The sequence below is a fragment of the Vanessa cardui genome, chromosome 2, assembly GCF_905220365.1.
Source record: "Vanessa cardui chromosome 2, ilVanCard2.1, whole genome shotgun sequence".
Lineage (NCBI taxonomy): Eukaryota > Metazoa > Arthropoda > Insecta > Lepidoptera > Nymphalidae > Vanessa > Vanessa cardui.
The window spans coordinates 3,984,607-4,470,667 of NC_061124.1; the positions used below are offsets into that span (position 1 = coordinate 3,984,607).

At 32.1% G+C, this 486,061-nt stretch overlaps 19 protein-coding genes across 32 annotated transcripts; 11 read left to right on the forward strand and 8 right to left on the reverse strand.

Moving 5' to 3' along the window:
- Positions 1-22,350: 22,350 nt before the first annotated feature.
- Positions 22,351-28,544, reverse strand: LOC124539768 (WD repeat-containing protein 5). The gene is made up of 7 exons (XM_047117121.1): positions 28,185-28,544; positions 27,963-28,059; positions 26,926-27,071; positions 25,005-25,149; positions 23,618-23,720; positions 22,829-23,060; positions 22,351-22,550 (listed from the first exon to the last, which is right to left on the reverse strand). The coding sequence occupies exons 1-7, from the start codon at positions 28,311-28,313 to the stop codon at positions 22,362-22,364; spliced, it is 1,041 nt and encodes a 346-aa protein (XP_046973077.1). The 5' UTR covers positions 28,314-28,544; the 3' UTR covers positions 22,351-22,361.
- Positions 28,545-28,936: 392 nt separating this feature from the next.
- Positions 28,937-37,173, forward strand: LOC124538918 (phosphoglycerate kinase). Its single transcript, XM_047116182.1, has 10 exons — positions 28,937-29,115; positions 29,195-29,398; positions 29,538-29,764; positions 29,937-30,054; positions 30,564-30,702; positions 30,910-31,044; positions 31,552-31,673; positions 33,251-33,351; positions 33,582-33,680; positions 36,748-37,173. Exons 1-10 carry the CDS (start codon positions 29,054-29,056, stop codon positions 36,786-36,788), a joined length of 1,248 nt encoding a protein of 415 aa, XP_046972138.1. The 5' UTR covers positions 28,937-29,053; the 3' UTR covers positions 36,789-37,173.
- A 1,600-nt stretch (positions 37,174-38,773) lies between these two features.
- On the forward strand, positions 38,774-58,082 carry LOC124539893 (PDZ domain-containing protein 8). Of its 4 annotated transcripts, none has more exons than XM_047117257.1 (15): positions 38,774-38,953; positions 41,922-42,092; positions 46,508-46,690; positions 47,220-47,412; positions 47,865-48,075; positions 48,230-48,395; positions 48,773-48,973; positions 50,032-50,229; positions 50,357-50,985; positions 51,355-51,592; positions 52,195-52,303; positions 55,298-55,426; positions 57,227-57,350; positions 57,646-57,835; positions 57,909-58,082. In XM_047117257.1, exons 2-15 carry the CDS (start codon positions 41,940-41,942, stop codon positions 58,059-58,061), a joined length of 2,877 nt encoding a protein of 958 aa, XP_046973213.1. In that variant the 5' UTR covers positions 38,774-38,953; positions 41,922-41,939; the 3' UTR covers positions 58,062-58,082. The 4 variants fall into 4 exon arrangements, 2 of the variants coding, with proteins under 2 accessions (XP_046973213.1, XP_046973221.1); XM_047117265.1 differs by having other exon boundaries at positions 57,660-57,835; positions 57,909-58,062; XR_006967104.1 differs by lacking the exons at positions 57,646-57,835; positions 57,909-58,082 and adding an exon at positions 55,773-55,863 and having other exon boundaries at positions 57,227-57,351.
- Positions 58,083-61,897: 3,815 nt separating this feature from the next.
- Positions 61,898-69,898, forward strand: LOC124539910 (leucine-rich repeat-containing protein 40). 2 transcript variants are annotated; one of them, XM_047117285.1, is made up of 4 exons: positions 61,898-62,233; positions 68,090-68,233; positions 68,458-68,625; positions 68,863-69,898. In XM_047117285.1, exons 1-4 carry the CDS (start codon positions 62,074-62,076, stop codon positions 69,027-69,029), a joined length of 639 nt encoding a protein of 212 aa, XP_046973241.1. In that variant the 5' UTR covers positions 61,898-62,073; the 3' UTR covers positions 69,030-69,898. The 2 variants fall into 2 exon arrangements, with proteins under 2 accessions (XP_046973241.1, XP_046973250.1); XM_047117294.1 differs by lacking the exon at positions 61,898-62,233 and adding an exon at positions 67,489-67,853.
- Positions 69,899-71,278: 1,380 nt separating this feature from the next.
- On the forward strand, positions 71,279-72,061 carry LOC124539931 (ATP synthase membrane subunit K, mitochondrial-like). The gene is made up of 3 exons (XM_047117310.1): positions 71,279-71,394; positions 71,497-71,584; positions 71,873-72,061. The coding sequence occupies exons 2-3, from the start codon at positions 71,498-71,500 to the stop codon at positions 71,945-71,947; spliced, it is 162 nt and encodes a 53-aa protein (XP_046973266.1). The 5' UTR covers positions 71,279-71,394; position 71,497; the 3' UTR covers positions 71,948-72,061.
- A 275-nt stretch (positions 72,062-72,336) lies between these two features.
- LOC124539922 (probable E3 ubiquitin-protein ligase HERC2) lies at positions 72,337-117,895 on the reverse strand. The gene is made up of 89 exons (XM_047117304.1): positions 117,461-117,895; positions 117,199-117,373; positions 116,854-116,998; positions 116,548-116,715; positions 115,839-116,108; positions 115,605-115,760; positions 115,332-115,460; positions 115,115-115,235; positions 114,598-114,766; positions 113,662-113,872; positions 112,584-112,732; positions 112,120-112,279; positions 111,936-112,033; positions 111,700-111,855; positions 110,994-111,099; positions 110,817-110,922; positions 109,643-109,865; positions 108,799-108,943; positions 108,305-108,387; positions 108,150-108,229; positions 107,927-108,069; positions 107,001-107,197; positions 106,220-106,436; positions 105,577-105,814; positions 105,030-105,200; positions 104,616-104,849; positions 104,033-104,195; positions 103,834-103,952; positions 103,554-103,726; positions 102,890-103,476; positions 102,579-102,703; positions 102,130-102,497; positions 101,887-102,053; positions 101,662-101,801; positions 101,400-101,583; positions 100,841-101,068; positions 100,638-100,756; positions 100,274-100,472; positions 99,834-99,985; positions 99,080-99,173; positions 98,510-98,661; positions 97,858-97,999; positions 97,568-97,693; positions 97,241-97,411; positions 97,039-97,140; positions 96,846-96,947; positions 96,484-96,716; positions 96,340-96,408; positions 96,088-96,259; positions 95,857-95,952; positions 95,618-95,772; positions 94,844-95,071; positions 94,325-94,444; positions 94,140-94,241; positions 93,846-94,001; positions 93,465-93,626; positions 92,955-93,185; positions 92,658-92,781; positions 92,038-92,156; positions 91,466-91,621; positions 90,845-91,079; positions 90,398-90,537; positions 89,593-89,745; positions 89,198-89,317; positions 88,557-88,692; positions 88,240-88,392; positions 87,469-87,636; positions 86,944-87,041; positions 86,702-86,858; positions 86,212-86,417; positions 85,258-85,547; positions 84,636-84,856; positions 84,312-84,406; positions 83,930-84,036; positions 83,479-83,656; positions 82,669-82,792; positions 82,470-82,599; positions 81,759-81,865; positions 81,546-81,673; positions 80,804-80,953; positions 80,426-80,548; positions 79,517-79,727; positions 78,128-78,322; positions 77,507-77,679; positions 76,719-76,849; positions 75,903-76,066; positions 75,209-75,363; positions 74,348-74,460; positions 72,337-74,264 (listed from the first exon to the last, which is right to left on the reverse strand). Exons 1-89 carry the CDS (start codon positions 117,695-117,697, stop codon positions 74,087-74,089), a joined length of 14,562 nt encoding a protein of 4,853 aa, XP_046973260.1. The 5' UTR covers positions 117,698-117,895; the 3' UTR covers positions 72,337-74,086.
- Positions 117,896-118,125: 230 nt separating this feature from the next.
- LOC124538248 (cyclic AMP-dependent transcription factor ATF-6 beta) lies at positions 118,126-124,667 on the forward strand. The gene is made up of 13 exons (XM_047115242.1): positions 118,126-118,311; positions 118,600-118,783; positions 119,374-119,492; positions 119,833-119,927; positions 120,010-120,073; positions 120,197-120,459; positions 120,632-120,804; positions 120,888-121,038; positions 121,441-121,538; positions 121,644-121,738; positions 121,854-122,054; positions 122,477-122,866; positions 123,269-124,667. Exons 1-13 carry the CDS (start codon positions 118,269-118,271, stop codon positions 123,646-123,648), a joined length of 2,256 nt encoding a protein of 751 aa, XP_046971198.1. The 5' UTR covers positions 118,126-118,268; the 3' UTR covers positions 123,649-124,667.
- An 852-nt stretch (positions 124,668-125,519) lies between these two features.
- On the forward strand, positions 125,520-126,369 carry LOC124540906. Its single transcript, XM_047118678.1, has one exon. The coding sequence runs from the start codon at positions 125,677-125,679 to the stop codon at positions 126,307-126,309; it is 633 nt and encodes a 210-aa protein (XP_046974634.1). The 5' UTR covers positions 125,520-125,676; the 3' UTR covers positions 126,310-126,369.
- A 7-nt stretch (positions 126,370-126,376) lies between these two features.
- Positions 126,377-127,701, reverse strand: LOC124540910 (39S ribosomal protein L30, mitochondrial). Its single transcript, XM_047118689.1, has 3 exons — positions 127,445-127,701; positions 127,092-127,218; positions 126,377-126,730 (listed from the first exon to the last, which is right to left on the reverse strand). Exons 1-3 carry the CDS (start codon positions 127,555-127,557, stop codon positions 126,434-126,436), a joined length of 537 nt encoding a protein of 178 aa, XP_046974645.1. The 5' UTR covers positions 127,558-127,701; the 3' UTR covers positions 126,377-126,433.
- Positions 127,702-128,119: 418 nt separating this feature from the next.
- Positions 128,120-131,147, forward strand: LOC124542538. Its single transcript, XM_047120482.1, has 5 exons — positions 128,120-129,816; positions 129,937-129,994; positions 130,080-130,204; positions 130,501-130,718; positions 130,959-131,147. Exons 1-5 carry the CDS (start codon positions 128,231-128,233, stop codon positions 131,048-131,050), a joined length of 2,079 nt encoding a protein of 692 aa, XP_046976438.1. The 5' UTR covers positions 128,120-128,230; the 3' UTR covers positions 131,051-131,147.
- Positions 131,148-134,338: 3,191 nt separating this feature from the next.
- LOC124536436 (GTPase-activating Rap/Ran-GAP domain-like protein 3) lies at positions 134,339-362,760 on the reverse strand. 3 transcript variants are annotated; one of them, XM_047112988.1, is made up of 26 exons: positions 362,529-362,760; positions 361,640-361,782; positions 285,887-285,992; positions 180,270-180,339; positions 166,028-166,120; positions 158,694-158,775; positions 152,041-152,144; positions 149,001-149,132; positions 148,602-148,728; positions 146,550-146,648; positions 145,665-145,768; positions 143,378-143,483; positions 140,837-140,979; positions 139,213-139,335; positions 138,884-139,043; positions 138,601-138,741; positions 138,205-138,471; positions 138,005-138,114; positions 137,813-137,926; positions 137,620-137,731; positions 137,067-137,156; positions 136,039-136,160; positions 135,641-135,789; positions 135,358-135,497; positions 135,037-135,163; positions 134,339-134,698 (listed from the first exon to the last, which is right to left on the reverse strand). In XM_047112988.1, exons 2-26 carry the CDS (start codon positions 361,683-361,685, stop codon positions 134,587-134,589), a joined length of 2,979 nt encoding a protein of 992 aa, XP_046968944.1. In that variant the 5' UTR covers positions 361,686-361,782; positions 362,529-362,760; the 3' UTR covers positions 134,339-134,586. The 3 variants fall into 3 exon arrangements, with proteins under 3 accessions (XP_046968944.1, XP_046968952.1, XP_046968936.1); XM_047112996.1 differs by lacking the exons at positions 361,640-361,782; positions 362,529-362,760 and adding an exon at positions 253,186-253,210 and having other exon boundaries at positions 285,887-285,989; XM_047112980.1 differs by lacking the exons at positions 285,887-285,992; positions 361,640-361,782; positions 362,529-362,760 and adding an exon at positions 226,022-226,772.
- On the forward strand, positions 246,667-248,059 carry LOC124536458 (ZZ-type zinc finger-containing protein 3). Its single transcript, XM_047113007.1, has 2 exons — positions 246,667-246,831; positions 247,011-248,059. Exon 2 carries the CDS (start codon positions 247,013-247,015, stop codon positions 247,973-247,975), a length of 963 nt encoding a protein of 320 aa, XP_046968963.1. The 5' UTR covers positions 246,667-246,831; positions 247,011-247,012; the 3' UTR covers positions 247,976-248,059.
- A 6,573-nt stretch (positions 362,761-369,333) lies between the features above and the next one.
- Positions 369,334-369,729, reverse strand: LOC124539723. The gene has a single exon (XM_047117068.1). The coding sequence runs from the start codon at positions 369,727-369,729 to the stop codon at positions 369,334-369,336; it is 396 nt and encodes a 131-aa protein (XP_046973024.1).
- A 738-nt stretch (positions 369,730-370,467) lies between these two features.
- Positions 370,468-372,681, forward strand: LOC124537313 (probable E3 ubiquitin-protein ligase bre1). Its single transcript, XM_047114127.1, has one exon. It carries the CDS (start codon positions 370,597-370,599, stop codon positions 372,214-372,216), a length of 1,620 nt encoding a protein of 539 aa, XP_046970083.1. The 5' UTR covers positions 370,468-370,596; the 3' UTR covers positions 372,217-372,681.
- A 762-nt stretch (positions 372,682-373,443) lies between these two features.
- On the reverse strand, positions 373,444-374,779 carry LOC124537320 (coiled-coil domain-containing protein 28A). The gene has a single exon (XM_047114138.1). The coding sequence runs from the start codon at positions 374,599-374,601 to the stop codon at positions 374,008-374,010; it is 594 nt and encodes a 197-aa protein (XP_046970094.1). The 5' UTR covers positions 374,602-374,779; the 3' UTR covers positions 373,444-374,007.
- Positions 374,780-375,633: 854 nt separating this feature from the next.
- LOC124536426 lies at positions 375,634-382,693 on the forward strand. Its single transcript, XM_047112971.1, has 12 exons — positions 375,634-375,697; positions 375,975-376,301; positions 376,372-376,546; positions 376,643-376,801; positions 376,975-377,186; positions 377,350-377,555; positions 377,923-378,059; positions 378,188-378,319; positions 378,395-378,559; positions 378,813-378,946; positions 379,398-379,648; positions 380,116-382,693. The coding sequence occupies exons 2-12, from the start codon at positions 376,104-376,106 to the stop codon at positions 380,249-380,251; spliced, it is 1,905 nt and encodes a 634-aa protein (XP_046968927.1). The 5' UTR covers positions 375,634-375,697; positions 375,975-376,103; the 3' UTR covers positions 380,252-382,693.
- A 2,342-nt stretch (positions 382,694-385,035) lies between these two features.
- On the forward strand, positions 385,036-387,576 carry LOC124537812 (serine/threonine-protein phosphatase 6 catalytic subunit). The gene is made up of 6 exons (XM_047114734.1): positions 385,036-385,318; positions 385,609-385,754; positions 385,872-386,013; positions 386,306-386,460; positions 386,616-386,728; positions 387,312-387,576. The coding sequence occupies exons 1-6, from the start codon at positions 385,151-385,153 to the stop codon at positions 387,500-387,502; spliced, it is 915 nt and encodes a 304-aa protein (XP_046970690.1). The 5' UTR covers positions 385,036-385,150; the 3' UTR covers positions 387,503-387,576.
- A 469-nt stretch (positions 387,577-388,045) lies between these two features.
- Positions 388,046-389,794, reverse strand: LOC124537807 (eukaryotic translation initiation factor 3 subunit I). Its single transcript, XM_047114720.1, has 5 exons — positions 389,663-389,794; positions 389,317-389,543; positions 389,034-389,166; positions 388,766-388,933; positions 388,046-388,675 (listed from the first exon to the last, which is right to left on the reverse strand). Exons 1-5 carry the CDS (start codon positions 389,663-389,665, stop codon positions 388,217-388,219), a joined length of 990 nt encoding a protein of 329 aa, XP_046970676.1. The 5' UTR covers positions 389,666-389,794; the 3' UTR covers positions 388,046-388,216.
- Positions 389,795-392,250: 2,456 nt separating this feature from the next.
- Positions 392,251-476,374, reverse strand: LOC124536802 (hormone receptor 4). Of its 8 annotated transcripts, none has more exons than XM_047113427.1 (9): positions 476,095-476,374; positions 474,046-474,132; positions 407,658-407,762; positions 402,116-403,201; positions 401,803-402,020; positions 401,323-401,718; positions 399,984-400,176; positions 396,664-396,779; positions 392,251-396,527 (listed from the first exon to the last, which is right to left on the reverse strand). In XM_047113427.1, exons 3-9 carry the CDS (start codon positions 407,755-407,757, stop codon positions 396,447-396,449), a joined length of 2,190 nt encoding a protein of 729 aa, XP_046969383.1. In that variant the 5' UTR covers positions 407,758-407,762; positions 474,046-474,132; positions 476,095-476,374; the 3' UTR covers positions 392,251-396,446. The 8 variants fall into 8 exon arrangements, with proteins under 8 accessions (XP_046969383.1, XP_046969373.1, XP_046969366.1 ...); XM_047113417.1 differs by lacking the exons at positions 474,046-474,132; positions 476,095-476,374 and adding exons at positions 416,251-416,502; positions 432,493-432,690; XM_047113410.1 differs by lacking the exons at positions 474,046-474,132; positions 476,095-476,374 and adding an exon at positions 432,493-432,690.
- Positions 476,375-486,061: the final 9,687 nt, after the last annotated feature.

Sequence of the window (486,061 nt, forward strand, 5' to 3'; positions counted from 1 at the left end):
ACCTACCCTGGGTGGTGATTTCTTCACAATGTTTACTTCACCGGGATAAATTATAAGGACACTTATATTGTGACAAAAACGAATTGTTGGTTATTTATATTCAAGAAAAAATCTTTTTGTTTACGACTAAAAGGATCAATTATGAGACGTAGCTCCAGTGTTTCTATAAAAAGCCAACTCAAAATAAATATATTACTAACTAATTTTACACGCCATATAACTAGCAAATGTTATCAAAACTTATCCCGAGATAATTTTGTACCAGTAAAATTCTATCTATTATATATAATTCGATATCGTTCAATTATTTCCCTTACAAATTTTGCTCACTAAAATATGCTGTCATATATTATGACTACCCATAATCCGTTCAAAGGTTATATTTTATTCATATCCTCGAAGCCACTGAGGGTTGAATGAGATAAAACAAAAACGTATTGGTTGATCGCACCTCACCGGTGTATGCTTAGGACGAACAGTATATTTTAGATTTATAAAGCCCTTTAGCCAATATTGGTAAAATAATAATATTAATATTGCCCTAATCACATTTCGAAAGTTGCCTTTAGAAATCACTAGAGATCATTTACTTGATAATAAGATTATTATAGCAAAAAATTCATCTATAATTCGTTTTTTTAGATTAACTAAGTCTTGATTAAAAGGGTTATTGACATTCTTCGCTTCTAGGTGGTAGGGCTTTGTGCAAGCCCGTCTGGGTAGGTACCACCCACTCATCAGTTATTCTACCGCCAAATAACAGTACTCTGTATTGTTGTGTTCCGGTCTGAAGAGTGAGTGAGCCAGTGTAACTACAGGCACAAGGGACATAACATCTTGGTTCCCAAGGTTGGTGGCACATTGACGATGTAAGGAATGGTTAATAATAAACCATAAAAAAAAATCTTAATTTGAATATAGAAGCAGAAAGGTAAGATCTGTTAAGTGGGAACGCTTAGAGGACTATTGTTTCGGTAAAGATTTGTATGTAACGAATAACGAATAACTTTAAAATCTCTGGATTAAAATCTCTGACTGTTAAAAGATATGAAAAGAAAAATAAGATAAAAAATTAAACTACTCTCGGTTAACGTTTATAAAAGGCGAAAGATGCGATGCTGTGGTGATGTTATTTTAATCGCAAAGACTAACATTTTCCTTGTATACAACATTTCTTCAATAATATAAAATCTGAATGTTCTCTATTCATTTAATTGGAAATTTGTTTAATTATTTTTATGCAATTTCTTTGTTAATTTTAATTTTGAATGTACTACTAATTAAGGTTGCTGCGTTTTTGTCCATATAAATGTATGTATTTGATTTTAATTTAAAAAAAAAAATAATTTTATCAGACGAAAACTTCAAGATGAATTAAATTCTTAATAATAATAATTGTAATACACACGTGAAATTATTAAAATTTTATCACAACTACAAACAAAGTTACACATACACACGTGTATTATAATAAAAATATTTAATTATATGTTTTTTTTACATCACTTACCCTGAATCTAAATGATTTATTACAGCTTACATAAAGACAAATGAAATATCATACGCAACCACTGTACTTAAACATATTTTTAACTGCAGCAAGCGTAGGAAATAAAAAGAAAACAAGTGCATTGACGGAAGTAAATCCACGCTACATAGGTAGCTTAACTTAAGCCCATTCAAGGAATGCTCCATAGAACTGCACTCTTTGAGCTCCTTGCTGCTATCTTTCAAAGTCGTCTCAGAATTCCATGTTAGCCCAGAAAATTCTTAAATACGTGTTGTATCTGAGGCTCAACATTAAAAGTATTAACAACGAATGTTCTTTAATATTTACATTCATTATAGGTGTTATACAAAAATGTTTGTATTTATGTAAGTTTTAATGATTTCATTTAAATGTTAACGATAAATCAATATATTCAAACACTACCGCCAAACTAAAATACTTAGTTTGTTATGTTTGTGGTTTGAAGGGTAAGTCAGTTTATCATCTTAGCTCCCAAGCTTGGTGGCACATTGTCGTGATGTAAGGTATCATATATTATTTATAAAACACAATACCTATGTGTGGTGATGACCAGTTACCGTTAGGTGACCCATTTGCCTGTCTGTCTTTCAATATGATAATAAAAAAATAAAAATAAAGATATGACTTATTTTTTTGGGTAATGATAAAAACTTTGCTTGTTATCAAATTAATACAATATACTTTTCCTCAAAGAATCATTTACTAAAGATTCTTAATGATATACATATTTCATTTGATTTGAATTCGTATCCAATTAATTTAATAAATCCCATCTTGAAATTAAAATCCACTAAAGTGATTTAGAATTTTAATTTGTTTCGTTAAATGAACTCTTGGATGTGTTCGTGTATTGGAAAAATATTTCATCTAAGCGTACTTTATAAAACCATTCATTAAATAACAATTCATTCGAACAGAAAACACCTAATAAATTCCAGACGTAACTTATGAATATTGTATGAGGTGACCACGGTATTCCGGAAAACGCCGTTTTCTACAGTTTTTGATTCAAGCTTATCATATTTTTATCGCTGAAAAACTGTTACGTAGATTAGTCTTCATATTATGTTATGATCAATACGAAGATTGGACCACAAATATATAATTTTTTTTTTATGGTATAGGTTAGCGGACGAGCATATGGGCCACCTGATGGTAAGTGTTCACCGTCACCCATGGACAATGACGCTGTAAGAAATATTAACTATCCCTTACATCGTCAATGTGCCACCAAACTTGGGAACTAAGATGTTATGTCCCCTGTGCCTGTAGTTACACTGGCTTACTCACTCTTCAAACCGAAACACAACAATACTGACTATTGTTATTTGGCGGTAGAATAACTGATGAGTGGGTGGTACCTACCCAGACAGGCTTACACAAAACCAAGAAAGAGTTATTATAAATTGATAAGACGTGATTTTATCTTAATAAGGTTCAAAGTATTAAGAAAGTGTTTCTCTACTGGACTAAAGATTCTTTGACGAGTACCTTATCCCTCCACACTATTCCAATGGGTTGAAAAATACCATAGATATCTGATATACGTGTGGCGGTTTCTTTATTTTTCTTTTTGTTTCCGCTAAACACGTAATTAATTACGGGGTTTGAAACCGATTCATCAAGATACAAGTATCCTAATCAGAATCTCGATTATGATTTTAATAAAATTGGCTTTAAAAGGAATTATACTGCTAAACTTCGTAAATTACTATTTAAAAGTAAAGCACGGGATACAGTAAACAATACGCAGAATCTATGTTCCATTGCATCGTGAGCAAATATGAAACGAGCGGCGAGCAGGAAGAGGTCCAAAGAAGCAGAGTACCAGCTTCACGGCTTTTTTAGGACATCGGCGTGCTATCAATTTCTAAAAATGAACCGTTTTGGAGAATGTCCCAAAACATAATAGCTTTGAATTTGTAGCGTTATAAAGTTGTTTCCACTTGCTAAATACATAAAAAATACCATCGAAGTTTATCGAATTGCCAAAACGCCCAATCAAAATATATAAGAAAATCTATCAATAAAATTCGATGTATGTAAATGTAATACGATGGCTGTAATGTTTGCCATAGTCTATTCGTAATGAAAACGTTAGTAAATCATTTTACTCTTAATAAAGGTGAAGGTACTCGTATATATAACACCTAGATCAACCTAGTAATTATTATTAAATATGATAGTCACTATCATAACTTATTTCACTAAAATTACAGCGATTTCAGGGATACCTACTAATAACAAAGGAATAGTCTTGGAGACAAAGCTAATCGCTTTCATCATTCATTAGCTACAACCTATTGTTTATTAATATCCCCATAACGTTCTATAATACCCGGCTCAGCTTGTACTGATTAAATGATAACTATATTTTTTAAAATAATAATTAGATTATTCTATAACTAGCTACCCGCCGTCTTCGCACGTGTGCAATACTGATAATAAATATTCTACAGAATTTGTTTATTTACAACATCACATTTGAAACATCTATTATTATCTGTTTCTTTACTATATTGTCCATGTATTATATGTAAAAATTTTCATCTCGAATCACGCTATCTATTTAAAAACAGAATCAAAATCCGTTGCGTAATTTTAAATATCTATGCGTACATAGGAACAGACGATAAGCGGCTATATTTTATACTATGTAATGATGATGATGATGTAGAAAACCCAGTATTGAGACAAGCAATCTATCTTAAGTTTAAGTTACTTTATACCGCCCAGTTTACGTCTTTTTTCATATTTCAACTTAACTTTTACCCAAGAAACGTACTTACCGAATCTCAAAGGTAAGTACGACTGTTTCAGGGTAGGTAATGAGTGAACGAGCGATACTTTGCTTGAATTTAAACAAGGTATATTTGACAAAGTATAGAGGTGTTTAATTGCATATACTTGCGCGTCAGACACTAGAAACGAGATACAAACAAAAAATATAAAACATCAATCTAAAGAAACATGAAATCGTCGAATGCAGAAAAACTTATTCCTAGGTTTTTATTTGAAAAAACTTCCGACTGCATTCCTCTTTCTTCGCATTTTATTATATTTATTCCTAACCGGATGAAAGGACGCAGTTCTTAGATATGAAAATTTACCTTTCATTCTATATCTGAAAGCTAGAAAAATCGAGTCTTCCGACTAATAATATGAATTCGCTAAAAGAGATTTACTTATTTTGAATTTAGTACTTAATAATATTATCATAGTAAACAGTCGCAAATAGTGTATTTTGTATAATTAGACCTTCGACAATTAGAATTCGATTCGAGATTCGACAATTATTATATTTCTAAAATTATTAATGTAGAGTTCATTTTACCCATGTCGGCAATAGCATAGACTATGCTAACACGACTAACACATGACCTCTATTCCCTATTTTGTTTTGTTGATTTTCAATAGAAATATAAATAATAACTATTGTACCTACCGGTTCTTCCCGATAGAATCTATGATCCGTATCGGTTGCAGTTTTATCACTTATGTAGTTATGGCCCTATGTCCCTTTGTATGCTTAAAGCTTTAAAACTACGCAACGGAATTTGATGAATTTTTTGATAGATAAGAGTGATTCGAGAGGAAGGTTTTTGTTATATATGGACAATATAGTAAAGAAACACTGATAATTTAAAAAGTTAGTAATGTGATGTCGTAAGTAAATAAATTCTGTGGTATATTTAGTATCAGTATTTCACTAATACTTAATAATTAATTATGGGTTAATAAAATTAATGGGTCGCTAATACTTAATATAAATAGTTTACTTGAAACAATTACATTTCAGTAGTTTAAATTGTTTCTTTTCTCATCATAAATCACTCAAATCTATATCAAAATGTACACATTTATGTTAAAATGAAATCGGCAACTTAAAGTTAAACCACTTAAAGTTATTCCCACAATGTACCTAACCCTTATCAAAATCAATGATATGTTAAAGTCCGTGGGAGTTGTGATATAACCGCACATATACTCGTATACTCATATACTCCCAAAGTGATCCGAAAATTGTCACGGAAAGCAACTCACTATGAACACGCAGAGTAATGACATCAACCTAAAACCTTAACTTATTTGAAATAGATTTACGGAATGTTAATATAATTATAAAGTTCCTTCAAACAGAACTAAACATTATATAACAGAACGGAATATTTTATCCCATTATATTACACTCATACCGTCGTCATGATATATTGAATTATGTCGATCTAAAGATGTTAATGATTTAACATCAAAACATATTTATAACGGCAAACAAATATTTTGACTAGTTAGTGAAGTAAATACATTTTTGCACTCAATTTGAAAAGAAAATAAAAAAAACATGCAAAGTCATTTAAAAGATCTCATTGATAGATGTTAATAAAATGAACTAAATCAATTATTAACCAAAAGACAAGCAGGACTTTTAAGGTTGTCTAAAATATACACTAAATTAATTACTAACGAAGTTTGTGTGTGTGTGTTCAAAAACATAATTCGTCGTACATCCGGTATGTTGATGTGAAAGCCGCCTGTTAAACGTCAGTAGCTACGTTTACTACTGAAAGTGTTCCCGCACCTATACTTAAGCCGTAAATCAGCCATTCCATTTGTGACCATAAAGCAAGCGTTTATGATGACCATCTCATTTACAGCCGAGTGCTACTAACTTCCAATAAACCATGCACGTGGAAAGTGCTTTTAATAATACCTCTTTTTATATGTTTTATTTTCATATAAAAATTTTATTTACCATAAAATCAGCCTAACACAAAAATAGCTAATATATAAATCGTATCATAGATTGCGTCTTGGACGTAATCTATACATATAATAAAATTTGAGTGTTTGTTTGTAATATTAAAATAACACTTTTTTACTCAATGCATATTTAAGTATATTTTTTACAATTTTTGACTGTCTGTCTGTTTGTTCCGCCTAATCTCTAGAACGGCTGGGCTGATTTTGTCGGGACTTGATTTGTTGTAATAGATTACAAAAAAAAATTTTTTGTTAAATTCAAACGCGTACAAGGTCGCGGGCACAGCTTATAGCTAAATATAAAACCTCTCGTCCCGAAGTTTTCAGTTCAAACTTGAAAATCAAAATAGTTAAAGATATTTGTGTTTTTATTCATAAAATCGTTAGCAATATGATGAAACTTGGAAATTGGTAGCGTGTATACATCCGTGCTTCGGAAAACAGATATTGCCATTTTTCCTGCACTCGAAGTGTGTAGGATTATGAGTGAATGTTTAAATAGTGCAGTGAGTATTTTGCGTACATACTAGTGTTTTTGTTTTTGCTGTTGTGTTTTGTTTTACCAGTATATTGGCCATATATTAATGTGTATAGTTGGCTACTACCCCTAGAATATTTTTCAGCACTCAACACCCATAATGGTAACGTGGAATACTTGCAAGAATCTTAGCAATTTCTTTAAATTCCAATCGTTGAGGTATACAATGAAATAGCATTCCTGTTGGAGCTACTATATGTTTTATAAAAAATAACAATAATAATGTATTAAAAATTTATTGCAATCTTATTTAACGCTCACGCGGGATCTTATCTACAAAGTGTGTTTGCAGCTTCGCCCGCTTGTAATTAGTTCTGGTCTGTTAACAATGGAGCTATTACAATGCTACAAAGCCTATAACCATCCTAAACAACACGGGGTAAATGAACTTCGGTCAGTTAATTACGTGCTACGTTGTAAAACTATATTTAACAGACAAGCAGTAGTTATCATTTTAACAATTTATAATTGATTGCGACGAAACGCAATATGGGACAAAAGGACACTATACTAAATTATTTTAGTACAGTATCCTTTTAAATTGCGTTTTTTTATATTCTAAAATTCAAGGAACTTACAACATTATTTTGAGGATAAGCTTTTGTTACTTACAAGGAACCCAAGATTGTTCATTTAGTATATGTAAAGTGGCATGTGGCAGAAACTCAATGAAATTAGACACATGCAGGTTTCCTCACGATATTTTTCCTCCTCCGCCAAGCGCGAGATGAATTATAAACACAAATTAAGCACATATGTATAGTGGTGCTTGCCTGGGTTTGAACCCGAAATCATCGGTTAAGATGCACGTGTTCTAACCACCGGTCCATCTCTTTAGTATAATGTTTCAGAAACGGACATATTGCTCATATCATAAATCATAAATGCAAACATCATCTAAAAATAATCTGACATATAACTGCGACATGTTGGATAAGTTTCAATGAAAACGCGACCGGCAACGGTTAAACTTGAGTGACAAAAAAAAGAATTAAATCTTGATTAATTTTTAAAATTAAAAATTGAAACGTACAAATTTATTATGATTACATCTAAAATATATGAGATTTCACACTTCACAGACTTCTTTTAAATTGGTTATAATTGGTAGATTTATCACCATTATATTAATTAGCTGTTCGGTAAGCCTCCATAATAAAATGTGGTGAGTATGTAAATGCAAAAATATAAATGATTTAATATTAATAAAAAACTTCCATCTTTACGTTTTGGAGTGTGGAATCGCCTTGGTTGATTTATCTTAAGATTTAGAAAAGCATGATGAGTGAATGAACAGAACTGTGAAACCACAGGCTTTGCAGAGTTTGAACTGGAGCTAAAGAGTCGATGAAAAGCAAAGACCGTAGTCGTTGGGGGTCGATATTTTTCTGACAGTTCTGAGCTTCACATAGCTCCGACTTTACGGACGGTATCGTATATAATATGCCTTACATGCTTACTAATCTCTATGTGGTTTATGCATCATGTGAGTCAGATGATATTCTTTATTAATCACAATAAAGAATATCATCTGATCACAGTTTGTTCAACAGTATGGTTAGTATATATTACAATGCCATTAGCTAAATTCCTATTGGTGGAATCTAGATAAAAATATGATTTCTTAACTGAAAACTGATTTGTTTACTGTAACTGGCAGTATAGTAACTAACAGCTGTGAATGACAGTGACAGTAATAGTTGTATAATTATCATCTTGACCATGACCTCATACGGCCTGTACGAAAAAACAAAAAGATGACAGTTTTTTGATAAAATAAGTTCAATGTTGCTTATAATATTATTAAGCATATGGCAACACATACATAGGTTAATAAAAGAGCCTAGCCGTATCTATCTTTATAATGCTTGTACCAGAATAAGTGGTTCAAGAATATTTTCCAATCTGAACCAAATCAATGTGCAAATATTGTTTTTAAAATATTGTAGTAAGAATATTATGCGAGGCAAACGTAATAGCAGATTTTTAAGATTAATGTTTTTTTTTCTAGCTAAGAATAATGTTTGCAAAGATACTAATATAGAACAAATGGTTCGATATAACACGGTCTGTGCGATAAGGTTACGCAGGCTTCTCTGACTTACGGTCGGCCATTAAAAAAATAGGTCGAGCGACATATCTTTAAACCGCACAAGTCGAAAGTAAATGAGCGCAAACAAAGAAAGCTATATTAGCGAACCACTGTGACTTCGGAAATAATTCGAGGTTTATTTTGTAATTTTTCATTTAAGCTACCATTTTAGGTTAGCACTTTAGTCAACTAATCAAGCACTAATCGCTTTCGTACGCAGCCAGAGAGTATCCCGTGATTATACAATATGTTGTAAAACCCTATAAGATTTTATTTTAATATTATTATAATTAACATTCTATATTATTATTTATACTACGATACTTACTATTCTCATACATACATATAAACTACAACTCTTATTAATATTAGGTGCGCTTACACGTGAATTGAAATTGCTTATTTATGAGGTATATACTGGTCGATTGTCTCTTTTTTTTATGGTATAGGTTGGCGGACGAGCATATGGGCCACCTGATGGTAAGTGGTCACCATCGCCCATGGACATTAACGCTGTAAGAATTATTAACTATTCCTTACATCGTCAATGTGCCACCAACCTTGGGAACTAAGATGTTATGTCCCTTGTGCCTGTAGTTACACTGGCTCACTCACCCTTCATACCGGAACACAGCAATACTGAGTACTGTTGTTTGGCGGTAGAATAACTGATGAGTGGGTGGTACCAACCCAGACGGGCTTGCACAAAGCCCTACCACCAAGTAAAGTCTCTTAAGGAAATATCAAGAAAATTAGAGCAACGACTACAAGAAGCAATTGGAAAAAATGTTTAACAGCAACGATTTTAAATTCCTAAGAAACTTGGCAATATTTTGATACAACAGCAATTCGAAAATTGTTGTTGTAAAACTATTCGCTTAACATACTTTCGCCTCTTCGCCCTCCTCACGGAAGAGAGACGTAGTTAAACTGCAGGATAAATAAGACTAAGCGAGATAGTATTATAAAATTTACCATATTAACATGCTCCGAAGAATTTCGCCAATTCGTGTTTTGAACAGCAATATGGAATATATGGAGCAATTAGAAACAATATTGCCAAAACAATGGCCGTATTTTATAGAAAGTGTTACAGATTGCGCCACTTATCGCTCTAGAGTACAGATAAAACCATATATATTGTCGAACAATATAAGCTAAAAAATGTTTATAAAATCACTTTATAAAATTTAAACTAATAAAATATCGTCAAAACGATGTATCTTACTGAAGCCAAGGGTATCTTATACTTTTGCAAGCGCCCACTTCATAACATACCTGACAATGGTACTCTACTCTTCATCCTGGAATTTATAAATCCTATCTATGGTCAGGTTCTGCCTTCGATTACCTAGCCTACTCTGTTTGCACGACCTTTACCGTTAGTTTCTCTATTGGTTCTCATGTCCTACTTCACAATATCCAGCCATCGCTACTCTGGCCAAGAAGGCCTAGTTCTAGGGACGACAAACATTTGATTCACCCAGGGCAAACAACTGTACCATCGCTTACATGGGATAAATGTTAAAACGTTCAATTATTGTGAGGGTCAAATTAACAACCCACCATAAATAAATAACCTTATATATATTATTATATGAGTAATTAGTGGGAACTAATCACCACCCAAACCTAGTGGACAAAAATATTTACTTTTAACGGTTTTATTTTTGTATAAAAATATTATTAAGAAACATATTTTAAGTTTTCTCGGTAGTCTCGTAGAATGAAATGAGATTATAATTATTTTAATATGATTGCAAGTGCGTTCACTAATTACTACTGAAAAGTATACAGACATAAAATTTAAAGCTCAACTTTGAAGAAAAAAAGTAGGAAGTCTAATTGCAGAAGGAACTAAAAATAAAGGAAAAACTACAGAACATCTATAATTAAAGGTATATGAAGGAAATAATACACATTGTCAAATGTTTTTCATTGCTAACAGTTCGTATAGAAAGTCATAAAGATGTAAGTAAACAGTGCAACATGATTGTTTTAAGGCCGTTTCAGTAGTTATATGATAATAGGGATGTTCACTTCTAATTTATTTGTACAATACAACAATATACTAGTATATTTTTGTTGGTTTATAAGCTTTGTTGAATACAAATGATTTGTAATGCTTTCATTTTGTAATATATTTATTATTTACTGAACTTATTTAGAAGACTGGGAAACCGACACTTTAAGTAAAAATAATGTTATTTCTGATTAAATATATTTGTCATACGAATTATATTCATTACCATTCATATTTTTACATAATTATATTATAAATGTTATATTATATTAGCCGATTTTCGCAGGGATTTATCTTATCAATCTTAGGTACAACTAATTTCATCCTTCAGCCATTTTCACAAAAATCAATATTGCTGTGTCCCGGTTTAAAGAATTAGTAAATCTTATTACCAAGGAATATAGGGCATTCAATGTCATGGTTGGTGGCGCATTAACATTAAAGAATGATTTATATTATCATTGTCTAGAGGCTCAAAAGACTACTTACAATCTAGACGTTTATTTACTTGTGCAAAACAGGCAAAAAATATCGATAAAATGTAGTTGTCCTATCCACCCTAAAGTTTATATATCTTTTTCGTAATTACAAAACTAAAATAAACGTAGTATGCTTCTATAGCTTAAGGACAAACGCTCACCTAAGTAATATACTTAGCGAGTAAGCTTTGAAACTTGGCATTTTACTTTAAGTATATAAACTGTAATGGGATCGTATGAAACATTTTTATAAAGAACTCATACTGGAAGAGCTTTGTAGTCGATACGGATGCTGAAAATAGAACATAAATGAAAATATTGTGTCCAATGCATTCATCTTGTAGCCGCTATAGGAATTTAATAATAAATGCAAAGTTCATCCAATTTATACGAATACGTATACCAATATACATACGTAAATAGAGTAATCGCTAGTACATTATAATATCTAGTATATTTTATTAAGCAGAGAGTTAGATGGCCCAGTGGTCAGAACGCGTGCATCTTAACCGATGATTGCGGGTTCAAACCCAGGCAAGCACTTATATTTATATATATTATATTAATTCATGTGCTTAATTTGTCTTTATAATTCATCTCGTGCTCAGCGGTGAAGGAAAACATCGTGAGGAAACCTGCACGTGACAAATTTCATAGAAATTCTGCCACATGTGTATTCCACCAACCCGCATTGGAACAGCGTGGTGGAATATGTTCCAAACCTTCTCCTCAAAAGGGAGAGGAGGCCTTTAGCCCAGCAGTGGGAATTTACAGGCTGCTGTTGTTGTTGTTGTTGTTATTAAGCAGAAAAGTAAATACAGGTATTGAACATAAACGTGATTCGTGCCAACCCATGGCAATAGAATCTTTAATCTATTTTTCGGATTAAAGAGAGTGCGACATTAAAAGCACGAGCGGAAAGTCTAGAACGGTTTTAGTAATTACTTTGAACTTCTAACTAAACTTTAATTTTCTGTATCTTTTAACAGACTCAACCGATTTTGTTGAAATAGGAAGTAAACTATATCCAGTAACACCTACTTTAAATTAAATGATTTACATTTTTTATTTTCACCAGTTCAATAATAACCCAAATAGAGAGAGATAAACAAAAAACAATAGTAGTTTCTTTTTTGGTAGCTTACGAATAGACATAGTAATAAGAAAACTTTAATAAATTAATACGACAGAGGCACACAGACAAACACTTCGGTTTCATTTATTTATAGATGTTATAGGTACTTTTCTGTTTGGCACGCAGCACGTAGTAAGTACTGGTACACGAGCTGAATTACTTTGTTTGCATTCCGTTATTAAGTATATGTTACTATTGAATCGATGACATAATTGTGAGTTTATTCCTACGTACAGTCAGAGTAAGAAAACTTTCGTCAGTTTTCAAAATCATTCGTTTATCAAGTCTTAAATTCTTAGTACCTTTTGAATCTAAACATCAAATCATTGCGACGCAATATACCATTCTCGATAGATAAAGCAGATTATCGCTCATACTGAGCACACGAAAATAGATCTTAAGGTGACGAACCTTTTCTTACCCCGACTGTACTATCAAAACGTTCTAGCATTAAACTAACTCACGTGCCAGTCGCGTTTACTTGTCAGTTTAATAACGATCCGATTTCAATAAATTATACGAGATGTAGCTACTTATAACTATTTTGGACTACGTCTCTTGTGATTGTCAAATGTTTTGTAAGAAGAGGATGCTAAATTATGATTATCTTTTTTTTTAATAATCAGACGGCCAGACCGTCAGGCATTCAGCAACCTAATAATGTACACAACCACAGCTCATACACCGTCACTAACCATCGGATGGCCTATTTTGCCGTCAACCCCAAATTAAAATATTTTATCAAAAAACAAGAGTCCAATATTAATAAGTAATGTTATAAAAATAAAGTATACAATCTCTCATTAAACATCATAATATCAAAATTTATGGATTATATAATGAAAATAAGTAAATATTCCTTATAAAATTACGTTCTCAGTTATATGAAGCTATTAATTCTCGCAGGATAACGAGGTATGTTCTGAAGCCTCCATAAAGCGAAGACATAATGAACTTAATTAACCAGTTGGGTGAGGCGAAGTACCAATATAAATTAAAAGTGCCTTATAACAATTATGTTGCCTTAATTATAATAAGGATGTCTTCAAAATATCAGATTATACAACAAAACGGTACACTTTATACTTCGATCTGAAAATGAATGAGATTAAAAAAAATTAAATGTTCTGCTAAGAATTTTACGCAACGGGAAATGTAATCAGTTTGTTGCTAATTGCTTTAAATTATATTTTTATTGTATTGGTTTTATTTAATTCTTTTATTTTAATCATCATTACACGCTATAAAACAATATCGCTTACCGCTATGTATGTATGTATGATTAGATCTTTAAAATACGTAACGGATTTTGATTTTTAATACATAGAGTGATTCTAGAGGAAGGTTTTTGTTTATAACACATAGATAATATAGTTAAGAAATACTGATAATTTTAGAAGTTTCTAATGTGATGTTATATATTAACAAATTCTGTATTATATCTATTTAGTATCAGTATCGCACCCGAGCGAGGCCGGGGCGAATCGCTAGTATGCAATAACATTTTCGATGAATCACAAATAAAAATATAAAATCCAAAGGTAGCGAAGGATCAGGAAAAGCTCTAGACGGAAGCACGAATTCTTTTGTCCGAAATATGTAGGTATTCGGTATTATCCAAGTGTTAGACATCCGCAAACAGAGGTTATAAACTTTTTCACTTGTGGGCCGTACTTCTTATTCTAACAAGACCTATGAAATCGTCAGTTTTTTTCTATAAGAGGTGAGAAATGATAATTATATCATTAGAGAGGTAATATAACATACATATTAACAGTACACCGCATTTCTGTTTTTCTGTTATGAAATTGCTTTAAATTCATATACAGTGACTTCAGTCATCCGTCTTATATAAATTTATACTGAAATATAAAATAATATCGACAAGCGGGCCGTGCTTTACAAATCCCTGATCCGTATTAGATGAAGTCCCACTGGACAAATCTGAAGGTATTTGCGGTAAATATCTTCACTCGAAATACTATTATTGCTCGGATCACTTTGGATTTTGTTATACTACGTACTTGAACGTGTTTTAAGATTGTTTTTTCATTATAAGCTTTTATAAACGTTTGTTACTCCTTACGATTATTTAATATAGCTGCATATTAGTAAATAGTATAGTTTGAAAATACGACAAATTTTAATTTAACCTTTAATTTTTAAGAGATCTGATCGTCTAACATCAAAATAACAACTTTTATCTTTTCGACTTGGTATCGCTGTTTTGGGTGCTACAATCTTAAATTTGTAACTTTTTTTTTTGTTCATATATATTACGATATACAAACCACTTCACCTATGAGCCTATACTTATAAAGGTTCATCCTTCATTTTAATTTTCTATAAATTATCAACTAACAAACAAACTTATATCAAAATTATAATTGCGTCCTTGTTCTTGATATTTTATTTTAAAATTAACAATTGGATTGTGCAACTATTTAATATATTAAATTGCATGGTTTATAAATAAAAAATAAGAGACTGTCTAAACATTTTCCATAAATATTTTTGAGATTTACAAAGTGTGCCGAACACATGTGTGTTACCAGTATTACTCTAAAACTACTTGGACCAACAATTTACTTTTCGACGCTGACGTCTTTCTAAATATAAATTTGAAAATCTTAAATTTTTGTACGAATCTTATCCAAAAGAATCGACAAACTCAAATGAAAATTAAAAAGAGAAATAATTGATGGCATCAAAATGGCGCGTATTTTTTAAATCAATGAATCATTCTCATTAATGTAGTTTAATACGATTATACGAATAATTATTGTATTTTATTAAAAAATGTATTATTTTATATTAATATTACATTATATTTTTATCTATGTATATGAGTAAACACATTTTGAAATTATCATAATATTCGCGTAATACTATACCCAAGGTTGCATTTTCAAGTACAGGCAAGTACTTACCACTGAATTTTAATTTACTTAATTTGTGTTTATAATTAATCTCGTAAACAGCGGCGAAGGCAAACATCGTGAGGAAGCCTACATGTATCGGATCAAATTCCGCCTCATGCTACCAACAAAATGGGGTTAGAATATTTATTACATATTTTTTGACATATTGTAATATATGTTTTATCCTATACAATACCTACCGTAGACCGACAGACATAATAAAATCATTTAAAATAAATAGAATTGTTAGTGCTTACGTAATAATAATAACTTATGTTTTAAATAGTTATATGTGGATTATTTTGAAACTATATATATGTAAATCGTAAAGTAGTATATATAATCGTAGGTACACAGTCATGCCTAATCGAGCTTACAATTATAATTAGTAAGGTAAGGGAAGATAAAGCACGTCACATATGTATGAGGAAATACCAGATAATATAGGAAATAATCGTGATGTAAATACCAGCGCATTTAAAAAGGAATACAACTCTGCCTCTAGGTCCCTCAAAAACGTGATTGCTAGGGCGAAGACGGAGTACATTGGTAGAATTGGCGAGAGACTGGTGCGTCTCCCTTCAGGAACACGAGCGTTCTGGTCTCTCGCTAAGGCTGTCTTAGGGAATTTCTGTCAGCCATCTTTTCCATCTCTGCACAGAGACGGTGAGTCATTGGCCCATACCGCGAAAGAGAAAGCTGATCTTTTAGGCTCTCTCTTCGCGTCGAACTCAACTCTTGATGACCAAGGAAAATCTCCACCAACAATTCCGCGATGTGATACCACGATGCCGGAGGTTAAATTCCGGCAAAGTGCAGTTCGTAAAGCCCTTCTTTCCTTGGACATTCATAAGTCGAGCGGACCCGATGGTATCCCTCCAATCGTGCTACGGACATGTGCTCCCGAGTTGGCACCGGTCTTAACGCGTCTTTTCTGGCAATCCTACACATTAGGCGTCGTCCCGAATTCCTGGAAGACAGCTTTGGTGCATCCGATTCCTAAAAAAGGCAACCGCTCAGACCCGTCCAATTCTAGGCCTATAGCCATCACCTCCTTGCTCTCCAAGATAATGGAGTCCCTTATAAACTGCCAGCTCCTGCGGTATCTAGAGGAGAACCAGCTGATTAACGACCGCCAGTACGGTTTCCGTCGGGGTCGGTCAGCCGGTGATCTTCTAGTTTACCTTACTCACAGGTGGGCTGAAGCAGTTGAGAGCAAGGGGGAGGCATTAGCAGCCAGCTTGGACATAGCGAAGGCCTTCGATCGTGTATGGCACAAAGCGCTTCTTTCGAAGCTTCCTTCCTATGGGCTTCCCGGGAAATTATGCAATTGGATTACCAGCTTTTTGACAGATCGGAGCATCAAGGTCGTTGTCGACGGTGCATGCTCTGACTTAAAATTCGTCAATGCTGGTGTTCCACAAGGCTGCGTTCTATCACCCACTCTGTTTTTTCTGCATATCAATGATTTGTTGCAAATCGGGAACATACATTGCTATGCAGACGACAGTACCGTTGACACCTTATACACCGGCCGCGCTAATATTTCTCGGGAAAACGTCGAAGAGAACCGGAACAAACTTGTGTCTGAAATCGAGTCTTCATTAAACGAAGTCTCGAATTGGGGCCGGCTAAATCTAGTCCATTTCAACCCCAAAAAGACGCAAGTTTGCGCGTTAACCGCTAAAAAAACACCATTTGCCGTATCTCCACGATTTGAGAACATTCCGATAGCCGCTACAGGTAGTATCGGAATACTTGGCGTTGATATTTCGAGCCTCGTTCAGTTCCGCGGTCAATTGGAAGGCAAAGCCAAATTGGCTTCAAAAAAGCTGGGCGTGCTCAGCAAGGCGAGACAGTATTTCACGTCGGCCCATCTCCTTAAACTTTACAAGGCGCAAATTCGGCCTCACATGGAGTACTGCTCTCACCTCTGGGCGGGTGCTCCCCAGTACCAGCTCCTTCCATTTGACCGCATCCAACGTAGAGCGGCTCGAGTTATCGACGATCAAGCCCTTTCCGATCTCCTTGATCCTTTGGCTTTGCGTAGAGATGTCGGATCACTCTGCATCTTCTACCGAATTTTTCACGGGGAATGTTCCGAGGAATTGTTCGGATTAATCCCGGCTGCTGAATTTCACCTTCGGACATCTCGCCAAAATTCTAAGTTTCACCCGCACCACCTTAATGTCCGAAAATCCACAACAGCGCGATTTCTCAGACATTTTCTGCCTCGCACAACCACTTTGTGGAACCAGCTTTCGCCGGCGGTTTTTCCGAACCGATACGACATGGGAACCTTCAAGAAAAGAGCGTACTCCTTTTTGAAAGGCCGGCAACGCACCTGCAAGTCCCCTGGTGTTGCAGGTGTCCATGGGCGGTGGCCTCCTGCTCGTTTGCCACCTATGACATAAAAAAAAAAAAAAAAAAAGAGGAAAAAGATTTCTATATCATTACGATGGCGTTATTTTAAGTATATTAGTAGTAGTATATTAACAAAGTAAACGACCTCCGTGGTTGAGTAGTATGTACACCGGTTTTCATGGGTACGCCACGCTGAGGTCTCGGGTTCGATTCCCGGCGGTAGAAAAAATTCATTAGTTTTCTATGTTGGGTCTGGGTGTTATAAGTGCTTTAGCTACTTACATTAAGATCAGAGTAATATATGTAATGTTGTTCAATATGTATAATATATTTATTATATTATAGGTATTATTATTATAAATAGCCCTGGCAGTTACTTTGATGATTTATAAACATTGACCTTAAAAATATATATGTCCCCAAATGTACATAAATAGATCTTTATGCAGTTCTAACTAGATATAAGTCACCTTGAGTAGTATCTAATGGATCCATACATCCAATTACCGTACATCACTATCAACATTCAAACAACATACCATCCCTATTACAGACGGTAATCAATCGGAAACACGTCAAACACTCATATCATGTTCCACTCTGTTTCAGTAATAATCTCGTAATGAGCTTTCAGCGATTCGTGCAATTGATACGAATTAATTAATCATAATATATCACAGCGTCAGATATCCTTCATTAAAATTGTTTTTCCCAAAATGCTTCACAACACGCACTGATTAATATATTCCGAGCGTTTCAATTCGAGTTGAATTAATATGCCAAGTATCATAATATCAACAGCCCAAACAAAACACAAGCATCAGGGAGCAGAAGTGCCAACTTGATTTAATAATATTTAAATGAATTGACGGGGTATGAATCGATCAATCATACTTTGATTGTATTTAAATCATAATTAAGTCAAACCAGTGGTAAATAAATAACGCCATCAACATTAATTCGGTTTTTGATATAATTAGTCCCATCACTTCTTATTTCTTAACTATAGAAGTCATTTATACTGTTTCTATCTTATTGTTTTCTGTTTGCTTTCCGATTTTCATACTTTGTCAAGGTTTGATTTAAATACAGATTATTAATTTGATCTCCACTTTATTCTTCGAACCGTTGGAAGTATTTAATTTGACCATCAATAAGAAAGTGATAATGCTTCTATATTGAATAAAGTTATTTTAGTTTATGTCTGTTCGTATTATTTCGTCCTCTGGAGTTGTAGTTGAGTATGAGAGTAGTTTACTTGTTATTGCATATGATACAATGTATTAAAGAGTATTCACCGATCAAGAAACAATTTCTGTAGTAACTTTTTTACCATTATAGTTTTGTTAGTTCACGAATTCAAGATAGATTAAAGACCTTTGCAAACATATAATTTTATAAAACATTAATCAATTTTTTTCTCGTCAATAAGGTAGGACATCTAAACACTGTAACTTGTTAAAATTATCACCAATTCAGTTTTATTTTTCCAAAATCGATCTCTGTGTCGCTTATTTATAATTCACAAAACACTTCATAATAATAATTGTATAATATAAGTAATACTTGTATTATATTACACAAATATATTTTTTACTATATGTAGTGCATGTAAATTCTGTTCTCATAAGATATGTTAGTAATTTATTGTTATTTATAGTACATTGGTATTGTAAAATATGTAATAATAGTTTTGAGGTTTGTTACTCCAATTCACATTGGTAAGTAGGCGTTTTCCTACACCACCCAATACAATTTCAAATATAAACATGAAGTAAGTCGCACATCTTTCCTCGAATAATCGGTGATCCTGCGCCCTAACTTTCTCCGGGCGGTTTTGTTATCCGTCCCATCAATAAATAATATTAAGGAAATAGTGGCAATCCCTCAAGTGTGTCAGCAAACACACCTGTGTTTGAGCACCCACTTGAGCACCGTCCAAACTTTTGTACACCGTTGAGATTAGTCGTAATTACCGAAATTGGTCAAAATAAGGTATATCCCAAGAAAACAGCAATCACACTGAAGACCCAATTAAGAGAAAGCTCCAAACTTTATATCGTCCAGGGACCTCTTAATGCCTTAATTTCCCTAAAAGGTGCTAGGCGATTTACAAAAAACATTACTTAAGGTTTCCATAAATATAAATATGTATTCTGATATATTACTAGTAAATTTTTTTTCTCGATAATTTATATGGTTTTTTCTTGATAAACACGTAACGCATTTCTCACGCATGAAGAGGCAGTATGTGGAACTCACCGCTGCCCAGGGAGCCTCATGCGAACCGAAAGATTTTTTTTATAAATTGTATGTCTGTTTTCGATATTTTTTTATGTATATACATTTGGTCCCACATTTTAGTTAGCACAAATTGAAAAATTAATCTTCATTACAATCCATTCCGAATTTTTCTGTGTTAGAGTAACCCATATCTTCTCAAAAATTGTATATATTGTTGTATAATATTAATATGATAACAATATTCAACGTAAACATAACAACTTTTACTGTTACTTAAATAATAGACCATTTTATCTATGTGAGTAGACAGGATGAAAGCGTTCCTTTAAAAATCCCAAGGGTGTGCTGACCTAATTTTTCCCGCTTTATCTCCAGTAATAGGGCCTGTATAAAATTATTGGTGACAAATAACTTAATACCCATGCGACTACCTCTTTTCATTGCGAAAACTTTTTTTGCTAACCATACTTAATGTTTCTTTGTTATGTATTCGAAATTTAGTATATTATATTTCAAATACAAGATTATTAAAAGACATTTTTTTCTGCTATGTATGTAAGTAACATATCCAACATTTAAACTAATGGGAACTACCTACGCAGTGTCTATAAAATTGCATTATATTACAAAATACACTGACGGAATCATAAAATGCATTTGAAACAACCATTTAATAAAGTTATAAATTTTAATTAAACACTTATATTTTGGTTCATTAGCTTCAGAACAAAGCAGTATCATATCTTAAATGTATGTCTGTTTATTGAAAAGAACCATTCCATTTTTTATCAAAATAGATGTTTCAAAAATTGAATTTTACTGAAAAAATGTGTTTAATTCAAATTTATTTCTTTTAATAATTTAAAAGGTGTTGCGGAACAATGCATGTTTTTTTGTATTCCTAAGGAAATTTGGTCACTGTTTAAAGTTTTAGGTGACGAACCCATACATTTCATCCAGATTTAGATTTAAGCTCAGCTACAGTCAAAGGTCGTAGGTTTGATACTGACAACTCGAATTATTACTTTTTTTAGACTGAAATAGAAGGTATAGGAAAATGGCACTTTTGAATTTGAATAAAATCTTGGTTTACTTTGTCAAGTGTGGTCTTTGAATGTTATTACTTCAAATCAAAATCAAATTTATATTTATTCATTGTTCAACAATCATCTTATGCTATGTGATAATAAAACACAAAATAACTACTAAATTTTTAATTGCATCCAACAAGTTATTATTAAGCAAGATCCTTAATAACTCATTATAAACTAAAACATAATGGCTAAAACATTTCAATCTTCTTTCATTTGCACTTTAGATACAAAAATATGTAATATCTTATAACAAATGAAAAGTCACACATCTGTCATTCATCAGTGTTTTGACTGTGTATAGAAATGAAATACGCTCCAAATCTGATTGTCCGTAACTCCATAAACTAGTAAAACCTTATTCATATAAAACTATTCACAAGCCAAAGGCCAGGCTCTCAATATGAAGCCACAATTTATAAGTCGCTGTCTGTGCGTTTTTCTGAAACAAATATTAAAATTATTAATATAAATGTATTAAATACAAATATTTATTTCTTAGACCATAAATTACAAAAGATTAATCCTAAACTTATATAATAATCATAAATTAATATAATTAGTTAATATTAAAAAAGAAATTGTTAAAAGTTTAATCAAAATAAGGAGATTTAATATTGAATATGATTTAAGTTAGCGTTAGAATTTACTTTAAGTTATCTGAGTGTTCAACAGGCGCCTAAAAGCAGAGTCAACAAAAAATACAACTTGGATAGTATTTGTTTAGTTTATTATATTAAAATTCAGTTAATTTAACAATGAGGGGCGTGCCTAGAAATATTCATTCAACAAATTAATAGTTCTATGAGCGCTTACATGAAGGTAAATGTGATATTTATGTGCAAGTTTTCGCATCAGATCAACAACAACAGCTTGTAAATTCCCACTGCTGGGCTAAAGGCCTCCTCTCCCTTTGAGGAGAAGGTTTGGAACATATTCCACCACGCTGTTCCAATGCCGGTACACATGTGGCAGTATTTCTATGTAATTTGTCGCATGTAGGTTTCCTCACGATGTTTTCCTTCACCGCTGAGCACGAGATGAATTATAAAGACAAATTAAGCACATGAATCAGCGGTGCTTGCCTGGGTTTGAACCCGCAATCATCGGTTAAGATGCACGCGTGCTAACTGGGCCATCTCAGCTCTCAGATCAGATCAACAAAACTCACCAATTTAAAAATTACGTGTCGCTCTTCCAAAGCTTTATGGTTTTGTCATTTTCTAGCGCAGCGGATGCGATGATGTTCTCGGTGGGATGGCACGCCGTGCACAGCACTGTGTCGGTGTGTCCCGACAGCCGCTGAACTATTTCTTTGGACTGCAGGTTCCATATGTACACCAAATTGTCTTCTGATCCTGATACTATCCACTGTACAAAAATAAATATTTTGTATAAGATTCTATATTTCTTTAATGTTGGGCAATAAGTTTAAAAATGATATTCTATATAAAAAATATTTTTTATTGCAAAGAAAATTTTAAATAACATGTTTGTATTCTACTTCTTGTTGAGACAAAACTCAAAGAACAAATGTAATTATAACTGTGATGCATATTAAAAAAACAATTCAGTTGTAATTTAAGAAACTAATAAAAAGCTGCAAACAAAAAAACGAATTCAAACAAGATTAACATTTAAAAACTTACCTTTCCACCAGTAACGCTGAAGTTTGCAAAAATACAGTACTTTTCATTCTTGTGGCCTGTGTATGTTTTCAAACATTTCCCTCTGCTGTAATCCCAAAGCTTCAGTGTGTTATCGAGTGTCGCTGCCAAAATGTATTTACCGTTGGGTGAGAACTTTACAAATGATACCGGCGGATTGTCGTCGTCTATTAGAGTTTTAAGGCACTGACCGGACGCCGTATCCCAGATTCGACTGAAAGAAATAATGATAAAATTAAACTTATCTTTACTGAATATAACCTTATTGGTATATTTAAGAGAAATATTAATATACATAAATACAACGATAAATATATAATCGTTTAACATGAACACATAGCCTTATGTTAACTTAAATTTACTTCGACTTAGAAGTCGATCATTCCTAATATGTCCGCATCATGACGAATACTAATTATACAACAAGTTCATTGACATTTGAATAAAAAGGGATTTATAAATAAATCATTATATGACAGATGCCGACAGATCTTACGCAATGGAAGTACAAAGAATTATTACATCATATTACATGACTACGTTGTAGTTAAAATAGACGTATTAAAGCAAGGTAGTAACTATTTACGTCGTAAAAATATACTCGTTTAAGCCTAGTAACATATTGATTGCAATGTTAATTATTTATGACTGCCGATACGATAACGATAACAAAATAGTATTTCATACACAAAAACATATGAAAATGTTTAAAAATACTATACACCATTATTATATAGTAAGTTGTTGTCTGTTGCAACATATATTACTTACCATAAACCATCATAACTTGACGAGACAATAAGGCTTCCGTCTCTATTAAAATGCACCGCTGAGACTGGATCTGAATGCGCCGGTAACGTCTTTAAACATTTACCTAAAAACACATAACCATTACATACTTACATACATTATATAGAAAACCATGTTGTTAGTTAAGATAAATAAAATTTGTAATAAATATTACTAAATATTTCACTTATGAACTATTAGTAAAAATAAATACATCATTGTCTTAAGTGCAAAGTTTAATATATTTAATGATAAATTTTATTCTTAGCAAATACTATGTTATACAAATCGGACCTACGTATGCAAATTCTTGCGCAAAGCAAAGTAAAGCTTATATGGAATGGAATTATGTTGGTCGCCTTGTCTAGCTCAACACTTGGGGATTAGGAAAAACTCCCTCAAGGTCGTATCAGACTTGAAAGTGTCACTTGTAATTGAAATCTATTCTATGTTACTACAGATGTTACAAGAAGAATAATAATTATAATGATGTTACATTATGACTTATTTTATATTACTTGTTATTTAGAAACACTTCCTTCAAATATGTACTAACGAAATGCTTTTATTATTTGCTAAATTTTTACTGTTCAGGACAGTATTTTATGACTACTACTGTCCCAAACAGACAAGCGTTATATTTGTGCCTAACAAGAACAATTGCCGTCGTCTACGCGTCGACTATTTTTTGCTCTCCCTTATGTCGCGCACATCTCTTGTATCTCGTACATTGTTTACACAAACTAACAGCAGTCCGCTCAACAGAGAGTCCGCTCTCTCGGACATATTTGCAGACAAATAGAAACTCAATGCTTATAGTTCCGTGAAATACTGTCATTATGGGTATAAAATGTATAATTTATATAGTGTAAGATTTTTTTTTCTATTCTTTATTCAATTTATCAATTCTTTAAATAGACAAGTAATATGAAACTTCAGGTTCGAGTCCATAAAGGTTTGAGTCCAATATCAAAATTAATAAAAAATACATGATCCCGTCCGGACTTCGCCCGAGTGAAATGAGATTTTTATTTACGTCCCGATCGCGGCGCCATCTACCGGTAGACACATAAACTATCCACGAACACACAAATTCACACATACGGAAGATATTTATGAATATCGAAATAGGCATTCATCTAATAATAACTTATTTATTTCTACACATAAAAAAAGATCTCATAAAGAAACCTCCATACACAAGGCAACATGATGTGATTAAATAACATTTGGGGTGTTAAAAAAAATTGGCTAGTCTGAAGCTGTTATACATATCCAAATTTTAAAAAATCTGATTGTATAAAATGTTTGTCGAGCATCTATAATTTTTTTTAGATCCGAATAAAATATTTTTATCTTAATCTCTTACCTGTCCTTACATCCCATATTCTCACACTTTCGTCAAAACTTCCAGAAACAATAAGATTACTTTGTGGATTGAAATTACAACAAAATACATAATTGCTGTGTCCTTTTAACGTTTTCAAACATTTGCCTGAACTCAGTTCCCAGACCTGAAAGAATACATTATATTAGTAATAATATTTTTTTCACGCAACCAGAGCATTTCAATTACGTATGGAAGCATAATGTTAATTAAAACAGAGAACAAACTAATTAGACGCTTTTTTAATTATAAATTTCAATTTAATATTCCTGTTTTAGATCATATAGTGATAAACCGAATAATAAGAAAATAAATTAAAGTGATTTTAGATAAATTATTGAAAATACCATATTACAGTAACAGTTAATGTAAAAAAAGTCAATGAAATGTGAGTGTTATAAGTTGGATTTTTCAAATATGTAAGACTCGAGGAATTGCTAATGGGTTGAATGGACCCAGTCTCCTTCATAATTTGCTTATTGATTATAAAAATTATGTCTCTATTGCCACATTGGTGCTTTTAAAAACATAAACGAAAGTGTAGCACAGCATATTATGACATTAGTAACCTGGCCTAAACAGTGCCTAGCAACAGACTCATGTCTGATACTTGATGAGTCATATCATGATTATTTAGGTGAAAATCCATTGGACTGTCGACCAGCACCTGATCTTTGATGCCCGGAATAAGATTGTATATTGTTAAAAACAAAATAAGTATTTAAAGTAACCAAATTAAAAGAAAAAGGAGTTCTTATAAATCCTACTATGCTTAAAAACTATTTAAAAACAAAAATTATACTTTTTGCAATCTATTTTACTTTGAGAAAAAAGATAGAAAACCTAAAATTTTCATAGAAAATGGTAATATACTTATTTTTGACTACACATATTTGTATAAATTATACAATTTACAGTATCTAAAGAATATTGGCTAGGATGATTTTACCCCAAAGATAATATGTACACTATATTATTGTATTCCTTTATTATTTATTAGTAAGTTCATTCAAGTTACAAAAGTAAATACAATTTTGTAAAAAAATAATACCCTATTAAAGTTAGTAACAATTACCCCAAAACTTGTAACAAAACTAAACAACATATTGAGTAAACTCATACTTTAAAAATTCAAGCTTATTATGTAGATTTTGAAACAAAATATACAAGCAAACAAGCATGTATACTATTAATTAAGAAGCAAAACTCGTGTTATACAAGAAATACAAAACGAATATATATAAATTACAAATAACTGTTACTTATTATTTTAAAGTACACACACTTTTAAAAATATATATAATTACTTGTATTAATACTACATCATTTAATAATCCCAACTACTAAATATGTGTGTCAGCAATCATCCAGTCTAGAAGTTTGAATTATCTTTCCGAGTTATCACATTGTGTTTAGCGTGTAAACATTCTAATCTTAAAAGGGTATACATTATCTCAAAACAGATAAAGAGTTCAATTACCGTGAGAAAATTTAGATCAAATGAGATAAATTAATCTATAATTAAAATTGTACTTTTCAATATATATTGGTGCATCTGTACTACTTTTTGATTAATTACTTAGTAGTCTAAATAATAATTTTTTTTGTTTTGTTATGTCTATCTAAAAAAAGACTAATATTACCTAATAGTAATGATATTAGATACATATTATACATAATGAAATATTATGCAATTACGATCTTATTTACATTTTTAAAATACATCATAATTATACTTATTACACAATATTCACATAATTTATAATATTCCTTTTAACTGAGTTATCAAGCATATCAAAATCCCATCTGCATAACACAAGCTATCAAAGGATGAATTACAAACCCATTTCATTTTGATTAACTATTGTTAGCACAGCTAATTAGTTAAAAATAGGCTTATTACCTTTAGAGTTTTATCATCACTGGCACTGACAATCAACCTGCTGTCTGATGACCATGCTACATCACTAATGCCCATTTTATGTCCAGATATTGTCTTCTCAAACTTGCCATCATAAGCACCCCACACTTTAATGAGTTTGTCAGCAGCTGAAACATAATTTATGCATATAATTAATATGCAAATCAGACAGATGTAAATTGCGTAATCATAATTAACAACATATTTAAATTACAGTTTAAAGCCTATACAGGGATTAATGAAAAAAAAAATGTTCTCTAAGATCATGGATTTTTTTACATTAAAAATGAATATAAAAAAATATATAGATATCTATTTTGTTTATATAACACTTTTCTCATATAAGCATAGCAACAGACTTTTCGAACTGGCTTATTATCACTTCACATTGTGTCAAAAAGGATGACCCAGTTAAGTGTGTGAATAAGTTTACATAGAAAATAGGCAATGACCTCCTAAATAAGAAACTGGACGTCAACAACTACATTTTTAAATACATTTCATACTATTTTTAAGTTAATTTCATGATTATAGTTACATTATTAAATGGTTATTAATATAAATTAAAGCAAAAAGTTTTTTTTTTTTCATAAATTGAAGTTAATAAATTCTCATTTAATAAAATTTATGTTAATTTGGCTACTGTACATTTATATTAATATACTGAATTCATTAAATTTGATTTTAATTGGTATAAATATTAGGTTTTATTGTTTTTTTTTTTTTATTTATAAATAAAAGTTATTAGATCTACAAATATACAATAACTACCTAAGAACCCACTACAGTAGTTGGGAAATTGTCAGTTATGTAAATAATGTTAATTGAAACTCTACAATTATGTCATGGAATATTTTACATTTTAACACTCCAGTGGTCACTGAGTACAATCAAAGTTGTAATCTTCTGTTCTAATTTTCACAATTTGTTTATGAAATATTTAGTTCAAATAATATATCGATTAAAATAAACATAACAAATTAGCATGTGTGTGATTATGTTATCTTATTGATACTTACAGGAGCTTGCCAGCCATTCGCCATTGGGACTAAATTTTACAGACGACACCGCCTTTGTGTGTCCAGCTAAAGTAAATTTAAGTGTGTAATTCGGCTTCTGAAAACCAATATTAAAATTAGCGCCAAATCGCACGTGCTCAAACTAGAAGTTACATAAACATGTGCGAACCGCCAGATTGATGCAAATCCGTTTAACATTAAGCAATGTTTCAAAATACTTACCGCTACTGAAGACTTATTTGACTGCGAGGAACTTTGTGATAGCGAATTTGGACCGGATAGATTAGTTGATGGCCCGCCGTGCGTTTGGTGTGCGGTAGGATGGCCTGGCCCGGGTCCTAGCGGCACCATGTTTCAACTTTCGACGCACTACTCTTAACTTTGTTGGTCAACCAAAACAGTCACTAATACACACTGTACAATAACTTAAACGTAACTTATGAACACAGTGACCACAAAACTTAACATTCACTAACGAAGTTTCATTTAATTCAACGTAGATTTTCAAAGAACATTCTAAATCCGAGCGTCCCAATGCGTGCATTTCGCGAAGAACGAGCAATAATACCAACTTACAGTTAACTAAAAATACCTCCCGCGTTCTCCTAACTACCTCCGCCTACCAACATTACGTCATCGTAGTTTTTTATTTTAATAGTGGACTGTGACTTTGTGGTTGTCCTATATTTGGATACTTGACATAGTTTACAATAAATTAAATAACTACAAACAATAATATTTATTTATATAAGATAATTACAGCAATATTTTTAAGAATGCATTAATCGATTTTGTAATCACGTTTATAGTTACGATATTTTTTTATAAACATTCATCAACTAAGTTATTTGTAAAAACTACAAATTAAAAATAAAATTACATTTAGATATATACATGATTAATATTTTTACCCCCTTTGTATAACAATATTAGTATTTCTCATTGTTGTTTTTTTATATGGTAAGAAAGTTTGACCCTTTTGACATAGACAAGGTCAAATTTGTCTTCAAATTATTATAGAAATTTATCATTCGCCGCTTCTACAGTTTTGATTAATTTAAAATACATTTTAATATTGTAAAATAATAAAAATGACTCTAAACAAACTAAGTATTGACGCCCTAAATCTAGGTGGTAAGAGAGTATTGATGAGGTTCGTACTAAAATATATTTTAGATATTGTATATGAATATTAAATAAATCTCCTAAAAATTAACTTTAATGTTTCTTAGGGTGGATTTCAATGTACCACTAAAAGATGGAGTAATCACCAACAATCAGCGCATTGTAGCTGCGTTGGATTCCGTCAAATACGCTCTAGAAAAGGGTGCTAAATCTGTAGTTCTTATGTCACATCTTGGGCGACCTGATGGACAAGCGAACTTGAAATACACACTAAAACCAGTTGCGGAAGAACTTAAGAAACTCTTGAGTAGGTAGGTCACACACTGTCACTTCAAGGTCAAATGTTTATAAAACTGATTTACTTTTGAATGGTTATTTTGTACATGCTTAATTATGAATAAGTATGTCCATTGATAGAATAGACTTCTAATATTCTGTATTGCATTGTAGAGATATCACATTCCTGCCCGATTGTGTTGGATCAGAAGTAGAAGCTGCCTGTGCTGATCCCCCTGTAGGATCGGTTATACTTCTTGAAAATCTTCGTTTCCACATTGAAGAAGAAGGAAAAGGTGTTGATGGCAGTGGAGCTAAAGTAAAAGCAGATGCTGAAAAAGTGAAGGCATTTAGAGCAAGTCTTAGAAAACTTGGTGATATCTACATAAATGATGCCTTTGGTAAATTGAATATTAAATTTATTTACTCATTAAGTCATATCAAAATAAAATTTAGTTACTTAAACAAAGCTTAGTTTTAGATTGCTTTATTTATATATATGGTAAAATTTAAGTGATTAAAAATATCTGAAATTCTATATTTAAAAATTATAAGTAAAGTAATATTTTTTAGGCACTGCACACAGAGCTCACAGCTCCATGATGGGTGAAGGCTTTGAGCAGAGAGCTAGTGGATTTTTACTTAAAAAGGAACTCCAATATTTTGCCAAGGCACTTCATGAACCAGAAAGGTAATTGGAACTTTTGCACTGTTAAGAATTTATGTTCAAATAAAAGACAGATTCTTTGTCCAACTACATATATATTGTCCATTGGTCACCTGTTATGCCAAGAGCTTTGTTCAACCAAAAATTCATTAAGATCAAAGTGTAATTACTATATAAATAAAGTCTCAGAAATTGGAACTAACTTTATATATAACTTTTATATTAACTATGGGTTTTTGAGGTTCTATAAAAAGTATTCCCATTTTGTATATTTAAATATAGGAATTATTACCTTTTTTTTTTACTTTGGAAAAATTCTTTACGCGCTTCCCCCACGTGATGGAAAGTGGGGGGGGTTGGCACTTCCCGGTTTCCTGATGCCTAGTGCGCCCAGGTCCACCGGATTTACCCACTAAAAAACCAGCGTTACCCTCTCCGTCTTTCGGCGGGCCCCACGGGATCGCTTACGCATGCTACCGTGACATAGGAATTATTACCTAAACAAATTATAAAATATTGAGTTTCTATTGCAGGCCATTCCTTGCAATTCTTGGTGGTGCTAAAGTTGCAGATAAAATTTTGCTTATTGAAAACTTGCTGGACAAAGTTAATGAAATGATCATAGGAGGTGGAATGGCTTTCACTTTCCTTAAGGAAACCAAGGGCATGGCTGTGAGTATCCATAAAACTGTAGTTCTGTAGTACAGATCGTCTGGAACTGTTTAAAAAAAAAAAAAACTAAATCTAAGATCTGACTATTGTCATTTTCATTCATTAAATAAAATCAATTGGCAACACTATCATATTGAAGTTTAAGTTAAGATGCAGTTCTAGAAAAAACTTAAGACAATCTGATATAAATTTAAATATTTATTGCAGATTGGTAATTCTTTATATGATGCGGAGGGAGCCAAAATTGTAACAAAGCTGTTGGAGAAAGCGGCTAAAAACAATGTTAAGGTTCATTTGCCAGTGGACTTTGTGACCGCTGACAAATTTGGTGAAGATGCTCAGGTACTAAAGATAGATAAAAATTTTATTTATTTATAAATGTTTTTCAAATTAATCTTACACATTTTTCAGACAGTTTAAAGTTACTAATATATTTAAAATGAGTCGAGATGGCCCAGTGGTTAGAATGCTTGCATCTTAACCTGCCTGATGATTGCGGGTTCAAACCCAGGCAGGCACCGCTGATTCATGTGCTTAATTTGTCTTTATAATTCATCTCGTGCTCAGCGGTGAAGGAAAACATCATGAGGAAACCTCCATGTGACATTTGCTCAGCGGTGTAGGAAAATTTCATAGTAATTCTGCCACATGTGCATTCCACCAACATGCATTGAAACAGCGTGGTGGAATATGTTCCAAAACCTTCTCCTCAAAGGGAGAGGAGGCCTTTAGCCCAGCAGTGGGAATTTACAGACTGTTGTTGTTGTTGTTGAATTTCAAATAATGACTGGTAATAGTTAAGTTTAGATACAAATTAGTTCAAATTTTATAATTGTTACATTTGGTCAGGCTGGATTAGCAGATGTCGAGTCTGGTATCCCTGATGGCTGGCTCGGACTTGACGTTGGACCCAAGACCCAGGCATTATTCGCTGAACCTATTGCGAGAGCTAAAGTTATTGTTTGGAATGGGTGAGTTTTCATCTTTTAATGTTATTTGTGGGTATGGCTCGCCTTGTTTACCTTACATACTTCCAGCTAAGCTCTAGACTAATATAGCCAATATAAATATGATTGTTTATTTAAGAAAAAAATTTAAAGATATTTTTGTATAAATTGTGATACTATTATACATATATGAATTAAATGAAATATATACATAAGACTTAGGAATTATTTTGGTATGCAATGCTTTACAATGGAATGCCATAAAATATTCAAAATTCTTAAAAAGCAAAATAAATAATGATGTAATTGTGCAGTTTAGGTTTTTTAGGTCTTTAATTAATGAAAAAACAAAATACGATTAATTATAATTTATTTATTGCGTTTACAAAGGCAAGTCGTATCGCTTACTGAACCACCTACGTTAAACAAATAAAAAAACTACAGTGTCTTTAATTTATTGTATTAATTTAAGAATTATTTACTAATAATTTATTTGCCATATGTAATTAGATTACTACTGTTCTTAAAAGATAATATTCTTTTTTGTATACTGCGTGTCATAGAAAAATTGGACTACAATTTTGAAAGCAGATAACACCGTAAAATTTACGGCTACAATGAGTTAGAATCGATTTTAATATTTTATATAATACTGTGTGTATATCAAATATATTATAATTATGTTAGTTATTTATTATGATTCGTCATTTCGAGTCATTTTATTTTTTTATAAAACTTGTAGAAAATATAATATACAGTATAAATAATGTTACACCATGACAATGCTTTGGATCGATTGGATATACAGCACTATACCAGTTGTGGTTTATATCCTTAAATACGTTTGTGTTTTTTATAAATCTAATGACTTCTGAGAAAACACACATTAGCAATGAAATAATTGATAGGCCGTTCTAAATAGATAATATGAATAATTTCATTGTAAATACAATTGTGCATTTAAAAAAACCGGTAAGTTTCGTTTACCGGTTCATCTCAAGGTTTGAAGTGTTTGTGTGTATTTGTCGATCAATAAGTGTAAATAACTTATAGTTTCTTATTGAATAGATCTTTAATTTCGTAATAACGTTGAGAAAAGTGTACATTAATGCACTGATTTTTTTTAATTTACAATCTTTAAAATCGGTGTAGAATGATGTTTGCTTATTAATAATATTACTTCATTCTTTTCTTGCATTTTAAGTTATCAGAAAGTTCTTTAAAAAAACCTATCATTATAGGAGCAACATTTATCGAACATCATAATCCGTATGATTGATTAAAACGAAAGCAAAAAACACAAATTAGAAAATAGTTTTATTTCATGAAAACTTACCATAAATATTACTGATATTGATATAGTTGGTTCGACGAAGCATGTAATTTGCGGGACTACAGAGAAAAAAAAAATGAAATATATTCTGAATTTAGTTAATTTGTTGATGGGAATGGAACGAAGGACTGAGCCTAGGTTTGGACAGGCTGCTTTCTGCTTAGTTCATTATCGAAAAATTATCTTATTTCGGCGATGTTTATCACATTGGGATATTCCCATTATATTTATAATTGTGTGATACATGTTCTTTTGTTTTTCCCATCAGACCCCCTGGTGTGTTTGAGTTCGAGAAGTTTGCGGGCGGCACCAAGGCTCTCATGGACGCCGTAGTGAAGGCTACTACTAACGGAACCGTCACTATTATTGGTAATATATTACTTAATTCAATCAAAATAATCTTTATTCAAGTGGGCTTTTACAAGCACTCTTGAATCGCCAATTAACAATTAAGTTACCACCGGTTCGGAAAGTATATTCTACCGAGAAGAACCGGTAGTTACTCTTTTTCAACATTTAAAAAATACAAAGTCCTATACAAAACGATTAAACATTTTGCATAGGACTTTGTCTTACTAAACAATTATGTCACATCACAGGTGGTGGCGATACCGCTACCTGCTGTGCCAAGTGGGGCACTGAGGACAAAGTGTCTCACGTCTCTACCGGCGGCGGAGCCTCCCTTGAACTGTTGGAAGGTAAATATTACGTCAGTGAAATAAAACGATATAAACCAAAAGCTACGTCACAGCAGGATATGTTCTAGCCAAGTGACCCAGTTAGGTGGTATGAATTAAAAGCGAGTTCGAATGTAGACAATCACAACGGGATTTGTGTTAATAATGATTAATGTATTGTTTGGTAAAGGAAAACGTCGAGAGATAATCTGAAAGTGTCGATGCAATATCTGCTACATGTGTTTCAACTAACTCTCATCAGCAGACTGTAGCCCAATATACACTTAACTTTAGTCATTAATAGGCCATAAATAACTTTTACAAATCCCTATCATGTTTTGTCTATGGTTTATCGTGACTAAACTGTGTAAATAATAAACTAAAGTATGTTTTTTGCCTGAGATAACTTTAAATGGATAACATTGGGATATAGACTAAAATAGAAAGATTTTCTGATATCCGTTAAATGATTATGTTATATTAAGAACGATTTACACAATACTACTTTATTATGAACTAGCTGTCCATCCATACTTACCGGTAACATTCATACGATTTTACCAATAGCTAAGTTTCTTAAAGTTGGAATAACCAAAAATTCTGAGCATCTGTCACGAAAGGAATCGTTAGATAAATTTTACGTCTAATAATAATAATAATCTCTATTCCATTTTTATATTTCATTCTCATTTTCTTATACACGTTCCGATTTCTCAGCGCGATTTAAATTGTATATCAAGATTTTAAGTCAAGTGGATTTCAACCCTCGACCTTCGGATAACATTCACGTGCTCGCGTTCGATTCACTTTTATTCGCTAGCTGTTTATTTAGGTTTTCCCTTGGAAGGAAGAATTTAAAAAAAACTCCAACCTTTCGATTCGATTATTTCATAATTCGAACAGAATGCTATTTTTTTAAATATTTTTATGCATTTGTTTACATGGTATAATTTCTGAACGTTTTATTAGTTTTTCCCTTAATCAAATAAAAAAAAATGAAAATCGGATGAAAAATAAGAGCAGAATAACTGTTTTGTTTTTCCGTATTATTAGATTAAAATCTCTTTGAAAAATCATTTTGGACATTTACGTCATAGTGTTCAAGTTAACAGCAATTTGACGTCAGAAATAAATCCGGCTTCATTTTCGTAGGCGTCGAATGCTATATAATTATATTGCTATTTGCCTTGCTAAACTTAAAGAAATAATATAACTTATATGAAAAAATTGCCCATAGCGCTAACTTATTTGGGAAGCAACACGATTTTCATAATATTTCGTAAACATTTATGTATAGTATTTATGTGTAGTATATATAGTAAATGAAACGAAATATTAGAAACAAAAAAATAACGTGTAATAAACTCAAGACGTATTTCGTAATTTCTTATACTTTTTATCGACGAATGATATTTTCATTTTTAATAATCCCTTTTAAGATATAAAATCATGGAAAATAAAATTGATGTTATAAAGGATTTCGATTGAGACTCGAAGATTAAAGGGACCGTCTTCCGACTCAACAACACTTTAAAAATTTTCAGTCACAAAGACGCACTTTTCCTTGTCAAGCTTTAAAACGGTCCAATTAAGTATGCGCGGAAGCTTTAGAAATACAATTGGAATGAAAGAGCACTTTATCTATGAATGTCTTGCTTATATAAAAAAAGTTTCTTTTTATTTTATCGTTTATTCCATCAGTTCCGCAATCTATAATAGAGCTATGACATCTCAAAGAGTTAGTTTTGTAAGTCGACTTTTTGTTACGGATATTTTGTTTGGCATTCCAACGAATAAATTAAACAAAATGTGTCAAATAAAAATTTTTTTCGGCACTATTTCATTTTTTTAGAAGATATAATTTTAAATACTTGTATTTACTTGGATGTACTTGGATTTAGTATAACATCTTGATGTTATACTAAATCCAAGTACATTAATTAAGTCCTAAATTGAGTGAATTATCCAATAATCTAAAGGAGTTTTAAATATAACGGGCATTTTCGAGAGATTTCTCGTAATTTCTGATTTAATCAACCGGTAGGCAAACTCTTAACTATAAATTAATATATATTTTTAATACGTTATATGTTAAATTTCTAGAGAGTTTGGTTGACCTATTCATTCTTGTTCATACATTCAATAAAATAGATTGAAATATAAGTTAGTGGATTACAATGCAGTTTATATTCGATGCCACGTGCTATGGATAGAGTAAGCGGCAAATGCCAAAAGCTATAACACTAAATCAAGTGATGCTGAGCTTTGCTGCAATTTGATTTCAACTTTAAACAGCAACAGCAAGTGCTGAGATGACACAGTGGATATTTTTTAATTTTAAGATTCGTTCGTAAGGTAAAATTTTTGACGTGATGATTTCACGTCAAAATTAAAAAAAAAAGTCGAGAAATTCTTCTATTTCTAGTAATTATGTTATGCAAGAAGTCATTTAAAAATGTGTCTCAAGTTAGCTTCGTTATATTTGCTTTTTGAAATTGTAATTAAAGACCAATCTAATCTTTTATTAATCAAATTTACTTTATTCAAGTCGGTCTGAATACTTTCCGGCACATTAGCCGCCTAAATACGTCACAAAAACTACTAAGCTATTGTGTCTTGTCTGAAAGTGTTAAGCAGCATTTTTAAATCGTCATCGTGAAATCTGCCACGACACACAAGTGAATCTATTAATTATATTTAATATATGACTTGTATACATTATTATTGTTACTTTACTAGTACACTTGTACTTGGTGGTAGGGCTTTGTGCTAGCCCGTCTGGGTAGGTACCACCCACTCATCAGTTATTCTACCGCCAAATAACAGTACTCAGTATTGTTGTGTTCCGGTTTGAAGGGTGAGTGAGCCAGTGTAACTACGGGCACAAGGGACATAACATCTTAGTTCCCAAGGTTGGTGGCACATTGACGATGTAAGGAATAGTTAATACTTCTTACAGCGTCATTGTCTATGGGTGATGGTGACCATTTACCATCAGGTGGCCCATATGCTAGCCCGCCAGCCTATACCATAAAAAAGAATATATCTATAATTACTGTTTATTAATAAATAATAATTTGTATTCCAGGAAAAGTTCTTCCAGGTGTCGCAGCGTTGTCCGACGCCTAATTAATATCAGCCAGTCACCAAAAGTGAACTAATTAGAATAGATATAATAATACTTCTTTTTGTTAAGAATACTTTAGTTCCTAAGAAACACTTGATAAACAATATGTTGTTTTAAATACAAAGTTATGAATAGCAAGCGTATCCTTTACTATAACGGTTTTTATATAAGTTTAATACTAAATTATAAACAATATAAAAAGAAGTACAATTATATTATATACTAGAAATTATTAGTATACATTGGATCGAATAAGTTTAAATGTTAAACATTTATAACTCAATATATTGTGAAATTATGATAATTTTAATTTATATATATAAGTGGAAAAATAATGTCACGTGAAAAGCGTATTTATTGAGTGTTAAGAATAAATGTTGATTCATATATTAATGTGTTTTATTTATAACAAAATAATTTCTATGTTATGTAAAGAAAATTATGAATTATGGACTTATCATGTAATTATTAAAAACACCAATGTGAGAATGAATCTGTAGAGAATAGAATCATAACATGTATATAACTAATTGTAACTAACTAGCTAACTGTAATTTAACGTTGTCTGAAAAAGATCGCTGGTTTAGCGATAAAGCTATTTCTTACGCATCTTTCTTGGATGTGACTTATGTACATATAGTAAGACACAAATTAGATGTAGCATCGGAAAATGCAATGGAATGAAAATAAAACCGATTACTGACGATTTACCCAACCAATAGAAATAGCTCCCTATCGCGCCATTCGACGCTATTCGTCGCTATAGATTCTCGCGTCAGAGAAAGCAGTAAATCGACGCGCTAATTGACGAATATATTAGGTCATATGATATTACAAGTTATTACGTTTGTGCAAAGATCATATTTGCGTGAGAAATAAATATTGATAATTTGGGATAGCGTACTTAATTCGGATGTGATCGGTTTTACGAATTTTGTCGATGCGACATCTAAATTGTGTCGTACTTTATGTAATTATTGGTGAACTATAATATAAAGAGTATTTATTTGATTAATTAAAATAATTATTATTGTTATACCAGTTTAGTAGTTTTTTCTTTTTGACGTTTTGTAGGTATAACTCTAATGCATACGGTCGTAATAAGAAGCTTTATAGCATACTAAATGAACCCGTGGCTTTGCCTATGTGGAATTCAGCTTATAATAGTTCACAACTTTAATACAACCCCTTCCTTTATCCCCAATATTTGCCTTTTGAAGAGTGAAAAAAAAAAAAACAATGACAGTCATTGAGGTGTAGGATAACTTCGAAAAAAATCGACTTAAAAATCGGTCGATGAAAGCATTACAAACAGGCAGATCTACTGTCGCATTTAAATTTAAGTAAAGATGATATTTAAATAACCTTTCTCAATACACGTATAACGAAAAATAGATTTTTGGAATGGAAAATCAAATTAGACTTGCAGTTCCCGAAGTTACCATGTTCAAACAAACGAGCTATCTAATTTTGTAATATTAGCAATTTTTTTCTTTTTTGCGTTTATGGAACGAAGCTTAAAAAGAAGATTGTGATTCGTTATCGAGTGGTTCTCCCCGCCGCTGCAGTTATTGAACCTTGACTCACTAATGAACACCTCGAATGTCCCTTTGCGCCCTACCTGTTACCTACATTCGTATTGTATAACATGGCGGTTATCGATCTGACCTTCGCGCAAGCGTCCCTGTCAATCGGGTCTGTGTAATTTCCCGAAATCTATATTTATATTACCTTTGTATAATAATCTTATTGCACCTAGTTTAAGATGAATAAAGTTCGTATATAATTTACGATATTAAATGTAAAATAATTAATGAAAATTAACGCCAGCCTCATTAGTAAACAAAGCATGTGCATCGCACCGATATCAGATGGTAGTGGGACCAATACCTTGCGTGAACTTTGGTCCAATTGGCCAATATTGGCGCATGCTCTGTATAACCTTTCGTAAAATATTTTCCCAGCGAAGTGTCAGTGACGCAAAAGATCTTGCTTGCTGTCGGTTTACCGGCAGGCGCTAAGATGCATTCTTTATTATTATCCAAATAGCGCGGTCTCGTTAGATACAAAATTTATATAAGATAAATAAAATTATGTATTCAATGTCAATTGTTGTGTAGTGAATATGTATTTAATAATGGACAAGTTGTTTTAGGTAGATCTTAAGGTGAGTTCTTTAACAGGCGCTTGTTATTTTCTTCCACCATACGCTTTGTAGAATGCACATTTTTTTATAACTTAGTATATATTAGGTACCTCAGTTATAATGGGAAAGCTTTAAACTACCTTGGCGGTAGATATGGGTCAGTATACGAGGGTGCGAAGGGTACACGAATGTGAATCATCATAACGGTTTTTTTGTGTCACTGAACCTAGAAGTAAATGAAATTTTTAATTCACTTTTTTACATAAATCAACATACTATAATAAAAATGCAATTATTGTACATGTAATCTTTTTATTTTATCGTTAAATAGTGTTATAACTAGACAAAGGCTTAAAGAATAATACTGAAATATAAAACAAAATCTCTAAGTCGGTCTCTGTCTGTATAAACCATGGATAAAAATCCAATAAAACTCGTCTTGATTAAAGCCTGTTCCCCGGGGATGTTACAAAGGAAGAAGAAAGGAAATTATAGTTAAAACGTTTCAAGTAACTCCACCGTCAAGTCGCACTAAATCGAAATCTGAAGTTAGTACCTATATAATGATTTAATGTTATTTCCTTAAGTTATCCTTAGTTGTCGTTCTCAGGCTTACGGCTAATCCTAATCCTCATTAACTTGGACACTGTATACTTAACACCTAAACATTTGGCACATAACTTCGGCTAAAAATCAGAAATAAATATAAATTAAAAACTTTTAATAAAGTAACGTTTTGTATCTATAGATTGGTCTGATTTATTGTTTTTTTTATGAATATATATTATATATCCTTACGTTTCAAAGATACTAATTACATTTGTATTATTATCATTCTAAGCCTCAACTCTCGACTATGTAGGTATTACCAATCTATCTCTAATTGTTTAAAATAATAAAATATTTCGGTATATATATATACCGAAATCTCATATAATATAATAATGGAAGAGCACACTGATTCGTTGTGGCACAGGCTTTTGCTTATCACAAGAACCAGGGAACTCATTTTAATCTGTAAATTATTTGTTATGAATAAAGAATATTAAAGAATAAACAATAAAGAATATCTTAAATATAATAAAATAAAAAACATTTAAAAATGTTATATCTGGTGAACAAAGACCATACGTACTCCTTTCTAATAAATTAATAAAAACATAAATTAAGTTGTGTTTGGAAAATAATTTCAGTAGATTTCAAATGTTTTAGAGGATTGTTTACTAAAAATACAACCTCACATTAAGTGAAGTATCAACACTATCAATAATAATACAGTGTCGATGAAATGAAAACACGCTCGATATAATTTAGTTTTTCGTATAACTACCTCTAGCGTTCCAGTAATTGAATATGACCATGAACACGAATAGTGCAATTATACTTAGGATAAATTATAACATACCCCAGCGATAGCGATGTTATTATCGATAACATTTTTTTTTTAATTTAAGTAAAGCGAGGGTATTCCTTGTAATTATTGTTTCGAATAATTTAATTAGTTTTTATTTATTTAAAATATGAAGTCCTTAAAAAGAAGATAATAACATATTTCTGTACTATTATTACTATTTTTTTTTGGTGTGTATATGTAATGAATAAATTCAAAAACTACTGCCAAAAATTCTTTCACCATTTTAAATCTACATTTACCCTAAGTAACAGAAGCTATATTAATTGCTTGAAAAGATTCGGGATCCTCAGTAAAACTTAAGTAACGTAACCATGGAGTAAAGAAGCCCTCAAACTTCTTCCGTCGCATGCCCTACGGGAACAATTGATGGTAGAACAAAATTATGATGTACACTATTAAAGAACATATCAATATCAACAAAAAACTTCGCGATACCATAAATTAAGTTTTCAGCTTTTACCTACATTTTGAATTGTCAAATCTGCTATTCCATTTAATATATTACGAAATTATTAAGTCATAGAAAAAAAACTCTCTATCCCTTAAGATTAAATAAGTCAATAAGAGTAAATAAAAAAAACAGGCCGCTAGTTTACTAGGTATAAATACAGTTTAATTATATAAGTAAATACAGTACAGGATAAAAGTAATTATATAAACTTATATATTCTAACTGTATTGGTAATGAATAAAGGACGGCTTAAAATAAGCAATACACATACAAAACTTTACAAAAAAGGTTTAGTAGTGTTTAAATTCTATCTGTAGATATATAGAATTCACTTGTCAAATGGCACATAATTATCTCGATATATAAAACTTATAAATATATCACACCTAGATACAGACAATTTAGTTTTTAATCATAGAAGCCTAAATGGAATGAAATGTATCCCACGCCGATTCCTTCAAGCTCAGTGATTCGTAAAATACTGACTAGACACTCTAGAATTAGATGTTAATATTGGCTTAAAAGTACGCTGTTTTTTTTATTTTATCGATGCTTATAATATTTTCAATGCAAATATTAGGTGTTTATAGAATACCGTTTGAAGTAAATCCTGTTAGAAAAAATACTGTACAAGAAAATGCACTTAACTCTTTTCTAGCTCACCTCGTACCTTTTCTATTCATTTAAATTTCTTTGTTTTTTTATGCAAAATAATTCACGCGCTGGTGACATATTTTTGCGGTCGTTGTGCTTTTTGCATTATTTTAAAAGAATGTTTTCATTAGAATATAGTTTTAAATATTTTTCGTAACTTCGTGCAATTTAAATAAGAAAACTTGATTACCCGCGGTATTATTTTATTATACGAATAAACCCTTTAAACATTACTTAATATGTTAAAATAATCAAATAAACATAATAGTCTCGTTGATTTAGTATGGTTCTAGATATAAATGTTAGCCTAGACAATTAGGTTTAAAAAGTTTATTTGTTTAGAGTTTATTTGATTACACACAATAATGATAATCGCAACTGGAATAGAAGTGTACTCTACTTTTTCCTCTATTAGGTTCAGTCAGGAGAATATCTTCATCATTTTACTAACTAAAACACAATGTTGCCAGCTAATCAATTTAGAAACAATGCCGGACTGGACGTGGCTACTGTTCGCGGCGCTCTTCGGAGCAGCCTCCGCACTCACCGTGCCATTAGCGCTACTGCTGTACTACATCCGCCCTTTTGAAAAGAAGCCACTTGTTGAAGAGGAATTCAGTATACCTGTTACCTTGCCTGCGGTAAGCGTAAACAACATGTTTTTCATATTTTGTACAAAATAAAACAAATATATTAATCGGTCAATACACTCATAGTATACTAGATGAAATCTTTAGTGTACGAGTAGTTACTTAACTAGATGAAACAATGTCGTCCGCAGGGATTTTGTTCAACATTTCTCATCAATCACGAAGCAGTAAGTATAATCTACTTCACGTTTCAGAAGAGAATAAAAAATGCCTCATAAAAACCAGGATAGATTAAAAACAACTTGAAAATCATCCATGTTCCATCATCAGGTTCAGTTCAAGCGTTTGGTTTGGTGGCTTAGGTTATTATTATCATGGTGACTCTTGCCACGAATGGGTTTCGGGAAGGAAAAATTTCAAACGAATTAAAGCAATTAAGTCTCCATTATAAAATCTTAAAATTAGATTAGTTTCCTCCGCCAATGTAAATATAAATAATTGACCCCGATTGTCGCTTTGTATAGAAATAGCAAAAATATTACGGTGTCTGAACGTAAAGAAATTGTATTCGATTCTAGCTTTTATAGTCTCCAACTTTATATTCTTCCACATAAAATGAACGTAAAACGGAGTAATTTATTTTCTCGATCTTTACGATAACTTGCATTATAAAGTAAATAGCGAACCTTCGGTAACATATCTAAGTTCTGTCTTATAAAAACACATTGCTGAAATTTTGATCTACTTATTCAGCTCCTTATGTATAGGTATTCGGTTTGAATTGTAGGTTGGTGTTAACTTTAGAGGGCCGAAAAAAATATCAGTAATACCTTTGTACCACTATTATACTATCTATGAGAAAAGAGTGACCTTGCTAACTGCGGAAGAAAAGTATATTATTGCTGAAAGCGATTTCACTACATAGGTAGTATCAAACAAAGTCGCTTCGTACTATCTGTCCCTATATATGCTTCAATTCTACACAATGATTATTAATGCGCTTTTTTTTAAATAAGTAGTGATTCAAGAGGGTGGTTTCTATGTATAATTCATGCATATTATACCAGAGAAACATGACAATTTTAAAAGTTTCTATAGCGATGGCGTAAATAAACACATTTTTGCAATTGCATTGCAAAAGTTAGCTAAGCCCTACGAGATATTCGTAGGTCATAATAATGTATTACAGTATTGTAGGTACACCCTAAAGAGGTTCATAAATGATTTGTTGCATATAATAACTTTCTGTAGTATATGTAACAGCAATTCACCCATGCGAAGTCAGGCGGGTCGCTAGCATTAAATAATGAGAACCAGTCACTTCATACCAATCAACTTAATTTTACTTTACATGCTAAAAATAAAGACATAAAAGCAATTTATTCTTCTATTCCTGACCCAATAACCCCTGAAAAGTCATTGAACCGAAAAAAAGCAACACGTACTTCAAAGGATTAAAAATTCGTATACAGAAATACATCATACAATAATATCTAAAGCATTCACAATCCAGCCTTGGTTTCAATATGGATCGGTTCTAGTGTTGTTACTTTAGTTTTTTCCGGATTTAAAAAAAATGTACGGAAAAGAACGATAACAAAATCAAAAGTAAAGTCATTCTTTTATGTGCAACGTTTACAACTTTTATGGCTACATGGCAACAGACCTTCGTGGTTAACGATAGGTGACAGATTAGGGGAGACCTTGTTTGGGCCTAAAAACCAATCAACAGAGAGGGCTGCTTCGATGTGTTTTTGATTTCCTTTCCACACACTGATAATAATACAAAAAATAAGCTTTGATGTATGTATATTGTTTTGAGTCTTTTATACAGTTTTTTTTTTAATATTATTTTAATAATTTTATATATAGACATCCTTGGCAGTCTTTTGTTCATTACTTCCGAATTATTTAACGATGATATAACATTTAATGTGGAGATACACTTTTCACTATATAAGTTAATCTAGTGATGCGAAATATAATGTGATTTAAAAAATATTTTTCTAATTAATATTATTTAACTTTAAAATAATATAAATAGTGTTTCTTGCATTTAGATAGTATGTTATTTGGGCATAGATTAATATAAATAAAGGAAATATCAAGATATATTTTTCACTTGTGATAATTTTTAAACCAATATTAAAATGTGGGCCTCCCCCTTTAATAGCTGGTTTGGAAGATAATTCCAACACGTTGCTCTACCACACGGATTGAACAGAATTTTATTGAAATGATACACATGCAAATTTCCTCACAAAACTACATATATTGCTGTACATTTTTTTTCGTCAGATTGACAGGTAATTTAGTGAGAGTTAAACGAAATAAAAGTCGAGCGAAGTTTTGCTTTAAAAATATACCCATGTTTCGTTACGTACCGTTTCGTGTATTAACACTTCCAAACTGCAGTCATTGCGGAATGACTGCAGGCAATGGCGTGTCGTTTGCACCAATAAAGCTTAAATAAACCGAGGTTAACCTTTACCAGACCTAGTCATGTAGGCTGTCTTTTTTCGGATTAATTTCACAGGCATTTTTTAAATATTTTTCTTTAGATCATGTGGGTTAAATCTTGCTAATTCATTCAAGCTTCAGTCATCCGGTGCAATCAATATTTTTGACATACGCAGTGCAAAAGTAAATAAATATAGTAAAAATAATTTTATTCGCTTATAATTCACACAGGAAAGAAAGCTTTTTTGTTTATCTACTAATTACACTACATATAGGTACTAATTATTGTAACAAAGTCCTCCTTCTACCGTTATGTCAACAATTTAGATTTAGCATAGACAATATTACTACTTTTTACTAATTGTTTCACATTGTTTGGTGGTGTGATGAGTGTGAATCCGTCTGTTTTCACAAAGCCCTAGCCCCTACCGCTAAGTGAATTTAATTAACTGAATTCATCTTTTTCTGATTAAATCATCATATATACATATGTATATAGCAAATGCGCCAACTATTTCCTAGATTATAAACGATATTGCTGTAAAGACGAACATACATACAGACATTTATCCTAAAAATGGAACAAGAAGGTAGTTGGTATTGGTATTTTTTTAATATTATCCGGTTTAGAGCTGAACACAGCTTACAGGTAAAAACAATTCTGACAACTTACAAAATATATTTATATACAGGGATATAACCATTGCTCGTTTAGTACTACGATATTTTGTTACACCTTGTACCCTTCCTATAAAACCCTAGGGTTGTAACGTGTTTATACATCAAATAAAAAAAATGTAGACAGGTAATGATGTAACTTTAAATTTTAATCTAGCTATCCATTTCTTTTTTAAATTCAAAGAAACCATGTTTTATTTTGATTAAAATAAATATCTAAATCTAAACTGTATTAGTTCGATAAGTATTACGGTTTTACATTAAAGATGGTTATAAAACAATTTTCCTATTACGACCACCAAAAAATATTTTTTTTTTAATCAAACGTAAATCTTTTAAGTACGTTATTTATTTACAGTATTTATGTAATTGGTTAAAGATCGCAACGCTTTCAAATAGAGCATTTTAAAAATACTTTTAAAAAGAACTTTTAATCGTATAACGTAGCAGCAAATTTTGCAAACAGTTTTGACTCGACAGCCCTAATAGCGCCCTTTATTTAGCGTTACCCTAATTTCGTTTATGTAAAATGTAAACACAAACAACTGTTCGTTTGATGTTTATTAAAAAGTAATTTCAGTAATTTGGTATTATTATTTTGTGACGGTTATGTTTATTTGTTAAATTAAATGGACGGAGACGATAGTCGTTTCAAAAGAACGTGTTTTTACTGAATAAATATTATATTTACTGCTATTTATACCATTAGAAATGACGTTTCGATAACATACAAAATGACTAAGCAGTATGGATTTCGTATAGTGCCTACAAAGTTGTTTTATTGTCATATGTTTTTCAGCATCGACAATTCAGCCTTAAAGAAATATAAAACAGATACTTACGTAATATTATATGAATATTTAATTTTAATCACTATAATTACAGACATAAAAAGATTTTGGCAAGGCGAAGCCTTCAATCAGCTAATTGAAGTTAGAGAAAAACTTTAAAGAAACTGCTTTATGGAAATGTCTATACCATATTTTTTAAAGAAAATAAAACTTTTAAACAAAGGTTTAATTTGTATTATAATATAAATGCTATTTTTGAAATATTTTGTGTATTGGATTGACCGTTCAGGGCAAAATGAAGCCAAGAAAGAAGCTTAGTATTCAAGTTAAATTTTGTTTGAAAAAGAAATTTCCGGCAGTGGTTTTCCCAAACTGCCTTAATTAATCACTGGAAGTGGTTTTTGAGTAAGTTTCGTAAACATGCAATAGCATTTTAAATAAATTTTTGTATAAAATCAGCAAACCAAGGTTATATCCTGGTTCAAGGTTATATCAGGTCCTATCGTGTTTCAACAGTGTAAAATTTTCTTTTCATAGGAAATACTTAACGAGCTAACTCGAGGTGCTGGAAGCACGCCCGAGGGAGCCCTTAATGCGATGCTGCAGTTCATCTTCCAGCAAAGCACAGCAGATACTCGCTGGTTGCGCAGGCGCATGGCGAACGAACTAGCTGAATTACTAGCGAAAACTTCTTCTGGAAAGATTTTTGAATCTCTCACGGTAAGTTTTTAAAAACATTGCTATGTTCCTAAATGTTGTTTATATATTTAAAAAATTTTACTTGTGCAATAAGCTCCAAATTGAGAAGAGGTCCAATTGTAGTGCAGTTATAAACTTTGACTTTGTTATTATGCAAACACATTTTATTTTACACTTTGAATCAGATTAAAAATGTCAAAGAATATAGGTATTTTATCTAATAATCATAATTGCAATCATAGTTCGTGACTACTTTCATTCATGCAAATAATGCTATGACCAATGCATGTACCGACGAACTGTCGATTATTTTTGTTTTTTTAGTTAGATCGAAATGAAATGCGTTATGAGCGAGAGCTGAGATGGCTCAGAGGACGGAGTATGTAAGTCTTAAACAAAGGTCACGCTTAAAATATACTACGTTATCTTGTTCTTAGCGAGTATATCGTGAGGAAACCTGCATGTGTCTCATTAAAATCTGCCACAATAGTATTTACTGGAGCAATGTGAAATAAGCTTCACATATGCTTTAATTTTTTTATGTTGGCAGCTCCGTTCACTGGAAGTAGGCACTGAGTTCCCCAGCATCACTAACCTTCGTCTGGTTAACGGAGACTTGGAAGAAGATGGAGCGAGACTGCATTCTTTAGACTTAAAATTCGATCTAACTTACGATGGCAGCTTCAGAATAGAAGTTGATGCTGTTATGCTGTTAGGAAAAATTGCCAATATCTCCATTACTGGTAAGTAGTTTATTTATTTAAAAAAGGCCTACTTAGTGTCAAAAAAATTGTTAAAAAATTCTTGACTTGATCCGAAATAAAAAGATAAAAAAAAAGATACTTTTCCTCATCTAATTCTTTTGAAAAGTGTTCGTAGTAAGTGCAATTCCAACTTTGTTTCCGACAAATACACAAGAAGGAAATCAGTCAAGATTTAAATACAAACAAGGAAAAAGTTAACTAAACTATCGCAACTGCAACCTGACCTGTTTAATTATCTATGTTGAGATTTATAAAGGGTACCTGGATATACTTGCATTGTTAGATTAATTAAACGTTAGAAATGTACTTGTTTATAGCTATTAAGTTCGAATTTCCTATAATTGGTGTGGAAAATAGTATAGTATAAAAAGCAAATTGAACACGCTTCAATATTAAATCCAGTACTCGAATTGTGCCATGTCATTTTACAGTGGAAAGTTTAAGTGGTAACGTGCGCGTAATGTTCCGGCGTACACCTTACACGCACTGGGCGCTCGCCTTCGAAGCGCCACCTCGCTTGGAACTACGAGTACGAGGTCGTTTCCAAGGGAGGCAGCTCAAACCGAGGCTAGCTGCATTAGTCGCTGCACACATACGACGAGCCGTGGCACAAAGACATACATTACCAAATTATAAAATTCGGTAAGATTATTGACCAAATATATTGACCAAAAAGTTTCACTTTTGTCAATATTAACAATTCCAAAAATATTATTGTTGGTGGTTTAAAAAATCACTAACGTTTTGGTCATACATACGTCATGGTGTTAGTTAAAAAATATGTATTTAATTCCAGATATAAGCCCTTTTTTCCAAAATCAGAACCAGGCAGTACGGATGGAGAAGATGGGCCCACGCCTCATGGTCGACTGACTGTACGACTAGTTGAAGTAACTCGTTTACACTGGTCTGGGAGTAATGGAAGCGTACGCGCAGCCTTAGCTGTTGACTCACACGGATGGGTTATTATTTTCGTTAATACTTCAAGACTTAATACAAGAAGCCTTTTTCTTTTAGTCTACGTTATTGCCATCAAAATCGTCTTAAATAATCGTCAATGCTGAAATCATTAGCTCAACGATAACATTTTAAAGTAACACGAGATGCCTACCAAATTTTTATCAATTAATAATAGACACAAATTAGACAGACCAAAGGAACCTGACGAAAAAAAAACAAGAGTTCTAGATGCATTGGTAGTACAATCCCGATTTTGTATACCCTACCCTAATTAAGCACGAATGTACATGTAGTTATATACCATCAGATGGCTTATTAACTTCGAATTGAGATTGCAATTGTTTATTGATCAAATAAGATATCTTTTTCTTTTTTGCAGGTATCGCTTCGACGCGGAATATTAGTTCTCGACGTAGTACTGCCCGCAGTGTCCGGGCCACTAGGTCTTGTATGTTGTCAAGGAGTAGGAGCAGTATTAGTCGACACGGTTGTACCAATGTCGCCCGCGTACAGAGCTGATCTACGACGTGATGATGTTGTATTGGCTATTGACAACAAACCAGTGAACAATGTTGCACAGGTAATGGATTCTTAGAAATTGGAAATATAAGGTGTCTAACTTGTCTTAAGGATTCGGATATTTTTAAATACAACGTTTAAAGAAAATTAAGCACTGACGGCGTAATTTTTTCAGTTCCAAAATTTAACTTTTACTTTTTTATTATGCCATGAAATACAAAAATATATACGAACATCGAATTCATTTCAAAATTTAAAATTTAAATTTATTCAAGTAAACTTTTACAAGAATTTTGAACTCGTAATTTTACAGGATTGTATTAAATGTAAAGTTTAAACTTACCCAAACAGTGTTCTTTTAAACGTTCGGTATGTAGATTTTATTACATATGTAACATTTGAAGTACAAAGTAATATTAGTGATAATCAGTGCTGTGCGTTAGCTCAGCTTATACTGAGTTGAACCCCTTGCTACCTACATTGTATTCTTTAAATTTAATTATTTTCTTGTGTACAATCGATGTAATGTATGTGTATGTGTAGCAAAGTTAATGGTTTAAATACAATTATTACAACTCCTGCATGTCAGCAAGTAGGTATTAACTACACGCATTTTATCTTATATACATTCTGGTGTTGAATAATTGAATATGCCTAATTGATTCGTGTTCTTTTTAACTTAATTGCTTTAATGTAATGGTTTTGCGGAATCGAACACTTAACGTTTAAACTTCTTGTAAAAACAATGATTGTCACTGATTCTACAAAAGTATCTAATCAATGTTGTTGTGAATATATAAAGCATTGTTGTATATATATTGTCATCCAACTGTAAGTATTTATTGAAAACATTCCGAAGGTAGTTTCTAAAACCAAGATTGTAAAAATCGAGCAGCTCTTTTGGAAAATGGAATCTCTGGAAAATGTTTTTGTAGAAATTTACGAAATATTTCAAAAGCATAAAAGCAAGCAAGCTTTAGCATATATTTTTTTTTTTATTTAAAAACTATTCTTTAACACGATTAGTTGGCTACGTAAAAGTAATCATTTTCTTCAAGACCGGTTCATATAAAGATCTTCATATAAAGATATTCATTGACAATGTATATTTGTTGGCAGGTGGGAAAGCTTTTACGTAGCGTAGAGCGTCGTGCGGTAACAGTTCGTGTGAGAAGAGGAGGCTCTGGAGGTTCAGCACGTAGAGAAGACGAACCTCGAAAATTGCGCACCAACTTTTCATTCCGACGAGTATCTGAGGTCATGGAAGGAGTTCGCCTTCAGGGCATGCGTTCAGCTGCTTCTAAAACTAATTTGACTGTATGATTAATTTTTTTAATTGTGGTACTAGTTATTATATTCTGAACTATAAAGTCCAACGTAGTATAGTGTTTTTCTACATTATTACAAGTCGTAATTGTTAGAATATTTATTGTCTTTTTTAAAGGAGACGGATTCTCCGTCGAAGTCACCGGAACAACAAAATGATGTCGATACCACCGTCAAACAGAAAGCTGAGTCTATACGCCAAATCCCGAAAGCATCAGAAGGCCCCGCAAACTTTGCTCTTCGCAAACGTAGATGTTCTGTTGAAAACAAATCTTCCGACAGTTCTGCTGGAAGCACGCCCCCCGCTTCCGGTGCTAGTACACCACTGCGACAGGTCACCACGAACAAAACTGTAAAACACCCGGATATTCCCATTATCAAAATGGATTCATCAGAGTGCAAGGTATCAGAGAAGATAGACAGTACATTAGAAGAAGAAGAAATGTTCGAAACTGGTGGGCCGAGGCAATGTGAGCATGTAGAGATATGTCAAATGTTTTGGACGAAGACCGTTCCGATTAAGCCAATAATACGATTTGACGAAGAAACCGAATTTAAACTGAATGAAAATCACAAGTACCTGAATATAAACGTCTGGGCCACGGTGCCGGGCGAGAAAGAAGAAGTTTTATTAGGATATCTTAATATACCTTTAGCGGCATTGCTTAGCGAGTGCCAAGATTCAACTGTTCCTCATCATATGAAACGATATCAATTTTTACCACCAGACGTGGATATAAAGTTTAGGTAATATCATTATTAGCTAATTTCGTTTAAAATTAGCTTTTTTGGAAAATACCCCAGTTTCACTACTAGTAGTTTTACAATTATTTTAGCATTGATGTTCCTTATTGATGTTTTTGTATACAACTTGTTCAAAGAATATATTATATTTTATACTCTTTTTAGGGATATTATTGAAAAATTGTATTTTAATATAAATAAATATTTTTGAGTTGATAAAAAAAATGCAATTATTTTAATAATGAACATAGATGCGTATGCAAATGCTTGATTAAGTAAATAATTCGATATAGAGCATATTTTAAGTTACAGTTATTATTAAAATTTATAGTTTTATGCAATAAATTATGCCATTTTATAATATAATTCAAGCAAGAGCCACAAGTTGGCATCACACGCAGGCTTCGAGCCGTGCTTGTGTTTTGGAGACGCACTGGTTTGGTGGGAGTGGGAGGACGCGGGCCCCCGTGCTCCGCGCGCGCCCACCCGTGGCCAAACGCAACCTCGTCCCGCGCACGCCGCGCAACCCGCACATTCCGCCCGCACTGTACATGACTTTGTGCGCACGCACTTCCATAGGTCCACGCAGTGCGACTTTTGCAATAAAAAGGTTCGTGTTTCAACTAAGTGCAATAGAATCACCTACCAAATTGTACTGTCATTGTCTAACAACCTCGAAATATTTATAAATTAAAAAAAAAGATATCTTGATTAGTAAACATACCTATTTTTATAGGGAATAATATTATTTTAGACTTCTATGAATTTCTTTTTATGTAGTGTCAAGTCAAGTCAGTGTTATATTATTATATCATGATTTTCCAATGATTTCTTTTATTTAAGAGGAGTTGAGATTCCGCACCTCGTCGTCAATTAAAATATTGTAAAAAAATATTAAAAAAAGATGTCGAAAGTTCTCTATGTATTGTTTTAGCCAAAAGATTGATATAAATATACAATTTTGTGATTGAAAGCTTAGAAGCAGAAAGCGAATGATATCTAATAAGTACTAACAAAGGTAATAACGTACTTTGCAGATTTATTTATTTAATTCTAATGAATTTAACTTTTTGTGAAACAACATGGAAATGCCTACTATTAATTAACATATACATTTTCAATTATCTTTTTATATAACATATGTGCAACTCAAATAATACCAATTTACGTAACTCCACGTTTTAAATTATTAATATGCTCATTTCTTCCTAGATATGGCTCAAAGATGCGATGCAGTGTCGAAATTGTGGATTATGTTGCCACAAGAAATGTGTCACCAAGTGTCAAGAAACTTCTCCTTGTGTTCCGAGGCAAGACCGAGGTAAATAACCAGGACTTACTGCAAGCTCCTCTGTACTGTAAAAACAACAGCCTATAAATTTCCCACTGCTGGGCTAAGGCCTCCTCTCCCTTTGAGGAGAGAGGAGAGAGAGAGGAGGTTTGGAACATAATCCACCACGCTGTTCCAATGCTGGTTGTCTCTGTACAGTAAATAAGCAAAATTTGTTTGTTTGTATGTCGGCAGTAATCTCCGGAACTAAAGATCCAATTCTAAAAATGTATTCACTAGAACAAAAGCTATAAACTGTAAGTACTGTAAGGTACACCAACACCGCATAAATTGCATCCGTGAAGCCGAGTAGGGTCATATAGAATATACCACCATACAGCAATACTGAGTATTGTTGTGTTCCGGTAAGGGTAAGTGAGCCAGTGCAACGCGCAAAAGGAATATAACCTTTCAATTCTCAAGTTTGGTAGCGTATTGGTGATGTAGGAATGGTTACTTTTTGCTGCACTAATTTATATATGGGTATTGGTGACCACTTACCCTAAAATGTGGGTCCTTATGTCTACCAATGCCTTTAAAATATAAACAGTATTTAGCCGTAAATATATGCTGAAATATTCATAGAAATATTATTCAAAAAAGAGTCTCGTCAACAGAATGTTCCACGATTGTCACTAAACAATACCTCCCAAAAGAAGTTTTAAAAGAAAATAGTAGTTCATGTGTCGTGAAAACAAACGACTGTCAAAAACATTTTCGGACCTTGTGTTATGGCAACTAGATTCCGTGTGCCACGCATTTGCCATTATTCAATTCTGGCAACGGTATAATAACATTTATTATTATAATTGTTACCAACGACATTCGATTCAATTTAAGACACCCGTGTAGGAATTTCTTTGCGTATAACTCATGTACAAATATTATTCAATCTTAACCCTTGAAACCACAACATGAAACACGTAAAAAATAAACTTGTCTTGCTTTGTTTCTCCTCTAATTAACGTTGAAAACGGTTTTGAAATCTCTAGCTCACTATCTATTGTTTTTCTTATTTAAACAACTGAAATATTAATTCGCATTTAATTTTAAATGATTGCTGTGAATATAAACAAAACAGCTTTTACGACATGAGTATAAAGGATACTTCTTGGCCTTATTACGTTTTAAATATCACAGTTGACATTACGCCAAAAGTATCAAACGAGAAGAAAGACAAAAATGCGGCCATTGACCTTATCCTTTTTTCTTTTATATATCAAGCTTAAAAATATACATTTTAAGTAAACAATTCAATAGCGTATCTTCCGTAATAGCTACTAATCTTAGCTTTAATTTATCAATTGTTCTTTCATATAACAGGCTATTTGACAATGCGAAAAATAAATTGTGAATTATTGTAATCAGTGTATATTAAGAGTCTAAAAATGGTAATTTACTAACGAAAGTTGAAAATAATACTTCATTTATTCAAAAATCCCTCAATAAAAATGTATTTTTTCAAACGTTTTTCACGTGACACAAAACGCTCCTGATTGACTGATCTTATAATGATGATCACTTTCTTGTAAACCTTGCTTTTCTACTATATGTACCACAGATTAAAATACAGGAAAGTGACGTCACTGACCCCATTGCAGCGTCATATTGTCCAAGTAGCGTTTTTGCGCGCTATTTAAATATGGAATTTTTAATATGATATTTTTCGGCAAATATGAACTAGAAATAAAAATATCAACTTCTACTGGGTTCCTTAACTTCTACTAAATAATATAAAATCGATTTTAAAAACCAGTCAAATAGCCTATTAGCACCACATATAAAGTTTTAGACCAAATATAATACTATCTTTAGAAAATGTAAAATGTATTTGAATATTTCACATAAAAATATGTATTTGTTACTGTAATAACGAACTACAATTAAACATATTTGACCCAATATAATGTGCGGACGTTGCAAATTTAATTACTGGATAGATTAAGAATATATCTTGCGTAATAGACTTTGTAAGAGCTGTTACATGAAGTTTGATAATTGCATTTCGATGTGTCACGAATAAAATAAAAGTTTAGACGATTGCGTGAATATTACGTGCGAGATGCGAGCAACGCGGATGCGATGTTTCCTTATGTGCCACTATTCCTAATTGTAGCGTTACTCATGTTAAAATAATCGGTGCAACAAACACTAATTATAAGCCAATTACGGTCAAATAAAAGCAGAATTAAGTTCCATTTTAATGGAATTTTCAAACGTTAATTTTGTTATAACTTTACTGTATGTTGTGATATATTTTTTATTACCCAAGATTTACGTGAATTTTAGAAACGGATTGAATTGTAGTATTTGCTAATATGTAATAATTTAATCAAAATAATATTTGGGAATAAATCGGAGATAAAACATGTGCACCCGCCGAAACGGGTCAATCGTGTTTCTATTTTTAGTTCTATATGCGAGGTAATTTCTATGTTTCTTTGTTGCTACTTTAGCTTGTATTTGGCTACTTACTGAAAATAAACAAACTAAGCACTTGTTGTTGTTAAATACAATGTATCTTCAAATAAAATAATAATAATCACTAATAACCCACATAAATATTTAAAGTATGTTTGGCTTTTATAAAAAATAATCTATATTACACACACTGTCACAGCCCATAAATATTGGCGCTGCATAATTTTTTTCTTATATAAATCATTTCTTAGTTAACGAATTCGCCACCTACATTTGGAATATGATGTTATGTCACTTTTACACTGGCTTACTTATCCTTCAAACCGGAACACAAGATCACTAGATGTTACTGCTTAACGGTGGAATATATGATAGGTGGGATTTTGCTGCCCAAACGGACTTGCACAAAGCCCTATGACAAAGTACAAGGACGTCTTTGGTATTCAAACTTAGGCTCACTTTAGAAAATAGCATACGTATGTCGTATATAGACAGATAACTAAATACATTTCGCATTTATAATATTAGAATATATATTATCGGATGGCATTTGTTTTCTTTCAGATCTGAATGCAGGTGGAAGTTGTCCACCACCAGAGTTAATAATGACTGAACCAGATATCATTATAGATCCTGATTCCGACGATGATGAAAAATCTGAAAGAAAGGACTCTTTGGATGTCCATGAAGAAGGTAACAATTGTGGTAAAATACTCATGTATTAATATAAGCTAATTAGAAAAGATGCTCTTTGTTCTTTCTGATTTCTAATACACATCCAGAACACAAATATTATGTAATAGAACTTGATCTTTGTCATAAAACATAAATAATTGAGTTAGAATACAAAATAACTTAGATAGTTACGCTAACGCTAAATGTTTTATAGATGTGCTTTCATTTTTCATTAATATGTTATCTCTCAACAAATTGGTCAACTCAATAGTCAATCGCATGAAAGTATTTTCGAAGATTTGAATGTTTCTAAATAATGTTACCAAGAAACGTTTGATTTTAAATTTAATTTCTCTTTGTACAGACGAGCTTCTTGAATGCTGACGAAAACGTTATTAACTCACCCGGATTCTTCTGACACGTTCCAACACAAATATGTTCAGGTTTTTCTCACTGTCAGTGTTTACCCCAGATCTTTGTGATTTTACGAAAATTTCAGAGAAACATTTGTTTGTGTTAAACGCCTTTTAACGAATAATTTATCCCTTTTAATCATCATGCTAGATGGATGCCTTGATAGTTTACCGTTTAGTAATATATTAGTCCCTATCTGAATTTTGCGGTATATGGCTTCGTGAAATGTTTTTATTTTTGCTTTATTCTTTTGTTTTATATTTTAGTTTTTGTCGTAATAATTTCTTGTATATTATTTTACTATTACTCTTGAGTTATTATAGTATTATTACTCTTGAGTTCAGTGTAGTCATAAATAGGTTTTATAGATAATATCTTGAAGACTGAAAAGTAATTGGAAACACAAATTATACACAAACATTTTTAGCAAATTGAGAACAAAGGAAACAGCATGTCTATAGAATTAGACGCTTATCGCTAAACGGGAAACAGAACGATTATTTGCTGCAAACTAAATATAAATAATAGATTTATATGTGCCTCTATAATATTATTAGGAAATAAAGCGAATTAACTTCGAAATAATATTACCCGTAGTTGCTTGATTTATCGAGCGCATCCAATTAAAAAACCCTCTCTAGCGAGCCTTTCTAGACACCTTCAAGTGCGACCATTTTACTCAACTTTATTTTTTGTGCAATCAGAAGTTTTTTTCCAAATTCTTAACAAATTAAGAAATTTCGGTATTACAATCATAGAATGTACGGTCTGGTTTAATTTATTTTCAAGGATAATGACTCACGTTGAGTAATTGAAAGACAATGCAACATAGTTCTTATGTGTTATCTACGATCTCGTTGAGGTTACCGAGATCCCCGATGTGCTAACCAATTAGTAAAAACTTCATATGAAAATGGATTTTAATTGTATAAGCAATACGATGTATAACGCAATAACTAGTTTAATGTTTTGTATTTATTAGACTGGGGAATGGTTGTACATATTTCCTACGTATATGATACATCTATTCAAAGTGGTGTTTATAATTATTTTATATAATAAAAAAAGTTACCTAATATATGTTTGAAGAAATTATAAAGTTTTGTTAATTGGTCAAACAACATTATTAAAAGTAATTACTAATCGTCAAACACAAGGAAAAGAAATTTATTATTTTCAATTTAATTAGGCATAGAAATAGAGGAAATGTGCGTAATTGCTTAAGACATAAATAATTGTTGTACTAGTGACAACATATACAAATATGATATATTACGGAATCTACAAAACATCAAAGTTATTATTTATATCATCGTAGAGAAATATGTGTTCTTTTTTTGTTTTCATGATAAATTTATTATTATTATTAATATATGTTATATTGTTTTTTGTTGCATTACAAAGGTGGGGGTGCAATGAGTGCGTTGATGGCGGGATTACGACGCGCAGGCTCTGCACACTCCCTATCCGCCCCCAAGAGCAACGCGTCCTCCCGCTCCTTGCCACCCTCACCCAGCCATACTCCTAGGTACAAAATGAGTTTACTATTTATTTACATTTTCTATTATTTTAAATTCGACGTTTCATATCGTTAAACTATGCTTTTTATTATTAAATTCATTTAACGAGGAAAGACCAATGTGTTTTTTTTAAGTTTTTACAAGTCATTGTAACATCAATGACCTTTTAAAATATGATTATCCTTATTATAATTATTTTATGGTCAGGCTTGTGTGAGGCGCTAGTCCAACAATAACATAAGGTTTATGATTAATCGTTGATTGTTTTTTGGTATAAAAACATAAATATATACGGTCAACTAGGAAACAATCACTAGAATCGAACAATCCGTTCGGCGGATGCGGCGCAACTTGGTTGGCTCAAGGCGGCGTCGCAGCGATGCTGCAACCCGCGCTCCGCAGTGCGCTGCCGCCCGATGCGCTTCTCGCCGCTGCACGCGACTCCGCGCCCGATCTCGCCGGCAAGCTCACCCCTACACAGATACATGAAATGGTACAAACTCATACTAGGAATTCTTGATCCTCATAAGTTTATAGATTAAACAGACTAAAATTTATAATGGCAGCTACAAGCGGTACGCGAAGAGCTATCGTCAGTGGACGCGGGCGGCGAGGAGGGCGGCGAGGGGCGTGCGTGCGCACTGACCGCACTCATGCTGCACTGCTGCGCCGCAGCACAGCTCGCACAGCAACGTGCCGCCGACGGCCTCAACACTTGATACCATTAAATGTATTGGTCATTATCATTTGTGACTTTTATTATGCTTCTTAAAGATATCCTCCTAGCTAATAAATATTTCAATTTTTCGGGGTAAAAAGGGTAATAAACGTAGCTATTTATCTAAACTTGGGCGGAAGCTGCATGCGAAATATACTATAATAATATTGTGTGCAATGATATTGTAATAAACAGATATGTTATACCCATACTAAACAACAGAAAAAAGTGTGCCGCGCCGGGGACCGTTTATTTTACATTTCGTTACAAGTAAAAAGGTTAGCTTGATAAAAAACAATAAGTAAAAGGGATAACTAGTTGTTTTAATTACGCAAAACGTATTACTACCTAATTATGATGTATTACAACGTATTACTGGCATAATTATGATGAAAACGACTAAAGGCAAACGTCCCAATTAGGACGTTTTCTAGTCTTCACTTTTTGCGCGTTAATGACATATCTGTTTACTAGAACATCATTGGTTGTGTGTCAGTATTCAGTTTTTTCACTGTATGGAAAAAATAGTTTCGGGTGAAAACCATTTAAATATAACATACTCGTACTTTAAAATGACCTTAAATTACTGCTACAGGTCAAGAATTTTTCTCATATAAAACTTAAAAGTAAGACAATTCAAAATATATTAAAAAAATGAGAATGAACTTAATCCACCACGAGTGATGTACGATGTATGAAGTTCTAAAAATTTTAAGATTATTTTCTTCCACCGCCACTTAATAAGCAAAATATAAGTCTGCCTTTAGTTTAATATTTAGGCTCACTGAAGAACACCTACTGAATTATATCCATTTGAAAATGTGTTAGTTGTCAGAGATAAATAGAGAGATTAAAAAAACAGATTTACAACGTTGGAAATGAACAACACTGCCAAACCTATAAAGTTATATAAACATTTATATTTATCACTATAAAAACAAACTAAACTTAATTTAGATTGAGCTAATAATCCCATCTGGATATTATTCCAAAACAAAGAAAATTCGTAGATTTACAATCGATTAATTCACGAATTACTCATTTCAATATCTCTTCCAAGTGCATAAAAGCTATTTTCCTGTATCACAAATACGGAGCAAAGACCCTCGCGCATATTGAACTGCGTCGAATGTCCGTTTAGAGTGGGAATTGGCTCTTTTCCAGTTTTTCCTGAAATAGCACAAAGGATCGACCTCAACATTTTGCGATGAAAAAACTTCTGCGAAATGTCAGCGGTCGCATTATGGCGGAAAATTTGGTGCGTCACACGCATAAGTGTACAGCTATAATACACGCTGACTCTCACAATGAGCGTAGTCATAGTTACTACTGGCATGTGACGAATCTTGTCATATTTATAATTTTAATGATGAAATATACAGTAAGAGTAACACTTCATAGTTATAATAAAGACTTAAACAATACGATCTTTTATTCACGCATATTACACAGATAATAAAAGTTTATTTAAAAACAAATCTTTCCATTACAAATACTAAGTACTTTTTATAATAGTCTTTTTTTTTAATTCGACGGTTGATTTTTACAAGTGTAGAGATATCGGGGCCATGAAAAATATTTTGAAACTTAATATTTCAATCAAAAGGTCTATATTTCATTCCGTCTAATTTGGCGTAATTTGTAACGTCTGACATTCCAAGTATAAACAATCTAATGCGGAAATTTCAACATGAAGTATACCTCTTCGCTCTGCTTTTTGCAGTGGCGAAACAATTTCGCCGCGATGTACATATTTATGTTCTTAATAAATAAACACTCGTCTCGAACTAGGTCGCAAGAGGAGGAAGATACTTTCATAAATTCGAGGTTACAAGTTCTGAAAACTTTACATTTTATTGTAACATGTTGTCGGGTGTTCGATAACGATTTGAATTTATTTTATGTATGAAGTAGTGGATAACTTTCAAATATAAATAAACATCTAGAGTCTAGACACTGCAAACATTGATTAATAAATACCACAATTATGGAATAGGTAATAAATACACATATCGCAACCCGGTAGAGGCATATAAATCAACAAGAATGTTATTAAATACTCTTTGAAATATAAAATAATCTCTAGGTTCCTAACCATAAGATCACAAGAATGCATGGACATAAAATACTTTGCAATTATACGTCTATCATAATTGATTTTTATGATAGTATGTAAAATTCTTCCACTAATATAGATTATACCTAAGTCCAAATAAATATTATATGACCATAAACATTATATAATCATAGCAGTCTCAAGAACTGGACTCAATGCTCATTGTAGATCAAAATTATAGAACAAATTCCACATAGTGTTTCCTTGTTTACTTTCACGAAAAATAAATAGAATGATTTTAATCGTAGCACGGGACTCGGGAATATAGTCTTGGCATTCATTCAAGGTTGCCAAAGTTGAAATTTTGCGTCTCTGTTTGGCCAAGACATGAAAACAGTGCGTTGAACGGACGCCGGTACGACGTCAGACTGACGCAAATAAATAAGTTTCGTTGTTAAATATGAATAACTAAAACAAAAGAACATGTTTTAGCGATATATAAGATAAAATGTATCTATTATTGTTTTAATTATTTTTAAGTAAAATAATACTTTAATATTGTCTTCTTTATTTCAAGCTTTCTTTTATTTAAGGAAAGAAACAAGCGAATAGACCAGTTATCTGATAAGACAATCAAATTGATAGGTAAGTAGTCACCACACTTGCACTGTATGAATTTAAACCTGTCTTCTAATACCGTCAAGGCGCCTAAAAAAAAAACAAAACAACAGAATAAATAACTTATTTATCCCATTGCATCGCTTTGTGTGATAGTTGATAAATCAAGGTCCATAGTAAATCATTAATAAGTACATTTGTTTTCATATTGATATTGTTAGCGATTATGTAAACACGATAATTTATTTGATACAGGTATATTTACCTACTTTTATAACAGAATGAATCATACACAAAGTGAAATTACAGCAATCAAGTTCTGCAATGAGTTACAACAATGTTCGCTATGCACATGCACAGAGAATTAGGCTGGAAATTTTTATTCGAACGAGCCCGTATTCTTTCACATTGAACTCACAACGATTGCACACAATCGACAATTACGTTAATACAAAGGCCATTTGATTGCTGAGTTCTCGAGATCACAATACGATATTGAACGTGACAAACAAAATCAAATACAAAATAAGTATATATTATCGAAATGTGTACAAAATTTCGTTAATATACTCAATTATACCTCATCTAAATATACATTTTTTTTTACATCTAAGGTGAATTTGACTAAGCTTCTGAAAATGATTTCAATGCCGATTTGAAATTTACTTTCACCTTCATAATGACAAGAAGTTTATTATAACAAAAAGCAGGAAAAATCACACTATCCTTAACGCTTTCATTGCTGTTACCAACTATGTAATAAATAATATAATAATATTTAATAAAAATTCTTTATCAGTATCACAAATAGGCTTACGATGACCTTCTACAATAAAATAAGAGAAAATTTAGTACCGAAGCTTTTTATGTTCTTTTTTTTAAATATCCTCATTTTTTTATTCTTCCAAATATTGTTTAGTTTCAGGACGTAGCAGTAAAAAATATTTTATATTTACGCAGCAAAAGGAAGCATAGACTCCTTTGTTTATAGGGTCCGATTATTTATAAATCCTGCTCCCATACATTTTCCACGTGCTTCCGCGAGGAAAGCGAACTTGAGTCAACTGCGCAAACGGTGGAAGGGAGACAGGCGTTTGTTGTTGTTGCTATCTAGCTCACGCGCCACGCTTCTTTGTTTTGGCGACGATATAAAGGCTGGAGGAACGCTTCGCTCGAATTTACAACTGTTGCCGTTCACCCAGGCGCTTTTGCGTTTCGGAGCGGTGTATAAAGAAAATATAAATACGTGTTTATTCTCCCACTTGGATCTCGTCAGGCATTTGTGATATATTACCAGTGATCACTGAAACTGAGGAGTGCAGTGTTTTCAAGTGCAGTGATGAGGCCCCCTACGGACTACGATGGTACGAGGTTACCCGCGGAGGCGGAAGAGGGAGACCCGAGGGCACCAGCGATGATGATTTGCGCAAGGTTGGCTGGACGAGCTATTATCAGAGTTGTAGGCAGGTGTGAGGATGCGCAAGAGAATAGCCAACTAGGTTAGTAATTCTTTGTTTGTTTGCGTTGTTTTGATCTGCCGTCGTGAATCAATAATTTACAAAGACCATCAAATATAAAGTTTATTACATTAAATAAAATTTAAAAATAAAAATTAAAAAACAAAAAAGCAGAATTGTTTCTTGAAAAATACTAAAGACAATTTCGAATGAAATACGACATAATAGAGTTTTGAAAAATATTTCAAAGATTTATTCTGATTAATTGCCTTTAATTAAATATTTGTTTGAAATATGTATCTAGTTGTTTTAAATTCTGTAAAATCTATAATTATTTTCTACGTAATATTTGCTCTACATTTATTTAAACGCTTTAATACACACTTTTTTAATTATACTTTCTGTATGTTCTTAATGTACAACTTATATACAATTAAATTAGGAATATATAGATTCATTAGAACATATTAAAAAAAAAACTTAAAACGTACACGGTCTTCGTTTGTTTAAAAAACAATAACAATAAGAAAACAATTAATTTTCACGTAAACATTATTTGATAAGGTTCATTAAACCATCCTAAAAACACCGTTTACGATTTACCTAATCGCTTTGTTCACCTACTTCATTTACGTCTGTGAATATTATCTTATCTTGGCAACTACGTCGTATGAAACTCAAATAAAATCATATGCGACTGTAAAGAAACTGACCGTTATTGAACTAGGTTACGTATTGTGGGTCGAATCGTTAAGCAATATCTTGTCAATGAACTGATCGTGAACGACCTTGACCCACTATCTATTATTAAAATGAAACTAGGTATTATACTAATCTGCCAAATATATATTTTTTTAATATCAAAATCTATGTTAATTTTTTTTTTAATAAGGACGCGAAATCATATGTCGATGACTTAAAAAATATCACTATCAAGATAATTTTATAATAAACGAATCGAGGCTAATTAATTAATAATAATTTAGTCCATCATTATTTTGTTTACATCGAGCCTCGAACTTTAGCTATGATTTAGGTTCAAAAGTAACGTTAAAAATAAATATTTAGACATACAATAAAGAACCGTATAAAATAAAACTGCGAGACACAATTTCAATTCTCAGCAATTTTCTAAAAAAGCTGTCAGTTGAAAAATCGATATTTTATTAAAATACAAAACTTATTTAATATACGACAATTTTCAGTAAGACAGAGCCAAGTTTGTAGTATATTATCTTAAAACTAAATTAATTTAGTAAAACTAAAAATGTAACTTAACCCTCCTCTTTTAGTAACATTATAAAGCTTTATAAAGAGTCAAATTCGTAACCTACCAAATTAGATTGCGCTCTATACCAGAAAGAAATACAATAACAATTCCATGCTTTTACCTCTTATACTTTCCGTATTCAATTAAAATATATGTGATTTTTAATGTAACATTACATAGTATTTTGTTGATTATACTTGAAACAGTTGTAACGTCTAATATTGTAGTATGGAGTTACATTATGTATTAGGTACTATGTTGTAACATTGTGTTAAATTTCAACTAAATGCGAAAACCGTATAATCATAAGTCATTAATTGTGATGTAAACCGTTCGTTTGGATCAAAATTTAAATTTTGTCCCAGATTCTACTTTAATCTATGTTAGTTACAATCCATAAATAAATTACCAAAAAATGTATGTATATTTGTAAGCAGATTTATGTAATAATGGTTATAATTAATGGCGTTATTTAAATCTGCCATTGACATTTCACTAACATATAATATATATCGTATATATTTACGATATGATGATACTATGTAATTTTAATATGATATAAAGCCACCACTTCAATATAACATAAATATTAAAGAAAACTTAATATCGTAATATTGAATTTCTTAGTAATGAACATTTTATTGTTGAAATAGTTTTTGATAGTAATAGCTGTCGAGGAGTACTTGTGATATTTTAATAAATATAGTCGATTGCATCATTAAGGTTTCCGCTTTCCAACATCATGGATCGAACGCAACGAAGCAAGTCACCATCAGCTTAGTTGTAAAATAGTCAATTCAATTTCTTTATTTATTTATTTTAAGCCTTTTAGTATATTATGGTATAAACTACAACTGACCATAGATAAACATTAACCGAACTACCGTATTTTGCGTCATAATGACTCTACTATTTAATGATCGCGTAATAGCTTTCCACGAGCGCCAGTTTTTGTCAGATGTTAAATACGTTGTTAAGAAACCACGAGAAAACCATGACGAAATTGAATGAATTGGGCTTTCGATTTTATATAATATTTAACTCATACTTGAAGGAATATTATTATTGATTAAAAAAGAAAGTCATTAAATTAGGCGTATGTTTATGAGTCATTTGATATAAATAATAATTTATTTTTTCTAAAGCTTTATTCATTTTTGGGTATATATTTGGAAACATTTTACATTAATAAAAATATAAATGCATGTCTTTGTTTATATCTCAGGTATAAACAATATAAAAGTAATATAATGAAAATGTTAATCTTTAGCCTACATTTCGTAAATAAAAAAAATATGGCGCAAAAATGTTGTAACTTTCGAGGTCAGTTCTACGGCGATCTTTTTAATGTTTTAGTTAACGAAAATAATATATTTTTGAAATCATTTTTAATTAAATTAACAGCTGTTTAATTTATGATGGGTTCTTCTCGTAAATAAGCCTTAACTTCGTACCATTTATTTTGCAATGTTGTTGTTGTATTGTATTGAGAACAGTATTTAAAATAATACCATTTATTATACTATATTCTTATGTATTATTATATAGTGGTTATCTAACATGGCTCTATCGACGTTTAAACCATTACTTTGTCTGAAACCTTTAATTAACTTATATTTATTAGTAGTTCTTGAACAGTAAAAACAAAAGTAAGTGAAATGATACGGAAGTTTTAAGCAAATTAAATTTTCACAGTTATGACGTCGTTAGGGATGACATGGTCATAAAGACTCGAAATATTAATTAAAAATTAAATGATACTATTTGGCAGCTTTCGTAGACGTTCGTAATCTCTATTATTAGTGTAACGTACCTACTTAACGTTATTTGAAGAAGGGAGTCTAGTGCGCAGTAGCTCGTAGGTAAGCGTGAGTAAGGACAGCCACGCGACCCGCCGGTTTCGTTTGCGTGTACCTAATCAGAAACTGTGTTATAAATCCTTGACTTCGATGTGTTTCGTTCTTTAATAAAATAGCAATCATATTAAAACGAAACTTACCTTAAAATCAATTGTTAATATTCGTTAAAGAGTATTAGGAAACTCTAAATTTAAGGGAGAGCCTTGCATTCGTTGAATTACTTATTTTATAGTAATTCAAACAATCCATTATGTCGCAATCCTACAGCTAATTGTTAAATCGGAAAAAAAGCCTATTTAAGTGGATTGATACGCGTAGCTTAGTTCATTAAATGTAATCTAAGCTAGTTTTTTTAGAGTTTCCTCATTCTATATTGCATCCATATCAACTCCCGGAAGACAAATCGTACGAGCACAATGAATGTTCCAACATGCGGAAGGCGCGCGTCACATGGATTTATTGCGTGTTCCATACGAATATGTCTTAGCACTTGTCTACACATACATGTGATTTGATCGATTTAGAACATCCTCGGCCAGTATACGATGACTTATAAACACGAACTCTAGCAGAGAACGCGTTGGCCTTAGTTGAACAATTTCTGCCATATATAGCCAAACTGGCGGCTTGAGGTCACTGCTCGTTAAATATACTTCCGTCTTGGATAATCGTGTATGGTATGATTCAATGAAACGTTAAAAGTAAAACTTTTCACAATTTTATTGGTCAATAAAATAACAATAAATATTTTTCACACCTCGTTACGAAGACTCTGAGAGATCAAATAATAAAAGTTGAAAGATATTCAAATCTTAAGTATTTAAATAAACATACGTAAATGTTTATATAAGAAGTATATGTTAAAGATAATTAAGAGCAACTGTTATTCCATGCGTCTTTGATTTAAAAAATACACATTTTACATACATTTTCATTTTTTTTTTTTAATTTGTCTAACAAGAATATTATATTTTTATGGTAAGTGAGCTAGTTTAACTACTTGCAAAGTACATAATAGGTTGGTGGCGCAATATTGTTTCAAAGTATGGTTTATATTTTTACCGCACCAATGTCTATGGATGGTGATCCCTAATTTTCATCAGGCGACCCATTTAGTTTTTATCTTATAATCTTATGTAGAAATAGTATAGGTAGGTACCTCGTACCTTGCACTAGATAGATAAACATAGTATAAATTATTGATTTTATCAGCACAACTCTTTTTTTTTCAAATGAAAACTATTTCAATATCTATAATGCTATTCCATAGTAAGTAATATGTCGGGGAAAAAATAGTGATATGAGATATCCAAAAACGATCAGATTCAATCAACATCAGTCAGATATACAATTTTACCTATCCCGCAGAGTTAAGTCTTCATGTAGATCATAAATGAGACAACTAACAATTCTAATATAAAGAAAATTCTTTATAAGTAATATATCATAATGTATGTTGTTTATCTATAGTTAGCCTAACATTTTGTTTTCTTAAGTAGGGTTAGCACTACGCTTTTTCTTTTAAAACCAATCATATCTTAAAAACCAATTTTATAACAATTTATGATGCATTAATTATATCCTCATTAATAGCTATTACGCCGCCAAGCTTAAAAGTATTATAATTTAAAATAAGCAAATAAGTTAATATCAAAGTTACCCTTAATTTAGACAGGAGATAATTAAAACAATCGTAAATATATACGAAAAATTAAAAAAGAGTTGAAATTAAAAAAACAATTATATTAAAAGCTTTTATCTTACACCATTATTATTATTTATATGAAATGTATTTTCGTGAATTAATTAAACAAACAATTTTCCCATGCCCACAGTTGTGTATCAGTGTTCAAGAAAACGTTAGCTAAAAAGTATTTTGCTTGATAATTTGAAAACTAACGCTTAGACCGATTTTGATTAAAATATAGTTCTAGTATAATTAATTATAATGTTTTCATCTTTATATAATATATATAAACAAACCCAATTTCATTTTCTGAAATATATTTTTGTATTTTCGATGGATGAAGTGTCATAATTACCTGTCAGCCTCAGATGTCAATACGTCAAATCTTAACTAACAACTGTCAGTGTCAAAATAAGAATTAGAAGTAATGCCACAAAAATGTCGCAAAAATAATTATTTCAAAAACAATTAAATATCTCAGAACTAAAATAGATTTTTTTTTATTCAAATATTATTACGGTATCAAAACTAACTATAAAATATGTACATTTACACACATTTAAAACTTTAGGTTAGACAAAAAGTTAAAACACAAGTAACATTTCGTAAACACTTATAAATAGAATCTTGAGAAACTAGAGGCTTGTAACAGTAAAGTGTTAAAAATACTCACTCGCTTGTTCCGATTTAAATATTTCTGATATTAGAATTTTTAATAGGTCAAGTAGCTATCACCAAAAGTTATATTTTCAAAGTGTTCTTAATAAATATAATCATTAACAATGGCACTAGCAGTCACACGAGTGATTTTGAGGTGTGAAAATGCACAAGAAACTCAGGAATTAGGTAACCTCATTTTATATTGGTAGTAAAAAATATGGTACAAGTACAGTATTTAGCATATTAGTGTTTATCTTTTAAGTAAAACAATTTAAACTCATTTAATATATTGTAACTAAGTCAACTAAGTAGTAAATATACATAATGATGATGGTTTCTTCACTTATATGATTATAAAATCCTTTAAAAGCAAACAATGTTTACTTTTCATATATATATAATTTTTTGTTCAATTGTTTCAGATCTGTCAGAATGTCAGCTAATGCAAGTACCTGATGCAGTATACCACCTCATGCGACACACCGAGCTCAAGAGCTGCGACCTCAGTGGGAATGTTATTACAAAGATTCCACCAAAGTTCACTGTCAAATTTAGTTTAATCACAGGTAAGATGGCACAAAATAAATTAAGATCTGTTGACCTATTAATAATCCATAATTATTATATATAATAGTCACTTTTTATGAAACTAAACTAGTGCCAAACAATGTTTATAATTAAGCTCATAGATAAGAGAAATATTTGTGCTACTATTTAAACAAAAATGATTATATTAAAAACTAATGAAAATATGATGACTTATAAAATATATATATATTTTTAATTTCAGATCTAAACCTATCAAATAATCAAGTAGCCAAGCTACCAGATGAACTCTGCACATTGGCGTGTTTGCAGCGCTTGGACATCTCGCACAACACATTTGTGGCTCTACCAGCCATCGCCTGCCAGTGCCCAAGTCTACACACATTATTAGCACACCATAATCAAATCATAGGTGCCTAATTTCATTTCTATTTTTATATTAATAAAGGTAATTTTTTTATTTGATATAAGATATTTTTTTCATACAAAAAAAAATATCTTAATACAAATCAAACCAAAGCTGTATTTCTTACATTGTAATTCAAATCAATCACTGATTTAACTTCAGATATGAAGCATGTTCATCAAATGCTGATCCTTAATTTTAAAGCAATTTCACTAAAATTAATATATTTTTTCTCAATTGCAGAAGTAGATGTGGACAGATTAGCAAGATCTCGAGCCCTTGAATATGTAGACCTAAGTGACAATCCCATTCCACCTCGAACATATGAAGAGTTAAAGCAGCTGAGCCGACCTTCAATATCTATTTCAGAAAGAGAAAAAGAAGACTGGGAGGAAGATCTCATCATGTAAAAGATTTAACTTCCTGTGTACAAGACTTACATTCATCTTAATAGATAAGCGAAGTGTAGGGACTGGTGCAATTAGGCATCAACAAGATGGGTATGATACCTGGTCCTAACTCAACTGTGATTTAGCCTTGTGCAAAGAGAACTTTATTAAGTTTCTTAAGCATGTAGTTAAATAAGCGTAACAAAATGAAGTGTAAATGGTTTTCTATTAGGAATATATTCATAAATATAAATGTTACACTATGTGCTCAAGAATTTTGTACTCAGTAAAACAAACTATAAGAGAGATGACATAGACATGTATGTACAGCATGTTTACGATTATTCATATTTTTATATAATTTTTTTATTAAAAATTGTGATTATTTTATATTTTGATGTTAAAATAATTTTTAATAAAAGTAACTAGATCAACTATGAGTTGATCTTTTTCTTTTTATTGAATACTAGTCGTTTATAATAATTAGATAAGTATTAATGATTTGTATTATTCTAACAATTTACTTTTGTATTAGAAAATTTATAAAAATAGAAGATTTTAATCTTACCTTATCTTTTAAAATAATGGATTGGTATTTGGTACTTAAAACAAGAATTATTTTTTAAAATTTATTCGAAATAAAATTTGTTTTGTTCATTAAACTACCTAGCCTATAATAGTGCTAGTTTTTATATTTTTCGGTTATTTTTAGACATAAATTTACTTTTTCACTTTTATACACATTCAATTTTTTAAAGATTACATTTAAATGTTGAAATGTGTATGTATTGCAATGCCTTAATTATGTTTAAATTGTGGATCATTGTATTACAACAGTCCATTACACTATTATGCACTTTACAAAAGCAATAAAAGCTTCTGATATTTTATGAGTTTTAATGATTTTTTTTATATAAATAAATTTTATTTATCAGCGGTTTAGTGTTTTCAATAAAACGGGCCTTATCAAACAAACTAGTTGAAATTATCATATTTGTCACTTAAGACTAAAAGTCCTTTAGTCTTAAGTGACAAATATGAAAAGTCCTAAAAGTTGCGTAAACAGCTAAACCATATACTGGTTTAGCTGTTTACGCAACCCCTTTTTATAGTTTTTGTGAGACAAATATATATCAGATGGTTAGACTAGTCTTGCGTACATGCAAATAAATTTAAAAATAATAAATTGCGAAGTGGCAAATATAATAAAGCATCGTGATACTATTAAATGATGTATTCCGTATATATTTACGGAATACGTCCAATAAAATGTCATACGAATAAAAAAAAAGCAGTTGATATTTAGGTATAAAAAAATAGTTCAATTATTCAAATTGATTGTCACTCAATCGATTGTACAGATGTGAAGATATATCTTGAGTAATTTTGGCGTCAAAACTTGTAGTCCAATTATGATATAAATATAATAATGATAATGAATGATTCAAAAATTCTACAATAAAATTAAAATTATCCTAATTTGTTGTTGTTATTTGTTCAGACTCTGAACTTCAAGGTCTGGTTTTGGATTGGCAACTGACCTCAGTTTCCAATCTACGAAATACTAGGATTGTTACGTCCAGTTTTAAATATTTTTCTAAAAAGTTCCCACTAGAACTTAAAAATAAATGAAAAACTATCCTGTCAGTGTCATATAATGATATTATAAAATAGATATACGACGCCTATTTTATAAATGTATCTAAAGAACGTATTATAATATAACAATAATGGCAGGACCAGATGATGACCCTAATTTAAAAGGTTTTACTCGATATTTTAATAGTCAAACTAATAGAGGAAGAGCTAATGTAAGCAAAACTTTTATTACAACAATTACAATTTATAAAATAAACTGCTATCACATCCATTTCTCTGTCTAATACAGAATGGATATAAGCTTTTACCAAAGCTTACTGTGATTCGTAAGAAAAGATTAGATGTTAGTAGATTGGATATCAATCACAATCAAAATATTTTAAATGTACTGTTTTATCATATTTTCCTAAGAACTTCGAATTATTTTTTGTAATAACTAGGCTTTTTTATTATAAACTTATTTTTCCAGGTTTCAAAAGTAACAATGGGAAGTGTAGCGTTATATTATATCTATCATAAATATTACAAGACTAAAAAGAAGCCGAAACTAGAATAATCCTTTTTTTTATACTAATATTTTTAAAATCAAAATTCTAATTTCTTTAAAACACATTTGGAAATAGAAGATTTAGTTGAAACAAACAACTTACAAAAACATATGTTCAAAATGTATAATTAAAATCCTGGTTGAAACGAAACGTGTTTTCATCTCTCTGACAATCAGCCGTCCAGCCGATACAGTTTCTTTGGAGGTTGTAATTACGTAAGGGTAAAATTTTACATACAGGTACATTTTTATAATTTGAAGTACGCCTAATTTAGAAATAATATAAATTGATGGTTGCAATTTTCAATTAAATTTTGTATCATTGTGCTGTTATAATTTTAGAATGGCTGGAGGAGATTCCGTTGATGAATCCCAATTGAAGGGTTTTTCAAAATATTTTAACAGTATGACAAATCGCGGCAGGGCTAATGTAAGTATTAAAATTAAAGGTTTTTATTGTTTGTCGCATTGTGCTAGATTTTGTTATATTGTAAATTTCAATGATGAAGTGAGTAACTTTATAAACATCTTATAATACTACGTAACAATAGTTCCAATCACATGCCCTGACAAATAATATTAGAAAAAATCGAATCATCAATCTTTGATTAAAAATATTTTTTTAACAAAAATATTTCCAAAGGATAACTTATGAAGTACACTGAATATGTGTATGCATATATCATGCTGTGAATTAAAAAAATATTTTCTTTTTCAGACGGCAAAGGCTACATATGCCTTCTTTGGTGTAGTTATATTATATTTCACACTCAAGCCAAAGTCTAAGAAGTAATAACAAGTTACACTTGGATTTCCAGTATAATTTAAGTTAAGCCTTGTAATAATGGTTCCATCAGAAGAATTTTTAATTATTTAGTGCAAGTAATAAATCATGTAAAATGTAAAAGTTTATTATTTCATATTTTCATTAGGTTTAGTTAAATAAAAATACTTATTTCATAAATAATACTTTTATTTAAATTAATGGGTACAGATAATAAAGTAGCATAAAACATAATATTTGCAGATCCTCTACTGTAAGTCGTAATGAGACTTGATTGTTCCATCTTTGGTGGTGAAATTAATCATTTGAGTCTTTTTTTAATACTATATATCTACTACAGTTTATACATAATGATTTGTGCATACTGAGAATTTGATGTATAAACATTGTAATGCTAAATGAAAGCTCTAGCACCAACCTATCTGCTTGTTCAAATTGTTACACAAAAGAAATATCAAATATTCATATAAAAAGGCCTTAATATCATTTAACAAAAACCTTAACTAAACTTTCAGAATAATGTGTTCAAAGGCAAATTTTAAGCTGATAATACTGCAAGTAATAAAATTGATTATTATAAATATGTTTAATAATATCAAGCCCATTCCTAACCATGACTAGCTTAGTTTGCTCTACAAAATGCACCATCCTTTATAATTCCTAACTATCAAAACCCCAATACAGTCTCTCAACATCTCGAATATTATCAATTGTTTAAAGGAATAAACATTTAAAATCAACTTGTCGATGTTTTTCTTTTATATATACTTTAAACAATCGATTTTCCATCATCACAGCATCAAAAGCTCTGATGTATAAAATTCCTTAATGAATACATTATTTTATAAAGAAGTCTCAGGAAATAAACCTCTACCATTTATATTCATCACCTTTCCAAGTGTGGCTGTACACTATTGAAAAGTCAAACATTACACAAGTTTGATAAAAAATCCCAAAAGAGATAGAGGAAAAGACTATCGTGATAAGAAAATGCATACTTATAAAATTATATATTTGACAACAGGTATATTAAAATAGATTCCATTATTCATTTATAGTTAAAAACAAGTAGGATAAAAAATATTAAGCTTAATGAGATTGTGTATTTTTAGGAAAGAGGAGATAGATTAGACAATACTTTATCGTTGCTGATATTCATTAAAATAGAAGAAAGCGTATACTAGAATCATAAGGCTACTTCAGTGTCACACATATCAAGCATCAATTTCTTATATATTATGGATGGAATGCTTATATAAGAAAAAGCATGATAACTCGTCTTTTACACATTTGACATATACTCCCAAGAACATTCCACAATGGGACGTCACAACTTAATACTTCATTGTGTAAGCAAAGCCTACATAATGTTTTTCATCATAAAAATAATTTGTATAAAATTAATGATATGACCAAAATTTGTCATTTACTGCATTATATTCTTAAATCTAATAAATAATAATATCAATGTTATAATGAGTATTTAAAACTTTCGGCTTTTTTTTTACAATAGATGTACTATTTTTAAACAAAGAAAAGTTTTAAATAAGTATAACAAAGCACAAGCCACTCTATGTGTGTATAATTTATAATATACTAAAGTGCCAAATATTCTTATTACCGTAAAGCTAGATTGATCTTCATTACAATAAGGGAAATAAGTTAAAATGTTGCAGTATTTTTAATCATTTCAACAGTATTCTATGTAGAGATCTAAATTATTTCGTTAAAAAATTTGACATGTTTTCTTAAAATATATTCATTCAAATATTTTCCATTCAACTTACAAAATGGCCGCCGATAAAATATTTCCGCTGGCAGCATCTGAGCGTCAGTATATTCATATGCCTATATTACGTTAAAAGTTTGTTCCATTGGATCAGGTCTTACGTATAGATTTCAAGACCATTGATGACATCGAAACATCGTCATGTAACTTTGCCGCTCTAAAACCAAGCATTCGATAATTAGCAAGTCGGGTTAATTTTGCCTACATAATTCAACTAAGAAAACAAATAATAATTAAAAAAAAAGTTAATTTCAGAATCTTCGCAATATTCGTTATTGATAGTTTTGTGTCTTAATTAGACTTCAGCGTAGTTTAGAGTAGAAAAGTTGCGTGACGGTATGTGTTGGTTACGTAAGCGGTTAGAGCCACGTGGGCGCCCTGGTGAGCGAGTAGAGCGCGGGCGGCGGCGCGCTGGTGGGGACGGGCGCGCCGTCGCCCTCGGAGTCCGACTCCTCGGACGACACGCGCTCCGCCGCGCTCAGCGCCACGCGCGCGTACTCGTCCGTGTCGATACTCTTGCAGAAGTGGATCGCGTACCTTGGATTTAATTTCATTATTTATTTTAAATTCCTTATATCGGTATGTATGTAACTATACAATTCAAATGCGTTATATTATACCTGAGTTTCTCTCGTAGTACAGATTTGCAGGAATATCTTGGCATTTTGAGTAGGAAGAAACATGTGTAACTCTCTGGTAGGAAATGGTCTGGAGGTTGGTACTTATCGAGAACCTTTTTTTAAAAAAGAAATAAAAATTATTAGAAGTTACACAATTACATGTTAATCTCATTCTCAGGTATTCTAGCAGAAATACCTTTTATTGCTATTTTACAATGAACAAAATAATTTACCTATAGTCTGTTCGCGTTAAGAATGCAGTGAGTTGTCATTGTTTACCGGCCTGACTCCGCCCCCTTTGACCAATCAAATCTTTTCAAATTACAAAGTCAAGTTCACATTTAATTAATTATTAACTGATATTTTTATAATTTAAATTTTGTTTATTTATATATTTATATTTAATTTATTCAAGCTGTACTCGTAATAATTAATGTAACCTATAGCTACTAGATGACGTTATGTCAAAATATGTAAATTTCTACATCGTGATGGCATGATTCGCAAACGATTGTATATAGTGTTAAGAATTTGTTGATTAAACACCCCGATTCGACTTTTTATTTTAATGTGTATTTTTTAAATTCATTATACTTAGTCTTTAAAACAAATATAATTTGTTGGAATTTTAACACAAATATGCATACACCTTCACCCTGCTGTTAAAAAAGATTTGATTGGTCAGGGGGCGGAGTAAAGCCGGTAAACAATGACAACTCACTGCATTCTTAACGCGAACAAACTATAGAGGTATCTATGTATATCATATTTTATATAAAAGATGGCTAGCGGTACAAGGAACAGTTTTATTGATAGTGGCAATTTTTGTAAATAAATAGAATCATAAGCTCAGCGAGGGACCTGCAGCACGAAGTCCCTCTGGCGCGGGTCCTGCGGCGCGCGCGGCAGGCGCGTGCGGCCCCACACGAAGCGCAGGAACAGCGCGCGCTCGCCCCCCGACAGCTCCTCCATCACCTCCCAGAACCACTGCACCAGTGGCGCGTTGGGTTCCACGCCTGGGTATTAAACGTATTAAGTTGTAGTGATACATGAAAATCGAGTCGAGATGGCCCAGTGGTTAGAACGCGTGCATCTTAACCGATGATTGCGGGTTCAAACCCAGGCGAGCACCGCTGATTCATGTGCTTAATTTGTCTTTATAATTCATCTCGTGCTCAGCGGTGAAGGAAAACATCGTGAGGAAACCTGCATATGACAAATTTCATAGAAATTCTGCCACATGTGTATTCCACCAACCCGCATTGGAACAGCGTGGTGGAATATGTTCCAAACCTTCTCCTCTAAAGGAGTGGAGGCCTTTCAGCCCAGCAGTGGGAATTTCAGGCTGTTGTTGTTGTTTGATGTTGTTGATACATGAAAATAAATATACACTCTCTCAGAGAACTTCTACCTGAAAACTTAAACAGATTTTGCAGCGCCATCGAACCCTCTTCCTTTAAATATAGTAAAGAAAACTACAACTTAAATATATATAACTTCTTCCATTTACAAAATAATTATATTATTATCACCCAAATATGACTAAAAAGTTAACCTTTGTAAGTAGCAGAGGCTCGTAAGGCGTGAACTGGGATGTCGGGAGAGCCGCACACTAACGTCTCCAGCTCGGAGGCGTTGAACAAGGCGAGCAGCGGCGCGGGCACGACGCGTGACATCCCGTCTCGCACTGCTCGGACTTGCTCGTCGAACTCGTGAAGCCTGTGCAAAATATAATTAAGGTTGAAATAAACACCAGTGTGTACACGCCTTCTCAATAAAAGACGGATTAAAACTTGAAAGCTTCTAGTGTATCATTTGAAATCATCCAATTGACAAGCCGATTACGACAAATGTCAAGTATCGAAATTTCTCAATTTCTCCTTTGTGTGACTCTTAGTAATTATAGTTAAGATGAGGCTACCTCCCCATTTTAATTTTAATCACTATATTTTAATAGCATTAAAAATAAATAAATAAATATTGGACAAAATCACGTATATTACCCTGATCCCAATGTAAGTAGCTAAAGCACTTTTGTTATGGAAATCAGAAGTAACGGCGCTACTACAAACACCCAGACCCAAGACAACATAAAAAACTAATGAACTTTTTCGGAGTGGCGTATCTCTGAAAACCGATGTACAACACTAATCGCCCATGGAGGTCGTCGTTAGTGTGTAACGCAGAAAATAGTGATTGTCACAGATTTACACAATTATTATTATTTTACACGTTAAAAGCGATTTAAACATAATAAATAAATATAATTCAATTTTTAAATTACACATACATATCTCAGATACTGTCAACATTTTGTAATGAACGTTATGTGGCAACTACTGGTATTATAATATTAAAATATGTATATAACCTGTAATGCAGTGCTAATTGCACATATTCGTCCTTATTATCGGGCGTCACTCTCTTGTGTCGCGTTGAGAGCGGCACCTCGTGTCCAGCCGCCGAAGGTATTGAGAACGGAAGTTCGAGGTTTTGAAGTTCCTATACGTGAACAAAAATGTTAAGCTTATATCGTACAGTACAGTAGGTTTATAGTAATATTTTACAAGTCAAGGCTTTATCGTAATATCTGAAATTTAGAGTTCAGGCACATAATCAACGTTTTGAGGTCCGGAAGTGTAACTCTCGAGATTATTGAGAATTCCTCTAATTAAAAAGTGTCTAAGCCACGTACTGAGGTAAGCGCCAAAGAGAATGATTTGTCGAACACAATTCTAACTATCTGATGTAAACTGGTGGTACGGCTTTATAGAAGTCTGCCTGGGTACGTTACTGCGACCATTGATGGGTGCATCACATATTCTATCGCCAAACAGCAATACTAAGTATGGTTGTGTAACGTAGGAAGCATTTCCGTTGTAAAGAATGGTTGATGTTTCTTACAGCACCCATGTCTATGGCGATTGTGACTACTTGTAGTGGCGTATTTGCCTATTTGCTTACTTATTTGATAAAAAAAAAATTAAATGCTTTTTTAATCGCCACTACATAAGATGTTACACAATATATATGCTATATATTATATTAGGAGATATTGTGTGTAATTATTTAAATGATTTAATTTAAATAATTACAAAGTTACTACTAATAACTTAAATCTGATGACGATTAATATCTTAATTAAGAAAGAAAGCTAACCTTATTATTCGGCGTCATATCTCGTATACACAACAACGCAGGTAAGAAGTCCTTGTCCACCTCAGCCAAGTCCTGGGGTCGGAGCTGCTGTCCCGCTAACTGTCGCCACACCCCCTCCGCTAAGGAGAGCGACAGGGGCGAGCCAGTTCTAATCGCGATGCCCATTAAAACACCTAGCGATTAAATTTTTATTAATATAATTCTGGATAAACTTCAAATTAACATAATTAGAACAACGCAATAATCATAATTTTGACGACCTCCGTGGTCGAGGGGTGTGTACACCGGTTTTCATGGGTACGCCACTCTGAGCTCCCGGGTTCGATTCCCGGCCGAGTCGATGTAGATTACCATTAGTTTTCTATGTTGTCTTGGGTCTGGGTGTTTGGGGTACCGTCGTTACTTCTGATTTCCATAACACAAGTGCTTTAGCTACTTACATTGGGATCAGAGTAATGTATGTGATGTTGTCTCATATTTAGTTATTTATCTACATTTTGACTTTTCAAAGTTTCAAAGTCAAAATGTATCAAAATTAAGTTAGTTTCAGTCACGTGATCAACAGTTGTCGCTTACAATTTGCCTTTCTGCGTATTCTAAATATAGGATTAGTGAAGTTACCTAAGAATCGGAAGCAGTTAAGATGGAGCGGCGTGTTGGCCGTGGGGTTGAGGAGGAAGGCGTCCCTGGAGGCGCCGGCGTCGCCGCGGCCGTTGGGCGTGGCCATCAGCAGCGGCAGCGACCCGTTCTGGAGCTCCTCGCACATCTCTGCGATGCTCTCGCTGTAGCCGCCGCCGCAGTCGTCTACGCTCTCACCTATATCAATATATAACTTTAATTATAGTTTGTTCGCGTTAAGAATGCAGTGAGTAGTCATTGTTTACCGGCTTTACTCCGCCCCCTGACCAATCAAATCTTTTTTAACAGCAGGGTCAAGGTGTATGCATATTTGTGTTAAAATTCCAACAAATTATATTTGTTTTAAAGACTAAGTATAATGAATTTAAAATATACACATTAAAATAAATAATCGAATCGGGATATTAATCAACAAAATTTTTAACACTATATACAATCGTTTGCGAATCTTGCAATCGCGATGTAGAAATTTACATATTTTGACATAACGTCATCTAGTAGCTATAGGTTACATTAATTATTACGTGTACAGCTTGAATAAATTAAATATAAATAAATAAATAAACAAAATTTAAATTATAAAAATAAAAATATCAGTTAATAATTAATTAAATGTAATTAATTAATTAAACTTGCCTTTGTAATTTGAAAAGATTTGATTGGTCAAAGGGGGCGGAGTCAGGCCGGTAAAGAATGACAACTCACTGCATTCTTAACGCGAACAGACTATAGTCACAAAATGTACAATAAATATGCATTTTTTTAAAAGAATGATTACAGAAGTATTCACATGCGATGGTGTTCTCTTCCACGCTGAGATGACTAAGAGTGAAACAGTAAAAAGATTATATTTCCGTTAAGTTTTATTAAGAAGCCGATAATTTAGTAGGGGACGAGTCTTCAATAGTAAATAGACTTTATCAATGAATCACCATTCAGTTAATTTGGAAAAGTTAGCAGCGCCCGCGTGTTTTGTTTGCGGTGGCGGCGCTCGCACTCATATATCAAAATATAACATTAATTATTCGCAAAATTTACAATAATAACTGATTGCATTTTTTTAAAAGAATGAATATAGAAGTATTCACATGCGATGGTGTTCTCTTCCACGCTAAGATGACTAAGAGTGAAACAGTAAAAAGATTATATTTCCGTTAAGTTTTATTAAGAAGCCGATAATTTAGTAGGGGGCGAGTCTTCAATAGTGAATAGACTTTGTCAATCCAGTTAATTTGGAAAAGTTAGCAGCGCCCGCCTTTTTTGTATTCTGTAGTAAGCCGATTTTTTCGATAATTATCATAATCGAAGCTATTGATTAGTCCACATCTGCAATTCCCCTTGCTGTATCGCATCGTCCCGGCGCTCGCTCACCCACGAACTTGACCTTCCAGACGCGGTGCGGCAGCGCGAGCGCGTCCTGCGTGAGCACGGGCAGGCGCGCCACCATCTGGCCGAACACGGAGCGCATGCCGGCCGCGCCCGCCAGCCCGCTGCCGCCGCGCCGCGCGCGCCGCGCCGCCACGCGCGACAGCTCCACCACGGGCCCGTGCTGCCGCTCGCGCACCATCGTCGCCATTATCGCCTACAGCGAACCATTACACATCACCAACAGACAACAGAGACCGGATATCTTCGGCAGTATGTATATTAATATACAAGTATAGTACGACACAAATTAGATGTAGCATCGGAAAATGCAATGGAATGAAAATAAAACCGACTACTGACGATTTACACAACCAATAGAAATAGCTCTCTATCGCGCCATTCGACGCTATTCGTCGCTATAGATTCACTCGTCAGAGAAAGCAAGTGCATGTAAATCGACGCGTCATATATTAGGTCATATGATATTATAAGTTATTACGTTGTTGTCAAGATCATATTCGCATGAGAAATAAATATTGATATTTTGGGATAGCGTACTAAATTCGGATGTGATCGGTTTTACGAATTTTGCCGATGCGACATCTAAGTTGTGTCGTACTATAGCATGATTCCAATGTCAATCTAATGAAAACGCTCGCCAATTTCTACAAGTACTAATATTATAAAAGCCAAAGTGAATTTGTTCGTTACGCTTATACATCGTTACTACTAAAACGATCATTATGAAATTGCATACACGTTGTCTCAGGTATAGGAATAGGAAAGGTCGTACGAGAACCAGTAATATATGTCTCTTATTATTTTGCGCGCATTGTTTAAAATGTATTTATTTCTTGTTATTGTTATTATTTTTGTTAACTGTATTAAAACAAAGTAATGATAACGACTTACTTTTCTGAAAGCCGCTTCTTTCACGCTATAGAACAGTAAACTCCTCAATTGATCCATAGGTTCGTCTAAGACGAGCAATGGGAGGTTCGGACAGACCAATTCTGAAAACTGGTGTAGAAGCACCTGAAACGACGAACAAAGTATTTTAAGTATAAATGTAATTTTATCAAAAATTTTTGTGTTAATATGATCCTTAAGAAATATATTAATTACGTCACGTTTATGTTATTTTAAGACCGACTTAGTGGTTCGACTTAAATGTTGATGCAGTATGTATGCTGTAGCTCATTTAATTATATTTTCGATTTTGGCCCAGTGTTTAAGTCTGACTTCCTGACTTCCTATAGTAAGTATCGTACGAGCACATGGTATACAGACCAGCCTGTTGCATATGAGGTGCGGGGGGAGGTCTCGCAGCAGATGGCACTCGAGCGGCGCGGCGGGCGGCGGGCGCGGCGCGGGCGGCGCCTCCACGCACAGCGCCACCGTGTGCGCGCTGCCGCACGCCACGCGCGTCACGCGCTTGCCCTGAAGCGAGCGACACGAATAATACACTCGAGCTCTAAACTCCTCTACCAAATTACATATATCTTATTAATGGTAAAAGTAGATGACCACGTCACGCGCTTGCCCTGAAGCGAGCGACACGAATAATACACACCAATATACATATATCTTATTAATGTTCTAGGTAGATGACCAAGCAAGTATGACTGTTGGTACTTCCCAACAGTCTCACGGCACAGCGGTGATATTGTTTATCACCGCCCATAGACATTGGCGCGGTATTCATTCAATCTTGGGAATATTTTATGTCGCCTAGTGCCTGTAGTAACAATGGCTCAAACAGCCTTCATACCGTTATGAAGGTTTCCGTACCACAACGATACTAGGTATTGCTGTTTGGCCATAGAATAGATGATGAGTGGGGTGGTAGTCATCCAATGGATGTGTACAAAGGTAACCACAAAAATATGGTAACCATAAAAAAACTACATTGAAACCTAATTAATCACTTTAATTTAGCATTAATTCTCATCAAAAACCCACAACTCACAATATCCATTACCATATAATGGTATCTTCACGTATAGACGACATAGCCAATAAATTATCTTACCTGTAATGCCATAAGTAGCCTCGGTCTTTGTGCCGCCAGTGTAGTTCCGTCACCCAGTTGACCTTCATCATTATCACCCCATGTGTACACCTCGCCGGTATCCGTACACGCCACACAGTGTAGACTACCTTAAAATGAGAAAATTTCTTGATAAAACAAAATCCGTATTAAATTTACATATTTCCTTGAGTAATGTAACTTTATAATACATACCTGTTGCGATGGAGACTATCATCTTCCCTTGCATGCCGGTGACGCGCATGGGACGGCGCACGTGTTCGTAGCTGCCGTGACCCAGTCTATGGTAATCGCCTTTACCCCTACAAGTATCCCAAATCAAATGTTATCAATTTTAACAGGTACTCCTCCTACTTTTAAGTAATATGAATATATGATAGTTATAATGGAATGTCAGACGCCCTCACACAAGCTCTAAAATTGCCCGGTAGACAATCAATGTTACAATGTGGAAAGGGCCAATCTCCAAAAGAAGAGTAAAGAGGCCGAGAGGACGATGGGTAGACGACTTAACAGATTTAACAGGAAAGGACTGGAAAAATATCGCCAAGGACAGAATTGAATGGAAAGGACTGGAGGTGGCCTTCACCCGAAGAGGGGTCCATAACGAATAACAATAAATAACTTTTATTAACATTTAGATATAAGTAAATCACTAACAATTTAACAATCTACTAACATATACCTACATTAGATTTGGAAAATGTAAGGTTATGGAAATAAAGGCTTTTTTATTTTTATTATAATGGAACGTCGCCATTACCACTATCTATTTTTATTTTTTATTTAGTAACCAATTTATTTTCTAATATTGCTCGATTTATACTGGATATAGACTGTATGTAGTATATGTGTACAGTTCCAAATAATAAAAATACAGTAATTATAAATTATACGTAAGCTTACCAAGTGTAAACACTGCCGCACTGACACAATGCAACCGAGAACTGCGAACCGCACTCGACTTTTATAACGCGCAGACCTTTCAGACAATCAATCCTCATCGGCAACTTGCAGCCTTCAGACCCTCCACGCCCTAAAAATAATCAACATGAGCAATGCAAAACAATATATTTACCATAACTTTGTAGTTAATGTGTTGTACCTAATTTTCCATAATCGCCGTCGCCCCAAGACCAGACATTGTCGTCGTCCGTGATACACAGCGTCTGAGCGTCGCCCGACCCGCAAGCAATATCTATGACTCTGTACGAGGAAAGCGCCTCCACCTACACAACAATAATATTTACCACTATTAATACTGAAATCGTAATGATAATATTTAATTCATACAATTACAGAATTTATAAATACAAAATTTTAAATGTTGTTTTGTTGTTGTTAATATTTTGTAAATAATGAGAGTATAATAAATAAAAAAATATTAATAATAATATCTAGAATAAAACTATTTAATAAACCAACAAGAACTTATCTAAGTTAGTTACTTGTAGTCTAGTTAAGTCTATATATATTTTTGGTTATTGATCTCAAACAATAACATCGTCATTTAGCACTCCAATAAACTATATACCTAAGTCAGTTAACCAATAAATCCAGGCAGGTCATATAAAACACTATACCAAGTATCGAGAGTTCAAGTATGGAATAAGAATAAGCCTATATTAGCACTCCAATAAATTATATACCTAAGTCAGTTAAACAATAAATTCCGGCAGGTCATATAATACACTATACCAAGTATAGAGAGTTCAAGTATGGAATAAGAACAAGCCTATAACAAAATGGCATATAATGCACAACAAGTGGCAGAGATGGTATGGCAGTATTGGCACTGACGAGTTTGGGCACGAGTTGGTCCCTATAAGAAAATGGCATATTGACAGGTGTTAACGTTCGTTTTAAATCAAGGCACAACAAGTGGTAGAGATGGTATGGCAGTATTGGCACTGACCAGCTTGGGCACGAGTTGGTCCTCGGAGTCGCCGTGGCCCAGGCGGCCGTAGCGGCCCTTGCCCCACGTGTACACGCGGCCGCGCGCCGTGAGGCACGCCGAGTGCGCGCCGCCGCACGCGATGGCCACCACCTCCAGTCCCGACAGCGCCGTTATCAGCTTGGGCCGGTCGTAGCTCCTGGCGTCGGCGGCAAACCCCAAACCAAATTATTAATCCAACAATACTGGGATTATGTTACGATATTTAATTATAGGTTATAATCGTTTTGAACCTATAAAAACACTTTGAATTGCTTGAGGGAATTGAAAATAGAATATATGTATTATGATAATTACTAAATTCTTTTTTAGCTTTTCTGTGTTGGTGTTTTGGTCTTTACATAGACACATTTGTTGATCTTCAACACCAATATTTTTTTATATATTTTATGTAATTATATATGTTACTTACACTCTATTACCGTGACCGAGTTTGCCGTCCTCTCCTTCGCCCCAGCTGTACACTTCACCATCAGCAGACAAAGCTAAGCAGTGTTTGCCGCCAGAGTTGCATGCAACCTACAATTGTAATCAATAAATTATAGAACAAAAAATAAGATATTCTAACCATTTGGTTAATACACTGTACATAATTAAATCAGCCCTTTATTTTCCATGTTTAAATTAAAGTATGGTTTAGAGGAAAACTATCAAAATATTTTCTGACACATGTATATTGATGAATCTACACACAATGCATTGATATGATGAATCGAGTTCTAAAATTTGGGTTTTGCACTTATTGTCATAATATAATTCTGTAATATGTATGTAGTAATATTAATCATTCGTACCTTTGTAATGGACACGTGCTGTATGGATGCCAATAATGTGGGTTGGGACACTGAGTCAATTCCGCCTATACCCAAGCGGCCTCCTGCTCCATAACCTAAGACCATATATCAATTTTATAATAAAAGTGTCTCTAAGGCTACATTTAAAAGAAGACATTCTTGGTTATCACTATAACACCACTATAAATACTAAACATTAATCTTCGGCTTTGCAAATAATTACCATAAAATACTAGTTTACTTTTCAATCCAAAATTAGTTTCTTTACAGAATTTTATAAAAATCATCATGAAACATATGAAGACTCGTGTGTCGGATACTCACCGCTGGCGTAGACCTTCCCGTCGGGCGTGACGGCGAAGAGCGTCTGCTCGCCGCCCACGAGCTGCAGCGGGTTGAGCGCGGCCAGCGCGTGGCACGGCGTGGGCGTGCGCACCTTGGCGCCCTCCACGCCGCCCAACTGGCCGCGGTGGTTGTGTCCCCAGCCGTACACCGCGCAGCCGGCCGCGCCGCAGTTCCACCAGCCCGTCCAGTCTTCGGGGCGCCTTGCAAGAAATATACCTAACTTATCGCTGATACGAAAAAAAACACTTGCTTAATGATAAACACCGCGTAGTTGCATTTTGTTGGTCAAGGTCACCCTTGATTATATATATACATTCAAGTTTTTAACAAGTTTAAGTTATAATACCAAAAAAACTAGGATGTTCCAAGTAAGTTTATGAAATATACAGAACACAAATTTGGCTTACCTTGACTTACCAAGACTTACCAAATATAACTGATCAACTACGAATGAACTTTATATAATATTATTAATTACAGGTGTAATAAGCTAACGTTAAATATTACTGACGGACAGGCTCCAAACTTTCAAGTATATTTTTTATTACTTTACTATAAAGGATATACATGGCATTTAAAGCGGCGATTGTAATTTACTCACTTATTCACCCAATGTAGCAGTTGCTCGTCGTGCTGCCTAGTAAATTTGGTGTTATCTTCCCAGGGGTTCTGTTGGTCCGATGTGACCTCGTCCGCGTTGTACACGCCCAGGTCGATGAGCCGCTTGCGCACGTCGGAGAGGAAGGGCGTCGGCAGCGGCGTGCGGCGGATGAGCGCGTCTGCGGTGCGCATGCACAGGCAGTAGCGCTTGAACCACGCCCAGCGCGCCGCGTCCGGCCCGCTGCACACGCGCGAGTCGACGCGGAGCCCGCACGCTAACCACGCGAGCTCCTGTGAGAATAAAAATACTTGCAATTTAGAAAATACCGTCATACCAATATTGTATAAATGAATAAACGTAGTATTGTTAGAGCGTACTTCGATCGATTCATGACAAAATTATAAATACACTAAAAATGTATTTATTTTATTTATTTATTTAACCCATTAACAACTTAGCTTAGTTCTAATATTTACACTAAATACATATAACAATTATTTAACATAGAAAATGTAACTCTAAGTTATTAAAAATATAAATTTACTTGGTGGTAGGGCTTTGTGCAAGCCCATCTGGGTAGGTACCACCCACTCATCAGTTATTCTACCAAATAACAGTACTCAATATTGTTGTGTTCCGGTTTGAAGGGTGAGTGAGCCAGTGTAACTACAGGCACAAGGGACATAACATCTTAGTTCCCAAGGTTGGTGGCCCATTGACGATGTAAGGTAATATATCTTACAGTGTCATTGTCTATGGGTGATGGTGACCACTTTCCATCAGGTGGCCCATATGCTCGTCCGCCAACCTATAACATAAAAAAAAATAAAATAATGTAATTTAAATAAAGCAATGTTAAGCAACTCAAGTTCGATGAACACAACCTCCGTACTAGGTGAACTGTATGACGGTAAGAGCACACTTAGGCACATTGAAGGTAATAATAATAAATACCTTGAGATAGTGTGTGTGCAGCAGATGAGTGCCAGTTCGTAGCGCTGGCTCCTCGTGGTCGTACTGCGCGTGCAGCAGCTGCGGCAGCGCTTGCAGCGCTGTGGGCGGCGCCACGCCCTCGCCCGCGCTGGCGCCCATGCCGCCCCCCGCGCCGCCGCACACCACGCCGCGCAGGCGCCGCACGCACCACACGCGCCCGCGCCACGCTGTTATCGATACAATCGCGTTAAACATACACACTTCACAGATTTTACGATAATTTGTTTTTTTTTATGAGATAGGTGGCAAACGAGCAGGAGGCTCACCTGATGGAAAGTGACTACAACCTTTATTTTGGCAACAATGAGTGAAACGCCATACAATTAGTTTTGAATTAAATGGTAACAAAAATAATATTTTTCTACCAATTATTGTAGATGATAATTTGTAGAGGTCACAATTGGTTTCCATTTATGAGAACTGGAGTATAAAATTAATGATAAATACTTACAAAGCGTCGGCATTTGCGCACAAATAGCCAGCGCTTGTGCCAATCGTGGTGCCATCTGGTGATCGTTGGATATCGCTGTCAGCAATGGTCCATCCAGCAACCTCCACGCTAATTCCACAGAAGGACATGATAGCACGTATCTGTCTGTACCGCTTTCCTATATCACACAAAATATAAAATGTATATTATGTAAAGTTTATATTATGAATTTGTTATCGAAACAATATAATAAAAATACTCACCATATGGGAGTGTGAGGGTAGAATTGGATGAACTGTAAACCGCCATCCCCAACCGTTTACAGAACTGTCACTAGTAAACCTCCAGCGTAATTCATCGCCTTAAAGTAAAAGACACAAAATTAATTACATAGCAAAGTGACCATGTGTCTAACGAGACTGGTCGGGACAACGTCGAATACTATAATTTTTTAAAATGTTTTATTACTTCCGAGTTTATTCCCTTTATTTTGGCCACAATGAGTGAAACGCCATACAATTAGTTTTGAATTAAATAGTAACAAAAATAATGTTATTCTATAAAAGTAAAACTCAAAATGTATAAAGTCGACGAATAGTAACATCGTCTTTATACAGGATCTATAAATAAAATTGTATGGTGTATTAAAATGACAACTCTTTTCAATATTATTCAACATTAAAAAATGATAGTTTTAGAATAATCTAAAATGACTTTTAAAATCTAAAGTTTGTAAAAATCTTCTTGATTAAAGTACGACTATATAAAGACTTCTTGTTTTAATTTACCATTTACAACAATCTCCTGAGCCCAATCAGCGGGCTCTCTGCCCGATCGTGTCGCTAGGACCCTCCCAGCGCTGTCCGATATCGTTAACGGATCATTTCTTCTCTCGGTGGAACAGCCCTGTTCAAATGATACTCGAAGCGATGACGCTCCCGGGATCTTTACTACGCCTGCCAATTACGGGTAGGTTTTAATTCCGAGTCATTATACTAAGTGGTGACAAAATGCCAATCATATAAAAATGTAATAATCATTTAATCAAAAAATCTGTAATTTAGATCATGTAAGAAAATAGGTCCAGCGAGGCCCTGGAGGACTGACGTGGAGATGGGTTTCGTGTGAACAGTAGTTGCTCGCGAGTCAGTCGATCCTAAGCTCAAGGAGAGATCTTATGTCGATGTGGAGTTTTTTTGCGAAGTCGAGATGGCCCGGTGGTTAGAACGCGTGCATTTTAACCGATGATTGTGGGTTCGAACCCAGGCAAGCACCGCTGTTTCATGTGCTTAATTTGTCTTTATAATTCATCTCGTGCTCAGCGGTGAAGGAAAACATCGTGAGGAAACCTGCATGTGTCTAATTTCGTCGAAATTCTGCCACATGTGCATTCCACCAACCCGCATTGGAACAGCGTGGTGGAATATGTTCCAAACGCTCTCCTTAATGGAAGAGGAGGCCTTATCTCAGCAGTGGGAAATGTACAGGCTGTTACTTTACTTTTTTCACTTACTTTAAGTACTTTCTTCATTAGAGTAAATGGGCAAACAATAAAGTACCAGATATATCCGTGTCGTCGGCGTAGGGGTGCGGGCTGTCCACGGTGACGGGGTGCGGGGGCGCGCGCGTGCCGCCCGCCGCCGCCTCCTCCAGTTCGCACACGCACACCTCCACCACCATGTCGGCTACCGCCGGCTTACTCGCACAAAGAGCTGCAAACATAACCAAATAGTGTAGTTTTAAGTGAATATTCTTGGCTAAATGAATTACATTCGAATAAGCACGCAACTGTAACACATATCGCGAAGAGATCTGTCAGTTATTTAAGAAACAGTATAAAAATAACATTTTACATTTTATAGAAATTTTAACTCACCCATTAGAACATCTGTGATAACTCTAACCGCATTATTTGAATCGGGCACACGGCCCGCTGCAGCGAGCTTCAATAGGTCCACTAGTGCTCTTGCATCGGATTCACCCAGCTGAGACGTGAAATCATCGAGTGCCAACTGTACGCAAGAGAAGTAAGTGTAATGTGTTATTAATTGTATTTAATGCGGACATAGGCTTCCTCTGCCGTCTAAGTCTGGGTGAGAGCTCCCAAAGAAATAGCTGATCAGAGGATGTTGGCTGATACAGTATGTCAGAATATCAACACTCTGTGTTTAGTAGTAGTAGTAGTAGTAGTATTGTGAGTTTTGTGTGACTTTTATCACGGTACTCATGTATGCCAACACAATATCGTCATAAACATGCTGTTGTAATATTATATGACCTAATATATTGGTCAATTTGACACATCAATTTACATGCACTTGCTTTCTCGGATTGAACTGACGCGAGAATCCATAGCGACGGATAGCGTCGAAAGGCGCGATAGGGAGTATTTCTATTGGTTGTAAAATTGGAAGTAATCGGTTTTATTGAATTTGCCGATGCTATATCGAAGTTGTGTCGTATTATACTTATAAGTTTTATTTTTTGCCTATTTATAGATAGATGTTCGATAATTACCTTCGGCGCCTCGGCTTGCTGCACAGTCATAGTGGCAGCCGCCACGGACACCGCGCTGGACGACATCACAGCAGAGTGACGGGAAGATATGGACCCGCTGAGTGGACTGCTAGCACCGCTCTGTATTATAATAACAACATGAATACAACACTACAACAAATGTCCGAGAAAAATATGTTTACATTTGTTCTTATTATTATGTAACTTCTAAATAATGGATCGATGAGGTAGATCAAGATCAAGACTTGACGTTATGTATGTACATAACATTAGTATAGAAGTACAACCTAAGAAAGATAGCTTTGTTTGAATAAGTTAATAAAGTTTAACTTATTCAAATAAAATATAATGAAAACAAAAAAAAAAATTACAGGAAAAACAATCATTAATATTACCGGTAGGGTAGCTCTATCGGCCGGCGCCTCCCCTCCGCCGGTGCGAGCGTCCGCCTCCACGTCGTCATCCTCGGAGTCCAGTCCGACCACCACCGGCGCCGCAGTCGAGCACGCCTCGTGCGCTCGAAGAGCTTCTACCAGAAGACTTCGAGCCTGAACAAAAATTGCATCTATTAAATAAAGCAAGAGCGGAGATCGTATTTTAGCAAAAATTATGATACGTTTTCAAATATAAAATTAAAAAATACTTAATAAAAAACACTAGTTAACGACGACCACTGTTGATATTTTTTACTCTTTGTGTGTTTTGAACATATGTGGCAACATTATTTGTGAAAAAAATTGGGATTAGAAAACTTCTTCTACCTGGTCGTCTTTTTGACATATTAAGCCTCCAATGAAGTAAAAAAGTATTAATCATTATTATGAAAACATACATATTATAAAACAAACTATGAGAAACACCAGTAGTGTTCACAATGAAAACGAGATGGCTCAGTGGTTATAACGCGTGCATCTTAACCAATGACTTCGGGTTCAAATCCAAGCAAGCACCGCTGATTCATGTGCTTAATTTGTCATTATAATTCGTCTCGTGCTCAGCGGTGAAGGAAAACATCGTGAGGAAACCTGCATGTGACAAATTTCATCGAAATTCTGCCACTTGTGCGTTCCACCAACCCGAATTGGAACAGCGTGGTGGAATATGTTCCAAAACCTTCTCATCAAAGGGAGAGGAGGCCTTTAGCCCAGCAGTGGGAATTTACAGGCTGTTGTTGTTGTTTGTTCACAATGTGAATGTTACCTGCGAGATGTGCAAGGCCAGCAGTATGAGAGACAGCGCGTGTTGCACGGCCACGGGCGGCTCCAGCGCCAGCGCGGCCGCCGCCAGCGACGGGCGCGGGCCTTGCGGCTCGTCTACCACCGACTCGTCGGAGTAGAGACCTGCACGGTATGGACCATTTGAATATTTAAAATTATGGAATAAACTGGATTAACACACAAAGCCATTGCAATCGAACTGAATAGTGCTGCTATGAGATATTTAAAAATATGATTGTACTAATCATATAAAAAAAAATATAACAAGAGTGAAGCATCATTTGGTAAATCAAAATTACTTATATATGTAAATGAAATAATAATAAATTAGAAACAATATATATGAAGAAGTATTCTTGTTATCGTATACTACTTGTTCAACTGAAATTACCTAAACCTCGGTTTACCAGACTATCATTGTTTAAGTTACCCAGGCTATGCGCCCCCAGCGGGTCCTTCAGCGTGGGGAAGGGCAGCGGCGCGACGTGCGGCGCGGGCACGTCGGGCTGCAGCGCGACGGGGCGCAGCGCCCAGGCGGCCGAGTGCGACGAGCCGGCGGCGGCGCGCTGCACGCCCTCCACGCCCGCCACGGGCGCCGGCCGACGGTTCACGCACGTCGTGCCGTTGCCCTGCTGCCCGTGGTCGTTGTCGCCCCACGCCCAGACCTACGATTGTGACAGGTTACAAAATTAGTTAGCAATTCCTGTTCCTTTTTGAGGATATTATATTTACTTAAAGATCAAAGGAAATATAATATTTCACTATCATAAAGTATTATTCATGTCCATTGAGACTAGGTTTGTTTGTATTTGTTTAATCTATTTGAATAGTAAATTAGATTAATGTAATATGGAAAAAAAATTAGCCATCTACTCTGATTTATATAGTAGTAACTTTTTTTTTAGAATTAGTGAAATAGATACATTTTAATAACTTCAATTAATATATATATGGCTCACACGAAAAACATAGAACAATTTAATAAAATCGAATAAAGGGTACGTAACATCAGTGTCTTGTAGTATAACGCGTTTAGAAGTGATAATGTTACCTGATTATCGCTCGTGACGGCTAGGCAATGCAAAGCGCCCACAGCGACGTGAATAACGCGGCGGTCGCGCAACGCTTCGACGATGGTCGGACGACGCACGTGTGAGTCGCAGCCGTGACCGAGACGGAAATAGTCGCCTTTGCCCCATGTCCACACCTAGATAAATTATTACGAGTAAAAATAAGTACACGATTGCACTTGTTGATTATTGATACTTATCACAACAGTGTCACAGTTTTTTTAGGTCACTAGAAATATTTCGTTGTAATGTTATTGCGTAAACGACTATGATATGCTATATGGTTTTACGTATAGAGATAATATTTACCAATATATTATATATGTAACTATTTTACAACTCCATACATAATTTATGTCATTAAAAATGGATCGTCATTAACTAAAAGTACAATAAATACTACTATATCTTATAAAACTCCAAAAAACAATCTCCAAATAAATTATTATGAGTAAAAATAAGTACACAATTGCACTATCAACATTCAAGTGTATTTATAGTACTTTTCGCTTTGATAATTTCAATTTAAAATTTATAAATGATTTTTAGTTACCTCTCCATCTCTGGTCAATGCTAAGCTAAACTGGGCACCACATTCAACTTGAACTACACCGAGTGTGTTTAATCTCTCAATATTCATTGGAACTGCACATCCATCCGATCCTCCTCGACCTAGAAGAATATAAATTATATTAATAAATTAATAATTTAACTAACGTGTACAATAGGCTATTTGACAATGCGAAAAATAAATTGTGAATTATTGTAATCAGTGTATATTATGAGTTTGAAAATGGTTATTTACTAACGAAACTTAAAAATAATACTTAATTTATTCACAAATCACTAAATAAAAATGTATTTTTTCAAACATTTGTCACGTGACACAAAACGCTCCTGATTGGCCGGGCTTATGATGAAGGCACTTTCTTGTAAACCTTGCTTTTCTACTATATGTACCACCATATTGTCCAAGTAGCGTTTTTGCGCGTTATTTAAATATGGAATTTTTAATATGATATTTTTCGGCAAATATGTACTAGAAATAAAAAAATCAACTTTTACTGGGTTACTTAACCACTTATAAATAATAAAAAATGGATTTTAAAAACCAGTCAAATAGCCTATTATATTCAATAATTATTAATGAATGTATTAGAAAACTACCTTTACCTAATTTACCAAAGTCGCCGTCGCCCCAAGAGAATACTTTTCCGCAAGCAGTAAGGGCTAAGGTTTGGGCGTCGCGGGAACCGCACGCTACCTGAATTACTCGGAAGCTGGCTAATGCTTCGACCTATCGAAAAATAAATATTTTAATATATTTAGAAATAAGCTGAGAAAAATGTATAAAAAATATTAGAGCTAATGAATAAAAAGTTAACACAAAAGTTTCATCACAATTTCAATTGGATGGATAGAATTTTTAATGAACAGATTATATATATTCATGAAAATAGTTATACAAACCATTTTTGGTAACAGCTGTGTAGCATCATCTCCGTGTCCCAAGCGCCCATACTCCCCTAGACCCCAAGTATACAAGTGGCCGCGCGCGGTCACGCACGCACTGTGAGCGGACCCGCACGCGATACCCACTACCCTTTCCCCCGCTAGCGACTCTATGAGGCGAGGCGCTTCCAGTGTGATGCGGTTTCCATGACCCAATTTACCATCTTCCCCTTCTCCCCAAGAATACACCTATAAACATAAAAAATGGTGCTTTCACTATTGAATATATTTTTTATTATTAAAATTAAAAACAAAATATCCAAAAATAAATAGATAGTATGTTACCGAAAGTGAATATTTATTTCAAATTAAATTTGAAAATGGTATCAACAAAGACCAGGTAGTAGCTGACAAACAGATAACAATAAAAAAATAATAGACATGTTATAGTTGATTATTATTATAATTCCATTTTCATTTCTTTACTATTTTTGTAATTTATTAAAGAATATAGAGAAAAAAAAATACCTTTCCATCGGCAGTAAGTGCTAGAGCGTGTTTTCCACCAGAGTGCACAGCGACCCGACGCACCAACACATGAGAAAGGTAAGGGTTAGCTCGAGGCGTCGACACATTGTTACTGTGTCCGAGACCAAGGCGGCCATTTGTACCTTCACCGCAAACGTAGAGCTAGAACATTTAATTTATCAGATAATTAAATAGTTCGCACAGGTCATTGCTTTTAATTATTAAGATATCCATGTAAGTTCTTTTGCCGGTTCTTCTAAGTTCTGTTGTGTTTCAAACCCGTAGATTTTATGACAGTCAATTTATAGTCGTTAAAAGCAAACAGGTGGCAGATGATAGATTAAATTCTACAAGTGTGATGATGTGAATTATGGAATATACCTTGCCATCATGTGATACAATAAAGAGTGTCTTTGAACCGCCCGCAATATGAAGTGGTCGCAACGCACTCAAAACTGGAGAGAAAACTGGAACCTTCACTTTGGAGCCTTTAACTCCGCCGAGTTGATCTTTATCGTTTAGTCCCCACACGTACACCTGCAAGGAATTCATACAAGACATATGTGCGGCTGTTATCAGATATTTTTATAAATCTAAGTATTTCCCATACTAATATTAGTATGATAGTTAAAATGGAATCGTAAATCCGGATATTACTCATCTGTGTTTTTATACCTTGGGACAGTCGTTTGGAAGTGCTGGTGGATTGTTATCAGAAGTAACCGCAGTCGTTGGGTTATCTTTTTCCATCCAATCTTCAGCTACGAAATTCATACTCTAAAAAAATAATATTCCTTGAATAAATATTGTTAAGTATATGTCGCGTTCTTTAAATAACTGTTCATTCAAAAATGACTTACCGCTAATATCTCTGTATACATAGGATTTGGTCTGAATCCTGTTATGTATAGACCGTGTACTCGACAATCGGCGTTCACATTGCGATTTTGTTTTATTCCAATTTCTATACATGGATAATACTGTAAGGAGTTATTATAATTAGTTTTTATAAATCAAAAAAACCGTAAAATGCTAACCGATATCATAATTAAGGTACATACAAACAACAGCCTGTAAATTCCCACTGCTGGGCTAAAGGCCTCCTCTCCCTTTAAGGAGAAGGTTTTGGAACATATTCCACCACGCTGTTCCAATGCGGGTTGGTGGAATACACATGTGGCAGAATTTCTATGAAATTTGTCACATGCAGGTTTCCTCACGATGTTCTCCTTCACCGCTGAGCACGAGATGAATTATAAAGACAAATTAAGCACATAAATCAGCGGTGCTTGCCTGGGTTTGAACCCGCAATCATCGGTTAAGATGCACGCGTTCTAACCACTGGGCCATCTCTGCTCCTATTATATTAAGGTACATACCAGTTTACAATCCGAGAGGAGCTGTATCTGCGCGAGGTGCGTCGGCGGCCGGTCCCTGGAGGGCGGCGCGGGCGTGCACGGCACGGCGGCGAGCGGCGCCAGGGCCGAGTCCTCGAAGCTGGCGCCCACGCGCACCGACAGCGCGGCCGGCCCGTGCGCGCCGCCCGCCACGCCCAGGCCGAGCCGGCGGATGCGTATGCCGCAACGCATTTCGACGCGAATCCAATGCTAAGAGCATTAATCAAAAGCATTTTAAACGAGACAATCAATAGGCTAATTGACTAATTTTTAATATCCATTTTATATTATTTAGTAGAAGTTAAGGAACCTAGTGAATGTTGTTTTTTTCTAGTACATATTTGCCGAAAAATATCATATTAAAAATTCCATATTTAAATAGCGCGCAAAAACTCTAGTTGGACAATATGGTGCTTCAATGGGGTCGGTGACGTCACTCTCTTGTATTTTAATCTGTGGTAAATATAGTAGAAAAGCAATGTTACAAGAAAGTGACTTCATCATAATATAAACGCTCCTGCGTTTTGTGTCACGTGACGAACGATTGAAAAAAAAATCAATTTTTTTATGGCTTTTTGAATAAATTAAGTATTATTTCAACTTTTCCAACCATTTTCAAATTCATAATATACATACACTGATTACAATAATTCACAATTCATTTTTCGCATTATCAAATAGCCTATTAGCCTTTTTTTATAAATAATGTTATTTATAAGAAAAATGGTTTTATAAAGAATTTTAATAGAACCATACCTGCCCGGTGCCACTAGAGCTCTGCCAGTAGGTGTGTGGCTGCGAGTCCAACAGTCGGCGAGCGCCGGCGCCGGGCCGGCATGACGACACGCGCACGGCCCGCACGGCGCCGCGCCACCCCACCGCACTGCCGCCCGCCGTCTCGCCCCATTCCGCTGCCAGGTCAGATCGTAAGTTAAACTCACTGTTAACTATAATCAGACGAGCATAGATGTGTTCGGTGTTAGTATAACACGTACATTGGTCGGTCACCAGTTCCATCTCGCTGACTTGCCCAGTCCAGCCAGGCTGCTGAGGGAAATCGACTGTCAAATCTCGACCGTTGCTTGATATCGCTGCAAATTTAACATCACTGTTTGTATAATTCTTATTATATAGTAGTTAATAATCATTGCTGAGTAATTTGGACACAAACTTGACTTTGTTAACTTAGATCCTTAGCTTTACAGTTTGGGAAATAATGTAAATACCGGTGACGGTCCCGACGCTGGTGTGGTCGATGCAGCCCCACTTGTAGCGCGGCTGCGTGACGGCGGCGCGCACGCGCACGCGGTCGCCGGGCGCGAAGGGCGGCGCGCCCGACACCACCTCGGCGTGCAGCGCGCGTATGCCCGCCACGCGACTCAGCCCGCGCCACTCCACCTGATGCACACGATCGAGAATAAAAAAATATACGTAGGTATGGCACTGTCATTAATAATAAAACAAATCGGAACACTTACATGCAAAAACACGTTTTGCTTGATGTCGCGTTCAACTTTCTGAACTTGTCCAACGTCGCCTAATGCAATCTGCAAAAAAATGATTATTTTTGTAAAAAGTGTCAATTTAAATATATAAAAAAGCTTCTAGTAAAAAACCCTTACGTTGTCATAAGCCTTGCAACATCTCACAGTCATACCGGGCGTGATAATATCAGATAGATACTGAGCGTATTCGTCTTCCGACGCAAAGCAACTTCGCCAGCGGTACGGTATTTGTTTTTTCTCTTGCTTCGATGTTGTGGGTTTGATCTCGAATACCGTATCATCCATCCCTTGTAGTGGTAGCTCTAATAAATATGCCACTAGGGACTCCACTGACGGTAAACTCGTACCACCTAAAAGTATGAAAGTAAATAGTCATATAATGAAGTAGCCTTTCAAAATTAAATATATACAGGTCAATCATAAATAAAAAGTCTCAATTGATGAACAAGAAAAATCTGTTTATATAGAAAATATTATACCCAAGGACTGTATAGCTGCATATATAGCGTGTCTTGAAAATCCCATTTCTATCACTTGTTGAACTTGAGCCGAGTTTGCCCAAGTATTGAGATCTTTTCGAGCTAAAAATAATAATTATAAAAGTTAGATATAGAAGGTTTCATCATAACATTAAAATTTTAAATTGTCTTTAGCCATGATTCTGATACTTACAAAGTGACGCAGTACTTGTTGAAGGTCCCATTGACACTTGCATAACGTTACTCTTGTCTATGATAGGTATCTCTGGTGGGGAGTCGTAATCTTTGTCATCTCCTGCAAATAGGCATTTTCAAAATCAAAAAAAAAAAATCCGTATAAGTCAGCTGTACTTAAATTGCTACTTTTTTATGTGTAGAAAATATTTCTAGTTTACCTGCAACATGGGCTGCTAACTGCTGGACAATCGTCAGAGCAGCAGCTGCGAGATCCTTTGGGGAATGAGTTGCAGCCAGCGGACTTGGGCGAGTAGCGAGCGCAAGTAAACGCCTCAGTAAAGTGCCTTCTGTTCCCAGCACGTTTGTTCCTCTATCTAACGAGCCTGCAACTATTAAAAATAAATCGTTAAATTATTAATTTATTAATAAAACGAATAACAAATATGTATTAAAAAAAAGACATAACAAAATAATGAAATCCTCTTACTAAGTTAAATATATCATTTGATTTTTTAAATTTTTCGTTTAACACTCAAAGCACTAACCTCCGTTATCCGGTGGTTGCATTAATACTTTTCGCAGGCGAGTCCGTGTCGTTAGCAATCCTCTTACAGCACACAACGTTAATAATTCCATCTGCTGACGTCTAAGACCATAGACATCCACTTCAGCTGTAAAAAAAACATGTTTTACTTATACAATATTTATTTATAAATTCGTCATTAAATTTTTTTGCAAAAGAGATTGAAAAGCTTTGTCTTATCGTCTTCGTATCTGAGTAAATTTTTATATCTATGTATCATTTGTTTTAAAGTTATATAATAAGAAATAATACCAGGCAAGTGATGTGGATGCATCGGCGAAGCTTGCGGCCCCGCTCCGAGTAATGCGGCGCACACTCGCAGAGCGCTCTCTCCTCCACCGAGCGCTTGAGCCAAACGCTCACATTCCACGCTTTGGATGCTATTCAGATCACACTGGAAAAATAATTTTAGATTTAACATTCAACACTTTCAGTCATCTCTCAATTCAAGTTTGATAATTTAAATTATCATTTATACAACTTATATAACAGTTTTCTTTCAAGATAATTTATAAACAAGGTTTTCATTTGCTTAAACTATTAATGTTAAATTAATTTAATGCCCTCCCGTTGATATATAGATAGTTATTCTTAATAGAATACATTAATTGCTTAAATAAATAAATAAATAAATATGAGACAACATCACATACATTACTCTGATCCCAATGTAAGTAGCTGAAGCACTTGTGTTATGGAAATCAGAAGTAACGACAGTACCACAAACACCCAGACCCAAGACAACATAGAAAAATAAAGATTATCTACATCGACTCGGCCGGGAATCGAACCCGGGACCTCAGAGTGGCGTACCCATCAAAACCGGTGTACACACCACTCGACCACGGAGGTCGTCAAAATCATTATTTCGTTTAAATCATTATTATATATATCATATATATACCTTGGTAGTAGTATTATCATCGTGAACCAAAGTGATCTTCGCTCGAGGCGACAGCTGAGTGACAACGGCGTTACGTGGCGGAGAGCCCGCACACACACGCTGGCCCAGTCTGATCCGCCATTCCATTCCACCTATCACACCTAGACCTCCAGCTGAAAACATGTTTTACTAGCTTTTGCCCACGACTTCGTTCGCGTGGACTTCAGGTTCGTCCCGTCTAGTCTAGTAATCGCTTAAAATCGCTTCGTAAATAAGTCATTATTTCTCGTACAAAGAAAAGGATAAAAAATGCGCAAAAAATGTGTTTTTTTACGACCTCATATTAGAAACCTCAAAAATTGTAGCCTAGTGTTATTCTGATGTATAAGCTATATTGTGGTAAAGTTTCATTCAAATCCATTCAGTAGTTTTTACGTGAAAGAGTAACAAACATCCATACATCCATACATACAAACTTTCGCCTTTATAATAGTAAGTAGGATTATTGTATAAATCAAATAAAAATACAAAAAAATTAGCTTAAATTATTTAAATGTATATAACATATATTTACAGTTTATGCGTGCTTACCTATTAAACAACTATTTAGAGATGGTGGTGATGGTTTAATAGTTTGCGTTAAGTCTTGACTCGTATGTGGCCACCAATGCCAATCATTTGTAATCTGTAAGAAAATCATATAGATACTTCTTGCGAAATCATATTCCGTAATAAAATTTTACAAAGCACAGTATTGAAGTAATCTACAATAAAATATGTTCCAAGCCCCCTCCTTAATGGGAGAGGAGGCCTTAACCCAGCAGTGGGTAATTTACAGGCTGTTACTTTTACTTTTCTACACTAAAATTAAATTAAAAATACGAGTAGACAGTATAACATGTGTACAAAAACGCACATAATCGACAGATCCTATATCCGTGCGTACAATGTCACACAACATACAGTGAATTTATTATACTGTAATTTAAATGATTTTATGCACGATAAAGAGTTAGAGTCGAGATGGCCCAGTGGTTAGAACGCGTGCATCTTAACCGATGATTGCGGGTTCAAACCCCAGCAAGCACCGCTGATTCAGTCTTTATAATTCATCTCGTGCTCAGCGGTGAAGGAAAACATCGTGAGGAAACCTGCATGTGACAATTTTCATAGAAATTCTGCCACATGTGTATTCCACCAACCCGCATTGGAACAGCGTGGTAGAATATGTTCCAAAACCTTCTCCTCAAAGGGAGAGAAGGCCTTTAGCCCAGCAGTGGGAATTTACAGGCTGTTGTTGTTGTTGTATGCACGTTAATACTTCTTATAGTGGGAACCTATTTACCATCTGTGCCGCAAGTTGTAATTTTTCCAGCAAAAGCGCTGTTATTGGTCCGTTCCACTGCGGAGCGGCGTGCAGCTGCCTAACGAGGTTAATGATGGCGGCACAAGTCGCCCCCGTGTAGCTCGCCGTGGCCGGGGCACGCCATCTGTTATCTAAATGTATATATATTTTTAATAATCTCTCCAAATCACATTAATTATTTGAAGGAAAAGAAAATATACGAAGATCAATACTGCGTTTCTAATTAAATCCTTTGCAACTGGTGCATTAAATCTTACTAAAATTATGAATATAAAAGGTTTTATGTTTGTTTACTCAATGACGTGCGAAATTGACGATTTAAAATAAAGATTTATCATGAATAAAGGCTTCTCAATATTGATTTGAAAAATATATCATAAATAAATGGACAATTATTGTTTGTACTGTTCAATACATACCCACTTCCTCTTCGTCAATGGCCGCCGGACAGCCAACTGTCACAGCGTGCGTATAAGCTCTCAACGCTGGATCAGCTGCGTGGGTTTCCAGCCACAGTCTTCCAGCTAGTGCTATAAGTTGCGCTGCCACCGTACGACGCCACTCCGCGGGACCAGTATGCTCAGTTAATACTCGACGTAAAAGCCAAAGTGCCTGAATCTGCAATGATAAAATATTTATTTTAATAAGAGCCTCCTCTTAAGAAATAAGTCTTCAATAGAAGGATATGAATCCGCTGACTTTACTCAGGCTGGTTTTGCTTTACTAACGTACAATAAGTTGCCATATAAAATTATATAATTAATAGAGAGGGTAAAGACCGACCTGTAAGTATACGAGATCCTGTGAAATAGGTCTATCCGTAGAAGAGATGATGCTGTAACAGAGCTCGAACCATGAATCTGTACACAGGGAAATCCTTATTTCAGGACTCTGGGCACTCGCTGAAACATTAAAGAATTACTTTTTAGGTAAAGAAAACAAACAAAAATGTTAATACCAAAAGGCGGTTGTGTGTATCCAAATACCTCTCAAGAGCGCGAGTGCCGTATGTGTGTGCGCGGCGAAGGCTGTGGGCGGCGGGTACACGTGTGCGTGCGCGAGCGCCAGCAGTCTGCGTTGCAGCGCCGCCACGTTACGCCGTGCGGCAGCTCCCGGCGCCGGCGCGCGCCCCGCGCCCGCGCACAGGGCACGCACCGCGCACGTGCACGACGAGCGCACCTCACTCACTGGCCACCACTCGACGGTATTCTCCACTAACATATCAAATATTTGAAAGAATTATAAGAAAGTATTAGGCCCCAGAATATGATAGATTGTTATGTCACTTTTCAGTTGAGAAGTCAATCGTTTCCTAATAAGCTGACGTCCGTTATCGCAAACGAACGTCTCAAGATCAAGATGAGACAAATCTTTTCAAAAGCATACGACCTGAGTATGGATCGGATTGCTTGGACTTAAAAAGCGCTATATCGCAAGGCCGGTAGGTGATATCATATGGTATATGATCTTCAATATATGTAGTCTATATTTTATACCTATACAGGGACAGTTCGCTAAAGAAACTTTAATTCATTTCTATTATACCATTTCCTTGCACGGTTTCGTCCACGGATGGCGGAGGTGATGGGGAGCGCGCTAGCTTGAGATCATATTTGCCCTCTTTGCCCATGCGGTACGAGTTGGTGCCTCCTGCATCCCACGCGACGCGCACCCAGCCGTCTTCTCCGAGTTCCCCAATTACGCGACCTTCACCGCCGGGTACTCCATCCTGTTAAAATTCAAATTATTTATATTTTGGTTTATATGAAAATACCAAACCATGCTTATTACATGATAATTTTTTTACCTGGTCTCCCCATTTCCAGTCCTTTCCACGGACTACTCGAGTGCCAATTTTCATAAGCGAAGCGAGTTCTGGTCCCGATAATGACGCACCTCTAGCTCTAGCTCCAAGTCTTTCATCCTCATAGATGATCAAACACTCCGCTTGATAAAAAAAAAACTCCGTTTAATACCTATTTCTTTTTTTAAAGACATGAATCTGTTTTATTAAAAAAAAATGTATACTTACATTTGGATCTAATGCCGTTACAAATAAGAGAAGAATGTTGAGAGGTATCACCCCCGATCTGTTTCAGAAGAGTTAAACAAGAACTCAAGGCCCCACCATTAATTAGCTGTTCTAATTCTGGACCTTGACACCCTTCAATAAGTAATGATAGAAGCGCTATTAAAAACCTAAAACAATAATTAAAAAATAAAAAGACAATGTGTTAAGATGATGACAATTTTAAAAGTATTTCTCGTTGCATACCTAGCTCTTGACGGCCTATTTAATAATGCGTGGGCTCCATAGTTTGCACTCATTTTCAATGGTAATGGTTGGTTTTGTTCACCCTCTAGGACTCTCGCTTTAAGCTCTATAAGGACGTAATCCATTAACTTAGACCGTTCTAACAGTACCATGTATTTCAAGTAGGGTATCACAGATTCAATGCCATTCAGAGGCATAGTTAACGGTATCGAAGGTTTTATTGGAGCATTCGGTACGGAATCTGCAATTGACGCTCCCAGTAAACCAGAAAGTGCAGCATATTTTATACTTTCGGACATAGTTTGAGTTGAATGAAGAATGTTATTAATCACGGAATAACCGGTTTTTCTTATATCTGCTCTTTGAACCTGAAATTGGTAAATTTTAAATAAGCAACCCTTAATATTATATGACCAATCTATTGTTTAAGAACTTTGTTTTATATTTACCTGACAGTACAAAGCTCGTCTTAAAATATCAATATCACATGGTTCTTCAGTCATAACAAAGTCGATTATTGAAGAGGTTAAGTTTTGCTGTTCCGGAGTCACTTGTTCTAACATCCAATATAAATCTAAAAATCATAGAAAATGTTTTGCTAACTTGAAGCATTCACGAATGGGACAATAATCTATCTTACACTATAATACTAAATAGAGATTACGTCATACTCAATAAAAAAGCAGACCCATAACCTCATCTAATTCAATATATAAGCAAATTGTTTAATTACAGAGTTTATCATTTTAATATGTTTTACCTTTCTCCTCGCAAGCAAGCTTAGCTACCCAAGCATTTACAAATTTATTTCTCTCCGAATTATCATCATCTTTTTCTTCATCGGCAACTAGAAGTTCGTTCTTTAAATCGTCAGCCAGAAGCAATACTTGTTTCTCACTCTCCAGCGACTCTTTAAGGACTGAATTGTCTGTCATTTCATTTATCGAACTTAACGAAATTTCGTTCGTAGGAGTTTTGTCGTCGTCTTTGTCTAGCACGTCATCTCTCTCTGTCACCTTTAAATCACTACGACCCTCGTGTCTCATATCATCATAATTACACGCGTTTTTTAAGTCTTTCTCGAGTAGTTTATCTTTAATTTTCAATTTAGTTTTAGTTTGTATATTGTAAGTGTCTTTCGAAGCAAGATCACCCGCACACTCCAAATTAACGTTAACTTTCGGTGGTTCAATAATAATTGTTTGAGTTTCTTCTGGTTTACAACTTTGATTTCCAATCGTAGACTTAATAAGCAGCGCATCTCCTTGCAACAGACTGCCTGTAGCTTTAAGCATACTTTTGCTTAAGCTGTTTTGTCTATTCCTCAAATCTTTCGTTGTTTCAAAACTAGCAAACATATAAAATATTACTAGTTTCATTCTTTAAAAAAAATCTTTAAACTCATTGTTTACAATACAACTTACCACTTATTAAAGGTAGGCGACTTTGCCATTCGCATGACCTTCTGGAATATTCTCTTGGCAGTTGGCGCACGTCGTGACGGTGGTCGCAGCTGCAATGCCGTCACTGCTGGCGAAATCGCAGCGCGGACTTCGTGCAAGAGAAACCTCGCCCTTTCTAAAGGCGCTGCGCATACCTAATCATATTTTACAAAAATTATGATATTGAAATATTATAGCAAGTGTGGATTTACCTTGAAAGTACTTTACAGGATTGTATAGATTATTGCAGAGCATACAATACCTCTTTGTAACCTCTAGAGAGCTGTTGTCGAGTCCGCATTAGAGTCCATTTACTCTGTTGCACAGCTTTTACGATCTCGGACATCGCAGGAGACAGTTTTACTTCACCTTTTTCCATCTCTACAATACAAAAAAATAAGTCTAGTTTATTCTTTCTTTTATTGTTAACTTAACTTCTAGAATGTATTAATGATGTTTACCAGCAGTAGCAGTGGCCAACGCGTGCTCTTTTAATCCAGCGTGATACAAAAGCGCTGCCAGTAGGGCACGCCTTAATTCTTCAAGAGGGTGTTCTGGCGGAAAGTGGGGCGCACAACCTTCGCGGCGTTCACATGCCCACCATAGATGAAGTGCTAAGGGATCCTAAAATATATTTCGATGCTTTTAATAAAAGTGTTTGAATATATTACCTAACATGTTGCACACTTCTAGAGTCTAGACACTATCAGTATTACTTATAAATATTATTTCGAGTTTAATTAATTGGTCAATGTTGTCTTCCTGCGAATGTCAAATTAATGATGATAAAAAGATACAGATAATTATTTAACTAAACACCTGAGAAATAACGTATATTTAAGATAATTATAAAGATAAATAAATTATAAAGATGTATATTCAATACAAACCAGAAAATGGTTTAATGGCTTGTAAAATATATTAATGTGTATGTTTTATTATAAAAAGAAATAAATAAATAAAAAAAAAAAAAGAAAATAGTTGATATTTTTGTCTAAGGTAATATTGAGAATATATTTTTTTCAAAATCCGAATATAACTTACGTGTAATTTAGGTTCAGCCAAAGCAAACAGCAAGGAGTCGGCTCGTGCCGTCGACATCGTCACGTTGACCTTGGGCGCGCGTGTGGCGCGGGCCGGCGGCGGGTGCAGCGCGTTGGACAGGTGCGTCGTGTAGGACACGTGGGGCGTATCGCTCGCAGGGCTGTTGCCGCCCGTCGAAGAGCCACTGCGAGCCTCAGCCTTCTCTTCTTCAAACGGGTTTGCGGGTTGGGATGTCTGCGAAATATCATTTCTACAAGTATTAACACATACACGAGAAATCTAACCACATGATTATATTCCTAGGTATCGACAAGCTAGTAGTAGTGAAAAATGCGTCTTACGATGTAGTCTATTTTCTATTTTTGAGTCTAATAAAGAACGTTAATGACATTATAAGTATGAGTCGGAACATACCATGAGTCCGCCTCTAAGGAACACAGCAGCAGCGTATGGCGCAGCTTCTCTCTCAACTTGCTGTACGGGTAAAGATCGCGCCAAACGCAGTCCGCATTGCGCTAAGCCAAGAGCCAAGTGAAACGCGCACGATGAGAGAATGTGATGTGCTCGGAGACTCGATGTGCTTTCCTATAAAGTTGACAAATGTTCACAAGTGTTAAAAAAACTATAATTTATATTAACAAAATAGATTTTGTTAATAACATTGAAACTATAAATTAAGAACTACTTGAATTGGGCATTTCCATAAAATATTTTGGTTTAATTAAATCCCATGATCTAATCGGCGGAACACCTAATAAATCTTAATCGAAGATCACGGGGTCAAAGTGACGCAAGCCTAACTACATAAGATTTTGTTTGCTAAATTTGTATTTACTCATAAGCTCAATGGTGAAGGAATTGGGAATAAAGCCAACATTATCAAACAAAATACATTGCATATAATACTTGCATTACACGATCACTAATCATTTTAAACGAAACCTTTCAGAGTGTCACTCACGTTGCACTTGTGGCTGTAGACCTGGCTGGCGTACATGCCGACGCACTTGTCGGTGACGCGCGCCAGGTAGGCGGCGTGCGGCTCGACGCTGAGCGCGGCCGTGGCGTCGGCGCCGCGCAGCTTGCGGACCAGCTCCACCGTGCTGGCGTTCTCGCACTCGAAGTTCTCCACGTCGAACACGTGCCCGGCTATCACTATCCACGACCCGCCCTCTTTCGTGTGGTTTTGTAGGTCACACCTTTGCAAACAATGAAACATTTAATACTTACACTTGGTGGTAGGGCTTTGTGCGAGCCCGTCTGGGTAGGTACCACCCACTCATCAGTTATTCTACCGCCAAATAACAGTACTCAGTATTGTTGTGTTCCGGTTTGAAGGGTGAGTGAGCCAGTGTAACTACAGGCACAAGGGACATAACATCTTAGTTCCCAAGGTTAGTGGCGCAGTGACGATGTAAGGAATAGTTAATATTTCTCACAGCGTCATTGTCTATGGGTGATGGTGACCACTTACCATCAGGTGGCCCATATGCTCGTCCGCCAACCTATACCATAAAAAAAAAAACCTTCCCAGTTGTAGACACTTTTTCTGTTATAACTGTTAGACAACAAATCTCCAAGGTCAATGTTCATTTAATACTTACTTCCGTATAATACTGCTATTCAGCTGATGTCTCCTGGAAACTAAACCGGGCCATCCTAACAGATCCGAGTCCAACTTAGCTGCAGAGGGCAAAGTTCGAGCCGCCTCGTCACAGGCTCGGACGATCTTCACGAGCGCTGCAGTGCAGTCGGTGAGCGCGATAGCAGATCGAGCCGCACACGCAACCACCCACACAGCTAACTCACTCATCACGCGACCTATCAAAACATTTATTTATTTATATACTCTTTATTGCACACCAATATAGACAAATATAATAGGAGTAAAACAAAAACAAAGAAAAGAAAAATGTACAAAAAAAAAATTGTAAAACAGCGATCTCTTCCAGGCAACCTTTGGTAGAGGAGAGAGATAGGATGGTATGGGTGTACAAATTATTTAATACATAAAAAAAATAGATACCATATATATATGTATACATACGATACATAAACAAATATTCCATAAATATATAATAATATTATATACATACACATTATAATTATATACATTAACATACTATAGATACTTACATAATAAATAAAATATTTAATTGCAGTATTTCTTCATGAAGCAAGATAGTGCTCTTTTACCTTTTTTTTTTCAAACATTTTGAATACAATACGAATACCTCTAATCGTTGTGCGTAATTGACTGTTTAGATGTAAAAAGTTACATATAATTTGTAAGTAAACACAGTATTATGAAGTAACTTTATCAAAAAATATATATATCTTTTATAACTTATAATAGCCCGAAACTATGAGACGAATGAAACTAACCAACAATATCAGCACCAATGAGATCGCAGAGCGCGACAAGCTGCGTGTTGTCGGCCCTGTGCACGGCGCGGGCGAAGTAGCCGAGCGTGGAGTGCACGTGCTCAGCGAGTAGCGACGCGTACTGCGCGAGCAGCGAGCGCACGCCGCCGCGGCTGGCGCGCCCGCCCCGGGACCACATCGCTTCGCTGAACAGCAGCCTACGAATATGACGAATTTAGTCATACCGACATAAACAAAAAAAAACAAACAAACAACAGCCTGTAAATTCCCACTGCTGGGCTATAGGCCTCCTCTCCATTTGAGGAGAAGGTTTGGAACATATTCCACCACGCTGTTCCAATGCGGGTTGGTGTAATACACATGTGGCAGAATTTCTATGAAATTTGTCACATGCAGGTTTCCTCACGATGTTTTCCTTCACCGCTAAGCACGAGATGAATTATAAAGATAAATTAAGCACATGAATCAGTGGTGCCTGCCTGGGTTTGAACCCGCAACCATCGGTTAAGATGCACGCGTTCAAACTACTGGGCCATCTCGACTCGCTACCGACATGCTTTCAATAAACTTATACAATAATTGGGAAATTTTACCAAAAAAATAACTTCATATAAACATACTATTAGATTATAAAAATTATTGACTATACATTTTTTTTTTGTATTTCAATCGTACGAGTTTTTTCATGACAAACAGACGGTCAAGTAGAATTTATAATATATTAATGTCAGAAATTGCTGACTTAGGCTTTGTAATAGTTATACACATTGGCGTCCGACGATAAACGTCTTAAAAACTCAACCGATCATCATGAGATTTTTCATTCTTTTTCTCATTCAATATTATAAATGACGAAAGTGAAATCGGAATTGTCAATGAAACATATTATGTTAATATTCTGTTTATAACATTTTTATTACACGTACCTTTGAAATCTTATCAGGAGATCACAACTCGGACTGACTGTATCGTGTCCTTTAAGATCATCCGTCTTACTCGTATCGCCGTTCATAATAGAATTTATGTGCATTTGAGTTTGACAACTCGTATTGCGAATCAAATGCTTCACCTAAAACCATATTAACATATTACAAAATATATATGTTTCAGTTTAAGGCATATACATTTTAAGTATTAACAAATACATACTAAATGCATTAAAGGAACAGAGGCACCGTTTTCGCAGACATTTGCATTATTGCTTATTTGGTAGTCATCAGTATAGGTCGCTGGAACAAAATCATTATTAAATAAATACACGTAAAAATAAATCGATAAATCAAATTGTATATTATCTGTATTACCTTGAACATTTTCGCTATCGTCAGACATCGTTGTCGTGGGCGGACCACGCTGTCCCGTCACTATATCAATTTGATCATATTCACTAAAAAAATTAATAAAAATTAATTCAGTACTGACAATAAATATATCTGTTTATCGAATCATTTTGACGTGACAACGTCTTATAAATTGGTTTGCCGGGTGACACTTCAAGAAACTGCGTTACGCTCCGCTCACGTTATGCGCTCACAATGAGAGCGAGTGAGAGGCACGCGTCCCTTCCACTCGGGCATGGTTAGCCCGCCTAAGAGCGAGAGAGACAGACATAAAAAGCCGTTGTTTTTGAATTTAATTAAATAAATGTTTTAAATTGTTACTATTATTTCATCCTCCTTCCTACTATACGAATGAACATTCACATTAAAATTATTTTACCACTCAAAGTCGTTGTCACGTAAAACTTTCGCCCGTATACCGACTTTACAGGCAACAGGTAATTTTTTAAAATACATACTCGTCCAGTTGTAAATGATTATAAGAATCGGAAGACTGCGTTTGGAGGGCGTTTCGTAGCGCGTCACGCAGACCTCCCCCTCCCAATAGCGACCAAACAAGCAGTTCCGTCATAAACCTTGCCCCTGTGCTCGCCGGTGCTGATCCTATATTTAACAAAAAATATGTAAGAATAAAGACAAAACTCTTGAAACTAAATTTAAAATTAATTCGTTTCGAAAATAAAGAACATAAATAGCGTTTCAAGACAGCTAAATTCTGGCCTGTAGTTATATGTACTTTGCCTAACTCTTCTGTTAAATTCTAGGTGACATCGAGAAGACGAAGCACGAGATCGTATATATTACAGATACAACCAACACATGATAGAGAGGCTAAAGCAATAAAATTGCTGAAAGGACATTTTGGAATGCAATGGCATTTTTGATCGACCTTGACTGAGTAATAAATACTGCAGATTGCCAATTTAGTTACCTATTATGATAAAAAAACACATAACAAGTTGGAAACGAAAATCAGAGTAAAAATAAAAAGCAAAGTAAACTAACAGCCTGTACATTTCCCACTGCTGAGATAAGGCCTCCTCTTCCATTAAGGTGAGGTTTTGGAACAGATTCCACCACGCTGTACCAATGCGGGTTGGTGGAACGCACATGTGGCAGAATTTCGATGAAATTATATACATGCAGGTTTCCTCACGATGCTTTCCTTTACCGCCGAGCACGAGATGAATTATAAACACAAATTAAGCACATATATATATAGTGGTGGTTGTCTGGGTTTGAACCCGCAATCATCGTTTATGATGCACGCGTTCTAACCACTGGGCTAACTACATCCAATACCTTGCGGTAGTAAAGCTATGAGGTGCTGAGCCCGTATCTGCGGCGTGGGTAGTAATATCGGCCAGGCGGCGGCCAAGGCCTTGCGGGCGGCGGCGGCGGCGCACGGGCCCGCCCTGCCCTCCACGAGCGACACGAGAGCGGAGTGCACGCCGCTACACCACGCCCGCCCGTCTGAATCTGCTTCAACTATATCATTGCCCCGCGCACATTGCCAAGCATGTACCTGAAATAAGACAAAATAATTAATAATAAATAAATATGGGACAACATCAGATACATTACTCTGATCCCAATGTAAGTAACTAAAGCACTTGTGTTATGGAAAATCAGAAGTAACGACGGTACCACAAACACAAAGACCCAAGACAACATAGAAAACTAATGAATTTTCTACATCGACTCGGCCGGGAATCGAACCCGGGACCTCGGAGTGGCGTACCCATGAAAACCGGTGTACATACTATTCGACCGCGGAGGTCGTCAAAACAAAATACATATTAATTTCTATATGAGAGTTAATACAATGGGATATAATTACAAATAAGGTTTTAATAAGTGATCTTAACTATAGATTGTGGAGTCTCTAATTAAATGCTGTAATAATTGCTTTAGTGATGTTCAATATTAAATATATACTGTGAATGGGACCGATTTCAGACACATTCCATTCTTTAGAGCAGATTAGACAATTTTAGACATATTACTGTATATACAAATATATGTTTAGACACAAGTATAGTACGACACAACTTAGATGTCGCATCAGTAAAATTCGTAAAACCGATCACATCCGAATTGAATACACTATGCCAAATTACCAATATTTATTGCTCATGCAAATTTGATCTTTGCGCAAACGTAATAACTTGTAATATCACATGACCTAATATATTCGTCAATTTGACGCGTCGATTTACATGCACTTGCTTTCTCTGACGCGTGAATCTATAGCGACGAATAGCGTCGAATGGCGCGATAGGGAGCTATTTCTACTGGTTGTGTAAATCGGCAGTAATCGGTTTTATTTTCATTCCATTGCATTTTCCGATGCTACATCTAATTTGTGTCGTACTATACACACTGAATTTCTCGCTCTTCTCTGGCATAACTTGAAAGCGCTAAGTATCATATTTAAATACATTAAGTAATATCAGATATTTTGAGCGGCACTTACTTGTAGCCTAAGGAGATTCAAACACGATATTGCTAAACATTCATTATCATTCATATTAGCACTACCGCTTTGTTCCACAACTATTCTTAACAGTCTCTCTAAAAATCTGAAACAAGCAAAATTCATCATATAATAAGTATTAAATAAGTTTACATGGTAAATTGCAGAACTACTTACTTAAATGTGTTATCGGACAAATCGATAACAAAAGGCAGAGATGACGGCAGATCTCTAGGGTTTTCTTGGCTCCAAGCAAATATTTGTGTTGGTCCGCTTGCCACACCTATAATCAAGATAAAAATAATAACTTAACTATAAAAAAAATCCTAATACTTCCCTCTTCTACCAATCTTGACACTTATTACATATCGCACATTTTACTCGCACGACATGTTTCACTCACACATGTGAGTCACATAATTTATACCGATTCATATTATTTCAAATTTTATTCATGACTACTTGTTCGTTTCGTAGAATTGATGGGACGTCGTTTCTATAATAAAATTCCGCAGACATTTTTAACTTTGCCGTTTAGTAAATTCAAATCGTTTGTAAAAAATACATTGGTAGAAAAAGCATATTATTCGATACAAGATTTTATAGATGATAAAAAAGCGTGAAGTTAATACCTGTTGACTTCCAAGCAGGATACATTAATTTAAATAATTGTATTTAATAAACTGACGTTGTATTTTTTACATATTAAAAAAGAGTAACTACTGAGTTTCTTGCCGGTTCTGCTCGGAAGAATCTACTTTCCGAACCGGTGGTAGCTTTACTTAATTGTAAAATGACGATTCAAAAGTGCTTATAAAAGCCTACTTGAATAAAGTTTATTTTGATTTTGATTTTGTTACTGACTAAAAAATAAATATATTACCATTAGCTTTAAATGACGGATTAAACACTTGTAACGGTTGCGGGATAGGATTCGATATCTGCGCGCGTTCCTGTGTGCCCCACGCGTAGAGCACGCCCTCTGACGAGAGCGCGATACCGTGAGATACGCCCAGTGAAAGATCGACTATTTTTATTCCTGAAATTATGATATAACATCATATAGTCTAGTTATACAAATTAAAAAATATATGTGTTATGAAACAAATCAATCCGTACCTTGAAGCGCTTCGACGAGTTTTGGTATTTTAATAGATTCCAAATTCCCGTGTCCCAATCGATATCCATCGCCCTTACCCCATGTGTAGACTTGCCCTCTACAATGTTACACATATATAAGCTAAGTGTTTACAAAAAAAAATACAAACATACATATCTCAAGTATAATTGCAATAAAACTTGCCCGTCAGTTAGAGCGGCGTGCCAATGCTCGCCAGTGAAAACACGAGTCACTCGGAACATGGACAGCGCTGATAGCGCTCGGGGAGTCCCCGCTTCGCTGTCGCCGAACACTTGAACGGCTCCCTCCCAAGTACAACATAGGGTTTGACCTTCACCCCAACCTAGAGCAAAACAACAAGATAAATAAATAAATATGAGACAACATCACATACATTACTCTGATCCCAATGTAAGTAGCTGTAGCACTTGTGTTATGGAAATCAGAAGTAACGACGGTACCACAAACACCCAGACCCATGACAACATAGAAAACTAATGGTAATCTACATCGACTCGGCCGGGACTCGAACCCGGGACCTCAGAGTGGCGTACCCATGAAAACCGGTGTACACACCACTCGACCATATTAATAGGATCTTTTCTGAACCTGACAAGGAAAAGACTGTATATATAAAAAGTACATACCAAGTGCAACGTCAATGATCCTCTCGATGTTATGCGCGTTAAACGAAACCGGTTGCGGCGTTAGGCAGTTCTCGATGGTACCGTGCCCGAGGCGGCCGTGCGCGCCGCGGCCCCACGTGTACAGAGCGCCGCGAGATGTGATCACCGCGCTGCGATATTGGAAATTATATCATTTTTATTTCATAATAGGCTATTTGACAATGCGAAAAATAAATTGTGAATTATTGTAATCAGTGTATATTGATGTTGATGAGTTTAAAAATGGTTATTTACTAACGAAAGTTGGAAATAATACTTAATTCATTCAAAAATCAATAAATAAAAATGCAGTTTTTCAAACGTTTGTCACGTGAAGCAAAACGCTCCCGATTGGCCGGGCTTATGATGAAGTCACTTTCTTGTGAAACTTGCTTTTCTACTATATGTACCACAGATTAAAATACAGCAAAGTGACATCACCGACCCAAATGCAGCGCCATATTATCCAAGTAGCTATTTCGCGCGTTATTTAAATATGGAATTTTTAATATGATATTTTTCGGCAAATATGTACTAGAAATAAAAAAAAAACAGCTTTTACTGCGTTCCTTAACCTCTACTAAATAATATAAAATGGATTTTAAAAACCAGTCAAATAGCCTATTCATACAAGTATAGTAAGACACAAATTAGATGTAGCATCGGATAATGCAATGGAATGAAAATAAAACCGATTACTGCCGATTTAAACAACCAATAGAAATAGCTCCCTATCGCGCCATTCGACGCTATTCGTCGCTATAGATACACGCGTCAGAGAAAGCAAGAGCATGTACATCGACGCGTCAAATTGACGAATATATTAGGTCATATGATATTACAAGTTGTTACGTTTGTGCAAAGATCATATTCGCGTGAGAAATAAATATTGATGATTTGGGATAGTGTACTTAATTCGGATGTGATCGGTTTTACGAATTTTGCCGATGCGACATCTAAGTTGTGTCGTACTATAAATTGCTATGCAACTCCTTTGTGACGTAACGATGGCCTGAAGAGGCAAATAGAGCACGGGAGGTGCGAGGTGTCGTTGGGTCACCTGCAGGCGGGCCCGGCGGCGACGCGCACGGCGTCGTGGTGCGCGAGGTGGTGCAGCGGCTGCGGCGCGTCGCGCGCGGCCGTGTCGCCGTGGCCGAGGCGGCCGTCGTCGCCCGCGCCCCACGACCACGCGCCGCCGCACGACGAGCGGCACAGGTAGTGCCGCCCCGCCGGGTGGCACGACACTTGCGTTATGATCTTGTTCTCTAGACCTGCCGTGTTCGAACGCAGAAGTAGAGAACAGACTTTCAAGAATCGAATGATTTCCCGATTTGAAAGTGTTTCGATTATATAGAACATTTTTTTTATAAATATTAGACAACATCACATACATTACTCTGATACAGTACTATAAATGCCTGTAGTGGTGTATCACACTGCACTGGTCCGTGTACTTTTATTATATAAGTGTTTTTGGGAATATGTTGGTGGTGTTTCAAATAAATAAATAAATATCAATGTAAGTAGCTAAAGCACTTGTGTTATTGAAATGAATCAGAAATTACGACGGTACCACAAACACCCAGACCCAAGACAACATAGAAAACTAAAGATTATCTACATTGACTCGACCGGGAATCGAACCCGGGACCTCAGAGTGGCGTACCCATGAAAATCGGTGTACACACCACTCGACCACGGAGGTCGTACATATACATAATGTTACTCATTAACTGTACAATAACACTTTGCCTGCCATTTGTATACATTTTAAGTCAAAATTATTTAAAGTTAAAAGTACATGTTCAGTCATTGAAAACAAAATACACGTATCTTATAATAAGGTTCTAAATCCAGGGTGTCAGTAAATAACGTATGTCGCATTGTATTATGTTATTATGAGTTTATTTGGTATCCGTTACTTATTAAAATATTGTGGCTTTATTCGTATTTATATAGAACATTAGATACCTGAAAATAATAAAACATTACGTACCTGGAACAAGATGCGGTGTCATAGTATCGTAGGGCAATGTGTAAACAGCACCATCATGAGTCAATAGAAGAGCTAATTTTTCAGCGCACGCTATTTGTTGAATTCTCAAACTCCCTAGTTGCAACAGTCCGGATCCCACTGAGACGACTTCTTGGGCTGATTCTGTACACTATAAATATATAACGTATATTTAATAAACGGGAAAAGCGATTGAAAAAGTTTGATTAAACTATGAATACTAAATAATCCATGTTATGAATACATATCATACATATATTATACATTAATTAAAATATGTTTACAATTTAAGAATACTTATTTTTATTTTTAGTTAAGATTTTACTTTAATTTCAAGAATTTTTATTTCAAAAATGTACTAGTAGTTTGGTTTACATAATTTTTTCCATCAAAAAAATAATTTATATAATATAGAAAATAAAGTTAAGCTTAGTATAATAAAATATGTCACTCATATTCTCCTGTGAATGAAATCCATGCGAAATAAAAATATACTTACAGTAACGAATCCCTTTAAAGGAGGCAATAATGGAGCACCTAGTCTGTCAAGATGACAAAGCAACGCAATACCGGCCTTTCTCACACTCATCAATCCATCACCGCTCGGTATATTTAATTCTCTACAACAAGCCACAAAATATTTGAATTTATTGTTATAGTTGTTATATGTAATTCAGTTAAAATGAAAATATTCTTTATGCGTGTTGATCACTTACTTCAGATATGTTTCTATTGGATTGCTTTCAGTGTTTGGTTCGGAATTAACGATTGGGTTCGGGGCTGCGACTTTAGCCATACGCCTCAAAAATGGACCTAATGGTGCAGTACATTCTTCTAAAACAATTCTGAAAGAACCATAACACAAATATTACTTTATATAAATATGCCTTTATGGAATCCATCATCAATTCTACATATTCTATATCAATAACCATCAAGACTTTCTCACGCAAACATATATTCTTTAAAAAAATTATATTAATTAGCACCTGTTGTCTGGCTGTCGCTTTTGTTTGGGAGGCAGTGTTACAAGTACGTCAGCAGCTTTAAGAAGGGCAGGTAATTCAGCTCGACGCGCACAAAGCTCCACCCACACGCACAACGATGTGCGCCAGTCCCCTTGAGGCACATTACAACCTACTTCCCTATAATTAAAAAAAAAAATTAAATTTCATTCTTTATGACACTTAACTTTTTCTAATATAAGAAAATAACACACATACCCAGCTACAACTTGGTGTAAGAATTTCGCTGCGCTGTCAACAACCTCTGCCCATATCTTTTGCGAGCGAGGTGCTTGTTGTGCAATGGAATTCATTTGTCCACTTCCAGCATACAGCGCGGCATCTGGCAGGGCTCGCACGGCATCTAGTGCGTCTCTCAATAGCGCTGAGCAAACATCTGCGTCTTCTCCGCAGCGCCAGGCGCGACGCACGAGAGATAGAGCGAGTCGTAAGGCTGCACGAGCGCCTACTCGGGCTAGCCCGAATGCACTAAGAAACATATGTAAACATATTATACAAGTTATGTTTTTTTTTAATGAAAACTAAAATCTACGAAAACCAATCCACTATACATAAATAGTTCGCCAATTTCACCTAAACCAAATGAGATAGTAATTTCAATACCTCATAAAATATGGTAAAGAGCTTTGAAAGTATTTGTTTGTATAGCCAATTTGTTAAATAACTGTTATTATAAACCACGAATAAGGAGTAAATAATTTAACAAAGCATGTCACAATTTGTCTTTTTGGCATTTCCACAAGTATAAACATTTTTATTATTAGCTTTTGCCCTACCTAATAAGTAAAAAGCCGAAAGAGACAAAAAAATTAGGTATGAGATGAATTTTATTTATCCAAACAGGCAGTAGCAATATTGACTGGCTGTAAATTCTTTTTAACACATGCTAATATTTTGTATCTATTACCTTTCAGAATCATCAGTCTGTTCTTCACTTTCTTCCGGAGCATCAGATGAAAGTTCAACCGGTTTATTTAAAGCACTTACAACATTGCTAAGTGCTCTATTACTTACACCATGAACAGGCTTTTTCTCAAGTTTTACTTTTTTAGTTTCTTTGTGGTTATTTTGATCTCTAAAAGAATAAATTGTTTATCAAGAGTTAATAATGACTAACTAATGTAATTTTAAAATAAAAAAGATAGCCAGTAGTTAGCCAGTTCTCCATATTTTTTTTTAATTAATATATTATGATTATATTAGTTTTACTTGCCTTATCACAGCTACTAGATGTCTATGGCAAAGAACAATCAAACGCCGTATTTGAGATATAAATGGACAGCTAACAGCTGTATTAATAGCTCTTACTCTTTGCTCCCATACAAGTGCTTCCATTAAACTTTGAAGACATTCAGGTCCTTTCATAAAAAATATTATCAGAATATGTTATATTTAGCCTTAGAAATAACTTTGTATTGCTAATATTTTATACATAATTACATTGAAGAAGAAAGGAAAACATTATATATAACTTTTGTTAGTTAAATAAATAGGTAAATGTTTATAAATACACCCTTACTTTACTAATAATCTGTGTATAAAATAAATATATTGTCACCTGGATCTAGTTTCCATTTGATATCATCTATAACTTGAACAGAAGGTGATGGTGCAACTATTTTAGATTGAATGGAGGCCCGTAGTTCTTCTTCAGCAGAAAGAGCGGTACAAGGTACGCATGCACAACCCGAATGAGGACCACAAAGACCGTCACAACAAGTACATGTCAAGATCTATAAGAATTGTGCCTTGTTACCAAAAAGTCAGGTGTAAATAAAAAAAAGTAGAATGAAACAAAATACAGAGCTACTTGGACTTACTCTAAGGCCGCAGTAATATTTTCCACTATCGCCAAGTTTAGCCGTAATTCCAGCACCATTGACCAATCCATTTCTAGCATCGAAATGTATTTCTCTATCTTGTAACAAGCTATTAAACATGGAACACAGAGCCTCGGGATCATGAAGAGCCTCTTGTAAGTCAGGGTTTAGCCATTTAGAGTCTAAATGTTGTTGTGGACGAAATATGAAGTCGTCCTGTTCTTCAGGGACAGACATTTTCGCAACCGGTCAGTTTAATACAGTGATAAAAGCATGACCGCATTAAATATTTTTTCAAAACCTTGAAATCATAGTGTAGCTTTTAGGAACCTGTAAAAATTACATCGTCGCACTTCTAAGAATGAATATTTTTGAGAAATTAAGCTTGATTGATTCAATCAATCGAACTCCGAAACAATCCGTCTAGTGTCACTGAATTTGTCAAACTAAAACCAGTTACGTTCCATTACTATTTACAAACTCACGTTGTATATTTACAAAAAAAAATAACATTCGTTTATTTAAATTACACTTTTTAAATTGAACTAATAAACAACCTTTGAACTATTTTACAAATATTTATTTTCACTTCATACTGATAATTTTATGCTGCTAAGTAATCTTGCCAAGCGAAATAAAAAATTTAAAAAACATAGAATTCGGTATCTCTTAATCACAATGATGATCACACTTCACAGATTATTAAAAAACATAAATAAACCTGCGTGTTGATGACTTGATGAGGCGTATTTTGATAAATAATACATTAAATTTTAATGGTTAATAAATAATTTCTTCAAATACCTCCATGGATACGGACATTCTGGTTGAGAATAAGGAGGGTTTGTACGGTAAGTACCGTTTTCATTAGATCCGGCTGATTACGAAAACAAAGTGCAATGTGCATGCTTACAAATTTATCGCGAAACAATAGATATTACTGACCTTCCTGTTTACCAATTTTGAAGCAAGACTTAAATTATAATCTGCTATCCTTGTAAAAACTTTCTGTTGTAAATTTTGATTCAGTAAGTTTGTCATCATTCTTTTTTTTGCAACCTACAAGGCCACTAATTGTGTTATTAGTAATTATAATTCGTATTGCCAATGTTTTGAGTGTGTGTTATCTTATGTTTTAGATTTCTTGGATCAGTTTACTAAGGAGTACAGTGAGTTGTCATGGTTGGATGTCAGTGATGCTTCTCCTAGTGAAATTTTAGCGGATGCGGGGCTCGTACCTGCTATATCACCAGTGCAGAGTATTAAGTCCTCGCCAAATGAAAGTAGCAGCTCAGATTCAGGCAGCGAAGATGACACCAAAAAGTAAGGAACACTTTAAAAAACTATAATTTACCAATACAGTACCATATATATGTATTCATTTATATTAAAACACTGACAAATTTCAATAAAATTTTCTTTCCCTTGTACCCCCCTTCATCTAAAACATAAACAGTGAGAAAACCAGCAAATGGCATTAAAAAGTCTTCTACATACTAATGCATTAACTGTCATTAAAGTAATCACCTTAGATTGCTTTAATGACAGTTAATTTCCATAGCGAGAGTTTACTTTTCATTAGGGTTTTGTTATTGTTATTTATTAGAAATAAAATTGATACAAAAGGTATATACTAATAAAAATATTTAGCAAACTTTATTTTTGTATAAATGATTTACTTATATATTACTTAATTACTATACAAAAATTAAAATCAATATAAACTTTATTCAAGGGGGCTTTTACAAGCACTTTTGAATCGTCATTTAACAATTAAGTGAAGCTACCACCGGTTCGGAATGTAGATTCTACCAAGAGAACCGGCAAGAAACTCAGTAGTTACTCTTTTTCAACATTTAAAAAAATATTTCTATTGCATACAGATGTGCTTAAAATACATATTGATATTCCAGTGGATCCCATACTTCATCTGCCAGACAGTCATCTCAATCACCACTTGACTGGTCTTTCCACAATGAGCCTACTAATCAGTTAAAGCCAGAAGATGTTGACTTATTCCTCCAGAAAGCAGGTTAATAATTTAAATTAATTTTAATCATTCATCTTGAGACAATATTTTTTTATTATTAAATCCTATAAACTATTGAATTAACTATACAAGTAAAGCTTCATAATTATTTACAAAATAAAATCAATATGAATCATAAAGAATAGTTTGATTAGTTATTATTATATTTGGAAGGAAATATATTTTTCTGTCATCAAAAAATGTATTTCTGTATACCTAATTCAGTTACCTACTAATTCCACATCAAAGTTCTTTTACGGTAGATACTATTATACTAAGCACTTATATAAATAGATATAAGTAACTTATTTTTTAATTACATTCATATATAAAATGTTTTTAGTTCCAACTAGAACAAATGTTGGAGAAACATCAGTCAATTACAAATTTACAGACAAAAGTAATCCTGTTATGGCAATTGAAAATGGTATGATAAAGGTAATGTATTATGATAAACATTTTATTCTATTTATAAAACCCTCAATCACTCTAAATAGCGAAGCATTCATATTTTTTTCAGGTTGTTAAAAAAGAAAATGAATGTAAACAGAATGATATCAATAGAATATTTAACAATCAAAAAGGTAAATACGTCATAATGAATTCACTAGTAAAATTAATTATTTACATAACTTTTTATTAGTAAAATTTTTAATATTATAACTTGGTATTTAATTTAAGTATGTAATATGTTTTTTCTTTCTCAGTCACAAGTGTACATGGCCAAAATTCCATTTATAAGGTTGTAAATGAAAATTCACAAAATTTAGTTAAGAAAGAAGATAGTCAAATTCATCTGATAGCTGAAAGAAACACTCCAAGAATATTGAGAAATGCTTCTACTATACAAACAAAAGCAAACAGTATTGTGATACCAGCCGAGAGTACAAAAGATGGTAGAATTTCCATCACCCCACTCACACAAAACAAACCAATACAAGTTACAAATAATAGTGGTTACCATGTTAAGGTAATAATTTAATTTAACTATATAAAATTAAATGTGATATATACAGAAAATTATATCTGTATGTCATCCTTAATGTGTATGGAGCAATACTTAAGATCTTATAGTAAATACCGTGCTATTTTTTAATGTAACATAAAATCATTTTTTCATGTATTTTTACATGTTATTTCAGACACCTCCACCTATAAATAATATTGTGATAAATCCCAACCCAGAAGTACATCAAGCTGCTCTCATAAACCAAAGTATAAAAGAAGAACCAAAGAGTCCCGTCATAGATATATCTCAGTTTAGTGAAGCTGAAATACGAGCTTTGAAAAAGCAACAGAGAATGATTAAAAATCGGTAAGTTTGTGGTTTTTATTTATACGCAATATTTTTTTTATACCTATTTATCAAGTTCAAACATCCCTTTTTGTATCTAAAAGGGAATCTGCATGTCAATCCCGGCAAAAGAAGAAAGAATATGTAACAGCATTGGAACAGCAGTTGTTAGAAGCACATCAAGAGATTGCACGGCTCCGATTAGAAAATAGATTATTAAGGGACCAATTAGAATCAAATGGACGAAGCCGAAAGGTTTGCTACTTTACTATTATTTTGTATTGCATAAGTTAATATTTTCATCTAGTTAATTAATCTGCTGATTATCATTGTGTTAATTATAATATGTAATTAGTGTGGTGAGAAAGTGTTAGATGAATTATTAAGCCAGCGTCAAGAGGAGCTTAATTAAACATTCATATTGTATGTGATCTCTCATAATACAGACTTGAATGGTGTCTTCAGATGTTCTTTTATGATTTTTTTGATCATGAATTATTTTCTTAAAAAATTTGTTTTCTTATTCATATGCCTATTAATATGTAAGGTGGTGTTGGCTGCTCAAGTATAATATATAAATTATGTTGATATTTTATTCATGTAATATTTAAGTGACAATTATAATGCATGTAAGTGAGTTAAAGCATGTGCTTACAGATTCCTCGGCTAGACTCGTCAATACTGATACCCAAAAAGAATATTGCTGTTATTTTTGCCATGGTTTTTATGGTTTCTTTAAATTGGAATGTTATAGGGTAAGTTCTAATTGCAAACGGAATACCTTTTTCTATATTTCATCACAACTATTTGTAATTACTTACTTGTATGTATGTATTTATATAACTGAATTGTAATTTCAGCTGGAACACCAAACCATTTTCTGGACCATCCTCTACTCACGTAAACACGCGTCATCTTTTGTGGGCGGAAGACAACAAAGATGTTCTTAATACTGGTAATTTTTATTTAATCTTCGAATTGGTAACAATGTAAAAGGCTGGAGTTATCTTTGCTATTGATGAGTATATATTTGTATTTTTAGATATTTTATTTCAATTTTTGTACGACAGATTACGATCAGTTTACTAATCGCAGTGCTGAAGGAATAGACTGTCAGAACACAACGTTGAATGATTTTGCAAATATAAATCAAACTGAAAGTATAAGGATAGTAGGTGAACTGAAACGATGGATAGGCGGTGGAAAGACATTGAATTGGACAAACACACAAAAACGTCATAAAGTTTATTTGGACGAAAAACAATTACCAGGTAAGTTTATTTTAAATAATAGTTGTCACTGGTGTTTTTGTTATGGTCTTCGGGTATTAGAGATAAAGAAGGTGGCTAAGCCCGCCATTGGAGTTAAAGTTTACTTTATATCAAAATATCATTCAATTCGGTATCGTTATTTAGTCTTGAAATAGCAAAAGACAGACAGTCAGACAGAGTTACTTACAGATTTATAATCATTATATGTAAAAGCTAAATATTGACACTACTACACACACACTACACACTGATTAATCTCGAAATGCCAAAACTTAACACCTACATACTTGAAACTTCAAAAATCTCATTCGAAAACAAAAATAGGAGATTGTTAATATTTAATTTAAAAATAAAAAAACAATTTACATTAAATTATTTTTACTATATTTGGGTAAAAATCAAACGGACATGTAATGTTCCAGGTGGACTATTGGAAACTTATAGACTTTTCAATAAATTAAACCTCGATAGTAACCTTATCGACATACCTCATAATAAGAATGTAAAAAACATTCGAGATAAATTAAGACGGCGTCTACGACGGAATGTACCAACTGAAAAAGATATATTCCCTGATGGTGATATGTATTATGAGAGGCTTTATCATAAACCTCTGAGAAAATCTGCTAATGAGTTCAACATGGACGATTTTGGAGAATGGAATGCATTACTTCAAGCTCTTCACAGGAGGGATGATACATTCTATGTAGTAGGAGTTGGAAAAGGACAACACTTATTGCTTCCAGCTGTAACACATAATGCAACGAGACCGCCAAAAATGGCTCTGATATTACCAGCTCGATCCGGCAATGGTGGGTTACTACACAAAATATGCAATATTTCGACACTACCCGCGCATTAAGTCGTATGACCTAATTTGTGATTTTTAACTTTCATCTTTGTATTACCCCTCTACCAATTACTGTTTGGTATGTCAAAGAGTAATAAAAGGCTTTTTGATTGAATTAAATATTCATGTTTTAGTAAAAGTGAGTAAAAAATACAAACTTAAGACTTTCTTTTATATGACTATTAGGGAGTTAAAATCTCGGTATTTAGAGAATGTATTAAATGTTTTCACGGATGTGTAATATTATGTTATATTATTGGACTGAAATCTTATTTTGACCAAAAATCAGGTTACGGCTTATTGCATGGAGGGTGTCGGTTTTATTTATAATCGATTATTACTACAGCACATTTATTTCTTTCAGATTCTATAATGAATGATCACGTAACACTCATGCAAATCGATTGCTCTGTCGTCAATACAACTCTAGTCAAATTAAAATCAGATACATTACCAGAAAGTTTGAGAGATACCAATGCTGATGGTCAGCCAATACATGTAAGTGTGAGCCCAGAAAATAGGAGATTAAAGAAACTTAAAGTTGATGCTAGTCCAAACGAAATTGTTTTTAACACAAGCAATAATTTGTCCAATAATTTTAAGAAAAATATTGATGTAGGTAGTGATAATGAAATAAATAAAAATGATTTGTTTACACAGTACCTGCTTCATAAATCAAGTGATGCTAGTGAAAGTAACTTAAGTAATAAACTGGTAAAGAATTCTTCAAATAGTTCACATTAGTTCACAAAATATTTCAAGTGTAATTAATAATAGTTGACATATACGTATTTATTGGTGCTAAATTAAATTCTTTAAATCAAACTAATTTTACTAAAAGTCTTACTTTTTCTAAAGAGCACCGTGTTGAGATTACAGATTGTGCTCAATTGCTCATTCTTTCAAACACTGGCTATAAGTATTACGATCTTTTCAAATTACTTTAGAGAATTTAAACAAAGGTGTTGGCACCAATAATAATTAAAATAAAAAAAAAATCACATTCAACTACATCTTCCCCTACAATTAGTCTTTATTATTTGCAAAGAAAATTTTGGTGTTATTTAACTAACACCGATCGAAGGATGAGATGTTATATACATTTATTTAAAAATATATTGTTTATTTTTTTTTTTTCGTTTTTCATAATATATTTTTATTCTTGATATATAGTATATTGCTCTCTGGTATAATTAAAAATGATTACAAATATGGTCTTCGTAAATTAACAGTATTTTACCAGGGTTAATCTTACTATAATATTTATACACATCACAAATGTATTTGTACATTTATAAATACATAATTATGATAAGGCTAATGAGTTACATTGAAGTCATAATACGGGGGTTGTGCAACGATACTGATACATTCGTCACTTCTTTCAGATGTTTATAAATGAAATTATTTAATTTAACATATTTATACTAACGATTTCTTGGTTAAAATGGTCTGTGTTTATTAAATTAAAATAAAATTGTTTAAAAGAACTTCTTACAGACCAACTATGATTTAGGTTGTTTCATGTAAAAAGGCATATTTGAAGTTAATGTAATTATAATATTATGTAAATCCAATAAATTATGTAGCTATGCCATAAAGCTTTTATATTGTTTTGTTTCTGTTAATTATGATGTAAATGTGACAAAGTTATTTTATAAATATTTTATACTTAGTAGTAATGTTTTTGTTTCAAATTATTATGTAATTCTACTACTATATACTAAACATTTCCTTAGGATTAAAAAGTATTTTAAACATTGTATTATTGTTTTATTTAAAACAATCTAATAAGATGAATAAATTTGAGTGCTTTGCACTATATCATATAAGTCCTTATTTTTTGTATAAAACGTCTTTGGGCGCGCCGAGATGGCAAAATGATTCATAGGCCTTGACGGCGAACGTGACGCTCTTATGCCATACTCCCTACCCATCTTATGTGATTTTCAAAAGTTCCTTTGTATATACTAATTTAAATATTTCTCGAGGCAAGGATAAACAAAAAGGATAGAGCATTAAGGAAAATTAGAAAACTAGTCTTACGAGACCTGTTGAGAGTAATTGAAAACCCAGCTCTTGTTAGATAAGTAGGGCGAAGGGTGAACAAGTCAGCTCCGTTACCCGTATGAATAGAATGAGCCATGCAAAACTCAAAAAAGCAATAAATTTAACTGGCATAGTGAAAAATATTTTATAAATAAATTAAGTAGTTTGCTTTGGCGTATTAATGCAGGCGATACAACATATTACGATTTCTTTGTCCTGCACACATTAACGTGTTATCAGTGGTAGAGAGCTCAGCTCAGAATTAATTATATTTACTACGGATCTGTGAAAAAATTACGTTTTGAATTTTTGGAAGCGAAATTAAAGTGGGTATAAGTACATACGTGTGATAGTGTTGTATTATAAATAAAGATATGTTAATCATAAATACTTATTAGTATATAATATAGCCCATTTATTAGAAATAAGCATGAAATACATAAATTTAAGGTTTAGGAATAAGGAATTCCTACTTCGATTGGAATAGGCTATAAATAATAACATTATAATAGTCTGTTCTTTATTAACGTTAGATATTATCCAATACAGTTCAATTGTCATAAGATTTTGACTTTGACAGTTTATTGTAACCTCAAAACATATGACCAAAATATCTTTTATATGTCTTTTTTGTCTTAATAGCATGAAATAGATTTTATATGGACTTGAAGAAAACTAAAAAACAGTTTAACGAGAACAAAGTAACAAATTACGCGCGATAACATGAATTGTTTGCGTTTCATTAGACCGATTTGTTGCCGACAGTCTTTTAAGTTTACTTCCGTAAAATATGTATCACAGCATCCTTTAAAATATATGGATAAGCAAGAAAAATGGCAAGAAAAAGACGGCCTATCTAAAAATTGGCAGTTAATATATAAAGCTCCAATGGGAAATGCTCTTAACTATGCTGTGGCATATTTAACAACATCCACAGCTATTGTCGCTGCTAGTTCTCTTTATTATGCTGCATTTGTGTTTGATGTGAATACAATGAATGATCCAGTAATTATAGGTGAAAGTCTAGTTATTGCAAATAATGCACCTGAGTGCTTAATCTACCTTGGATCATTTGTTTTACTGCATATAGCAGTCAAAGTGTTAATGTCTAAGTTTGTCGTTCGTATGTACCAAAGTGGAGATGAATATGTAGCTATCTTTAGAGGACATTGGATTAATTCGATAGTAAAACACAAATTTCATTTGAATGAATTTAAGAAGTTGAATCCAACATTTGTCGTGTCCTGGGGTGATGCAAGATTTCAACTTGGAAAGAAACATGGAATATTACTAGATACATATTTTAGGACACCAGAATATTTTAATTATTTAATGTATAAGAAAAAAATGGAATAATTATCACACAGATTTATGATTTGTATAGATTAGTAATACTAAATAAATAATTATTAAAACAACTATATAGTTTACATTTAATCTTTTATTACTAATTATAACTACCATTATAACTTAATGTTGCTTAGAAGCCTCCAGTGAAGGCATTATTCCATTTAAGCCTAGAATCTCTTTTTATTGTTGTAGAATCCATTTTCTTTGGATCATTTTCAAATTTTTCTAAAGCTTCTATTTTTGTTTGTTCAGGTTGTAAAGTCTTTGTAACTACACATTGACCATTTTCTTTAAGAATTGTGTGTTTAATGTCCTCTTCCGTTGGTTCTCCGTAGGGGAAGGTTATCGGGGTAACCTTAATTAGATGTTTGATAGACCATAACTTGGCATTCATTTCAGGTATATTCTTTACAATAGCAACTTGGTTCTAAAATAAAATTATTGTTAATATACTGACAGATTTAGATCATTCATAATTATATATAAACTAGCTTATTTATATTTATAGTTTATATTTATTATTTCATATGATTATGGAATATTAAATAATCATAAGAATTATTCATAAAATTGTATGTTACATAAAATAAACAAAGACAAACATTATTGATAAAATATATTTCAATATAAATAATGAGACTATACTGTTTTAATATAGGTAAATATAAGTATTTTATTTTGGAAAATAAAAGGTGGTTTTGGAAAATACACATATCAAGTATTTACTTGGATTATCAGCTAAATGCTATAAAATTTGGTATACTATAATAGGTAGTGTCGTAACTTACAATTCTTTCAAGTTTTAGTTCACTCAAAACTTTCTTCTCCCACCATGGATGATGTTTACTACTTTTAATTTGTTCCACTCTGAATAATTTTGATGGAGTATACTCAGGGTCTTTGTGGTTTGGGTTTCTAGAGAAGTAAAAATTATGTTTAAAACAAAACATGTCTCCTTTGTGTTGTTTCCTTAGTATTATCTGTACAGAACATACTAAACTGCACTGTATTATGGATTCGAATACAAAACACGATGTTTTGGTTACTGCTTTTAAATATAAGATTTGAGAGTTATGAGTATAGTCTAAATAGATTTTTCTTTTATTATTTATATTCAACAATATGATGTGAACTAACGTACCTCGGATAATATGTTATTCCCCCTGGGTATCGGATTCCTCCTGGATGCTTATAACCTCTACAACGAACTAACAAAGTTAAAGGGGTTTTTGTTTTTAATAGTTGGTTGTTCATATTGAAGGGTAGAGGTTATTTAGAAAATAAGTTGATGCAATTGTATTAAAATTAATGTATTTATTATAAATGAGAGATTGCATTCAATTTAAATTAAAATTATACATATACAGTATACGAGTTATTTCGACATTTGTCAACAATGACAACTACTGTCAAATGTCATTAGTCCAAGGCTTTTTTTATACTTTTCGTTTTTAGTAAATAGCAAGACAATATTACTTTAAATAACAGTCAGAAAAACAACATAATAAAAGTTAAAAGTTTGTTTTTTTTTAACTATTTAAAACATAAAAGAATCAGTTATAAATTATTACATTTTACTTCGGTAATATTTTAAGATTAAATAAAAACTGCTCTCATACATTGTTATATAAAAAAACAATATTTATTTAATATAAAATAAAAATATATATTACTTAAAGTTATAGAAAGTGGGATATATTTGAAATTAAAATAAATAAAATGTTCATCATGACAAATGAATATCTTATGTTTTGACGATTTATATAAAACCAACCGCCATCACTACTATTTAAATTCAAATGTAAACTGACAATTTGACATGTTAGTTGTGACTTAAGTTTAAGTTTCCGTACTTTTATAATAATTTCGTTTAACCTTTTTTTTATATCAGTTGTATGATTATTTGGTGAAGTGTATAATTTAATTAATGAAGAAGGTACGCTTTGAATCTCCAGTTAAAACTTTAAGAATAAACGCGATGAATTCAGACTTTCAGAGAGAATGCCACTCTCCTCGACCTTTTATTATGAAGCAAGTGCAATCCGCGCCTTTAGTTGCTCCAATGAACTATTTAGAACATCGACCAATACCTTTTACAAACGATCCTGTACAAAGATTTGAATGTGGGGATTCAACGCCATATCCGCTTGTTAATAAAACTTACTTATCAAATATTCCTAATACAGAGAAACAAAGCTATTCTCCATCTAATGAGTTGGATTTAAGTATGCTTGATAGTACTTACAATAAACCGAAACAAATGCTCCCGAGGCAGAATATTCTAAATTCGTACCAAATGCAATCACTGAAAAGCAATTTTAATGATAATCCTTTGGTGGAAAAAAAATCAACACGAATATTGACTCCTGTGGAAAATAATATTGCTTCTAGTCCACCAAATGTTTTAAGCAAAAAAGACGATTTCTTCTTAAGAAGAGATAATTTAACTGATCTTAAAAATATACAAAGTCAGTTTAATAATTTACATTTAGATAAAGAAAATAATCCACTGTTAAAGAAAACAGAAATAATGACATTAGGAATTCCTATTTCAAATAAGATGGATATGAAGCCTACTGAGCCTAGTAACTCTACAAGTGAAATGAATCATTTTTGTAAATGCTACCACTGTGTTCATATTTTAAATACACAAGGCAATATGAAACATTTCCTGAATGATGAGTTTAAACATCAATATATGACTGAAAATCATTACAATATCTGCCATTGCAGAGCACCTTTATTTAAAAGGAATTCAGATTGCCAATGTAATAATTATTCACCAATGAACCATACATACTTTCCTCCATGTACTTGCAACAAAACACCAGCAAAGTCACCCCAGACTGGAGTGTCTAAAAAAAATTGGACACTCGAAAAATATGAACAAAGTAACAAACCTAGTACTTGCTTAGATATTGAGAAACAGGATAAAATTGTCAAAGAGAAAAGAGAACCTACTGTTGCTGATCTTTTTAAGATAATTAAACTACAAAATGAGCAACTGCAGTTACTACAAGAAAAAGTAGATAAATTTATATCAGCCAGTAAAACATATGAACCTCAGAAAATAACACAGCCCTTACAGAATTATGTTACCGAGCATGTGGAAGTTAAATCCATCGGAACAGAGGAAAAGATATCAATAGGAGTTATGACAAGTTTTGAAATGTATAGAACTTCGACGATAATTAATAAGGAAATAGTCAAGCAAAATGAGGCACAGATTCAATGTAATCGATCCCAAATAAGTATAAAGGAGGTTGTAACTAAGGCGCATCCAGTGAATTTAAATTTCCTTGATGGCATAGCTCCAGTTTCAAATTCATCTGAGCCCAAAGTAAATGAGAATACGAGTCAGGAAATTGGTGATCTTACAAAAAATACTGACACTGGATATGTAGATAAAACGCTGAATGATATGAGTTTATATAATGTGCAAGTAGACAATCCCATCACACCACTAATGTCTCCAGAACAAAGCTTATATTTGGATGTGAGAGATTACAGCGAGTGAGTATTATTAAATGATGGGCAATTTCCTTTTTATGCACAATGTATTACTTCATATTACACTTACAGATTGGATCAAAAACCTTATGAAAGTTTAACATTGAATTTCTTTTTTTTTAGTTCTGATACTAGTGATGACCAGTCCAATGTTGGATGGACTTATTATAATAAAGTAATGGTAAGTTATTGGGACATTGTAATATAAATAAAAATACATATATATGTCCTTAACATGTTCTTTTATAATGTATTTATTTTTACAGACACATGTTAATGGCATGTTACAAGAATCTGATATGCCCTCTTCAGCGAGTGCTTTATACAGGAATAACAGACAAAAATGTTTGCAGATGCAAATAGACAAAACTAACATAAGTGTAGCCAAAAGGTATTATTTAATTTTTCTATGCATTTCCATTGTGACTACAGTGTGTTTAACAACACAGTTAATCTTAGTGTTTTTATGGCATTATATGGCTTTCATATATTTCTATAAAATTTTCTTCAGCACCTCAAAGACAGAAAATAATAAGATGTAGAAATTATAATTGTATCCAATATCTGACTACAAATTGAAGTAATTACCATTTGATAAATCAAGTTAATAAAGGATCTAGAAGGAAAAAAACCGACAATGTAATTAATACATATACTTTGGAGTATTAATTGTATGATAATTTGCAGAGTAACATTTGGTGATGATCCCCTTGGCTATCAAGTGGAGCAACCACAATTACATGCTCCTACAACCGACACTAGCTTGAAAATGAACCAGCTTGCAGCTAAGTATTTGAAGAATGGTCCGCAAATATCAAAAAGTCCATCACCTAAGCCTGGTGCTGTGCCTGTTGATATGTCTTTGGCAACAAGGAACTACATGGAAAAGCACAAACTTTTACAAGGTAAATTGTAAGGACTGAATTGATCATGAGACACTTGTATGGAATTTCAAATAAATTATAGTGTAAAAAGTACTGCTTTTAAATGGATGCTTTTTAATATCTTTGTGGTTGCTTAAGGCCATATTTCATCTGTTTTAGGAATATCAAAAGTGTAATAAAATTCTTTTAATTTTTCTGTAATTTGTCATGTGTTGTGTTTACTCCATTTAGTGAATGTATTGAAAATTGATTTGTTTATAGGTAATAATAAATATCAAAATGGACAACAGCAAGCGGAGATACCGAAATTCTTAGATATAACAGCTTTAAAGCAACAACCAAAATTTTTATAATTATTTTCTTGTACTTTACATGTACTTCTTTGATTTGTTAAAAAAAGTATATAGAATATTTGTACAAGATACCTACAATAATTGTTTTGTAATTGTAACTGATGTAACTTTTGTAATTATTTTTTATGAATAAATTAATTATATAATGTAATGAATGTGTAAATAAAACATTTATTTATTGAACAGCCATTTATTTAAACTTTACAGGAAATAACAGATAAATCCCTTAACATATGTGGTAACATATTAGTATATCTATTTTCGGAACAGTTGATGTGAATATGATATTTCTGCAATATTAAATAACTTACGAACTATTTTCTAATAAATATATTTATCTTATATTAAATTATATTTAGTCAAAAATATTCTAAATTTTTACTTAACCTACTGGTGTTAAAATCATTATATTTATATATTCTATGTTTAAGACCATTTAATTACGAATTATACGCTTTTTCAAATTTAAGAATTAGTTATCGGTGAACATTTTTATGCTTAATTTATTTATATTTACATTTTTTATTTTTTTTGAGCGTTGTGTTGGTAAACATTTCATTTATATTTTATAAACATTGAAAGACATCGCCCCCATAGTTTCTATATAACTTAAATAGACTTTGGGTAAAGATTTATTACAATAAAAATAGTTATTCCCATTCGCCTAACATACGCACTCGATAAACTAATAATGTTGACTATATCTCGATACTTAAAACATGATTAGTTGTCAAATAAAAAATCTTGAATCTTGTTCAATTTCGAAACAAATGAACAAACAATAACAGTAACTTACGCCTTTTCCTATATCAGTGGTTCCACCACTTTCAAAATTTTATGGTTTCGGCGGGCCCTCTTCTGCTACATTTCTACCACATTCTTAAAGTCGATATTCTGATAGGTAAAATATAAACGGAAAATAACACTTTACTTATTAAAATAAAATTACAAGAAAAAATTAATAAGGTAATATAACTATGCTTACATTTTTGCCCTTTACTATCAAAAACAGATAAACTTTCGTGGATTAACATCTTATAGACCCAAATTTTTTTACGCCTATGTAGACCCCATTATGTCTTCCGTGGACCCCTGGGGGTCCGCCTGGACCACTTTGGGAACCACTGGCTTATTTTGTCATATCTGCAGCCAATTAGGTTAGATATGATGTCAATAATATGTTTGCTTGCAGAAATATTACAATGCATTTTATGTCAGAATAATAAGATCTACGTTTAAAAAATATAATTATAAATATCGAAAGAACCGCCTGTTTATCGATAAATGGTTTGTCAACTAACAAAATACAGCGTAATTAAAATAATATACTCGTTATACATTATTTTCCCGTGTAACAAATACTAAGCATAACTATAATTGTACAAAATAGAATCAATGAGTAAACAGTCAACCGATCATTCCAAATTAAAATATTAACATATTTCGAGTCATTGGAATAGTCATATTATATCCAGACTTACCTCGAACATGCCCTAATTTATATACACTTATCTAACGGTAATAAATAGTTGTCATAATGTTATATCTATATTATTTATAATGGTAAATGTATTTCATGTTTAGGTATTACAATTGAAGGACCAACAATTAATAGAAATTTTCTTAAAAATAATATACCATAGTTTAAGTTAGTATTCGCCTTAGTTACATGTCTATAAATATGGTTGGTTAATGGTTATTTCTTTTATAAACTAAATAAAATGATTCTATCGACTCAGGTTATGGTTGGCCTATGTTTTTATTCTATTGACGTCCTTAGTAGCTATCAGATTTGGTTCCTTCATTGGTTAATGTGATTTTTTTCAACAACACCTAAAACACTTTTTTTTTTCTAAAATGTCTAACACACAATATAAGTTTATTCTGTTATTCAACAGTCCCATGTAATTAAATACTTAAACTATACCATTTATATTATTTACAGTTACTTTGCATCACTTAAATAATATTTCAATTCTCTTGCATCGCATAATGTTAGTTTAACATTAAATCTAAAATGATAACCAAGTAATTGGATGGCACATAACCATAAATTAAATATAAAATAATACATTACATAATGATTTTATCATTAGATCTAAGAAATCTATTTTACATCACTTTATGTCTTGCATGGTTTCCACGAGTTTGACTAGATTAATAATTCTAAAGTATATAAATACATATTCTACTGTATAATATAATTAATCTAAATTTTTAAGGCTGTCAACATTTCAATTAATAATATTATTATATATTTTTTTGTAATTATTATATAATCATTTTATAACGTATGTTTATTATAAAGAAGAGTTCACACTATCGAGTTGAATATTTACGCATGCATTGAGCACTCGCAATTATACGATGCTGAAAAACAAAAGTTATTAGTCTATTTGTCGATGAAATACATTTAAAAGGAGAAGTAACTATATGCAATCATATTAAGAATTGATACAATAAGGTTGACAGCCTAACATGCATTTTAATGAATGTTATAGAAAGTACCTACATTTAGGTTTAAATTTTTTTATTTTTAGCACTATGTATCCAAATACTACTTAATTCCTTTGCTAAATATATATGTGTTCACAATATAACAATTGTTTTCACTTATCGGTCCCACTTTGGGCGCCATACATACATAAAAAAGTGATAACTATTTTTTTTAATTGTCTAGACCCATGTTACCTGCTACAGATAGATATACATATACTATAACATTTTTCTACTTTGTTTAAATGAAGTTATGTCTTTTGTATTCAAAATATTACTATATAATATCTGCATATGTTTTTTTTTATATTAGATTCGATGACATTTTTACTATATATAAAATATTTTTTTCTCATAATATTTTCTTTGTACTTATAATTCTTAATATAACCAAATATATGTAAAATATAATTTTATTCTTTCATAAAATATTTAATAAAATTTTAGTATTTATCAACATGTAATAAAATAAATACAGTTTTTCTTGTCTTTTATAAATATTTTCGTTATAACTATTTAAAAACGTAGTTTATATTCCATTGCGTCTTATAGAAAATTGGAAATTTCAGTTAATTTATTATCTGAAAAAATATCCTTAGACTGAGATTCTTTATCTTTTATTTGGATAAAATTATATAATTTAGTTAAACAATATCTTGTCAAAATATCTTATCATTGTATTTTATGGTATTATTAGTTCATTCGTTAAATAACTATATAGTATTTTAGGGGTTATTAATTTTATACTGGTATCACAAATAAACAAAATTTAAACATCTCCTCGAAAAAAAAAATGAACACTTCATTTGATAGAACGACTAATTTTCCTATATATTGAGTAAACATGTTTTTTTAATGTGCTCAGTCAAAGGAGTTTAAGATTAAACATTATCTAATATTTAGTTGTAAAAATCTGTTGTAGGTATTCTAAATACGTTGAAAATTACTTTGGTGTAATAATAATATTGAATTTATTATTTCCATAACGACATTTATTTTTAATTAATTTAAAACGTGATAATATCTTACGTATATATAATCTATGGCATTGTTGACGAGTAATTGGAATTTTCTAAGCATTGTTCTTCGCCACCTCCCCTCGATTTACTGTCTAGTCTTAATTCTGCCAGTCTTTGCTTAATACTGTTTGGTCTGTAAAAATCAGAAACTAAAATAAGTTAAGATCTTTTTTATGATTATAAGTAAAAAATGGTATGAAAATAAACTACTACTAATCTAAAATCTAGCTGTGACCCTCATCCTTTAACCAACAATATATGACTTGATACACAATATTGCTTTTCTAAATATACTTATACCATATATACGATAATTGATTCATTATAATGACAAAAATTTTTTATTGTTGTTTTTTTATTGTTAATTTTTTTAGTTATTGTGTTATGTTTTTTTTTTAAGTTTTAGTGTAGTGAATTTTATTAAAGATGAACTTTAAAACAAGACTGAACTCATTAATATTGACCTAATACCTGTCAGAGAAGTAAGAGGTGACTACTTGGTCTGCGGATACGGACTGCCTCTGGTAGGTTGCGGCACTGAGGTTGCTCTGCGGAATTTTGTAGATGCGTACACAACGCCCGCTGTTCTCTGGAAGCACTGGGATAAAAATAAACACTTAATTTTGGGTAATTGATTCATGGTCGTTAGCCGAAGATTACACATTAAAACTACTGAACTAATAAACATAGATTGCTTTGAAATAATTCCCTAAAGTCCCTAAACGATATTTATTGACGGGGTTTTCCGACCGTATGATAACACACAGTATAAGTTACTAAGACTAACGTTACCTTGGGGTGATGTTGGCGGCGAGATGGGAGTCATTCTCTGCAGAGGAGGTCGGATGTTTTCCTGCTCGGATGATATTGAGCTGCTACGACTAGATGCCGAATTGTTCTCTGGGGTTCGGCTGTTTTGACTCGGCTCAGCTCTAATTAAAAAAACAATACACTCAGACAATTACAAAATACTACGACGTTTATAGTATATTTTTTGTTTTTAAAAAAGAAGTTGAATGGAGAGATGGAATTAAATTGGTAAGATTTAGTTAGACACAACCTAAGCTTTTCTTACTTATTATCAGCATCGTCATCATCTATAGAGTATGGTCCGCACTTGCTCATTTGACGCACGAGCTCGTAGTTGTCGTGTAACGCAAGGCACGGGTCGATCTCGCGGCTCAGCGGGATGTATTCGGGTGCGCAAGCTACGTAGAATATATCCTGATGAAAATACGAGAAATGAAATGAGAATTGCATTGTTTCTGTCATTTGCTAAATTTTTGTAAACTCATTTTAGTCAGATTTACGTTTATATTGGATTCGAATTTTTGTTATAATTTATAGATGTTAAAACTCTTGAAATCGAAGAGAAACTGAATATGAAAAAGTTGCTGATGGCGTACTGCAATTATTGTTTTTATGTAATACAGAAAAGTATTTATGATCTATTTAATTTTCTTGATTACTCACTCTTCGGCCACATAGAATTTTCAGTCCAGGTATACAAGCAGCGTGGACCAATGATCCATTAGCTACTAATCTAATTTCTAGCAAGTCTTCTGCAAACGCCATAATGTACGGAAACGCACATACTGCAAAAGAATAAAGAATATTATTAAACAAATGACAGATAAGTTTGAAATTGAATGAAACTGAAATTGAAATCAGTTGTATCCAATCTATAGTACCCCATCAAATTCTTGGCTTCGACATCGCTCACCGTTGGATACAACTTCTGTGTCTGGTAAAAGTGGCCGAAGTTTTTGCGAAAGCCAAAATATAAATAATCAGTGCTGGAATGGAATTAAGTGCTAGAATTGATCGAAAAGGCAAAAGTGGAGACGATGCGCGGGGGACGGGTACATAGTATCGTCAGTAGTTTGTACACACAGTTCATTATGTAATCAATGTAGGTTATAACCAAAACATTCTTGAGAACGTGATCTCAATATGTTAAATGGTCGTTACTTTATATTGGCAGAAATTGGTTTTTTTTTTATTATTTTTGGTATATTGTATTTTATATGATTTGTTACTTTTGTTTTTAAACTGCTTAATTTTCCAATGTGTATTTAATTGACAAAAGAATATAAATAGTAGAGACTAGTTTAACCGTACTTCAGAAAACCTAAACCTGTACTGAAACTTGTATTGTAGCGAAATCATAGTAAATAAATATTATAATTGTAATTGTTTTCGAAGTTATATTATTTTTGATAAATTGCAAGGTGCTTTTAAAGACCTCTTTAATTTTCACTTTAAGCAAAATCTTGACTAAATTTTTTTAAAGCTTATGTCAAATATATATACTTTAGCTTAAGGCAAAAGCTGAAATCTTCGCCATGAGCTAATGTCGATCTTGGTAGGACAAAAAATAAATAAACTGAATAGGCCAAATACTATTTATGTTATTGGCAACTTTTTTTTGTACTTAAAGTTATTAGTACAAAAATTAAGTAAAAGCTTGTTACATGGTTGTGATTATTAGTTATTCTTACCAACAGCTGTGGGAACAGTCGTCCAATGAAAATCATATTCACTGTCACTTTCTAGGCCTTTATTTGTTAATCGTTCGAAATGGCACGTATCTGAAAGAAATAATACATAATTTCAAACCATAAATAATATTTAATCTTGAGGCTGAGGGGAATTATAAGGTTTATTAAAAAAAAACGCTAAGAAAACTGTTTTTATTTATAATCTGAATAATAAACACCAATTATGACGACCTCCTTGGTCGAGTATTGTGTACTCCGGTTTTCATGGGTACACTTCTAGGTCTCGGGTTCGATTTCCGGCCGAGTCGATGGAAAAAAAATCATTAGTTTTCTATGTGGCTTCGGGTCTAGGTGTTCGTTGTACCGTCGCTACTTCAGATTTTCCATAACACAAGTGTTTTAGCTACTTACATTGGGATCAGAGTAATGTATGTGATGATGTCCAATATTTATTTATTTATTATCATATTCCAGCTTTGTAATCATGAACTTGCATACCATTTTTAATAACATTTCATTTTTAAATTACCAATTATAAGTAAACAATACGTACGATTATAACATAATATGATTTGTCCATCTCTATCGTCACCGATACGTAACGCATTGACCAGAGCGCCTCGTCTTGGAACATTGTCTTCGGAACCATCAGCTCTCTTTATAATCTGAAAGCATAAATACAGTTATGTCATATACCTATATGCCAATTATATGTTTTTCTTTTTTGATAAGTTATTGGTTACTACCTGTCCAGCACTCAGTTCTAGTAGCTCCCAGTGATGCTTGTAGCCCACAACCATAACTCCATACTCTCCATCCATAAGCTTTATTAATATAGGAGATTCACTCAGTTGTATGTCCTGAAATTTAGAGGGGTTAATAGTGTCAATATAATTTCAGTATTTTAATCAAGTAAACATTATTTGTTTAAATTCTACCTTGATATGCATGTATTCAAAGCCCATTTCATTTTCTGTATTTACTTCTTCAGAGAGTAAAAGAACTCTTCTACCAATTGCCACTGCTAATAACGTCTTTCCATTTTCACCTGAAATTGTAGATATGTTAGATTTAAAAGTAATAGGTCCATAGCCTTAAAATCATTTTGAATAAATGTTTTTATTTATTCTTATATAACCTTGTTCGAGGATATCGAAAAAGTGCGCAGTTTTCGTGCGTGGAAGGCGGGCGTGCTTGCAGTCTTGAAGTGGACGCATGGCCCAGGCACCCGCGGCGAGCGCGGGGAGTGGCAGCGCGTACACTCCCGCGCCCCCGGCGCCGCCCGTTGTGGACCCGCCGCCTACCGTCACCCGCGCCCCTACGCGGAAAAGACCCGCGCGCTCTGTCACGCGAGCTGAACGAACGCATCCTTCCCAACGGAGCACTACTTTGGTTGTTCCACTCTCTGAAATTTCAAATTACATTTTGATAGAAACAACCCAATATTTATCATGGGTCAAATTAGAGTTTTGTGAGTGAGGTCATAATAAAATTTTGACAATCGATATCTTCATTTTTTCAAAATTTCACAAACCTTCCAGAATGTATGTATTCGATGTTGTGGACAGTAACAGGCGACCTTCTGCTAGTTGTTCCGCACATACGGGTGTAGCGGGTAGTGGCGCAGCGCGCCATAATCGTCCTTCCCATGGAGCGCGTCGTGATCCACCACAACCTAAAATAGATTGTAAAATATATATCTTCAAATCTTAGGTTTTTAGTTACGTATATTATATAGGCGTAAGTATAGTGATATTTTATATATTCAAATTCGATAACAAAATTCGATTGCTAATTTATGGATGTATTTATTTTACCAGTAGAAACCAAGCTGGTTGGTGCATCTCCACGTAGCACAGCATCAAGCTTTAGCGCTTGACCTACGTGAAGAAACCGTTCAGTGCGTGCCGCTCCCGCGCCTCCTGCCCCCGCTCCACCTGACCATACATCTGATAATGCGCGCCGTGAAAGCATTGGCTGAAAAAAATACAATGAAAATCACATGTTTTTTAAAATAATACATGTATGTACATTGGTATATAATTTAATTAGACCAAAGGTATCAAAATGTAGATGTAAATTAGATTGTATCGTATGCATTCAGAATTGTACATACTTGTTTGTTAAAATTCATCTTTAAACTCACCACTTTGTGATCGGAGCAATGCTCAGCGTATATGTCCCTTATGAGCGTGTCAAGGGTTCGTTGTCTTTTAAGCGCAAATGTTGGAGTTTGGAATGCAGCTTTTTCACCATTCATTAGTTTTACCTATAAAAACGGATATAAAATTAAAAAAAATACACTGAACTATATCTACATACAATTTATCTAATGGAGTGAAATCTCTTTAATTCCCTCAACGAATAACCCAACGCTTCCAATCGCTCCTTAATGACCTAATTTTACTAAAGCAGTCCTCCGTCGATAATAAACTTGCTAACCGTTGCCTGGTCTCCATGGAACTTAGGCATTAAAATAATTGTGTAATCGCCGTGAAAAAATGTTTATGTTTTCATTTGGCCACGTACGTCTTTTTTACACATCTTCGCATAAAAGAAAAATAAAAAGGAAGACGTATTATTTGATGAATTTATATTTATAATTATGTATTATTATTTTATATGTATAGGATGTGATGTGAACCTATCAAAATAATTGTACCCCTTCCCAATTTATTTTATAGCCAGTACTCTGCCCAAAGGTTGCAAGGAAGAGATCGGTGTCGGCTCTTTTAGCGATAAGGCCGTCTGTTACTTTCATGTAACTTTTGTCTAATCCGTATAAAATATTTATAATTCAGTTTTTAGTAAAAATAAGTATAAATAAATAAATAAAAAAGACGTACGTATATAACATTATAACAACACAAAGGTATGTTAGTTTGAAACTTTACTCGCTGAAGTTATTACTTAGAACAGTTGTTCAAGCATTAGCGTTCTATTCCCTTTAATCGCTCCCATTCCAAAAGTTGCGCTTAGCTATCATCGATCATTCTATAGCCTAGAATCAGGGGCATTGGTAATTGCTATCTAGTTAAAATAATTGTTTTATCTAATGATTAACAATGATGAGAAAAGCTATTGATATCATTATATTTATACGGTTACATCAGGTGATTACGTAATTCTGACTGATTTCAGCTGAAGCTGGTATTTTTTGTGACAAACATAGGACCAGAACTCGATAGGATGTTAATCCCAACCTGGAGGAGATCTGACATAGAACCTCGTGTTTTGAAATGCAAGAGAGAGTAAACACTAGAAACTCAGACGGCTTTTAAATATATCGATCCCTACAAGAAAAACTATAACTTGCCTCATACGTTCAACTTGTAGTTCGGGAAAGTTCGATGACCATCAGACACGCAAACTATATAAAAAACCTAACGGCTAAAGAGTTTCGTTAGGTTTGTTGAGCTCTTTACAAAATATTTTTTTGTTTAATTTCGAACTGATTTAAGGTATATTATCATGGGAGCAGTAGTGAACACATCTTTCAAAGCCAAGCGAGGGTGATACCTGTCACTATGGCGCAGACTAATATTTACTATCACCATCAAATGAGTTATAAAACGAGTGCTCAAGTAATAAATTAGGTTTTTTAAAAATACCAATAATATAAATAAATCTTTATCAAAAATATATATTTTTACTTGAACGAGTGGTATCTAAATATCATTTAAAAATTTAAATTTACTTAAAAACGGAACTACTACGACACAGTCCCAATATATTCGTATTCGTACAAATCTACAGCTTTATATACTTACAAGTAAAAATTCCCTGAAGAGTTGTGGATCACTAAAAATCGGTGGACACGGTAGTGACGGGCCGAAGGGCGGCACTGTGTCGTCCGTGTACACACTCAGTCTGTATCCTTCACCTTCCACTTCGGACACCACGGCGAATATATCTGATTCGAATTTAGGACATTTATTTTCATACTGGCGCCCCGCACCGGCTTTGCACGGGTACTTGATATGTATCCTTACATTATGATTAAATTACACCAAATAATTATAAGTTGTAGTCCATGTATTATTCTAATGTATAACCTATATTGTAAAACGTCATCCAAATCGGTTCCGTAGTTTTTTCGTGAAAGAGTAACAGACATACATTCATCTATCCTCACAAACTTTCGCATTTATAATATGAGTTGGATAGTAGATTTAGTAGGATTATAGACAAAACAAAAAACTGTTTTGAAAATTCTGATTATAATTTTACACAAACAAATAGATCATCATCAAATCAGAATAATTAGTTACGCCGTATTTCTCATATAGAATTTAAGTAAGTTCCTAAGATTAACTTTCGAACTTAGTAGGTTTCTAGTTTCTATAACACCTAGAATCAATATTCTGAGCCTTGTTATAAAAGGTGTAAAAGGAAAATCTACTATTCAAAGGTAAGACTATAAGACTTATTGTACAAAGAATTTTATTTTCAATCATAACGCAATTAACTGCGTGCAAATTGCTTTATTTCAGCAAGTTGTTAAATGACTACAATTGGCTAATATGTGCAATTAAATGATGCACTCATTTCCACAACATTATGTAACGTCCACAGTTTGCGTTTGCCATTTACACGTGCCTTGCATACGGTTCCCTGTTATGCAGCGTTTCGACAAGGGCTTAATGAAATTTCAGTTCCGAATTATAACGTAATTTCATTTCGTATCGGAAAATATAATATCTGGTTGTGTTATATAAACATAATATTTAAACGACTGGGTAAACTGAATTATTAGTATTTTCTATTCTGTACAAAAATATGAATATTGTATTGTTATTATAATTATGTATATTAAATTGTCATCGTATTAAATCCCTAGAAAAAGAATTAGGTCAAACTATTTCCCAAGTTCGCGTCTTGGAAGTCTAACAGTTATGATAAGTAGCGTATTACTAAGTTGCAAGTTTTGAAAGTACTTATATGAAATGTCGAGATGTCGAAACAGCTATCAGGATTTTTTATTTACTTCTTAACAGTTTGATTTCGAATAAGAAAACAAGATTCCTTGTACAATTAACTATTGAATTATTCGAATGTTTTATAAGGCCATTTTTAATATTCAAATGAAAATTTAACACTATTTTTACCTCTATGTAGAGATGGCCCAGTGGTTACAACGCGTGTATCTTAGCAGATCATATCTGGTTCAAACCCAGGCAAGCACCGCTGATTCATGAGCTTAATTTGTCTTTATAATTCATCTCGTGCTCAGCGGTGAAGGAATACATCGTGAGGAAACCTGCATGTGACAAATTTCATAGAAATTCTGCCTCATGTGTATTCCACCATCCCGCATTGGAACAGCGTGGTGAAATATCTTCCAAACCTTCTCCTCAAAGGGAGAGGAGGCCTGTAGCCCAGCAGTGGGAATTTACAGGCTGTTGTTATTGTTTGTTTGTTTTACCTCTATTAAAAAGAGGAAAAACACAAATTAAGTCTACTTATTCAATTTAACCGTGATATAGCATATAAAACAAAACACAAATATATGTATGAAACACTAAACGAAGCAACAAAAGCGAACACGAATTCCCGGTATTGTGAAGCGACGGGTCAATACGTCAATTATTAGGTAATAATAATGAATGAATCCTACTCCACTATTTCCGAATACACATCTCGAAGAACTTCTTTAACACTTTCAATGCGGAGCGAGTTCTAATTAGCCTCGTATAGAAAAACATAGATTTCTGTCATGTAGATGTCAAATTGCAGGAAAGTGATATTTTTAATATGATGCCCATTGAAAACAGAATGCTATGGTATATACTCCTCTCCTCTCTCCTTTGACCATGTATCGCACTGGAGAAATAAAATTCGATTACGTTACAGCAGTACATCACATCGAGTTCTTGTTTCTTAAATGTTACGGGGTCTAATGAGCCCCATAGCGGTATTACGATTGTTTTCATATGCGTCCTTAGACACCCCGCACAGCAGGAATGGAAAAAAATAAAATAATAATGCCACAGCAGCCAACGTGTTAAAAAAATTAAAGTTTCTTTATAATATTTTCTTAAACGTGCTTAAGATCACGACGTGTCCTACACGCACGTATTAAAAACTCGAATAACATTGAGATGCTTTCTTGGAAACTCCGTTTGATATGCACGTGTTATCTTGAATAATAAGTTCTTGGTATCTTAATTAACTGCAGTATACTATAACAATAGAACTTTATTGTAATTAATGCAACACTATTTTGCGATGTAATAAAGAACATACGTATAATCTCTTGTTGCACTACAGAAAATTATTATTAGTCTGTCAAGATGTATTGTAAAGGATACGAGTAAAATGACTCTTAACACACTGCGGGTTAAAGGTGTTATGAGCTGTATCTTCCGTAAACACGATGTTGACGATGTCGTTCCCGATGTGTCGTTTTCTCTCCAGCTGTTCACAGAACACTTTCAGCATTACACATAATATAAATATTAACATGTATTAAAAAAAAGGTGTTCGGTGTCTTAAAAGTCTGCCAAATAAATGGTAATGTATACACTATAACTTTTAAAACATTATATGATCCCAGATGATTTAGATGAAGATATTGCATAAACGTAATGTTAACTTAAAAAAAATTAAAACTTACACGCACGCAGTAGTATTTAAACGCATTTGTACTACTTCCGAAACATGAGTTTTTACTCATGTTCTCATCTATTCTCACCACTCACCTATTCTCCAATTACTATTATTTGTAATAGTAATTGGACAATAGGAAAAGTTTTAGAATCTATACTAATCTGAGGAACTACATTTCATTCATTTGAACCTTCATTTGAATTCGATAATTTAACAATCGTAAGAATATATAATATATCGTAAGAAATTTAATATGAAAAAGTATTTTCAACTTATTACCATAAATGGCTGATTACAACGTCATATTGTATACTAATCCTAGTTTGATTGGGTTTCAGAAGAAAATTTGCATTGCATTATAAAATAGTTGGTCAAAACTGGTCAAACGCAATTTGTAGAATTATGTAGTCAGAGCAAATTTTCGCTCAGTTCATTTGAATTTACATTAAACCAATTTTAACTTTTGTAATATGTTTGATGCTTTTGTTACAGAACAGAGTTTTTTAGTCTTTTTGACTTTAAAATTATAAATGACTATGTTATTGTAAATATTTATTTCTTGTTTTGCTGGAATATAAAACTCTAACTAGATTAAGAAGTCTAATTCTGTCTAAATCAAATTTGGGGTCGTATCCATTATAGGTTTAGAATCGTATAACATATTTCAGTTCCTCACAGACGGTATAACAAACCATAACATATAATCTTTTAGCAGGTAAGTAAAGTTGCATAGCGTTATTTGCAAATGTAAAGGATGCCAGAGAAATTACCCCTAACTCACTCAAGGTGTTATGAGTTGTAAATATCTTAATGACTTTCATTTACTGATATACAGATATGTATCCACATCCAATAATATGTTAAATTATGACAAGAACACAAATGTTGTCTTTCAAACTTCTACTTCCACTTGATGTTTACATGACTTCCTCATCATCATGCCACCCATTAACATCAAGCTATATAAGCTCGAACATTATTCATAAAAATCATCATTCGCTTGCTCTTATCCTTTGAATTTGCATAAAAATAGATTTGGCAGACTTTTACTGCCGACGATAACCCTCTTTGGAATGTTTTTGCGGCTGGGTTATATCCCCATTACCCTATATATCGCTGAGGCACTAGTATTTCTCTAAGTCGAATCTTCTGACACTTATAAGTAGAGTTTAGGTGTGCCTATTCTCTTTGCAAAGAATCAGTTATTATCACAATGAATGGTTATATAACATAAATGTTACTGTATGATATTTTATTCACTAATTTTAGTCAATTTTATTATAATATTTATCGATACCATAAGGTAATTTCTATAAAAAGGTTTTAATACAAAATATATTGAAAAATATTTTAATCGACGTAAAGCAATTTAAGTCTTGAGAAACTTCAGTAAATAATATTGACGAAAATATCCTTAGTAACAAGCAGACGGGGAATTTTGTACCAGAGATGGCTTTATTTTCTATTAGGCGTTACTTGTAAAAAACGCCTTTAATTTGTCTTTTTATTTTCGAAATGGGTGAATGAACTAAATTGTTTTGGATCTACGTTGTTTTCGCCGAAAAGTTCAGATAAAATTGGATATATGTATAGTCCCATTTAGAATTGGTAACATTTTTATCTGAGATAAAAGGCAACGTCGATTAAAAACAAAATTGAGTTCTTTATAGTTTGTTTTGTTTTCCAAATGATTTTGATGATGATTCATCTTTCTGTAAATATTTTCAATTAAAAAGATCTTGGATGAAAATAAATATTTTGATATTTTTTGAGTTACCTTAAATATGGTATATTGAGGTTAGAAATTAAGGATATAAAATAAAATTACCCATAATCGCCAATAAAATCTTATTCAAAAAACAAGAAATATTCGCGAAGAGTAATGACTCAAATGAGCAATCCCGTAAAATTTAATATCTACCGTTAAAATGAGGTCAGTCAGTCTCATTGTTACCGAATGCAAATAATTGCATATATTTACATACAAACCTGTTGTTTGTTGTCTTTGGAGAAGGGCAACATTGTGGAGACGTGGAACATTATTTCGTGTCCTTGGTGCATGGTGTATATAGAATGACTGCCGGTCATGTCACCTGTAAATCATATTATCATTGAACAAACCTTCTTGTAATAACGTCTTTCGAATTTTTAAATTAGTAAATTGCCTTCCAACCCAACAAAAATCAGTTATATATATTGGTTTCCTAAAAGACTATTTAAAAAATACTTGCAAAATTTAATTCAGGCATAACTAGAAATATAAAACATGTAAATATTTATTATGTTAATGAAAGTCGACACTGAGAAGGCATGATCTTGAAAGCGTTACGGAAAATGTATGATTTTCCCGTATCGATTTCTCATGTCTACTATTGGTAATGACACCTGTGTTCATAATAGCGAGTTACATTATTGTTCGGGTCAGATATCTGTCTAGTTTATACAAATATTTATTATAGGTTAGATACTCAGTTCAGATTCACTATTTCAAAAAACGATTAGTGGAAACAATAGTAGCTGTCATCTTCATACATTTTCCCTACTATCCATTATTCGTAGTCTTCTGAAAAGTACGTAGCAAGCCAATGGTAAAATATAAATTACGAATAATTTTACTACATCTAAGTGAAACAAATCGTTTCTTTTCGTGAATATCATAACTGGGCAGAAATATAGGCCTTTTTTAGGATTATTGCTATTAATTATTAGTCAATTTATTTGTTCACTTACCTATTATTTAGTAAAATATTCGCTATGTCATATTAATCTGTGTAAAGCTAGAAAAGCAAAGAATGTTTTTGTGCAGCTCAATAAAATATAAATCAGCTTTAAATCAATTAAGTAAATGTTTAGTTTCTAGATTCAAATTCTCACCCTTCACGTCGAGGCCTCCTCGAAAGCGGTTCCATCCTCGTAATCGAATCTTGTCCCCCAAAAGTGAAATAAACCGGTCCCATTTCTCGTTGCCTTTCTCTGAAAGGTAGACTTTATATAATTAATGAAAATTTTTGAATTCAATTTGAAGGTTACTATTTAGATTTTTTTTATTGATTCGTACAACATCTTCTACAAGTCATTTTGGGGAAAGGTGCTTGTCTTCAATGATATACTGCACTATTTTTCAGAAAGACCACAGTGGCGTGCACTTGGAGAGGCCTATGTCCAGCAGTGGACAAAAACGGGCTGATGACGATTATGATGATGATGATTATTACGCTTCAATAATTCAAAAGAGGAAACAATCACATCGGATCATTCACCACCACCACCAGCTATTATTTTAGTATTTATTTGTAACTGAGGTCGACTGTTTAATCTGTATTTCACAGTTTAAGGGAAAAAGTCTGTTATATTTATACACCTATATCACAATAATAATAATTAATCATATTCGTAGCCGCAGTGAAGTTTTAGCATTTGTATGACTTAAAAACGTTTATAATGCAGCCTAAATTAAGCTGTTTTAATTACGTATAAACATGCAAAACGTTTAAAAACATTTTTATAAGTAAACATTGCAGTTGGTATTGATGTTGTATATTTAGTTTATGAGTATAAACTAGAATTTATAGGACTATACAAAGTGAACGTTATAAATATATAATTATTCTCGTTTAAGAAAACAGTGTTAAGTGCGGTTTAGATAGCTTCAGTTGTGAGGTTTGACGGTTCATGAGAACGACAGATGCCGATGGCATAACTGTTCACGATAATAGATTTGACGTGTTATTTCAAAGCAGCTGTCCATGTGATAATAGCAGTAGACTAACTATGGTCAAAGTTTCCGAACCGCAGGACTTTTCAACCTTTTTAGTACCTAGTATTAGTTCTACTGGTGGTAACCAGATGTAAAAAATTAAATAGAAAACATTGCAAAAGAAGAAAAATTTACAGTTTGATCTAAATATATTTTTTCATAGCAGGACAGAGTACATGACATAAAATAAAAGACTGAAGAGTTGACAACGATGATTTGATTGGTTGTTTTGAATTTAGAAGCTTTTAATCCCTGAACGGTAAAATTTGACTCAGAGGTTACTAGGAAGCACGATTCTCATTTAAGTTTGACTTTTAGTTTTTATACAATCGTTATATGTTTACGACGAAATGATATTACATTCAGTTCTATTATTCTATAGGATACATATTGAAAGAGAAAATATGAATTGTAGATTATTTATTTAAAATCAGAAGATTGGAGATATAATAATGGATCAATCATTGTACTGAGTGTCAATATACAGAATCATCTGAGTACAAAAATATGAGCAATTTAAACCTAAAGATATTTTTTTACATTTTTCTCTAGCTTCAAACCCGCAGACTTGATCAAATAAAAAATAGATTACAAAAAGATTTTACATGAGCTATTTATAGCATATTTTCGTAACTGACTGAATTAACAATATTAAGAATATAAATTAAACATTTATGAATTTGGTTTATATTTATTAACTTGAAATTTAGTTGATGATTATTTTTGTTATTACTAATATGCTAAATGATAATTTATGATACTGACTATAGTTTAGTTGTATATAAGGATTTTAATTTTTCATGAGGGATTTTCGAAGCGAGTTACAGAATTTACAGCTTTGTTGCTAATAATATTATTTCTATAAAAGAAATTGCTTAAGTATAGTAACAGCCTGTAATCGTAGGACGATTGTTAAGGGTATCTGTTCTATTGAGAAGATAGTTTGAAGTTTATTCTAGTATCGCGGATTAGTTGGTACATGTAACAGAATTTCCGATACCCAACACATGCAGTTTTTTCGGTATAAATTGTACACGAATTAATGAGAATTTAACGGTGCTTCCCTGGGATTATTTCGGCTTATATACGATACTACTACGACGAAAATGTGTATACTTAAATTATGTACTATGTTTAGTATAAATTGTATAAGATTTAATAACAATTACCGTTTGAAAGCATTTCATCGTCTGTCCGTTGACCTGGTTTCATTATCATAACACCTATTTTGAAATTCACAGAACCCTCTTGTTCTTCCAGCAGCAAAACATCCTTTTGTAATTCCGGACACGTTATCTTGAATAATGTGAAGGACATATTATTAAATTATAATGGCGGGTTTAACAAATGATAAACGGTAATAAATTAGACGTTATTAAAATTTAATTTAACCATACTATATTTTTTTATTAATATCGTAAAATTAACCTAATTTTTGTATGAATGGAAACTGATAAACATATTTTTATTTTAGCTGGTAGAAAGTTACATTATTCCTGAGTGTAATTAGGTTTATCAATGATCTCAAGCGTAGTTTATCTGCATAGCGTATTTAAAGAAACAGATACCTCTCTGGGCATTTTGTCAATCCGCTCGATGGCTGTGAACTGGGCCAATATCTGTTTGAGGGTGGGTCTGGTCGGTGCTTGACCGCCGCCACCGCTCCACGCGCTCGCCGGAAGATATATTTTATGAGCTCCCTGTAACAAAGGAATATTTTGTTAAGGCATGATATATTAAGCTCTACTGGTTTGGTGATGAGACCTACTAAAAACCCTTTCTATTTTTAACTTTTTAAAAGTTTAATATAAATATGTCAATTGATTATTTGAAATGCGAAAAATAAATTGTGAATTATTGTAATCAGTGTATATTATGAGTTTAAAAATGGTTATTTACTAAAGAACGTAGAAAATAATACTTAATTTATTCAGAAATCCATAAATAAAAGTGCATTTTTTCAAACGTTTGTCACGTGACACAAAACGCTCCTGATTGGCCGGGCTTATGACGAAGTCACTTTCTTGTTAACCTTGCTTTTCTACTATATGTACCACAGATTAAAATACAAGAAAGTGACGTCACCGACCCCATTGCAGCGCCACATTTTCGGTAAATATGTACTAGAAATAAAAAAAATCTACTTTTACTGGGTTCCTTAACTTCTATTAAATAATATAAAATGGATTTTAAAAACCAGTTAAATAGCCTATTATTACAAAGATTTTTTGTTGGTTAGATCGCGGTACGTTTTATTTAAATATAACTGATGACTTATTTATAGCTGTTGACGTTAATATCTGTTCTTGAAGTAATTGGCTATGGCACGAAGAAGTTATAAATATAAGTTTTATTTCAAAGTAATAAAATATTATTTCTATATTTTTAACACCAAGAGATATCTCTTCAAAGAAAGAATCAATTTGACCTTATTTTTTTTATTGATATCAAAAAAGGAGGAGTTTTTCAATTCGGCTATATTATTTTTCACTAAAATGTTTACTGAAAATGTAGATTAGTAATATGGACATGTAGATTACGAATAAAATGACATTAATGATGGCGGTCATTAGCCCTATTTTATACAAAAAAAATCTGTAATGTGTGAATAATTTTAGAACCGGCACGGTATATCATTAATTACTCTATCGCATGTAGTATTTCGTATATTTTAATAAAGTTTAGAATAATCTGTTATAGTGACAAATTAAACTCCACACTATTATAAATATTTATGAAACTTTTTTGCTGTCATTTATCATATTATTTTATTTATTTAAACAGCTCACATAAATTGTTTACGCCTCTATTGACTGAGTATAAGTATAAGTATTCCTAACACTATATATGTATTGCAAATAATATAAACTAGTATAAAATTATCTTTTTTCAAGTAATAAAGGATTAACGGGTTTTGCAGGCTAGTCTGAGTCGTTTAAATCGCCTCGGTTTCAAGTCATCATTTATTCTATCGTTTAATATATATATTTTGTATTTCTGTAATCCTGTTTGAAGATTGAGTGAACTCGTGAAATAAGCACAATTGACTTCACATCTTATCTTTCATGGCTCACGAAACATATACGCGCATGTATATGAGGTGTTATTAAATATTGAAGTGTCATTATATACCTGAAGGTGACCACTTTTTATGAGGAGGCCTCTTTGATTTGCCTTTCTTATTAAAGAGTCTGCTTAGTATCAAATTTAAATTTCAGTGTATAAGGTGAATAAGGAAATGCCTTTGAGATCTCGAACTTAACGTTCGTTTACATATATTAAATATAAATAAAATATCTAGAGATGAATAAAACCCAACGTTGTGCAATGTCATTGAGTTGAACTAGTGAACGATTTTTGTGAGTTAATGTAGTGTGAAGTGCAATTGATTGTAAACATCTCAGACGTGCATTGCGTTTCTTTGCAAAGAAATAATCAGAAAAATATTTGTTAGTGACGTGAATATAATTTTATACTTATGGTACAAAACAATCCACAATATTTTTATACTTAATTTTTGATCGTTTGTACAACCACTCAACTAAAGGAAAATATTGTGGTGTATGTTTCGGATGAAAATCTGCCTAACTTGTTTACATAGATGCAGTCTGGTGGAATAAGTTCTAAACTTCCTTCTAAAAAGCAGTCCTTAAATGTAGATGGTTCTTAAAATGATCATACTTTAATTTACATTATAAAACGAAGTCGTAACAGTTTGTAAAAGATATATTAGTACTGGTAAAGTAACCAAATAATCTATTTTTTATAAGTTCATCGTTAAATTAATTTACATAACTTTCTTTTGTGCTAAAACCTATAGATGGATATTTTAAAAATAGTCCATTACCCTTATTTTTATTCAAAATATCTTATAAATAATGACGTGGGCGATAATGTCATTGTGAGAAGGTGAGAAGGTCAGTTAGATATATTTCTATATCTAGTTTTAATAATACATTAGCATTAAAAATATATTTAAAAAATAGTATTCATAATACTTATAAAGATCACCTTTATAGTTCAAGAGCAGTTATGCTCTTGTCGGCATAGCAATATTCAAGTGAAGTTTATATTGAGCTAATATACAGGGATATACGACTATAAACGCATTTTATTGCAGCTGAGGCTCAAAGGAGACGCTGATGGGTAGATTCCACTTACTCTAACTACCACCTACTATACAATAGTTGAATAGCGAAGTTCCGTATTGTATATATTTTTATTTTCTTTTAAAATGTTCCGATGTGTATTTTTAATATTTATTTATTTCAATTTATGTTATATATATAACTTAATTGAATTATAGTGTTTAAAAAAAATATATTTTTCCTTCATTTATCTGCGTACATATAGGTCGTTTGTTTAGGTAAATGTTATTCATAAATTTACCTCAAAATGTAATAACTGTGAATTGTAAAAATGGTGACTTCTCTCAAGTTATAGGCGTTATATAACTACACGCTTAAGAAAGTCAGAGCTTCTAGAAGTCATATACTTCTACGTTGGCACGGTACCAAGTGTTATACTCAAGTATATTATTTAAAGACGAGATTCCATGTATAACATTTCTTTAAAACTAATGTACAAGCTGTAATAACGCGCACTTACCATTTTATTGAAGAGAATTGCTCGTAAAAGTCCCGCACCCTCTTGCACAACGCTGAGGAGGTACGGTTCCCTCGCGCCGTCCACTCCGATGTAGTTCTGATGCACTACAATAACATATTATGTTAACAATTGTTTTCCTATACATATTTATGAATACGATTTTTTTGTTTTGTCAACAGTTACTATTTATATGTTTTTATCAGATTGGCACAAATAGACTCAATTTAATTTTAATAATTTATAAGGCATATTATGAATTTAACTTAAAAAATAAAATAAAACTGTAAACTGAAAGAAAAGACGGATGCGTTATTGTGCATTGAAAAAAATCATTTTCGCGAATTCAAGTTACAGATGTTTTTGTATAGTTATTTAAACAAAGCTTTCAAACTAAATGATCGTCACACAAAAGTATAAATATAAGACGGTTTTATTATACTAAAAGTAATATTAGTAATATTTAAAGTTTAAAATAAAACATTCATTGATTAGCATCGTTACTAATGTGTCAGATTTTTCAAAGTAAATCAAATACAAATTCAAGAGTTATTAAAGAGTTCAACCTTCCATCTCTTGATTTCAACATTAGATCAGCTCAATATTTAATTGTTGTATCATCCGAATTACATAATAACGAAACTTCAAATTAGTACAACAATCGTTAGCAATATATAGCAAATAGGTTTAATTCAACTTATTACATTTTTAAACTGAATTGGATATGTAAAAGGAAAATGTATATTTTCTATTGTTCCTTCTTCTGTTTCTTGCTATAAAGATTACTTAATTAATAAAAGATTGATTTTCTTGTAACTCTTAGGTAATTATATAAACATAATAAATGTATATTATAAATATTTTCAAACGTAATGAGTTCTGAGTGACTTCAAAGAAGGCTATTAGCAAGGTAACAGCTATGACAAAAATACCGGCAACGTTAAACGAGTACCAATCAAGAAAATAAGAAGCGACTTCAAGCTCTCATTGCATTTCTAAGGAAATTGGTTTTGCCTGAAACCTTCGACTGTTACTAATAGATTTTTTCAATTTTGCTTTTTGCTTGCCTCTCGTGGCCATATGAATCATTGACTTTGTATTTTTTAAATGTTGAAAAAGAGTAACTACTGAGTTTCATGCTGGTTCTTCTCGGTAGAATCTACTTTCCGAACCGGTGATAGCTTCACTTAATTGTAAAATGACGATTCAAAAGTGCTTGTAACAGCCTACTTGAATAAAGTTTATTTTGATTTTGATTGTGGTTGAATTCTATATAAAGCTTTTTATGTCGTGAGTTATATCCGTATTTTAATTTTATAAACAATATGAACAGCCTTTGCATAAATTTATCTCTTTAAATTTTGGCATTTTTATGTTTCAACGATTAATCAAACACGGTTTCCTGGAAAAATGCTCTTTATCAATATTAAATGTATATAAAAATGAAGGCGAAAAACATCACGAAATACATGTATGTACACGATAAAGTGCCATCATTATTTACCCGTCCTTATTTAATATTCGCTTCGACGCTCTTATTAAATCCGGTCGTGGAAGTTTGAGCCTAACAATGAACATGCGAGTGCCATCGCTCAGATTAACACGAAGTTACGAGATAAGGAGATATTTATTATACGAATATCTAACACAAGTGATGAACAATTTTCTAATTAAAATGTATTGTTATTGTAGTACAATATATGTATCTATCAGCATGACATTATTGAAGTACTTATACGTTCCATTTAAGGATGTATGAGAAATATTAGGACCGTCTGAATCAGTCAGTGAAAATAGAGACTCTCTATAAAATGCGTTGTCAACTATGAGATGAGATATATGGTTTCATGTGTATGTAACATCACAAAGTAATATTGATTCTTGGTGGTACAATAATTGATCTGAGGGAAATGTACACTGATCTTTAAAGATTAGTGTACATTACCCGAATATAAATTCGGGTGTGTAGTTAGCCTTATAATATTTTGGAATATTATTATTACTTTATTCCTACTATATTTATACTACTAAATATAGTAAGTAATAATAATAATTACTACTATATTACAATCTATGTAATTACAAGCGACCCGCCCGGTCTTCGCACGGGTGCAATGTTAATACTAAATATACTACAGAGTTTTCTTTTTTCTTAACTATATTGTCCATGTATTTTATACAAAATAGAGTCATGTTGTCTCTTCAATCTCTCTTTATTTGAAAATGTTAAAGATCTAAGCATAACAGACAGACAGCGGTAAGCCATCTTTGTTTTATACTGTGTAATGATTTAAAAGCATACACTTAAAGCGGTATATACATAAGCCACATAATGGCAACGTGTTTTATTTTCCTTCAATCTTGAAAGACGTGTTGTTCGTGACTTTGGTGTATCTTTGTTTTATTTGATCGAGTTAAGTAGTTTGATGTATCTGAAACCTAGATAACAATACAATTAATAATTAAAATTCTAGTTACGTCGATACTTTAATGTAAACTGTATTTATTTCTTTGTGAAGGTGAGAAATATTTAACTTTCGAACTCGATCAAAGAGTTTAAAGTATTTCACTTTTTAGAAATTATTTGTTATCGTTTGTCGTACATAGGTACATCAAAGCATTGAGAATATTCAATCTGTCTGACTTCGGAATAAGAACGCTTAACTTCTTTTATGCTGGGGGATTACGGATTTACTAGGAATTTGTTTGTATGAGATTTATATAAAAAACCACTTAAGTTTTTCAATATTTATTTTATTTGTTAACAATATTTTAAAAATGTATATGAAAATTATGATACTTGGAATTCAAGCTCGCTACGAACTAAATTTCATTGTTATGTCTGTGCATTATTCGCTATTTGTCTAATCTTCGAAATATAAAGCATGACATTTGTAAACAAATGAATACAATCCATAATAGACGTAGAGAAATGATGAAGGCTTACCTGCCTTCAAGTATAACAAATGAAGCCGAGAAATGTCACGAAGAAATAAGACAAGTAGTAATAAGCGGAATAATTTTCGTTTCGACGTGAAATACCAATACTACGTTATATTCGTGGAATTTTCTACCAAGCATCCGCGATATTAAATTGGCAAGTTATTAAATTTAATGTATAAAGATATTTTACATTTTATGAAGTTTAATATTTCATATTATCATTTATTTCAAGAGATCGGCATTAAAAGAAATTGACGAATATACAACGAGATCAGTCGAGTTTGTAATATGTAACTGTTATTCTTTGCTTTTATATTATATTTATAGAAGTAGAGCAAGAATATCAGACACTATGAGGGTCTTTATCTTTGTTATGGTCACAAAGGAGAACACGTTGAAAATATCGACTTACATCATTATTTATCGGTTATAGTCCTATACATACAGCTAAAGTATCATAAATATTTTATCGATAATAAAGTAAAAAAATACAATTATATATTCACTGCGTAAACGTTTTAAGCGTCAAGAACAATTGCGTAGGCTGTGTAGAGGCTGTTTAGAAAAAGTCGTGTAAGCATTTTCTACAGTGAAGTTCACTCAAGTAACAAAAAAAAATCCGCAATATTAACACTCAACTTATCTTTCACTTAGAGAGTGATATTGAAGGAGCGCTAGTTATTAAGCGTTCGAAATTTAATTAGAAAAGATTTAACCTACATTTCTTGAAAATTTTGAAGCACTGCTGATTTATTTGACTTCATATTTTAAAAGATAGAGAAATTTGATGTTGAGTTCTTATAAAATCTGGTATCTATAAGAAAAAATAAATACTAAGGATAATATGAAGAAAAAGGTATCTCATAAGAAATGCAATCTCAAATTATATAATACGAGGATTTAATTAAAATTAATATACCTATATCATATATATATATATATATATATATATATATATATATATATTCCGTTAAATTTTCCTTGTTTTTTCTTTTCATATAGGTGGCAAACTAGCAGGATGCTGATCTGATGGAAAGTGACTACCACCGCCCATGGACATCTGCAACACCAGGGTGATAGCAGGTGCGTTGCCGGCCTTTAAGGAAGGATAAGGACGCCTTATCTTTATTATTAGTAAATTTTGTTTCGATTTATGTATTTATTGAGGAATTCTCGAAATGCGTTCACTCACTTCCCGACCCAAAACAGGTAAAACCTTATTAATCAAAAATATATATAAATTGTATAAGCAGTAAGATACATTTAGTAGTTCGAATAACTTAATAAAATATAAATAGACGTAACTTTATGTACTTTATTTAATAAACCAGCACATTAGATTTTCTATAGCGTTAAAGTGGCTTATTTAAAAAAAATGTATACGAATACTTCTGGTTGGAAGTAAGCTACGAAAATTCACTTACCCGCTCACCGGATATAGTAAAGCTCGTTGTCTAGAACAGACATTTTACAAACATATTGTCCCTAAAGGCAATTACGTTGTCAACACCCATTGAGTTCCCAAGTGCATTACAATATGGTTCGCTGAATATAATAAGCTAGGGCGAGTTGAAATATTAATTAATTAGTAATTAAACTGTGTTAAATTAATGTGTTATGAAAGTTAAGTTTGACGGTCGATAACTAATTTGTTAGTAGACCAGAACATTTATAATTTAAATATTTTCCTTATATTAATGTTATTTTATGCAAGATGAAATTCACGATTGTCTAAATTAAAAGCGGACAAAGAACTACTAATCATACTCACACAAGCTACTTTTACTTTTATTAAGCTAGTAGTTTTTCAATACAAATTGCAAAAGATGTGTTGTACATATAAAATAATAAAAAACAATTGTTTAGTTACATACTAAAATAAACTAATGAAATTTAGCATTGACAAATGAAAAAATAAACAATGAATTGTCAATTTAGCGAATGTATTAGGTTATATGACGTTACAAATTATTTGTTTTATTTGTATAATCATTATTTTCACATTAGAAATAAATAAAGATTGAGGACTTAGGTCGGATGTGATCGGTTTTACGAATTTTGCCGATGCGACTATCTAAGTTGTTTCAAATAACAAAATAATAAGAAATCAAAAACGTTGTATTTTATAGCTGAAAACTTCATAAATATCAAATGTAATTTTAAAACGCATCAATTTCATAGTGTAAATTTAATTATATTCATTATAAGTTTGTATATATTATATGTATTTAAACAGACAAATCCATATATATTACGTAACAAAACAATCTTTACAATCTTTACTATCTGTTAGTTCCGATGTCGTACGGATGAAATATTATTTTACTAATATATTTGTTCTCGTTAAAAATACCTTCATGGATTAAAACCGATAGCAGCGCCACCTGCTGGGCGTAATCTAAATCAATAAATCAAAATCGGACCATTTAGAAGTTCAGAAGAACAAACACGTGCTTATCAATTCTATATATAAAGAAATTTTCGTTTGGAATACAATATAAACAAAGATCAATGCAACCTTATTTTAAATGACATTTCTGCAGAACGTATTAATCCTTTAAGTGATTATTTATTTTAAAAATATTAAAATTGATTCTTATTTCGAAATTCCCATTCTTTTTTTAAGTTTAATATTTATTAGCTTTATCAATAGATAAAATGAAGCCAAATGAGATTGCACTTAAATTTCTTAAGTGTTATGTCGAAACCGATCGCCTTATTACGCAAGTATCATATGTATTAAAGATAACATGGAAAATAAGTAGTAACAATACACGAAATATTCAGCGACGATAAAGGAAATCGTTTACAAGAGATTGCACTCCGACGAAAACATTTTCTGATAAAATAGACATTATTTCCATAGATATGAGCTTTGGAAATAATATCATTTTATTGCTACGTTTTGTATATTTTATTGTTGAAGCATACACGTATAATTAATACTCATAATTGAATTGAAAAGTATTTTTAATTAAGTCACGTATTTTTAACCCGTATTGTTAATTAGCATCTGTAAGAATACAATATGTTTTCAATGATTTATTTTACGTTTCGTTGTTTTGTTTCAGATATTTTTAAATATGTTATATTTGTCGTTATGCAAAAGAAATCTATCAATATAATCTAACAATAAAATCATTCATCGTCGAATAAATGGGTCGCGTGTGTTTTCCGACCTATAACGAATAGGTCGGAAAAATAAAATAATGAATAACGAGGGAAACCACACAACAGAACTGGCTCTTAAATGCTGGATGAATAATATGACGGATTTAGCTCTATACTTAATATAATATAGAAATAACCTGTCTCTTGCTACCTACACACACATAGATGTGTAAAACAAAAGATTTATGTAGGATGAATTAATTAAATCTTTGCATTCTTATATTCATTTAAAATTATATATATTAAAAATATACCATTCTTGAATTAAATAATAATATTCGTAGAAGTAATATAATTTATGTAAGTAATTAAGGTTTCATCGTGACAATATGTGTATATAACAATAAAATATAAGATTATTTTTAAATTGACTGACAATCAGTGAACGAAATTCGACCATTATTGACAATTTAAGGAGAACGTGCTGTTTCTAAAATGTTTTATTGATAATACTTAAGCTCGTCACGAAAAAAAAAAGAAAACAGGTTGACAAACGGAGGAGAAAAAGATTTTGAACGTATTATTTATATAAAAATACTTACTTTTTCCTAAGAAATACTTGAAGTACCATCGTGTTTGGAATTCCGGATTTTCAAGTACCGGTGCGCTGGGCGGTCCAAATAACTGAAAATAATATAACACTTTAGGTGATAATTACAGTAAGAAATAAAATTAATAACTATTCTATTCTAAGTAAATAAAATAAGGCTCCGAAAATGATTTAATATTGGACAATAATCTTTCCTGTTTTCCAGAAAATTCTTTATATAGATTAAAAGGACGTAATGAAAAAATAATTCCCAATTGAAAACTACAAAAGCTCGTATATTTATGTTTAATAAAATTAATCATAACAAATAAAATAAAACGTCTTTTTCGTCACATCCAATGTTTAACATTATTTGGAGCCATGTTTTATCACTATTTCATATAATATGTAACATATATGTATATAAACAGTGATATATAGTAAAAGTTATATAGTTTAATGTTCATTTCTACAGAAATAGCATGGGGGAAACGGTTATAAGAGTAAAATATAAAGAAATAATCCTTTTATTGTTTCCTGGAAAGCGAACAATTTTAACATGAATATTTTCGCTTTAATACTAGCAATATTTGACGTAGACACATTCGCAAGTCATGTATATAGAGTTTATTTTGACACTCGGTTTCCTTGCAATTTCATGATCAAGCACGAAGATGAGATGATTTTAACCAGATATGAAAACAAGAGCAATGCTTGAACATCCGATAAAATTTATGTATTCTTTATTCTACCGTTGAATTATAAGTGTTAAAATTTTAAATAGATTAATAAATATATATCGCTAATGAACACATGCAAAGTCAGAACGCAAGCTTTTATCACAAAGGACAGGGAATGATAGCATTTTTATTATATAGTTCGTCGGACGTGCAAATGGATCACCTGATAATATGTGGTCATTACTGCCTATAGACATTGGTGGAGTAAGTAATATTGACCATATCTTAGATCATCAACGCACCATCAACGTTGGAAACTAAGACGTGAAAACCATTTAGCCTTAAGGTATGAGTACACTGACTTAGACATCTTTGAAATTAGACAAAAATATTAAGAAATAAATACAAACATTGATGTTTGGCAATAGTATACATACTATACAGACGAAATTAATTCGCTTTTAAGACCAAAATGACATATATGTAAATATTTAATAAAGGTATTAATAAAATTTCTGCCCTAAATATCGATAATGAATACCGTTTTATTACAAAGTCTACAAAACCTGTGTATTTACAGATATAAACACAGTACTCGAGTCCATATAAGAATTTATATGTGACTTTTACGTTTGATGGTTTATAGCTTCTGGTCAGACATAAACTATAACATAGACATATTGCATGAAGTATATGTTGTTTATCATCTTTCAATATAACGCATTAACCTAAAATGCTTTTTATAAAAAAAGCATATACGAGAACGGCAGCATATGATTGCTATTATTTATCTACAAATAATAATAAATGATAAAATTGAAACATATCTTTGAAATTGATAATATAATATATGAAATCCTTATATTATATTTTAGTTATTCAAAGAACAGATTATGAAAGGAAAACCGTGTGAGGTGTCTTAAGATAACACGGGTAGGCCGGCTGGTCATCTTGCTAAGTATTATTTAGGATATTGAATACATGACACAAACTAGTTATATTATTATCGTTACTTATACAAATTTAGAAAATTTCTTACATATATGTATATCCCGCGGTAGTTATTTTGTTATTGTCATTTATATATCTTAATATTGTTTATACCTACGTAATAAGGTTAACTGAAATTTATTTATTATAATATATTTATTTATTCTTTTAACATAAAACTGATTGCGTCATAATATTAATTAGGTCATTACTACGAACTCATTTTAATTAAAACGTTGAATATAGAGTTTAAAATATTTGATTTTAGAATAATGTTTCATAGACGAAAATTTAAATATTTTGAAACGTTCCAGAAAACAATCAATACGCTCAAGTGTTTTGTGATGTCGTACGTGTGCTTGGTAGGTATAACAACGCCTTGTAACTTGAGAATGAATCTCACTTCTGCCGTTTTTCGGGGAAGAAACATTGTAAGAAGAATCTGTGTTAAATTTGATTTATATTAATTACTTGTTCTCATTGCTGAAATTCGAATTCAAATGTTTTACTTCATATAACATTTGTGATATTAAGTGTCGAATCAACAATGTGTCTTGTAGTTTAATGATTAAGGGAAACACGGACAAAATGACATAGTCATCTTATTTAAAAACTGGCGAGTTTTAGATACATCTCCGGGATATTTAATATCCTATGAGATTTTGAGCGCCATTGTCACAGTTGCATCGCAGTAACAAGTTCAAACGTGTGTTGCGCCTTTAAAAGTTAATTTTACAGATTGGTTTTTGCCTATTTTGTAGTAAGTTATTTGTTGTTATTTGTAATTATTTATATGAAAATCGATGAACTATTTCAGTGATCTTTGATTTAAATTATATTTATGGTAATAATTATTTGTTTCATGGAAATGGATGATGTTTTATTCGCTTTTGTTTACGTTTGGACAAAATGTCATACGGTCAAAATATTCGTTTTCATTCCGAAATTGAGCATGAGTTAGTAGAACACATAAAGTATTTAAAAACACAACTTTTTGGTTTGATGCGTACATCATTCCAAGAGCTTGCCTTTGAACTAGCCGAAAAAAATGCATTCAATTACCCTTTCAAGAATGACTTAAAGGCTCTCTCGGGAGAAATAGAAAGTTGTTTACGATGTATTTCTTTTTTCCTTTTGGCTCATGCGTCATGTGCTGATGTCCCAAAGAAGACCACAAACAATTTATTTGTGATCTTTGAATTGTGATTCTTAAGAATTAGTATACCATTTTGGCCGTACTATACGGATAGCATGGTTTTTGTGATTAGTTACATTTTTCTTAATATACATTTTATTATAGTTTCTACTTAATTAAAATACTGTTTTACTGATAGTCAATAAAATAAAGATCATCAAAAACGATTGAGACTGATTATAATACTATTAAATAAATAAATATGATTAAAAAACAAAACACCATGTCATTTTGTCCGTATTTCCCCTATCTGTTTTAACCATTATAGCAGATCCATATTGTGTATTAAAGTTTTTTGATCAAATGTATATTACAATACCATCGACAGATGTAGCGTATGACATGCACAAATTACAAAAAATGCCATTATATACATCATGGTTTTATTAACGCGCCCGAGGGACATGCCAGTTATTTTTCACGTTTAAATTGTGTACTCAATTAAAAAGAATCATGTTTTTGTTAAATTTAACGTTAGTTTTTTATTCATATTGAAAAATGCGAACGATGAAAGCTGTTCATTGAAATATTTTATAGAAGTATGCAATAATTTTTTTTTTCAAACCGTTCCGCGGAAAATTTCTGTCACAGAAGCAAATGAAATTAATTGAAAATGCTCTCTACATTTTCTGTGTTGTTTAATATTGTGTTTAAACAATTATTACGCAATATCTTCTTCGGAGAATTAATAAAATTATCAATTTCATAAACAGTTCCGACGTCTTAGAGAATTTATTTGAAGGTACTTTTTCTCATTGTTTTTTTTTTGTTTGTTATAAAGCGCTGTTTAAATTTTAGGGAGATTGTTTTAATAAGATTTTAATGAACATATTGATTAATAATTTATAATTGCTTAAAATGGTATTCAATTTGAAACAGTAGTACCTACCTATTAGTATTCTTATAATGAAAAAATATTATAAAATGTACACTATTATTTATTTTTCTCCTACTATCTATTTCATTACTACAACGGATTTACTTCTAACCACGTAACACGATATATATGTATGTTTATAACCTCATGATAATATTATTAATTTATATTAATTTAGCTTAAAAGTACCTCTTGCTACGAAAACTACATAAAAGCATTACGCTTCTAAATATAAAATCAAAATCAAAGTATACTTTATTCAAGTGGGCTTTTATAAGCACTTTTGAATCGTCATTTAACAATTTAGTGAAGCTACCACCGGTTCGGAAAGTAGATTCTACCGAGAAGAACCGGCAAGAAACTCAGTAGTTACTCTTTTTCAACATTTAAAAAAATACAGTCATGTTAGTTAATTTTTAAGTTAATACAATTATTAAATTAATATATCCTGCCTGGAAGTCAACAGGTATTAATTCCACGCTTTTTTATCATCTACAAAATCTTGTATCGAATAATACGCCTTTTTCACCAATGTATTTTTTATAAACGATTTGAATTTACGAGACGGCAAAGTTAAAAATGTCTGTGGAATTTTATTATAGAAATGGATACCTTGCCCCAATAAAGATTTATTGACTTTGCGGAGTTGGAAACTTGGCGTAATAAGCTTATCCTTACTTCTAGTGCATATACAATGATTATCACTGATTTTATCAAAGTTATCAATGTTACTGTGAATATACATGATATTGTTGTAAATATATTGCGACGCAACAGTGAGTATTCCTACTCTGTTAAAAACATCCCGAAGAGAGTCTCTAGCTCCAAGATTATAAATAAACCGAATTGCTCTCTTTTGTAAAATAAAGACAGATTCAATGTCTGCAGCGTAATATGCCATATGACATAATACTGTGAAAATAACCAAAATAAACTAAACGAGCGGTATCAATATCAGTTACTTGTCTAACTTTTCTAACAGCGTATGCTGCGGAGCTGAGTCTCCCTGTTAGGGACGACAAATGGGGACTCCACTGAAGTCTGGAATCCAATTCTATTCCCAAGAACACGGTAGTATCGGCTACATCAAGCGGGCCACCGCTTAAAGATATATTATAATTTTGCTTCCTAACATTGGGTAGGCTAAAAACTACACATTTTGTTTTTTGAGTATTCAAAACCAAATTATTTACATTAAACCAATCTTGTATCTGTGATAAGGCACCGTTCACATCGTCATAGTCAGTTTTTTTCCTGTCAACCTTAAAAATCAGTGAAGTATCGTCAACAAACAATACTTTATCACAAATACCTTTAACAAAGAAAGGAAGGTCATTCATATATACTAGGAATAGAAAGGCACCCAAAATTGAACCTTGTGGAATACCCATTTTTAGCGTAGATCCAGTAGACTTTATTCCATTAATGAAAACTTGCTGGATTCTTTGACTTAAGTATGAAGCAATGAGATCAAGAGCCCTACCTTTAACGCCGTAATATTTGAGCTTGTAAAGAAGCGTCTCGTGTTCTACACAATCAAATGCTTTAGATAAATCACAGAATACTCCAATAGCATTCTGTGATTTCTCCCAAGCATCGTAAATATGCTTAAGAAGCGCAATTCCCGCATCAGTTGTTGATCGACCTCTTGTAAAACCAAATTGCTCACTATGAAAAATTTTATTTGTACCAAAGTGGATAAGAAGTTGATTTAAAATATTTTTTTCGAAAATTTTACTTAAAGATGGGAGTATTGAAATAGGCCTGTAATTACTGGGATCGCTTCTATTTCCATTCTTAAAAAGTGGTAAGACTTTACTACATTTTAACAAGTCAGGAAATGAACCCGTGTCCAAACTCTTGTTAAAAATTACTGCTATATACGGAGCAATATCGTGTATGATGTTATTTATGAATTTTACTGAAATGCCCCATACGTCGTTAGTTTTTTTAATATTGAGTGTTTTAAATACTTTTATAACATCTATTGCAGAAACTGTTTCAAAAGAAAAATCAATAACGCATTTAGAAACATGTTTATTTAATAATCTAGCTGCATCTAATGTAGATGATTTTAAATGAGATGTTATTTTATTAGGTATGTTATCAAAAAATATTTCAAATAAATTTGCAACTTCCAAATCAGAATTTGTGTATTTACTGCCTGTGTTTAATTTGATAGGTATACTTTCCTTTTTAGGTTTTCCACTAACACTTCCAATAATGTCCCAAGTGGCCTTTATTCTATTATCGGAAGTCAAAATTTTGTTCTTTATGTATAAATACTTAGCATAAATACATACTGTTTTAAATATTTTGGAATATTTATTGACATATCCTAGAAAGGCTTCGTTTTGATTCCACTGCTTCATACCATATAGGTAATATAATTTATTTCTACTTTAATATATACCAATAGTAGCCCAGTCACTAAACTTCAATTTTGTATTATTATAAAATGATTTCATTTTGAATATTTTATTAAATTCTATTAATATTAATTCAAAAAATGAATTATAAAGTTCATTTGGATCTTGTGTCGTTAGATCTAAATAAGCTAATTTACACGCTACCATATCTTTAAAACAGTTTACTTTATGAGCCGTTATTGGCCTGTACATTATTTTTTTTGAATGAATAATTTCTTTGTGTTCTAAAGAAAACTTCTGACCACAGTGATCAGAAGTTAAATTATTTATAATTGGAAATTCATATATTTCACAGTCACAAAACACATTGTCAATACACGTAGAAGTATCGTTGGTTATTCGTGTTGGTTCATTAACTCGGTGCGTTAAATTAAATGACCTAAACAATGTGACTAATCGAACACTCAGCGAAGTAGCTTTTAATAAGTCTACGTTAAAGTCGCCACATACAATTATATATTTATTACTTTCGCTTATCTTTTTAAGAACATCCTCCATAGTGGTCTCAAATAAGCAAAAATCTCCCGATGGGGGCCGGTACACGCATACTATAATGTACTGCGGAAATTCCACGCAGGATAATTCGATAGTACGTTCGACAGAGAGAGCCACAATATCTTTTCGAGATTTACAAATGATATCATTCCGTACTAATATTAATGAGCCACCGCGAATAGCATTCCCTCTTACGAATGTACTTGACAATTTAAAGTTTGAGATATTAAATATGTCAAAACTTTTAATCCAATGCTCTGTGAAACAAAATACATGAGTTTTGTAATTTTCTGAAAATAATTCTATTTCATGATCTTTGCCACCTATGCCCTGTATATTTTGATGTATAATATTTAAGTAAGAGGGCATAGGTTTTGTCATTTTATTCAGTTTAAACTTTGAATTTTAAGATCCTTACTTTTGTCAGTGTTAATGTAAATTAGGTTATTATTTTTATTATATATATGATCCTTGGTAACATTACACATAAAATAATTATTAATATTGTAAGCAATTAGGTTACCAAGCTGTATTCTGGATTTAATTGGTAAATACATAGTACCCTCTGTTAACTTAAACCTATAAATGAATATATTTTACTATATCTATTACTATATCTAGTATCTTCATATACAAGCACTAAAATAATGGAAATTAAACTATTTATTACAATAGACTTACTTCATCTTTTTCACCAAGTGAATTGCCGTTTTCGAGGCGATAGCGACGCACAATCGTATCCGCTGTACCGCCTCCCTCCACCGACGCGGACAACTGCAAAAAAAACCATATTACACTATATACCGAGTTAGATTAAAAAACACTATGATTAGACTTCGGGCTAAGACAGCTGATTTAAGGACGGTATACTTTTAATCTCGTTTGTCGACTAAGATTGCATAAACATCGTGATTTCTCTCTATCGCATTGCACAAAGAAGTCTTTAAGAACTTTTTGTTCCGACTTTTCTTTGGTTCCTTTGCTTGTGCCGTCTGGAAATGAGCAGTTCTATCATTACTTACTTTGAAGTCGTTGCTTTTCAGCGAATTTACAACAGCAGAAAGTGAGCTTAATCAATTAATTAACTTACTTATATGGACATTTGTAAATTTAAAACAGTTTATTATTATTAATTATATAATATTAATATTATAATTATAAGTAATCTATAAAGAACTTTTAATCATCTTTGATACAAGAAATAATCGAGACGAACTAACTAAATAATAATAAATTATGTAAATGAAATGACTAAGTTGCCAGATTAGTAATTTAAATAGTAAAAATGGCTGGATTATATTGCATTAAAAAGAGAAAAGTAAAAGGTCGGCAGAATAGTAGAGCGGACTCTTCGGAGTTAATCCAAGATAAATCCGCGATATTATGAGGGTGAAGTCTCGTGGCAATGGGTACTCACACGAAAACTATCTTTACTAGTTTTAATTGGAAACAATACAGATCTTATAAAAATAAAATCAAAACATTTCATTTTAATAAAAAAGTACATGTATGATAATATTTGTTTAAAAGTATAAAGATAAATTCTTATAACTAATAAATACACGAACGATCAATAAAACTTCCTTTGGATATATATCATAAAAAATATTATAATATCATGACATGACATGACAGCCACGTAATATGTATTTTCGGGTTATTGAGATTACATGAATTTTCAACTTAAGTTGTGCTTGTCAAAAATAAAGTTGTTACCAGATCTCATTTCCTGAACTGAAATTCAATTTGCCTCCGTAATATTGGTGAAATGTTTTATTTCCTCAGGAAATACTCTTTACAGATTAAATTGTGTACCATGTTTATTTTATATGTAACCTAACCTAACGTAACGTACTGTACAAATATATTTTTTGGTAGTAAATTAAACTACGTTCAGATTCAAAAACTTTTAGGTATAAAATGAATAAATAAAAGATATGGAAAATAGCGTTTTATCATATTTGTATATTGAATGTAATCCATTTTATTGATTGGATGTCGTAGCGACGTTACGTCGTTTATCCGAATAAAGGGCTTAGAAAAATAATAAAATCACTGAAATTAAATATTTTTATGAATAATTCCGAATAAAATATTCGTCGTAAATTCACATTAAATATTTACTAAATTTCTGAGAGTCGTTATCCTCATATAATAAAAAAGATCTAATGCGAGTCGAGCAAGAAAGCACTTAGGGTTCTGAATAATGTTGATAAAGTGCGAGTAACTGTAGATAAAATAGACGAGGAAACAGCTTAGTAATTAATTCTTTTTTTAGTTTAAAGTCGTTGATTTATTTCGTTTATACACTGATATTACTATGTATTCCGTTTTTCGATATCAATGAAAGCATCTTTGTATCTAATATGAGCGAAAGAAATCGAAATATCGGGGTATGGACTTCGAGAAAATCCTTTTAGTTCGCGGGAAATGGCTCCAGCATAGGTTTGTAAATAACAAAGGGACATATTTTTTTATCAATGTTAAGAAATAGAAAAAAAATTACAAGTATTTTAGGGTTTAATACACATTCAAAGATCGATTATAAATTCGTTCGTGTTATTTCATATTCTAGTAAATATCATGGTTTGAGAACAGCTTATCATTGGAGCAAAAAGGTAATATATGAACTAAATTATTTTGAGCTGTCCCTATGTGTGGTAATGTGACAGTAAAGGGGTTGTAAGCATCCCCATGTTGGGCAGTGTTAGTTCGAAGCTTGTTGCTTTTTTGTTTCACCCGTTATATTAACCGGGCAACACCAGCTTCGATAATAAATGAAAATCACATAATATGTAATAGTATTTTATATTTTGTTTTATTGCTTAAAACGTGGTCCGGGTACTGTTTTCTATCTCTTATTTAGGTAAGTAATTTTACGTAGTTTTTTTGGAGATATGAAAAAAACGTTCAACGTGAGTGACAACTGAAATAATTTCCGGCTGTGTCACAAAGATAAAAAAATATGTTTCTAACTAGTTTATATATATGATCTATGTCAAACATATAATTTCATATATCTAGAATGAATATTGAGATATCATAATATGTAAATTTTCGTTTATGAATATAATTAGAATGACACATCGCAAACAAAAGAAAAAAATAATTGAACGAAAAACTAAAGAGAAAAACGAAACAGGAACCACAAAAACTCGTAATTTTTAATTAAAGAAAAAACTTAAATCACGGAACCATAAATGCATCGGAAAACTAAAATATTTTTAATGATCGTGGGATTGTGGAGTGAGAAAAGCTAACAGCGAGGTTAAAAACGTAGACATGGTCGTGGATGAAACTGTAAGTCTAGCCATTGTAAGTACCAGTCTAAAATCTCCAAGATGCCTCGACATAAGTAGGTCAAGTTAGACTGAGGATGATGACCTACAATCGAATGACAGTCTCGTAATAGTATGACACGGCTTAATAGTTAACTTCAAAATGGTATCGCACACTAGAGATCTTTATTACAGCAGTTCCTTAAGTCATTAAGCTGCAAAATTAATGTTCAACCAGAAGATTTCGTCGTTTAATGCTTTATTATAGACAGCGATATTAAAATCCGTTACGCAGCCAAAAGATTGATATTAAGTTCACATAAGCGGATCTTTATGAGTATTAGCAGTATCCAATAACGCATATATGTTATTAAAGTATGATTATTAAAGTGTTTGCAAATAATAGTTGCTAATTTTTTATGAAGTAAGTTTTTAAATGGTATAGATTGGACCTGGTAAGTGGAATTGTATATGGGTTCTGGAATATCGATTTTAACAAAAAATACGTAATTCCATCAGTTGAAAATGTCTTTGTGTGTCTCTTAAAAATCGGGATGGGCTATTCAAAACAAGGGCAAAAAGTATTTTACTTATCGAAATTTGTGACAGACAATTGCCTTAATATTTCTAAGACCCCGTGAGTAACTTTATTTAGTTTTTATTAAAAGTAAACAAACAATATTGAATAACTTAATTACTCCTTTACAAAATTTCATGATAATCGGTCTATACGTTCATAAAAATCCATTAATAATATAAGTGCTTTTCGTAATAAATAATAAATATTTTGCTATTTATTAAAAAATAAATATGTATTGTAATTGTGTATATTGTATGATTTTTAAGTTAATAATTAACAGATATTTTAATGTAATGTTTCTAAATAATCTGTGTACTTTCGGTAGAAATAAACTGTACTCCAATAACTGGAATTCAAACTCATCTCATTTTAACGTTCAGATTGAATTTTCACTTCCATAAATCAGAAACAGATCCAAACTGCTCATTAACCTAATTTCCGCTGGGAAATGAGGATTAGGAAATAGTGAATTGCTAAGTAGAAAAAAATAAAAGAAACACTTTCGTCGAAACACAATCAACCGAAAGCCTTTAAATTATTAACTTTGATTATATTAGAGAATAGATAAATAACAATAATCTTGATTATAATGATAAATAAAAATAATGATTGTTCAAATATTTACAAGATTTATGATGACTTTTTATTAATTATAAAGAACGAAATATTATATATGAATAATATTATTCTCGTTTTTGTGACTTAAAAGTCTATTATATTTCAATCTAATTGAAATGTGAGAGAATATATTTAATGAGCTTAGTTTATGATTTATGAACTATGTTTAGATAGTAAGTAATACACAAATAAATAATCATAATCGACTTTAATTATAACGGTACAACAAACATATTACTGAAATAAATATTATTAAATTCTCGTTAATTAATGGAATTTATAATATCTATCACGATTCACTAAAACAGAATATATACATTACTATGCACGCATCGTTAACATTTAGGGTAGCAATTAATTATGTAGATTTAATTTAAATATTGTTCATTGATTTATAATTTTATAGCAGTAATATCTATGTGTATGTGTGAGTGTGTGTGTGTATGAACACATAAAAATAAACGTAACTGTTGTATATGTAACTAACTCTTTCTACTGTAGGAGTGATTTCCCGAAAAGGGACGGCAATGTGTGATAGGAAACTGATGATATATTTTGACCAATGAGCTTTCGGCGATAGCTGGATTTGACTGTCATATGGTAGCAACTCACTTGTCGATTGAAAATCTTGTTAACGTTGATTCAAAATCAAAATCAAAATCAAAATAAACTTTATTCAAGTAGGCTTTTATAAGCACTTTTGAATCGTCATTTTACAATTAAGTGAAGCTACCACCGGTTCGGAAAGTAGATTCTACCGAGAAGAACCGGCAAGAAACTCAGTAGTTACTCTTTTTTAACATTTAAAAAATACAGCGTCATGTTAATTAAATACAATTATTTCAATTAATGTATCCTGCTTGGAAGTCAACAGGTATTAACTCCACGCTTTTTTATCATCTACAAAATCTTGTATCGAATAGTATGCTTTTTCTACCAATGTATTTTTAACAAACGATTTGAATTTACTAAACGGCAAAGTTAAAAATTTCTGCGGAATTTTATTATAGAAACGGATACCTTGCCCCAAGAAGGATCCATTGACTTTGCGGAGTCGGAAACTTGGCGTTATAAGTTTATCCTTACTTCTAGTGCATATACAATGATTATCACTGATTTTATCAAAGTGATCAATGTTACTGTGAATATACATGATATTGTTGTAAATATATTGCGACGCAACAGTTAGTATTCCTACTCTGTTAAAAACATCCCGAAGAGAGTCTCTAGCTCCAAGATTATAAATAAACCGAATTGCTCTCTTTTGTAAAATAAAGACAGATTCAATATCTGCAGCGTTACCCCAAAGTAATATGCCATATGACATAATACTGTAAAAATAACCAAAATAAACTAAACGAGCGGTATCAATATCAGTTAGTTGTCTAACTTTTCTAACCGCGTATGTTGCGGAGCTGAGTCTTCCTGTTAGGGATGATAAATGAGAAGTCCACTGAAGTCTGGAATCCAATTCTATTCCTAAAAACACCGTAGTATCAGCTACTTCAAGACGGTCACCATTTAAAGATATATTATAATTTTGCTTGCTAACATTAGGTAGGGTAAAAACTACACATTTTGTTTTTTGAGCATTCAAAACTAAATTATTTACCGTAAACCAATTGTGTATCTGTGATAATGCACAGTTCACATCGTCATAGTCATTTTTTTTCCTGTCAACCTTAAAAATCAGCGAAGTATCGTCAGCAAACAACACTATATCACAAATACCCTTAACATAGAAAGGAAGATCATTTATATATACTAGGAATAGAAAGGGACCCAGAATTGAACCTTGTGGAACTCCCATTTTTAACGTTGATCCAGAAGACTTTATTCCATTAATGAAAACTTGCTGGATTCTTTGACTTAAATATGAAGCGATGAGATCAAGAGCTTTACCTTTAACACCGTAATATTTGAGCTTATAAAGAAGCGTTTCGTGTTCTACACAATCGAATGCTTTAGATAAATCACAGAATACTCCAATAGCGTTCTGTGATTTCTCCCAAGCATCGTAAATATGTTTGAGAAGCGCAATTCCCGCATCAGTTGTCGAGCGACCTCTTCTAAAACCGAATTGCTCACCATGAAAAATAGCATTTGTACCGAAATGGACGAGAAGTTGATTTAAAATAATTTTTTCGAAGATTTTACTTAAGGATGGGAGTATTGAAATAGGCCTGTAATTACCGGGATCGCTTCTGTTTCCAGTTTTAAAAAGTGGTAAAACTTTACTACATTTTAACAAGTTAGGAAATGAACCCGTGTCCAAACTCTTGTTAAAAATTACTGCTATATACGGAGCAATATCGTATATGATGTTATTAAAAAATTTTACCGAAATGCCCCATATGTCGTTAGTTTTTTTAATATTTACAGTTTTAAATACTTTTATGACATCTATTGCAGAAACCGTTTCAAATGAAAAATCAATAACGCATTTAGAAACACTATTATTTAATAACCTAGCTGCATTTGATGTAGATGATTTTAAATGAAATGTTATTTTATGGGGTACTTTATCAAAAAATGATTCAAATAAATTAGCAACCTCTAATTCAGAACTCGTGTATCTACTACCTGTGTTCAATTCTATTGGTATCATTTCCTTTTTGGGTTTTCCACTAACACTACTAATAACATCCCATGTGGCTTTAATTCTATTATCAGAATTCAGGATTTTTTTCTTTAAATATAAGGACTTAGCAGAAATGCATACTGTTTTAAAAATTTTGGAATATTTAATGACGTATTCTAAAAAGGCTACGCTTCGATTCCACCGCCTCATATCATATAAGTCGTATAATTTATTTCTACTTTTATAAATACCAACAGTAGCCCAGTCACTAAACTTTAATTTTGTGTTACTATAACATGATTTCATTTTAAATATATTGTTGACAGTTTACATATATTGTTATTGACAGGGTTAGATTAAAAGTTTTAGACGTTGTTTTTGTTAAAAAATAAATCTTCAAGTTATCACAAATCTGTCAAATCAAATCTAAGCCATAATAGGATCCACTTAGTTTCACATAAAAAATATAAAGAGATGTATCTAAAAAAAAATTTAATTTACAATGAGGCGGTCTTGAAAAATAAAATCGATCGTGGAAAAACGTAAAGCCAATCGTACAATTTGTAAGTTTATAGCTGTGGGTAACAGTTTCTCTACCCTAGTTTGGAAAGTTAGAAACAAGTAAACTCTGATGGTTAAAGATTAAAAGACCGTATACAAGGCCAGTTGGAAAGAACATCATTTATTATTTATTGCTGCAAGGAGCAAAACCTTCAGTACAAACTTTTTTTATTAGCTTTTATTTATAAAAACAAACTAGTAACTTCCTTTAAGCTTGCATAGGAGAGAGAGAGAACGTTTTAAGCAATTGTTTAAGCATAATTAATAAAATGTAATTAATTTAGTAAAAAATCTTATTACTCATTGAAAAAATACTTTTTGCTTAAGGATGCTTGGATTTTATTATAATGGTAATGCTAGTCTCATTGTATAAGAGAACCTAAGCGGAACTAATTTTTTTAGTTGGATCCTACAAGGGTGGCAGAGTTCAAACATTGTAGATATAAAAACGAGATATTGTGTAAAATACATTGTATTAAATAACGACGTACTATCTAGCAGGTACAAGATTTGTATTAGGATTTAAATTAAAAACATTTGGTCGCCTATATTATTAAGAATTTCGTTCAGTGTCTGTGACAGCGCAAATTGTACGTTTTACATAAAGACGTTATAGTGGATCTTTTTTTTAAACTGTCAGGCAGACGTACAAATGCTTGATTATAATTGGTCACCACTTAGTAAGTATAAAACGAGGTAAAAACAAAATTATATTAAAAAAATATCATTCGGTTTCGGTTACGGATACATACATTTTGTAATTCGAAAATTTGACAGTTTCGGTTATGGTTATGAACCTACATAACATCCCAGCTTGATGTTACTTGGAAATTAATCTTAATGACACTTGACCGGGTTACAAATCGCACCTCCATTTAACTTTTATTAGATTTCGTTTATCTTGAATTCTTAGAAAGACGTAAAACATCAATAAGAAAGATTTATTTCAAGCGTAGAATAAAACATTAAAATTAATTTTCAACATTACAAGTAAAGTTATTAATTCCAGGAAGATGTTGTTTATGAATAAATCAACATCTGAGTTTTATCAAGTCTATTAAACAGGACGTTTCTATGGAAAAGAAAAAAATGACAGAAGTCCATAAATCTAGTTTAAGGTCAATTAACCTATATTTTAATATGAGTATCGCACTTGCCACTCTAACCCGTGATTGATTGTCAACACATTAATGTCTACGTGTGTCGGCCCACAGAATTGTGGTGTTCCATTGTTGTCAGCCGAGGTGTGTCCTCTCCGTTGATTGATATATTCGCTAATGAAGCAATTAGTATACTCTCTGTCTTCACGCCTTGTTTAACATGACACATGCACGAATGATTAATTTAAATTTGGACGGAAAAGTTGATGTTCAAAGTATCCAAAAAGGAAAGTGCCTATTTCTTAGAAAACAACAATGTATAAGATAGAATTATATAAACTTTAAAAAAAAAAGGAAATTTATGTTAGTGTTTCGAAGAAAATAATATTAAAATTTAAAATTATTTTTAATTATAAACATCATCTTTAATTTGGCTAAACATAATAGGATGTTATGTATTGTTAATATAGAAATAAATAATTTATTAAAAATTGACACCTAACATACATACGTAACTGACATTTAAATTTTTATTGTAAAGGTCAGGAGCTTTTTTATATGATTGTTTGTCTTTAAATTGAATTTAGAATTATCTGGCAGGTCAGTATATATATTTGATATTCTTAAGGCAACTTCAGGAAAAAGAAAAATGAGCAAAGAAATTTAAAAAAGTTCGGAAAAATGTTCACAAGCTAAGCATTTAAACACGAGAAACTTGATAAATTGAGTAATTTAAGCTTACCGATAATATCCACCACAATATATTACTCTTACTCGACTCTTTCGACATTTAAAAACTTTTCCCAGTCTGTAAAGTGCTACTTGAAAATAGCATCGAGAACCCGAGGCAGTATCACCATTGTATGCTATCCGAACAGTCGCAAGATTTGCAATTTAAACAAGTTCTAGAACGAACGAAACGAATAATTTACTTAATTGAATTTCTAAATTTTTAATTTCCAATTAGCTACTTACTAATTATGATCAAACTTAAGATTTTGTAAAGTATATTAATTTACTGGTGACTTAATTATATTAGACTGTGAAATATAATTAAATAGCATGGTAACAAGTACTCCTGTACATTAAAACTAAATATAAAATATACATAAATGCCTTTAAAACTGTTTAATCTTTAGATAAAAACGAATAATACAAACACACACACACATAAAACAGATATATTTTTAGTAACAAGCCATTTGATGTTTTAAAGATGTACTCCTATTCATTTATGTAACTGAGAAATAAAAGAGTCCCTAAGATACTCCTTTGAGGTACACTAGATTGTAATTTTGTATTCTCATACACAATTACGCTCTTTTTCCATAGTGTTTTATTACTACGTGATTAATTCGTGAATTCCATATACGATCATTATTTTAAATTATTATACTATCTTAGGTTACTTTTATTATATTTGTTTGGCAAAACGGGGCAGTGTGTTTTATAACTACGTGGATTTTACTGAAGGTTTTACTGAGTTACTAAATAATTACTGGTAAATGACAAACGATTTAGAAACTTTACTGAATAGTATTAGTAGATGTTCATGTAGTATTTACAAATTAAGCATTTCGAATTGCAACGTGTATCTTCCGTGATATATATTAAATAGAAATTTAAAGGTAAATGATATAGACAAAAATATTATCAGCATCTATTCGCCTATGCCATGCTAATAGGTTATCCTTCCGCGTGTACCAAAATTCTTAGACACACTTAATATTTTAAATTGTCATCCTTGTTTATACAATTAAAACGATCATTCCACATATATTGCAATAGCGTTATGTTAAATAGTAGTTTATTTATTAAGTGTACATATACGTCATGGATTGTTACGTAGTAGGTTTAGAAATTTACAAATTCTAGACACAATGTATTCATGTATTTGTTCTAGTTTGGCGACGTTGGCTCGGACATTGTAACATTTAAACGTACCCGTGCCATAATACAGTCCATATCCGTCCTGAAACTGGAAACAAACTAAACTTATTTCATCATAATATTAGTTTTATTTCCAAAAACATAAATACTTCCACGTAGGAAGCATTACGTAAAATTCTATTATTTTGTCATTTTGTATGGGTATCACTAAACTGTCAGCGACATTTCATTTCATGATTTTCTATGAAATAATAAACCTCGTCTAGGTTTGTATAAAAGTATACTCCGACATTGTTCTCTACTGTAATATTCAGGAGATTACAATGATTCCTTTGTACGAGGAGTGGATGAAATCTTTTATACCGTATACGTAATGGAAAGTGACCTACTGCAAATATCATTATAAATTGTGAACCAACATTTGTATTATACTTAATTAATAAACGGAGATGAGATATATTATTAATAACGCTTTAGCTTAAAACGTTGTCCGTTGGGCTTATTCTCTAATATAAGAACTATTAGTAGGAACCCTCCTACTGATTCTCATTAAACCCGGATCATGAGTGTAGAGAAAATTAACAACAATGCTCTCTTTATGTATATAAAAGGTTGAATATGCAGTAGACGATGTAATGAATAATGGAAATTTCTGGCCCAAATACATACATCAAAGATTATACATTTAAATTATAAGAAGGCTGATCTTGGACAAGTATTACTTTGGAACAAATTAAGTACCGCCTCATTTTTTATTAATACAAACTCCTTGGTTTATTGGTGGTAAAAAATGTTAAAATTAGTTATTTGTGCAATTAAAAAGTATCACCAGAACAAATTTGATAGCAATGTAGATGAGTTAATATAACCCGAATAAACGAAAATAACCAAGTTATATAACTATTTATAAGAGCATATATCAATCTTTTTTAGCATATTAATAATGATATAATCAGTAAAGTTGGTCTTGGTGTTGAGTGTTTTTAATTATCTTGGTTTTTTTCATTATACGACACTGACTAAATTAATATCCGAGGCAGAATATTAATTGAAGTCCTTAAAAGTTTAGGATTCGATAAAAATTTTAATTATCACTCTTTACGAAGCTTACAGCTTCCAATAAGTCCATGATTGAGAACTCTTAATGAAATACTTCAGGAAGTATAATAAATTAGTCGTCAATGCATATTTTTTATTTTGCGATGATGTATTTTAAGTCCTGAACGTAAATCATGTTTATATAAACAAACCCATTGTAATTTATTTTTAGCATAGTTTGTGATTAGTTTGAATAAAAAAAAACTAAGAAAATGTATAAATAAATATTAAAATGTAGTTAAATTAAACTGTAACATAGTTTAGAGTTTAAGAAGCTGTAAAATAAAGTGTTTAAACGTCCCACAGCTGGGCTAAGGCTTCACCTCAATTTAAGAAGAACTTTAAAAAGCTTCTCACAATATGCCCGATTTTAATATAAGTGAGGTGTACAATCCACACATATAGATTTCCTCACGATGTCTTCCTTCATCGCCGAAAATGAGATAAATTATAAAGGCAAATTATGTATGACTTTTCTATGTTTTTTATAGTTTTTGTATGCGAAAATTTAATAGCTTGCAAGGCAAATAATGCCACCTAACAGTACGTAGCCATAGACATTGGCGTCATGTAAAAATATTCAGCATTTGTTATATCGCTAATGCGCCACCAACCTCGGGAGCTAAGACGTTATGTCCCTTGTCCCTTGTGCTTGTATTGTTAAACTAGTTAACTTACTCTTAAAAAAGATACACAACAATACCAAATTTTTCTGTTTGTCGATAGGTTACACAACCTAGACAGACAAAGCAGAAAGCCCTACTACCTCATAAATGCAGTGATGAATGCTTGTTTATAAATCAGGAGTCTTTGGATCTTCTGCTAATATTAGAAATTGTTTTGCGATGAAACAAATATATGATACTATTAGATATTACTATATTATAAAAATGTAAGTTATAGTATATACTTTTTTAAATATTATTCAAGTATTACTTAAAACACGTCAAATTGAACTAAGCGCATGTAGAATAATGTAAACCAAACTAAAATATTAGCATTTACGTAAAAACTTGTTTTACGTTGCAATACAAATAATTTCAATGGCATGCCATATAAATAATTTCCTTTCTATAGAAATATGGGCTGACGTTATTCATGGAAAAGGGAACGGCTTTGTGATATTCGAGCTATTGTGAAATAAAATGAAATGATTTATGATAATAATATTTATTTAATTACTCTAAAAGCCTATATATTCATTTAATATTATAAATGCAATAATTTGTGTCGATGAATGTTTGATACTGAATCACAGCGAAACGGCTGAACGGATCTGAATGAAATTTGGCACAGAGATTATAGTCTGAAATAATACTTAGGCACTTTCTATCACGTCATCATTTCTAAATCGGAATCTTGTTAGAAGAATATAACCGATGATTATGAGTTCAAACCCAAATACCACTGATTTTTTATCCGAAAGAAAACTTGAGAAAACCTGCATTTGGCGGATGAGAAACTCGCATTGAGGCAGTGTTGTGGAGTACAAAAGTTCCAAATCACCTCCTCAAAATAGGTCTTATCCCAACAGTGGGTTTGTAACTTTACTGTTAGTGAGACCCCAGCTGTTATTTTATTTTATTTTAAAGATGTTCATTAAAACGGGTATGCATATTATCTCATTACGATGACGGGAGTTTGAAATGTAATAACAAAACTACTTCTGAGAAGTACCCGATGGCTGATAAAATTAATGAAAAGATCTTTTCGTCGTGAGCACTCTATAATGAATTAAAATTTAATCAGACGAGTCCACGGGGATAAGTAGTCATTCCATAAGTTTCATTGTAATATTTAATACTCCTCGAGCTTGCACGGGTAAAATATGGATTTTACCCTTCGTTATTTTTTAACCAATGAGATATAAACATTCGTCAACCGACCTATTCACCCGTGCTCATACCCTATACAATACGCTTCGTGTATTTATTCACGCGTTTTATTTTCATATACTCGCTATTTTTCAAAAACTACTGGTTCGAATTGCAATTTTTCAAAGTTTATACGTAAACGTATAAACTTTTTTTTTACTTGGTGGTAGGGATTTGTGCAAGCCCGTCTGGGTAGGTACCACCCACTCATCAGTTATTCTACCGCCAAATAATAGTACTCATTATTGTTATGTTCCGGTTTGAAGAGTTAGTGAGCCAGTGTAACTACAGGCACAAGGGACGTAACATCTTAGTTCCCAAGGTTGGTGTAAGGAATAGTTAATATTTCTTACAGCGTCATTGTCTATGGGTGATGGTGACCACTTACAATCAGGTGGCCCATATGCTCGCCTGCCAACCTATACCATAAAAAAAAGTTCACCTAAACTAATGTTCTTATTATTTATATTCGATTCATACTAATCAAGTACAACTTTAGTTTAATAGTTGTATAGATATATGCGTTTTTTCTGTAGCCACTTAAGAGATTTACGAATCAATCTTAGATCATTTGGGTAGAGTTTGCGTTGACAGAATCCGGACGAACAAGTTTTTAACACAACAATTGTAATAAGACCTATATCTTAATTTATTAGGTAATTTGTGTATTCCAGTAAAAATATATTTTCTTATTTAATGAGATGAATAAAAGTGCTTATTCTATAATTGTTTTTAATTTTATTTTCACATTTTATACATTGATTAACCAAGAACAAATCTACGTTTTGACTAAGCTGAGCTACTGTAATTAACATGGCAAAGCTAGATTTTTGAAATGCTTGGTAAAAACTAAGCCAAAGTTAAAAATGAAATGTGAATTCGGAGGATTAGCTTAGCTTGCGTTATGTCGGATTGCTATGAACTGGCTTATTTGTGTAGTTAACGTAGAATAGTTTAGCTGAAACATCAATTTGCGAGACGTCTACAGTTACATAAGCTAAGCTCTTGATCGCCAGCCCGCCTTAAATGATTAATAATGACCCTTAAAACCTTGAGGGCTGTACCTAAAAAGTTACTGGTCATCAAGTATACCTACGGTTGTGATACACTTCTTATATAATTTTTCAGTTAATAATTGACCTCTTTATTCAACAGCATTATTTATCAGCATCATTATTTATTCAGGTTATATAAGCAGTTACACGAATATCCTTTGATATGCGTATATCATAATTATATTTAACGTAAAATCTCGAATAAGGCTATAAATTAAGAAAATTTTCACATCAAAATGTCTCTGGAATAAAATTGTATACAAAGCACGAATATGTCTTAACATTTACCTGTTCAACGGAGCCATACTGTCTGCGGGAGAACACGCCTCGCCTCGATATAAGCTCACTCGCTGACGAGCTGCGAAAGAAAAGAAAAGCAATTTATTAACTTTGTACCAACAAATCACTTTATGATTAAATATACATAGGTATATAGACTTTGTATAATGATAAAACTTAAAAGAATGTCCTAAGTGTTAAGTTTCAACAATAAGGTTGCTCAAATATAACCATTACAAAAAGCCTGATAAAAAATCGTTAGCAAATAATATAAATGTATATATATTAGATTTTTATGATTATTTATTAAGTTTATGTATTAGAAAGGTAAACGAGCAAATGTGTTATTTGATGGAGAAGTGAAAAACTTCTCCAAAAAAATGAGTGACGCATCTTATATCATCAATGTGCTAAAATGGGATTTAAGATTCTGATTGTATTAACACTGAGTATCTCGGTTGTAAGTTATGGGCAAGCCCTTTTGGGTAAAAACCCTTAGCCTCCTACATTTCATATGTAGCATATGAAGCCAAGAATCAATATTACTGTGTTCTGGTATAAAGGATAAATGAGTTGTGTACTACAAGCATAACCGATATAACAGCTAACTTAGATGCGTTAGTGATATTGTGGCAATTTTATTGATATAGGTGACTACTAAGCATCAGTTGGTCTATTTGTTAGTCTACCTGCCTATTTTAGAGTAAATAAACGTGTTATTCTTTAAAGTGACACACACTTAACTAAAGTATCAAAATTCGTCAAATATAAAAATTATGGAGAAAATAATAAAAATATCCTTGATGACTTTCAATAAAAATAATGCCTTTTAAGTTTATAAGTTTTATACTACACTGTCAAGTTAAGGCTCTTTCATTTGTCTAAATGAGGTAGATTAAGAATGTATAGGTTAATATTTAATTAAAACGTTTCTTTCTCCCTGTTTTGTTAAAATTGAAAGTCTATCAGTGTTGCCATTCTGTGTAACATAAAGTTCGCTTCACTAATTAAGATTTACAGATTGATTTAAATTAGTGGTTGCCTCGTTGTCCGTCGTAAAGCCACGGATGACCTTTTGTACACGTTTGCGTGCTTATTTATTTCGGGTGCCATTTATTTAACGAACCTTGATTACTTTGGGTTTTCGATAATGGCGGTTTTAAATTGAAGCTACACAGTCTGTTGTGATTTTTCCTTTGCTCGATGACGATGCCAGCAAAAAGTATAGTTTATATACTGTAAATGAAGTGGCGGAACAAGATCTAAAAATAATGTGTTTCACTCATTTTTTTTTCACATCACATACATTATTCTGATCCCAATGTAATTTTCTGGATATTCTATACTTTTTTAAATCTAGTTTTTCGGGGGTGAGGCGCGAGGCCCACACCGTCCACGCCTTACGCGACCACTGTCTAAATGATTCACATAATGATAACTCCTCTGGTTTATAAGGAGAGTGCAGAAGGAGCTTTTTCAATCACGTGGATTTGTTAGTGGATGTTCATAAAAAACGTGGAAAATTCTCACGAAGTTTACCTTCATCGACTAGCGTGATATCGTGTAATTATAAATATAAAATACGACATGCAGTTTTAGTGATGTTTGCCCGGGTTAGAACTCGCTATCTTCGCAAGTGGTAAAAGCCACTAGGTTAACTCCGCTCACACCAACAATTATAAAGAAGAAATTATAAAGAAAAAATTTTTCAAAAAAAAGAATCTCTTTCTGTCTTTATAAATGGATTTATTATATAATTTTACGGTTCTTACATTCGTTTTAAACATTTAAAAGCCAATCATGAGAATTCAGCAACTTTACTCCCTCACATTTTTATGTCTAAGAACCTCATAAAGGCCCCCAGTTAACATTTCAGGAAGGTAATGCAATCAAAATGTCTATTCATAAGCAAGGTTACGTAAATAAGGTCGTTTTATACTTATATAGCAACATTCTGGCGATTTAAGGGATGGCTGAAGCGTGTAATTTTTATTGAAGATTATTCTATAAATAAATGTGTTAAATATAGTGTGTTGGATTTTTTAATAGATTTTTCAAACAGAAATATTGACAGAAATTAAATTTATCGCGTTTTTTATTTAACATTTATGTGAGCCAAAATGCTGTGTAAATCTATAAATAAACTTCAAAATCCTAAATCTATTTAAACTAACATTTGAAGAACTTATTATTCTAAAAAAAATTACTTAAAAAAACCTACATTAATACTGAGTGCTACTAGATACCTACTGGTATCAATTATATTTATATCATAACAATTTCTTTATTAATAAAAAAGTTAGCATTGCTAGCAATATACAAGCGAGGAGACATGTTTTTGTAATACCAGTTCTGGAGTAGGTTTTATAGTATACAGTTTTACTAGCTGTGCCCGCGACTTCGGGCGCATTTGTATTTACCAACAAAATAAATCTTGTTGCCTAAGTTACTCCCTATTACAACAGCCATTTGCCAAAATCAGTTCAGCTGTTCCACAGAATGGCCGGAACAAACAGTTACACAGTCAAAAATGAAAAAATGTACATTTTGGTATGTGTAGCACATGCATACGCATTTAGCAAATAACGGTTATTTTAATATTACAAACAGACAGTTCAATTTTGTTATATGTATAGAAGATATAGATTACACAAGACGCTGCGCTTCGCTGTTTCATCCGTTTTAAATTTAGACTATTGACCTGTCAAGCGTGAACCTCATTTTCCTCTGTAGTATACATATATAAGTACCATAATAAGGCAGTGAACACGAAAAATGTTGTAATTTGATTTATCATTTTATAGTAATTATTGTGAGAGCTCATTACTTTACGGTAACTTGTTTTACTTGAATTAACTGCTTAATAAGATTAAAACCATGCGTGTCGTAGGTTCTATATATAAATACAGGCCATCGTTATATAAGTAAAAATAATTGTTTATATTGTCATGTTCACTAATTCGACTTACTAATTATTCAGGTAACGTTCATTCGATACTAAATAATAATATCATGATGAAATATCTGTTTTAATTACGGCGATTGTTAATTCAAAGATAACTTTTTAATAAATAAATCAGTGTTTAATTGAAAATATCAAATGTCGTTACCAGTAAGGGACTGTGATTTTTTCGTTTTAGTATGATTTAAGGGCCCTTAAAAAGGGTTTCGAGCGGAGCACTGCACGGAAGAGGCCGTAGATGAATTATATCAATACGAATCCGTAGGCCCTCCGATCCTTTCTAAAGACGACCATCACAGTGGTTTTAATGGATAAGAACAACACATAGCCCGGTTTACCAAAACGGGCCCGGTACCTTTCCTTAGGTTTTCACAGTGATAAAAGTGGTTTAAGGGTTGCTTTACTTGTAATAATATATAAATCAAAAAAGAATCAAAACAGATTTCAAAGTATTTATGTACTTGTCATTTTATACTCATTATTATCGTAAACTAAACAAAACTAAAAAAAAATATCATAAATGTTTGTTTTACAAGGATGTTTAAGTATACAAATTACAAAGAAGCGTAGCGACGTAATTGATCGATTTGATTTAGTAGAACCTTGAACCTGCGGTAAAAAATCGATACTTTTGATTGTATTGCTAACAGCCATGTAGGTATCACACATTGTAAGCAAACTATGCGCCTATACACGAACACGCGTAACCGAATCAGTGAATGATTGAATGTTAACAGTATAAATGGCTGAGAGCTTAGAAATTTATTACATAAGAACGAGAACGCCTTCGCGGAAATCCTTTGATTGGTCAAGTTTTGAGTCGTTAAAAATATATAAATGACATAAGTGTGGTTTATTATTATATATTTCTTATAAGCGTATTTTTAAAAAATCCATTAATATTAAAGTCCCCTGTGACCTTTTCGAGTGTGGCGCTTTTGAGATATCGTTCAATGCGGCCCTTAGTTGCCGGAGCTCTCGACACTACTCAATTCAATATGAACACCACTCGTCGTTTCTCGTCTGTAGGTAACTTTTTGTACGGTTCTCGATGTTTTACGTTTCATAGCTTAACAAATTTTTCATATGAACTTCGGATAAAATTTCGAATTTTGTTTTGACATACTTTATTCAGGTCAGGGCGGCTTCAACCGAGGGGAATGAATTATTCTTTCCGAAAATCGTAAAAACGCCTCAACATTTGGATATTTAATTTCAGTAGTAGCTAGTAGCAGCCTAAGTACCGATGTTAAAGTTAGGTCTGGATAATCATTTGTGTGTAAAAATTGTTAAAACTTTTTCTAGGTCTACCTGGATTTAGCTTATTCGCATATATATGTATATAAATTTATATTTTTCATAATCCATAAATAGTAGCATTCATAACATTAGTAAGCAAGCCCAAGCGGAAAGAAACTTAATGGAGTGCATCAAGATCTCTAACAGATTTCATGCTATTCCATTATGATTCTTGAGTAATAATATTATTTTTTAATTTTAAAACGCTGACTTTTATATTTATTTTGGTTTTATTTTGACATTCATATAAATCAGAACTATTAGAGTGAGTACTATTTTAATTGTCACCGTAAAATTCTAAATGTCGTTATTTTGGAACCTATTTTGCGTGATTAATTTCAAACGCTGATTCAAATAATTCGAACCTCATTGCAGAACTCAGAGAGATTGTTGTGATATGTGGCAGTAATCATTATATTTATCGGATATTCGTATCAAAACCGCGTCCCGGCAAAGTCGTTGACAGCGGTCAACTTTCTATAAGTGTAATACGAAGTGAAATCTCACAGAATTGCACTGCTTTCCTGTCATTTGGTTTACCTGAGGTGACATATGAGACGGAGACGCGAGAGACTATTATTATGATGTAGGACTATATTGATTTACGCGTATTTTATCAACCGACTTCCAAAAGGAGGAGGTTATCAATTCGTCTGTATTTTTTTTTTTTTTTTTTTTTTTTTTTTTTTATGTTTGTTACCTCATAACTTTTTACTGGGTGGACCGATTTTGATAATTTTTTTTTTGTTTGAAAGGTAGTGCTTCCCGTGGGGTCCCATTTTTTTATTTTTTTTTTCCGATGATGGTATCCATGTGAAAACGACATAAGTCTCAAATTTGCCTTATGTATATGCGCGACAAATAGGTGAATAACTGAAAATCACGTTAACCAATTTTGAAAATTCTTTTTTTATTATAAAATATATACTTCTAGGGTAATTTTGTGAAAGTTTGGTAAGGTTCTGAGCACAGGATCCATGACAAAGTAACGGAACGGAAGGGAACGGAACAATTCTGTGGAGCACGTTAGCGATACTCGGTCGAATCTTTTATTTATAGGTTATTTGGATATTTGAGTCACCTTCCGTAATGTGGTTATGTTTATGTAATTATCATAGTCGAATATTATAATCAACTAGCTACCCACCCCGGCTTCGCACGGGTGCAATACTGATACTAAATATACTACAGAATTTGTTTATATACGACATCACATCGCAAACTTCTAAAATTATCAGTGTTTCTTTACTATATTGTTCATGTATTATATACACAAATCTTCCCCTTGAATTACACTATCTTTTAAAAAAAACCGCATCAAAATCCGTTGCGTAAATTTAAAGATATAGGGACAGAGAAAGCGACTTTGTTTTATACTATGTAGTGATAGAACTCCTATACGGCTCGCAGTTAGGGTGCGATATGGGGCAGAATTTCTTACTATCTTTAATCAAATTTTGTGTATGTGATGTGATGTCATATGATGTACGAAATATAGTTGGTCTATTTCAAAGTATTTTTGCTGAGTTCGATTACAGCTCTTTCGAGAGATCCTTGTAGTTTATGCCGTGTGACGTATTAAATCCGCATTTTCGAAAGTCTATTTTTGCTTTATTCGCAAGTTTCCTTTGAAATTGTCCTCGAAGTAGTTTCTGACTCATATAAACGGAACGCTTAATCTATCCATATTAAAAAAAAATTAGTTAGTCAACATCAGCTTCACTTAAAATCAAAAAATAAATAAAATTTTAACAAAAAGAAAAACCGACTTCAAACAAAACACTATTTTTAAAACAAATGAATATGCATGAAAAAGTAATAAAAATAATTGCGTATTCAACATATTTTTTAGAGTCTTCCTAAGTTAAATGAAATGAAAAATATTAGACTACTTAAAAGTCGATTAACGATTATATCATGTAGTTATAATTATTGTTATATTTGGAGTCGGTGTCAGCCAATAAAACCCTACAGTATATCTATCAAAAAAACAATACGAGAATACTTTAACAAATATGTTTTTACAAATTACCGTTTACACAATAATATACTGGATCAATCAAGGGGCTCGTATCGCTTCTTTCTTTTGATTGTTGGGGCAAGGGCACCGTGGCTGACACCGGCTCCAAATATACCAATAACTATAACTACATGATATAATCGTTAATCGACTTTTAAGTAGTCTAATATTTTTCATTTCATTTAACTTAGGAAGACTCTAAAAAATATGTTGAATACGCAATTATTTTTATTACTTTTTCATGCATATTCATTTGTTTTAAAAATAGTGTTTTGTTTGAAGTCGGTTTTTCTTTTTGTTAAAATTTTATTTATCGAGTATATGCAACTCTATATAGAATTGTTAATATATAGCTTTTATAAATTTGCTACAATGTATAAAAATCATAGCAATCTTTATAAATAATTAATGTAAAGTATGATATTAGGGTGCAAAAATATTTTCTTTTGCAATTGTTCAATTAAAATCTTCATAAATTGTTGTTGATTCAGACTTTCTACATAATTATGTTGGACGACTGTCTGTGGACTATCAAGTATGTTGTTATTTTTCATGCAATTGACGATATCGAAGAATCCCAAGATTCATATTCCGGATCGAGCCAATGAAAAAGTTTTCCTGTCAAGAAATTCCCAATAAGACTGAAGCTACGAAATTGGAAGTGCTACATTCCCGTGCCGAGGCAAGCAGAAAAATGTTGGCTCTGCGCCTTATCGCTCCACAGTCATTTCTGATTGCCACCTAATCAGATTATAAGTTAGTATAAGGGATTGGATGCATTTGTGTTAGCTAACACTCATGCATATTTTTCACGATCATTTCTTAAGGTGAAAAAAAAAACACTAGCAGTTTTTTTTTTGAGATTTAAGCCTGAGGTATACTAACATTGGGACAAGAGGGGAGAGAAAATCGTTGTACCGAGTGTTCAGATAACAGCTATACTTTGTATCTTTCGCGTCGTATTGTGATGGTAAATTGTGGATATCAATAACGACTCCTGCTGATAAATGGAACAGAATAGAAACTTAGAGTTTACGATACTTGCTGATAATACGGTAAAAATAAATAAATAGATTGCAGTCATAATTTACAGATAGGATTACCGATGTGATTTTAATAGAACTACGGTACCTGTCCCTGGATTTATTCTAAACAAAACAAAGTATTGTTATTACTAAATATTTAAGCAATATGACACATTCTATTTTTAAAATAATTATTCATATTGGACGATGAGTAAAAGATAACAAAAGCAAAGACTTTATGAAATTTAATTTATAAAGATAATAATTTATCTATGGTCCAGAACTTGTAAGTATTTATTCGTCTGCAAAAAAGGTTTTCAACTCGACTTAATTTTATGTATTTATTCAGTTGCAAAATACGTTTTCAATTCGGCTTATTATTTTTGGTGTGTTTATTCTAAATATAAATCTATATTTGAGATTTTTTTTTTGTATTAATAATGTTATACTTTAGTAATGTTAAAAATTTTAGATTAAAACATTATTAAGGGGTAACGGGTTTGATGATATCCTTATGAATATGAGTCATTAGTTTCGCTGATTGTAATCTTTAATGAAAATTTAAGGGAAAAATTCAAACTTAATATATGAAATTGGAACAGGGAGAAAACTATGGAGACTTATAATTTTTGGGTATATGTTACTCTACGTTAAATCTAAAACAAGGTATCGTCTTTTTATCCTCTAAGTGATATATAGTATAGTAGCATATATACATAGTCTCATTCAAGCAAAGTGTATCTATTGTAAAATAAATTAATATTTTCGAAAAAAAGATGAAATGAATTATCCTTTTTTATATCAATTTTTCGTTACTAAAATATCTATACAAAACCCAGTTCATCGAAAATTTGTATGAACAATGTATACACGAGCGTATAAATTACTTTAAATCGTTAATTTAAAGTTGTGCGATAGTTTGTTATGTTCGAGTTACGTAGTTTGTGTTTTGTGGCCTCGAGACTTATGTTGATATTTTTGTTAGTGAATATGCTTAACGAGAAAAGGGAATACGACCTAATAGGAATCTTTGTATATTTATTACAATAGGTTTAAACACAGGCATGTTTGTGTAATTAAAATATACGCAATGTAAAAGTAACAGCCTGCAAATTTCCCACTGCTGAGCTAAGGCCTCCTCTCCCTTTAAGGAGATGGTTTGGGACATATTCCAATGCGGGTTGGTGGAATGCACATGTGGTAGAATTTCGATGGAATTAGACACTTGCAGGTTTCATCACTATGTTTTCCTTCAACGCCGAGCACGAGATGAATTACACACACAAATTAAGCACATATATATAGTGGTGCTTGCCTGGGTTTGACCTCACAATTGTCGGTTAAGATGCACGCCTTCTAACCACAGGGCCATCTTAGCTCAATGATGCTCAATGAACGTAATGATAAAGAATAAAAAATGATATAGCTAAGCATAAACAAAAAATACAGCATGATACGATAATTTTTTTTGAGAAAAATCTTGATTATCTTTCTGTAAGCAATAATGACAGACCGTTTTTTGTTTTATATTCGTAATTGGTGGTAGGGCTTTGTGCCAACCTTTCGAGTAGACACCGTCCATTCATAAATTACATTGTAGCAACCGACTTGAAAGGTTGACGAGCTTGTATAATTAGAGACACATTGGACGTAAAGTTTTAGGTCGATCCATCGAGATTCAAATTAATGATAAAAGAAATGGCTTACATTTCTTACATCTGTGGTCAGTGGGAAATTATAATCAAATGCAATGCCAATATAAAATCATTATTGTTAATTGTATAAATAAATATTCAATTAAACAAAATAATCTGAAAGGATAACTTAAAGAATCTATTAGTATCCTAACGAATTTTGTCACAACGAAAATATGCCCCAGCTGACAAGGAAATATACCTTTCTTCTTAACTTGTGATAAAAATTAATTTCTTATAACAAAATCTTATCATTAACTATGATACAGTTATGCTTTTTTTGTATGAAAGATAGTGGCGGATTTACCAATAGGCTAAGTGGGTTGGAGCCTAGGGCGACAGATTTAGAGGGGCGGAAAAATTAGTCCAATTTTTATTTATCTTACAGAAATAAACATGAGAACACAAATCATAAAGTTGCAATTTCAGAATAAATATAATTAATACGATTGTAAACTAAACTAAAGTATTGAATTTCAGAAGGCAGTTGGGGCGGCAATAATTGAATAGCCTACTAGCGGCAAATTTGAATATCCGTCACTGATGAAAGAAGTTATTTATAACAAGAAATGTGGAATCTAATGTCATCTTTATCTTATTATAGATATTTTACGAAGCCGTTTCCTTTAATGAATCAACTTCATTGATAAAGTTTTAATATCGATGTACGATTTATACATCCCTTGTCAATTGATTTAATCAAATACTTTGTTTGAAAGGGGTTCGTTTGCTTTCATTCGCTTCCATTCCGAACCGTTGGAGCAGTCAGTGCGTACAACCGCATCGCTGTTTGAACCCAAATGTTTGACACACTCGCCAGTCTAAATCATAGCTCGAATTATAGCTGGTAACGAGCTCGTTGTTCAACGAACGGAAACTGTTGATTACCTCTGAACCTTGACTATGTCGCAGATTAATGTTAAAGCAAATATATGGAGCATATTCTGTTGGGAGTTCTGGGGAGAGAAGTATTATATAATCAACGATTTGCTTTGAGGTTTGAATTGAGTGCCTTAATTATGAATTAAGCCTTTTAATTTTGATAAGTTACTATAATCAGCTTCACATAAACACGTTTTATGTTAATTATTACGGTTTAACATTTCAAAACGAAATTGCTTTTATTACAAAAATACATAATTACAAAATTTATATACTGTTATACATAGACTTTTACGTTGAGGATCTGTAGTACAGTCAAAATATAGCTGTGATTACATTACATCTCAAATAACGATTCATAGGAAATGTTAAATTGAAATATTATTTTGTAGTTAAAGACCAATCTTTGAAACAAAAAATAGAAATACTAGTATTATAAATGAGACAGTTTATGTGTTTGATTTTTTTTGTTACGCTTTCCTGTCTTAAATATTCAACCAATCATTACGATTACATACTTTTATAGAGGTACAGAAAAGGACATAGAATACCAAAGAACTGTCTCCTAACCTCATACGAAGTCGTATTCGGGACCAGAAAATAATATTTTGACTGTAGTGGCTCAAGATCTTTGCTAGAACTGCTGCAGAACCGATAACAATGTCCATCGAAATAGCCGCCTTACTATTATAAATGTGCTGCTTCGCTTAGAGTGCTAATATAATATATAAAACGATAATTTCCTAAATACGCCTTCGAACACATGCTTTTTTACTTCATTGATATGCTATAATTCTCTCGGTTTATGAAACAGCAGTTATCACGTGTTACATAGAAATATTATATTGTAGGATAAAAAAATATTTTTTCTACTTTAGGCGTGTGCTGTGAGTTCAACTAATTTGTTTTCGGTAAATATCAATTTAACAGATACTTACAAATTATAATGGCCATGTTGACATTTATTGTATACGCAGACCCTTTTACAAGTTTAAAAACACTTCCTTCTGATTTCATCGATGTCCTTAAAGAGGTGATCAAAATTGTGATTACTAATAAAGTAAAGCTTTGCAAAATTATATGTTCAAAACACATGGGTACCAGGCAAAAAATAAAAAGGCATTGTCTTCTTACACTGTAATTCACAACCCTTTGATTAACGGTTTGCGACCCCCGAGGGGTCACGAACGGTTTATAACACCGTTGTATTTTTATATAATTGACATACAGATATGGAAACAGAGAGTATTGATCATTGACAAATTAATAATTCAGTAAATTGTTTCTTAACTTTTCCGATATTTTCTCCATTGTTTCTCTCGTTCAAAACTGCTTATATTTCGAAACTAACTCAAACAATATCTCTATTTGAATATTCTGTACGTGACCATTTATAAAACAATAGTAAGGGTAGCTTATAGTGGCGTATTTCATAAGTTAATTATGTTTGAGGTAAAAGTAATTTATGCATTTTAGAATATTGGTACATGTGTGTCCAAAAACTATTAAAGCAATGTTGTTACAATTCTATACCTTATTCTCAAAGGGACACCAGATTTAGACCAACAGTGGGTTACGTACAGGCTGTTACGTGACTTTTACTTTTTTTAGACCATTGTATTATTCTGTTCAGAAAGGCACTTGAATTTTTGTAAATGTAACAATGTTAAAAGTAACTAAAGTCATATATAACCGTAATACGTTAAAACAAAATAATGCTGTCTCACATTGGACATATCAAAATAGGTCATCCACAAAACCCAAATATGTTATTCAAATGATGTGTATTATACGTACGTGAAAACAGGAAAATTTTATATAAACGTTAATGTCGTATTTTATACGAATTTGTGTTCTAACTTTTATTTTTATAGAGCATAAAAACTGTGCTTATCGAATTCAGAAACATGATGCGTCAAATCCCAAATTATACCAAAATATAAATTTATATTGACTTCGAATGTGAAGCGTTGTGATAGTGTTCTATTATCGACAAAACTTAAATCGCGATTGAGTCAGCTCTAGTTATTTTTTTTAAATCTATTAAAAGTAAAAGTAATTTCAATTTAATTGATTTTCTTAGAAGATGTCGAAGTGATATTGTAATAACCAAGCTGGAGAGTTGGACAAAGACTAAGGGCGTGAGCTATCGTCCCGCAGTGAGATTAATTGAAATCCTTTCAATAGTTCCTGATAAGTGCACATACAATATTAAATTACGAATTTATCTTGTCTATGTAAAATATATTTATTCCGTTGTTAATACCATTTTACTACAATGAATCAAAGAATGTAAATTTTTGTAAAACGGTAAGTGGACACTATGGAGCTTAGTGGAATTACAATATAATTAATAATAAAGGTATGTATCGACAATTCATAAGTCGGTTTGAATTAGAATGTTTTGATGGTGATGCTGTCTGGAAACATAACATGCTCCCATACTAAAAAAAAAAAACAGTAAAATATTGTAAAACGTGTTTTAAAAATGATTTATTTGGTTGAGATTTAAAAGTCGTCAGGTTAATAATAATCTTTTTTCATACACAAAATTAGAAAGGCGTAACAAAAGGCAACATATTGTTCGGCGAACCTAATTATGGCCATAAAGCTTAGGCCTTTTTAAGTATGATTACGTTTAATGAGGCGTCACCGAAAATGGCGAAGTAGGAAATATAAACCATTTCGTACATTACCAATGCAACGCCAACTTTGAGAATTAAGAAGTTATATCCCTTGTTTGTAATGGGTTGGCTCACTGACTCTTATACCGTCTCATAGCATATGTAGCGCTGTTTAGCCGCAGAATATGAGTGAGTGGTCTATTTAATCTTCTCAGACGGTCTTGTTGAAATTGTACCTTTAGTGTACACATATCTATAATAACATATTAATTATTGTTAAATTTATATTTCATATAAATAAATATTATCTGTGTAATTATACAACTGTCATCTCGAGACAGACAACGCGAAAGCGCGGGAATATAAGACGTATAAAAATGGGTGCGCGGTAAAGATAGTGTGTCCGTACTGAGCTGATATCTAAATATAATATCAATTTAACTGAATTGGCAAATTGACCTTACATATGAACATTACAATAACATCTATTGGATGCTAACAAATTCACCAACTAACGGGCTATCAAATCTCCTATATGTATTTTGTTAAACGTACGGATAAAATAAATTGGAGTTAAATACTTAATTTCAGCTTTCAAGCGTAACAAAATTCCATGATACAATTCCAGTGCGCGTTGAGTTCGCTTCGTTAACACATAAAGTATGTTAATATTGTTAATGTATCTACATAATATAATATTAAAATAAAAAACTGGGACGTATCGGTTTTTTTTGCAGCAGCGTGGTCGTAATGTTAAGTAATGGAGTTTCTCAGTTCAATTTTCGTCTGCTTTCGAGCTTTTAAATAAATTGTAGTTTAATGAAAATGCGTTAATTTCAAATTTTGAGAGTTTAAGAAAAACTATATCGCAAAAAATAAGTATGGTTAAAAAGCTTACCTAATTGCATTACAATTGCAGATAACATATTGTATATTAATATGAATCTTTAATTATAAACATTTTCATATGTTAAATATGTATAATATTTAAATTACTATAAAAAGGGAAGGGACCTCATTCTACCACGTTGTTTCAGAGCGGGTGAGTTGCTCAACTGGCAGAATTTAATTTGACACATGCAGGCTACGAGCTGATGTTTTCATCAAACACGGCATTAATCCTAAACTCAAACAATGCTCATGAAAATTTCTGAGCTACCAGGTACTTAATTTATGTTAAAGCATCACTGGGTGCATGTTTGGATTTGAATTCGTTATATATTTTATCAGTGTTAGCTGGAGAAAGATGAGTTTTTAAAAAGCAAGTGAGTTGCTGTCATTTTATCTCTACTTGAATAATTATATAGATGATATAAGGTGCATTATACGAATTTTAAAATTCTTTTTTTAGCTTCATCTTATGTTATATAAGTAGAATTTTATATATTTTTTTATTAATTTCGTAGGTAGGTGATCCGCAAATAGACCACATGATTAGTGGTTATTGGTCACTACTGCTGAAAGATATCGGATCTGTCGAAAAAATAGTGACACTTAACGTTTTTCATCCCTGTAGTGACACTGGATCACCTGTCAAACTGTATTGTAACAATACTATGTACCACTGCTGGACGGTACAATACATATATGGTGTCTGCTAAGCTAACTTTGCACAAAGCTCTATCAGCAAGTAAATTATGTCAATACGATGCTGCATTATTCGTGTCCGCAGTGATATGGGTTAATCTTCTTAGCACTAACCGGCCAGAGATTTGACCCACAGAAGTTTATGTCATAACAGCGATACAGTTATTGTCGTTTATATGCGTAGGGACGTATTTATACCACAAATTGAGGTCACTCTGCGTAATAAAGCAATTTATATGTCAATGCATTTTCTATGTAAATATTTATGTTAGGACTTTTTCGTCTACGGAGCCGATTCTCAAGGTAAAAAACATTTTAAGAGGAATACGACTTGGATTTGTTTTACCTGGAAATATATGAATATCGTAAGGTAATTTAGAGATTCCTGGTAGAAGCATGAACAGTTATTTCTTTTTAAAGAGAATGTTTAATATGGAAGAATTAATCACTTTTAAAACTTTTAAATACTAGCGATCTAACTTTAAAACGTCGTTTAGAGAATATTTTGTTAAACATCGATTTATCTCTTTCTGTCATTATTCATTGGACATTGGACTTAACAATATTTAGATTTAAAGTCATAAAATTGTAATTAATGTCTTACATATACCTGCTAACTAATGTTATGCTGCATATGAAAGTGTGTTTGTTAGTTTGTATTTCTTTCACACGGCTATAGACTAAGTATCGATGCGATTATTTGGGTAGAGCTTACAGATCGGAACGTTATATAGAACATTGTCACGGAAAATGTACGTTTTGTGAGACAATTCCACGGCATTATTATGTAATTACACCATTTGCCTAAAACGGAGTTGGATGTAATTCAGTATAAAGAGTCTTTGATTATGGTATAATACAAAAAGTACTCGATTAGCTGTCGGGTATCTATTTTGCATAATTCTGTAATTTTCGTTTCTGACTAAAATGCGGATCGTGATTTTATGAAAATTACTTATTAGGGCACATTATTACTTACGACCAGACACTCAAATACTTAGTATTATTGTGGTTTTGTTGTAGGTAATCTATACTAATATTATTAATGTGAAAACAACTCTGTATGTCTGTCTGTATGTTGCTCTTTCAGTACCAAACCGGTAAACCGAATTTCATGAAATTTGGTATGAAACAAATTTGAACTCCAAGGAAGGTATGTCCTTTCCCTCTTTCCTTTTCCCTCCCTTGTCCCTTGCCGTCCCTTGGTTCATTTGCTACTTTTTGCCTAACAGATGACAACTAAGCCTCTAAAACGCGAGCGAAGCCACGGGCAACAACTAGTCTAGTATAACTGCAGACTTAAAGGGGTATAACATTATACTTCCTAAGGTTAAAGACGCATTAGTGATGCAATGATTTTAAGGGCAATAGAACACTAACTATTAAGTAAAATCAAAATTATTAAAATCTCACTCGATTATTTTCATTTCTCTCTCATTTCATGGCTGAACGGCAAGTCATTAAATATCTCGAAATGGATAACCAGTTTAAAGTTAATTTCAGTTTAAAAATAAGAGAGATTTCTATTTCAGTTTTTCGTATAAATTAATTTCGTTGAAATGTTATTTATTACGTTACATTATTTGCCAATAATCCGTCTATCGATGCCGTAAATAATAATATCAAGAACACTGAGTAAGTAAACAAAAACAAGATTTAATCTATAAAATGTATACCAGTTATTATACAGTAATCTAATCTCCTGCAGATGAAATCGAGGGCGATACCTAGTATCGGTACACTAAGTGTTCGTGATCATCTCCGGAGCAGACTAATGAAAAGACATCATGTTGCGATGTAATTTAGCAGAAACTAATTAGTGCATTATATAAAAGTAGAACGACAACCCTATCAGTATAAAAATGTAATAGTTTGTTTGTTTGTTATTATTAAGTTCATCGTATTGTTAATAGGTATGTTCAGTCTGGTTTCCGTAGCACACAGATGTGTACACAGTTGCAAACCCCTATTCTCTTACACCCATAATTCAGTGGGATTACGAGAGCGACGGCACAGAAGCACGGGAGATTACATATTTCCAGTTCCAGACTTCGGACCAGATAATATTAGGACTTTAAATCTATCTGATGGTAAGAAAGCAAGGTCTTGAGCATGGACATGAATGGACATGGATATAGAGGAAGGGGGCTACCAGAGAAACGATGGATGGATTGTGTGAAAGACGATATGGCTGGAAAGAATGTTACTTGTGAGATGACGTCGAAGTGAGAAGTATAGAAGTAAAAGACATGCTACGCCGACCCCGAATACAATTGTAATAAGGGCCGAAGGATGAGATTGACAGTATTTGACTCTATATTCTCGATAAAATTACATGTATTTTCAAAATATAAAATCCAGTTCACATGTATGCTTACACGTGGTACTAAATTGAACGTTGTAGGCCGCGACATATAGGACTTTTTATCTCAGGAAATGAATGGGCCCTAGGGAGCCACGGAAAAACGACCTTTATATTCAAGCTCAATGTGAACGATGTCGCGAACAGAGCCACTAATATTTTATATATAAGCTAGTATTTTAACAGATTTTACTTCGGTTCAGATTGACGTGTTCTATCACAGGAACATGTTTTCATCTCTTATTTACTTTTTATTAAAAAAAATATGTTTTTCTTCTTAAGATACATCATTTACTTAGTATCTAGGTCGCAGATTCCAAGATCTAGCATTCATAAATTAAGAGGTTCCAATCAGCATCATGGAAGTTGGCAGGACTAACAGGCCCGCTTCTAAAGCTGCTGGTCAAGCGCTTGAATTTAATCTAGTCGGATTTGCCGTACAGTTGTGTTTGAGCATACATTCGTGCACTCTAATATTATGTCTTATACAGTTTGCTAATCTTCCTTGAGAAATGCCGCCGTGGTCAAAATTTGTCCCCAGGTATTTGTCTAACATGAGCACCGAAAAAGATATGCCGCGTAAGCTATTTTTATTTTTAAACCTAAAAATAAAAATGTCGTTGCTTTTAGGGTAATAAATTAAATTCTTGAAAATTTGTTTCGAGTAAGCCGATATCGTAAGTACGGATTTAATACCAATTACTAAAGTTTAAAATTGAATATACAATATGGTATTTTTTTATTCATACTTTAATTTATTGAAAAAGTAAATATATTTCAAATGAATGATATATGCGAGAGTCCAAAATAATTAACTGCCCGTTTCAAAGTGATAAATGAAAGTGTTGGGTATTGAATAAAACCGGTAATTAAATTTCATGTGGCTGAATTCGTGGTTTAAAAGTTCAGAATATTGAGTAATATTTCCGTGGGTCACTAAGCCTTAGGGACAACCGAGACCATGACCTAGTTATAACAAACTATTATAAACAAAATGTCAACGTGAGACAACTCTTTCAACTATACAATGCTAAATAACACTGCTTCAAAATGTCGTCTCTATATAAAACCGTCAATACATCTCGTTATTTCACTTGGCTATGTCCTTAAGCTTTATTCAATAAATATTTTCATTGATATTATAAATGCGATAAGTAATTTAATTTATTTGATAATATGTATACTCAGATCTATACATTTCTTTCTTTCTTTCCTTGAAAAGTCTCAGTTTTTATGTAGAAGTTTGGAAGATGGAATTGCATTCAATTTTGTGCTTCAAAATGTATATTAACTCATTGGCCCTGCGTTAGAATTTTTGGTCATGTCGTATTTACCATCCTATTGGACTGTGAGTGTGAGGCTAAACAGAGTGCACCTGTGTTTACGCAAACACTTCGTAGTTAGCTGGTCTCCCTTGAGATTGGCCGGCTCTGCCGAAATTGGTCAGATGACATAAAATTACGACAATGTTGTTAATATTTCAGACATTAAATATTTATCCGATTACCAAGAAGTTTTGCACACGTTGTCGGTAAAGGCAAAGCCATAAGTATTTAAAAAAGGACTTACATCCTAATTACCTTTTATTTACTATTAGTTTAGAATGAATGCTTATATTTTTCAATATTTATGATGTGTATATAGCGTGGAATTCTATTGTCTAAAAATTTTGTTATATTTCTATTTGAGAATAAAATGTTTCTCAAACAGGCAAAGCTTGTATGACTCTGCAAGTTCTAGCATGTATGACGAGCACGCAAATCAACAATACGAAAAATGGAGCCACGCCTATAAGTAGAACGATTTAGAAAAAACATTTCCATAGTAACTCAAAAATGCTTGTTTCTCTAAAAATATACTCCAACACGGTATTTTTAAATGAAAATAAACGTTCAACATTCTTATTATGCACTGCGCTATACACTTATTAAACACAGTTTAACGTATAAAATCATAAATATGAATCATGTTTAAAATTAGCAAAGAAATTTTTAGTAAATTTTCTTTGTACCAGACATCTGCCGTAATGTCAAAGTGTTTACATGACGTAAATCTTAACCGATGATACTGACTTCAAACAGTGGCCAAGGATTATTGAATTCATGTGCTTAGTTTGTATTTAGAATGAATCTCGTGCTCGCTGTTGAAAGGTCATCCTGAGAAATCCGCACTTGACAGATAAGTCACATGAATTAATTAACGCGAATTGGAACAGAATCGTGGAGTAAGCTCCAAAAAAACCTTTTCAATAAAAAAATTAGAGGGGATCCTGGCCCTGCAATTGGTCAGCTACTTTTGATTTAGATACTTTACTTTAACCACACAACTTTATATGAGATGGAATATTTTTGTAAATAAAGAGTAAAGAGTATGCGTAGCTTACTACGTATATTATGCGAAAATCAAAAAGAGTCAAATTTAAATAACAATTATTATGTAAGCACTTCACTGGCATATATCAAATGAATGTAAATTATGCTAAATCACAATCCAATTATTTGTTTATACCCAAACCTTTTAATAGCACAAATTTCAATATTTTTATTATTTATTTTTACTACATTTTTTTACCGCTTCACACTAGGGCTTTATACCGTATTTTTTGTAGTTTTCAGTAGTGAGTTTTGTTTTTATTCAGTGAAGCGAAAACAAATCCATTAGTAGATATGGCAGACCCCATTGGAAAACTGCAATTTTTAGTTTGGCAAAATCTTTGATAAAATAGAAGCAATCACTTATATTAGCAATGAAATTTAAAACAATGTTGTGTAATTCGTATTGACTTTGTAAAGAATCAGACGTAGACACAGCAATTGCAGAATTTTTCAGTGAAAATTTACTATTATGTTACAAAAATAGTTTAAGTATAGGTATACTTTTTGTGTTTACACGAAATAGATATCGCGTGAGGAAACGCAAGGAGAACAAAGGTATTTGTAGAAAATAAAAAATATCTTTAACTTGCTTCATTTCATTTATTTCCCGCCTTGTAAAATTTTAGGTCGATGACGACCATAGGTTTGTCAGTTCGAAGGGATGTAGAAGTATAAAGCTGACGTTGTGATGGCCCTTGCTCAAGCATCTGTTAACCGATGATTGCGGGTTTACGATTACTTCTGAAGTTTAATAATTCAAGAACATTTTCCTATTCCTAAATCCATTTATTTCAAGTACTTTAAGAATCTGTTATTAAATGTTTAAAATTTAACTTCATTCTGAAGTTTAAAATACCACAAACGTCAACTTCACAAGTTTAGTCATCAAGAAAAATGGTGTTTATTGATTTATTTTCGTGGTCGGGAATTTAAAGAATAATATTATAAATATATTTAATTCAAATGGTTATTTGTTTCAGACGATTGATAATATAAATTAATTTAATGAGAGTTATATTAGATACTCCAAAGATTTTAATGTATATTTGTATTAAATTTTAACTTGTGTCTTCTTTTTTGTTTAAGGTTTTAGATCAAATCCAGTACGTAGCGTTGCGATCCGTTTCCAACATCTTTGTTTGTTGTTGATAACTGTTGCAATTATTAATAACTTAATTTTTTTAATGTACACATGGGGGTATTTGACCTGATTGCACAAAAAATATTAATTATTATTGAAAGTAAAGTAAATTATTGGAAAATATGATGATGTCCACATACATTTGGATACTTTTATAATTGTTCTATAGGAAAATTTCATTAATGGTCCGAAGCATAATTAACCAGGTAAGTGAACGAGAGGTAATTTGCTCCAGGCAAAATGAGGCCACATCTATTTTAGCTAAGTGGATGCTTTCTAGTCACGAACAGGAATCATTCCAGTCAAATCAAATAATTATATATTTCGAATATGCACGTCTTATAGTTATGGATATTTTAATTTAGTTTAAGAAATTATGCCATTAGAATGACAATGTATATCCTTAGTAATATGTTTATTAATTCACTTACCTACGCCGCTTACTCTGTCAAGTTAGTTCAAGTGAAATAAGTTATTGTTGGATGAATAAGTAGCGGTATACCTGACATTTCAACTTTGAAAGTTTCACCTATTCAAGTCTCTAAGTGCAGGATGAATTGCAAGGACATAAGTCCTTAATGGGTTCTATTTGCGGTAGCAGTATACGGCATATAAGAAATAACTCATACAGATTTTTGGTCGGATGTTTTCAATTTCAATTTCGTTGAAGTAAAAACAATATCTATTTACATAGCAATTGTTGTCGTTACAAATCGCTTTTAAGCCAATATTTATGATTATATAAGAATTATTGTCATTAAAAATTTTATTTCCAAAAATTTACTATTCAATTCATGACGTCATGGAATAGTGGCATGAATGCTAGTAGGAATTCATCTTTAAATCGCAATTTCAATCTCTCAATTCCGTCTGAGCAAAAAATGAACCAGCCTTTTCAGCCAGCCAGCCCATCGTAGAAGATATATTATGATTATTAATAAATTAGGAAGGATTTTTTTGAAATGCTATTGTATTAAACTTACGCCAGGAGATGCGTTGCCTTTAAGAATTATTTGTGCTGTATGAATCGTGAATTTTATGTTATTATGTTGAACTATTATTGATTCTACATCATGTAAACAAAATTTTATTTTTAACTAACCTATTTGGGGATATCATTTTATTCACGTAAGAATTAAAAATAGTTACTGTACATGACCATTGACATTTATTTATATTTGATACATGTTTAAATCCAATTCGTATTATTGGTTTATCGTGTGGATACATTTAATACAGTCTAAAGGAAATGCATATAGTGTGTAGTGGTTTAAGATTCTATAAGCTTGTATTGAATCAAAGAATTCTTTTTCAATCGACATCTCCCAACACTGTTGTTCCAGCAGAGTGCTGCCTTATTGAGTTAAGAACAACTTGAAGTTAGTTCGTAGTCTACCTCACAGATAACGGATACGGTTCTCTATTGTATAAATTGTTTCAAACACAATTACTATGAAACTTTATAAAAGGACGTTAGCGTAAATTTGACCGACTTCCGTTTTATTTAGATTTCAATTATTTACTAAAATATTTGTTTTTGGTGTTCTATATCATTTTTAAATAGTTAACGATTGTTTTGGTGGTAAGAACATTCGTTTTTTAATAGATGATTTCAGGTTCAAACTCAGGCACGTAACAATGATTTTTTAAAGTAAATTAATGTTTATATTTTTTATATTCAATTTGTCTTTAATGTGTCCGGCTGTAAAGGTAAACATCAGGAGACCTACATATGATATTTATATAAGTTATATAAAAACAAACAACTACATGTATATCCACCTGCCCGAAATAGAGCAAGGAGGTGGAGTCAGTTTTGGCAGCCTTTTCCCAGCCTATAACTCTTTGTGTCAGACTAACCCATCAGGGATATTTACAAAATATTCAAAAAAGTTTTCTTTGCAAATTGATGTGAGTGTAATACTTAAACGTAAAATACGAAATTTTCTTTAAATATGTGTCTCACGTAGTTTTAATTAAACACAACGTGATGTACATAAGTCGTGGCATAAGTGAACTTCAGACGATAAGCAATTCTGTCGAACTATTCGCACGGCACCAAATAGAATTTGGCACGACATATTATTTAGTTAAAACTTTTAAGAAGTGAGCTCGCTCCACATTGTAGTCACGTATATATGCTTAGGAAATGCTATAATAGAATAAAAAATTGGAAAAATATGATTATGATAGTTAAGAGATTTCTTGTTCTAGAACTTTGAGGGATATTGAAGGGTATTAAGGGTAATGTTAATTCGGAAAGGGATTATGTACAAAATAACGGCCCTTGATGATGCTTCTGAAGGTCTGTTTTGACATAAATCGGCTTCAAAAATCGATACAGTGACAAATCGAATCAATACAAACCTATCGCCCTCATAATGTGTGCAACGGACAGATCAAAGCACCCAATCAGTGAATCCATTCAACCTAGATCTAATGATAACTATTCGAACGTCTGCGATAGGTTGTTTTTTTATTTAATGGAAATGGCATTTTAAAACGAAATAAATAGTTACTTGAAAAACACCGTAAATAACTTAGTACATATGACAAAAATGAAAGGAAATAGTAAAACATATTATAAACGCGGCTTCATCTCTGTTCAAAAGAGTAGGGCTCGATTCAGTTTGTCCTTTTCTAAACCATGTCTAAAAAATGAAGAAACAAACAAACCCTATTTCGCACTCATACTATTTTTAGCATCCGAAATTGAAATTATTTATGGGAAATTATATATTACAATATGCAGCCATACCTGCTACTTCGTGCGCGTTTAAATTTAACAAAAATGTTATTCCTGTAACCTAAGTTACTCTTTATTACATTAGCTTCCTGCCAATGGAAGACTCGTCAAAATAGGTCCAGCTGTTTCGGAGATTAGCAGGAACAATCAGACATACAGGTTATTTTAAAATAACAAACAGACATTCCAATTTTATTATATAAATTAAATAGACTATGTTTTATTTGTTTGTAATTATTTAATTACAGAAGCAGTAATATTGTTTTCTTTTTCCATTTTACTGGAAGTAAGTCTTAAAAGTGATTAGTTTCTAATGGCCAACACGATTAACAGTGCAATTTAGAGTGGAACGCACTCTGAATTGCACTGAAATACTATTTTCCTATTTCTTTTCTTATTCTACTGATAGAAATAAAAATATATAATTTATATTATTTCTTTAATCAAAACGAACAGCCTTTGATGTTACTAAATTAAAAATGATTCTCGTACATCTCGATAAAAGGAGAGGCCACATGAAATTGACTAAAATCGCGTTCGAGTAATTTCACAAAAAAGACTCGCTGACGAGTTTGACATCTATTTGTACTTCCTCAACTGACCTACATATCCGACCTCTCCTGTTGAAAGTAAACTTTATATATGACTTGTATACCCACGCTTTACGACGTAGTAAATGACAAACTATGTACTATATTTAAACGGGTCTGAAATTTAAATATGCGCAAGCTGCGTTCGTTGGTACTTATATAAACCCATCTATCTATATGTATAAATGAGATACCTATATTACAAGAAATTAATTGTCACTGCAATGATTGTAAACAAACTGTTATCTTTATAAACGCCACAAATTTTTTTTTAATATAGTAATCATCTAATACATTTGTTTTTAATGTTTTGTATATTTCTTTTTCATTTACGCCTCCATTATCTAGCTATATTATATTAGTAGTCATAGTCTACACAATAGCCTACATCTAACAGGCCACGAATAGATTAAGTTTTTATATTTCTGCTTAGAACAAAAGCATCGCGTATAATCTACAATTGTTATCGGAATTCAATTTATCGAATACCTATTCCGTCTTTATGTGCGCAGTCAGCACCGTGGAGGATTTATGGAAACTACGCCTATCTCCTAGTAAGAACGGTACTGACCTGAGTCGAAGCCAATGAACCATTAACTGAGCTGAAATGCCTCTTTCTATTTCGGAGACGCGTGGGTGTTTACATAAACTGATTAATTTACTCGAGTGTAATAAAATTAGCTTTAAGACAGTGTGCTGGAAACGAATCAAAGTAATTTATAACAATAGAACATTACATTCGCATCGAATATTAAACGCCCAAATTACGCGAACCAATTAAAATTAAGCTATCTTATCATCAATTGTATAATACCGTTATATATTAATAGTTCAGGTAACTTACAAAATTTCGGTTCTATGCTATGAAATATAGAGGAGTTTCATCGTCTGGGGCCATACCTGGGTAAAGAATCAGCTCATAGCTACCACAAAAAAAAATCATAATAACTCAATCGCCATGTAAAATTTCAATTACGTAGACTAAGAGGAAGTGTTTTTAATTCGGCTTGCAAGATTTGACCTGAATAAACTATCAAACAAACATTCCAAGTTAAATAAAAGCTTGTAAAATCGCTGACAATGAAGGTGATACGAGACAAGTCTAAGAGCATTTTATTTGCATTGCCAATGATGTTACGTCGACGTGACTAAGCTGTCACGTCCGGTGGATAGCGAGATTTATTAAAACGTGTAATTGGACGGAGTGGTTCGTTGGAAAAATTTAATGAACGCGAAATTCACTCGAAGGAACTCCTTAAGTTTAACATCAAGACGTGCGTGATCGTGCATTGTACTAATTTCCGTTTCATTTACAATTCACTTTTGTGCGTTGCTTTTGGTAATTGCGAGGTCACGGTAATAAATTACAGGGGAATGTAAGAAAACCTGTTATTAAATTTGACTTACATCGATTTATAACAGTTACTTTCTATGTCTATCAAATCCGATTAAAATCAAATGTTTTCATTCAACAAGATATCATATTATTATTCAGAAGATAGATAGTGTTTTGTTTTAAATCTATTTTCATACATATTTAAAGCATATTTCGAAAGTGTTGAAAATTCAATTTGAAAGTAAAGAACGAGACAATACGTTATCGATTATCATAATACATCAATCATCAGTCATATTTTCATTAATTCGATCATTCATGTGTATACCTATATACTTATACAGATTATAGATGGTTTGCGGAAAGTTCTTTTTTTTTGCTTCTTTAGACTGTCTCGTACTGAGTCTCGACTGTTGTTTAATTACTTAAGATTATGCAATTGGTAGGTGTTTTCTGTCAAGAATAATTAATCTCTCAAAATCTCAATTATCAATCTATCAATATTCAGGTGTTAGCAAAGCACGTAAAGAAGTCTTGTGCAAAATCAAATCGGGTTATAAAATGAAAGAGTTTACGCATACGAGTATATGCTTGCACTGTAATCATCTGGTTATTTAGCTGAGTTAGTCTTTGTAAATATTGGCTACTGTGGCCGGTATAACAACACTGTCCTTTGACTTCTGATTAACAAGCTATTTATATATTACACATCTACGATGAAGTCACTGATATTAAATGCACTTTGTCATTTACGAGAATATTATTATTTGATTCACAATAATTATTGTTATCATTCATGAATATGCTTCGATTTCATTTTATACATTAAACAATATATGCTTCATTAATATAAATATTTGTAAATCGTGTTACCCCATCAAAGTCACAGTCTAAATTTCGAAAACAAAATAATAAATAATTCTTAATTCCCCAATTAAATCTTCAATCTTGTTGTTATTCTGTTCACAAGAGAAGCCAAGTTTCCCAATTTCAGATAGCAAATAAGAGATATCGAATTGCGTGTAATAAACAAACTTAAAATGAAATCTATCAAATACCGTCGATCGTGCTTATTTTTTATGGATAATATTTCATACACAAATTTAAAATTACATTCAGTATTTTATTAAAATATTCAATATTATTAAGATAAAATGGAGCCAGTATTCCTACATAAATAAAGTACTACGAGAACCTTGTGAAGTCGTCAAGTTATTGCATAAGTGTTTTGCACTTTCTTTTGAACTGACGACATTAGTCGGAAGTAGCAAATTTTCCTTTTCCTTAAATTTTTATATGTTAGAAAGTTCTCCTTTGACGAAATTAGTTTTAATTCAATGAAGAGTTTTTTTTTTCATAGCTAGCGTACATATGTACTTAATGTAGTTTCTTTTTAAAATGAAGATATCTTTGGAACTAGATGGAACATCTTGCTACGAATGTAATATAATTAAATACAAACAGCTACGTACTGATGTATGTGTAATGTGTATACATCGGTGACTCACACAATTGAGCACTAATACTACATCTAAGGTTACAGTTTATACGAGTCCCTTTAATTTGATAATTTAAGCCAATTGATAATCTGTTAAATAAACACGTGTTCTCGTAACTGACCACGTCTCGTATGTCGAATCAACAAGCAGGTCGGACAAATTTGTCATTTTGACGTGCGGCGTCAAATTGCCGGGATCAAATTTCAGGGCGTTGTCACGATGCCACCCTTTCATTGTAAACATTATAACAATGTGGCTTTAGTCTATTTATATGATTCTGTTAAAGGATATTTCGAAATTAATTTATTTAGAAAATAGTACACAAACTCAACTAAATTATATAGAATAAGAACACACATAATGCATCAACATAAGTGGTATTGTGAATAACCTTAGCTATTCCCTACGTACGTGAGATCTTCTAATTAATAACTCATCCTTATGCACTGATTCTATTAGACTGAATAAGAGAACACTGATTAGACCCTAATAACTTAATTATTGTGTGGAAAAAAACGAAAACATTTTTGCAGTGGATAGGCTTATCGCAAACGTCACATGTAGAAACATGTATAAAATTCTTTTGAAATGTTATTTTATTCACAATTTCTCCACTTTCCTTTCTATCATAAAATGCGTTTCAATCGTGTCGACATTCAACTGTATAAAGACTTTGCTACTTAAAGTGTTGTCAGAATTTCTTAAATTGACTTAATAAAATGAAATTATGATATCATTTACAGAAGCTTTAAATTGCCTTTAGAGATTAAAGTTATGCACGAACAAGTGTAATCCTATTTTAATACTAAAAACGGGACAAAACGCCTTAAAGGACTGATGAACTAGCGGTGTTAGTATACTTCGTCAAAAAGAGTTAAGGCAAGCTACAAAGATGATATTTCTCTTTGAAGCTGAGAGTCAATTTATAAAATTACTTTTGCAACATATACTTACAAACATACTTTATATGACATCAATATAACGATATAAATACAACACTCGTGTCTTCTTATAGCTGTTATCCTTTGAAATATTAGTAAGCTTTGTGCGAGGTTGGGTTAGTTTATTATATTTAGTTAATTATATTTCAATACATTAACAGCTAGTGAATTCTGCTGAACAAAGACCTTGTCTTATTCCATTTCTCCTTCAATAACAATGATGAAAAGTTAGAGCAAAAGATTGCACGTATTTTACATTAAAAGCAATAGTAAAAATACATGTACATATATCACCTAAGACATAAGTCTTGTGTAATTTGAATATGGAATCCCTTTTAGTTTGACAGGAGGTATTCTGTCATTTTGCCATTTCTAGGAACGTCATAAGTTAGACTGAGGTTTCAATTAAACATGCGATGCCTTGAACTAATTGCTGCAACTCCTTTTATTGCTGAAACTAAATTCAGAGACATGCAATGCAAGATCGAGAAATGCAATATAACTTATAGTTATAAACATAGCTTTTATGAAACTAGGTTGAAGGGGTTTGCGAGCCACACAGCAATACTTAGTATTGTTGTGTTCCGGTTATAAGGATGACTGAGCCGTTTGTGGTATATTTGTGGTCGTGTGGTGGTCACCAGTTGTCATCAAGTGGCCCAAATACCTTTGTCCGTCAGTATAAGTAATAATTTTTATTTTTAAAAAGAAATTTAGATAGGGATGTATTTACTCGAAGTTTCGATAATATTATACCAGTACTACCAATGAAACATTTACTATAATCGGGATGAAATTTAGATGTTATCTTATCTAAATACTTCTCTTAAAAACATATTATTTGTTACAATGTATAAATGAATTATCTTTTGCCAAAGATCTTGTTGAAAGAGCTGCAGGATCTGCATTGCGGGTAGACGACAACAGTCGTATCCTAACAGGATTATTAGTTCTACAATTAATCCAATAATGAGAATATTTAACCTTTGCACAGCATATCATTAGCATATGAAAAAGTGAGTAATTATTTGTAAGAAGTGAACATTTTTGTTACATATATTCCTGTTTTTTCGGCCAGTTTGGAGTTTTTTTTTTAAAGGATTATAGATATTTTTTTAACTAATATGCCATTTTAGTTAAAAATTGGGTTTTCGCATATTATGAATTTGTAGAGAGTGAAAATGCTTTCAGAACTATCTATTACATTAACTACTAACGGGACCGGCGTTGTAGGGGAGAGTAAGATGTTCATCTGTTACTGTCATTTAAATATTGAAATTAAATTATATGTGATATTTTAAATAGTAAGTCAAGGGAGTATTATTTATTTTACATTCATTATACATATCGAACATAAAATACGAACATGTCAAGAGAAGTAAGCATTAAGGTAAACTCATTAGCCCCTTCACGATTTTATTCAAATACTTTAAAGATCCAAATTGAAAAATGGTTTTGAAAAATTGAGGCAATATTGATTAAGATAAAACGCTTTAAATAAATACGTTAATTAATTTGATAAGAAAAAAATTGCACGACTATAAATTGAATTATTTCAATCGTTTATTTTTATTTATCTAATAATGGTATCATGTAAATGCTGTGTCTTATATATAAACGGTATGAAATTTTAAATACCTGTGATATCTAAAACTTCATAAAAATAAGATCTTCAAAGTATTAAACATTAATATTTCTGCAGGGCTTTGGAATAAAGGTGACACTAAGTCTATTAAGTGTCTTCAGCTGAATAGGGATACAACGTATGGGAGGGAAAATAGTCGTTCCTATAAATAGAGTATGTAAATACATAACAAGATCATGCCTTTCAAACTTGTTTAATATAGAATCACTTGCTAATCTTCTAATAAATTACACAATATTGTGGCTATCATATTATATAATCAAACGATACTATATTAATTAGCCTAATTTGTTTATCACTGACATGGATTCCACACAAATTTGCGCTACTTTAGTTAACTAAAGTCGTAAAACTACTGGCTACAAGCAAAACAAAAAATCAAACTGAGTCTAAGGCTTCATATAGAAGTATCATTAACCTAGTTTTGTCTTAGAATTTATAATGCTTGTGTTAATTGTGGTTTTCCCCGCTAGGAATACAAATTTGCTAGGACGTTCATTGCCGTCGTTAATTTTTTTCAAGTCCTTGCATTTCATTAACCTGTCACAAATGTCAGGCCCATTTGCTACTAAGTCGTGTAATTAATTAAACAAAAACATAAAAAATACTTTCAAATAATGTTAAGACCAAAATATATAAATGAAATAATAAAAATGTCATGACGTAGGAATTAATATAGGCTCACCTATGTTGTTCTACGGTCTAACCGCTTAAATATTTAGGTCAACAACGCGAATTCTATAGCTGTCTCTTTTATGTAACAAACGTTATGACTAAGAAGAGCTACGTTGAAATTTAAAAATGGCTACAATATAAGGATCGGATTCTATACAATGTATTTGAAACAGAAAACGTATACAATTTTATCTGTACAACTGAGATTTACTAAAGATGTTAACGAACGACAAAATTACATTAAAAAATATAATTGTTGTTATTAAAATGTGATAAAACGAAGGAAAAGGGTGAGACAAATATTTTAGTAAATTTTAACGTATATTGAAAAGTAGTACGATTATGTTTGCATCTGCATTTTAAAATGAATGATGATAAAATTCGTTTTCTTTTGCATTTGTGAAATGTGGAAAGCTTTTTGATTTCAATGTATCTTTAATTTAAATCAGGATGGTCGAGAATGGATATCTTATTTACTTGATATACCTTCAATAATGAACAAGTACGTTAATATGTATTATGAACCACTTTGTTATAAAATTTAGTTAAGCAAATCCCAAGGAACATTGCATTACCCTAATAAGCATTCAGATTTTAGAAGAATTTTCTAATTATGTAACCTTATTATGAAGTTTAAACACTGTGCTACGAAATTTCAATTTACGCTGCAATGTTCATAAATCCAGATTTTGGGCTATATACTTACTCCAATAAACCCAGTTTCGTAGAGATTACCTCTGAAATATTATGACACTCTTAAATTTTTTAGATGAGCTTTAATAAAATCTACCGATATAGGACTTTACACTCAGTAAACTTTTTTTATTACTTTGGTTACGCTTCTTACATGGTAAATCACCTCATAATATGTAACACAACTTTTTAATTTTAAGACTTAACAAAATATATTTACTATATTAAATTTTAAGCTTGTATTAGGAGTGGAATTGGTCAGTGGATCTCAGTATCAAATATGCAACATTCCAATTTATAGGTCGCCCGTAAGCAATTGAGCGAGTGCCACGTGTAACATGATATTGTGATGCCCAACGATATACGAGCAATATTCGGCCTTAATATATAGGAGTTTAAAAAATTAAAACAAAATAAAACAAAAAAAAAACGCCTGGTATAAATAACATTATCATTTCAAAAAGTTTCCGTGGCACGCTGTCGGTAACATTTGAAGCATTTTTGTTCAAATGTTTTTCCTCTCTACCTTCAAATTCCCACGAATTGAAGATATACCGTCAATTGGTTGGGACAACAGTCGTTTTTGAGTAGAAACCCGGACCTTGGTGCATGAAGTTTGGTCCGTCCAGTGAAAGTTTTTTTATACTGTTGATGCTGAACTGTTTTGACGTTATTTGTAATCTACAGCATAGTCACGATTAAATAGTTTTCAATTTCATCTGAATCACGCACGAAGCGGTGACATTACTTCTTATCCGGTGAGAGATCCTTCAGTTTACGTGATTTAATGAAACAGTTATATATTCAGTGACCGTAATTTTGTATACATTCAGCAATCAAAATCAAGAATAAAGACGAGTCCACAATTATAGTTGATCTTACGAGTACACATAAGCCCGACGTTTTACACGAACCTCAAATGTATGTAAACCTTTCGTTTATCATTAATGGGATAACATTTTAATATATCTTCACCCAGCATTAGAATACCGATTTAAAGTGTCGGTGTAAATAAATAATATGTTATGCTATGTTATAGTAAGTAAAGTAAATATTTCATAATTTGAAAACAAAAATTAAAACATTTCAACATTATTAAAGTTTTAACATTTTGTCTTATTGCCGCTTATAATTAAAAAAATTAGCCAGTTCTGTCACAGGAATAGTGTATTTTTTGATGAGAAATCAGTATTGCGACTCATCAGGGAGATACCGCTAGAATTGTTATTTGTACATAATTAAGGTCTTAATGTAAATGATTCCTATTAGAAATTAAAAGGCAAATAAAGTTAATTTATTAAAAAAATCTATTTATTGTTATTTATAAATTCGTGTACACTAGCGTAGCTTATAAACATACTGATTATGTAAATTCGTGTTTAGGGATTTAGTTTAGGGTTGGGATCCGCAAAGAGAATCAGAGCTGATTGTGTATGCGTAATATACTTAACCTTAATGCTAATTATCGTCCTGTAATTTCATCGTCATTTAGCGCATATTTTTCAACCGACTTCAAAAAGGAGGAGGTTATCAAATCGTCTGTATTTTTTTTTTTTTTTTTTTTTATGTTTGTTACCTCTTAACTTTTTACTGGGTGGACCGATTTTGATAATTTTATTTTTTTCCGATGATGGTATCCGTATGAAAACTATAAAGGATTATAAAATTATAAAGGATATACTTTAAGGGTAGTTTGGTGAAAGTTTGGTAAGGTTCTGAGCATAGGATCCATGACAAATTAAGGGAACGGGAGGGAACGGAACAATTCTGAGGAGCACGTTAGCAATACTCGGTCGAATCTTTTATTTATGGGTTACTTGGATATTTGAATCACCTTCCGGAACGTGGTTATGTTCTTGTAATTGTCATAATCGAATATTATAATCAACTAGCGACCCGCCCCGACTTCTCACGGGTGCAATACTGATACTAAAAATATACTAAAGAATTTGTTTATTTACGACATCACATTGCAAACTTCTAAAATAGTCAGTGTTTCTTTACTATATTGTTCATTTATTATATACACAAACCTTCCCCTTGAATTACACTATCTATTAAAAAAAACCGCATCAAAATCCGTTGCGTAATTTTGAAGACATAAGGACAGAGAAAGCGACTTTGTTTTATACTATGTATTGACGGAACTCCTAAACGGCTTACAGTTAGGGTGCGATTTGGGGCAGAATTTCTTACTGTCTTTAATCAAATTATGTGCATATGATGAGATGTCATATGATGTATATATACGACATAGCATACGAATAGCTCTTTTGCAAAGTTTTTTTACTGAGGTCGATTACAGTTCATTCGAGGGATCCTTGTAGTTTATGCCGCATGACGTATTAAAGCCGCATTTTCGAAAGTCTATTTTTGCTTTATTCGAAAGTTTCTTTTGAAATTGTCCCCGAAGTAGTTTCTGATTCATATAAACGGCACGCTTAATCTATCCATATTAAGAAAAAAATTTTACTCTACATCAGCTTCACTTAAAATCAAAAAATAAATAAAATTTTAACAAAAAGAAAAACCGACTTCAAACAAAACACTATTTTAAAACAAATAAAAATGCACTAAAAAGCAATAAAAATAATTGCATATTTAACATATTTTTGAGAGTCCTCCTAGGTAAAATGAAATGAAAAATATTAGACTACTTAAAAGTAGGTTTACGATTATATAATGTAGTTATAAGTATTGCTATATTTGGAGTCGGTGTCAGCCAACCTATACTATATCTATCAAAAAACAATACGAGAATACTTTAAGAAATATGTTTCTTACAAATTACCTTTTATACGATATTATACTGGGTCAATCAAGAGGCTCGTATCGCTTCTTTCTTTTGATTGTTGAAGCGTGTGCCCGTGGCTGACACCGGCTCCAAATATAACAATAACTATAAACTACATTATATAATCGTAAATCGACTTTTAAGTAGTCTAATATTTTTCATTTCATTTTACCTAGGAGGACTCTCAAAAATATGTTAAATATGCAATTATTTTTACTGCTTTTTAGTGCATTTTTATTTGTTTTAAAATAGTGTTTTGTTTGAAGTCGGTTTTTCTTTTTGTTAAAATTTTATTTATTGTGAATCAATTAGAACAATTACTCATCAAAATATTCGTCATAGTCCTTTATTTCTTTTTATATTCGCGAATGAGTGCAGAGCCGATATGGCTCAGTGGCTAGAACGCGTGCATCTTAACCGATGATTACGGGTTCAAGCCCAGCAACCACCGAATATTCATGTGCTTAATTTGTGTTTACAATTCATCACGTGCTCGGCGGTGAAGGAAAACAAAAAAAGGAAATCTGCATGTGTCCAATTTCATAGAAATTCTGCCACGTGTGTATTCCACCAATCCGCATTGGAACATCGTAGTAGAATATGTTCCAAACCTACTCCTCAAAGGGAGAGCAGGCCTTTAACCCAGCAGTAGGAAATTTACAGGCTGTTGTTGTTGTTTTTGTTGAATTAATGCATTTTAAAAAATGTCTCACCTAAACGACATACATACAACGCAGCGTACCTTATACATCATAGTAATCCATTTGACAATAGTCGGAGCGGCAACGCTCCGTCGTCGAAACGCGCGGCAGAGCGTTGCACAGTACTACGCACCGTGTAAGCGCTTAGTATCCCTTGTAAGGTTACATACATTTGGTTTAATACGACCGCAATCGGTTTAGTACAGTAGTAGTGAAACCGATATTATAGATTGCAAGTTCAATTTAATATTAATATTAATTTACTCAAAATAAATCACTTATTAAATCTTTGTATAGTGTAGAAAATTTGCGGGTTCTAGTTCCTATTTAGTTAATATCGGACTGTTGTCATGGTTACCGCAGTGAAAGACACTTTCCATGTGAATATTAACATAAAAACATTTTCGCTCTACTAATATTAAAACATATTCGTTGTTCATAGTGGGCTAGCAAATTTGTTCAAGCAATGCGGATTGTAAAGTGAATAATAATTACCGTCATCGACTGTGATTGAATAGAGTAGCTTAAAAATTTATATGTTTTCATTCACAAAAATGTATAAGATAAATGAAAATTTATGTTTGAATCGAAAATTTGGGTTAAGGCTATGTTATAAACTTTAACAGAAAGAGTAAAATAGTAAGTAGTTCAGTAGAGTTAAAGGTAATTGCCCGCAAAACAATATTAATAAAAACTTTACATTTTCGGCATATTAGAAATAAAATAAAATACAAGCAAACAATGTTATCGGAAGTGTTGTTGCTATAGGAAATTTTGGAAAAGAAAACAGTTACTTGAATCTTATTAAATAAGATAAAAAATAAGAGGTAGCGTATTATGTTATTCTATGGAATACGAAATACGGCATTTAAAAAAGTGAGCTTAGAACGGATATCCGTTTACAGCGAAGAGTTTTCGTTAATCTCAATTGTTTCAGTAAACATAAGGTTCCTGAAGATGTATTGATTGTCACGTCAAGGCAAAGTTGCGCTGCAATTTATAATCTTTTCCGAAGTCTTATTTTAAACGCGAATATTTTACAAACCTTGAGCATCTGTTTACCTCAATGATACTCGTACGGGTATATTTTAGTTCGATAATACAATATATAACAAACTAGTTGTGGCCCGCGGCTTCTTTCGCGTTTTAGGGGTTTGGTTGTCATGTATTAGGCAAAAAATGTAGCCTATGTCCTTCTCTGAAGCTCAAATTTGCTTCATACGAATTTCAACAAATTCAATACAGTGGTTTGGTAGTATACTTTCACATTTACAATATCAATATAGAAGTACATATAGATTAAATCAAGACTGCTTACATATAATCACAAAATAGTATATTTGATTTTCCAGCTAAATATCTTACAATCAAAATCAAAATAAACTTTATTCAAGGGTGGGCTTTTACAAGCATTTTTGAATCGTCATTTAACAATTAAGTGACGCTACCACCGGTTCGAAAAGTAGATTCTACCGAGAAGAACCGGCAAGAAAATCAGAAGTTACACTTTTTCAACATTTAAAAAATACAGTCATATTAGTTAAATACAATTATATATGTATGTTATGTATCCTGCCTGGAAGTCAAAAGGTATTAATTCCAAGCTTTTTTATCATCTACAAAATCTTGTATCGAACGTACACGTAGATGAATACGAATAAGACACTGTCGCATCTCCCTTTTTATAGGATTTATGCAATAGCATTCTTCCTTTTCAATCTTTTCATGATTATCTAATAAATGTATAAAGTTTGATATCATCAATTGAGTTGTTATAATAATAATAATGTTTTCATATGTGCACGTTAAGTCACAAGCACAATTTTCTTGTTACGTCGTCTAATAAATCTAAAGCGTTCTCATATTTGACGGTACACAAAGTATACCGAGTAGCCTTCATTTTGTCATTTCATTACGACCAACGATATGACATGACGATATTAATAATAATATAGTAATAATTTTTGGTAATAAAATACAGAACAAAACCAAATTATAATGTTGTACTTTATATAAATAATTATATAAGCTTGGTGATAGAACTTTATGTAAACACTCCCGGGCAGGTACCATCCACTCATCAGATATTCTACCTCTAATCAGTATTACTAAGTATTGTTGTGGTTTGGTTAGAAGGCAGAAGGACAAGAGGCATGGCGGTGCATAGTCGATTATAGGTATTGTTAATTTTTTTTACAACAGCGTTGTCTACGAGTATAGTAGAGACCATTTACGGTCAGGTAGCCCATTTGCCTGTTCGCCTACCCACATAAAATACACTGTTTATAGTTCGAAAACATAACCACGATTTTGTTATTCAATATCTGTTTATATAAATAAAACTGAATGTTCATATTTTGTTCCCAAAACCAAGACACAATATTGTTATGAAAATTTGGAGTATAAGTTCTGGAAGGCTCCGCCCTCAAAAAGACTAGATTTTTTCTTTGTATGTTTATCCTTCAATATAAAAGTTTTATGTAGACCCTTATTCTACCCATGCGAAGTTGAGACGGGTATACAATCATATTATGTACAAGTTATGATTATTACAAATAACTGACTCGCAGAAAGGAAAAGTTTTTACAGGTAAGTCGAATTGGGGTCTGTCTTAAAGAAAGATTGCAACATTAGCTGAACAATTAATCTACCGTAACATATTGCTTGTAAAATGTGCGTCCTTCAATATCGAAGGTCAGATGGAAATCTCTGTGTAAAACTGCCTGTCAAATAAGGCCACGTTACAATAAAGATTTCGTTAATGTATAAACACCGTTTAATTATAGATTACTTGGCTGTTATGTTAGGGCATAGTAAATTCAGCCATATGCTAAAGTAGAGTCTATGTACCGACAGTGCAACTATATCTAAAGCTGTCTAGCTATAGTATTTATTTAGTTTTTTTTTTTATATAAATAACTTTGTTTGTAATTATTTTTAAATACAACGTCGTAACAATAAACAATCAGTGAAATAATAATTTAATTTTGTGTTATTTTTAACCGACTTCAAAAAAGAAGGAGGTTATCAATCCGTCGGAATCTTTTTTTTTTATGTATGTTCCCTGATTTCACGAAGACGCGTGGACCGATTTTAAAAATTATTTTTTTGTCTGAACGGTGGCACCTTCTAGTTGGTCCCATAATAATTAGAACAGGTTCTGATGATGTGATCCTGGAGAAATCGAGGGGAACCCTCATATTTTATAAGCACATGTACCGTGTTTTACACATTTTCTGAAGTTATATTGGCATTTGCCAATTTGTAATACTTATAATACATATATGTACTCGGACAAGGTAGGCCAGGGCATGGGATCATTATTAAGTAAGAATTTGAAGCAAAAAGTAATTAACATTTGTAGCCCAGGGATTCCATACATAGAAATGATAAACAAAATTAAGCAAACTAAATATAAGGAAAACTCTAATATTATAATTTTCTATGGAGACAGTTTATCAGTTAGGAAAAAAGATGTCTTAAAATCAATAAACATCCTTCTTGACATAAATAAAAATTATAAATGTAAATATTTACTATGTGCTTTCCCATATTCTAACTTATTAACGGAAGCACAAAATAAATACATCTATAATTTAAATCTATTTTTACATAGCATGACATGCCGTCATAGTGACGTATTTATTAATTTTGACATAAATAAATTTATATTTAACTTTAAGCTGACAAAGGATACAATGTACCTGCCACTTAAATATAAACGACATATAGCTACATTGTTAGCTTACAATATATTTGATCCAATTGTAGACACTACAATTAAAAAAAATATTATACCCTTGATTAGTAGTTGTGCTACTAACAATAATAAATTAAAAAACTAAGCAATAAGACAACGGATAAGCACTGTAAATATATTATTAGTATTGTACATCAGAATATACAGAGCTTATCCAGCAAAGATAACGAAATTGAATTATTTTTAAAGTACTATAATATTGACATATTTTGTATTAGCGAACATTGGATCTTGTCACATCAGCTACCACCTAGTATTAATAACTATAAATTGTCAAGTGCGTTCTTTAGAAAATTAACTAAACACGGAGGATCATTAATATACACAAAACAGAATATACATTGTAAAGAGCGAAAAGACATTGTGGATCTTTCAATAGAGCGCACTGTTGAACTGTCATGCGTGGAACTCGAGCATACTATAGCTATGTGCGTATACCGACCTCCACAATCGGATTTTAACCTTTTTGAATGTGTGATGGAGGACGCCCTTAAGCGAGTCTGTACTGGGCGAAAGAATATAGTTATTTGTGGAGATTTTAACATTGACATTTTAGTGCAATCTTCCATAAGTACTAGGTTCATAAATTTATTTCAATCTTATAATCTAAATAACATATTTTGTGAACCTACAAGAATATCAGCGACTTCCGCAACCTGCATAGATAACGTGTTTTGTAGTTGTGAGGCCGTTAATAAGAAAATCTTATCAAACCTTACATCAGATCACTTTGGTCAAATGGTGTCAATAGGTATAAAAAAAAATCAAAAGAAACGAAAAATCACTTGTAGGCCAATTACTGTGAAAGGTTTAATCAACTTCAATAATGCTTTACACTGTAGCCTTCCAAAATTGAATCTCAGCTCAAATGATCCCAACTCTTTATATAATTCTCTTTTACAACTAATTAATAACGAATTCAATAAAATATTTCAGTTAAAAACCTTTTATCAAAACAATGAAATGCAGTTCTCAGACTGGGCCACTACCGGTATCTATATAAGTCGAAATAAATTGTATGAGCTATATGAACTTAAGAAATATAATCGTGATTGTAAATTTATCAATTTTGTTAAAAAATATTCCAAGTTATTTAAACAAGTTTGTCAAACAGCTCGTTCGTTGCATATTAAAAATAAAATCTTAAAATCTAATAATAAAATGAAAACTACTTGGGATATTATAAGTTCGGAAACAGGTAGGTTGAAGTTTGATGCAGGGCAGTTATCCCTTAGTATAAAAGGCAAAATTGTAGGCAAAGATCTAGATGTGGCCAATGAATTCGAAGAATATTTCTCTAATATTCCTCTGAATATTACTAAAGGACTTAATGCGTCTCCTAATGACGCTTTAGACCTACTCAAATGTTATGTTCCCCAGAATGAGTTAGAATTTTCTTTTGAGAATATAACTCCGTACGAAATATTAAAAATATTTAAAACATTAAATCTGAAAAAAACCTGTGATCTTTGGGATTTATCAGTCACAATTATTAACAATGTAATTGTTGACTTGGCTCCTTATTTAGCTATAATCTTTAATAAATGCGTACAATCTGGTATTTTTCCTGATATGTTGAAATTAAGTAAAGTAATCCCATTATTTAAGTCCGGTGATAAAAATGATCCAAACAATTACAGACCGATCTCTATTTTGCCAGTATTAAGTAAAATTTTTGAGAAAGTCATGCTTAATCAATTGCTATTATACTTTAACTCGAATAAGCTATTGCATTCTCAACAGATTGGTTTTACTAAGGGTCGCTCGACTGCTGATGCGGGTGTAGCATTTGTTAAGCACATTTATGATGCATGGGAAAAGTCGCAAAACGCTATTGGAGTTTTTTGTGATTTATCAAAAGCTTTCGATTGCGTTAGGCATGATATTCTCCTAGAAAAGCTTAAATATTATGGTATCAGGGGCCCTGCATTGAAATTAATTTCCTCCTACCTTAGTGAAAGAGTTTTGAAGGTTGTGGTTAATGGTGCAAAATCAAATGGCGCTGTGGCGCAAATGGGTGTACCACAGGGTTCAATTTTGGGACCTCTCTTGTTCTTAATATATATAAATGATTTACCTTATTTCGTAAAAAATACTTGCGATATTGTACTGTTTGCAGATGATACATCCCTAATTTTTAAACTTGATAGAAAAATAAACAACTATGACGTTGTAAGCAGTGCCCTGTCGCGGGTTCTTGGTTGGTTTGACATAAATAATTTAGTACTAAATGCTAAAAAGACTAAATGTGTTTTGTTTTCCTTGCCAAATGTCAAATCAAATCCTTCTGCAATAACTTTGAAAAATGAAAGGCTTGAGTTTGTTGAGTCGACGGTCTTTTTAGGGATAACCCTTGACTCCAAACTGCAGTGGGGCACCCATTTGTATGCCCTGGCAAGAAAACTAAGTAGTGCCATTTATGCAATAAAAATAATTAGAAAACTTACGGACATAAGTACTGCTAGACTAGTTTATTTTAGTAATTTTCACAGTATTATGTCATATGGAATGTTGTTATGGGGTAATGCAGCAGAGATTGAAGTTGTTTTTATTCTACAGAAAAGAGCTATCCGATCTATTTACAATATTAGCTCCAGGACATCATTACGCGAAAAATTTAAAGAAATAGGTGTATTAACGGCTGTTTCACAATATATTTATGATAATATAATCTTTATACAAAAGAATATTAAAAATTATTCTATCAATGCTGATGTACATACTATTAATACAAGAAATAAGAATAAACTTGTAACCCCCAGTTTCCGTTTGCATACGGTAAATAGAACGTTTTTGGGCAATGGTATACGCATATATAATAAGATACCGGAAAATATAATCAATTTACCATTTTCAAAATTTAAAAATATTATTAAGACTAAATTAATAAATAAATCATACTATTCATTAAAAGAGTACTTTTTGGAAAGAAACGCCTGGAGTTAGGCTCGGGTTCCATCATAGGACGCTAATTACTGTCAATAACAGCATTGTAAATGTGTTTATTTGAAAAGAGCAACTATGCGAGTTTCTTGCCGTTTCTTCTCGCTAGAAGCTGCTTTCCGAAACGGTGGTAGTATTTGATTATTGACGATTCAAAAACGCTTCATTATGAAGTTTACTTGAATAAAATTGATTTGATTTGATTTGATTTGATTTGCTTCTGGCAATCATAATATTATACTGCTAAGCTGATGATGGAAGGTGTAAGTCCTCAATTACTAGGAGTTAGGAAATAGTTCTTTGAACATTAATATATGCATTTATACTCCTCTTCGTAGCTTTTATGAAGAGAAGTACAGGTTCTCTAAACATTTCTTTTGTTATGTTATTGTTTGGTATATCATGCTCCAGATATTTATTTATTTATTTATTTATAAGGACAACTTACAAAACATACACCATTTATAAGTTTTAAAATAAAGGTAATTACATTTTTAGCTAAGTGTTGTTTCAATTAAAATAAGTTTTATTCAAATAGGTTCAGCGCTATTTGAAAAAATCAACAAATAACCATTTGTTACTTAAAGACTTTTGATTTCTTAATTAAAAAAAAAAGAGCAAAATAAAATATAAAAAAAAATAACACCGATTTCAATAATATGTGTTTAAATCAAATTATTTTATTACTTTTTAGTTATCACTTTGAAGTCGGTGTTATTTTTTTTTTTAATATTTTATAAAAATACGGTATACCACTAATAAGGTTTATTCATAGTTATGTAAGTGAAGTGGCAATACAGTATTGAAACTGAAATTTCACAGTTAACCTTCCTCCTAACATAACATTTCAAATACTTCATTTGCATCATTAAAATAAATAAAGTTTTTAAATAATATTTCACGCAGATATTTTTATATTGAATCATTTTTTTTAGTCGCGAATATAATTTTATCAAGAGTTTAAGATACACCATGCATTTGATGAGTACCATATATTATGTATGTTATAAAAATTAACGTAATATTTGTTCGATTTGTCTAATTTATTTCGTGATAGGTTATTTCTATTACGGAGCACTATTATACCAGCTATAGCCCAGAATCTACATGGTAGTCACCGTTTGTGCCCTTTCCACTAATTTCCTCACCCTTTTGTCAAGGTTATACTACGCACTATTATCAATAGAAATATCAGTACATTGAAGCTACTACGATATTAATAAACTATTAAAATTCAAGAATGACTCTAAAAGCAAGTCAAGTGCAAGCAAGAGACGAGAGGAAAGGGTTAAATTAGAACACGCTGTGTTTTAAAAGAGAAAGAATATCGAATTCCTTTAATTAAAATTAACGACGCTAATAAAATTAAACTGAATAAGGACACTTAAAAACCTTAATATTAAAAAACCTTTTTTTTAAATTCAATTATTTTATGTAGATACATTTTCAGTACATACGAGATAATAGTAGAAATTAAAATGTGTGCAAAATTGCAGCTCTAACTAAATTTAAATGCAAGTAAAAAGTTGGAAAATATTATTCAAACATACATACATGCAGATGAAATTAAATATGTAAATTAAATATTAAAGTTAAGTTAAGAACTTTAAATTAAATTTCATATAACTAAATTTATATTTCTATAACACGAGACTGATCGAGACTCTACTCTTCATAGGGTCTAATCGCATAGATTTCGAAATTATTTTTTGCGAAAATTTATACAATATAATACAATTGTATCTACGGAACATTTGAAGAATACATTTTACTGTTATAGTTATGACAAAGATTGAAATGAAATGAAAGCCCCTTATACACATATTTTACCAATACTTATTGATTGTCAAATGAAAAATTACTACAGTTTCGGAAAAGAAAAATTCCGACCTGAGAAATACCAGCAACAGTGTCTCAGTAGGCTTCCAAATTTAATATCTGAAGACATTGTACAAAGTATTTGAAATAAATAAATAAGTCGCATATCGAACTAATCTTCAAGGTCTAATGAACACCAAATACTATTTTAAACATATTAATATACATATTTTACAGAGTAGTATCTAAGATATACAGACTGTATAATAATACTCTTCTACATTTAAATCGTGCACTTCAAAAACAATAACTTAGCCTTAACAGCTCGAATGGTTCTTACGAGAGAATTTTCCCGTTCTATAGGGTTCAGCGTCCGTTGCATCTCATTGGCTATCTCTTTGGAACGACCCAATTTGTCCTTATTTCAAAAGTAGGCCACAATTGTGACATGTCATTATGTTCTTTTGTTTTTGGTCGCGGTTTGAGTTCTTGTATACGTATGAAAGTAATAAATGTTAATATTATTCTCGTAATTATACTAACACTCGGTAATACATATTTCTTAAACGGCTTACGAGCTTTTATGAAAATGAAACGAAGGAAAATGATGTCATCGAAGAAACATTTTTGAAACACATTTATTACGGAAAAAGTAATCTGAATATTTAACGTACGAAAAGTTTTTAAAAGTCAAATGTAAAAATAAATCTTTCATTAGATCGTATTATCCTGTGAACAAGTTATTTCAATTCATTTTTAGGTCAAGTACCTTTTGAAAACCGCAGTGTAAGTCTTTCTGTGGAAAACCTCAGTTCTGGTAGTCCTAAACTGTTAATAAGTATTCTGAAATGATTTCTTTCATATTAAGTCAGGTGTTATAAAAGTTTATACGAGATTTATACAATTTATATAAATTATATAAAATTTTGAAAGGCTATGTCGTCAAAAATACCAATATTAGACAAGTTATTAAACCGTAAGTTTATTCGTTTCAATTTTACCTTTGAGTAGCTGTAGAGGTCAGATCGCAATCGCTAGGTGCTAAAACGATCATAATTACTGCTTACAACGGATTCATAGTATACGTTAAAGCAGTGATGCATAAGCTTCATTTATTTTACTAAAAAATATGATATTATTTTCTGTGGATTTAAACGTTTACAGCTTGTAAATTTTTCACGATTTCAACAGATGTTTTCATAACGGCTGCATGTTGATGATTAATAAAACACGAATGCCGAGCTTATTCTAAATTATAACCATCATAAATCAAGCAAAGGCCCTTAGTGCCACGCTGTCTGCGTGCAAGGATAGTGAGTTATATTCAGCCGTGTTATCAATTTATTTGGTGACAGGGCTTTGTGGAAATCTTTCTGGTAGGTTAGGGTACCAACCACTTATCAGATATTCTACCACCAAACCATACAATGATCTAGGAGGTGTATTGATGTTGTAAGGAATAATTAATAATTCCTGCGATAACATGTGTATATGTATGGGCGGAGGTGATCACTCACTATGAGGTGTATGTACCAGTCAGCCTATATTTTTTTTAAAACTACAACTCCAACGATAATATAGGTCCTTAAGATCGATATTTTGTTGCGAGATTTGGTCTTAGTATTTAATGATTTTTAGACAGAATATAAGTATAAAAATTGAAGTATTTTTTATTGACGTACTCTGTAATTAAAAATGCTAGAAAAGAGTAACTACCTACTGAGTTTTTGATGGTTTTCTCGGTAGTCTTTATTTTCCGAACCGGTGATAGCTTTCCATTTAATCCAACACTAACATAACGATTCAAAAGTGTTTGAATAAAGAAAAAAATGGATTTCGATATTGAGACAGTAGCGAAAACTGTAAATTTTATATGATAACATATTAATGAAGTTGAAATCGCTGCCGAAGTCTAAGCAATCCTTGTCTATTACATAAAGCTTTATAAACTTTGTTCGGAAATGTTGCATACAAAATCTGCAAAGCGCAAAGTATCGGGTCATTAATGTACATTGCAGTTTCAACCCTGAATAGCATTGGGGGTACATGCCACGTATAATATCGTTTTACGGTCAGCTCATAAAATGGCAAAGACTGATGCGTTGCAGCACCGAGACCGCATCGATCCGAAAATGCAGTTTGTGTGCACAATACTTGTTTCACTTGTTCATAGCTAAGCTTTTGTTTTATTGCTTCGCTTCTATAAAAAGTTCGTTTCGTGACATGTTATTTGATGGATGCGAATAACATGAGCTTGGTGAAATAAAGTTTCATGCTTAAATAATATTTCGTGAATACCTATACAAACATATAACTTTACGTGTCTTATTCTGCACTGAATATATAATTGGTTTAAAAAATTGGTCTTAGAGATTTACGCACAGGTTTATGTGTGACAGATTTTTTGGGACACTCTGTATATTTATTGAATGTCTTATATATTAAAGCATCATTATAATTAATAATAACATATAAAAAATAAGGCTTTAATGTAAGTGCCGTTATTTTACTTACAATTATATTAAACTCCGGAAATAAATAATGGAGATCCAGTAAAGTAATACGAGGCGGATAAATTTATTTGAGATAAAAATTATATAAATCTATATCATAAAGAATGGGTTTCTACAAGTTGAATATCAAATTTCAGCTGAAAAGTTACCCAGAGCTCTACGTTTTCGATGTTATAAGACATCCTTCCATAGAAATTTTGGTGCATTTTAATATTTTCCGTGATATTGAATTTTTAAAATCATTTCCTCCTCTATAGATTTTTTCTCTTATATCTTATATTTCCATTTTGCCGTATGGTACACACGCTCACATGTTTGGGAAAACGTTCATTTGTTTATGGTAAAGGTTTGGTTACTGATTCCAACAATACCACTCCCATTTTGCGGCAACGCACCGAAAATTAAGACAAATTACCCATAAAAACGGAAATATGTCAAAATGCATACGTATTCAATAATCAATGTTACAAAATAGTGTGTTCTGATAAGCGTATTTTTATTAATATAATGCATTTATTGTATTTGTATTGTTGATTATTATTAATTTAATAAGAAAGTGAATTAAAATATATAGTCTAGCCGTCTGTATGTTTGTTAGGAAAATTGTCTTAGAATTTAAGACGTATTACCCCTACAGCTTTTGTATGAGTCTGTAGGCACTGAGAGAGTGCGACCCTCTCATGCTGTAGCAATGCTGCTTTTTTACGCAAGGCAAAGGGCCTGTGCTTACCGCAGTGCTGGATGCAGTTGTATTTCGAAAATCTTGACAAAAACCCTACTTTTGGTTAAGTTGGTATTATGAGATGTGTTTGTTATAATTTTTCAGGAACGGGGCTATGCCGCTCAACGGAATTGGTCGAGGGATAAGGGACACCCCCTTGCCCCCTCGCCATCTCACCCTTGAGTGGCTGAATACTTAAGAGTACCCAATTTATACTATATTCATACATACCAATTACTCGACTGCGGGAAGGAATTACTTTTAAATTTCAATATCTCGAAAAGCATTCAAATCCTGTTAGGAAGAAGTCTGATAATATTGTATGAGCTTACGGATGATTTTCCTCAGGAAAAAAGATCTTCTATCAATCATTTTAGAATAGTTAATGTGTATTATTTGCGACTGCTTTACTTACATCGCGCTGCTAGCTCTTCTATGTAGCAGTTGCAAAAGACTACCCTCAGCAGCAGAGGAGCAGAGGCTCCGGGAGCGCGCGCGCCGACCATCGCGCTCCCCTCGCTCGCGCCACCGCGTCATCAGCGACTCCAAGCAAAGCATGGCGCCACCATCGCACACCATCCGCTCGACTTCACCGGAATCTTACTACGTCTATAGTAACACTTATTGAGATGATCTTACCCCTATTTGAGGACTAGCCGTTAAACTGTTACCAAGTTCGTCATTGATAGTAATTAAAGTCTCTCAAGAATATTTGGAGACAAAGGTTAACGATCCTTCGTTTAGTGTGGCATTATTATTGCATTCAATAATACCACAATCAATATTATAACTCAATTTTTGAAAATGTTATTAGAGGTTCTATCATATATTGTAATTATTTCGTTCCACATAAAAAATGCTTGTTAAGAAAAAACAATATTTAAAAAAGAAGCCACTGAAAAATCGCGTGACACTTAATTATGCGACACTCTCGTAACGAGTTAAGTTTGATAAACCACTGTTAGAAACAATCCCATTTGAAAATAGGGCAAACTCATTACATCACATCTGACCCTAAATCACAACGATCAAATATCAATAATCCTTTTTGTGTTTCCTGTCAAAGATTAAATACTAGAGAAGAATATAGTTTGTTAGAGTTTATGTAGTTAGTTTCCCGCGTTTCCGAGTTACGGCGAGTCGGCGCCGAGATGTGATCGAACCGACTGCTACTTCGCGACTGAAAACCGCCGTATCGTCAGCGCTACAAACACCTAACCTTATGACACCCTTCAAGCTGCCCTTACTACACCGTATTATTATGCGCGCACTTTCATGTCAATGTCAGGTTTCTTTGAACTTCGTATGATGGATGGAGTCGACTGAGCCTTGTTAGAAGACTGCTATTGTAATACATCCTCTTGTCAGCAATGTGTTATATATACTTTTACATAAGTGTTCTCTTTGAGATACAAGATATTGAAATATTTGAGGCTGTTAAGAAAAATGTATGGGCGTGATTTCTTTATCTAATACCTACAAGAAACCTACCTAGAATATACTAACATGTAGCATGTTTATACAGTACAGATATATGTTGATTTTAATGAATATTTTATTAAATTATAAATAATATTCATATATGAGATTCATATATGATGTCACACGAGAATTTTAATTTTAGACGATTTAATTTTAGAAATAATATTTGCATACAAGGGGCTTTTTGACATTATTTAATACAATGGCTCGGTGTGAGGCTCGACTATTGAAAGGAAATGTGAATCGTGTCTTATTGTTTTTTTACTATAGCATAACAAGCGGATAGGCGATCTATCTAAATCTAAATGGTTATTGCTTCCCATAAACATCTTGAAGGAAGTTGTTATTGTATTGCCGCTCCTTAAACACTCTATACACCAGATTTATTTATTAAGATAACAAATAGTTTAGTAGTAAGTTTCCTTATAGATTATTAAAATAAAATAATAAACAATCCTGCGAGCAAAAAAGCCCATCAGCAATAATCGTAATATACTTATTATTCGCAAATAAGTTACCAATCAGTCTTTATTGTACACCGATAAACACATATATTATATTCAGAAAAAAGATGCCTTTTGGTTAAAACAGCGATCTCTTCGAGGAACCTCAAGGTAAATGAACGAAACTGAGTTAAGATAAAGTAATGGTACGAGTGTAGCAAAGATGATATATAACAATTAAATAACAATAATGTTAAAACAAATTAATTTATAACAATATTCTATGCTGATGAACCTTCATTGCAATTGAAAGCGATGAAAAGATTACAGTTAAGCTTATATTAATCTTTTTTTAAGTTTATTTTTCTTTCATCCTAAATGATTTCAAGAAATATTGTCTTGCTGATATAAATATATTGCGTAAGCAAAATATATTCCCATTGAAATAGTGTTGACGATGTTTGCAATAAACACTTAACTACAGTATGGATGTTTTACTCGACAACATTTCATACTAAGTAATATATATCTTTGTAGACCTTAGTGCCAATTTATGTAAATATATTTAATTCCTTAAAATCAAGTCAAGTAATTGAGTTATATTTATTAGTGCATTACTTATTTTGATTGTGAATTTCTATTATATGTTTAACACGACAGAAACACTTTTAGAAAATTTGCAATGCACGACTACCAAGACAATACACACATCATGATAACTCCTGACTTTGCTGCGTTATTTTTAAAATATAGTATAATAGGATTTAAAATATTACCCTTTTTGTATAGGAATATTCGTGGGCGTACTCAAAACAACTCAGTAATAGATTCATGACAATTGATTTTAGGGTTAAGGAATACATAGAGAATTCTTAAACCCAACAATTATTTTTATTTTATGGACAACATTTTGTGATTTTGTTTTAGTCCACTTTACGTGATGTCATCTTAATGTGACGCGGATAAAATAAGTTTTATTGGAAAAATCCCTTTCGAGATTGTAGACATACCTATACACATAATACCAGCATTAAATTAACAAGATGTTCTACATTTATTATTTTTATTTGAATTTGACTTATGCCAATTTTGTCGTACCGTGGGTAAAATAAAAAAAAAACTAGAGAGGAATACACCGTATGGAATTAGTTGCCGCGTTTGTACATTTTACATTTTCAAAAATAGGCATGGTATTTTTCCCTACATTTTTTTTTGTTATTAATTTGTGTTTGTTGTGATTCAAAGGGAACTGGTTCGTAAATGAAATACGTGACACTTCATTCGTCGCTTGGAGCTATTTTCAGCTTCAAGAGTTATCTCTAATCATCAATTTATGTCGTACAATAAAAGGGAAAAATTGGTTTTGTTAGAGTAATAAGAAGTTAAAACAAATTAATCGTACCGCGTGAAACTTTTATACGATGCTAGCAAACAGTGTCACGGCTATATAATACCAATATTATCTCCAATAAGTTCTGTCATTTTTTTTAATAATTATGCATTTCATGACTATTAATATTTTGAAGTAAATAGGTTACGTGGTAGTAAGTGGGCGTGGTGGTCTGAAATATGAATAATTCCTTACATCGCCAAAGCGCTACTAACATTCTGAAATAAGATATGTTGTCCCTTGTGCCTATTGTTACAACGGCTTACTCGCCCTTCAAACAGAAACACGACAATACGTAATAGTAATAAGTATTTCTGCTTAACAGTGTAATACCTGTGTAATAAAAAGTTGGAACCTACCCAGACAAAGTTACACGCGAAACGGTAGGTAAAGTATTTATTAATTTTTACATGAATTCAAAACTATTTGAAAAAAAATGTGTCAGTTTTTTTACAATTTTCCTGTATACTATATTATGTTAATATTGATATTTAAATTCATATAAAACAGTTTTTGAATAAATATTTCAATTAACATAATTACAGGAATTATGCGTCTAGCGTTCAAGCCACTAATTGACATAAATCTGAGACAGCGTTATATGAGTTAACTGCCCGTGTTACTTTTTATAATTAGGTATTTAAAAACAACAATATTGAAATTTTCAAGAAAAAAATACCTTTTCGTATCGCTCCACATTAAAATCAGTTTTTAAACTGCAGCACAAAACAACATAATATTCAATGCAGAGAATATTACGCAGACGGTCGTTGATTCGGTCATAGTACTAAAAGTATGTGGATACAAAAAAGATTCAATAAAAACTTCTATGAATGTAGAGCCGTAGGTCAAGTCGATGCCCGCTTTATGGGCACTGTTTGTGCCAAAACCTTGCACGAACGTTTTCATGCGATAACTTGAATGCCTAAAAAATATTTCGTTTTATATTACACCAAATTTTATTTACTGTTCTGATATGTGTAAGTATTGAATAAAATGAACAGAAAACACAGAATAAAGACATGTTTATAGGGAAAACAAAACAAATTGTAAACAAATATTACATTTTATCAGGCATAGTTCATAGAGCTCAAATGGTTCAGCGCAGAGAACAATCGTGTAAGATACAAAATGATCACGATTTCGATTCACAAACATTTATGTTTATGATTCATCTCATGCTCTTGTAGAATAATATTGTTAAAATTTGTTTGTTGTTGTCATTTGTTTTTACCAATTCGCACTAGAACAACATTTGAAATAGACTTCAGACTACTTACTCTTTAAAAGAAACTTTTTCCTCATTTGCGAAAAGTGTAATTGTATCATATTAATAAATAGGAAAATGTCTTTAAAACTGTCTTTGTCTAAATCTCATCGCCTTTCTTGCTGGGGACAGTGTAGTCATAATCAAGTACATATTGTAAAAATAACTAATAACACTAAGGACTTGGTACTAATAATTATTATTTATACATAAACCCATCCATTAGTTAAAATTTTGCTGACAACAAAACTTTACATTTGAATTTGATTCCAGTATAATATTACAGCCATAAGGGTCATTTACTTTGACATCGTAGGCATCATAGTTAAAGCCGTATTGATGGATGGTGTAAAGAGTAGCATGTAATTCCCATTGAATTACTAGTAATTCAGGGACTAGTCCTTGTGATGCTGCTTAGTTATCATAAAGCTCATTTCATGACCCGATTTCCCAAATAAAATGGAAAAAGAACTAACGAAAGATTTGGTACAGATAATTAATATTTAATATAACCTACAAAACGCACTGTTTTTGATAATTTCATGATTCTGTCTCACGAAAACAAGCGAAAACGATCTCAAGTGGGCGTTTGTATGTTTTTCACACACGGAAGATTATAGCAGACAGATTTGTTTCCGTTTATAATTACTATCAATATCATTACATAGTATAAAACAAAGTTTCTTACGGCTGTCTGTCCCTATATATGCTTAGATCTTTAAAATTATACAACGGATTGTGAAGCGGTTTTTTTAATAGATAGAATGATCCGAGATATAAGTTCATATTTATATTACATGCACAATTTATGACATATATTGACATAAAGTGGAGACCGCGTCTCGGCAAACGTAGTGTTGGACGTCCTCAGGCACGGTGGAGTGACGATTTACGCAAGGCGGCAGGCAGGAGCTGGATGCGAAGAGCCGGAGAAAAACCACAGTGGCGTGCACTTGGAGAGGCCTATGCCCAGCAGTGGACGGGTACGGGCTGATGATGATGATGATGATTGCACAGTATGACTAAAAAACTGTGAACATTGTAAGATATTTTGCAGTAAATTTAGTAATCAGCATTGCAATCGTGCGAAGACGTGGCGGGTAGCTCATTATAAATATAAGCGATATTTATAAATGACTAGCTACCCGGATAATGGATAGTCAAAATATTATATTGTAAGTATTATTTATATTCCTTTATGACATAATTTCATAAAATATTATTTCAAAAACAATATTCTTTAAGACAACAACAACGCGATAAGTATACGTGACCACAATGAAACCACAGTACCCTTTGTATATTTGCACCAAAAGATATAAAGCTATACAAGAACAAACCACGAAGGTCCAGATTAAATTACTTTTTTTGCCTAACATAAATGGCCGTCATCAAAAGATTGCATTTTATATTATAAGTCTATTAGACGAATTTAATTTTCACATGAATTTATTTTACAATTGGATACGCCTGTAGCTAAACTTGCTTTTGTGGGGAAGAAGGAGGATTTTGCGGGTAAATCAGATATAACATTAACCTATGTGCTATTCCTGACTATTCAAATTCATTCAAACCTTTTCATTCGTTCTGGCTTGCTTAAGTAACAAGTATCCGTCCATCCATTTTTCCGTTTTTATAATTAATATTAGTAATATATATTTGTATAGCGATTATTTTGAAGGCTAAGGTAAGTTAGTTTACAACAACAAACAAAAACAGCCAGTAAATTGCCCACTGATGGGACAAGGCCTCCTCTATCCATTCGAGTAGATGATTTGGAACATATTCCATCACGCTGTTCCAATGCGGGTTGGTGGAATACACATGTGGCCGAATTTCTATGAAATTAGACACATGCAGGTTTCCTCACGATGTTTCCCTTAACCGCGGAGAACGAGATGAATTATAAACTCAAATTAAGTGCATGAATTATAAACTTCGATCTCGGAGGAGGTAGACGTGTTCCTTTCACTTGTAACATTTTAATTCGCAAAACAATAGTAAAAGTAAAAATTATAATAAACAATTGTGATACATGGTGTTTACTATTGACATTCAGTTAAATTTGTGATAAAATTCATAGTGAAAGTGTAAAACAATGATGAAAATAGAAATTTAAACGTGAATTCTTATCAATGTTAAGACAGTGACGGTGTATCAAATTGTTGGTGTCTACCATATACCCACTTTTATATATTATCAAATATAAATTAGTCAAATAAACAGCGCTTTTTCGCAAGTAAGATCAACTGTAGATTGGACCAGTGGCATAAAATTGGTATACGCATACGATAATACCCGAGTTCAATCCTCAGTAAAAACAGGAATATTTTACATTTTAAACAACATTGTATTTTTCTTCGCATTATTATAACATTTAATATTATAATGGCAGAGAAACAGACATCGTGGGGATGCTGCAATGTAAATAAAGACAAGGACGACAAACATATGCAATGTATAGAATGTAAAAAAAAGTACCACTTTGGTTGCTTGGAAATTGATTCTTGTACGAAAGTGTACACAGATTGGAATTGTCCCAAATGCAGCAGACCAAAACTAAAAGGAACTAATAATGATGAAACTCCAGTTAAACCATCAATAAATCGTACAAGTTATAAAATTACCGATTCAAATGTGACCAAAAGATCATCAAAAAGACAAGCGCTTAGTTCTCCAACGTCACCTATAGCAAGTGAGGGACCCTCACAAGAACTGATACAAAATGTCATCAATGAAGCAATTAATAAACAAATGTCAAACCTTATGTTAGACATTAACAAAACAATAAAAGATTCCATAAGTACTCATTTTTAAAACTTAGAAAATAAATTTGAAGAACTTCAAGCATCAGTTTCTTTTATTAGCAACCAGTACGATGATATGAATAAATAAAATTTTAACAAAAAGAAAAACCGACTTCAAACAAAACACTATTTTAAAACAAATGAATATGCACGAAAAAGTAATAAAAATAATTGCGTATTCAACATATTTTTTAGAGTCTTCCTAAGTTAAATGAAATGAAAAATATTAGACTACTTAAAAGTCGATTAACGATTATATCATGTAGTTATAGTTATTGGTATATTTGGAGCCGGTGTCAGCCACGGTGCCCTTGCCCAACAATCAAAAGAAAGAAGCGATACGAGCCCCTTGATTGATCCAGTATATTATTGTGTAAAAGGTAATTTGTAAAAAACATATTTGTTAAAGTATTCTCGTATTGTTTTTTGATAGATATACTGCAGGGTTTTATTGGCTGACACCGACTCCAAAAACCACCCAGTGAAAAGTTATGAGGTAACAAACATAAAAAAAAAAAAAAAAAAAAATACAGACGAATTGATAACCTCCTCCTTTTGGAAGTCGGTTGAAAAACAACTTGATACTCATTTGGAATTAGTTAATAAATTAAAGCAAGAAAATCAAACCCTTCAATGTACAGTGACTAACCTACAAAATAAAGTAAACTTAATGGAACAACATGCACGAGCTAATAATGTTGAAATACAATGTGTCCCCGAGTCAAAGAACGAAAATATTATCAATGTTATAAAACAACTCTCAAAATCTGTAGGATTCAATATTAAAGATAATGAAATAGTTCACTGCACACGTATCGCTAAAATGAATCCAAAACTACCGATAATAGCGACCAACTATTAGCGGCAGTTATAAAATTCAACAAAAATAATCCCTCCAACAAACTAAATACATCCCATCTTGGCATCGCAGGTAACAAGGCTCCCATATTTGTATATGAACATCTATCCGCATCGAATAAATCTCTTCACGCTGCCGCTCGTCAAAAAGCTAAAGAATTAAACTACAAACACATTTGGGTTCGTAACGGGCGCATATTTATGAGAAAAACGGACATCTCCGACTACAAATGAATTAATAGTGTGGAATGTCTCAACAAATTAACCTAGACCTAAGTTATGTTGCATGTAAATACGTTGATTCATTGCAAAAATGTTGGCATTAAATGTATATTACCAAAATGTTAAAGATCTTCGTACAAAAACACTTGATTTCCATAGAAAAGTGTGCTGTAATAATTATCATCTTATTGTATTGACTGAAACTTGGCTATGTTGTAGCATTTTAAGCGCGGAACTATTTAGCGATAACTATAATGTTTACAGAAGAGATAGAGACCGACTCAATTTGAGCAAAAAACATGGTGGGGGAGTATTGGTAGCTGTAAGTACTAAACTTAACTCTCGGCGAATGGAATCCTGGAAGAGTTCCTGTGAGGATTTATGGATCACAATAGACGTACACAAAAATAATAAAATAGATTTGTGTGCTGCCTATATCCCTCCACCAGTCAATAAATCCGTATTGAACAGATTTATAGACAATGTTAATCGTGTTTCAGAATTTACACATTACAATACGCTTATCATTGGAGATTTTAATTTAAGCTGCATAAACTGGGATTTGGTAGTCAGAGCTAGTAACAAGTGCAATTTACCTTCTTTGGCTCAATCTCTTGTAGACTTTTCTCAAATGAACTCTTTTTGTCAAATGAATCACATAAAAAATCAACAAAACAAAATCTTAGATCTCGTTTTCTTTAATAGTGATAATTTTAAAGTTACGGTTAGCTCATCATCAAATGTATTGAGTCGAATAGACCCTTTTCATCCACCTTTAGATATTATCGTCAACAAGGATAACAATACAGCAAAATTATTAGAGTCAAACTCAGTCCTCAATCATGTAAACTGGGCAGAAAAACTTTCAGTGTACAATGACGTCGATAAAATGGTAAAAATATTTTATTCTGTCATACAGTCTTCAATAGAACAATACGTACCCAAAAAGACACACAGAAATAAAACTAAATATCCTCCATGGTTCAACAAAACTCTTATTAAAAGAATTAAAGAAAAAGAAAAACTAAGAACAAGATACAAAAAATATAAAAATCCTATGGACGAGATTTCCTTCATAATTCTAAAAAAGAGATGTGAGAAATTATCATTAGAATGTTACAACTCTTATATAAAACGCTCAGAAGATAACATCAAAACTAATTCTAAATATTTTTGGACATTTACGACCTCAAATTTCCATCTACTATGACGAGAAATAATGTCGAAATTTCAGGTGCCAGTAACATTTGCAATAACTTCGGTTCACATTTTTCTAAAATTTACAATAGTAATACAGCTACCCAATACAACGTCAATGATATCCTAGCTTATATGTTTGATCACGCTAACAAAAGCTGTGTCTTATCAGGTATTCAACTAAATGAACACGAAATATTGAAGAAATTACAGAACCTAGATCCGCATAAAGGTGCAGGACCGGACGATATACCACCAATTTATTTAATTAACTGCGCATAATCTCTTGCTAAACCTCTAAGAATAATTTATAATGTATCACTAAGTTTGGGAGCATTTCCAACTAAGTGGAAGGTGGCAAAAGTGGTTCCCATTTTTAAAAGTGGTAATAACGAAAAATTAGAGAACTACAGGCCTATATCTATTCTTTCTGTGTTCGCCAAAGTATTTGAGTCTTTAGTTTATCCGTAAATGTATGCCCAGTTTAAAGGTGGTATTAGTCAGCATCAACACGGTTTTATATCTGGGAGATCTACTAACACGAATTTAGTTAACTATACTGAAATACTAATCGAGTCTGTTGACAAACGAAAAATCGTCTATACAGATTTTAGCAAGGCATTTGACCTGGTTCCCATTTCAGTTCTCCTTACAAAATTATCAGTATTTGGCATGACTGGATCTATATTGGACTGGTTAAAATCATATATCTATGATAGGTGTTTCTATGTAGTTGCAAATGGATATGAATCTATAAAATTCAACATATCATCTGGAGTCCCTCAAGGCTGACACCTAGGTCCTTTACTTTTTAATATTTTTATCAACGACCTACCAAAAAGTTTTCATCACTCAACACCTTTCATGTTCGCGGATGACCTTAAACTCCTAAAGGTTATTGAAAATTTTGAAGATGCTAGTCGCTTACAGGAGGATCTAAATCGATTGTATCATTGGTGTAAGGTGAACGGAATGGTACTCAACACAGAAAAATGTTCTTGTATATCGTTCACTCGGAATAATCTTGAAGTTAACACCAGTTATTACCCATACGTCATTGCTAATGTCCCTCTAAAACGCCTTAATACTATCAGGGATCTTGGTGTGATTTTCGATGAGAAGCTTACATTTATTTCACATATAGATAATATAGTCACCAAAGCCTCAAAGATGTTGGGTTTTGTCCTGAGGAACAGCAAAATATTCTGAAATGTACATACCAAAATAATTCTATATAATAGCTTAGTAAGAAGTATACTAGAGTATGGTAGTGTCATTTGGAGGCCACATTATGCAACACACTGCCTAAGAATAGAGAGGATACAAAGGCGTTTTCTCTACCATCTGGCGTTCTCTCAAAGAAAGGCTAAAGAACTCTCTTCGTATAATGAAAGGCTAGCATTTTTTAAGATAAATAGCTTGAGCCAAAGAAGAGATTTGTTGGATTTGATGTTTATATAAAAGCCTTAACAATATCTATGATAATCCAGATTTAGTATGTAAGATAAAATTTAATGTTCCCTCTCGATATGTTTTGGGCAGTAACTCACCAATTTCCATGATGTCTAAAATTGTAAATGATAGTTGTAAACATTTGGACCCTTAGGGACTCACTCAAAACATTTCGTTATAAGTTTTTGAACCACCTGCAACCTAATTTTTATATATAGAGATTTTAATATTTTTTTACCAATAAGTTAACACATTTTTAATATAATGTAATAAATGTTTTATAAACTTCCTAATATTTGCATGCTGTATCTGCCTTAAAGGATAATGCATTTAGAACTAAGCTACACTGTAATTCTTTTTACCCAATATTGTATTAATTTAATTATCACTGGTGGATCTTAAATAAATAAATAAATAAATAAATGAATATTTAGTGGTGCTTGCCTGGGCTTAAACCCGCAATCATCGGTTAAGATGCACGCGACCTAACCACTGCGCAATCTCGTTTTAATATTACAAACGACCATATTTAATAACCTTGTTGCTCAAAAAAAAATTAAAAATATTGCCACTTCTTCTATCATCATTGATTTTAAAATCCAAACGAAGGAATCACCATTATTTAATTAATAAGACCTCAAATAAAATTAATACAGCTGTTTATGTTTAAATATGAGTACTTAAATAATGTTTACGCAGTATCTTTGTATCAACACACAGCTTTAGTGAAGAGTCAGCATTAAATACACAGAATTAACGCCGAAGACAACAACATTAAATTCTAATTGATAATAATTCTGATTTATATACAGAGAGGATATTAAATGGCGCGGTGACAGTTTTATTTCAAATATATGTATAATGCATGAGTGTTGGCAAGGAGATATTAAAAATATCTTCAGCTATTACTCTACCGGGCTTAAATGAAATGAACGAATGAATGAATTGATGAATGAAATGAATTTTCGAATTCATTTAATTTTAAAAAAACATTATTTAAAAATATTTCATCTATATTCTATATTGTTGAAATTATAAATGTGAAAGTAACTCTGTCTGACTGTCTGTCTCTCTTTCACGACCAAACCGCTGAACCGAATTTGATGAAATTTAGTATTAAGCAAACTTGAATTCCAAGAAAGGAAATGGACTTCTTTTTTGTCTAACATTTGAAAACCAGTACCAGCGAAGTCGCGAGCGACTTCTAGTGGATCATAAATGAATATTTCGAAGAGGAATAGATTTATTTCATTTACGGTTACATTTTTCGTATAAGACTTATTGAGACTAAAAGCTCCTGCTTGTAATCACACTACACACGAGTAGTGTGTATCTAAACAATAACAGTACAATTGCTGCTAGACCAACTCCAGACTATGTCTATTTCAACTTGTCCTTTTCCAGATATTAGCATTTATGCTACAAGAATTCCTTACTTAGGATGATGTAATTTTTTCCTGCCAGCAGCTCCTCTCTCGTTAGTTTTTGAGCAACTTGTATAAGTATCGTGGATGAATATAAAATATATAATATTCTATTATTAAGATTATTTGATTGGTACAGCTTGTTGTTAATATTATAGTATAATCAATATATTTATTATTGATTTGGAGAGTTGTACGGTGAAGTCCTATGGAGTACCAACTCTTCAAATATTGTTGCTGGCGCTCCTTAATATCAACTTTCTTTCTTGCTTTTTTCCGTCCAACGTCGAGCAATTCGAATTATTGAGGACCTATTAAAAATAGGCTTAGATTATTTAAGACTCCGTAGAGACGTTGGCTGTCTGTGTGTTCTACTATCTGTTGCATTCTTGAATTATGCCATCGTCATATACAAAGGATAGAATGGCGGATTCTATCCTTTGACGCTGCAGTGAATTTTAAGCTCGCCATATGGACGCTTTACACCCTAGTGTTCGTGCGTCACGATCATTCTTTCCGCGCACGTACAGTAAATTGATCTTTCAATGAGGTTTTCTTATAAATATAGGCAATATGATATGTGGACTCTTAAACATAGTATACACAGGTTACTTCAAAACCATTACAACGCCATGTAAATTGTCGGTGTCTATGATCACTTATTATCAGGTGAAATATCTGCAAGTTTGCACAAGTATATAAAAAATAAATTGTTTATTAGAAATAATATCAGTAACATCTGAATAATATTTTTTACGTTAGATCGGCCCGTTTTTAAAAGAAGCTTTTATGCAATAGAATGACTTGCTAAGACTTAAAGAAGCTTATGTATAAACGTCAACCAATATGTTAAACTGTACGATGGAATACTTTATGAAACAAGAATATTTTTATTTTACAGATTAAATAGTAATACTTTGATATTATATTTTTTTTTTCATATAATAGCTATGTACCTACTCAAAGTATTATGATATAATTTTTAATAATAATTTAAAATGTTTAAAGAATATTACATTTCAGTTCAAAATATTCAATAATTTTCATGTTTTAAGGAATGTTTTTTTAAAAGTGATAAGCAGAAATATTGCGCCGTTATATTGAATTAATGACAAGTCTTGTGCAAAGGCCGTTCCACACCGGCGGTATTTAACACTTCGTCGAAGTGAAACTATGAGCACCTGGCTGTTTACCGAGAATTACATTTTCTTGTCGTTGTGTACAATCGTGTCGTTAGAGATTTCCCATTAAATTTGATTACTACACACCTCCAATCAGATTATAATTATACCTAAATTATAAGACAGTTAGTGTTAGTAAATTTCATAAACGATGTTAATCTATAGATATATAATGTATATCGCGCGTATATGTATACATGGAATTTATATCTAATCTAATTAATTCAGCGGTTTTTCTTACTGTTCGAGCTTACAATGCGAAACCGGTGTTACCTTAAAATTTGACTTGGCACGCGCTTACTTGAATAAATAAATTTGGGGATTTTTTCATAATGAGTTTTTATAAATTTAATATTGCACTTAACCTTGCTTGTGCACTAAAAAGATACTTTTGAATAATATTACATGCAAATATTATTATCTATTTAAAACACTTAAGTAAACTTCACACACACGTTTTAAATGTTCAAAGGCAAACTATTAAATTGACGACGAGCGAAAGCGGCTTGTTAAAATAGTAAAAGACAATAAATAATTACTTTGAAAGCGCAACGTTTCGTGGTATACCTATTACGTATACATGAAAACTAGATTCATACGTAGTGAAATTTAAGCGTTACAACCTCAACCCATTCGCCTGTCAGATTGGCTCGTACCCAAACAGCGCATCGTCACAGATTCAGGGGGAGAATCGGTACGCGTACAGCTTTATTTTTCAATTTTATTTAAATTTAATGGAATTCTAATTTTAATCAATGTTAATTTGAATTGATATTCCAACTACTTATGATATTTTGTATTATGTATTTGTAAACCGAGATAGGCCAGTGTGTAAAAGTCGAGCATTTTAACAGTAAATTGCGCATTTAAACCTAGGCAAGTACACTGAATTACCAAGCACTTCATTTGAATTTTATGTAATTAATACCGTGGTCGGTGGTAAACGAAAACATCCGATGGAAACCGGCATGTGTTTACTTCAAAGAAATTCTGCGACATGTGTACCTACATCCCTAACCTCCACTTATCGTCAAAGGAGAAGGCCTTAGCCCGCCTGTGTGTTTTTTACAGTCTGTTCCTTTACTTTTACAACAAAAAACCATCTGCGAATGATGTAATGAATGATGTTGCTCATCTTCGAAGATATTGTAAAGTATTGAAGCTTGTGTTAGTTCCACTTTTGTCTGAATGTAATGTTTCATTGATGTTAGGAGATTTTTTTTACTCCCAATACATTTATTTAACCCTTGATTTTAGCAACTCTTTTTTTCCTAAAACACTGTTTTTTATTTCGTGAAATTGATGAACACGATTACGCTCGTTCATCCAAAACAGGTCAGTCGTCGATTTCACCATGGAATTTGGGCGAAATTGAACATCCCACTTATGTGTTAATAAGAAAAAGCTCTACTTGGAATAACAATATAAATTAAGTACTACGTATTTTTATAACTAAAAGTTATGTTATATTTCAAAAACAATTTCGAAAATTGATTTTCAGAAGAATTATTCGCATTCAGATATTTCTGTTTATACGATTGATTTACGAGATGATAACATATTAAATATTATATGGATAAGACAGTTAGTCACTAGAGCTATTCCCCCTTATTTATAATTTAATAAATAGACGCCTAGGTACATCTCTAAAGTCAATTAAGTGGACTTCATGTGAAGCAGTTAACTGATATCCATCTAACGCAATACATACGATCGAGTTCATTGCATTATTGCGGAATTAATTCGAGGATTGAAGCCGTACATTATGCGGGTGGATGAGTGGTCCAATTTCGGCTTAGTCGTTTTACATATCATATTTATTTATATATATGAAATATAATTTGTATTAACTAATAAACACTATTATTATTATTAATTTCGAAGTAACTTACACGAAACCATCAAAAAAATTGTAACCTTTTTTTCTGCGTTGTCATACTATGTCTTAGTTATGAAAATAGTTTATTAGTTGTGGAACCATTAGAACAATTTTCGTTGTTTTCTCAAGAATTTTTATTTTTATATTTAAAGTATAAGACGGCGGACTGGCAAATGGCCACCTGCTGACAAGTGGTCACCACTACCCATAGAAATTTTAACGCTTCTACAATTTCTTCTTAAACGCCAATGGCCTGTTAACTGTGATGTGATTTACATCTTGCCTATAGTTACACTGGCTTACTCATCCCTCATACAGAGCACAACAATCCTAAGCATTGGGAATTAGGAGCAGGTTATACTAGATTTGTGTAAAGCCCTAACACCGAGAAAAATTATATTAAATATAGGCTTTGCTACTATGTGCGAGCAATTTAGTACTATAATCCAATACATATGCCTAAGTTGTCTTCTTAAGATAATATATTTTATACGGATATCGTAAAACGCTTAAATTGTCGTGGTTATTTTGCAGAGCTATCTGTACGAGGTCTTAATACAAGTACGCTACTCACGCAAGCGTCTAAGTGGACTTAATAAAGCTAAGTCGCACCGAGTAGCTGAACTAGGTCCATCCAGTCTCACTCGCCTCGATTCATAGAGGACTTACAGATGATATTTTATTATATATAACATACTGTATACTAGACACACACATAAAGTTAAATATATTATTATGTTCTTAATCTTCTTTTTTACATTTCAAGTGTTTTAATAATGTGTTATTTGACACATTAACTTGTTTTTTTTTATGTTATTCGTAGTTGGATAAGCCAATATGCCTTACGAAATTATAATTTGAGATGCTATACCCCTTGTTCCTGTAGTAAGTTATATTCACTGACCATTCAAACCCGATCACAAAAATCTGACTTGAGTGACTGGTACCTACACAGAATAGCTTACACAAAGACCTACCTAGTCAGTATCCTGAGGGATTTTTTTTCTTTTAAGATAATTGGTAATTATTATTCTCAAATTATAAGACCATTACGAATAAAACATGAAAATAAGTTATTCGTTTTATGTTTAATATCAACAATCCGAGCTACAGACTATTTTATTAACATCAATTTCTTGATATAACAAAGTTCTACGATTGGATATGAAAAAGTAATATATTCAAATATCGAATTTTAAACGAATCAGATTCCTGAGGATCAAAACCAATAAAATTTAACTTGAATTTCTGATATATACGACTTATTGAATGCATTGTAGTGAAAAATTCCATATTGTGAAAATCAGCTTCAAAGCGTCTGTATTATAAAATATAATAAATAGAAGAAGGATAAAATTACTTGCTAATTATCTATAATTCTAGTAATAAATAGCTCTCATTTCATTCGTTTGTAAGGAATATCATATCATTATAAATAATGTATTAGCATGTTCTGCATGTTCGAAGTAAGTAAATAACAAATACGACAACAGTTTGTACATAATATTTAACATCAAGTTTCTATGTTATCGTATAAATCGCTAAAATAAATGAAAGATTTTCCCTGGTTTGTAATGCTGGTCATCCACTGTCACGCTTTCAAAGTTAGGTTTCCCTACTCAAGAACTATAAAGATTATAAATCGCACATATTGTAAATATTTGTGTTATGCTTTTAAACACATTGAACTGAACGTTTAAATATAGAATGACAAAAGTGAACAAGTTACGAGTACCAAGTAAATTGAGTCAACTAATAAACCTTATCTTCGAAATATACTTAAAAAACAGATGTATGGAAGAACGTGGCTGAATTACTCTTACAATATTCTTATTGAATACAATGACTTGTAAAACATATTAAGATTGCCATCGTATAATCATTTTTAAAAGCTTCAGTGCTATCTGTTATTCCTCAGTTCGTTTCCTTCATCTTTCCATTTTGAGGTGCCTACGCGTTTAAGATTATAATTATCATCGTCAATGTTGCAATACCTTCTGTTATTTATCACGATCCTGTTGAAGGTTATTCTGTAACAAGAAATTCGAAACTCACCATCAATCACGAGCGTGACATGTCAGACTTTAATATACGACACTGACGACAATAATTATAAAATTATCGGATACGCGAATCACCCTGAGTCGCTTGTCAATATTCCACAAACGAAATATATCATCATACAGAATCACACTGCTGCGCTTAGTTTCTCTGCTATTGTTTTATAATTGTCATTTTAAAAATAGATGTATGTATAATAAAGCATGTCATGGCTTTTATCGCTTTTAACCCAGTGGACTTGAATCCATAGTCATCTGGTCTCTTTTGATGTTTGTGCGATTGCAGTATATATGTAAATCAGGAATATAACAGGGTGTCCGTATTATCTGCTCAGATGTGTCATTTGATTCTGTTATTGCTTATTTCAATATATATTGCTTATTTCTCAGTTCATCGATGGATGCGAGACAGAAATAGTTTATCTATTCGTACATTCATAACATAAAACAGTATATAGATGAAGGTTAATAATATAAATTATTGTATATAAAAGCAGTTTTATTTGTGTAATGGGCTTGAAACAAATCAAACAAGCTAAAACCCGAAAGGCTTACTCATAATAGTCCCAAAAAAATCACTATTCGCTTCCCTCTATGTACTAAGATAGTTTCAAGTTTTAGTTGGATATAATTTTCATACTATATTGTATATTATTTTGTAATACAGTTCATAATTTGAACGTAGTTGGACATAAAAACAGTTTACATAGTTTTGGCGCTTCTCTGACGAACGCTGTCCAAACTGTTACAGATATAACATAACTTTGTATCTACAGGGATTTGTAGGTCAGGTTTAAACACTTCTAAAATATAACAAATTTATTAGTCTGACCAATTTACTTAATTTTTAGACGAGATATACTTTTACGCGTATTATAAATGTTAATTAACACTATTTTGATTTAAATTTATTATGACTTTGTAACGGCAATAACATCAATTCAAATCAAACGCAAATTTTAGACAATTTCCAAATATCTCAACTTATCTGTGTAGATATGTAGTTAAGTTTGTACTTTACTATGAGAGATACGATAGTTGATCTTAAATATGGCTACAAAAATCCACGACGGTATATCGTATAAATTAAGCACATATAAAATTGGTAATTTATAAATACCATATTAATTTTTACTAATGTCTGGGGACAAACGAATTCCACACTTGGTGAAAAAAAAAAAGTTTAAAAATAATATTGTAAAAAACTTGGTCTGTGAGAATGAAAAAATTAAACATAACAGCTAACACATTATAAAAGAACAATAGATCACTTCGTAGCATTCATTTTTCACACTGTTGTTCGAAACTAATTAGCCCACAGCAAATTATATAGCGTTTCAAGAAATTAGACTCTGTGCTCCAATTGTGTTGCACAACCAGTTATTAAGCGTGTGTTACACGAGAAGAATAAGCTATAGGTACAACACGCTCTATCATTTTAAAACAGTTTAATGTAAAAGCGTTGTTATTAAAGTATTATTGCTTGGAATGTAGCTAAATGGTAACCGACCTTTTATTATTCCAATAATGTTTAACGGAAAATATAGTATTCAAAATAAACGTATTCGTTTGAAAATAAAATATGGTTTTCAATAAATACCGCTATTGTGATCAATGGAAAGACCACACGCAGGAATTCAGGCCGGCGATAAAAAATAAAATAGAACTCAAAATCCAAACCTTGTGATTGGACGAATGAGATTTGAAATTAAATTAGGATTGGTTGCTATTGCCACTAGGTTTTCGTTCGAAAATATTTTTAAGAATCCTCATAAAAGTCGAACGTTACTTGTTACATCAAAAATGACTGCGGAAATTTAATTTAATTAGACTTAAAGTTCGAACTTACTTACTCTGTTTTTCGGGAAATTTCATAATAAAAACTCCATGTGAAAGTTTCGTTACGGCTGCGAGTGTTTCGTGTTTAAAGTTTTGTATAATAAGGCTTTAGACGCTGGCATCTGTCCAACTTCACACTTCGAAGCCTTTTGTTTATCCTGACAAGGCTACCATTTATAACAAGATGTAAACCCCAGCGTTGTGTAACCAATTACAGATCGGAGATATTATACAATTTAATTATTACTGATCAATCATATTACATTTACTAACAGTAAAAAAAATTTTTTATCGATGAATTCTTGGCAAATTACAATTTCCTTATTGATTTGACAGACGGCCACGTGATTTATACGTAATAAAAATAGTTTTTACTCACACCCAATCAATTTTTATCTAATAAAATATACCAACATTGTGAAATAAAATAATGTGTGAATTTGAGTATTTCGATGAACGTAATGATTACCATGTATTTTTTCATAACGCGCCATAAGAAGAATGTCGCCAAAATGTGCAACTATGAATAGGTAGTAAGAGACAGTTACAAAAATGAATTCATGTCTAGGTATACAACTTTCTAATCTTTACAAGTGGCATATAAAACAAACCGAATTCATTCTTTTATTTTTTAAACTCCTCGATTTTTTTTAATTATAGTATCTAAAACCACGAACATTAAACAGTAGATACAAAAATTGGTTAGGTATTAGTACAATAATTACAAAGTTCCAATACTTATTGTTCCAACTTTACGTTATTTAGTGATGACAATTCATATAAGTATGTAAATTAGCAATTGGCCTTGTGCTTTTGACAGGTCTTGTTTGAAGTTAAATAGCTTTTCTCCTACTATATTTGCTTATTAGGTATAACGGTTAAATATAGTATAGTCGTCTTGTAAATTTCAAATAAATAATACAAACGCTCTTACACCTTAAAAACACCTCAGTAGAAATTTAGTGTATACATAAGAATTACATATTTGTATTATTGCCTTAATCATATACAAACAAAAAAAAAAATCGTTACTTTACAAATAATTGACAAATTTGGTACCTAACGTGAACCAAGTGACCAAGCATTTCATCATTTGTGGTGTAGTGTTAGATTGTTATTTATTATAACTTTATTATTAATTATACATGTTATGATGCTATATAATTCAAAAGGATTATCATTTTAAATAAATTGATTATAATAACAAAAAAATAATAATACCTACATTTGTTTACGATAATATAACGCCATCTATTGAAAGTTATGCAAAGTATATTCTCTGCTCGCTTCGCCAAGACTTAAAACGGCAAGCTGCGGAAATGCTAGCGTAACGGGTTGCGGTAATACTTCAACAGAAAGCCGTAAGATGGCAGCATAATCACAATCAGTTTTAAATCATAAAAAAATATATAAAAAAACTACCCAATAACATTAGTAAACTAAAAAAGTAATCGGTTATTTTTATAAGGTATAATAAACATCCAAATCAAATATAGTTATATTATTGTACAAGCTTTCGAACGACATATAATCGAAATGTCAGAGTGACATTTCATGTTTTAAAGATAACAGAACGATGTTTTAGTGTATATTTATTTTTATTGCTGTTTAGAATTAGTAACAATGTAATTATAAGAAAATATTTGCGTTTAAAATATTTTGAAAGCTAAGCGGTAACACTTACCGGTTTCTCGATCCTTCTAATGAAGTACTTCTAAACTCAGGTTTGCACTTTTTTTGTTGAACACTATTTAATTTATTCTTCAGTTTAACACTTAGTTTTTTAGGACTGCTAGTTAATTTAGCACTAGACATATATTTACCTTCCATCGCTTTACTAGTCTCATAGTTAATAAGGCATTAAATATGATTATAATATGCTTAATATGATCTATATTTACAGACATGGATGAAGATTATGAAATTTCCGATACCGATGGTGAGTTTGCTTTTGAAACTGACCATTTAGCTATTAGAGGAAACAAAGATTATTCCGAACTATTGAAATATATTGTTCATTTAGAGGCCCAGAAAATCAAAGCTTTGAAGGATATAGAAGATTTGGCAGATGCGCAAAAAAAGGCTTTGGATGATCCATTGGCGTTTATACAGCTTTTAAAAAGCGGAAACGTAAATTTTCCCCCTCGGCAAACTATTGCTGATATTCCTGATATTGAGTGGAGTAAATATGGTATTGATTCATCATCTGATAATGACAGAGATATTAAGCCAATAAGGGAAGAAATAGACTCTAGTACAAAAGTTAGAGGGCGAACATTCACCGATAGTAAACCTGAAACATTTAATCAACTATGGTCATGCGAAGAGCAAAAGAGATTAGAAGAGTTGTTGGAAATATATCCTGAAGAACCAATTGAAGCAAGGAGATATAAAAAAATAGCAGATGCTCTCGGTACTCGTACACCTATCCAGGTAATGAGTAGATTACAGAAGTACTTTGCAAAGCTAGCGAAAGCAGGTCTACCTATACCGGGGCGAGCACCAAAACGAGTATCTAAAGATCGTAATAGATCAATGTTTTACAAAAAATCTACATTTTTCCCTCAACTTCATGTACCCGTTAAAATGGAAGATCCATATGACAGCAGTGAAGCTCAAGAAGGTTCATCTGTTGATACAAAGTCTGGAAGTAAATCAATTATGGAATTACTCAGAGCGGCCAAGGAACAGAGATTATTAGATGAGACTACACCGGTTTACCAAATAAAGACAATGTGTGTGGGCTGTCAAAAGACAGGGTTTCTAGGAGCAAGGTGGACGGATAATGCTGGCACTGATTATTGTACAGATTGTGTAGTTAAGCTTTTACCAGCTGAAAAACTGATACCAGTCAGGCAAATAACTTGACATTAGTTTACCTAATATAAGATATATATAAGTCTGTAAATATATTGTTCAATTATATATATCACACATATAAGCTAGAACATTTTAATGTTAATTATTAACAATGTGTTTCAAAGTTCTTTTTAATACTTGAAATGCTTTCCATAGTATTAAGAATAATAATAAATAAAATTAACATTCTTAATAACTTTTAATATCAATAATTCCCTTAAACATAAATTGTAATACATTTTGAAGAAATAAATGAATGATGAAAAATTAAATAATGTAAATTTTGAACCAATATGAGGATTCATTTCATATTTATTCTAATATTTAAATATATATATATTAATATTGTGGTTTTCTAGATAGGTATATATATTATAACATATATATATACAAATTTAATTTTTGATTTATAAAACAGGATTTCATGGAGTAATATTCTTTCTTCGAATTTTCAAATATTATTATATATAATAGTAAATAATTACGAGACTTTCTAAATCGATTTTGGTTCAGAGCATATTCACTTGAATGAATTTTGATTAAACTTCACAGCTTCATGAGCAATGACGATAGAACTAAACAGATATAGTAAATCGAGCGTTACTGTTATAAAGATCTATTTCATAAACCAAATATAACCAAAAAATATTACAAAAATTCACGATTATAATTACTAAGACAAAACTATCGCACTTATTGAAAAAAATTACCGTTATTTTCGTATAACTACCCTAATTTTATCATTTATTCAATTACGTATCACTGACACAATCTGTTAACTGTTTGATGAGACAAGGGTTTTAATGGAGCGATCGCGCAATAGTGGGTATTCGACGCGAGTGATGATGAACCACTGGCTTGGAACAGTGAACACGGCCCGCAACTGGCGTTCCCTCTAGATAGACATACACAGGATTGTGTCAGGCATGGTTAGAAATACACACAAGCGAACATACGCGACTCTGATACAATCGGAACAAAAATAGATATATTTTTTTAAATAATTCATTTCCGTTTCATAGTTTTTCACTTACAGTCTTTGCAAAAGATTGTAAATGAAATTACAAAACAAATCGTTCTTCAATTAACATCAAAACACTGTTGAAAACGACTTGAAAACAACGGTTTATAGTTACGAAAGTTTGTTCTATCAATACATATAATATACCTAATAACAAACGGAATTGAGATGGAAAAAATCATAAGTAGAAACGTTGGTTCACTGGGCGGTCACTACATTTCCTTCTTTGGAATTCGCACCCTTTTGCGTCATCCCGCATTCCTATTAGAATATTTAGGTTCACCCCCACCCTTTTCCGGATCTATATCTAGAAATATCGATCCTAGAAAAAAATATTACAACCAGAACTTAAAAATATTTAATTCCATATAACTTTATTATTTTTATGCAACATGCTAAATAACGGTGACAAGGGCAGAATACTAAGTAATAATATAAATTCAACAGTAGACCCGTCATTGTCATAGTATATATATGAGACGAGTTTTCTGTAGTATTTTCTCTTTATATTTTAACTAAGTTAAGAACTTTTCTTTTATGTTGATTCTAGACTTCACAGACGAAATGTTCATAAAGTTCTTATTATATAAGCGCTATCGGGATAAAACGAGTTCGTTTTTTCAATATTTAAACAACGTTTAACATTTTATCATTGTGTTATTGTCACAGTTTCAGCACTTACAAGATATAGTTTATATATTTTCACATGGAAAATTACAGAGACGACAGCTAGACGACAGTATCGGAAATGACAAAAGAGAAAATTCACGAAAGCAAGAGACATTTTTCTCACCTGATGACATGGTTTCAATTACGCTACGTCAAGCAGAAATACCAACAATGTTGAAAGCAGCTATAATGTTACGCTTTTTAAAGCAAATTTAATGAAACATTTATGTGACCAACTCGTTGAAATGTGGAATTGTTTTATGTATAAAATTCTACATTCACAATGGTACTATGACAATTTAATGCGTAGGTATGTCAATTGCTCTTCATAACACACAAACGCGAAAGTAACTCTTTATTTATATATAGATTATAGGTATTGTAAGTTACTTATTAAATCTCAAAGAAATTTCAGCCCTTTTTAGATCAGATAATCGGAATTCCACGCAAATGAATGTACATAAGCAATTACTGATATTTTAGTTAGTTTTAGACTGTTTGAATTCCTCAATGTAAATAAAAACTGCGTCATTTTAACCCTTATAAATGTTTCTCGTGACTGAATAAAATATATTTTGGGATGCTAAATATTTCGTAACATATATTGTCATGGATAAGGTTGCGTCATATATTTTAGCGAACAGTGTGAGTTAACGTTCTATTGCAGTTCAAATAACGGTCGTTCCACTGGGAGGAATAAATTGTATGTACTATTTGTTGGAATTTATAAATAGCGGTTGCCTTAGCATTAGTAATTTCTTGTTATTATACTACCATATTATATTTCATCAATATTTAATTGTCGCCTTTACATAGAACACGTTAACCAAAGATCGTGGGTTGAAAATTTATCTTCTGCTAGGAAGGCTCACAAAAACTGCCTTAGAAAACCTGCTGGAATAGTTCAATGAAATTCTGCAACATATACCTGTCTGTAAAAAAACATAGATTGTTCGTATTATATCCTTTTATATATTATAAACTCTTAAAATATTGGGCTTCTGTCGTTATTTGGCTATACCAATTTGTATCAATGATACCTTCCTCTTTATATAATTTAACTCACTTAAAAGGAAATCATACATGAAAATCAGTATGTATTGACAATATAATTAGTTTTACTAAAATGAATATACAAATAACGATTATTTGTTGTAAAAAATATTCGAATGATGGATCACTAGCCATTCATCTTAAGTATTTTCCGTACTTTTGTTGGAATTTGGATAATTCAGGTAATTTCAGTAATCGAAAGATGACCGGCAAAAATAGCTGAGGCGGATTGCATTTTATCTATTCGATCCCACGTCACTCAAAATAACTCCAATGAATATCGGTCCGACTCGGTTGATAGAGTTACGTGTAGGTCCATAATCAAACACACACAGATTTCACCTTATTTATTTACGACTTAAAATATATATCATTTAATTTAGTGTCTATAAACCTACTATATTGTATTTTCATGTACAGTAGATGTTTTAATTATTATTTTAATCTTCTATCTTTGTACCTATTATTATTTTTAATTTATTATTACTAAGACATTAAATTATCGTACAACGTCGTTTTATTTTCTTAATAAATAAAACTTTGGACGAAACTTTAGCTCTAAGATATTGTCGCAGCGAGTATTTCTACGTTGAGTGATAAATTGATGATAATATTTTGCAATCAGACTAAAAGAACTGTCAATAAGATATTAATCATTCAAAAAAAACTATTTGGACCTTTTTCATTTCCTACCGAATAATATTTATTTTATTTTGTGTGTATAACATATTTGTATGTTACAGTCGTTATATTAGAAAACTAAACAACTAAGTGCGGCAATAGATGCTTCATATAAAACGGTAAAACAAATGGAATGTCTAGATCATATTATTTGTGTAAATTTTAAACGTAAAGGCAGACCGAATATACGCCACTGTGGTCAATCTCAAAGAATAAGATTTTAGAACCATACTAATAAAAATAGTAGTAAACTATGTGTGCTAATTCAGAATTTCACATGTATGAGGCACTATAAATATTTGTTATTTTTCTTACTCCATGTTGGAAGTGATTTTTTTTAAATAACTTGACTTAACTGCCTGTAAATTGGCTAGAGCCGCCTTTGAGTTTGGATCATGCTCCTATGCAGAAGATTTTCTTTTAACACGAGCACGTCTTGTGAGACTTATATGCAAGGCACAAGTTATATATTCGGTCAATGTGACACTAAAAAATATAACCACATTTTAAGTAAGTCAAGATTTTAAAAGGTACATGTAGAGGTTTTTGTCTCATCCTCTTCAAGTATCGTGGCCTCCCACTTTTCTTTGATCGCTCTAAGAGCGATAAAATCTCTGGTCTTTATGATTATTCACAGATACTTAGATATTAAATTGAATATTGTAAATAACTAAAATAAAAATATAATTCGAATTAAAAATAATGTGTATGAAAATTATTTATCGTCATAACTAACATTGAAATAAATAATACAGTATAAAATAGATTTTGCATTATCAATTATGTATACCTAATTTAGAAAAAAAATATGAACAGAATCATATTTTTATAAATACAAAATAATATAAACCGTAAAAGATTTTTTTTCCGTTAAATGCAGTGACCACAGTAATTACAAATGCGAGTGATGTTATAAAAGCAACTTCCTCTTAGTGAGGGGCGTGATGATTGGATTTGAACAATCGGCTTCTGAGGCTATCATTGCTCACACCTACGTCAATTCACAATCCCATTCACTATAAAAGAGATTTTAATTACATTTTTTTATTCGAAAGATTCTACCGATTAATTATTACAACTAAGATTATTTTTTTTTTAATTTGGTTTTGTGCCCAAACTAATAACTATTAAAATCGAGTATTATCTGTTATCATTTGATCTTTGAAGATAAAAAATGACATAATTTTTACCCGTTCAGTATTAATATTTATTCTCGCCCATGACAAGTTTGGTTCTTCAAAGAACTTCATTAGATTAGGATATTCTATAACTAATTAGTAATTGTCTGTGGTATCATTTTAATGTTTTGGATTAGATTATGACAGTACGTCAAAAGACTGTATGAATTGTGTCTACGCATATTAGACAAGAGCAATAACTTAACTAATATTAAAGGGATCCTTTTTTAATTTAAAAAAAAAACATCATAACAGACCAAAAATATAAAAAGCTTTATCATTCCCTTAAATTGTCTTATTTATTAAGATCATCAATCGATAGCTCATAAAATTTTATAAGCACAAAAAAATCTAATGAGCAGAGCCGAAATGTATGTTTCTTTAATTGTAATAATACGCTTTGCATAAGCAAATATCTATCTTATAAATAAATAAATGCGTGGAAGCAATCGGGGCTGTTCATATACGTGTGTTTTCGTGCCTAAGTGTTTTTTATTTATCTATTATTATTACGTGCATTTGGTGTTATTTTAATAATGCTTTTAAAATTTTATTATAGCTAAAGCATCTACAGCATTTCATGTATTTAAATTTCTAATATGCAAACCTAAACTTACCAAGGACCGCTTTTGTTGAGGTACACTGAAATTATAATTATTTTATTAATCTTTGTAATTATCACTGTTCACCAAATTTGAAAATCTCACATTTGTATAATTTTACAACCAAAAATATTACGCTGTGTTTTTGTAAGTCTAAAACTGAGAATAAATTATGTTATTAGCCTCAGGCGAAACTTATCTTAATAAATTAATGTAAGATGAAAATAATGATATATTGTCAAAATATATTTTTTATAAAGCGTATACGTAAAATAAGCGTAATTATTTACCTAAGGCGACCTTACTATAAAAATGGGAAAAAAGTTTCCTTCAATAACCATTTGGTAAAATATACCTACCAAATAAATTTGATCAGAAAAATTTAGTTATTTAAAATAAATACAAGGCTTTTATTTGTTATACTACTAGCTGTCTTTTACTTTATGAACAGAAGCCAAAAAAATCAAACCCATGTTTCTCGTGTAAAAAATGATGCACTACCATACACACTTTCATCCCTAATTATACTCTTTTGGGTGATGTCTTTCCATAAGCGCTTTTACAGCTATTTTTTACTCATACATAGAAGCAAAAATAGCGATTACAATTTATCTAACTACACATACAAACTTTCATCCAAAAGTTCATAAGTGATGAATTTTCAAACACTGCATTTGACTATAACTGGTTAACATAAGTCTCAACAACGAATTTAATATTTCTTATATCAAATATAACTAATTTCGATAACAACTTTCATCTCCTCTTAGTTTCCAAATTCTCTCATGATTGATAACGTGCTTACTTACGTTCCATAAGGAATTCCTGTGTAAAATTTCATCCCTTTAGGCTCACCGCTTTAGGATGTGTGTCAAAGTCAAAAACCTTTATTCAAAATGGAAGTATTTACACTTTCCTATTGATAGTCGAAAATCTACCACCGGTTCGGAATACCTCAGACCTGAGAAGAACCGGCGAAAGAAACTCAGCGAGATCTATTTTTTTATATTACGAATTTACAATATACAATAACAATTGTGTTGTAAGTCAGTCAAACATTTTAAAATTTTATTAAATATGTAAAACCTTTAAATATTTAAAACTCTTTTATTATTTTCAAACACCATATTTAAGTATATGTAAAGTTATATCACTGTATATTATGTTTTAAAATGACACGAATATAAGCTTCGTATGCATATGAAATTACGTATGCACTGCGTGTAAATATCCATTATTTACACTCTGTTCATTATAACACACGTGATTAATCGTTAGTTTTATAGTTGAATGAGCTCTTTTATAGTCTGAGAACCAATAACGATTTTATTAAATTATATCATAAACTTAATGTGGATACTTTTTTATTCGTTCATAAATGTAACCTTTTTTAACATATATTAGTCAAAATTTAAATTTAATAAAAAAATAATGTCTTATTTTTTACCTATATTAATGAATACTCTACAGATATATTGTTTTGTAAAAAATGTTAATTAAATAAGGCGACTACATTTGATGCTAAATTACGTATTCAGCACCAAATATAGTCGTAGTCGTGGGATAGAATGTTAAATATTTTAGCGACTAAAACTATTACTCAAAGCGAGTTAAATTAAATGCTTCAGATTCTTTGAGGATTGTTTGAAGAACAAACCATTGAACTTAGAGCATTTAAGATTTGCTAGATTGCTTCTGTTTTTGTTATTTCGAAGTAATCTTTGCTTTAATTTTCTGCCAGAATCTGGGAACCGTTTTATATATTTAAAATTATTCATCAGAACTGCTGTGAAAATACATGTACATAAGTCATAAAAAATATTTATACTTAGGCAGTAAAAAAACCCCGAGCAAATGTCATATCTTATTCAAATATTATTTCAATAAAATAATAGATGAGCGCACATATCACACGATTGGAGCTCAGACTATAAACTAACTCCGAAGTAACGAGTGATTTATGTGCCGCGATGCTGGTTCTAAAATCTCTTTATTCTCATTTTATAAGCCTTTGTGTTAGGCACAAAGGAACCGCTTCAGGGCTTGCATCTTTCTATGTCACTCATATTTGAATAAAAAGTGTACTTTACAAGAACTATAACTATTTAGAAAGAGTAAAAGAGTGATGTAACAATACGCGATTGTTCAATTCAAATGATGCTCGTACTGACAGACGATTTACATATACATATGTTTTGTTACATCATAGTGTGACATATTTAACTAGCTAACTGCGATATGACTTGCAATAAAATATTCACGTTGATCAAAATCAAAGCAAAAAAGATATCATAAACATCCACGGTATAGAAGTTGATGTCCTGCAGAGCAATCTAATAACAAAAAAGTTGATAGTTTTTTATTCCTGAAACATATATGTAGCTTTCATGGTGATCAGTCAAACAGCCCCGAAGTCTATAAGCTCAAAGAGATATATCAACATCAAATTTTATACGACGGAATTTTATATGCTCTTCAAAGAAATAGAACGAAATTGCCGTTTAAATTGAAAAAAAACGTGATATTTTCTGTTAACATATTTAAATAAGTTTATGTCAAATATATAATATATTTTGTAATCTCCATCCCACCACCTCTGTAGGCTAAATTACAAAATTGTGATCCTAATATTAATATGATAAATCTATATTCGATAATAGTTATTTCGTGCAGGTCTTTAGACCCGTAACAAACGAAAAAAAAACGGCGAAACATATCCACAATTATAGATCGTTAAAAATTATGAGTTTTTGTACGAAAACATATATGCGCAAAATTTGTATAATCGAGAAATTTATTGCGATATTATCTGTAAAATTTAATAAACCGTATTTGTTTAGTTGTATTTACTCGACTCGAGCGAAGCGAAGGGTTTTCATTTAGTAATGTAATTATTTAATCTCATTCAATTATTGATAACATGACTTATTATGATTATGATTTAATCATAATAAAATAAAAAAGCTTCATCTAAAGTCACACCTCGCCTCTTTGCCTCCACTGGTGACGAGAAGGTTGGTTCGTTTTTGGCCCAGAGGATCGGAATTGCAATTCAACGGGGAAATGCTGCTAGCATTCCTGACACCATTCCGCGCGGTCAAGATTTACACAGTCACTAGCTTTCGTTCATATTTGTATATATATAAGCATTTAATGTTTTTAATTCTTATATTAATAAAATAAATTAAAAAATCATGTTAAAATTGTTGCATTACGCCCTTAACCCTGTTTGTAATTCATCAAGGTTTATGCCAGATGAAAACAATGCTCTATGTAATAAGATACCGTAAAATTTCTTGGGAAAACCCGCAGTGTTGCCAATTGTTTAAAATAACGAAGGAATCGGCTGAGTCGTAGCATGTTTAAACTTTCGAATTAAGTTCTAAAGAGATCGAGTAAGATTAACATTTTCGGATATCAAAACTTTAAACAACTTCTCGCTCCATTTATTTTGTTTATATTATAGATTTATAGATTACAGCTTCGACTTTTGTGACGGAGATTGGATATTTTAAAAATCATAATACAAACTTCGATTGAATAAAATACTTGAACGTCAATAGCAGCACTAGTTCATTCGATATCTATACTAGTAAGATATTAAAATTTAAATTTATTAAAATGGTCCTGGCTAAATATGATAACGCTATACCAATACTATTTCATTCATATACTCGTACTTGGTTTACTTCTACTTAATAAGATATGATAATTCTATGATAGGATTTCTGGAAATTTCACTTTTCTTGGTGAAATTCACTTGTCTGGGCTTTGCACGGCCGTTTGGGAATGGTTAATATTTCCTAAAGTGCTATTGTCTATGGATGGTTGCGACTAGTTACCATCAGTTGGCCCATTTACTCGCTTGCTTACTCATAACATAAAATAGCACAAGGGAAATACTATCTCGGCATATCTCAGCTTCCAAGGTTGTTGGCACTTTTACGATGTGAGGAATGGTTAATAATTCTTACAGCGCTAATGTCTATTGGCGGACATTTTCCCGTCCGCCTACAAATATCGTAAAAAACTTTAAGTTTGGAATATGGGGCAGGAAACCCTATAAGTCTATTATTTGTAGTTAGAAACATTAAAATATGAATCCTTACCTATTTTAACCGTACGATGTCGGGTCGGATCTAGAAAATTTGCATTTAATTATAGCAACATGTTTTTGTGTTATTTATACATAAAATAGTAAGGCTCGGATAAGATTCGGGCGGATTTACCCCATTCTGTTATCCCTTGATTTATCCCAAAGCGTCGGACAAATTAAAAATGTCTAAAATTATATTCAACCTCGTTTTGGAGGCTCCGTAATTAATGATCGTAGTCTCTTAATTACAGAAAAAAAAAAATAAAATACAACATGAAATTTATGAATTCAACTTTTTGTGTGATTGTACTAAATTTCAGCGGGATGCTCGATGGTTTTTAATTATAAACGTAGTCATTTGTTTAGAGTTTTTAATGCCCAAGGATAGTATAATATTAGAGTTTAATTTAAATGATAAGCTGATAGAAAATATATATTTTCAGTTTTTAACATAACAATGTACCTAATAAATAAGTAATTCTTCATACAAAACTAGTTCCTAGTGTTGTATATTTTATTTATTATAAAAATACTTTGCAATTCATTAGTATTATATGTACCTAATATATTAAATGTGCTGTGTTTTGATGAAAAAGTCACCGGGGAGTCGTAAAACCGACATAAAAACATATTGCTACTCAGGAAAACTTACGACTAAACCTAAGTTACTGTACTAGCAGTTTCAAGCGGCTCCGTCCACGAAACTGTAATTTCGTATATTCGTGCAATGTTAACAGTATATCAAAGTCAAATAGGCGAAACAATTAATAGTATAAATATAAGATCAAATGATATTTTATTTAGTTTTTAAACTATCTGTTCAAGCCTTTTTAATAGTAACTAGTGGTTGAACTACCTAAAAATATAAATTATACAAATATTAAAAACGTTAAAGTATTAATAATGTTTGTTATTAATATAATAATAACGTAAAGAAAGGAAACTATTAAAAACTTTTCATAACAATTATAAAATAATATTTGCATTTACTGTAAAGAAAACGGAGTCAAAAAACTAAATTATAACTTTACCGTGTGTGCTCTGGGGTATAAAAAAGGCTATATTTTATCCCAGAAAGGTGAGGAGAGTTTAAGTAGCGCGGTAGGTACCCATCGTTAATGCGTCTGTTTTGTTTTATACGATATATAAAAGAAAACACTGCTTCAATATACGAGCAGCTATTGTATCAGGAGTTTGGCGTTCACATAATTTTTATTATATTAGTAATGTTATGCAAATGTAGGTACAGGAACATATTCCATATATCTTCCTATTAGGATCCCGCCTCTTTTATGAAAACATTAACAAAAAATATCTGAAACTTAATACATTATTCTGCTCGAGTTCTCTCAAAAATATTTTCTTCGCCGCTAAGTATGATATAAAGTACAAAAAATGATGATCAAATTAAATGAGATAACAACGGATAGGAAACGTTACACTCATCCCATACAATTTTGGTTCCTATATGTTCCTATATGTAATATAATCGTAATGGCTTATTATAAAAAGTATAAATTTGCTTAAAAATAATTCCATTAACATCAATTTAGTGCTGAATGGATATCATTAATGGGAAAGTACTTTTTTTTTAGTATAGAGTATTCAGCTACATATAAAGTAAAGCATAATAAAAACTAAATAATTATTGTTTATGTTTGTTACATTTCTATCACTGAACTACTAAATATTTTTTTTTTCATTACATGTATGTGTAATTTACTTTATCGACCATATACTGTAATGCTGATACGGTACTTTATATCAAAGAATCCATCACATTAAATCGAGCAATCATTAATGTTTTAGTTACATTACAATAGGGGTGTACTGATAATATTTTTCCTATTAAAGTTAAACTACTAATAAACTAATGTCATACTTTCACATAAATATTTATAAGGACAAGGGAATATATGTATTTAGTACAGTTTTTTTACCATCTAGTAGATGATTTATAACAAAGTTGATTCAATATAATTTCGATTCGAATCTGAAAAGTGGATTTATAAAACAACACTCCTCTGATGTTATTGATTAGCTCTCGTTTGGTAAGAAAAAAGTTATTCCATTCACTTCCGTACAATAAAGCAGATTAAGCTTAAAGTCGCTCAAAACATCTTTGCGTAAAAATACTTCTATGAGACAAATATTTACGTTAATTTATATAATAGCCATTAGGCAAAGTTTAGGTACAAATATAACATCTGAAGATATAACTGGTATCCATTATAACTTTTATCAAGCGCAAATTAATGATATTATGCAGTATAATGGAGAATGAATGGCTGCTAGAAATAACTTAGCCAGACTATAGATTACTCAAAGCGTTACTCTGAGTTTTTACCACTAGTATGAGAAATGTTTTCGTTTAATTACCCTGTCTATAGAAAAGTGTACTTTTATTTTACGTTAGATTTATAGCAAAATATTCCAAAATTAACACAATAAGTTATGTTAATTCGCGATCAAACAACGAAATATTTCGTATACTTACATGTTTTTTTTTTTAATCGGACAACATCACATACATTACATTGATCCAAATGTAAGTAGCTAAAGCACTGTGTTATGAAAAATCAAAAGTAACGATGGTACCACGAACATCCAGACCCAAGACAACATAAACGTTGTAATACAAATTTCAGAACTGGTGTAGTTTTATATTTGTTTTCCAATATGCAAAGTACACATGTATGAACATTCTGTGATAGCATTCAGCTGGAACTTTCATCTATGAGCGCATTACGAGAATGTTGAAATAGCTACGTTCAATATTAAATGGCTCTGTATTCGTGTTTTGTTGATTCAGTGTTGATTGAGTCGAGATTGCAGTAATAATATTGCACTAGATGTCATAAGCCGAACATAAATATTTGATGTTTTTCTGCATATCTCGCAATTTGGTAAATAATATAATATTGTGACTGGCAAAGTTGCAAATTCGCTATTGATTTATAGCACAATCTTGCATGTAGAAGTGACCCAATCCTTGAAAAGAATGGCACTTATATGCCGCCTAGATTTATTGTATAGCCCTCGAATTTATATTTTTATTTTATGTAAGTACTTGCATCACCCAATAAAAGCTGCAGCCCAGTAGTTAGTCCAAGTACCATATAAAATATTCTAATAGATATTATACATTTTTACTTGGTGGTAGGGCTTTGTGCTAGCCCGTCTGGGTAGGTACCACTCACTCATCAGTTATTCTAACGCCAAATAACAGTACTCGGTATTGTTCAGTTCCGGTTTGAAGGGTTAGTGAGCCAGTGTAACTACAGAGACATGGGACATAAATCTTAGTTCCCAAGGTTGGTGGCACATTGACGATGTAAAGAATAGTTAATATTTCTTACAGCGTCATTGTCTATGGGTGATGGTGACCACTTACTATCGGGTGGCCCATATGTTCGTCCGCCAGCCTATACCATAAAAAAGACATAAAACGCTAATATCATGCTTATATTTCAATTATATGAAAGAAGTATTTTATCTTATAAAAAATGGAGGAATAAGGAAGATAAGTCATGTACCTGTCATCGTCTTTCATACATCAAATATTTTATTATTTAATGTTAGTCGATTGTTAACATTTCACAAATAGAGATCTTTATTAAATACAGTTTTTAGTAAAAGCAGTAGAATTTTTGTTTTGCTAAAAACTCTAACGAAGCCTCATATATTATTACTGGTATCGGTGCGCAATATTGGCATAACGAAGAGCCTACGGGCTTTTGGAAGCGCTGTAAAAGAGATTGTATCTCAAAAAACGAACGTCAACATTACTTGATGTTGAGTTTTATATTTTACTGGCAAAATTGACACGAATTCGTTCAAAAAACCTTAAAATTTTAAGATATTATGATAACATATGTATAATATTTATAGCTTTAATATTCATCATCACGATTATTTTTTGTGAGTGTTTATTTAAATTTCTAGTTTCTAAGCCAATTGAAACATATTTTATCGCTAAAAAGCTTGTGAAAAAAATATTAATAAACATGATACTTGACTAACTGTTCAAAACACATTTTAAACGTTTCAATAAATCAGGTTGAGTTCACGATTGAGAGGTACACCCACCGACCCCTTTGAATAAGCAATGTCAAATTGATGCAATTTTCCGTCTAGTTACCAGTCGAAGTTCATAAGTGAGCTGAATTCCGAATTCCAAGTCAGTCCAGACATGCTCGTTGACAGAGGTCAACGACAGTTGACAGATGTCTGGCCGAGCTGGGTTTTGAACCCCGCTGCCATTTTTGCCTTCATTGTTGTATAACACATCACAATATTAAATGAACTATGTAATTTATTAACTTGTTACTCATTATTTTGTTTTGAACATTCTAATCTGAAGTTGATGATTAATTTATACATATATATCTTTATACATGTTTACATGTATTCTACTTGCCGAATTTAGGAAAGTATTTGATGTTTTGGGCTTTAAATAATATATATCGTAAAGGGAATTGAGTAAAACAATGCTTCTTAAAATTTTAAATACATTGACTCTAGCGTAGAAAAGTATGATAATAAAAAGAAAATTGGCCGTCTGTTTTAACGTAAGAAGTAGAATGGCTTAAGGAAAAAAAGCTGTAAAATTAATATCTTGAAATATCTTAACTTTACTTTTTATTCAATTTTAGTAGATAAATAAGTATATATAGGTGCGTGCTGCGTCACCACAGATGAGCGCCAATAAAGTCAGTGCGTAATGAGCTACAGCGCGTTTCACTTGTGTCCTATATCTACTAGTGGCGACGAGGAACATCTACCCACAAAGCGAAAAATAAAAAACGAACAAAGGAATTGAGGCGGATTAAAATGTTTTCCAATTCAAAGCCGTTTTTTGGAAATATAACTACATTTAATCATCAGCATCAAGATTGGGTCACATATAAAAGTCGACTCCAGCAGTGGTTCGTGGCAAATGACATCGATGGTGAATCGGACAAAGGAGGTCTTAAAAGGCGCGCCATATTGCTCAGCGCATTCGACGAGAGCACTTATCAACTGGCCAGCAATCTCGTTTTTCCAAAAACTCTTGACGCAGTGAGTTATGTGGAAATTGTACGAGTTTTGGATGTACATTTTACTCCAAAGCGCTGCGGGTTTGCAGAACGTCATCACTTTTACGCGGCGTCGCAGCGACCGGGGGAGTCGCATGCGCAGTGGGCGGCGCGGTTACGAGGTCTAGCGAGCCATTGCAGTTTCAAGAATTTAGAAGAAGCTTTGCTAGACAAATTTGTGATGGGGATGCTTCCGGGTACCGAAAAAGAAAAACTCTTCGCAATGGAAATCGGGGAGTTGTCGATGGCAAAGGCGGTTGACCTGGCGGAGGGCGTGCGGTGTGCACGCATGGCGACTACGGCAGCAGGCACAGCAGAAGGAGTCAGCGTTGACCCTTTGTTTAAAATGACAAAGGGCCGCACCAATCGTAGTGACGGTGATAAGTGTTCCGTGTGTGGTCGAAAGAATCACAAATCTAGTGAGTGTCGCTTTGTAAATTACCGGTGTAAGAAGTGCAATAATAAGGGTCACCTGCACCGAATGTGTAAAAAAGTCAATTACGTAGACTCAGATGAGGTGAACGAGGGTGACGACGGTGAGTTTTTTAATATTCGCAGTAATAACGGGGGGCCTATGACCGAAACAATATCTATCAATAATATTTTATTAAAATTTCAAATTGATAGTGGGTCGTCTGTAACCGCTATATCAGATAAAACTTATTATTCTTATTTTAACAGTGTTACTTTAATTCCTACCAACAAAAAGCTTATCAGTTATAACGGAGGCTTAATTCAAAGTTTAGGTATAGCTAGGTTACCAGTGACATACAACAATAAAACAAACGTATTAGATTTCTATGTCATACAAAATGGAGGGCCGCCATTGCTTGGTCGCGATTTTATTTCAAAATTTAATTTAGAATTATCACCAATTAACGGTTGTTATCATGTGTCGTCGGTACCGGAATCGGAATTGCAATCATTTTTAAAAAAATACTCGGATATTTTTACCGACGAATTAGGTTGTTTTAATAAATATAAAATAAAATTGCACTTGAAAGAAAATGCAAAACCAGTTTTTATGAAAGCCAGGCCGGTTCCGTTTGCGTTAAGGGATAAAATAGATAAAGAAATAAGCCGTTTATTGCAGATCAAGGTCATCGAGCCCGTCGAGTTCTCGGAATACGCGTCACCTATTGTGCCGGTGTTAAAACATAACGGTACGGTTCGTCTATGCGCTGATTATTCACAAACGTTAAACAAACAGTTATTAGTGGAGAAATATCCTTTACCGACTATACAAGAACTATTTACACGATTACATGGTGGGGAACAATTTTCAAAATTAGACATGTCTTCAGCGTATAATCAGTTCGAATTGCTAGATGATAAACATGTCACTTGTATAAACACACACAAAGGGTTATTTAAATTTAAACGGCTTGTGTTCGGGTTGTCTTCGGCCCCCGCCATATTTCAGAGGGCCATGGAAAGTATTTTATCGGGGATAGATGGCGTACTTTGCTTTTTGGATGATATCCTTATTACAGGAAAAGACAAGGTGGAACATTGGGCTAGGTTAAAATTAGTTTTCGATAGATTAAAAGATTCGGGCTTAACTTTAAGAAAAGAGAAATGTGAATTTTTCAAAAATGAAATAAATTATCTCGGATATATAATTGATAAAAACGGGATAAGGAAATCGTCAGAAAAAGTTAAAGCAATTTTAGAAGCTGCAGTCCCTAAAAATTTAAAAGAATTACAGTCGTTTTTAGGTTTAATTAATTATTATAGGAATTTTGTACCCAATGCATCCACGCACTTAGCCCCTCTGTATGATTTATTAAAAAAAGGAGCTAAATGGTCGTGGTCCCCGCAACACGAAAGGGCGTTTTTGGAAGTAAAAACATTTTTAACTTCAGAAAACGTATTAGCTCATTTTGATTCAACCGCAAAAATCATATTAACGGTGGACGCTTCACCTTACGGGCTAGGGGCGGTGTTATCGCAGGTCGGAGCCGACGGCTTAGAACGTCCAGTTTCGTTCGCTTCACGAACGCTAAACTCAGCTGAAAAAAAGTATTCTCAAATACAAAAAGAAGCCACGGCTATAATCTTTGGGGTACGCCGGTTTCATCAATATTTATATGCTAGATCCGAGCCGTTTATATTAAGAACCGACCACAAGCCGCTTATTTCAATTTTCGGTTCCCATAGGGGTATTCCAGAGGTGTCTGCAAATAGGTTGCAAAGGTATGCAATATTTTTGTCAGCATATAACTACACCATTGAGTATGTCAAAAGCGCCAACAATAGTGCAGATTTCTTATCGCGCGGGATTCGGCCGGCGACAGCAGCGGCGTCGACCGACGGAGCTGCGAGTATTAGTCCGGGAGGAACTCGCGAAGACGCCGGTAGTGTACGTGGATGGAACGAGACGGCTACATACGTCAATTTTATTTTAGAAGGATGTTTACCGGTGACATTAGATCAGTTAAAACATGAGACTAAAAATGACCCGGTACTCACTCAAGTTAGTGATTATGTCTTTAAGGGTTGGCCTCGGAAAGTTTATGATTGTAATTTATTACCATATTTTAAATGTAGGTTGCAGTTATCATTAGAAAATGGAATTTTAATGCGGGGGCATAAGGTAGTTATTCCAGAAAATTTACGTAAACACATATTATTAGAATTACACAAGTCACATTTAGGTATAGTAAAAACTAAGGCGGAGGCCCGTTCTAGATTTTGGTTTCCGGGAATTGATGAAGCGATAGAAAAAATGATCGGAGATTGTTCAACATGCATTAGTATGCGGCAATCGCCACCCCGCGCTCCGCCGGCGCCCTGGCCGTATCCGACACAACCATTCAATAGAATTCATATAGATTTCCTTGGACCAATTCAGAATAAAATGTTTTTTGTAATAGTTGATGCTTACAGTAAGTGGGTTGAGTGTTTTAATATGAATAACAATATAACATCGGGATCGGTTATTAGTAAATTATGTGAATTCATGTCTAGGTTCGGGGTACCTCAAACAATCGTGAGCGATAACGGCACTTCATTTACATCTGAGGAGTTTAATGCATTTTGTAAATTAAACGGAATATGTCACTTGACCTCGCCGGCATACCATCCCTCCAGTAACGGCCAAGCAGAGACTTATGTTAAAATAGTGAAAAAGGGCATAAAAACAGCTTTGTTGCTAGGTGAAAATGCGCAAGATATGAATAATAGGTTATTAAAATATTTATTCGACTATCGGAATTCTGTGCATAGTACAACGGGGGTGTCTCCCGCGAAACTGGTATTCGGTCGTCAACTGAGGTCAATACTAGATCTTTTAATTCCTCATCCGTCGCCTTCGTCCCCTCGTCTGAATAATCATGTTCAAAACAAACAGTGCTTGCAGACTAAATATCACGGCGGAAAATTAAGAACTAATTTTAAACCAGACGATGTAGTGATGTTTAAATCTTTTATAAATAAAAATAGATATGTGTGGTGTAAAGGTACTATTATCAAACAGTTGGGTAAAGTGTTATACTTAATAAAGACTTGTGAAGGTATTAATGTTAAAAAACACAAAAATCAAATTGTTTTGTCAAGGAATGTGTCTAAAAACCAACTGGTTCAACCGGGGAACAGTAATCGAAGTGAGGAGGAAAATCAACACCGAAGTGATGTGAAACTTGCATCAGTTCCCTCGACGAGGACGCAAACTAAGATGGTTTTGAGAAATATTCCTAGAGTAAACTATAAAAAATATTTTTAGATAAAAATAATTGTCAAATAAGGGGGGAGGAAATAGTAGATAAATAAGTATATATAGGTGCGTGCTGCGTCACCACAGATGAGCGCCAATAAAGTCAGTGCGTAATGAGCTACAGCGCGTTTCACTTGTGTCCTATATCTACTAGTGGCGACGAGGAACATCTACCCACAAAGCGAAAAATAAAAAACGAACAAAGGAATTGAGGCGGATTAAAATGTTTTCCAATTCAAAGCCGTTTTTTGGAAATATAACTACATTTAATCATCAGCATCAAGATTGGGTCACATATAAAAGTCGACTCCAGCAGTGGTTCGTGGCAAATGACATCGATGGTGAATCGGACAAAGGAGGTCTTAAAAGGCGCGCCATATTGCTCAGCGCATTCGACGAGAGCACTTATCAACTGGCCAGCAATCTCGTTTTTCCAAAAACTCTTGACGCAGTGAGTTATGTGGAAATTGTACGAGTTTTGGATGTACATTTTACTCCAAAGCGCTGCGGGTTTGCAGAACGTCATCACTTTTACGCGGCGTCGCAGCGACCGGGGGAGTCGCATGCGCAGTGGGCGGCGCGGTTACGAGGTCTAGCGAGCCATTGCAGTTTCAAGAATTTAGAAGAAGCTTTGCTAGACAAATTTGTGATGGGGATGCTTCCGGGTACCGAAAAAGAAAAACTCTTCGCAATGGAAATCGGGGAGTTGTCGATGGCAAAGGCGGTTGACCTGGCGGAGGGCGTGCGGTGTGCACGCATGGCGACTACGGCAGCAGGCACAGCAGAAGGAGTCAGCGTTGACCCTTTGTTTAAAATGACAAAGGGCCGCACCAATCGTAGTGACGGTGATAAGTGTTCCGTGTGTGGTCGAAAGAATCACAAATCTAGTGAGTGTCGCTTTGTAAATTACCGGTGTAAGAAGTGCAATAATAAGGGTCACCTGCACCGAATGTGTAAAAAAGTCAATTACGTAGACTCAGATGAGGTGAACGAGGGTGACGACGGTGAGTTTTTTAATATTCGCAGTAATAACGGGGGGCCTATGACCGAAACAATATCTATCAATAATATTTTATTAAAATTTCAAATTGATAGTGGGTCGTCTGTAACCGCTATATCAGATAAAACTTATTATTCTTATTTTAACAGTGTTACTTTAATTCCTACCAACAAAAAGCTTATCAGTTATAACGGAGGCTTAATTCAAAGTTTAGGTATAGCTAGGTTACCAGTGACATACAACAATAAAACAAACGTATTAGATTTCTATGTCATACAAAATGGAGGGCCGCCATTGCTTGGTCGCGATTTTATTTCAAAATTTAATTTAGAATTATCACCAATTAACGGTTGTTATCATGTGTCGTCGGTACCGGAATCGGAATTGCAATCATTTTTAAAAAAATACTCGGATATTTTTACCGACGAATTAGGTTGTTTTAATAAATATAAAATAAAATTGCACTTGAAAGAAAATGCAAAACCAGTTTTTATGAAAGCCAGGCCGGTTCCGTTTGCGTTAAGGGATAAAATAGATAAAGAAATAAGCCGTTTATTGCAGATCAAGGTCATCGAGCCCGTCGAGTTCTCGGAATACGCGTCACCTATTGTGCCGGTGTTAAAACATAACGGTACGGTTCGTCTATGCGCTGATTATTCACAAACGTTAAACAAACAGTTATTAGTGGAGAAATATCCTTTACCGACTATACAAGAACTATTTACACGATTACATGGTGGGGAACAATTTTCAAAATTAGACATGTCTTCAGCGTATAATCAGTTCGAATTGCTAGATGATAAACATGTCACTTGTATAAACACACACAAAGGGTTATTTAAATTTAAACGGCTTGTGTTCGGGTTGTCTTCGGCCCCCGCCATATTTCAGAGGGCCATGGAAAGTATTTTATCGGGGATAGATGGCGTACTTTGCTTTTTGGATGATATCCTTATTACAGGAAAAGACAAGGTGGAACATTGGGCTAGGTTAAAATTAGTTTTCGATAGATTAAAAGATTCGGGCTTAACTTTAAGAAAAGAGAAATGTGAATTTTTCAAAAATGAAATAAATTATCTCGGATATATAATTGATAAAAACGGGATAAGGAAATCGTCAGAAAAAGTTAAAGCAATTTTAGAAGCTGCAGTCCCTAAAAATTTAAAAGAATTACAGTCGTTTTTAGGTTTAATTAATTATTATAGGAATTTTGTACCCAATGCATCCACGCACTTAGCCCCTCTGTATGATTTATTAAAAAAAGGAGCTAAATGGTCGTGGTCCCCGCAACACGAAAGGGCGTTTTTGGAAGTAAAAACATTTTTAACTTCAGAAAACGTATTAGCTCATTTTGATTCAACCGCAAAAATCATATTAACGGTGGACGCTTCACCTTACGGGCTAGGGGCGGTGTTATCGCAGGTCGGAGCCGACGGCTTAGAACGTCCAGTTTCGTTCGCTTCACGAACGCTAAACTCAGCTGAAAAAAAGTATTCTCAAATACAAAAAGAAGCCACGGCTATAATCTTTGGGGTACGCCGGGTTCATCAATATTTATATGCTAGATCCGAGCCGTTTATATTAAGAACCGACCACAAGCCGCTTATTTCAATTTTCGGTTCCCATAGGGGTATTCCAGAGGTGTCTGCAAATAGGTTGCAAAGGTATGCAATATTTTTGTCAGCATATAACTACACCATTGAGTATGTCAAAAGCGCCAACAATAGTGCAGATTTCTTATCGCGCGGGATTCGGCCGGCGACAGCAGCGGCGTCGACCGACGGAGCTGCGAGTATTAGTCCGGGAGGAACTCGCGAAGACGCCGGTAGTGTACGTGGATGGAACGAGACGGCTACATACGTCAATTTTATTTTAGAAGGATGTTTACCGGTGACATTAGATCAGTTAAAACATGAGACTAAAAATGACCCGGTACTCACTCAAGTTAGTGATTATGTCTTTAAGGGTTGGCCTCGGAAAGTTTATGATTGTAATTTATTACCATATTTTAAATGTAGGTTGCAGTTATCATTAGAAAATGGAATTTTAATGCGGGGGCATAAGGTAGTTATTCCAGAAAATTTACGTAAACACATATTATTAGAATTACACAAGTCACATTTAGGTATAGTAAAAACTAAGGCGGAGGCCCGTTCTAGATTTTGGTTTCCGGGAATTGATGAAGCGATAGAAAAAATGATCGGAGATTGTTCAACATGCATTAGTATGCGGCAATCGCCACCCCGCGCTCCGCCGGCGCCCTGGCCGTATCCGACACAACCATTCAATAGAATTCATATAGATTTCCTTGGACCAATTCAGAATAAAATGTTTTTTGTAATAGTTGATGCTTACAGTAAGTGGGTTGAGTGTTTTAATATGAATAACAATATAACATCGGGATCGGTTATTAGTAAATTATGTGAATTCATGTCTAGGTTCGGGGTACCTCAAACAATCGTGAGCGATAACGGCACTTCATTTACATCTGAGGAGTTTAATGCATTTTGTAAATTAAACGGAATATGTCACTTGACCTCGCCGGCATACCATCCCTCCAGTAACGGCCAAGCAGAGACTTATGTTAAAATAGTGAAAAAGGGCATAAAAACAGCTTTGTTGCTAGGTGAAAATGCGCAAGATATGAATAATAGGTTATTAAAATATTTATTCGACTATCGGAATTCTGTGCATAGTACAACGGGGGTGTCTCCCGCGAAACTGGTATTCGGTCGTCAACTGAGGTCAATACTAGATCTTTTAATTCCTCATCCGTCGCCTTCGTCCCCTCGTCTGAATAATCATGTTCAAAACAAACAGTGCTTGCAGACTAAATATCACGGCGGAAAATTAAGAACTAATTTTAAACCAGACGATGTAGTGATGTTTAAATCTTTTATAAATAAAAATAGATATGTGTGGTGTAAAGGTACTATTATCAAACAGTTGGGTAAAGTGTTATACTTAATAAAGACTTGTGAAGGTATTAATGTTAAAAAACACAAAAATCAAATTGTTTTGTCAAGGAATGTGTCTAAAAACCAACTGGTTCAACCGGGGAACAGTAATCGAAGTGAGGAGGAAAATCAACACCGAAGTGATGTGAAACTTGCATCAGTTCCCTCGACGAGGACGCAAACTAAGATGGTTTTGAGAAATATTCCTAGAGTAAACTATAAAAAATATTTTTAGATAAAAATAATTGTCAAATAAGGGGGGAGGAAATAGTAGATAAATAAGTATATATAGGTGCGTGCTGCGTCACCACAGATGAGCGCCAATAAAGTCAGTGCGTAATGAGCTACAGCGCGTTTCACTTGTGTCCTATATCTACTAAATTTCAAATTGCTAGGGTCTACAAGTGCAAACGAAAAATCCAACCTGCAATAGAAAAGTCGTTTGACACGAAATATGCGCTATCTTAGCACGCACTGGAATCACAAAATATGAACAGGCAGTATCACGGAACATATTCCACATACAGCTGATAGCTTTAGTGCCTCTTATCAAGAATATGGTCGCCCTGTAAGTGGCACGGCGCCGTTCGGTGTCATCTTTTTCACGGTTCACTGTCACCTGGCGACGGCGATTATAGTTCTGTCGAGATATCTGAAGCCGTTGTTTATACGTACTCGTATATGTAAGATAAAAGTATGTAGCCTAATTCCTATTGTATCGAGCTTCGATTTTGTATTATACGTGAGAAAGTATTGTTGTGGGAACAATTCGTTTTTTTTTTAATCTATGCCAACCTAATTCTGTTTGATAGATAATAAAGTAAAACCACATCTTTATGAATAGGCGTCGACAAATTATTATTGGTAAATAATGACCTACCAATATTAATAGTGAGCTGCTCAAACGAAACAAACCCGTAGAAGTGCAGTAGTACATAAACAACAATCTATGGACTGTAAATAAATTGTGTGAAATAAATCCCGAAATTCAAGGTGTAGGTTGTTTATATTCAGATGCGTAGTACGTGGAATATAAATCTGGACTGATGGCTTATTTCTTTAATAAGATCGCTTTTCTGGATATTATCTGGTGTTATGATATCAGCCGAACGTGCATATATGATATATCAAGATGTATAATGTAATAAGATTAGAATAACAAAATTGTAAGCTAAAACTGAATACGCTGGAGGAATCATAATAAAATTGCCTCAGTATCTAGCAGCTCCAAGCCAGGCGCTCTTAAGACTAAAATATAATTTATAAGATAAGTTATGCTCTAAATGCATTATACAGGCAAACAAGTGAGCTTTCCATCGCAAATATTACATATATTTTATGAAACGTGTTTGTTTAGCAGAGAAAACCTTATTTGTTCAACGCTGAACATTAAATTCATTGTAATTTATACAATGTTTCCATGCTTTAGTTTGATTAATGAAAGGAACATAGCTAGGGTTTTTTCGCATTGGCTTCTATCTTAAAGAGACAATTTTATACTAAGCGGAAGTTACATGCATTTGATGCAAAAAATACGACCGACTTTTTTCAAACACTGTCATCGTGGCGACGTTTCTGAACAATAGCAATTTAGTGCATAATGTTATAAATTCTATTTCTTGCAGTGCGCGTGGGTACGGTAAACGAAACCAGCTACCATTTATAACACATTATTTTTGACAAATTATCGCATTCTTCTAAGCAATAAAAATCCTGTCACTCTGTACTATACACCAGTACACGGATACAACAGCTAGCCCGGTTTGTAAGTGTATTGTTTTACACTCACAATATTAATCTCGTAGAGGAGAAAATAGTAGAAGCATCTGTCTTCCACGATTGTATTCTAACGCATCGTCGCCTCACTTGATAGATATCCATTCACTTACGGATATTTACGCCTGAATATATCACTTTTTATAAAACGTTGTGCCTTTTAAGGTATATTAAATAAGTATAAAATACAACGAAGTTGTTTAATAGCGACTGTCACCAAATACACGAACGATACATTAAATAAAACTATAGTAATTGAAAACTATAATTTTTAACTTATGACGCTGACGCTTCAATGAAGCTGCTTTTGATATTCACTATTTGTAGATTATGGAAAGAAATTTAGAGATTGTGCTTTGGTCTTAATAACCATGTTATGATGCAACAAAGAATAAACTTAGTAACAAATCTGTTGTATTAATAACGTAAGTTGATTTTTGTCCCAGTGATTGAGGGATGATAGTTGAACGTAGTACATCGGTTAATGCTTATTTTGGAGAGCTCCAGCCGTAGATGTGCAGAAAATGAAGGAGGCTATTCGATTGCATAAATTGCAAGTAATTCTAAGTTATTTATTAATTATTTTCTAAAATTAATTAATTTAAGAAAGCGGAAGGAAGCTACTGGCTGTTTAGATTGCTATGGCTTTATAAAAAAAATAAAAAATGTTAAACGTGCAAACGTCGTCAGTTTACTATGAAATTAATTCACAATAAAACATGTGATAGGTTTCGAAATTCCTAAAAGTTTAATGAATAAACACCAGGTTTCACGGGCAAACTACTAGTGCTAATATTAATAACTGAGACTACTTTCGACTGTTTTCGTATTTCGTTCACGAAAAATAAATCTTACGTCAAAATTTATTGATGACTCAAATAATAAAATATCCGTAACGTAAACCGTTTTAATGTGAATTCCACGCTGACGCATCTGTCTGTCATCGAATTGATTGACATTTCAATCCACTGCAAAGCAAATATTCGATTTAACATAACGAAATATTTCTAAATTAGGAATTATACCGTTTTTCAAATCAATTCCATTTTCAAAGTTTTAATGCCGCCTCTGTTTAACCAAATGTAATCAAGTTCTAAGTTTCCGAATGAAATAAGTAAGATGAGACGGTTGATCAGAAGTCTGTGCTTTAAAATAAATAAATGGTAAGAATTTCAATTAGAATCGCAGATAAGTTTCGAAAGAAAGTTTAGATTCCATCTCGAAATAGAATTTACATTTTTTAAAGAACTGGTTATTCAGATCTAGATTTGTTTTTAGAATTGCTTGAAATATACACTTATAGGATGAAGACTATGTTGTGTCTGTGAATTTCACATAGCATACTGCCCAACGAAACCTTGCTGACATCTTTTTCTTATTCATAATATTCCGTTTTGAACAAACTTAATATAATTATTATACATATATAGCATATACAATAACATATGGATTATTCATTCGCGACGGCGCGCCATCCTATGTTAAGTTATTCGGCGGTAAGTAAATAATGAATAATTCCAAATAATGGGATTTGTATCAATTTTTGTTGTCTTTATTCATATACTAGTCATCTCACTCACACTTAGGACATCTTGTAGGTACGATTGCCACATAAACTATTGCATATCAATATAATTCGTGAGTGCCTTCGTTCCAACCATAACCGAAAAAAAAAACAAATGAACAAAATTTGACAGCAATTTGACACGATATCACACGGTTGAGAGCTTGATTAATCTGTGATATTCACTATGGATTTACGAAAACGTTTTAAACGTCGACTAAACTGCTGTCGGAATTTTGTGTCGGAGTAAAATAAAAGTGGAAATACGTGTAATAGTGTCGTATTATAAATAAAAATATATTAATCATATACTCTTAATAGTAAAGTCAGCCCAGCCATCTTCGAGTAATTCGGTAACATACATAAAAAAAAGGCCCCGACGAATTGAGAACCTCCTCCTTTTTTTGAAGTCGGTTAAAAACAGTAAAAGTAACTTCGTCCCGTAGCTAAACTAATGAACCGCCATTGAATGAAATATCTTAAAGAAGGTCATAGGTTTTTTTGTACCAAAATCGCATGACCGGCTAACAAGCCTAACATTGCAAACATATGTTTTATATAATACACACAGTCCTAACGTCTATAATCATAGAACTAATTATTTACAATCAGGGGATAAGGAAAATAAAAAGTAGTATATTATTGTAGTGTCTATAACATGGTTTATATGCTGTTTGATTGTTTTTAATGTTGATTTATTTTTAATGTACACGTTATAGCTATCTTGAAGGATATTCTAGAAATCATTTACCTTGCGGACTTAATTGTGTTCAATAAGATGTTCTTAATGTAACAAGTTCGTGTAATATCTACTGGTAGTTTTAATGAATAAATACAAAGAAAATGTATTAAATGGATACCAAGAAAAAAGGAACTTACTTTTATAAATGGATAAAGACAACAAAAGTTCGTTAAACTATTATTGAAAATGTTGTTAATGAGCATTTTTATATCATATAATAAAATCGAATTAAATTTGTGAAGATTCTAGAAGATTCGAGAATAACCCGCTAGAAGACCAAATTTTACTCTTAAATATATTTATTTTAAATAAAAAGTAACGAATGGAACGAACCACTTATTTTAAAATGAAGTATTTTCAGAAATTGTTAATTACAATGTTTATTTTCAACCGACTTCCAAAAGGAGGAGGTTATCAATTCGTCTGTATTTTTTTTTTTTTTTTTTATGTTTGTTACCTCATAACTTTTCACTGGGTGGACCGATTTTGATAATTTTTTTTTTGTTTGAAAGGTAGTGCTTCCCGTGGGGTCCCATTTTTTTTTTATTTTTTTCCGATGATGGTATCCATATGAAAACGACATAAGTCTTAAATTTGCATTATGTATATGCGCGACAAATAGGTGAATAACTGAAAATCACGTAAACCAATTTTGATAATTCTTTTTTTATTATAAAATATATACTTCAAGGATAATTTGGTGAAAGTTTGGTAAGGTTCTGAGCACAGGATCCATGACAAAGTAACGGAACGGAAGGGAACGGAACAATTCTGAGGAGCACGTTAGCGATACTCAGTCGAATCTTTTATTTATAGGTTATTTGGATATTTGAGTCACCTTCCGTAATGTGGTTATGTTTATGTAATTATCATTGTCGAATATTATAATCAACTAGCTACCCACCCCGGCTTCGCACGGGTGCAATACTGATACTAAATATACTACAGAATTTGTTTATTTACGACATCACATCGCAAACTTCTAAAATTATCAGTGTTTCTTTACTATATTGTTCATGTATTATATACACAAACCTTCCCCTTGAATCACACTATCTTTTAAAAAAAACCGCATCAAAATCCGTTGCGTAGATTTAAAGATATAGGGACAGAGAAAGCGACTTTGTTTTATACTATGTAGTGATGGAACTCCTATACGGCTCGCAGCTAGGGTGTTATGGGGCAGAATTTCTTACTATTTTTAATCAAATTTTGTGTATGTGATGTGATGTCATATGATGTACGAAATATAGTTGGTCTTTTTCAAAGTTTTTTTGCTGAGTTCGATTACAGCTCTTTCGAGGGATCCTTGTAGTTTACGCCGCGTGACGTATTAAATCCGCATTTTCGAAAGTCTATTTTTGCTTTATTCGCAAGTTTCCTTTGAAATTGTCCTCGAAGTAGTTTCTGACTCATATAAACGGAACGCTTAATCTATCCATATTAAAAAAAAATAGTTAGTCAACATCAGCTTCACTTAAAATCAAAAAATAAATAAAAATTTTAACAAAAAGAAAAACCGACTTCAAACAAAACACTATTTTAAAACAAATGAATATGCACGAAAAAGTAATAAAAATAATTGCATATTCAACATATTTTTTAGAGTCTTCCTAAGTTAAATGAAATGAAAAATATTAGACTACTTAAAAGTCGATTAACGATTATATCATGTAGTTATAATTATTGTTATATTTGGAGTCGGTGTCAGCCAATAAAACCCTACAGTATATCTATCAAAAATCAATACGAGAATACTTTAACAAATATGTTTTTTACAAATTACCTTTTACACAATAATATACTGGATCAATCAAGGGGCTCGTATCGCTTCATTCTTTTGATTGTTGGGGCAAGGGCACCGTGGCTGACACCGGCTCCAAATATACCAATAACTATAACTACATGATATAATCGTTAATCGACTTTTAAGTAGTCCAATATTTTTCATTTCATTTAACTTAGGAAGACTCTAAAAAATATGTTGAATATGCAATTATTTTTATTACTTTTTCGTGCATATTCATTTGTTTTAAAATAGTGTTTTGTTTGAAGTCGGTTTTTCTTTTTGTTAAAATTTTTATTTATACCCGTCCCGATTTCGTATGGTTAAGCAAGGATTTTATCCTAAGATATATGTACATATATTTGCAGTCAAATTAATCAAATTAGAAGATCTATTTGCCAAATTTTCTAATATTAATATATAATTATAAAATAAAATCGAATAAACATATACTAAAATAAAATTAGTCAAAGGAAAGCTAATAATCGTATTTCTCGGTTTCCTTAACCTAGGTAAGGGTAGAAACGAAAATAAAGTATTTCTTTTAATAGTGAGTTAAATTCACATTATATATATAATGAGAATTATAGATATCTATTTATATTTAGTATTAATTTTATTTATAAGTAACAATAATAAATTCTCGAAGATTTAATTTGATGTGAATGATGAGCAAAGATTTGTTTAATTTTAATAAAATTCCTAAAAAAGTATTTATGCAATTTTTTTTAATATGTATTGAGCACAAGCCGTATCAGATGCAACATTGTAGCCCAGGCTTGACAGTCGTGTACACAATAGATACCAGAGTGTATTATCACATTATACAACACGTTGCACTATGTACATTCACGAACAGAACGGAAATTAAGTGTCACGCAGTACTATCCGACGTGACCGTATTGAACGCGGAACAATGTTAGTACATTCGGAACATCGTAGGTATTGAAATTGAGTTATCAGTTGTAGAGGACAGTGGCTGAATAAGTCGCCTAGTTTACAAACGTAGGGTTAAAACAATGAACTACAATTCGATTAAAATATCGATACCCTATATCGTAATGAGTAAATCAAATAGTTATTGAAATTGTACAGCTGTGTTTAATATATCAGTAAAATAAAGTAAAGTAACAGCCTGTACGTTTCCCACAGCTGGGCTAAGGCCTCCTCTTTCATTAAGAAGAGGGTTTGGAACATATTCCACCACGCTGTTTCAATACGGGTTGGTGTAATGTACATGTGGGAGAATTTCTATGGAATTAGACACATGCAGGTTTCCTTACGATGTTTTCCTTCACCGCCGAGCACGTGATGAATTTTAAACACAAATTAGGCACATATATTTTTAATATAACAAATATACAAAAAATAATATTAAAATACCTTTGCCTATTCTTTTTATTTATCCTTAATATGATAATAATAATCGTATAGTACGAAATAAAAGTCTATGATGTAAATTTCACTATTTTTTCAATATATATTTTTTCTTTTTAATTTATTTATCTATCGATTACTAAACAGTAAACCAATTAGTTCACTTTTGCCCAATAAAGCGAGTAAACATGATAAACAAACCTAACCTAACTTCATGCTGTTATGTAATATTTCATTACGTAACACCATGAAGCGACAGATTCACGCGGTCGGAAAATGCTCGTTTCCTTCCGAATTGACTTTGAGATTCGGATACGAAACCTTTTTTATTAAAACAAAATATGATACATTTTATAATATTATTAATAGCTACCCGTTCGCTTCGCTGGGCAAACGAACAAAGCTTAAACAAAGATTATGATAGCTGAAAAAAATTAAACTGAAAAAATAATTAGTCTATAATATCAAGATTGGTCATAGTTTCATATAGTGTTTAGTTATCGAACGACTGATAAAAGATATATGTGCTGTAATAAGGGTAGAACTTTTTTTTCAAATATGTCTATCAATGAGGTCTACCTTATTTTCATGTCCTTCATTTCTGTTTAAAATTCATGTCTTGCTCGGCAGATTGGAGCAGTGTGGTTAAATCATTTTCAAAACTCCATAAAGATGACTTTGCCAAATATACTTTTACATCAAATAAAAAATGAGGTATTAAATTTACATATAACACTCATATGCATATGTTTTAAATATCTCTAAGCGGTCTAACCCTAGCAGAGATAGCCCAGGGGTTAGGACGCGTGCACCTCAACCGATGATTGTTGGTTCAAACCCGGACGAGCAATTATTCATTTTCATGTTATCAATTTGTATTTTTAATACGTCTCGTACTCAGTGGCGGAGGAAATCGGCAACAGTCAGCAGTGGTCACTTTTAATAGACCGAGTCATTCAGAATTAAATAATGACTAATACGTACCAGAGATCATATTATATTGTACAACATACTCTCCACAATTTGTTAATTTTTTACATACACTTATATATATATATATATATATAACTGGAGTACACTAATATAATGTACGAAAACATTTTATACCTCAAACGTTGTATTTCTACCCTTTAAAATACAAATAAATTATCGAACTTCAAGCCCGGTTCACGGCCAAATAAACAAATGAATTAGAATTTGAAGGGTATTGTTAATGAACCAAAACCGAAATTAAGAAATTAGATTTAATCTACCTAGAATCGGATAAATTACCTAAATTGTTAATGATAGCCGTCTCAAATTATATAACTTTGGGAAGATATACAACTTTATAACGATAAAGTCAAACAATTGACTTAATTCAAAGAACAATACCGATTTTGGTAACGCCTTCATTTAGAGTAATTTGTCATTTTAATGTAAGCAACTTTGCTTTTATGTTTTAGTGAAACTTTCACCGTCAACTGTGAAATCCATCCTAACTAATATCATAAGTACAAGAAGTTTGTTACATTTTAATGTCATCTGCTTAACATTTAATGAGAAGTTTTGCATATACTTTGTAAAAGACAAAGCCTACAATCAATACGGCATATGCAATTATTAGTCTTTTATAAAAAAAAAAAAACTACGAATATGTTTAATAAAAACTGATCTAAATACAAACAATACATACAATTCATAAAAGCATTATTTTTAATGAAAAAATAGCCTATTTTTAAATAATAATCATTATAATTGTGATCTTGTGCAGCCGTCTTTGGGATTTAAGTTAAACAATTGAATTAAATTGAAATGTTCTAGCTATCAAACAAGATTATTTTATATTATTCATTCATTTCAGGAACAAGGGGAATAAAATCTTCCGCGATTGAAAGCAGACTATTTATGTCACTTACAAAGCTACTATTTATTCAAAAAGGATTCATGAGATCTACTGCCCGTCGTTTACAGTATCTACATTATTTATCTTCTATTAAAACACCATTATATGGCCTTACGAGGCTTTCTCTTCTTAAGATTACCATGTTTTTCTTCCTGTGCAGTCTGGGGCTCCAAGACTACCTTCGCATCAAACTTTCTTAGCATTAATAAAAACTAACTCACTTACTTTCGGATAACATTGCTCTAATCAAAATTAACCCTTTCAAATAATCTATACTAATATCATAAATAAGTCTTTCATGGTCAAAACACTAAACCAAATTTAATGAAATTTGCCAAAGTGCAAGCTAATGCAATATCTGACGGCCGATCACTAAAACACGAACAAGGCCATGGGCGAAATTTTTTATAAAAGATATCTGACTTTGAAAGAGCGAGAGGCAAACATATAGAGTTACTTTCGCATTTATAATGTTAATAGAGATAAAAGAGTAAGCTGTGTTTTTCCCTCGGAATAAATGGCAATCAAAAAATCGTCTATCTCCTTTACACATATTTTGGTAGCTGGCATAATTTATATGTTATGCGATATGGAACGAAATGTGTTCCGACGAAAGTTATTACATTCCTTTTATCCGATATTAATATTCGGCCCTCAGAAATATTCAGCCATCATTTAGAATTATATTAAAAGAAACAATGTACCTGTAGATTATCGTGTATTTCAAATAGTTCTTTAATTGTAAGCTTGTTGTAAATATTTTTTAAATTGCTAAGACTCAACTGTCCGTCTGTCATCAGACTGTATCTCATGAACCGTAATACCGTTAGACACTTGTAATTTTTATTGAAATTGACAATTGTAAGATGATGTATTACGTGACCTTAAAACAACAAATACTATTATAGAATAAAATAAATGTGACTGCCATATAATAGACATCACTTTGTATTTATAGATAGTAATTATATGGTACGGAACCTTTCGTGCGCGAGTCCTACTCGCACATGGCCAGTTTTTTTTGTATAAACATGTGCGACTTCTGCTTTAAGAGAAAATACGAGTTCTTTGCGACCATAAAATCTCGGATCGCAACAACTTGCGGTTGAGTGCCTCCGTAATATATCTGTAAAGGTAATTTGTTTTTTCAAGTTTAGTCTGTGCATCGAAATATAAAAAAGTACAAAGTAAAATAAACTTGAATAAGTTTTATTATCTACATAAAATTTCATTGCATCCAGACTAAATGAACTTTTTATGCAGAGAACCAACTGTATCTTCGATCTAGTGACGAGTCTAATCGGCTGGAGGTCGTGACGTCACAGGTCCCAGGTGGAGCAAATAAAAAAGTTATTGGTTTTCTTTTTTTCAAAGAATTCTCAGTAACGGTTATAAAGTTGCCACTATTGCTTTATTGAGAATGGCTGCTGAAATGTCAGTAGAACATAAATTTTAAAGTCTTACCGTCAAAGACATTTCAAGAAAGCTGGAAATCAATACAACAAAGTCTGAGTATATAAAAAACTTTTAAATTGGTCATGTATCATGTATCCTTATAATGTCATCTTTAACACTGGATTATTTTTTAAGACAAAGTTGAAGAAATTTCAGCATTACTGTGATAGGCTCTTGCATCTACATATTCAACAAAAATAGAATTTATATATTTCTGTGATCCACCCATTGAAAAGTGCATATGTTAATATAAACGCAAAGAGTCCAGTGGCTAAAATTAAAAATCTTAATATTTTTTAACATTTTAAAACAATGGGTTGAGATCTCTTTTTAAATAGGACCTTTGTCAGAAGGTCGCAGAGACCTCAAAATGTGGACTTCCTAATATTATTATTTATTTATAATATTTATATAAGCAATTTAGATAAAATTTAGAAACACATCGGAGTATTTTATAATTATATTCAATACTAGCTGTGCCCGCGACCTCGTGCGCTATTGAATTAAACAAAAAGATTTTACTTTAACTTATTAATTCTGTATTTGGCAGCTTTTGTAATATGAAGTCGATGGGAGGCAAACGACGTGATATCAGAGTGGTGACATGCGCAAAGGCTGCTAATGGTACTGGTATTTCACAGTATTTGGCATCTACTAGCGAAATTCCTGTTAGAATTGGTTCAGCCGTTCCATAGATTAGCCAGTGTTATCACAACGGTTACCTTAATGTTACAAACAGACATTCCAATTTTATTTTATTTATAGATAGTATTGTATTCTGATATACTTTTGTACTACTCGTACACTCGACTACAAAAAACCTATCTTCAAACCAGTGACTATGAAGAATGAGACATATACATAATTCATTGACTGTACGTAACTACTTATTCGATGATCAACTAGAACAAAATGCGCATAAATGTTTCCATAACTAACGTGCTACGTAAACAAAGTAATGAAATTATATTAAAAGGTGTTACTTACGAATTCCTTGAATACAGATAACGTAAAAAAAATCGCTTAAAGGTAATCATTATGTATATTAAGACATTCCTACAGTTCTACATACAGAGCCCCGGATTCGTTGATGGTATTGGACACGTGTTGAAAGTATAAAGTTGCATTAGGAGCAAGCACATGACTTTATCGTCAAGAATTACTTTGAACTTTGGCTCGAAATAGTTAATATAATGTGTGGAAATCGGACCAGTTGATTACACTTAAATATATTTTAGTTTAAATTATATATACACTAGCGTCCCGCTCCGACTTCGCACGGGTGCAATACTGCTACTAAATATACCACAGATTTGTTTATTAACGACATTTCATTACAAACTTCTAAAATAATTATTGTTATTTTTTTACCTTTTTTATGTTATAGGTTGGCGGACGAGCATATGGGCCACCTGATGGTAAGTGGTCACCATCACCCATAGACAATGACGCTGTAAGAAATATTAACTATTCCTTACATCGTCAATGTGCCACCAACCTTGGGAACTAAGATGGTATATCCCTTGTGCCTGTAGTTACACTGGCTCACTCACCCTTTTAAACCGAAATACAACAATACTGAGTACTGTTATTTGGCGGAAGAATAACTGATGAGTGGGTGGTACCTACCCAGACGGGCTAGCACAAAGCCCTACCACCAAGTAGATATATTAGATATTCTTTACTATATTGTCCATGTATTATATACAAAAACCTTCCTCTCGAATCACTCTATCTATTAAAAAAACAGCATCAAAATCAGTTGCGTAGTTTTAAAAATTTAAGCATACATATATATTATGTAATGATAAACACAACTTTATTAATAAATTTTTAAGAAAACGAATGGCTATAGATTTTAAAATATTAATCCACGCTTTAAGTTAATACACATAGGTATGAGTATATAATTTAGTCTGATATATTCCTATGAAATCATTATGAGAGATTAATAAGATAGATCTTAGATAAATTTTGCTTGGCTATATAGAATTATGCATGTCCGTTTGGGTTGAATCATAATTTATTCTACCGCAAAACTGATTAGTAGGGCGAGTGAGCTAGTGGAGTGATAGTCACAAGGGATCATCTTAGCTCCATGGTTAGAGACAAGAGTGTATAATGGGATAATGTTTTTTTTTTTACTGTGTAAATGTATAATTTTGCAAAGGCAGCTACTGGTTATTTGGTAGCCCACATATAATAAGATTAGAGTATATGTTTGTAATATTAAAATGACCGCTTTTTACTAAATGCATATATACATATGTATGTATACACGGTACAAATACAAAAAATATTTTTTTTACAATTTTTGTTTGTCTGTCTATCTGTCTATTTGTCCCGCCTAATCTCTGGAAGACCTTTACCGATTTTGACGGGACTTTAACTGGCACTGATCTTATCTAAGACCATAACTTTTTTGTTAAATTAAAACGCGCTCGAAGTCAAGGGCACAGCTGGTCTTATATAAATCTAAATATTGAAAGAATACAATAGATAGAATTCACGAGTTTATATTTTTCCCAAGTAATATTTATAGATTAATGAAGTAACGAGGTTATGATAGTATACATTTAACAAAAGCTCCGTAATTCCTCGGGCAATAATTTTCTATGGAAGGATTACTCCTCACGGGATAATAAATTTTCGACGTTGAGTTTATTTAACTAAGGCAATAACCCTTCCTTTATTAACATAATGTTCGGTTAATACATTTCTTATGTTTAATTGTGCTAGCTTTGGAGTTAATGGAATCAATTAAGAAAGGCCTTATTCAAGCTCTTTCACATTTACAAATAAAGGAAACTGACCCCAACCTAAGATATCAATTCTGTACTATTATTACTGAATGAAAGTGGTGTAGATGTTGTATCACTACTTCGACGTCACACTATTAATCACGGAGACTTGAACAAATGATACAGAGACACATCTTGTTGGGTATGAACTTTTATATCCATTCCAAAAGATTTTTATCTTCGTGCTGATATTCGTATAACTAAAATTTGGATGATACGGTTTTAAACGAAAACGACATTTAGGCCCCGAGGTGAAATAGAATAGAAATTGGTTTATAAATTTCCTACGAAGTTTTTTTGAAGATTGCTACTAGGCCACCCGTCGTAACTGGACACCTATAAAAGTAGGCATTGTAGAAAATATTAACCATCTCTTGCATCACCGATACGCCACCAATCTTGGAATCTAGTTTACTTCAACAAGTATAGATATATAATAGATATTATATCATTATATAACTGATATTCTACCGCCAAACAGCAGTACCCAGTATTGTTGTGTTAAGATTTAATGGGGAGTGACCCAGTATAACTACAAGCAGCTTGGTGGCATCTTGGTGATGTAAGGAATCATCCATCTACCAAATTAGCTCGTTTGCCTACTATTATCATAATAATAATTCGTTATGGCCCTTTGCTTAGTGACACTTGCCCTCTCAGTTTTCCGAACGGAACGCTACAATACTAAATATTGCTTTTTGGTGGTAGAATATGTAATGATTGGATGGTAAATTTTCAGATGATTTTATCAAAAATAAACACTTCAAGTTTGAAGTTACAGACTCTTATATTTTAGAACGTCGATGACACGAACTCTGCATATTAAAATGAGTTAATTCGTAAAAACAACAAAGAAGTTAGATACTTGTTATAATTGAGTAGCTAGTAGATTAAAGTGACATTAAAGTAAGAAACGCCTATTGCATATTAATTTATCGGATTCTTCCGATGATTGAACGATGATAACTTTGTTATCTACTCCACTGTTTCTGACCTACAATTAAAACTTTATCTGGGCTTAACGAGTATTAAGGAATAAACTCATATACTCCTAAATATTGGCTTCATTATAGACAAAAGTTTCAATCGACCTAGAAGTTTTTTGTAGTATTACGTATTATTTTTATCTATATCAATAAAATATTATTATTACAGGGCTTTCAAAAACATTTATAATTACTTAATTGATTAAACGCTTTAAATATCAAATTAGTTTTTTCGAACTATTTAGATATTTTAATTTTTTTATACCATTCTGAATATTGATAGAAACAGAATGATAGACGGTCAAACAGCATGCTTTAAAAAAACATTATTTATATATTTATTTTATAGATTTACAAAATGCGAGCCGTACAATAAGCTGCACGAGCACCCTTACTTGACAAATATCATGATAGAGTTAGCTTATTTGACCAAACTAATTATATCGGTCGAAATATCATTTAAATCCCCACAATAGTTTTTGAGACAAGCGCATTCTGATGTTAATAAAGTTATACTAGTTGATGTTTGCGACTTCTCTTGCGTTCTAGGCATTGGTAGTTAGGTATTAGGCATAAGTCGCCTATATCATTTTTAGGATTTTTAATCATCAAATATGATTCAGTAGTTTGGTTAAGAAAGGACTAGTAACAGACATACTTACTTTCTCATTTATAATATTAGTATATATAAGTACCCTTTTCTCTGTATATAAATTCAAATGTAAAAGTTTTATCTCATCCAAAGTTATATCACAAACAAAAAATATTTTACGAACTCCGCTAGAAGCTACGAAACCGTTGACCTCTTTGTGAGACCTTACTGAATATTAAATAGAGCTTAACTGTTGAATGTAGGCACAGAAATATTTATCAACGGGCAATTTTAGTTATCATTTTATATAGGACAATTTTGTTTTAATATTATTTTAACGTTTCAGCTACGTAAAAATGTACGCTGTGCTAACGGTTAAAATAAACGAATCCCAAGTTAATCCCTTTATTCAAAGCGTTGATGGACAATGTTAATTAAATATATACACTTTTTTCGTTTTTATTAAGAAAATTTACACAATATATTTTCAGCTACAATACGATTTTCTTAAAGAATAATTTCGCTTACATTTACAATGAATGATATATAATTTTAATTTAATTCTTCGTCATGTTTTTAATATTAAACTTTCATTATGTATTTATGATATAGTGTTTGAAATAGTAAATTGTATGCATACTAGAATATATATCTTAGTTCGCTCACTCACTAAAACGGGACCTGTGTTTTGGACTCTGTGCGAAGTTATATGTCTTTATAACATGAAAATACCATTCAATTAATCACCATTCAATAGTTCAAATTGAATCCATATACGTGTGGCTCTATCAAAACTACGGTAAGGATACGGAAGGAGATTGGTTTACCCTTCGAATATAACTGAGAAATTTAAACTATACTAATTTGTTTATTTAGGAAGTAGTATTAAAAATGTAAGCTACTCACTGACTATCGACAGTCAAAGCGCGTCGGGGTGGAGGCACCAAGGCTACCGGCCACGCCGCTTGTACCAACGATTCTCTTACGAAGTGTTCCCAAGATGGTGATGTTCCTGAAACAAGTTATACGATAAAAGTTACTAGAAGTTTCAGCTACTTTTGAAAACTCAGGCAATTATTACGCATAAAAATACCATATTATATATTATATATTCTGGAATCAAATTAAATGACGACGCTGTAAATTATGTTCATTACTTTTTTACATACATTATTTAAGTTGAATAAAATGTGTTTTAAAGTAATATTTACAAAGTTATACAAATTTACCCTTTAAACAACTCCGTTATATAATAGAACTGGCTAAACAAACCTTTTAAAATTTTAATATAACCAAAAGCAGATTAAACAGTATTTGTAATAGTAATTGATATTTATAACAAGTTTAACGTACACAATAAGTCAAAGAACGATCTTCGGTATCAGATATCATAGTTATCAGTTTACAGCTGAAAAACTATTTTAAATTTAATTAGACGAAGTAAATAAGTGTTTTTTGTTAAAAACTAGGTTATCTGGGAAAAAGAGTACTCGTCAGATATTCTACTGCCAAATGACAAATATTGTTGAGTTTCAGTTTAATTTCTCTCAAGTTTGGCGGTGTATTGGCAAAGGAATTGTTAATATATATTACAGCGTTGATTCTATCGGTGGTGACCACTTACCATCAGATGACCCGTTTGTCATTCCACCAACCGATGCAATTAAAAAACTAAATTTAAAAATAACTTACACATTTATTAATAGACTATTAAAAACCAGAAACTTTCCGAGTAAGTATTTAAATGGTATCAATTTGACCTCTTTGCCTATTAAACTCTTTGTATGAACGCTACCGGTTCGATAACAAAGGATAAGTGTTCCTATTGATCTTCATTCCTTTTTCAAATGGATTAAATCCAGTTATTCGAAACCCGCTTTGAATCCCGAGTGCCTTAATTTCGGCCAAATGATTATCCAATCGCTTAGGAAAACGGTTCAGAATAAATCCACATGTTGTACGAAAAATATATCTGAATACATTAACACTTTATGATGAGTGAATACAAATTTGATTCAATATGATATAAGCTGAATTGTATTATGGTTGGAATTTGAGAATTGCTTGCTTCATTTAATATACTGGTTATAAGTATTTAATTAAATTAAATCAATTTTAATAATAATAGCTCAATAGTTAAAAAATGGTCTTCACGTCAGTGTCATAGACTTAAGTCGTCATCTTAAATTATTTAAATAATTCCTATCATATTTAAATATTAATTCTTTTTTTAATCAACCGCAAAATAAGTTTATACTTTAAAGGATTATTTTATTTATCTACAAAATAATGTTTACTTTAAAATTGTATTCTATGCGTTCGCGTATTGTATGTACATTTGATTGATTTGAACAGTTTTACGGTTGTTGGCGCGTGGGTGGAGATTTCTGTCATAACACCATTAACGTACAATAAGTGAGATGAATGTTATCGTTTATAGAAAATAAGTGCAGTATATACCATTTGAGTTGGTAAACAATAAATACTTAATAACAAACTCTTGTAAGTAAATTACTTTTTTCCTCTATAAAGTTCTAAATTACATAAATTTTTCCCAGCTACATATTACCCTGGCTTAATTGCACACACCTGCAAATTTCACGAGTCCTAGAGTTTCCGGCTGATTAATTTACACTGCATTTGCGTCTGAGAGCAGCCTTGACACGCCTGGAATTATGTACAAAATCTGCAATGCGACCGAGAGGCCAATTTTGTAGCTAATCGAGTTATGTCATTGTGTTTAACAGCTTTTCATGCCAGCGGTTTATTCCATCCCTATACTCTCTCGTACACACCAATTATGGGGTAGGTATTCATTATTAGTTCTAATTATGATAGAAAAATAACCAAGTAATTATCAGCAAAAGCCTGTAAATTTTCCACTATTCTGTTCTGCAGAGTTGTTGGAAATTTTATATTGATACAATATTCAAAGTCGGCAACATTGAGGAAGAAAATATGATTTCGATCTTAATGCAGATTATAAAACGAAAAATAAATATAGGCTTTAAAATTTAAAATCAAATCAATGTTGAAATTATATTTAATATAACAATACAATAAAGGTACATATTTCGATAAATTTTACAAAATAATAAAAGCATGTTTAGGTATAGTTTAAACATATTTGTAGTTTATTAGAAGTTCAATATGTTTTCAAAATGGATTTAGAAAGCATATTAAACTTTATTATTTATGAATACTTGCATTTCATGAAATATTTTGCGTCCCAAAAAAGTATAATCGTTTATTAATCGTTTCAATTTTGCGTACTTTGTTACTTTATCTAAATCCCAATGAGATTTTATTTTAATTTACTTTATTTTAAATTACCTAATGGCTCAATGGTCTAAAAAAGAAAGTAATGATAAGTCAATATTCTAAACTAAAATACTCATCGAAAATATTATTGATATATATGTTTATTGTGAATAATATATATTGTAATGAATTGTATATAAGTTTTTGTATAATACGTAATTAAAATAAAAGATACAGTTAAGTTGAGACAAATTAGTATCGTTGCTCTTACCCAAAATGATATCCGACTTCAGATTAAACAGTTTCCAAGTTTTTCAACGAGAATGCCGTTGAAATGTGCCCTCAGCTACAATGTCTTTGTGTGAATCTTTTAAATACTTTCCCGCATACTTCCCCAACATGCTGACGTACTCTCTGGCGTATTCGTCTGAATAATATTAGAACTATTATCATACATATGTATATCTAAACTCTATACAAAGTAAACGCATACATATCATGTCATAATAAAACTTTTTAAGAGGGATGTTGAAATATGTTTTATAAAAGGATTTATAGGGACTTATTGTAAGAGGATACGACTTATTCTATGAGGATACGTATTATTTCGATACATAGTAATTTGATTGAATTGAACAGAGTTCTATATTTAATAACCAACGATACCTACCTAGAACCATACCAATGCTAAATACTCTGTACCTTGATATAACAATTTATGATTTAATAGATTCGTGTTTTATTTCAGTCTTATATCATTGCCGCATAACATAATATTGCCGCAATCATCACAGCGATAGCCGTGAGCTGGGTTGAATAAATCATATTTGTTTCGTTTGTCAACCGACTTCCAAAAGGAGGAGGTTATCAATTCGTCTGTATTTTTTTTTTTTTTTTTTTTTTTGTTTTTTTTTTTTATGTTTGTTACCTCATAACTTTTCACTGGGTGGACCGATTTTGATAATTTTTTTTTTGTTTGAAAGGTAGTGCTTCCCGTGGGGTCCCATTTTTTTTATTTTTTTTTCCGATGATGGTATCCATGTGAAAACGACATAAGTCTTAAATTTGCCTTATGTATATGCGCGACAAATAGGTGAATAACTGAAAATCACGTTAACCAATTTTGGTAATTCTTTTTTTATTATAAAATATATACTTCTAGGGTAATTTGGTGAAAGTTTGGTAAGGTTCTGAGCACAGGATCCATGACAAAGTAACGGAACGGAAGGGAACGGAACAATTCTGAGGAGCACGTTAGCGATACTCGGTCGAATCTTTTATTTATAGGTTATTTGGATATTTGAGTCACCTTCCGTAATGTGGTTATGTTTATGTAATAATCATAGTCGAATATTATAATCAACTAGCTACCCACCCCGGCTTCGCACGGGTGCAATACTGATACTAAATATACTACAGAATTTGTTTATATACGACATCACATCGCAAACTTCTAAAATTATCAGTGTTTCTTTACTATATTGTTCATGTATTATATACACAAACCTTCCCCTTGAATCACACTATCTTTTAAAAAAAACCGCATCAAAATCCGTTGCGTAGATTTAAAGATATAGGGACAGAGAAAGCGACTTTGTTTTATACTATGTAGTGATGGAACTCCTATACGGCTCGCAGTTAGGGTGCGATATGGGGCAGAATTTCTTACTATCTTTAATCAAATTTTGTGTATGTGATGTGATGTCATATGGTGTACGAAATATAGTTGGTCTTTTTCAAAGTTTTTTTGCTGAGTTCGATTACAGCTCTTTCGAGGGATCCTTGTAGTTTACGCCGCGTGACGTATTAAATCCGCATTTTCGAAAGTCTATTTTTGCTTTATTCGCAAGTTTCCTTTGAAATTGTCCTCGAAGTAGTTTCTGACTCATATAAACGGAACGCTTAATCTATCCATATTAAAAAAAAATAGTTAGTCAACATCAGCTTCACTTAAAATCAAAAAATAAATAAAATTTTAACAAAAAGAAAAACCGACTTCAAACAAAACACTATTTTAAAACAAATGAATATGCACGAAAAAGTAATAAAAATAATTGCGTATTCAACATATTTTTTAGAGTCTTCCTAAGTTAAATGAAATGAAAAATATTAGACTACTTAAAAGTCGATTAACGATTATATCATGTAGTTATAATTATTGTTATATTTGGAGTCGGTGTCAGCCAATAAAACCCTACAGTATATCTATCAAAAAAACAATACGAGAATACTTTAACAAATATGTTTTTTACAAATTACCTTTTACACAATAATATACTGGATCAATCAAGGGGCTCGTATCGCTTCTTTCTTTTGATTGTTGGGGCAAGGGCACCGTGGCTGACACCGGCTCCAAATATGTCAATAACTATAACTACATGATATAATCGTTAATCGACTTTTAAGTAGTCTAATATTTTTCATTTCATTTAACTTAGGAAGACTCTAAAAAATATGTTGAATACGCAATTATTTTTATTACTTTTTCGTGCATATTCATTTGTTTTAAAATAGTGTTTTGTTTGAAGTCGGTTTTTCTTTTTGTTAAAATTTTATTTATGTAGATATTTGTCACCATATATGGGACTATCCTTATTTATCACCGTGCTTTCAGTTACGTGATATTATTAAATGTTAAAAATTGTTAAATATAACACCGGTTATCACAAAAGAGATACCCAATGACAATAAATATATAATAACAGCCTGTAAATTCCCACTTCTGGGCTAAAGGCCTCCTCTCCCTTTAAAGAGAACGTTTTTGGAACATATTCCACCACGCTGTTCCAATGCGGGTTGGTGGAATACACATGTGGCAGAATTTCTGAGAAATTTTTGTCACATGCAGGTTTCGATGTTTTCCTCACGATGTTTTCCTTCACCGCTGAGCACGAGATGACAATCTTCCAATTTTAAAAGTTAAAACTTGATTTAAAGTCGAGCAGTCGGTAAGGTCAAGAATAGAAAAGAAAAGAAAGTTACAGTTTCCTTAAAAGCCGGTGGTAGATTCTTGAATCAATAACCATCTATTTTCAATGTTTGAGGGGCCTGTTACTCTGGTTCATTTTTACGAGAATCGTTATAATGAGTATTTAAGACGTATCAACATTGAAAAAACCGATATACAAACTAATTTTCGTATTTTAATATTATTAAGCAATATTCATTAGTTAATTCATAGTAATTGTAGCCTCAATGATACACAAATAATAAAAAAAATAGTTACTGTACAATTAATAACCGCATTGAATGATGGCAAGAATGCTAGCAGCATTTCCCAGTTGAATCGCAATTCCGTCACACCACTGGCAGGTATTCAATCGTTTAAAGGAGAATATTTGCATTTTATATACATATGTTGTAGAATTTCACAGGATACATGGAGGTTACCTCACAATTTTCCTTCCCTGCTGACTACGGAATACATTATAAACATAAATTAAGTTCGTGACAATTCAGTAATGGAACCAGCAATTGCTTTACATTAACGTCACCTAACCTCCGAGATTTTAATTAATATTAATGATTATTACTGCATAACAATTGCATACATTAGCAAATGTTTGGGTTGTGTAACAAACATTTGAATTAATAATGATCAGATACTCTTGCTACTGCATCTTAAGCTGGATCAACAGATCACTAATTATACAATAACATTGCTTCTGGCCAACACTTATTATAAATAACTATTAATTCACTATTTCATAAATAACAACATAGCCGGAAGTAAACATGAACAATGAGAAATATGAAAGAGATTATTATTATCAAATCCAGAAAACAGCAATAAAAATCCAGTTTGCTACACTTTAAGGTATCACTAACAAACACAGTGTATCTGACAGTAGTAAAATGAAACCTTTAAACAACCGCATATGATAAACCAAAAACGAAATTTAAAAGTGAAGTTAAATGCTGGTTTTGCATCAACTTCTCATAGCATTTCATGCTCTTTGTAAAATTCGACATACTCAAAATTGTATTGCATTTCCTAGAGCTGTGCATATTCCAATTAAATGACATGAGTTATTCTCATGTTATATTTATTTATTTATTTATGTTTATCAACAGTTGTTACAATATAAAACTTACTATAGGTACAATTAAAATAAACAAAATATCAAACGCAATTGTACAACTAATTATAGATAAACACTGCATGCTTATTTAAAAACTTATAAACTATGTGCTTAAAATACTTAAAATCAGTTAGACTATGTAAAATATAAATGTAAAACAATAAAGAGAAAACAAAACATAGGGAAAAAGAACAATCACCTTAAATAACAGAGACCTTACTTAATTAAAAAAAAAAAAAATACGAAAAATCTACATATACTATACAAACGAAAAAACTATACGATACAAAAATCTGAACTACTAGTAATATTGGCTTAGGGTACTTTAAGTATCTTTTTAATTTTTTTGCGAATATATATATTATATATATTTCATAAATGTATAGTTTCTTTTGGAATTCGCTCACTCTATTCAAGTACTAATACACGCCACTGCCAGGCGAGCCTTGTACAACAACAGTATAAGTAGATAAGTGGTATAACATCATTTCATGCTGTTAAATAGATTACCAACTGCTCCCGACACACATATCACGGTGAATCCGAAGCATTCTCAGGAAATAGACTACGGACGGGCAGCAGATAAATTTTAAAATCGTTGATGGAGTTTTCTTGGAAGAGAAAAATAATATTGTTCTCATTCGATTCCCAAAGGTAATACAGAGGAAAAATGGTAAAAGGCGTTTATTTTATGTACTTACATAAGTTATATTTTCCGTTCAAAGTAATTGGAGAATTCCGGTGATTAGTTGTGTAAAGATACTTATCAAATATTTAATTAATACGTTGCTAGTTTTTTATATCAAATTAAAATTGTTATATGTGCTAATGAGAGCAACATTTTTTAATGGTTAAAGTTTATGTGTGCCTGTGGACAAAGCCGACCAAGTTAACGTACAGAATTAAATAGATACTAAATTATAACCATTACTAAAATTAACAAATAAATACACATAAAGAAATTATAGTGCTTATTTGTAATAAGTATTAAAATACAAGGCACATATATCCAATTTTTATTACCAATTTTTGTTCGATTTTTTATACCGTCTAATCTTTAGAAATGCTGAACTGATCTTGACGAAACTATCACTGGTAGAAAGCTGATGTTATTAGGAGTAACTTAGCTAACAATAACACTTTTGGTTAATTCAAAAATCCATGAAATCGCAGACCCTAATTAGCTAGTAATATTTTTAGGCGTTATAATAATTAGAAATATTTTGAGCAAAACGTGGCTAGTATATATTCATTAAAATACATCTATAATTAAATTTACTTCAATAATATTTTGAGTTTGATAAATTACATATAAGTAATATTATACGTCAAAAACGTATTACAGCAGAAGTTTGTTCAAACAGAAAGTTGGGTTGAAAAACTTTGAGCTTATAAGAAAGCATGAGTAATGGTCTTAGTAGAATCAAAGAACAATAGTACTCAGAAAAATGTAAGTTTAAAGTACGAGTATAGTTAATTTATTTCATTTGGACTTTCATTGTAATAAAAATAACTCTAAAGTAGTAAAAAAAAAGTAAAGTTATAGCCTGTAAATTTCCCACTGCTGGACTAAGCCTCCTCTCTCATTAAGGAGAGGGTTTGGAACATATTCCAACACGCTGTTTCATTGCGGGTTGGTGGAATGCACATATGTCAGAATTTCTATTAAATTAGACACATGCGGGTTAGGAATTATAAACACAAATTAAGCACATATATATAGTGGTGGTTGCCTGGGTTTGAACCCGAAATCATCGGTTAAGATGCACGCGTTCTAACCACTGGGCCATCTCAGCTTAAAACTCTAAAGTAACAGTACAAATTAACTACCTATGAAAATATATTATGTATATTAAACTAAACGGTATATGGTAAGTCTGCATGAAACAGACTTGGCACCGACTTTTGTCGTACCGATATCTGTAAAGACTTACGAATCTGAGTAAAAAAGTCTATCTACAAAATAGATGTACAGACTTCTCATTACCTCCGACATTTAGTTTTGAGGATGCAGAGTTTTAGAAACAATTTTCTTAGCGATATCGTTGCAAACTTCGGTGTGAATAGTTCTAATGAGAGTCTGTTCTCCTACTGTCTGCGCTGCTGAGTTGCAAAGACAAAATTCAATAGAAATGTATCCTGTCTATAACGATGATGATCCTGGTTTCGTTCTGACCGATTTCAAATGTAGTGGACAATTTCAAAGGAGTCCGGCCAATTAAGGAGGACAAAAACAGTTGCACTCATTATTCTTTCACTCTGATAATTCATTAGGTTGACGGAGCTGATACGACCGGAAAGAGCGCAGAACCAATGGCTTTACGTACTTTCCAAGTGGATACACACTTTCAACTTCCAGAATCTCAATAAGCCAATCGGTTTATTCTATAGTTTGAACAAATAACCTCAGAATGTGTGGCCTATGATACATATTAATTTCAGAGAAGTTTATGTGATACAGCGCTACGTCGTAGGGACTTAGAAAAATAAAAATCTTCGCCAAAAAAAGTAAATATATGAATACTTATTAGAGAGAATGATAAAAATTTTAAAATCTTAAAGTTAACTAATTATTTACTTTTATCAATTAATTATATTGTATGAAATGCTTCGATAGTCTTGTAAAGAATTTGGTACCTATCACGTGGCCCTTACTCCGTCTAAGGGAGGAAAAAGAGAAAAGTAAACTAACTTGTAATATTCTGCGTAATAGACAACCTCTGCTGAGATAGGTAGCCAAACCTGTTACATAAATCCAAAGATAGAATACTCCATCACTAACGGTACATCGATCACGTTGTCCATCTGTCCAAGAATCTAAAGATTTCCAAACTATTCTTGTTTTTTAAGTTACACTATTTAGCCGCTAGCACAATACGATTAATAGCTTAACGGCTTATATGAATAACACATAAAAATACCTTTAAAAACGCTTTACACTCAACGACCTCCATTAGTATGACATGCCTGATAAAAAAACACATATAAATTTCATTATACAAAAGCACAACGAGCGTGAATAAAATGCTGTTAAAAAATATTTACACCACAATAGGTATACAATTACAAAACTCGTGGAGCTTATACTTGTTGACTTTCAGGAAGGATTATTATTGTTATAATAATTGTATTTAACTAACATAACTTTGTATTTTAAATGTTAGAAAAGTGTAACTGCTGAGCTTCTTGCCGATTGCTTGTTCGGTCAGAATCTACATTTCGAAAGAATAACGTTTCATACAGCTTATGATGACTTGTCTAAGCCTATTTGATTGATTTTGTCCTTGAATATTTAAACATATTTCATGATATATTTGATACAGTGATCAAAATCCTTTTTTAAAGTCATAATCACACTGTCTGCACGTTTACGTTGTTACATTTAGTAAGTGGTAATTTCCTAGTGGACAAACTATTGTTATAAATTAACGTTACTATGGCTTAAACCAAACAGCAGAAAATTACCAAATGTATAGTTCACTATTTGACCTCCAAGTATTCTTTTTGTAAATCAAATAACCAAGTTGTAGTATGTATGTATATTTTTTGCTAATTCAATTTTATCGCGACGGGCCGGCGGGATTTCGCAATTCATCAGGGTGACAACGACATTAAATTATTTAACAAAATGAGTAATGAGTCATTAGTGAAATTCCTCACGTGAATAATGTCTTCAAGGGTACAAAAGCTCGTATTAGCTAATTATTATATTTTAACTAAATGCGGTTAATATTTTATATAGAACAGAATAATATTTATGATGAATATATTTGTAATTCAGTAGTACAGTTGGTTTGGTGGAGCTAATCATTTTCTTGCCAATTCGCTGCCATTTTGTGAGTGGTTTCGTTTCTAGTCTATATATTAATCTAAAATTAAACTTTGCTTTAGAATTAGCGTTAATTATTTTCAAAAACATATAAATTAACTCGTCAAAAGCTACTCAGATTCCTAATATATTTATTTATTTCTCTTTTCAAATAATATTTTTCTTTATATACTTAATATACGTGTAGCTATTGTTTTTTATAAAATAATATTCATAAGAAATAAAACATAGGTATAACATTAATGTTTTAAACTTTATCTCAAGAAATAAACAATTCAAGGCAATAATGGAATACGGTCCTAACTTGCCAATACAAATGTGTGACACGTGATTCTTGTAGCTTCTCTGTACAAGATATTCTAGTAAAATTGTTCTTTCTCGGCTTTTTAAAAAGTATCTTTTTTATACGCTTTTAAAAAATAAACCGTTAAACCAACCAATTTTTGGAAATTTGTATGAAAAGATAAATATAATTTTAAACAGATTACATTTAAACAAGAGTATTATGTTTCAGTTTGTACAAACGTTAGTTTATTAAAATAGTATCTAATTAAATATATTTCTTCTAAAACTTATTTTTCTGCTACCACTTACTTACAATAGAAGCAAAGCTAGGAGAAATAAAACAAGTAGTAATTTGCCAACTCGTGCAAGCTTGTTGCGCAAATACGATGTAATCTCGTGAAATATTGGTTCAAGTGTTTTAGACCTTTAGGAGGAATAAATCCGTTTATCAGCTTTGACGCGTAAATGTAAAATTTTAATCAGAAAATGTGTTCGGAAGTTCTATTATAATTATTGAAAAAAGTTCATTAAATTATAATTTTACACTTCGCCTTATTGCCTCCACTGATGACAATATACGATGCCAAGAATCGGATTTATCATTAAACGGGGAAATGCTTCTGGCATTCTTACCACCATTCCAAGTGGTCAAGATTTACACAGTAGCTGTTCTTAATTAATATTTATTCATATTTAAAGGCCTAATGTTAACAATTCATATGTAAATAAAATCAGTTACATTTTTTAATGTAAAATTGTACATGATTTGAATTATCATTCACTTCAAGCATTGATATTATCATAGATATATGTAATTCGTTGTATCGAATAATTAAAAGACACTAAAAAGTTTTTCAAGCCGCGATTTGAGTTACGAAACATTTCGTTCTCCGAATTGCAAGAAAGATATGGCGAAGTAATCTACATCTACCGTTCTCTGAGACATGTAATTCCGTCATCCCGCATTGGATCTACTTCGCAGATGAAGTTCAGAGTCCTTGTTCTTAACTAAATCCTTCTTTTTCTTCCAAGATGAGCTTTCCTTTAAATTCGTTCGCTATAGAGCATTTCCTCTGGAAAAATGAGCTATTTTTTATGTAAAGTAGAAATACGACGATTTTTGTCATTTTACAATAAATTGCCAATTATTTTTCTATAAATATCATATATTGGTGATAAACATTGACAGATAACTTATTGCTAGCTTTATATTTTTGTGTGAACCTTATGTTGAATGGACACGAAATCCATTTTTTAAATGGATACAATTTTAAATGGATGTTTGTTACTCTTTTACGCAGAAACGACTGAATGGATTTTAATGAAACTTTAAAATAACCCAGTTCTAGTTTGTATGTATATTTTTTCCTAATTCAATTTTATCCCGACGGGCCGACGGAATTTCGCAATTAATCAGGGTGGCAACGACATTAAATTATTTATATGATTTATATGAAAAGATAAATATTACATTTAAACAGAGTCATATGTTTCAGTTCGTACAAACGATAGTTTATTAAAATAGTATCTAATTTGTACGTAATTTTAGTTTACGCATAGGCTATAAACGCCTGGCCGCGGGAAATTCGCCGACGAAATATACATATATACGCGTGTACATTGCTATACGTTTGTTTCATTCATTCAAGACGCTTCGCCGTTCGCGCGAATATTCGCGTCCGCGAATATCCCGTGGCCAGGCGGTAACTAATAAATATATTGAGAAACAATCATCTCCTAAGTTTTGAGTGATGCAGATGGCGAAAACAAGTTGATATTAAAAATACACTTTTATATCAAAATAAAAATATATTTACTTGAGTATAACAAAAGCAGGTCATTTCTACATGTGATCTCTGTATTTGCATGTTCTAGTCTGAATTTAAATTCGACTCTAATAAAAAGCAAGCGGTACATAAAATAATGACGCTGTACAAGAGGTTAACAATAAAAAAGTTTAATGAAAAAAAGTTTTATCTATGTTTAAAATTCGTTGTAAGTACTCTTTTTATATAATAAAACGTATAATGATAAGTTCATATTTTAGATTATTAAGTAGTAAAGTAAGAGTCGAGATGGCCCAGTGGTTAGAACGCGTGCATCTTAACCGATGATTGCGGGTTCAAACCCAGGCAAGCACCGCTGATTCATGTGCTTAATTTGTCTTTATAATTCATCTCGTGCTCAGCGGTGAAGGAAAACATCGTGAGGAAACCTGCATGCGACAAATTTCATAGAAATTCTGCCACATGTGTATTCCACCAACCCGCATTGGAACAGCGTGGTGGAATATGTTCCAAACCTTCTCCTCAAGGGGAGAGGAGGCCTTTAGCCCAGCAGTGGGAATTTACAGGCTGCTGTTGTTTGTTGTTGTAAGTAGTAAAGTTCTTGTTTCAAGATATGTAATACGCATTCAAGCTTTACGTAAATAAAGTCATATAAGTGTATATACAAACAGATATCTTTATAAAAATATGTTACTCTAACACTATTACTATCTATAAAAAACTTAAAGATTTGTCAAAATTTGGACTTTTAAACCATAACTTCGGCTTTCTTTTCCCTACCCGTGTCCAATCTATTTGGGGGAGCAGCGTGTCTTTTCTCTCAATTCTCCGCTATCATTTATTCGTTACCTGATCATCACATCTATCTCACTCACACCCCTCCTTACACACTCCATCCATGTTTTCTTAGGTCACCTTCCCTTCCCTCCCTCTACGCTAATGCTCATCACTCTTTTAGTAACCTTTTTTTTAGTTCACTAGCCGAATTTAGAAATAAATATTTGTAAAAATCGTTTTTTATTTGAACTGAAAAAACATTGGAAAAAATATTTATAGTAATAATAAATAAATTATTTATGAAATACAGGTTCTTAATTAAAAATATATAGGATGCCGACTGTGTAATAAAATTACTAATGTTGTACATAAATGTTACTAAAAGTATATAAATAAAATTTCAAGGCAAAGAAAATGTAATAATCGTACAAATGATTGATGAAATTATTAACGTTAAAGATTGTTGATATACAAATTTCATACAAATTTAGGTGCTTATATAAATTACAACACGCCTATACAATGCTATTCGTGACTTTTGTTAATGAAGAAAGTTTGTTCAATTGCTAGAACATATGTACGGAATTTCGTAATACGAATTTTAGTAACCTAATGGATTATTCGTGTCAAACGCTTGACCTCCGTCATTCAAATATCAACCTCCTAGGACGTACGTACATTGTACACATGTTATATTTACACTGACAATGATATTTTATTTCATTAAGAAATTATATATTCCGTTTAGGAATAACACATTAACGTGTTAAAAGAATATTTACAACATTTCGAGTAGATATTCGACTTTTTATTTTAAGATATTATACTTTAATTTTGATATAATATTTAACCTGTTTATATTATACAATGCAAGTTGTTTTACAGGCAATAGTAATTCGGTCGTTACTAATGAGAAATTTAGGAAAAAAACGGATTCTGCCCCATTTAGAGTACTGCTATTTTGATTATGTTTTGGGATTAAATAAAAATATTGTTATCTGATCGTAAGCTGTCCGCACTAACAGAAATATTAACTATTTCTGACGCAGACACTACATGGTTACCAATGATAACAAAGATGTTATCCTTAACTTTTTTTCCCTATTGACAAAGTTTGTTGTAAATAATCATTATTGTACAAAACCAATACTGTACTTTATTGGATCGATCACAAACAATTACGCAATTCAGATAGCAACCAATCGCTCCGGATAAACTTTCTGGCTTGGATTAAAGAAATAAGCTGACTCAAGCAATTAGGACTATGACATTTACCAAGAAACCCCTACAACGCCACGGGAATTTTCATGTTTAATCGAAAATTTTCAACTAAGAATATTTATTATCTTTATGTATTTAATTTAATGTGACGATTGAAACAGCGGACGATCAGAGTGCTGTTAAAAATACTTTTTTGTAAAACTATGATAGGCGAGTCACTGTACACACAGCTAGCTAAAATTAAAACTCTCATTTTAGCTTAGCTGTAGTCGGGTAAAAAGGGAACAATAAAATTTCAAATCTCCGCCTCGGATTTGAGGTATTTTTTCCGAGCTGGAGATATATTTGATATTATGTAATGATAAATCTTAAGCCTAATATGTACACATATACAGCTTACGATATAATTTATCTCAACTAACTAGTCGTCAGTTTAATCCTTTGTACGAGAAACATATTTAAATATATAATTAATTTAATGTTTTCAGTCAAAGACTTGTATTTAGAAAACGTTTCTGAGTATTATTTGCCTCAAGGTCTTCCTTTATCTTTTACAACAAATGTCAGTAAAATTACACAAAAGAAATATAAGACATATTGCTTCTGATTTCTTAGGCTTTGTTATTTTATCCATGAACATGTTTTCTTCTGTTTAGTATCTTGTAATAAATAATATTTTTGCAGACTTTAATTACGAATATATAACAAGCGACCCAGCCCAGCTTTGCACGGATACAATTTTATGAGTAAAGGAAACTATAAGTTATATATACATAATATACGTCCTATATCCTTTAAATAACACTAAGAGATTATATAGGTTTATGTCAATGACATTTTTAGAATTTGATCATTTGAGCCGAAAAACAAATAACTTTTATCTTAAAACTTTAAAATATATTTACATTGTAATCTCTATTTTGTAGTTAAAGTTTAAATTAAAACTATAATTTAACGCTCCTCTCTAACCAAGTTTGCAGCCAAAAATTCTTGTTTAACTTTTATATTGAGATTCGACTTTAAAATTTTCAAATGTTCTTTTTGAGAAATATTCTCAAAATAAAGTTTTAAAATTATCTTAAAATTAAGACACAATAACATATTTGTATACTACAAATTCGATATAAGAAAACGACTAAAACTATAGTCACTTTCACACGAACATATGTGAAGTTTTGAAACTTTAAAAAGACGCTTCCATTTGAGATATTCACACATCTGGTTCGGCTAAATTTTAAAGTTTGACACTGATGATGACATCAACCTAAGCTAAGTTTAGATGTATCAAGCGATTCCTACTTTATAAGTAGGAATCGCTTATATAGAATTTAATATATTGTATACTCAATATTTTACAATACTCATTTTGAACGACGACTTGAGCCTAGCAAAAGGTGTACTCAGTTAAGGGAGTTTTATGAGAAAATAGTGCAAAAAATTTCGCGTCTCACATAATCAAATAATCTTGAAATTATGTCTGATTCATAGTAAGAAAAAAAAAACAAATTTATATTTTATTATAAAACCTTATTACACGAACTTTAGAAATAAAACTTAAAATTTTACGCGTTACTGTTAAATATGAGACGTAATAAAATACATCTAACGTTTACCTATCCTTGCTCTACATACACATTAAAAATTGTTAATGAATTCAACGAAAATCCAACTTTACCACACCCATAACCTAATTTGAATGGCACTACGGAACCTAAAGCATTTATCGACGGACAGTTCGTGATTGAAATACGAAATTCAGGGCTTATACAGCCGTTGAAAATTTTCCCATAGGAGGCTTTTTTAAAACTACGTATGAATAATGGATGTGTCACGTAGTTTTTAATATAAAATAGTAATCCCACTACTGGGCAAAGACGACTCTTTTTTTGGGACCAACTTTGAAAAATATTCCAATAAGTTGTTCTAAACAACAACAGCCTGTAAGTTTCCCACTGCTGAGTTAAGGCCTCTTCTCCCTTGAGGAGAACGCTTGGGACATATTCCACCACGCTGTTCCAATGAGGGCTGGTGGAATACACGTGTGGCAGAATTTCTATGAAATTAGACACATGCAGGTTTCCTCACGATGTTTTACCTCACCGCCGAGCACAAGATGAATTATAAACACCAATTAAGTACATGAATATTCAGCGGTGCTTGCCTGGTTTTGAACCCGCGATCGATTAAGATACACGCGTTCTAACTACTGGGCCATCTCGGCTTCATATTTTAATATAAAATAAAGTTTATTCCTAGAGGAATGTCTGAAAACCAACTTTACGTGGTTGTAGTTTTGTTTTAGTTGCGTTTTGTAGTTTCACATTTTCTTAGTTCAATCAGTTTCAGACAAACCTTATACTTTTTTTGTTGGAAAACAAACTTCTGTGTCCGAGAAGAAAAATATTTCTACGTCATATTTGATTTTAAACGCAATATGTTTATAAAGCGCTCCAAAACAAAACGATTCTGATGCAAAAAATATCATCCGACGCGTGTAAAAATGCACCGGTTCTTTCATTAAATAGGTACATTTACAGAACAACAATTACAAATTAGATGTTATATAACTGTTTGTGACACTAAATAAATGGATATAACTAAGCTGTCTAATGGAGTGTACATTATGGGCTTCGCTCATATTATGGTCGCGAACCCTTTACGCGCCCACATTACATTACCGCCTCGCTGAATAATAGCTCACATTTATTAACAAGAATAAAGAGTAATTGACCTTTAAGTGATAACTTTTATCATCAGTGAATATATCTGTTAAATCTATTGACAAATTATGTGAATTAAAATGGTGAACTTGAGTGTGATAAATTTTTGAGAAATGTTTAACGACTCACCCTACCCTATTAAGCATTGAAATGGCGTGGAAACTTCTACTTAGGAAGGCCCTTAACTGACAATGGAACATCGAAAATCAGAAAGAATTGTCACTTTACAACAACAACAACAACAGCTGGGCTAAAGGCCTCCTCTCCCTTTGAGGAGAAGGTTTGGAAAATATTCCACCACGCTGTTCCAATGCGGGTTGGTGGAATACACATGTGGCAGAATTTCTATGAATTTGTCACATGCAGGTTTCCTCACGATGTTTTCCTTCACCGCTGAGTAAGAGATGAATTATAAAGACAAATTAAGCACATGAATCAGCGGTGCTTGCCTGGGTTTGAACCCGCAATTATCGGTTAAGATGCACGCGTTCTAACCACTGGGCCATCTCGACTCGCTTATCACTTTAATGCCGCTTGTAAATATAACCTGGTATAATATAAAATAATAAATCGGTATGATATAGAAATAGATTAAAAAGTCGAAAGTCGCATCGAGAATTGATTACGCTGTACACACCCAAGTAATACTTTAATCCTTATGAGTTCAAGTCATAAGATAATAACCAACAACTAAGCTTCACTAGCTTTAATTCAAAGAAATATGGTCTAAGTTACAAATTTAATTTTAACTTGTGACATAAAACATGCAGTATATTCTAGAATAAGGCACGTATGTGGGATGTATGTGTTTGTGTTGAGTCCTCTTGCACAATATTTTATATGTCCAGTGACACTGCATACAGTACACAAATTAATACTTACCAAGTTACCAAGAATTTTATCACAATATATAACGTGAAAACATTTACTCTCGCATTTAAAATATAGCTACGCTTTATTTTAAAAATACTAGATTTTTATTTTTTTATAAATATATAGTCAAATGACTAAGTTACGTGCTAGTGTACACATGGAGGTTGAATAAATATTAAATAATAAATAAATATTGGACAACATCACGTAGATTACTCTGACCCCAATGTCAGAAGTAACGACGGTACCACAAACACCCAGACCCAAAACAACATAGAAAACTAATGAACTTTTTCTACATCGACTCGGCCGGGAATCGAACCCGGGATCAGAGTGTCGTACCCATGACGAATGCACTCATATTATCAAATAAACGTTATTTATAGATCTTATAAAACAAATGAAATGTTTCTAAAATTTTTAAAACTAAAACAATTAATATAAAGAACTATTTTGTCTATGACTTATTCATAGTAACTCATAAAACGAAATAATATCAAAACTATTTCTCTTTCTTTCCTTGTTTTAGGCCTTGTAATCTTTCTCATAAATATATGTATGAATATTCTAAGATATACGATGGCTCATGTACATGACAGAGGTAAGATTAATAGTAGTTAATATAATTATTCTTTTTGTAAAGCTCTTTTACATATAAATTATAATACACCTATTTAAATTTAAAACGATTTAAAGTCATGATTTATTATAATTCAAGCACATTTTTACATTTGCTTCATTCATATTTTTCATCAATTGGAATTTTATATTTTAAACTCTAATTTCCGGATATTATAACTTATATTTTCCGACACAAACAGAATAATTGAATAGACGCAAATAAAGAAAAAAAAGCCTGCAAAACTATAAACATAAATCATTATCGCTGTAATTCGACCTCTGTATGTGGTATAGCTATACACCACGTCGACCTAAGGCCTTTTAGACGTCGTTTAGTTAAACATTGATTTATAGCTTACTTTCATATCTGTTTTATAAAGAAAGAAGATTACACTTCCATATGACACCTTGAAAAATGAACAGCTTGAGTTAGAAGTTGGTGTAACCTACGTGGTCAGGACAATACAGCTGTACCTTTATTGCTACGCGTTCTTTTTCAAGATATGGTATTGAAGCCACTTGCAAGCACTTTATCACTGTCATTTTAAATATATATGAAATAAAATGACACTACTTAAAAATAAATGGCTGTTTCTACAAAGGACACTCATAGGATATCTTCTGAGCGAACTTACTAAGGTTATTATGATCTAGCTCACAACAACTGAGCCCAATACGATCCCTGCGCATTCATAACGATGCTAACATCCATCAAAATTAATGGATGTTATTTGCGAAGGACAATTTTCAACAAAGCTTGTGGAAATATAATTGATAGCTATTTGATTGAGTATGTCTACTGTGTACTTTTTATTTTATTAATAAATGTAATATTAATAGAAAGCCAAATACAAGAAAGACTGATCAGCCTAAATATAGAAAACCCTTTACCACGTTAAATTTATGATTGTACGAGAGCTTTAAAACGTCATTTTACAAAAAATTTAAACCGGTTCAGAATGCGGATTGCTCAGAATTAAACAGACAAGAAGCCCGATAGTTACTTTTTACCTTATAAAGTAATATTTGTACAAAAAAATGGTTTTTTTTCTAACATTATTTTATCACGAGCACATAATTTACTAATTATTTAATGTATTATTATTGCATGCGGAATTTTGTTATAGTATCAAATTTCCTATCCCCTAAGGGACGTATTGACTTTGTAAAGTAGGTATTACAACTTTGTCTTTAGTTCTCTTGTTTATATAATGTTATACTTAGGTTACATACAGCTTCTAACAAAATAATCGATCTATATATATAAAATCTTTGTCAATTATTTTAGTTAACATATCAATTTGATCTCGTATACTGAAGAGCCCTTTTTTTCTATATTCTACGATTACGAGTGATAATTTTGTATAATGAATAGCATACACTTCGAAAGAAGTCTGACTACCTACTAACTAAATTGATAGCGTATAATAATTGGACTGCAACATTGATATCTGACATCAGTCGACACTTCGATCGAAGAACAGAAAAGATTACCAATGTGACTCTTAACATTAAAATGATGTTCAATAACAACAACAACAGCCTATAAATTTCCCACTGCTGGACTAAGGCCTCCTCTCCCTTGGAGGAGAAAGTTTTAATAATGATCATAATATTCGAATTTAGAGAAAGAAACTTTCGATACCGATGTCGAACCACACTAGTAAACAACAAAATGTGGCATCTGACAGTTGCGATGTCAGGCGCGCCAGTCCGACAGCCATCGTATAAATTGAAAGTGCCTTAGGGGTATCAGACCCTAAAACTTATTGCTAAATTGTTGTATATAAGTCTTGATCTTATCTCTCAACTAGATGAACAAGAATTGCCACTAATTATAGTTTTACTCACATTAGTAACGTTCAATTTGTGTAATTATGTTACTAGCTACTTGATGCTGCTTCGCGCGGATGAAGTAGGAATTGTAGAGCTAGATCATAAAACAATTGGCATATTTTTCCGATAACAATCAAAGATTTAAGGCAAGTTAAACAAAAAATTATCAAATTCCTCATCACCAAACCTCAGCTCACGAATCATTTCGTACATTGGTAAAAATCCATTTGTAGATTTTATTTTACTTTTTTCTGACTAAGAGACAGATTGACGAGGCGAGACACAATTATATTACATATAGTCATTATTATATCAAAGATAAATATTTTAAATGAACCGTCTATGAATTTCATATTAATAATCAAATATAAAATAATAAATGTATTTAAGACCAACATGAGCTGAGGTGGCCCAGTGGTTAGAAGTCGTGCGTCTAAACCGATGATTTCGGGTTCAAACCCAGGCAAGCACCACTATATAAATGTGCTTAATTTGTACTTATAATTCATCTCGTACTTGGCGGTGAAGGAAAACATCGTGAGGAAACCTGCAAATGTCGAATTTCATTGTAATTCTGCCGCATATGCATTCCATCAATCCGCATTGGAACAGCGTGGTGGAATATGTTCCAAACCCTCTCCTTAACGGGAGAGGAGGCCTAAGCCCAGCAGTGGGAAATTTACAGGCTGTTACTTTACTTTTACTTTACTTTAGCTACATAATTCTAAAATAAATTACTCAATCTTAATAACTTTATATATTATAGTTTAAATATATGAACCAATAAACCATTCCATAATCATTTAAATGGATACTAATAATTATTTATTGATATATTATAACATGTCATACTTGCATTACAAATAATGTTATTTATAACATACCTTAAAAGAATCATCTAATAATTCATTTGCACAATTGGTATAAATTCCAAAAATACTTTATTCTGTTAAAGTTATTTATTTCGGCATATTTTTAATCACGAGACATTCGTAGACTCGTGAACAAGAAATTCGTAGATAATGTCGAAATAGCGAGCTCCACCGAATAAAAATAAAAAACATGGTAAATATCCCGAAATTAATAACTTTAGTAATAAAATTAACCTTGTTAATTTAAAATCTTATACTTTATACCATTAATTTAGTTTAGTTATATTTTCATGAGTGGGATTCATTTAGAACGGATTTTTTAAGTCGTTTTAATTCAATGAAATACCGCGGGAATCAACTTTTATTCAACATACATGAAGATTCACGATAACAGTAATCTGATCGTAATCCACTGGAACATACATTCATTAACGATGTACGCATTAAAAGGGGATTTTTGGAAAATCCCAAACTAACGAATGTAAACTTCATTATGTAACTTGGGCGTAGACTTCAATTATTTATACGATATATGAACTAGGTCACATTTTAATTTACTTAATAAGAATATTTACATGAAAATTTGTATTTTTTAAATTATATTTAATGATACAATTAAGTAAATTGTTTTAAATAAAAAAAAAATAAGCAATTTCTTTCAGTATGACGAAGATGTACATTGACTGAAATCTGCCAAGGCGGCAATCGAAAGTAATCAAGTACAGGTACAGAACCAACGACTTGCATGCCATCATACATAGGAGAGTAAACGCAGCCATCTTTCAATCTTCTGGATAATACCTAACTATACCTATTCTAATTTATAGACCAGACACAAAATTATACCGCAGTTCTATAGATCTACAGACTTAGCGCTGGCTAAGTATAAACAAGAAAGGCTATACATTATTTATCATTTTCTATCTTAATACAATGCATAAATCATACAATTTAAATTCAGAACATTTTTCAATTTTAAAAGCTTTTAAGTAACGAGTGTTGAATGTTATCAGAGTAATTCATATTTCAATATTTGGTATGTTTCTCTAAAAGTATTTTCATACTGTAATTTTTTGAAACCATTGACACACAGAGCGATCACTCACCCAGACAGTATATCTTTTATCCTAGCAACTGTTCATATTTTTTATCTTGCCACACGTCATACCCTCTTTTCGGAGTTTATCGTATTTTAATTACTCATAACTAATGGTCCACATCAAACTGAAGATTAGAAGGTAACATTCCACATTAAACAAGGATTCTTAATTTTAATTTCAAGTCCAAATTCAATTTTTTAAGCACTAAATAAATATTTTTTTAATAAATCCTAATTTTGTACGTGAAAATGAGTTTATTTATCCATATGTTAGTGTCACGGTTTCATATCTTAACTACTGAAGACATCGAATGTTACCATACACATTGTTAGTGGAAAAGAAAAACCATAGGGTGATCGTATCCTGACCGATTTCGACCACAGCAACCAATCTTAAGGGAGACCAGCTAACTACGCAGGACGTATGCACGTACAAGTGTGCATGCAAACATACTCTCATAATCCGACGGGACAATAAATCCGAAACGACCGGAAAGAGACCGAGCGGGGACCAACGGCTTTACGTACTTTCCGAGTCATGGAAATCACTCTTCCAACTTCCAAACTCCAGGTTGTTGATTTTTTGGAAAAACCCAATATTTTTAATTATATATTGATAACTTAATAACTTCCCCCCCCCCTTGTCATAAGGGGTTGAAGAAGTACTTATTAGAAATGTATAATAAAAAACAAAATATTATTTTTTCTTTAATTTATGAGTGAGAAACATCTATAATTATAATAGAGTTCAAATAAATTAATGGTCACCCTTAGCTGAGATATCGTTTTACAAGCAACGTTAAGGCTTAACCGCAATGAGCCGGTAACGGGATTACAAACAGTTTCATAACAAATGTAGCGTTAAATAATATTAAGCCTTACAACGTTCAATGGATACTTATCCATGCTAATATATAAAGCTAAAGTGTTAATTGTTAGCTTAAGCTCGATTAAGTGTCAGTGAGATTTAAAAAAAGAAAACTATTTTAGTTAGTTAGCTTTATTGAGATAAGCAAGTGTCATAGTATACTATTATTTATAAGGATGAAAGAGTAATTTAATGTTATGTTAAACAATCTACGAAGCATTTTCGTTAATTCAATGAAAAAAACGCCATTTCTTAAATTAATTTTCCAAAACCAAGTAATTAATCGAATATTAAGCATCGTTTAAACGAGCTCAGTAATTTCAAGGGATCTTCTTTATTTCCAATGGTTCTCTAGTTTAGTCTTTGAAAATTAGATTGCAGTCGTTTTGTGAATCGACTGAAAATTTTAACGAGGTTTCTGCTTGAAGTAACGAGGGTTCTTTAGACGAGAGGAAAATAAAAAATAAAATCCTTTAATCACTTTATTGCTTTCCTTGTAAAAAGATATACATATAGTAAATATATAAGTTAGCATAATGATTATGTCTTCATAGTATGTAAAAAAAGATATTGTTGTAAAAAATATTTTTATTGATGTCCTTATATTTATACGTATGTTATTTACTCAGTTTGGATTTCATTAGTTTGTATTCTCTGATACTTTTTTTATTTCTTTATTCATCTCTTAAGAAAGTTAAGCTATTTTAAAATTATAATTCTTGTCTCTAGTTTAAACCAGAAATGCTCAAAAACTTTTCAGTCTGTACTGATAGCGACCTGGCTCAACGCCAGGCAGAGATCTACTTTGTAAGATGTTACTTAATTACTTCATATCACAGATGTGGAAGAGATGATATTGCGGCTTTACTGAAATCATTCATAATTATAATTAAAAACTTACACATTGCAGGATAAACAATTTGCACTCATTAAAAATATTAAAGACATTTCTAATGATAATTTTTACTTTTCAAAATACATTTATACTACTTCCCACACAATCGTAACGAAAGGGTGCACAAAATGTCAATTTCAAATTTCTCTTATTTTCTTTCATATAAATATTAGATTACGATATCTGACCTTGAAATTTATGTCAAGAAATTTTGTATTTCAAGATTTACACGGGAAATCGACAACCAAGACAATCATACTAATTTAAAGTGCCAAAGTTTTATATTGTAGGTAGTAATGACATCTTTTGTCATTATTCTAATCAAGTCTAGACGTCTATGAATTATGACGAAAGGCACGAATTGGTGCGTAACTTAATGTTATCATTCAACCCCTGTAATTTGAAGAGTCGTCATTTTGTATATTATAGACACAATCCGCAGCGACATAAATTCCAACTACGAAATAATATTTGAATATTAAATAGGTTTTATATCTCGTCTACCAACACAAACAGTTAAACATTAAAAATAAATGTTCGATTTTTTTATTAATCATTTATATTGTTTAAGTGTACTGAATTATTATGCTTGTAAAAAACATAAATTATAAAACAGTAAAAAAATTACTGTAATCTGTGCTTGCCCTCCCACAGCAATATTACGTTTGATTTTTTTAACATCCATTATTTTGATTTTTTATAATTAATATATATATATTTAAATATATTTATTATAAGTATTTATTTTTAAATATATATATTTAAAAATAAATACTTAAATAAAATGATTCACTAGAGTTATAAAAAGATACACGTCAAAGGGATTCGTTGCGCTATTCAAATAAAATGAAATATTTATATAAATTAATTTGCAAATATTTTACAAAAATTTAATAAGGTTTATATTTGGGTTTAAATTTAAATATGCTGACATATTAAAGAGAAACCTTGATACTTCACTTGGTAGTTTACACAAAATAGTATACAAGTTGAAGGGTCAAAGTAAGCATAATAAAATTCAGGTAGGCATTAATCAGGTTAGTTAACCAAAGCTCAAATGGAGATTATCATATATTGTGTTGGTCAAAAACGATAAAAAGTTACAGACATCAGAAGCATAGCGACCTATGCGGTAGCCTATAAATAATTGATTTATGACTATTCCAAATTGGTAAGACCAATCAAAAATTATAATTATAAAATATTCAATCAATAGAAGGTTGAACGATTTCGATTCCGATTAATTGAAGAAGAAAAAATAAAATTCAAGAAATTAAAAAAATGCCAAATTAAAATAAATTATTTTACTAAAATACTTTATTCTGGAACTAAAATTCAATTTAAGGAAGATAAAAATTTATGAAAAAAATACTCGAATAAAAAATTCAAGAACACTGCGGAACTGTAAGCCGCAGTCTCCAGGGAACAAAAATGTTTTTGCTGACGATACGAATTGCAAACTGAGCTTGTGTAGTTACAAGGCTTCAGTAAATAGTAATATAAAATACAGCCGAAACACACTGAGAATATGAATCAATAATTTTCCACAACAGCTACTTGAAGTATTTCGTCAATATTGTATTAATAGAAATCGAATAAAGTTGTTTATTCGTACAGCTGTATCGAAACTTCATGAATATTTTATGTGGCGGGATTGCGACTTGTACTTTATTACGCCAGATTTATGGCTTATAATGTTTGCGGTTCTTTTGATGCTCTTTAGGGATACCTTTGATATTTTCATGAGATTTTTTCGTGTATAATAAGGGTGCCTTTCTCCCTACACACGAGACACGAGAACACTGACCAGACGTGTGGCATGTATATTAGGTATCATTTTTGCGTAAGAATAGAATTTGTAATGTAAAGAAAATTTGATGAATTTTGTATAAATGAAACTTAAATAATATTCAACAACAATAGCCTGTAAATTTCCCACACCTGGGCTAAGGCCTCCTCTCTCATTAAGGAGAGGGTTTTGGAACATATTCCACCACGCTGATTCAATCTGGGTTGGTGGAATGCGCACGTGCCAGCATTTCGATGAAATTAGACACATGCAGGATTCCTCGCGATATTTTCCTTCACAGCCGAGCAAGAGATTAATTGTAAACACAAATTAAACACATATAGTGGTGCTTGCCAATAAATAATATTAATGAACAACAGTTTGTAAAAGCATAGTGAATATATTATAGTACATTTTTGTATTATTATATTATAATTTCGTTTCAAGTTCTGATACAACACGCTTTTTGCCTCGCTACTCTTCCGAGAATAATTATTCTTTAAGACATGATACTACAAAGAGATAAGAATAATTAATAAATGCTTCATAAAAACCCGGGTGTTCGCAAAGCGACGTACCTAGAGATTTAACTGCAAAATTAATGATGGAATTAACAAAACATTTTCACTCTCATTAATTCAGTAGCTACTCGATTAACCTGAAGTGATCATATCAACAAACATGTTTTAATTCCTAATCGAGTTATAATTATACAAGCGATGTAACACCGACGCAATTTGAATTTCATATTCCTTCATAACTAGACTTCATATTTTGGGCATTGTTACGGTCTTTGATTAACTTTGTTACAGAATGCAGTTTTTTAAGGTAATAAATAGTAAAATCTTTACCATCACTTATCACATTTCAAAACTGAGCTGATTATGATTGGTATGTTATCTGATATCTGTTGCTTGTTTTCGACTAGGTATTCGTGAGAATGTTTACCTATCATAAACTTTTTCTATTGCTATTGACCTTATTAGTTGACTTTATTGAATTTACCGTCTGAATATTAAGACGGGTTACTTTTATGTCTATGTTTTGAGTTCCTAAGCCGAATTGCTTTGACCGACATTTATTATCTTCATATATAACTGAATAGTAAAAGTAATTTGGTACGTTACACAGTATAACAAAGTATAAACTCCGATTTCCTCAGATGTCGTTTCCTACAATGAGCATAATATCAATTATAAACTTTTATCAAATTAATTAAGCCGGATTTAAAATAAATTACTTCGCTTAAGACCGACGGAGCTATCAGCGGTACGTTTGTGACTTAACTTTTAAATAACGAAACAAAAATTAATCAGTAATAGACGATTATAATAATATTTTGCGTTTAAATGAAGAAAGAAAAGAGAAAAATAAAAAGTCCATTCGTAAAAGAATCGTCGAAACTTGAGAAATAAAGTTCCCTCTGGCCATTATGAAAGCAAATAAACAATATTTACTCGGACTGCACTGAAAACGGAAAACAAAAGTTAGTACTACTATATCCATTTAGCTTTATAAAAAAAAGATTTCTCTAATGGAATTAAAAACAAAGCATTACTTTCTTGATTACAATGATGGGCTTAGCTGCTGTTTAGAAAGATTTTATTTTATTGTTAGTTAGTTTGTTTTAGGTACATTCGGCCAAACTCAGCAGTTTAAACCACTTACTTCTATCCTATGGAGTAAAAATATTATTTCCAATGACAATAAATTTTAATATAATATAACCTCATGCTTCGTCCAGGATTTCGTCCAACGATCAAAAATTGAACTCCTCATTGGTCAAAAGCAAAAATTGCGATTTTATTAAGTAAAAAGTTTTATTACGTTAACTTATAAAAATATTATTTTACAGCTATTCATCATATATTAGACACAATGGACGTAAAATCTTAGTTTCCAAGATTGGTGACGCGTTGACGATATATGTAATGGCTAATATTTTCTCATTTAATTGCCTATCAAAACTGGCAAGTCTACCCATACTATAACGCTATTATAGACGGATTTACCAGTTTTGACACTTACTGCTGTTTGCTGTATGTAGCCTGGAATTGAAACTTTGTTCTATATAAGATCCACACAGCTTAAAGACTCGAAGTAAATCGTTCCTTCATTAGTGTAGTTAAATTGATTTATATAAATTACAGGAGACGCTAAAGTCGCCCCTGTCTAATAGCACTTCTCTTAATTTGACATGGAGAAGCTAAGCAGAGCGTTTGATTCCGCATACTTGATCATCCACTGATGCCGCGTGACATCACACTTACTAGGTTGCAAATGCAATAAAGTCTTTGATGTATTTTTTTTTGTATTATATATGTCGGCGCGAAACCACGAATTTAAGAAAAACACATGTCCAGAAATGATTATTTTAGTAATTTAAAACTGTTTGATTGTTAAATTAATATTTTTAAGTGAAATTTGAAATGTTAAATTAGCCTGAAGTATTTTAGTGTTTGTAAACAGCTGTTATGTTGAGTGAATAAGTCTACCCACCTATTTTTGTTATAAAAGATCAAGCGCCCGCCGGTATCGACAGGTTTGTCGAGCCGTCGGAGCGATCGGACCGCCTCATATTGGAATAAATCAGAGAGGATTATTTCCTGAGTTTTATTTCATACCACCGAAGATGGTTAAAGATCGTAACTCTGACACTCATGACGTCAGCTATGCGGACGTCATGTTTTTTTAAAAACGGGCTTGGACGTGCTTCTCCGTTATATATATATTGAATATATGTTTAAAAATGAAATGCGCTTTGCACGTAAATTATTTATATATGTATGACTAATACATGTGAGCGTGTGACGATGTTGTTTGTTGCTGATTGCAACAATCTGATGGCAGCTAATTTCAAGGTGGCCAGTCAACTACGCAGAACTATGACAGTGGACAAGTAAACGCGCAAACATAGGTGCACTCTCTATTCTCACTCATAATCCGATAGGATACAACACATAGCACACTTAAAAACAGAGTTTGAGGCACGGACGGTGAGTACACTTCTGTACCTGGTAGTCGTTTCGTACTGTTTTTATCAACCGACTTCCAAAAGGAGGAGGTTATCAATTCGTCTGTATTTTTTTTTTTTTTTTTTTTTTTTATGTTTGTTACCTCATAACTTTTCACTGGGTGGACCGATTTTGATAATTTTTTTTTTGTTTGAAAGGTAGTGCTTCCCGTGGGGTCCCATTTTTTTTATTTTTTTTTCCGATGATGGTATCCATGTGAAAACGACATAAGTCTTAAATTTGCATTATGTATATGCGCGACAAATAGGGGAATAACTGAAAATCACGTTAACCAATTTTGATAATTCTTTTTTTATTATAAAATATATACTTCAAGGGTAATTTGGTGAAAGTTTGGTAAGGTTCTGAGCACAGGATCCATGACAAAGTAACGGAACGGAAGGGAACGGAACAATTCTGAGGAGCACGTTAGCGATACTCGGTCGAATCTTTTATTTATAGGTTATTTGGATATTTGAGTCACCTTCCGTAATGTGGTTATGTTTATGTAATTATCATAGTCGAATATTATAATCAACTAGCTACCCACCCCGGCTTCGCACGGGTGCAATACTGATACTAAATATACTACAGAATTTGTTTATATACGACATCACATCGCAAACTTCTAAAATTATCAGTGTTTCTTTACTATATTGTTCATGTTTTATATACACAAACCTTCCCCTTGAATCACACTATCTTTTAAAAAAAACCGTATCAAAATCCGTTGCGTAGATTTAAAGATATAGGGACAGAGAAAGCGACTTTGTTTTATACTATGTAGTGATGGAACTCCTATACGGCTCGCAGTTAGGGTGCGATATGGGGCAGAATTTCTTACTATCTTTAATCAAATTTTGTGTATGTGATGTGATGTCATATGATGTACGAAATATAGTTGGTCTTTTTCAAAGATTTTTGCTGAGTTCGATTACAGCTCTTACGAGGGATCCTTGTAGTTTACGCCGCGTGACGTATTAAATCCGCATTTTCGAAAGTCTATTTTTGCTTTATTTGCGAATAAATGTTTCCTTTGAAATTGTCCTCGAAGTAGTTTCTGACTCATATAAACGGAACGTTTAATCTATCCATATTAAAAAAAATTAGTCAACATCAGCTTCACTTAAAATCAAAAAATAAATAAAATTTTAACAAAAAGAAAAACCGACTTCAAACAAAACACTATTTTAAAACAAATGAATATGCACGAAAAAGTAATAAAAATAATTGCGTATTCAACATATTTTTTAGAGTCTTCCTAAGTTAAATGAAATGAAAAATATTAGACTACTTAAAAGTCGATTAACGATTATATCATGTAGTTATAATTATTGTTATATTTGGAGTCGGTGTCAGCCAATAAAACCCTACAGTATATCTATCAAAAAACAATACGAGAATACTTTGACAAATATGTTTTTTACAAATTACCTTTTACACAATAATATACTGGATCAATCAAGGGGCTCGTATCGCTTCTTTCTTTTGATTGTTGGGGCAAGGGCACCGTGGCTGACACCGGCTCCAAATATACCAATAACTATAACTACATGATATAATCGTTAATCGACTTTTAAGTAGTCTAATATTTTTCATTTCATTTAACTTAGGAAGACTCTAAAAAATATGTTGAATACGCAATTATTTTTATTACTTTTTCGTGCATATTCATTTGTTTTAAAATAGTGTTTTGTTTGAAGTCGGTTTTTCTTTTTGTTAAAATTTTATTTATTTAACTTCCAGATTCTGAGTATCTTTCAATAGAAAACTCAGTAATCTTTAACGGCACAACCTAGGGTTTGAATCCAGGATCTCGGGATCAACATCTTTGTAACTACACACCTCTAATCAACGAGGCACTGTATGTTTGGTTAATAACATTCCAACTAAACGATTATCAAAAATTTTGCATTAAGCTCTTAACTTGTTTTGTTTAAACGCGTACAATTTGAAAGCTTTTATGCACGTGCCATTTTTCTAAAAACTATCTCACGATACACGCCCTAATAGTATTCCAGCCATTACAATTAAAACAAACGTTGCAAAAGCGCTTACCGCTACATACCATTTTACACTTTAAAGCCCTAATAAAACCCACGAACTGTTACACAAATTTAAAAGTTTCGAGCGTAAAGCGCTTTGTTTTTATTTCATCGTACAATAGGTTTTGCGATAGTTTACAACACCGAGCTGGACTTTTATTCTATTTTTGCATTAGTGCTATTGACAGTGTGTCAAACTGCGTAGCTAGCGAAGCAACTTTAAAACCTAGTTTAATATTATATATGTTTCGAAACTACTGGGCTTGGTCTTAGAACCAAGTTGGCCTCATAGTAGAACACTTAGAGCCTAAGCTATGATTATGAATTTAAAGCCAGGCAATTATTACTGAATATTGATGTGCTTAATAATATTTGTGACTTTTCTTCATGTGTATCCACTAACCCGCATTAGAAAAGAGGGGAAAAAGCTAAAAGCCTTCTTTTCAAAATCAAAGGAGGCCTTAGTTAAGTAACGGGATCTTTACAGTCTTACTTTTTTGTAACATAAGAATGTGTTTTGGCAGGATGACATATGGTAAGTGTTAGAAGCTTAATGAAATTGTAACCATTACTTACAACGAAAATACAAACACAACATACAACTGTACTAATTATTATGTCAGTTGCTTAACCATATAGATATGTGTTTAATAGTCAGGATTAGTATATTTAATTTTTATAGTGTAATGTAATTTTATATTGCCAGTATGTAGGTGAACATTAGTGAGCGCTAATACGAGATTCATGACCATGACGTAACAAAGAAATACTCTATTTCTACAAAAATTTGTACAATGTACAAATGTAACTTCGTTTAAACGGTCAGAAGCGATAATCACATTGAAAAATGGACCAACATTTATAGGAATTTTAGAGAGATAATACAAAAAGAATTTTCCTGTTTTAGTTAAAGCGGTATGAAAATAAAATATACAAAAACCATTTCTACTTGACTTCTTTCTTGTTTCATCCATAAAAGGTATCTGATTAGACTTAAGTTTTACTTATCTAAATCGTTCTAAAAGCTTACGAATAAGTAGTTGACATACCTAGTAAAAAAATACGGCCAAGTGCGAGTCGTACTCGCGCACGAAGGGTACCTTTATCAATAAAAACGGCAATCAAATCATGTCTGTTGTATGGGATACTTCAATATTTATTTTATTCTGCTTTAGTATTTATTATTGTAGCGGTAACAGAAATACATAATCTGTAAAAAAATTATCTTTATGTGATTTTCAAATGCAATGACAAGTATTTTCTTAGTAAGGTTATGTGCTCTCTTTGTAAGGTTATCAGTACATCCAAGTTGATTGTGTTGTTTCTCTATCTTGCTGGGAATTATGTATCGTTTGGATGGCTAAATAACTGGTGACTGGGCTGAGTGACGGTGAAGTTTCAGTAATTGGGTACTGTTTTACCCTTTCGTTACGGAACCCTAATAAGTAACTCTTACAGTAGAATTTACATTCTGAACCTACGGTAGCGACAAATTCAAATAAATACTGTAAAGATTTAAAAGATCCTGTAACAGTCTGCTTGAATATTTATAAAATATTTTGATTTTAATACTATGAATTGTTTGATTAAATTTATGTTTATAAAAGCTTTAGCATTTCATCATCTATAGACAGAAGCCACCTTCAAGAGCCTTATCTACTTGACTTCTTTCTTGTTTCATCCATAAAAGGGTCAAGATTGTACTAATGCTGAAAAAAGATCTCAAAAGCAATTTAAAAGTTTCAATATTCTCGTTTAGTGCTGAGAATATTATTAAACAGTTTCAGCGGGAATACTGTGAGGAAAACATTTAAGTAGCAATCACTTAATTCTAAATTCAATTTCATTTTGTGTTACATTTACAAACGTACAACATTAAAAGCATTAGGAACTACTTACGTTAGATTAAAATTAAAATGTTAATATGCTTATCCAAGTGCTTACAAAGAGACTAGTAGGTACTAGATAAGACTTTCGTAATAAATGCTTATATAAAATGTCGATATATGACTTTTTAGCATATACAAGTAGAATTATCGTACTGAATTTTACACTACTGGGCTTTATAAATTCAAAATGGAATACCGAACGGATACTTCATAGGTTTTTACATTAATAACGTACAATTATTTAGCCATCCAAACGATACATAATTCCCAGCACGATAGAGAAACAACACAATCAACTTGGGTGTACTGATAACCTTACAAAGAGAGCACATAACCTTACTAAGAAAATACTTGTCATTGCATTTGAAAATCACATTAAGATAATTTATATATGACTAGCTGAACCTGCAGCATCGGTACAAAATTTATAAAACTTATCTATAACACACAAACCGTCAACCAACGTATCCCTTCAAGGGGTGAATTTAAAAAATAGTGTCCTTCCCCAGGATTCAAACCATCTTACTTTCTTATGTTGATTACCAAATTTTATCTAGATCGCTTATTTCTTTCATAATTATAATGTTAATATAAGTATAGATTGAGAGAAAACCATACATTTGAATTATTTTTATGTTCCTGATATTATTATTAGCATAATAAGACAGAGATACGTTGTAACACTAAACCTCTAGTAGCTTTTATAAAAGCAAATCTCTGTACATTAAGAGTTGTTTACACTAAGCCATGATAAAAACGAAAATTACGCTAGAATAAAGGCGGGAAATAATTTGCATAAAGCCTGTAATTTGGGTCAACCCTAAGTTCTAGTGTTTACCCTTCTTAGTTTCGGCCATTTCGTTAGTTCACTTTTGTTATAGGAAATAATTCTTTTAAACCTAATGAATATTAATTGGCAATATCATTTAGAGTTGGTAAGAATTACAATCAAACAGTAATATGTCAGTTATTTTTATTATTTAATTTGAACAAAATTCACATATGTCATGTAAGGAGACTCGGGGTGCATTCCCGGGCTAGTAGGATTACTTGTATTCACAAAATTATTTACCGTAACGGCATAATAATTAAAGGATGATTCTTAACCTAAAATTGTGTAAACAAAGACAAAGAAAATCCGTCAAGGGATAGCAACGTTTTATATAATATTATCTTATTTAATTTGTGTTTATAATTCGATTAGTGTTTGATTCGATAAAGTAAGACATTATGAGAAAATCTTATCATATGACAGATGTAATTTTGATCGCCAATCAGCATTGGCAAAAAAAGAGACCCGCTGTGTTTCTTTCGCCAGTTCTTCTCAGGTCTATGTGTTTCCTTTTCCGAACCGGTGTGGAAGTGTTTATTTGAAGTGTTTACTGTCAATAAGTAAGTGTAAGGCTTCCATATTAAATAAAGGAATAAAGGAAGAATAAGTTTGAGGAGAGTCGAGATGGCCCAGTGGTTAGAACGCTTGCATCTTAACCAATGATTGCGGGTTCAAACCCAGGCAAGCACCGCTGTTTCATGTGCTTAATTTGTCTTTATAATTCATCTCGTGCTCAGCGGTGAAGGAAAACATCGTGAGGAAACCTGCATGTGACAAATTTCATAGAAATTCTGCCACATGTGTATTCCACCAACCCGCATTGGAACAGCGTGGTGGAATAGTTCCAAACCTTCTCGTCTAAGGGAGAGGAGGCCTTTAGCCCAGCAGTGGGAATTTACAGGCTGTTGTTGTTGTTGTTGAAGTTTGAGGTTGAGTTTACACAGCGTGGTGAAATAAGCTCCAAACCGGATAATCAAATGGAAAGAAGGCGTTAATTCAGAAGTTAAATTTCATATATTATCTTTTTATTTGATAATCTTAATTCCTCTTCGTAATAAAACAAAGAAAATATGTTGCCAGTATTTAATTTTATTTTATTACGTTGTACAAATGACTTCTTTTTTTAAATCATATCAAATATGACTGCGCAGTCACTCGCAAATAAAGCTTAATTGGCAGATCGCCTTAGGCGCGATACCGAGTCGTGCATGTTTCTGTTATATAATTATAATTTGTAAATATCAAGGTTAATGTTTTTCCCGAGGGAAATCCTAAAAAACAAATATACAAAAAATAAGGTTTAAAAAATAAACATTACCAGGAATATTACGTAATCAGTTACTAATATAAATTTGCTTCAAAGTGATTAATAAAAATACAAAAAATATCTCCCTAATGTGAGTTGTAAAAATATCCACCAACCCGCATTGGAGCAGCGATGTGAATGAAATATGCTCCAAACTTTTCCTCAAAGGGCGGAGGAGGCCAACAGTCGGAAATTTACAGGCTGTTACAGTACTGTACTGTACTGTACTGTGACTTGTAACTTGGGCAAAACATATTATAGTGGATAACTAAGCAAACACATATTAATTATATATCACTAATAATAATCCATTGGATTAAAAATAGACAAAAGAAAGATCAGTCGTGTAAGGCATTATATGTGTGGGATCATAACAAATGTGCTGCTGCTGCTGCAAACAACGAGGTGCTATTGTTGATTTATTTTCCACTATAATTTATTCAATTAATAATAAAGAATGAATTGTAAATGATATTTTTCAGGTTCACCATTCGTTTTTGTCTTTTTGCATTCATATTATCTATTGAGTTCATCTGATTTCACCATGCGACATAAATGTATAAAAAGAAAAATGAAAAAGGCTAATGAATCAAGGCCTTTCAATTAACTGTGATATAAATTAGGTTAAAACTTTTTTACAAACACAGCTTTGTAAGACTTCTAAGTTTATAAGACTTGTTATTTTACTTGAATAGAAAAACCAACACTGTTAAACTATTAAAAATATAAAATGTTGCTTTAGGTAATATTAGTTTAGTTATAAAATTACGACGATTTTAGTAGTTATTTAAGTATCATAAGAATAACGAAGTAAGTTGCCATAACTTCACATACAATTATAACATGTGTTCTTTTATATTTTTATTCTTTATTAATATGACAGAAACATAATGAAATGAATAAAACCTCTTTCGTTTTATATTTTTTTCAAACAGAATAAAAATGACCCATTTTTTCTTTGTAAATGATGTTATAATATTTTATTTTTGACATAGAATTTTGAGCATTTCATATGAAACCTTGTATTTCTTAATATAATTACAATGATAGCGTTATATTTAGGATATTTTTCTTTTATAATTTAGGAATACCGAAAACATTACAGAAAATACAATCTTTTAGTGTTAGCTAATTAAATTCGTTTAAGAACATTTCGCAATCCATTAAACGATCTAACATTCGCTAGCACACTGCTACAAAATGGGGCGTGAATCCTATTACTTAATGCCTTTTTACTATGCGGGCTTCCATCACAATAAAGCTGTAATGGTCAGAAGCAAGAACGAAACACAGTGGCTTAGTATAACTTATTGTGGTACTTTGTGATAAATTATAGTCTGCTCCTTGGTCACACTATTCATTAAGAAAGGCTGCAGTATCTTCCAATATTGGGTACATCTGAGTTCCAGTACCAAAATTGCCTGCAAATATCCCTTTATTTATTGTAACCTTTTAATTATTATTGTATATAAGTAATTAAAAGGTATCCTAATTTGAATTTGAAATTATTAAATCTTCCCTTTTAAAGGCGTAGAAGGATTATAAATCTAACGACTAATAATACGCATTATTATAAAGTATTTTTTTCACAAATGTTTTTTATTTCGATCTATCAGATATCAATTGGTCTATTACAATACTTTGAGAACATTAAGAACTACTAGGTAGTTAAAGCGACCTATAAACTTTATCGTCCACAGTGTAAGGTCGATGAACTCTTAAAAGTTAAATTCATTACTATTATAGTACAACCAGTGCCGCAATAACATTCTCCGAAGCGCCGTACTTATTACAATAAACTTTAGGGACCGTTAAATAAAATTAATAGCTCTCTCAGTTATAAAGACCAGAGCAAAACGAATTATATATTTTAGTGTCAACAATTTCCACTTATTAGGTTCTATATGTGTATGCAAATTCCACCTAATTAAATTCTTAAATATTATGCAAATTCATATTTATATAAAATTAATCTTCTATATATATTTAAATTCTTAAATATTACGCACTATCATATTTATATAAATTTAATTTTATTGAGGCAATTTATAAGTTCTACTCGATTAACAAAATGCATTGTTTATTGATATGTCTTAATGATGAATTTATTTGATAGTTCAGTTTCTTGAATAGTATTTTTAAATTTTCCATGTATGATATATTTTTAAATATGCATATTATATAGCGTATGCTATTACGATACAAATTAGTTCTAAAACTGCCATTTTTGTACCAAAGTAAATTTAAGAAAGGCAATAAATAAAAGATTTTGTGTACAAAATATGATAAGAAATTATAATTAATACAATTACAAAAGTTAATTATACTAATAGTATATTTTTAATGTTCGTGATATAATAAAATGACTTAACTTGTTCGTAATTACGTAAAAAGGAGAGACTATAAAAGAGTAAAGGGGTGTGTGGAGAGTCAGCGTATTAGAATTGTTTAATTTTCGAATAACAATTAACGTGATTATGTATACAAACTTAATTCTGAGTAAATGGCTAGAATTTCAATTAACATTGTCAGTTTATCCCATCTGAAGCATACTGGACATGGTTTCGCGTGTTATTTAGTCTTGTCGTGGAAGCTGAATTAGTTCACTAGAATATTTATTAATTTTAGGAATTTAGCCATATTCGACTTTTTTTAAAGGCTTGGTGAATAAGTTATAATCAAGGGTATTTATTAGTAAAATTTATAAGTTACATTTTACTTGAAAGAAATGAAATAGTTACATTACATCAAAATATTTACACATGGGTAATTTATATTCGTATTTAAATAAAAATTACTCGATGATAGAGCTTTGTTATGCTAGTTTGGGTAGGTACCACCTAATCAGCACATATTCCATCAGCAACATTCCTTTTTTGAGTTCCGGTTGAGGGTGTGTGAGCTTTTTTTTATGACATTGGTGGCAAACGAGCAGGAGGCTCACCTGATGGAAAGTGACTACCACCGCCCATGGACATCTGCAACACCAGGGGGCTTGCAGGTGCGTTGCCGGCCTTTAAGAAAGGAGTACGCTCTTTTCTTGAAGATACCCATGTCGTATCGGTTCGGAAAAACCACCGGCGAAAGCTGCTTCCACAAAGTGGTTGTGCGAGGCAGAAAATGTCTAAGAAATCGCGCTGTTGTGGATTTTCGGATATCAAGGTGGTGCGGGTGAAACTTCGAATTTTGACGAGATGTCCGAAGATTAAAATTCAGCAGCCGGGATTAATCCGAACATTTCCTCGGAACATTCCCCGTACAAAATTCGGTAGAAGATGCAGAGTGATCCAACATCTCTACGCAAAGCCAAAGGATCAAGGAGCGATCTCCTTGATCCTTGATTCTTGAAAGGGCTTGATCGTCGATATAAAGCTGGTATAACTACCTAAATATGATGGAACAATGGTGTTTCAAGTAATGGTTAAACCGCTATGTATATGAGTCATATGGTTGCACATTAATTTGTCTACGAACATTATAAAAATAATCTTGAAATTTTAACTAAACTTCCCGACTAATTTAATATATAAATATGTCCATAACGTTCCTTCCCTGATACATTTAAAATAATATTTGGGCAAAAAACGTACAAATTTTAGTCGATTAGCTTTGTCTTCGTAACGTAACTCGTTTAGCGGGATTTTGTGAAATACTAAATTATGTGTGAAAATCAATAAATACAAATTGAGTTTGCAATTGAAAGCTAATATTTGAAAAGACAATAACTTAAAAATCTCCATTAAGACAGCTTAGTAACAAAAGAAATATCACAAGCACATTTAATATTGCGAAGATTTCTTTAGTTTCATTAGCAATGAGTACTTAATGAGAAGTTAGCGTGATAAATATTTAAATGAATAAATTTAATTCGATTTAAATGATACTCAAAATAGAAACGATTTCTCGAATAGATACGGTTTGTGGGATTTCATATTTTCGAAGCAATGTTTAGATTTCGCAATAAAAGAATAAATATCAGCAAGCACAATGAAATACATTCGTTGATGTTTTTATTACATTAATAGATTCAGTGAATTTGAAATGTGTTTCCATATTCTTTCATCATTCAATCATATCTTTGAGTTAATTTTCTATGAAATTATTGAAATTTGAGTAGTTATTTTAAATACTAATCTTCGATTAAAATACCGTTTTTTGATGATTTTTTAAAAAGTAATGCGTTTATTTTGAAGAGTCTATTATTTGTAAAACATGTTATTTTAAATTTCGTGATACAATTTTCTATTATATAACGTCCCTGAACAAAATTCTGAAATCAATTCACAGAATGTACGAGGCGAACACGAATAGAGGAAAATTGTATGTAACTTAATATGGCTTTTATTTTGAAGCTATCGTACAGTTACTAACCCATTTGAAATATAATGAGCAAATTATTATTATTCTTCTTCTTCTCTCTTTAAAGTATAATACTTTGAATTAATAATATTCAATATATTTATTTTCGAATCTTTTCTCATATCTTATCAAATCACATAATGTCAGAAAAATATCATCCAAATATCCATTGCATTTTAATAATTTATGAATTTATTAAAATGTTATGTAAATTCACTGCTTTTTATAATATTTATTTGAAAATGTTAGGTATGAACTAATAAACATTTTCTACGCAACGAAGAACTTTTAGAAAAAATATATATTTTATAATTATATTATAAATAAGTGTTAAGATGATGTTCATTATCGTTATTTATATAAAACATTATATACATACAAACATTTGAAAATCTATTAATAAAACTATATATAACAGTATATTAGTCAAGTCACTTTGACCAGGTCAATAAGAGAAAGACTTCACTTCATCTGCAAACACAAGTCTGAGCTCTCTTGTACATATCTGTAAAGGTTCGAAGATTTCTCGGTTCCCAACGGAGCAAACCTTCTTGACACGACTCAAAAGCATCTTCCGGCGACGATGGAAAACTCTCAGTCTTTCAACAAGAGGATACAAGACTGACTTTTGTTACAAAGAATGTCTTATAATATATAATGGCATGTTGTGAACTGCATGCCTACTAAAGGTTAAAGTTTCATATTGCCTCGTTAATAATTTTAATAAGAAATTGTTAAGTTTTTTATTACATAAACAACTTTTTATTAATATACTAGCTGTGCCCGCGACCTTGTACGCGTTTGAATTTAACAAAAATATATATATTATAGCCTAAGTTACTCCTTATTACATCAGTTATCTGCCAGTGAAAGTCCCGTTAAAATCAGTCCAGCCGTTCCGTGCCGAAACAAACAGATAGACAGACGAAAAAAAAGGTAGTTTGTTTTTTTGGTAAATGTACCATGTATACATGCATATGCATTGACTAAAAAAATGCTATTTTAATATTACAAACAGACACTCCAATTTTATTATATGTATAGATTTAAACATTTTACAACTCTATTAAGTTTCCTTAATTATTAATATTTAGCAATAATAATAGAGCAATTTTGTATGATTTGATAAAATACAATTATAATGTAACTCAAAGAAATTTAATTACCTTCAAATCTTTAGAGCGTTGTCTCGTTGCTTAGTATTCAGATTTTGCATGTTACATAAATAAAACAGTGAGATATTTTCTGAAGTCGTTTTATATCCTACGGCAAGGAGAGAGACACGGCACACGTTACATTTTCTACGCTCTCGAGCGATATAACTGACAGTGATAGTTAAATACCTCGCCCTTTGCCAGGAGGCCTGTCTTTGTAAAATCTTGTATCACATTTTTAGTCCATAAATATACATTCTAGGAATTTGAATTGCGAACGTCATTTGTTTTTATTAATATTACTTCTTGTAAATATTAAAGCAAAGTACAATGTCTATCGTGACTTAAGCATTTTAGCAAGCGAACTTAATACTAAAAGATATTTAGAAAGCTTAGCTCTATAAAAAGAGCTTAGACAGATTTCGCATGGAAATTTTCGAAAAGATTAAGAACCTTAAGTTTTTATCCTTATTAGACCCTAACTGTCTCATTGGTCTAATAGCCGAATATGCAGACATCATAGGTCCCGAATATTTCGGGTATATCAGAAAAAAAAACAATATAACATTTTGAAATATGCAACGCGTATAATAGGAATAACAATTGTATAAATTTAACTTAATTTTATACTTTTTTATTTAACCCATTCGAAATTGGCCCGATTAAACAGTTATGCTATATTGTTTATGCTAACGGGTACAGACCTAAGCAAGTCTATACTCGTCTATTATTTATATACTCAAAACTCATTTTGTATAAAGAGCAAGTAATTGTAAAACTTTTCTACAGCTCTTGTTTGTATGTTTGTACGTAATTATGGATAAAGAGTAGCTCCATTATTATATGCAATTTCCTTTATCATATGTTATGTGGTGGCAATAACATACATCCATAATCCATGTGTATCAATCAGATTGATCTAATACAAACAGTTCAATAGACCGTTATTGGAACTTTTTCGTGGGAATCAAAATAAAATACAAATCGGTTTCATTACATTGTATTTCTTAAACAAAGCATCCTTTTCGCGTTCCGATATCGAAATACTGTTTGAAGCTCTATTGTACTGAAAACAAAGAAAAAAATTGTACAATTTGTTTCGCAAATTAAAATTTTTCAATTTGTAAGACCAAGGGAAAGAAATAACCACGTCATAAACAATAAACAAAGATGTACGATTAATAACGTAGATTAATTGATTTTTTTGCCTTGCAGCAAAACAAAGTGCTAGTCGACTCTGGCAAAGTGTTGCCATACGGGTAAGTACTTCTAAGATACTTCCTGATTAATATAAGATATCATGCGAGAATTAAAAGCATGTATCCCTCAGTGAGATAAAGAGAGGGTCTAATCTTCTTTAACTGGTATTACTCGAATATCTATAAGAAATGAAGAAGAATAAGATTGTCAGAGAACCCATGTCACTTGGCATCACATGGCAAACGCACAACCTTTGATCTGTGGAAGTGGAACATTTAGGCCTCGTGCTTCCTTTCAAATGACCCACAGAATAATGGGGCTGAAGTGGCCTTGTAATATTGCAATCATTAAAGATTATAACGTGGAAGCAGTGACATCTCTTACTCCACTTATGTTAATCAAGCTCATTCGAGCGTGCGAAACCGAGCCGTGAACGCGTCACAGTAAATTTTTGGCCAAAGGTCAAAACTATCCTGAAGCAGCTTTCTGGTCCATGCAATAGACGACCATCTCAAAGTCGGGTGCCTTTTAAAGAGTTCCTCTGCATGAAAGAAAAATGGTTTAAAAAGTCAGTCTAAAACCGAACAAACGCTGCCGAAGAGTTCACGCTTAAATCTTCGGCATGGAAATCTGCAATTGCCACAAAAACAAGAATAGGTTATGATTTTACTTTTTATTATCTTACAGATCCATTAAATGAATATTAGGTACACCATTTGAAATCGAAATAACAAATAAAGCCTATGAAAATTCAGTGTTCGAAAATTTGCACATGTTTACTCAACCAACAACACTGAGCTAGCGAAAACGCCGGTACTAAGAAGAGTAAACATTACTTCGAACACATTGACCTAAATTACCCCGTTTTAAATGCAAATTATCCACACAACCGTCGTCACGTGCTCGTGTCATTTAACTAAATTCGTTTTTAGTCTATTATGAATATTGTAACGAACTTAGTGTAACAGCTGTGCGCTAATGAGATTTTTCTGAACTAACCATGAAAATTTAATTTCGATTTATTTTAATTGCTATTTTTTTTTAGTTTAAAGTAACTAAAATTTAAACTACTTTATACAGCTTCGTTATCATTGTAAGATTAATGTGTAATTAAATGTAAAAGAAAATATAAGTTAATAGTTTTTATAAGTACAATTATATTTCGAAAGGTTACGTTCAAAGACCGCGGCGTTATTATATTTTGTGCGAAACTATAAAAGGCTATTCTTTGACAAAATATTTTCTTTTCCACATCACATAGCAAAGCTATTGTCCCTTTAAGAGCTAGGCCAAAGGCCATCTACACGAAGGCTCCAACAAATCCCTTCCGGTCTCTTGCATGCGTGGCTTATATTGACGTATTATATTGAAACACAAATTAATTATTACTCATAGTATCTGAGGTAAAATTTCATCATTATTGTATGATTTTTCGCATTTATCTATACTAATATTATAAAATTAAATGTGAAAGTAACTCTGTTTGTCTGTCTGTCGCTCTTTCACTGCCAAACAAAGGAACCGAATTCGATGAAAATTGTTATGAAGTACACATTAAAATAAAACTAATTATAACGGATGAATCGCGTATATTAATTATTTTAATTATTTTTAAAACATCCCGACGTTTCGAGCACTTTGCAGTGTTCGTGGTCACGGGTAGACTAAGATGACATTTGTCTATTTGAAGAACAAAGGAAATATTATTAACAACTACCGCCAACGATTTCTCAATTGATATCTTGAGTAACGTTCCGGTTGCACGCAGAAGGCACTAACTGTATCTTTAGGTCTGTTGGATTTGGGATTTTAAATTTTTAATAAGTGGATCCCAGGTGTTAGAAAGTCTCGAACCATCTTCTCTATTGAAGTTCGGATGTTTTTGAATTTCAATAGCCTCGCGTATCATTCTAGGAATGAATCTGTGTTCTCTAGCGAGGATCTGTGGTTTATCAAATCGGATAAAATGATTAGGTTTATCCAGAGCATGTTCACAGACTGCAGACTTAGAAGAACGCCTATTTTTGACATCTCCTATATGTTCCTTGACCCTGGTACCGATACTTCTCTTTGTTTGGCCTATGTAAGATAAACCACACTCACATTCGAGTTTATATACTCCTGCAGTTTGTTACATTAAGTTCAAGGAAGGATATACCCATAATACGTTAATAATATATGGCTACTTTTTTGCCGAACACGTGACAACCGACCCCTAAAACGCGACCAAAGCCGCGGTCAACAACTAGTTTTACATATATTGGCATGCATAAAATGTTTTTTTTAGTCAGACTAATTAATTACATTAATTTTACTTAGGAAACAATGCTGTATAAATTTTAACATTCTAACAACAGCGCTACGGTATTACACGTTATAATTTCTGACTGTGCATATATTTATATTTAGAATTCCGAATGAAATATGTTCAATAAATAATGATTTGGACTAAACACTTAATAAAAGAGGAGCTTTTTTTACAAAATATCCTAAATTAAAAAAAAGAGATGTGTATTGTTTGTCAGAAATACGTTATTTAGTTATAAATCACGCTCATTATTTAAATAAGACTTTTAATGAAATGACAGCTTAATTTATGTTTGTGTTATAACCCATAGCTTATGAATGAATATGATTAGGTACTTTCTCTAAACCAGTATTAACGAGTAAGTTAAGTCCTCATTAATTTTATAATCAACATCAGAACTAATTTTGCTCCAACGGCTGTCTGCACTAAGAACCTGCTCCGACGTTAATGGTGAACGTAGTTGAATGACACAGTACACGTAGCACACGTAGTGCTGTAGCGTTTCGCTACGCCGTAGCGTACTGCGTTACTGCGTAGCACTCATTTATCATGTTTTTACTCCGCCGTACTGCATAGATGCAATCTAGATAAAAAATAAGTGGCAATAATTCATTTTATAATAATTTTAAATAAGTGTACATGAAGACGTAATCAAATTTATTTTAAAGATCTGTATACAGCAGCTACTATCAAAACAAGAGTTCGGACCACAACTAAGTTAGACGTGTTTGCAAGAGATTGTGTGTTAATCGTACGTCGACTACACACTCTGTTAATATTAATCTTACTTAGAAATTCAATAAATTATACGTTGCCATGAGTAGCAAGCATTACGTAATACGAGCAATCCGGTACCCTTGTTTCGTTCAAACGGACATTGGATATTTACTTAATGAGTTCTTTGAGTCCTTTATTTCCTGGCATGAAATATAATATAATTTGATAAACTACCAACATGTTAGATTTATTAAAAATCTTATCAATATTTATTAAGCTAATTTGCATGTATACATTATAACTTAATATACATAAATATAACCTAAAGCTACACAATATAATCGTAAAAAAAAAAATTTGTTATGTAGAGATGATATAACGGAAAATAAATTTGCTCACTTTTTAAGTTCTTTGCTCACTCTTTTATGTTATAGGTTGGCATATGTGCCACCTGATGGTAAGTGGTCACCATCACCCATAGACAATGACGCTGTAAGAAATATTAACTATTCCTTACATCGTCAATGACCAACCTTGGGAACTAAGATGTTATGTCCCTTGTGCCTGTATTATTATGTATATATATTTGTCCTTGACTATTATCTATTAAACAGTATAAGTAACTGTTAATACATTTTTTTTGTGTAAAATATGTTTACTTTTTTGCAATGGCACTAAAATTTTACGACGTTTCTTAATCGTTGTTATAAAAGTGTATTTAGTTAAAAACTGAATTCTCTTTTTTTATCATCATTAATTTTTCATTCAAACGAAGATGGTTTCACTGTGGCGTGTGTACGTGTCGTAAATATATAACTGTGTACGTTCTGAAAGGAAGGTAGCCTGAATATATAGGTTTAGGCATTAACATTTGAAAGGAATAACTTTACCTAAAATACACACGTTTATATAGATATTACGTCTTCAAGTAACAAAATATTCGCATTAAAATAAGGAAAACAAAAATATTTTCATTGATTTAGTTAAAATTCTAGGTCAATTTTTTTTTTCGACTTTTTATTATTGATAAAATCCAGATATTCACATTCTGATCATTTCAATGTGTTTAAAATTTGAAGCTTGCGCTTTACGTAACGAAGGCTTTGATGAACGCGAGATGACAATTAGTGAGGTTAACTAGATTTACGTGAAATTTCGTACCATAATGACAGTAACCTTTTCGATAAAATTGCATACTTCAATCAATATTTTCTTTATAATTATACACAAAAATATAGAATAATAAGAATATAAATGTTATTGTATTCCTTTGAATATAATTTTTAGAAATTGTCCAAAGAGTTTCGTCTTACAAAATTATTGATCTACAAAATGTAGTTTTAAAATCTCTAAACGGATTTGATTTTTATTCTGTTTTCATCTTTCCCGCGTATGGCACAACTCATTCTTCGTCTTTGTTAGTTTTCTGTCAACTGTGAGATTCAAAATGTTTCTTTATGCCTTGATAATTACGCTCGCCCTCTCATCTTTTACACCGGAATAGAACAATGCAGGGCATTGTTAGCGTACAGTGGCATTATTATCTGGTGCTAATAGTGCACAAATACTTACCGAATTTAATTATACGAATAATTATGAATTATTAAGATACCCACAAAAGGAAGAGCAACTATAAAACAAATATATATATAAGTTTAAATCAAACGATGCAAAACGAGCGCAAACTAGTTGAAAGGAAAATTCAAGAGAATCGACGTAAATTATTCAGAAGAGTCATCTGGTAACACTTTATTGAGTTAGCGTGGAGAAGTTTTATAACTCATGCAACCAAGTACTTCGAATGCTCAAGAGACGTGCTGTTTCAAATTTAACAATTTGGTTCGTATCCAGCTTTGCCAGGTGTTTGAGCTTAATACTCCGATAGACATAATCTTTACGGAACAACTCCTACATGTTGAGAATTAGTCGTGATGTAAGCATAGGTATATATAAATAATTAATAAATCGTAGGTTAAATAAATAATAAATAAGTAATAATAAAAAAAATCGGTACAATAATTCGTTATCGTTTTTATAACGTTTGTATAAATATAAAATCACAACTATTTATATAATAAAATTGGAGTATCTGTACATAATTAATTACTTATAGCATAATCTCCGAAATGAATAATAACTTTTTTTAAATGCAAAACCGCACGAACTCAAGGGCCTAGCTAGTCATTAAATAAAATTGTATCTTTGTGACATGACATTGACATGTTTTTATTTTAAAATAACTTATGGTAGAAGACTGCTTTTACCACTTGTGATTATTAAAAAAGTTAATGGATTTCGACATTTTTATTACTCGTAAAATACCGCGGCGAGAATTACAAGCCATAAAATATTATCATTCTCATCCCGTGCAAAGGATATAAGAGATAAGACAAAATATATATGTATGTATTTTTTTTGTAATAAGGCTCTGTAGTCTGCATCTGACTCTGAACACAATAATGAGACTTTAACGATTTTCTTGCGGTTTCTGAGGTTTTATACAATGTTTTACCACTAAAAATATTAGTGCACTCATTTCAATTTACTTGTGAAAAGTATTGCAACAATTGCTGGTTATTTAGGTATATTTCATTTTGAAAAATATTAATTATTGTACCTCAGATTACAGAATATATAATAAAGGAAATGAGAAGTAATATGACTTAATTAAAAGAGTTTGTTCTAAATATTATTTTATAATTTAAGGTTATAATTTATCTCGCTCAAGGGAAAGCATAACGCACGTGTTGTATAATATTTTGTCATATGTACCACCAAACCACGGTGGAATAATCTAGCCTACTCACCAAGAAAGAAATCATCTTTCTACGCAAAACAGAAATATTTTTGGGCTATTTAATCAATATAAAGAAAATAAAAGTCATCGTTATTAATCATTAGGCTTAAGAAAATTTATCCAATGTAATATTCTCCATTAATATTGTTTAAATTATCTCATTGCAATATAAATTTTGTAGACAAACAATCGAAATATAATAAGAACATTAATCTGCGTAAAAATTACGGGTTTTGCGTAATATATTTTATATAGAAAATCACTTTTAATATCGTTACTAATATTTACATAACATTTTTAAGAATAACAAGACAACAACATTACTTGGATATAAAAGAATATTTGGGAGATTTATAAGGAAAGGTTTCCAAATTGCTTGAAATTATACAATAATTTAATTTACGGGTAATAGCGGTTTATTATTGGAATTTAGCTCTGGTCTCGATTCTGCATAGGTACTGTTAAATGTATGTTTTATGAAACATATATAAAAACGTTTAAGTTAAAAAAAAATGATATTCATTTGGATAATGTTTCTTAATTATTATAAATTATAAAATCAATTTCGTTTCGTATATTACCGTTTTAAGGTATTTTTATATTGTTTTCTTTGTCTTACAGATTCAAGGTTAAAACATATTGTTAAGTTGGGTGTATGATAAATTTTGAAGTATGACATTAGGAATGGTGTCATTAAAAATAATAGCTTCGTACTTGATATAACAATTGTAATGCTTTCCATACAAAATTCATAGTCACTCTTACTAATGAGTGTGAGAAAAATACTCACATACACTATTCCGATATGTTCTTAAACGAACTGCAATATACTGACACAATTTAAGTAATCTTTACATAGCATACAGCTATATTTGCTGTTAATTAATATATATTTCCTTTGTTCCCAACAAAGTACTAACAACCATTTGCAACTATAACTTTTGGGGTTCCAACGGCTTGATTTTATTAAAAACTTACAACGTTCAACAACTAAAATTTTATTTTAACATCCGAATACTTATTAATTTATTTAAAAAAATATAATAATAATAATTCATATTAATTATTAAGTTGATTGGTTAACTTGAATACGTTCTTACTTTGCAACACAAGTAATCGAGTGCTTGAAAATAAATTTTATTTTTAATTTAAATAAAAATAATAGTTTAAAATTGAATGTATTGAGGCTTAATGTAACGTAAAATTGTACATCGTATTAACTGTATGTCCTACTATTGAAATCGATGTTAGTCGAACAGCATTCGACCAAAATAATCGATAACATATTAGCAAATATCTGAAACTCGGTAACTTTGACGCCGTACATTCGAATAACTTTGACACTTTACACGTGCAGTATTAAATGCATAGTAAACAAGAACCGGGCTTAGCCTTTGCTAATCGTATTATAGTGTAATAATAAAAGACAGTATAATACACATTTTCAAATACTAATTAAAATATATTGTGAAAATAAAGCATTAATTATAATTAAGTATTCATTGTATTCAATATGTCGGTAGATACTACGTTTTAACTTTGAATGTGGGTTTAATTTAGGTTAGATATATTGTTAACCAATTGAAACGCTGCATTGCGGAGTATAAAAGGAAATAAATCTACACACACCACAATAAAGAATTGATCACCCGCCTAACGACGATCGATGTCCTATTTTCTACTCTTTCTATTAAAATATAAAAATATTTTTCATGAAGCACAAAGTGTTGTGTATATTGTCTCATATAACTAAGCTTTCATATAAATATATTTTATTTAGTTTTTTCTTCATTGAGCATATAACATTTATAGAAGTTAGACATGGTCATTGCTTATACCCAAAATATTAATGTTCAGCATATATGAGATTTATTTCAAAGAAAATAATAAATTACTTTAGATAGACTGATTACTAAAAAGGCCTCTACATTTTGAATGGGGTACATCTATATCCATATACTGTCACTGCAAGATGGATAAACAATTCTTCACGTCGTAAATATGTCATCGAATATGAGATCTAAGAGTGTGTTCTTTGTGCGTGTAATCACAAAAGAGCATTCCGCCGCTGAACATTAAAAAATAAAATATTATTATTTTTATGATGAAACACCAATACAACTACCTATGTCAAACGTTGAACCACTACATAGTATAAAACAAAGTCGCTTTCTATCTCAGTATCCCTATGTATACTTAAATCTTTAAAACTACGTAAGATTTTGATGTGTTTTTTTTAATAGATAGAGTGACTCGAGAGAAAAAATTATGTACATAATTCACGAACAATATAGTAAAGAAAAATTGATAGTAGTAGATCTGTAGTACATTTAGTATAAGCTTTTGCATCCAAGCGAAGCCGGGGCGGATCGCTAGTATATTATAGATTCATGGTATATACACAGGTAGATCTGCACACAGCCCTCTCATAGCTATGTCTACATATTTTCACCGGTAACAATGTACTACTAAATTTTATTACCCGCCCAGAAAAACGGATAGAGTTACAGCGAATAACAGATGTTACAAACGGCGGTCTTATCACTAGAGAGCGATCTTCAAGAAAACCTCAGGGCAGAGGAAATGGTCTAGTAAATCGTATATGTGTACACGTTTCACAAGATAAGACAAAAATAAATAGAATTTGTATTAGGAATAAATTCCTTTTGCAATAAAGGCTAATATGAAATCTGATCTTGCACACATTATATTAATTGTAAATTTATTTGTATGTACATACGTACATCAACCACCTTTAGTTCGAAGTTCATTTCGAACCCAAGTTGCATATCACACTAGCGAATTTAAGGTGATGCAAATAGTTACATAACATAACTTGCAGTATGCACTATTAACGCGCTTACATAACATGTGTTTGCGTGATGGTAGAACTACGAGCTGTTAACAAGCTTAGAATTTAGTTAACATAATTATATTGTAGTATTTAAAATGTAATAGATATTTTATTTAAAAAATATATAATATAGTAAAATATATTTAAATTGTAAAACAGAAGCTAAGACTACCGAATTATATGTATAACATATAAACAAAAATATTAGGGGCTTCAAATTTCTTCTTCAAAACAAAAAAAAACATATGTCCAAAACTGTTTAGATTAACGAACATAAAAAACAATCTTCTCAACAGAATGATGATAACTTGTTTTCAAGATAACAAACGATGTCAATAGTATTCTAATTTAAAATAGATTATTTTATGGAACATTTTTTAAACGTTTCACAAACAAGTTGAGAGTTGACTCATTTCAATGCTGTAGACTACGAGGGCTATAACTATACATCAAATCGACAATTTTAATTTCCTGCCGAGAAAAAACGAGCTTTATTTTTCATTTGTTTCGCTTCTTGCTTTACATGTAAATGAGCAATAAAATGTTTTATATCCGTAATTTTGTACACCTGCCGTTTCTGATACGTGAAAGGAAATAAAAATATTATTACTGAATAAAATGAAATTATTTGTGAGTTAGATAATTTCAAAATACTTAATATAGCAATTTATGTCTACAGATGTCTCGCGGTTACATCCGAGAATTCTGATTACGCATACCTTTTTCATCCCTACACATTACGAGTAGATAACCAAAGGCGACTTATTAACTATAAATGTTTACAGCTTATGTGATTTGTTAATAAATAATTACGTTATTACCGCTCCGCTCCCCACTCCATACAATGATAGCTGAGAGCTAACCTAGCTTTATATCTATATACCCTATGTATATCTCCAATATATCTAACAGAAAACAAACATACTTATGGTTCCTACTTTCCAGCTTTATACTCGTCGTTCAGATGGATACACACACATAAGCATGACATGTTCATCAGCTTATTATATTCGTTACCGGATTTGGATTTGAACTATAAGCACTCGGGGCCAGTGCCCAGGGCGGCAAATTTTTAGGAGCGGCAAAATTGGGAGGATGAGATAGAAAAAAATTTATCGAATTTTCGAAAATACTTTTCTTACATTCCAAAAGTCTATAATTTATTTATTTTTTCTGCTACGACGAAGTCATTTTGTTAATTCAACATATTAAATAATTACCCCTCCCTCCGTTTTTATGAAAAAAAACTTTGATAGTTCGTAGACTTAAAGTCAGTTCTTACAGTACCCAGAGGCAGCGCTAAGGTTGAATTCGCCTCTGCATGAAATATTAATAATTAAGGTTGATTTCATTAGTTAGCGGAGAATATTTATATTGAAATGGAATGTGATACTCATTAGACGAATAGGAAGTGATTCTTGATTTAATGCCTCCTTTTATTCCGAAAAACAAACATAAGTTTTCCTCTACATAAATCTTGCCACCAGTAAAAGGTTCCCAGTATATAAAATGAGGAAAAAAGTATTTCTTTCATGATATTTTTCCTATAATTTGCTTATGACTTGTAAAAGAAATGACGTTTCTTCATTTAAATTTTTATTAGATTTCAGATTAAACCATAATAAAAAAGTAAAATACAAAATAAATTAGCTTTATAAAATACGTTTTTATGTATTACAACAACGGATATGGCCATAAATAGGCCAACCTCCATAGTTCTGAGATTCATATCCGCTAAGTTGTCTTGATTTTTATAGGCGTTTATATATGCAGTGCAAGCAATGGCATGATAAATATAAACCCACGTGATTTAATCAAAATTCATTATATTATAACCAATAGGTTAGAGTTTAATTAAAGCTCCAAATATAGCAAATATTTGTCTAACACGAAGAAAAAATGTACTCTATCCGTCATTTTCATATATTTCCTACCTGTCATTGGTCACTCTTATAATATAGCAAACCAATCTCATATATAGTTTACTACACGTTTGCTTATACCCAATAAAGTTATATTTTCTACATTTTGATATAGTAGAGGACATACTACCTTACTTTACTGTTAAAGGCATCGGATATTAATTAATCGCGTGCTACACCGGGATAAAACATTGATTTGAGTCACAAAGGTAAACAAAAATTCGGATATATCTAATCGGCTTTCGGAGGTATATATGACACGGTAAATAAAATATAGTCTTCGGAAATGGAGCTTCACAAAGGTCCCCTTTTACTTTTATGCGAGTTAGCTTTGTTTTGTTGTCTACGCCGGAAATCATCTTCCGGTCTGACAACTGACTCTACGGACGGAATCTATCCATGCATGGTTTCATTCAAGTCGCTATTGTTCAGCAAATATGCAAAAATATATGATCTTATAAGATATATTAGGTGGGAAATTATTTATTTTTATACTGTGACAAAATGTTACCAGAATAGTTGAAAAAGTTAACAAATACGCAAAATTCAATTGAACTGTTTTAAAAGACTGTGGACCGCATGTAATGCCTACTTAATTATATTCTAAAATTCTGATCTTATCATAGTGAGGGAAAATAGAAATTGGGCAATCGCTTCTATTGGAAGCACCATCTTCCGATTGATAAGAATACATTGTTTACATTTTGTATATTGTTTTTTTAACCAATCAATGTAGTATTGGCTAGCGTTGTTTTCATCGTTATATTGTATCTGTTTATTTTTGTTCTTTTTAAAACTAACGACGTGCCATTAACAAACAAATACTATCCAATATATGTTCTAGATAAAATAAGTGACAGCGTGATAATGACTTAACAATCGTTTAAGAGGAGATATGATGCTTAGTTGTCGAAAAATCATGTCAGATTTTTTTTTCAGAAACTATAGACAGTTCCAGGTCATTTCACATTGATAAAATTCTGATATATGTAACAAAATATGTAAACATATAGTTAGTCAGCATGTAGATATTGTTTTATAATATAAAGCCGTGCTCGGGTTTGGAGGCACATTAAAACAGTGTGATTACAGGTTTAAGGGACAAAATGCCTTTATCTTCGCGGTTAACGGTGCATTGGCGGTTATAAGGGAAGTAAGTCTGACCCTGACTATAAGGTAACCTAGTTGCTGGTATGAAATTATCCTGTGAGTATTAAAAAACTCCACATAAATATATAAAGCATACACAAACAAACTAACAACTCTAATACCATATCAACTTAACTATAAAATACTTCAACTTGGATAAAAGTGACCCAAATTGAAAGACCCTCAAAAATATATATTTATATTTATTGCTAACTTTTTATTACACATAGAGCTTATATTTATAATACTTACAATAGAAAATTTGATTGACAATTATTTATTAACAGCAGACCAAGTAGTGCAATATCGATTATAAATAATCGATAGTAACCTCGCAATAAAGTGGGTTTCAATTTTCACAAAACAGATAATATTTCTATAAACTATATTCTTATAAAGTTTCGCGGTATTTTATTTTCTAGACGTCCTGAAACTGAAACAACTGTAACTGTCACGTAATTTGGGCACATATAAACGGACATCTTGAATATATTTATCATTGTCGGTCCAAGACATGCGAACACAAACTCTGTGTAGTTGCAGTGTACGAATACATTACATAAAATATTTGTAAATCTCCAAACTGTCTACAGAAAAGACTACACCGCATTTGAAACGATTCTAACATGCTAAACTTTAATATATATAACACATTTCTTATCCATATGAAAGTAAGAAATATATTAACTTAATACATTTTCTGTTTATTAACATTCTCTTTACGCTTTGTATTAGGGCAATTCCAGAGATATTACAGAATATTAAGCTAATATGTGTTCAGCACAGAATGCGCGAATAGATAGCTTCTTATTACTGAATGTATTAGTATATAAAATATATATGTTTACCAAACTACAGATCAACCTAGGATTTAGACATTTATGGACTTTTTGGATGTTTGCATGTTATGTATAGTTAATCAAAAATACTAATGGTGTCTAGTGAACCAAATGTTTTTAATTGCGTAATTAACGCAATATATTATGTAGTTTTTTAATAAAAGAGGTTTAATATAATTTAGCTTTACGCTACCCGAGCCAAAAGCAGATTACATTACGTTGAGCAAAACATCGTTCATAGTTTCATGAAGTTTGATAGGATTACCAACATCGTGAACATTATAGTGTGCGCGGTTAATCACTTTAAATTAGTTTTGTCATTATGATGTTATCGAGATAATAACAAAAAATATAGATTTTTTTATATCATAAAGATATTAATTCCAATATGTCGTCGGCATAACAATTGTTTAAACAACTTACTTAAAATTAATTAGTGGTCGTACCGTAGTCGATTCAACTAAAATCATTATAGAATACTTAATTGGAACATAATATGAGTTTGCTGTTTAAACTTTTTGTTCCCCTCTCACAGCAAAATCTTATCTCGCTAAACACTATAGCACACTCGTTAATAACTAACGAGCAAAAAAAGATAGATTAGATCACAAATAGAGGAGTAAACATCTGATTTTTATGGATGAAGAAGATTCTACGAGCAAACTACTTCACATAACATATTCTGCATTATCGTTAAGTGAAGAGGATTTAATGTCATAAAATAAAATTATGAATGGAATGTCTATCCACTATACTATCTTTATTATACAAGTCTATTATATAAATATATATATATATATAGGTCTTACTTTGTTATCTTTATAAATACTTTAATAATATAATACAGTGTTTTGTAATAAAAGTATTTTTCTACACTACACTGTATATGGAGCAGAGATGGCCCAGTGGTTAGAACGCGCATCGCACGCATCTTAACCGATGATTGCGGGTTCAAACCCAGGCAAGCACCGCTAATTCATGTGCTTAATTTGTCTTTATAATTCATCTCGTGCTCAGCGGTGAAGGAAAACATCGTGAGGAAACCTGCATGTGACAAATTTCATACAAATTCTGTCCACCATCCACCAACCCGCATTGGAACAGCGTGGTGGAATATGTTCCAAACCTTCTCCTTAAAGGGAGAGGAGGCCTTTAGCCCAGCAGTGGGAATTTACAGGCTGTTACTTTACTTTTACTTTTACACTGTATATAGAATTTACTTTGTATAAATGTATAATATTCCTCTCTTATATAAAAGAGAAATATTATATTATAATTAATAAATAAATATTTATTTATTTAAATTTGCATATAAAATGCTGTTCTAGAGAAAAATAAGAGTGCAAGCTTACATAATAAAGTTAATCAAATAACGTTATGATATTTAAACCAGACAGAGTTTATTTGGTTAATGTGATATACAGACTATTTCTAGTAAAATTAAATGTGTATACTATACATGAAATTGTTATGATAAAACTATTTTGATGATTGCACAATAAAAAAATATATCAATTAAAGGATACGTGTATAATAAAAAAATTATCACACAAGATATATCAATCGATTTTTAAAATGTCACGAATGAGATATGAATCCCCGTAACTCGATTTGTCTATAGTGGGAATTGTTGATTATAAATTAATATTTACCAATCAACATGTAATTGGGTCAACATTAAAATGACTATTATTTTAAATCTGAACTCCACTGATACAGATATCAATGTCGAAACTCATTCATGTTTGTCGTTCTGAATTGCAGATTTTAATTATAACTAATTTAATATACACAAATGACAGTTGTCTCACAGTAGTACAATACATTGTTATCGAATGTTAACAAAAAAGAATGTATTACAACTTCAATATTTTTTTATGCATGATAACTAGAAAACATTAAAGAACAAATTAAAACCTTTGTCAAAATGTTTAAAAATATAAATAAGTACAGACGACGACGACCTCCGTGGTCGAGTGGTGTGTACACCGGTTTTCATGGGTACGCACATCTGAAGTCCCGGGTTCGATTCCCGGCCGAGTTGATGTAGATTACCATAAGTTTTCTATGTTGTCTTGGGTCTGGGTGTTTGTGGTACCGTCGTTACTTCTGATTTCCATAACACAAGTGCTTCCGCTACTTACATTGGGATCAAAGTAATGTATGTGATGTTGTCTCATATTTATTTATTTATTTACAGACACTTTAAAAATAAATATAAAGCACATTATATACCGTTCAAATTAATAAAATGCCCCTAACTATTTTATTCGATAGTAGGAATTTCCAATCCTAATTCCCTTAATATTCATAGCCAAGAGAAAATGAACGAATAATATTCTAAAATTACTCTGGTTAGGGAACAGAGAGGCAATTAAAAAAATAGCTCTCATTACATTAGCAACCATCAATTTTAATTGAAATTTTATTGCGATTTTATATTGAAGTCTTGTATGTTTTAGACGTCAATTAAAATGTTTGAGTCTTAACTTACGCGAAATTTGTGCATTAAATATAATTGATAAATGTTGGACACTAGAGGCCACAAATTAAAGTTCTATTAATATACATATGAATGAACATTTCTTTTCATTCGAATGATGTTGACGACAGTTAACCCATATTATAATTTTCTATAGTTAGAAATACCCAGGCTCAAATACTGGTGAAAAAAACAATTTTACTAATAATTGAATAGGAAAGTTTGGGCATTTGTATGTTTTTATTCAATCATGCTTAACTGACAAAACAGATCATAATATAATTTGACATTGTCCGGGCAACATAGAACGAGGGGCAATTATAATAACTTATAACGATAATGATACCACCCCAAATCTATTCTGAACCAACTTCGACCAAAAAATAAACTCAGCCCAATCGTAACTGAGGACCAATTATACTTAATAATATAGTTTACGATACGCCCGATACGACCCCGGTTATGTTCCGAACCAACTTTGACCGAACCACAACTGGATCGTTACGTTTGTAGAATAAGAAAACGGCTGAAGCGCAACGATTATTATTTGTATTGATCGCGATAAACTCAGTGAATTGGGGCCTAAAAAACAAAAGGTTCGAACAAAAAATCTAGCAAATTTGATAATGGGAGTAATATTTACCATGAGTTTGTTTCACCTTGGAATTAATCGTTTAGTATTTACACTTTAAGGAGTGGTTGAAAAATCGATTAAATCTAATGAACAGGAAATCTGTTTAAACATTTCAGAGAATTAATTCGCCTTAACTGGCTGGTAAATAGCATTCCTTTGAAATAAAAAATTATAGTTCCATTCAAAATAAACACCCAAGCATTAATAAAAAAAACTTTGACAACGACAAAATGGCATTGATGTATTTTTTTAAGTTTTTACGCTTCTATGAGAACACAATACGTATAATTGTTGTCATCACAATATTCACGTGTATATGGTATAAAATTTTACAGTTTAATAAAAATTCACGAAACAACAGATTATACGAATTTATACCAAGCTTTGTGTATTTTCAACAGTTATATAAAAATGCGTTTGTTTAAATGTATAAAAAGTTATGACTCGAATAACAATATCTATTCGTATTTACAATACGGTTATTTCTACCATTTAAAACGACGTTCGAACTACTGTTACAAAGTATTCTACATGAATATAAAATTGCTGTCTTTTGGAAGTATCAAATACATATATTTGTCAAATAACTACGTACTGCTTAACATACATTTTGGTACAGTACATCTTTATTTCATCAAGTATAATATTTTAATAATTATGTTGTAGAGTTAACTGATTAACTTCATAGTACGAAGTAAGCGTGTAACTGACAAATGATTTATTACAGAATAAATTATGAAAAGACTATAATTATTTAAAACTGAACAAATATTTAACACTTTTTTGAATTTGAAAGTAGCATTTTTTATACATGAGCTGAGATTACCTTTTAATTATTAACTATTTAGGTAAGTTGAACAGGTATCTATGTACATATTGAGAAAAAAAAATTAGTCTTCTATCAACATCAATATGGTCTATGGAAATAATTCCAATCCTCTTGAGATATTGTAAATAGAAATATATTATTATTTCTTTTTGTTCTCATGTTTTATTAATATAATAGAAATAAAATTCAAGTAATTTTTACAGTACACAGTATCTGTGATTTTATAAACTTATAAAATCAATAATAATAAAATAACAATTGTTTGTGAACAATTTTGAAATTTAGGCATCCATAGATTTATTAAAGTAAATAATAATCAAGTTTTATGAAATGGTAAGAGCAGTTTTAAGATTAAATAAGGAAAATCCAAATAGATTAATTTAATTAAAATAAAACTTTAAAACGAGGAACTTTTAATTTAATTTATTTTGCCCAAACTCAATACGGCCTTAACTTTTAAGTCAAAAATTATTACGTAGCTCTAGAAAATTTACTAATATTATTAGTAGTTTTTGGCACCTTCGTAAAAAGAGGTAGATTTACGCGATGATAAAACATTAAATACAAGCAACTTTATTAAAAATACTGTATTATTAAATTTATAATTCAATATTTATTGCATTAAAAAGTTGCATTACCTACTAACTGCAGTTAAATTGATTAATTATTTATGACTGATGTAATAAGTTTTAAATAATATATTTTATGTATGTCATGATATATATAAAGAACTCATGAAATCAACTAGATGTGCCCGCAACTTCAATCGCGTTTGAATTTAACAAAAAAGTTATTGTTCATTATGTAGATTTTACTATATCTTATTAAATACTCTATCATGCAGCTTTTGTAATATAAAGTCATTAATAAGAGCCATCCAACGTAGCGGCGGAGTGATCGCATGCGCCTGGGCTGCGCGCGGTACTGGATAGTATTTGAACATCGTAGTGACTTTATTATTATTTTATAAATTATACTAAAATAAAGGTAGCTTAAGTAACTCCTCATCAACTATCTGCCATTGAAAACCCCGTCAAAATCGGCCCTGCCACGACAGGAAGACAGACAGACAGACAAAAATTGCAAAAAAAAAGATAATATGTGAACGACTGTTATCACTTATATCTCTGAAAAAAGGTTTTATACGCATGAAACAATAGCGACAAAATATTTTTGGTTATTTTTTCTCTACTACTTTATAAAGTCAACAAAATGCAATACAATTTTCACTCACGTTGTTTGTTTGTTCAGAAGTAGATCGAGGTTGCGAGCAACACGCTTGGGTAAATTTTCGATTCTTTTCTTTAGAATTTTATTTAGCACTAGCTGTTTCTTAAGGTTTTACATGCACAATGCATGCATTGAAAGAACATCCTTTTCTTGAGTTCAAATTACTTTAATTATTTACAAAAAAATCGTACCTACTCCTTATTTCAGAAATTTAAAATTTATATTCATCTTTGTAATCTGCCATAAAACACATGTCATTTTATTTTTCTCCAAACCCGCCATAACTACTTATCCCTTTCCACAGATAATATAAAATTTAGTTTAGGTCATAACTTGATTAACAATTTTAACGTTCGAATATAATAGACATCGTATTGAATACAATAATTGATATTCAAAATTTTAATATTAAAAATGAATTATCTTTGCTTATTATTTTGGTTGCATATGATCAGCAATATTATTAAAGTTCAAAGGAACATATCTAAAACTGATTTATTTTTCCGATGAACAATACATAGTTTATTAAAAGTTCACATTTGTATAAATTTTATTTTTCATATATTCTTAAATGATAACACACCTTGAGGAAACGAATGCCTCCGAGCCATTTCAAATATTATATTTCTATTTCATATGGCCTAGAGAAATAAAACGGTTTAAAAAATTCAAAATATACATATAGTCGAGCGGTGCCTTCCACCGATTGTACTCCAGTGTTTCTTTCCGAAACGGTGGTAGTTTTTTACAACAATGAAAAAGTAAGTTAGTCAAGATGGCCCAGTGGTTAGAACGCGAGCATCTTAACCAATGATTGCGGGTTCAAACCCAGGCAAGCACCGCAGATTCATGTGCTTAATTTGTCTTTATAATTCATCTCGTACTCAGCGGTGAACGAAAACATCGCGAGAAAACCTGCATGTGATAAATTTCATAGAAATTCTGCCACATGTGTATTCCACCAACCCGCATTGGAAGAGCGTGGTGGAATATGTTCCAAACCTTCTCCTCAAAGGGAGGGGAGGCCTGCAGTGGGAATTTACAGGCTGTTGTTGTTGTTGAATAAGTAAGTGTAATACTTTTATATTGAATAAATATGTTTGACTTGTAGCTTTTATTTCAATAGCATGCTTTAATATAATAATACGTGAAATTATTATACTTGATAAAAACGCTATCCGAACTACCACACCTTGTCCAGCAAATAGTATCTGATAACCAGTCATTCGTCAACATTTGAATGTTTGATTTCATGAATGTTTGCAAACGTTATTCGTTCAAAAAACTGAAGAGCACGTTCGCATATCTATGTCAAGCGTTGTTTATTTATTATGGTATTGATCGAATGGCTTTAAATTAAATCCCACTCTTTTGCCTACTCATATTAATTGCATACGGTGACATCACACCTAAGTACGGAATTATAGGTAAATAATTAATTATATTATAAAATTTTAATTGATGGAAATAGTACGTAATGAATGAAATAGATCGTGTTAATATGTTAGACAACAGAATGTAAGCAAATCCACATCAAAAATACTATTAGTTTTTTTGAAGTCGCTTTACTCATATCTCACGTATACATAGAGATACTCATACGAATGTAACGAAAAGTTTAATGACGAGGGGCGTGGCTTGTGTATATCATTAATAGATCTCTACATAGATTAAAATATTTAAAAAAAACTATAATCTCATTTCTTTGATCTATTAAAACTATTGGATGGTGTTATAAAGTTACTCCTCCTCTTAAATTGACATTTCCAAAAATCCTGTCTTCGCGGATAAATAATTAAAAAAAAATTTAATGTTAGAAGATTTAAAGTTTTTATACTCAGTTTTGGCTGTGCTTTAATAGCTAGACAGACTTTGATCAGAATAGGTATATAAAACAGAGCTGAGATGGCCCAGTGGTTAGAACGCGTGCATCTTAACCGATGATTGCGGATTCAAACGCAGGCAAGCACCACTATTTATATATGTGCTTAATTTGTGTTTGTAATTCATCTCGTGCTCGGCGGTGAAGGAAAACATCGTGAGGAAACCTGCATGTGTCTAATTTCATCGAAATTCTGCCACATGTGCATTCCACCAACTCGCATTGGAACAGCGTGGTTGAATATGTTCCAAACCCTCTCCTTAATGGAAGAGGAGGCCTTATCTCAGCAGTGGGAAATTTACAGGCTGTTACTTTACTTTACATTACTTTGCTATAAAACGTAAACCAAATAAACTTCAAATTCACACACTTCAAATATTTATATTACTATATTTCATAAACGTACATCATATATTCATAACAATAGTCAAGGTCGATCCCTTTTATGTCACAATAAAGTCGGAACCTCTCCCAAGAGACATCGCTTTGGACAGTTATAATATAAAGTAAATAAAAATATTTCCCTTACTAACAAATTTTAGTTCTTAACTTTTTAATTAAAAAATATTATTAATTGGCGCGTAAATAAAATATATAATGTACGTTTATAAAATAATATAATTATTAAAAAGTTTATGAAGCATAACCCTAATGTGAATGAAACATTGTTTATTAACATTTATTTCTCATCTCTCTTTTTATTTTTATCTTATGACTTGAATATGAATATAAAATTTAATATATAGTAGATTATTATATATATATGAAATTAGAATATAGTAATCTTTGAATAAAATATATAAATATTTTAATGTACATTGAACTATACAATTTTTAAAATAACCTTATTGCCATTAAGGCATTCATAATACACGAGAAGGAAAAAACAAAATTAAATACTTCAATAAAATCACTTCACAAGTTACGCTCAGTTAACGGTAATAAATTTACGGGTCAATAATGTTTATTTAAAATCTAATAGAGCTTGAGGTTTTATAACTTAGAAAGAAAAATCTTTTATTTTTTCCCATAATTTTAATTATATAAAATAACTAGGAACCCGCCCTGGCTTCGCACGCAACTTCTAAAATTATAAGTGTTTCTTTACGAATTTGTCCATGTATTATATATAAAAACTTTCTTGTCGAATCACTCTATCTATTAACTAAACCGCATCAAAATCCGTTGCGTAGTTTTAAAAATTGAAGCATATAGGGACAGAAAAAGCGACTTTGTTTTATATTATGTAATGATATATCTGCAATCTCTGCATATTAAATATAAATTAAACACGTATTTCTTACACAGATTGATTTTGTTAACATAACACAAATATGTGGCGTACCTTTTGTGTTGAATATATTAATTTTACGCTGTCGACAAAACAAGCGAAGTTGAGATCAAACACTCAAATGGAATAAATATGCGCGTGCAAGCACGTAATTACGGGTTTCTTGGTGATTTTCTTGAGTAATATATTTCATCTACGACGTTGAAGAAGTTATATGGTTTTATTTTGGGAAGCTGTGCAAGTGAATGATTTATTTGTTCTTTATGTGAAAGAGTATTGTTGACGCGTGTAGTAATGCTGTCTACAGTTATATTACAGATTGTTTCTCGATTCTGAGACACTTTTGAAAATGAAAGATTAAAACGAATATAAATTAATGATAAATACATTATACACTTACAAAAAATCTTCATTCAAAAATTCATTTCATCTTTCTTGCCAGTTGATTATAAACATTTTTATTTAAAAAGCAATTATTTTAAAAAATTTTATCACTACGTCACAAAGAATGAACGAACTAGATACTACTTCCACTATTCATTAATAAGTTGTAAAATTAATAAAAAATTAAGCAACGTGTAAGTGGCTAGAGTTGACAACTTTGAAGTTCATTATAAACTTTATATTTTCATAACAGGTTGGTAGACAAAAAATAGGCCACCTAGCTGTCAGAGAATTATAATAAAGATATCACTATGAACAAGAGAGCTACTACAAAGTAGTACTTTTCGACATTTCTATGAAAAATACTTAAGTATTACATTTTAAGTACGACTGCAAACCGCAGCGCCAAAGCAAAAATTCGTATCACGAATGCAAAATTCAGTTAAGCGCATTTTAATATGAAAAATTTCAACATTCTGATTTCTGACTTAAATTCACCGGAAAAGAAATTGGAGTTGGAACGGTTTGCAATTTACAAAAAAAAAAGTAATGTATAGAAAAGATAAACCGAGGGCATACTGACCGAAGTATATTTACATGATTTGGTTGTATGTAACAAACGACTTAATTGAAAATAATATTTTGATATTTTCTATAGTAATAGTTATAACATAAAATAATAATATATTCTATAAAATTTTCAAGAAATTTTCGAGAACACAGAAGCAAACGCTGGACAGTCTATAAAGTGAAACCACACAGATTAGAACTTCTCTTTAGAGGTGCGGCGCGGCCAGATATTGTTTATATGAAATCATACAAACGGCACTACACGACAACGGCAAACTTGACCAACTAATCGAAATTGAGGTCGTACCTTTGCTGCTACTGCGGTTCAGTCGAAATCGCATAGAATACAATAGCATCCTTATTTAATTTATTCATTTATTATAAGAGGACAAACATGACGCCAATTCTATTGACAAATTATTACTTAATGGCAATCAAAACGAAACGTTAGCGTTTGTGAATATAGCCGTTCCTATTTTACTAAAACAACGAACCAGTGGCAATTCCTATCCACGTTAGACAGAACGTCAACGATGGATAGTAATATAAATGAGTTTATTGTAACCGTTATAAATAAGTAGAATTAGATTGAGCTGATGTTCATATTGCGAGAAATAGTCGGTTTTGGGTCATAATAGAATCAGAACCTCAGAAGCTTTTCGTTTTTATACGTCCTGTATATAAAAAAACCCTTCTGGAGGAAAATCCAGCGTTATATAAATGACGCTTTAAACTCCGAAATATCATATTACAGTGGATAAACCACCAACAATTTAAAAAAAATGATTGCAACGTTTTATATGACGAACTAAGACATTTAAGAATAAACAAGAATTATAAAATTAAATTATTTTTTAAATGTTATAAAGGTTTAAATGGGTTAAATTCCATTTCCTGTATCTTTATACTAAATTACTAATTTTATCATAAGTTTTTCATTATTCGGAAATTTCATTTTTTCTTTAACTAATTATAAGAGAAATACGTATAAAAAAGTTGCTCATAATAAATACAAAGAAAAATTACGTGAGTTACATTGCCGTTACGTTGCCAGGAAAACCAATAACAAATTGGAAATTATTTCTTGTAAAATGCCATACCGATAAGCATTCCATTGGTTTGAAAGGAAATGAACACGTCACTTCCGTCTATCTTGTTCAGAGGTTGACGATCGACTGACAGCTGCATACTGTCGCACCACTCTACTTGAAATGTTGTTTACAAAATGGAACTGTTCCTGCAATTAGAGTACTTTAAGCAATGAGTAGGCCTTCTCGGTTGCTTTTGAAATTAATAAACCCAATTAAATTAAGGTTTTAATCTCCTGTTATTTATTCTCCCATAAATCTTTTTACTTGGTGGTAGGGTTTTGTGCAAGCCCGCCCGGGTAGGTACCGCCCACTCATCAGATATTCTACCGCTAAACAACAATACGGAGTATTGTTGTGTTTCGGTTTGAAGGGTGAGTGAGCCAGTGTAACTACAGGCACAAGGGACATAGCATCTTAGTTCCCAAGGTTGGTGGCGCATTGACGATGTAAGGAATAGTCAATATTTCTTACAGCGTCATTATCATGACTCATATGCTCGTCCGCCAACCTATTCCATAAAATAAAAAATAATAAAAAAATCTCGTAAGTATTTCACTGGTAGAACTATCGTATTTAATGTGTAAAAATCATTGAAACCGATTCAGAATCGTTGATGATATCGAATAAAATATCGAAAAAAGTTAATGATAAGGAAATACAATGGATGTGCTATGGAGTTGGACCATCACATCGCCTATTTAAAAGTAATATTCAGTCACATCAAATAGCACAAACTAGGATTATCTTAAGACCGAGGGAAATGCGGTAATCTTAAAATCACCTTAAATTATTCCACGGAAATCGCATAGGATAAATACTGGTAAACTTTTAAATAAAACTAGTTATTACGGGTAATACGGGTAGACAGTCTAGCCGTGACCACGAACGCTGTAAAGTGCTCGAAACGTCGGGATGTTCAAAATAATTAATATACGCGATTAAAATCCGTAATAACTAGTTTTATTTAAATGTGTTATAATCGCAAAAATTCAAGACAACATTACTGGTAAACTGTTTCAAAATGAAAGAAGACCTTTTTAAACAGATAGTAAAGATATTACGTAAATCAAGAATTTACAAAACAGTCGGTTTTTATAGCAGATTGTTGTTGTATGTCTTATAACGATAGGTTACTACTAATATAATTATTACACTTCTTTCCGTGAAAGACTATTACAAATTATGATATAACTGTAATTCCTTATATTCGATTGAAGGCAACTTAACTTTTAATTCAATTATAAAAAATATTTAAAAAGCCTCAAGAACTACAGCTTCTATAAAAGTTGTTGCTAAAGAGAATCTTGGGGAACTATTGTACCGGGAAATGGTACTTTAATGAAGACCAAGAGGCTAAAAGAGACTTTTCTTCGCTTTTCGAAGCTTAAATATCAATTGGCTATTTAAAGGGAAAAGGCATGGGTCTAATGATCACAATAATAAAAAATGCCATTCTTTCTTTAAATTTGCCACAAAAGTGCAACACTTTTGGTATTCAATTAACATCCCGTCTGAATATCTGACTAATAAGAAAGATAGACGTTCGTGTTTTCCTAAAAAAATGACTTCCTATATATACAGTCAAAACCCGCTGACTTTCTTTCGCCGGTACTTCTCAGTTCCGAGGTATTCATTTCCGAACCGGTGGTAGATTTTTGACAATCAATAAACCAGGTTTACACTTACATATTGACTAAAAAATGTAGTAATACCAGTTCTTTTAACTGCAGCACGTTCTTGTTAAATCCTAAATATCTTGCCCACGATATCAGAAGGTATATAGTTTTGTAAATCTAAACTTCCTAAAGTAATTAAGCCGCCCTTCCCGCATATCTCCTTTGTGTCACTTCTGTATGTTAATTATAGAATGTGTTATTATATTTTGTCACTCACAAGACTGCGAAATACTTGCGAGATACCTACTACTTAAAGTTATTTTATAGCTTAAATACATAAAACAACTTCGAAGTTCATACAAATAATTATAAGAATGGCAAAGAGGAATTGTTTTGTAAATCCTTTAAATATATGGTAATCATTTAAATACTAACTGTCAGATAAAATGTATGAAGATTGAATCGGTACGATTTTTGAATAATACCTAGGTATGTGATATGTAGTATGCGATTGGTGGTAAGGTTTATGCAGACCCGTTTAGTAGGTACCACTCTCTCATCGTATATTCAACCGCCATGCAAACACTAAGTAATGCTATGTTCGTTAAGAAAGGTTAGTGAGCCTCTGAAAGATCGGTAATGTTTAGTTATATAAGGAATTCATAATATCTGTTAAAATAAAAATGGCATATATAGGCTGTTACCATTTACCATTAAGTGGCCTATCTGCCAGTCTACCTACCTCTATGACATAAAAAAAAAACACTTATAAGAATAATCCACAATACCGATTCAAAAGTACTCTTCGGCTCTTACAAGCACTTTAATTAAATACTAACCCAATTTTATTGAAGAATCAAGTATCTAGACTACCTGCTTTAGGATGAATGTATTGACTTTGCGAAGTCGAAAACTTGGTGTTACAAGTTTATTCTAGTGTTGCCTCTATTACGTGTTGTACGTGCTTATCACTTCTCATGTTTATAAAATGGTTGTCACCATTCCTTTCAAAATAAATTGTTTTGTTTTACTTCGGTATTTTTATAAATATATTCCGAAGCTACGACAAATTATATCTTGATTAACACACTTAAACATAGAGCAAAAATAGCACGTTTTTGAAATGAAAATAAAATGTATATATATCATTAGATATATAAATATATAAACGTCCCGCATTTGAAATATTAAAATGGGTCTGACATAGGTTACCCATTTATATAATACGGTCCATTTTGTATTCGTGGTTACGCTTCAATCTTAAATATTTATACACAAAATAGTGCCTGTATATTAATATTGTTCGGTCACTGTTAGTGCCTCAAGTTCCACCCGTCCAAAGCAAACACAGCCACGAGGATCAATACACAATGTATTTAATACAGTCGACGCTGAATCGATTTACACTGTAGTGTAAATAAATACATATACACTATATGTTGTATAAATAAAGTGAATGTTCTCATGTTTATATTTGTTCAATAAAGAAAGAAATAAGTAAAAATTATGTAACGTCAGACATAAAATTTATTCTTTATTAAATATAATTTTAGATTGTTTTAGTTTTTCATATTTGCAGAAAATAATGTCTTAATATATTTCTTAGTATTCTAATCCTGGAACATATGCTTATAAAATGTTAAGCAATTCAAAAAACGAACAGCTATTATGAAACTATAATGTTTCGACTTTAACTGAACACACCTCTGCGAAAAATCCTTTGAAATAAGTAATATAACGGACAGCTGAGATAGTAGAAATATACATATAAGACGACGGAAGGGTCGACCACCTTCGATGAATACTAGCACATAGCATAATGCCGACCCTTTTTGAGACAATAACGATAATAGGTTGGAGCGATACGTTTGGACCCGACTGTGAATGTAAGCGAAGGATATGGACCAACCCATTCTCAATCTTACTTGACATATCAGCATCAAGGACAAGGATAGCATGGTTTATTTATTTAAATAAACAATTGTTCATTATTCGATCAAAGTTAATCAAAATAACTGTTGTACCTAACTACTGTTATAAATTCTATATAATTTGTATAGAACAAAAGAAAATCACTATTCGCGGATGCTGACTGTATGTCCAACTTGTTTTTCGGTTTAAAATTTCTTCCGGAAAAATTACACATTCATTCTAATAATTACATATTATAAAACAAAGTCGCTTAACGATGTATATCTGTCCCCGTGTACGCTTAGATCTTTAAAACTACATAACGTATTTTGATGTGATTTTATTTAATACATAAAGTGATTCAAAAACAATGTTTATATGTATAATACATGCACAATATAGTAGAAAAACACTGATTTTATTTTAGAGGTTTCTAATTTTATTCCGTCTGAAAGATAGATAAAATTAATATACTACAGTATTCTACACCTTAAAAAGGTCTACAAAAAAGTGCGCTTCGATATATGTCTATCTCTTAGAGACAGCCCACAATAATTTTTCTTTATCCTTTATTTTTACATAAATAGTGGCTTATTTTCGAAATGATTTTAATTAAGTCCCTTGTATACTCTGTGTATTTAATACTGATCAATGTGGCTCTTTTAGAGCATATAATTTAAAAAAAAATCGAAAATATCGCAGATTTAAAATGCAGGGTCATAACGGTTTGTATTGTGTAAAGACAAAAAGCTATGAACATTAATAAAATTCTTAGTATATTTTTATTATTAATATTGCACTCCTTTGAAGCCAGGGCTGATGGCTAGTTTAATTTATAAATAGAACTGAATGATGTTCTGAAACTAATTGCTTCCAAAAATATAAAGGAAGTGACACATGCCCCTGATTATCCTTGAAAAATATATCCTTAGCAAAGCCATTCTAAATAAGTACAAAATAATATACTCGTAAAATTCGCTGAAATATGTAAATTTTAAAAACGAGCAAATTTCTATAATTTAACCGTCAAGGACATTGATTTATTACAAGTAAAGGGCTATTATTAAGAAATATTCCTTCTAAATTACGTCCTTATCTGCGATATAATCTAAATTTAATCAAGATAAATAATATACCGAGAAATTCTAATGTAAATGGGCGTCGTGGGCAAAATTTAGATTCAAAATGCGGTAATTTGGATAAACGTTAGCAGTACAGTAATGTTTGTACATCTAAACAACAACTTTTGTTAGATCTATTGTTTTACTAGTCAAATAACTTTCCTTATAAGCAAGCTTAGGAGTTTGTTCTAGGAACAAGGTCAAATATGGTCAAGTGTGTACAAAATACAATGTGTAGTTTATAAAATCAACATTTTCTTACAAAACATCACATAAACTTATATATAGATTCCGTAATTAATGTATAAACAATCCACCATCAAGACTTAATCATTTAAGTGAATTTCATGAAACAGGTTTATATGAAAAGTAATGTAGTTAAAATTTCAGCTGAAATTATAAACTATCGTGTTCTGAAAGTTTTAACCGAACATATTAAAATTTAAACTCATCGAGTCATTTCCTCTCGCTCTTTCTAGTTTTAGTAGCTACACGTACCAGTAACTTAATACGACATTGTTATTACCTAAGTATGAATTGTATACAAAGAGCTAACAATGAAAAGTTTAAATTTATGACAAATATAACCGCTGAATTTATATTTCACCACCAAACAACTTACTTAATGGAAGACAAAGACAGCCTTGAAATGTATAATTTAAAACGCTTCGCTTCTGCTTATTATTACAGTCTGACAATTCTCGTTTTGACACAAATTCCTTTTTATTACTTCCGCTTTCTTTATGTGAAAGGGAAAGGAAATCTGAGAAATGTTTATGTAAACATATGCCTTATTGACTTTAAGAGCGAAATTAATAACGATAATCTATCTAATCAATAACGTCGATTTTTACAAATATGTTCCAGATATGAAAGACATAAAATAAAAAAAGTAGCCGTTACGAGACGCCTGGCAGATGTGAATCATTGAAATTTATGGTTATTAGGATAATTTATAAATATTTTTCAATTTTGGTTTACGAATTTCGTTGGTAAAAACTATATTTATATATGTACATAACTCTTTAAAGTAACAAATAAATAACAGTTTAATTTAATCAATAAATATTACTTCATCCGCGATTGTATTGCACACACACAAACACTTTTCTGCCAAAATATTATATCAATCTTCCACATGTGTGGCAACAACTCTTGCTGCTGGGCTAAGGACAAAAGACGATCAGGCCTTAGCCCAGCAGTGACACATTTATAGACTGTTACTTACTTGAACACTATTCACTAAGTATATAGTGTATGCATCACGCATAAGGAAGTAGAGACCGGCAGCAAATAGCGGACGGTAAGGGCTTAAGAGACCGTCAGAGCACACGAGTCGGTCTTACTCTCAAAGCGCTACGTTAAATGTTTCACATCAAACTTTATACAATAATTGTAATGTAGAACTGTAGTACCCTACACATCAATAATTCGTTTAAATGTCGGATTGTTTCGCCGTCAATATCTAAACGTAGAATTATATTGAAAAACTATATAATAAAGAGATAAGACACTCGTAAGTCGGTAACTTTTACGTAGGAAAGCAAATTTGAAAACTACTTATTTAATACAATAACTCTATACTCATGTATTACAATAAAATATTTTTCTTGTTCGTTTCTTTAACCTGTAATCTGTCTGTACAATCATACATTCTATTGAAAGCTACAAATGAAACAATAACTTACTGTAGGCTATTTGAAAAATATGATGAGATGTGCATTTATTTCTTAAAGAAAGATAATACTTGTTAAAAAAAATATTATATAAAGATTACAACTCTATTATGTACAGCATTTTACGATAACGACTTAGTTTTCTAGCTTAATTAAAAAAAACGAAATCAACAAGGAAAACCTTTATGTAGTGAATCATCGCACAGATATTATAAATAATGTGTTACGGGGAAAAGTCAATTACTAAATCATTACATCACGGATACAAATCATAGATCCAAAACGGATTCAAATTTGGAAGCTACTTAATATTCATCTCGTGCTCGACGACGAAGAAAACGTCCTGCAAAAACCCTGCATACCTGACACATGTACTAAAACTGTGTACAGTATATAATCACCAAGCGAGAAAATGTGACAGGATAAAGTTTCACATACCTGTTATTAGACAGGAGAGAATATCTGGTAACGTTTTTTTTTAATTTATTTAACACATATTTTGGGAAATATTACATTTGAACATAAAAAATAAAAAGAAATAACTTATGTGGGCCTTTAAATTAAGTAAGGCTTACTAAGTTTGAATGATATAAAATTTTAATAAAAACAAAACACCGACTTCACATTAAAATGGGACTTTTAAGGATGAATGCACTCGTTAGCAAAATGATTTTCTAAATCGGTTGAAATGATGAAGCAAACAAACATTAATATTAATACTAGAATGACGTAAACCTTGCTAAGCTGTATACTAACCGCTGAGAAAGTACGTTATCTTGTCTCACACTAAAATTCCAACATATTTAAATTATAAAAGGCATGCCGAGTGCAAAGTAACGAAGCGACGCCCGTGGTTTGAATTTATAAATGATAACGACTCTTGGTAAATATATGTATATGAAATTAAAGGCAAGTTTCGTATGATAAATTTTAAAATCTCTTTTTATTAATTGTGTCACATTTATCAAAATTAATAACTATAAATGCAATTTCAATTAATTTGACGTGGAATTACATTATACGCGTCTATACGACGCCTTTAAAATCTGAATTGGAAGACAACAACGCTTGTATTAAAAATATAAGGCTGCAACTGACAATGAAGGCATATTTGCTTGCATATTAAGTTGTGAAATAATGTTACTGTTCATTATATTTTAATTCGTATAAAAACGTCTCTCTGACATAACATATATTGTTAAATATTATGATGATAGGCTACATTATTTTTATATATATATACGCTTGATAGCAATTATGTTTAGTGGAATGTGATGATACATAATACAAACTAGATTGGAAAGCACTCGCCTAGAAGATGCCGATTCAATCTAGTCTTGAATAGACATGAAAATGAAGATAACGGATATACAGGTATGTTACGTGAATTTGATCTACATCCTGAGATTTATATGGTTGAACAGTAAAATGCTTAAACTGCTTAAAGTCAACATTACCTGAAATCTGTTAAAGAAATCCTGTCCTTTTTACATTTACAGATAAAAAAACATCGCAAATAATTCATTTTGTTTTGTGTGTATTACAATCTGTAGTTAGTTTGACATTAATTTGTAAAGATTTCTTCTATCTTGCCTTTACATTTGACAAATATTATCAGGATATATAATTGATAATTATTAATACATCTTTGAGCAAATATCGTATACACACTGAATGCCTTTTGGGCATCGACTTATTTCTGATATAATTACACATCACGTGTAATACGCTACCAAATGACGAATATAATACTTTCAATATATATGTTTTTATCTGCCGGAGAAGGTTATTAGAATCAAATTACAGATAACATTTATTTTATAAATGACAAAGATTAAGATTTACCGTAATAATAAGAAGAACTTTAACAGAATAATTAAAATTGTATTTTAATAAAAGTAATATATGTACACCAATTGAAATGGACAGATGAAATTGTCTCCACAATTAAAGCTATATCTTCATTAATAATGACAAAGTAAGAAACATTAAATCATTATCCTTAACTTATTATATGAGTGAATTTAAATATTTTTAAATTATTGTAACGTTTATAAATGAAATATTTTATAACGATACAAATAAAATTAAATATTTTATAAATAAAACGATTTATTTTTTCTATTTCGTCCATATTACTTCCAACTAGACTTTGCAATCCATTTAAACTGTAGCATGTAAATAACTCAATAGAACTTACTTGAAATTACTTAATTGGGCTTTGAATGAATTAACATAATTTTAAATTCTAATCTACCGTGCCTTAAATATTATTAGCCTTCAAGATTTTCTGAACGATCACTTGAATTTGTATTATACTGTCGATTCCAACCGAAATAGTTTTAGGACAAAATTTGCATTTATCAAAGTACTATTATATAAATAAAAAATTAAATGTAACGTTATACAATTTTTACATTATTTTTGATTGTGAACATAAAATAAACAATAGTCGAATGGAAATGAATATTTTCATTTTATCTTTAGTACCTTACTGTAGAAAATTAATTAAAAACTTGGGAAGTAGAACTGCGAAAGCACTGTTAAAATGCGAATGAAAAGTAAATCTTAAAAGTTATACAAACCGTTTACAGGTCAACTGTTATATATCTTAGGCTTAACAAAACAAAACTAAGATTTGATTAAATTTATTTTTATAAGTATCAATATAAAAATTTAATATAATATCTAGTTAAGATTAATCATCTATGAACGATTACCATGATGCAGAGTACTTTAATGTATTTCTTTATTAAAAGTTGTTAAGCTGTACACTTCATTTTTAATATTTGCTACTAGGTCTCTCTGCAGTCCATCAAATTGTACAAAGTTTAACTAATTACCACAAAAAACTATACGTTTTCTATGCAGTAATAAATGTGTTTATTTGTTTGTTTTCTATTTAATCGTAAGTCATTCTTACGATTGAATTACATTTTGTAATAACTCGTTGTTCACACTCGTGTGAAAAAATGAAATACAGTATAGCAAAGCATATCAGACATTAGCTAGTTGAGGATGTAATTTAAAAGTACCTATTATAACGATACTTAATTTTCGCAATAAAAATGAACTTTTGCCATTAACTAAACGAGCAAAATTTATTTTTCGAAGTCTTAAAAAGTTTAATGGATTAATGTCATTTACCTGTTCATCCAAATTAAACTCTTAAAAATTTCCACCAAAATGAACTAAATTCCATTTACACATAAATAAAATTGATGTAATTCTATGTAAAAGGATTGAATGTTCAGAATTACCTTGATCAATTTTATTGTTAAACAAAAAACAAAAAATTCAATGTTTCTTACAGTAATCTTTTTTCAACACATTGTTGTATAATGATTTCTAAATTAGAACATAAATGTATGTAGATATATTTCCCATTGCATTAAAATCCCTGTAGACTGTAATCCTCTCCTTCGTAGAATAATAAAGTAAGGTTTCATTTAAACATGCCTCGGTTCATGGTTCAGAAGTAAAGAAAAAAGGTACAAAACTGACGTAAAATGAAAAATTAATTTCGTAGAGGCAAAATGATTTATCCACAGTTGCAATTTAAGAGCGTACTTACGAGTTCTCTTATAAATACGTAATATACTGTGCTCATTCTAGGCTTAATATAACATTTAATCCAATTTATTTAATAAGTAGCTTTCATTCGGTATACATATACTAATATAATATATATAATTGTAGCACCTCGATTACAAATTAATGCGTTAGACATATGAGTGAAATTTACTGCATCGTATTTTAAATTTCATCTTTTAGTATAAAGACATCGCTTTGTAAAACTTGCATACGGAAGATTAATTAAAATAATTGCCAGCAGATTATTATAAGAAGCAAAAGGCTTTGATGTGCGTTAGTTAGAACAAAGCCTTAAATTTGAGCCATGCGCTTGAATTTACTGAAAACATATCAGTGTACATTTTTCATTATTTAAACTATCTTTTAAAATGTATTTGTTAAAATGGCGGTATTATTCAAATTTACAAGGTGCAAAGCGACAAATTAAGTGACATCAACTTATATGTATGTTTTATTCTAAATTAGACAAATTGGTTAATTACGTCAATTTTGCTTCACATAGCTTTTCTGATATATTTATTTAAACCACTCGGCAAAATGTTAACTCATAAATAAGCTACTCTCGTAATTTGTGTTTGCATATGCAAATTGCAAAAATAATTAATACAAATAATGTTATTTGGATGTAGAAAAATGGTCTTTGTAAGTGAGCTCCTAAAATATATTAAATTTCCAGTTCATAATTTTATCAATATATAAAATTTTATCACTTTTCTTTCCATATCATCCATTCGTAATTGTCTACTATATTTAGTCTCAATCAAAAATAACAAGTACATTAAAAAGGTGTATATACTTTTGAATCATATAAATAGTTGTTATATATTATCTATAAATTTTATTACATATTTTTTTAAGCATAAACACGTAAGTACAAGTAATTTAGAATCTCTTCAAAATGTATTTACTACATTATTACTTATAATTTATTACTCTTTTCAGCATATTTCTTGAAACTAAATATGCTTTATTTATTTAGAAAAAAAAATTAACCGATACTTGAATATTCGATAAATCGGAAATTATGACATGACATATTTATTATAAAATAAAAAAAACTTATGTAAGCCTAATAGAGTAAACAAAATAATTACAAGTTTCTCAGCGAAACTTCCGCACCCAAGTACCATCTAATCAAAACTACTTGCCTTGCTCATGAAGCGGAGGAGCTCTTCGGTCGTCTCGTCTATCCATCGCACAGTCGATACCAGGTCCACTTTCATTTACATTTCGATCATGTCCAAACGATTTTTTAAATTTATTACAATGATTTCTTTTGTCGGAAAAACGGCTACGTATTTAAAAGGGTTTAAGTGATTTCAAATAGGCAAACTATTTATATTCGTAAAAATTTAATTATGTGCCAATACCTCTGTAAATATTTTATTCTTTACGTGTGCAACATGTAACAGTTTATCTACGTACGTTTATTGGTATTTATTTAAGATAAGCCCGAAAAGAAAAAAAACTCAATTATTTCAATATTTTTAAGATAAAGCACATTTAATGTTTCTTTAAAAAATATATTTACATTACAATTAAATTTTCGTTATTATTAATTGAAAAATAATATTGTGTTAAAAGAAAAACAATTTTTAAATTTATGTAAAAAGTTTAAATATGATTATATTTTTATTCCTCTAAATTGTAGTAGTATTTTAAGAGCATTATTACTTTTATGTGCTACGTCTTTCTACGCTGTTTGTAGCATTGTTACACGGCATAAAACACGCGACCGAATTACAAATGAAACGGCCTACAAATAATAAATTAATCTTCAATCATTAAGTTCAAATTCTTGTTAAACTACTAATCAAGCTTTGTAAGTACACAACATTCGATCAAAATATATGTGACAATAAAAAATATTTTCAAGCAATTACAACAATGATTACAAATAATTAATTTAACAATATTTAATATATCCTTATATTTACAAAAAAGATTTTAATAACACGAAGTATATATGAATTAGTACTAATATTATATATAAAAGCGAAAACCGAAACTGAATAAAACAATTAATTTATACTTTACCACTTCTTTCAAAATAACTACCACAAACTTATAATTTCAGTATAACTTTTACAAATTGAATAACTTTTTATAAAAACTTAATAATTACAATTACTAAATGAAATTTACGAATTTAAGGGATAATAATTTATTTTTGTTATTAGCAAAATGTTTTGTTTGCACCGAATTTTATTTTCGCTCTATCAAAGGGTGGGGTGCGTCGTTTAACCGCTCGCACGCTCGCACTGTCGGGTACTTGCAGAGCGACTGACCGTAGCAACTTCTACGCTACACGCTCTCTTTAACCTTATGTAAGCACTTCATGCTATCGACTAGCATCGTCATCAAACTTTAAGTAAAAACCTGAAAATACTATGATGACGATAATGTTAGTATTGTTATGTACTTTTCCTTTACCATTTTTTATTTAGAACTTCTATCAAAATAGTCTTTATTATTGCATGCGTATTATACATAGTTTTGTTGACGTTCGCTTTTCAAGGGTTAACATTAACCGATTCCAAAAAAAAAAGGTTTGCAATGGGACCAGTTTGGAGGTGAATTTCAACTGAGCCTGGATGGACAAGGTCGTTTTATAATAACGGTTCTTTATCGTTTATGAATAATTACATGGTTGATCTAAGATACTATATGTCGCACTGTATAAAATGTAGTTATAAAACGCAATATAGATCAGTTTCTGGCTATCCCACCTAGGCATAAATAATAACCTATTAGGATGATCAGTCCTCCTCCTGGAAATAGCAATAATCTAAATACATCAGAAATATCGCTTAGACTATTACAAATTATATATTTTGGGATATTTCTGATGTATTTCGATTAAAGGACAATCTTTATGTAAATAAAACAAAATAACCTAGTTTTTGTATTAGGATGTGGATGAGTGAATGTTAGTAAGTAGCGTGTAAGTGTGTACATGTGTCAGTTAATATTAATTTAGAGCTAGATTATATTCTTCTCTTTCATCCTACAATTTCTTCAGCAGGAACGCAGAACTTTTTTTTAAAACTGAGTTAGTGGATAATTTTAAATAAACAAGTCAACGTTAAGCGTATTGTATGACCTGTATATATTTTTCTCACTTTTCCCATAACCTTTACATGGGTTTTTCTAATTTAACTTATTGTATTTTGAAATGCAGTAAATAAACATTTTCTAGATATATCAAACTCTAAAATCACTTTCGAAGATACCAGATTTATTTTAATTCACTAAGAAAATTATGATAATTTCACAGATTTATTTCATCAGATTTCTAATGATTACACACATGCTATAGGGATCAAATAATATTGTCGTAAACTAAAACATTGTTTCCTGTAACGACTTCTATTAAACTCAAATGCATTTGATCATCGAAGAAGTAAAACATTGCCGACGTTAAAAAGCCGTTATGTGTTAGGAAAAGAACTTACCCTGACTTGAGAAGAAACAAATAAAACTACAGCGGGGTTTTCTATCAATTGTAATTAATATTATCTAAAATAAGATCATTACATAGAATAAAACAAACTTACTTACCACTCTCTGTCCCTATGTATGCTTAGGTCTTTTAATTACACAACAACAAGAAGAAGATTTTCACTATATAGTATAAAACAAAGTCGCTTACCCCTGTCTGTCCCTATGTATGCTTAGATCTTTAAAATTACCTAACAGATTTTGATGCGGTTTTTTAACACATACATTCATTCAGTTTTATATGTTAAGAATACGTACAATATAGTAGAAAAGCCGCTGATAATTTTAGAGCTTTCTTATGTGATGTCTTACATTGCAAACGCTGGATGTTATTAGTTTCGAAGCGATTTTAAGTAACACAGCATTAATCCTTATCCAATAATGTGCCTCAAATATAGAATGCATTTAATATCGATCAATACGCAGCTTCGAAAGCATTCGATCGCGTGTGGCACAAAGAGCTGAGATGGCCCAGTGGTTAGAACGCGTGCATCTTAACCGATGATTGCGGGTTCAAACCCAGGCAAGCACCACTATATATATATGCTTAATTTGTATTTATAATTCATCTCGTGCTCGGCGGTGAAGGAAAACATCATGAGGAAACCTGCATGTGTCTAATTTCATCGAAATTCTGCAACATGTGCATTCCACCACCCGCATTGGAACAGCGTGGTGGAATATGTTCCAAACCCTCTCCTTAATGGAAGAGGAGGCCTTATCTCAGCAGTGTACAGGCTGTTACTTTACTTTACTTTACAATACACAGCATGTAATTTACAGCATTAAATTTTATATTTTAATAGGGGGCGGCGGATAAGGAACATAATGTTAATTTCATTACATTACATGATTAAGAAAAAAAATACTTATTCTAAATCACGTCCCCGATATGTTTAAGTACCGAAAGCGAAACGAAACCGCAAGTCTGTGAAACCTAGCTATTCTGCCAATTAAAAATGAGATATATTTTGATATTGACGATTGTGTAAAAGATTTTGCTTTGAAAGAAACACCAAAAATAAATTTTAGTCTATTTTTTTAAAATAATAGTGACAAAAATATTAAATAGATAATATTAGAAACTTTTTACCAGTTTTGGTTTGGTCGCTTCTGCAAAACGGCATAACGCCGAAAGTGGAACCGCTATCAAACCTGGGCTAATGCATCGGCGTCTCATGATGAAAATACCAGCGCATTCAAAAATGAATATAACTCTGCCTCTAGAACGTGCCCTCAAAAACGTGATTGCTGGGGCTAAAACGGAGTACATTTGCAGAATTGGCAAGAGACTGGTGCACCTCCCTTCAGGAATAACTGCGTTCTGGTTTCTCGCTAAGGCTGTCTTAGAGAATTTCTCTCAGCTTTCTTTTCCATCTCTGCATAAGGACGGTGAGTCTTTGGCCCATACCGCGAAAGAGAAAGCTGATCTTTTGAGCTCTCTCTTCGAGTCGAACTCGACTCTGAATAACCAAGGAAAGTCACCACCAACAAATCTGCGGCGTGATACCACGATGCCGGAGGTTAAATACCGGCAAAGTGCAGTTCGTAAAGCACTTGTTTCCTTGGATATTCATAAGTCGAGTGGACATGTGCTCACAAGTCGGCACCGGTCTTAACGCGTCTTTTCCGGACGCCTACGCATTTGGCGTTATTCCGAACTCCTGGAAAACTGCTTTGGCAACAATAATGGCAAAAATGGCAACCGCTCAAACCCCTCCAATTATAGGCCTATAGACATACCTTGCTCTCCAAGGTGATGGAGTCCATTATTAACTGCCAGCTCCTGCGGTATCTAGATGAGAATCAGCTGATTAGCGACCGCCAGTACGCCTTCCGTAGGGGTCGCTCAACCGGTGACCTTCTAGTTTACCTTACTCACAGATGAGAGCAAAGGGATGCATTAGCAGCCAGCTTGGACATAGCGAAAGCATTCGATCGCGTGTGGCACAAAGCGCTTCTTGCTAAGCTTCCTTCTTCGGCTTTCTGGGAAATCAATTGTCGACGGTGCATGCTCCAACTTATAATTCGTCATTCTGGTATTCCACAAGGCTGCGTTCTGTCGCCGACTCTGTTTCTTCTGCATATCAATGACTTGTTGCAAATCAGTAACATTCACTACTATGCAGACGACAGTACCCTAGACTAGATCCTACACTTTAAACACCGGCCGGGCTAATATTTCTTGGGAAAACGTAGAAGAAAACCGGAACAAACTTGTGTTTGAAATCGAGTCTACACTAAACAAAGTCTCGGAATGGGGCTGGGTAAACCTAGACCTTGGGAACCTTCAGGAAAAGAGCGTCCTTCCTTAAAGGTCGGCAACGCTGCTGCAAGCCCCTCGTTGCAGATGTCCATGGGTGGTGGGAATCTCTTTCCATCAGGTGAGCCTCCTGTGCGTTTGCCCCCTATAACATATAAAAACCTCTTAGGGGACCTAAGGGTGTAATATTTAAAATTTTAAATAAGATATAATTAAAATAGGGGGCGGCAGATTTCCGGACTACTTCACTATTGATGTATACAGACCTGTACCTGGAATGGTCCAAGCAGTTGCTTTTTTTAGAGATCGGATGCACCAAAGCAGTTTTCCAAGAAGCTTGGAGTGATACCCAATGCGTAGGATTACCGGAAAAACTCATTACAACCAGAGCGCATGTCCATAGCACGATCGGGATGCAATCAGGTCTACTATATTTATGAATTTCCATTTATTTCTGGATCAACAATATATTAAGTAAAAGTAGCTGATAAACGCCTGTATTAAGTAAATAAATAAATGCTAAAGAGATTCAAAATGATTCCATATATCTAAGGTTGACATGTCAAGACTGGCCATAACCGTTTCATTAAAAAAAATCAAAATAAAAGCTACCACTGGTTTAGAAAAGAAAATACTCTGACCTGAGAGGAAGAAAGGAAATAAACTCATTTTGTCATAATTAATAAAATTATTTACATGCATTTAATATAAAAAAAAAATTGACAGGAGGCGATCGTTTTATTCCCGAGGTATGCTATCAATTATAAACTCACTAATTGTATAGCAACCTGTCGCACAAATGCGTTTTTTAATTTATTTATTTTTAAATTGGCAAAAGAGGGATTTTGGACGTTTTGCATAAGACTTATATGTCACCGTAAAATTACAAAATTCGTTAGATAACAATCTTAGAGTTTTTTATATTTTAACTGAAATTTACTTTGATAGAATGTAAACTACCGAATAATAACGACATATGATTGGTGCTGTTACAATAAGACCGGCCAATCACGAGGAGCTTTCGACAGTTGACAATTTGACAGATTGTAATCTAACGGTTTAACTTCGAGAGATTAGAATATGGGGAAAAATAATTCGTTTAATTGCATTTATATTTATAAAGACTGTTATCTAACGAATTTTGTAATTTTACGGTGAAATATACATACTTATGATCTACATCAACAACAACAACAACAACAGCCTGCAAATATCCCACTGCTGGGTTATGGCTTCCTCTCCCTTTGAACAGAAGGTTTGGAACATATTCCACCACGCTGTTCTAATGCGGGTTGGTGGAATACACATGTGGCAGAATTTCTATTAAATTAGACACATGCAGGTTTCCTCACGATGTTTTCCTTCACCGCCGAGCTCGAGATGAATTATAAATACAGATAAAGCACATATTCAGCGGTGCTTGCCTGGGTTTGAACCCGCAACGATTGGTTAAGATGCTCGTGTTCAAACCACTGGGCCACCTCGGCTCATCCCTGATGTAGAATCACACATGGGTAATATTCAATCGCACAAAAGAGTTACTAAATCTATGCATTCGAGTAACTGGAGTAGGTAACTACTTTATGTTTGTTCCTTCTACTAATGAGTGTATGTTTGTGTGTGTACTCATGGCATTAGTACAAGGGACATTTTCTCATAAAATCTTAGGAATTTATTATTTTTAGGTCTTAGGTTAATATAGATAGCGCGAATAGCGCTTTCTGTATCACAAATACAGTAAAGATACTGCGTTACCCCAAACCATAATACACTAAGTGAGTCGTATCAACATTAGTAAATATTAAAATTTACTTTATATAATATATTTAATTAGAAAACACAAACGCCTCAGAACTCTGCCATGAGTGCCAGAATCGATTCCTCATTGATAAGTACATCGGCTTTTACATTTTGCACATTTGCTGGACTAAATTTTATTGTTTGCCCTAAACCAGTTTACTATATCATTTATTGTTTGTAACGTGACATTATTTTTTTTATGTTTGTAATTAATACAAGTCAAAAACCCGGATACACATTGAATTGAATAGACCCACTACGGTTAAATCGCTGCGGTTTTTAATCGCGTGAATTTTCGGAAACTAATACAAGCAGCCGCACTTGCGGTTTTTTACCCGCGATTGATTTCAAAATGCTCGCAGATAAAAACCGCGACCAAGTTTAACCCGTAGAATTTAGTTGGCACGCACGCACTTGCGGTAACATTGGACGGTTTTTGGTCTTTGGTCAGTATCCGATTGACCACCGCGCCTTAAGGAGTGGTTGCATTGCTGTTTACTGACATCCTATAGTAATTGAAAAAATTCTCAGGATTTTCTGATTCTCTTAAACTTTGATACTTCTTATAAAATAATCCTTTCTCAAAGCTACGGCTTGTGATTGGATGAATCCGATAATTATAAAATTTACGCTGACGTCTTCTCTTTCTACTTCTTAATATCAGAGCTACAACACATTTTGTCACCTTAAAAACGCGGGCGGTTTAGCGGTTTTTAAAAACCGAAATGTGTCCTCAGCCTTAATGCCCCCCTACCGAACGGTTAAGGGAAATACCATATAATGTGACAGAGAGTCACAGATAAAGGCAAACTTAGTAAAAGTTTTATCTGAATGATTTATCAAATCATACCAGTTTAATAACTGCCTTACTATTTACCACTAGCAAGAATGACCCTAAAGCGATTAAATTAACAATTGATGTAGCATTTTATAAATTACTCGAGTCGTTTTGATGATTGATCGAAATGAAAATAATTCACTACTTTATTGTTAATCTGTGTTTACTGTTTACTATAGTCGTATTTTTAATTAGACGAAGTCAACTGACGTTTACTGTGTTGTCACTTTTTATTGAAAAATAAATAGTGTTGTGACAAAGTGAATGATTGAAAAACTCTTAAATAAATAAAATTGCTTGGATTGTTTAGTAGTTGGTTAGTGTTCAAATCTGCCGATATTGTTTTCAATACATAATGTAATTGAAACTAAATGTATAAAATATAAAAATGCATGATAGGAAATGAAAGTAATAAACAATGCTGAATACATAATTTGTATTTATTCATCATCAGATGAGAAATCATCACTATCACTTTCGGTGATATTAATGATAAATCTGTCTGAAACATTGTCGATCATGTTGTCGAGACCATACATTTTATCCTCTTCTTTAATTATATGAGCAATGCAGCTACTCCATTTTTCAGCCGTGGTATGTTGAAGTCCTTCTTCAAAAAGTTTCTTTACTTCTGCCATTTTGAAAGTTTTATTATTTTTTGCAACATATCCTTTAGCCTGCGCCCATACCAATTCAATGGGATTGAGCTCACATTGGTATGGGGGCAGACGTAAAACAATTATCCCATGCTGCATTGCCATCTCGTCCAAGACATACTTGTCGGAATGTTCTCGTTTGTGCTGCCGTACAATGTCTATAAGATTTGCTTTAACCATTGTTGCTTCAAATGAAACACTTTTGCTTGTTAGCCATTCTTATATTCTAGCTTTAGTCCAAGACATTGTAGGCAGCGATTCTAGTTTGTATGTACACAAACACAACGTAACGAAAAACATAACAAAAACAATAACTAAACAGCATGAGCGCAGAACAAACATTCGTACTATCAGACCAGAGGTTAGAAGCAGAATGACAAACAAAATGGCGAATTGGCGACCGACGCGCACGGCGTTGATCGGTGTTGCCAAAAATAAAATGACTGTAGTTACATACTAATAGTAGATAACTTGTATCAAAGCACTTTTATACGATTCTATTGTAAAATAGAAACATTATTCTTTTCTATAATAGTTTGAAATGATTAACTATTTACACTCATTCTACATTCATCTGATTGAACGACAACTCAACGCATCACTATTACTTTAAATATGACAACATTATATTAGAAAGTGACATTAGTTACTGTCAGCTGGCTTCGTCTAATAAAAAATACGACTATAATCATGAGCATTGTAGCCTGTAATCTGTATAAGCATTAAGCACTCCAGCCTATTGTATATACTATTTTTACTCTAATTGTGTCTTTAGTGACTAAAGTTGTTATTGTATATCATATTCGTAACATAATAAGTGAATGATTTGATTATTACAGAAAAAAATAATTGGCCATGATATTTAGTGTTACTTACTTTCTGCTTTTTAGAAATGTAACAAGACAACACTATAATAACAACACTATAATAAATATTTTATAACACTATAATATTTTTGTAATACTTAACAAGATTAAATATTAGCAATATAATGAAAAACCTATAAAAAGTTTTGCAAACTTCAGTTAGTCCCTAAGAGCTTTCAAGATGAGGAAAAAGGTAAAAAAAATTAAACAAGAAATCTCAAAATCACAGCAACTATTGCAGAAGAAACGCAAACGGAAACTTACTGATAGAACACAATTTACTTCAGTATTGGATGAGCAAAAACCACAAAAGATCACACAACTATCCTCTTTTTCTAATTTTGACATGTTTGATGACTTGTATGGAAACTTTGACTCCCTAAGCACATCTATAAACTATACTTTACCGGAAAGAGAAAACACTACATGCAAAAAGATGCCACCCAGAATAGACGATGATGTAATAATCTTAGATGATGATGATGAACCAGAAATCTCACTAAAGAAATCAAAACAAGACAATACTGTTAGTTACACAAGTCATTTACCTTTATTAAAAATCAATGAAGCTGATAATTTTCATAAGGATAACAGTGATGATGAATTGTCAACATATAATGAAAGTACAAGTAATAGTATAGAACATAATGTTTTCAATAATCAGGCTTCAACAGCAAATAATTCTCATGATACAAAAACTACTTTGTGTACCGAACAAGTGGAATTTCCTAATCCACATGATTTTTGTCCTATTCCTAGTACTTCTAAAGATGATGAAACAATACTTAAAAATGAAGAAAGATTTAAAGAATATATGAGTCTTTGCACTTCCAATCGCAAAGCAACTGTTAGTCCTGAAATTAAAAAAGAACACTGTGAACCCATGGTAACTGATGACACTAATGCTCAACAATTAACTGAAAAAATGGAAAATAAAGATGAAGACACAAATACATCTAAAATCAACTGTCCCATTGTGATTGATACAATTGACTTAAGTTGTGTTGATGATGTTATTGCTGAAAATGATTCAATTTTAAATAGGATCCGAAATAGGCAAAGCAGAATTGGCAAATTAATTGAAGTACTTAAAACAGAGCCGGAAGATGTAACTCCAGTTTTGAATAACTCTAGCAATAATGCAATTACAGTCCCAGTAAATGATAGGACTACTAAAATGGAACTGTCTGATCTTTCTCCACCACATGCCACAATTGATGAGGTGCCACACAGTATTCAGAACATAGAAATAATCCAAAATGTTCCTCATCCCTCTCAGGAATCATCTGTAGAACAAACAAATTCCTTATCTAGAGATGTTGAAATCCTTATACCAAATAGTGGAATGACCAACAATAATGAACAAGATCTGCTGCAAACACAGATTCTTAATGTACTTCCAATTAACATGCCAGTTGATCAACCAACCAGCCCAACAAGTCTATCCTATGACACACAAATAAGCAATTCTAATGAAAGTGTCATTATTATTAACGATAATGTAAATGTAACTTGTAACTGCAGTCAAAATATACGTAATAAAAGTTTATCTCAAACATCAAATACTGATCAAAGTTCAGAACAAAATGTTAACCAGGAAGAAAAAAAGACTAGTTTCATTTCTGCAAGATGTCCAATTTGCATGGAATCTCTCGCTGAAAAGGTTATTGCTAGTACTTTATGTGGTCATCTTTTTTGTATGTCTTGTATAAAAGCAGCATTAAAGTACCCTCCTAAAAAGTGTCCTACATGTAGACAAAAAATTACTGGAATAGGCTATCACCAGATATTTTTATTTTAGGGAATTGATATTATATTTAAAATATAATATTCTTTATTTACAAGCGCCATAGTAATGAAACCAGGGTAGAAATTACGATTGGTTAAAATGTTTGCTAATTATACTTGTATAACTGAAAATTTGACAGACTTTATATTGATAACTATTTTTTCTATATTAGTTTAGGATTATAAATATAAACAAATTCAATTTATTATTAATGCAATAGAATATACTATATATATATATATATATAAGCGATGTTGGTTTGAAAGGACTTTTATATTTTGTTACCAAAGATTTGTTTGAAAAACAAAATCTTTAAATTTATGTTTTATATATTTTAAAAATATATTTTATGATGTTAAACAAAAAAAATTTTTTTTGAAATAGATTATTGAGATATCTATTGATTTAATACTTAAGAAACAAAGGTGATTTTCATATTTTGAAAGCAGTATTTATTTATATATGTACATATTTATGTCAATCATAACATTTAGTTATTGATTATAATTATGTGAAATGTAATCAATTTTTCATTGGAACTGTACAAATACAGATATGTAATTTTATTGTCAACGCTATACACTGACACAATAAATTTTTTTAAATTTTTTACAGGTTGTAAATTACTTTCCCCTTTAAAAATTATTTTTCTGAAGTCATATGAATTTTTTATAAAGGATACATACATAGTTTTCGGCATTGCTATTTTTTTATTGCTACAATTTTGTTGTAGGGTATAAGATTTATTCAAGCATTTCTGATAAAAGCTCTCCTTCATGTTTTTGATATTCCTCTAATGCAATGGTCTCAGACTCTAATGCAATGGTCAAGACCATTAGATCCTATAGACATGAGGCTAGCTTATTAATATTGAATATTCCAAAGTTTAAATTTTCCTTTGTTTAAATACCTGATCTGGCATGTTAAAAAATATTGAGTTCTTTAGTTAAAAAGTTCTGAACTCATATTTGGAAGTTGATGTGCTCACTATCCCTCAGAAAGCATGTAATGTCATTGTTGTAATCCTAGTTTGTTTTAAGAAAAGATGTATATAAAATACTAGGTATTTTAAAAGCATGACCCACTTTTAAAAACAGGGCTCCTAAACCTACACACGATATGTTTGATGAGTCATCAAATCTTGGACCACCATGGAAGGACAACAGAATACTTAAATATATTATTGGAGTGTTAGTAGATAATAAGAATTCTGCTTACAAGTGGGTGCTTGTTGTGATAGGGCTGATTAATTAATTAAAATGAATAATATGTGTATTGCTCATACTTGATTCAAGCCAGAAATACATTATAATGTAAACTGTTATACATACTAGTATGAAACTAGTACTATATTTATAAAAAAGATAAACATAGAATAAAAGAACAAAGTGTACTCCAATATTAAAATTTGCACTTTGCAATCAATCTATATGTTGATCATAAATAAATGACCTTTACACATTATTAAGTCAGATACTATATTTTAATATTAAAATAAATTAATGAATTATAAACTTATAACACAATATAAAATTTTATTAAGAATTATAATTAATATGTACATATATACAGAATATCTACCATGTAAATCACATTTGATTTTTTAATAAAACTTTACATTACTTTAACATTGTTTTTTTCTTACAACAAAACATGTGACTCATCTATTGTAGTAATGCATCTTTAGTACAAATTTACCGAAATAATATTTATTTAGATTCAACATTTTTATTAATATTTTACATTTCACTAAAACAAAGCATTGTATATGAAAGTAAAGAATATATCATTGACTAATAATAATTATTCTTTATTGCTACTATTTGAAGCTGGAACACTATCAGATTGTAACATTTCTATAGAAGTTGATAGTTGCTCCAAGCTCTGGACTAATTGAGTCATTTTATCTTTTGATGCTGTATTTTCAAAGCAGTCCTCTGTTGGTTTCTCAGCATCTCCATATAAACGAAAATGTAATCTTGCTAAATGTTCTTGCTGGTCTCTTATATTAATCATTTGTTCCATACTGCAACCCGTTCCAAAAGCACTAAGCTTGCCAGTATGAAAATCATCTAACAGTTCCAACAATGCTTTTTCCATATGCTTCACATCTGGGGTCTCCTTGGGCATATGCTTGGGTCTATTATTGTTAGTCCGCTGATAATCACGATGCAATCTTCTCTCGTTAACATAAGATACTTTAGCAGAATCATTTATACTATTATTGGTACTTGTAAATGTTTGGTGATTTCTCGATGTATGGCTAAGTGCACCACTCGACAATTTATTGCTAGTAACTGGGGACGTAGCGGGATGCGACACTTTTTGCTCTTCTTCTTCCCCTTCATTCTGCATTAGCTGCTGCGTTTCGTTAGCTTCCTCTAAATCTAAGCTCATGTATGCTAAATTATTTTGCCAATTTAATATTTTACTATAATACAAGGTCTAATTTTGCTTATTATTAAATACAAAATAATTTAGGTTTTAGGATAGGGTAAAAGCCACTTTTTCAAAATATCGATAACTATAACAACAAAGACTGACTTTTTACGCCTTAATGACAGATGTCAGATACCTCAATAATGTCAGAACGTTGAGTCGACAGATAAGATAATGATCTGAGGTAGACCTGCCTAATATTAAAATTATGTTATTGTGGTTGATATTATATACCAAACCATTTTATTGGAATTGAGTCTCTGTTATTTAAGCAAATGAAATCATTTTTAAGTAAAAACTAAAGCGGAATGATTCTATTTTCTCTTGTCAATGTTACTAAATATTGTATTTTTCTGAATTTGCTTACATATTAAGTTATTATTGCAAATTTTAGCAGCATTTCCTCGTTGAATAGCAGTTCCAATTCCCTCAGTTAAATCGTACCAGGCCTTCTGTCCCCACCAGGCAATGAATTGTTATACTTTAAATTAAGGATTTTGAACTACAGCTCCAAGGTCGAAGATTTTTATTTACACTTAAATATTACTTAAGCACGATACTGCTGTTAACTATTGTTGCGGTCTTTAAATTATTTACCAGTATAATAATATCCTGATCGCCTTATTTTAGTTGTAATCGATGAAGACGTGTTTAAACAACATAAGTCGTGTTATTTTAAGTACGATTTTTTAAAATATTAACCGATTAACTATAATTCCTCAATAAAGTACGGACCAAAAATTAAAACAATTGAAGGACATCGATTTAATTTAATTTAATTTCTTTCAAAGATGTGCCTGTTTAGTTCATAGAGTCGATGATTAAATAATCATCAATATACATAATTTTTATTTTTATTCATGACATATATAAAATTATAATAAATTGATCTTTAAATTTCCTTGAAATTATATAATTGTTATAAGTTCATTTATTTTATACTACAAACAAAAAGTAACAACAACTCATTACAATTAAATTTCCGATCGCCTAGGAGCCTAGCTTTTGGCAACATAACTTTTAGTTGTCAAAATAAAGTTAGAAAACGATCAAGGTAGGCTTGATAAATTTTGTATAATAGTACATTATATTATAGTAAAAATGATGTAAAGTTTTGTATTAGTTTTATTGACTATTATTTATCAAAAATATATTACTAGTGTATTCTAAATTATATCTTCTTAGACTGTATGAATAGGTCAACCTCCATTGTCCATTTTTTTCTGGCCACATCCTCAATAATTATAGCACATGTTTCGCTTGAGTACCGACAAAAAAATAATGGTTCATTCTTACAATGCTTTTCCCTGAATGCTGTATTTTTTTTTTAGGTAAACTTCAGCTTGTTAATCGATAATTGGTATCTATCTGGATGATACAGCATTTGCATGTTGGTATTTTGTATGTATTTATTGCGTCGCCAGACTTAATAAGTAGTATCGGCGAACGATATATTCAAGATGACGGCGTCATCATCTCTCGACCCAAAACTCCGAAATCGTATTACGAGATACCTGCATACCGGGAATGAGGTTCCAAAATATTATCCTGGATGTTGGAACTCTCATAAATATTTCGAAACACACAAACTGAAAGCTATTGATGAAGCTTTGGAAAATGGATCAAATAATGTTGAAGTTGTTGATATAATCCTACAGGTCTGTAAAGCATAAAGTGATATTTAAAAAGAATAAAATAGAAACATAACAGCACTAATTTTTTTTTTAGGCTTATAAAGATGGTTGGTGTACTAGGTTTGAGACAATTGCATTTGCTTTGACTAAATGTCTTCTCAATGGGTCTCCAGTTGTTAAAGAGGCAACATATAAAGCTGCCTCAGAAATATGTAACACCCCGGAAGAGATGATGTTATTCAATAAATTCACCAGGCTCTTACAAACTGGTATGCCCATTTATTGTATCAAAATAAAATCTCAAACTTACTGTAATGTAAATATAATACAAAAATATTAATAATAAATTATATACATTTCTTTAGGTAATGGTCGTGGATGGTGTAAGCATGTCAAAGAATGGTACATTCGTAAAGATCCCATGGAATTAGCCAAGGAAATGACAAGAGTGCGTGCAAGACATGGACGTTCTCACAAGACACTCCTAAAGAAATCTCATGTTAAGATTCCAGAAAATGACCATGGTCAGTTTTATTACTGATAAAAATTTGATTGCTGTTTAAGAAAGGATGAATAAGTATCAAATCATGAATGCTTTCTAAATATACTGTCTTTTTTTAAATTTTCAAATTGTTATAATATATTATTCTAATAAGTATTTATTGAAAGTTTAATTAAAAGATTTTCTTTTTTTTAGCTCGAGATGCAGTAATCAAGTATGCTATTTTTGGCCTAAAACGAGCTAAGCAAATGTTGGGTAATGTTGAAGGAACAAAAGAGGTTTTTGATTACATTCAGATAGTTGAGGACATGCGCCACTGTGAAGATCCTGTGGCAGCAGCAGAAATGGCTACCCAGCACCAATTCACTCTTGATCATGTTCCAGGACACCTGCTCACTTCACAAGATGTATGATATATACAATATAATTTTTATAATAAATAGTGATAGTAGTAGTAAAAAAACCTAACAAAAAATATTAAGACATAAGCCTGTATGTAGAAATGCTCATCAATAAGAATAGATAATCAAATTAAAATTTAATCATTTAAAATTTACTTATAATTTTAAGGTCTGGAATGCAGTTTTGCCTCAATTTTCCCTGGGAGAGTTACTCAGCAACATTCAACGTATTCACAACATGGGTTTTCTAACAAGTGACTCTACCACCACAGCAATCCTAATTTCACTGCTAAATAATCAGGATGTTATTAAAAAATCGAAAGTTACTCCGATCGAAGTGTATATCACTTTATGCAACTACAAAAAGAAGACCAGGTACTTACAATTTGAATTAATCATAACTATCTAATTGAAACAAAAGTTCCAATTTTTATATTCCAACATAGCTTTAACTACATCTGATAAACCTCTACTGCATTTCTTCTGTTAACACTAAACATATTGTTATACTCTACTAGTAATAATAAAATCAACCTCAGTGGATTTTTTGTGGGCTACACAATACCAAAACTAATGAAAAACTGACAAAAAATAAATTTTACCTGCTAAACAATTTTACACTCTATTCTTTCTTATGTTTATATCAACACATTAGTATGATGTTAACATTAACACAATAGTTTTAATATTCCTTCACTATATAAAACTGTTAAATCTCATGTAACTAATTTATTCTTCATAGACCAATGAAATATGAAAAAGCTAAAGTAGCAATGGAGAAGCAAGCCCGACGCCGCACTCGTCAAATCTTTGATACTAAAACAGAACTCTGGGAGTGGACTGTTACTCGCCGTCATCCTAAAGAAGTAAAGCATTGGGGTCAGTACTTACACCTAGTATAATAAAGTCTATCTTATTTATTATTTTAATGCTAATTTGACAAAGAATTTAATATTAATAATATAGGATTTTATTAAGGTCATACTAATAAATTTATTTTATTTTAGGTATTGATCAACCACCTAACCCTACTGTTCTGGCTGCACTCAGCAAGCTGATTGATCAGACTTGGTTGCTTACGCCTCCAACTGAAGCCCGCTATCTAATCACTTTGGACATGAGACACCATATGTTCAAAGGTTATATACAATCTAAATGCTTCAGTGGAGTTGTTATGTCAAATATCTATAATAAGTTATTTTCTGTAATTATAGGTCGTCATTTCTGCAAAAATTATGTGATTCCAAAGAAGGGCAGAAAAACTTCAGCTAAGAGTACGCCTGGAGCTGGTGGTGATGCTGATACTGAGAAGCCTGAAAGCAAAAAACATTTACTTGCTGAATGCTTCTACAATAAACATGTGACTCCTGGTCATGCTGGTAAGTTCAGTGGAAATCCTGGTATTTATTGCGTTAAATTTATTTTTCATCTATTTTAATTTTAGAAATAAAGTATTTGAAACAGTGAAGTGTTTGTAAGATTATGTTATGAAAACTACTCTGGTTCAAATTTTAATTAATTGTGTTTCTAAAAAATAATACCAGTATCTTCAAATATATACTGAAACATTAATTTTTATTTATGTTATATTAAATCTTGAAGGAAAGTAATCAAGATATTGTTTTTTAACAGCTATAATATTAGCACTTCAATTGCTGAAGCGTGAAAAAAATGTGAAACTGGCAGTCTTCACTGAAGAAGGAATACAGTTGGTCTCCATTGAGCGTAACTTTAGCAACATTGAAGAAGCTGAGTTTGTTTTAAGGGTACATTTTTGTGTATTAAAATTATTAATGAAAATATATTTTTGTACTGCAAGTAATATAAATGGTAGATATAAAACAATTTGAATAAATTAATAAATATCTGGTTTACTAGATTTTGTGCGGGAATGAATAATGTTCTACATTAGAATCCAAAAATAAATACAAAAAGTCTTTAATATTAAAAACGTTATTATAATACTTTTGTAAAGGTAATTTTGTTAAAATGTTTATTTTTTTGCCGAGTGGTAATTTGAGTTTGATAATATTTCGATACAAACCACACTTGGTAGATTGATTTTCATGAATAGATATACTGTATGCCATAAATGGATTTTTTACCATTGACCAATGACTATTATTAGTATTAATGAAATATTTAAATATTAATCAACTAAGTTTAATTTCGATAACTAATATTTAAATATATATATTATTTCTTTTGTTTTTACAGAAAGCAAACTTAGGCCGCGTTCAACTCGACGCACCCATTGAATGGGCTACCAAAAACAATCAGAAGTTCGACGTGTTTATTAATATGGTGGATCGGACCACTCGCTACATGGAACTAGACCTGACCTCTCGCGGTGGGCGAGGACCGGGAGGGCGATTTGGTCCGCCACCATCTCCTACAAAGGAAATACCAGACCATTGTCCCGTCAGAGCTCTTGAACGTTACAGGGCCAGTAAAGTGCGAGATGCTAAGTACGTTAAATTTCACATAAATAACAAAATTCCTAATAACATTATAAAAAATAGGACGTTCTATGCAAGCAGCAATTTAAAAAAATATTAATTAATTAAGGTAAAATAATATCTTTGAAAGTTTAACATGAATTGTCTAGTAACCCTTAAATTTTAAAAAAGTACATAGATTCACATTTCATTGGTTTTAAAAACAATAAAAAACGAGACTTAGAAAGCAGCTCTAAATATATTTGTCATTGTTACAACTGTTTGCATTATATTGTTTTCCATTACCTACCTTTTTACACTATTCACATTTCATTGGTTTAAAAAAAAATAAAAAACGAGACTTAGAAAGCAGCTCTAAATATATTTTTCCTTGTTACAACTGTTTGCATTATCTTGTTTTCCATTACCTATATATTATATTATGTATTTTTACACTATATAAAGTTTTGTAAACTTTATTTGTTTCTTGTTTTCAGAATGATCGTAGTGTCGTTAGCCTCGCACCGAATAGCGACCACCGACGGCACGCACGAGGGCGTGCTCGACATCGTCGGTGTCGACGAACACGTACCGAAACTTATGGATGCGTTCGTTCTCGGCCAGTTTAAGTAGATCTTCGATAGTTACATTCTCAATTCAAATTGGAATTAACTTTTCGGCGACGGTTGTATCTCATGCAAATTAATCGACTTCCTTTTACCTCAGTATTTGAATTGTTTACACCATGATGTGTTCCGAGCCCAATTGAAAAATTTTAAAAATGTTATGGAAAAATGTAGTGTGTAATAATGAAATACCAATTGGCTTTACTTTTAATTAGAGTCGAAACATTGTCATTTTTATTTGCTGTTTTTTTTAAAATGTAGTTTATCATATCAGGTTCGGTCACAGTAAAAATAGTTTAAAAGAAATAATAGTTTGGAATGCTTGGAGCTTAATTTTTTTTGTTTAAGTATACAGTAGACAATTCAGTTTGATTTGAGGTTTATTTATAAAAACGCCGCTATTTGCGAATTTCTTATGCTACAAAACACTGTGGATATTTTGAAAACTTAAAAGCCTGGACCATTTTAGATTGATAAAAGATTAGTGTGACCAGAAATGATATTTTTGTATCAGTTCGGGTAGTGAACATTATTAGATCTCTGTCTGAACCTCTTTTAGTGGGGAAAGTCTTTGTTAATTATTATGTTTAGTAAGTTGTTTCGCTTAGATATTTTACTTAAAATGAATCTGTGGTTTAAGACTTTTAACTCAACATTTATCACAATCATTTCTGGTAGTGATATAGAACTTACTTACTTTTTTGTTTTTTTTTTTCTTTATATTTATCGTATATTTATAGGGATGCTTTATAATCAAAGCTTTTATGTATCACATTATTTTGTTCTTATTGAATAAGAATAAACACATATTTAGTAGGTATATAATGTGAATCTATCCCTATGGGGGATGTATTAACATTATGGTTTTGTTCTTAAAAGCTTTTTTTGGATATTAACATACCCTCAAACAGGTTAGTTATTTTAACTATAGGCTTATTTTTTTATAAAGCTTGATTGTAACAGGGTCTTTTTGGTTATTCAAAAAATTGGCACCTGATGCTCACTGTACTCACGGAAATGTGTTCAATGATACAATGATGAGTGGTTGCGGTGAGATTAAACGAAATTGCTTTTATGTTAAACTTATAAAAGATTATATTTCAAAAATAAAAAACCGCAAGAACGGACGCCAGTACTTTATTAATGTAGTTATTGTGTTTAAAATTTTATTTATTACTGTTTTTAAATATTTTGAAACGGTGGTGAGTGTGGTTGTGCGTTTATCTTTCCTCTTTGCCAAAGTAAAATATGCATTTGTAATTTAAATAAAAAGTACTGGCGCGTACGTTTGTTTGTTAACAATATAGATAATAGCATATCTCTCGTATTATAGACTAATCGAAAAATGATACATGCTCATAATAATTTTTATAAGTACATACACGTTTTCGGATATTTTTCTATTGTAGTGTAATACGGTTATATGTGCGAGTTACTTTTAATTCCCGACGCGATGGGCATGTATCAAATTTCTCACTGTTCGTAGTAATAAGTAAATCCGTATCGATATGTTGGTTACTTTTGTACTAATATGAGCGGACTTCAGAATCTGTGATCACTTGGTACTCTCTCGGGTTTAAGTAATTTTTTTATAACTGATTGTTGAAAAACTTCGAAACCTAAAACTCGAAATTGCTAGGTATACGCTTTTTTATTACGTATGTTATTTTTGTTGTGGAATGTTATAGATAACCAATTAATTAGTATTATATAATTGACAAACACACTATTTATTTATCAAGCTGTTAAAAACTATATGTTTCAATGTTATTAGTGACTTTTATTGATTTAAAAAGACATCGAACGCGTTTTTGTTTTCCGTTGATGTGATTCCCTAATCATTTTATTGCTTGTCACTTAATTGAAACTTATTTATTTCAAAGCTTGTATTTCAAAAATAGCATTCTGTGATCAATGATGCCTTGGCAACTCCAGACCTTAGTGATATTGTAGACTAAAGGCTGGCTTTTCTTTTGGAGTCAAACGAATTAAAAGAAGAAAACGGCCGATTTTAGATAATATTTAGACAATATTTAGCAAAAAACTATAAATTTTAAAATAAACCATACTATGTCTTGTTTCCTTTCCATAAAGGTTAATCCTATTGCAATATTTTTATATGATTTCTATGAGAAAAGAATATATAAATGTTGGTAGAGGAACTATAATTTGTTTTTCGAAACATACATTTCTATTGATAATTTAAATAACCAGTTTAATGACAATATTTAAAAAGTACAAGCAAATTAAATTTACCCTTGTCAATTGTCTAAATTTAAAGCTGGTGAATCTGCGAAGCGCTGCATCTTCTATTATAAGTTTTATGTATATTGGCTTTGTATTTATTTTATGTAGGCATAACAAAAAAAAAGTCTCATTGATTACATAGTATTGATAATCATATTATGGCAACAAAATATATACTTTTCTCTATGAAATAAGGAAAATAATTCGTTCCGTCCCATTTGGAAATGTCTCATTTCAAATTACATTTAGTCCTAAGTTCAGAATAATATTTGTTTAACCAGTCACAGCGGCATATCAATGGCACCTTAAACTAAGAATAACAAAAATGTAGATAGCATTTAAAAAATGTACTTGCATGATTGTTTTCGAGTTTAATAAACATCTAAATTCAAATGTTTTTTTATTTATTTTGAACTATATTGTTGACGGGTACTATTCTAATATTTGTAAAAGTCAATACTTTTTATTCTTATTATTTTATCCTTTCTGCGAATAACAGTTGACTAGCCATTAAGTCTAGCAACCGTGGAGTTTCGATTACGATTATGTTATTGCCTTATTACAAAAAAGAAATAAAAATTGTTATGCTCAAATAGATGGACATACAGAATCATAATAATTAACCGTAGTACCGTCATAATGTTTTTGTGGTGGCGAGTCAGAGTGACAAGGCATTTTGGGCGCTGCCAGGGCTGCCAGTAGAGCCTACTTATTTTATTGGCTAAGTCATTGACATTATACAGAATTAAACTTTAATATTCAAAACAACGAAGCATTACTGTTGTAAGTTACAGATAAAACGTCAGACAGTATATTACGGATGACCTTTTTTTGCTGCTTTCGATAGACTTCTAAATTGGGTTGCATTTTATTGTTTTTTTTAGTATTCAATTAGATAACCTACTATAGAAACTTATTATAGAAGATAACTAAATTATACACAATTTGGTAACCTTCATTGCAATCCCCAAAAATTATTAACGAAATTTTGCCGATACATATAGGAGGCATATACATATACGGAGGGGCAAACATAGGGCCTTCGAGACTGACGCTCAGAGCCCTATTAATATAAAGTGCTTTTTCGAAAACAAAATGAACATTGTTGTGAATTTAGGTTATAAGGGTGGGTGCTAGTCTGAGATCAAATTAAACCGTTTGTGCGCCCTTCGAACGGAATGGGGAATGCCTAATAACAGTCTTTGAATGGATTATTTTGCGTAAATTACGTGGACTGCTTGTGATCGGTGTATTTTTCTTGTAAAACGCTTCGATTCGTTGGGCGGCAAGTCATGTTTTCTTTTCGCGTTTACCAAGCAGAGTTTTTTGCAAGTGTTCTGGTTCCGGGTTCCGGGAAGCCAGGACGACTGACGACTGTCCTGTACCCGGAGGTAAGAGTTCCCAGTAACAATCCTGGCTACAGTGACGACGGTTTGACTCCTCTTGAGTCATTCGATAAAATGAAAACTCGCAAAGCGGCGCACTCACCTTTTATATATTGAGTGGAGATTGTCTCTTCCTACTTTACCTCTCTTATACTTAATAATTAGAAACAGGTAATCTTATATAATATAAAGAACTTTGTTGATTTATTTCAACAAAAACGTAAGAAAGTTTTCATATTTGATTTATTAGTAAATAACAATATAACGAACTTTTTTTGAAGTTGAATAAAAGGTATATAATCATTCTTTTTTTTTGAGTTCCATTCGATTGCATAGTTTTTACTGGATTGGACAGCATTTTTATATACCTGTTTTTACCGGTTTCTATCAACATTATATAGGTACTTAGAAACGGAAATTCTACAATGTATAATATTATACCTGACTTGGTTGTTTCACTTTAAGTCATACGACTCATACGATACTTGTCGGATTTGTCCCATTTATTTTATTGTTTATACTCTTTTGTGATCATTTGTCATATCGGATATTAAATAATTCAAAGAGGTCTTCTCTTTGAATTATTTAATATCCGTTTTCACGTTCAGAATGACAAAAAAGTATTGGCCAAAGCTAATTAATCGAAACGAGATCCCGGTTTGTAAACTCTCTTCGACGGATGTGATTAAGTATCCGCTTTGTACAGACTTGCGTCCAAAGGATGTTTTTATCCGAACAAATAACGTATAGATTTTATCACCACTCATTGTAAGAAATAGCCTTTCCCTGCATCCCTTATGGGAAACCAAACCAAACTTGGGAACTAAGATGTCGTGACCCTTGAGTTAACCCCTGAATCTGCATTAACAAATGCTTATTTATTTTTACCATTGAAAAAGCAATATTTCTGTTTGACTGTAAAATATTGACAAGTTGGTGGTAGCCACCCAAGTGGGCTTGCATATATTCCTACAATATAGTAATCTCATTGAGCTCTGTCGGCATTGGCATTGGCAAGTCGGTATAATACCTAGCAAAAGTGTTAAAGATATAGTTGAATTGTTGCCAGCTAATCTTCTTCCACTAATGAATAGGCTTCTTCCAAGGTTATTAGAATGCAAAGTTTATTAATATCGCCACACCTTTGGCTGTCACAATGACAAATCATAACATTTCGTATTTGATTTTGACATTTTATTTCGACGATTGATGATTGAAAGATAGCTAAAGGGATTTGTCTAAATAACTCTTTGAAAACCGTAATATATAATAAAATGATGGGCGACGTAGATAAATGGATAGAGATAGCAAAAAGATGTAAATACCTACCAGAAGATGATCTTCGAGAACTGTGCAATATAGTTTGTGACTTGTTACTTGAGGAGCCAAATGTTCAACCGGTACAAACACCTGTAACCGTTTGCGGAGACATCCATGGTCAGGTAATTAAAGTTTTTATTAGCTCCTATTGAATAATTTTTATGACGTTTGATTAATTTTGGAAAATTATATATTATAACCAAAACAAGTTCTTTGTCAAAGTTCATCTAAAACTGTTCAGTACATTTGCAATTTGAATGCTTGAAAATTACTTATTTTAAATACCTATATAATATACTTTTGTAAAAAATTAATTGATATATCCCTATTTTCTTAAAACCTGTAAATGTAAGTAATTATTCAATCAAAAAAGGACATAGCTTTCAAACAAGAATGATATTCAATATTTCAGTTTTATGATTTAGAAGAGCTCTTTCACATAGGAGGTCAAGTTCCAGATACAAAATATATTTTTATGGGAGATTATGTTGATCGAGGGTATTATAGTCTTGAAACACTAACCCTTCTTATGGCACTTAAAGCCAGGTATCCAGACAGGTGAGAAATTCTTATATTACTATGTCATATACCTATATATATAAAAAAAAAAATGTTTTATCAACACAATAATTGATTAAAAAAAATAATCTCTATATTTTACTATATATCTTTCAGGATAATTTTATTGAGAGGAAATCATGAAACCTGTCAAATCACTAAGGTTTATGGATTTTATGATGAATGTCTAAACAAGTATGGTAATGCAAATGCTTGGAAGGATTGTTGTAGAGTTTTTGATTTGCTTACAGTTGCAGCGGTGAGTCTTAACATCTATTTATGTAAATACTAATAAATAGCTATAGTAATAATGATAACTAATCAATTAGTACTTTAGTATTCATTCTTCTTTTATCATCACATAATTATTGTAATAGATATTGATAACTCCTTACAAATTCCTAATTATTATTGTTTATGATTTGGTTTTTTTTTTTTTTAATAATAAGAAGCATGCAACAAAACCGAATAGCAAATTTTAATCAACCAAAATGTTTTCAATATACTGATTGTGTTGTGTATTAAATTATTTAAACTTTTATGGGTTACAGTTAATAGACGAAACAGTATTATGCGTCCATGGGGGACTGTCTCCAAAAATATCAATGTTAGACCAAATTAGATGTATTGATAGAAATCAGCAGATACCACATAAAGGTGCCTTTTGTGACTTACTATGGTCTGATCCAGCTGATGTTAAGATGTGGTGAGTCTAATTATTTAAAGATTTTTAATATTGCTATAAAGTAGTGGAAGAAGCTCTTCAATTCAACAAATTGGTCTTTTCCTTTATTTGTATACCTCTGTTTGTTATAACTTCATAACATAATAAAATATTACTACATTATGCCTTATTTACAGGTCTGTCAGTCCTAGGGGAGCTGGATGGTTATTTGGTAGCTTTGTCACAGAGCTTTTTATGAACTACAATAACTTAAGTCTGATATGTCGAGCACACCAACTTGTTAATGAAGGTATTCATTATTTTAAATCAAATTACACTTAAATGCATAGACATTCACATACACCATTAACCATTTGTGCATAAGCATACTTACTCATTCTTCATACCAATTAATGGAGTTTGTACCAATAAATAAACAAAAACTTGTCTTGGTGAACTTTTACTAAGACCTACTAGAAGTAAAAGTTGATTACCACAATTTTGACTTTCTCTTTATTTTCATTATAATGACTTAATAATATGCTACAATTTATTATTTTATATTAAGTTATTATTATTTAATACATTTTGAGACCGAGGTGGCCTAGTTGTTAGAAAGCTTGCTTTTTAACCGATGATTGTTGGTTCAAACCCAGGCAAGCCCTACAGAATATTCATGTGCTTAATTTGTGTTTATAATTCATCTCGCTCTTGGTGGTGACTAAAAAAATCGCGAGGAAAAGGTGTATTCCACCAATCCTCATTGGAACAGCATGGAGGAATATGTTCCAAACAGTCTCTTCAAAGGGAGAGGAGGCCTTAGCCCAGCAGTGGGAAGCCTTAGTACAGGCAGTTGTTGTTGTTTGTTGTTGTAATATTATTTTGTGTTGCAGGTTACAAATATATGTTTGATGAAAGGTTAGTCACAGTTTGGTCTGCGCCTAACTATTGTTATCGTTGCGGAAATGAAGCATCTATATTGGAATTTAAAACGGTCAATGACAGAAACCCTAAGATCTTTCAAGCAGTACCAGATAGTGAAAGAGAAGTTCCACCTCAGCATACTACACCATATTTTCTGTAGTCTATTCATGCTCAATGTGATATAAATATTTCATGATATCATAAATTTTGTATATTAAAATGTTGTACATTGTATTTCGTTTTATCATTTTTTACTTACTTTAAGTAATATACTGGTAGAAGAAATCTTGGATTAATATCTTATAATGATTAAGACAATTTTTTTATAAAAGTTTATTCAAAATATAAATTATGTTAATGAAAATAAACAAATTAAATCTTTTAAGGTATTGTAGTTGTAGCATACTGAGAAATCAATTGTTTCATGGTCTAGAGGCACAATATAAGGCCTTATGAGAGAAAAAGTAAAAAAATCTATGAAAAAATAAATTATAGTAGCAACACAGATTCTGGCAGTTCGGATTGAGTATAAGGAATCCTTAACCTTTTACCTGCTTTTAAGAAAGTGGTCAAAGCTACTGCTCCTCTGTGCTTTTGCCATTATTGTTGGATTTGAAGTGAGGTAATAGGGATTGATTTACACTACAATATAACCTAAGTAGATGTCTAGTCCAATGTTGTCAGTAATAAAATAAAAACAATGTCCCAAATATTTATTTATTTTGTGAAAAAGTTATGAGAATTTGTTGATCTAACAGACAGTTAAATTTTATTTGCAGTGGTTGTAAGTAGAACACTGAATTTATATATTTGACTGAATATGTATTAATGTGTATATCCAATACTGATGTTGACTAAAATGTTGTGTATGTTATTAATCCCTATTGTAATCAAATGTATAATCAAAGTAGGATTGATCAAAACTCTGTACACGCACATAACCATCTTCACCACCAGATGCAAAACTCTTGCCATCTGGATGGAATGCCAAACTGTTGATTGGTCCAAAGTGACCTTTGACACGGCCAAACTCTTCTTCAAAAACGAGATGGAAGAAGCGAGCATCGAATTTTCCTTGTCGGGTAGATGTAGTTGTTACTTCCATAGCGTCTTGACCTCCACCAAGGACAACATGGTCAAGGATGGGACTGAGCGCAGCTGAATTAACAGGACGCTCAGTTTTGTACTCCTTGAGAAGTTCGAGAGAATTTGTGTCAAAAAGCTTAGCGGTTTGATCCTTTGAAGCAGTAATAAACATTGTACCATCACGCGAGAGCTGCATGTCATTTATTTGATGGGTATGTTCTTTAACTGAATGCACTTTCTTGCCAGTCTGTAAATGTTTAAATGTTCATGATAAAAATTTAACAATTCTAAAATAATATTAAATAATTTATAGATCTTTTGTTTAAAATATACATACCCTTAAATCCCACTGAATGAGATCACCGGCTTCATGACCAGTTATGATTGTTTCATCCGAGCAACCCCAAACAAATGATGTTACTTTTGAATCTGTTATTTCCCACTTTAATATTGGATCTTGGGTTGAGAGTGAGTCATCAATAGTCCTTGTATCAACTATAAAGACCTAAAATTAAGTTAGAATAACCATTTAGTAAAATTACAAAGACTATTTATTATGATTTTTACCATTTAAATGTTTTCTTAGCTATGAGACATTAACATACTTCACAAGGATGACCCATAGCCTTGTCAGTCGTGTATGCAGCTTGGTTGGCGCTGAAGCTAAAATTGCAGGTTCTCACAGAAGAGTTTGTTTTAATTGTAGCTATGTTTTTGCCAGTCTCTAGATCCCATAATCTGCAATAATCAGAAGATTATAGAAATAAAGTACCAATATTTAATAAACATACTTTTCAACAGCAATATTTAATTAATTAACCTACACAATATGCACAGTTTTTTTACCAAAGTAGTCAAATATTCTCATACGATAAAAATAAAACTTACCTCGTCGAACTGTCACCACCTCCAGTGACTAGGTTAATCGATTGCCAATCAACATCCAAACACCAAACGACGCCACCATGACCATTAAAAGTACCAAGACGCTCCCCGTTTAGAGACCACCAAACATTAGGTTTTGAGTCTTTAGCAGCGGAGAACAACAAATCTCCTTCCCGATTGTATTTAATTTGAGTGATGGCACGTTCGTGCCCTTGCAACATAAGAGGTTTCTGCAAAATACATAATATTCATTGATATGTCGTGTTTTTCGGACACGTTTTACAGATATCGTGTGGCTTGTACGAAAAAAGTTGTTATTGGAATTTTAATCAAATAGGAAAATACTTACCATGTTTGTTTTTTGTAGGAATAATTATCAAATATCAAGAAAAACTGTACTGGTGCATGTGGCGATACCGCTTTCTGATTGATGAAGGGGCAAAACCAAAACTGACATATGTCACGCAGTTTTAGACATTAGCGTAACGTTCAAAGACTTGCTATAAGGACACATCCTACAAGTCTTTAAACGTCAAATATTAATTATTTTTTTAGATGTAATATATTTATTAATTTTATTTATTTGATTTAATTACATACAAAAGATATAACTGGATAAAATTAGTAACAAATATTTTTATTTTTTCTCAAGCAGGGTGAAGTTTACGGCTTATGTACTAGATGGCGTTAAAGACATTTTGCCAATGGATTGTTTGAAGTTTCTACCATCTAACTACCTATTTTTTACATAATAATAAACAAAATTCGTTTGCTTTGAATATAAATGACAGTGACTAAAATATAAACAGGATGACAATATTTAAAAATGTATTTACTAAAGGGCACACAGGGCACGTGTCCAGGCCCCGTATCTTGAGAGAACAATTTTTCTTACACGTTTGTGTACAAGTTGACTAGGTATATTTTCGAAATTGCCATCTTTGTAAAAAATAGCTACCATCTTTAACAAAAGGCTAGTTACGGTAATTGATATTAAAAGTTGAAAGCTAGACGTACTCTAAAGATAGAAATATAATTATATATGGCCATATGATTGTACAACCCTTCACATTGCTATGGGAATCTTGGGGATGACCTTTTCGGCTCATCGGATTTAATTTCTTCTTGAGTAAATAGCTATCTAAATATCAAAATTGAAATCAGTGGGAACGAGGTCTTGAAAGTACAGTGGGTATTAGAGAGCTTCCAGCGAATTATTTACACACTTGATGATAACTGGTCAGCACCGCCCATAGAGTGAACTGTAAGAAATATTAATCATCACTCACTATAGCAACGCTGTGGTTTTGGAAATAAAATGTTGTAATATATATTTGCACTAGATCACTCACCCTGCCGAATATACAATACCGGAATATAAAATTGTATGTTTTGCAAAAGAAGACATAAAACTCCTGCTGAGCTTCTACGCTGGCTCTTTGTCTTTATATTGTTCTTATATCTTTAATAAAGATATAAGAACAATAAAGATTCTTTATCGGTATTTATTTTCAAAATAGCAATAGATTTTTATCTTGACATTCAAAAGGTAAGGGTAATGCTTCTACTACATCGAATAAATCAACATGATTTTAACTTTGACTATTGCTGTTTATTTGTTGAATACTTGTGTAATATTGTGTAACAGATATGTTAAATAAGTAAATAGTAATAACGAATGCTGGCAAAAAGTGGAAGAAATTCCCTGGAATAAACTGCATAGTCACATGATAAAATGAAATGAATTTGAAATATAAAGAAAATAAAAAATCAGCAATGTTAAAGATTGAAATCTAATAAAATATTTGAAGCTTTTAATTCTCATAAAATTTTAATGACTAAATCGAAACTTGTTCAATTTGTTGATTGTAGGTTATTTAAATACCAGAATTATTTTGTGATTGTGTGTTATAGAAAATAAATAGACTTTTTTATTTCACATACATTTTATTCTCTTAAGTTATTAACCATTGATTTCCAAGAGTACAACTAAAAAACAAATTAAAGTACAAACACGTTATGCATCGCTAACTAAACACAACTGTAGGTAACTTCTCTTGGCAAACCAGTTCATCCATTGACTAACATAACACCCGGCGCACCACTCGAACGAGACGTAAAAACCGATACAAACATCAGAATAAGTATTAACAGTCATTGTATCCTAACTTGGTCGAAAATGTATAACAACAGCCTTAATCCGTCGAGAACAGTACATCAATCATCAACTAAGGTGATTGGCTACGTGTGAACATAGAACCCTAATTTATTGTTATAGTTAAGAATACGCTAGTACTGAAAGCGATAAGTCTTAATATTGAGCGAACCCAACTATTTAATAATATGTGTGTTGACGTAGCCAGTTGTGATCAGGACCGAGCTATTGTCTTGAGAATACTTGAGGCAAATTCTAAAAAAATTAACCGTAACCAAACTTAAAATCAACAGTAAATAGCAATTAACAGTTGATTTTCTCATAATTTGCATCAATCAAGCTCAAAGGAATAAGTGAAACAGTCGTGTAAACTACGATAATCATAAGTACATACAAAGATATGAATGGTTGGATCTGCTAGATCGGAATTTAAAAAGGGCTGGCCACGTCAAAATATATTTTGTGAAATGCAGCACACTCTGAACTCTTTAAAAAATGTCTACCTAAACGTTTAGAACTTCAGGCACTTTCTGTGAGACTGCGTGGTAATAAAGTGGCATTTGTTTAATTACTCAGAAAACTTAGTGAAAAATACGTTTCAAAATAAAATTAGATAGACAAGCTAAACGTGTTTGTCAATTCGTAACAAAAACGAATAATTTATATTTGGATAAAACATACAACTTGAAGGATAGATATCTAATATATATATGTATATATTTATATACTTAGAGTTCAAATATCCATCTGTGACACGTAATTACATACAACAAACACTTGTCAACGTTTCCAAATATATATTTTCTTACTGCTTTACACTCGATTTATTAACTATTTTAATTACAAAGTCTAATGTACACAAGTCAACCCTCCTTTTATCCGAAGTACATGAAACGCTAGTTTTTACACAACAAATCTTACATTAATAATGTGAAAATATTTCCTCACAATATCTTAGATGTAATAATTATCGTCTTATGGACTGTAAAGAAAGTGTGAAATGCATTAAGTTCTTGTTAAACCCTTAGAAATATATTAACACCATAATCATTATTACTATTACATATCAGTCAAAATATTTTCGCAATATTATACCTAAATGGTCGACTTTTGAATTACTCGTGTGACGTGAATATTTACCGATGTATAATATCAGTATAGGTTTGTTATTTATTTGATTGCAACGGCCATTATGTCAATGTAAGGTTACAAGTAATTCTTAAGTCGAGGCCACTCCTAGTCCGGGCTGCCAGAACATTGAGACCAAGAACTATTCTTATATCAAATCAGTACATAATCAGAAATAACTGTTTGAGACACATTGCTCATTTATCGTCTACCAACAATAAGCGATACGAAATACGTGATATTACGGATAAGCAATTGAAAATTTCATAAGAGACCAGCTTTTTAAATTAGGAGAGCAACGAAAAGCGAATGGCTATTTCACATGTAGTTAATTTTATATACAAATAATTGTATAGCCTCCGTGGGCTTTTCGTGTACTATTCTAATTAGGTACTCGCCAGTAATGCGCCAATTTCATTATCGTTATTCCCTAACAATACTATCCTTTGTACAACGCCAATAACATTCTTAATATCTAAATTTCCTTTGATACTCTGCCGTTAGTTTTTGCCTTAATAATAAACTACGCTATTAACAAAATAAGTGTCAATATTACTTACATACATTACCTTTAATATTAGTAGAACGATGCACTAATCGCGATTATAGTTACACTAACGATTTTCGTCATACACAATTAAAAATCTATAAAGGCATCTTTACCTCAGACTTTAGATTTACACCGTCGTGTTGATGGTGTTCATATCGACTAATTATAATTTAAGTTAGATATAAACGAATAAATAAATATATTATGTAATTTAACCGAATTGTCAATATATATGACGTAGGAGCCAGGCGCGAACGCTGAGAAACTTAGAACGCATGATTTCAATTTGAATTTCGTACGTTTTCATTTTTAATAAACTATCACTGTTTAATTATCACAATTAACTAATAATTTCACGAATGTCACTAACTTAAAACATATATGTATAACAAAATTACTTTAAGAATCTATTTAGGCATTTGATGGCAGTGTTTTAACCGGTTGTATTGAAACTAATTTATACAATTTATAAAAAAATTATAGACTAACTTAACTAATGGTAACACGATGAGGAACGGACACGTGTCGCTCAATCAGGTAACAGGATTATCTAATTATAAAACATTTTCAATAATGCTCGTTTCATTCTACATATGTTTGCTCAACTACGGACGTGGGCGTTAGCTTGGTAGTATTGTATAATGTATGCATCGGATCTGTGACGTATAGTACACTGCTCAAGTCCGTTTTTATAAAAATAAAGTACAAAGGGTAGAAAAAAAGTAATTTTCATAAGAATGTATATATTATTTTAAACTACGTGTTGTAATACTTTTAACTGTACCTTTTAACCGCTTAACAATATGTGTGTCCTCTGTATTGAAAATATAGTCAAGAATTATGAATATATACATACATATCACAAGCTTTACCCTTCAGATGTATAACGTAAGTCACTGGAGATAACTATACAATATAATATGTATATATTTTAATTAAAGTGTGAATAATTTATATCTAAATAAGAATAGGAAGAAATGCTTTCCATTTTTTCATAGTTTAATAAGTTTTGGGAGCTAATGTGGTGAAAATGTTAAGTATAGTCTGCTGACATCGATCTTTATAGATCTAAGGCATGAATAATTATTACCTAGAACCTAAGTCCTTAGAACGAACTTTTTGGTTGTAATTACTTAATTTTTTAATTTGACGTTTATCGTCTTTCCTAATCTAATGGTAACTGTTCACCGTTGTTGGAACGTTTTTAATAATAACATTAACGAGTAAGGGATTGTACACACGCATCGATAAGTAGCCGCGTTTGAATCGTCACAGTGTATTATTAAATTTTCATAAATTTCTATGTTGATACGATGAAAAATAAAATAAAAGGTAACAATTGAACTATTTAAGAAGATCTGATAAAAATATGTCATAACGATAAATTAAGTTATAATATTAAAATTGACAGTATAGAAGCTATATATAGTTAATAGTTATCGATATAAATTTATTTTTAATAATTATACAAATCAAAAAGTTCTCATGTATCTAATATCAATAAAAATATCTAAAAATTTCATTAACATCAAATATGTAGAATCCATCTGAAAAATATATTTTGCGATAAATCGACGGCTAGAACTCGCATCGTGTATACATTCCATAATACGATCGCTATCAAAGATAATAGCTAATAACATTAAAATAGGCAGTGATTACTGACAGTGAAGTTAATCAGTTTATTACTTATAAATTATGGCTATCAAAATTTACTACTATTTATGACTAATTACGTGTATGATCAATCGATAAATGTGGTCACATCATGTACTTGTCAGGTGTGATAATGAAGCTGCGTTCGAAAAATTTGGTCAAGAGCAGAGTCAGACTTATAATATTAATAGAAAAGTTGAAATCACTTTAAATTCTTAAGAATTCTTTCTAGGAATGCTCCATTGTGAATATCCGAAAAATGATTGTATTGTCGTGGCACACACAGATTTTTGATACGTCTTGGAACAAATGGTTTGATTACAGACGCTTTAGTTAAGTTCCTACTTATCTGATAATTTAAAATCAGTGAAATGGTATAAAAAATATTTGCCACATTCCTAGAGAATTAACATATAATGGCCACGCAGTCTTCGAAAAATTTTGCAACGAATGTCATGTGATATTCAAATTGTATGAATGATAATAATGGATCTTAAAGAATTCTGATACCGATATAAAATTAATACTTATAAGTGCCTTGACAGTTATTAAGATCTAGTGTTATGATGATATCATGCAGACGTCTGATGAAGTTAATGGTATTGAGCATAAATTACACTTGAACACATCAAAGGAAGCAAAGTATAATACGATAAGTAAATCTTCGAACCGTCTTTGCCTAAGTGAAACAGTGGCGGACGATTCAACAACTTACTCGGTCGCCGTCGGCACGTCGACTCGACAATGCCTACCGGTCGCTTATATCTAGTTAGACCAGAGTAAAGTAAGAGTTAGAACGAGAATATATGCATAAGTGGTTTGCGAAATATAGGCAATAAAAATGCATAAGTTGTGACTACAGAGACGAGCGCGAAGCCGCGCTCGATTATTTTTGCGTAAAAACGTTACAGATTTATACAAGCAGTCTTGGTAAACACTGAGAGTAGGTACTTAGTGCTACTTAATTACGAACAAGTCATATAAAATAAAATTAGAAAATTTTCGATATTACACACCCGGCGAGACAGCCGGTTTAAATCTAGATATAAAATGCAAACTAAAACAGCAATATTTCATTTACAAGAAACAATTATGTCTATAAACAACGACCTTAACTACGAAACTATGTTAAGTTACAATCTATATGTACAGAAATAATATATTATGCGATTCTTCGACTGACGTATTTAAATAGTAACATAATTATATATTTACTCTATTTAACACTAAGTAGTATACACTACCACGTATAAAACACGCATCCGAGTCCCTGGTACTTAAATAATATCTATATTTTATGATAAATCAGTCTGTCAATTGGGACGTTTTAATTCCTCTACTAAACAATAAGCCAATACACACATCGATTCAACAAAGGTATAATACCGCACTATCCACACTCACTCAGTTCAAAGTTTAGCGAATACAAGGAGTCCACGCACTGCGGCGGCTCCGTCTCGATCCGAAGGTGATCCGAGCCGTGTTTATTGTCGGTGTCCGGTCGAGTAGGAACGTTCTGCTGACTCTGGAGTGAACACAGGTCGGTTATGTGACGAGGGTGCAGGGCTGGCGGGGATGGCGCGGGCGCGGGACGGGGGTCTGCCGCTCGTACATCGAGAACTAGACGCCCTGCTGCGCCATGTACTATCTGATCTCAGCCGAGTTCAGCACGAACGGTACGTAGAACATTTTACTTTCTAGTAGCAGATTTGCCGCCGCTTGTATCTGAAAGTGTGAATAATGAGTCAGTATAATTTGAAGATGTTTTTAGAAAGTAGACTTTTTGTACAGATTTCATAATTATCAAAATCATATTAAAGTTGGTTATTTTAGAAAGAAACATATATATCAGTAGAAATACCTCGGGTATCCGAGCGAACAGCTCCTGAAGTCTGCCAGGATGGTGGGGTGCAGCGTGTTCTAAGTAACTGCGCAATACTTGCACGTACCTATCCTGAATACTTTCCAACTCCACTTCTGCAAAGATAAATCTGATTAAACCTGTCATATGATAGATTTATAGACTTAAACTTGATTTAATAGCTTGCAATTTCCAATGCATTAAGATTAATTTACAGTGGACGTCTGTAACCTTCTTTTTAGTTAGTCTACTCGACGCAAGATGGCGTTAAAAGGCGGCCGCCGAGCAATGCCATCGAGCGCGCGGTGCGGTGGTGACGTCACGCGCTCAGTAGGTCACTCCGATAGCGGGGCAACGACCGCGGCTAGCCGTTGACCTCCGCTCGAGCGAGCCCGCGTCCTCACCCGCTACTGCCGTCTCGCTCACACGCGCTTCACGATATTGTACGTATTACGTGTAGCGTTCATTCCTGTTATAAGTAGCTTAGCGTTCTCGGTCAATATTGCACTTATTTTATTATTAATTAAATGCGAATTTTATATTTTACAGATGGCTGATATAAGTAAAGTAAATGATTTTGAGTTGACATTCGTTAATAAAAAATACGTATATACTTTAATGTAAAGGCAATATAAGTATTGAGTACTTCCTTATTATGTTTTAAAGTGCTATAAATTGACATAATTTTCTCAGTATTTTAAAAGACATTAACAATGTCGTTAATCAGTTATTGAATTGCTACACGTAAATCAATTAGCATAATACATTTACGTGCAGTCACGTGTCCAGGTTACGTAAGAGCAAGCGAGACGGGTTAGCGACTAATCTAAGTTTTTTAGCCTCAAGCGCGCGGCAAAAGAGAAAGTTCGCTTCCGCCTGGCTTTTCGCTGAGAGTGAAATGCTGTCCCGTTTCAACTGACGTAACGCGACTATTATACGGATTGTGCTGTTGCTCTCCGTTGCGATAAATCACTTTGAATACTTAACCATAAACATATTCCATCTTGTTTATGGTCTTGCCTATTATAATATTTGCTAACTTTGACAATATTTTTATTCAGCAACATTAAAAAGTTATGACAGGAATTAGATTTTATTAATAAAAATTTAATAAATTAGTTACTGATTGAATATTTGTAATTGATATTTAAATCTCATTTTCAATCCGTTGTGTTGCCCAACTTACACGAGCGCTTATTGTTCACACAGAGCCACACACACACACACACGCGAGCGCGACCGCGGAACCGTTGCGCAAGCGCTTTCCATTTCACCGTAGCGAGAACTTACTATACCTCTTGCTATAGATATCTCACTTGCAACGCTACTTTCGTTCTTATATCTGTTCTATCATGCGTGCGCTGTGTTAACGATGAGACATTAACCTTAGCTTAAATATAAAATTTGAGAGTATTGTTATTCTATCTAACTTGTATAATTTATATAAACTTTACACATGAATGAATATAAAAATAATTTATAATATTACATGTGTATGAAGAACATCTTTATTTACAATGATAGAATCTAAATAATAGCTTTGAAGGATTTTTTTAGCAATTTATCTCACAGCTATTAATAAAAAACGACTTTCTAATAAAAATATGAGAACAATGGAATTGTTATACATATATATATTTCAAAACGTAACGCGTAGAACTAAGTCTCATTTCATAAACAGTGTACTCGTAATTATAACGAGCGGTGAAAATAATTTTCGAACGTAGTGCGTGCGGGTGACCTAGTTACAGCATCGATAACGCAGATGGCGTATTTTCCAGCACTAGCTACGGACAAGTTTAAATACGACTGAACTTTAAACGCTCTATTTCGCTGTATCATTGTGTTATTCTAACTTTAAAAAACATCGATGAATTATAAAGTCGTGGCACAACACTATTATTATGGTTTTTAGTTTTATTAAAACGTTATTCATCTTAAACGTTGTATTGTATTTATATGATGATAAACTGAAATATATTATATGATCTTAAAACATTCTTGGTATTTATCTAAACGGAACTAAATTTGATTCGATTGTATTCCAAATAGCGGCCTAGTGAAGGGCGTTGGTAATCAATTAACTTGATAGCTATTTAACACTCAATTTAAATGCTTTATTACGTACCGAATCAAATTTAGCACGTTACAATACATCTTGTATTATAATGTGCTTAAGTTGATTCAATTCCTTTGTAACTACAGTCAACACTAATATTGAAATATTCGATTGATCCGAATGATCGGTCACGAAAGATTAACACAAGTGTGTCTAGCGCTTTATAATATTGTATTTGTAAAGTGAAATTCTGAACGTGTTGTCTCGATGTTTCAAATCGATTTTGCAACCGTCTCGCATTGCAACTGGGTTATATGTACCATAAATCATAATAATATTAACGAGCGCACTTTGAGACTCCATTTTGGTGTCTCAGAATTGACACTACAATTGGCTCATAATATTTATAGCAATTATTGTATTTTATCGAATAAAGCCCTTTACTTTAATTTAAATAACTTACAACGATATGGAAACTCGTGTTAAACAATTTATTATTAGAATTAATTGATAAACTTGGTAATTAAACAGTATGATGATAAATTCATTGGCGTTGTCGGAAAATGATTGTATTTGTACGTGAATAGTAAATTGCAGAGCCTGGCTTACATAATTACAAGTTGCAGCTGACCCACATAATGGGGCGATGCACCCTTGCCTATAAGTGGATTTCTGCCGCATTGTCAAGCGAAATTAATCGATCTTATTGCATTTATAATCAAATCAATTGTTTCTTAATTAAATAAAAAATATTCTTTATTAGTTAATTATATTCGACTAACATTTGAAGAAGGGATGTAACATCCGTAACGTAATCTTATGTTACGAAATTAATTTGATAACATTAATCGCTATTTATTCGAAAAACAGTGTAATACATATATAAAAAAAAAATTCAATATTACTCTGTAATAGTTGTATTGACATTAAATTAAATCATTAAAAGTAAGGAAACCAATTTTAGCTTACTTCACTTTAGAAGATATTATACAGCAGACTTACACAGACATATACACGTAAGGAAAATTGTAACGTTGTGTAGTAACGTTTTTGTTACCAACAAGCGGTGACAAAAGTTTCTGTAAATAAAACCTTTAAAAGTCAAGAAAATTTTTGATTTTTAAATTTTTGTAATTTTTGTAATTTTCTAATTTTTAGTGACTTTCAAAAGAATTGCAAACAGAGAAATTGCTAACTATTTAATACATAAATATACATAAAACAAACTAATTATATTACAATATTATTACGTATAATTTACCTTGATTAAGCAATATGTAGACCTTCAAGCACACGTACTCCTCCATCCTGAGCTGGATGCGACGAAACACGCAGGTTATTTGCGTCATCTTCTCCACCACCAGTCCCACATCCAGTCGGAGCTGTTCCAGGGTTATTGGCCTACCCATCAATGATGTCAGGCAATTTTGTAATGTCCTTAAATTGGCATTAACCTGTAAAGAATATTTTCTTATTTAATTTTCTTTTTATTTGTAGAGATGATGTTTTGGTTTTCAACGAATAAGATTATTAATAATTAATTATTACAAATAAACGTTTTACTATATTATATATTATATTTTAAGATTAGTCGTATAAGCTAAACGAACGACTTGTGTAAAAATAAATAAATTTCCGTTTGAAGATGCTAAGAATTATTAATAAAACATACAAATATAAGCAACAAAATACTTGCTAATTCGTAATATATATTTATATTGTTATTTAATAAAGTTGACGTTAAGGATAAAAAACAAGCTGTTTAAAATAAATAATTAATATAGTATTTAAATTATTAGCTTATATCGAGTTACCTACTTTAAGAGTCAACCTTCCTGATCTAATATACATGATTGAGGATAAATAACTTATAAATCAGCCAATGAATAGCAGTAATTATATTCTAAAACAAAACACATATCCATGATCTGTTCATCGATGCGTTAATTAATCTATGATTACGAAAACGCGGTACAGAATACGACTCTACGTTTACGTAATAATGCAATACATAAGTATGAAGGAAATGCACTAGACAATGAAAACGCTTTTTGTGTAACTGCCGGCATATTCGTTACGTTTATGTAATACGTACATATCTAAAAACGCTATTCGGTTTGTTACAGACAGAAGTTATAGAATAATTATCTTTAGTAAACGTTATGTTTTAAAGAATTTTTAAATATTGTAAAGTTTAACGGCAATATTTGATGGCGCAACCGAAAAACAATAGCGAAATCGCTTTAAAGCGCTGTTCGCATTATAATTCGTTCTATCATCTGACTAATAGAAACTATTGCATTTTACGATTCTATTAGAACAAGCCATGCAGCGCAAACGTCCGAGTGCAGTTTGAGGCGACTTTCTATTGGTTACGCAACGATGCAGATCACGTAACTGCGCTCGCGCATGTGGCGGAAGTCTCGGGAGCGAATTTGATCATTTGAGTACCTATACTTTAGGGCTGGCTAGTCCTGTTACTTAGATTTTACAACATATTTAATCTACATTATGTTATAAACACAAAGCATGCTAAAATTTAGTTTAATAATCTTACGAAATAATACTATAGGATATATTGTTTAAAGTGTAAAGCTTACCTCTTGCATGAAATCATGTTCATGATCCGACGACGGTGGTGCATGAGCGAGTTTCCCATGCATTGCTTGGTATGCCGCTGTTGTTAAAACTGAGATCTCGTGCCACTTCTCCATTAACAGCTTAGAATGGATCTCCATAGGAATTTCCATTATAAATGGTAACTTTTTCGTCCACGCGACCATTTTATGTACAATGGAGTCTCCAATTTTACAAAGTTTGTCGCCAATTTCGGACGTGTCGTGGAGGAGATCAGGTAGATGGCGTACAGTTGCAATGTCTTCCATAGCATCACAGTCGATGAGAGCCCGGATCATATGCAGCGCTCGTTCCAAAGGAACTGCTCGATCTCGAGATGACGATACTGCGCTTTCCAGTCTTGCTCTCAAATGTACAACCTAGAGGTAAACATACAAATATTAGTAGAATATCTTGACTAGGAATATCAATGCGACAAATTAATTAAATAATATTACATTTACCTCGCTGGGGTTTGTTAACGCAGTCTTTAGTATGGTCCCATTAACGAGGTGCGGTGGGAGGGGTGGTAAAGGGTCTTTAGGTTTTTCTGGTGGTGATGCTCGGCTTGTTGTAGTCGCTGCTTTCGTATTTGGTTTCTTGTGTTTCTTATATTTAACTTTGTAAAGGTTGTATACGGCACCGCTATTCCTGCCACCAGGCATACGATCCTCTCGGACAGCTTAAAAATAATTATTTGTTATAGCCTAACTCAATGTAAATATTTTAAAAAATATATTTACTATTATATCGTTTTTACATTATTGATATTATTACCTTGTAAAACCATTCCTTGCTCTATACATTTCTTGAAACGACAGTACTGGCATCTATTCCGTTGCGCTTTTGTGATTTCACAGCCACCATCAGCAACACAAGTGTACACTCGACGATTTTGTACAGTCCTTTTAAAAAACCCTTTGCAACCTTCGCATGTTATAATGCCGTAATGTAAGCCCGTTGCTTTATCTTCACATATCATACATATCATAGGTTGTTCATCTTCTTCACGATCTGCCTCAGGAGCATAGGTTCGAAGTTCTGGACGAGTTGATAAAGAACTTGCACTTGCAACACCTGGTAAACCTGATACAGTTCCAGCTGCAGCACTGAGATTTAATGCATGCATTTGTTGATGCGCTGGCAGCTGCGAGACATCTCCAGCCCAGAGAAGCTCCATATCTAATCTTGGTCCTCTTGGTCGCCTTAATTCTCCACCTAGGTTGAGCAGTAATCGTGCTGCGGACTCTTCACTACACGTACCCGGGTCGGGGGTTGGTGGTGTCGGCGTATGCGACGCACTCGCTGCTGGCTCACCACTAGCGGCTGGTGCGGGTAATGTCCAAAACATAGTCCGAACACCACCAGATTCGCCCATGATAACAGCTGGCGCACCGCGCCATTGCGTATTTCGAGATCCTGATTTTTGTTCTAATGGTTGAGGTGGGAAATGACCGCCGATGAGCTCCGGCTTCACACCGTTGATACAAGCAGCGGGTGGCCAGTGTCCCGGTGAGAGCGCCGTATGCGGACTTTGCGGAGGCGGCGCAAGAGCACGTGGCCTATAAGGCTGAGGAGGTTCTGGGGGTGCAGCTTCAAGTTTAACCGATGAAGGTGCAGATTCGTGTTTATTAATTTGGGAACTTTCCGTTTTAACAACAGGAGCTCCTTCAAATTTAATGACTGAATAAGGTGGTGCAGAGCGGATGACTGTAGGGTGGCACGATGGCGAAGGCGAAGGCGATCCGCCGCCGTCGAACACAGGTGGTGGGTGCGGCGGCGTGCTACACCCGGCCTCGGCCATGCGCGGTGACGGTGGGCCCGGGTCTGGCGACGACGTACTGGTGTCGGCTGCCGACTCACCTATGGAGATACATTGCATGATTAACAACAATCGTAGACTACCGTACCATCGTGAAAGAATAAGATCATGGCGTGCTTTTAATAAGTGACAAATAGAAACTAGGTGAAATGTCAACGACCGCGCGGCGTGGTCGCAGTTAGAAGCGCGGGGTGCGACGCAGGGACGCGACACTGCACTTCCCGCCGCCGCCGACTAGATTAGCCGGTTGCGTCACGATGTGAGCGCGGTCCCGACCACATAGAAAACTAATTTAATTCACCGATGCAATCGCATGCTGAGAAAGGACATCTCACAAGCTGAGAATGTAGCGTTGCACTCCGAAACTAATATAGAAGTTTTGTAAAAAAAACTATTTTATAATTTTAATATTGTATTACTTTAATTGTTTGCGCAACAATGCGGAACACGGAAAAGAAAATAATATGTGGAAAATGTAGGAAGTACGGTCGCACGTTGTAACGGGTGAACGCGAGATGCGGCGCTGTGAGCGAGGAGAAAGTGAAAGCGGCGCGAGCGCAGATGCGGCGCCCGGAAGCGTTGCGCTTGTGCCCGCAACGCGCTATAACAACATCACAAAGGGCTCTACGGTCAGGTTATAAATATAATTTTGTTTAACTGCAGCTTTCCCGAACATCGCCGCTTTAATTATTTCAAAAGCAATTATTATAAAGTTTCACAAAAATATTATCAATTAAAACCCGTATTTTTATTATTTTGAGACATTATTTGCACATAATGTTATTTATTTAATTTTGTGGATAAATTATATGTTTGATTAGTTTAAAACGTAAGCAATAAATCAGAAACTTTACCGACTTTTTATTACTAAATCCATATGCGCTGGTTGGTACGGTTACCGGCTCCGGTGTCGAAGCTTACATCCCAAATCACTCGGTCCATCGATTTTAAAAACTGAGTAATAACATAGACGTTTGCACTCGGGTCATTGGGAATAAAATATTTACATCTGTGTCGGTCATTTGGGCGATGTTAGACTTACGAGCGCGCGAGCGAAAATCTTTGCGCGGTTTTGTTTACGCGAGGAAAAGTCGCAAAGAAAGTTTTCCACTGTCGGCGACGGGCGGCGGGCGCGCGCAGTGAGCCCGACCTACCGCACGAGCGGCAGCGCGGGCCGCTCCCCGCACCTTCCCGGTCCCTCCCTCCAGCCACTATTAGGTCACTCAGACGGCCGTGCGTGCGAAGTGCAACCGCACAATGACTAGTGCAACGCGTGCACCGCTCTCGCTTCGAGGACGATCTCTATTTCACTTGGCGTCCTTTGCCACATCATTGGTGGGGACCGATCTTTCTAGCCGCGTGATGCAATCGGCTGCTGAGGTCCTAGGAAGGTTCGTTTCATAGATAAGTACTAGTTTTGAATGCTTTTCATTACGTATTGATCGTAGTTGGATAATTTATCCAATCTTACACTTTGATTGAAAATCGTTAAATATCAGTGAACGCAAATTCCAATGATGAAGCATATTTACTGCAATTTTGATTGAATTATACATTTCGAAATTCTTTGAATAGGCCGATCTTTTTTCGATTGATGCAATCGAAGGTCGCATGCGGTCAGCGACCGGCTGAAACTAGGTCACACCCTCACCCCGGCATCTTTCCGCCTCCCTCCTCGGCGCCTCGACGCCACGTGTCATTGCGCCCGTTTGCGCCGACCTGCGTTATATCTATTATTCTCCACACTACACCTTCCCCGTTACGATAAATATAGAAATAGATGGTATCGATCATCATCCCTGATATATACTGGCGTGTCCGTGTTTGTTAAGTTAACAAAGGTTTCATTGCAGATTTATTTAAGGAAGTTGTCGTATTAGATAATAAATATAAAGGTTAATAATAAAGCTTTTATCTTTTGAAATAATTTTCGCAAAATATGTTCCTTATAACTTACTTTTGACTAAAATATTTTTATTTATGCGATAATAACCCAACCATACTAAAAACTTTTATTCTAAGTATAAACAAATAGTTGAGGTAAATTAGTATGGTGTACCTATAAAGGAGATATTAATTCCCTGTGTAGTATAAAAGCCGCGCTTAACATACCTAAACAAACTCTTACGTTGAAATCCCGCTTATCTTGTTAACGAATGCACGTATGCTGCAACACGCGAGGGTGCGTCACAGCGCGGGTGCGTGGCGCGTCACATCGCGTCACACCCCCGACGCGCCTTGAACGTCACGATACCGTTATCGAGATTCACGCAAATCTATAAATAATTGAATACTCCTTCTAGTTTTTTATGAACCTGCGATGAAACGATGGAAATAATTCGGTATTCTGATGGATAACGTTTCAGATTCATTTTAATTTCGTTTATACGTGTAATGAAGTTGACGTGTTAAACAATTATTGATTGATAATAATGGTAAAACTTTAGATGTAAAAAGGTAAATTGCTTTTATGCATAAAGAGAAATGTTTTTATTAGCTGCTCATTCGATGTTGATTGTATTGCAGCTCTTATGCAGCGAATATGTATTGCATGAAATATTATAAGACAATTGAATCTCCTCGCGTAAAGTCCATTCATTACTGCAGCGCGATCGTTAGCACATAGCGCCAAATGTTACGTAGTGTGACAGACGACGGTGAACATCTTTCACTCATTGATTATTCAAAAGGTCAAGTAATAATTACAATAAATAAGTTTTTACTTTCACTTTTAACATGTTATCTCTATTACATAATTCAAAGATCTTGAATTTCGAATGTTTTCTTCCGAAACAAACAAATAAAAAAGTTAAGTAAATAAATTAAAGTTTTACTGTGGGAATGGGTATTAATTCAAAATGAAATATATTTATTTCTTTCGTACAATTAAAAAAAGGATCGTTTAAAAAGTTTCTCAAAGAGGCAAATGTTAATTCCAACATTAAGATAAATATCACACGCAATAAAAAATTACAAAATAGTAATTATTTCGTTAAATAAATATTCTTTGAAGGCAGTTAAAGGCGAAAGTGATTCCATCCAAGTCATCGCTGTCAAATTAATGTAAAATATGTATTTCTTTGATAATATTGCGATAGTCTCACAATAGCACTCGACTTGTTTAACCGGAATTTCGAAGATTCTCGTTTTAAGTGAAAGTGACGCTAAGTCTAAGTTGAAGATCGAGTTATGTTTAGTATAATTATTATTTAACTTTCGTTTAGTAATGCCGATTATAACATTAATTTGTTGTGCAAGAATGACATTGCTTTTCTAGTAATCGTTATTGGGTGGTCATAATTTAATGATTATTATATACTAGCGATCTACTCCGGCTTCATTCCCATTCATTCACGGGTGCAATTTATTAATAAAGAAAAATATATTATATAGACATAATGAATACTCTGTAGCAGTCAGAAATAAAGTAATTTTCTAGAGTTTTTTACGATTAAAGAACTCTAGTTTTTGTGTTATTTTAGTTATTGTTAATTCAAGTTGGTTGACTTCGAATTTAAGTCACTCATACTACATATTCTATGAAAATGTATTTAATTTCTGGTAATTAAAGTAATGAAATATAATTTTTTTTAAATATTTTAATTAAAGTAAATTAAAAGCTTGAATAAAATTACATTTTTAAAATTATAATATTTACCTTTGTATGTTATAAGTAATGCAATAGTCTCACTAATCATTTCCTCACACAAAGGTCTATTTTTGTTAGGCAATATACGCTTGCGCCGTGACCTGTGACATTAGCAAATTCGCAATCTCAGAATATCACAGATAATTACCGCCTTGCGCTTATTTTTTAAATTCAGAATAGTGCTATATTACTTTATATTTTATTTAAATAATCTGAATAATCATTGGTCGAAAATAATTTCTTAAGAAATATTACGTTTTTTTTTATATTTGGAACCTATATATAACCTCTTTGGTCTTACAGTAAAAATGATACTAAAAATTTGGAGTGTAGTGTTTAAAAATTATATTACCGATAGCAAGTTGAATTTGCTATCGTATTCGAAAGTGACATTAAGTTCGTGAGTCGAGTGGTAACTGTTAGGACTCGTAAGGAATACAAATTGTAGGTACTGACCTTACACTTAGACAAGATCGAATTCACTTTAATAGTCTATCCTCGAAAGAAACGTACGATAGGTAGCGATTAAACTTTATAAAATTATTTTATTTAACAAAAAACGATTGTATTAAGGTGTTCATTAAATCCTAAAATTAAAATTGTTACTAACTAACGCGTAAGGTTAAAAAAATTATAAGCATGAATGTTATTGTCATAAGATTTTGGATGAAAATGAATGACGTAACTGAATAAATATCTAGCAATTGCATCGCACTTACTTGCTATGTGTTATTTAAAGATACGAGTATATTTTTTAAATTAAATGTAAGGAATAAATGCAATCAAAAAAGGAAAGGGTTCCATGGAACTCAAGTAAAAATTAAAAACTATACGACAAGTCTACTCACCATCGCTACTACATCGGGAGTCAACTTTCCGCCTCTTTAGTTTGAGGTCTTGGAACAGACTCATGTTGTCGAGGTCACACGGGCCGCGGCTGAGTGTCATTATTCCTGTAGACAAAGAAAAAAAAAGTTAATAATCTGATTACAATTTTGATATTGATAAATAAAATTTTCGACGTGTTCAAGTTAAAATACGATTTATCATAATAATAAAACTGTAAATATGAATGAATGAATTACTCGTTGCACTGTGTTATAATTATCTCAGTACGTATTTATCACTAAACAAATATTAGTGATGTATGTTTCATTCGCGCTATTGTTAATGATTTTACTCACTACATCCTGGCGACATGTCGGGCTTAGGTACGTAAAAGGGTCCAGATATTGGTGGGTAAGGATCATGCATTTCAAAGTTTAAAAACATTTAATACATTTTGACTCCCAATTTAATTTCGATAACTTCAATACTTCGTTAATTTATTGAAACTGTTAATTTAACTCAATATATATATAAAATTTGTTTATCCCGGTGCACTTGAACTTGATTGTACTGTAGCGCGCGTTGATTGCACCTAACCGTAGATGTTGAGCGAAAGCATTTTTATTTCATTTGAGTTAGTACGTAGTTTTACGATTGATCATAATTGAAATTTGCTGGACCATGAATATTCGTGTCCATTCATATAGTATTGTACCGTATGACATCAACCCCGCTGTGTAGAATGCACGTGACGTAAGACGTACGTAAAATGTTTGATAAACACTGAACATGCGAGTCATAAATTGGGACGGTCATGGTCTAAATACGTCAGAATGTTAATTTTCTAGTATAACCAACTTTAATCAATTCATTCAGTTTTTATGCAGTATAATTGCATGCGTATAGAATTATATGACAATTTAATTTTTTTTTTATAAAAGCTGTCAATAATGTAATAAAGATCAAACCCACTATTATGTAATAAATGGTATTGAATGATATTCTAAAGCATTTTCGGTTTAGAATTAATACGAATTGCTCCGCTATAAGCATACTACGTTGTATTTTGTTAATTCTTGACAAACAGCAATGAGCGTCAATAAAAATAGCATTTGTATAAAAAATTAAATATTTACATTTTATTTTAATAAATTTATATTTTACTATATAGTAAAGTTGCTAGTCGCGATAAAAATAGATCTTATTTATTTTTATTTGGCTGTAGACTAGCGTAGTTAGCTTATTGTCCTTGTCGGAGTAATACTAGACGTGGACCGCTATAAGAGAGCAATCTAGTTAATAATAATGATGTATTTTTATATTTATCTCTGATTTATAAAAGAGCCGTTCTCAGACTACCGATTTCAGTCACGTTTGCTGAATATTGGTATTTATAACGAGTTAAAAAATCAGCGGGAAAAAATAAGTCCAAAAATAAGAATATAAAAATGTCATTTAATTGTATCAATATTTATTTGTAAAAATAACCAACTATTATTAATAGTGTTAGAAGAAATACATCTCATTGGTCTTTTAAATCAATTGATAATTTGTACAATGTCGTAATAAAAGTCTTAAAAGCCATCATGTTTGAAGTGGTCAAAATGTATACTGTAAAAAATGTATGTATGTGTGTACAGCCACATGACGTTACTCATTCCAAGTCACATACTCTGTGATATACTGTACACACTGTTGCGTGTTTATGAAGTATATGCGTTTCGAGAAAATTTATTATACGTGTGTGACTATCGTTCTTATAAGCGTCATTTATTTCAAACGTTGTGGTTTCCGTCATAATTACCAATACGTACAGAATTATTACAGGTCCTTGACCTTGGATTGTGTTTTGTTTTCTTGTCTCTTTGTACTAGTGAACTTGAGACGCTTATAAATGTATGTCGTGCAGTGAATTAATACTATTGCGTTTTATTTATGAATCGCTTAATGTTACCTACATATACATTCGAGTAACTGTATTTAAATAAGTTATTTAATGTTAAATACGCTTAAGTTTTCAGTGTACACTTTATTTTGTTATAAATAATAGACGTTAGATATTTTAGACTTCTAAATATATCATTTTAGCAACATAAGGCAGCTGAATTTATTGTTATCAAGGCCATGATTTCTGTTAGCTTCCTGTATCTTATTTATAATGCTGTTTACGCAAATCCATGCAATCTTAGGTCAAAGGCAATGTGTTGTCAATAATATATCTTCTTATGTTAACAATTTTGTTTATAAGCTGTGTGAACATAGAAAGAGTATTTATATTTATATTTTTTTTCTATTCAGAGATCTTCAATAAAAAATTCAAGTAAAAATATTTTTATGCTACAGATTTTATTCAAGCCATTTATTTGTAAGTACTTTATTCTTATCACTGTATACACAATAGATTTCTATAGTGTTACTAAGTACTATGTACGTACATACACAAAATCATAACGTAAGAGACTGCGTAGTTATTTGACGTGTACGTCAATACGAAATAAAAATCTCTGTAGCGCGATTACGCTGATTAGTAGCAAGATCTCCATAAAAAAACTGACTCACTACAGATTGACGTTATACTTAAGCATGTGTATTATGTAAAAAAGCGAATGTATGGAATTACTGCAGCGTGTAATATGAGAAGTGAAACTTCTTTAGTTACGTTGTTATTTGAAATGCAATGAAACGAAAATGCGGCACGATAAAGAGATAGACGAAAATTTAAATTAAATTATTAAGTTTCTATTCTACTTTGTGTGAATTGCACACTTATTTTTTTTAGATATCAATCATGATATGACACATTGTGTCATTTCAATGCATAACTAATAGATTATTTTGATGAAACAGCGCAGGTAAATTATGCACATTTTGTTACTTAAATATGATATATGTATATGTTATCTTACTTCCGATCATGAGGTAAGTCAGGATATATATACACAAATAAATTAATAAGAAGTTAATTCGATTCTTACCATAATTTTATAACAACGGATATTGGTAGGTCTGTTTTAGGTTAATAGACTTTGACAGTGGTGGTGGTTTAGCAAACCACCATGAAATTTGAAAACATATATTTATTTTTTAATGGAGAAGGCTTTTATTATCAGTCATGAAAACGCACATGGCCGTAACATTAAGGACATAACTATACAAGAAAAAATGTTTTAAAGTAGATACTGTTCAGATCATGACTGCGTTGTTTGTTGTTTAGAATGTTGGCAAGAATGTTAGCAGCATTTCCCCGTTGATTCTGATTCACTGTGAACCAACATTGTAAACAAAAAATGAACCAACCCTCATGTCACCATTGGAGGCAATAAGACGAGGTTATATTTGTAATTAAAGTTTTTACACTGCTAAACAGGGCTATTAACACATATCCTATTGCGTTTAAATTATGCGTACCTTATAAAAGGTCGATCGAAACAACTCTGTGAAAGTAATAATTGTTATGTGGTTAATTTACAGTAATTTTGGATTAATTGTGGTACCCACATTTTGAAATTTATTTAGCGAAAAAGATTTTTTTTTTAATAATAGACGTAAACCTGTCAAAGACCTTGATAATGACGTGTTAATTAAGCGATCAACATAATTCGCGGGTTGCTTGAAGCTTCTTTTGCGCCGCGGCTTCGACGAGGTCGATATTAGACTTCCGTAAATTGATTATAGGTTTCATAATAAATATGGATATGAATATAAAAAAATCTATAAATGTTGTATCTGTATTCTTTATTAAAAAATATCTGAGAACCTTTAGATGTAGCTGATTACATACTATGAGATAAATCTATAAAAATCTTTTGAGGTGCATGTTATCCCAAATCTTATACCTCCCATTTTTTTACTTAGTGCGTTTTCTTGACTGTTTTGGTATGTTATTAAAGAAGAGGGAAATAGTTGTTTGCTTCATATGAGAATTAATTTTTACTTTTTATTTACCCCCAAAATATTGTCTAATAACAATTTATGATTCTGATATCGCATTTTCTGGCTCAATATAAAACATAAATTTCATGTAACAGATAAATCATTGTTCTATTAACTGTTGAGTAGGAATCAAAATAATTTAATCAGAACTCGACACTGACAGATTATTACGGACAAAGAACTTAGTGGCTGAACTTGAAATATGTGATACGCAAGGCTTGAGGTAAATTTTATGAGACGGAAATTTACGAGTCAACATTGAAAAATATTTTTTCTTAAATATAAAATCACTTGTATACGTAGTTGAATAAACTTGCAATTTTATTGTTGGAAAAAATCGAAACGGCGAGAAGAACCATGTCATACTTAAATAATCGTTAATAAAAAGGTTAAAAAAAAAATCTATTCAGAGTTCTGTTTATCATTAATCTTTGATGAATATTATTACTAGAATATGTCTTAAACTTACATTTATGTCTTGACACATTCAATAGAACACAAAACAATAAGTCATTTAATGAAAACACTAAATTTTATTAAGATTGACTTTATTAAAAAACGTAATCTGAAGCAAGAAATGGTATTGGAACCAATAATTGAATTTTGCGCCATATACAATTTTAACCAAAAGCTATTCATTTTAGAATTCAAAAACATAGTTTTATATACAAATACACTTACATAATATTGAACAATATCCAATATTGATCGTTCGTCTGTTGACACCGATATATGATCAAAAGCTTACACATTACGAGCTATTTACTAGAGACTAGGAAGTCTGGCGGCCTCAACCATGGCCATCCGCTTATCTTTCAACATGTGAGCGCTTTCCGCCCAGAAACCGTTAGTGCATTTTCAATATTTTTATGCACGATTTGAATTCAAATTCAGATTTTGAAACATTTCAACTCTCATTGTATATTTCAAAAATGGAACTCTCTCTTTTAAATTATTAGTTCAAAATTTTTAATTCATATATGATTACATGAGTATGGGATATTAAAAACATTATGATATTAATCTACAAAACTTCGAATTCCTTAACAAGCTCAAGAAATACAAATAATGTATTAGAAATACTCGATCAGCTTAATAGATATTATATATTACATATGTCACTGATCATATGATTGGTTTTTGTACTTAAAAATAAATTCGTGTAATATATCCAGGTTTAAAATAAAGTGGTCAAGTGGGCAGTAGGAAGTGTTAACGGTTCCGGTAGCAATGTCAGTGACGACACGAGGCCGATTCGGTCACCATAGACGTCTTACTCAAACAGTACAATATGAGAACATGTTAAGCTGTGACAATTTAATCATTAAAGTTTTATATAGTAGTATATATAGTATTAAATTATATATAGTAACAAAAAATATAAGCCGATATTTGACGTAGAAATTAGGCATTTCGTATATTAAAACTATAATTAAACACAGAACGATTTGTATACTTTTTATCATTCAAAATTTCCAAAGTCAATCTTTTTCGACGTTTTAAATTTCGTTTTCTATTTTTATTTCAGGATAAAGAGACCAGGTATGATAACTGACACACCAATGTTGGTAGGCCATGATATTGGTTATAACCAGAAGTGACCACATACTATCAGTTCGGCTATTCTCTGATATGGCCCTTTTATTTATTACTATAAGTTGCCACATAAAAACTACGAAAATTCGTATTGAAACTAAATTTAGAATTTAATTGTGAAAGGTGAGTTATTAAAATTATAAATAATGTTTTTATTGCTTGATATATTTTTTAAAAACTATACACACAAATGATTTATAGGCAAGTTACATTAATGTCGAAATCAGTATAAGAAAGAAATTCAATGCATTTGTCACCTCTTCAATGCCAATTATATTTATTTGTAGCTTCATATTTAATAAAAAATAGCTATTTAGGTGTCGCACCTTGGACACGTAGATTAAAGAAAAAAAATAGGTATTTAAACGTATGAAATATGTGTATACATAAATATTGTGAATACACATTAAATTGTAATATTTGGTTTCATTTTTTTTTATTATTTTATATTATATTTAAATTAAGTGTAGTTACGATAAAATTTATCATGGAAGCAACCGAGCTAAGATTGAAATTTGCTGTAAATTTTAAAATTTATATTAAAATGGATCAGTATATTTATTACCCAATTTTATTTATCTCTTAATTTGCATTGCTTTAATAGATTCAATTGACATGATAATCATTCATATATTTGTAACAATTCGGAAGCACAAAGTAACAAAATATTATAAAACACATAGACATACTTGTATACAGAACGGAAGAAATAATGTTTACGTATAAACGTGTGTAATGATCTTGAGCAGGATTTCGGCGTCGGTTGCGACTTAGCCTTCGGCATAATGCCTTGACATTCAACTGGCACGATCGCTCAACCATTCCATTTTAAACTATACTCACTTCCGATCTATTGACTTCCTATGTCATTATCATTTACCGAGATAGAAGTCATATATCGTCATGTGTGTATCATTCTTCCGGGTCCATCTTTACATTATCTTACTAAACATTTGATTATAGAATTTGGGCCGTTCTCTAAATGGCTTATCTTGGATTGTTAACCGTGAAATACCGGTTTCAATTATTTGCTTACGTCACAGAATAAATACAGTATTAAAAATAAAATACAAAGGTGAACAATACATTTTATAGCAGACTCATTTATGCATCTATTATTTGAATACAACTGGCATCCTCCCACTACAATGTTTTGAAAGGAAGCAGTGACATTCGTGATTCGGTACCTTTTCGCTTTCACCGCTTTGGAAAGTGAGCGTAAAAAAACGTATTTTGGCAACGGCAAAATGGCGCGAGTCCATCGACCCCATCGAGTCATAGACCATAAACAAAGGGCAGCATTTGAAGAAAGTAAAAGTTTCGAACAAAAAAGTATGAGTGCTAAGGCGAGTATTGTGTTAAGAACCTTTGATCGTCTCTTTAACATTTTTACTTGAGGGATTATTGAGAGTGCAAAAACGTTTTGTTGTAGACATATACAAGGTTATAAAGGAATTTGTTTTCAATTGAGTCTGTTCAGGCCCTAATGCAGTCACGATTGTGATTCACGAGACGATTTGGGAATGTCATGGTTAACACGGAACGGTGTTAGCTTTTGTTTTGCAATGTATGCGGGTTTAATATTGAAATTATTTCAGAATAGACCTGTTTGCACAATAGACATTGAGCGAATTGCTTAATTCAAATAACTAGCCAATGATAATCTATACGACTTTGTTTAAGGAGTATAATAGCTCTTATCTCGTAGCATTGTTTTTTTATTTATTTACACTTGACTTTTACCAAAAAAACAAATGGATCGTAATTCAAAAACTAAAACAAAACGTAAGTAAATGGAATCTTATTATGATATTGCTATATTAAATTTTATAGAAAGTCTTATGACGAAATGTATTTTTATATAACGAAAGAACGCTGGAACCAAAGTTCTCGTGAATTTGTGACGAGAATTATTACTAATATTGTGTAGTGGTATAGTATATTATTATTGCCAAAATGCAATGGAATGATTACATTAATTGACAAAGTTGAAAATGATTCCATTTAAATTGTAAATAAATTCTTACGTGTGTGTTTTTCCTCAACATGCTATGGGCTGATGTTATTATGACAAACACCTGTTCATAATCATTTATATAAAGTAAGATCAAACAGACCAATGTCATTAGTTAATTCTAAAAGGAATTGAAGGTCTCAAAGCAATCACTGTGTAAAACAAGTAATCATTTAAAAGTTGATTAGATGAAAAAAATATTCCAAATAAAATCACATATTGAGAATTTATCAGCAGGTAATGTATTATTTATTTTTATCGGATAAATAAATCAATATAACAATTTCAAATTTCAACAATTAACTTCACAATTACTTAAAGGTAGGCAAGTGTAGATAATAAATGTTTATGATGCACAAATCTCAAAACACTTATTATAAAAGAATTATTTTCTTTACTTTTGCTATTATAATATATATATTTATTGTAAATATTTCAACATCAAAAGAAATTTGGACGCTCAGCATTTATTGTTATGTCTTAAGAACGAAAAAAAAAATGTATGTAAATATTAATGTACATTTTTAACAGACCTGTAACATTTGATAAAAACACTTATAAATGTAAGTATAGTGTATATAGTAAATTTTTAATTACTTATCAATGTTACATATTTCAAAAAATAACATTTATTCGAACTATTTTTTAATTTTAGGAGTACAACTATCATTAATTAATCATGTCTTTCATAATATTCAAAATTTACAAATTATGAGACTTCACAAATAATGTTAACTATTTAAAAGAGCTTAATTATTTGAGTTGAATTTTATTCTACTTATATTTATTTTGTTTGCAAAAAATAGCAAGCAAATTCTACGTAAAGTTGGAATCGTAGCACACGCAATGTAGCTACGTGCTACGAAACGTTCTACGAGATCGTGAGTGAGACTCAAACGTGGGTGAGATATTATTTTCAGTTTTTCACTTACTATTAATTTATTCTCACTCTTCATTATTTGAATACATTAAAAAAAATTGTTATATAATAACTGCCGTGTAATCTATAAATGATTAGCAAACCTATAAATTGATTTATAATGGATTAAGTTGATCATAACAATATTTACCCATTGTGGAGGTCATCGTCTGTAGTTGCAGTGCATGTGAAGAAGCGTCAAGCGCCTCGGACCCCAGATTGTCACCAGCCGACAGTTTGCTTAGCGCTGCAGCTCGCACATCACATAAAGTTCCACGGATTTTTCTAATTCACCGATCACCTTTTAATTTACGTCTTCGAAAATTTTTGGACACACCGACTCTCAGCATACTTTTCCGACGCAGCACTTGACACGATCAGCACGCGGAGTATGGTGCACTTCCTGCGGAACGAGCACATAAGGATAGCGCGCGCGCAGGTCGGAGTTGCGTTGCGGTCGCATGCGCGTTCTCCGAACCTCTCGATTCGGCAAAATCACGATAACGACTGCGCGCGAATGTCGTCATGTCGAAATTCGAAACACTTTCACCTAAATATTCCGCCTCCGTTTCGGCGGACGCGGGCGTCGCTCTCGGCGCTCACGCACACACCGCTGGCTTCGTCAGTGCTCAATTACGTACGTTGTAAAAATTGCGTCAGTGTTTTTCGTTGCCGACCTTACGATCGTCGAGTACACAGCCGAAATATAGTTATCTCTGTCTTGTACTCATTTACCGTTACGCGAGATGTTTTTTGTTTCATTTTTTTATCTGTCAGTGCCGTTCGAGGACACGCGTGTGAGTGTGCGGATTTCGATAGTGAGGTCGTTGAACTGACGAAAGGGATTTCGTTAAAAGTTAGCAGCAATGTTTCAGTGTTAGGATGGGTTGCAGTAATGGCTCCGGCTGTAGCGCAGTGTGGCGTGTGTGGTCCGATGGAGGGGAACAAGTCATCACAGGCGCAAAAGTAGGTCAGCCGCATGCGCACGCGCGGTTCTTCATGACCGCGCAACGACGTTCTACACAAATACTCGCATGAATTCTTAGACGATTTTTGCTTAACATGAAAATTATAAATATATTTTAAAAAATCCGAATATCCCAAAATTGAGTTTAAATCAGTTGAAATAGTCAATTCAATTAATGTGTCTTAAAATATGATTAAATTACAATATGTTTAGAGTCTACTCAGCCCCATATTATTTTATAATCATATCCAAAAAAATCGTTCACCTCTATGACAGAAAATAAACAATTTAAAAGGCTAAATAGTTATAAATATTCCTTATAGCGTTTATAATATACACAACCTAGATAAGCGATCCAACGCTTTTTGTCTAAAAGGTTAGGCGGGCCGATGGCACAATTCGGTGTTGGATTACATTAAAACAGAGTTCATTCGCATCGGCCGCTATACGTGAATATCTAGATTACTGATTCATTATGTTAACAAAGAAGTACATACTAAACAGGTGTGCTATCAAAGTAATCATTTTTTAGCTTTTTATAATTGTTCATTAATTCGTAGCGTATTTCATTAAAATTTTCATAAATGCAAAGACCTCCGATCCGAAGAGATTCGTTGACAGCGGAAGACGTGTCGCAAAGTTCTAAATTTCATGATGATCATTTGTCAACATCTATATCCGTTCCAAAGATTGTTATTATAAATAACAATGGCCACTGTGGCCATCACTGGTATGCGTCGCATGCGCCGGCAGTCAGGTAGACCAGGCGTATATTTAGCAAGGAACGGTCCAAGGAAACTAGGTTAACTATTCTTCTGTACAAAAACACGCTTCAAGTATCGACGCAATGTTCCTGTTTGGGAATGGGTGAAAGCAAACCCGTCATAACCCCGTTCAGGAATATTCACAAACAGGAAGCGATGTTCACCGTTTAATGTGTCGTCTTAAAAGTGTGTGATCTTGTTTCTGAATTATTTCGGGCGTCAGTTGCGGCGGAAAATTGACTTGCAGCCTGAAGTTATCGCATGAATCATTTACTCGAAGTTACAATACTTAATCTCAATTTGTTATCTTTTAATAAATTTGGCCTTGTTTGATAAATGTAAAAGAAAAACAAGTATTATAGTTACTTATTATTTTAATATACATGTTTAATATACATGTAGGTACATACATGGTTCAAGTTTTTGAATTAAAGAAACGAGATTCATTTATTTTAGATTTTTATTTTTAAGTAAAGATCATACCCAATTTTGTTCTTTTAATCTGATTTGTAAATTGTTGTTTTATATATTCCAAAATTAATTTATTATTCCCAACGCTGTGATAGATTTTTGATTGTAAATAATAGTATTTTAACTTTAATTTAATGTAACAAACAACTGTAAAATAATAAATGTATCAAATATCTTAAAGAGTTCAAATATGGGGTTTATAAATTAATATATAACTGTTATAAATTTGAATATTTGTATATTTTTTAAATACTATTCTTTAATAAATAATAATATTCGTTTAAGTTTTTTATTTTTATTATATAAATTATTTAACGGAGATATATATAAGCCATGGATACTTCGTTAAGTTTCAGTGATATCCATCTAGTTTTGATCGTATCATAACAAAATAGTAACGATGAACTACTTTTCCATTTAGACAGTTTTCACATCAAGGTACATTTATCAGTTGACAATTGGACCACATCGGTATTGTCGTCGATAGTGAACTGTGGAATATTTTTTCACACGGTAACAACGAGTTCAAACTACTAAGTTGAACGACCTACCCTACATGATCGTTAATAATCTCCAAAATATCTAAAATAGTCTATTAAATGTCATCGTCTGATAGTGTTTGATAAAAACAATAGGTTTTAGTATGCGTCTGGCCGCGTTTTTGATATCGTAATCTTATAGATTCATAAACAATAAATTATTAGTTTAAATGTTTGTCTTATATATCAAATAATACTTTCTTAAAGTACCCTTCAACAAGGATTATTTAAACTAAATATGTAAAGTTATCGTCGGCTTCAAATGTAGATTTTTCCAAGACATATGTGCTATCTATATAAGTTTTTGTATTATTTTAGTTCGTTCGACTATTTCGAGCTAAGTTTAAGTTTAATTTTATATAATTTAAAATTGTAACTATTCATTCTATATTTAGATCGTTGTTTTTTTTTATGTTAGAACAAAAAACTAAGTGTTTTTCATTATAAAATGTCTACGTTGATAATCCGTATTCGATAAAGTATAAGTGAATGACCTGAGAAGTTCGTAAACAGTCGAAAATATCAACTTTTAACAATTGCACTCACTTAAATGTATTATTTTAAATATTTTTTGTAGCTGCATTGTGAAGTGAAAAGATCAAACCTTGTTATCAATGTTAACAATTTATATAACTTTGATTAGATAAATATAATTGACTAGTTTATAATTTTGTTATACATGTGATTAAGTCAATTTCAACCGTTTAAGTAGACTTCTGAGGTCGAATATATTGCAAAGTAATTTTAATTTAAAAGTCAAATGGTTCTATTTAAAAAAGAGTCAATAATAGAACTGTAATCATGATTTCGCAGTTAATAACACTAAAACTATTATTGTTATTTTATATGGGTGCAGAATTATTTCGTAAAAAAGTAATGATTCATTTAAAGTACCTAGGCCCTAAGTCTGGATGTATAAAATAGTTACATAAGACTAAGTCCATTGTGCCACAGTTCGAAAGTAAAAGAATGCCCTGTCAGAAACAACAATAAACAATAGTTCGATGTCAATGACATACATTAACCGCTATTGTAAAACTGTTACATTTGGTGAACAGTGCTGTGACAATTAATTAATACACAGAAAAACGGTACCCAAATGATATTATCTATTCGCTTTATGGTATCTTTAGTGCCATACAATATAATTGATGTGTGGTGTTGTATATAATAAAGCTACCAGCTCGTATGTTTCATATACACGAGTATATCAAATGTATTTAAAATACCTACAAAAAACATTCACATTAAACAATTACTAGGGATAAGTGATTGCTCTGAAATTGGATCATACTATGTTATATTTGTTAATAACTTGCTTGTCAACCTTGGTTAAAATAAATATTTAAACTTTGCCGAGTTCCCTGCATTTCCGAAACAGTATAAAGTCAAATATTTAATTCATAAACAAGAACAGCAACTGAATAAACAATCGAATTTATATTAATCATTATTATTACAATACTTACTAATATATTTAATTTACCTACTAGAGGTACATAAGTATCAAATGCTGACTCAGGTTGAGTTTGTATTCTTTTATTTTTTATTAATCGAATAGCTGTTCAATAAATGTGATAAAAAATGTAACTCCTAAGCCGCGTAATATATTGTTATGCGAGGACTGGATTTATTATGTGTGCAGCGATGACCGTATGGGCGACACCGCACATTTCCTATTATATAACCGCAGTGTTGTCCGCAGTTAAAGTGTACCCGCGTCGAGGCCCGCGTCACTCGCCTAGTTTCACAATGCTCATCCACCACAGCCGTTTTCACTTTTTCGCTGTCAAGAACGCGCGAACGATAAACAAACTAACATTTCGGCCGCAACAGCAAACAATTCAAACAGACCGTAACACACAAAATCTATCAATATATTATGGATCTAATGTATTTGTTTTAGCGTTCAAATTGCATTACAACCTAGTTCTAACATACTATGGAGTTTGCTGCATAATTTATAGTTACTATCTACACAGAAGGTTGTCTATTCGCGAACGCGATAATGCAAATTGAGCTCTATTCCACCGTAATAATATTGTAATTAAAAGCGATAGGATGTTTATTAGCTCTTTTATCATGTACCAAATGCGGTGGTAGAAACGTCGAGGCTGGTCATTGACCTTTTTTGGCACATACGCTAACGAAACATAAGACTTAATTTTAATAGAGACATTAGAAGAACCTTGATATGCAATTGTTATGTATTGCAATTCGACTGATTACAATATTTATTGTTTGGAGTGAATTGCATTTAATTATTGTATTTTTAAACATGTTAAATTTATTTTAAGTTACCATTACACAATGTGTAGCAAAGTGACCCCTATTAATGTTAACCGTCAGTGTGAACTGCTGCTACGAAACTTGCACTTAAACTGCATCCGTCTTGAATGGAAATGTATAATTACGAACGAGATTTTATTGCGTTATCTCGTTTGTGTCTGTGAGAGATTTTGATGTACAAGATGGCTTTTCTGTGAAATTGTAAAATTTGATCCATTGTTTAGGGACGGCCTGCTCGCTTACTTGTCATAATAATAGTGATTGCAAAATCTGACATTGCCTCTCACTGGCACACGTAACACATAGTTATGCAAAAGGTCTTTACCCTTGTTTATTTAGGACAAGTTATTGAGATGTTTTAATTTAATAGTGTTAATATTATTTATTGAGTAATGAGATAGACCGGTCAATAGGTACCACTTCGCGATTATCTCTCTATTGCAATTCAATTTTTGTTTGTGCAACAAGCCAGAGCTTTTAGCAGTCTTCGTTTGAAATACACAGTTTGTCTCGGTGTTTCGTAAGATCTAACTTTCGTAGACGAATAGTTTGAGTTTAACATTGAAATGTTACATTTGAGAAAGATAAATGAAATAATAATGACTGTTTAATTTTCTTACCTTGTTTTGTGCCAAGTGTTGAAGTTAAGCATCAACACTTCAAATCTAAAGCTAAGATTATATTTTGGCTTCTTTACGAGTCCGATACTAAAATACATAGAAATCCGTAAGTATTGATAATCCAAATACGTAAAAAAAATAACGGAATGTACTACTTATATTTACATTTTTAGACTTAAATACCTATTTAAATAATATTTTTTTTCTCGATTATTCTTTAAATAGTAATTTTATTTTCTTATGTAATTTTTGATGACCGAAAATATTTTTAAAGAGTATTGAGGTCTTAAGCGGGGGCGTGACACACTACACTTTCGCAAGGGGCCGATGCATCTTTGCGTAAGTGTGGCAATGTCACAGTTATGTTAATGTTGGACTTTGACAGCTAAATCGTAGAATTTTCCTCTTTAAGTTTGATTTAAATTCAGAACATATTTTAAGAACCAACTTAAACTAACCCGATGTCCCATGTTCCATATTTGCTATATATTATATTTAAGTTCACAAGTGTATGGAATATAAAGTATTTTCAATTATCTTGTAAAGCTAATGTTATAACTTTTTATTAACTTGTGTGACATCAGACGTAAGGACTACTTTTCAAACTATTTTTTTTTTATTTTGTTGCAATTAAAAACAAGTGTATAGCGATGATGATAGTAATGATAAGTAACGTATTCATTATTAATTTTGGATATGTTTATTACTTGTCAAATCCATTATGAAAATTGCATTACATAAACAAGTGCGCTTGACGAATTATGACTAATTCGGTCAATCAGCGATCACACGCAACAGAATGAACAAGTTTTGTAAAAATAAGTCGTCTGGTGGAAATATTTGTTACAACGTCGACACGACTAACGAGTACGAAGACAAATCTTAATAGCCCTCCTTTCAAATAATATTATTTACGCCGCTATTTACATAAAAGAGTAGCGACATTTTAATATGTCACATGAGATAAAAAAAAATATCTTGAAAAACATAAAAAAAAACTTTTAACTTTTTAAATTATTGCGCAAACAATTTCAACGAAAGCGACAGCCTATTATTAAAGAGTTACCAAATATACTGCAGCAGCTTTTGTTTTTCAGTGTGCTTGTACTTTACTAGTAACATTGCAATAAATTAAATGGGTTGGTTTTTGTTACAATATGGTATGTAAGAGGGTGTTGGTTGAACCACTCAAACGAGTCACGCGACCGTCAGAAAATAACACTGTTAAAGAAACCGAGGAAAACGCCTTCCGGGGTGAATGGCCTCGTTGCGTAAAGAGGTGGCGCAACATGTGCGCGCGCGCCGCACCACCACTGACATCTAGCGGGATCTTCGCTACCTTACAAGGGCTCTACCTCTACCGAATAATTATTCACAGAAACTGCCAACTTTTTTTTTAAATCTTATTTAATAAGTTTTATCGTTTCTGTTTATGAGAGTTTTTCAAAATATTCTTTCTACTTTTTTGTAAATAATAATTTCAAATGTATTTAATGACTTGATGGGTATCTTCTGCGTTTCTCCGCCATGAATTTTGGTAATATGCCAAGCGTATATATCAAAATAAACACGTGTCCGTTGTAAATTGTTGCGATTTATTTGGTTGCAAAGTGTAACTCGAGTGACGAAACGAAATTTAATTCCTAGGTCAAGGTTTAACTTGTCTTCGAAATGGGAAAATTGCCACATATTCGCGACCTTAACTCGCAGTGTGGCGAGTCTGCGTGTTTCGCAACACAAGCGATTTAAGCAGTGTTCTATAGGAAACGCTATTCTGAACACGTTTCTTTAAAGTTTACTATGGAATATTTCATATTATTATCTAATTTTGAATACAGTTATCATAGTAAATATTTTTTAAATTAATTCAAAGCTATACGATTGTTTACATTTATGACTATGCGACTCGAGAATATTTGTATGTATTATTTTTTATTTTCAGTTATTTGGAGTGAGATATAAATTTTATTTTTGTCAAAATCACTCAAAGAAAATGGAAAGTTAGTTATACAACGTCCACCTGACAGCCGTGAAAGGCGCACGCGCTTATAATGTCTGGCGTCGTGGTCAAGGTTTTAAGTTTTGACTTCTTGCTTCACGCTTGTTTAAGTTTTTGTTCCATGTGTAATACATATATATATACATTATACAATGTAATCAATATGACCTGGCGCTTGGCATTCACGAAAATATTTTCGTGTTATTCTAATGGTTATGAATATTCGATGAACAAAATTTAATATTAGTGCGTAAAATGTGTAAAAAATCAAAAGATTAATTAATACTAATTTAAATTGAGATAAAAATAAAAAGGCGGACTTAAGAAAGCAAAATAAATGATATTAAAAAGTGAACAATGAATCAGTAAAGAAAGTGGCATTGAAAGAAAAGTACAGTAAACGTGTAACGTGAAGGCGAAGATAAAAAGCTTTGAATGGAAAGCGAAAGTAATTGCCGGTCTAGGCAGCGAACGCTAACGGTGCAAGCGAGACGGGCGACTGCGCGGGCGCAACGGTATCCAGCGTACAACGTAACTTTGCTTACGGTACCGTGTGTAATTCTACTGGAACTTTTCACGGATGAAGCGCTTTACTTAATATGTATCTCATTAATATTTGTAAACAAACAAGTTGTGGTATATTAATGATACGTGTAACATTTCATCGTTAGATTTTTCGTTGAAAGTGAGAGTAGCGGTCTGTTAAGCGATCGCTAACGACATGTGCGCAAGAACGTAAGATGGTTAGCTTTAGTGTGTTAATTGCCTAAGTCCTTTTCAACCCATGATTAATTTGTTCTTTAAATCATTAGCGTAATAGTTAAGCATTCTTACAAAAAGGGGATCGTGGCGATTAACAGCTTGCCTTTCAATGTTATGTCTACGATTACCACGATTACGAAACGTGACGTGGGGAAGACGACTCTTATTTATAGTGAAGGTCTATTTCATGAAGTGTGTCAAATAACTTGTAAATCCATTGATTAATATCATTAAAAAATATCACATTTTGCTTATTTTTTATGTTTGGTTTGATCGTAATAATATTATTAATTTATAACGTTATATTTTAATAGCTATTGTAGAGCTTTTCTTAATATTATTGAAAATCGATTCAAGTAAAATGTACCTGTGTAAACTAAGCAGAAGAATTTTCAATATGTTACTCACTGTCAAAGCACTTCTCGTGTTTTGAGCAGTCAAGAGCCATAGACCAACCACTTTCTCTTTCGATTGCCGTTGATTGTCGATCTTATATGGGATTCACACTGCACACATCGATGCAATGGGTACGATATAATGAACAGTTTGTATGTGTGTACGGTTACATCACGTAAGTTTGGCTGACGCATCCATCGAGCGAAATGTCAGAATCTATTTATAAGATATATGTATTTGCATTTCACTTTCCATAAGATTATCTTGGCTTTTGAGGAAGATTCCTCTTCAAGATCGTTCACCTTTATGCTTGTACGAAATTTATCGTTGCGAATTTTATGCGTTTACCTTGTTACTTTTTTTCGGTATGGTTAAAGTTCTAAATTCAAAAGTATGTAGGTTTATTTGATGAGTCAAGCGTGGGTTATTTTCGTTGAAAAGTAGTTAATTCGATTGAAATAGCTGATCTAGTTTAATGTTATTTTCTAATCACATTCGAAATGAAATTTATACAATTCCTTATTTTTCTTGTACGATTAAGTTTACGTTAGTGTTTACGTTTGCGTTTTTTTTATTGCATGTTTATATCCATTAGGTTTTACTGACAGTTCAAATATATTGATTGATATATTGTTTTGTTTATAATTCAAGCGCATTTATATCCAATTATTGAATGTAAGTCATTTAATTGTAACTTACTACAAAATTAATCGTAAATACCTATTCTCAATTATATAATTATAAAATCCGGTTTCGGTTACGTTATTTATTAACTAATTTTTGACATTTAATGGGAAGTCTCCTATCATAAGGAGCGGGCGTCGAACGTGAGTCTATAATAATGCTATCCCGTTACGTAGCTTAATTGACTGTAGGATATAGAACATGATTCTCCTATTTACCTGAAATACATAAACTGTCTCCCGTTATCTAAGCAACAAAGTAAAATTAAATAGCAATAAAACATCAGTGTTATCTTTATCTTATAATTAATAAATTATCTATTTAAATGTCAAGGTTATATTTGTACACGATATATTTAATCAATGAAATGATTAACCGTGGGATGTATTTGGTTATTGTTAGCAAGAAAAGTAAATATTTTCTAGAACATTCTCTGATTATCACGTGAAAATTAGTGAATCAATTTTAATAAAACTACACTTTTTACTTAATTCCCACTGCTGGGCTAAAGGCCTCCTCTCCCTTTGAGGAGAAGGTTTGGAACATATTCCACCACGCCGTTCCAATACGGGTTGGTGGAATACACATGTGGCAGAATTTCTATGAAATTTGTCACATGCAGAATTCCTGACGATGTTTTCCTGCACCGCTGAGCACGAGATGAATTATAAAGACAAATTAAGCACATGAAACAGCGGTGCTTGCCTGGGTTTGAACCCGCAATCATCGGTTAAGATGCACGCGTTCTAGCCACTGGGCCATCTCGACTCAATAATATATAATATAAGAATTTATATATGTATAATTTAGTAAAAGGATATAACAACTAATTAACCAGATCCTTGTAAACGAGAGGAAAACGCAAGTAATAGATTATTGTCCGTGACTTGCGTCGCATTGTCATAAAGGTTCAGAAGCAAGGCCGCTGCCTGCGTGGGAAATCCATCGCCCTTACGAACACGATTATAGCTAAAAACGATTGCTAGTTATAATACAATGACAAAATTAATCCTTAATCGCGTAAAAAAATAAATATTAAAAATTTAAAGTAATTGTATTGCTTAGATTGTTTCTGTTTTGATATTTGAGAAGATTGTAAAGTTGATTCGTATTTTTCAGCTAAACCAAGCTTGTTAAAAAGCAATGAATCGTAATAATATGTTCATAAAGTAAAATGTAGTTGTTTTGGTAATAATAATAATAACAACAAATATCTGATTTGAATAGATTCATATCGATTTTATATTAACCTCCCCTGTCAATCACTAATTTGAGGAAAACCTTCGTTGAGGCCAGACCGCATACAACAAACGTGTAATTTTAAAGCTTACAAAAATATAATTAAGTTCTTTTGTAAAGTAAGTGCTGCGACTGTATGTATTAGTGTTATGAAAACAGTTAATAAGCAGTCCTAATGTTGTTACTATGCCTTTTTTCATTGTGATTACGACTTAATTAGAAAAAATGTTAATGTACACAGAAGTCCCAATTGAATATGAGCCGCAATGGTAAATCCTAAGGCCAATTACACAGAAGATATAAGAAATATAAGTTTATGTAGAAATGTAAAATAATATCTCATTTCAAAAAAATTATCGAAGGCAACGCCTTCAAAGGTCTCGGCCAAGTGTACCACGGTCAGTCTATTGAATTTGGGTTACTAATTTTTCATATATTTTTGTCATTACTGATTTTATTGTCCTAATACCGAAGTTGATGGAAGTTCGAATAGTATACAGCGTTCATAAGTATGGGAAGTAGTAGTATTTTAGTATATATGTATTTATACGTTAAACAATTATCTTAGCATGTGAAACCATCACAACAGTATTTTATTTATATTAACCATTACTAAAAAAATAAGGAAGTTTCTCATATTTTAAAAGAATTATAATGAAATGCCATACTATTCATTATTTGGACTAACTTAATTTTTTTGCACACCACGATAGCGAAGCAGCGAGGTTATCTCTTATTGCAACAGATTAAAAAATGCAATTTACCCAGCTTCAACCTTAATTTCTGTTCGTGAAACAAAACAAAATATACTTGAAATGGCCAAGCGGTTGTATTTGAATGACAGCGTAGAGGTTTGAATGACTCAGTGCGGTGTTAGATGACGATTTTACGACTATATCATCATTGACCCTAATTTCAGTCTGCCTCCCGCTCAGTTGCTGCTAACCAAACTATATTTAGGCATGTGTTGAACGTATACAGTGAGTCTAAGATGTTAAGAAAATTTGTTTACAAAAAACACTTTTCTTTAGGATTTACCTCAATACAATATTTGTTATTAGTTTTTAATAACAAAACCATGTTATTTAGTTTAGAAATTGATATCACATTTATATTGCACTTGATTATTATTTATTATATACATAGAACAACAACACTCGTTAAAAAGCTTAAAAATATATTAAATGTAACGAAAATACTTCAATAGTATTTATACTACAAATGTGATGTACATATTCTATCTATGATGGCGAGTTTATTAAGCGTAACGGCCGATTGTGCGTTAGTGCGTTTGTATATGAACATAACACATTGTGAATCGAAACTGGGCCGGGTTGTCATCCCGTGTGTTATGCAATCACGCCAATTCGCGAGAGTGTGAACATCGCTTATACGCTATTTCAGCCTGATAATATTAACAGCAAACGATCATAGTGCTTTGTATTTCCTCAATATTGGTATCTAAATCCCGAACATAGAGAATAGCTGATAGTCACTCTTAGTAATAAAATATAAATACTTTATTAATTTAAGAAATATATACATGTATTTAATTATAATGAACACTATAGAAATCGACAACGAGTCTACAGGAATTTAGCTTCATCTCGATAAAGGGTCGACTCTACATAGATGTTTATAGTGATTTCTTCCGTGTAGAGATAATTCTCTTTCACTAACAAGATTTTCATAAGTGCCCTAACTTTTCAATGATAAAAATATTTATGAAATAACGAGTCAAATTAACAACTATTCAAAGTGTTTTTAATGTTGCAAATATTAAATATTAATATCCGAGAAGTGATTGTTATTTCATATATATTGTAAGCCGAGTGAAAATTAATTTTTTTTTGCATACACTTGCACACACTACTTAGATAAAAATCACACACTAGTTGAGAATTGAAAAAAAAAAGATATTTTCGTAATATTTTCTGACAGTGTGTAACTCCATTAAATATATCACGAGTGGAATTTCACTTGTATTATCTGTGCGAATTTGAATAAATAAGCGCTAGAAACCCGTTACATATATGTATCGGTTACGTTTATGAATAAAATGAATTTTTCAACGTGCAACGCTATTACGCATCTAGCATCAATACTATTACAATAATAAATTCCTAGTGACAATGCGTCACCTTGCGAGCGTTCGTTGACGCATCTACGTTTTGTCCAAGTGACCTTATGGTTATTGCGTGTTAACTAATAACTACATCTAATCTTAGCTGTCCCGCTCACTCTAATTGCAATTGCTACACTCGTGACTGAGATAGTAAAATTATATATTTGTTTGTGTGTGTTCACCTTCGTAAAGGTAAAGTACGGAGGGCGCTAACGAAAATGAAGGGCTTAAATACTTTGAGCGTTTGAAGGTAACGATTATATCCACTAATAACTCTGACCCGCGATTAAGTTTAAAAGAAAACAAAATTAAAGCGAATCAAGATAAATCATAAATATAAACAAATGTTATGTACACAACATTTTTCATTAAGGAGGTTGCCTATTTTATCGGTAAAGCGACAAAAATATGTATACGAAAATGTAATATTATTGTTTATTTATTATTTAAATTAATAATTATTAATTTAATTAATTTAATTTACTTTATAGATTTATATTATTTAATTTAATTTACTTTATAGATTTGCCGTACCGGCGATAACCGGAACGGTCCGGTTACGGAACTGACTGTGACTGGGCCAGTGGTACATATTATTTGTATATTGTACTACGGTTTAATGAAATCTGACATCTCTGATCGAATGGTAAATTGTACTTAACATAATGCAAAATCTAGATTGGTTCACGTTAAAAATATAAATAAATTTTAGATTCCTTCAACTAATAATAAATACGAAGTTTTATACGATCACAACAATATTGTTTTAACTAAAAATATTGTATATGTATTGTAAGCACGTATAAGTATTTTTATTATTTTGTTTTAAAATATTCTTTGAATAAATTTATAAAATAACCCTTTAAATTATATACAGAGGAGCTTACAATTAGACGTTGTTTAACAATACAATTTGCTCGATGCAGAGCGGTACGTCAGCCTGCTTTGCATATCCTTTCTCTAACTTTCACTGTCCTTGAGCGTAAACCGCACCGATTACTGAATAGAAAAACGTTTACATAATAAAAATATTATGGGTAAATGACTCTTACCAAAATATATAACCTATTACAATAAGCGCTCCAGTTATATTCAGATTATAAGACTCGGAGGGTATAGAAATAAAAATTATAGTTATTTCTTATATCTTTTAGTTTCAGACAAATAAAGACTTTAAAAAAATAAAGTCCATTTATACAAAATACTTTGGCTGTAAAATCTAAATATAACTATTCTCAGTATCATAATTTTACAGAATTACAGTAGTTAGGTAAAGTTATTATAAAATAATACTGTATACAGATACTACAAAAAACCGTCAAAAAACTTAGCAGTTTCTTTTTTATCAATTATATTCAATCAATCACTTACAACTCAATGGTAAAATTTGTCTCCAGGATTTAATTTATATCATGAAAAAAAACCGGTTTAACTGACAAAATTCCGATGAATATTTTTTTGAGGTTTCTTTTTTAACTGGTACCTTGAAAATGAATATTTAAAAAGGTTGATATGAATATGTGAAGTGACAAGAAGGGGTACGCTAGTTGACTGACAGCAGACCCTGTGTCCGAAAAGCTGAAAGAAAATCTATTATGGTATGGGTAAATAATGTTTAGGGTTGAAATTAATATTGCAATGTTACGTCAATAATTATTACGTATGGAAGGGGGCGGTTTTATGGCAAATGTAAGGCCTTATGTAGTAAGGGTTAAGATATGTTATCATGATGTGAGGGTTACATGAATAGGCAGTTGAGAATATGAATAGATGATGACTATAAATAATATTATATCATTTATTCAACCAGTATTTTTAAATAGAAATAATCCTAAATAAATATGTGACCTTAAATTCTATTAATATCCACATAATCCCACACCATGTAGTGAAAGTTTTTACATTTTAGCAGCGATAATACCTAAAACTTGTATTGTACGAAAATTGTTTTGAACGTGTCAATCGGTATCATTTATATCGCACGCTGTCAGCGGGATCTTATCCGTGAGAGCAGTGATGCTGACCTAAATGTACGATTTAAGAGAAAGTTCTTTTTTAAATGGCAAATGAGAGTTTGAATCACGAAACTGCGAAGTACCAACACGCACTGCGGATGCGGAATATGATATTTTTAACGTACCTTTATTTAAAGATTGACCTTTCTTTTTTTTGAAATTTTATTTTAACCAGAAACAGATTATTTTTAAGAATTTATATAAACGAACCTTTTGTCGTATATATATTATTTTAAAGTATGTTATACTTGCTTTTCTTTAACTAGAGTTCTAAAAATCATATATGCTTTGTTAAAAATATAATATGTGACCGTTTATTTAAGTATACTGATAACAAATACGGTATGAAAGAAAGTCTTTGTTTGATTAGAAACATTTCGGCACAAAATATGTTATTTACATTGCGTTTATCTATAAGAATAGTGCAGGAGACAGGTTGCCCGACAGATAACCTAAACTAAAATGCGAACGATATGATAACATAAGGCGTTACGGACGCGGGCCGTTGCTACAATCGCTAGATAAACATATGGGTCACTGAACCGACCTACTTTCCGTATACACGACGAACCCGTGTGCGCGTTTTAGTCAAAAAATCAACGCAAACATTAACACATCAATCAGAATAATAAAATATAAGCACGCACACATGCGCGCGTCAATAGTTACCACGTCTTCCTAACTCGATGAAATTTCACTCATTCGAGTTTTACTATCATAATAATGACATGGACATATAAATTTGTAATCAGTGATATACACTCTAAATATTTAAAAGCATGGGCATATTTTCGTTAATTGAGAAGGCTTGTAGTATTCTAAAAGATTTTAAGTAAACCATTTATGTATTCATTACTGATAATTAATCTTTAATATCATATTTTCACGCACTACAAAAAGCAATTAAGAAAAATTTAATAAAGACGTTTATTTTTTAACAATAAAGTACTGATTGTTAAGGTTATTCTCGTATTATAATAAATAAGTATTTATCTGTTATTTCAATTGCAATTGAAGTAATTGTTTTTGCAATATACCGCTATTAGATGGCGCCACAAGATCATATTTTCAATATGGCCGCCTATTAATAAATTAAGCTTTAAAATAAGTTTTTTTTTAATATAATATTAACTACCTTATTTCTAGTATTTATGAAAATAAATAAATAAGGGTGGTATCCACCATGATAGTGTAATATTTTACATACTTAGTGAAAATATTTATTATCGCGTAATAATTGAAGTATTTTTAGAATACAAAATAAAACATAGTTTATGGTTAATTTAAAGTTGATTTAAGTATTAAAATAAAAAAAGTTCCTTTCATTGAATTTAAAATATTGTATAACAGATTATTAAAATTTTGTGATCAAAGAATTAAAAAAAAAAAACATTCGTTTGTGGGTGTGTGCGTGACGCTCCTTATTAGGTATAAACATTAAAGGGTAGAAGACAACGAGACAAGTGCATGCCGACGTGAATACAGAATAACAAAAGCGGTACAAGTTGTACACATCATCTCACCGTAAAACATTTTGCTCATATGGCCCCGTTGTCCGCTCAGATTTATACAGTCCATTCAAAATAAGACGAACGCCCCAATGAGTTTTCTCATATAAAAGTCCATCACTGAGTGTCATACGTTATTGTGTCGGTAAGTACTAGGCGGTAAGAAGCGAGCGAGCGTGCAACAGTCGCGCTCGCGGTTGGCGCCCGCACGGAAGTAGGTTAGTAACTAAAGTTTTGTTTGCGTGAGGCTGCGGCGCGCTGCACTCCGCTCGCTAGCGGCGCCGCGCGGCGTCGTTCACTCGCAACCTTCCTCGCCCCCGCACTTCTCGTACCCGCACATCTTTCACTTTCGGACTTCCACCGCCCGCCCTTACTTACGGCTGTTACACCCTAGCTTTAATTATGTTACTTTTCATAATTATCTTAACATAAACCGTAAAAATATATATTTTTTTACTTTGAATTTATAATGTATCTAAATTAGTATAAGAATTTGGTTTTTAACTCGACTAATGATGTTTTAATAACTGTTGACTCAGTCAGTCGTCAAAGCTAACGTTTTTATACTGCACGTGTAGTTTATTGATCAACACACGAAGGTACATTAAGCTCTTTGTTAGCCTAGGTCCTAACTATGCACTAGTGCTCGTACATACTGCATATAAAACATAATGTCATAATCGTACACGACCTGACACAATAGTATATAAATTGTGGCACTTAGAAACACTATTATAGTCTTATTACATTTTATTTAATGGAATAATATAAATATGAGACATGCATATATGATAAGATCTTTAATTTAAAAACATCTAGATTGTGCAGAGATAAGGTTGAAGTTCCATTGAAATGTAAAAATAAATGGAAGAACTAACGAAAAAATACCTTGCGCTCAAATTGCCTAATCTCTACACGGTTTTTTGTATATTAACCGAATGTTCGATCGTAGCCCAAAATAAAATAGATAATTTAAGTGCGAAATTGAATTTGACATTCGAACACGGTGTTGAATCGAATGCGGCTGGGTACATCACACGCATTCGCGGAGTGCTCATTGTCGGTGGTTATGTAAGGCGGAGGCCGCGTCGATGCCGCTGCTTGGAGTCAACGTACGGCATTGACACGCGGCCGCCCGCCGCCCGCGCACCGCTGCACCCCGCGGCGTCCCGCGTCGCTGCTGAAACCAGCAGCTGCGAAATTGGGTCACGAGCTACACCGCCTCACGTCTAAACTAACCATTCGATGTGGACCTCTTAGTTCACGAGTTATAAACGCTTACAACAAGAATCATCGCAAGTGACCGAGCTCATATGAAATTGGTTTTACAGAGACGACGAGTGAAATAAACCTGCAGCTTAAACCCACCACGTGAAGTCAAAATATTTAGTAAAGTTATTGTGAAGTTATTATATCTAGCAATTTCTTATTTATATTTAAGATTTAACATATTATTTTTTATTATAATAAATTAATCAATTAATAATTGTTAGACGTCGTTCCTAGTTACAAACAAATGACAAGGGTCTCTCTTGTATCAAATTATTATTTCTTTGAAAACACATTACATAAACAACCTCTACTATCACATCTCGTAAACAAGTGTGATATTATGGAGTAAACAAAGTCAACAGTTTCTAATATCAATGCATGAAAACGGAGAAGGAAAACAGCAATGCGCCGGCATCGAGCGCTCGAGTCAACGAACGTCATTGAAGCCTCATCGTTCTCTATTTCACTTTATGTCGTGTGGATAGAGTTTATAATGCAATGGCGCGATTGCACAACCTAGCCTTGGCTTCTACTGGCCTGGCTGACTTAGACATTCTATCTACTTTTACGAGTACATGGGCGAAGGCTTCAGTACTTTGGTACTTAGGCGTACTCTGTACTTAGTCGATGCAACTAGAATGTTGCACATATGTACTTACGTAATGTACAATTTCGCATCAATAGTTTCAGTGCTTCATATACTCGTAAACATCGTATGATTGCGTGCAATAAGCTTTGTTAAATGGGGCTTTATTTCATTTAACGGATGTTTGTTAATCATGACATATAATTGAAATAAGTCTCTTGTCAATTTCATGATAACATTACCATCTGAATTTTGTCTGTATAACATGCTACTCTTTTCAGACTTTCTAGTATTTTAAGGCTTATGTAACCTTTTTTTTATAACAACGTTAATTTGAATTTTATCCGAAATAGACTGCAAGCTCGCTTGTTTGAAATACAAGTTGTAATACAACACCTATTTTGGACTACAAATTTGACTTGTACTTGACCGGTTATTTGATGTAAATATCGATTTCATTACTAAAACTAGTGGCCTTTGTACGTCACGAATGCCAAATACTATTGAATTACGTATTCATCATATTAATATTTTTTTTATTGAAATGATCACAAAACATTTTTATACCACAAACTATAACGTCTTTCGATTTTGAAAAACACCGACAAATCTCCCATACATAGGTCAAGAAGTTTCTGAAAAGATACGCAAATTATTTTATAAATATCAATCAAATCAAAATGAACGAGTAAAGGATAAAATAAACATAAGGAGATTTGTATATAGCGATATTACATAGGGTGTTCGCGCCCTAGTTTCAGGGAGCGCAGGCTGCATGGGTGATTGTACGTCATTGACCTAACTACCTGCGGCGCCGATAAATATAGCGGTCCGGGAATATGGCATTGAAACGCTCACTACTAGACGATTGATAAATACAGATCTCTAATAATAATATATAACAAATGCCGATGATTGGTCATTAATGAAAACACATATATGTTTAAAAATGATAAACTTAGAAGTTTAAAAAAGAAGTGTAGGGAAACCTTAAGATATTATTGTTTAGCTTCTATTATTAATATGTAAATCTCATACAATATAAACTTTTTAAATTTAATATCTCAAAACTGTTTTTTTTTATTTAATATGAAATTATATAGCATATTAATTACAAAGTTTAACCTTACTTTTCCAATGTAAAAATAAATTTTATTACTTATATAATATAATACGACAATGAACATAATATTGTTAATATACTAACAGACTACTTTACGATAACTTAGCTATAGCAGATATGATAAACTAACAACAATTGTTATAGAATAAACAAATACGAGAATATATACAATGCGTACTTTTATTATAATACCTTAGGTTTAGTGAATGCTTCATATATATGTTAAATTCGCTAGAATGTCATAATTTTAAATATTAAATGCAATATAGATTGCTACTGAGGGCTTCTATAGATTAATAACGATCGGAGGTATTCCTTGTGGTGAAGGGGGTTGTACGCGAGGGGTGAGAGGGAGAGGATGCTAGGTCAGCACGTGCGGGCTGCAGCGGTGAACGACCGTCATTGACCCACCTCTGAGGCCTACTTATAATGTGCCGATAACAACCCTAATGATAACGCACAGAGTGTTTGTCTGACTGATTGTATTCAATTATTTGGATATCAGATTAACAAAACAACAAAGGATTAGAAATTATTAATAACATGTTTATTTTCAAGAACATATTATTAATTAAAAAACGTATCGGTTTTACTTTTTTATCTTTGATTCTAAATAAAGGCTACGAATATATCCTTTATTTATTAATTAATAAAGATAATATATACATCATTCTCTTAGAATATAAAACTGAATATGATAAATTGGTGTCTACACAATTGGTTATAATGATTTCACGTCAATATACGACTTACATAAAAAAATGATCAATTTTGCTTAAGGAAAAAACAAATATTTTACCATATGGTTAATTCAGACACAAAGTCTTATAATCTACCAAAATCAATATTATACAAATATTACTAACTAGTATTCAAATTCATACATACATTTATGAAATTAATTAAAACAAAATCAGTAATAGTCGAGTTGCTAGGACGTTATCATGACGATAATGTGTCTAAACCTTGGTCCACCAGTTCAACTCATTTTCCTTCTAGTATACAATTATTTTGTGTCAATGTCAAGTGTAACTAGATTATTGCAATTAGTCTCGCTTTAAAATAATATTCGTTCATTTAGAAGTTAAAGCACTAATTGTTTTATTACATATATTAATTGTTATAATAAAGTCACTGATTTTATTTTCGCAATAATAAAATCCCGATGTGTTCTGATGGAGTTTTCTCAGCGATGTAGTTGCGATGTTCTCAGGGGATGTCCGCCTTTAATAATAATCAACGAATTATATATAACTAGCAATTACTCACTCAATTCGCTTGGCGTAAAGGAAATAATATATTATCTTTGAAGGAAAAATATATATTACGCCCTATTTCACGAAATACTCAACCTCTACACCAAATCTTATTAAATCTTTGGTAAAGTCGAATCAAACCAGTCCTTCGTGAGTGGTTTAATATCAAAATTACAAACACATAAAGTGTTGCATTTATTTAAATGAATATATAATTAAATATGGTTAGTTTTGTAAACGAGTATGCAGAATATATTGCAGCCTATTTGGTTTCATTGCGAAAGCTGGTATAAGGATTAGTTTTGAAAACTTACGAAGTTTATATTGGACTCACGAACTGTAGCAAATGTCGCTTTAAGTAGCTTTTATTACGACAGCCATCATAAAATGGTCATGTTAAATGAACATTTCGAAAATCAATATTTTAGCTTAGAATTATGTTTTTGTTTGGATCTTATAAACTTGAATCTATATATTTCTATACCAATATTATAAATGTGAATGTAACTCTGTCTGTCTGTCTATCTATTTGTCGCTCTTTCACTAACAAAGCAATAAACCAAAATTGAAAATTTGTGTTATGAAGCAAACTTTAACTCTAAGGAAGGACATAGGATACTTTTTTGCCTAGCACGTAACAATAAACTAGTGTTTAAATAAAGTGTAAAGTTATCTCAGGTTTTATAATCGGTATATTATTATCTTTATTTAAAAATACACAACCGAATACCTTAATTATTACAATTTATCTAAATATATTCTGTACCTTATTTGTTCTATTTTGGATACGTAAAAAAACGGTATAATGTCACACGTATTTGTCACGATCTTGAGTTAAACCATCAGTGACGTTAAAAAAGCTAAAACTGTAAGTCTTTGCCAAGAGATCGTCTAAGTTATATTTAATGTTTTGATTTTTATTTTCGTTATAATATTCATTCGTAGCAAGGACACAGATGAGTCTTAATTTAATTTAAAAAAAATTTACAAAACATATATCGATTAATTATTTTTTCTATTTTACAGAAAAACTTTGGTAACCTTATTTTTCAAGATATTATTCAATATTGACGTAAACTATAAATACATATTTTCCTAGAAAGATCTATGAACATCCCCGCTGCACTGGAGTCCCATTTCCGGCCCCAGCGATCAATACAACCCGGGGAACGAACCCGTGACCTCGGACCAGAAGTGGGCCACCGCGCAGGCGTCATAGCGGTGCATTTTGCCATTTTGAATTGCTAATTTTTTATCTATTAATGACGCTTACGTTGCAATTCGATGCAATCTTAAGGATTAAAGATACCTATGTACTGAAATAAATATATTCGGTTCTGGTATTATTATTTATTATAGCTTTTCTACCGCTTAAGATGTGTCAATGGTCATGAAGATATTCAGAATTTTTTTGTTGTAATTTAAAGCTTGTCTTAATGTAGGATATAAATGAAAAAATGGTACAAAAATAAGTTTTTGATTTTTTAATATATCATATATAAGCGGACGGTAAAATTGATTACCTAATAGTAAGAGTACTACCGTCCATAGACATTGCCTCTGTATGTTTGCACTGAGTGTTGTAATCTGATTTGGTAACTATGACAAGAAATAGAATTATAATTTTTATACTGAATTATCTTAATCAACAATTTCAGTTTCAAAGAAATCACCTGTGTACTTATCAACGAATTAATTTGTATAATATTTCTCCTTTAATCTTTTCAAGCAGGAGAATTGGAACTCCTTTTCTCAACTTTAGATGAATATAGATTTGGAACCTTAAAACATTAACTTCGTTTATTTGATACTTAAACTTGTACGTCATATTGCGTCAGTTGGTCACACGTGTGTTCAATACGCATTTGTGACCAAGTGACGCAAAATCATTGTAAAAGTGAAGCTACACCGGATAGCAATTGACTACTAAGTCTCGCAAATCTAGTTATTTCGCTGACCACGCAAGTGTGACACAGACTTTACCTTTTTCATTAGTAAAAACGTTTTCGTGTATCACGCAAGTTGTTTGATCTCTTTATTATTTTATTAATGAGTAAAAGATTGTTTACCTAAATGAAAAGGTTATGAAATAGATTCGTAATTGTCGGTGGTGTCTTTTTCTAAAAGAGTTACTAGTGTTTAGTACATTTTGTCTATTAGGTAAGCAGAAAGAGTTCGGTAAATGTATCACTTATTTACTTCGCAAAATGCATTGAATGAATACCTGTCTGCCAGGCAAATTTATGTTCTACAATCTCTGAACGAATTTCGGATTCTTTAGCGAAAAACATGACTCCGCTGAAGCGCTGTTACCAGATAAAATATTGTTATTGATGCTTACAAATTACTTCGAATAAACTTTCTTAAAAACAATGGAATAAAAATAAATGTACACAATAAAACCGAAGGTAAAGGTCGAACGAATGTAAACGCAACATAATTACTTTGTATAAAATTTTGACTTCAGACAGGCTCGTATATTCCGCTCGATGCAATGCCAAGGCAACTGCCAAATGCGTGAGGTCAGAAACCAATGTCAGGGGCCCTACGAATTTTGTATATATCTATATTAAATGAATTATTTCAAATATCATGACGAATTCAACCGATCTAACCGGTATCTTAATGATTTATATTAATTTTATCATATTTAACGTTAACTATAAAACCTTTTTAGTAGATTGTAAGTTATATTATTTTCATAAACTATTTACACTTGGCAACTATGCAGTCTATTCTTAATTATGCATTTTATTTCTTATTATAAGGTTTGTTATTTAGAAGTGTGAACGAGACACAGCACTTTGGTTCGGGTTGTCTAAGGATGAGATAATGGAGTGAAATTGAATATAAGTATTATATAGCATGGCAGTGACAACGGGTCGACCCCCTTTTGACCTAATTTCCAGAGCCATCCAGAGGGAACGTGACGCACGGCTACACAGATGTATCAATAGCTAAACTATAACCATAAATAAACATTTCAACATGTGCATATATTTGTAAAATAACTAACGTTTCTTATAAAATTGCGTAACGATTCTTTTGGGATTTTTTATATATAATATATAAGGATATATGCAATCACGAAGGCGTCCCCTTTCCCGGCAATTATTGGCGTTTTGATAAAATAATCTAAATAAATATTATTTTTACTGTGTTTTTTTTCTCTTTTTAATTTCACGCACACTAAGTCATTTCATAAGGTTGAGCCTCACTCATATTATACTCGTGTACGCTGACAATTATTTAACGCAGAGGAGCGCGCCTTCGTGAATGAATTCATCTGTACTACCATGGTATGTTATAGTAGTAGTTTATTTTAGGCAATTTAGATAAAAACAATACTAATTGTTTACCTTTGGAAATTAAGTATTTTATTTAAATGTGTTGCTTGGTACTGTTTTATTTCCTTAATAAAATAAATACTTTGCTCTTTATATAATACCACAATTGGGTAATTATACCAAGCAGATAAAATCGTTAAAAAATAGATTTAATCTAAAACAAAGTTTCTAAAATAATATAGTAAAGAAAATAGTATTCGTTATTGTTAGCCTAGCTTACAAAATGCGTCTCTAGGTGTGTGGGGGCGTGCGTTTAGGTGTGAATTTGTGTGTGTGTGTGTGTGTTTGTGTGTGTGAGCTTCATATAAAATTATATACATAATTACTAAGGCGGTATACGAACAGTAATATTTAAAATGTAAGTAATTAAGCAATTACTCATTCTTTAAAAGATATCGGTTTGAAACCGAACCGAAGAGATAAAAAGGTGAGTTATTTCGATTAGTAGTAACTTTTCAACGCATATGGCCTCAAATCATATTATTTATGTTGTATGTTCAATTTAATGTGAAGTCATTCTATATTTATGTCTGTTGGAGCGTCCCTTAAGAATTTCAGTATTTCCGTTTTCCGAAAAAATGTTTGATATAAAGTCTCGCTAAGCCATTTTTAGCATTTATTTATTCTAAATATACTTACTTATGTATGTATGAATCAGGTATTCTTTACCGAAACGCGACACATGCAGAGTTATAGTGACTAATTTTTGTGCTTTAAATGCAGACTCACGATCAACGCCGATAAAAATAGTCGCACCTACTGACTATACTAATATATTAAAGCGTTATTGTAATTGCAAATTATATTCACTTTAAACTTAATATTTTTTACAATTAAACTGACATTTCTAAAATAAAATACGTAATATTATCTATACACATAATAAAATTGGAGTGTCTGATTGTAACATTAAAATAGTGTTTATGATTGTAATATTAAAAATAGTTTTACTGAATACATATATGTATTAACACACGGCACATATACCAAAACAAAATTTTTTGACGGTCTGTCTATTTGTCTGTTCCGGCTAATCTCTGGAACAACTCGACCGATTTTGACGGGTTTTTCACTGGCTAACCGAATAATAGGGAGTAACTTAGGTTACAATATTTTTGTTTTGTTAAATTCGAACGCGTACAAGGTCGCGGGCACAGCTAGTATTATATATATTACGATTATTGAAATTTCAAAACGTGTTATCAGTTTTTTAAACGAATAGTTAATTTGCAGTTTAATCAAGCCATTTGGAATCAAACATCATAATTTTAAGTTTTATTAAGTTTATCTTGAATGATTGATTCAAAAAATAAATATTTTATTTTTATTATTTATATTGCGCATCGGTATATTTAAGTTTTGTGTTCCAAAATAACATTTGAATTATATAATAACACTGTATTATACAATGAGGAAATCAATCAATATTAAAAGAAAGTTCTGGAAGCTAAATAAACACCCCGCCGAGTTGGAAGCGTCTGGGGCGCGTTGCCATGGCAACGCTGCATTTGACGCACCGACCTAGTTCGCTTCCCGCCCGCCCAAATGTTAATGACCTCCAAAACCCAGGTCGAAGTTCACGTTACACGAGTAAGGGATTATCTACACCATCTACCCCTATAGATGACTTCTCGGGTCACTCGTATTGATCCAATGTAATATTGTTTAAAGGGTTTCTGGGTTACGGAATACAGTACCCGCTCGCACATGTAACCTTTTGAAGTTTATTTTTATAATAGATAAAAATTAAAGAGTATTTGTATCAATGTTTGTGGCTGTATTCAAATGTTACAATATTTGCTCTTACAGTATCATTTGTATATCCGACGCGGTTGACGAGTATATGAAAATATTTAAACCGATTCGTGAAACCGTTATGCCTCGTTGTAAATAGTTCTTAAGAGTTGGTTGGTAAGTATAATTTTAGGATTTGTATTGTCAAACTGTTTTATCGTTGTTGGGGAATTTCAAATACCGTACTTTCATAATAACAACCTCTCATCTTTCTACATTTGCAAGTAAAGTGATGACCCCACTACTACGCATGACCTTGGTTCTTCTTGGAGATTTGCGAATATACAAAGAAGCAGCCGGTTGTTGCAATTTTCTCTTACCCTTTAATCACGTCAAAACGATGATGATGTACGTCAGTAGGATGTGGATGCAATTTTTTTTTTTTGACAGTGAAAAACAGAATTGCCTTGAATAATAATTTATAAAAAATGTGTGAAGAGGTTCTAGTGTTATTAATATATTTGCTATTTAAAGCGCGCGACATCAAAATAAACCACGATATAAAAATTTGAAAAAAAAATAGGCACATATGACATTATTGGTACATGTATTAACATGTTATTTATGATTTATAAAGTAAATTTTACTAATGCAATCGTCAAAGATCAGAAAATATCATTTAACTGGTAACATCACAATTCCATAGAATTACTAAGCGTCTCAATTCACTCTGAATCACGGATTTTTTTCAGTTGTCTTGTTACTTTTCTGTACTATTTTAGGTACATTTATTAACGTTAATTGTTCAGTAATGTCACTGGAGAAATAAAAAATATCAAAAAGCCCAATATTATAACGACATAATGTATTTTAGTAGTCAGATAATTTATGACTCCTAAACTTGCATAAACTTCTGTTATGGTGAAAGAATCGACTAATCAAAACATGAGAGTAGCTACTAATAATAAAGGATGACTTAAAAGGTCCCTGAATATGTGAGAGAAATGACCATTTGACTTAAAGTTTGCTAAAGTGATTAATATTTATAATTTAAAACTGTATTGATTTTTTATTTGAAACCAAACTAAAAAAAATTACACTGCTAATTTTTATGTCAAAATGGCATAAATGATTTTTTAGTACCTTGAAATTCTTAGTGATTCGGTTAACTTTACAACATCGATAAATAATAATGTTTGATTTTGAAATGTTCCTTTGTTTATCTCATTACGAATAATTGATTCCCAGTCATAGTCTCATTGCCTCCAGTGTTTTTCACAAATATGTGATCGTATAACTTTGTAAGAATAAATCAAAAGTTATTACATATTACTTTAAAAATATATCATAATTTGTGTAAATGGTCAAAGAAACCATGACACAAAACGAATAGATTAATATTTCAACCTTTTATTAAGTCTATTGTATATACATGGACACTCAGAAAATAACTAACATTATTTTATAATAATCTAACAAAACGATGCGCCGGCACATTGCCTTCATCATTATTAACACTGCTATATTATATAAAACGCACACATTCATATTCGCTTACATGCAACGGAAAGGAAATTGCAAATATTTTTAGCGCGTAGTCAACTGCATCTAGGCGTGTGAATGTGTGGGTTGTGCACGTACAAGATCTACGCAACTACATTCAAAGGTAAGTGACAGGACGCACACATATGTACATGTATTTGAAGGACTGCGTCGCATGCACTAACTAGCATACCAGAGAATGATCGTAAAATTAGTCACAAAATTGTATTTGATACTTTCGAATACCTTATTTTATTAAAAATGTATTATTATTTTACATGTTTAGTATAAATAAAATTATTTTGTATATAATAAACCTAACAAAAAAGTGATACAGCTTGCAAAGCCAAAAACATAGATTTTTAATTAGGATAAGTGTCTTAAACATCTGTTATATTCTATAATCCAAACATCTGTTATCTTATATTACATATAATATATTATAAGGAGGTCGTATAAGTACATAAATATTGTTTTAAATGAATAATCGTGAGCTGAATTATTTTCAATAAGAATGTTATCGATTTCTCGGTAACTCATCATATCCAAATGATATATTTTTAGATACTTAACCAAAGTTCATGCAAATGCAAAGCATTTCAACAGACATAGATGTGCATATTATAACAATAGGACATTAAAAATGAAAATTTTGTTAACAACGGTCGTAAAAAACTTTACGATACGTACAACTACAGTACGAAATAATAAAAAATATTCCTTGAAGTATACATATATAGATTTTCTCATAATTGTATATCCTATGTATTGAAATCCTCTTTACCTTAAACCCTCTTAGGGGACATTTCAAAGGGTTCTAGCATGTAGCGTGTGATGTATACAGTACATTGAGTGGCCATGTGTGAGTCCTTTAACGAGTGGTACTTCATAGCTGGCTGGTGCAGGGCGCGCGGCGGGGGCGGCGCCTATTCCTAGCGCGAAACTAGGCCGGCCGCCGACCGCGGACGTGAGCGCAAGGCAAACGCGCAGCGGGTTCCAAAATAAATAAAATCGTAAAAGAATTCCACTTTAGTAATTACTTTTAATATTATAACAACAGTGTTAAATGCGGTTATGTTATAAGCTTGTGGAAGTTTTTGATATGCCATACCGTCCTTACTGTCGATCTGAAAAGTATCGATTTATGACAGTTTTGACTTTTACCTATACAATTAAGGTGATACAATATTTGTATTTATAACTCAAATGAACATTTACCATGAACTTATACTTACCATGAACTTACTTTACATATGAACATTCACCTAAAAATACCACGATCAATCGAGTTTTTTACCTTTGAAATTAGATCTTAATTCATTTCAAATCAATTATTCAAAGAATAATATATACATTTCCCTTAGTTTTTTAATTATATGAAGTAATTTTAAGTTATTAAGTTCGATATTTGTTAAAACAATCGATCAATACAAAGCAATAATACATTAAATTACTGTAAAGTTATATCGCTTTTGTTTGAACCACACAATCTTTGAGACTCCGGACGCGTGACGGTGCCAAAGAAAAATTGCTTCTTAGAACAAAGGTTCAAGATCTACCTACACTTGCACGGACTTAAATTTCAGGTTGCCTTCCTAATATACATGTCAGTCAAACCGTTGAAGAGAGGTTATATTACAAAGAAAGTCGTTTATTTTGGAGAGGTTTCAGTGACAACATAATTAATAATAGTTCCTAGAAGTGACGACTACGTTTTGTTCGCCATGAAGTTACTCTTATTACATTTTGAAAATGTCTCTGTCTTAGTTTTCGAAACTTTTTTCCCAACATAATTGAATCAATCTTTGTGTTTGTCTTTTCTGTTTTTCTAAACTGTTTATAAAACAATTGAAAAAATATCTTAGGATAACTGTGACTATCCCTTCCATCCAAAAAACTTTACATTTTTTATTCTACTTGTGCAAAGTCGAGACGGATCGCTGATTATAAATAATTACAATAGAAACATCAATAAATGGAGTATGACTACAGAATGTAGTATCAGTATCCGGCACTTAATTCATAGAATGTGTTTCAAGTATCGTGACAGATAGATTAGAAGGAAAAACTAGTAATGCACATTTGCTGTTTGCTCTAATATGGTAAATTGCTTAGAAGCTATCCTGGTCTGCCAGGGATAGCAAAATAAATCAGTATAAACACTAGTATGCAAGAGTATACAGATTTGTTTCAAAACAGTTATATACATTTTTTGTAAATGAAACGTTTTCGTTTCATATCATTTTACATAATTGAACTTAAAGCTTTGAACACAGACTCTACAAAGAACAATCTAAGAAATACAATAGTATTCAGTACTTTATATACGGATTATAATAGATACATATGAATATATTGTAGTCATTATTACGTGTGACGTAACGTCCGCATGTATTAATTTCCTCGGTAACGATACCCGCCGCAGGCGCAGCGCGGGCGCAGCGCGGGCGCGATCCATCGCCGAACCACATTTCGCTTACACTTTAGAAAGCGAGTCTTTGTTTTCACTCCGTGGCGGTAATTTATAGTAATGAGGAGAGATCATTGTACGCCGTTTTGTAAATTGCTTGACTAAAGACCGTCCCGCCGTATTTGGCTAGCTCCCAAAATTTCTTTTTCTGAAATTTTATAGAGCTACAAATTGTTATTCTAATTGACAACGATCGCTGTAAAAAGTAAATTAAATGCGTCCATGTTTACGCATCCATTCTGTGGCAACGTTAAATGCAGGTAGGTACTAAAACCTTGACTATTGCAAATGCACTTTCACTTAAATGCAGTCTAACATAGGTATGCATAGAATTACGACGTAGGTATACTCTGCGGTAAGTATGAAGTAGTCGTACACAGCCAGTTATATAAGTCAGTAGGAAATTGTTTGTCACAATTTTGTGTCACGTTATCGCAAAAATCCTTCGAATTTTTATGTCAATGTATATTATAAACGAAGTCACGGCCGGTTGACGATCTCCTAAAATTATGGTCACATCGTTATCGGCGTTGTTTCAGACGCTATCGCCAAGATAATTAGATACTACAATACAAGGCAGCAAAACAACATTTAAAGGACGATTTTTTTACCTACTCTATATACAGGAAAATTATATAAAATACTAAAAGCTTATACAGTAATTATTGTAAAAATAGTTCGCCAAGCAACTATTGTTACAGATATCGACTGTAAGAAAGAATCTGATATTGACATAGATTTAGCCGTCGAGTTCAATTGGTGCAAAAGATTCAGCCGAATTAGGAAGCGTCGGCAATTTGCACGCAGGCCACGGTCTCGGCTCGAACTTGTCCGATTTTTATTGCGAGTTTAAAGAAGCGAACGAACTTGCCCCACTGACCACGGGTTGATATAAATATAATGGATGCCCACGTCCAGTAATAGAATTGCCGTGGCAGATTGCCGTGCTGGCGTTCAAGCCAATTCATCGATTTAACTTCTGTCTTGAAGTATGAAGTTTATTAAAATATTAAACAACATTATAGCTTTACAAGACTCCAGCAAAATCAATAAAGAAAATACATAAAATTACCCATATGATATTATGGGTTTTCTGGAGGTTACGTTCTACCATATAAAGACAAAACCTAATATATAGTACGCAATTACATTAAAATGGAATGCTTGTGTAATCCTTTCTGAAATGTACCAACATACTTGCATCCGAGCAAACATCCTCACGGCAGGAAAGCATTCAGCGTTCCTATTAACCTATTTCTATGCATCGTACTGAAGAGTGCATTTGACATTTTCTTGTTGAAAACTGCACGGATCATAGAGGTGGTTGCGTGGGGCGGGGAACTGCGCGGCGTAACCTACATACCGGTCAACACTCCGACTCAGTCAACACTCGCTACAGGGACATTAGGCGCGTTCGCTGAGCTAGTGCACTCGTACGAGTTTAATGGATGATGTTCACAAAAACCGCTGATTTTTTTTTCATAACTCATACTATACTTCTTACATTTATTTATGTTGTATATATACAAACTTACCATGACATACTTTTCTTAACTTCATCGTACATTAAATACTATTATGTATAGCAATATAAGATGTATTACTTTTACTGTTTGTTATTTTAATAATATAAAGTTACCTTAACTTCACATAACTTCAGATGATGTAAATGACACTCACCTGAAACAAGAATAAAAACATCTTAAGCACTATATTTTCAGTCGTTGTCACATATATTTAATAAACCATGACAAAGAAAATATTTGTTAAAAGATTTGAACATCTGTTGACACACATAAATAATATATATGAAACATGTAACCTAGAAAACTATTGTAATGAAACAACAACAAAAAAATCCAGCGAACAAAACGTGTTATTTCGCCGTTTTATTTCGGAACGACGATTAAAACCTAACTTATTTGCGCAGTAAATTTTCTTAATCAGTCTAGCATATATAATAAGTACTGACGATAATGTCCTCCTAACCGAATTTCAGCCATGGCGAGCATCTCAAGGTCGATCCAACTGCGCATGAGATATTTTAGTGCAAAAGTGTTTGCACGAGCATAAGTGCACTTTCTATTTCCTCTGATCTAAGAAAGTTCAGTTACAACAACTGTAATCTGCCGGGATGTTTCTGAAATTACCTTAGAGAAATAGCAATATACCCAGATTTGTAACTCTCACAGGACAGGGCATTTCAACCCTTCGAATCTGCAACCTAATAAGCTAGCCAGAAAATTAACATGGCAGTAATTAATGAAGATAGTGGATTAAAGGAATGAATAAAAAACTATGTGAAATATAAGATGCGTATATAAGATACGACTAAGTAATTTGACCTAGTTAAAACATAACATTATATTTAGATCCTAAAATATCAAAGGATATTTCATAATAACACTTTGATACAAAATATAAAATTTTATACCATAATAAGTTATCATGCTAGTTACTTGAAAACGATTGCTCGAAACACAAAGTAAACAGACTAACGCCAGCATTAGATGCGACTAGACAAGGCCACAGCTATCAGTGAAATGTCGAGAAGGAAAGAGAGAGAAACACAAACTATTTATTGCACACATAACAACAACACAAGTGCAATCCACGCACACATACGCGAATTTTCTATTTCTATTACGTAGTCTAGGGTTGTCTAGGACTCGTGTTAATAAAAAGAATTATAACTGCATGTGTGTTTAACATTCTTGATAGTCTAAAGGCTAGCGTAGTTTTAGCTAGCAATGTCGTTAGTCGTATGACGGACATTTGATATTATTTTTGTGTAAATTAAAGTCACAATTTAAATACATGTACGTATATTATAAATATTTAATAATAGTATAAAATATTATTATATTCTGAAGTGTTTATAAAACGAATTCCGTAGTTTCGTAAAAATAATAACATAAATCCTTCCAAGGAGAAGCTGACTAATACGACTGGTCCATTTATTTATACAAATCGTTTCAAATTTATAAACTACGTAGTTTTATATTATGATATAAAACAAACGAATAATAAAAACAACTTGATTCAGTCCGAACTTTGCTTATCAAGACAATTTAGGTAATCAGTAAGTAAGTACGCACGAAATTTGTCTAGACTGTTAGGTTATAAGTGGGTGAGTGTGTATCGTATTTGATAACGATACCAACTTGCCCTAGAACCTGACAAGGTGCCGTATTCGGCTGCCCAATATCAAAACCGTGTAACTCTCAATTTGTGGCATACTTAGATCTACATGAAATGATGTTTACATTTTATTAAAAATACGTATTTCAAGAAATTTATTTATGTTTGTCAATGTTTGTTGCAAAAATATGTTAAGTAGTTCTTGAAAATGTATTTTTACTTAGTTTTGAAGTAGAGCAACATATTTGTCGCAATGGACGAATTGTTTGAATATTATGTAAATATAAATTTAAAAATCGGTTGTCATTTCAATTGGTATTTTTGAAACTGTCCAGTGGAAATTGTGGTTGGTTCCTAATTACATACTGATCTTAGGATATCATTCCTTCGAGTCAATTTCATAATTTTTAAATTAAACTGGAGCATGAGTGATAAGCGTTACATTTTTCGATGCATCTTATACAATTTTTAAAACAATATTCCTTAAATATATTCGGCGCGTTGAGAAATCTTAACTCTGTCACATCGCATTCTAGATCAGTGTGTTCCGTGCACACGTTTCCCATAGAGAATTAGGTTATCTTGATGTATCGCAGTTGCAACATGCCCGGGAACTTGATAAGAAAGCATCAGGTGCAAAATGGTAAATGTTTTTAGAATCCACTTGAAGGCGAGCTATAACATGCATTCACAAATTGTAATGCTTAACCATCAGATGCGTCCAAGAAATTTCTATCGATACTCATTGTGTAGTCAATAAATAGTTATTACTTATTTTAAAAATTCAACTATCAAATAGCCAGAAAACTTATAACACATAACACATTGCTAAGTTGCAAAAGAACTTATTAATATGATAATTATGCATACAAGACGTTTCTTTAAAATTTCGAACTGAAATTCAATAAGCGACTGAAATTATTGTTTCTAAAAATAATATATCCTTTTAACCTTACAAAAATTAACTTTGTCTACACTTGTAGCTTCATCCGTCCTATATTCTCGGTGTGACTGGCACGATGCCCAAAAATAATTAGTCATCTCTCTTCAGTAGTAAATCTAGGATACGTCGCCTCATAAAAACTGACACTCTTTCAGCTGATATGCTGCGTCATAATATAGGAATATATATATATATTATCATATATACATATTAAAATGAAATGTTATTTTCTCATAAAACTAATATCCCTATGTACGAACAAAATGATAAAATTAATAAATAAAAAATATTTTAAAAACAGTGCAAGCTGTACTATAGTTATAAAACAAATATTATTTCCTTTTTTTATTTCTAAAACAATAAATTGTAAAAATTGTGTCGTAATATCTAGATGTAAAATATATTACGTATTTAGTACAACCATCTGTTAGCGATAAGTTGAACTAAATTTTCGGCCACTCGCCACTAGATGGCATGGATACACAGTCTTAAATTTGTCGTATAATTTTTTATTGGCTTTGGCGGTTATAAATTTATTTACAAGATGTGCACCTGTGTTTGCTCACACATTTGATCGCTATAATATGTTTCGCGTACCAAGTCACCCTTTAGATTGGGCATCGTGACTGAAATACGTCAGCTATTTATGAGTACCAATATATTTTTTATCTTAAAAACATTCATAAATTTTTTTAGTGTATATTTTTACAAATCATATAATTATCAAATAAAAAAAAGCTTATCCCATGTACTCGTATATATATTTGACAGTAAATTATAAATCACAATTTAAAATAAACTTGAGAAAAATACTGTTCGTTAAGTTTTTAAGTTATCACATTGTTTAGTGTAAGTGGCGAGCAAATTACAATCAAAGCAAAATAAGAAGTTGTGAGATTTATCATTCTATTTCTTGAATCGAAAAATACAACTTTTACTTATAGATGAATTTTTTCATGAACAATGCCTTAAAAATGTTATTTATTTCGACTCTACTTCGAAAACAATACTCTTAGACAATCTTAGAAAATAAACCAGTATTTTAAGAAAACAGCGAAATTATTAAATAAGCTGTATATTATAATACTTATATATATTTTATTATAATAAAAAAAAACATAATTGTATAATCTATACTCATATTATAAAGCTGAAAAGTTTTGTTCGTTTGCTTGAAGGCGTTAATCAAAGGAACTAAGAGTCTGATTTGATAAGAATTCTTAAATAGTACATTTATAGAGGAGGACTTTTCAATATCACGCTATGGCTAATAGGAGCGTATTATAAAATAAATACTGAACTGAACGGAGGAAATTATATAGGAGCATCCGTTGCGTTAGCTGCGTAAACCGTTGAGTTTTTAAATCTTTATAAAAACATCATGTTAAACAAAATTAAAGTTGATATAAGCTGCTAGTTATGCATAGTATAAGAAATGTTCTTTATATAACATTAAATTAAAACGAATTATGCACAACAAATTAACGACACTTTAATGTCTGCATTTAATTATATCGGAGTTATCAATTCAATAAGCTTACAATAAAACCGCAGCCTTTAATAGTGTATTATCGATGTTGTGACGTATTCATTGTACACCAGTAACCACGAAATGGATTTTGGATATTAATTTATAATTTATGACATTATATTGTACGAAATTCTTAAAGATACGAAAGGTATTACAAAATGTAACATGAAGTAAGATGAGGTAAACGTTGATATTATACGTGCAATATCAGAATTCATGAACAAAAAGAATTTATAAAGATGAAGACACATCTGAGTGTCAATAATAATCAGTTCCGTAGGGTAAACTCAATAAAAAACGGTTCGAAGCGGCACAATAAGACATCATTTGCCCAGACTGCCAATAAAACTATACTAAATATTGGTATGTAAACTTCCGTCTGAACCGTTAACAAATCTATCAATATAAGCACCCTTCAATATACGAAACGGAACCTCCCCAACCCACAGCATAATAATTGAAGTTCACGTAAGCGCGCCTCTGTGTGCGTTAGTGTTTGTGGATGCGCTAGGCTGTAGGCACACATCCGAGTCTAGATCGGAGTGCAACGTTCGGATTCGTTGGGGTAGGTCGAGGTATATGCTAATGGATAGCAGAATTGATTAACGCTGTGAGCATGTTTTGATATATTTAACATTTGTGCGTTTTAATTATGTACATGATTACAATAAAAAGGTTTAATGTGTTTATTTTAATTTTGTTCACCTTTTATGGCAAATCGATTATGCGTATTCGTGTTTATCGATATCCTTTTACTGACTGATATTAAATCAATTAATAATAACTATAATGAGTAATTTGAATAAAAAATGTTTTCAATTACTAATAAATCACGTGCGTATTTTAAAAACCTTCATTGTGTTTATTGTGTAAATATAACAAAGCACTCGAATATGGAATTTTATCAATTAATCCCACACATGCAAAGTATGAAAACATTGCACACAGGCGAGGTTCGCCCGCGGCTTGAACTTTATGTGTGCGTGCGCCAGACATCTATCTAGACGTCTAGATATCTAGATGGGGTGCATCGCTGCAGCGTTGGCATAGGTCGTGGGGTAGGTCGGGCCCTCATCCCCAATAACCATCACATAATCAAATGCCGGTCTGACACTCAAGCTTAAGTATGTTTTGTTTGATAATGATGCTGAATTTTGATTGCTTCACGGAGTAGGAATAACAAGCTCTTGTCTAGACTTCATCTTACTTTAAAAATCTACTTGTGATTTAATTTTTTTTACAAATTTTTGTTTATTTCATTTAAATATAGTCAACTTTATCGGTGTTATGTCCGTAACTACATAAGTATGTGTTATTAAGCGTAGTAATTACAATTATAGTGATAATATTTATCGATTTTGTTTAAAGGCAAAATATATACAGACTGTATTCAAGAAATGATTGTTCGCGTAGGCATCCAATGGCGTGCAGTTTAAGATGGAGGCAGGAGCTAATCTCCGGTGTCAAGTAGGCTCTTGGAAGCCATTGTTTCTTATGCGACCACAGTATTGTTGTCATTATACGGATAAATTGTAAAGTTGAGTCATGTAATGCAGTGTTTGGAACGCAAATCTTATCATGATATTAGGATATTTATTTCAATCTGCATTATATCCTTTGCTGGAGTATAATGTTTATAAAAATATTATAAATAGCACTAACCTTTTTATTCTTTAAATGTTGAACTATGTTAAAAAAGACGTTGAAAATTTTCATTTCTTATAAAATATTTTATGATAATTTTTAATATCATAAAACAAATATACTTCTTATAATATATCGATGAAAGCTTAGTTGAGAACTAATTAGAAATGTACAAAGGGTAGATGCAAAGCCATGACTAATATTTTACACAAAAATTATACATATATGGAATGAAGTATGTATATTATAACGATTTTATATAACCATAGTTCCTTGTAGAAAAACTCTACGCAGGTTTTATATTTATGGCATGTAATTAATCTAATAGGTAGGTATATGACATGATATTAAAAATAAGTAATTATCTTCTTAACATGTAGTTCTTTTTTAATTTTATTAAATATTTTAATAATAACAGTTATTCTAACAAATGTTGTATGCACAACAGATATATATTATGACTGGTGTTATAAATTGCTTAGTAAATAAGTTTCATAAAAGTAAATAAATCGTAATTAAAGATTTCGTAATACTATTTTGATAGAATTTAAGGGAAATAAGGTTTTGTGTTATATGCAAGTATCAAAACCAACGATTAAAATAATTATCTGTAATCGTAGTTATAAGTTAGGCTAAGGACTTTTATTTTAAACTCTATCATTCTAGGAACTCTAGGGAGATGTACCGTTACTGATAACATTTCAAAACCTCAGCTCTCCATATAATTAAAAAAGGCAAGTATTAAGTTTCGAAAATGAACTGATAAAAGCATGAATTATGATCGATTTATTCAGAAGCACAGGATCAAAACATTCGATAGATTTTCATTATGTAATACCTACAGCAATGTTTATTTACTAATACGTATGTCGTCCCGGTCGTCGACCCCGGTCCCTGATCGTTGAAATTCGACATTGTCCGCACTTTAGAACGGGATAGCTTTATGCGGAAACCAGGAGGAAGGAGCGAGTGGTGTCGGAGGGTAGAGACCTTGAGCAGGCAAAATCAAGGGTAAGGCTGTGCGAATGTGTGCGTACGAAGGTCCTGCCGATCTGTGTGCGTTGATAGCCGTTTTATGTAGTTGTGGTATAATAACGCATTAGGAATTAATTTTCCGCTCAGTTTTAGGTTAAAAGACAAAATTAAAAGGCAATATTAATATACACAGAATATTAATTTTGTCTCTCTTTATTTTATTTCTAATCGCTGAGTAATTATATGACTTCTTGGAGTAAATTAAACATATGCCCTTAACGGTTTTCTGTGACTATATAAGTACTGTAGTATATTATTGCCAGTAACATATGTATGTATCGTTAGCTTTGTATGCTTGTAGCGAAATGAAGAAGCTTGATCATAACAAATCCAAACCAAACATTACGTAACGCAATTAAACGAGCATGCCGCCATAAAAATAAAAACGCATGTCAACAAGCACCAACTACGACCACGTGCTACACCCAAAATAGACACGCACGCACACACAGTTACAGCCTTACACATACACTAGCCACGCGGTTGCGAGGCCCGCGGAAAAATCAATATTTTGAGCAAAACTACTTCCCTTAACGCCGCAGTGTGCGTTAGACCTCTTTAGCACCGAAGCTTAAGGTACTATCGGAATAAATAACGACAAGCGAAATGACACCTTATCGGTAGCGATACAAGGTGCTATTTCCTCTATTAGGTTCGGGGGTAGTTGTTTCATAAGGGTTCCGAGTTATATTGTCGTCCCGCTCCAATCAATCGGCTGACTCGTTCGCTCGGCCGCGTGGCGCCGGGCGACGACCCCGGCCAGGTCGTTACCCTGCGACAGTTGCACCCTGCTACCCTGTGGCTCACCCTCGTTCTGCCGAATCTTGGACCTGAGCACCGTGCTGACATTGACTCAGCCTAAGGTTCAACGACCCGCTTAAAACTTCCGTTTTCCGGTGTGACCTACCGAATTTCTATTTGTAGATATAATTAATTTTTAAACATAAAATTGAAGCATTTTTAGAGGTTCTTTGTTTAAAAGACGGTATTCTTATATGCTTCAAAATTAACAAGTTATTGTTGTACAACATAGTATTGTTTCCATTATCTTCTATATAATATGGTTACTACATATTTAAATTTTTCAATCAAATCAATATACATACATCCATTATTTTTTTTAATTTTTAACCTCATCTCATATTATATAGTGAATTACTTTTCCATTTTTATAAATACATATGTAATTATGATACAGTGGTGTATAAAAAATGCCTCAGCAAGTAGTAGTTAAGTCATAATATAGATTTAGTAACGACAATAACGAGGTGCAGTATATTACATAACCAATTTCCACGCCAACTAACGAACTACTACTTCCTTCATATTAAATTCCATACATATAATATACTCTATTCAAACGGGACGTCATAAAAAGTAAAAAATATACTAATAAGGAGAATTAAAAACAAATGTTATTAAGTACACAAATCATTCCAAATTTAAATTAAATTAGGCAGAAAGAAGTGCGTGCTCTTTATTTTAAATAAAAACAAACAAGCACAAGTCACGAAACACTCATTTTCTGAATTTAAAGGAATGACTAATGCCGGATATATCATAGCAACGTTGATCAATATATATGAACGTATCATACATTAAATTACTGTTTACGGCTTTAAAATCAGGTTTCTATACTTTTTTAGTAATAATACAAACATATATACGAATATTTTCTTTTCGTTTTATTAATTACTTTTACGGACAATAAGTTGATTATTGTCCGTAAAAGTAAAAATAGTCACTACCTTAATATTGATACAATTTTCGCATTTAATTCATAAAAAATTATATGTCCATTTTATATACCTTTTTATATCCAGACGCATACTACCTATAATTACGTTGAATCGCTGATTGCAAAATCATGTGTAAATTTCAGAATCACCTCTAAAATATCTTAACTTTTACGATTTAGTTTATTTTCATTACGTGGTCCAAAAGGACATTAACGAATGCGATTTACGGGCAATAAAATAATGATGTAAATTAAGAGAACAATGTCATAGCTGTTGAAACTGCGAATCGTTTTATTCACGCATAAACGATGAATTTACGTTTATTTAGTGAAATTAAATTAAAAAAAAATATATTTTTCAAATTTCGAACTTTTTTAAACAGATAAAATGTGTGTCGCTCAGCTTTAATGCATTGTATAATAATTTAAATGCATATAATAACTTTTTATATTCTCGAGATCATCTGTACTGGTCGGAAATGGAGTTACCGTCCTAATTTTACTCTTGGCAATGAAAGATTAAGTTTTTACGTGACCGTTTTAAAATATATTTGTCATCTGTCTGTTTGAGTTTATTTTAAGTTGCATCAACTTTAATTGGCCTTAAATTTTGCGACATAAATCTTTCTCCGGATGTGATTAGGCGAGAAACGGCCCAATACATTTTCCTTGTATCAAAAAGTATTCTTAACAAACATACATAATATATTTTGCGAAAAACTGTTAGATATGGAAAAAAGAGAATTCTATTTCTTAACACATACTCTTAATTGTTATGATAATATAATTGTAGAATTTTTTATTATTTTGAGAAGATACTTAATATTAACAATTATTATATTTGTCAGTCAAATAAGTTTCTAAAGCTTACTTTAACGTGTACTTAATATTTGTTGGAATTTTAGAATCTTATATGTAATTTTTTATATACATTAGTAACAACTTTGGTGTCAATCGAAATTATATAATTGTGTTAACATTTTTACAGACTTAACTGTATTCTTTTTAATATATTTACAATAGGAAATTTTTAAAGGTATCATTTTACATAAATAATAGGAAAAGAAGACGGATCTCGTATCTTCTAGAATGTTGCAAATAAGCGTCAACTGGTAATAATTTACGCGCGCATGTTGCATTAACATGTCACCATAAAATTAACTTTGAGTTGTGTGGGTGTAATAACTATTTGCTGATTACAGCGGGTTGCATTGAAATTTGATAAAAAGCTCTATTAATTTAAAGGTATTGATTTATTACTTATTTATGCTCAAGTCGTATATTTACGTAGATTACGTAGGTTGCTGGTAGGCATATAAAAAGGCATAAAAGCGCAACTACACATACTTAATATATATATATATATATATATATATATATATATATATATATTTAGCTTGTCACGTTTTCAGTCTGTAAATTATTAAACAATTTTCGATTTATAACAAACATATATTAGAGTCGTTTAGTTTTCTATAATAATGTAACTTCTTGACCATTGGTATAAGTAATCCAAGTCAACTCACAATAATGTCATGTGAAAATATGTAATTATTTGAAAAAACGTACAAAAAACTTACAAAAGATTCAATCCAGCTGGCTACATTAAACGATTTTACTCCAAAAACCCCGTATGAAGCAATAACCGTACATTCAATTCCCTAAACAAATTAAAGCGTGTTTATAAAAGGCAGAGACGGAGAGTATCTGTAATCTACTAGATAGACGTACTTACCAGCATATAAATAAACGCATCACGATGCGCCGCGCTAGATTCAGAACAGCTGTAGATTTAGGCGCCCTAAGCGGTCGGGGTCATTGCCCATCCGTATTTTCAACATGTGCAGACGTTTTCCGCGTTCCACGAAAAGTACCAACCAGCTTGTCATCCCTTCGGGGATCTTCGGCTTTCTTCGGAGATTCGGTTACACAATAGTATAGACACCGACACCATGCGATTTATATAAAATTTTGGCAATTTTAAATTTTGTACTCGTGTTTTGTATAATAACATTTTTGTCGTCTAATTGAAAAATGCTCCTCAAATATTTGCCATCATACTTAGATCTACGAACAAATTTTTCTAACATAGGAAATCAAAAATGATTTAAATCAATATATTTGGTGAATTGCGCATCACGCATTTAGATTGTATTAGTTTAGAACTGACCAGTCTATGGTTTGTTAAACACTAAAGCAAACAGTTGAAAGTATAATTCAAATGATACGAAAATATTAATTAATTATTAATTGTTGCTGATTAAATTATACCACATTACTGTTGAATTAGTCTCTACATTGAGATTAATGTTTTTCCCAAATATTCGCAATATAAATCAATTCAATAGAAATAGAAATTATTTTTAACAAACAATATTTAAAAATAATATTATTTTTTAAAAATATATAATATTTTAAAATTCTAAAATCGCGCTCAAGGATCTTATTGTTGAATATAATACAATATCAAACAATGCTTCGTGTATAGATTTAAAGATTAAGATTAGTGGCGTATGTCAATTTCTTGTGACCTTGGTTTGTACCTTTAAAGTAGAGTAAGCAGAACAGAAAATGCTATGACACAATGACATGTCTAGTTGTCATGTATGCAGAGTACCTACTTCAATAAAGTTAAGATCGATTTACCTGTTGTTTTATAAATGTTATAGTTGTAATATTAAGCTTTTATTAATTAAAATTGATTTAAAATCACAACAACAACAACAACAACAGCCTGTAAATTCCCACTGCTGGGCTAAAGGCCTCCTCTCCCTTTGATTTGATCTCGTACAAGTATGTGTATTAACTATGCCAAATACCATTTCCCTCGTCCCTGTTCTTAGGTTCCCACCAATAAACCTACTTTCGACTAGACGAAGCAGATAGCAATCTTCGTTACGACAGCTCTGTGGTACGAAATGCGAATAAATTTACCAATGACATTGAAGTTTGAGGATTAAGAGCAGACCTTGAAGTCGAATGGCATCACGACACGGTGTCGCTTTCGTGTGCAATGTCACGGCCGTTTCTTTGCGATCGTGATGACTTTTAAACTTAACTCCTTACATCTACCTAACTTCATGCAGAACATAAAATCTTTTACAGATATATGATAACAAACTTTTTATTTAGCGAAGTTGAAAAGAGGTTTTATATGCAGAAAAAAAACTGTAGCTTGTAGATTGATGAAAATTTTGATGTATTCACAATAATTTATTTCGTTGTATTTTTGTGATGTTTTTTTTAATCAATTCTACATTTACAATTAGTACTGCATGTTGTGTTTTATCTATACGATGACGAGTAATTTTGTGAATTTGTTTAAGTTAATTTTTAATAATTCCTGTCATTATACTCGTTTTTCCGTATATTTTTATGTATTATATTTCTTTGGTCTCAATTCGTATGTAATTTCTTAACCTAAAACACAATATTTCGTTAATCAATTTTAATAATTAATTATAAGCTATAAAAGGATTATGTACCATTCATGAAGTCGTATATAATGTAAAATAGAGAGCAAGGGAGCAGGTTTTTTAGATAAATACATTTGATATTTATAAATATAATTTGTTTTGGATACTTCTTTAGGTTTTGGTAGTGACGTTAGAAGGAAAGTTTGTACAACACTAGTTGCTCTTAAATATAACGGTTTTTAAAAATTCATACAGTCAATGTCGCCAGACATTCTATTATAGAGAAAATTGCCAGTGGCATAGAGATATTTCCACAGGGACAAGAACCTAGTAAGCTAATAGTACCCTAAACGTTGTTAACAGTAATATCAACAATCAATCACAATCTTGTTGACTTCCACAATCTGGTAATCCTATTAATATAAATGCTAATCCCATAAATACAAATTCTAAATTTAAATTCTGACCAAAAATGTCAGCGAGATGTCATGGCATTCCAAGTATTATATGCTTACGTCATATTAACCGTTGCATATCGGAGGGTCGTGTATCGTTATATTCGCAGATGCACTGTTTATGGTTTCGTAACGTGACGGCGGTGAGTCACGGCCGGCCAAGTTCATTGTCGCCCGAACTTGAACCCACTAACTAGGTAATTACTACAGCGGATACGCTATGCGATGCGATTGACCGTGCCGAAACGAAAATAGAATTATCTGTGTGACGCGAATATATTGCGATCTAATTTTAAATATAGAATTCTTTTCAGTTTTTATATTTGCCAAGAATGTTCGAGATGGACACTATCTCGTTATAATCTTATTTGTTTTTGTTTCAGAGAAATCATACGTTAAAGATATCAAATTACTTAATGTTTTTGGACCTCGTCAATAAACTTTCGTCATCTTGGTCCTCTAGATATCGTTAATAGGTTACATTCTATGCCAATCAATATCAGTAGGAACCTGAATAGTGACGTGACAATTAGATGTTTCAGAATTGGGATAAATATTGGACGCATTGGTGCATCCATATTACTTTTTCAAACGTAATTTTGAATAGCATGTTATAGCAAAGCATTCGCTGTGCCACCGGTCGGCCATTGTTATTGATAAGGTCGGTAAACAAACGCAATCGTACAGTGACTACGTGACACCTCTATCGTTACATGCGCCTGCGTCGATAATCATTGTTTACTTGTTAATGAGACCTATACTTTGTATGGCGAATGTTGATTGGGTGAATTTTATTATTTAAACATTGATTCTTAGTATCGATGTGACTATCGACTGTTAATTTGCAATGACGACGAATATGTATGAGTAATAATAAAATGTTTTTTATTTATTTTAAAATTAAGGAACGTTCACTTTTATAATATAGAAAATGTCCTATTAAACAAGTATTGTGTTGCAGGAAACGCCAGCTCACTGTGATTTATAATTAATTATTGAAATGTATCTATTTTCTGGATATCCCAACTTTTTCCATGACCCTTTCTGTATATCAATACGGTATACGAATACACGAAAATGAGAAAGTATTAATAATTAAATTGATATAATAATACAATAAAACCTACTTATATATATTTAAATTTTAAAACAACATTTCTTGTTACATTTTAAATTTAATTGTCAAATTTGAAATCAAAAGCAGATGGAGCACAAGGGATGTGTAGAATCACCAAAACGAATTCGATTCGATTTAAACTCAAAAGCAGATCGGTAGTATTGCTAAACGACGCGTTTTTTGTTGTCACCTTTGTTAAGGGTATTTCTTGACTCATTGGTCAAGTATATATTAACCTATTAAATTAAAATGTTAATTAGGACACACACTACAGGGAATTTCCAATTTCGTATTCTCTTTGGTTGCTTCACAATAATATTTCGAGCACTACATCGGCCTTTTTTTTAATCTGCTAGATTTAATGTCAAGCTGTAGTGATGTTAGTTCTTTGTATCCTGTCATTGCAGCGACAGTTTACCATAATTCGTTTGACAAGCCCGTCTATTGTCTCACACTCGGTGCACTATTGAGGCGTGTTATGAAAAATCACAATCATATAACGGCCAAGGATGTACTGACACTACCAACGCGTGCGCAGGTCGAAGACCCCACGAAACTATGACTGTACATACTTTTGACAATGATAATTTAAGCCGATTTGTATTTATTTTTATCTAATAGAGAACCAACAAGATTCCGAACGAAGGAAACTACAATGAAATTGTATTAGTCATTGTTTTTAATTACAAATAACAGAGACAATATCGTTTTAAATTATTCGATAAATAATAAATAGAACCGCATATTTTATATAAAATAAATTCCGAATGTGTGTTCAAATAAGAGAAAAGCCTGTTCAAATAAAACATTAAATTTTTTGACAAAACAATATGTATAAAATATGAATGTTTAATGCTTTTTTTTTTCATAATGATCGACCTTTGTCTATTTCTATACTTTTACTTTTATACAGCAGATAACACCTGTCGTTGTGTGGTCATCGTGTGGTCAGACAGACCCCATTAAATACTTAAAGTACCTACGTACATATGAAACAAATAGTTAGAGAGCCTAAATATTATATTATGTTATACAATTTACCTATTGCTTAGATAACAAAGAACATGAGAATGAGAGGATATCCCTCCAGGCTGTTACAAATAAAAATATATTTAATTTCATTGTAAGATAGACCTGAAACAGACAATAACCTTTTTCTCCTGTTTGTCAACTAATTTTTATTCATTTTATTTGAATCTCTACAATGCTATTAAAAAAATAGATATAGGTAAGAGTAAAAAAATCGATCACTATTTCAAATATGATTTTTCGAATTTTTAACAATGTTCATGGATCGAATTTCAGTCACTTCGAATACTAGTTGGTATAATCTGGTATATAAATGGAATAGAACATTATTTATTAATTGATATTGATTTGTCAGTTTTTTGCGTAATAACACTACGGCCTCTATCATATACTTAAAATTGTATTTATGTATCGAAATAGATGTAATAGTTAATGAAGTATTTAAAAATAAAGTACGAATAGGTTACATCTGCGTGGACAGTCAAGGAGTAAAATTTATAAAAATCCTAATGTCAGTCAAAAAAGTTTTGTAAAATAATATTATGTAGCAAAATGAGTAATTCTTATTTTTAGTTGAGTATCAAAATGATATCATGGATCGAGTTATGTAGGAAGATCAAAGACCCTGCCCATCTATGAATGTATTTCACACTGTCTGTTATTGATTTAATTTAATCAACAACATTCAAATGTTTAAAATTCAATTTGTAATTTATAAATTATTTTTCGCTCGTGGTAAAGTTTTGTTGATACATATTGTTTCGAAACGTCAGCATTTCAATAATTACCAATTTAATCAGAGGTAGAGATGTGTAGAGAAATAACGATTAATTAGTTGGATTGGTTAAAATGGATTCGACTATACTTAGCTTACGTAATGAAATTATCCATATATCAAATATAACGTTAACATATCACAGCATTTTCTTGAGATTTTAATAAACAAATATAAATGTTGCTCATCTTTAGTAATTCAATTCGATAACTGACAAATATGCAAAAATAAATAAAGTAACATTGATGGCGAAGCGACGGTTACAAACATAATATTTGACAATATTATCATAACATATTATTAAAAAATATTTAAACTGTACATTGTACCATGTACATGGCTCATACTTGACTGAAGACTGTGTGCTAATCGACCTTGACATAAAGTCAGATATGAAGACAATTAAGAATAAGTGATAACATACCTGTGAAACTGGAATCACACTATTTTATCGATTAATACTAATCACGGAAGATGAATCTCCGAATTAATCTACGGAACATCGCGGAGAACAGCGCGCAGTAAATAAACGCACACGATTCGGAGTTCACTCGCGGCCGACCGTGAGGCCAACGACCGTCCTTAGCACGGCTGCGGAGCTCACAGACGTATACCCGTCTCACTTTAGCGGACATTGCGCACCACGTTCCACGCTATTACCTTTATACGAACCAATTGATGTTTTCGTACCGCTAATTTATTCAAAAGTATGCATAATGCAATGTTTTGAGTCAATTATTTTTATTCGAGTGCATTTCTCGAGTCGATTTTTATTTATGTTTCATATTTGAATATTTCCAGCTTTCCTTTCCGCGTCATTGGACGCGTTCATATGGAATCATCAGTGCGTTCGGTCCAAAGCATTGTGCGATTATTGGACGTCGAAATTAAATTTGTCTGTCATAAATCAATAAACGTGCAGCAAAACAAATAACCTAGTATATAAGTACATGAAGCTTCCTACGTTGTTTGCGATGGGCCGTCGCGTCATTGTTTGACTGGCGTTTATTGTGCAATACGGTGGAAGTTAAATGCGTATTATAAAGGCGGAGAAATCAGGAGATCATTAGCTTAAGCATTTAATGGCCGTCTTAAATTTCATGAATCGAGAAGGTAACAGAAAACATATTGAAATAACTCCGTTAAGTATGTTTTTGTTGGAAAATACACCGAAGCACAATTCTAAAATATACCCACATGAAAAAGGTTTCCATATATGAAGTTCCGGATAGTTGAAAGGTTATATAAGTTACACCAAGGATACGTTTTCTTCAGTGAAATGAAAGAGTCAGTGCTTGTTAAATAAGTCGGAGGCACAACTGCATGTTTCACAATAAAGCTGTATAGTTGTAACGCTATAAATTTAAACGATTTACTGTCATAGATTTATCAACTCATATGCGAAAATTACATGAAAATTACTTCATATCCTGTAATATATCGTTACAAATTACGATTAAATAGACATTGATTTAAATGTTTTCTAAATGTAGTAAACAAATAAGCTTTTATAAAAAGAAAAAGAACATTCTATACCAAAAACAATCGAAATATAACAAAGAAGTGTTTTTGTAGTATTGAATTTATCGTATAAGTTGTTTGATATTTTATTATTTCTGTCTATTTTCGAGACTGTTCTTTTAGAATAATACTTTAGTTCGTAAATTGCCAAAATCGTGGAAGGAAGTTGTACACCTGGCGTCGCAACGCGTCACCGAGGCATTGAACCCCTGACGTAGACTTTTTTAAGATTCGTAACTAGACGTCACATCACGAGAATCATTTGGCGACTTGTAATTATAGGACATCAATGAGCATCTTGTTTAGAACATAATTTAGTCTTTACTCTAGACGTAAAAATATACTTTAAAAATACAAAATCGAAGAGAAAATTAAACGTCTGTTATAAATAATAATCGATCGATGAGTCGTTAAAGTACATATTACGCTTTTTTAATTATTGCTAATATAGACATAGAAAATGTTGGTAAAGTTGGTTCGGTTTGGTTGGTCAATTTAACTGTTCAAATTTGTCTGATGTCCCTTGTTACTCAATTTTATATAATTAAAAAACCCTAATATTACACAAAGCGATGAAAATGGACCAAGTTTAACAGAAGATACCACAATAAGTTCACAAAAACACAAATGAAGCTTAGTCGCACGGTGGTAGAGACACGACGTGCATTTTAAACCGACGAAAAATGTTCCAACTCACGTTAAAATAGGCTTAAGATAGCGACAAGAAATCATAACGACATGCTCACTACATATACTTTATTTCAATTAATTGTAGTTGTTTTATATACTCTATATACAAATCGAAATTAAAATCAAATTCCAGGGGTTTAAGTAGGAATAGCATGAATATATAAAACCGAACTATGTTCCGTATTTAACTTTTAGGTTTGATTTATGTTTTATTTTGTTGTTTGTTGTTATTTTTGGTACGTATTGTGGCATACATCGCAACGCTACATAGCACATAACTTTTTCAGAACCACCGAGGGAAAGTTGCGTTTAATAGCAACATTCATAGTATTTGCTTGTATATGTAACCAAACTGCTGATTTATTCATTTATATTATTTTAACGTGTATCGTGTGCATAAATGGGTAAATATGAAATATAATTTATAAATATTCGTTATAATAAATATTATTTTGAATGCAAAAGTCAAAACATTATTTTTCTAAATATCTGCTTGTTTGACAGAAAAATCTTGATAGACTAGTTTCAATGAAACTAACCTTATAATTTGGCCTATATTAACCTTATAGTCAATGTGAGTATTTTATAACTCGTAGATCAGATATATATTGGTCAGTAGATAAAAACTGTGGGTTTTCGACTCAATAAAATTTGGACATATGTTCTTAAAAAATAATATAATTAAGAGATGCTCAGAGATATCCACAGTAAAACAAAATAACGCGATACTGTCCTTGTGTTTTTAATCTGGATTAAATTAAATTGCTGCCAAAAATATATGCCTAAAATATATTAAGAAATATTGTTTAACAGGGCTGACATAAAACCTAGAGTACGAGCAGTGCAGTTCTGGGCTAACTTAATGTTTAAACCTAACTGTAACTTTGTTAAGCCCGGTACATCGGTACATTTCTCAACAAAATCCACTTAATCCCGCCGGCGTAATGAGACGGTGATTATGTTTTAAAGATATGTCTTAGCATCATGGTTGTAATAGAAACTCAATACACTAAGTGCTTGTGACTTAGACCCTATGTATATAACTAATTGTCGCCCGCGGATTCGCTCGCGGTTTCTTGGAGTTCAAACTTGCTTCACACCAAAATTTTTTCAAATTCTGTTCATTGGTTTGGTAGTTAAAGAGCAACAGACAGACAGAAGGAGTTACTTTTACATTTATAATATTAAATATAATAATATTAAGTATCGATAGCATAGATGTTATTCGTCTGGACCTGTATACGATGTTTAATCTTTTAGTGTAACTTTTATTCTAAACAGATCTGAAATATTTTTAGTAGGTAGCCACGTCAGCGAGTTTCCATTTGTGGAATTCGAGCTCCATGTAGATAAATGTTACGACCGTCTCCATGTTTTAAACTCCGTCCTTTCGTGTGCTGAACAACGATTGGAAGTATTGAATGTCTTTAAGTATTGAAGCGTAAACGCAGAACAAATAAACTGTCTTTCATATTTATGATATTGGCGTTGTTTGTTTTAGTTAACAAGTTCTTGTTAGAAATTTAAATAAACAAACCGGACTTCGGAAGAAAACTTTGTGATATTCAAAAATTCTAACGGATTTCGAATATGACAGCTACTATCGAACAAAATATATTCGCGGTAATTTTATACCCGTGTAAATGATATAAGTAATTTTGACAAAAATGGGTTTAATTTTTTTGATTAAACACTGTTACTGAAAAGGTTTTAAACCAATGATAATTGTAGTAATAATTTAATTTCTTAAAGTAAATGCAAAAATCCTTTAGCATTATAAGTTGTTGAGGTTTATATGTTCTATCTAAGGAAGCCGCGCTGACGATATCCGCATTGTACCTGATACGAACGCAATGACCAACAAGCAGGAAGTTACGTTTAATATATCGCTTTACTGCAATTACGTGTTTAAGCATCCTAAAGATAACGAAGACTTCAAATTGTTATGAATTAGTCCAAAAATAATTAATTTTTAATATTTTTATTTGCCAACTATATGTCAATTATAATTTACTAGTAGTTAGCACGCGAAAATTCGCATTTATTCAACAGATTTCTACAAATTTCGAAATCAAAGACAGGTTTTGTATTGATTTAATTTAATTGTAAACTGACAACGTATGTTCACACGAATGTTTACATTCTTTTTTTTTATACACACACCCATAACGCCGGTCTCTAACCGGCCAGTATCTTTTTACCGCTCTCACTACAGTTTTTTAAATTAAATTTTAACTATTAAATAAAATGCAATTAAGAACCACATTTAATTTTGTACACATCTACGGCTCTTTAAAATTAGACCATAATCTATCTTCCAGCCAGCAGCATTGCAGCCAGCATATTTTAATAATTAATTATATACTCAGAAATTGAGATTAGCAAATATTATTGTAAATAAATTAACAACACCTTACGATTATTTTCTGAAAATCAGTTTTATAGAAGATTTTTTAGCAAATAAGTTTTTGTTTAAAATGACGTGCACAATGAAATATTTATCATAAAATATTTTACATACTATTTGTGAAGTTGTGTCTAGAAAGTCTCGTCGAATTGAAATACTAAAAATTCAAAAGCTAATAATAAATTCTGTTACAGTATCACTGAGAAGTGTTATCATATTAGTATTTAGATTAGCAGTTATAGAGTAGAGTACTATAGTTCTTTAGAGAAATCTGATATATAATATTTGAATAATTTATTTATTTATATCAATTCGAGATTAATATCCAACACACTAGAGCCATCCCACCCCAACCTGTGGGTGTTGAAAGATATGTTTTTTTGGAATACATACGGAATATTGTGTTACGTTTCCTAATTTGTAAATCATTATTTATCATCAACCCTTAGCAACTCAGCAATGCAAGCAGCAGATGGGGGCAATAAGTAAAAATTAATGTATTTTTTAATCTGGGTCAGTCAGATTATTCCCAATCAAAATGGTGTCTTGTCGCTTAATTAAACATAATTCCGTCAACAAGTATATTTATATTTATCATATAACGAATAAGCCATATACAATTTTCAGATAGTTATAACCTGCGTATGCCGTCGTTCATGAAAAAAATAATTTACAACTTTCTCGAAAAGCTTCATCGTGGGTTGTAATTATCTGCATATATTATCAAATGTCAAGTTCAGGTGAAATCTCGACCTCTAGTCGTGCTACGTGATTTCGAAAAGGCGGTGAAAGTGCATCAAATACGGAAGAGTTGATCCTCGGTACCGCTATACGGTACTCTTAATAACTACACACACCCTTACTACTAAACGTTGTATAGAGCTTATTACACAACAAAATCAAAATCAAAATAAACTTTATTCAAGTGGGCTTTTACAAGCACTTTTGAATCGTCAATTAACGATAAAGTGAAGCTACCACCCGTTCGGAAAGTAGATTTTACCGAAAAGAACCGATAAGAAACTCAGTAGTTACTCTTTTTCAATATTTAAAAAATACAAAATCATGTTAGTTAATACAATTATTTAAATTAATATATCCTGCGTGGAAGTCTCTCTTCTTAAGAATCTACAAAATCTTGTATCGAGTAATACGCCTGTGTCTGACAACAACGTGTTGTCTTCTTGATAATAATGTCAAATAACAGACGATCGAAGACAAAAATTGCATTTAAATATCTTCTCCGTATTGGTAAGACATAAACAAAAACAAATCTATATGAATTTACTCTTACCTATAATTAATTTGCTTGGTGGTAAGGCTCATAAAATCATCATAAAACCAACTAACGCCAAAAAACAATACTCAGTATTGTAAGGTTCCAGATTGAAGGATGACTGAACGTAGTTTCCGAGATTGATGTTTTATTGAAAGGTAAATATTTATTTCGGCGTCAATATCTATGGACGATGGTGACCACTTGCCATCAGGTGTCCCATTTGCTCGTCCATTTACCCATTGTGTTAAAAAAAGGAATCTGTTGTTTATCTACATATGAAAGCTATTACATTTTATGGAGTAAAATGCTCCATTATTTTAAAATTAAATCGTGCTGATTAATATCAAGATCATGGATTTTTTTAAATTACTTGTGATATCTAATTATAAAACATGCATGCTAATTTACACTTAAGACAGTATTCATAATTTATCACGAAAAGCTGTTTATTAGGTTTCGAATTAGAAATTTAGTTTTTTTATGGAATAAGTTGGCGGACGAGCATTTGAGCCACCTGATAGTAAGTGGTCACCATCACCCATAGACAATGACGCTGTAAGAAATATTAACTATTCCTTACATCGTCAATGCGCCACCAACCATGGGAACTAAGATGCTATGTCCCTTGTGCCTGTAGTTACACTGACTCACTCACCCTTCAAACCGGAACACAACAATACTGAGTACTGTTATTTAGCGGTAGAATATCTGATGAGTGGGTGGTACCTAGTGGCTGGTGGCTTGCACAAAGCCCTACCACCAAGTAAAAAATTCTTCTGCTAAAATCCCTGATGTTTAATATCTCTAAGTCTAAACTTAAACTTGAACTGAAGGTTAAATTATCGACAATCTTAGTGTTGATTATAAACATTTTTTATCTAAATCTTATTAATATGACATTTAAAATAATAAATAAAATATCAGATATCAAGTTTCCAAAAATAATTGATAATAAACTAAACGAAATACTAGTTGATTCTACACGAGGCTAGAGAAATGAACGTCATCCGAAAGTAAAACTGAAGATGCATCCGGGTTAGCTATCTCAAGATCAGAACGTCAAGTTAAGTAATTAATAAGTATTACGAGTTAGCGTGCTGTACGTAGAGACGGCTATAGCGCGGTCTAGTGACAGCATTTCCGCATCAGTAAGAGCAATATCACTCAAGTAATGTCATTCAAGTTTCATAAATTATTATTAATTATAAAAAAAACAGTAGTAACTTTATTATTGTACAATAAACAATCGTCTTGTTGTCAAAAAACAAGTGTTATTTGTAATTATTACGTAAGTCAAGAATGTTAAAAGGATTCATATATTATTAATAAAAAGTATTGATTTTAATATTATCTACATGACACATATACTACAAAATACAAACATATATTAATACAACAAACAATGCGTCTACGTCGGATGATGTTGTAAGTGCAGCAGAGCGAGCGGCGCAGGCGCATGCCTCGTCGCGAAATGCAGTTACGTATAAGTACCAACTAATAGCTTCCGCGTGCGAGCAGGAAGCGAACACTTTCCCTTTTGCCCGTGCGCAGCAGCCCACCACACTATGCATCACTATAACCCGACTAGATAAACGCGACCCTTTCTAACTTCACCGCCGCGAAAGTGAACGGTTCATCTAACGTAGCCGCTTTATAATGCAGTTAACCAACTAATGAGGTTAAGTATTCGCTGCTCCGTGATGCGTAGCAGCTGCATTTAAATAAGGATATATTGCCTGTCGAAGGAAGAGTAGAGGAAGCAACATCAAGGCAGCCTTAATTAGCAACCGCGAGTCCATCGGCTATCAAGCCGCAAGGAGCATGCGCTTGTATCAAATGTCGCTCCTGTCATCTATAACAATACGCGTCACTGTCGCTGCTACATGTGAACCCGGTGAAATGAATTCGATTTGCATAAGATATTTTTTAACCCTTTCACGTTTATTACAAACTATTGTTATTGTGATATACCGGTTACGGCAATAAACTTGTAAAATGACGAAAGAATGAACGCAAAACTCCTGAATGCGATACCAGTTTAAAAAGTAGTCTATGAAATTTTAAGTGATTTGCTAAAGCACAATACAGACGCGAAGGCGCCTTTAGTTGACCCATATACCATTCACGGACATTGACTCCATGGCGTCGACTCGCTTCACCCGCAACCGGGTGGCCGGGCCTTTAGAATTAAATCATTAGCGCCTTTTTAACCTTTTCATCGTAACGGTTTTTGCAATTCATTCGGATGAAATTTTCACAATCTGCTAGAGTTAACCTTAATTATGAAAACTCAGAATAAATACCGATGTTTATAAGCTACATTAAAGCAAGCGACCCGAATAGAACTTCTTCAGTCATTATTTATTGTCAAGAATTATCTGCGGTCCTTTGCTCCATTTTCACAACAATCTAAAATAAACGAGATTTCGGCTACATACTATATCAATTTAAATATACATTTTTTTACAATGGTTCTATAAATATCTGAATTTGCAACGCTGTGATTTATTAAAACATTCTTATATATAATTGAGGTCGAATTCCTAACGAGATTAGATATTTAGAGTGATACTAAAACATATATCAACATTCTTTGTTACGGTTGAGTAAGCAGTGTTTTGATACGGGCATTGCAACGTTATTGTTTTCAGCTGAATTCCGGAAAGGCCAGGAAAAATATGGCGACGATCGAACAGTGCAGAGTTCACGATCGGGCGGTGACCCCCGAAACTGGGGCGGGCCTAGTCTGGTCTTTGCGGACATTTTCTACTATAAATTCTTTGGACACAAATCTACAACATACCTTTTAAATGTATAAAATATGTAAATGTATACAATTTAAACGACAATCTTTGTGCTTTTCTCGGACTCGGTAAATTATTTCTTCCAAATGTTTTGATAACAACACATATGTGATAAAATAATTTTATGAAACAAACGCAGGAATATCTAATTCAATGAATATGTTTTTAATATAGAAACATCATCAATCATTACGAGTTATCTTTTACACTTAAGTAAAATTAGGATTACAAAAAAAAACATTATCATACAATTATTTTATTTAATAATCAGCCTTCAGTCATTATCTAACGGAAATAATCGCAATGCAATGTGCATTCTCAATGATTAAAAATTCAGTTTTTTTGGAATCTTTCAATTTCATATCATTCATTTTTTAAAAGTACAGGTGAATAGATAAATCGTTCGCAATTTTTTTGAAAGTGATAAGTTATTTTAGAAAATATGTACATATTTATGAAAATTGTTTATATAATTTTAGCATTTGTTTTAAAATACTCTTCCAAATAATGTTGAGAACTCACTTAGCATCACTTAGTGGCAATCGACCTTAATGTTAGAATTATTACATATATAAGATGTCGCGTAACACTTTTTGACATTTGAGAGACTTTTTGGGTTATTCTTACAAAACTGCTAAACTGCACGTGATCTGTTTGACAACTTACGTATAACCTTTTCTTTTAATTGAGAGTAGGTACTATTAAATATTTAGTAAAAAAAAATTTTTAAACAATTCAGAATAAAAAATATTTTCGTAGATATGATTGTAGCAAAATTATCGACGCAAAGGATACAGGATGTGTGGTACCGTCGTTACTTCTGATTTTCCATAACAGATATAAGACAAATATAAGTGCTTTAGCTACATTGGGATCAGAGTAATGTATGTGATATTGTCTCAATGAACTCTACCTTAAATTATAAACAAAGGTAAAGTATTTATTGAATAAATATATTTAGTTTAAGCATGCGCTTATGAACAAAAAATTCTTATGTGTATAAATACAGAGTTGCAAGTCATACAAACATTTTAGTTAGTAATTTACAAAGTCATCAAAGTTTAACTTCATTATAACCTTAAGTTTAATGACATTTAAGTTAGAAGGAAATTTATGAGAGAAAAACAGGAAAATAATGTTCTAGATGTAGCGCATGAAAGCCGTAAATTAAAATAACACAATATTACGATAACATAACAATACTTGCAGTATTGAGGCCGCGAGACCTTAGAGATTACCGCGCAAGGAAATCGTTAACCTACTAATTCTGGCATTTCTTTGAATATACTGTTATTTTTAAATTATTTATTATTTTTGGAACAACTAAGTGAAATAGTATAAGCCAACATGATTAATAAACAAAATAATAATACAATACACAACACAGGTGTGACTTAGTTTATATTTATATCATTTCAGTTGGTATCAAAAGACCTTTCCTCCTCAAAAAGGTTTAGTATTCGGAAAGTGATAATTTTCAACGCTTCCTCGCTCGACCCAAGAACAAGTGCTGGCCACGATTTAATCGATCGGACAATTCTCTGATACTTTCCAGCGTGAACACGAGACGCGAGTGAAAAATAGTTTAAAAGCCATAAGTTCGTTAGTTGTGGCTACAGAGAACGTTGCTAATCTAACTGACCTATATAATGTGGGTGAAAGACCTCGTAAACTACTGCCGCCAGTGCATTATTCCCGCTACAATACTTTACGACGCGGACAACAAGCGATTTTCCCCTGTATCGCTACTGTAAATAGGACACAATGGCCTGCAACTAGCCAGCTACGTAACTAATGCGTTTCACGGAATCATTTTGTTTAAAGCTCATTTATAGCTCAAATAATATCTAAAACGAGAGCACGCAATTACATCAATGAGCACATTTCACTTTTGCACACCATATGTGTTGAATAATAATTATATGTATGGAATAGAGCTGTTGCCTTAACGATGTAGACATTGTGTTTTTATGCCTTTAAAGTTTACTGAAAACTGTTTTAAGCGGATGTGATTTCATTATATTTAAATATTAAGCAATAAAGTCTGAAGCTTCTTTAAAATTGCTTCTGTAATTTCTAAATCTAAATCATTTGTATAGTTAAAAGAAAACTCACTGTGTCTATGTGATGTTAAACAATGACTGTACATATTATAGTTTGGTATATTTGATTCTTTATTCGATATTTTCTCATTAATCATCATTCGTTGCAAATCCTGATTTTTCTCATTAGGCCACTAACCCCTCGAACGCAAAACGATATTGTAGAGAAAATTTTCCAGAGTTTGAATTTTTGGTGGTGATGAGTCAATGTATGTATGGGTTTCCACGTATTTTAATATAGATTACGCGGGGTAATGGCCTGTGTGCTGCGATACGAGGGGGCGGGTGTCAACATACTTGTTGCCTAAAAATTTGTCATAATTACTTCTGACAGCGGTCTAAGTGTATACGTTTCTTTGAACGTAGTTTTAGAACTATTTTTAAAACGTTTTTATATCAGCGCAGTGTTTAGAGACTAATGCAATGACACGATAACAACAGAACATCTTTAAACATTAAATATACCTGTTGATATTTTTTGTATTATAATCATGATCCTTTATCTTACGTTAGTATTGTGATTCGTAAAAAACTTAACTGTAACATAATAAATATTATACTAGCAGTCGCCTGACGCGTAATCTTAACTAATACTAGTTCAAACAACTTACATTTTTATTTGTAGACCGTATGTGTATCTGTTCAACCTTTTTCCTTCATCTCTACAGGAGGGAAGCGAAGGCAAGGTGATCTCGCGCCTATAAAAAAGTAAAATTATTTGAATTATCATATTAAATAAGTAGGCTTTGTCCTGTGTGAATGCACACATTACATACTGCATAGAAGTTTAAGCGTTGCAGCTCTATCTAGCGGCGAGTTACAGATAGACAAAACCTTCCATGAAAAATACACATATAAAACTAAAAATATAGACTAACATTTATTTTTATATATAAGATTACTTAATTAAATAATATGATGAATAGACATGCAAGCAGTTTTTCTAAAAGGTATATATTTTTAAATAAGTTAGAAAATTTAAATATTGTCATATGTAATATAAATTGACGATCTCGTTTCATAGTTATCTCAAATATAAAAATAAATGTATATTTGTTTATCTCCTACGCGTTCTTGTACCATTGATCCCATTCGGTACTTAAAACGATTGCTGTTAACACTACCGGATAAAGTAAGATGGCGCATGAGTCTATTAAAAATATAACCAATTAATGTACTTAAAAATTAATTTGCAATTAATCAGACATATTAATACTATTTTTCTATAATGATATGAAATTGCACGCAACGTGTAAAATCGGAAGTTCAGATATACCTATTAAACCTGGCTCGGAATACGCTTGCAGTTAAAAAAAAACAATTTAAAATATTCTCAAAATAAAAACTATGCTAATCATATTTATACGATTATATTAATATGTCATTAAGATAATGTGGTGTAGAATGGTATAAAATCCTTGCAGATTTGATATTAATAATATCTAATAATTGAGTTAACTTCTATAAAATGTTAGATATCCGGAAAAATTTTGAAATCCTTAATTTGTGTTAATAATTTATATAAGGCTTGGCGGCGACTGGAAACGTTGTAAGAAAACCTGCATATCGGCTGAAAATCAATCACATAGGATCCATTAACCCAAAATGGAAGAGGGTACAAGGAGCTCCAAAACCTTTAAAAAAAACTGGTCGTAGCCCACTTTTAGTACATTTGCAGACTGTTACTTAACTAAAAAAATGAAATAAAAAAGCATAATATCTATATATTTTTATTATAATTTAAATAGCTCTATTTTATGATATAATTATCCGTAGCCAATAAAATGACTGTAATTAGGTATTAAAGTTATTAAAAACGACTACAAATTTGACTGACATGTGTTAATTAAAATTTAAATTAACCAAAAACAATTTGGCTAAATGTTTATGTCTATCGCGAAATCAATTAAGCAGGGAGCTCCTTATTAATAATCTAATGTAAAATTGAACTATATCGTCTATATATAATGCTAACTTCAAGTTTTGTTCTTCTTGTCTTATGCAACGAAGCATTTCATCTTTCTTACCAGATTATAAGAGCTTATTTGGACATAAATATTTTTAGTTGCATAGCATATTACAATAACATGTATCAAGTGCGTTAGTTCGTTATTTACTATTGAATTACTGCTATACTATTTTCTTAAATATTTAAATTGCTTAGCACAGATACTAAATATTATTATTTATAGAGTATTAAAATTATTCCTCAATCACAATCTTAATCGCAATAATCATTTCATTCTTCCTTTATTCTACGATTCGGAGTTTTCAAAAAATTTAATAAAAAAGTTACTTTTGTAAGCGATTCATAAACAAACAAAGTCATAAACATTTCAAAGAAAAATCATATTGTTAAAACTTACAACAATCAACAAGAAACAAAAGTATAAAACAAATTATTCACTGCAGAGAAAAATGACAAAGTTTAACCTGAACTTCGTTTGATATTTATACGTGGCTTCGGCTAAATTTAAGAGGCTTCTTTTTATTGTTTCAGTGATGCCTAATTTTTTTTTTCATTTCTATCTTAATTTTTATTTTTCAATTCAAAATAACATCTCAATAAGCGCACGTAGTGATAATCTAAACACTGTTTAACCTTCAATACTTTAAACTATTGGAAACTATTATTTTTTGTCAAAGTAAATTTTCCCAACCTGAAGTATTTAAAGAGGCGAGATCCTCAGCAGTAAAACAGACCGGCTCCTTCAAAACAACAATCCTCGCTAGTAAGTCACTCGTCACTATCGTACACATAAACGTTCACAATCCACTGAAAAACGTATCACCATGAAAATCGGGAACACGTCAGTTCATCCGAGGGACGTGCCTTCGAACCGGTGTATACACATGGAGGTGTCGGGTCGGAACAGTACGGACGTGCGGCGCAGGGGACAGCAGCGAGCGCACGGCGCGCCGGCGGAGCGGTGACTGACCGACACACTGCCGCACCACCCCGCCTGGATCGCTCCTCCGGGACCGTTCCGCCGGGAATCGGACCCTCGAGGGCCGCTTTCCTCACGCGAACCAGCCACACGTGCTCCCCCGGACCCGTGACTCATGCTCTCAACAGGTTCTGCTCTTCATTGCACCTTTCCACAGTTCCATCTCCGCGAATCGTAAGTGTCTTTGACCTTTTCATTTATTGAGACAATGCATCGAACGTCAATATAAACCACGTGTGTATACAATGCAATATTGTATTCCCGCAAGTGTACTTAGTACAGTTTAACGTCTGATCGATTAAATAAAATTATAGCATAGCATAGCATTTTATATAAAGAAGAGTGCTTAAAAGTATTTTAGGTTATAAATAAGAGCATGAATAACATAATAACACACGTCTCCGGTCATTGCTAATGGTCGACAGTGAAAGTGCCGCAGAATAAGCGAGCTCAATTTGCAAGGCAGTTGCGCCTCTTGTTAGATTTTCTTCGGTATTAGAAACCCTACCTTCAGTGGGCTTTCTATTGTTACGAACAATCACGATTCCAATTGCAAACCAATATACCAGCGTTTAAACTATAAATCTATTAGCAATCGCTGAGTCGAGTTCGATAATTGAAAATTAACAATTGTTTAATGAAAGTAAGGCGTAGAAGTTAAGATCGATCTAGTATTGCATCGTCGGGGAATACAAGAAAGTAATAAGGATCAATCATAGTAAATTTTATCGGTCGGTAGAGATTATACCATGATATCGTATCACACTTAGTTTTGATCGCCAAGCGCAATTATATATTTTGAACTTCTAATAGAAAAACCGGATCACTTAAATATATTTTCTTTTACGAGTAGCAGAAATGTCGCTGAGCAAATGGGATGGTAAGTGGTCTTCAATGTCCTTATGAGCTGTCAACAGTTAACCTACCGTAGTTATGGCTCTTACGAGTCTTATTATATTTATCCTAGTAGTTTTATGTGCAGAACCTTAAGGACGGATATCCATTTATTTTTATATATGAACGAAATTCTACAAAACTATAGAGCCCATTGAATTAAAATTGAAAATATTTACTTATATCATAGATCACACATGAACATATTTTTGGAAAATTCAATTGAAAAATGAAATTTGGAATTACGAAATCCGGTCGATTTACTAGTATTATATAATTAAAGATATATTTAATTGCGCATCTCGTATAATTACATTCTTTGAGATAAAATCGTTTAAAAAATTATGTGTAAATAAGACACACACAGTAAAATTAAAACTTAATAGGCCTTAGACATTAAGAGGGCTAGATTCTGTATCTTTGTCGAGTCTGTAAGTAAAATAATTACAGAGTGTTACTTTCAAATCGTACCTTCAAGAAATAAGTAAAACCTTTTTTTAAGTACAGCATAATTAGTTAAATAACCAAGTTAGTTATAAATGGACTCTATTTCTAACGGTCGTATATAATTACAGTCATTGTTGCCTTGTAACTACTATCAGTAGCGGCATATGTGAAGTACTATTGCAGTGACAATGTGATTCTAATTTCCTGTAACAGTTCATTCACATTTTTAACATTTTTCCTCTATTTTGTAATCCGTAGTTAGTATTCGTTTGGAAGAATCTAAAAATTTGCCGGTAATTATATTCTTCTGGGCTAAACCTTTAATTGTATTTTAAAATGGTTGTTTAAATTAGTAGCAATACTTAAAATTAACGTAAACACAGTATAAAACCTCCTCTATATTGATATGACCTATATAACCATACTCCATAAAAAAACTTGAAAAAAAAAAATTATCTATTTTTGTTTCAGTGAATCCTAAAAACCTATCCGTAGTCGTCAAATGAGCTCCAAGCCTTTTTTAATAAGAGGGAAGATATTTGCCTCTGTCAGACAATATTTTGATACTATGTATATGTATACATACATTCTAAAAAAAAGAAGACTTATATACTGCTTACAATTAAACATGCTTTGTATTAAATTAAAAAAGTATAAATTAAACAAATACATACATATATTTGGTGTATACAGTAAGCGTTATTTTATTTAGTACAAACAATTTCCTACTAACCGAGGATATTTCCGTTACAGTACATTTCCTGACATTACATATATCTAATGATTCATTATATACAACAGACACGCCGACTATGATTAATTGTAACGAAATTTTAAAAACAAATTACGCATACCACTACATATTATACACAACTGATTAATATTTTTAAGTTTGTATGGTACATACAGATTTGATGTATTTTTATTTTTAAAAGCCCATATAGACCAATCTATAGTACTCGTGAATCGTCGATTGCGGGTTCGAACCCTATCAAGCACTACTGAATTATTATGTGCTAATTTATTTTTATGATAATTGATCACGCTAGAAGGTAAAAAAATGTCTTTACAAACACGCTTTCAAGCAGCGTAGTGGATTACTCTCCCGACCTTAAGAGTTAAGTTAGGGATAAGAGACTTGGAGGCCGTTTGAGCCTTTTGGTTACGCATTGACTGAATTGGCGTTGAATGTTTAACATAACAACAATTTTCTTACAGCACAATTTGCCATCATGGTTGAAAATGAAATAATCGTGATCTTTTAGATTCTTCTCGATTCTGTATAGATAATGTTATGATTCTTAAGAATTATTACTTTATTTCCACGATATAATATGACGTTTCGAGGTGACGATATGCGAATGACTTTATTAATTAATTTATATTAAATCCTATTGGATACATTATGATGGATGAGATTCCATATATTCTAGCGGGGAATGGGCGGGGTCAACCCTACCCTTACCTAGCTATGCTCAAGATAATTTGTAGAATGTGCTTGAAATGACAACGAACAAGTTTTTTAAACGAAATTAAATTTGTTTTATGTAGTCAACGGTAACCTTCGAAAGGAAGAGATTTTTAGTCCGAATTAGATCTTTATGAATATACAGCGTAAGTAACACTTCATATAATAATAGTAATTATATTTGTTTTTAAATATAATACATTAATTATTATACATAAGAATGCATTTTTTTTTAAATAGCTACATAACAGACAAAAAATTGACATTTAATAGAATGGCGGCCAGATTTCTACCGGAAATTCCCTGATAGTGACAAATTAAATTTTTCGGGCGTGAAATGAACCAATCCAATTATATCATAATAACTTAAAGACAAAAGACAATAGGCTCTTTCCTTACTAAATATATTTTTTTAAATAATACAATTTTATTAAACTAACCACGAAAAGGTTTGACGGCATGTGACAATAAAACATCGCTACCGGAAATTGACATTGGCAAAATATATAATATTAGCATTATAAATTCATGAGAACTAAGATGTTATTCCAGTAGCATATAACTACACAGGCTTTTGCTCTTCAAACTGTAATAACAACACAAAGTATTGATGTTAAGCTGTAGAATAACTGATCGAGTAGATGGGACTGGAAACTTCACCCAGGCTGTCATGTTGGACGCCAAAGCACGAGTATTTGGATCGTTACTCGAAGATCGAGTTTAGTTTGAAAGGATACAAAGATAAGTTTACTTTAAGGAATGGTACGTATATATTGATTAAAAACGCTGAAAAATGAATAAATTGCCTTCTATTCTACTAAAACGTCATTGTTATTTATATACCATACCTTGATTTAGCAGCTAGTCTCCTAGCTTCAAAATTGTTTCGACAAATGTAATCATTACCGTTTTTTTAACCATCCTTTTTACACTCCGTGCAACTTCTGTCTTGCCAATTTATACACATGTAACATTGTAAAGAGGATTTATGGGAACATATAATATGACAGGGAAAGATTAATTAATGTGAACATTATCTTTATAAGGGTCAAAGTATCGATCAAACGGCTAGACGGAATTTAATAAAACTTGGCATCTTGGTAGCAACTTGGATGTATGTGAATTCTTTAAATACGCGTTAGAGGTTATTCCATTGAAAAAATATACATATTAAATATTAGTTAATAATAGAAATGAATGTATCGATAAAATCTACCATGAATAATTCCAATACTAGATATACATATACATTGTATAGAAGAACCGAAACTCATATAATTATTAATTATTGTCGTTTTTTTTATATATGATATTGTATGGAATTCCCAAACAAAGCATTCCAAATAGTTCAATACAAAGTTAACATATTTTAAAATCTAAGATATAAGACCAAAAGAAAAGAAAACAAATATTTGAAGTTGTAAATCGTGGAACAGTAACATTAAATCAGAATAAATCACATTTTACAGAAATGTTTTTTATTATATAAATATAAGTCATTTTCTTATAATTCAGACTATTATGTTTTCTCGAATTTATTCGTAAAGCGTTTCTATCATATTTTATGCTGAGAATGTTGTAATAAATCTTTATTAAGATTTGTTTTTAAAAAGATCTTGCATATCATTTTTTGGATTTAGGAATATATTTAAAACCGAATCGTAAGGGTTCATAGAAAAAATGAATACCATAATGATTGTTTGTTAATTTGATATTTTAATTATATTCTGCCATTGACAAAGAAACTCTGAATGTATATCGGCAACGAATAGTTCACCAAGCCTACTATGAGGTCATATTATCACAATGAAGGGCGTCTTTAACATGATTAATATAGCGAGCGTACATGCGCCGGCACTTCCCCATTCCTTTACGTGTGTGGAAGATTGACTGATTGGTAGTAGATGTGCGTGTGTGCGTCGGGGTCGATGTTGTTGTACGCAGGAACGATTACGCAAACCGCGGAGCTTCCCCGAGGAGCGAGGTCGTTGGCAATGGACTCAGTTCAATGTCACCAAATATATCACCGAGCGGTGCACGGCGAGCGTGCGCTCTTGATACTTGGATAAGGATGGAGCGATGTACTGTTGAGTGATTTTGATCGTAATACCGCTGATTGATGTTGTTACTTTTATCTTTTAAAATGAATCGTACTTATATAAATAAACTTCGAGTTTAATAATTTTTCTGAGGTCATTTACTTACTAACTACAATGTATGATTTAAATTTACATTGGAAATATCTTCATAGCGTAACCACTTAGTTATGGTAAAAGTGACTATTTATAATAAAATTAAATATTATTTCTGAATATTCTGAAGTTCGTTCTCAGTTTACTTTCCCTAATTTATTTAAAGATGCACTACAAGAACATGCTTATTAATAGCACTCACTTAGATGTAACTTTTATAGATTTTTGTAAACTATATCCAAAAGTTGAATAAACAAATGAAAATTTGATTTAGTAGCGAGTCTTTTGACTCTACTGAAACTGAACTGCATATTGTTGAGCGCTGAAGAGTTTTCATGTCTTGGACTAGAATTGGTAACAAAAAAAATGTAAAATTTCAAATCCGTAGGATAAGACAAAATGGTCCCAAATAAGCTTGCAAGATTTGACCTAAATACACAAATATTGTAAATTAAATAAAATCTTATAATAATAAATCATAAAACATAATTCGATTAAAAAAATAAAAAACCTTGAAAAGAGTATAGTTAGACATAGTCTCAAGACGTATCGGGCGAACTCTACGGCCGGGCTCCTGACCGGGTCGATGACCGCACTTTTCGGCAGGCGCCCTGAGTTTCAGCTGTAACGCGATCCTGCACGCACACAGACACTAGACGTCCGTATCACAACGTTCTCACGCATACACACACACGGCTACACCGCGATAATATGGAACCGGAAAACCATTGTCGAAACGTCATTCGTATCGATAAATAATCAAGCGTCGGAGTCTCTAAAACGGTCACGTGACTTGGATCTGAATGTCTTAATACAATACATACATATAATGCTTACAGACCTCTGTTCAGTAGTTGAAATATGAAAAAATACATTACAAATAATATTTTATTAATTAATTAATTAAAATAATTGTATTTAATTAACATGAAGTTGTATTTTTTAAATGTTAAAAAAGAGTAACTACTGAGTTTCTTGCCGGTTCTTCTCGGTAGAATCTACTTTCCGAACCGGTGGTAGCTTCACTTAATTGTAAAATGACGATTCAAAAGTCCTTATAAAAGCCTACTTGAATAAAGTTTATTTTGATTTTGATATATTTGTAACAATCTCAATTTATACTTGCCATAATTTCATGATGTACTGAAATATAGAATTTGTTTATTTTGTTCTTATTATCCGAGATATTTATTTTATATTAAAACAAAAGAGTGCATAAGTACTCTTTTGTTGTAATACTCGTAGTTTCAATATTTTTTATTAATAATAATGATCATTAACTATCATTTATTATCTGTACATGATAATATTATAAAATAACTGATATAATCATATCACAATTATTTTGATTAGATCAGTATTTTTAAGATTTGAACAGAAATATATGAAGGTAAACTTACGGACTATATTATCTTAGGAACTTTACAAATTCCACAACTCAGAGTACTAGTTTTAACTAACTAGAAACTAGAAGAAACAAAAATGCGAATAAATTAACCTTACAAAAATATTTTTTTTTTTTTGTACACAAAAACATACAGTATATATCTTTTTGTACGAATTGCTTTTAAAAGGGATGTAATTTAAGATAACGCTGAAAAACGTTAATGCAGTTTTAAATTTGGAACCAATTTTGAAGAAACAGTTTTTTTTAATGAAGCTTAATACAATTAATTTAAAAGATTTTTAATTTGTGCGTCTTACATTTGTTTGATGAAAGTTATTTCCGGTTTTTGATAGCCGTGCATTTCTTTATTGTTCGTTTTTTTTCTGAAATGTTTGTCCTTGTATGACTCGATATGGCTCGGAATATAGACAGCATAATAAATAGTTTCTGGAAAATCTGCATCAATTGGAATAAAATCTGTAACATGATTATAAGACCTTATTGGAATAGAATGTTGAAAGGAGCTCTAAATCCAAACCCCATAGCATTTTACCAACAAAAATATTTAAACAATAAACATACTTCAAAGCATATTAGCTGTATATATATTTGCAAGCATAACGTTTTCGCAAAGTATATAAAATATTATGAACGCGTCTGACAAAATGATGTCTAGGCATTGACCTTCATCGATCGGCTGCTTCAAGGCCAGTCTGCCAAAACCTTCAGCCGTGAACCTTTGAACTTGAAGTGAACGTACCCTTGACTGGAGCAGCGAGGTCTTTGCCCGGCTATAATTAAACTGATAATGATAACAGGGCTCGTACAAGTTACATATGTCGTCGGAATATGAATGTTTACACTTTTATGTTTGAGTATTGAATGACATTTATAATTCACAAGCGTTAGATTAATTTAAGAAATAGAAATATTATATAATATCTTGATAATATATGTATTTATATAATTGACTCAACTACATATATTGTAAATCTTAATGTTAAAATTGTTTACAAAATGTTTTTCTAAATGGCAACATTTTCAACTCGTTTTTTAATAAAAACAATTTAATTTAGAATATATTTTTTTATTACTTTTTACTTATATGGTAATTTTAAGTTGACATTTCCTTTTAACAACAGTGATATTCGGACTTACACGGCTATCCACGTATTGCCTTGTGGCCCTGACGTACTTAAAACTATAAAAAAAAAAACATTTATTTAAGTACGTATACAAATTAATTATATATTGTTTTTTTTTTACTCAAAAGGAAGACAACCAGCGATATTTATAGATTCTTTTTTTTTAACTTCGAAATTCGAGTTATTCACATACTTAAGTTAAAATATTCAAAGTGGACTCCAATAAGGGCTCAAAGCACAAGGGCTCATATCACTGAAGGGGATCGAAATTAGAGGCCATTATATACAACGGCTAACGTTTTAAAAATAATGGAAATCCTTTGTTTCTTTGAAAACAATACACAGATTTTTTTATTATTTCACGTTGAAAAAAACCCTTCATATTATGAATTTTCGTGTAACATAATTTATTAAATTGGCATAACACACTATTTCAACTATCACATGTATAAAACCATGAGTTATATTTCATAGAAGTCACTGTATTTTTATATATGAGTAATTAGCTTCTTATTTATAAAAAATGATGCTAAAGAACACAATTAAAAATATGCCTTATATTCTAAAGAGGATTAACGAATGGGTTGAATTTAAATCCAAAGGTTTTGAGGTTGAAAATTTAAGTTTGACTAAGAAACTTTATACATACCCAATAATAGTTTAAAAAAAATAAGTTCATATGGTTTACGGATCGTAGATTGATGTATAAAAATTTACTTTCGTAGATTGATTTTCTCCATTAAAATATATTAATAATATTATTTCATGAGGATATATATTTTATATGTTATATTAATATTAATAAGCCAGGAAAGAGCAATTGCTAAGTTTCTTATCGATTCCTTTCGGTAGTATGTTGAACTCCGAACCGAGGCTTACTTTAAATTCAATTAAATTTTGTCAATCGATTAATTCGAAAGTGCCTGAGCCTTGAAGTTTATCCAAGTAAATATTTTGTTTTTAATAAATTAAAACTCTAATAATATCCAGAAGCAAGCATAGATAGCGTGGCTGGTTAAAAATAAAATGTCTCCTCTAAGCATTAAAAGGTTATTCACCCAATATTTGGGCATCGTTCCTCAGTTAAAGGACTATTTTTCAAAGGAATCTCGTCTTCCTAGATTTAATACGCGAACTTCACGGTTCCATCGAGAACTTGCCTATTGTACTTGTATATTCTAATATGAATGTACGAGCATTTGTATATTTTATTCCTTTTTTTGGACAGATAGATTATGATTCGTAATAATTTAATTTCAAAAGTTATAAGATTATAGTAAAATTATAATTTATTACTTTTTTATATGTTTTACTTTACTAGGTTTTTGTAAGTAGTTTGAAGTTATTCTTATGTAAGTGTATGGCTGCACTGTCTCATTTAATTAAGATGTCCGCAAGAGACTGGAGGACGCTTCTGCATTGAATTTATTTAGTTTTTATTACACTAAATGTATAAGAAATACGGTAGAAAATAAATTATTTGTATTTTGTACAGTAAAATAAATTGTTAATTATAATAAGTCGTAATTGTTATACAGATTTATTAGATGTTGCATTTGAAAATAAACTGATGTAGCCGTCCATTTCAAATGGAGAAATTTATGTTTTGTAACGATGAAAGTTACTCTGCTGTATATCAAAGTTAAATAGAACATGTTTTGTGCGTGGTGTACTGCTAGTGAGAATGTATCTCACGACATAATAACTATCTCTCTTCCTTATATATTATAGTTGTCATATTAATTAAGATGTATGCTTCTCTGTAATTCTGTACACGAATTGGGATTATCGTTATTACATGTATTTAAACGTAACGGTCACTCGTGTTACTCTCTTTTGTTTAAAAATTTATTATCATAATGTTAATTTGGCGCTATTTCCATTTTCAAATATTATTTTATGAGTTTTTTTTTAAGGCATTACTTTTCGCTAACGTGAATCGACGACACCGTGACCGCGAAAATAAAACATTACCTAAACTAAATGCTATTCTTATACGTTTTTGATATGCTCTTCGATATGCTTATCCGCTTCTCAGAGTTGCATAATAATGTGCGCTTACGCTTGCATGTATGTACATACATAATAGACGCAGGCGCAGCACTCACACTTCAAACTGACACACGTGTACGCTCACATGCACACG

Bases quoted from the DNA above. Each gene is read 5' to 3' on its own strand.
- LOC124539768 (XM_047117121.1), bottom strand. From the start codon at position 28,313: ATGGTGCCGCTAGGACCCGGGCCAGGCCATCCTACCGCACACCAAACG. The intron at 23,721-25,004 runs GTAAGAGATTAA...ATGTGTTTTTAG, and splicing joins AATATGGGATGTAAGGACAG to GTAAATGTTTAAAGACGTTA. The intron at 22,551-22,828 runs GTAAGTTTTTAA...ATTTTTGTACAG, and splicing joins TCAGCGTTACTGGTGGAAAG to TGGATAGTATCAGGATCAGA.
- LOC124538918 (XM_047116182.1), top strand. From the start codon at position 29,054: ATGACTCTAAACAAACTAAGTATTGACGCCCTAAATCTAGGTGGTAAG. The intron at 31,674-33,250 runs GTGAGTTTTCAT...TTTTCCCATCAG, and splicing joins AAAGTTATTGTTTGGAATGG to ACCCCCTGGTGTGTTTGAGT. The intron at 33,352-33,581 runs GTAATATATTAC...GTCACATCACAG, and splicing joins CGGAACCGTCACTATTATTG to GTGGTGGCGATACCGCTACC.
- LOC124539893 (XM_047117257.1), top strand. From the start codon at position 41,940: ATGCCGGACTGGACGTGGCTACTGTTCGCGGCGCTCTTCGGAGCAGCC. The intron at 42,093-46,507 runs GTAAGCGTAAAC...TTCTTTTCATAG, and splicing joins TACCTGTTACCTTGCCTGCG to GAAATACTTAACGAGCTAAC. The intron at 55,427-57,226 runs GTAACAATTGTG...TGCATTACAAAG, and splicing joins TTTGGATGTCCATGAAGAAG to GTGGGGGTGCAATGAGTGCG.
- LOC124539910 (XM_047117285.1), top strand. From the start codon at position 62,074: ATGAGGCCCCCTACGGACTACGATGGTACGAGGTTACCCGCGGAGGCG. The intron at 68,234-68,457 runs GTAAGATGGCAC...TTTTAATTTCAG, and splicing joins CAAATTTAGTTTAATCACAG to ATCTAAACCTATCAAATAAT. The intron at 68,626-68,862 runs GTGCCTAATTTC...TCTCAATTGCAG, and splicing joins ACACCATAATCAAATCATAG to AAGTAGATGTGGACAGATTA.
- LOC124539931 (XM_047117310.1), top strand. From the start codon at position 71,498: ATGGCTGGAGGAGATTCCGTTGATGAATCCCAATTGAAGGGTTTTTCA. The intron at 71,585-71,872 runs GTAAGTATTAAA...TTTCTTTTTCAG, and splicing joins CAAATCGCGGCAGGGCTAAT to ACGGCAAAGGCTACATATGC.
- LOC124539922 (XM_047117304.1), bottom strand. From the start codon at position 117,697: ATGTCTGTCCCTGAAGAACAGGACGACTTCATATTTCGTCCACAACAA. The intron at 95,953-96,087 runs GTATTTACATTA...TTAAATTTGCAG, and splicing joins CAGCGTCGGGACCGTCACCG to CGATATCAAGCAACGGTCGA. The intron at 74,461-75,208 runs GTCCCTCGCTGA...TTTTAAAAAAAG, and splicing joins AGAGGGACTTCGTGCTGCAG to GTTCTCGATAAGTACCAACC.
- LOC124538248 (XM_047115242.1), top strand. From the start codon at position 118,269: ATGGATACGGACATTCTGGTTGAGAATAAGGAGGGTTTGTACG. The intron at 118,312-118,599 runs GTAAGTACCGTT...CTTATGTTTTAG, and splicing joins GAATAAGGAGGGTTTGTACG to ATTTCTTGGATCAGTTTACT. The intron at 119,493-119,832 runs GTTAATAATTTA...AAATGTTTTTAG, and splicing joins CTTATTCCTCCAGAAAGCAG to TTCCAACTAGAACAAATGTT.
- LOC124540906 (XM_047118678.1), top strand. From the start codon at position 125,677: ATGAATTGTTTGCGTTTCATTAGACCGATTTGTTGCCGACAGTCTTTT.
- LOC124540910 (XM_047118689.1), bottom strand. From the start codon at position 127,557: ATGAACAACCAACTATTAAAAACAAAAACCCCTTTAACTTTGTTAGTT. The intron at 127,219-127,444 runs GTACGTTAGTTC...TTACTTCTCTAG, and splicing joins GGAATAACATATTATCCGAG to AAACCCAAACCACAAAGACC. The intron at 126,731-127,091 runs GTAAGTTACGAC...ATTTTATTTTAG, and splicing joins AACTAAAACTTGAAAGAATT to AACCAAGTTGCTATTGTAAA.
- LOC124542538 (XM_047120482.1), top strand. From the start codon at position 128,231: ATGAAGAAGGTACGCTTTGAATCTCCAGTTAAAACTTTAAGAATAAAC. The intron at 129,817-129,936 runs GTGAGTATTATT...CTTTTTTTTTAG, and splicing joins GATGTGAGAGATTACAGCGA to TTCTGATACTAGTGATGACC. The intron at 130,205-130,500 runs GTATTATTTAAT...GATAATTTGCAG, and splicing joins AACATAAGTGTAGCCAAAAG to AGTAACATTTGGTGATGATC.
- LOC124536436 (XM_047112980.1), bottom strand. From the start codon at position 226,185: ATGGTGTGCGATGGTGGCGCCATGCTTTGCTTGGAGTCGCTGATGACG. The intron at 152,145-158,693 runs GTAAGTATTTTT...ATGTTATTGTAG, and splicing joins CAAGTATTTCTTAGGAAAAA to TGCATCAGAACTACATCGGA. The intron at 148,729-149,000 runs GTATCTGTTTCT...ACATTATTCAAG, and splicing joins TTGACAAAATGCCCAGAGAG to ATAACGTGTCCGGAATTACA.
- LOC124536458 (XM_047113007.1), top strand. From the start codon at position 247,013: ATGGATGAAGATTATGAAATTTCCGATACCGATGGTGAGTTTGCTTTT.
- LOC124539723 (XM_047117068.1), bottom strand. From the start codon at position 369,729: ATGGTTAAAGCAAATCTTATAGACATTGTACGGCAGCACAAACGAGAA.
- LOC124537313 (XM_047114127.1), top strand. From the start codon at position 370,597: ATGAGGAAAAAGGTAAAAAAAATTAAACAAGAAATCTCAAAATCACAG.
- LOC124537320 (XM_047114138.1), bottom strand. From the start codon at position 374,601: ATGAGCTTAGATTTAGAGGAAGCTAACGAAACGCAGCAGCTAATGCAG.
- LOC124536426 (XM_047112971.1), top strand. From the start codon at position 376,104: ATGACGGCGTCATCATCTCTCGACCCAAAACTCCGAAATCGTATTACG. The intron at 377,556-377,922 runs GTACTTACAATT...TATTCTTCATAG, and splicing joins AACTACAAAAAGAAGACCAG to ACCAATGAAATATGAAAAAG. The intron at 378,947-379,397 runs GTACATTTTTGT...TTGTTTTTACAG, and splicing joins AAGCTGAGTTTGTTTTAAGG to AAAGCAAACTTAGGCCGCGT.
- LOC124537812 (XM_047114734.1), top strand. From the start codon at position 385,151: ATGATGGGCGACGTAGATAAATGGATAGAGATAGCAAAAAGATGTAAA. The intron at 385,319-385,608 runs GTAATTAAAGTT...TCAATATTTCAG, and splicing joins GCGGAGACATCCATGGTCAG to TTTTATGATTTAGAAGAGCT. The intron at 386,461-386,615 runs GTGAGTCTAATT...CCTTATTTACAG, and splicing joins CCAGCTGATGTTAAGATGTG to GTCTGTCAGTCCTAGGGGAG.
- LOC124537807 (XM_047114720.1), bottom strand. The intron at 389,167-389,316 runs GTAAGTTTTATT...TGATTATTGCAG, and splicing joins GGTGGTGACAGTTCGACGAG to ATTATGGGATCTAGAGACTG. The intron at 388,934-389,033 runs GTATGTTAATGT...ACTTAATTTTAG, and splicing joins CTATGGGTCATCCTTGTGAA to GTCTTTATAGTTGATACAAG.
- LOC124536802 (XM_047113410.1), bottom strand. From the start codon at position 432,547: ATGGACTGTATAAATCTGAGCGGACAACGGGGCCATATGAGCAAAATG. The intron at 407,763-432,492 runs GTGAGATGATGT...CTTTGTCTACAG, and splicing joins TATGAGCAAAATGTTTTACG to GAATAATGACACTCAGCCGC. The intron at 396,528-396,663 runs GTATTTCTACTG...TCACACTTTCAG, and splicing joins TGTTCGCTCGGATACCCGAG to ATACAAGCGGCGGCAAATCT.